At 37.2% G+C, this 546,745-nt stretch overlaps 4 protein-coding genes and 1 non-coding gene across 8 annotated transcripts; 1 reads left to right on the forward strand and 4 right to left on the reverse strand.

The window, feature by feature from the left end:
• Positions 1–81: 81 nt before the first annotated feature.
• Fezf1 (FEZ family zinc finger 1) lies at positions 82–2,407 on the reverse strand. 2 transcript variants are annotated; one of them, XM_042696099.1, is made up of 5 exons: positions 1,979–2,407; positions 1,607–1,828; positions 1,239–1,373; positions 847–979; positions 82–428 (listed from the first exon to the last, which is right to left on the reverse strand). In XM_042696099.1, exons 1-5 carry the CDS (start codon positions 2,405–2,407, stop codon positions 82–84), a joined length of 1,266 nt encoding a protein of 421 aa, XP_042552033.1. The 2 variants fall into 2 exon arrangements, with proteins under 2 accessions (XP_042552033.1, XP_042552032.1); XM_042696098.1 differs by having other exon boundaries at positions 1,607–2,407.
• A 17,117-nt stretch (positions 2,408–19,524) lies between these two features.
• On the reverse strand, positions 19,525–474,246 carry Cadps2 (calcium dependent secretion activator 2). 3 transcript variants are annotated; one of them, XM_042695975.1, is made up of 29 exons: positions 473,731–474,246; positions 353,942–354,055; positions 300,573–300,905; positions 291,851–291,931; positions 285,146–285,382; positions 278,881–279,002; positions 247,758–247,869; positions 227,252–227,391; positions 186,649–186,715; positions 164,912–165,020; positions 164,093–164,293; positions 150,547–150,683; positions 148,026–148,213; positions 134,616–134,717; positions 130,851–130,914; positions 127,789–127,912; positions 125,658–125,678; positions 101,543–101,646; positions 93,314–93,470; positions 79,281–79,422; positions 74,280–74,435; positions 72,482–72,629; positions 71,831–71,845; positions 64,887–64,961; positions 56,325–56,408; positions 56,187–56,219; positions 45,616–45,723; positions 25,742–25,846; positions 19,525–19,790 (listed from the first exon to the last, which is right to left on the reverse strand). In XM_042695975.1, the coding sequence occupies exons 1-29, from the start codon at positions 474,100–474,102 to the stop codon at positions 19,617–19,619; spliced, it is 3,825 nt and encodes a 1,274-aa protein (XP_042551909.1). In that variant the 5' UTR covers positions 474,103–474,246; the 3' UTR covers positions 19,525–19,616. The 3 variants fall into 3 exon arrangements, with proteins under 3 accessions (XP_042551909.1, XP_042551911.1, XP_042551910.1); XM_042695977.1 differs by lacking the exon at positions 473,731–474,246 and adding an exon at positions 457,640–457,658; XM_042695976.1 differs by lacking the exon at positions 125,658–125,678.
• LOC122121899 lies at positions 91,228–91,333 on the forward strand. Its single transcript, XR_006150052.1, has one exon. It is a non-coding gene; the product is annotated as a U6 spliceosomal RNA (small nuclear RNA).
• Rnf133 (ring finger protein 133) lies at positions 321,226–322,356 on the reverse strand. Its single transcript, XM_042695978.1, has one exon. The coding sequence runs from the start codon at positions 322,354–322,356 to the stop codon at positions 321,226–321,228; it is 1,131 nt and encodes a 376-aa protein (XP_042551912.1).
• Positions 325,084–339,562, reverse strand: Rnf148 (ring finger protein 148). Its single transcript, XM_042695892.1, has 2 exons — positions 339,464–339,562; positions 325,084–326,007 (listed from the first exon to the last, which is right to left on the reverse strand). The coding sequence occupies exons 1-2, from the start codon at positions 339,560–339,562 to the stop codon at positions 325,084–325,086; spliced, it is 1,023 nt and encodes a 340-aa protein (XP_042551826.1).
• Positions 474,247–546,745: the final 72,499 nt, after the last annotated feature.

The raw sequence follows: 546,745 nt of genomic DNA on the forward strand, positions 1-546,745 counted from the left end.
AGAGCATCTCTAGTCTGCTGCTGCCTCCGAGATGGAGCCTTCGGCTGGAGTTGTAAGGAACCTTGGCTTGGTTCATGATCACTAGTGGCCCTGGTGGAGCCCGGGTTGCAGGGGCCCGGGAGGAGGCTGCAGGGGCGGCAGAGTTGCAGTCGGAGGCTGTTGGAGTGAGGGCGTGGGGTCGCTGCCTGGCTCCCCTGTGGGTGGACGGGCCAGCCCCAGGCCGCTGTCGTGTAGCTTTCTGACGTGCTTCTTGAGGTCAAAGTTCCTGCAGAAGCCCTTGCCGCAGGTGGGGCAGGTGAAAGGCTTCTTGTCGTTGTGAGTGTGCATGTGGAAAGTGAGGTTGTAAACCTGATGGAAAGCCTTGTTGCAGATATTGCACTTGAACTGCTTCTCCCCGCTGTGCGTCAACTTGTGGTTTTTGTAATTCCCTGAAACAGACAAATGACTGAGATGAAAAGACCTTGAAAAGGAAGGACCCAAAGACACAGAAAGTAGAAGACAAGCCGAAGAATTGCTCTGCTAAGACCAGAGGTGCAGAGCACTAGTTTCCCTACATTTATTTTCAAACATTAACAGTGAGGCCATTCCTCTACATTTTAATGCACCCTAATTAATCCAATTATGCAAAACAGGGGACTGAGATTAGAGAGAAATATCCCTTTGGTATACAAACCAGGCTTTTCTCTAACACTAATCAGACTTGGAGTAGAATGTTAGAATGGCAACCTATGCCCCAGGAAACTAGCTGCACTTCATAAGTAATGTTTTTTAACCTCCTAGAACGGTTAAGAGTAGCTTTCACTAAGATTACCCCGAAAGGAAAGAAGTATCTCCTGACTCCCATACCTTTTTGATGAAATCCTTTACCACAGAATTCACACACAAATGGTTTGTAGCCTGCGTGTATTCGGGTATGCGTGTTTAAAGTGGAACTTCTATTAAATGCTTTGCCACACTGATTGCATTTGTGAGGTTTTTCCTAAAGAGGGAGGAGGGAAGAAGACAAAAATTGAAGTCATTCATTAATATTATGTGGAATTCTCCAAGCAAAACACAGTAATTAATTCTCTAAAACTTTTAAGCAGAACAAAGATACAAAATATACTATTGGCACCTTTCCCATCCAGCTAGCACTTTTGAACAAATCGTTTGCCAAGGAGTAAGAGCTCTATAGACCATTTTTCCCCCTGCAAATAGTTTTGAGGTATGCCAGGAGAAACTTCCACAGATGAACACACCTGCGTGTGAATGATCTTGTGCCTGCACAGGGTGCTGGCTTGCCGAAAACCCTTTCCACACACTTTGCACACGAAGGGTCTGGCTCCTGTGTGCACCGGCATGTGACGGGTTAAGTTATAGTGCGCATTAAAGACCTTAAAAAAATTAAACAGACAAATAACAGGTTAGTCAAAGGAGAAATGGGAAATCAAACCGGGAAGAGAGGGGGTAATTTACAAATGTCTGCAAATAATGACCCCCCCCCCAAAAAAAAACAAGAACAAGAAAGGAAAGAAAGGGAGGGAGAGGGAGAGGGAGGGAGGAAAGGAGGGAGAGAGAGAGAGGAGAGAGAGAGAGAGAGAGAGACTCCCTTCTCCATAGTACTTACTTTTCCACATACTTCGCAAGTAAAAACTTTGGGCTTGGTATTAGGTGATCCTCGGCTAAAATCCGAGGTTTTGAACGCGATTTTTTCCGACAAAAGCTGGGCGCTCTCTTTCATGTACTGCTGGAGCTGAGCCTGGGAGAGGTCTTTGAAAGCTACTCCGGAGGGGTACTTCTCCACCGACGGGACTACCAGTTTATTCCTTTCGGCTAAATACGTTTTTGGCTGTGGGTGTAAAGGGGAACTGAGAAAGTAGGAGGCCACCGGGTGGATGTTCACGCCGGCAGCCGGGTGGCAGGGGGCGTCGCCTCGGTTCAGGTAGCACAGGGCTCCCATGGCGTGGAAAGAAGAGTGGTTGACCACACGCGGCCTTACCAGTTTGTACTGCTGCAGGGGCAGTGCGTCGCGAGCCAGGTCGCCCTTGAGGCTCAGCGCGCAGTTGAGCAAATCGCTGCAGCTGAACGCGGGCGCCGAGGGCGCCGCCGGCGGCGCCGCCGGGGCCTCCAGACTCGCTTTGCGCGGCTCGGAGCCCGTCACCCCGGCCTTGGAGCTGGTGTCGTACGCCACCGGAACGAAAGGAATCATGCAAGGGATCGACGGGTTGAGCTGCAGAGAGTGCTTGGGGTCCCCCTTGGGCACGGTTCCCTGCAGGAAGTGGGGGACCGGCAGGGCCTTGGGTTCGGGGGTGCGCGCCATGATTCGTTCGATGGAGAAAGCCAAGGGTTTGGACGTGCTCATCACGTTGCCCCGGGTTGGAGCAGTCGCTAGCATTTTGGCGGTCGCGTTGTGGCAGCTACTGTCCATGTCTGAGTCGCCAGCGTCCGTCAGCTGGGGCCGGGCTGCGCGCTCGTAGTCTTGTTCCCGGCTCGTCACAGACCTGCGGAGAGGAGGACCGGCACCATCATCACCGCCAGCAGCCTCCTCCTCTTCTTCCCCGACATCACCAGCCGAACCTGCCTGCCCAGCCCAATGGACTCCTGCCAGCCCATCGCAGAGTTCTTGGCGCACCAATGACTCGGGGACAATCACTACTTATTTCTATCAATAGAAAGTGTTGTGTCAATAACGCAGCCAAGATCTCGCCAATCGTTAACTTCCAAGAGGAGAAGGTAAACTAGATAATTGCTCAATTCGCTTCCAACAGTCAACAGGAAAACTTTTTTTTTCTCTCTCTCTCTCCCTCTCTCTCTCCCTTCGCAGTCAGTGACTACTTTTCATTGGTGAGTGAGCTTCCCCCGCCCAGAAGAGGCGGGGGCGCTCTGGACCCGCGCGCGCCGCGCCCTCTCTCGGGCGCAAGCACTGCGCTCCCCTTCAGCCACCCCTCCCCCGCCCCCCGTGCTGCCTCCGTCTTTTTAATTCTCAATCTGCTTAACCAGGCTTGAGAGGCCAAGCAAATCTGAGATCAATTTTCTCGTTTAGCTCTAAGTGACATCATCTAAAAATCATTGTGCAAGGGCTAAATAAGGAAACAAGAGTCTAATGCAGGGGCAAATGCTAGGCTATATTTATCAAACGCCAGACTCCAGAAAGCCACCTCGGCCAGGAAGCCTCTGGCAGCAAAATCCAAGGTTTTCTCGCTGGGCTGGAATCCCGGCCGTGCCACTTCCTCCCGCAGCCCTCTTTCTTCTTCCAGGGCCCAAGGCTGCACGCGCCCAGGCCTCCCCAGTCCCCAGTGGCCTGAACCAAGCCTGAACCATTTGGAAGACTCCAGCAGGTAACTGGCCTTCAGAAATGCCCCCCTGAGAATTACAGGCCTTGGGAGGCTTGTTATGTGTTTGTGGTTTTTGTAAAGGCGATGCCCCTGGCAATAGGCTTGGAGAAAGACTTCTCTCGAACTTGCAAAGTTGAGCGTCACACCACAAGTCACCTAGACTCAGATCGGACCTCGCCCTGACTCACATCCAAACACACGGGAGTGTGCCCTTCCACGAGTTTCCGTTGGGGGCCGAGAAACCACTTCAGCTTCCCCCCCCTCCCTCCCTCCCTCCCTCCCTCCTTTCCTTCCTTCCTTCCTTCCTTCCTTTTTTTTTTTTTTTTAGAATCTGCGCTCAGTTACAGGTCTTAGTACTCTATGTCGAGAGGAAACGAGAAATAAAACTTGTTTCTGGCTGCCAAAGCCTGCACGCCGCCTCCCTAGAAGCAGGGCAGGCGGTTTCTGGGGCGTGCGCCCCGTGCCGCCAGCGCGGCGGACTGCGGGCACGGGAGGTGTACCACCGCGACGCTCCTGTCTCCCAAAGAGCTCGTCCCACCTACGATTCCCCAGTTGGACTCTCTCCGGTTGGTACCAGGAACCAAATTCCTGCGACGGAGCCGAATGGGTGCTGGTAAGGTTCCCGGAAGATGCCCGAACCAGAAGCCGAGACTGCGGGTTCCCGCGGCTCCGGCCAGCTCACGCAGCGAACAGCTGTGCGCAACTGCCTAAGCGCAGCTGGTGACCAGCCTGCCACCGCGTGGAGCTGAGCCCAGAGGGGCTGCAGGTATAGGGTGAAGTCCTGAAAGTACGAGTCCGCGCCCGGAGGTGGAGAGAGCACACTGGACTGCAATCTCCTGGGCGGTACGACTGGGACGCTGGGGTAAGTGTCTTCCCGCACACTCCAAGGTGTCATCTGCCTGGTGAGTTAACCCCCGAGCGTGTGAGCGCGGGGCGATGCCAAGTGTCTAAGCCAAGGGCGATGTGGGAGAGAGCCCTGGAAAGGGTCAACAGTGGGAGGTCGGACGAGGTCTGGGAACTCTGGGATTGCTGAATCGCTGAGCAATTTGACCCAAACATATGAAACTGGACCTCAAACGGAAGATATTGACCTCCAAGAAACACATACTCCCATCCCCAGAACACAGGCCAAAAGACCCAGGCCCTCAACCTCACCTTGTTCGGTGCTAGAGTTAAGCCCAGCCAAGAAGCAAACCAACAAGGGTGAAAAACAATGCACTGCGGATGCCCAGGGGCGCGGCAGGGCCGCCGAGCGGGTGGTGGAGTAACTTGAAAACGTGGGAGGGGTGGGACCCTTTTGAAGTTGGGTGGTGGCTCAGGAACCAGGTGGAGAGAAGCTTTGGCTTGAGACCCACCTGAATAGCTAGGCCTGGGAGAACCTCCTCTCTCGTCTGCCGACGGCTCCCGAAGCGAGAAGAATCACCGGCAGAGAGCACGGAACGTACCGGGGAGTAAAATGGGAAAAGTGCTACACAACCCGGAAAGCGCTTCGGACCCCCCCTTTGGCCCGGGTTCCCTCACACTGGATCCCTTCCCCCCCCCCCCCCCCCCCGCCTTTTACTCTTGGTGTTGGTAAAACCTGACTCCTTTCCCCTGCTCAGACAAAGGGCACAGGAAAGGCTTTGCTGATGGAAGGAGGTGAGATCCCTGTCCCACGACAGATGGTGGTGGTTAAGAATTTAATTGCTGCCTTTGGGGTAGATCGGGTTCCCTTTCCTACCTGAAGCTTCCTACCAGCGAAAAGTGCCCCTCCTGCGCACTTCTTCACACCAGGGCCAGGTTTAAAAGAAAGAAAAAAGAAAAGAAAAAGAAAGAAACAGCAAAGAAACACCCAACAGCATGGCTAAGCAAAGCCTGTAGCGCCCAGCTGACTCGCACCACTTACCGGCCTCCAGAGCGATACCTGCCTTCTTGACTGAATGCCTCCAGTTTGTTTTACATTTGTCGCGTGTCCCTCCCTCTTCTGTTCTCCCCCCTCCCCCTACTCCTCTCCTTAATGGCGAAAGAGCCTTCATTTGACCTCGAGAAAATTTCTCTTTCAATGGACATTAAATTAAAAAAAAGGGAAAGTACTGACGAAGGGGTATACATGTTTTGTAGAGTGAATATTTCAACAGTTTGCATTTCCCGAGTCTTTTCGGGGTTGCCTTTTCTGAGGAAGTGTTTGACGGTGTCATTTAAGTAACACAAATAGAGTTAGATATCCATTTATTTTCCTCTTTTAAGATAGCCCTGAGTTTGCCAGTCCTAAAGATTGGAGGGGCTTTACAAATCCAGGCCTTGATATGCTAGCATTTGCTAATATTTTCCATTTAAAATAGAAGAAAAACGTGTCATCGTTGGGTGAGATCTCAGTGAAGATTGTCTTTAAACTCAAAATGTATATAGGAAGAGTTTCTGAATTCTTGTCAAATCTAGTCACACTTTTTATTTCTAACGATTTGGAAAATGGAAAGGAATCGAGTCAGAGGATATATGGCAAATTTAGAAACTGCTAAATGATTCCATATTTAAAATGTGTAACTTTCTAAAAAGAACCTGAAAGAGCTTTCCTTTCTTAATGACAAAACAGAAACTCTTCTAGATTCTTTGGATTTTCTTCAAGAATCCTATAATCCTTTTCGTTCTTTCTTCCTTTCTTTCTTTCTTTCTTGTCATTGTTTGTAGGTAATAATTAAATATCCTTCTCCCTTTCCAACCATAAAAAGACAGTATTTATTTGCCCTTCCAATCATCTTAAATTGTGGTGGAAGTTGAATTTTAAGTGGTTTGTCCTGCTTGAAATATAAGGTAGATACAGCCTCTTTGATACAAAGAGATCAGGTAACAAACTTGCATTAAGACTTTGCTAAGCTAAAATAAAATAAAATGCAAGTCCCACTCATCCAAAATGATTAAGCTCCTTTTTTCCCCTAGAGAATATAACTTGATTTCAATGCTTTCTAAACCCTGGCCTTGCTATTACTTAAGAATTTACATAATTTCTCCAGGCATTTTTACTTAAGTCCCTGCCAAAGGCAAATGTAGTTTCTGGCCAACTTTACTGTAGTATGAGATAAATAAAAGAACAGAGCCCAAATTTGTAAATAATCTATTATCTACCTGTAATATGTATTTATTAATAAAGTCACAAACACTGTTAAATTAACAAATAGAACTGGAGAACTTGGTAACATCTCCAGTCTTCTTTCAAGTACATTGACTTGTCCCTTACCATACTTTTAGGGTTTTCAGGTCTGACATATAGTTCTGACCTGGTATTTCTCAAGAGCAGTTGACTTTCTGTTTGTTATTATTATTATTACCTTAACTGAGCTGATGGAGGCATTATTTATATTCTGACACACACAGACACTCAGGTACCTTTTCCTGTTTAATAAACTGCACCAAAGCAATATATCTGATTTTTAGAAAAGGAAAACCATTCCTAAATTCCTCGGTAGGCTTTCTCTCCCCCCACCCCCCACCCCAATCTCTGACTCATCTTTTGTTACCTTTGGTGTGTGTTAGGCCCCGGCAAAGTTAAAGGACACAAATAGGAAGAGTTTGCCTGCTTCAAGGAAACTAGATTGTTTTGAGTACTTGGAATAGTTAATTTGCAGTGGAAACTAACTTTCCAGGTTGTTAACAAACACCTAGGCAACGAGTTCACATTTAAGGCTGCTAATGTGGTTTTCCTTAGTTTGATAACAAATAGAGAATCCCAGGTAAAACTTGTAAAGCACCGGATCACCCGATTAGGACCGTGGGAATTCCCTGAGCCCTGCTTTCTTGTTTGTTTGGGTTTTTTTTTGGGGGGGGGGGGGGAGGTGAACAAGAGGAATCTGTTGTTTGCCTCCAGACCTTTGTTGTTACTATTTCTTTTATATTAGGATTTCGTTTAAACCTGGTGGAATTCTTCCTTTTAAAATGGTATTTAAATATTAACTTAGTTGGTGAAAGAAAATGACGAGCTTCAACCTGAGAGTTCGTTAAGGAGCAGGCTGAGTGGGTCCCGGGGATTCTGTCCCTACCTTACACTAACGCTGAGCTTTCTCTCATCAGTTCCCACAGGGCTGGACTAGATGGGGACAGAAGTTTGTTATAAAGAAGGGACGCAATTTTTCCAACCTTTTTCTTGGAGCCGCTTAAAGTCAAGCACCAGAATCCAAGTTTCGCTTGTAATTTGCAAGTTAGGAAGTGAACAAATTCTGAAGCCCCACAAGTGCTAAGTGAGAAGATAACTTGCCTACTCTAAGAGGAAAAATTTTGTTCACTAGCCTAGCCCCTTCCTCTCCACCCCGCCCCAGCAATCCCCAGATAATTGTTTAAGAAGTCACTTTTTGTGGTTAAAATTTAAAAAAAGCATTCAGCACAGAGTGACTCTTTCCTCGATCCTGACCGAGAAGTTTAAAGCAGTTTTGATGTAATTTTCAAACTTCCTTAAATGATTCCAAGAAATCCAAGTCGATCATAGAAATGAAAATAACACAGCGCAAAGGAAGAACATACAGAGATAGAGAAGCAATACAAGTAAATTTTAAAAAAAAATCCCTGAGCCAGAAATCCGTAAAGAGTTATGTATAAATTCAATTACCTCCCGAAATCTTCTGGACAGCCTCTGGGGCCCGGGAGCTCCAGGAGCGGAGCCACAGCCATCGGCCGCCTCCTCCTCCATGTTCGGGTTGCCTTCTCGCACCCTGGCCCGGGCTAACCCGCTGCAGTGGCCCCAGGCCTGGGAGCAGACCCCCCCCCCCCCACTCCACTCTACCCCCGGCCCTCTCCCCACCGCTCCCAGCCTCAGTCCGGATTCGATGATCCCAGCAGAGCCATTGAGTAGAAGACCGAAGTGAAATAGAAATGTTGAAAACTCTCCCCGATCGGACTCTGCACCTCTTGATTTCTCGCTCCGCACGGTCCCAACCCGTGAAAACCACGCTGTCGAGGCTGTGGGAGGCCGCTGCGTGGGACTGCTGGTGGGGATGGAGGCGGTGGCTCTCGGGAGGCTTGGAAGAGGCCCGGGCGAACTCTTGCAGCTCTGTGCGCGCCAGATTGTGCTGGTCGACCTGGGTCTCTCCCAAGTGTACGGCCCCGGAGGTCGGGGCAGCGCGGCCACGCAGCCGAACTTAGCCGAGCCTCCGGGACCAGCACTGCCCCACAGCCCCGGGCCCCCCTCCCGGGGCGTGATCGCGCCCCTCCCTTCCCGCTCCTTCTCCCCGCAGGTCCTGGAGCGGTTCCACCCCCGCCCCCTCTAGGTTTAGAGGTGGAGGAAGCTCCAAAGTTTCGGGAGGGGGGCGCCCGGATGGGGCTTGAGAGAGAGAGAGAGACAGACAGACAGACAGACAGAAGACAGACACACATAGAGACAGAGACACAGACAGCGAGATACACAGAGAAGAGACAGAGAGGAAGGGAGAGAGGGAGCTGGAGGGAGAGAGAGCGCGCGCATTTCGGTTTGAAAATTTGGGGGACAAAACATTCTCCAATGGCTTTGCTTTGACGACTTGGGGACTAGCTGAAGTATCACTGAATCTAGATGTCAGGTGAAGAAAACCAGCCTGGCCATATCTTCCGCGTAAAAACACAGTACAGTGATCGAATGTGCCCACCCTACCCCTTTCCTGTCCCGCACGCTGTCCTCTGTGTTTAGTTCTCATCTCCGCGCCAGGCAAATCGGTTCAAAGTAGCAGGTGAGCCCTGGGTTCTCTTATGGCCCCGGGGAAAGGGTGAGCATTTCCTAACTAGATTCCCCGGTCTCTAGAACTTTCTTTCTACTGTACCCTCAAGGCTTGGCCCTTCTATTTGTCCTTCGGATTTCGGAGTCTGCCTGGGTAATCCCTATTCGGACACCACGGAGCAGCACCCAGCCGCTGGCCAGTTCCCTTTTCTGGGTGAGGGTGGGCGCTGTTTGGGTATCTTCTCCCCTCCTTCCCTCCCTCCCCGCTGACTCCTCTCCCAGATCACGCCTTCTTCTCCCCTGGTGTGCTTCCAGAGTTTAATGCTAATTTACATGCTGATGGGAAAAAAAATCCCAAGAAGAGGCTGAAGACGAACTTAAGGAATTAGATGATTGCTTCCTGCGTGGGAATTAATTTGGAAGTGATGTTGCATTTTCTCCCTTCCACGACTCCTCTTTTATTCCAGTTCGGTGGCTTCTTTGAATTTCAGTAGCACTGGGGCCCGTGCGCTCCACGAGACTCAAAGAGGAAGAGGGTACTGGAGACACCCGGAAGCCTAAAGGCCCTGGTGGACGCGTCCGTGTGTTGACGCAGGAAACGCGGGGAGCAGCATCCCTACGCCCAAGGTCACCTCCAGGGGTTGGTCGAGTGACGTCACGGACGCGGCTGGCCGAGACACCCGAGGCCCAGGCAGCAGCATCTGGCCCCAGAGAGGCTGGCTGGGTCGAGGGTGGGAAGGGAAGTTGTGTCTAGATTTTAAAAAAAAAGCGTAAAGAAACGCACAAGGCTGTGTACATCATTCGGAGATGGAAAGGGTCGCCTCTGTAGCTTGGAAAGGCAGTGGGGAGGGGGAAGTCTTCCCTACCTAACCTTGTGATTCACAGCTTCTCAGAAATTTACATAATACAAGGGCGGAGATGTAAACCTAAAGGACAATAATAATAATTCAACAGCACATATTCCATTTTCGCACCACGAACCTGGATATGTTCCCGGTGTTGGCACATTAGCTGCTTTTTCAGAGTTGTGTGTGTGTGTGTGTGTGTGTGTGTGTATGTGCGCGCGCGCGCGCGCGCGCGGTGTGTTTTAAACTCACGATGGAGAACATTTGAACTTTCACAACGTTGTTGAAAGGAAAGGATCAGTGGAGAAAAGAGGAAAAGAGAAATTGGCTGTAATGGCTCCGATTTAGATTTCTAAGTAATTGCAAAACACTTTTTTTTTTTTTTTAATGAAGAGCATATGCTGTATACCAAACATAGCAAGCACGGGTCCTAATGGGGTCCCCCACTTTTCAAAAGACCTATCCTCCTTTCATTTGTTCGACAACGTTTTGTTTTATACAAAGCTGTTACCCTTTATTATTAATAAGAAATTCCAATTTACTATTTTCCTAGGCAGGTGAGTCCCCAAAGAGTGACTCCAGGACTTCCAGTTGCCCATTCAAATATTCAACTAGATGTACATAATTGTTTCCATGTTTTCTAAACAAGTATTTTTGTTTTTATTTTTCCTCCTTTTGCCTTGACTCAAATAACATCAGTAATTCAAATTCCAGAAGTCTATTCGCAGCATTTTTCTTAAAGAGTCCCTGTGAAACACTGGGCCAGGAGAAAGATGGGAGGGGCAGGGATTGAAGGATTCAAGTACCCTCGATATTTTAGCTAAGAGGGTCCTGCCAGAAGTCCCTTCCTCACAGAAGTCCCTTCTACTCCATCATCTCCTCAAAAACTCAAGAGCTTGGTCTAGGGTATGCAACGGAGGGTTCCCCTCCTTTTCTTTAAATGTGGGGGTCCTGGCCATTGGAAAATGGAAAACAAGAAAGTGCCCCCTCCCCCATTCTGTTTCCTGTATTTTACTGCTATCTTTTCCCTGGGAAGTGCATACACAGAATTGGTCAATCTAACGTACTTGTAACACACAGCTGTTATTTGAAACTAGTTTTCAGAGAGGCTTAACAACTGTGTAGTTGGGGAATGTAAATTGAAGACATTGGCTTTTTTTTTTTTCAACCTACTCAATCTATTCTGCCCCCACCTTACCTCAGTTTCTGCCACTAACAATTAAGCGTGAGATACTTTGTCTTTCTCCTCCTTGTTCCCCACTCCCCCATCCTTTTACTACTGGATTCTCCAATTATGGGTTAAAATCAAGAATGATCTTTCCTTTTTTTTCAAAGAAAGTTCTTCCTAAATACTCATGTCTCTCTGGAGTTTTGGGCACTAGGGAAAAAAAAATCAATTTTCTGACCTTCTAGACCAGGTCAGCCACCATGGGGAAGACCACACAACTAGCTTGTCCATGAATGCGTATTGGTGGTTCTCCCTTTGCTTTCCCTTCATTCTTAGGAGCCTGGAAAAAAGATTTTTTTTAAATAAGAAAACTACATATGAAAGCTATGAATTTGTTTTATAAAGTTAGCTATAAACTTCTCAAAAAATTCAAACAACTGAATTTAAAAACCACCTCCTTAATAAGAGGTCAAATGTATGGAAGTATTAAAAGACATGGAGAAATCACATTTGCTAGATGATTTTAATCCACCACCTGAATAACTTCACTTGTCCTTAGAAGCCTGCAGTGGGGGAGGGGGTGCTCAGGTTCAGTCCTGCATTCTCCAGGCTTCTGTAGATCCAGTGGTTAACCTTCACAAAACCTTCTCAAAAAATTAGCTTGAGTAAAGCAGATTTTGTCTCTTAAGAAGCAGTTGTGAATTTCTAAATTTAGTCAGTTTTATAAAAGAACACATCCTGCAATCACAAAATGAAACAAAAAATCTGCAACTTGAATAGATGACAATAGGTAAGTTTCTTCAATACAGTAACTCTGAACCAGGCTATCTAGATAGGAAGACCTAGCCAAAACAAAACAAAACAACCCCCCCCCCCAAACCTTACCCACCTGCAACTTACTCCCTCACCTGGTAAAGTTCCATTTTTGAGCTCCAGTCCTACTGTGTTCTGACCTTTTACTATGTGACCTTTTTAAACAAAACCTTTTCTACTTCTCTACCAAAGTTTATTCCAAAGACACAATATTGGTTAATGGCAAGACTAGGAAATGCCTTGAAGAATAGACTTTAACATTTAATCAACATTTCTTTCTTTCAATCACACTCAAGGGAGATAGTATGTGTGGGTTAAGAGGAAGGAAGTCGTTCTAAAGGGCAAATCAGAATTAATTTACAGATACAAAGAAAACAACTTGATATTCCACTTTTAATTTTTACACTAGGATATGTTGATGATTATCTGCAAGCAAACATAGGCCTGAAGAGCACCTACTGTATCTGATGGGCTTTTAACTCAGTTGTTCATTTAAACATCAATTTTTCACTTCCCCTTCAAAGTGACCATCACTGATTCTAGAGGCATCAATGTGGAGGGGGACAGGAGCCTAGGGTATTTATTTGTGAATTTTCTTCCCTGTCACTCACAAATAAGCACACAATTACCACAGTCTTATTATTAAATAACCAGAAACAGGGAGATTGAAAACGTGGTAGTATTTAGCCCCTTCATCTCGGGATCAAATGCTCTTGGTTGGCCACTTTAAAGGTAAGGAGCAAGGTGGAGATGCACATTGTTTTAAAGCCTTAGCTCCATTCCCAGCCAAGTACAGGGCACCATACTGTCCTTTCCCACCTGTGTTCACTTTCTGCCTGTTCAAACCCATTTAGTGCAGTGCCCAGCACCACCAGGACTCCTAATTCCTAGGATACTGATGTTTAGGAGATGATCTTGGGAGGCACCCCCTGTACAAGCTGGGTCTCTGTGAGACTGGAGTTTTTCTTACACCTTAGAAGTTCTTACAGCTCAGCAATTACCCCCTTCCCCCCTCTACATTCTGGCCAAATCCTTTTAATGCTTTCCTGTTTGGTTGAGACTATCATGGGGCACACTGAGAGGGTACCTAATGTCTCTTTCTCCTCTCTGGAGTCTCACAGTTGCCTTCCGGTTTGGGGCTGTAGAATGTCATTCTAGGCCCCCTTACACCTTGGGAACTGTTCATGGACATCATCATACTCTTGCCATTCTCTTGAACTTCATGCACTGACCACAGGATCATTTCACCCCCATCCCCAAGTGGGATGCATCCGCCTCCAGCTGCCATCCTTCCCTGCTTCAGCTTCAGAGGCTAAGTCAATGATCTTCCTTTCAGGAGACCCCGAGTCAGCCCACCCATCCCCCTCTCCTCCTTTCCTCCCACCCTGCTTCTAGATAGCCAGGAACTGGACGATTCTACTCAGTTCACAGACCACAGACGCTCCCCAGGAGTGGGGCTGGAGATTCCCGGTGCTTTGAACCAAAGGGACCCGATTCCAACCCCAGAAAGATTGGCTGTGGGACTGGTGGTGCCTGTTGGATGAAGAAGAATTCCGAAGATTTCTTTGGATTCTATTACTAACGCTAAAAAAAGGGGGGGGGGGACTTATTGACCATAACTCATTTCATTTCTTTAATCATTACAGCGATTTTTCATAAGAGACCAAAACCAAGGCCACGGTACTAAAAGACATGGCAGAGGTGTGCCAGTTGTATTCAAGCCCAGATTTCGTTGACTCTATGAACTCTGCCCTGGCCCAAAGTGATGTTAGATGAAGCACCCATTTCTGGGTCATGCTCAGGAATCGTCTTTGATAGTGAGTGCTCACACTCCAGCGTCTACTTCTCCCTGAAAACAATCTCATACTGTGCGTAGAGACAGCGCGTGGCGGACGCTCGCTCCTGACTCCTGGAATCTAGGCTCCGCTCGAGCTTTGCCCACAGGCCAGATGTGATTTCCACTGCTTTAATTACAGCAAGCAGTGTCTTAGTGGAGATCTTTTGAAGGGAACTCGACACCCCATATTAGGACAGTGGGGGTGGCCTAGGGAAAGCCGTCTTCAGAGTTGGGTACGAATTTCGTGGCTACCTCTGTTAACAGACACTCGAGACCAACCCAGGTTTGCTAGATGGGTGGATGCGACCCCATTTGCAGCAAATTTCCAAGGCCAACCAGACGAAGGTATTTCCCAAAGATTCCAGTGAGTAGCACTCCAAGGGAAAAGAAGGTCCCCTGGCCGGCCTCTAAATTCAGCACAAAGCCAGAAGTAGTGGGGCGGGCTCGGCGCTGCAGGTGCGGGCGTGGCGTTGCTGCGGGTACCACCCAGAAGCCAGCCCGGCGGCGGCGCATCCGCTCACCCCCAGCCAAGTACCAACCTCTCCCGATCATCCATCGGTAGCTTCCCTCTAGGGACCCAGAGCAGGAAATTTCCATTCTTTGTTTGGGGAAAATAATGAACGGATGCGACCTAGAGCTTGATCTCATCTTTCGCCTTGGGGTCCTTCTACCCAACTCGGGACAGACAGGGCCCCGAAAGTCAACTGGGCTGCGCTCCTGGCCGCCAGCATCCTGGGAACTTATGGCGAGATTGGTACCCAGCGGGTCCGTTTCTTGCAACCTGATGTCTCAGCGGGGTTTTTTCCTGGAGAATATCTCTTGGGATGCAAACTTCAGTAGCAGAAAGGGTTTCGGGACGCTGAGCAGCTAGGGCTGGGCTGGGTGACCTCTGTCCAACTCAATCACCGCGGTAAGATGCCCGGGCTGAATTCAGTGACCGCCCCGGAGGGCGAAGGTGGGCGGCGCTAGGCCAGGCGGTGACCCTTGGGGGCGGGATGAGAGCTGGAGATGGCCAAGAGCCTCAAGACACTTTGCAGGGGCATTTCTTACAAAAGTAGCAGGAAATCCCTCCCCCTGAGCAAAACACAATGAGTAAAGACTAAAGGGAATTCAAGTGGAAAAACGCATGCCTGCAAGAACAACCCTCTGCGCTCCGTGTGGTGCTTTTTCTTTCTGGTAAAAGGCATTATTACTGTTTTTTTTTTTAAAACAAGTCTTTGGAGAAACTTTCCTTGTAGATTACCTCATATGCCTACTCTGCTTGGACATTAGGTGTTTTCGTTACTATACCATGCATACCAAACTGTCCAAAGAATGCAATGCCTGCCAAAATCATTTAGGAGAGTACAGCTATTTGAATGATTAAAAAAAAATGATTTTGAGCTGGGCGCCTGTTACTCACGCCTGTACTCCTAGCTATTCGCGAGGCTGAGATCTAGAGATCGTGGTTCAAAGCCGGCCTGGGCAGAAAAGGCCGTGAGACTCTTATCTCAATAAACCACCCAGAAAACGGGAAGTGGCGCTGTGGCTCAAGTGGTAGAGCGCTAGCCTTGAGCTGAAGAGCTGAGGGACAGCGCCCAGGCCCAGAGTTCAGGCCCCACGACCTACAAACAAACAAAAAAACAAACCTTGTTGGCCCAGTATGGTGGCCTGCGATTAATCCTAGTTTATCAGGAGGCTGAGATCTGAAGATCAAAGTTCAAAGCCAGCCAAGTGACTACTAAAATGCTAGAAGTGGGGCTGTGGCTCAAGTGGTAGAGAGTTAAACTGATTCAGCACAAAAGCTCAGGGACAGCGCGCCAGGTTTTGAGTTCAAGCCCCAGGATGGGTTATATAGGAATGAATTTTAAAATTCTGCAAAATTTGTGAGGTTTTCACTTAGTTTTTTTCTTGTTTTTAAAGAGTAATGCTATGAAACATTTGTCTTCCTTGAATAGACAGATGCTTGGGAGTTCATCCTAATGGTTCCACACCCAAGTGAACAATTTTTAAGTTACTTCTAACAATTAAACTCCAAGCAGTTGAATTGAGGAGCCCCAAACTCCTTTTATAAAGATATGGAACCAACCCAGATGCCCCTCAGTAGATGAATGGATCAAGAAAATGTGGTATATATATATATATACACAATGGAATTCTATGCCTCCATCAGAAAGAATGGCATTGGCCCATTTGTTAGGAAATGGAAAGTCTTGGAAAAAATTATATTAAGTGAAGTAAGCCAAGCCCAAAGAAACATAGGTCCCATGGTTTCCCTTATTTGCAATATCTAGTATATGTATGAGTCAAGCAGAAAAGGTCAGATAAGGTGATGTTAGGAAAATGAACCCCAAGATATGTATTCAAATGTTTTTTTTTCTTTCATGCATTTGTTTCTAACGCATTTATAAGATTATTTCTTTGTTGCTTTGTATGTCCCTCCTCCACAGTATAACCCCTGCTTTCACTGTATTTGATGTCGGTATAATTTGTGGAGGGGAAGGGGAAAAACAAGTCGTTTAAATAAGAATACAGGTGGACCAGTTGCAACAATGAGAAGTACAAGTTATCATGTCAAAATGAACTTTACAACTTTGGTGGTGGGGGGGAGGGAGGATTGGAGGGGGAGGCTGGGAAGGGATGGGAAGGGGAAACAAAGGAGGAGGCTACAATGCTTAATAAGAAATGTACTCATTATCTTGCCCATGTAATTGTAACTCCTCTGAACAGTATTTTCACAATAAAAAATAAATAAAAATTAAAAAAAAATTTTCTTCACATGCCTTTTCATGAACCAAAGGTTACTACAGGTAGTCATTAAAAGAGTGACTAGCTCCCTGATCTGTCTCCCACTTCTCTTGTCCTTGTTGTGGATGTCTGGGGTGGGAGACAGGGAATAAGGCTCTGAGAAATCTCACGAGTGTAAAAGGAGGGAGCTGAGAACACTAGAATCTGGGCTTCAAGAGGTGGACCAGCTCAGAGAGCCAGTTGTAGGACAAACAGGAAGGACGATGCCAAATATTTTGGTCCTCCTGGCTTCAAATATTTTGTCTGCTTCCCTGGATTTCCTTTATTTCTCAACTGTACTTTTTCTTTGAGAAAATAGTCCTTAAAGAAAAAGAATTTTTGCCAGGCATTGGTAGCCCATGCCTGTAAACCCCAGTTATGCAGGCTGACATCTGAGGATTGTAGTATGAAGCCAGAACCTATAGGAACGCCCATGAGACTCTTATCTCCAATTAACCAGAAAAAAAAGTCAGAAGCAGAACAATGGCTAAAGTGATAGATTTGAGCCCTTTAGCAAAAAGCTAAGGGATAGTGCCCAGATCCTGTGTTCAAGCCTCAGTTCTATCCCACCACAAACAAATAAGAGTTCCACTTGAGTGAATGGTGAGGAATGATCATCAGTTACTGACATTTAGTACAACATGAGTTAGTTATACTGATATAAGTCATGTCATTCAAAGGAAAGGAAAGAGTAGTTCAATGATAGAGTGTATTCTTAGTATGTGTGAAGCTTGGAGTTTAATCTTCCATTAAAAAAAGGAGTGGTTGGCTGGGATGTAGCTCAGTGGCAACGCACTTGCCTAGCAAGTGCAACATTCTGGGTTCGAGTCCCAGTACCAAAAAAGAAGACAACAACAACAACAAAAGGAGTGGGGGTTAGTGGCTCACACCTGTAATCCTAGCTACTCAGGTGGCTGAGAGCTGAGGATCACAGTTTGAAGCTAGCTACTCAGGTGGCTGAGAGCTGAGGATTGCAGTTTGAAGCTAGCTACTCAGGTGGCTGAGAGCTGAGGATCGCAGTTTGAAGCCAGCCTGGGCAGAAAAGTCAAGTCCAAGAGGCTATTATCTCCAATAAACTACTCAGAAAAAGCCAGAAGTGGCTCTGGGGCTCAACTCATAGAGCATTAGTCTTGAGCACAAAGAGGCTGAGGGGCAGTGCCTAGCCTCTGAGTTCAAGTCCTAGGACCAGACTGGCTAAAATTAAAATTAAAAAAAAAATAAGAAAAGGAAAAGTGGGCTGGGAGAGGCAAGCTTGCAGCTGGTGGTATGGTGGAGTTCAGGGTAGCATGAATGGAACCCAAGGGCTTGAAGAAAAGGGTTCTGGGTGTGATGATGGATGACAAAGGGAGGAACGGCCCTAAAAATGCTGTAGAGTTTGTCTCTCCTCCAGGAAATGGAGAAAGCTGCCTTCCTTCTTGTTTATCTTACCTTTCATGAACTAACATTTAGCCCTAGACATTACTTAGAATAATCTTCAATTAAAATGTTGATTTTTTTTCATGGACTTATTTAGGTAATTAAACTGTAGTTTATGAGTCCGTGGAAGAACAAATTTCAAGGTACAAGATGTTTTTCATACATTTAGGAATACTTCTACTATTGTAAATAGATAACTTTCATTTGAAAGTTGTCTCTGAGTAGAGGTAGTATAGTTGATTGTATGTATGCCTGTAGGCCTGGCAGCATAGTAGGTTTGAAGCACCGGATTCATTTGAGTCCAAGTGAGACCCCATGTCAAAAGCAAACAAACAAGAAAACAACATAAAAAAGTACATATAGCTCAAGTATCCTGAAGAAAACCCCCCACAAGAATTACTTATGAATGACTGCATAAATGCAGTAGCACAATGACAGTGTATTTTAGAAAAAAAACATAAGCACTGAGAAGATTACAGAGAATAAAAGTTTACCTTTCAAAATGTTAGCAAGAAAACATTTTGGGGGGCTGGGAAAGTGGCTCAGCGGTAGAGCGCTTGCCTTGCACGCCTGAGGCCCTGGGTTCGATTCCTCAGCACCACATAAGCAGAAAAAGCCGGAAGTGGCGCTGTGGCTCAAGTTGTAGAGCGTTAGCCTTGAGCTGATGAGCTGAGGGACAGCGCCCAGGCCAGAGTTCAGGCCCCACGACCGGACCCCCCCCCAAAAAAAACAAAACATTTTGGGGAGTCACCACGACTAGTGCCATTTTGCTATGTAACATTGCTAACATTATTAAAGCTATCAATACTAGTTCACATTACTAATGTTTAATAATGAATACTATTTGAGTATGGTATTAATACTTCCATTGAAATGGGCATTTTCTGTAGTAATTCTTTTAATGAAGCTGTGAGCCTAGTAGGTAAAAAAATAGTGTTTATAACTTCTACATGTTTAGTTGAAAATAAGAATCATAAAACAAAACAAAAACAAAAGCACAGCCAGTCAGTTGGTATGTTTGAAATTAGGCAAGTATCTTTTACTGCTTTTAATCTGTATAAGTCTAATAATACACACAGAAATTGATATGGCCAAAAGGATTTTTATTGCCTGCAAGCTGTTACACTTTGAAGTAGAATAAGGTATATTGATGGAAGCACACATTGGGATTTCTTACACTTGGAAGATGGTCAGAATAGAACAAGACACAAACAAGTACATTGGATAATCTAGTTAATATTGGGGTTTAGAAGTTCTTTACGACCAGAATTACACCTGCAGTACAATTCAGGGTAATAAAACCCAAGGTTATATTTGTTACACACACCATAACACTGACAAATTAACTACAAAACAGATCTGGGACATACATTATAACAGCAAGGTACACAACATTGTAACAGAGGTACAATCGAGTTGGTGATCAGAAGTATATTGTCTTCTCACAATGTAGTATTGTGGAAAATAAACACAGGGCATGAGTTCGATGTAGCTGAGGGAAAAAAAAAGATCAAATCTGCTAAAAAAAATAAATAAAGACCATAAAGGAAAGTTCATCTTCTAATTATAAACAGCCAAAGTTCATTTTAGGCAAACTACACAAAAAAGGATAATCTTCTTCCAAAAAAAATATTTGGCATTTTTCCTTTTACTATATCTTCAAGTTTACTTCCTAAAGAAATACAAGCATTTTGTTGTTGTTGCTGCTGTTTTGGCTAAGACAGTTAAGTATAATTACAATGACAAGGTACACAAAACGATATATTGAAGGTCCTTCTTCCTTTTCCAGAGCTGTGTGTAATCAGCCTTCTTCTTCTTCATCACTGTCTTTCATAGTAATGCCCTGAAGTCCTCCTCCTTCTGAGACAGAGGCTGTGGCCTCCTCCACTGTTAAACGTCTGTGCAGAGTATCATATGTCTTACTGTTCAGTGTTCCTTCTAGCACACCTTGCAATCGGAAATCTCTGTAGGTTTTCTGGAGAGAGAAGAAAGAATTGCATAGGTAAGTAAGATTACGTGCATGCACACATGTCTGTGTGTCTATATGTACAGGCATACGTATTCATTTGGCTTTTAAAACATTTTTAATTAAAAATGTTACTGTTATTATAAAGGTAATGTACAAAGGGGTTCCAGTTATATGTCAGGTAAAGACTACATTTCTTTTTTGGACAATTTCATCCCTTCCCTCACTCTCTCCCAGTTTTTCCTTCCCATCTTCACACACAAGTTGTATAGTTCATTTTCAACATAGTGTCCAGTGAATACCATTACTGCATTTGTTCCCTCTTTGCCTCTCCATTTCTATGGACCTTTTTCTTTTCTTCTCTTTTCTTCTTAAAGCTGTACTAGGGATTGAACTCAGGGTCTCACGCTTGCTAGGCAAGTGCTCTACCACTTGTGGCATAACTCAGTCCCCACAGCTGGCATTTTGAAAGTCATCTTTGAACATGCACTAATGGATTTAGACTGTGGCTGCTTATGTCAGTCACCCTGCTGGTGTATTTCTGGAGAGAAAATTGAATAAGTGATTTTGGACAGTAGTAGTCAAACTATAATCACCATGAATGCTCAATGTGTTGTTACTATGAATGACAAATTAATTCTCTTCCATAAAACATTACTAATTAAACAGAATTTACTATTGGAATAAACTGTAGCGAAGATAACATTTACCTACATACATTTAAATAAGGTATTTTTAGTTTTTCAATAGAGGAGGCTTTAATACTGAAAAAATATATTTCATTTCATAGAATACATTAGTGTTAAGCAGATGTACCGAACAGTGGACTAATCCTATTACTAGTACAAGAAGCATTTTAAGCACTTTTGAATTATAAAATGTATTTACTTGGGATAAATGCCTCTGAGAAATTTGTTCTTGCCCTTTGAAATTCCCTTCAAATGGAAAGTGTCCAGTTCTGATAATAAGCTCCTATAGATAAGGTAATGAAACACGTATTTTCATTTTTGTAAAACTGTAAACTTATGGTTTGTATATTAGAAATGTTTATGTTGGAAATTTGTATGTTGGAGATACACACACACACACACACACACACACACACACACACACACACACACACACACACACACACACACACACACACACACACATCCATGTAATCCTAACTACCCAAGAGGCTGAGATCTGAGGATTTTGGTTCAAAGCCAGTCTGGGCAGGAAAGTCAGTCAGACACATCATCAATTAATCACAAAAACTGGAAGTAGAGTTGTGGCATAGGAGGTAGAGTGCTATCCTTGAGCACAAAAGCTGAGGTACTGTGCCTACGCCCTGATTTCAAGCCCCAGAACCACATGCACGCATATATACAGAAACAAAACAAAGTAACAGATACCCTAGTGTTGCTTCTTATAGAGATTCTTAAAACTCAATAAAACTTTAGTACATTTCATATGCATGATCTGTTACTGCTTCCTTTATGTTTACTTTTTAAAGCTTCAACTTTCCTATGTTAGATTTAGAATACAAAAGAGTTAGACCCCAATGGACTGCCCAACATATCAGCAATGCCAATATACCATTACTCCTTTTTTTTTGGTCCTGGGGCCTGAACTCTGGGCCTGGGCGCTGTCCCTCAGCTCTTCAGCTCAAGGCTAGAGCTCTACCACTTGAGCCACAGTGCCACTTCTGGCTTTTTCTGCCTATGTGGTGCTGAGGAATCAATCCCAGGGGTTCATGCATGCAAGGTAAGCACTGTACCACTGAGACACCTTCCCAGCCCTATACCATTACTCTTAAGTGGTGTCTGGTAGCTACCGTCTTGTTGTTTGCACTTAACAGATGAAAAAAGGTGAAACAAGAATCTAGTATCATAAGTCTAGGAGATCGAAATCAACAATAAAGGATGCTTGATTTTGTTGCAAAGAGCAGGCAGGTTCAAAACACTTTTACTATAACACTGATGGAACAATCAGGGCATTCAGACATTTGAACTAAAGGTAATTATCATGTGAGTTAGGAAGTACATCTTAATCCCTCCATTTAACATTCCTTGTCTCTACTAACTGCCTTATGGGGAAATTAGAACCATTCCCAGGTAGTGGAAACAGAGACTTTTACAATTACTTTTCTGTCTGTTTTCATCTGACTTATACCTACAACATCACTCCCACTCCCAGAAGGCATAGGAAAATGGCATAAGTAAAAAATGATGTAGTTTTTCATTTGTGTAATAGTGATATAGACAATTCGTATGTGAAAAGTTTAACATTGTCTAAGTAAACTGAATTCTGAGAAATACTTAATAGTATATGAATGAAGTCTCCACAGAAAGTTAGATTTACAAAGTACTTTTTTCTTAACACACTATATCCCTTTTCACTTAAAATTTAAGTTTATTTACAAACGTATGAACCCATTGTCCTCATATTCCCTTTTTTTAAAGCTGAATAAGAACTTTGTGATAAATTCATAGCTTACTTGGATTCATAACTTACTATGCCTAATGGAGCCGTAGTTTGGTCTTACACTAAAATCCATGGTAATTCACATTTGACCCAGGGACATAATCTAAAGGATAAATTGTCTAGAGAATTGGGTATCTAACACACATGGCATTACTATCAAAAGGATGAGTGCTCAAGTCTGTTACTGCATTATAATTAGATTTAGAATACATTAAGCACAGAAAATTGTTCCACAATCATATAAGCGAGTTTTTGGATTCCACCTTTTTTAGTAACTGGATTGACTATCCTTTGACTTAATTATCCACAAGTTTGCTATGACTGATTTGAATCATGTATTTGCAGTCCCAAATGTTTTCTAATTTGCAAGCAACAACTAGTTCAGTGAGGAACAAGGGAAAAATATCCTTGCAATCTCTCTTTCTCTCTAATTCATATAATCTGACAGACACTTGGATATCCTCGGTGGTTGCCACAAGGCTTTGGCTGGCTTTTAAGACAAATGCTGGCTACAGGGTATTGCTCACTTGACTTCTTATAGCAAAAGAAGGAGTTGATTGATGTTAACTCTTTCCAAACATCTTATGATCACTGGGGAGAATAAAAATCTAATAGTCGTTTAGATTATTTGGGGGAATTGTACTTTTCCTCATTTCATAAATTGTTTTCATGTTAAAATTCACACATACACACAAAAACCTTTATAGACTTGAACTTTGTATACAATGCTTACTGGGGCCTTCTTTTAAATATCTTTTTAAGTGAGCAATATGAATGAACAGGTTTGTGTGTGTATGTCTTTGTAGAGTTGACTGTTATGTGGATTTTGATGTTTGCAATGGCCACAGAAGAACATCAATGCTTGTGAATAGTAATAACTAGAACTGAAGTGGATCTAGTAGCTTAGATCCTGGGTTGAATGAAAATCTCTGCTCTAATATGCAGGTAAAGTCCAAGTCATCCACATGGGCTTTCATAATTCTAAACACTTTTGTGTGTGTGTGTGTTGGTCATGGGACCTGAACTCTGGGTCTGGGCGCTGTCCCTTAGCTCTTCAGCTCCAGGCTAGCACTTGAGACATAGCACTACTTCCGGCTTCTTCTGCTTAAGTGGTGCTGAGGAATCAAACCCAGGGCCTCATGCATGCAAGGCAAGCACTCTATCACTGAGCCACCTTCCCAGCCACTTAATAGTGTCTTAATAAATCACTGGGAAATGATCATTGCAAATGAAACCATATAAGTTCTGAAGAATTGATGAAAGTGTGTATGGAATTAACAGATAATGCATGAAATTAATAAATTCTATTTATATTCCAAATACAAAATACAATTAAAATATTAAGTGGCTAATTTTCCTTGAATTTCATTGTCAAAATAATCATTGGAAATCATCAAGTAGAACCCCATGATTTGAGTACATGCATCAGCCCAAGGAAGCACTGACTGAGTTTGGGGACTTTCTTGGGCATAGTAAATAATGGAAAGTCAAATTTAGTTATGAAATTAATTTCTCATTTATATTGAATACTGATATTCATAGTGGATACTAGCTTAAGATAAATGGATTAAATTAGAGTACAATTAAATTATTAATGCAAAATTTAAAAAATTACTTGTTTCCACTAAGACTGGCCAATTTTACTGGCAAATTTACAATTTACTGGAAAATTTTATGCATGTATGTTATTGTATAGTATAGTCAGGTTGTATACTCTGATCATATAGAATTTTGTCAATTAAAGTCAATAAAGGTGAAAATAATTATCCTTGGTGCTTGATCATTAGCTATAAAGACATGTAAATATAAGAAAGGAATAACTGAAGAGATAAATGAGCAAGTTTAAAAATGGGTATCTTAATCTTAAAAGCAAAACAGAGCTTTAAGTCCATTAAGTAATATATAAGTTTTGATATCTAAAGCAAAGTAGATATCACCTTGAAAAGATGGCTGATGGTGAACAGCTAATTTGCAATGTGAATCAGAGTACCAATACATGCATATGGAAGGCAAACACATCATTCTATTTTCCTTTTATGAAAACAATCTTAGGTTGAAAGTTATACAAGCTACATTCACAATTTCTTTATGAAATTTAATAACAGGTCATAAGAAACTGTTCTAGATTAGAAATATTTTGGTTATTGTAGCTAAGTATCAAAATTCTGTGGGTGGCAATAATTTTACCGACATTGATGACTGATAAGGTTACCGTTATTGTGACTTATGCATTTGGTTTTATAAGGCAGAAGATTTGCTAACTTCTGACTTTGCAATAGAACATTCCTATTTGTAGTTTCTTTCTAACTTGTATTAACCTAGGTGTGTAGCACAAAAGAGTTTGTATTTAAATTGGACTGTAGGAACCACAAGAGTGATGAAACTGTTTTAATGAAGATAGAAATATCTTTTAAATTATAATACAGTAGTTCTTTACAAACTTAGTGTGTTTTAGAATCCTCTGGGGGGCTTGTTATTACACATATTTGGGGGAAAGATCTTATTTTCAGTTCCTGATTCCTTAGGTATGGAGTATTACCTAAGAACTTACAGCTTTTTTAATAGTGCTCAAAATACAGAAATGGCACTTTGAGGACCACTGCCTGTAGATGTGTGTGTGTGTGTATATGTGTGTAAACATATATAATACATGAGTATGCTGTGCACATATATGTGTCCATTAATTAACAGCTAACATGGAAGTTAAGGGTTTCTGTTTAAAGGAACAATTGATTTTTAATAGCTTACACTTAGGTATCTCAGCTATAATATAGAATTTCTGTTGATTTTTTTAAAAGAAAAGTTGAACTTGTGGTACACTTTTGCTTCCACTAAAATTTGCACAGTGTGAAAAGTATATTAAGTACAACCTATATATTTTAAAACAACTCACTGAATATTAAATACATATTGTTACTTTTCCTTTTGAAAAACATTAATCAAAATGGCCTATTGAACTTCTGTGACACCTGTGTTAAGTTTTGGAAAGTCTTCAGTACTTAAATTGGTAATCTTTTATGAAGAAGGTACATACTTTCAGAGAAATTTGGGCAGTAACATTGTATTAACTTTTGTATCTTGATATAATAAAGTAGCAGTTCCTCCTTATTCTATTGGCAAAGACATTTCAAAAGCACTTAAAATGATTCATGGCCCTAATAAATATAGGAGTAAATGTATAATGAAAAAGCACTTCATTCTTAAGAAAGTCAATGTCAAATCTTTGTGGATCCACTGCATCCAAGTAACTATGCTAGGGGATCTACTAATGTACATTAGCTTACAATGTGATTATCCATGAACAAATAGAACAAGAAAGATAAAAAAAATCATGTTTATCATCTTAGTAAAGATGGAAACTAATAAGTTATTTTTTTAAGTCCTACCATTTACTCAGTTAGGTTACCATGCTTTATTTCTTATATGACAATATCTCACTATTATTTTTCATAGCCTGGTGGGTGATTTATATCAAAACACATTTTGTTTACCTTCACAATCTTGATGAGCGTCTTCAGCTGGTAAATATGAAGCTGGAGGTCTAGTCTATCAGCCAACCACACGCAAATGACTTTCATGGAATTGCTGTACCATTGCTAGAGAGCAGGATGGGGGCAGAGGGGAAAAGAACAAAAAAAAAAAAGAAAGTAAGTAAGAAAGAAAGAAAACAGCCTCTGTAGTATTCATTTAACAGATTCAGTAATGAGGGGGTAATGAAACACTCTGAAATGACCACAGATCAGCACTTGAAGTCAATAATGCTATAATTTCCTGTTAACAGAATTGTATGTTTTGCTAGAAAATCTGCTAAATTGACCTAGGCTGTTCTTTATAGGAATTAGCATTACAGTTTTTTCAGCTGTAACATATTCATGAGAAACAGTGTTTTTGCACTCTGTAGCCCGGTGGCTTGTTTTGCAATTTATGAGTAACAATAGGCACTAAATACATATTATGGGAATGAATGGATGGCCAAGCAGCAGGGGGAAAAACAGGTAAATTATTTTCAAAGGAACATTTCTTATTATCCCACATGTCAAGTTAAAAAAAAAATCAAAGAGTAGGTGTGTTATGAGCTAAGCCATGTAGTCAATACACAGAAATAACATTTTGCAGAAATGGTAAACAATATTCACAGCTTACTAAGCAGTAATCCTCAATCACACCTTCATCTACTTTCAGTTAAGAATTTGCCAAGACGTTTTAAAACCACCTGAACTGAAGAGTTACTGAGGTCACAGGAAGATACATTAAATCCTTGGTATCTTATGAAGATCACAAAACAGATGTTAGCTTGCCAGATTCTGAAAGAATCCCTTTCACTTTCTAGATGTTTTTGAAGGGTTCAGTTTTTTTTCTGTTCATCACAGCTTTGAAACTCTCCTTTAAGGGAATGCCCTGCCCCTATGTAATTTATATGAGAAAAAGAAAAAAAAAGAGAGAGAGAACTTTTGTTGTTTATTTAAAAATAAAGGCAACTGCGAATTAATGGTGACGTTATAAAGGGTTTGGTGCTTAGGTGACAGAGCTAGGTTTTGGTAATATTGTGAAGATAATGTTGCTCACTCAGATGAGAGAGATTTATTGGCACCCATTCAGCACTTAGGAAATGATGATTTTCTAAAAAAGAAGGGATTTTGTGTCTTGTTTCTATTTACATATGATGATAGATTATATGTGTGCATGCATGTGCCTGGTTTTAGTTATTCAAACACAGAAAAAAATCTGAAATATTTTTCCTCTACATAATAAAATAGTGAAGTTAACTTCTAAGAGAAATTTTAAGTGATGTAAGTTTATAATTCATCTGTAGATAAATTTATTAACATTGTAGTAAAATTTAGCATAATAGATGGTATTTTAGGTAGAAATTTAGCTTCCTATTTCATCATTTACTTCTACTTTCCAGTATACTGAACATATATAATAAATGAGATAAGCACATTACAATAAATAACTTACTAAATAATATCAATAAGCAATTTACGGAATATGTCCTGTATTTAAAGTCTGTTTTGGACTATGATTTAAAAAATATTGTTTAATGCCTAGTTTTGCTTTTCCCTGATGAATACTTTCTATTTTTAAAACAGTTTAAATTATCAAATAATATTTATAAAAAGAAGTACCTACACATCAGAATTCTTAAAAAAATAAACTGCTAGTGAATTCATTACCTCAATCGACATACTGAATCTCAAAATGCTTTATAGACACATAAAATAGTTTCCAACATTAATGCCATATTTACTTTTCAAAATTATTTACGACCTGAGATTGAGTTCTGTTTTTACACAGGTAAACACTCAGGTGGTGGTTGGAAATACTCAATGGGTATTATGAAATAATACTTTCACCTCCATACCACTTTCCAGATGATCTAAAATGTCAAAAATGGATCAGTATTTTAAAAATTGTAGTTCATCTGTATGACACAGTAAATTTTCCTGCTTTGTTGGAGAGAAAATAAATGTTATATAAAGTCTAGCAGAATATAATATTTAATCCATTAGAATCTGTGGTAACTATATTCATAGTAAATTGTATAAATTTGAGAGAAATGAAAATAGCCTCATAAAATTACTCCCTCTTTAGATCTTTATGTTCTCAAAATTATCTTTATATAATTTAAAATTAATTTCACTTCATTTCCCATTATGTATAAGTGGTACTTGTGATTATGTGATAATTGAAAGAACATTTAATGTAACACACAAATTATTAATCTAACTTCTTTCACACATTGCCCAAATTACAAATTTAGAGAAGAGGAATTTGGGAACAAACTAATCTTAACTATAAAAAAGAGAGATGAAGAGAACGATGGTTGAATGAAATGTTCAGGCTACTTTACTATCACCTTACTTTTGAAGACAAGCAAATTATTCGAAACAGAAGGCTCTAAGAAAAATAATTCCATCAGATGACAATGTATAATTTTGTTTCCCAAGCCAAGGCATTCTGAAGAAGAATTGCAGCTAAATTGAGCAAATGATTCGGGTAAAGCTATCGCGTACCTTGGAACTCAGCCTATCTAGTCACTTAGAAGAGGTAAGCAAGGAAACCCAGCAAAGGACATTGCTACTTCTTGTACAGGAGGAAACCACCGACGCTCTTCATTCCTTACACACAAAGACACCAAACAGAAACCTTTATTACCTTCCTATTTCTCTCATGCTAGAATTAATATGTCCTTTAAAGCACTGAAAACAGTAGTTCCGTCTCTTGTTGCATTTTTAGAAGAGTCAAAATTAAGTTATCTTCCTTTCCTGCACCAAACCAAACCAACACTCCCTCCCCCCTCCCCAAATCAATCAGTATCAAACAAACAAAAAATACCGCGAAGTGTTAATGTCCAGTAAAGTCTGAGTGCTAGGAAATACATGCTCATTTTGGAGAAGTTAATTTTATAAAGCAACTTCGTTAACTGTTCACTTTTCCCTTCAGGAGATTACTGGGAAAGGCGCTGGTGCTTGCACTGAAGCCCTGGCGATGTCTTTGCTTTGGTCTACCCTGGAATAAAGCAGTAACTGTATATTTTACAGCTTTTTTGGACATCAATTCATGACAGCAGCCTACCAGTTTAACAAAAAATATGTTTTTTTAAAAAAATATTCTTTTTTGTGGTTCATTCAACTCCTGTAAGGGCATGCATTATTTCATTTTCTTGAGATTTCTCCTTTAAAGCAAAAATAAAAGAGAAGGAAAGGCTAGGGTTGACTCTGTGAGACCCTTGTATTTATTCACACTTATTGTGCATGACTGTAGACTGGTAAATCATATTAGCAGCCCGTCTCTCCATCAAGCTGCTACTTGCTTTCCAGCCCTGGGAAGGTTCAACAAATCAACAGGAGCACGGAAAACAGAACATCAGTCTAATCTAGTGTTTAAGGTGAAGTTTTCAAACCCAATCTAAGAAGATCTTTAGAGCAAGCAACAAGCTGAAGGGCTCAGAAGGTGGTATTGACAATGAAAGAGTGTTGAAATATTGAGAAGCGCAGCCCTTGTGCATTTTTAATAACAAGAGGGTCAACAAGGACACAGCTCCCTCAGTGCCAGGAGTTGCCACTGACTATGGAAATTGCCACACCAGGGCTATAAACGCTTGCAGTTCATCAGCTTTCTTAAACAGTTCATCAGCTTTCTTAAACACCCTGAACCCCCTCAGTGGACCTTTAGTCTTGAATTAACAAACCAAAGCAATGAAAGAGGGTGCAGCCTGAATGGCTGGCATTGATCCCCAACTGTGTCAGCACTGCTACAGGCCCTGAAAAACTCTCTCCATTGTCAATAGAAATTGACAAACCTCCTCTCCTAAATAGTGCAGCTGAGCCGGACGGGATCCACGCAGCTGTAAAGGGCTCTGCTCTTGGGGCCCAGGAGCACTAACAATAGAACAAGCATGAGCTCTTTGTCAGTCCCAGACTCGGCAATTTTCTAACAAGGATTAAAGTTGTTTCTCCGCAGAGCTGCTGAAAAGAGATTTAGCAACATACCGTGCTTTCTTCATGCAAGTTAAAGAGAAGTAGTTAAGGAATTTCATTATTCTAGGGACTTGCAGAGATACAAAACAAATATATTAAATATGCACAACTTCCTCTTTCGGTCCAATTTAGAACATTCTGAAGATGATTCTATTAAATATAACACCTACCGCCTGGGAACAAGCACTTCGCGTTTTATTTTGGAAGTTTTATTATTATTTTTTTTTAAAGTCCAGCTGCTTACCACCTGGAATGAGGTCTCAATACATACTAATGCACAATGCCTTTAGACCCTCCACGATTGATATTCCTAAATCTGAATCACAAGACCCCATAGGGTTTATATATCACGGCTGCTTCAAGCAAATAATTTCAGTCAGAATATGGCTTCTGATGATGATGGCAGGATAAAAATAGCTGCTACCCTAGGCCCAAATCTGTGATATATTTTCTGCTTAAGTGTTTAGGTTTTTTTTTTTATTGATTGTGAAGTGGCAAATTTTCATTCTTCCTCAGCTAGCTTGGTGGCAACAGATAAACAACAGAAAACAAAAGAAAAAGGAAGGAAGGAAGGAAGGAAGAGAAAAGAGAAAGAAGAGCCAACACTTTTCAGTGCACTAAGTTGCAAAATAGCCATGTCCACAGCATGAATGTGTTTCTCTTCCAGTGGAGTTGTTTTATGAGTTGAGTCCCTGTGTTGAAATGGAATGATACTTAAAATACTGCCGCTTAGGAAATATAGAACTTTTGTATCTCAAGTTGAACCAAGTAAAAGAATAAACAATATTTTCTTTTATGTCTTAAAGGCTTTTAATGTGATTGAGAAACATAAATCACCCTTAGGTCATTTAGTAGCTTTTGAGAACAACAAAATTTAGAAACATTATTACCCCATATTTTTACTATATTCTAAGGTCAGCAGACATTACAAAAAATTTTAATTAAAGCATTCCTTTTCCCTACAATATATCAACTTAAAAAAACTTACAGCTTTATTTCACTTCCAGTTTAAACACTCAAATGCAAATTTTACATCAACAGTAACTTTGACACAATAATGTCATCAATTTCCCCCCCCCCCCCCCCCATATTCAAGGCATCCAACTGAAGCATTCGTACTTAGTTTCACAGAACAGACTTCCAACTCAAGCAGTTTTAAAATCATCATGTATGACTTTCTGTTGGCTTGGAATAAGATAAAGGCCTATATTTAAAGAAAACTGAAACCAGACTATTTTAACTAAAAATATAGGAAATGTTCAATCCAACATTTCTGGGTAGGCCCAGAGATAATCATGTGGGAAGTTGGGAGCAGAGATTTGTTCCTGGACATGGCAGCTCAGGGCCTGGTTGCCAACTGCTCAGAGCAGAACATGAATGGAGAACTGGGGAGGGAAAGTCTCAGTAACCACTCTTACATTACTGTTTGCTAGATTGAGCCCTTCTCTTACCTCATCTATACTTTAGTTTTCTCACATGTAATATGAACTACCTTTAACAAATTGAGGTAGGACATATGCCTACCATGTGTGAGGCCTGAGTTCTATCCTCAGCACCACAAATGAAACTAAAATCAAACAAGTAAAACAAAACAAAAATCCCTGTGAGTACAAATGACACAGGAAAGGGTGTGATAAAATTGCCATTATTGTAAAAATGGACCGAAGGGAAAAGCAAATTGTCTTCCTTTTGGTTTTAATATGCTGCTTGAATATATTTTTATGCTATCAGAAAGAGAAACATGCAAGTCTGCATTTCCAGAGCTTTGCATTTTCTGTTATTTTTGTTTTTCATTTGATCTATTTTGGCCTTTCACTGAAGGACAGACATAAAAAAAATGAAACAAGGACATATAATTAGGAATAAAATGTTATGTCTTGGAGAAGTAAATTATTTTTATAACTACTAATTTTTTTATGCTACTGTTATAAGTCAGATTTTGAAGGCATCTGGTATTTTATTTTTCATGAGAAAGTAAGGAGAATCAATTAAAATTTCATTTAACTCATACAAGGACCTTGATGAAGCAGATGTTAGTATTCCCATTTTACATATTTGAAAACTAAGTTTACATAGGTAAGAAATGGAGCTCAGATTATGCAATTTACTTATTCAAGGTTATATAGTGTCAGGGTTAAGATTTTATCTTATATTTGTACACCGGAGTCCATCTTTCTAACTACTTTTATTGCCTTTCCCTGTTGGAAACAATCTGGATTTCTATTCCATCAATAAGATATCTGATTCTTAAGAGTAGTTCAATACTTCTAGCAGAAAACTAAGAAAACAAACCGTACCATTCCTGGTGATACCATTCCAGGTATCATGACACAGGCCTCTTATTTGTTTCAAAGATGATGGTCAAATTTTCTTGCAAGTAAAAGTAATCTACATTTCCAAAAATCAAACTTTCTGCAGATCTAATAATATAATATCTTATGTAAACAAATTCTTTGAAAAACCACACATCATTAGGATAACTAATGAGGTAAGAGTTCCTGATATGTTATGTACCTCTTATATTCTCTTAAGGCTTGTTCATATACCATATATCTGAATGAATTAAAAACACTAGAGATATTTTTTTCACTAAAACAATGCAAAAATAATGTTGAAACAAAGATATTTAGTTTATGAGTAGATGACTTTACATAAGTGGCATTCTTCATTTTTTAAAATTAACAAAATAGAACAATATTTGATTTATACCTTTATTCTTCTATGCTGATAAAAGTCATCTTCAGGATGAGTTTGATTTTTTTAACATTACCAGGAAGTTTTGCCAATAGTGGACATTATGACACATATTAAGAGAATGTAAAAGATGAAAATATAGGAGTATTAGAACATAGTCTATGCCTAATAAATGCTTGTTGAATATTGAACAAACTTTCCTATATTTATAGGGTTCTATACTTTCTCTTTAAAAAGTCTATAAACAGAATAGCCAATGAATCAGATCCTCTTTAGTTATATAACAGAGTAAGTTAATAAAAGGAACATTACCACAAATTGAGGGAGGTGTAAATCGAGCTTGATTCAGTTCAAGAAAGTAATGTTACACTAGCCTATCTTTCTCTGTAGTATCTGAAGGGTATTAACATCAATACTGTTCTATATTATTGATTATCATCAAGTAGACAGGTGCCTCAGTAGATTTATTCTGTAGCTTTTCTCTTGGTGCTAAATTATTAGTGATTAGAAAGTGCAAATTTCAGATAGTGAGTTGTTTCACCTGACCCAACTCAACAGCATGCTTATTAGTTTGGCTAATCTTTTAAGTAAAATAACAAATTAATGGTTTGAAAAAACTTGATGGTCAAGACAATTATAATAGTGTTTATATATACCAGTAAGGGGCACAGACATCATCTAAGAATAATTCATTCCTCTTAATCTACTTAATAACTCAATTTGGGTACTCACTCTATGAAAATTTTGGTCAGTAATGCAACTTGAGTCAAAAACACAAGATGTAGACAAATATATAGCGAATTCTTGGAATTGCTATTGAATGGTACAATTTAATTTTGAGATAAAATACGGGCTCAACAATGAACTGTTAGAAACTCTTTGTACTTCAGTTTTCCTATAGAAAATGGGGAACATTGCAACATTGCTTTTTTTTTGGGTGGGGGAGGGGGGGGAGGGTGGTCATGGGGCTTGAACTCTGGGCCTGGGAGCTGTCACTGAGCTCTTCAGCTCAAGGGGACTGCTCTACCACTTGACTCACAGCACCACTTCTGGTGGTTAATTGGAGATCAGGTCTCACAAACTTTCCTGCCCTGGCTGGCTCTGAACCACAGGGATCCTCAGGTCTCAGCCTCCTGAGTAGCTAGGGTTACAGGCGTGAGCCATGGTGCAACAGTGCATTTTGAAAGTGTCATGGGAACTAAACAGCTACCTTTCTGTTACTGAGCCATGCCACTTCTAGAGAAACCATTTGCAACAATCCAAATCTGCCTCATGGTGGGCTTCTCTGTCCATTTGGCTTTTCTACCTGTTAGATTCTCAGTCTGCACTTTTATTTCCAACTCCACGCCCTTTGCGAGATTCATGTTAACTTTTAAAATTCATGTACCCATTATGTCTGCTATAAAAACTGATACTGATTTTTTTTAACCAGAGAGAATTAGGTACTTCTATTTTCTGCCCTTAATAGTCTATCCAGGTGTCTGAAAATTTTTCCCAATGTGGTAAATGTCTGTCTTAATTGGCATATCCCAGGCATTAGTTGAATCTCATTCGTATTGATATATCTAGACCTGAGGCAACATGTCGGGCACATAGCATGCACTAAGTGTTTGTTGATGGGTTGGATTTTTAAAGGAGATTTGAAATACATAGGCGCAAAAGATATTTTCAATAGGAAAGGGAAAGATTTTTACCAGAGCCCACATTTACTGGCTTGAATCACACATTCATTAAATCACACACACACACACACACACACACACAAATTTAGTAGATGTTAAAGCTGCAGAAATTATCTAAGAGAAATCAATTAGTGTCATTTGAGGCAGTGAGTTAAATAAAGGAGACAGTAAATTAATAAATCTCCATGCAGAGATGAACATCCACATAAGTGCACACTCACACACAAAGATAGGCAAGCATGATAGCTCAGCTGTTTTTTTGCTTGCATCTAGATTAGCCTCCAGAGACTGTCACCTGAACAGCAAGCTCTCCTCACATGCATGCTAAGATGTGCTGATACCCCTTTCCAGAGGTTAGCTCAGGCTGGGAGGTATTTGGAAATAGGGATGGTTGTGCTGCCTAGGTATTTTCATCATGAGTACCAAGTTCTGAGAAACCTCTATACTTGTTGGTTTTGTGAACTTCTGAAAGAAAGGCAAATATATATATATATATTTTTCCATATAAATATGAAGTCAAGAAGGACAGACAGGGGAATGACTGGGTGGGTACTGCATCCTGGAATTTGTTGTCACAAGCACTAGAACTAAGGACAAATTGTGTTGGTACTAACTATTAGACAAATGTCCAATCATCAACTTGAAGCAGAGAAAATTAAGTAGATGAGAGAAAGAAAGGAAGGAAAAAAGGAAAAAAAAGAGAGACAAAGACATACATAGCTAATCAAGTGTATTGAATTTTGGTTTCCTTTAGTATCTCCATTTCAAAAATGGAGATAGCTACAAATATTTATTCAGTGAAACATTTTTATTATCTTTAAGTGGCTATACAGAGAAGCTGCTATTCAATGAAGTAGTTTATGAATACAATGTCTTGATCAATGCCACTCTTTTCAATATTTTCAGCCATCCCTCCCATATCACCCCTTCCCTCCTTTTTCTTAATTTTGTAGGGTATACATTGAATTCTTTTGCTGTTGTTTCTATTTCCTTGAGATACACTGAATTCTTAACTGCACTATCCTCACCCCACCTCCTTCTTCTCTTCATTCATTATGGAAATAACCCATTTTTCAAGATGACCTGTTTGATCATCAGAATTTGCTTATTCTAGTAGAAACTTGGTCCATACTTTTAAAAATGGTATTTGCAGATGCTAGCATGGTGCATTATCTTCAGAAATGTTCAGTGAACACAAGTTGGATGGGGAAAATAAAGGACAATAAGAGAGGGACTGGAACTTCTTATTCTGATTTGAATCTGAATCCAATTTTGTGGGATAAAACAAATGCCTATTCATCCCCATATCCCATACCACACAGAATATTCAGTGCTCATATGTGAAAAATGGAGTGGGGAATGTGCTATGTCTTTGGGGTGGGGGTGGGGGAAGAGGCAAGGCGCATGGGGGGCAATGATGGCAGAGGTGACTAATCCACATTCACTGGACTCATAAATGGTTAGGTCAAATTTGAACCCTTTGTACAATCACTTGAAGATTAAAAGCTAAATCGCAAGGCAACAAACAAACAAATGAACAAAACCCCCATGTCTAACATCTGAATCCCAACTTTCACCACCGTTCCTTACACCTAGAAACCAAGTGGTTAATTCATGCATGTGCCACATCAGCTTATAGACATTCTCTATCAGTAAATGTGTACAGACCAAAGTAATTAACAGGAGAATGACAAAAGAAAGACAAGAAGTAGCTTGAGCTAAATTTCTGGAGATCCATAAAGGAAGGCTATGGGAAAGTTCTGCATTAAGATACAGAAATAGGCATCAGGCTTGAAGAATCCTGTTCAGCTGCATTCAAATACTGCATGCTATCCCTCCCTGACTCTAAACCTCAAGCATGACAGAGAATACTTTGAGAAGTTTCAAAGGACACCACATGGATGATTAAAGGGCTAGGAAAGGGGCCTATGAAGAGAGGCTAAACAAACAGGGATTATTTATCAGGGAGTAGACAAGTATGACAAGTGCTTTAATAACAGTCTTCATATATGGGAAGGATTATTCCCTAGAGGATGCTGTTGTACCTGCTTTTTGTTCTCCAGAAAGACAGGAAAGGAAAGGGGGAAATGGGTTTAAAATACAGCATGAAGAATTTAGGAGAGGCAGGGGTTAGAACTTTCTCTCTCTCTTTTTTTTTTACAAAGCAAAATAGTTCCTTCACATTAACATTGCAAATTTAGATTACATCTCTTCAGAGGCTCAAATCAGGAAGTATAGAGCTCGCTTTATAAATACTTAAAAATCATTCTTTTATATATATTTTTGTCTGGACACTCGATAAACCCATGGAATGATGGTTTTTGTCAGAAAAGCTGCTTCCCTACACACATGTGTTTTTCGGGGCACAGTCAATAGAGACGACCAAGCTTCCACTGCTGTGCCCACCTGTGCATAGTGACAATCCTGCAGAGAGGCTGCAGGGAGGACATGTAAAGAGGAGACTCACAGAGTGGGGAGTATTAACAATCTACCAAAGAAGCTGGCCTTTAAGCCATATTTGCTTATGAAGTTAAGAGTGAAGGAAAAAAGACTTGTAGACATCAGTTCTATGAAAACACTGCACTAATCAACAGAGAGAGAAGTTGATCTCAGGGGAGGTGTGGGCATTTTCATTAGTCAGAAGTGGCCAGTTGAAGTGCAGGCATGCATAGTTCTAGTGGCTCTATATACAAGAGTCAACATTTCCAGACCATCCTAAGGTGAAAGAACCTAGAAGTCAATACTAAATGTCTTTGAAAACACTCAACATGTTGCTAATAATTCATTCAACACTCTCTTATAAAATCAACAAAATGACAATTACGGTTTGGGTGGATGAATGTGAAGGCCATTTCGGCAATTGCTGTTCAGAAAAAACGACTTCTCAAATATGTAAGTTCTGTACCATACACTGCCATTCTTCAAGGAGCTTAGGTGATCAGTAATATTTTTTTTCTCATCAAGCAAAATGTCTCAATCAGTATGTATGTATGTAGGATTTTTTTTTTTTAAATTCTGAGCACAATTAAAGGTGAGTTAAGGCTCTGGTGGAAATCTAAAGAGCATCGGCGAATCTGAGCACTGCTCAGCTTTTGAATTGCTTTTCTACTTCTCGGTTCTTTTAAATGGTTTTCTATGGCAGGAACATTTTTTTCTTAATTAGTCACAGCTAATTAGTGTTCTGGCATAGACAAGTAATCAGAAATGTCAGAGCTGCAAGGCTACATCTCCCTAATCCTTTGATAATAATTTAGCCTCCTGGGAGGGCCCCAAGCTGCGGTAAGTAGTGACTGACAATAAGACAAAATGAGGTGGGCAGCAGACCATTAGGATAGAAAAATAAAAAGCACTACCAAATCCTGCTGAGCACCATCAGGCAACTAACTGCACTGCCAGATGAGGTGCCTGTTTAAGCCTGTGTTGTTAATTAGCTGATTCTACCAGACCTGCCACATATGTCCAGGTGCCTCAAATAAAGATGTGGATTTCTGGGAATGTGCCAAATGACAATTGTGTGCCACGATCACATTTCAAGAATCTAAGTTAAGAAGTCCACATGATTTCTTTTTCCTTGAAGATTCTTTTGAATTATCAAAGAAATAAGATCAACAAGCTACAATACATTCTTCTCGTTGAGTTTTCATTTTAGGCAATTAGGCATGCTTATCTCAAGTTTCTCAGGTTATAATTCACCAACAGCTTAGATTTAAATGAGGGACTTTGGCCTCTCTGAACGATGTCTGGACTTGCCAGAGCTAATTTGGCATCCACTGTACATCAAAAGTAGATCCTTCCTTCTATAAATTCTTACACTTACAAATAACAACTGAACATTGAAATGAGGATTATTAACTCAAATGAACCAGACATCTGTAATTCTGTAAGGTGAGAGTGCTTTTAAAGAGAAACAAACTTTGAGTAGAGGATTAAAAGAAAAAAAATCTAAGATAAGCTTTGCAGAGCATTGACAAAGGCAGCTACAACAATATTGAGCAGATTTTATTAGGAGGAATTTAAGAAGGTCAAACAATGTCAATATCTGGGGTCCAGATACTGTAGACGAAACAAGCAGGAACACAACATTTGGAAAGCAAAGTGTTAAAATCCCTGACAATCAAAGTGAGGTGAGACCTGTGAGATGAATCAGACACTGTTCCTACAATACATGCAACAAACAGATCAGTCTAGCTTAAAACAACAACAAAAACAACTCAGATGCTCGTGACTCAGACCTATAATCCTAGATACTCAAGAGCTTGAGATCTGAGGATTATGGCTTGAAGTTAGCCTGTATGGGAAGGTCTATGAGACTCTTATTTTGAATTAACCACCAAAAAGCCAGAAGTAGAGCTATGTCTCAAGTGGTCAAGTGGTAGAATACTAGCTTTGACCACAGAATGCAGGGACAGTGGCCAGGTGCTGAGTTCAAGCTCCAGAAACAGTACAAATATATATATGTATATATATATATATATATATATGCATATATATATGTATATGAAAAGGCTGACAATGACCAATGCATCTGTATATACGTATTATATATATATATATATGTTTATATCTATATAGATATGGTCATTGTTACCTTTTTCATCTTTCCCCACAACTTTCTCAACTCTCCCCTGCCTCCTCAATTTTCTTGTTCCATTTTAGCATATATAAATTGAATATTATGACTGTATTTGTTCTCCCCTACTCTCTCCATTTGCCTACCCCCTTCCCCTTTACCTCACCCTCCCACACGCCACCACAGATTCCAGCTTCCTGGATTTCATTTTGTTCAACTGTTAGTTGTTCAAAGAAGTTACACCATTGGAATTCTCCCTTGTACATACCGTAGTCGTCCAACTTTTAATCTAGCTTTATTACATAATGAGATATCGCAGCTTACAACATAATACTATTTAGAAAATAATTATTTCAGACAGACTCAAACACATCATTCAACTTACACTATCTATCCCTTTCTGTTGATGAAAATGGAAAATGGGTGTGGCCAAGGAATAGTATTTGATTTTAGTGTTGACAGAAAATTCATCCTTGAATTTAACTGGTCAACAATAAATGTTTTATTTTTGTCTGCTTTTTATATAGAAGCAAAGGAGAAAAGAAAAGACTTTGCGATAGGCACCGATATTCATTTAGATAGTCTATAATAACTGTCTAGTAATTTGAAGGTAAAAGGTTATTAAAGAAAGGAAATTGATCTTGTGTCCCTATCTTGGGGTTCATTTCACTTAGCATCATCTTATATGGTCATATGTACATGGCTTTGATCTTTTCAGTTGGTCCTAGACATAGACTAGTTATTGCAGGTAAGGAAAACCATGGGACCTATATTTCTTTTGGCCTGGCTCACTTCACTTAAGTTTTTCCAAGTCTTTCTATTTCCTAACAAATGGGGTGGTATCATTCTTTGTGATGGAGGCATACAAGAGGTTTTATCTTTATTGCTGTTGTCTTCAATGTACTTATAATGCCCTATGTGATTTTTTTTTGTTTCTTTTGTATGTTCTTCCCCCATGGTACAACCCCTGTTTTCACTGTAGTTGATTCCAGTGCCCTACATCACGTATATACATTTTTCTAATTTGGGAAGGGGAAGTTAAATAACAAAATGCTGAAATAAGGATACAGGTTGACCCATTATAACAATAAGATGTACAAGACACTTTGTTGAAAATGAACTTTACAACTTCTGGGGGGGGGGAGGGAGGAGTTAAGGAGGTAGAGAGGAAAGGGATGGTAGGGGAAAAACAAAGGAGGGGGTAACAATGCTCAATAGGAAATGCACTCATTACCTTACTCATGTAACTGTAATCCCTCTGTACAGTATCTTTACAATAAAATATATATATTAAAACATTGCTAATTTTTATTAATAAGTTTTTATGGTGAAAATACTGTACAGAGGGTTTACAATTACATGGGCAAGATAATGAGCACCTTGTCAAGCATTGTTGCCTCCTTAGTTTCCCCTTCCCATTCCTGCCCTCTCATCTCCCCCCCTCCACCCCCCTTCCCCCACCCCCGGCAAAGTTCATTTTTTGACATTACGTCTTATACATCTCTTGTTGCAATGGGTCCACCTGTATCCCTATTTAAACAATTTGTTTTTTCCCTTCCCCTCCACAAATTATACCAACATCAAATACAGTGACAACAGGGGTTATACTGTGGGGGAGGGACATACAAAGCAACAAAGAAATATCTTATAAATATGTTAGAAACAATAGCAAGAAAGAAAAACCATTTGAGTCCTTATCTTGGGGTTCATTTTGCCTGACATCAACTTATCTGACCTTTTCTGCTTGTCTCAGACATATACTAGTAATTGCAAATAAGGGAAACCATGGGACCTATGTTTCTTTGGGGCTGACTTACTTCACTTAATATAATTTTTTCCAAGTCTTTCCATTTCCTAACAAATGGGGGCAATGTCATTCTTTCTGATGGAGGTATAAATTCCATTGTGTATATATACCACATTTTCTGGAGGGGATGTGGCCAGAAGGGATCCTTACTGCACTGCTGGTGGGAGTGTAAACTTGTTCAACCACTTTGGAAAGTAGTATGTAGGTTCCTCAAAAGACACCACATAGAGCTCCCCTATGACACAGCAATTCCATTTTTGGGCATTTACCCAAATGATCACAAACAAGACCATACTAAAACTACCAGCACAGCTATGTTTATTGCAGCACTATTTACCATAGTTAAGAGAGGAATCAATCCAGATGCCCCTCAGTAGATGAATGGATCAAGAAAATGCGTTATTTTTTTTACATTGAGATATACATAAGAAAAACATAAATTATAGGATTGCAAGAAGGCAAGCTAACCTGTTATTAAAATGGGTTTCAGCCTGTATGCCTTATAAAATATACGATTGTAAGTCCAAAAATCTCACCTAAAGAATATTATTTTACACTGTCAACCTTAAATTCATACGAGCAAAGTTATTACATAAAGTTTTATTGACTAGTTTCTACTTTGTTGGTTTGGAGACAGGGTCTTACTATGTAGTTAGGATAGTCCTGAACTTGAAATCCTCCTCCCTCAGCCTCCAGAGAGCTAGGATTACAGGTGTATGTTGCCATCTGGTTTACTAGCCAAGCTTATCTATATTTTGTTGATTTAAACTGTTTTGGGGAAATAAATTTAGCAGAAAACTGAATCCTTAAATAAGTTAAGATCAGAAATGTTGATGTTTTCAAGGGTGAAAAAAATCCTTGTACCAAAAATTATGGGTACTAATGTGAAAGACTGAAGTTAAAAAAAAATCTGAGCATTTCTTCCTTTTCTCATTTAGGATTCCAGAGACAAACAAGGGCGCTTTGGTGCAAAATTAGTTTTATTTTGAGAATCATATTCACTTAGAATATTTTCATCTTTTTCCCTCTTATCATAGCATGAATAGGCTACTCACCCTATTTGCACAGTTTAGGTCAATTTTGCTCCAAATGTTTAATTTAGAGTTGCTTTATTAGCAAGGCAGAATTCTTTTCATGAAAAGTCCTTACAAATGAATCCTTTATGAAAGACTGTTTGGATGAATATAACTGATTAACTATCATTTAAATAATTACTTTTAATTTTATAAGACATTTTACAATATTTTAAAAAAATCTCATGGAGATGAAACTCCTTGACAATTAAATATTTAATCAGTTTATAACACAAGAGAATGTTTAATCTGCATGATTTACCAATTATATGCTGCACCCTGGTGTGACTTCACCAACAGGAAAGCGAACAGGAGATAGTTTTAAAGGGACTCAAGATGGAAAGTACCCATCTTGAAGCAGGGTGAGTGTGTGTGCGATGTGCCTTAAGAACCCTATTAACTCCACTTTGTAATATGTTTGGGACTTAGGAAAGGGCCACAGAAGTGCTGGTGTGGCTATTTTGATAGATGTTAGTTTTAACTTCTGATAATATTATACCACTTTCCAGTGTAGAGACACAATGTACTCTACGAATGCCTCTTTTCCCACACATAGGACACCTGTGGTTTTGACTCTGAGTCCAGAAACCTGCAAGAGTTGATCAACTGATTTCACCAGGAGAAAAAATATAAGTGATACTCAAAATCGGATAAGAATTAGGAAACTGCTGTCATTAGTTTCAAGTTGTGGACAAACATGCTGAAGATGGTTTTACATATTTGAAACCAATTGTAAAGACCACAGACAATGATGTTGTACATTAGAAAAAGGACATTATGTTAAGGAAGATGGTCTCCCAAATAGAATTCCCTCCCAGTTTGTTTGTTTGTTCTTGGTATGAGAGTTTCAAGTTAGGGCCCTATATTTTCTCAGTTTTCTATGCCCTGCTAGTACTCTATCATTTGAGCCATGTTTTATAGCCCGGCTTTTTGCTAGTTTTCTTGGAAACTGGGAAACTGAGTCTAGTAATGAAAACATTTATTTATTTATTTATTTATTTATTTACTTAGTCGAGGCTGGCCTGGAACCTGGATCCTCTATGTCTCAGATTTCTGAGTGGCTAGGATTACTGTTGTGAGTCATGAACACCTGGCTTTTTTTTTTTTTTCTTTTTTTCCATCACAAATTCTATTTTTTTATATTTCAGGCAAACTTCATTTAGACTTCTCTTACCTACATAGAACATTATTATTAACGGGGTAAATGCATGTATAAAGTTAGCATGTATCTCAATGAGCTCTATAAAGACAGAGGTTACTATTGTCCAACATATCCTGGTGACTTGGAAGAAAAACTTGGCATGACTATAGAGAACTGATTTGAGTTCCAAGCACTATTCTGAAGTTGGATTTCAGATCTGTGATAGTAGATACACAAAATCTCATATGGCATGCAGCTATAATGTTGTGCAGATCCTCGTTTTTCTACTCAGCTTGTGGATTTACTATGGCTTACTATGCAAGACTTAGTTTCATGAAAGGACTTAAGAATTGCTAGCCTGCAAACATTATTCAAACACCCCAATAATTTCTATTATTCTTACAAAAAGAACCATTACTGTAAAGTCTGGAAAGACTTTGAGTCCTCCAGAGCTCTAGACCAGCAATTTCAGTTTATATATAGTAGCTAAATTGAGTCCTAAAGAAATAATAGAACCTTCCAAAGTCATTCAGAAAAGTCATGGCAGAACTGTGGTTTCTCCATTTGCAGTCCACTGATCTTTCCATCATATGATTTTATCATTTCAAATTCTAAGAGTTAAGTTCTCATATTGCAATGACCCTCAGCCCTTTAGTTGTCTAAAACCCACTCCATGTTCATCTACTCTAATAGATATGTACATGCCTGTGTTTTCTTTTACAAACTGAACTTAGGAGGATCCATTTACTTACTTACATAGGAAGTACTCTAATTGGAATATCAAAAGTTTGACATGTTCCCTGAATACAATTGTTCTCTTCTATCTTTTTATCTCTAATAGGCTAAGGTTGCTAACAGTATATTTAAGATCATTATTTTCAACTGTTTCTTGACACCTAACAATATTATTTTAAGCTCCAGCTAAGGGGATTTTCAATAATTATATAATGTCTCTCAGTAATGATCTGTTGCTTAAGATACACATTCTACTTTACCTTTCAACACATACTTGATAACCTCTCATTTACTAACTGTAATTGAGACAAATTCAGTCTTGGCTAATTAGGGGCTCTTGGTCCCCCTTTATACATGTTACACTTGATGACATATCAACAGAATTAGGGACTATTTTTATTTTTAATTAAATGAAAATGTGCAACCTAAAAACATTAGAATGTTTAAGGACATTACAATGGTTTTGCAAATAACAAGTCTAATGTTCTACTGGGGATATGAAAAATGACAAAACCTCCACACCCAAAACAGAGTGGTTGGGAAGCAAACCCACAGCCATATCTGAAGCTTAGGTATCAAAAATAAAGTGTACAGAAGTACAGAACTAGAAGCTAGTGCACATTATTTCAATTTTGGCCTATGTGGGTCCAGTTTAGTTAGGTCAGATTGCTACTGTTGTCCAATAGTCTTCTAAGAAAGTCCAGTGAGTGAAAAGCTATTCGAGTGGGGAATACTTTCAAAGTGAAAAAAAAAATCTCCACATTCTGAACTAACAGCAAAAATGGTTAAGGCGTGTAGTAAGTAAGTCAGGACAAAAATTTAAGTTAAGGGAATATTCTCCCAGCCCCTTAAAAAAATCTATCTAGAGTGGACAATTTCTAGTATGGGTCTACTTCATTTTTAACAAACAATATGTGCTTTGGCTCTCCCAGAACGAAACATAACAGAAGTGACATCCAACCCAACTCTTTCTGTTCAACAGTTTTGAAAATCACCAGCTAAGCAAAAAAGTAAAGGAGAGCTCAGAAATGCAACATATGCTTGGAAATGGAGAGCAAGAGCAAATGGAAGCAGAAGTTGCTAATATGGTTTCAGTATTTTGTAAAAGAGCCAGCTGGATGGATGATAATTTTTCTACCCTGCAGGGCATCAAAGCTTTTAGGAAATCATTCTTTTCACACATATTAACACTTAGCTTATTAAAACAGATGATACTTTTATTGTGAAATGGCCTGGGTAGAGGTTGGAAACTTAAAGTCAGAAAAATAAGATTCATATTGACCGCCCAATCCGACAGCGAATACTGACATGACAGACCGTGGCAAGAGATTATGATGACGTTCTGGGACCTTCTGCAACTGCCACAGCTGAAGTGTCACCAGGAAGCCCGTGAATTGCTGTTATGAAAACATTTGCAGTAACTTGCATAATTAAAATGCAACTGCCAGAAAAGCATTTCTAAAAAATGCAGAGAAGATTACATAAATAAATAAACTTCAAAACAAATACCACATTTCAGGATCGGCATTGTAGTGATTTATAATACAAGGTTACCTTGCAAGTACAATACTGTTTTCTTTGAAACGACTGTTGATAATTACAAATGAATGACAACACTGTTATTTAAATGGACTGCTCTCTTGGTTACCTTTCTAGATGCTCAATAAATACAACTCCATGTCTATTGGTCATGACTAAATGAAGACCTTTGTTCTGAGAAGATGATCATATATTTTCACCATATTATTCGTCTATGAAGTCGAAATAAAAATGTTCAATAACAGTGCTATGTCAGATACTCTGGATTGGAAAGGGCAAGTCTTTGTTTAACATGTTGGCTTACAAAAATCTTTTTATAGGAGGAGCCAGATCCATTGCTCCATGAATTCTCTCTATGGAAGCTGAAAAGGAAATGCTATTGTATACTCCAGGAGACTGCTTGTTACACCTTAGAAGGGTTTTGAGACTAATTATGAGGGTGACAGTTTTCATATAGAAAAGAGATCATCAAATCTTCCACCAGCTGTCAGGGAAATAGAAAAATTATTGACTCTATTATTTGCATAGAAGAAACACGACCTAAAACGAGAAGTGGCTTTGCAAATAGTCCATCAAATACAATTTTCCTCTTTGCTGGGTATATTTTGTGCCAGCACACCTTGCCAAGGAAGCTACTTACATCGAACAGCTTTTCTATGTACATTTCTTCATTGACCTTCTCTCGAAGAATATCCTGGTTCTGCCGAACGAACATGATATAGGTGTCTGCCAGGTCCATTCCTGGTTTCTGATGTGAGGGTAAAGCACAGGGAAGAAAACCTCATCAGATCTCATTTATGAAATTAATGTTTAACACAGTTGGGGAAGTAATTTTGAGATTACCCTACTTAAAAATGCTCATTACCAAATAAACAATGAGTACCTTTAATAAATTCCATAATAAGGTAAGTTTATTATAAAGTAAGTTTACTATTAAACATATGGTATTTTATTTTATTATTGAGCACTTGAGGTCATATTCATTATTATTTCAATGATTACAACTACACAGATGTAAACCTATAGCTACTGTCTTTTTTTCTTTAGTGACTACCTTAGAATTCCAATATGCCAAGCAGTATAAGTGAAATTTTCACAAATTTCTCAATGCAATTATTATTTCCTAATTGCAAGCACATTTTACTTTTTATCACCTTTTACTGCCTTATCAATAATATTAAAATATTAGCTTTTCTTGTATTGTCATTTGACTATCATGGGTGTTTAAGGAATTACAAACTAAATTTCTTATTAAACCTAGTAAAATATGACTAAAGAGATGTTGGGTTTTTGTTGCTTAAAATATTTTTATATTAGGAAGTAAAAACTATTTTTTTTTTTTTTTGTTGGTTGTGGGGCTTGATCTATGGGCCTGGGCGCTGTCGCTTAGCTCTTCAACTTAAGGCTAGCACTCTACCACTTGAGCCACAGCACCACGTCTGGTTTTCGGAGTGGTTTATTGGAGACAAGAGTCTCACGGACTTTCCTGCCTGGGCTAGCTTTGAACCGTGATCCTCAGATCTCAACCTCTTGAGTAGCTAGAATTATAGGCATGAGACATTAGCGCCTAGCTAAAAACTTAAATTTTTGTGAATTGTCCATTGCTTCTATTCATTATTTATCAGTATTATTTTAAGGATTTATCATTTTAGAAAAGCAGACACATAAACAAACTAGTTTCTTATATAAAACTAGAGAGCTGAGTCAATAAACTTTTCAATTTGTAACATTTGGTTCCTTTTGTGTGTGTGTGTGTGTGTGTGTGTGTTTGTCATGGTGCTTGAATTCAGGGCCTGGTACTATCCTTGAACATTTTTGCCCAAGGCTAGTGCTCTTCTGACTTTTTTCTGGTTGATTATAAATAAGACTCTCAAGGAGTTTCTTGTCTGGGCTGGCTTTGAACTATGATTCTCAGATTTCAGCCTCCTGAGAGGTTAGGTTTACATATTGGTGTCTGTGATGTTAGAGGAAAGAGCGTAGTTAACATTCATTCTTCCCATAGACTAATCAGTACTAGAAAGTGACAAATGCCTGAAAGTTAGCTTCATATAGCTAGACCAGTTAATGGAAAAAAATATCATCTGTACTTGGAGTTAACTCACAGTCTGTATTAGTTATTTGGTTAACAGTAAAACTAGTAAGAACAAAACAGTGAAATGGATGGCCAAATAAAGTAGTTAGGCTTATATCCTCTTGTGTTCCTCAGATGCATTTAAAATCTTTAAACTCATTTGCAATAGTAAATACTGCAAGATTATAAGAACCAATACAAACAACTTAAGGTACACCTCTGACTGAGGTAGCATATATATCCTAATAAAATTTTACTTCTCTTGGTCAAACCCATAGTACAGGCATTAAGCTATTTTATTCCATTTATGAAAATTTATTTGAGTTTTTCTTATAGTTATGTCTGTGCAATTTCTGTGCAATAATCATCACTAAAATTTCTTACTACTCATATTTAGCTTAGTATATGCCACATAAATTCAAGAATTTTTACAATATAGTCCTCATATAATGGAGGCAAGTTAAAAATTTGAAATGACTCTGTGTGTTTGTGTGTGTGTGTGTGTGTGTGTGTGTGTGTAAAAGCTAGGCAATATATTCCAAACCTAATGAAGGCTATTGAACAAATTCATTTCTGCATAATTTTCATAATCAATGTTTGAAAGATTAAGTTCTACAAGCTTGGATTTCAATGAATAAAAACAGGTTGTTTGCTTTCTTTGTGAAGAGAGGGTTATAGATCATATTTTTGAATGATGAGGCAGGGTATTTGTACAAAAGTATTATTTATTCTCAACTAACTCATAGGGTAAGTATTTCTCTTGGTGCCTTTCAAATTTTGTCAAAACACTGAAAATGAGAACATTTAAAAAGCTGAAAATGACATGAGGACAATTTTCTGTACTTAGTGACTTAGCTCAGCCTTTGAGTTTGAGTTTCTGTCAGGTGCCTGGAAATTAGAATCCCTGATACACATGATACCAAGGCACCGGGTTCAGGCAGCTAAGCTCGGAACTGAAAAAACAAATGAGAGGCTTGCCTTCCCATCCTGTTTTTTTATTTCTCCCTCTCAAAGCCAAACCTTGTTTAGAAGTCTAATTCAGCCAATCACTTGACCCAACAAAATCTGTGGAAGTTAGGTCCAGGTGAGAGGGAAATAATGACATTATAGATTTGCAAAGATACGAAGGTGATTTATTTTCTATTTCCTTGCTATCTCCAAGATGATGTCATGAAATATTGCCCAGGAAGAGTTTATGCTTCACCATCTAAAATCAACAAACAGTTTGACATTCAAGCCTAAAAGAAAATAAAATGCTCTTCTCAAAAGAGACAGCACTGAAGGCTGTAAGTGTTGACAATTCGACCACTTTCTAAGGAAACAAGACTCAGGTGGAGGATATGAGATAAAGCTCACTTAAAAGTTTTGTTTCAACAATTTATTTCTTTCCTTCTCCTTTTGAAATTGTATTTGTCTTCATTTTAGCAAATTAAGATCTACTGGCTTGGAAAACAAAACTTAGAATTCTTATCATTCCTCATTAGCATTATTTCTTCTTTTATCTTTGTGCTGTTTACCTATTCTTGAAACTGTGACATATGGGAATTTCACACCTAGTGAATATATTTTCATGTAGCTTGTGGCATGAGACTATAATCATTAAAAGAATATACACAAGTAAGAGTAACTGCAACAGCTGGTGACATTTACCAATTAGAGTTATAGTTCTTTAAAACACTTTATCCTTCATTTGGTGTATGAAGGGTAATTATCTCTGATAAATTGCTGGAAAAGATGTAATTTTCCTTTTAAACAGTTTTTACATACAGTACAAATGTGTTTGGATAGAAGACATTATCTCTGGTTCAGTGCTCCTTTGTGTTAAGATGCTTGTTTTCTGGAAGTAGAATTATACACTTGGAAATTCATTGCATCTAATTCTATTATGAAATAGTTTCCATAGGAAATGAAATGTAGTTTTAAAATCCCCAAACTGCAGGGTGCTGCCTGTAACAATAGCTACTCAGGAGGCTGAGATCTAAGGATCATTGTTCAAAGCTAGCCTGGATAGAAAAGTCCTTGAGATTCTTATCTCCACTTAATCAAATGTAGAGCATCAGCCTTGAGAGAAAACTTTAGGGGACAGTCCCCAAGCTCTGAATTCAAGGCCCCACGTGTGCATAAAAGAAGAAAACACTCCCAAACAACAATAAAAATCCAAACTAAGCATACTGCTAATTGTTTTTGTATTTTGTGTATAAATGCATGCCTATGTTGTACCGCAAGATGGAAGATGAATACAAATTTTAGTACAAGTGGATATCCCCCAATTTTATGAAAGGAGAAGACTGTTAAACTTCAACCATGGTTTATGGTGAGTTTTTAAAACAATAACATAGTATCCTAGAGAGCTGAATTTAGAAATTTTTTCTAAATTGATAATTACAGCTTTCTAAAGATTAGGAGGAAATAACAATTGAAAAATCACACAGCAAGCTCTCTTCTATATTAAATACCATTTAGGGAAAGTGATTTCATTTCCATCTTCCTATTTAAATCTCAAGACACTCAGTTCATTACTCACTTATGCCTTTATCTTGCTAGTTAAGGTAGTTCTGGCCACATCAAAAGAGCTCCTATAGTATTCTTAATCTGACTAGACAAGAACAGATTTGGTCTAACAAAGTTATAGTAAAAGGACATGAAGATCTAACAAATCCCTTTGTCAGCAGAAAGAAGTCAGCAACTACGGGAGGAAATGCCTTATTTTAAGGTAAGTGGATCATGGTTGTAACATTAGCTACAAAAGTACTCAAATATATCATTGAGTGAATGAGTTGAAGTAAGGGTGCAAACTCCAGTACATTTTTTTTCATGTGTTAATTACTAGCTAACCTAGCAAGATGAACAGACTGCTTAAAAAAAGAGAGAAAAATTCCTGGTTAATTATACGCTGCGAACGCTCTGACTTCCTGCTGCTAGGTCTAATCCCACAGGTGCAAGCCTTTGCCTTCCCCATTCATGGGCAGGTGGGAGCCACACACTGCAGTCATTTTTCACAGCAACGCAGTAAGATTTGCTTAACCTGCAACTGGAGGTTCACAACATACTACACAAACACTGGCAGGTTACCTGTTTAACGAGGAGACAAATTTTTTAAATCAACAATTCCAGTCGCAAAGATAAACTAGAAGCTACAGTGTCATTGCCTTCATTTAAAAGTGCTCTTCATATAACCTAGAAAAGCTTGCCATAAACAATCCAAAGCAAAATTGTGATGTCCTCATTTATGATGATCTGCATGCTTCACTAATGAAATACCTGCATCTGGTTTTTCATTACCATTTAACAAGATATAAGATGAGTATCTTCTAAGTTTGAAATTGTAGCACAGATGTCTTATAGCTCTTTACATGCAGGACTCTGCAGTCAATTATAACTGATCATCAGGGGATTCAGGTCATAATTTTACAAACACATAATTTATCTCAGGGCTTGTTAAAAATACTATTTTTTCATTGATTAATGCATTCCTCATTACTGTGGTCCTTGTATGTTAGGTTATATATTTTTGCAACTGAGAAAAATGTAAAATTTTCAAAAGTACTTTGAGTAGTTTAAATAAGTTATATATTTAAAAAAAGACTTAAAAAATACATTTTATCTATACCCATGAAGATCATGTATGTGTGTGTGTGGTGTGTATCAACTTTCTACCAAATGGAATTATTATGCTGTAATCATGTGGAATGCCAAAGGAAATATACAGGAGTCAAAGCCTTCAAACTATGTTGATAGCAATGTAAATATCATATAAGCCTGCTAGAACAAGGAATACTTCATTAAAAAATGGGCACAGGAGAAAAAATTTAACAATAAATTTTTACAAGGATATGAAATTCTCAATGAAAATTTTGTATGCTGTTTTTAAACAGTGAAAAAAGAAGTTATCATTTAGAAAAATGCCAAACTATTGTCTTGAGAGGAAAGTGACCACAAGTCACTTTGTTCTCTAAAATTTGGCAGCAATCCAAATGCTGTTGAACTAACATTGGTATGTATTTCTTGAGCCCAATTTGAAGAGTAGAAAAGTTCTGCATTAAAGATGATGGAGCTCACAACCAGGAAATGGATACGTTCAGGAGTGGGGGCAGGGCAAACGGGAAATGAGGAATGAAATGGGGAAGATGGGGGGGGGTGCACTCAAAAATTTATTGCATATATCATTAAATTAAGAAAAGTAAGGGAAGGAGTGGGCTGAAGAGGGTGAAATGTTGAAGGAGGGGACACTGGTTAGGATGCACTGTATTCTTAAACTGCTTTGCAATATGGCACCTCTTTTGTACAACTAAAGATAATTTATATATGATATATATATATACACACAAAAAGGATTAAACAAAGAAAAAGCAAAGGGAGGGAAGGAGTGGGAATGTTGAAAAAGGTGACACTGATCAAGATGTATTTTTTTAATGGCACCTCCTTTGTACAACCACTTAAATATAATAATACTGAGAAAAGATGATGGAGCATACATCCTTTTGAATGGCTTTCAGACTTGGAGCATGTAAAGTGAATGCCTGAAGCATATACATTTCACATAGTCCTGCATGGATGAGAGAGAACATTCCATTACTCCAGAGTTCTTGCTATGGATAAGGTTCTTTTTATCTACGCCATGAGCAGTCTGTAAAGATAGAACCCTCCTGTCAGAGCTTCAAATATATTGAATTATATGCTATAATCATGGCACTCATTTTTTATATTCAAATGCATAAGTCATTTCCTCTAAGGAACAACCTAATTTATATATTCATATGTCCTGAAATAGCCAATAGAAGGATTCATATGTTGAAATATTTTTGTTGTTTCTCTGGGAGAAGTCTTTCCAGAGAAGAAATTATTTTATATGCTAGAAATAATACTGAATTATACCTTAAGATCCTAGGCTGACATATGCAAGGAATGGAGGCTGGTTGCTTCTTTTCTTTTTAGCTGAGATTTCTGCATTTACTCTGTCTCCTCCATTTGAAATTATGAACATGTAGTATCTTTAATTTTTCTATTGCTGTTCTGTACTAAGGATCACTCACATCTCATTTGAAGGGCTAGATGCTGATACAGAATTACACTTGGTAAGAAATGTGTTAATTATGTATAGTATATAGGTTTCAAACTGTTATAGCCCTACGTAGTGATCATAATGGTAAAAAAAAGTATTTAATTGCTCAGTTAACAATATTATCCATTAAGTTTCCCCTCACCTATCTATAGGTGTTTCAATTACAAAAACTTCATAAGGATTTGAAGAAGTAGACTAAAAATGCTCTGAAACTTTCAATTTTTGTTTTTAAGGTTGACATGTATGGGGATTGATTTACTTAGTCCCGTTGAAACTTTCTGCATTTTGGACTAAGCAAGGCCTGAGTGGGTAGAATGCCAATGGTAAGGAGGACATGGACTGACCTTACGTAAAGAGCTAGAAAGAAAAACAAGTGAGCAAAGACAACAGAAGTATAGCACACAGCTCTCCTGCTCACTTAGAGCAGTGAGACGCAGTTTGGTTCTGGTGTGCACGTAGGACTCTCTCCAGGTGAGTTGTGTCCCAGTAGGCAGGAGCTCCATTCCCCAAGTCCTGCCTAGTTCTCATTCTGACGTAAAGCACTGAGTATTCAGGTGACCTTATGTAAGTAACAAACAATGTTGGAAACAAGTAAGCAAAGAAAGATGAGAACAAAAAACACAGTGTCGCTCTTCGACCTTGACAAGCCACCATTGATATATACAAGGTGCTTAGGATTCTAAAACAGAAGGAAACATAATGAAAAGACATCTCATATTTTCACTGTGTGAATAAGGTACCTTGTTTGTCTTAGGAAGCGGTCATGAAACTGGCTGCTGATGGCTCATGCCTGTCATCCTAGCCAGTAAGGAGGTTGAGAAGTGAGGATCACAGTTCAAAGCCAGACTGGGCAGGAAAGTCCCTGAGATTCTTATGTCAAATTAAGCACCAAATAAATAAAATGAAACAAACAAACAAAAAAAACCCCAGCAACAACAAAAAAACCACAAACAAAACAGAAGTGGAACTGTGGTTCAAGCGACAGAGTATTAACCTTGTGCAAAAATGCACAGAAACAGTGGCCAAGCCCTGAGTTCGAACCTCAGGACTGGCCCAAGAAAATTATAGGTGTGGGCCATTCGTGCTTTGCTAGATCGTGCTTTTAAATAAATTTTAAAAAATATGTCTGATGTCTTTGAAAAATGAACATTCCAATACACTATGGCAGGGTCATGACCTGTGCAGTGCCAACAGAACTCTATATAAGGTTGTTGAATCAAATGATCTTAAAGTTGCAGATCATCACCTGATCAGAAAGCTAGCATGGTAGACTTTACCTCAGATCCTGTGTTGAGAAGTCTGAGACATTAGAATTTACTTTGTTCAGGAATACATTAATATTTTTTCTTAAAGGGAGTACCATGAAATGTACTGATTACACAGATAGATAAGACTGTGTTTATGACATGCTATATTTATTTATTTTTATTTTTTGACATGCTATATTTAAATGGATTGAGTTGAATCATTTTCTTTTGCAACTCTTGTACAACCTTAATAGTGCTAGTTATTTCAACTGAGCAAGTTTTCTGGAACATAAATTTCTCCTCCTATTTTTTAAACAACAATAAAGAGTATCACCTAATATCATAGGTAATTTTCCCTCCATAGAATTAATACTTTCTATATTTGTTTTAAAACAATTTCCAACAAGAGGTAGTATTGCAAAAAGTATTGCAAGAAGGTACTGCCCTTTTCTCTACAAGAGTTTTGGGGACATTTTGGGCTCTACTGTCTCTTGGACAGATCTAGATTGATATCAAGAACTCAGATGGTAGATTACCACAGTTAGAAGTCAGAAGAACTGATGCATTTATAGGTGATGAAATTGAGGTCACTATGTGAAATAATACCCAATACCCAAGTCAATTCAATGACACAGGCCACCTGAGGCATGAAATGTCATTCCATCTATCTATCTATCTATCTATCTATCTATCTATCTATCTATCTATCTATCTATCTACATATCTGTGTGTATGTGTGTATGTATGTATGTTGATACATTAAGGCTTGACCTCTTTTGACCTCAGGGTTAGGGTACTCCCCCTTTGCTTTTTCTCTCAAGGCTGACACTTTACCACATGAATCAAATCTTTTTTTTTTTAATTCTTCTATGGAATTTATTTTATTTTATTTTTATTGTGAAAATACCGTAGAGAGGGGTTACAATTACATGGGCAAGATAACAAGTACATTTCTTATCAAGCATTGTTGCCTCCTCCTTTGTTTCTCCTTCCCATCCCTTACTTCTGGCTTTGTGCTGGTTAGTTGGAGGAAAGAATCTCATGAGCATTTCTACCCAAGTTGGCTTAGCACTGGGATCCTCACAACTTAGCTGCCTGAGTAGCAAGGATTAAAAGTGTGAGTTATGGGGCAGGGAAGGTGGCTCAGTGGTAGAGCGCTTGCCTTGCATGCATGAGGCCCTCGGTTTGATTCCCCAGCACCACATAAGCAAAAAGAAAAAACCCGGAAGTGGCGCTGTGGCTCAAGGGGTAGAGCGCTAGCCTTGAGCTGAAGAGCTGAGGGACAGTGCCCAGGCCCAGAGTTCAGGCCCCATGACTGGACCTCCCCCCCCCCCAAAAAAAGTGAGTTATCGGTGCAGGGTTATTTTATTTTATTTTTTATTTTTGAGTGAGAGAGTCTTACTAGGTAGCCCTGGCTGGCTTCAAATTTGTGATGTTCCTCTTACCTGGGCCTTCTAGATAGCCAGAATAAGAGATGTGCACTGAATCACTAGACAAATGCTTGTGTGTGTGTGTGTGTGTGTGTGTGTGTGTGTGTGTGTGTGTGCGTGTGCTCATGCGCGCACATGTGCACAAATTGTGTGACTTGGACTCATACTTGGGCTCTGTCACTGTACCTTAGCTTTTTTGCTCAAAGTTAGTGCTCTACCACTTGACCTACAGCTCCTACCACTTGACCTACAGCTCTACTTCCAGCTCTGTGGTGATTAATTTAAGATAAGAGTCAGATGGACTTCTCTGTTTGGGTTGGTTTTGAACCAGGATCCTCAGATCTCAACTGAGATCCAAGCCTTTCTAGCATTCAACCTGCTAGCATCCACAATGATGTCTACTCATGGGATGTTTCTCCGGTATGAACAGTAATCTGTATTCCATCAAGTCTTAAATTTTAAGTCATTTCCACTGTGTTCTAATTCTTTGAAAATTGGCATATATGCCAAAATATGACTATATAGAACATCATATCTTGATCATAAGCAATGCCAAAATTAACTTGATACAATGATAACCTAAATTGCTATATTAAACTATCAGTTTTATTTCCCACATAAGTGATTGTTCATGAAAGCTAGTTAAGAAGGTTTCATGAATTTTGTAAGTGGCATCTTAATTTTTCAACAGATTTACAGGTTATTTATTTCCCAAAAATTCTGAGAAAAACAAAATATTAAATTAAAATGTGACAACAAAATATTAAATATGTGACAACTGATCTTTAAACTGTTCAATATTTAGAAAACAAATTCTTTCATTTAACTCATTCACCTTTTTTTGGCAAGAAATGAACACTTTATATTAATTAGCATATCTTTGAGTATTAACGAATTTTTAAATGTATAAATCTATGGATCTTATAGTTATTATGATTTGTCTCTTTTATATGATGCGGATCATTTTTTGGTACTTTTTATTGTAAAAATACTGCACAGAGTGGTAACCTTTATTGCTAATTTAACTTGTATAAGAAGCAATTCACATAAAAGCAAGAACAGTAAGTATTTTTTTAGGTATCTTTTGTTCCATCCCAAAGTGCTATGACTTTCCTGTGCAAGTCTGGTCTCATGTTTTCATGAAAATCCAGCCTTGTAAAAACGCTCACAAGTACTACAGACAAAATACACTGTTGTAACGTGCCAAGCCTTGTTATGAGGGCTGGTGCTTGCTTGAGGAAAATACACTATTCCCTAGGGGAATGGCACTGGTATAAAGATTTGAAATAAACCTGTGGTGAGACATAATTAGAGAGAGAGAGAGAGAGAGAGAGAGAGAGAGAGAGAGAGAGAGAGAGAGAGAATTGTGTATTGTTTGAAAAGCAGACAAAAAATACTTACAGGAACATCAACATACTTTGCAGCTGCCTTCACCTTAAATGGAAAAGAGATAATTGTGAGAATTATGTTCTTAACTGCCATGTAAGTGCTAAGATACCAATGAAAAGACCACAGAGAAGAACTCATTACAATACTTACAGTGAATGACAGAATGGACGAGAAGAAAGTGCCTTCATCATACCGTGATAGCTTAGACAACACCCCTTCCAACACTGAAACGAACTGCAATACAGTTTACAGTGAGTGCTTAGCAGGTTTCAGTGAAGAAAATCTAACAGCGGTATGAAAAATAAAAATTCCTGAACCAACTTTTCCCAGGCCACAAAATCCATAAAGAATACACTGACAGATCAGGTCAAGTTAAATCATAATTCTTACTCTTCTCATTCTCAACACAGGCTCCCAGATCCCTTGCCATTGCTGGAAATACATATGTATGTTTATATTTTCACATATATTTCATATATGTATGAAACATACAATGGGATTCTAGTTAATGTACATGTCAGGTAGTTTAAGCCGTTAATGAATAAGTTTAGGTTCATGAGTCTATTTCTTAAAATATTCTTCATCTCCAATACAGATGCTGGTAAACAAAGATGGTCAAATTCTTTTCTATCATGTATAACTTTACCCTCTTCTAACTTTTTCTACATTGACACAGGGGGTTGAATAAAGATGTGATCATGAAAGGGAACTGTAATATCCAAGATCCTTACCCACTAACGAGCATTTATGATGCCGTTTTACTTGAGATATTTAAGGATCATCCCTATTTTAGGAAGCTCACTCAGCAGACTGCGAACTACAGATGTACACAGAAGGAAACAGTTGGAAGTCCACTGGACAGAGAACATACATACTGATTCTGACCTTCATACGTTTCAGTACTCAATTCTTCCATTTGTTAAATGTGTGTGTTGGGGGACAAAAGAAATAGGTGTTGAGTTCAAATTATTCTCAAAAGTATTTTGCATTTCTAAAATGTTGTGTTTCTATAAGATGGAAAAGGTATGTTGTATGGAAGATTTCACTTTATCGGGTGGAAACATATTGACTAACATCTGGTGTGAAGGTCAGTGAATATGAAGAACCTAGGAAGGACCTATTCCCTTCATCTCTCCCCTTCAGATCTAAAATACTATGCACTATTGACAAATTACACACTCCCAAGGGGAAAGTACTGACAAGGTTTTTTAAATATGAAAAGGGAAATTAACGAAGGCTGGTTTTTGTTCACATAGCAGCTTCTTCAACAAAGTGATAATAGTTCCAGAGACACAGCTTATTGGTCTCTAGTGACCACAGAACACGCCAAGAGTGCACAAGAGATCATCTTTTCTCTATGGCGGATCAATTACTGCAAAATAGTTTATGTAAAAGAAACAAAAACTTCCCAGTAGGTTTCTCCATCACATCATTTGTGATATGATGTAAGAACATAGAAACAAACTCAAGCAAACTGCTAACTAAAATTTTATTTTTAAAGAAGGAGAATTTATATCCAGCTATGGGGCTATCCTGAGGGGGATATAAGCAGCAACCCCCCTCCACACACACAAAATTACAAATTGTTCACAACTGAAAGTCAATTTAGTCCTTTCTTCTTGCCCATTAGGATTTCTTACCAAGCACAACTGCCTAACTCAACTTGATGTGGTTTGCAAAGACCCAGAAGACCAATACTCCAGGGCTATATCAGACCAGGGGAAGGGAATTCCAGACTTAATGGCCCTCTGTGGAAAATGCCTCATCTCTTGTAACTCAAATCTTGAGAGCAAGTGTGCGCTAGGTGATCTCATTTGCCATGAGGAGAGCGACAATTGCTATGGTAACCAGACAACCCAAAGCATGGAAGCCTTTTGCAAAGCACTTGGCTCTTGGTACCTTCCACTGGGTCTATGTGTCCATGAATGGGTGAATATTGCTGAGGAAAAGGCAAGGTGAAGCAGGAGCCTTGCATGTATACAAGATAAGGGGAGGTCAAGTTATAGCTCTGTCACTGTGTGACTAGACGATGGCATTTCATTTCATTTCTCTTCTTCATTTTATTCATCAGTGAAATGGGGGAAAGGAAGCCACCATGCTCACATTACAAGGATGGTGTGAGATCTGTTGAGGATATACACATATATATGTATATGTATATATGAAAAGACTGAAAATGGCAAAATATGAAGGAAATATAAAGCATGGTAACTGATATGATTAGTTAAATCTCTATCTATGAGTGGTCTAAAAATTTAAATATGCTCAATGTCAAATAAACTAGGACTGTTAAAAGATTTCAATTCAATGAGTGTAATTCAGTGAAATGTATGGAGGTTAGCTATGGAGGCAGAATGAAGTTAAAGCCATCAGACTACCAATGGAGTCCTGCCTGTTTCAAAGTCATTCGGTGGACAGCAGGGGGAAAAAAACCTTACAACACAGGTGGTATTGCCCCAGTCTACAGAATTGCAATGACAAAGTTTGATGATATATATTGTGTACCTAGCATAGAAGAAGTGTTCAATATATGCCATTTTTATTACTATTATCATCTAGTACCTAAGATAGAAAATGCAGAAATACATGACATTTCAGCTTTTCTTCTCAGGGACATATAAACAACAAGGGGGAGAGACAAACACAAATAGAATTGGCATGCCCCCAAGTAGAGGTGATATGGGCCAATGCCAATTGGTACACAGTACCCTGAAACTGGAAGAGGGAAAGAATAACTTTTGGACTAGAGTCCAAGAGGACACCAGAGTTGGGCTGCATGACAGATGAAAGGGGCAGAAGAAATGGTACTTGGGAAGCCTACTGAGAGATGAATTTATACCACAGGTCTCTCTAATGAGCCATGTGGCATTTTGTCTTCTCTTTAGAGTATGCAGCATCATTGGCTTAGATCCAAGTAAGATGCTACAGGACCTGTTACTGAGGACAAGATAAGGTAGAGGCAAGAGCCCTGTGGAATGCAAGATGCAGTGTGTGTGCTGGTATACTGGAAAAAAAATTATATTAAGTGAGGTAAACCAAACCCAGAGGAACAAAGGTTGCCTGTTTCCCTCCTTGTGGTAGCTAGAACGTGCCTATACTTCTATAAGTAAACACACTGGGTGATATACAAGCAGCTACAAATGAATTCACTGAAGTATAATAGACTCCACGGAGAACTCAAATAGTGTAATTCTGTAGAAAGATAAAGCCAAAGTCCCCCCACCCCCCGAAATAACTACCAGGAAATGGGTACTTGCAAGTGAGGAGGAGGAGGGCAAAGGAAAAGTGGTAGAGGAATGAAAGGGGAAGGAGGGACAATGTAGTCAAGAATTCATTGTATATTTTATGTATGTTTTAAAGATGTGGTTTGCTATAAGCATGGCATGAGCCTCTCCTTGGGTCCTTCCTTATCCCAATGTCCCTCAGGAAGGAATGGTACAAGAGGGATTCTAAGGGATTATAGCAATTGCACCTCAGGGATCAACCAGATGAGCCACACAGTTCCTGCAGGAAGGTTTTCTTTGTAGGATTCTAGTTGAGGCCCAGGAGTTAGAAATGCTACCTTCTATTAACATCAAGATTAATCATGACATTTTTCATTTGGCCTTTAATTGCATGAAGCAGCAAGATTCTAAAGGCATCCAGAGGAATGCTGTTCTATTGCTGCATTTTTAACTGCTACCCATGAACTTTCTATAGCAAGCTCAGGTCTGCGTTTGCCTTCTTCTCCTGAGGGTGTCGGGCTAGAATCAAACACTGTAATATCTTTGTTTCCCTAGTTGTTTTTTTTTTTTTTTTTTACAAAAATTGTGCATGTTATGGGCTAGATTTCTTAAATAGCATTTGACACTTAGAGTCTGTCTGTGTAATTACTGACTTTGTCTCATGATAAAGTTAAAGATGAAAGAAAGCATTCTGAAAGGACTGGTAGAGTGATACATGGGACGTACCATAAGGCATATTAGTTTAAATTGTCTGTTGGTTTTTATGATTTTTATTAAGGACAGATGATAGATATGGAATGTAGAGCTATAAATTCTTTTTTTTTTTCTGGTCATGGGGCCTAAACTCTGGGCTGGGCACTGGCCCTCAGCTCTTCAGCTCAAGGCTAGTGCTCTACCACTGGAGCCATAGCGCCACTTCCAGCTTTTTCTGCTTATGTGGTGTTGAGGAATCGAACCCAGGGCCTCATGCATGCAAGGCAAGCACTCTACCACTGAGCCACCTTCCCAGCCCCCATAGAGCTATAAATTCTAAGGAGTGGATGGGGAAAGAGTCTAGCTACACACTGATGGATACCATCTACAGAATTATCATTTCCTAGTAATCATGATATTCATGAAGTAATTAAAGGATGGTTCCTTTACTTACACTGCAAATCATCAAACTGGCTGCAGAGAAGAAAGCTATTTATACAAAGGCTTACCATCAAATACTGAGTATATTTTTGGGGGTAATTGGTTATGCGACTGGAGATATCTATTAGCAGATGCTCTGTTTTGTTTGTTAAGATCAGAATTATTATCAACATGGGAGCAAAGTATTATGGACTGGGAGAAAACAATATTTTTCCATCTGAACCAGAATGCTAATGATACAATGCAATGGTCTTTCTCTATGTTCTTTTCCCAACTGTGGATTTACTGTTTTGAAGTTTTGTTCTAATTCCTAAGAGGTCTTTCTAGATTGTGAATATCTACAAGAAAGATGGATAGTGTTTGACAACATGCATTTATTCATAACATATTTTGTTCTACAATCTCTAAAGACAATTTCCAAAACATTCCACCTAGCCTCAATGTTAGTGACTTTTCCACACTGTATTTTCTCCATTTTTTCCCTTTTTGCTTTCCCAATGGAGTGAACTATCTTGTTTTCTGTTTCCTCTGGGCTAACGTCATCATACTGTTTGTCATTCCTAGCAAATACTTGGGATTGATCAAGCCCCTCTGAATATATGGGCTTGATTCCAAATAATAAGTAGATTTAATCAAATTAATTTCACCAAGCTGTTAGCAAGGTATTTTCACTAGTCAGGTTAGATTTATTCTCCATCTATCTTATTCTTTTTTAAACATATATATATATATATATTATTGTAAAGATATTGTACAGAGGGGTTACAGTTACATGAGTAAGGTAATGAGTACATTTCCTATCGAACATGGTTACCCTTCCTTTGTTTTTCCCTTCCCTCCCTCCTTCCTTCCCTCCCCTACTCCTCCCCGCCCCCAAGTTGTAAAGTTCATTTTCAACATGTTGTCTTGTACATCTCATTGTTATAATGGGTCAACCTGTATCATTGTTTCAGCATTTTATTCTTAAGAGAAATTTAGGGAAAGTATTCTAAGCTATCAGAAAGAATGTGTGTGTACTTGTGTATATAACTATGTATCTGTATCTATTTACTCATTGGGAAAATGTTTATTTTGCTTTAACTCCCTTTTTACAATAATTGGGGATGTAGGAGTTTGAGCAACACTATGATGACTTTGAATTCATATTCTGAAATGACAGTTACAGGAATGCATTATAAATATTCCAAAATTTTAAATTCTTAGCTGTATTATTTGTCCTCACCAACTCTTACTCTCAACCTTTTAATTTTCTTTGGAATCTTCATCACCATGCACAATACATTCCATTCCCATCAACTGACCCTAACATTGTCCCTACTCCTGTATTTTGCCCATGTTGGTCCCTAGTCACATAGCATATATAGCTGTGTGGAATAAACACCAAAGGACTGCCATATAGGTTGGCCAGTAAAACTCAGATGTAATGAGGAAAGGAGTAAAGGATCAAAGCTACCACTCATGTCTTCTTGAGTTCTAAGTGGTGGTGTGAATACGGGCTAAGGACCTCCAGGGTAAGTCTTGGCTCCATGTTGGTATCTGTTTTGTAACCATGGGTCTCTCTTTTCTCATATGTGAACAAGGAGACTGGATTCTAATGGCCAGGCCTGCTTTCAAATATAAAACCACCCAGATGGATCTGTAGGCCTCTTTCCTTTCATAATTAGAACAGCTTTACTTTGACTGGTACTATATTTGGCTCTTTTGACTATCCTACACTAGGACTACTTTAATTAATTTTAATGTAAGGATAGTAATAAATGTAACATTTCTTCTCCCCTCCCTTGGCAAAACATTGTCACATTTTTTTCCTTTGGCAAAAAATGATCTAAGTCTCTTTCTGGCTGTAAGCACCTATGATGGTTCCCATTCTCCCTTTAAAAAAAAATGTTTTCTACTTCATCTATGAAGATTTCAATCTGATCTCCTGAGAGTAACAGTGACTGATGCAGCATCATGTTCAAGAGCTGAAATCTTGTCATCATTAATTTTTGCAGCCCACATCCCTGCTTCTTCTGAACTCTTGTACTTACATACCTAAATGTCTCCTTTGGCATCCCTTCCCTCTTAAGGTAGCTCAATCTCAATGCATCCAAAAATGGCATCATGGCCTTGTCCAAATCTCTTATGCAACAGGCTTAAGAGTAATTCTTACTAGTGTTTCTTTCCACATTACTTAACTGTGTCTATGTTACCTTTGACTTTCCAGAGTCCACGGAAACAATTTCCTGACACTCTTGCGCCTGTCTGTTTGCTATAAATTTTGAGACAAATCTTCTTATTGCAAACATTACCTTACTCTCTCCTCCTCCAACTCTTCTGTGTCTTCCCATTGCTCTTAGGGTAGACTTTAAGGTCCTTAGCACATCCTACCGCTGAAGCTTTACTTTTAATCAGACCTGGGTGCCTTTAGTGTCTCCTACAGAATTACTATTCTTGAACCTCTTTTTCTTGGTTAACTCTTTTATCCTTTGGAATTCAGCTTAAGCTTTATCTTGAGAAAACTTTTCCTTTCCTCTAACTAAACAAGTCACTTTATCGTAGGTATTTGTGATAACCTGACATGTTTGTCTGCATGTAATTGTATGTTTGTTAGTGAATTTCTCCCAAAGGTCAGGATTCCCCAAGGAAAGGCATCTTGTCTGTTTTGCTCAGTACTTTATGCCTGGCATACAGCTAGTTGCCTCTTGAACCTCTGTGATGTCTATGGCCATGAATTTCAATCCTTTTCTTTATCCTTGCTTTCATGATCAACTCAATCACATAATCTATATTAATAACACAGAATTTTTATGAAAAGGGCGTCATTCCATGTTCCATATTATAAACAGAACAGAGTGAGAAGAGTGGTGGCAGAGAATGTTTCTTCATCATTTTCCAGATACGCTTTTATTTTTTCTTAATGGTGCTCAGTTGGAAAGCAGTCACTATCTGTGACAAAAAGCAGTGTACACAGCACCATGGAGAAAGAGAACAAGATTCCTTCCTTACTCTCCCAGGGAGAGGTATGTGACCACATGGTAAGTGCCACTGGAAGTACTGAGTGAGGAGCAAACCTTGCCCAGCAGGTGAGATGGTTTCAGTAAAACAGAAAAGTCTTCTAGTCAAATTGTAAGAGGAAATGAAGATAGGGTTCTCCAGGCAGGGATAGCATTGTGAAACAGCACGGAGTTCTGGATAACAGAATGTGGGAGGCCCAAAGGCTTCAGATGTCGGTGTGAGAGTTTCAGGAGCATGAGCAATGAGACTGAAGAGATCTTGGAGGTGGTGCTAAAAGCTTTACTTGTGGGTAAGCCACTTACAAACTGTATTCTAGTAAACTTTCATCTCTGATAAGCTAGTATTAGGCATTATTAGGTATGCTGTAGTAAGGGGTCTTAGGACAGGTTAAGTGTAGGAATACTTCAGGCTTCTTCAACTCATTATTGTGAACCTTAAAACCCAGTGTATCTCAAATGCATTAACAACCTCTTATATTGATGGGACTCATAGACAAAGGCACTGCAGGTAAAATTTAGAAAATGATGATACACAATGATCAGGAACGTCTAAAATGTGCATGATGCACTAGTAAGAATTGATAAAATTTATATTTGGAAAGGCACTCTGGCTATCAGGTAAGGAGCTAATGGAGGGATGGAGGGACATGTTGAACATGAATGAGGCAAGATCACAAAAGGAGAAGCGATGAGAATTTACAGAAGGGTGGCAGTGCCAGTGAGAATGGACTGGAATGGGAAAGGTCCATGTAGGAGAGTGATTCATTAGGCCCCAGGATCCTCTTGTATGATAAAGGATCCTAGAATAAGGATATTTAACAGTGGGATGATTATTAATACTAGTGGAGACAGTAAAGAACATGAAACACTTATAGTGGAGGTGGCATTGGTGGAGATGTATAGACAGCTATTGGGAATATGGGTTTACACATAGTGAGAGCATAGGAAAGAAAAAGAATCTCCCTAGGAGAGTAGACAAGCAATGACCACTAGGAAAGAATCAAGCATAAGTAATTCATTGAACCATCATATCTAAAGATGAATAAAGGGGACAAAACACACCCAGAGGTTATTCAAAATAATCAAAGAAAATAATAAATTGACAAGAATTATATATATTAAATAAAGGAGTGGACTGGATAAACGTTTTTATTTCCTTAGGTAAAGAAAACACTTTATGATTCAATAATTCTTGAATATCTACAAGCACAACAATTACTTGTAAGCTGACAAACTGCAGATTTCAATGCCTTACTCTCCAATCGTTCTGAGTCAGAACTTCTGGAACAAGGGAAGTAATATGTAAGTTTAAATAATCATCATGGTAATTTGAATAAGGTGAATAAACAACGTATTACCTTTGAAACTAGCATTGAAATGATTTCTTTAACGGTGTTGTCAATCAAGTCGTCTATTTTCGAATGGTATTGTTGCTAGACATTAAAAGACAAAGATGTATTAGTGGATATCGACACAAATCTTTTGTCATATGTCACAAATGCTCCAAAGCTACTAGTTATGACATATCAGATTTACTTAAAATGATCATTTGGAACATGAAAAGAACAAAACCTTGAAAATGATCCACCCAATCAACATTTCTACATTGTGGGTTGAAAATTTTCCCATGTGCACTGTTGCGTTAAGCAGCTAATGGGGTTATTATTTAGATGAATTGAGTTCTTAGTCTTATTCAGGCAGAGGAATGTGAAGGATACTTTTTGTCTTCTCCTCTGTAATTAAGGTGGCCCTGTATTTTTCTAAAGGGTTGGTTTAGCTGGAGAAGCAAAAAGACCAGAAAAAGATTTAATTAATACAGCATTTCATGTCTGACAACTCTCATTCATAAGTTATTTTAAAATGTGTCTCTAGGAATAAAATTAGCTCCCTATTGTTCTCCCTAAAAGGAACTTTTTCTCAGCGCAGGGAGCAGCAGCTTATACAATTCTGACAATATACCCAAGCAAGAGCAAAATTAAAATTTCATCAACAAAGGTGAATAGATGGTAACAAATTAATAGGCCACAAAAGGTACAATGAAACAGCACTCACGCCCCATAGTTTTCATACTGCTTCTTCATGAGAAAGATGCCTTTAAATAAATACAAAAATGATGTATTTAAAATAAATCTGAAAGACTCCTCTTTTTTTTCTTTCTTTAGAAAATATAAGCGAAAGGACCATTTTTAAACCGGTAGGAGCGTGAGGTTGGGCCTCCATGGCATATGGAATCCTATCCATTTAAACAGTATTTCTTGCTGTAGAAGCATTTATCTGACAGCAGATTGTCCCCAATGGCCACTTCACAGAAAATGTGACTTGTAAAGACTAACCCTGTCCTGATGATTCAAGCCTTCTTAGAACAGCAGACATAATGCACGGAGTAAAAAGTATTCAGGTCAGCATAAACATGGGACCAACTTAACAGCTGCTAGTTGAATGGTTTCCTAAGATGTAAGTTTTTGAAGGCTATTTTTTCTGCCTTCTGAAAACATGTCTCAAAGTTTCCCCACAGAACAAAACATCAACTTAGGCCTGCCTTGGACTGCGGAGAATGATCCCTGCTCCTTCAAGGGCTCTGACAGTTATAAGTGGTCATCATCCACTTGAGTAAATAACAAAGGAAGCAGAATCTTGGGAGCCTTCAGATTATTTTCTTTTTCACTGCATATGTGTAATGACAGAGGGCTAAAATTAACCCCAATATATGACAGTCGAAACTCATAGGCACATATTAGACCCAGTGAAGCTTGTCTGGCTCAATTAAAGCCCCACTGAGTTCCAAAGCTGTGACCCTTAGACGACAAATAGATTCAAAACATAGAGGGTGGGTGGATTCCTATTACACTAGACCTTTTGGAACAGTTAGAAGATAAAGCAAAAACAGAAAAAAAACCAAAACAACAACCCTCCTGCCCCCCCCCCCCCCCCGCCATAAACCTGAGCAAACTGGCTGGTAGTTAAGGTTATAAGGAATCTAAATGATCAATAACCTTGTGAGCCTGGCAGGCAATCACATGAACATGTCTGAAGCCAACTGCACAACTCTAATGACTAGGCTGGTTGTTAGGATGAGGTCCAACTGATACACCTAGAATAAAGGATCCCTAGTGCCTGGCCGAAAGCTATGCAGCTGATTGTGTGGTTGAAGGGCTTATTCAAATGAACTCCACTAAATTCCTTTCAGATCCTCAGGCTCCAAACCTGTGGTCAAGAAGGAAGAAGAAATGCAATATCCTGTCCCTGTTCCACTGTACAGTGGAGGCAGAAATGATACAGGAGCTAAGAGTTCAAGTTCCTATTTCCATCTAACATAAAAGGCCCTCCAAAGTGCAGAGTGGATATTTAAGGTACCTAGATCTGCAAAAAGGTTACTTTGTTTTGAAGATAGATAGGATTTTAGCCTTAATGCTTAGCTCTACTTCTCATCAATTCCAATTTTTTTTTAACTCAAAAGGAATACATTGTCATCAGATAGTTATTTAACTAAAATTAGAACTTGTACATGTTGAACTTTTGGGTTGCAGTGATTCCATGATGCATCACTAAAGAGGTCATTTATACTCATTTTACTGAAAAACTAGATAAACCCAACAGCCACCAGGAGCCAAGAAAATCTGCTACAATATATATCCTTACATAGTTGCTTTCTGTGACTCTTATTCTGGCCAAAAACAGTGGAGAGGAAATAGAACAAGGGAGAGGAGGAAAGAAGAAGGTAAGATTGAGAATGTATTAATAAAGTTAAAAAGGAAGGAAGTATTCATCTTTACCCAAGAGGCAAGCCCAAATAATCGGAGGTTAGTTAGGTTTCAGAGATTCAGTTTTGTAAATTTATCTTATTAGATCTAGGTTTCTATAATATGAAATTCACCTTTGTAAATTTATCTCATAGTATAATAGTAATTGTTAGGAACTTTTAGAATTTGCCCTGGCTGTACTGTTGGTGGAGATGGTCTAGGAGTGTGTCAGAATGTGGCCTGAAAATTCTTATTTCACAGTTATTCTATAAGGGCAATAATTCATATATATATGAGATAAACACAGATAGCCCCAAATAGAGAACAAATAACTAACACCAGAATTTATGTGAAAACATTATATTGCCTAAGTTAAATTGATATTTTGCTTTTTATTCAGATGGCATTATCAATAAAAAAATTAGTCTTTCTCCTAAAAAAATACCTATACTACTACTACTATTACTACTACTACTACTATTACTACTACTACTACTATTATTATTATTTACCAGTTCTGGGGCTTGAACTCAGGGCCTGTGCACTGTCCCTGAGCTTCTTTTGTTCAAAGCTAGCATTCTACCACTTGAGCCACAGTACCACTTCTGGCTTTTTCTGTTTATGTGGTGCTGAGGAATCAAGCTCAGGCTTCTTGCATGCTAGCACTCATGTAGGCAAGCACTCGAAGCCACATTCCCAGCTCTACAAGTCTTATTAGAAGATTTTAAAGTGAATCGCCAGTCCCACATTTCATAGCTTTAGTTGATTCCAGCCTCTTCCTTCTTTCTTTTTTGTTGGTTATGGGGCTTTAACTTAGAGCCTGGGCACTGTCCACGAGCTCTTTTTGCTAAAGGCTAGCATTCTACCACTTTGAGTCATGGAGATAAAAGACCCACAGACTTTTCTGCTACAGCTGACTTTGAAACTCAATCCTCAAATCTCAGCCTTCTGAGTCGCTAGGATTAAAGGTATAAACCACCAGTGCCTGGCACCAACCCCCTTCTTAAACTAATTATGTCCTTATTTACTCTCAAAAGCAAACTGTTTCTGTCCTGATTTTTTCAGCAAATGATTCTGAACTTACATTAAATAACCATTGAGGAGTTCTGACTTTACAGAATCCATGCATATCTAAAACTCTGGCCTCCCTATGGTTAAGTGAATATAATCATTTGCCCTGATTGTTCTTACACAAACAAATAAAAAAAAGGAAGACTGAACAAACGTAAGGGTAGCTTAGACTTCTTTTTTTTTGAGGGGGGGGTCTGGTCATGGGGCCTGAACTCTGGGACTGGGCGCTGTCCCTCAGCTCTTCAGCTCAAGGCTAGCGCTCTACCACTTGAGGCACAGCGCCACTTCTGGCTTTTTTTCTTTTTTCTTATGTGGTGCTGAGGAATTGAACCCAGGGCCTCATGCATGCAAGGCAAGCACTCTACTGAGCCACCTTCCCAGCCCCAGGTTAGACTTCTTTAAAGATGATATGCTTTCCCTTGGGATGCATTTTAAGAGGCTTGGATTGTTAATTTTTGGAATGGAAGCCTTTTACATTAAGAACAAAACCTACAGACATAGGGCCCCTGCTCCCTTGAGTTGCTCCATGAATGAGTTCCATCATCAATTGTCATCCAATGGAACCGTGAGATGAAGTGGCTCTAGGGGAAGTGCGTTCAGCTCCTACAGTCTGCTTTTCTCTAGCAAGGGATAACAAGGATTCTAAACACTGTGGTGGTTTTGTGATCTCAACATCTGTCCCTGAGGAACTGGCCTGAGATTGCTGACTCATTACACACAGCTGTCACATGAACAGATCATTCACTCACTAATCACTCCATTAAACCCTATTCTGGGGCCTTGGAGAGCATATTTGCATCATCATGTGGCATGTAAAAAAACAAATAGTATTTTCAGAGCACTGTAGAGGCTTCTGTGACACTGCAGTTAGACACAGGGAATGGTTTTATTTCAGCAATGACAACATAACTAAATAACTCAGAAAGGTGATTTCCTTATAACTTAGAAATAATTTTTGCTAGGTTTAACTATGTATTATATATTTTACTTGGTTCCAAATTGTCCAGTAATCTAATTAATCAAGAAGTCTGTAGCTTTCTATAAAATGGTGCCTACTTATTCACGGGTACATGTAATATATTTACTAATTTGCAACAATTGCAAAAATTAGCAAATAGGAAAAGCTTGTGAAATTATGTGGTCATATTTACTGGAGAAAAGCAAACTATATGAGATTCATTTTTTTTTGCACTTTTCAAGACTGCTAATGGGTTTTACACCTGCACATTTTGAACTATATGAATTGTGTGAAAGTTGTGGGGAACTAATTGTCTCTGGTGGGAAGGTACAGGTGCAGGTATAATGAACAATAGAACAATAGCAGATTTCTCTTCAGAAGCATTCAACTAGTAATATAAAGAACCATTTGGCCACAGAACACCGTTTGTCATTTGTGTGTGTTGGCCTGTTTCTCTTTCTTTAAGGTATTAGATAGAGTTGTTTCTATTGGGGCTGAATTTTGAAAGCACTGAATTTTGAAATCAGTCTGTCCGTTCACGTAATAAATATTTACTAAGTGCCTGTTAAATGTGTTGGGTTCTGTGTTGTATATTAAAACACGAACAACTGGGACAAGTTTATATTAGTGATGATTCTATAATCTAGATGAGAATAAATGGGCTTATAAAAAGACTTAACATTCTCAGGCAGACACTCAGACTGACATCTGGGTATTGAAAAACAGGAAGAGGTGATTAGGAGCCATTGGTGTGCAAGCCAGCTGCCTACTCATTCAGATAATTAGAGATAATATATCATGTCATAAGTGACCAAAGAATGATAATTACTGAATATTCTACAACACTTACATGTCAGTTACTTATGCATGTATTTGTAAGATTGTGTGCTCTAGTGCTAAAAGACATTTTGTTCAAAGAATGAAATGTGAGTGTATATACATAATTATAAATTATGACCAGATAGTAAATGTCCATATCTGAGCTACATAGGTATAAAATTCACAAAGAGTAGGCCTTCTTTTCTGTTTTGCAGTTAGCTAAATCTTTGTGTTTGAATTTTCAGCTTGGGCATTGTTGCCTACTGCCTTCCAGATGACAGCTATGAGACTTGGAAGACTTATCCTGGTCATAAAGAGGAAAGAGCCTTAAACAACAGCAACCACAATGGCAGAGTGCAATTTAGTCAATCTTGTATGCATAAAGGTTTGGAAACCATGTACCTCAGAGCTATGGTGTGGTACCTCAGGACAACCTTTCCTGGGAAGGGTGAAAGCTTCATGACCCAGGCTGCTTCTTTCCTATCTCTGATGATAACAAGTCCCAGGTTACTGATAAAATGGACCTTGTGTGTGGCTTCCTAATACCAAGTGTTTGGGAGTTATCCTGATATATGTTCTCTGTCATCTAAAGTTCCACACTTAATTCTTCTGGTATCTAAGGAAATATACACTTATGGCTCTCTATGCTTGAAAATGTTAAAGTCTCACTGCTGCTAAGTTATTCAGATTTTCACTTGAAGGATGGTAAATTCACCTGGCTTTAAATTATTTTCTTTTAAAACCTAAGAAGAGGTTATAGATTCTCCTACTTAACAGGGAATTTCTTTCTCTGACATTATTTGGGGTATATTTACATGTATTTTGATTTTTTTGTCGGTCATGGGGCGCTATCCCTGAGCTCTTCAGATCAAGGCCAGTGCTCTACCACTTGAGCCACAGTGCCACTTCCGGCTTTTTTTCTGCTTATGTGGTGCTGAGGAATTAAACCCAGGGCCTCATGCATGCAAGGCAAGCACTCTACCATTGAACCACCTTCCCAGCCCCATACATGTATTTTAATATGTCATTGGGTTGCTGCTTCTTTTGTTTGTTGTTTTTGATCAGTCCTGGGGCTTGAACTTAGGTCCTGCGCACTGTTCCTGAGCTTTTGTGCTCAAGGCTAGCACTCTACCACTTTGAGCCACAGCTCCACTTCTGGTTTTTGGGAGATAAGAGTCTCATAGACTTTTGTGCCTCGGATGGCTTCAAACCATGATCCTCAGAGCTCAGCCTGCTGAGTAGCTAGGATAACAGGTGTGAGCTACCAGGTCCAGCTTGGGTTATTGCTTCTCCAACAAGCTGTTAGTCTTACACAGAAGCCAAACCTCCTGAAAGGGGCTGGGAAGGTGGCTCAGTGGTAGAGTGCTTGCCTTGCATACATAAGGCCCTGGGTTCGATTCCTCAGCACCACATAAGCAAAAAGAAAAAAAGCCGGAAGTGGTGCTGTGGCTCAAGTGGTAGAGCGCTAGCCTTGAGCTGAAGAGCTGAGGGACAGCACCTAGGCCCAGAGTTAAGGCCCACAACGGACCCAAAAAAAAAAAAAAAAAAGATCATTTAAAAAAAAAACCAAAAAAAAACCAAACCTCCTGAAAATGAAATTCTAGTATTTTAACTTGAAAAGATGAAAATTAAAACATAGATTTCTAAAAATAATAATTCGAATGACAATGTACTTCCCCTAAAAGAAAAAAACAATGAAAAAGGAGAGACTTACCCATTGACTACCAAACTGGATCACACCATGGGGGTGAAAATGACAATGGAAGATAACATGAGGAAAGAAGAAAGAAATGATGAAAAAGTAACTACAATGGAGAAAAGACAACAGAATATCAACTTAAACAGATAATCTATGAAAAATAATTTTTACCCAATCACCACACTCAACAAAAACAAATCATGGGTAACAGAAAATGGTAATTTTTGAATTTAAAACCAAACCAAACGCAAGTGTCAGTGACATAAAGGAATGCTACTTGACAAAGGAAAGGCCTCATTTTAAAGTACATTTCTAGTTGATCTTTACAAAGTGGAAACTTTTGCGTAAATAAAGTATTTCATATGCTATTCTTCTGTTGGCTTGGTTTTATGGATGCAAAGTCTGGCTACTCAGAATTTGTGTACACAAAGCAGGTAGCTTTTTAGCTTTCTCATTTGCTTGTACAAAGCAAGGTTTATGTAAATACACAACACCTAAAAGGTATATCTGAAATTCAAAGGCCACTTGTAAAAATTTCAGGCAGCATTCATTAAAAAACAAACAAACAAAAACAACAACAACAAGAACAGCTGTCATGAACCAAATTTCCTCCAAGCCAGGACTCCCTGCATTACATCGGCACAGAAGATGCCCTTCCTTCCTTACCTCCTGCCCTCCATCCAGTGCACAGAGCTTGCTGCTTTGCTTTTTGGCATCCACTAATACATTAAACATGGTACACACAGAAGCAGGAATGCGCAAGTCAGTTGTTTTGTTTGCCTTCTGCAGCTTGAGTTCAAATGCAGTTCTTGTTCTAGTTTTTAAAACATGAATTTAGAGTAAAAAAAAACCTGACATACTTTGCCACTTGTTTTGTAAAAGTGAAATCAACACTACAAGATGATAATTTAAAACATTCAAATAAGGACTAAACAGTGTGACAGAGCCTGGGAGCTAGGGGTGAGCTGGTCTCCTTTTCAGATTCCTTTTCTGAAAGGTCAGAGTGTCATATTTTCTACAAGAGCATTTCAAATGTTCTTTACCAAGTGATACTAGCTTTACACAGTCACTCAAAACAATACCACCACATAAATGAAGCTTTTTGTTACAGCTAATATATCACGTTTAATGAAAAATCATTAACTTTACTTAACTGCTTGAATTAATTTCCAAGTGGAAAAATCGCATACTTCTCTACTTTAAAGCAGAACAAATCCTCTATGTGAGAACTTGCCAAATTGAAAAAATGAACAAGTTTCAAAATCCATAAATATAAGCACATACACTGAGAACATATAATTCGTTTCTCATTTAAGTTATCATGAGAACACTTGGAGTTGCCAGTCATTTTTTGAAAGAAAGTGCCTAACAGGTAATCTGAAATTGGCTTTGCTAAAGAACTTAAAGGCTAAATATTCATAGATCTGAGATAACAGAATTAGTTTGTTTAAACTAAAGAAACTGATCTATAGCCTTGCCTTAGAGGACCATTAAACATTATTCTAAGGACAGGTTTAATTTTGGCTTTTTGTATGTTTCTTTGTTTTATTGAAGAATTCAGAAACAGAGCTGCGTGTTAGAGGCTCACACCTGTAATCCTAGCTATGCTGGAGGCTGAGATCTAAGGATTTAGGTTCAATGCTAACCAGTGTGGTAAAGTCCATGAGAATTTTATCTCCAATTAATTACCAAAAAGCTGGAAGTAGAACTGTGGCTCAAGTGGTAGATGGCTAGTCTTGAGCACAGGGGGAAAAAAAAAAAAAGCTCAGTAACAGTGCTTACTCTCTAGTTTCAAGCCCCAGGACCAACACCAAAAAAAAAAGAATTCAGAAACATTTAGTTACCCTATCCATTGTTTGACTTATTCCAATGTGCTATCCCACTTTCTTTTGAGCAACTATAAACATAGAAAATGGGAAAAAATGATGCTTGATCAATATGATATAAGGTCAATTTGTAAGAACTATTAACAAAAGAAAGCTCAAAGGGAAGATTCCAAACTATCATAACTTGTTTCCTGTTAAGTGCTAAAGAATGCAAATAGACACATGAAATTCATAGTGGTAGATAGAGAGTGCTAGAATATAGTGAGTAATCCCAGAACTGATCAAAACTCTTTAGTTTGCCACATCATTCCACAGCATGCAGACTTGATCAGCAGAACTTTTCCTTATGCCTCAAGAGAAAGCTCCTAGGGAATTTAAAGCACAATATTCCCACAGAAATAATGACTAACAGAGTAGGGGTGCTACTGATTAAGAGAATGGATGGGAAAACTGAATCAAAAAGTATCATCAGATCAATTGAATCCAGAATTTAGGTCAGTGAACCCAAAGCCTATTCCATTTTAGACCAGTAGTACAAATGGAATCCTTTCTTGGGACAATTATGTAGCAGGTACTTGGTGAAATGTGCTATGCTGGTTGCTGGTATCTTAAGCAGTAATTTGAAAATGCATTTCTACCTTTTGACACAGGCTTCTATCATATCACTGGCCATTAGTTTAAGCCTTTGCTCTAAGTGGTGGGCAAATTCTTGTTCGGGCCAATGCAGATCAAAGACAAACATTTGCAGGGCATCCAGTTTCCAAAACAGGTCTTCAGATGTTGTTGAGCCATTGCTAGAACAAAAAGGGAAAACAAAGAATATTATGAACTTAACTACTGTTTAATTCTTTGGACAAACACTTTTTTTTCCCTTTCTGTTTCTATCGCCTTCAGTGAAAAATATCACATTAAATTTGTTAATGATCCAATATTTTCTTTGTTCAGCCTTCTAATTCTTCCTTCCTATTTCTTAAAATGTCAAGGCAAGGAGAACAAAATAGAAACATATACAACAGTAAGCATTCATAAAAGCAATAGGTAACATGGGGAAAGAGTACTTTACTAAGGAAAAGAAATGAGATTTTATATATATAACATTTAACAATGTTTTTTAAATAATCTCAAAAATAAAGACTACCTAAAATTTTACATCAGAAAGTCTCAAAGCTATGCTTTATGCAAGAAAATCAATATGACAGCACTAGTAGCTTTACTTTCCTCTATGCCTGTATGCCTTGACATAACATTGGCCTTTCTCTGCAGGTGTGCAGCATACAGGCCCTCACATTGCTCAATGTGAAGTGACACAAGGATTGGAAATAATAGGCTAAGTGAAGAAGGAAACAGTCATTTGTATTTTGAAATGTATTGTGCCTTTTGTAGCTTATAACTAAAATCTAGATCAGCATAAGATATGTACTGACAGAAACAATATTTAGGGTGCTTTGATGGTGGGGTAAAATCATGTATATCAAGTCTTTATATCTAATTGTGGAGCCATAATGTGGTTGAAGGTAATTTGTAAAAGAATTTGTATAATATTTGGGCAAAGGATAGTGCTATTACTTTTCATTATCCAAGTATATAGGTTAGTAGAATGACAGATATTTAAAAGCAAAATATTCCAACAAAAACATTCTGAGACTCAACATACTAAGAACAAAGCAAAAGCAAAAAGCAAAAAAAAAAAAAAAAAAGGCTGCTGTCTGCACCATTTGTTATCAGCTTTTTAACAATTGCTTCACACATACTAAACTAACATTGATAGTTCCTTTTACAAAGACAATAAAAGAAATTAAACACTCATTTATTATAAGGGTACAGTGGAAAAAAATTTAAAAGTGATATTATTTTCAATAATCACACTGTTTAGCTAAATATATCTTAATTAGTTTTAGAAAAAGCACCCCTTGCTCTGACTAATTAAAAGCTGTGTTTCTGCTCTCCACCTTGACCTCTGTGTCTTGGTTCCGTTACCCATCCAAGTAGCTTTCTCTCTTTCATTCCGTCAGTAACTCCTTGTGATCTCCTGGTCCAGACATGATGTTCTTAGAGTTAAGTTCTTAAGGGACCCATAGAACTTAATTGAGTGTTTCCTCATCTAAATATGCACTAAATAGGCTATTCAATAAAAGTACCCACCAGATACTATTGCAACAAATGTTTGGAAAGAAAAACTACCTTTATTCACCTTCTTTCAATATGTAACAAAAATAAGAGGATAAAATCCAGATAAAAATCCTCCTTGCATATCCATGTGGTTAGATTAGTAAATTAGAAGACACATGTACTAATTTGTTGTAATTGGCAAAGAAGCAAATCTGTTGTGTGTGTGTGTGTGTGTGTGTGTGTGTGTGTGTATGTGTGTGTGTGTGTGTGTGTGTGTGTGTTTTACTTTGGATACATACCAGTTTTTAAATGTATGCCTTCTTTAACAAAAAATGAAAACAACAAACCAACATCAATACAAAGCTCTTAATATTAAAGGCAAAATTCTATCAAAAATTGACTTCTGCAAAATATGTGACAAGTCTTTATAGAGAATATGAGTCTCTATAATTTTTTCTTCTGTTTGAAGCTATGTTAAGAGTAGACAATAAATGCATTTAATTGGGAACGTAATTAAGATAACAAGTGTTTGTTATAATTAATAGATAGATGAAAAATATGTAAGTAGGTTTTCTCTAGAGTTGGTATATGTAACCTGCAATTTATTCAGAAGCCTTTCATTTAAAATTATTTCTAATCAGTGACCTATTCCTAAAGGTATTATTAACAGATTAAATAATTCAAATGTGAATAATTGACCCTGAGATCATTTTCTCAATATGCCAGGAGGAAATTTTCATCATTGACATTAATTTCTAGACTAACAATTTTATATACAGAGAGAAATAAAGAGGTGCTACCTCTTGACTTTATTTAGGAACATATCAACATGAGTACATAAAGAAGATCGTCAGCGTATCTTTGTTATATTAGGGACTGAATTCATAGCCTTGCTCTACCACTGAGCTATAGCCTTGCCTGGTTATATATGTATGTATGTATGTATGTATGTATGTATGTATGTATGTATGTATGTGTGTGTGGGGGGGGGAGTGTGGGTGTGTGTGCGTGCATGCGCGGGTGTGTATCTTAAGCAGAAGTTATACCTTAGTTCTTTTTAGGAGATGAAAATGTGTCTTGTTATTTGATATTTATGATGAAAATGGAATTGTAGCAACAACCTAACTTTGTGAGTGATTTTAGGGCATTATAACAAATAACGTAGCATTGATAAACTTAGAGAGAAAGATAATGTGGCACACTCATGAAAACATTTTTTTATTTTCCTGAAAGCACAGTCACTTTATTTAGAAAGCTCCATTTGTCAGCAGGAATCTTCAGAAAATTAACTTTTAAGGGATAATGCCCACAGTAATTTCACTGGCTAGAATCCAAAGTTGTAAATAGATGAAGAGTAAGTAAGAATTGTAGTATACACAATATAAAGAGGCAACAAAAATGAAAATAGATTTATTATCCTTCCCTTCCTAATTTCTGAGTACACACAGATATTCCTCTACATACTTTAATGGCAAAAAACTTTTGTTTTTGTGTAGTATGAAACAATCCAGATGTAACATAAAATCCTGCTCACTAGATTAAAAGTCCAATGATGTTATTTGACTTGGAGACATATTGCTGAAACAGTCCTACAAATTTCTGTTTGTTTGTTTTGGTTGTTGTCTTCTTACATATATATGTAAGAAGCTAGCCTGAATATAGCTTTGTTTGATTGTTGGCAGGAAAGAAAGGAAGCTTGTTCAGTTTTTCAGCAACCTATTCTCTGGAAGCAGAATAAACTGAAGAGAACGGAGAGATTTGGAAAGGTTGAGCAAAGATGGGTTCAAATTTTTTCTCATTGCTCACTTGCTAATAGATTTTGAACATGTTTTAGTTTTTAACTCCTCTGTGAATGTGGTTTCCCTTAACTATAAAATGTAGGCAATGACACTTACCTTACAGAGGTGTGGTAAGGATTAAGTGAGATAAAGAACTTATCACTGTAACTAGAACATAGCACATTCTCAATAAATGGATAATTTCTCAGTAGGAAAATTTCTAATATTCCTTTCTTTTTTTGTACTGGTACTGGGGCTTCAACTCAGGTTCTTGTGTTCTTGCTGAGCTTTTTTGCTCAAGACCGGCATTCTACCACTTGAGTCACATATCTACTTCTGGCTTTTATTTGGTTAACTGGAGATAATAGTCTTGAAATTGTCTTCCTGGGCTGGCTTCAAACTGTAATCCTCACATTTCAGCCTTGGCTGGGATTATGGGCATGAGCTACTTGTGCCTGGCTTACTCATTCTTTTTAATTGAATTCATGAGATTTTGGGAAAACAAAGTTTTTGTCAGAGTCTGTATATTTGCAGACTATATCTGTTATTCATTTCATTGTTGGAAGGTTCATAGTTTTAATATGGACAACTATAGATGGCTATAACAATAATAATGTATACTACTAATAATAGTAATTTCTATTTATTGGGTGCTTAGAAATTTTTAATAGCAATGATTGAATATCTAGGATGTGCCAAGTACCTTTCTACATTTTTGTTTTAATTTTCACAATAATGTCCTTAAGATGGGTGTCATGAGTTATAGTTGAGAAAAGTGAGGTTGAAAAAAGATTTATGAAGCAGAAGTGAAGATCTAAGTTCAGGCCTGATCATTTACAAAGCTCTTGACTTTTCACAGAAATGACTCTTGCTACTGAATCTACTTTAATCATGCTCACCACTGTATGGTGTTAATACACACAGTTTTTAAGAATATAATGATTATCTTAATATAACAAGGTCTCCCAAGTGATACAAGAAGGAACAAAAGAAGAATTTTCATGGTATTGGGAAATAAAGGACAATCCTTTTCCTGAAAGGTGTTTCATAAATGTTCAGACTGGAATAAAAAAAGACAAAGATTATATTCTTGAAATCCTTCCAATAATGTTTTTGCTAGGAGAAGCTAACACATGTGAGTGATAAGAAAACTAAATCTAAGCATCCATAAGATATACAGTATTTAACCATGGAAAAAAATTCTGGTCATATTACTCAGAGGAGATTCTGTAACCTGGGTCACAAAATGACCCTCAGGTCACAGATTACATATGAATTGCATCAAATCAGTGTCCTCTTTTTTTTCCCTTTTCAATCTGCATCATTTGTCACTGATATGCTAAGCTTAACTTAACAGCTTAAAACATTTAAACAAATAAAAACTAAAAACACAGTACTCCTAAACCAATGATGATAAATGCCATGCAATCTAAACACATCTGCACAGAACACAGCCCAGGCCATGCACTAGCTAACACACCACCAGGAAATAAGTGAGGGATACACACGTGGACTCATATAAAGAAGCCATCCACGAAGGAGTAGAAAAGCTAGGAATCTGTGGAAGATTAAGAGGCAGACTTGGAACTTTTGGAAGAGCTACATTGGGAAGACTGTTGGCGATATTCCTGTAAAGAAACAAACAACGTGGGAAGGGACCACCATAAGCAATAACTACAGATGGCCATGTGTAAAGTCATAAGGTCAGGACTGAGAGACAGATGCTCTATGGATTCTGGGTAAGATACCTACTTGACAGGCTGCCATGTCTCTTGCTCAAAACCTCTGTGAATTGACTGGGCGATGGAGGACTCCATGAGGTCAACGTAGCGGACCACCAAGGGCACAAAGATCTCTTGCAAGTGTTTGTGAAATTTCCCATTACACAAAAGCACTGAAATAACCAAGCAGAAATAGTGTTTATCAGAGAGATAGTATCAACTTTGGGGGAAAATATATGGGTGAGAAACCTTTCCTGAAATAGCCTGATACAAGAGAACAGATACAATAGAGGAGATGATGGATTTTGCTCTCTATTTTGAGTATTGTATAGTGGAAACCAAAAATATAATGAGCCTTCTATATTTGGCTATCAACACAAAAATAGTTGGCATAGTTAATGTTCCTACTAAATAAAGTGTGTTTGTACTTCCTAAGAGGTTTCCTGAATAGGCACATGATAACTTGCTGGAAATTCACTGTAGCTACTGCTTCCCTAGAAGGTCTTTACTCATGTAAATGTAGCAATGAAGTAGAGTTAGAATCCTTATGCTGGGCTATACATCACAGATGGATTAAATTTGTACGCCTGTAGGAATTAAGCTTGATTATTTCTAAGAGGTACACTTGTTAAAGTCGCTCAGATGGTGACTCTGGCCTTGGGAAAATCTATTCTGACTGTACACTTTTAGTCAAACAGGCATGGCCTCAGACCTTTGACATGCTAGACCAGTTCTGTACTACGGAGTCACCCCTTCAAGCACATCTGTTTTTAAAAACAACAACTCATCTGCATTTTTATAGTTTTTCTTTAGTGTTAAATGGATATAGTTTTATGGATGGTATAAGCCCCCACTTACGGAGCTGTCAAAGTCTAGAATTTGTGCTGCTAGAAAAAGACTATGGTCAAGAGAAGTGGATGCTTTCTATGCACAAGATACAATTTCATTAACACATCAGTATGCACCTATATGACATACAGAAAGGAACAACATTATCTGTAGGGATATACTAAGCAATGATAAGAAATATTCAATAAACTACTTTTTGGTGGATAATGCTCAACTTAGTGGTTAAGATTTCTCAAATGAACATTTTCTAAACTCAGTCATGACTGTTTAAAATGATCTTCAAAGTAAAAACTTGCTCATTAAAGAACACTCCATTGTCAGGAAAGATACATTGAGCTTGTGGGACAAATAATCCTTGTGATATAATTTGATACAGGACAGGATAGATTTGGAATGCTTCAATACAGGCCTGTCCACCTGTATGGATAATTATATATGGTCCATGTGATAGAAATATACAAAAAGCCCTTGGCAAAAAATTAAAATCTTTCCTCACCCCTAGAAGCCATGGTACTTTAGTCAAATCTAAATAACAGAAGCTATGCAATGAAGTTTCTGCCATTTAACAAAGTTGTTTGTACGTACAATGAATTTTTATCACCACTTCTGATCTTCATCCCCCTTCAACCCCTTTCCCTTATATTTCTCAATTCTGTGGTATGTACAACGAATCCTTGCCAGTGTTCCCTCCCTTCCCCCTTCATTGGTCTACCCTCTACCCTGGGCCTCACCCTCCTCTCTCCTCTCTTGCAAGAACACATTTCCTACTACTTTTCTTGTTGGGCATTGACTTGGTCTTTTTAAAAGAATTCTATAATTAGCTCTGTTCATAAAGTCTATTACACTTCAGTTAATTCATTTGTAATCCCTTGCTTACCACCTGGTGTTATTACCTGTACATGTTTAGGTACCTTCTATCTACTACAAATGAAGGCAAACATGCAAAGTATGCTTCTCTAGGTCTAGATTACCTTGCTTAAAATAATTTGTGGGTTGGGAGGGTGAGGGTGAGTTAGACTGTTGAGCGAGGTGACAGTGATCAAGATGCACTGTATTGATAAACTTCTTTGGTGAATGGCCCCACTACTGTACAACTACTTAAAGATAATAAAATATTCAAAATTAAGAAGAAGAGAGGGAGACAGGGAAAGAAGAACTGTTAGTTATTATATTGGAGTGGTCAAGATCATTGAATTAAAGATATAGTATGTAAAATGGGAGGTCAATACTAGAAGATAAGATTTAGGGGGTGAAAATGAGAAAGAACGAGGGAGGGGGAGAGAGAGTGTAGATCATGGAATGAATTGAAGGCACACTCTGACCTACCTAATTCTGACCACAGCTGACAATGTCTAGACTTTGGGAACAGATTGAAGACAAAAGAAAAAGTGCTAGGAAACAAATGAAAGGTTCATGACGGCATAAACTAATGAGAAGAAAACTAACATTTCTATTTCTTTTTTTATATAAGACATTTTCTTCCTGAAAATAGAAATTGAAAAAAAATGCTATCGTATGAATAGATAAATAAATGTGTAAATAAGTAACAAAAGAGTTTCCCATGGAAGATTTGCAGGGAAGACTGCCAGGGAGAGTAAGCAGCTAGCATACACTTCTTTATAGAAGAAAAAGCTGGTGTCCTAGAAAGAGGAAGAATACATTAGTTTGGAGGAGGGCAGAGGAAACAATACTTCACAGAACTGTGTAGATTTTAGTATATTGTGAAGAGTGTGGGTTTTACTGGAAGTGATAGATTTTGTCTAGATTTTTGGATCTTGTAGGAGTGTAGGTTTTACTAAATGTGATGAGATTTTTCATTTTTATTGTGACGTAGAGGAATGGCATAGTATGTCATCTATGGCTGTTTTGTGGAAAGTAGAGGTAGTCAACAGCAGAGCAGAGGATGTTAGTTGGCCTACTAGATGCTCTAGGTAATGGGTAACAGTAGCTTTGATTAGAATGGTAGATGTAAAAGATGGGAGAACATCTCTTTGCCATCTCATTCATTTTTATGGATTTTAATAACTACCAACTCCAATAGTGCTGTCTTTTATAAAATATTCAAAGAACTATGCTACAGTTAACTACATTACCTTCTTCCATGCAAAGATATACCTGGAGAAAGTATATGACATTTATCATCATGGTGTCTATATGAAAATGCACTTGATACTTATGTTGAATCTGTCAGAGGCTAGACAACTGTAGAACTATTAAAATAGTATAGAAAATAATTCTAAATTTAGAAGGATATACAACACTAATTTTTCTTTCTGATATGGTTTAGTGTTTTATGTGTGTATGGTGAAAATGTCTTTTCTTGTCTATAGACATGCGAAAATATTTCCTATGAAAGGCTGGACAATAATATTTAATAATAACTATTTTATTTATGAAGCTGTTGACTTAATGATGTATTTCATTAGCATGCTGAAAGTAGCTCTATTACTGGAGATGCAATCGCTGAGCTAGAAAGCAGATCATGTTACTTTGACTAAATGTCAACTAAATATGGATGTTAAACTGTAAATGAGAAATATTCTCCTGAACATATCAAAATTATTGTTACAACCAAATTAAAAAATACTCTGAAGTCGTCTTTATTGGATTGTTAATCTTTCCCCATCTCAGAATTTTTGGAATGCCAAACACTGTGCTTAATTTCATTGCATATTCTCTCATGTAACTATCACAATCAATCTTCATGAAGGAGAAAATATGCTTAAAAATCATGTCAACAAGGAAGGAAGTCACTGAAGAATAAGGAAATTTGCATAAAGTCATTGAGTCACTATGCAGTAGAACCAGCATTTGCTACTAACCTCTATGGGCTACAATGTCATCAGTCCTCCACTTCCGCTATCCTAAACTACTGCCTGTCCCTATGCCCATCCATCCAATCCTCCATATGCCACGCTAGCATCAGTACCTTGCTATCTTTCAAAATATTTACATGGAGTAAAATATTTTAGATTAAAAAGTCTTACAAATGACAAACATATTACCTCGTACCTTCACTATATGGGATGTTCACAGAATTAAAATTCGGAGGAAAAACTAGAATATAAAAAAGGCGAGCTGAACAAAAGTGTTCTATTTAATGAATAGAAAAATGAATTAACATGGTAAAATATTCAATGAGCTGATAATACAATCATTATGGAAAGCTGCAAAGTTTGATGTTACCATACACCAATTCTATACCCCCAAACTTTAATTTATATGATGGATTATTTAAAAACAAAAACATAAAGCACTTTTAGAGTCTCCATCTTGATGGGTACTATAACCAGTTATTCTTTTTACCTATTCTCAGACCCAAACACATTTATGTATCAAATTATTATACCTATAACTGAACACGGTACTTCACTATTTAAAAACTCATTCCATTATACTCTTAGAGATTATGTGCATTGTTAGTGAAGTCATTTTAAAACAAAGATAAGAATAATTATATTTATTATTACTAAAGATTATAATAGTTTAAAGATTAAGTGTCAATTGGTTTAAATGCATTTAACAAAACAGAGTTTTCTTATGTATTTGATAAGCATTGGATTCATTGTTTTACCTTTGTCAGAATATGTGGTGCTGAGGAATCAAACCCAGGGCCTCATGCATGCAAGGCAAGCACTCTATCACTGAGCCACCTTCCAGCCCCTCTTTAGGGCCTTTCTACAATCTTCATCACCACTGCTGCTGTATTCTCAGGTCTTCTTGTCCCAATTCCCCCTCTAACAACCTATCTTGTCAAAATCTCAAACAAAGGGATTGCTGAAATGTAAAACTAATAATGAATGGCATTCCTTAAGATTATAATCTTTTAGTAGATCATGCAAGACAAACTCCAAAAGCTTTAGCATGACAGAAAAACCTTCCAAGATCTTTCTTAAAACGGCCTCTCAGCTAATTTCTGTTCCCTACAACCCTCTTTCTTACAGTATGGTCATAATGATTTTTACGATTCTGTTCAAATCCTCTGTGGGCCCCTTTCCCAGGGACAGGTTTCCCTTGTTTGTACTCTACCTATCCTACCTATCTACTGGGGTCCCTTTTATACAAATTGACTCCATATTGTTGACATCTTTCTCTCTTCCTATGGGGCAGCAGATTCTTGAGGCAGGGGCTGTGTCTGTATTCTCAAAATCACACTAACTTCCTGGCTCACAGCAAGTGTCTGTCTGTTGGGCAAAGGAGTATCTGCATTCAGTAGTAGTATTTCTCTGCCATTACTCAGAAGGTGGCATTCTATGTCAGCTATAGAACCCACAGAAATTTGTATATCCTCTCCTTCCTACGTAAAATGTGATAAACAATAATGTGATAAAATTCTACTATTTATCCATATGTATGATCACATTGCTAAAAATGCTGTTGTATCTGAAGATTGGTTATTTTGTGGCTATTATTTTAGTTGAATGTGAATTTTTCTTTAGTTAATCACATCTCTTTATAATAACTAATTATTTCTCACAGAATCTGGAGGAAATGGAGACTACCTAAATCCTAGCCAAAAATTTACCCTTGTTTCAGGTTAAATTTATTATATCAAATTCACTTTTTAATTTTATCTCATTATTTCACTTTGTTACATTTCATTACTTTATTATTTTATGGTGCTATAGATCAACCCCATATAATCTAGACAACCATGCTAACACTGAGTTATATCTCTAGCACACTAAAAAAATGTTTTAAGAAGCAAACATCAACCCACATTTGAAAATCTTGGGCAATTCAATTTTATTTGGTGACTAAGAGAACTGAAAGAGGAGGGAGACAGAAAAAAAGGAAAGGAGGAAAAGGATGAGAGAAAGATTGGAAGGAATGAAATAGATAAGATGAGAAGAAAGGAAATACACAGGTATCAGGAGAGAAAAGAAAGAAAACCCTGGGTTCCAATGGAGAGGGCTGCAGAAAGTGACACTGCACGGTACTTGTCTATGCAAATGTATGCTTTGTCTTGGTTGCCCATATGCCAGTTGCATCCTCCTCCCATCAGACACTGACAAAAGCTCCTCTTAACACATAGCTGGAGGCATTAGAGGGAATGCTTCCACCTTCCCCATCTGGTTAAGATTTGGGATTGTCACCTGTCTTTTAAATCAAGCCTTTGTGAAGCACCCAGAGCAACAATTCATGAGATGTAAGCTCTGATGTGAACTCATCCAGGAAAGGTTTCTGACACTATTTGCAGTGAAAGTTAAAAAGAATTGCTATGGAATCTCATAAAGCAGCTGCAAGAACCTGCTTCGCTGATCAAAATAACCATCTTTTTCTCTGAAAGATTCCATGTTTCCAAATATGACCTCGGCAGAAAATAGTGAAAACCAATGACATCAAACCTATGGCACAGTTACAAATGACAAAAAGAATGCAAAAGGCTTAAGTAAAAGCTAAACTCAGGACACAGATGGGTCCAATTATTTTGAATATCCCTAATAATTAATAAATTAGTGTTGATTATTTACATACCCCAAAGTGTTACATTTACAAAAGTACTTGTCATAGGATTTTAATAGGAAGATTTCAACAGAGAATTTAAATTAGGATCCAATTAATACCAATTATTGAGATAACAATCAGTGGGTAAAATGAATAAGCAAAAGAATTCATGTGTTATTGTTAGGATAAAAATATGCTGCTGAGTCTTAAAACCACATAATCCAGTTTTATGTTGCTATATCCCCTTTTAATTAGTCAGCTTGAGTAGATTACAAGGAAACATGATTTTTCCCTCCTAAAATTCTAATTAGATATTTTAGAAGGAACTGATTAAATCATGAGCAAAGATAAAAACACCAACTACAACAAAGTTAATAGTCTTTGCTATAAGACAACAGTTACAAATTTTGTCAACTTTAACAAGAAAAAAACAGCAGATTAAGATATAAAACTAATAGCTCATTTTCCATGCTGATCAATGCAAATGATGAAGACATATATATAAAACAAGAAACATGAACTTGGGCTTCAAAAGAGAAGGCTGAAAAGAACTGTAGCCTACAGCAGCACTACATAAAAGGAAAATATAAAAAACCTCCCGAGACTGAGGAAGAGCAACAAGCCAAGAATCTGGCACATTAAGTAGTCACTCAATAAATGTCTGTTGATTGCATAACTATCAATAAAAACCGCCTTCTAGTGGAAATTCTAAGAATGTCTCACAAAGTTTAAGTAGAATGGAAAACACATTTTTTCCTTTTTAGTTAAAAACACGGTAATTTTACATATTTTGGTATTATTTGATTTATACCTTAACTACCATAACAACTTCCTAAAGCTATTTCTAACTTTCTCTTTCCCATGGGGTGCTTGTCAAAAAAATACATAGTTTAACATATACATTTGTATATAGTATGTATCTAGAAAGAGGTGGTAAAGAGAGTGCATAGATAGTTCTTATATTTTGCATGAAAATACAATTACAACAAATTCAAAAACTTCACAGGGCAGTATCCAAAATTGACCTATACATTATTTATACAGTTTATTGCTATATATATATACATACACATATATATTTACAAACCCACCTACATATATATACACATATATGTGTATAAATAATATATACAATCATATGTGTATATAATGTATACATATATTTGTATATCAATTATATATTATTTATATATACATATGCACATTGTGTATGCAATCTGTTGCAATATATGCATATATGCATATGTGATTACACACATATAATTTCCATACCTTCCACTAGATCTGATATTTCTCAAAGGTAGGAATTATTTCTTATTAATTGACATAGGGATTTATAGATTATATGTATTTAGTACCTGCTTCTTGAGGAATTAAGTCAAGTCAATATAAACTTCAACCAATGAAAAATAAACAAGTCTCAGAGTTTACAGATCTCATGCCTTCTTTTTGAGATCACATAATATTGCAGCCAAAGGCAAAAGTCCATAATGTATCCAAAACTCCATCTGTACCAAGCTTCCTGATCTCAGGACTTCGATCCCACAATACCTGCTCTCATTAAGGTCAGTATAGTTGTAAACTGATCTACAATTGTGAAGGCTGGAGCTCTGGATAGCCTGGGTCTTCACAAGTTAGAAATGTCTCTGAAAACGTTTGATGAAAGACACAGGAAATTTACAACAGTTTATTGTCTTTGAACCACTAAACCCAAAGAGAAAACTAAAAGCAGATTTAAATTTTAGCTGTTCTGTAGAATTCAATTGAAGGGGGAAAAAAGAGAGCTATGTCTCTGCTTTTTTTAAATTTCTCCTATTATTTTGATCAATAAAACAAATTCTGATGGACAATTTAAAATTCAATCAGCTCTGAGAATTAGCGTTAAATACATTTTCACATTTTTGTGTTCACAGCATCATTTGTAAAGCACCTGTCTATAAAAGCCATGCCGACACACACTCTTGGTGTAATCTCAAGGCTGCACGCTTTTTGCATTGTTCCTAGTCTGTGTGTATACAGATATATCTATAAGCACCAATTCATGAATTTCAGATCGACAGCTCATTTAAGCACTGGAGGAGAATAACACACAGATGTCAGCCCTGTATATTTCAAAGCTTGCAGATTAACCTAATATACAATATGGTGACCTAACAATTCTTCATTTGAAAGAAATCTGAAAAATAATCTCTGATACAGCCTAAGTGTGAGAATAACCCAGCGGGATTTCCACCTCTTCATTTCTTAATGAGTTTTTTGATAATGAGAGGTGACTTTGCCAGTCACTCTGGGCTCTATTATGGCTAATTTGACTCCACTTCACTCTCCTTGTTAATTATTAACACTAGCCTTTTTATCCTCGTGAGACCACATTCCAATTTTTTTCCTTTATTTCCCCCTCCCAGATTTGTATGAGCCCATCTTTATGAAGGTGAAAGTCTTGGAGAACAGGTTTTCACTTAGTGTGGTGCCCGATCATTTATTATTCGTTTAGGCAAAGGCGGTGATTATAAGCAGCGTGCTCCACGATGGCTTTAATGTGCTAGCAATGTGAAAAGGCTGTTAATTAAAGCAGCAGCATCGTGGGATTTTTCACTGGGGAATTTGTTCCCCATAGAATGGTCATTTGCCACTTGCTAGCATATCCACAGATTAAAAGGTGACTGGCTCCGAGGGCTTGCCTTTCAGGAGCGCTGAAAGAAAACGATTTGTGCCATTTGCAGATGATGGCTTGCGTTTGTCGGAAGCGGTCACTTGCCCTTACCTATTCTCCGTGGGACAATGGTACAACATAGCAAGCCAGGGTAGAATCTATTTGTAGTAGTTTTATAGTCACTTAGTATCGTTTCACTATCATGCTAATTACTTCATTATAAAAACATTTTATTTTCCCCCTCAACTTTAATACATCTCTCTTTCAAAAGTGTTTCCTTAGATACCATTTAATGTGATTGCCCATCTAATTATCTCTCTAGTGGAGGGAGAGGATGGACTGGTAGAGAGGCTGGGTGGAAGGTGAGCAAATGCTGGGTCTTTTTTTAAAAAAAAATTTGGCCAGAAATGGAGGCTGGTTTGTTTTCATCAGCTGTATTGCTGTGGGAGCCAGTGGGCATGAGGGTGGGAGGTTGGGGACAGTCGCTAACAGTGTGGTGCAGCTGGTACTCTTCCCTGGAGGACACCCACATTTCATCTCCAAGGGGTTTTAAAGCCACTTGCCCTAATCAAAGCAAAAGCACACACCTGGGATGTAACATGATTTTCATTCCTTAAAATGGAAACCAATTTTGAGGATTTCAGTCACTAGCTGTTCACTCTCTGGAAGTCTCAAATGTCCCATCACTTATAATAAGATGTATGTATGAAAAACCCATACGTACCTCATTGGTGTACTCTTCAACTCTTCTCTGCCCTCTTACAACTAACTCTAAGCCTTTGCTGTGATTTTTTTTTTAAGTTGAAGGAATCTCTCTATTTTCCTTCAAGAACCTGCTTTGGCCATGCGCTGGTGGCTCACACCTATAATCCTAGCTACTGAGAAGGCTGAGAGCTGAGGATCATGGTTCAAAGCCAGCCCAGGCAGGAAAGTCCATGAGACTCTTATCTCCAATTAACCACCAGAAAACTGGAAGTGGCGGTATGGCTTAAGTGGTAGAGCGCTGGCCTTGAGCTGAAGAGCTGAGGGACAGGGTCCAGGCCCAGAGTTCTACAACGGACAAAAGAAAAACCACAAAAAAAGCCCTCCCAAAAAACCCTGTTTTGTTAACTTTTGTTAATTTCTATAGGATTATAGTGATCAGACCCTGTCCATTTCAGTCCCTTCTTCCCCCTCTCCCTATCCCCATCCCCCCAGCCTCATGGACAAAACCTCTACTGCCTCCTTGCCTTTTAGAAGTAAGCCTTCCCTTGTTAGCTTTCCTCAGTTGGAGGCTTATTTAAAATGTCTTCCACACATCCAGAGATAAACAACCTTTAAATATATCATAGTATGAAGATTTTAATAAGAGTAAATTACTCATGGAAACATCTAAACTAGTAAATTAAAAAGAAAAAAATAAAAAACTCTTCTGCCAGGTATCAGTGGCTCCTGCCTGTAATCCTAGCTACTACTCAGGTGGCTGAGATCTGAGGACTGTGGTTCGAAGCCAGCCCAGGCAGGAAAGTTTGTGAGACTCTTATTTGCAATAAACTACTCAGAAAAAGCAGGAAGTGACACTGTGGCTCAAGTGGTAGATCTCAAAACTTGAGCCAAACAAGCTGATAACAGCACCCATGCTTAACGTTCAGACCCCAGGACTGACAAAAAAAAAACCAGATAACCAAAACCTCCAAATCAGAAAACAAAAAAGCCTTCTTTATAAGTTTTTAGAGCCATAAATAAAGTACAAATTCTAATTAATATCACTATATGTTTGAGGGGTCTTGTTAATTTCAAATTTTAGAAAACTGAACCGGAAATGTGAGAATTATTTCTTGATATTCATGGTGATTAGCAATTTTAGTAATGACTAAAATAATTAGTACGAACTGCTATTTATTCATAAGGAATCACAATAATTTAAAATCTCTAATTAGGGGCTGGGAAGGTGGCTCAGTGGTAGAGTGCTTGCCTTGCATGCCTGAGGCCCTGGCTTCGATTCCCCAGCACCACATAAGCAATAAGAAAAAAGCCGGAAGTGGCGCTATGACTCAAGTGGTAGAGCACTAGCCTTGAGCTGAAGAGCTGAGGGGCAGCGCCCAGGCCCAGAGTTCAGGCCCCATGACCGGACCGCCCCCCTAAAAAATCTCTAATTAGTGGTGTGCTTTCTGTAACACACAAATATACACATAGACACACAGACAGATAGGCAGGCAGACACACACACACACACACACACACACACACACACACACACACACACACACACACACACACTCATGCCCATGTAACAAGTAATTCAACAAATTATCTCCTTTTTCTAGTTACAACTTCCAATCCATTTGTCTGTTTCTAGTACCCATGACTAGTTTAAGTTGTAATTAAGTATGATTTCGATGTTAATACCTGATTGAGTCAATATGGGAAACCCTGTAATACCTTGGCTGTCATGTAAAGATCTCTTGTTAAGGGAGACTAAAAGTATAGACAGTGTTTTGCAAATGATTTTGAGAAAGACAATTTGGGGGCAGCTTACTCTGACATTAAACAATGAAATCTATTAACTCTTCATCTGACCATCTAAAGCATGTAATAAAACAAATATAGTATTAACAATATCCTTCAATGACACTCAATGACAATTAAGGCAGGGTCATTGTGATGGCTAGAAAAAATTATGTTTCACCATCTACTGTGTTTTTACTCAGTGGTCTTAGTATAAGGTGGGAGTTACTGTGCTCTATTTCAATTCCCCAGATCACTCCATACTCCCAGCCCTGAAAGGAAATTATGGCACTGGGGAACTTTTCTATTTATCTCACTACATGAAGGAGCTGTTTTTCTCAGAAATAATTGATGTTTTCTAAAATCTGCTAATCACTGCAAAAATCAAAGACAGGATCTATTTTTATTGTCAAAATTGAGAGTGCTTGCAAGTGGCCAGTAATGCTTCATTCTCATAAGTGCTGTACAATATTGCACAATGTTTTATTACTTAATAGTGGTCAATGTTATATAAATAACCCCAAACAGGAGAAGATAATTAGTGCTCTCCTCAGCAGCACATATATAAAATTGGAACAATACAGAGTAGATTAACATGGTGCCTGAGCAAGAATGCCATGCAAATTTGTGAATTGTTCCAAATAAAAAAAATTCAAATCTCATTAAAAAATTGTAATTTCTAATTTTGATATTCCCTAGTCACTTGTGAGAATTCTTCTTAAAAGCAAATATAAAATGATGTTAATATGCTGGAATTGTAGTAGTGGTCGCCAGGAAAATGTCTAAGACATCTATAGAATGTTTTCTTTTCCTCTATAGAACAAATTCTGACAACGTCTGAGTAAGATAAGTGATTCATTTATGCTTCCTAATTACTTGTTTTTGAGCAAATGAATACCTACTTTTGAATAAATCCCAATGGAAAAAAAAATATGGTTGATTCTTAAGTTTGCATTCAAATTGAGAAAGCAATATTAAAACAAATATCTAACACTATTTCCCCTATTTAGAGACATAATGTCTAATATATGTTTTAAATTTTGGTAGTAGATCTATTGTTACGCATGACTTGAAAGTCAGACTTGCAATTCATTAGCAGAACACCATGGATGTGAGGAGACTGGGAAAGGAAGAGGGTCACTTGAAGTGTGTGAGCTGGCAGGAAGGCGCCAAATTGGATCCCCAAAACTGAGAGAGGCTAATATTCAGAGTAAATGATTCATAAGGGGATAATTAAATGTGAGTAATCACAACTTCTGAGAGGAGGTACTGTGGCTGAATCTGAAGGAGGAATCATTGCTTTGTTCTTTAGCTTTCCAGTGATGAGTGACTTTTGGAAATGGACAAAATAACAGTATCGATTTGGTATGAATTATCATTTTATTTGTCCTTACCACCAATGACTAACCTAAAGCTGAGAGGTGAAATTATTGCCAAAGGTTAAGTGACAGGTGTGAAGGTCTGGCACCAAAGCCCACCCCACATCCTTAGTTGCTACAACATGGTGCCTCTCTTACTAGAACGAAGATTCTTAATCTGCTTGCTATCTAAAGCCTGGCATAACCCTGGAGGCAACAATATCTCATATAAGTTCATATCAAATAAAGTTATCCCCCAATTATACCTGAGACTCACAGGGATGAACCAAGAAAGGTAGGAAACAGTGGATAAGATTGATAAAGCCAATGTGGTAGTTAAGAAAAAAGGAAAGAAAACATGGATTTAGGTTAAAAGCTGGAGAAGGAGATAGTACAAGTAGCACTGATCAAGCAAAACAAACTAGAAACAGAGTTGGGAGAAGGCATTGTTGAACTTACTGTACAATGGGAAAACATTTTTACCAAGAAGAGAATTGGAGCCCATGATCACTGCAAGTACTGCAATACAGAAGGCCAGTCCTGTCTAGACCTCAGTCTAGGAAACTAAAAGAAACATCACAGGCTCATGCCTATAATCTTAGATACTCAAGAGTCTGGGAGCAGAGGATTGTGGTTCAAAACAAGACTAAGCAATACAAATCTTTGAGGCTCTTATCTCTAATCAGCCACTAAGAAAGCCACAAGTGGAGCCATTGCTCAAGGGTAAATATCCACTGACTGCCTGACTCTCTAGTATAACATCTGTAAAACGTATTACTTATATTCTCTTTAATATTTAAATACTGAAAGAGCATGTCATACCTCACAGAAATATTTTCCTATTATGTGAGGAGATAAATCCATGCTCCTACTAACAGTGTGACCACAGATCCTGTTAGGGGGAGCTTAGAATGATTCTTTTATTTTTTTTTGGTAGAATGAAGACAGAGTTCTAAGGTGTCTCTCAGAGATGAGAGCACTCCAAGGACTTTGGAGACTTTTTGACCCAACTTGTAAGTGCAAAGAGAAGGATGTCTATGCCACTAGTCCTCAACAAAGGCTGGAGAGTAGGAAGTAAGGAGGGCCAGAACTAAGTGAAGCACTGTGACACTTGTTTCTTTCAGATCTTGGTATGAAGCTGAACGCACACATACTGTTACCCCTCATCAACTCTTGGGCCAGATGTGGGACTCTTGAAAGTACACATTTACATGTACAACATCCCCACCCATCCCCACCTCCTAGGCCAAAGGAAACATAAGTTCTCACTGTCATTTCTGAGGAAATTATTAAGTAGCTGGAAAAGAGGAAAACTATCCCAGGAGTCTTGTGGTTGAGCCTCCAGCGCGGTATCCATATCTACTGTGAATAAAGCCCAAAACGTCTCTGCATGTTCAGCCAGTAAGTCAGGCCACCAGGCAAATGCCTGTAGAAATATAAAGAAACAAGGTAGAAACACATTACTAGTTGGGGACATACACAAAGACCATGCCACCTGAAAAAGTGACAATATGCCTTTTGTCACAAATAATGATAAGCCACATGTATATTTTTCAATTGGGTGGGAAGTTTTAATAAACATATTTGCATTAGTAACTTTGGCATTGATGGATAAGATATAAAATCTACAATAAACATCTGTTGTTTTAAAGAAAAGAACAACATGGCTAATTCTTAACATTTGGCAAATTTATAATGCAAAACAAAAAGAAAGAAAATTCCATATATTATCATTTAAGCTTAACTATTATAAATATACTGGCATATTTATTTCCAATATTTCTTATTTCTGCAAATAAGAATGTTAGCACAGTTGGCATCATAGTCTAAAATAATCACATTTGATTTTATTTTTAAGGACAGCTTAGTAGACCTCTATATACTCACAAATTGACATGTTAAATTAAAACTTTTTACAACTACATAAAGATAGTAAGAATATTTTATCTAAACATTCCTCTACAAAAATGGCTTTCACCAATTTTTGCAATTCCAATTTGACAGTGTGGTAAAGATCTTTACATAAAATCTTTTAATATAGTGCTTATTTCTTTAGGATAAACTTCTAAGTATTATTGGATAAAAGGTATGCTGGAGCCTCTACACATAAATTGCTCTGCAGAAAAGTAATCTTTGTTCCTTTTCATTTTCTTTTTATGAGTCATTTAAAAACATAAACACTATTTCTCAGCTTAAACTCTCTTTTCAGTTTTCTAATACACCAGAGTAAAATCCAAAACACAAAAACAACATCCAAAAATGAAAAAAAGAGACAAAACCCTGTAAACATTTTACAAAGCCTTGAGTGAAATCTCTGTTCCAGGTCTATAATACACTTAAAGGATTTCCTGGCCTTCTGGTGATAAGTTGGGTCCCCTTGATGCTTTCTATGACATCAATATTCTTTTATTTCTCAGGCAATAGTGTTGCTTATATATAAATATTTTGTTGTCTGCCTTTAGACTGCAACAGTACAAGGACAGTCTAGGTATGTCTAGGTATGTCCTATTTACTACTTTCTACTCGATTAAGCAGTTTATTTGGCCTCTTGGGATACAGAAGCAATCACTTTTTAAAACGCAAGCTGTTTTATGTTATTGTTTATTTGTTTATATTCCTGGTACCCATTCAGGGTGCTGTACTCATTCAGCTTGCTTGCTTATAGCTGGTGTTCTATCACTTGAACCAGGCCTCCAGCAAAGATTTTTGCTTGTTAATTGGAGGCAGAGTCCTATGGGCTTGTCTGACCAGGTTAGCTTTAATCCCAAATCTTCTGGATCTCAGCTTCCTGAGTAGTTCATATTTCAGGTGTAAACCACATGTATCCAGCTCTCATGCTGTTTTGATAGGAAAAAATACTTAGTTTTTTTAGATAGTTCTTGACAATAATGGGGAATTCTCTGTTTTTAGTTTTTACTTAAGTGTCTTTAATACATTTATGGATTATTTTTGGTATGGTGCTGGAGGTTAAAGTCAGGCGTGTTACCACCCTCACACTGTGACCCTTCTACCACGGCTTCTCAAGTATCTAAAGACATATGCCATGACTTTCATCCCTTTAAAAACATTTCAAATATTTTTGGCCTTCCCTATCTTTCCTCCATTTTTTCTATTAAGATTTAGGTAGTGTCATAATATTTTTGCCAAACAGCCATAAAAAACACTTCTGTGACATATTTTCATTATTCTCTCAACTTAAAATTATAAATTAAAATGAATGATAAAACACTACAGCCAGAGAAGTCCATATTTGCATTCAAATTTGGCTTCATTTATTCAACTATACATTGGATTAAAAAGGAGGAGACAAATTACAAAATTTAAGGTGTATTATAAAAGTTTTACACAGAATTTTCTTTAAAACTGTGTAGTAAACACCGGATATATTACAATAATAATATGTTTATAAAGAATGTCATATAGTTAGCTGGGTAGCAGTGGCTCATGTCTGTAATCCTACATAGAAGGCTAAGAGTTAGAGGATCATAGTGTGAGGGAAGCTAGACAGAAAACATTGCTAGACTCACTTTCTAAAATAACTAGCAAAATAAAGAACTATTGAAAGTGTGGTTCACAGAATGTAAGCTGAGTGAGCATGAGACTGGTATTGCCGAGGGGAAGTCGGGGAGGTAGGAAAGAAGGAAAAAAGGAAGGATAAGAGCAAGAAAGAGAAAAAACCAGTCATTGTCACATAACTAATTAGTAAATATTAAATAGATTAGAAGTTGACTTAAGAAAGAAACATACAATATCCATCGTAGATTTAAAAGTCAGCAACATTTTCATATTTGCCTCAATAATGTGATGAAATGAACATAAACACTTTCTGAAAAAGGTATGTTCTATGAAAATAGAACATATTCTTACTTGCCAATATTATTGGTACCTGAATAACTTTTGTTTAAATATGTGTTGTATAATATATGACAATATAACCCTAAAGGGTAGTCTGGTATACATGATTTCATTACATATACCTTGTTTTTGCCTTTTGGAGTAGTTAGGGTGACCAGGAAATGGAGGAATCTGAGATTCCTCACAGAGAAATTCAGAACAATATAGAAACCTTAGTAAAAGCAAATAATAATAGTAATAATAATAATAATACAACAGCAACAACAAAACAACAATAAATCCACAACTAAACCAAAAGCACAGAAAAGAGAGAGATTCACAGTCTCACATTCAGCTCATAGCCAATACAGAAGTTTAAAATTAAGACAATAACAGTAGTATGAGGTCAGGACTGTTTCAGTACAAAAGTTCCTAAAGCTCATTTTAAAGTAGACTTGAAACACAGAGCCAGAATGGGGAATAATAATATAACAGAATAGTCCTATTTTTAAATTTTAGCTTCCTGATTTTACGGTCAGCTAGATACTTTCATTACGTTTGCAGAAGTATTTATTTATGTTTCCAGTTGTACTGGAAGCTAATTTGTGATTCGTGACACCGGAGAAAGCATTAAACACCCACTGTCAAGGCCGGAGTTGCCCTCATTTTGAGAACCCAAGATGGATTCTACTTCCCATCTCGTCCTTTCTCTGGCTTTGTAAGCCTGAGAGAAGTGGTGTCAAGTCCTCCCTAAGCTGCCCCTTCACGAAGTGAGAAGAGGTTAAATAGCAGCAGGGTCTCTGCCAGAGAGAAGAAACCTCTCTGAGATGTATCTCTTGGTAGGACACCAATGAGAAGGTCATGATTATCTGAGTTCACCCTATTTTTGTTCTAAGTCTAAGCCATCAATGAGTGTAAATGAGCTGGAAGATACAGAAGGAAATGACCCATTTTCTTAAGAGGGTAATACAAAACAAGTAAGTCTTACACAATAAAAACAAAGAGGGAGGGGGTAAAAATGTTCAACAAGAAATATATTCATTACCTTACTTATGTAACTATAATCCCTCTGTACATCACCCTTACAATAAAATTAAATGCTTGATAAGAAATGTACTCATTAATGCTCATGTAACTGTAACCCCTCTGTACAGTATTTTCACAATAAAAAAAACTTTCTAAAAAAAGAATAAAGACCTGTCAATCACCAGTACTATATAAATAAATACACATGAAGAAAGCAAATTAAAAATATAGCAAGCTGAGGGTACTTTGACAGACTGGTATGCTTAAGGAATATAGTTGAAAACAGTGGAGATAAGAATGAATCTTAAGGCAAGAAGCAAAGAACTGAGGCTTTGAACCTGCTGCTGCTTAATGTTTTGAGAAGTTAAAGGTCTGTTCCATTTAAGTTTCTAGTTCTGCGAATTGACCATCACCACACTCATCGACCCTTCCCCCCCCCCCCCCCCGCTCCTGTGAAAACCAAATCAATAGGAAAAGTTTTGTACAAATGTAAATGTAGACTGTTATCAGCAATTGCTAAAATGTGTTGAAATTCACACACACATCGTCTAACATGAGTGTATGTGTGTAAAAAAATAACAGCATGACTCTGTCTGTAGATACCAAGTACTACTTTATAAGTTTTGTAAGGCTTATCTTAGATAATCTCTGAAACAAACCTTTCTATTAGGTAGAACACCTAATTTTATTTTTTATGTTAGCAAATATAGAGAAAACAATTGGTCTAGGATCACAGAGTTAATTTGCAAAAGAGCATTTAGTTTGAATCAAAATCAGAGTCTAGAGACCAAACTTTTTACAAGCTTATCCAAATATAAATAATATCTAATTGAGTTAAATGTTAAAATTATTGTAGTATCATCATTAGTAGTAAAGAGTTAAAATATCATTGATAGGTAATTCTCTTATATAACCTGATTTTAAGGAATCTGTATACTTTAGATAAGCATGACACTGGAGAGGAATGAGGACACAAATCAGCAAAAGCAAATGTGAAAAAAAATCAAACCACTGATTTGAAATGTTTGAATCTACTCAGAAGTTAAATTTGATTCAAATAATGATGCATATGGGAATGAGTATGTACATCTAAATATGTGGGTCTCTGTAGAAGTCCTTTCTGTGTCCTGGATCTGTGACTGGAGATACCTGGAACAGAGTCAGCTGAAACTAAGATGAACCACCAGGTGCACTAACCTGAGAGCTGTCTTCACTGCAAACATCAAGTGACTGCCAGGCCCCCTTGCTGTACCAAGTGTTTCTGATGTGGTGGATACATTATCTTTAAAACATGTTAGGGACTTTCGGTCAAGATATTTTTGTGATAATGAGCAGCAAAATTCTGTCAGCAAAAGTCTGTACATTCTCTGATTACTCTAAGAGACCAGGGAGAAATCCCTGCAATGATAGCATGGGTCAAATCTATCAGCAGAATCACGCAGGACCAGGTGACCACTCTAGGTATTTTGGTTCAACAGGAAGATAACATGTGGTTTAGTAGTAAATGCCTGGGTCTGGACTCAAATGTAAGCTTTCATTCAGTCACTAAATAGAAATGCACATTGGACAAGTTGGTCAATCACTGTGGGTGTTTTTTCTTATTAGAAAATTGGTTGGTGTGTGTGTGTGTGTGTGTGTGTGTGTGTGTGTGTGTGTGTGTGTGTGTGTGTGTGTGTGTGTGCGCGTGTGCGCATGCGTACACCCTGAGCGTGTGTTATACTAATAGCTTTCTGTGTTGGAGTTACCTCTTTATTGAAAAATAAAGAGGTAACTCTATTTAACTAATAGTTAATAGTAATTCTACTTAACTCTATAACTGTATTTTTTTGTGGGTTTGAAAATAAATAACATCTATATTCTAATTTTGTTCGAGACATTTAACAAGCCCTGGGGACATGACAGTTTTGTCAAAGTTAGCAGCTTCAGGATGAAAAACTCAGATCACTACCCTAAAATTCTGGTCTGACATGGTCTGGTCACTAAAATGTGAAGGCAGCCTTAGAGGTTTTTCTAGGAAGGAGCTTAAGCTACTTTCAAAGGAGAAAACACAGGAATTTTGAAGAAAAGCCTGAGAGGAGAGGTCGAGAGGCCTTTGGAGAGAAGGCAAGATTGCCTTATAAGCAAGTTACTGTCAAACATCTGAAGGACACAAACCTGCTTAACTGGGAAATTGTTGAAGGACAGAAACAACCTCTTAGCCCTGCAAAGCAAACGGCCACTGTGGAGGAAAGCAGAATGAGGAGAAAAGGAGCTGACACGCCAGCCACTTGAAGTCAGACACATTAACCTCACCCAAGGGAGCTGGGCTAGGCACACTTTCATGGAGGAAAAAAACTCTGGCTTGAACAGCCAGCAAAATAAATCTCAGTGTAGAGTGCTGGCCATCAATGCACTCTGGAAATGACTTTGGAATCAGACCAATTCACTATCAGTGTTGTTCAGGGAAAAAGTTAAACTTAGCTTAAAGAAAATATACAGAAAAGAAAAAGATACAACACACACACACAACCAATCAAAATATTAACATCTCTTCAACTGTTTCACTTAGAGAGTTGGCAGTAATTATTCACAGCCATTTTAATAAGATAAACCAAAGATCGGTCCATCCAAAGAAAAACAGTTTTTAGTTTCAAGAAACCAGGTTGGTTTTAAAATGACTATAATCAAGGATTCCCCCTTGAATCCACATGAAAGAGTTATCTTTTGGTAGAAATTTCTGGAAAGAGTGTACTCACCTCTCTTCCCTGAGACATTCCAAGAATTTGGGAGCATAATGAGACAGAGAAAGGCCACAGTGTTATACAATATTTGAACAAGAATTCATCACCAGAAGTTTTGTTTTTTCAGAATACATTTCATTATTACCTCTTTCAATAAAACCTACTGTATTTTTGTGGGTTCAAAGATAAATAACATCTATATTTTCATTGTGTTTGGTACATTATTGTTTGATATGATCACATGAAGTGTATATTGCATGATGTTTAGTTTTTAATTCCTACAAAATATTTGAAAATTAAAGATGTACCTATTCAGCTGAAATAGATAGTACCATTTGATATCTAGACTTTTCTATTTAGAAAGGTTTAATAGTCTTATGGTAATGTCTTTTAGGAAGGGACAAAGGCCAAAAATGTATTTTTTAAAATCATATAATCATAGGCATTGTAACATAGCAGTGGGTACTAGCCTAGGAAAGATTCTCCTGGGAATTCATTTCAAATTATTGAAGCAGCTGTTTCTTCAGTTTAAAATAAAATATCCATAACAAGTTCACACATGACAGATGTAAGCTAAAAACTGGATTCCACAGTGTGAGCTAAAAGCAGATGCTTTGAATGATCATATTTATAATCAGATACAATAAATCAGTTACCTACAGTACAGTTTCATAAATACCCTTTATGAAGAATTTATGAAAATACAGATCCTATAGTTTCTTGTATTTTTCAGAACTAGGCATCATTAAGTACACATATTTTGTAACTCCATTGGTATCTGTTTCTTTTTAACCCCTTGTCCTTTGCATATGCTTCTTTAAGAATAAATACACTGTTGGGGCACTGAGTTTACCACATTTCCTTACATCCACAACTTTCCACTATCCAACTCAAATTCAAGGAATTTCTAATTTTATTTTATTATTTTTTACAAATAAGCTCATGACTGAGCAGGTTGTTGGTGGCTCACACTTGTAATCTTAGCAACTCAGGAGGCTGAGACCTAAGAATAACAGTGCAAAGACAGTCTGGGTAGACAAACCTGAGAGACCTTTATCTTCAGTTAACCACTGAAGAGCTGGTGTGGCTCAATGGTTAAAGCACCAACATTCAGTGAAAGAGCTAAGCCAGAGTGTGAGGCCTTGAGTTCAAGTTCCAATACTGGCAAAGAAAAAAAAAGCTAATGATTATTTTTTTATTAGAGGGAGAATTTAAGGGGTGTTGGTCTTGAAATAAGCATTTGCCCGGTGAAAAACTGTTCCAGATCGACAGCAAATGTTAGTATGTAATTATAATTTGAAAAATTACCTGAGTATATCCTTTCCTACCACAGAGGGCTCTAAATTTTGAGGCTGTGTGTGTGTGTGTGTGTGTGTGTGTGTGTGTGTGGTGTGTGTATATATGTGTGTGTGTGTGTGTGGTGTGTGTGTGTGTGTGTGTGTAATGTAGGATCAGTAAAATCTTACAGTTTTGTGGTAGTTAGAAGGCAAGTACAGAGTTTTCCGCTCTATAGCCATGAATGCTTTCTTTTTAATTTTATCTTAAAGGTTAACACAAACTTTCCTTTTTCATGTCAATGCATTTCCAGACTAAATATGCTTAGCAAGCAGACTGGCACCCGAAGGTGGGTGTGTTCTAGTCATGACGTTCTGGGACAGTCCTCAGAAGCTCTACTGTGGTCCACAAATCGTGATTATTGTTGGAAATATATATATGAAATTGCATACACATATACAATTGCTTATTCACATTTAGGAGTCACACTTCCAAGAAATGCACACAGGCTTCTCAGCTTTCCACAGGTGAATGGCCAGAAATGTATCAAGACTCTGGGCAGGCAGGCTACTGTTTCAGTGTTGCTCCCATGACAGCAAAGCTTGACAGAGAGCTTTGCACTACAGTTAAAACAAGTCATCACCTCCGCATGATGCTCCTCATTCTGCTGTAAGACTTCTATGCAGAGCTCGGCTAGATGAAGAACCTCTTCCAGCTTCCTGGCAGGAGTCGCCTGGTTCATGGTCTCTGCATAGACAAAGAAAAGAATAATGTCACCTTGAAAACACAAAGCCAAACATCTCCTAAGATGTAACCAGCGTGTTCAAATAGTACGGGAAATCAGGAATGCAAGAAACACAACTGAATACATTTTCTTTTAAAGCCAGTTCACCAGATTGCAGAAAATGCTGCACCCACAAAGCAATTCACAGGGATCTGCAAGTGCTTTGCCATTTAGTACATAAGAACTAACAGGTGCAACCGCACATTAGATGCTCAACTTCTGCAACAAACAAGTTATAATTCTCCTCAAGGTCAGCAACACAAAGAGAGCAGATACCACAGTCTTTCCTTCTCTCTGTATTGTATTGTCAATACAATACCTTTCTCACCAGATGAGTCATTCCTGGCATTAGCAAAATCCAGCCTTTGTTGTTGTTGTTATTTAAATTCCCAGCCTGAATGTCTATAGTTCATGTTGATCTTAAATTCAAGAAGTACAGAGTCACCTAAAACATCTCTGACAGCCTGCAATTAACTGATTCCCTCCTCTGCTTTCCTGCTACCATCACAGCCTACCTTTTAACTATGGGAGCGGGGATTAGGGCAGAAGTATTATATACGTATATATATATATATATACATATATATATGTATATATATATACACACACACACATACACAAATATATGCATATATATACACATATAGTAAAGATACTGGACAGAGGGGTTACAGTTACATGAGTAAGATAATGAGTACATTTCCTATTGAGCATTGTTACTCCCTCTTTTGTTTATTCCCTACCATCCCTTCCCTCCCCATCTCCCCAGCTCCTCTCCCCGCCCCCACCACTGAAGTTGTAAAGTTTTCAATATGGGTCTTGAACATCTCATTGTTACAATGGGTCAACCTGTATCCTTATTTCAGCATTTTGTTATTTCCCCTCCCCTCCCCAAATTAGAAAAATGTATATACAAGATGCAGGGACATTCTTTCAGTTTTGAGCCAAATTGGTGCAAAAAAGAATAGGATGTAATAAGATGAAGAGCAGCTATCCCTAATCCAGTAAAAGTAAAAAAGGATGTAGTTGGTTTCAAAGATTCAACCAGCAGGCAGACATGAAATGTTTTCTGTGAGATGAAAACTGTGTTCACATTTGATATGAAAAACAAGTCTTCCTATAAGCATTCAAGGTGAATCCCTCATCTCTATTTTGTGTTTCTGTATCATAATACCCAACACTGGGTAATTTGTAAAGAAAAGAGGTTTTAGCATGGGAACATCCAAACCTCAGGCAGTCTCCTTCAGTTTAGTTTTAGTATTCATGGGAACACAGTGAAGTAGAAAGGAAAATGGTTAGGTGGAAAAAGGGACCAGATAGGTAGGGTTACCTTGCTTTATGACAAACGCTCTTATGAGTGCTAACTTTAAGAACTAGACGCCATGTCTCCTCATGTGAACTTTCATGGGACACACTCAGCCTAATCTGAACCAAACCATTCACAGTGCTCTCTGTACCCTATTCAATAGGTTGTAAGACACAGACATAAACTGCTCAGACAAAAAGAGCTTTTTTCCCCTCTGTGGGTCTCAGGAGCCAACCCTTAGCTGGCTCTGGCAATGATGGGTGATCACAGCAGGCTTTAAGTATGACAATGCATAGACTGGATGACTACACTGACAGCTAAGGGTGCGTGTTGTTTAGCAGGGCCTTGAAATAACTTAAACTTTAAGAAAATGTTGTGGTAGGTGGTGATTGTGGGTAACAATGACTGGCAAGGTTCTGTGAGTTGGATCTTGCAAAATGCTTTCCAGGAGAATGGTGGATTATGGGAAGATGACTGTGCAATGGAAAAGAAGATGAAGATCAAGAAAGGAACAAAGTCATCCATAAGCTAAAGAAATGCTGAGTTACTGAATTAGAAAAGCAATGCCTTCTAACTTAGAGAATCTTTGCTGCTTACAATGGTTGTATTGTGACATGTGTGTACAGCATGGCTTTCCTATAGGAAGAGAAAGGCAGAAACATATATACAAATACCATTGTAGCCGGGCGCTGGTGGCTCACGCCTGTAATCCTAGCTACTCAGGAGGCTGAGATCTGAGAATCGCGGTTCAAAGCCAGCCCGGGCAGGAGAGACCGTGAGACTCCTATCTCCAATAAACCACCAGGAAACCGGAAGTGGCGCTGTAGCTCAAGTGGTAGAGCGCTCGCCTTGAGCTGAAGAGCTGAGGGACAGCGCCCAGGCCCAGAGTTCAAGCCCCACGACCGACAAAAAAAAACAAAAAAAAACCCCAAATACCATTGTAGACAAGAATCATGCTGGAGGATGTTATGTCTCACAATCACAGCTAAACTATATGTTAGGTAATCATAAGTCCTAAGTCTCATTTCCAGAATCTCAATGAGAGTAAATCAAGGGTTCAAGGTCTTACAGCTGATTGAGATGAAGTAAACAAAATCTTACTTAATGACTTCAGTTCTTAATTTTCCATTCTCTAATTAGGAAACACACACACATACACACACACACACACACAAGTATCCTTAGCTACAAGTACACCAAAGTAGGGGAAATGAAGAAATAATATCATGACTTATTTCTAAGTGTGTGTTAAAAACTAGCTGTTGTATTTGATTTTACCTTCAATAAAAAGTTTTAGAGTACCTTGTTTTCAAGGTGAAGTTTGAAGTCTAAAACATTTTATTATTCCTAGACTAAGTTCAATGAGAGGATTGAAACTTTGTATTTGAACATAATGGCCACTCTTAATACTTTTTAAAATATGGCATTTTTATCAAGCACAATATTATGCTGTTGTTGGCTTTTACCTATTTGACTACAGCAAGAAGTTTAATGCACTCCTTAGAATCCTACTATATAACAAGGTTATCAATAGCTGCATAAAAATAAGATAATGGTGAATGTTTGAGAATTCTTTTTAAGTTTTTTTTACTCTTTTTGAAACATTTCCACAGCATTACAGATGTTCTCTATATTCTTCAAGCTTCACACCAAATTGCTGGTTGTTGTAGTACATTGCCAATAGTGACATTTAAAACAAATATGCCATAAGCATCAAGGTTTCTTGATGAATTTCAAATGCTTTGCTCTTGGCTATGATCCTTTTTCATTCTGGAACACTTTTTCGTTTTCTATGATAAAACTCGTTGGCTCCCTAGAGTAATTCCTTTTCATTACATTTAAGAAGTGTTGCTGATGGGGAAAATGGAGGGAGATGAGAAGTTATAAGACAGACTGACAGTTTTGCCTTGGTAGGTTCTGCTTTTCGTTTGTGGCTCCAAAGAGTAGATGTACTGCCAAGATATTCTCCTTGGCTGCTTGCTTTGCTATCATTTCCTTTCAAGGTCCCTAATGATAGATGATCAGTGATGTTCATGCTGAAGGTCTCAAGAGGTCATGGGAAGAATAGTAAGAGCATTTCCTTTTTAATCATATAGTATACTTTTTGAAATATCTAAAATATACTTGGAACTCAAAAAATTAAGTCCCCCAACAACAAATCCTCAAAGAAACAACTGTCCAATAAATAAGGCTAAAGACTTAAAGAGAAACTTCTCTGAAGAGGAAAGAAGGATGGCCAATAGACACATGAAGAAATGCTCAACCTCCCTAGCCATAAAGAAATGCAAATCAAAACAACATTAAGATACCACCTTACCCCAGTTAGAATGGCTAAAATCAAGAACTCTAATAACAACAGATGCTGGAGGGGATGTGGACAGAAGGGAACCTTATTGCATTGTTGGTGAGAGTGTAAACTTGTTCAACTACTTTGGAAAGTAGTATGGAGGTTACTCAAAAGACTCCACATAGAGCTCCCCTATGACCTAGCAATCCCACTTTTGGGCATTTACCCAAATGTTTACAAACAAGACCACACTAAAGCTACCAGCACAACTATGTTTATTGCAGCATTATTTAACATAGCTAAGATATGGAACCAACCCAGATGCCCCTCAGTAGATGAATGGATCAAAAAATTGTGGTATATACAATGGAATTCTATGCCTCCATCAGAAAGAATGACATTTCCCCATTTGTTAGGAAATGGAAAGGCTTGGAAAAAATTATATTAAGTGAAGTAAGCCAGGCCCAAAGAAACATAGGTCCCATGGTTTTCCTTATTTGCAATATCTAGTATAGGTATGAGTCAAGCGGAAAAAGTCAGATAATGTGAGGTTAGGAAAACGAAACCTCAAATATGTATTTTAATGTTTTTGTTTCTTTCATGCATGTGTTTCTAACGCATTTATAAGATTATTTCTTTGTTGCTTTGTATGTCCCTCCCCCACAGTGTAACCCCCGCTTTCACTATATTTGATGTCAGTATAACATGTGGAGGAGATGGGGACAAACAAGTCGTTTAAGGATTCAGGTGGACCTGTTGCAACAATGAGAAGTACAAAATGTCATGTCAAAACCAGCTTTACAATGTCGGTGGGGGGGTGGGTGGGGGGGTATGATTGGGTGGGAGGGAGGGGGGAGGCTGGGAAGGGAGGTGAAGGGTAAACAAAGGAGGAGGCTGCAATGCTTGGTAAGAAATGTATGCATTATCCTGCCCATGTAATTGTAACCCCTCTGTACAGTATGTTCTCAAATAAAATAAAATTAAATTAAAAAAAAATTGTGGTATATATACACAATGGAATTCTATGCCTCCATCAGAAAGAATGACATTGCCCCATTTGTTAGGAAATGGAAAGGCTTGGAATATATTAAGTGAAGTAAGCCAGGCCCAAAGAAACATAGGTCCCATGGTTTCCCTTATTTGTAATACCTAGTATATGTCTGAGTCAAGCAGAAAAGGTCAGATAGGATGATGTTAGGGAAATGAACCCTAAGATATGTATTCAAATGGTTTTTTTCTTTCAATAGATTGTTTCTATAGCATTTATAAGATAATTTCTTTGTTGCTTTGTATGTCCCTCTCCCACAGTATAACCCCTGCTTTCACTGTATTTGATGTAGGTATAATTTGTGGAGGGGAAGGGGAAAAACAAGTCGTTTAAATAAGGATACAGGTGGACCCATTGCAACAATGAGAAGTACAAGTCGTTATGTTGAAAATGAACTTTACAACTTTGGTGGGGGGAGGCGGGGAGGATTGGGTGGGGGGCCGGGGGAGGATGGGAAGGGATGGGAAGGGGAAACAAAGGAGGAGGCTACAATGCTTGATAAGAAACGTACTGATTATCTTGCCCATCTAATTGTAACCCCTCTGTATAGTATTTTCACAATAAAAAAATTAAAAAATAAAATAAAATATAAAAAAATGCTTTTGATAACTTTTTGTTTCAATGACCCTAATAAGTAAAACTCATGTATTTCAAATAAGCATTATGATTTCATATACATACATAATGACAACTGCAGTCAATTGTGTGTGTGTTTGTGTTGCTGATAAAAGGGTTTGAACTCAGGGCTTCATAGCTGGCAGTCTACCACATGATCCATGCTTGCATCTCTAGCTTTTCACTAGTTAACTGGAGATAAGAGATAAGGGTCTTGATTTGCCAAGATGGCTTCAAACCACTACTCTTAAATATCTCACCATTCTGAACTGCTAGGATTATAGGCATGAGCCATCTGTGACTGAACACAGTCCAATTTTAAGTGTCCTCAACACTTAAAAATGCCTAGATACACACGTACACCCCTCCCCCCCCAAAACCTTATCTTTTAAAAGACTGGTTGTATCTATAGTTTTTTGGTGAAGCAAGGAGCAGTGTTCAAGATGATGTTAAACTGAAGAACTAGGACAACTATTTCATCCCAATATTGTTTTCCCTTCTATTTCTTGCATTTAGGCCATAATGACTTGCTAGACAATAAAAAGTACTCCTTCTATATGCATTTAGATTTCCTGTTTGATTTTTCAGCTCCCTTGATTTTGCGGTCTTGGATTTGATGAAGTATATGGTATGTGCAATATAGTGTCCTAGCAACTGAGGGGGTACAACAATGAACAAGATGGTTTATCTGACTTCAAAGAATTTGTGTGCATCTCTCTCTAACTGGTCAATAAAGTAATATACAGCAACATGGTATCCATGTTGGGTTTATATGATGAAGTTCTATAATAAATTCTGAAAATGGGGCTGGGAAGGTGGCTCAGTGGTAGAGCCACTTGGTCCCTTGCCTTGCATGCATGAGGCCCTGGGTTTGATTCCTCAGAACCACATAAGCAGAAAAAAAAGAGCCAGAAGTGGCGCTGTGGCTCAAGTGGTAGAGCGCTAGCCTTGAGCTGAAGAGCTGAGGGACAGCGCCCAGGCCCAGAGTTGAGGCCCCATGACCGGACCACAAAAAAAAAAAAAAAAAATTCTGAAAAGACTGAATAGAGAGAGGGCTTATATTTAACAATAGGGATCCTAGCTTGCAAAAAAACAAGCTTATAGATCCACAAACAGCAACGATTTAAGTCATTCTTGAATGGCTTATGTAAGTTCCATAGAAAAGGTAGTTTTTATAGATATGTGTTTTGATTTTAGAAAGCTAGTAGCAGCCTAACACCAAATTCTCCACCTTTTCCCTCCTGCAATGCAAAGAAAAACTCACTCGTCTGTTGTCTCATCCTCCCAACAGAAATAAGATGAATGAGATAAAATATCCTGGTATTGAAGAGATAGATTGAGAAATACAGAACAAGTATGGGGGAACTCTTGAGATAACTCAGGAAAATGGGGGGACAGTATGGGGAGGAAAGGAAAAGGAGGCCTATGTAGAGAGCAGAGTTAAAGGTAGGATTACAGTACTATACACACCACCCACCGACCCTCTTATGGGCATATACATAATTTGTTCTGGCCAGAAAGATCAATAAAGACCATGTTAGCAAACTTCTCTACATGAAAAGCCTTCTCTGCCCTTTTATATTCCCTAAACCCCTTTATGCTGCATTTGCTGACTTATGAATTTTTTTCTGGTCCCTTAAGCTATTACAATTTGAATCTTAACTCTTTTTGAAGTTACTTGTTCTGTCTATTTGCATAGACCACACAGATGACTCAGAAAATCTATATTTTTTTAAATTGAAATATTCTGGTAGAAGAAAGACTCTAGGCTCCAGACAAAGCAACCTGTAGAAAGGGACATGGTGCCAGAAGCTGAGGCAGCTGGCTCCAGGGAGTTATAATCCTGGCCAGATTCTCATGGGCCTTCTCAGCCCAAGAGGGAAGAAAGGTGAGAAATCAGATACTTTCTTCCCTATTAAACAAAACAGCCCCTCCCTTGTCCGCCTGCCACTTCTTTGAAATAGTGACTCTGTTACCATGATTCTGGAGGAACTCTCTAGAGGGAACAGTATGTAGGTGCTATGAAGACTGCTTCTAGAGGCTGGGGGAGAGGTGGGTCCTAAAACTCAACCTGAATCTATTTATTACAATACATGGTACTGATAGCTACAGAAAGTCTAAGAGCATCATGGATCTCTTTGCAAGGTCAATGGTTCAATGAAGGCTAATGCTTCTTTCTATAAATACTGATATATGTTGCTTTCCATAGCAACATATTCCTGGTGAAGATCTGCTGTGTTGAACTTTTGCATGCATCACAGCCACCTGGAGGGTTTGCTAAAAGACACATTCCTTGTTTTTAATCTCCAGAGTTTTTCATTCAGTCTTGGTAAGGCAGGAGAATGTGCATTTCTAGTAAGTTGTCAGGTAATATGTTCATGATGCAGGCTGAGAAAACCATAGTGCTTATGAGCAACACAGTTAAAAACAAAGGAGACCCACATAAATATGATTTCCTACTTTACTGCAAATTGAGCTATGTACAGAGCAAGTTACGCTTGATGTTATGCAATTATGTTCTGCATGTTAAATCAAAGATGACTTTCCAGATTCCAGAAAGAGTTCATGTTTTTGTAAGATTATTAGTAGATAGGATGTTGTTCATATTTAAACAATTCTTTGAATGAATGAAAATAATTACTCTAAGGTGGTGGGGTGTCTTTACAACTGTTTAGAAGCCATGAAGATACTAATGCCACACTTGTTTGGAAACAATAGGTTTGTAGCCTTGTACTTCCATGGTTCCCAATGGGACTGACTCATTTAATGACCTTGTCATTTAAAGTTAAGTTTCAGTTAATATCTCCTTGGAATTAGTCATGTTAATGATATAGTGCTTTGGAATAATTGTTCTGTGGTCACAGTCAGATTAAACACTTCACCTGGGTTATTTCACACATCAATAAGTACATGTTTATGTCAATGGCCAATTGCAGAACAAAGAAGAATTAGCCAGTGGCTTTTGGCAGTTGGGCTGTATCTAAATTGAACAATCTCCATAAAACCACACTAAGATGTGACCATGAGTGGGATATAAAATGTCAGAAATACATATGAGGTTGAAGTTAGTGACTCTGGCCGGGCATGGCTATACATACCTGTAACCCTAGCACTCAGGAGGCCAAGGTAGGAAGATCACAAGCTCAAAGCCAGCCTGAGCTACATAGACTAATCCTTTCCAAGAAAAGAAAGAATGAAAGAAAGAAATGTCTCACTGTATGTGAGACTTTCTTTGGGGGAAATTTGATGCTGTTGCTACAAAAACTCTGAAGGTGTAAAGGAGAGAAAAAGCTTCCTATACTGAAAACTTAATCTGCTCTGGATAGCTCTGGATATCACAAGGCTATTGGAGTCTAATGAGAGGACAAATGTAATTTCTCCAGCTAATGACTGATTTATAAACAACTCCTCTTGAGCCCTGTCATTCAGTTACACGTATGTATGTGTTTATATACACATTCAATACCTGAAACTGATAACAGTTCCTCCTGGTTGTTCTGATACATACATACATACATATATGCATCCATGCATATACATTCATACATACACATATACATAAATGTAAGTCCCATTCAGAAACTGAAAATTGCAACATTCATCTCAGTGACTGCCATGCCAATATCCAAGTAAGGTTCATCACATCTTTGACTCAATGCTGATTTCTTTTTGTCTTCTAATTGTATTTACCAAAAACATCCATTCAGTCATGAGGAGAAGGGCCCCAGCATCTCCCCAAACGCACATCTGCATCTTGCTCCTTGTAACTCACTCTTCTGTAATAGAAAAGAACTTCTGCCTGTGAGCAATGGGAATGGAATATAAGCCAGGCAAGGTCGGTGAGGCTGAGGGGGTGAAGATGTGCGGAATAGGAAGGTGAAAATGACTTCAGAGGCTGACCAGCTCAGAAGCCAGTTGGAAGAGACATTTTTTTTTTAAAGAAAGTTTACTGGAGAAATCAACTAGAATGTAAAAGGTATCACTGGAAAAATTCAGCAGCCTTAGTCAAGACGTTACTCAAAGGATTTTTCTTCCTTTGTTTTGGGAGAGGGGTGGCATTCAGGGCCTCACACTTTGTCTGCCACTTGATCCATATTGCCCTTATTTAGCTATGGTCATCTATTTTTGCCTGGGCTTGGACCAATGCCTCCCCAGTACCTGAGATTACAAAGGTGAGCCATTTTACCTGCCCTAGATGAGACACTCTTGATGTCTGAATATGTTCATTTCCTTTGATACATGATCAAGGTTTTCTATGACAGCCAAGTCATGTCTTAACAATAATTATTTGTTGCTAAGATTGTGGAGAAAGTCTAGTAGTTGATATATGTAAAAACAAGGTATAGGGAGTAGGATTGGTTTCAGTGTTGAATATTCCTACAGCTTTAATATCCTGGGTTTATTAACCACTGTGTATGTGTGTGTGTGTCTATGTATACATGTGGATCCTGTGTGCATGCATTGAGGCTTACATATATTTTATACATGTCCTCTTTGAAATAATATATGTATATATATAGGTGACTATGTACATAAAAGGATTGCATATTGCTTTAAAATAACATCCAATTAGGGCTTCTTAGTTTAGCATCTGAGGCTAAATGACTACTTAGATACGATCTACAAATAATGAACCACCCCTAATTTCCAAAACTATGATAATGCTAGAGACTTAGAGCATGTGTAAACTCTGTTGAGGGAGCAGTAGAAACCTGTCACTTTGCATTACTCTGATTTCGTACAATTGGAAGAGACCTCTCAATGTATCTAAACTGCTCAGATTAGCAAGGTGCTGCCGGAGCCACGCTGGTATATGTCACTTGGTTTACCTGATGACACATGTTAGTAAATAAACAAGAGGTCACCAATCTGTTGTTTTCAAGTTCTGCCTCTGGAGAATGACAAATTTTTACAAAATTGCTTCTGAAAGTAAGAAAGCTTGTTATTTCAAGACTGCATTTATCTGTGAAGTGCATTCTAGAGAAGCAAAATTACAAGCAAAACAAAATAAAACAAGCCAACCAACGGTAACAAATCCATGACACACTGTCAAGTGAGCTGAGCGCAATGACATCCTTTTTGAGACCTTTAAGGAAGCAGGTGTTGGACACTTATAATGAGATTTCCATGCATCTTCAGAGGAGGAAGGAAAGGATTGTAGCAAGAGCCTCTTAGAGTCACAGATCACAGCTGAGGGGATAATTCCTGGTAAGGAGTACTGTGAAGGGGATGTTACACAAATGTTTTGTTTTCTCATGGGGCGCTTATACAGAATTTTTACCGAGGACAAGTATTTACCAGAGGGAAGTTTACTGAAGAATATTATTTATTCCAAATCTTGGGAAAACTGTAGTTTCCTGATGTACTAGCTATGAATTTCATGCTTTTTTTTTAAATTGTGAAAATACCATACAGAGGGGTTATAACTACATGGGCAAGATAATGAGTACATTTCTTATCAAGCATTGTTGCCTCCTCCTTTGTTTCCCCTTCCCATCTTCCACCCCACCCCCGCCCCCCCTCGCCCCCTCCCCCAGCCAAAGTTGTAAAGTTCGTTTTCGACATAACGACTTGTACATCTCGTTGTTGCAATGGGTCCACCTGTATCTCTATTTAAACAATTTGTTTTTGCCCTTCCCTCCACAAATTAAACCAACATCAAATACAGTGAAAGCAGGGGTTATACCGTGGGGGAGAGACATACAAAGCAACAAAGAAATCATCTTATAAATATGTTAGAAACAATCGCATGAAAGAAAAAAACATTTGAATACTTATTTTGGGGTTCATTTCACCTAATATCAACTTATCTGACCATTTCTGCTTGTCTCAGACATAAACTAAGTATTGCAAATAAGGGAAACCATGGGACCTATGTTTCTTTGGGCCTGGCTTACTTCACTTAATATAATTTTTTAGCGTTAGATCTTCCTTGCTAAGAAGGTACTCTGCCACTTGAGTCATGCCTTCAGTCCTCAGCCATTTATTTCTATGTAGGAAATGAAGGTACTGAAGTAGAAGATGCAATGTCCAAACAGAAAGTTAAAACAATGTGATTTCAATCCAGATATAAGACAAAACTGAAAAATTAAGAAGTGAGAGGCTAAAAATAAAAGTTGAGGATAACTGAAGGAAAACGCTAAACTTATACACTTAGATTCCATCAGAGTGGAGTCCACATGATTTTTTTTTTTTGGGGTCCGGTCGTGGGGCCTGAACTCTGGGCCTGGGTGCTGTCTCTCAGCTCTTCAGCTCAAGACTAGCGCTCTACCACTTGAGCCACAGCACCACTTCCCGCTTTTTTTCCCTGCTTATGTGGTGCTGAGGAATCAAACCCAGGGCCTCAAGCATGCAAGGCAAGCACTCTACCACTGAGCCAACTTCCCAGCCTGAGTCCACATGATTTTTATCCAGTTTTACCTTTCATCCTCACCTCCCACCTTGTAGTTTTGTTACCACTGGACTCAGTACCACCTTTATTACAGGCAAAACACACCAGACTCTGTGCACAGGGGTCTGACTGAACACTCCCATCCTATGTAATTATGGACATTGCTAATCATTGTGCTATTTATCGTAGTATCTAGAAAGACACGCCTTCACTGCATGTTTCTAGATTGATTTGTTCATTCCTTTCCTTTCTAGTTTTCAAGACAACATGCTGGCATGTCACTTAGGCTGGCCTTGAATCATGATCCTCCTAATTCTGTCTCTCAAGTACTGGGATTGCAAGTATACACCAGCAAGCCCAGCTCCTACATTTAAAATTTTTATTGAGTTCTTTAAAAAGAATCCTAGAATTTTGGTTAAAAATCCAGCAGATTAATTTGGGAGACATTTACATTTGACAGTATTAAGTCATCATCCAAGCTCACTGCCTGTACAATTTGAAGCTATTTTCTATGACCTTTGTGTTCCATTTTTGTCTTCATAGATGTCTGTGAAATTTTGTATGCTTTGGGCAGTTAATTTCTAAATGCCCAACCATGGTGGTAGCTGTGAAAGGATTTATTTTCTACCTAATCAATAGATGGGGAACAACCGTGGTTCTCAGAGGGTGGTTTATGAACCTCTAGGGGTCTCTGAAACCATTCAGGAATCAAAACTACCATCAAAATAATACTAAAGTGTTCTTTTCCTTTTAAACTCTGTTGACATTTACATCAATGTTGGAAAAGCAAGGGTAAGTAAGACTGCTGTTGTCTGGGCATGAATCAAATCTGAGTTGCTAAATAATAACTGTCATTGAATTCTTTAAGACAATGCATTTAAGAAAAAGAAAATGCTAACATTGGAGGAGTACAGTTATTAAATGTATGAAGTCCCTGCCCTTTTAAGAACACATTTTAAAACAATATACGGGACAAAGCTGGAATATTCCACAATATACTTTTGCATGCTAAAGTACAACAATTGCTTCAAAGAAACATATTTGTGTCACTGAATCAAGAGGGGAGCTGATCACTCTCTCGTCTACAGAACAAGTTTGTTGTTGGAAACAATGAAAGACAAAATACAGTTATTTAAACTTGGATTTTTATTTCTTGTGCCAATACTGGGGCTTGAACTCTAGACTTTGCTCTCTTGCTTGTCGTTTTTGCTCAGAGTTGGCACTCTACCACTTGAACATCAGCTACACTTCCAGCTTTAGGTAAATTGGAGATAAAGTCTCAAGGAGTTTCCTGCCTGGGCTAGTTTTAAATCATGATCCTATGATTTCAGCCTCCTTGAATAGCTAGGATTATAGGATATAGCCACCAGAGCATTGTTCAGATTTAGATATTTGGTAGATATTTTCTGACAACTGAATGATATAAACACATTACTTAAAGGAAAACAACAGACAATATAACTGCCAATGACATTATACCTTCCAAGTAAAAGTGGAGAAAACTTGTATCTGTCATAAGTTTGAGAATCTCTCAATAGCGTAAGACATTTTCTGATGAGACAAGGTTGTTTTTCTTTTCTTTTCTTTTCTTTTTTTGCCAGCCTGGGGCTTGAGCTCAAGGCCTGAGCACCATCCCTGAGGATCTTTTTGCTCAAGGCTAGCACTCTACCACTTGAGCCACAGCAACACTTAGGCTTTTTCTGTTTAATGTGGTGGTAAGGAATGGAACCCAGGGTTTAGTGCATGCGAGCCAAGCACTCTACCCCTAAGCCACATTCCCAGCCTGAGACAAGGTTGTTTTTAAAAAGTACTTACCAGGAATGGCAATGTGGCTCAGGGGTAGAGTGCTTGCCTCGCATGCATGAAGCCCTAGGTTTATTCCTCAGTACCACATAAACAGAAAAAACCGGAAGTGGCGTTGTGGCTCATGTAGTAGAGTGTTAGCCTTGAACAAAATGCTCACGGACAGTACTCAGGCCCTGAGCTCAAGCCCCATGACTGGCAAAAATAAAAAATAAAAAAAAAATTAAAAAAAATCTCACTTAAGTCATCTATGCTATCTTAAACACACAATCTTTCCACTGAGATTATACCCTTCCCAGCTAGACGTTTTCCTCCCATATACAACAAATCCATTAGCATTCTCATTGTTGTCTCCAAAATGTCTGAGAGAACAATTTAAGGAAGGAATTATTTATTTCAGTTCTGAGTTTCAAAAATTTCAGTCCAACATGGTGGGAAGGGTATGGTGGTGTAGTTTACCTCAGGGCTGCCAGGAAAGAGTTCGAAACTCACAGTAGCCAAGGGTAAGATAACACAAGGCTGTACCCAAAATGACATATTTCTTTTGGCTAGATCCCATCTCCTGAACTTTGCAGACCCTCCCAAAATAACACCATGGGTTGGGAACCACACATTTAATAAATGAGCCTGTGAGGAAAATTAATATAACACTAATCAAAATAACACATTACAATGGATGGCATGAAGAAGCACTAGGGGAGTTCAACTGTCTTCTATGAACATAGATCATTACAGAGATATTAAAGAGGTAAAATGATGTCATGCAATATGTCACTAAATATTTTTGTTTTATAAAATGTTTTACATATTTTACTCATGCTCACAGCTTTTATATACTGCTAAGTAAATGTTTTATAAATATCTTTTATTCTAACACAGTAAGTTTTGTAGATATAATCCCCATAGAATAAAACCCTTTCAGATCTGCATTATTTTGAGGTTGTGAGTTTTCTGATTGAGAACTACCCACATAGAGAAAGACTATTGATTTTAGCAAGTTAACTTTATAATCCAGTGCTAAATTCTCCTATAAGTTCTAATAAGTTCTATCTGTTGGGTCCTGTTAAATTTTCTAGGAAGATGACATTTCATTTGCAAACATTTTATCTCCTGTCTGTTTTTCAATTCACTTCATATATTCCTAAAGTTTTTCCCAGATTCCCAGTAGTACATGTACTTGTTCCTAATCTTAGGGGGAAAGCCTCTAAACTTTCTCCATTGAATAAAACATTCAGGGCTGGGGATGTGGATCATTCAGGAATCCCTGAATGGAGTTGGAATCCCATCACAGTTTAAAAAAATATTTTATTTTTACTATGTATATGTCTATCACAATTTTAAATGTATATGAGTATTGATCTGTTGCTTTCTTTGCATCTATTGACCTCATGAATTTTCTTTGAATTTGGTTAGTTTTCTTATGTTAAACCACTCATATATCTGGGACAAGATCCCTTGTTAATAGTATGTTATTTTCCAAATGCATCATTGTTTATGCTCTTGTGATATTTAGGAAACATGCAAACTATAATAAAACAGGCCTATGACAATTCTCTTGTTATATTATCTATTTATCAGGCTTGAGGATGAAGATGATATTCATCTTGAATGAAATGAAATAAATGAGCCAGCTTTGACTTCTTTCTCATTTTGTGCAATTATTTTGAATAAAAATTAATGTTTCTTACTTCCCACACACCAACTTAGCTTAAGGATTTAGGGAGAGCTCTTTGATAACTATTTCAGTTTCTTTAAAGCTTACTGACCCATTTGAATTATTTTTCTTGTGCTGATTTTAACGCACATATAATACTTCAGGCACATGTCAATTTCAACTGGACTTTTTTTAATATTTCCTTACAATATCTGTCTGTTATTTTCAATATATCTTGTGTCTCCAGTTACTTTCCTCTAGTATACACATTTATTTTCATCTCTTCTTTTTTATTGGAAATCTTATCTCTTTCTTTCCTACATAAGTTTAGCCTTCTTTGTATACTCTCCTTCTAGAATCTTCCTTATTCCATTGAGATATTGAGCTCAATTTGAATACTTGCCTCATCTATCCCACTAGTAGAGGGAATTTTGTTTAATGTCTTTTAAAAAATTATTCTTCAGTAGTCTGGTTCTTGAGGCATAAGAGCTCAGCATTTGGAGTCATTGAGAATGGGATAACGGGATGGCCCTGGTCATGACCTTTGCTGGAGTCTACACAGCAGAGAGCTTAAACATTGGGATTGACAGCCTCAAGAAATACAGAGTTATATACTGATTATTGCTATTACTGTTAATCAATTAGCACACAACTGCTAAGGACAGAGAATCACCTTTAGTCTACTATATTCACAGCAGCAGTACCTGGACACAGTCTCCTTGGGTTGAACTCCATTTACCTTGGGGATGTGGTGGTAAAGAGGTGATTCCTCAGCCCATTCTTATTTTCATCAACATCTCCCTGCAGCAGAGTTGGCACTCATCTTAATATTGTTTTCTGATATTGGAAATCTGGCCTAGTGCCACCAATTTTACTGGCATTGACTGTCAAAGCCAACGAAGGGATAGGAAAAGACAGAATGTACCAGAATCTCCCCCCCCCACCTTTGTACTAGAGATTGTACATTCTAGGCAGGCATGCTACCATTGAGCACCATCAGGAAAATAATTTTTAAACCTCTCTCCCTCCCATTCTGTCTTCTTCCATCTAGACTAGTCAAATTCATCCACCAGGCAGATTGGCAAGATTAGATAACACCTATTTGTGACATGAGAAATGAAGGCGAAGAAAATAAAGGTGAGAATATATATTCTTTAGAGGGCAGTTGGAAGAAGATGTAGAGTTCAAGATAAGCACAGTTTTAGGGTAATACCATGTTTACAGATGGAAAGGAAAGAGCTAGAAAGAAGATAGAGGTGCAAGCACAGGAGAAAGAAGAGCTTCATAATGGAATGGAATCCATCCAGAAGGAAGTAGGGAGAACGGGGATCAACATTATAGGACAGTGACTTGGTTTTGAAAAGGAAACCTTCTCCTCCTTTGGCCTGGGAAGCTGAAGAAAGGGAAGGTAGCAAAAGAGCTAGAAAACTGAAAACTATCAACGTCTAAGTTGACAGGTGAGACTGTCCTCAAATATCCTAGCATATGTGTCATTTAAATAAATGTCACACCAATTTCTCACTTAGAGAGGGGCCATTGTTTGAGATCAAATTCAATTCAATTCAATTTTTATATTGGGGTTTATCTATAATCAACATGGATTGAGGCTGTCCTTATCTGTCACAACTCATACTGTACAATAAATAAATACAACTGTGTTACAACAAAAGGGCAGGATGGATGACTCATGAGGAAAGATGGTAGAACAAGGAAAAGTATTACTTGCTGAGGTCACAGAACACCTCCACAGAGGCATGACAAATGAGTCAGTGCCGGAGAGATTTGTTCCATTATAAGGGGTAAAATGTCAAAAATAGAGGCAGCATGAAGTGCTTTCAAGGGTTCAAAGTGGAAAACCACACACCATTGCTTTCCCCAAGTTTACTGAAACCAAGCAGAAATGATGTCAAAGAAATGCATATACAGAGATAGTTTTGGAGCAGAGAGGCACAAATTTTTTTTTTTTGGGGTCCAGTCGTGGGGCCTGAACTCTGGGCCTAGACGCTGTCCCTCAGCTCTTCAGCTCAAGGCTAGTGCTCTACCACTTGAGCCATAGCGCCACTTCCAGCTTTTTTCTTTTTGCTTATGTGGTGCTGAGGAATCGAACCCAGGGCCTCATTCATGCAAGGCATGCACTCTACCACTGAGCCACCTTCCCAGCCCGGCACAAAGGTTCTTATGCACCTCCACAGTCTGTCTGAGGGTGACAGTTCCATGATTCTTTCCTCTGATCCCTAAAGCTGTAGGTAATTTAGGGACAAATTATCGTGTTGTTTGGGGGTATAAAAGGATGTTCCTCCTGTCCTCATCTGCCTTCTCAGATGCTTGGCTAGTTATTTGAGTATGCAAGAGCAACTGGGCCACAGCACACAGTTCAGATAGTCCTCTGCACAGAGACACAGAGTTTAAAGGCTCTGTGAAAAATGATGTCTTCATATGCAATTTCTAGTTAATCATGTCTGCAGCCCTAGCTTATTATGCCTCCACAAACAGCTTTTGATATGTAAGACTTTCTGTGGTGAACAGAAAGTACATAGTATGGCATTATTTTTTCAGAAGGTTAAGAGTGGATAAGAGAAAAGCTAAGGTGAAATAAACATAATAAGTAGTCCTCATTCACTCCACATAAAATATGAAAATTAACAAAGAGTATTACTTATATAGTACTAAAATGGAATATAGTCTTGATACTTTCTTGCATGTACATTGAATAGAAAAAGTTAATCATGGGGCCAGGAAGTAGTATTAAAGACGCCTAAACCATCATATTGATAAATACTATTAATAAATAATAGCTCATATTTAGAACTTCAATGATAACCAATTAGATAATGGAGTCAAAGTAATTTATGACATATTCTATCCACCATAGAATATCTACATGATCATAAAGATTAAATCATTGCATTGTGTGATAATGCATAAAATATGGCTTTAAAGGACAAAAAGCTCTCAAAGACTTAATTATATGACTTTCTCAAAAGACAGTAATCCTCCATATTTTAGAGTCAGAAACTACATCTACGGACCTTTCCCCTAACCAGCAGGTAATCTAGCAGCAGGTATTTTATTACTTGTCTAATGTCCCACTGTCTCTGATAAACCATCCAAAAAGCCAGATAGAAATTCTTTAACTTGGGCTGGGAAGGTAGCTCAGTGGTAGAGTGCTTACCTTGCATGCCTGAGGCCCTGAGTTCGACTCCTCAGCACCACATAAGCAAAAAAAAAGAAAAAAGCCAGAAGTGGTGCTGTGGCTCGAGTGGTAGAGCACTAGCCTTGAGCTGAAGAGCTGAGGGACAGCACACAGGCCCAGAGTTCAGGCCCCATGACTGGACCCCCATGCCCCCCCAAAAAAGAAATTCTTTAACTACCTGTTGGTTTCTTTTGGGTGAAAGTTCACTTTCCTTTAATGTACAAATCATTTTCTACAAAGTGTTGCCAAATGCTTAAGGGATGCAGGATTTGGAGCTTATCACTAAATTTATCATGGTAACATCAAGCAATCAAAAATTAACACAAATTTATCAGTGAACACATCAGACTTTGATGAGAGAATACAGTTATACTATCTGAGAAGCAGTACTAAGAAACCAATAACTGCAGAGGAACGCCTTCATCAAGTACACCATCTTGTATACATACTATGCATTCAGACACAGTAGTTCTTAAGCAGGACAGATTCTGTTTATTTATTATTTATCACTATCATTTCACAATGTAGTGCTAAATTAAAATGCCACCCAGATGGTACACACATCCTAATGACGTAAGGACTGTCACAAGTGTAACTTCTCAAAGAAAGTAAGCACTCTGGTCCCCTGGGAAAGCTTCTCTGTCCTGTTCAACTGAGCCTCTGAAAATGAGTGCATTGGGACTTAGTGCTGGGAAACCTGGCAACCAGATGGCTGAGAAAGCTCCTCTCTTCACGAAGACTCTTCTGCCCTATCGCTGCTACCCTTTGTTCATTGTACCCCGCATTTTTAAATTCACAGGGAGCCTCTGTGCCAAGTCTATACAAGTAAGCCCAGGTCAAGGCCAACTCCAAGGAGCTCTTCCTGCTTCTTGATGTGAATCATGTTGACATGTCACTTCTAGGAGTTCCCAGAGAATGTTGTAAGAATGTATTACTGCTATTTTTGACTGTAAGAAGTACTTTGGACTAAATAATGAATTCAGCCAATCATAGTGGCTCACACCTGTCATTCACAAGGTGGAGAAAAAAAGGCCAGTAGTGTGTGTGTGTGTGTGTGTGTGTGTGTGTGTGTGTGTCTGTTGCATATCTGGGTGCCAATGGGTCATGCCTGTAATCCTTGCTACTCAGGAGGCTGAGATCTGAGGATTATGGTTGAAACCAGCCCAGGCAGGAAAGTCAGTGAGACTCTTATCTCCAATTAACTACCAAAACAAAAACAAAAACGTAAATAGAGCCATGGCTCTACTGGTGAGCAAAGAAAATTACAGGACAGTGCCCTGGTCCTAAGTTCAAGCCTTGGCACCAAAACAAAACAAAAAAGAACAAAGACTGAGTAAAGTTTCAGTGTCATTCTGAATTTCAGTGACACTTCTTATTAGTACTAAAAAAAAGCCAATTCAATCAAATAGTATTTTTTGACCCCCAAATTAAAAAAAGAGTTGCTTTCTAGAAATTTTAAGTTCTAAAAATGAGCTATCAGCAAATAGTTACCAAGAAGGAAAGAGGGTATTTAAGAAAGGTCATTTGTTTAACCCATTACTAATGTTTTAAATCCCTTGATTCTGAACATTTGTGATGATGATGAGCATGAAGACTGGAAGATAAGAATGGAAGAGCATGTGGGCGCATGCATGCTGTATTCTAAAACAACTGCAAGAGGATGGATTACTTAGTGCTTAATGTAACTGTATCTGTAATCTCTGACTTCCCTGTCCACAATCAGTGCTTTCGCTTAACGTACATGTAACCATAGCCCGTTTTTTTTCCAATCTAGTTATTTTCTACTGGTTCTATTTTTGCCTATATTTTAACGATCTAGTCTTTGCTTAAAAAGCTGCTTACCAATTTACAGATGTTCTTTCCACTGTAATTGACCCCACGAATATGCCAGAAACTCATTTGTTTGTTTAACATATACATTTACCAGGTACCAAATATGCACTTTTCTCAGCACTGTGGATGTTGCAATTATTAAAATGCCAAATCCCTTTTCCTAGTGGAGCTAGCATTCCAGATGACAACAGGATGAATGTTCATCTGGGTTAAGAGGGAAGCTGCAAATTTTAATCATTTGACCTCTTGATATTATGAGACCTATGGAAACAATGTAATGAGTTCAAGAGCTAATGAAATGAATTCAAAATGAAATGAATTCAAATGAAATGACTTCAAGAGCAAATTTTCAAGAAGGTAAAAGACAGAGGATGGAAGTAGACAGACTTATGTGACTATACACAGGCTATATACCACTTTTTCTCATTTTTTTCCTGAAAAAGGAATAATGGTAATAATAAAAAATAGTACAAGGAAAAGTAAGTTGATTCATAAACTGCTTAGAATGATGCTGGTCATAATATTTATTAAATAACTAATAACATCTTTGAAGCCTATGTACAAATATGAACCCTTGCTTTGGCTGTCATTACAGTCTTTGGAAGTACAGCAACAGGTAGAGTATGTGGAGAACTCTGGGGTCTGAGAGCCACAGTGTGAATCTCAGGTCTGCTGAGTTTTCATGCACAGTCCTGTGTAAGTTTCTAACTTTTTCCCTGAGGTCTTTCTTAGCTACGCCTCTGTAAAACATCTATTTAGTGAGGTTGTTAAAGAATGAATGATATAAGCAGAAAACCTCCTTGGTACACAGGCAGTTCATAGGAGGAAAAAAATCACAACATGTCTTGATTTTGTATTGTATATACATTTATCTGAATTAGGGAAAGGAGGGGGGAACAACAGAATGGTGAGAGAAAGGAAAAGTGGGGAACCAATGCAACAGCGGTACAAGACAATATGTTGGAAATGATCTATACAACTTGCGTGTGGGGGCATTGGACGGGGAGGGAAAGAGGGAGGAAAGTGAGGGAAGGATAACAAGTTTGACAAGAGATGTACTTATGATCTTACTTATGTAACTGTAACCCCTTTGTATTCCATCTTGACAAAAAAATAAATAAAAAAGGTAGGATAACAGCTCAGAAGTCTATCATTTGAAAAAAAAACATCAAACATTTGAGCTCTTAAACATATACTTTATAGTCTTATTTTTACCCATGTTCAAAAGCAGCCCTTAACAAGGATGGTCAGTAGGTAGTCGCGTTGAACAGGTAACCAACTATTGAATGCAACTGGAAGGATGCAATTGCATTTCTGAAAAACTCTGAAATACTTTGGAGCATTCTTCCACTGAGATAAGCATTTCCTTAATCTTCTCTTTTCTCAATACGGATTTAATTAGAGTTGCTACCGTGAGTGGTTGCTATAGATGCTAAGTAGGAGTGTGGGGAAGACTTTTAGCTAGGGAAGCAAAGTAAGTGAGGAGAGCTTTTCTCTTCCTTCCTCTCTTTGGCTGAATGGGGCAATTCTACAGGCTTATGGTTGTACAAGGCTGTACAAGGTTAATGGTTGACCCATGACTATTTCAGAGCAGAAGAGCAGAACTCCAAAGGTAAGGGACCAGGTGAATCTATACTCCCAGGTGGACTTCTTGTTTGTAAACAAGGACAATAACAATATATTTTCACAGCGGCAATATCGTGAGGTATAAAATGCCCCAAACAGATTGTGAGTTTCACATGTAGAAGATTGATGCTATTGTAATGGGATGTCAAAGATGAGAAGGCAGTCTCTTTCTAGTTATTTTTAAAGTGCATTAGCAATCATTGTAAGATTACTTTCTTTCCCTTTTTCATGCTCTGAGTGTTTGGTCCTGATTGTAAATGATACTGCCTGACAAACACAAAAACAACCCAGGCAAATTTGTCTATAATACTGCATGCAAACAGGACTCAAATGAGGAAACTAGGACTAGAAAGGTTCATCACTTGTCTCCTGCTCTGTTGTTTTCAGAAGGAACTAACTAACCTTTGGCCTCCTTCCAAAGTTAGGAGCCCTATCTTTGTCAGAAGACCCAGAGCTGGCTGTAAGTACAGAGCCATTAGGGACCATGACTACAAGGACCTCAAGAGGAGGCAGATCCACCAGAAACAAAAAATAACACAGAGTTAAATTGTAGCTACCACTATGATAACAGATGAGCAATGAAGACCTATAAAATTCCAGAGATCCATCAAAAATTATTTTCTGGCAATTTCCTAAGAAAGTAATTTTATAACCTTTGCTTAGTTGTATCATTAGCAACTTTCAGAGTTATGAACTGCCTACTTTTATTTGATAACAAGTATGCTTTTTTTACTCTCATGTTATTTTACAAGAGTGATAAAGGAATATGGTCTTGTCTTTGTGAGAGCCCTTCACATATTGGCAAGCACTTCCAAACAAGATTAGTGCCCATGCTTAAAACATAATGCATAGCATTAATGTAGCCTCAGGTTTCTTGCTTTTCAATTCACATGAAAATATTGCTGAACTTTCACAGAGATAAATGGCTTGCATTTTCTCTACAGAACATCAGTAATAGTTCTGAAAGAGTCCAAGCATTTTCAGTATCCTAGTGGAAATGATCTAACAGGTATCCTGAAAAGGAAAGGCTTTCTACTACTAGCAAAATAGCGTATAAGCAATAAAAACAAATTCAACACAAACAAAAGGCAATTTAGAGAATGACAGAAGTTGTATGCAAACCATCCATCTCACAAAGGGTTAATAGCTGAACAATATAATGAACTCCTGAAATTCAATGGAAAAACAACTGATGTAAATGTGTAAAAGAACTGAATTAGATATTTCTTAAACAATGGCCAGCAGTTTCCTAGCATATATAAAGAATGCTTGGCATCAATGATCTTCAAGAAAATGCAAATCAAAAGCAAAATGAAGGATTACCTCACACTGGTCAGGATGCATAGTCCTAAAAACAACTCTCTAGAAACATACCAACTGTTCAGCAAAAAGGTGAAGAACAGAGAACCTTTATTACTTTTGGTGGGAATGTAAATTGGAAAAACACTGTGGAAAACAGTACGGGGATTCTTGAAAAAGCCCACCAACAAAAGGATTTGGCAATCTCAATTCTGCCATACAACCGAAGGCAATCAGAATCTCTGAAATATTCATGCTTTTCCACATTCATTGTAGCATTATTTATAATAACAAAGATATAAAAAACAACTCAAATGCCCATGGATGGACGAACAGATAAGGAAACTTGGATATGCAAACAATGGAATATTGTTTTGCCTTAGAAAAAGAAGCAAATTCTGCCACTTGTGACATGAATAAATGCAGAAGACATCACTCTATGCAAAATAAATCAGATACAATAGTACAGATACCTCATGACACCATTTACAAGAACAATCTAATTCTGTCAAACTTCAGATAAGTAGAGTAATTGCTAGGTAAGGAGGAAACAGGCAGATACTAATCATAAACGAAGTCTCAGGAGTCCCATAGATCTCCAGTGTAGCAGTCCATCCACTGTATGCTTAACACTTGCTAGAAAATATCTTACATTGTTTTATTTTCAGCACATAATGATAATAACTATCAGTAGCAATAATAAAGAAAGGAAGTAGGGGAAGCTTTGGAACTGATAGGCTAACTTCATAAATTCTACTGCTGATTTCATGGCTACACATTTATTTCTAAACATATCAAGTTATATACGTTAAATCCATGCAGACTTTTGTATGTCAATTATATCTCAATAAAATGGCTTTTAAAAAGTCACAGCACCACATTGGAAACCATGGTACATGCATGCAGAAATGTTAATTACCTGATTCCTTGTCTGCTGGGCCTAAAACATAAGAAAAGAGAATTTAGGAGAAAAACAATGTCTACCATGCTGTTCATGCACTGAAGATGGCCAGACTGGCAAAGAAAATTAGGTCACCCCTCTACTTCTAATTTAAAATTTGAGTGTGTCATGGTCTAATCCTGAATACAAAATGAAAGCACTTCTAAAATCGAAGAGAAAGGTAATATATGGTGAACATGAATAGAAGTTTTTCCTCAGTTATCTGCTATTATTTGGTAATTTTTGTTGTTGCTGTTGGTCATGGGGACTGAACTCTGGGCCTGGGCGCTGTCCCTGAGCTCTTCAGCTCAAGGCAAGGGCTCTACCACTTGAGCCACAGCACTACTTCGGGCCTTTTCTGCTTATGTGGTGCTGAGGAATCAAACCCAGGTCCTCATTCATGCAAGTCAAGCCCTCGACCACTGAGCCACCTCCCCAGCCCTTATTTTGTAATTGTGAAATGAGATGGCTGGAAACTTCTTCTTGAGTCAATTGCTAGGATCCATTTTTGGGAATACTGGCACAGTAGACTAGAAATCAAAGAGTAGATGGATCCCCTGGCCCCTCTCCTACTATAGACGTTTTCCTAGAGCAGGCTTAGTTTGATATTTCCAAATAAAAGAAATTTCCCTATTTGTTTAAAAATGGACTCCATGTTTTTTATAAAGAGATACACAGGGAAATATACTGCCTACCTTTTAAGTATTCTTGTACATAATAATAAAAAATAGCTAAGTCAGTTAAGAATAAGAGGATTCTTGCTGTGTTTTTGAACAGAGTATATAACATCTGTACAAAAGCATATTAAACTTTTTCCTCTGTAAAAGGCTTTAACATGCCCATCTTTTCCATCTGTGTTCAGAACTGTCAGTACTCCCAAAACATGAAAATAATTTGAATGAGTATTCAAAACTAGAAACCAAAGCGTTTATCTTCTACTTTCCTCAAATGATCTAATGTTCATTGCTTTCACTTTAACACAACGTGATATCATAATTAATGATGTTAAACTGGTAACTAAGGAGGCTTCATGTTGTTATTCTCGTGATATAATATTGGTTGCTATAGTGATGAGATGGCTTTTTTGTTAATCACTCAGGAGGATGGTTATCACATGCTTGTTAGAGTGCTTGACCAGATCTGGAGAGGTAAAAAAAGGGAATGATAACCCAAACAATTATAATCAGGGGTTTTCACTGGGTAATTTTTTTTTTTTTATAAAAAATGAACCTAATATCAACTACTTCATAAATTTATAATTCATTAAACACATTTTGCATTAGTTACTAACAATTTTCTAAAAGACAACTTGATTTTTATTTTCAGATCTAAGCATTTAACTTTAACTGCAAACTTTTTCCTTCCCTCCTTCCCCCCAGTAATGCTGCTTGCATTGTATAAGCCAGTTTTGTGGTAATTTGAGTCAAGAATTTGAAGGCTTTTCTATTAACTTAAAAAAGCAACCCAAAGACTGATACATAAAAGCTGAGTTTGCAGGTTTGCCTTAAATTCCAGTCTACTTATCTCAACACATTTTAAATATCAGTATCCTTAATGAATAAAACGCGAAGAAAGAGAAAAAAGTGCACAGTCCTCTCAAGAGATCTAATCTTTCAAATGCATCAATATACTACAAGCAATTAAAAGCTGCAGGAAGTTCTGTGGGTTTACGTGAGCCCTTTCAATAATCAACAAGTTTCTTCCTTCTCTGAGTGGAAGTACAGAGCAGAAAGTAAAATTACATAATGCTATCCTGATACTGATCAGGAAAGGAACCACAGCCCATAGTTTAAATGTTAGAAATACTTACAGTAATGTCAAAAAATACAACCCATGAAAACACCTTTTGGTTTCTTGAAAACTCAAAATAAGAACAAAGGACAACTTAAGCACGAATCCTGGGTCTTTCATTCAAGCAGAGTCCCAGGAGGCATATTAAAGCAATGAATAGGAAAAAGCTCTTCAGTTCACCAGCTGAGATTTTAATGAGACATTTCCCTTTGCCATGGAACAGGATTGTTCAGGAAAGGAGAGGCCTTCTTATAGAAAATTCAGTTAATAGGCATTGTTGGCGCTCACGGCCACTTCGGCAATTGCTCACTGCACTGACCTTCTATTTTGGCATATTCTGTGAGTCTAGTGTAATTGATCAAGGCAGCTTTCTCGAGACATTTTCTGACCACTTTTTTCACCTCTTCTGCTGGTATGGGAGTGGCAATATCTTTCATTAAAACCTACGGAGAGAGAGGTGAGGGGTGGGGAAACACAGACACACACACAGAAAAGACAGATGTTGCATAAATATTAAAAATAAAAACAAAATCCCCATCAATTGGACTAGACCTGATTATTCCTAAGAATAGGGGAGGGGTCTGCAGTAACTTGGGGAAAAGTAATGAGTTGGTGCTTCACAACTGGGAACCTAATCCTGCAATCTTGGCTCCTCCTGTCTAAGCCTCATTTGTACACATCAAAATCTCTTATAGGCCAGGCTACCATTCAGTGTGACTGTCACTTTTCCTCCAGGGACTCAGGACACCATTAGAGCAGCTGTTTTAGATCTAGCTTACAATTCTTGGGACAAGAAATAAAGTTTATCTTACACATCCTTCATTTAAAAGCCCTAGTTATTTTGAGTAATATATTAGAAACATTTTACATTTTTTTATTAAGAACTGGCATAATTTTTTAGCTCTCTAAAAAATCAAAAGCACTAATCTGTTTAAACTTCAGTGATCACAATTTTCTGAAAAGAGAAGAAGCAAACTTTTTGTTTTAGTAAACTAAATGTCTATAGATTATAAGATGTTAAAATAAATGGTAACTTTCTATAATTTTGAAGAAAATAGCAGAATATTCTTTGTCAGTTTCTTAAAATTTGCTCTTAGAATTTATTTTTCCTTAGCAAATTTTCTTATTGGCAAGGAACAAATAAAATGGTATCTAACAGCTAAAATTTAATATAATGCTTTATAATGATTCCTCAACAATTACCATTCAAACTTTCTTAGTGATAAAACTGCTAACAATACTATTAGCCAAACTATTTTTTTGAATTATTTAATGCCATTTTTCATATATTGTTTACATTCAAAGGGTAAAAATGCATGGGAAAATGTTAATATGAGCAAGACAATGCTTTGTTAAGAACTGTGAGTATTCTACTCCTTTTTTATATTGAAAGAATATGGTATGTTTCAGTCTGGTTTTTTTCTTGAAAAATTCTACAACCTCTAGCTCTTTCAGTCTTCCCAGGATTGGTGACCCTTGATAATCCTAAAAAAATTATTTAGGTAAGATTCATTCTTGAGAACAGCAAAGTTCTATCATTTAAAAATGTTCATCCCCTGGAAATTTCAATTATCTCTTACATTATTCTCATATAAATTTGGTGCTTTAACTGCACCTGAGATGCCCCAATAGTCTAGAAAATTCTTTTGAGCACAGTAAACTATGTACAGGCATTAAACATATACTATTATGTTAAATATGATTTTGACTAAACTTTAACATGAAAATTCCCCTTGTTCCATAAGTTATGAGCTTGGCAATGAGTCTTCCTGTGTGACAAACTTGAAGTAGAAGAAATAGCAACTAGAAGTTAGACTGCATATGTCTACCTCAGAGGGGAAGTCTAAGTTTTAAATTCAGTAATATCTTGTATTATCTCAGAGCCTGGAACCTTAATTTGGAATGAAAAATACTGAATCCTCTTTCCTGACAAAGTGAAAGGGCTGGCACATGCAAAAACGGTCAGCAACCTCTGTCTCCTACTTCTGTGTTCTTCCAAGTATTATAGGTATTAAAAATTCACATACAGATTTCATTGTATTTTTCTAAGTTGTCATTAAGAAACAATTTTTTTAAAAGAAAAAATGGCCTTTAACATCTCTCTCTCAATTCAGAAGGAGATGTGATTAGTGGTTATAACTGGAATACAGGTCACTGTCATCTTGCTACCTGTCACTGCAGGGCACAAGGGCATCTCCACTGTCACTAATTCTTCCCTGCTGGGAGGAGGAGGGAGGCTCTGCCATGGAAACCAGGATTCAGCCGGGCTGCCCTCAGCACCCATGACAGGATGCAATTCTAAAAAGTAATGCAATCTTTATGGGTTTTATTTTGTTCACTATACCTTAAAGAACAAGATGAAATGGAAAAAACTGGGTAACATGTTCCTTTTAATAGAACAAATATTCAAATAAAACAAAGATGGATTTATCTACAGACTGACTGATTTAGATCTATCTATCTGTCTGTCTGTCTGTCCGTCTACATATCTACCTACCTATCTAATCTCCCAATCTGAAAGTAATTGAAATGGAGTTGTACTATCTGCATAACATCTTTCTTTTCTGCTTTTCATAGTGACTCTAGCAAATAGTGTAAACTCAAAAGTTAATATGGCCGAAAAATAGACAAAAATGAGTCAATAAATCAGGACAAGGGTAATAAAGTCATGTGTTATATATGATGTCTGGTAATTCCTTTTAATTCTGATATTGAAAGCAGTAGAAAACACCTCATTTTACTATTAGCATATAACCAGCATATGAATAGATTGCTAGAAGAAAAAGCCACTTCCCTTTCAAATCGCAATGGCCTCAAAAACAGATGTAAACAACTTTCATTTTACAACAATTTGTAGCATGGAATTAAGATCTCATTTGCCATCTATTTCTGTGGGAGAAATGTATATCCTCAATTCATTGTAGAACTTATTTAAAGCAACACATAAATTGGAGTAAGAGATTCTTTTTCTCTTTTGGAGTAAGAAATTCTAAAGTGAACTCTAAACAAAAGAACTATGTTTGTGCATATTAAATCATAAATTTTCAGGCATAAGGATTATGACAGGCAAATAGATACATACCATAAGTAAATAAATAATCACAAATAAAGTTGAGAGGATACTAGAAGAAAACTGTGAAGTCTGAAAAGATGTGATTATTAACTAAAAATAAAAAGACCTTATTTCATGAGAGAAAAAAAAAGATGGAAAAATGGATAGTTCCCCAATGATGCCATAGTATGAGGCCAGGATAGGGAGAAAAAGCCACAAGAGATAGAACGTGAATGTAGTAGCAAGAGAAGACTAGAGGCTGCTTAGTTCCACAAGCAACATACAGAGCAACTGAGAGTGTAAGTATTATTTGTAATGTTCAAACATACCCTTTCAAGCAAGGAAAGTGTAGCTTTTAGAGCACCTTCAGGACGTCCAAAGGGAAAACAGTATCTTTGAAAACAAAAGAAAGAAGAAAAACACCATTTAATATTCAAGAGCTCAACCATTCCACTTACCATATTGGCAGTAGTAGAGAAACATGAACAGAAATTTAAACAACATCAAATCATCCAGGAAAATTTCCTCTGCCAATATTGCCCTAGCCCTTGATTTCAAAGCCTTAAAAGTATAATGGCACTATGAGTTAAAAAAAAAAGTAGTTCTACAGTTTTAATGTTGTTTGTACCAAAAACATAATTGATAAAAAAATTTCACACTCACATGGAAAGGAATGATTAATATGCAATAATTAGTGATTTCTTACTTAAGTTTTAGCATTTCTCTTACACATGTGTGGTTGGAACTGGAAGCATTGGCTATATCCACAACTTCAGAGACCAGCAAAGTTCCAGCTCTGCCTTTGACTGACACTTGCTTAGTTACCATGATGTTGAGATTCTCCTATCTCCCCACATGACACATGGGAATCCTGCGAATTGCTTCCATCAGCAAAGGCATTTATCCCAAGTATTTCTAGGCCCATAGAGTCCCATTACATAGCAAAAAATGCAGGGCACATCACGGGGAATGCTCTGCAATGAGGGTCAGATGGGGTGTAAGTGCATTGCTCTTAAAGATGGCTGCCACAGAGCAGTAACAGGTTTCTGCTCTTGATGAGCGAGTCCTTCTTCAGGTCAGTTTCCACTTAAAGAACACTGAACACCAGAGCCCTTTTATTCTGCTGGAGACCCTCGCTTTGTTGAATCAGATTCAGCCAAACACATCTTCCAGTCCTGCAGCAATCTCCCTATGTCTATAATATGGGCTCCTGGCTGTCCTCAGGCTATATCCCCTGGCTCTACCTCAGACATCTGCAAACTAATGACTGGATAAGAAGTTTACTTATCTTGAAGGCCTTTTCATTTATGCAGGGGCTTAGTGGTCATTTTTCTCAGATATAATAAAGAAATTATTTTTTTCATACAGAAATTTGAACATGTTTCCATGAGAAACACACGTGTTCTAAGTTGTTTGTTTCACAAAACCAATTTTAAAGAAAAGAAAAAAAGATTTTGTTACTTCCTCCTCCCTTCATTTTAAAAGCAAGTATTTGTTGAGTGGTATTGACCTGAGGATTCGGTTTTATCTCCATAAAAACTGCACTAGTCACAGAAAAAGTCACAAATGAAGGCCAAGAATATTTACATACTTCCCCTCGCCGTTTTTCTTCCTTCAGAATAATATACTTGCCATTTTATTTGCTATTAAAAATGTCCCTACTGAATCTGGCCTCTGTAGCCTATTCCCCTCAACCAATTTATTTTAATAGAGTTTTCTCTTTGCTTTCTAGAGCATTAGCAAATTAGCAAAGTAGCTTTAATCATTTTGTATACTATAGGCTTAATCCACTTTTAAATAAATCACAAATTGGGTTCTTGTTGGTCCCTCCCCCTGCTTAATCTTTTCAGTGTATTTGCATAATCCATCCATTGTCTTTTGCATTGTTTATTTCCATGAACCTGTGGGTGACACATTTTCTGAATGGAATGTTACTGATCCCCAGATTACAGGGCTCTGAGGTCCCACTGGGTATGTTCAGAATTAGCATTAGCTGCCCACGATGTGTAAATAATTCAGCACATTTACAGAGGACAAGTAATCCTGAATCAATAAAGTACAGAAAATAACTACACAGAAGCTTAATTAATCTTTACAAAACAAGTTTTCCAAGAAAGAGATCATTTTGTTCTACCTTTCAGGATAAATATTTTGGGTTTGTAACCACTCTGATAGGTCTTTACCCAGCAAAACAAATTGGAAAACATTCAATTAATAAATAAGGTTTAACCACGTTTAATAGTTTAGCTGAAAAAACTGAAGTCAACAACATTCTTACTTTGGTACATTAACTTTCTAGATTATATAAACCTGTTTATATAGTCCTGTTTTATGGTGAAGTATTTCCTTTTCTGTATCTATTTTTAAATACAGCACTTATTTGTTATCAAAATTATATATGCCTAAAGAGGAAACTCTAATATGCTTTTTTTAATGAAAAACTCTAAGTCCTTCATAATGCGTCATCCTAGCCCAAGTAAATTCTACTCTTAAGATAAAACAGTCAAATTCCAGCTGACTCTTTTTACATTTAAATCTCATATTCCTAAATTGCACTCTAATATTTTCATGTCTCCATTTCCCAGTTTTATCCTACTAACTTCCCACTATGAAGAGAAACCCTTAGCATTACTTTTTCTTATTATTTTACTTTTCTTATTATTTTTTGCAGTGCTGGAGAGAGAATAGAAGGCTTCCCACACGGGAGGTAAGCGCTCTACTGGCCCTTAGCATCTTTTTTTAAAGATAGGTTTGTAGGGGTGATATACATTTAAATCATGTATTTTAGTGAAATTCTGATGTATGTTTACCCTTGTGAAGCCATTACGCAGTCTAGTTTCTAACCCCAAAGGATGTCTTCTCATGTAGACATAGGCTTTCATTTTTCCTGGTAAAATTCCTAGCCCCTATTTATCATAGATATCTAACCTTTTAAAATTTTGCTAGACAAAGTTTCCAAAGTGGATGGTATATTACATTCCTATCACAATAAGCCCTTGAACACTACAGTTCTCCACATATATTCCAACGTTTGCTATGCTCAAGTATTTTGCTGCTATTGCTTTGAATTTTTTAGTTATGTCAATAGGTACATGGTGGTACCTACACAGGTTTTGTTGTGTTTTCTTTCTTTTTTATTTTTTTAGACAGGGACTTCTTATGTAATCCAATCTGGCCTTGAGCTTTTGGTCTTGCTGCCTCTCAGCCTCTCAAGTATTTGGATTACAGGTATGTACTACCACACCTGACTCTAATCATAGATTTAAGGCATATTTCTATATTGGGTAATGATATTTCATATATCTTTTTTCATCATATGTCTTTGATGAGGTATCTATTAAAAATTTTAATTGGAGCGATTCATTTTTATATTTAGATTTTAAGAGTTTCATATTTTCTGAATACAATTCTTGTGTGAGATATGTATTGTGTGAGTATTTCTTACTTTGATTTCTTATTCCTTTAATAATGTCACTGGAAAAATCAAAGGATTTTAATTTTAATGAAGTTCAAGTTAATCATTTCCTCAATCATAAAATCATAATTTTTGTATATTATTAGAGTATGTTTGCTTAGCTGAAGGGCACCGAAAATTTCTAGGTCTACTGCTTCTAGGTAGTCTGCTCATAGGTAGCTTATAGTTCTAGCATCATTTGTTGAAAAGAAAAAGTACAATTTGCAAGTTCCCATTGTGTCGTGATTGAAAATCACTAGACTTCATATATGTGTGAGTTTACTTCCAGACTCTCATTTGAGATCCATCTATGAGTTACTATTGCTTTATACATCTTGAAGTCAGCTAACAGCAGTACTTTAATCGTGTCCTTTAGAAACATTATTTTAATTAATTTTCCATTTACCTATACAATTTAGAATCACTTTAATGTCTATAAATTCCTACTTGGATTTTTAGTGCAGCAGCACTGGATCAGTACAGTTTGAGAAGAACCGAAAATAGTACTGAGCAGATGATGTGGGACTACTGATAACTATGGAGCTGTAGCAGGGAGACATCATAATCAATTTACAGGAGAATGGAGGACTGAGCAGGATACGAAAAGACAAATAGTGATAATAAAGAACAAAATATACACCTGAAGTGGCTTATCTGATTTTCTAGAAGGGAGGAAAGTCTCTCTTTTATCTCTTCAAATCTTTCTTTTTCTTCCACAGAAACAGTTCCAATTCCATCAGGCCTGAAAAATAAAATGGGAATCGGCAGCATACATTGATAGAGTCTTTATATTGATAGATTTTACATACACACATTGCCAAATAATCAAAGAACAGCTCTAGTGTTCATATTAATGGTGTTCATGGTAAAAATTTAGTGGAGGTATTTGTAGTCAGCCACCTACTTTATGTTTTGACCTAGAATGAATGGAATAGAATTATTCTCTTTCAGACAACCTTCAAAGTAAGAGATGACAATAAATATTTTCCAGATCCACAGAAAACAATGTCTAGTCCTTGAGAATGGCAGTTAAAGTGTTTTACAGTGGTACCAAACATTTGACCAATTAAATGAATAGTGCCTGAATGGGGATATTATAAAAATACATTGAATGAAAGCTACAACATCTTAACTGCTTGTCTTCCAAATGAAAATTAACCTAACATGATATTAGAAATTTAATTTTCATTGCTGTAAGGAAATGCTGTGTATATTTGTATATTGTGTATATTTAAATATGAGGGCCAATAAAGATTAAAATGAAATTCACACAGAATATAAGGACTAGTGGGGCTGGGAAGGTGGCTCAGTGGTAGAGCGCTTGCCTTGCATGTATGAGGCCCTGGGTTCAATTCCTCAGCACCCCATAAGCAAAAAGAAAAAAAGCCGGAAGTAGCACTGTGGCTCAAGTGGTAGAGCACTAGCCTTGAGCTGAAGAGCTGAGGGACAGTGCCCAGGCCCAGAGTTCAGGCCCCACGACTGGACCCCCCCCCCCCAAAAAAAAAGACTATAAGGTCTAGTTATGATCTCTAAAAAAATTTCTAACTAAATATCCCTCTTGGAGAATATGATTTTTGATTACGATTTTAACAAGTACATATGAAAAGTGGCTCTTTTACTATGATTAGAATAAAAATATAAATATGTCTATTATAATAGCAGGGACTTTGAACATGTTATATATCAATTTAATTATCAATTTTATATATATATTAAATTTAGCAATCATCTACAAATTCGAGCACACAGATTTAGGCTGTCTGCCTTTATTAGCACAAGAAAAAAACACATTCATCTTACATTTATTTAAATACCATTTTATGTACTTCAACAACCAAATAAGTCTTTTGCAGTTGATGACTGACAACAGGTACTTTCACCCTATTGGCTAATTTGTTTAAAGATATACTGCAATTTTCAAAGATGTGTAGTTATCCCAAAGTATTGATTTTACACATAAAATAGAAAGAAAATTTTTAAAAGCAAACAAAAGATGCTTAAGATAACTTTGGGAAAAAGAGTCTTATTTGCTGCTTACTATATTATGTGTGTGTGTGAGAGACAGAAAGAGACAGAGACAGAGAGAAAGAAAAATGTATGTACCTGTGTTCATGCAAATCTGAGACTTATTAACTAGTTAATTAGGACAAAAGCAACTAGTTTTAAAGCTTTACCTAAATCATATTGACATGATGGCCTCTTGCTTTATCTGAGCATCATTTAAATATGAGAATTTAAGCAATAAAGTTCAGCAACTTGCTACTTCAGAAATGTACATGCTGTTAGTATACTTTGAAAACATTTCTTACACTCATAATTCATTTCTTTTCTTTCTTTCATTCTTTTATTTTTCCCAGCTTAAATTTGGGGCCTGGGAGCTGTCCTAGAGCCTCTCTGTGCTCATGGCTAGAGCTCTACCACTTGAGCCACAGCACTAGTTCCACTTTTTGAGTGGTTAACTGGAGGTAAGAGTCTCACGGAGACCTTCCTGCCAGGGCAGGCTTCAAACCATGATCTTCAGATCTCAGCCTACAGAGTAGCTAGGATCACAGGTGTGAGCCATTGACGGCTGGCTCATAATTCATTTCTAAACAAGAAGTACCACTTATTTAATTTCACATTCATATTAACATACCAATCATATTTATCCTATTGGAATGCACTTCACATTTTAACTATGAAAAAAAACTACTGACAAAATATTGGTCTTTTGGATACCTTCAGAAAAGAAGAAAAGGCCAATGTAGATATTATATATAGTAGTAAACTATGACCTAATCTCAATTCTGTTCATTAATTTAGTAATGGGTTTTTTCATATACCATTTCACAATCAGTTTTCATCAAATAAATTTTAACATAATATCTAGACTAACTTATAAATCAGTACTGACAACGATCATAAAATTCATATGAAAACATTAATCTGGATTAATCTGCTCACTTAGGTACTTAGAAACAATGCCTAAATTATATTATTATTATTATTATTTTATAGACAACAATAAAAGCCTATATCCTAAGTACTATAGGTTTCTTTTCTTTGAACATGCCTATGTAACTTTGATTTTAAGAATACAAAGAACAAGAAATGTATCCTATTATTCTGATGACTGAGGTGATGCTTTGGCTTAGCTGTCTGGCCTGTGCCATCTGGTTAGATTTGAGTGATGTTTTCTGTTGATATCATGCTTCACAATGGGAGACTAAGAAACCCTGGTAAATGAAACCTCACTGGTGTATGCTGCCTGCCTCACCAGATGGAACCAAGAGCAGAAAAGGTAAGTCGGGGGTAGGACTTTCGTGCCAAGTTCCACTGAGGTAAGAGCAACAGACATGGGCGGCCTATCAGCTACTGGGTTTAATACTACCCTTGGCACAGTTATGACAGGTTAAAGACAGCATTCAACCATCTACTCTTGCCTTTATTAGCATACTGTTTGTAGCAAACAGGGTTCTGAATGTTAGGTATATAAGGGAGACTTGTAACTTTAATTATTGGGAATGACTGGCAACTTTGCTTCAATCAATTCTAAAAGCACCAAGTTTCTTCTGTGCTAATTCTTGCCAGTAAGGGCAAATACGTCCTGTGTAACTAACATTTTTTTTTTCCTTGTCATAACGAACAAAAAACAGCAATGATCAGTTGCAGAACTCTAAGGATGCACATAGCACAGCGCTACCCGAATAAGAAAGAATGCTCCTAACAGTCTGGTCTCTAGAATCCAAAAGAGGAGGATGTTGAGTATCAGGTTATTTCTCCAAGGTCACACAGCTCAGATGGGAAGTGCTGAAGACTGGACTTGGACTTGAACCTGGATCTTTAACATTCCAAAGTCAGTACCCTTGGTGACCATGTATTAATCTATCTCCCCTATTTTCACAAGAAATAATGAAACTTAGCTGGGCACCAGTGGCTCACTCCTATAATCCTAGGTACTCAGCAGGCTGAGATCTGAGGATCATGGTTGGAAGCCAGCCTGGGTAGGAATGTCTATTAAACTCTTATCTTCAATAAATGACTCAGAAAAAGCTGGAGGTTGTGCTATGTCTCAAATGGTAGAGCACTAGCTTTGGGCACCAAGGGGCCTTCAGAAAGCACTCAGGCCCTGAGTTCAAGCTCCAGAACCATCAAAACCAAACCAAACCAAAACCAGAAAACCCATAGATTAAAAAGTCCTATTAGGAGCCGGGCGCTGGTGGCTCACGCCTGTAATCCTAGCTACTCAGGAGGCTGAGATCTGAGGATCATGGTTCAAAGCCAGCCCAGGCAGGAAAGTCCATGAGACTTGTCTCTCCAATAAACCACTAGAAAACCGCAAGCAGCACTGTGGCTCAAGTAGTAGAGCGCTTACCTTGAGCTGAAGAGCGCAGGGACAGTGCCCAAGCCCAGAGTTCAAGCCCCACAACCGACCAAAACAAAAAGTCCTATTAGGGGTTGGGAAGGTGGCTCAGTGGTAGAATGCTTGCCTCGCATGCATGAGGCTCTGGGTTCAATTCTTCAGTATCACATAAGCAGAAAAAGCGAGAAGTGGCACTGTAGCTCAAGTGGTAGAGTGCTAGCCTTGAGCTGAAGAGCTCAGGGGCAGCACCCAGACCTAGAGTTCAAACCCCATGACTGACCAAAATACAAACAAACAAACAACTCCTACTAAACCACAAAAGCTGTGTCTGAGAAGCAACAATGCTCAAAGGATTGCAAGCATCATTGATTATAGATATTAACTACATTACTTATTTAAAGTGGAAGCTTAAAAGTCAGTAACATTTAAAGCGTGCTTCTCAAAGACTTAGTAATTCAGTTGAAGATGCTCTCTGTAGATTTCCCCATATGTTACAAGATATGCAATTTTAGAAGTCTTGAAAGAAACCTAATATAGTGATTTTCAGAAGACTTAGAGTAGCAAAGACTTTAAAATTATATTTTACATAAACTCAGCTTAAATTAATTTCTATTGGCTCTGTCTTGTTCCAGAACAGATAACAGATACAGAACCCAACCATCTTCCCTCCTACCCCTTCCAGCATGACTCCACAGAACCCAGCCATCCTATCCTGGGTACCACTGCAGCTTTCTCCATCTTCTCTAGGCCTTTCTTTGTCAAGTACTAGGAGCACACTATATAGGACATCTTTAAGCACATGCGTCTGTCTTATTGCAAATCTCCTGGACTCAAGGCCCTGTAACGATGACACAGTATGAAAGCTGAAGACTTTATAATCATCTACCTAGACCTTACGTGGTGATCTCTACTTCCTCCCTGACCATCTGCCCTCACCTATCCCTTCATCCTCTCCAACCTCTTCCCTACTACCCAGAAAGAATGTGCAGCCTCAGGATCCTTCCAAGTGCTGTTTCCTTTACCTGGGAGCATCTTCCCTAAATGTGTACTTGCGTGTGCGTGCGCGCACGCGTGCACACACACACACACACACACACACACACACACACACACACACACACACACACACACCCCACTGATATTGATCAAAAAAAGACTATGTTAAAAAGTGGTTATTTAGATTCTAACACAAACAATTTCTGATTTATGTGTTAACTGGAGTTTAACCCTATGGCTGATAATTAAATATTCAGATAGAACTAATGACTAAGATTTGATATTTTCATTTTATCTTGGGATCTGCAGCTATTAAAGTTACAAGATTTCAAATAAAAGGGAAGTCCTCTATGAAAGAAGTTTAAGAAATGAACACATTATAAAACATGATTAAAAGTAGATATACTTCTTTTAGCTACAGATAAAATCAGAACAGATAGGACAGAGAACTTCCTTCTGGGATTATCTAGTGGCAAATGCAGTATTTCTATGTTTGTTATACTTCAAAGATTTGCTTTCGTTGTTCTATTATTCTAGTACTGGGGCGTGGTTTCCTGGGTGGCCTCTTGTGATTTAGTTTTCCAGAGAGAGTCTCACAGTTTTTTTTTGTACAAGGCCAACCTCAGACTATAATCTGCTTACTTCTGTCTCCTATGTAGCTGGAATTTTAAGAATATACAACCTTAAAGATTATTCAAAATCAGAATTCTTACAATAGAACCCACTTCTTCCAATACCACATAACATAGCCCCATGTATACCAATCAGTCCTGTTTAGTTTTTTTTTTTTTTTTGGTCCGGTCGTGGGCCCTGAACTCTGGGCCTGGGCGCTGTCTCTCAGCTCTTCAGCTCAAGGTTAGCACTCTACTATGAGCCACAGCGCCACTTCCGGCTTTTTTTTTCTTATGTGGTGCTGAGGAATAGAACCCAGGGCCTCGAGCATGCAAGGCAAGTGCTCTACCACTGAGCCACCTTCCCAGCCAGTCCTGTTTAGTTTTAAGAGAAGCCACACACAGAGCTTTTTCTGAGAGGCAGACATTCACAGACATAATTCATGAAGTTACATATATTAATTTAAAAAATCTCTCCTAAAGGATTTGTGCTATTCATCAATATGAAAGATGAAGGTATTTTAAAAAAAAAGCAAATTCCTTACATATAATAGATATCTTGTCTTAGGCACCAAGTTTTTCAGTGAGTACAACATAAACTCTAAACTGACAAAGATGTTTTTAATGCCTATTCAATACTATGATTTAAGAAAGGTCTAAGAGAAAAATGAGATTAAACTGGATCATAGAATGGCATTTGGGCAAAAAAGAACACATTAATGAAGAGTCAACGTTAAATATTCAGATACAAACTTGAGTGGTAGCTTTACTTCCTGTGTTTAAACCATTTGTAGTTCACACATTTTATGATTCCTTTCTACAGAATACCAAAAAATACCTTAGAGGTCATGACACAAATAAAAAACAGTTTTAGTGGTTCTAATACCATTTATTTTGCACACATTTACATAAATATTACTTACTGTTAAACATTTTCCAAAAGAAATAAGGGACCACGATTCTGAGAAATGATTCAAGTATATAAAATAAACTGCCCAATATCTTTTGAATAAAACAAATTACAGGATCCTCTCAAAGTTTCATGTTGTAACTACTGAATATTAACACATCTGAGATGCACACTAATAATGAAATCTATTGAACTATGTTTAACAACATTTCCAAAAATTAGTCATAGGAGAGCCTCACAATTCCTACTTAAAAACCATGACTTGGTCTGGATGAGCATTTGTTATGTTACTTACTGTGACATAACAACAGTATCTTCTATGATGATTTCCCATTCATTTTTAGCTGGACAGCTTCTAGATACTTGAGGGATAAATGAGTCTTAAATCTGTAGGACAGCCTGGGATTGAGTACTCAGGAAGTTTGCGGGTTAAATGAATACACCAGGGGTTATCATTGTAGAGTTTATATTGATTTGATGGATTTCTTTCCAACTCTCCCTTCTTAATTGTTTGCCTTGGAAGTTTGGTAATTTTATGTAAAAGCTGATTTGTAAGCAATGAATGAACAAATGCCAAAGTTCATGGAGCTTTTGAGTTTCTTATAGGCTTCTTTTCACCTGCCTTTTCCTCTGAGGAATGTATGACATCTTAGCTTCCTCTAGAGAGAGTGAGAAGGGAGAGACACCTAAAGGATGGTATTTCTGAATTGCCAATTCTGCCTGCAGCACAGCAGGTAAAAGTCACTTTGCACTTCGTGTATTTCCCACCAATATCCATTTGTGAAGAGAATGGAAAGGAGAGGAAGTCACAGCATGAGAATAAGAAATGACAGAACATGATGAGGGAGAAAACAATAATCCCCCCCTTTTTTTTGTTTTCTAACCTCCAACACCTCCTATTGTTTTAGTCAAAGTGATCTATCAGTTCTGTGGTCATTTATGACATAATCAGTATCCAGTTACTTCCTCTGAAGTTGTAAAGAGGCAGAGTAAGGAATTAATTTTATTAGTATTTGTTCACTGAGGGAGAAGGAAGGTTTTCTATGAATAATATTTGAGAAGATAGAGTTGGAATTCTTTCTCTCCTCTCTCTTCAAGCACGTTTCTCCCTTACCATTCTTTCCTTATTTGGATTTTGTACCACCTTCTAATTTACTTAGAGATTTTTTTTTAAAGTATATGCTTTCGTGGAGAAAGCAAAGTCTGACTCTGAAGATACGAGAATATATGACTTAGTTTTTGTGTTGAAGGCACAGATCTTATGATTTCATTTTATGGCATGCTCAGGATGGAAAGGAGTTTGATAGGTAGCTACTCCTCAGAACAAAGAAGCAAAGTTTCTTAGACTAACTCAATATAAGATACACACAACTTTAGAATAAAAAGAACTCAATAAAAATTACAAGAATACTGGTATAGAGAATTCCTCGATACAAAAACTACTGTTTTATATGTATCTAATATTATATGTGAACTAACGTGTATTATATATAAAGGACTTCACACACAACTAATTTTGAGAGAAGGAATTCAGAAAAATAAAGACAAAAATAAAAGTGTACTTAAATATCCCAACAAGACTTAAATGGTGGGCTGCGAAGGTGGCTCAGTGGTAGAGCACTTGCCTTGCATGCCTGAAGCCCTGGGTTCCACTCCTCAGCACCACATAAGCAAAAAGAAAACAGCCGGAAGTGGCACTGGGGCTCAAGTGGTAAAGCGCTAGCCTTGAGCTGAAGAGCTGAGGGACAGTGCCCAGAGTTCAAGCCCCACGACCGGACCCCCCTCCCCCCAAAAAAAGACTTAAATGGTAATAAAATTCTAGCTAGCTTTCTCTGAATCTATAAATGTATTGAGTAATCTGCTTCAGAATTTGGTTCTTAAAGAACTGTGAACATTTTATTATGTTATTTAAATATTTCAAATGATAGAACGGATAGCATCAGGATCCATGTCATAATTTTTTCACAAATACCACTTCAATATCTAAGCTTATATTTTCTCTATAAATTTTATTCATCATAACATATATTAGGATAAATTCCTGGAAGCATGATGTTAAATTAAATCCACAATATTTTTAAGTATTGACATATAATAGAAACTTGTTTGAGAAAGTGTTTCATTTATACTCTGACTTGTAGTGTGTGAAATTGCTAATTGTGAAATGCCTGTTTTTCATTACTCTTTCTTACTTTCTCTTCTTTCCTTGTTTCCTTTCCCCTTCCACTTCCCTAGTAGTTCCTGGATCGCTTTCATGACAGGTTTTCTATTGGTTTTGTTGCCTACTGGGTTCCACAGATGAGAGAACTCATGTCTTTGTGAGACTGCCTCATTCCACTTAACATGATGGTCTTCCATTCCATCCACATGATTACCATAGCTGCACTAGAATTAGACATACTCAACCAGTAAAGTTTGCGCAAATACTATCAATAACAACAAAACAACAACAACAATAAAACATTATCTCTGAAATCTGAAACATTTCTAGTACCATTTTGAATAAGGAAAACTTAACCTGCACATTGAATTTAAACATCCTCCCTCATTTTTTTCCTCACTCAATTTTTAAGCAATACTTTAGCATGAGCAAAGTATTTAAACAATTTTATTTGATCCATTGCAAACCATAGCATAAAAGGGAGCCCGGGTGTTATTATAGCCAACAGATGGCAGACTGAGGTACACACAAGTGAACAACACCCATTGTTCAAAGTCAAAGCGCTTAGAAGGAGAAGAAGCAGGAAAAGCTCAGTGCGATTTCTGACATCCTAAGTCTACTATATCCTCTACGGTTTCTTGGCTTTTATTCTTATGTTGTTTTAAAAGGCATAACTAATTCACTTCAGTATTGAACTCAAGGTTAAATAGACATATATTCTGGGCAAGTCTGATTAAGGCAAATTTTGGGTTGTTTCTCATTATCTGAAACATATTTAAAAAGAATCTATGATGCAGATTTCAATGGGACTCACTGATACTATACGTCTGCTTTGGGCCCTTAACATTGAAGATGAAAGCAAACAGAATTAAATCTGTCAGATCACCCACAGTATCCTCTTGATAATGACATTTGATCTGGTTATAAATCTGCTTCATCTACAATTTGGATAGTATTTATATTTCATTTTTAAGTATCCATCCAAGACTAGAATAAAGAAGAGTAACAAAAATTTCTGATGATACTCTTTGATGCTATACATACAATTTTATTCAAAAATCAAGCATCACTACCTCTGAAGTTAGAATCAAAAGCTGAGGCATTATTTCTGAAGCTATAGTCAAGAACAATGTTAGCATCTGCAAAACTGGAAGTATCATAATATGATCATCTGATGCCCAGTAGGATATGCCCATACTACGCCCACAGAAGTATAATGTGCTCTCCATAGAACAAAAGCGATTATAATGGGGCATGGTGGCTCACACTTATAATCCAGCTATTGGGGGTAGGAGGGTCACAGCTCAAGGAGAGCACCTGGCAAAGCTAGTAAGATCTTATCTGAGAAACATTTCTTAGAGGGAGGAGTGCAGGGAGTTTTGACAGAGAAGGTGAAACGGGTGGGAATACAGTGTAAATGGATGAAGATGTAACAATGAAATCTCTCCTCTGTATAACTAACAGAAGTCAATAAAATAATAAATAGAAGCAAAAGACTGGCTGACTTGGTACCAACAGAGGAGCACTTACCTAGAATGTACAATGGCATGAGTTCAATTCCCCAGTAATGGCCAAAAACAGAAGGGGATTATTTTGTACTTATTATAAAGATGTTGTACTTTTTTACCTTACATTTAAAAGCCAGCACATCTGAGCTGGCCTTTGTCTAGCATGTACATGTCTAAGATGGTCCTATTGAATGGTAAGAAAATTAATGAATATATTTTATGTCTTACATTGAACCAGGAAATAAAAGCCACTCTGTGTTGCTGCTTAAGTTTTTCTACCCACAGCTTGACTTATAAACCCAAGTCACATAAATACACATATCAACCTAGAACTCTGCCCTGTAAGGTATTGTTCCCAAATCTCTTTTCTCCATCCTGTCAGTCCTTAGTGGCACTCTTGCTGACTGAGTGGCTGTGTGTTATTCATGGGTATGTTGTGGCTATCATCCTATAGGAGTGAATCTGGTTTTGTCCTTGACTCACTTTTTCTTTCTTCCTTTCTCTTTCTCTCTTCCTCAGTCTTGGCACCAGCCAGGCCTTCTGTTTAACTCTATTCTTTTATTTCTGAAACACTCAGCTATTCAGAGAAGATGTATAGATAGCCCACACCTAAGAGTGCTCAATTCTGCGTAATAGGAAAAATTCCACATCCAGACAGTACTGCTGGCCTTCACTTCAGTAGGTAACAAAAGGCAATCCTTCTTCCTTTCAATGCTTGACAGAGGTGGTTCGGGAACGAGCAAAATGACTCTCTGAATGTATGTCTTGACAGATGTGAAAATGATCATAAAAGACCGTGGAACATACTGAAGAGAAGTCAGACTTGACATTGAAGGTATTTTTAACAAAAGTCTGTATCAACATCAGATGCGGCTCTCATAAAGGGAAGGTTGCTAAGACCTGAATAGTCTATTAGCAAAAAAAAATTAACAGTACGATTGCATACACACTGAAGCACATCTACTTAGCACGGGGCAGAGGCGGCCCCACAATCTGTTTTGCACACTTTCCTTCTCCTCACAATTTATACCTTTGTGGGCTATGAGTAAAGAGTAGCATATGACAATAATAACAGTAATCAGTACTGAGACATTCCTTATAATTCCCTACCACTTTCACATTAGTATTTTCTTTTTTTAGGGGGACACTTTAACATTTCAGGAGGGTTAAGTGATTTGTTTAACCTGAGTTAGTTTGCAAATTTCAGAGCTAGGGTTCCAGCGGTCATCTTTCTTTCTTTTTATTCTGTCACCATGGCCTAACATTTCTGAATACTACTGGTCTCATAATGTTCAGCTTTTCTTAGATAATTTCTACCTTAAACAGGTTCAAATTTCCCTAAAACCTGCACATCTCCTTTTAAGTTGCATGTCACCTAATGTTGAGTCAGAGACTAACCCAATGTGCTTATGTTCACTTTAGATTTAATGTGATTCCAGATAAAATAGGCATGAACACATAAACATACTTTAAGTTACAAGTTATTATAAAGAAAACAATAGAATAAAGGCAGAATAAAGGTAACTATAGCAACCTTTGATTCAAAGCAAGCCACCTTTCAGGCACAGGCAACAACAGCTCCTAGGTGTGATGTGTCTCAAGCACACACATTTTGGGAGCACATTACCTGAATTTCTTACTCGGTATTCACAATTTGGTTCTACCTTTCTGTGTCAATAACTAAACTAATCTGATTAGACAATCTTTGGGTTTGTCTGTTTCACTGCAATCTTCCCATCCACTTGCATTTCTGAATCTTGCCTGACATGAATGCTTCTCTTTTGATATCTACTAGTTGGGAGGAATTACAATGGAGCCGTAAGACAAGAGACAGCTTTAGCTGAATGACTTTTGACATTGGCTATCAAAGATTAGCTAACATGACTGGCCCTCATACTTCCATATGCTGAGTACATAGGGTTGTTGGGATAATGGCAACAACAACAAAAGTAAATATAAAGGCCAAACTAGCAACATTTTCTGAATTTCCAAGCAGACTAGGATCTTATGTGGACTGAGAAGTGACAGCAACAGAGATTTCAACAAATTTTACAATTTTTCCCAAATGGGGAAACAAACATTGATTATTTGAGATAAGACAATATTTAAATAAGATTTCTAAGAAAGGATAGGATGCCAGTAGGAAAATGGTGGTACAAGGTGCAGTATCTGTTTGAATAATCAAATTGAAATTATAGATTTTTTTCTTTTAGGGAAAGTCAGGCTGCAGTTATGAGGATGATTGACTGAGTTCTCCTAGGAGAAAATAAACAGTAGGGACATAAATAAACTTGTATAGACAAGAGAGAAAGGAAAGCCAGAATTAGGGTAGGTAAGTAGAAATTTTTTTTTTAAAAAAGAGAGAAATTAAAGGGTACTATGGAGATAGAACATTGACACTGGCTACTAATTGGGAATAGGGAATAAAATAAAAAAAGGTAAGTTGAAAACCAATAGGCCATTAATGGAAGTGACAAACTCATATGAAGCCATCCATTCATTTATCAAATTATTATTAAACACTTACTCAGTGACCATCGTGTTATACTTTTTGCCAGGCAGCATGCTAAGAGCTCCAATAGGAATTGGACCTGATTTACTGAAATGTTATGTTTTCTACATGGAGAGGTGAATGTATCAACAAAATATTCCAGCTGCTGAGTTTTAGCAGAGTGCAGTTTAGGAGAATTGAGTTGAAATTAACTGCATATGGGGAGGCCATGGGTGAATCTGTGAAAGAGTGAAATCTCTGAAACAGGAGGGGAAGGACTTGAAGGAGACGTGTCATAAAATCCATAATTTGTGTGTGTGTGTGTGTGTGTGTGTGTGTGTATGTGTTGGTACTGGGATTTCAACTGTGGCCTTGGAGCTGTCCCTAAACTTTTTCCACTCAAGTCTGGCTCTCTACCACTTGAACCACATCCCCAATTCCAGCTTTTTTCTGGTTAATTGAAGATACTGATTTTCCTGCCTGGGCTGACTTGGAACTGTGATCCTCAGATCTCAGCCTCTATGGAGTAGCTAGATATCCAGGTTTGAGATCCCAGTGCTCAGCTAAATCTCATAATTTATTTTGCTTTATCAGTGAACAATTACTCCACATAGAACAGCAAGGATCATTAAACATGCACAGAGCTATCAACAAATCCCCCTCAGGAACACATATGCATGACAATAGAACCATCAAACACTTAAAACTCTAAAGATCTCCATACCAGCTGTACAGAAGAACTCCTAGACAATTTCTACTCTTATATATATTTTTTTCCTCCTCTATCTCTCAAGTGGCTTTTTTTTTACAGCAAAAAGAAATGTAAAGTGCAGCTCACCTAATTCAATAGCATATTGATGTACATTTTTCTTTCATTTTTTTCCTTATAAGAAGTATTTGCTATTTAAAATCTGTTACTAGGTGATAATACTAAAGCATATTTCTCTCTCTCTCTCTCTCTCTCTCTCTCTCCCTCCCCCCTCCCCCAGTCAACCCTATACCTTTCACTGTGCATTTGCAAGTCAAAATACCTGTTGCCGTGCACATGAGAGGCACAGAATGCAAAGCTGTAATGGAGCAGGGTTGGGTCAATGACAGCACCGTTTTCTGAATGTTCCATCAGCTCAGTAAGGTAGCAGAGATGTCTGTGACAACCTCTCACACCGTAGCGGGCACAATACTCATCTAGGACAAAGACCTGGCCAGGGCTAAACCAACCCTACAAAAGAAAAAAAAATGTTTTCATCAATGAATACTGAGTTTCCTTTCTATAGGCACTAGCAGTCATGATCAGAAACAGCTGAATGAGAGAAATCTTTAGGTACTTATTGGTGATGTGTTTTTTGGACTTTTTCACAAGATTTAATATACTCCATTTTGGAGCTAATTTGGGACACTGGCAACTTAATATTCTCTCTTGATCCTTGGGACAATGAGTCAGGGAACAATGAGTGGGCAACTTGTTCTCCATTGACATTCAAAGCTACTCTAATTTAGACCATGATTTCCATTTGCCAGTCACAAAGAAGGATATTCTACAAACTTCAATCTATTTGTAAATCAACTGTAAAGAGAAGAGCCAAGCAGAGGCTACTTTAGCCATTACCTATTTTCTAGGCAAGCACTCTACCACTAGCCACATTCCTAGCCCCCATTACCTATTTTCTGAAAACATTTCATAAATGGTACTCAACCGACATTTCAGTAATTTTAGCTGTGACTGTACTTAAAACACCATTTCAGATATTCCTCTAATTCTGTGTTTCTATGATGACTATAGCAGAGATAAATATTCTCCAGTAGTAGAAGAGACAGAAAGAAAAGAGAAGGCTTTAAAGAAATGGAGGAACAGGGGGAAAAAAAGACCAGCAGAATCCTTCACTACTGTGGAGATAGTAAAGGCATCCACTTTATGCATGGTAGTTAGTGTGGTTTGTGTATTACAGATAAAAGTAAAGGGATGTTAAGTGAATTGGCTAAGATGACAATGCAAATTAGCTGGTGAACCATGATTTACATGCAGTGTGCAGCTCTGATCGCATTAAGCTCACTCCTAGCTAGGTGGAGTAGAAGTCACCCTTCAGAATCATCATCACTGAAACATGGGGTAATCACTAAGATGGAAACAACTTTTGGTGACGGCATCACTAGCATTAACAAACCACTCTGAGCGGAACCTACATGGCACTTGTCTCTTATTTGGTGTTCTCTTCATGTGTACCTATCCAAGGCAGATTTCATGGGACTCTGTGATCATTTATCTTATTTTCCCTGTAACTTCAAAATTTCAGTTGAATCTGCTTGTTACTTATAGGATACTAATTAATAACTATTTCATAAATAAATTAATGAAAACTTAACGTGATCATATAGTAAATCAATTTCCTCATCTACTCAAGGTATTCCTCATAACTGTCTAACCTCTTACTTTAAAGAGAATATAACACTGCATTTAGTTACTAATGTTCATTGTTTAAGAAACTCAAGTGGCAATATAAAGAGGCCTATTCTGGCTGGGAAAAAATGCACAGAAATGTCCATTCTCAATATTTAACATTTGGAACGGCACCTAGGATTCTTAGACTATAAAGTTTAATCATTACATTCGATGGTGTCAAGCTTTCTTTTAAATAGAAATGGCATTTTTTATTTCCAATTGTGATTACACTTTCAAGATAAGACCAGGTTTCATGTTAGCTACGTAATACCCCTTCATTTGGAGGTGAGATGAAACTTTGAATAAGTACCATGTTGTGCCTTCCACTCTGTATGTGTGTGTGTGTGTGAGAGAGACAGAGACAGAGACAGAGAGAGAGAGAGAGAAGGAGAATTTGGGTGTGTTTCTATCACTTGGGTTGTTCTTTTAAAAATTAAAGGGAAAATTTTGCAAGGTATCCACATCTGGGGAAGAAAATATAAACTTTAAAATGTCTGGGCAGGTAGTAATAAATCCTATAATAGAAGTTTCTTTATTTCTTCCCTCCCCCCCCCCCCCGCCCCAATCTTTTTTTTTTTTTATATTTTATTTTTTTAATTTAATTTTATTTTATTTGAGAACATACTGTACAGAGGGGTTACAATTACATGGGCAGGATAATGCATACATTTCTTACCAAGCATTGCAGCCTCCTCCTTTGTTTACCCTTCACCTCCCTTCCCAGCCTCCTCCCTCCCCCACACCCAATCATACCCCCCCCCCCCACCGACATTGTAAAGCTGGTTTTGACATGACATTTTGTACTTCTCATTGTTGCAACAGGTCCCAATCTTTATTTAAAGCTTTTTGCTATCATGTTATCTTCTTTGAAAAATCAGGTAAAACACAGTTCAGTATCTATTTGAGTCTAATTCCCTTCTCTATTGAGTGGCACAGCAGTGGTCTTCAAGAATATATAATCTCTAAATTAAGAAGCAATCAATTGGAATCCTTTATCACTTGATCTGACTTGTTATTAAATGAGTCAGGAATAAAATATTAGTTTATAATAAGTATTTCTCTGTTTCTTAAGTCTTTTATTCTAATATATAGGTGATTAGAGAGAATTTGCTCACCAAACAAGAGTAGGAATCATTCAGTCTGTGATCCAATGTCTGTCTCTGGAGTATTCTAAAAAGGAAGGCGTGGTCAAGCTTGCAAGGACTAGCAGAAATAAACTCATCCATACCATGTTTCTGAAAACGGTCTGCATCTGTAAATTCAGAAAAAAAAACATTGATAATACATTTTTTTTTTTTTGTTTAATGGTAAATACGGTTTTTGAAGAACATAGAGCACATGCCTTAGGGTAAAAGAACAATATCTGCTATCAAATAAAACATGATACAGAGAATCCAGCAGATTAATATAACTTGCAAATTCTTGAAATCCAAATTAAAGCATCATGTAAATACAATTCACAAATCATTGGGAACAAAGAGATACTATTTTCCTTCAAATTATTTCTAATACCTATCAGAGGGATAATCTTATTCTTCGACTTGAAGCAAAGTCAATCTATTAAAATATATTTACTGAAGGCAAGGACTGGAAAAAAACCTAGGTCTACTGATGAAAAGCAGCAATCATGGCCGGAAGCCTGCTTTCCAAATGGCAAACTGGGGCAGAAATGAACACACAAGCTTCAGCTGGATCACTTCCAGTCTTCCTTTTTTGTATGGAGCTCTTAATGGGACCAACCTTAATGCAGAAATGGCAATGAACTCTCTCAAGCTTCAAGTTTAAGAGACATAAAAAAGGGAGCATCATGTTTGTGCAAATATGCAGACAAAGCAAAACGTCCCAAATGGCACTTCAATCAAAGGTCCACGTTTATTGTTCTTTACAGATTGCATCTTTCAATGCCTATAGACCCTGCGGGTTTATCAAAAGGCAAGCTTTTATGATTGCTTTCATTAATGGTATGTTTTGTCAAAGTCTTCAATGTGATTTACTAAATATATAGAGAAAAAGCCACACACTACCAAAAGGAGTGCTGGGGTGTTACTACATTAGCTCTGCTAAAACAGACTGCATATTGGGCAAGCAATCAGTTATCAGGATAAAAGTGGACTCTTCTCACAATGGCAAAGCTGAAGTGCCATTGTTCCTTAAAACTCATACATAGATGTTTTTCCTGTCATCACAAGAAAAGCAGTTCTAAATGAAAGCTAAGTGTAGCTTCTAAAATCTACGTTGTACAACCCTAAAACTGTAAAGGGAAAGAGACAAAAGTTTATTGATTAAACCCAATTATAGAGTCAGGCTCATAATAAAACTCAATATTGATCTGTGGACATGATGCTAACATAATCAGTCACATTTAGATATTTAGCCCAGATCCTATTGATCCATGTCAAGTTCAACTCTCAGCCATATCCATGGATGGGAGAACTATATAATTCAAGCTGAAGGGTCTTCAGAAACCACATTTTCAAAAAAGATAAGAAACTAATGTATGTTCCACATTGATAATGGTTATCGAAAGGTGAACATGGCAAGGAAGCCATGGATGACAGTTCACTGAAGACATGAGAAATGATACTGTGATCCATGGATAAAGCAGCAGATATTTTCCTTTATATTTAATGATTACTTCCTGAACTATTATATGCATTACAGCGGCTAAATCAGTATTTACTAGACGAATACAAAAATTAGACTGCTTTTTCTAAACCAGGAAACGAGACAATTGAACTCCTCCTTGTATTTTATTTTTCTCCCAGAAAGTATTTTAATATAGTTAAATGTATAAAAATCTGAAAAAAATAATGAGTCAGATAGAATATTAAAATAGGAGAAGTAGATTAACAATTGGAAGATCATTTTATGTTAATGAACTTATCATACAGTTTTCAGTTTTCAAAATCTAAAAATGCTTTTAGTATTACTTTTATGAAACAATCTTAGTTATAGAAAACATCTGCTGAATTTGATTCATTAGTTCCTCCCCAAAAGAAGGTCAGACCAAGCAGTTAAAAATAACACTCTTTAATAGCTTGTCTGTTGAGAACAGAATATAACAAATTTCTGAGGAAAATTTCACAGTTCTTTTACTCTAAAGGTTTACAGGAGCAATTTTTCTTCTAAAAAATTGGCAGTCTTTAAATAAAAAATGAGTTTTTGGAGAAAACGAATCTAAAGTTCACTTCCATAATTAAATTAGTTTTTGGATTAAAAAAAGTCATTTCTTCATGAAATACAACTTGAAACTGTATTATTTACTAACATGACAAATGAACACATGGATGGAAAATTACTTTTAAACAATTAGATTAGTGATAAAAATTGTATTCATTTTAAGTCACAAGTATAAACTCTAGTTTGACATTGAGTGAAATGAAACAGTCTAAAATCTTCACTTATAAAAGAAAATGAAGCCAGGTTTGGGTGGCTCATGCCTGTGATCCAAATTACTTCTCTGAGAATTGTGGTTTAAAGCCAGACTGGAAAGGGAAGTCCTTGAGAATCTTTTTTTTTAATATATATTTTTATTGTAAAGATACTATACAAAGGAGTTACAGTTACATGAGTAAGGTAAGGAATACGCATTTCCTATCGAGCATCATTACCTCCTTCTTTGTTTTTCCCTTACCATCCCTTCCCTCCCCACCTCCCTACCTCCCCAACTCTTCCCACCCCCTTCCCCGAGGTTGTAAAGTTCATTTTCTACATACTGTCTTGTACATCTTATCTCCAATTAACAACCCAGAAGCCAGAAGTGAAGCTGTGGCTCAAGGGGTAGTGTTAGCTTTGAGCAAAAAAGGTAAGGGTCAGGGACATTGAGCATGCCCTTGAATTCAAGACCCCAGTATTGGAGTGAGTGTGCACGTGCGCATACACACACAAACACACACACACAGACACAGACACACACACAGAGAGACAGAGGGAGGGAGAGGGAGAGAGAGAGAGAGAGGAAAGAGAGAGGGAGAGAGAGAGAGAGAGAACCAGCAATCTTTTTAGGGCCATTGTTTTCTGAAATTGAAATGTGTTCTTAGGGATTATTTCACCTTCAAAACCCAGGCTGTAAAGACCTAAATCTCTCTTCTTTCCCTGTCAGACAAGTGCACTCAAAACTTTTGATGAGAAGTATGTACTACTAGAATTTTGGTGTTCATGATTTTATTAAATACAAAAATTAAGAAGGCCATAATTTTGACCTTCTTATGACAGAAATCTTTTCCTTTGTTTTCAGTACAACTTTATTTACAATGAACACTTGCTTTACTTTGTTGCCCTTGTGTTAAACAAAAATAATAGTAAAACATATAAAATATATCAGAAAGTAAAGTGCATTACAATAGCATTAAGACTCGAGGAGAGAAGTTGATGTACAATACTGAGAGTTTCTCTCTTACTTTTATTTTTTTATTTGGTGCTAGGCATAGAACATAGAATTCTGGACTTATACTTGCTAGGTAAGTGCTCTACCACTGAGCTGTATCTCTATTCCTTCTTTCTTGTTTTTAGAGTACACGTTATTTTACATATTTGAGTTTAACAATATGATGTTAGAGAATACACAAATGGTTACTAACGTGAAACATATCAACATATACCTCAATAACAGCTGCTAAAATCTACTTAAGTTATCAAAAGCAGCTAATGTAATGCAACATTTTTTTCCTTTTGCCATAATGCTAAGGCAAGTGCTATCATATGGAGCGCTCCACCTCCAGCCTGGCTATTTCATTAAGTCTAGTTCTGTTCATTTCTCACACTCTACACTTGTTCATTGTATATATCAGTTAAGCAACCTTGTTCACTTTGATCTACATCATTAGATTTCTTCCCCTATACATCTTTAATTTTAAAATTCTCTCATGAATTAAAGTTAAGCAGGAAGTCAATTACCATTATATTTTGTATAGTTTTTTGTTTTCATAAAAGCACATTTTTACATAGTTTTATGTTGCCATAATATATTTATATTTTACTTTATCCTCCAATCCTCAGTACTGAGATTTGAACTCAGGGCCTCAAATTTGCCCGGCTGGCACGCTACTTTTTTTTCTTTTTTTCACCACTTTATATCTTGAGTCATACCTTGGACCCAGATTTTTACTGGTTACTTGAAGGTCACAGTCCCTTGGACTTTTCTGCCCAGGCTAGCTTACCCCAATAATTCTCAGATCCCACTGAGTAACTAGGAGTACAGGCAGGAAAGCCACCAATGCCTGGCTTACATTTTATGCATAGAGACACAGAAGGCCTGGCATTGTGGCTCAAATGGCAGAGCACTTGTCTGAGAAGTATAAGGCCTGTGTTCACCCCCCCCCCCCCCCAGGACTGTGAAAAGAAAACAGACAAAAAAGAGGCATCATCCGAAAAACCTGCTTTCAATCAATTAGCATTACCAAATTTGGTACTTTAAAATAGGTTCTATCAGATTATCTTCAAATAATATTTATTAGAATGCCAAATTTTTAATAGAGAACTATTCATGGTACCATTTAAATGTTCTCTTATAATGGCAAGTTTCAGTTCAGTTTATCTTCTGAGTCAATGTAAGAAAACAATGAAATCAAGCTAAGGAGAAATGAGCTTAAATAATGTGCCACAATACTGTCAAAATTGTGATGATTAACCTATGGACTAACTACAGATGTGGGACATGGTAACTGAGGATGTTGATGGAGTTTCTATGGCAACTGTTGGATATATGCTCGGGCATCTTCAGGTGGTTCTGTTACCAGGTGTGCTAACAGTGGACAGAATAAAGCTTAAATGGAGAAAGATTAGTATTTGCTCAAGATTTAAGAAGTTACAGAGGTTTTATTCAAGTGAAACCTGAACATATAAATTTCTCATTAGAGTAATAGCTGTAGGGAGTCTAGGAGAAAGGATATGGGGTTGAAGGTATCCGTTTAAACTGTTAACATTGATTTGAAACTAGCAAGCCTAGATAGCAATGGTTGCAAGCACTTATCAGCACTCGAATGTCCTCCATCCACTGTGGGGAAGGAGGAAGTTTGGGAGGTACTGACCATAGTCAGCCAGCACTGTGCACTCCAGAGCCCAAATTCTCAAGAAGGCATCGAAAACAGAGTTCAGAATGTGAGATGCTTCCCCTGTTTTCAACCATTTCTAATGTTGCTGCTTTTGTTTGTTGCTGTTTCTGCTCCCTCCACGTGCTCTGATTGTGGACAATCAGACGGGAAAGGACAGAAGGGGGGAGGATTCAATCGCCATTGCTGAGATCACTGAGGGATACAGAAGTGGGACTCAAGCATATTATAAGGACCAAGAAGAAGCTCCTAGCCAGGAGCAGGTCTCCTCTGTAAGATTTTGGGAATAACTAAAGTAGCAAATGAACTGACTGAAATGCAATGCATCCTTCTCTGTCTAGCAGGCTTACCTGCAGGTGCAAATACTACTATTCATTCCTGGTTGTATATTTCTTTACAACAAACTCTTATAGAGCTTAAAAACTTACCAGAATTTAAAAGTTCCCCAAGGGAGGGGGTGCCACTTCTGTTTCTATTATCAGCTATGTGGCATTTAATTAGAAGCGGTTTAGGTTTTAAAATTTTATGTAGATCTAGCCAGGTGCTGGTAGCTCACACCTGTAACCCTAGCTACTCAGGAAGCTGACAGCTGACGATCGCTGCTCAAAGCCAGCTTTGGGAAGAAAGTTGGTGAGACTGCTATCACCAGTTAACCACCAGAAGACCTGAAGTGGCACTGTGGTTCAAAGTCGTTCAAAGTGGTTAAACACTAGCCTTGAGCAAAAGAGCTCAAGGACAGCATCCAAACCTTGAGTTCAAGTTCCCTGACTGACCCTCCCAGTCAATGCATTCTTATTTTTTATGCATGTTTTCTAGTGAAGACCAAATAGTAATGGTTGATATGTCATTTGTTCAAAATTCAGTTATTGAACCAAATCAATTTTTTCTTTTTCTTTTTTTTTAGGGGGGCTAGGTCTGAGGTTTGAATTCAGGGCCCAGTACTGTCCGTGAGCCATTTTTCTCAATATAAGCACTCCACCACTTGAAGCACAGCTCCACTTCCAACTTTTTCTGGTAGTTAATTGGAGATAAATCTCATAGCCTTTCCAGCCCAGGCTGGTTTTGAACTATGATCCTCAGATCTCAGCTTTCTGAGTAGCTAGGATTATAAGTGTGAGCCACTGGTGCCTGGCTTCTTAGTTTTTTTTGTTGCTTTGGTCAAAATGGGGTGACATTGATCAAGATGAATTGTACTCACAAATTGACATGTTGAACTGAAACTCCTTTTTATAGCTACTTAAGGATAACTCAAAAAAAATGATCCTGACATATGGATTTATATATCTGTTTTCTGTAGTTAATAACACAGAAGCAATATTTTCATATATAAAGTGAAATCAATACATAGAGAACTGGAATTGCAACTAAGCAAAAGCAAACCAATATGGATAATTGACAAAAAAAAAAAACTCAATGTAAAGGAAGGCAAATGCTTCCATTATGGAATGTGGAATGTTACATGCTAGATGCATCAGAAAAGTAAATTCATGAAATTAAGTGGAAGTTTATACTCCTATTTAATGATATAAAATATTTAGCCTAAAAATAAAAAAAGATGGAAGCCTTGGTAATTCACTTTAGACATTAATGTATTTTTGAAAATCAGATACTGCATGATCCTGTACCATGTGCATATGCATTGTCTCATGTTCCCAGATCACTAAGAGAAATGAAATATGGAATGTTTTGGGTTTTTTTTTGTTTTTTGTTTTTGTTTTTTTTTTGGGTCTGGTCATGTGGCCTGAACTCTGGGCCTGGGCACTGTCCCTCAGCTCTTCAGCTCAAGGCTAGCGCTCTACCACTTGAGCCACAGTGCCACTTCCAGCTTTTTTCTTTTTTGCTTATGTGGTGCTGAGGAATCGAACCCAGGGCCTCATGCATGCAAGGCAAGCACTCTACCACCTTCCCAGCCTATATGGAATGTTTTGGGACAGAGGGAGCAAACAAAGGTAAGGAAAACATGCATGTCAGTCTGGAGAGGGAGTATACATGTTAGAAATGGGAAAAGTTGTAAGTAGTACATCAGTCAACGCTTCAGCTCATCATACATCCCAAGAAGTTATACACCTACTGAATCATGAAAAGAAAGGAGTAGCATATATTCTGTTAGCATTTATATCTATAAATATGTATTTGTATTTATAGCTTCAAAAAGACAAGGTTTCTTCTCATAAATTCAATTTTATAGATTTATGACTTTTGTTTTGACTATTCTTTAACATTCAATGTGTTTCATTTCAAAACTTGTGTTTTTCACAAAATAACATACTTCAAATAAAACTCAGGAAGTAAAAAGGTAGCAATAAGGCCTTCCAATGAAACTCATCAACCATGAGAATGTAAGATTTGAATCTTCCTATTCTTTTATTTTATAAATAAGCTTGTTAACATAGTAAAAATAATACTATGTGTATAATGAAGCTTTTTCTTCACTTAAAATATACTTACTATTTTTTGGCAAGTTATTAAGTCTTTGTAACCATTTTTTGTACCTGTATAAATGCTTTATGAGAGGTTGTGTCTACTATTCCAGTGTAGAAAATACATATTCAAATTGTATAAATGACAAAGCTGATGTAAATGTTCTGAACTCAACCACAGGGTAGGACACTGACCCTATAATCTAGATCATGAATTAGTCAAGCATAGAATCTAGACAATCATTGTAAAACATTAAAAAAAAAGAATGAAAAGAACAGAAATACTTACCTTTACCAGCTACAGGTCAGCAAAGAAAGGAGAGAGAATATTTAAATAAGTTAGGTATACACACATGCACACATATTATATGAGTAGCTGTTTAAATTTTATATTACTTTCTCAATTTCTACGGATGAGTCCAAAGGTGGATCTGACAGACTATCTGGAAAGGAGAAGAAAGAATGCTAAAGCAGCTGAGCCGGGAAGGAAGGCTCTGAACTAAAGCTAATTAGGGGCAATTCAGTGGCAATTCTCTGATGGAGGTCAGGAATAGCATTCTCCTGATCAGGAAGAAAAAAGTTTCCTTTTCTTTTGGCAGTACTGGGTTTTAAGGCCTTATGCTTGTTCCGCCGTTCTGTAACACTCCTCAGTCCATTTTTCAGATAGATTTTTGTTTTTGTCTGAGGCCAGATTTAGACCATGATCCTGCTACCTGTACCTCCTGCAAAGCTTAGATCAGCTCATGCATATGTGCGAAGTATGAGAGTAGGGAGAAATCAGTGTTCAGGAGTAATGACAATGGTGTCCAAATTTCATACAGCCTGGAATCCGGCTTGTTTCCAGCAGTCACCATATAAAAATCTCATAATTCATAGCTTATTATTTAGAATGTTAAGGTTTGTGGTCCAGAAGTGGAGAATTCTGAGATTGAAGACAGCTTCTTCTACTCAACAAAACTTAGATGCAAAGCACAAAAGGCTAGAGCCATTTATCTGCATGTCTGAGCAAAGCTTCATGATATTTTCATGAAGAAACCCACAATAAGAAATTATACTATGCTTTTTCAGAAACTGTCATCATAAAGAAGATCTTTATAGCAACTAGAAAGAAAAAAAAGAAAACTTGTATAGAGGAACAAATCCAAATGACAACACATCTCATAGGATAAACAAAATACAAGCTAGAAGAAAGGTGAGAAATTATCTTTAATGTACAATAACTATCTTTCAAATGCAGGTAAACAAAGACTTTACACATGTAAAAGAAGTTGAGAGAAATAATTACTGAAAGGACTATAATATATGAAAAGTCACAAGGAATTGTTCACAAAGCAAACTATACAAGAAAGAAATGCAAAGGGCAAAATAGGCAGGACATCTTCAAAAAAGACTCAACTTGGAGGGCTTACACCCCCAATTCTAAGAGTTACAAAGCTTCCATAATTGAGACAATACCAAGATAAACAACTTGATCAAAAGTAAACTCATTGTCAGTTGATTTTGGCGAATGCACAAAGCCAACTAAGTGGGTAATAACCTTTCCAATTCATGAGTATCCATCTGAGACCCAGAAGCAATGATGTACACGTCAACGTGAAGAAAGGTTAACTCCAAATAGGTATACAATGTAAAAGTTAAAACAAATAGTTCCAGAAGACAGTACAGGAGAAAACCTTTGTGATTCTATGTTAGGCAAAGAGTTCTTAATAATAACACCAAAAGTATATCTGCTTAAAGAAAATAGAAGCAAGATGTCCATAATCTTAACATGTAGGAGGATAAGGCAGGAGAATTGTGAGTTTGAGGCCATCATGACTCATAATACATAAACAAAAGCAAATAAGAACAAATAAACAGATGAACCTTGGCAAAATTAAGAATTTCTTCTTTTGAAAGATGATATTAAGAGATATGAAAAGACAAGCACAAATGAACTGAAAATATTTGCCAATTATGTATCTGATAAATATTGAGCCTTTAAGGAACTCTCAAAACTATATTATAATAAGAAAAAAATTGTTACAGGCTAGGCATGGTAGCACACACCTATAATCCCAGGTACTTGGGAAGTGAAGACAGTAAGATTATAGTTTGATACAAGACTGGCAAAAGCATGAGCTATTATTGAAGAAAAAAGAAAGGAAGGAAGGAAGGAAGGAAGGAAGGAAGGAAGGAAGGAAGGAAGGAAGGAAGGAAGGAAGGAAGGAAGGAAGGAAGAGGGAGGAGGGGGAAAGAACAAAAGAACCTAGTTATAAAATAGGCAAAATATTTGAAGAGAGCTAACAAAGCAGATAAATGATAATCAGATAACAAATAAGCACTTGGGGTCGGGGAGGGGGGGAGGATTGGGTGGGATTGTGGGGGGGGGGAGGCTGGGAAGGGATGTGAAGGGTAAACAAAGGAGGAGGCTGCAATGCTTGATAAGAAATGTATGCATTATCCTGCCCATGTAATTGTAACCCCTCTGTATAGTATGTTCACAAAAAAAAAAAAAAATTAAATTAAAAAAAAAAACAAATAAGCACCTAAGATGAGCATATAAGGACACCCTTTTGCAGCTGGCTCATACCTTTAATCCTAGCTACTCAGGAGGCTAAGATCAGAGGATCATGGTTCAAAGCCAGTCTTGGCAGGAAATCCCATGAGACTTACCTCCAATTAACCAATCACAAACAGAAGCTGTGGCTTAACTGCTAGAATGCAAGTCTTGATTTAAAAAAAAGCTTAGGGACAGGGCCTAGGCCCTGAGTTTAACTCCCAGACTGGCAAAAACAAATGAAAACAGCTTTTCTCAGCTAGATGCCAACGGCTCACTCCACTAACCTTAGATAATCACAAAAGTAAGATCTAAGAAAATGAATGCAAAGCCAAGAAGAGCTGATGGATCCTTGAGACTTCTTTCTCCAATTAACCATTGAAAAGCTAGAAGAAGAATGGTATAGCACCAGCCACAAGTGAAAAAGCCAAGTTAGAGCTTGAGGCCCTGAGTTCAAGCTCCACTACTGGAAAAAAGATGAGGAAGAGGAGAATATTTTTCCACATAGGCAGCCATTAGAACGTATAGTAAGATTCAACAGCAGCACCAACCAGAATGAAAAGTTTTGAAATTGGCTTAACCTAGAGGAAAAAACTGCTCTGTGGAGAAGATTGTACAAAAGTTTAGCAGTTCTGAATAAATAGAGTTGGGACAACTATTACCTAGGTAATCTATCACTGGAAGAGTAAATAGGAAAAAAAAGATGTGAATAGCACAGAATATGTAGCAATCAGGAGAATGAGAGAGATGCACACAGTGAAACATGGATGGGAATTTAAAACAGAATCCCCATGAACAAAACTACTTTGCAAGACAAAGAGCTTCACTATAGAATTATAGTTCCTGACCTAAGGAAGAGAGACTGACTTACAGAGACAGAAAAAAAAGTAAAGTTGTAAATATGCAGTTTTGCATAGGAATAAAATCAGAAGAAAGAACAGTATAAATCATCTAGTGGGAGGAAAATGACTTAGAGTAAGAGCTATGACTACTTTTATGCTATGGTAGAGGGTAGAAACTAAAATGAAGATATGGAGAGATAAAAAATTCTGGGTGAGTGTTGATGGAGTCTTGTACCCATGCACTCATGGCCAATGGATACACATCCAACCAACACTTACAGAAGTAGAGAAGCAATGCTTGGGGCTGGGCTGGGTCAGAAAGACCTAGATGAGCCTTCCAGTGTTCCCCTCACTGTGTGGTATTACTTGAGAACATTCAGCATGTTATTCTGCACCCAGGTGCAAAAGTCTGCTAAACATGATGTAAGGGAAGCAGAGGTGTTTCAACTTGAGAGAGAGAACACAGCCTGAACCTTAATACCACACGTTGTGGCTAGTTCAAGGTTATGAGCAATATAAACCATATACTCTAGGCCGGTATGGACAGGTAGCATTTAAGACATAGATGCTACTTTCAATGATTTTATAGGGATTACATTTTATATAATCCTCCCAGATTACCTGTTTACTCAGGGAATAAGGAAAGGAGAGGAGGGAAGGGGAAGTGTCCTATCTTGACTGAATTGATATCTAAGACTGAACTGTATAGAAATTCTTCACTGTTGTTTTGTAGCCTATTTGTAGGACTAGGCAGAAATGAAGAGATACTATCATGAACTTTTGTTTCCCTTTTCAAGATGACAATAGCACTAATTCAAACATAGGAATAATAATTTTTGATACACAATTAAAATTAATATTCATTATTCTTAAGTAATTTTTACAATAGTTTAAAAATGTGCTCCAGGTGAATTAAGGTAGTCTAGGAAAATGGTGTGAAGTTTTGAAGGGAAAATAATGAAAAAGAACTTATATTCACCTTTGTTTATTTGGCCTAAAGAGCCTTTAAGATACTCAGCTATGATACTGAAGGGTGTGTCAATAAAAGAAGAGAGAGTGCTTATGAAAAGTAAAGGAAGAAAGTAATGCATGTCAAGATGTTGCTAACCCAGAGAGGAATCTTGACAATTAAAAGAAAGCATTGAGGCTAAAAATAAAGGCAAATTGATTTATTACAGAGAGAACCAGAGAAGTTTTACAAAGGAGTAGAATAAGATAAGATATTTGGCTTAGTAATTATTAAAGCTACATTTGAAACTGTATTTTCCACTATGACACACTTACAATTAATCAATAAGAAATTAAAATGAACAATAGCAAGAAAGAAAAAGCCACTTGTGTTCCTGTCTTTGGGTTCATTTCACTTAACATCATCTTATCTAGTCATATGTACATAGCTTTTGACCTTTTCTGCTTGTCTCAGACATGTACTAGTTATTTCAAATAAGGGAAAACATAGGACCTATGTTTCTTTGGGCCTGGCTTACTTCACTTAATATATTTTTCTCCAGGTCTGTCCATTTCCTAACAAATGGGGCAATGCCATTCTTTCTAATGGAGGTATAGAATTCCATTGTGTGTGTGTGTGTGTGTGTGTGTGTGTGTGTGTGTGTGTGTGTGTGTGTGTGTGTGTGTGTGTGTGTGTGCGTGTATCACATTTTCTTGATCTATTCATCTGGGTTCATTCCATATCTTAGCTATGATAAATAATGCTGCAATAAACATAATTGTGATGGTACCTTCAGTATGGTCTTGTTTGTGATCATTTGGGTAAATGCTCAAAATTGGGATTGCTGGGGGGGTCATAGTGGAACTCTATGTAAAGTCTTTTGAGGAACCTCCACATTGCATATTTATAATGTACCATGTGATGCTTTGTTTCTTTGTATGTTCCTCCCCTATGGTATAATCCCTGTTTTCACTGTATTTGATGCCGGTGCTCTGCATCTTGTATATATACTTCTCTAGCTTGGGAAGGGAAAGGAAAAACAAATTGCTCAAATAGGGATACTGATTGACCCATTGTAACAATGAAATATACAAGATACTATGTTAAAAAACAAACTTTACAATTTAGGCAGGGGGGCGTGGAGGAGGGGGGAAGAAGAGAATGTAGTTGGGGAGGTGGGAGGGGAGGGAGGGGAGGGAAAAAACAAAGGAGGAGGTAACAATGCTTGATAGGAAATGTACTCATGACCTTGCTCATGTAACATAACCTCTCTGTACAGTATTTTTATAATAAAAAAGTATTATTTTCTAAAAAATTAAAAGAAATAAATTAAAATGAAAACATATAGGTCTTGATTTAGAATAGTACTCAAAAAATGACATTTGGCTTTTGGAAAAAGAATCTTGGCATTCATGATACTCTATCATTCTACAACAGAAAAAAGCTCTATTATCACTGGGTACTGTTAAGAACAAATGTACAAAATGATTTCTTCATCATCTGGTGCGCTGGAATCCTATCAATAAAAGTCTGATTTTGAAATACGAGCCGTTTTTCTACAGGACATGTAAGCTGAAATTTCAGCAAACTGAGTAACACTTGAGAAGTCTTGCATTATTTTCTTATGTCTCTTGAGATTCCCAGGAACATACCAATGCTTGGCACATCAATGATTAGAAACACAGGTGTCCTTTTCTCCAGCTGAATGTAAAAATTAGATAACTGATTCTATGACAATGAATAGGAACTATTTTAGTTAATTAGGAATCAGTGATGTAAACTAGAACACTAAATAAATTTGTCTCAATTTTGTATCTTATTAAGGTTATTAATTGATAATCAAATTATTTTTAGCACAACTTACAAAGCTGAGCATCTGCATGGAGAGTTCCTCCTTTAGGATTTAGCTTCTGGGTTTGGACTGCAGGAACTGGTTTATAAGATTGACCTGTGGCACGATACATGGCTTGAACCCATAATATTCTGTCCTGTTCATCATCAGTGGCAAATACTACAGTATCTCCTTCTTTAACAGCATTGAAAAACATCTGACCTCCTTGAAGACCTGTGGAAAAAGAAAAGTATTAATATGCGCACAATTGTCAAGTTTTAGACTTACTAACTGGCTCATGGATATCAATGGATTTGAAAATAGCTGCTTAGTTAATTTGTTCTTGAGGATCAAACCCACCATCCAAAACTTGAAGGGAAAGAGCAGCACAGATTCCACCATCCATAACTTGAAAGGAAAGCAGAGTACAGATGAAGCTTCTATATCAACTTAGAAACCATCCCTGTTCTCAGGGACACAAAGTCCATGAGACAGTGGTACTCTGTCAGACGAAATAAACACACTTTACAGAAATGATAGCGTATTCTGACATGTCATGTGCTGGCATATTTACCATCTATACATAGAAGTACATTGCTGATGTTCTCATATAATTTTTCCATTTCAGTCACTTTACGTATTTCATTTCTGTACTAAAGTATCAGAGAAGGTAAATCATGACTAAATATAACCTCAAAAGGACATAATTTGAAGGTTCGTGTTCTGCCTAGTCATCTGAGTGAAAAATGCACCTCCACTCATCAAGTAGAGCTTTAAAGTAGAGAAGACATAGGTTTCCTGTAGCCCTTCTGCCTCCATGCCTGCCAGGAAAGTGGCTCTGCTTACACTTACCTGAGTGGGGATCTGTGTAATCCACAGTGTAGCCTTCAAGCTGCATTAATTCTTGCGGTTCAGACTTCTTTTCTCTATAGCTGCACATAGCAAAAGTGTACTGGCTCACCTGGTTGTGGAAAAATGGAAAAAAATTACAGATTTCTCAAATGGATCAAATTTAGCTGTGCCTTTGACAAAAGACTCTTCAGCAACGGTGGCTCATGCCTGCAATACTAGCCAATCAGGAGGCTGAGATCAAGAGGATTGTCAGCCCTGGCATACATGAGACCCTTTCTTATCCAAAAGCTGGACATGGTGGCATTTATCTGTCATCCTAGCTATGTGGGAACTGAGATCAGGAAGTTGACAGGCTCAGGCTAGACAAAGCAAAAAATACTGGTGAGCCTCCATTTCAGAGGAAGAGGCTGGATATGCTAGCATATGCCTGTTATATCCTAGCTATGGTAGGAAACAAAACCAGAAAGATCATGGTCTGGGCATGAGCCTGGGCAGGAAGCAAGACACCATCTCAAAAATAGCCATGTATAAAAGGGTTAGAAGTACGCCCAGTGGTAAGCTCTTGCTTAGCAAACAAGAGGTCCTGAGTTCGAAACTTATTCTGCCCAAAAGAGACTTGGCTTTCCCAAATAAAAAATATGATGCAGAGTTTGCATATGAATGATTCTATTTCCATATTTGTTAAACACATTTCAGAGATCAAAGCACTTTTTATTTTTCACCGTGCAGTTAAGCCTTCCATATGTCTAGCATTTCCCAACTCAATGACTCCCTGATGAAGCTTCTGTGAATATTAATAGAAATGCCATAAAGAACTATTCTGGTGAAAGTCAGTTTGGAACTAGTAGGTTAAAGAAAAATTGGCTCCTATTACTTGAATGTTTCTTAACACCTTTAGGATGATAACACAGATTGTAAATTGAGCACAATAATAGTATTCTCAAACTCACATAATCATGTAACCACAATTAAAGCATGCTTACTACAAGTGTTTTAACTTCCCTTAAAAAGTGGACATGAATAAAAACTGGATGTTGCCCACCTGACTAGAAGAGGGATGGGTGGGGAAAGCTGGAGATGGTAAAGGAAGGGTGGAGAAAGCCAGTGGTAGCCCCGGAAAGGTCTACTCTGCCTCTCAGTTCCTCTACTGTTAACTGGCTTCTTTCCTTGGGCTGACATCTCACTTGGCTACACCCCCAGCTTCCCACAGCTCTGAACTCACCTCTCTGATAGTCTTACTTGGGCTTTAAAATGTATTCGAACTAATACTGTGTCCAGGGAGAGAAAGTACCATCAGTTCAGTGTGAGTCAAAAGTTCACCTAGGCAGCAAAGAATGCTCAAATCCTACGTTAGGCAAACCCTTGGAAGCTCACCCCAAAAAGAAGGAAAAAGGTGCTGTTCCCAGCAGGAGAAAGAGATGTTTGGTGGATTAATAACCATCTAAAAGCAAAATATCTGAAGACACAGATTCTGTAGAAATAGATTAATGTGAATTATTTCACCTTTCCATTTTAAAACATGAAGTAAAATTAAAGAAACAGAAGAATATCTTTCAAGATACAAAGATTAATTCAAGAAGACCCTGAGGGAGGCCATTATGAAAAAAATTAACATGAATTACACTTAATGAACAGAAGCCCTTAAGCACACACATTGAGATTTCCTGGAGAGGAAGAAATATTGCCTCTAGTTAGAACTCTGAAGAAAGTGGATTGATCCAGTAGTAAATGCTGTACTGTTTTGTATGCATTCTTTTAATCTAGAGAAATCTCCTCAAATCACAGGCCAAGGAAACAACTGGACAAATGCTCAAAGATGTATATATAATGAGCTCACTAACATGTTGCATGGAGACATACTTGAGTACTTTGGTTAAAATACATTATGGCATGCAGTACAGTATAATTCAGTATAATACTGAGTCCTTAAAAGAAATAAGATGATATTTTTCCTTAGGTGCAAACATTTCTAAGATAAAGTATAACATACAAAAATCAATGTTAAAGAAAAGTAAATGCTAGGGCTGGGAAGTTGGCTCAGTGGTAGAGTGCTTGCCTTGCATGCATCAGGCAAGGGTTCGATTCTTCAGCACCATATAAGCAGAAAAAGCCAGAAGTGGCACTGTGGCTCAAGTGGTAGGGCACTAGACTTGAGCTGAATAGCTGAGAGACAGCGCTCAGGCCAAGAGTTCAGGCCCCATGACCAACAAAAAAAAAAAAAAAAAGGAAAGGCTTTCATTGGCAAACATTGTACATATTAAGGTATTTGCAATGCTGATTATTAGGTGGTAAGATTATAGGTGATTTACAATTATTTTTCAGTGTTCTTTCCTTTTTTCTAAAACAATAGGAGTGAATTTTGATAAATAAGAATAAAGCTATTAAAATGAAAACATTAAGTTTTATTGGAAAAAGCAACACGGATGCCTCTTAATGCTCATTCCTACTACATTTCTTTTCCTTCTCTTTCCTCATTTTACAGGTGAATGATGAATGCACTTCTCCGTCATGAAAGCATAAGGCTGACAAATGGATGCTACCAGCTCCCATAAGGTTCCAGTTTCCTTCTGTCAAAATACCTGATTGTGGGAGCTAGGACTAAGACTCACTGGCAGGATGCTTGACTAGCATGCACAAGGCCCTGGATTTAGTCCTTCGTTTTACAGGAAAAGAAAGCCTCTTTATACATGTGTCTTTTTTGTTGTTGTTGTGGAGGGGGAGCTAATGGTAGAGGTGCAATGGTACAGGATAAACAACAGTGCACTATTCTAACGAGGAGCTAATTTTCTGGTTTGGGCACAAGACTCAAATGGTAAAGCATTTGCATAGCCAGTATAAGTACCTTAGTTCAATCCCCAGAAAAAGTTCAATAATGTATTATCCTGAATATCTGTGCCCTACAGTTTGATGGAACATGAGAGCTTTTGGTATCACTTATCTTTGCAAAGCCTGGTGCTTTCAATCTTTATGTATTTTTGCCAATTTCAATGTGTGGGCAACAATATCTTACTGTTCTTTAGGTTTATAATTTCTATGGCCAGTGGGGCTGAGAATATTCCCTTATGTTGATTAGTCCTGTGAGCTTTCCTCTTCTTTTTCAGAGAAAGTCTTTATCAGTTTACATTTCACACCCCTGTGCCTGCAATGGGTGAACAAGCCAATTCCTGAGATACCCTCCAGGGATATGTCCTATTGTTTTCGTGAAAAGTATGTGATTTCTTTTTTTTTTTTTTTTTTTTTTTTTTCTTTTTTTTTTTTTTTATTGTAAAGCTACTATACAGAGGGTCACAGTTACATGAGTGAGGTTATGAGTACACTTCCTCTTGAACATTGTTACCCCCTCCATTGTTTTCCCCCTACCATCCCCTCCCTCCCTCCCTTCCCCGAGGTTCTTTTTTTTTTTTTTTTTTTTTTTTTTGATTGTGATTAAATGATTACATAATTTCAAAGTCACAGGTTCATTCTAACTTCCCTGGAGCAAATTGTCTACCACAGTCTGTAATATATAACAGTGTTCACATGTTATATACCATATTTGTGATCAGCAGCATGAGGATATTTAGTAGTGGTTCAACCAGATGAGCGGGAGTTCTTTGTTTCTTAAGTCCTGTTAGTTTTGTCGTATCACTAACCTTTTGGATTTAGCATCCACTTATGAGGGAGACCATGTACCGTTTGTCTCTTCGTTCTTGGCTTACCTCGCTCAACATGATTCCTTCTAGCTCCATCCATTTCCCTGCAAATGCCATTATTTTGTCATTTCTAATGGCTGCATAATATTCCATTGTGTATAGATACCACAATTTTTGGATCCATTCATCTGTGGTGGGGCACCTAGGTTGTTTCCATATCCTAGCTATTGCGAACAGTGCTGCAATAAACATGGAGGTGCACGTGTCCTTGTATATTGGTTCCTGTTGTTCAGGGTAGATGCCTAGAAGTGGTATGACTGGGTCGTAAGGGAGGTCAATCTTTAGCTTTCTAAGGACCCTCCAGACTGCTTTCCAAAGTGGTTGTATAAGTGTACATTCCCACCAGCAGTGTAATAGGGTTCCTCTTTCTCCACATCCCCTCCAGCATTTGTCGTTGGCTAATTTGTGGATGTGGGACATTCTGACTGGGGTAAGGTGGTATCTCAGGGTTGTCTTTATTTGCATTTCCTTCACCACCAAGGATGATGAACATTTCCTCATGTGTTTCTTTGCCATTTTTATTTCTTCATTTGAGAAGTCCCTCTTTAGTTCCCTTGCCCATTTAGTAATTGGTTTGTTAGGTTTGGGAGGGATTAGTTTCTTGAGTTCCCTGTATATACAGGATGTTAACCCCTTGTCTGATATATTGCTGGTAAATATTTTTTCCCAATTAGTTGGTTGTCTTTCTAGCTTAGTTGCGATAGATTTAGCTGTGCAGAAGCTTTTTATTTTAAGGTAGTCCCATTTGTCGAGTCTCTCTCCAACTTGTTGTGACCCTGGGACTCTGTTCAGGAAGTTCCTTCCTGTGCCTATTAGTTCAAGTGTCTCTCCTACTCTGTCCTGCAGTAGTTTCAGAGATTCAGGTTTAATGTTAAGGTCTTTAATCCATTTTGAGTTGATGTTGGTGCATGGTGATAGGCTGGGGTCCACTTTTAGTTTTCTGCATGTGGCTGCCCAGTTTTCCCAGCACCAGCGGTTGAAGAGGCTGTGTTTCTTCCATTGTATGTCTTTGGCTCCTTTGTCGAATATCAGCTGGCTGTAGGCCTGTGGATTTATATCTGGATCTTCTATTCTGTTCCATTGGTCTTCGGGTCTGTTTTTGTGCCAGTACCATGCTGTCTTTGTGATTATAGCTCTGTAGTAGAGTTTGAAGTTCGGCATGGATAGCCCTCCCATATTGTCTTTATCCCCTAGAATTGTTTTGGCTATTCTAGGTCTTTTGTTGTTCCATATAAATTTTTGGACTGTTTTCTGTATTTCAGTGATGTACGTCATTGGGATTTTAATAGGAATTGCATTGAATTTGTATATTAATTTTGGAAGTATCACCATCTTTACTATATTAAGTCGGCCTATCCAGGAGCATGGGAGGTCTTTCCATTTCCTAGTGTCTTCTGCAATTTCTTTCTTTAACTTTTTATAGTTCTCATTAAATAGTTCTTTTACATCTTTGGTTAGGTTAATTCCTAAATATTTTATTTTTTGGGAGGTTATTGTGAATGGGGTTGCTCCCTTTATTTCCCTCTCTTCCTGTGCGTTATCAGTGTATAGGAAGGCAACTGATTTTTGTGGGTTTATTTTGTATCCTGCTATTTTGCCGAAGTGACTTATGATTTCTAAAAGTTTGGGGATGGAGTTTTTGGGATCGTGGAGGTATAGTATCATGTCGTCTGCAAAAAGGGATAGTTTCACTTCTTCTTTCCCTATGCGGATCCCTTTAATGTCTTTTTCTTGCCTTATTGCCCTGGCTAAGGGTTCTAGGACTATGTTGAAGAGGAGTGGAGACAGTGGACATCCTTGCCTTGTTCCTGTTTTTAGGAGGATTGGTTGTAGCTTTTCCCCATTAAGTATAATATTGGCTATTGGTCTGTCATAAATGGCTTTTATTGTTTTTAGAAATGTTCCTTCTATTCCTATTTTCTCCAGAGCTTTTAGCATGAATGAATGTTGAATTTTATCAAAGGCCTTTTCTGCATCTGTGGCGATAATCATGTGATTCTTGACCTTGGCTCTGTTGATATGCTGGATTACATTTATTGACTTACGTATGTTAAACCATCCCTGTGTCTCTGGGATGAAGCCTACCTGATCATAGTGTATTATTTTTTTTATGTGTTTCTGGATTCTGTTAGCTAGAATCTTGTTAAGGATCTTTGCATCTGTGTTCATCAAGGAGATTGGCCTGTAATTCTCCTTTTTGGTTGGGTCTTTGCCTGGTTTGGGGATGAGTGTGATATTGGCTTCGTAGAATGAGTTTGGGATAGCTCCCTCCTTCTCTGTTTCTCTGAAGAGCTTGAGGAGTATGGGTATTAGTTCTTCTTTAAAGGTCTTATAGAATTCTGCTGTGAATCCATCTGGTCCTGGGCTTTTTTTTGTTGGAAGACTTTTGATAGCTTCCTGTATCTCATTATAGGATATTGGCTTATTTAATTGGTTAACTTCTTCTTTGCTCAGTTTGGGTAACTTGTATTTCTCTAAAAATGCATCCATTTCCGCCAGATTTTCTTCCTTTAGAGAGTATAGCTTTTGAAAGTAGTCTGTTAGAATTGTTTGGATATCTTGGGTACGTGTTGTGATGTTTCCCGTGGCATCCCTAATCCTATTAATATGGGTTTCCTCTCTTCTTTTTTTAATTAATCTTGCCAACGGGCCATCAATTTTGTTTATTTTTTCAAAGAACCAGCTTTTTGTTTGGTTTATTTTGGTTATGGTTTTCTGATTTTCTAATTGGTTAATCTCTGCTCTCAATTTGGTTATCTGGCTTCGTCTAGTAGCTTTAGGTCCCATTTTTTCTTGTTTTTCTAGCTGTTTTAGTTGCAACATGAGATTATTTACTTGGTCTGTCTCCATTCTCTTGATGTGGGCACTGAGGGCAATAAATTTGCCCCTCAGGACTGCTTTTGCTGTGTCCCACAAGTTTCTTTGTGAGGTGTTTTCATTTTCATTGAGTTCTAGGAAATGCTTTATTTCTTCTCTGATCTCTTCTGTTACCCAGGCCTTGTTAAGGAGTGTGCTGTTCAATTTCCATGTATTAGAGAAATTTCTGCGGTATGCTTTGTTATTGAGAGCTAGCTTGATTCCACTGTGGTCAGATAGGATACAGGGGATTATGTCGATCCCTTTGTATTTGCTTAAGTTCCTTGAATGAACTATGATATGGTCTATTTTGGAGAAAGTTCCATGAGCTGCTGAGAAGAATGTGTACTGTGTTGTTTTAGGGTGAAATACTCGGTAGATGTCAGTTAATTCCGCTTGAAGTATGGCCTCACTTAATTCGGTAGCTTCTTTGCCAATCCTCTGGTTGGTAGACCTGTCCTTTGGTGAGAGTGGCGTGTTAAAGTCTCCTAGTATTATCGTATTGGGATCTATTTTATTCTGTAAGTTTGAGAGCATTTGTTTAACATATCTGGGTGCACCGATATTTGGGGCATATAAGTTGATGATGGTTATATCCTCCTCTTGGATTGTTCCCTTTATTAATATGTAATGTCCGTCCTTGTCTTTCTGTACTGATTTTAATGAAAAGTTTATTTTGTCAGATATCAGGATAGCTACACCTGCTTTCTTATTGGGGGAATTTGATTGGTAGATCCTTTTCCACCCCTTCACTCTGAGTTTGTTTGTATGTTTGGCTGAGAGGTGGGTCTCCTGAAGGCAACAGATGGATGGGTCTTGTTTTCTGATCCAGTCCTCAGTTCGTTTTCTTTTAATTGGCGAATTCAGCCCATTTATATTAAGAGAAAGTATAGAGAGATGCATTGTTGTCCCTGCCATTCCGTTTTCCTAAGTTTTTCTTCTTTCCTTTCCTCCTGTGCTTGCTCAGTTAGACTTTGAGTAATGCCTGTTTGGGGCAGGTCCCAGTTCCTGGTTGCTTTCTTCAGGTTGTGTCCCCCCTCTTAGAATTCTTTGTAATGCTGGCTTAATGTTTATGTATTCATTTAGTTTTTCTTTGCTATTAAAAGTTTTCAGTTCTCCATCGAATGTGAATGCTAGCTTTGCCGGGTATATCAGTCTGGGTTGGCAGTTATTGGCTCTCAGGGCTCGTATGGTGCTTTCCCAGGCTTTTCTTGCATTCATTGTTTGTGTGGAGAGATCTGCAGTGATTCTAATTTTTTTCCCGTTGTAGTATAGCTCCTTCTTCATTTTTGCTGCATGCAGGATTGTTTCCTTATTATTCAGATCCATCATTGTTACTATTATGTGCCTAGAAGTGTTTCTCCTGGGATCTTGCTTGTTGGGTGTTCGATAAGCTTTTGTGATGTAGTTAAGATGGTCGTTTTTGAGGTGGGGAGAATTTTCATTGACTATCTTGTTAAATAGGTGTTGCATTCCCTTGCTCTGGAATTCCTCACCTTCGTCCACTCCGATTATGCGAAGGTTAAATTTTTTAGCATTATCTGCTTGCTCTTGAATTTCCCTTTGGTTTAATTTGAGTGATTTTTCCATATCTGTCACTTTTTGGTCCAGTTGGTGTATTCTGTCTTCTGTATCTGACACTCTACCTTCCATTTCATTCACTCTGTTGACCGTGGCTTCTATTGTGGTTTGCATGATGGAAATGGATCCCTTTATGGATTCAATGTTGGTTCTCAGAGTACTGATCTCACCTCTCAATGAGGTGATATCAGTATGCATTACCTCTAATTTGGCGTTTATCTCACTTCTTACTGAGGTTTGTGCAGCTTCTATTTTTGCATCCAATTTTTGTTTGATATCCTGTATATCTTTTGATAGTTCATCCTTGTGCTCTTTCAATTTCTGATCCATTTCTCGCTTTATTTCTTGAGTCATTGCCTCCAGCAACCCTTGGATGTAGTTTTTGTCTTCCATTCCTGCTTTGCTCCCACTGGGGCTCTCCCCTGCGTGGCTGCTGGCTTTTGAGGTGAGCTTGCTGTCCTGGGTAGTGGTAAACCTTGTGATTTTTCTCTGTGATTTTCGCATGGGGGTTCAGGAGACTGCTCTTCAATCTTGTTTTGGTGTGTCTGTCTTTGCTTGGTTGCTGATTCTCTATTGGTAGAGAGAGTCTGTGTCTGATCTGGATTCTGTTGGGAGCCTATTTCCAGCTGCTATTCACTTAGGATTCTCAGCTCTCTGCTGTAGCAATTCCCGCCTTTGGAAGGGTTGAGCAGCCTAGACTGCTTGTGTTTGCTCCTGCGGGTGCTCTTGGGAAGATCAGATGCTCTGGATGCACTCTCCCAAATACTGGAGTCTGCTATGGGCTCCTGATGTGTTTTTGTTTGTTTTGGGCTGGTTGTGGGCTTGAACTCTAGGTTTGGGTGCTGTCCCTCAGCTCTTCAGCTCAGGGCTGGCACCCTACCATTTGAGCCACAGCCCCACTTCTGACCCTTTTTGCTTTGTTCAGGCGCCGGTCCCCTGGCCTGGTTCCGGCCCCAGCCTGGAGCGCGCTCGTTAGGCCTGTGCTAATGTGTATACCACCTTGGTTATGCAGCCTGGAGGGCACAGTTCAAATTTCTTCTACTGTTGGTAGTCTTGACCCAGGGGCACTGTTCCTGGCTTGAGCATTTAAGCTCCCTTCCCGGGGCGCTCTTGCTCTGGCCTGGCCAGCAGAGTGTGCTCCACCGGCTGGTGGGGCTCTCGAACAGTTCCCAGTTTTAGTGGGTCCTGTGGTCCGGGTGTTGGGGTAGGGAGTCTAGGTCAGGGTCTGGGGATTCCCTCCAGCTCTGGTCTCCCTTGATGGATCCCTGTCCCCTGATGGGTACTCACCCTGTAGGTCGTCAGTTGTTGTTGCAGTCCGTCAGTTGTTGTTGCAGTCCGAGTTCAGTTGGGGTGGTTGCGGGCTGGGTTGGGCGGCCCCCCGCCGGGTCGTTGCGATCGCGACAGGTCCCTTTGTGGCGCTGCTGGTGCCGGGCGGCTTTGGCGGGATGGAGCCTCTCCGCTCCGGTGGAGAGTGATGGGTGGGGTGGGATCCTCCTGGAGACTCCCGGCTGGTAGGTTTCTCTGTTCCTGGCGATCTGCTGTTCTGCAATCCGGTACCTGGTGATCTGCAAGCAGCCCCCTGTGTCTCTGTGGCTCCGGCAGCCCCTGCCGGGCCGGCTGGCCGGCGGCTTGGCGCACTGCCGCGCGGCCAGTAAAGGTTGGGGGAGGGGTCTTCGCTCTTCTCTGTTCTGAAATTCTTCTTTTCCTCTCTTTCTTTTTTTGTTATTTTCCACCTCTGGTTTTTCTCTGAGTGTTCGTCTTTTTGTTGTTGTCGGTCTCTTGGGGAGATTAAAGGTTGGAACTCGAACTCTCTTTTTGGTTGGAGAGAGCTGTGGCGTTTCCCTACTGCCCCGTCGCCATCTTCGAGTGTATCATTTCTTTTTTTCTTAAATAATTCATAATATGATTATTGTTATTGTAAAGGGATTACAGTTAAAGTCAGGTAATGAGTACATTTGTCTTTGAACAGTGTCACACCTTTCCACACTTTCTTCCTGTTTTTCCTCTTTCTGACCCCACCCACAAATTGTATATCTCATTCTCAACATATTCTAGTGAGTATCACTGTTGCATTTGTTCACCCCTTTCCCACCCTTTCTGTATGTCCTCTCTCTTCCCTCCCAAAGACAGATAAACTAATAGAAAAGACAAGAGGTAAGAAAACAAAGAAAGCAACAAAGAGGTCTCTAGACATTCATACACAGTGAGACCAAAGGATATTCTTAGGAGAGAAACACAAAGGGTCAACAGCTATGATAAATAATATTTATCAAAATGAACTTCCTTCTGTGATTTCCTTTTAATGGCCTAATCCCTTCAGCAGGCCCTCTTGCCTTTATTTATTTATTTTTCTGGACACACTGCCATATTTTCAAGTCTTTCGACTATGCTTTTTTGGCTCACAATTCCCACTATAAGCTTAGTCAAAAGCATCCAGCAAAATGCGTGTCACATTTGACTAATGTGCTGCCTAAATTTCCTTTACCAAATTTATTAGTCCATCACCTTCAAGTTCATTTTACCTCAAGTTTCAGGGCATGGATAAATTCTAGAGAAACTCTTCACTATAATGTAACACGAATAGCACCATTCCTAAATAGAGCCGCTTTTCCTATATGAAACTTCATGAAAACTGTCTTTGTTGACTACGTAACTATCAATATCTTCAATTTCCGAGCTCCCACCAGAATTACCTAATGAACTCTGTGACAAAATACTGGGACTTCTTTGACCTGTATCTTCAAACCTGTATCTTCCAAATTCCTCTCACAGACACTTCGGAAGTCTTTGGGCCCACATGATCAGTTTTAGTTCATGGTGACTAAATATTTAAGCAATATATATACATATGTAGGTGTATATACCACATTTTCTTGATCCATTCATTTACTGAGGAGCATATGGGTTGGATCAGTATTTTAGCTATGGTAAAAAAATAGTTGTGCTGGTAGCTTTAGTGTGGCCTTGTTTGTGGTCATTTGGGTAAATGCCCAGAAGTGAGATTTCTGGGTTTTAGGGGAGTTCTATGTGTAGTCTTTTGAGGAACTTCCATACTGCTTTCCAGAGAGGTTGAACAAGTTTACACTCCTACCAACAATGTAGTAGCATTCCCTTTTGGCCACATCCCCCCAGCATCTGTTGTTATTAGATTTCTTGATTATGGCCATTCTAACTCAGGTTAAGTGGAATCTTGTTGTTTTGATTAGCATTTCTTTTATGGCCAGAAATATTGAACAATTCTTCTTATATCTATTGGCCATTCTTATTTCTTCTTCAGAGAAATCTCTCTTTAAGTATTCAGTCCACTTATTAATGGGTCATATTAAGTGAAGTAAGCCAGACCCAAAGAAACATGTGTCCCATGGTCTTCCTTATTTGTTATAATTAGTATATATCTAGGATAACCTTAGCAGATGAACAGAATAGCTCAACAGCTGTGCACTTATGGACATATAATGATGCTAAGAGAAATGAACTCTAAGACACAAGAGGTTTTTCTTTGTTGTTGTTTTTAATGTACTATGTGATTTCTTTTTCTTTTGTGTTTTTTTTCTCCCTATGGTTTATCTCTTGTCACTGTATTTGATTTGGTACCCTGGGTATTGTATATATGTTTATCTGAACTAGGGAAGGGAAGGGGAACAACAAAATGGTGAGAAAAAGGACAAAGGGGGAACCTATGCAACAGCGATCCAATATGTTGGAAATAATCTCTATTACTTGGGGGTGGGTTTGATTGGGAGGGAGGGAAAAAGGGAGAAAAATGAGGGAAGGGGTAACAAATTAGTCAAGAAATGTAATCACTACCTTATTTATGTAACTGTAACCCCTCTGTACATCACCTTGACAATAAATTTTTTATAAAAAGGATTTAAGGGAGAAAAGATTTACTTTAGGTTAGGGTCTATACGTTTCAGTCTATCATAGTAGGGAGAGCAAGGCAGACTAGAATAGCTAAAATTTTGTGTGGAGGGAAAAAGAGAGCGCACACGCGCATGCACACACACACATACACACACAGGATGAAGAGAAAACGTGTACACTAGCAGACTCGCCTTCTTTCTATTGCATTGAGCTGGTGTTTATGGGATGGTGTTGCTCACATCACCAAGGGCCAGTAGGTCTTCCCTCTTTTTAGTTGATCACCCCTGGAAATGCTCTCACAGACACATTTAGAAGTGTGCTTTGCCTCAGTACTTAAGTATTGAAACGCAATGACAACTAAGATTACTCATCAAAGAACTATTTAGACCTACTCTATTGCCTAGTAATTGGTTCTTTTAAAAGAAATTGATATTGTATATTTGCTTTAAAAGTTCTGGATAAAATTGGGTGTAAGTGGCTCACACCTGTAATACTAGATACTCAGGAGAATGAGGTTCAAAGTCAGCCTGGGCAGAAAATTCCATATGACTCTTGTCCCCAATTATCCGGCAAAAAGCCAGGCTGGAAGCATGGTCCAAGTGATAAGGTGCCAGCCATATACAAAAAAATGCTCAATGAGCGTTCAAGGCAGAATTTAAGTCCCAGAACCAGGAAGAAAGAAGGGGAAGCTCTAGAATAAGACAAGGAAGTCCACATTCACCACTTGTGTCCAGTATAGGTTGGCAAGTCCTAAGAAGACCAACTAGGAAAATAAAGAAATATAAGGCATCTTCCATGAAAGAAATGAAGAAGTTAAATTGTCTGTGCTTACAGATGACATAGTACATATAGAAAACCCTACAGAGCCTATTAGAACACTGGTTAAACCAATAAATCAATCCAGTAAGTTATAGGATACAAAGATAACACAAAATAAGTAAAATTTCTCTCTATACATCAATAATGACTAAACTGCATAAAGTATTTTTTAAAATAGAGTTTACAGTAACAACAGTAAAAATATAAACTACATTGGGATAAAATGTGCGTAATTTATTTTTGCAACAAAACCTACTCAACATTGACAAAAGAGATCAAGGAAATGCAAAGGGGAAGATACCTCTTTTGTTTTAGAAGAATTAGTATTATTAAAATGTGTATATTCTTCAAAGAAATTTTCTATCTTGAATCTGTAGAGATTCCATAAATATGTAAGTATCGTTCTTTATTATAGTGGGAACTATTTTTAAAATCTTGTTTATTTTAACGCCTCAGAATATAAAGTACAGATGGGAGAGTAACAAAACACCACTGACGAGAAACAGAGCTATCACTGATGCTCAACTGTCACCTGACTCCTGAAACAACTAAAAGAAGTGTAATCTGGCCCTTGTAATACATGGGTTCCAGGGGCAACTTTCTATTAATATGATTGTTCTAACTCACTGATTTTCATTGTTTCCTTAAATGACACCATATTTCATTCTTCTTTTGATTCCTCAAGCATCTCCAAGAGAACCTAGTTTCTTTTTCAAGGTCTTGCTAACTTACATTCCCAAGACTGATTCTAAAAATCACTCACAGTGTAAAACTGGGTGAATCTTTTTGTACAATGTTACCTTCTTGTAGCTCCTGTTTGCTAGCTGGTGTCCAGACAGTGCTTGATCTGGGGACATTGTACTCTGTGCAGTCAGTTGACAGTAATAGCTGAAGTATGCTGCTGAAAGATTACGTATAGGAACTAAAGGCTTACCCTGCACCCTGGGCTCCTGTTAGGGGAAATCCTACTGCCTTCACTTGATCACCAACACCACTATGTGCCAGGGAATTACCCAAACAGGTGGCCTGGCCAGCTCTGATCCAGGATTAACTTTCATGCACAGACTTCCTTTTTGTATTACTGAACAAAGCTTATACACATTTCTAGAAAGACATTGAAAAATCTCTGATAGAAAGTGCAACAAAATCATAAATATTGAATATTCTTGACCAGTCTACTCTTAGTAACTCCATGAAGCATAGATTTGCTGAGAACTGGGGACAGCTGAGGACATCATTAAATTCCTTCTCAGCATCACTCCTTCCCACAGGGTACCTTAACTTCCGCTGGTGTGGTCCTACAAGGTACCTGCATCTGGTATAGAAAATCTCCCATTTTGTTCTCAACTGACAACCTGTTCGACACCTGTCCATTTCCACGCATGTAAGTGCTAGCTATGAGATCTTAAGAGACCACAGCTTTCAAATTTGTATGTCATATTCCGACTGCAGGGATCATGTTAACAGCTGGCAGCTTAGCAACTGCCAACATCTAATTTCAGTAAAGATTAAGGCTTTTAAAATCCTTAGCTGGAAATGTTCTTGGCAGAGGCCAAAGGTGCTGTTGGAGGTTTTGTGTTTTTTTTTTTTTATTCAAGATCTTAATTTAATCAACAAAAATGAACATATCTTCAAGACTCTGAAATATCTGAAAGGAATACATATTTATTATTAACTATCTTGATCAAATGGTATAAGAAAGATCCAGCAATCACTGTACAAGTTAAAGAATGGAAAAGTGATGTTTATAAAAATATGCTTCAGGTGATCTGCATATATTCATTACTTAGCAAGTATGTAGCTAGCTCTTAACCTAGGTACCAGGGCATGGTAAACAGACTAGAAGGAGGATAACAACATTATTTTAATGGGGTGGCATACACTCGAGGAAGAATAGGGAGAAACATATAAAGGCATCAATAAAAACATCATCTGAATCGGAATTCTGGATATTTGAAACCAAATATGGCCAGATGCTGATGACTCACACCTGTAATCCCAGCTATTCATGAATCTGAGATCTGAGGACTAAGGTTCAAAGCCAACCAACACATCAAAGTCTTGTAAGACTCTGAACTTATTTCCCTAAGAGGAGGCACAGAAATGGAGGGACAAAAGCTCAACAAATACAGCAATGCTACTCACTGGACACTATGTTGAAAATGAACTATCAACTTGGGGGTGGGAGCAGAGGGAAAAACTGGGAGAGAGCAAGGGAAGGATAGGGGACCATCATCCCAAAGGAAATGTACTCTTTGCCTGAATTTTGTAACTGTAACTCTTCTACTTTCAATAAAAAAATAAAAAAATATTTAATTAAATAAAAAGACTCATTTTGAAAAAACTAGCAAAAAACTACAAGTGTGTGTGTATGGGTGGGGGGTGGCGGCTCCATGAGTAGCTCCATGAGTAAACCAAGTACAAGCACTGCACATAATGTAGATCAGAAGTTTAGAGGTGAATAGATGCTTCTTAGTGATAGGAAGGCTTAGGGCCAGAGTATACAGGGTCTTCTCTAAGTGGTGTCTATTGGCTATTCTAAGGGCAACAGGAAATTGCTGGAAGGATTTTTGTGAAAATTGTTACAATGTGTTGTGCTTTGAATATATTCTGGCTATTGGTGTTAGGAGAGTGTTGGACTAGGTGTGGGGTGTGGAACGCTCGTATGATGCTGCTACTGCAGCGTTCTATGGGAAGACAGCGGTGGCTTCAACCAGCCTGTAATCAGAGAAGAAGAGAAGTAAATATCAATAATGCACTGCTGTGGCTATAAGATCAAAATATTTTCTGATGACATGGAGGTAAGGTAAAATAGAAATCAGAGATGGCACACCTACGTTTTCTTTGAGTATGTTCACATGTAAGTACATTACTGGTTTGTACAGAAGTTTGACAGGGACCCAAATTAAAGGAGAGATGCTAATTTGTTAGAAAATAAATATGTAGTCAGTATTAATTCTATGGCAGGCACATTATTTGTGCTGGGGATTGAATGAAGATGAATGGTATGAGTACATCCATGTACATGATGATATATACACACAGTCTTCAAATAATGTCTTTTAAAGCAATTTTCAAAACACATTAAGCTTACATAAATTTAATTCCAACTTTCTAATATAGGACAATTGGCATAGGCCTCTCTTTCTTATAACTATGAGATATATAAGAACAGTTATCATTTTTTCCAACAAGCATTTTTTTCTTAAAGAGAACACTGGCTATAAACAAGAGAGATTTTTGCATCAGGAACAGTGACTGATCAGTATACAACTGCCCTTACTAAAAATTCAGACCTACTCCTATTCCACATTATTTCCTTTTATAATGTTAGCTTTTGAGATATAAGTAAAGGCTCACTGTAGAGTATTTTTCAGGAGTTTTTTTTATTATCACTAGCAAATCATACAAGTTATGATAGCCATCATTATCATTTATTTTTTTCTGTGAGAAACCCAATTATCTACTGGTTGGCACACACCTGTAATCTCAGCACTAGAGGATGGAAGTTCTGGGGCATCCTGGGATACAAAGAGAGACTGTCTCAAAAAAAGATAAGGAAAGAAAAATAACAAAATCTGCTATTGCAAAGAAAAAGGCTATTCTAAAATTGAATCTAAAATAAAAATTAAATTTTCATATTGTTTTGCTCCAAAAGAAACTCTGTAAGCAAAACAAAAAAAATCAAATTTCTTTTCCACTAGGTAAAAAGAGACTTAATATACAATTATCTGGAAAAAACACATGACCAATGAAAAATTACAGAAGTATGGAATGGTTCCATTAGGAAGGATAGAAGAGTATCTGTGCACACTCATATAATGACACAAATTTTGGTCTTGGCGACTCAGATATTTTTGAGAGTAAAAAGGGAATAAGGCCCAGTACCGGGGTCGGAAGATTGGGGAGAGCCATTTCATTTTCTACTATAAAACTGTATGGCTTGATAATAGACTACACTAATCAAATTAAAACATATAGATACAAAGCCACTGTCATGTGATTTTCTTTTTTTAAGATTTTTATTTTATTTTATTGTAAAGGTGATGTACAGACGGGGGTACAGATATATTTCAACAAATGGTGCTGGCAGAATTGGCTATACACGTATAGAAAAGTTAGATTTGTTATATATCACCCTACACCAGAATCAATTCCAAATGGATCAAAGACTTCAAGGTAAGAGCAGACACCTTGAAAATATTACAGGAAGGGTTAGGGGAAACACTAGGGCTCCTTGGCACAGGTTGAAACTTCCTAAATAAAAATCCAGAATCACAAGAAATCAAAGAAAGGCTAGACAAACAGCTTCTGCGTGGCAAAACTCATAGCTAGCAAGATCAATAGAAAGCCCACAGATTGGGACATCTTCACTAGCCATACAACAGACAAGGGCCTTATATCAAAAATATATTTAGAGCTCCAGGAATTAAACCCCTCAAAAGCAAATCCTCAAAGAAAGAACCACCCCATTAGAGATTTCTTTGGAGAGGAAATAAAAATGGCCGATACCTGAAGAAATGCTCAATATCTCTGGCCATAAGAAAAATGCAAATCATATTATTTTCTTGATGTGACAGAAGTGTGTTTATTTACTTCCTACTATCCTACTGTTCAGAACAAACATCAGCTGATGTCCCAAACTAACCTTGATCCCTATAAACTGACTTCACATTCTGCATGCAGGAAATGGTATAGTGACACAGGAGTCTGCTCTGCCTCAATGGACCTGCACGAGTGCTGGAACTTTCAGAAACCAATAAGGCAGAGGCAGCCATTCCTTTATGTTCAAGGCAAATCCTGAGGGCATCTTGCTAACAGCGCTCATATGTCTGCAGCATGCACAGATCACTCAGTGGCAGTGGCATGGCTGACTGTTTACATCCTGTGCCAACTCAGCTGATATGTAATTAACATTTTGTCTTGAGAGCCTGCTGTTGTTTGTACCAACTTCAAGTCATGATTCTGACACACTGACAACAAGCAGGGAACACTTGATACAGGGCCAAAACAACATACTACTTCAGTTTCTAGGCATGTCATGCAGGAAGTGGCCATCTTGAGCAGAGGGCTCTTCATGCCATCACTCCCTGGCTATTTCTCTAATGTAGCAACATTGCTTTGCATGTTATGATCTGAATGATCCACAGCGATTATTCATCTGTGTGGCTTTCTTCATGGTAGTGTTCACATTAATCAGTCAAGAGGAAATAAGAGCTTTGCGTCTATAGTCAACAGAGCTGGATTGGCTTGACTCTAACCTATGGTAAATGAATCCTAGGAAAATTATATAATTCTTAGTTGTTCAAGGAGGATCACAATAACACTTATGGTTAAACAGTGTTAAATAAGTCCTGCTTTAAAAATGCTTTACATAAATGTGTGCCACAAAGTAATTGCTTAAAAAATACCAGGTTACAGGTAGAAATGATTATGTTACTGTTTAAGTGCTTCAGAATTTTTGCAGTCGTAGTATTTAATTTTCCTCTGAAACTAGGAAAATTGAAAGGGTAGGTTGGGTTGGGGGATGGGTTGGGTTGGAAGAGATAGGGAAAATGAAAGAGGGAGCATTGATCAAGCTGCATTGCACTCATAAGCTGATTTGTTGAATGGGAACTCCTTTGTACAACTGCTTAAGATAATAAAAATATAATAATAAAAAGATTTTTGGCTATATTGCAGAATATATAATACTTGACATATATATATATATATATATATATATATATATATAGTAATTTGAATAGGTGTTAGCAGAATACAGAAGAGATCATTACATTTGGTTAAACCATAAATAAAAATTTAAAGCTACCAAATACTTTTATTATAATGACTAGTTTCATACATCTTTTATACCAATGATACTAAGTCTCAACTACCTAAACTTAATATGAAAAAAATCTGGGTAAGTATAATTTTGTTAAGACTTCCAGTATGCTTTTAAAAAATGACTGTTCTAGTTTGATTTAACCCAAAATTTATGTTCATTAAAAATATGGTCTCTTAGAAAATATTAACTTATTTATTATTATAACTGTAAAGACCCTAAATGAGAATGCAAAACTAATCTTATTAGGAAACGCCACAAGTACCTAACTTGAACAAATGATTTACTTTCTCATATTTTGACTCTAATTCAAATAGACATTTGTGCCTCCAATTCCAATGTTTATATGAGTCTTGGGAAAGTCTTTTCACCTCAGAGGCTCCTCGAGTGTTCACTTCGAACAATGACTTTGCAGCTGGCCAAACTGGACTCTCAGTCAATTTTTATGACTATAAATTCCTGGCTGATGTCTGGGTCTCCAGTTATATCGCTCATATAATCCACACTCACAAGTGGTGATGAGATTCACATTATCACCAGAGCACCATTCTGCCGATGGCAGCAGCAGACACAGCGGGGCATACTGTCCTCCCTAGGAATAATGACTCCTTCACCTTTCAATAATGCAGCCTGCAGGTATGGACCTACAAGCTGTGTGTGGATAGAACAAGAGCTGTCTTTAAAAATACTAATAAAAACTACCCGATTCCTCCCAATAGGTCATTCTCATTGAATCTCCATATATATCCATCTTGATTTTGAAGTAAAAGCATTCAATTTGTCTTTCCATTACAGTTGGAATTGAAAAAGAAGATTCAATTGTGTTTGAAACTTCAACAAGTTGTCAGTGTTGGCATGTATATTTCCAAACCTTTGGGGTTTTGAATATGGGGTTCTCTGTGTGACTAGGAGTCTACATATGCACCTATATTGTGTGTAATACATATTGATATGACTTTAAAGATAATGTTATACATAGAATAAATCCAAATTTGTTATGCTCATGGTGGTATTTTTTCCCCTAAATTTCAATTATGGAGCATATGGGCTTACCACCTACTTTGATTTAAATTGGATTTTCCCTTTTAAAATGTCAAATTCATATTTTAGTTATCTGCAGATTTTCCGGTTTCACAGTTAATCTTCCCTAAAGACAGATCAATTTGTGATCTCAATGTACTCTAATTCCTTCTGTCATTTCTAAACTCTAGTGAGTGATAATCAAAGTATTCCTGTTGGTGCTGTAACTTTTGACTTTTGAGATCATGTGCTTGAAAGGAAGATAAGGAGCAAAGATGACCTTAAATCTTACCTGGTAAAAAGCACAAAATTCCCTATAACCTCTCAATACTGGTCTAAGAAACCTATCTTTCAGTTATCAGATTGTTATCAATACTGAAAACAATCCATATATTAGAATTTTTTCAGCCCACAGATATTTTGCAAGTTTTGCAGACTTAGGCTCTCTATTAAGATATTTAAAACATAGTGATAAATTCAAATGATCTTTTAAACATTTATGGTTACTGGATTAACCTAACACACACACACACACACACACACACACACACACACACACACACACACACACACACACACACACAACCTCCACTACTAAACTCTGTTTACTATGAATTAGCTAAGTCTGCTCCCAAACTAGTTTCACCCAGTAACATTCTCTACTAAATGCATGAAATTAACTAAAAATTAAGATTTTGCTTCTATAAAAAAATCAGTCAAATGGCTCACAAGGATCTGACAAAGACATTATCACTAGCGCAAATTTGTCAAACCAAGAAAGGACTAAAATAAACAAGATAGGAATTAAAATAACCAGAAAAATAACAATTAAATTGCTCTGTAAATGCATTTAAATTCTTGTGTCAAATTCTTGTGGGTATAGGATTTGGAAGGCAGATCACTGAGAACTTTGAACAGGGTAACTTGACTTAAAGCTTAAAACTTTATATCCATAAATGATCTCTCTCTCTCTTTCTGTGCATATACTTTTGATTGTTAGTGAAGAAAAAATAGACTGTCTCTCTGCCATGTTGACAAAATTATTTTTGACTGAAATTTTACACTTTTCATGAAGATGCCATGTTATTATGAGACATCAATAAAGTAATTTTATCCAAGAATTGATGGATGGCTACATCTCTGGAAGATAGCAAATGTTAGCATCCCTTTCCGGACATTTCACCATGTCATTTCTGACCAGCCCAGTTAAGCTTGCTTAATGTGTAGTAGGAATCAATGAGATTCTACAGACTGTGTTGTGTTAAGAATTCCAAGAGTGAGACTCTGTTTCTGTATTTCCACCTTGGCATAGAATGACTAATGCTTAGAGCATTATGTTTCAAACATATATATTTTAACTGAATGAGTATAATTTAGGATCAAAGCTTATGTGCAATTTTAACAAGTTCTCCAAACATATATTCCAATAAGCTTCTCAGGTGCAAAATTCAGTCCCTAACAAATAGCTGTCAAGTTAATTTAAAAACATATTTCTGTGAATAAGTAATATGGCATATCTGTCCAAATGAGGAATTAAATGGATAATATCTAGTTATGGAATATCAGGATGCTGCTGCTGTGTGCATGGAATTGTCTCAGGATCTACAATCCTTTCAGTGGGTCTTCGAGGTCAAAACTATTTTACCACAATATTCAGAAGGTTTTTTGCCTTTTTCACACTTATTCTCTCATGAGTGTTGAGTGGAGCTTTCCAGAGACTACATTTCATCTGATTTTGTAAAAGGGTGAACACAAAAGCCAACAGGAGAAAAAAACAGAGCTACATTCTATTGCACCACACCATGTAGAGAAAGATACAAAAGCCAAAAAACAATAATCGCTTCACTAATTGGTTTCCAGGAGTGAACAGGTATTTCAAATAACATGTTTATTTAGTATGTAAAGTTTAGTTTATTTGAAGTAAAATGTTTTATTTTTAAGATAAAGTATTTGAAATTATGTCATTTCCATTTCAACTATGGGAACTTGATCAATGTAACCCAGACAAATATATATTTGAGAATCATTGTCTTTGAGTGAAGAAAAAGAAGAAACAGGAAGAAAAAGAAGTGACTGACCTGGACAAGAACAAAGTAACGTTTTTTCCATCTTTTCCAAACCTTCTGCCCAAGGGCATAGAGATATCTGGTAAGAAAGACAAGCAAAAATAACACTTTACATAAAATAGATACTTTTGTGGTTCTATAGGGTCACATTTGCCGGGTAAAGAACAAATTGAGTTTATTTGGAACTGAGGTAACCTGCAGGTTCTGTGTGACAAAGTGACTGAGTGTTATTCTAAGTTCTTGAAAACAAATTGGTTTAGGTGGCTTATCCATTTGTCAGTCCTACCACAAATCAAGTGAAGTAGCAGTTAGAAAAGATAATCAAACAACCAGTTGGAATTATATTCGTATCCTCCCCTCTTGAGGAAGATCACAGCGGGCATGATACGGAATGCTTTAGTTCTTAGACGACAGAGCTGAGGAGAGTCTCCTGAGGAAGAGCCAGTCACAGAGTGAATAGCTAGGTGGCCACAAGACATGCCTGCACCAATGCCAGCTCCACTCCTGGCCCTGTCACCTGTCAGCACTGGATTTGCTCATTTCCAAGGGCCCTGCAGAACATCACCTTAGAATCTCTCTGACTTAGGGAAGCCTCTCATGCCATGGCTTTGATTTTTTTTTCTTTTGGGGGTGCTGGGATTTAAACTTAGGGCTGCATGCTTGCTGCACTCTTGCTACCTGAATCACAACCTCAACACTTTTTGCTTTCATTACTTTTCAAATAGTTCTTTTCCCCAGGACCGGCATGAACCACGATTCTTTTTTTTTTTTTTGGGTCCGGTCGTGGGGCCTGAACTCTGGGCCTGGGCGCTGTCCCTCAGCTCTTCAGCTCAAGGCTAGCGCTCTACCACTTGAGCCACAGCGCCACTTCCAGCTTTTTTCTTTTTTCTTATGTGGTGCTGAGGAATTGAACCCAGGGCCTCTGGCATGCAAGGCAAGCGCTCTACCACTGAGCCACCTTCCCAGCCCTGAACCACGATTCTTTTATTTATATTTTCTATACAGTGGGATGAGTGGCACATACTACCATACCCTGTCTTTTTATTAGTTGAGATTGGGTCCTCCTGTCTGAAATTATCTTGCTTAAGCCTCCCAAGTAGCTGGGGTTACAGATGTGAGCCATCATGCCAGCCATGATTCTTAATTCTGTATCAACAAGTATAATTTGAATTGAAGTGACTAATGTGGTCAATCATTTGAGAACACAATGGCTGTGGCTTTTTCTTTCTTTCTTTCTTTTGTCTTTTGTGGAGCTTGAACTCAGGGCCTGGATGCTGTTTCTGAGCTATTTTGCCTAAGGCTAGCGTACTACCCCTTAGAACCACAGCTTTATTTCTGGTTTTTGAGTGGCTACTTAGAGGCAAAATTCTCTCATGGGACTCTCCTGCCTATGCTGGCTTCAAACTGTAATCCTTAGATCTCAGCCTCCTGAGTAGATAGGATTACAGGCATGAGCCACCAGCACCTGACTCAGAATGTCTGTTAATGACTATATACATATACATACATATATATATATGTATATATATATATATAAAATACACTGAATTACCCAGCAAAGTAAAATGAAAAAGTAATCAAGATAAGCTCATTGAGGAAAGAGCTCTTGAAGTTACATCATGAAACCAGATACATATCTTCTTCAAAAGTGAAAATATAGGTCTGATTTTAAAATAAAATATCTTTTCAGCCAGGCTTTAAATACATTTTGGAAAATGGAGAAATTTTTCATTACATAATGTTATGTGAGGGGGAAAAAGAGGTAAAAATTCAATACAACTCCCATACTTAATAATCTGGAATTTATATAAAGGCCATATGGAAAAATATTTCCAAATGTTAGTAACAGTATATTTGAGTAATATAGTTGTGAGAGATTTAAAATTTGCCTTCCATATCCTTTATGATTCATAAATTCAGACCCAGAGAAACAAAAGTTGCGTGTTTTCCCTCACTTGTGGTAGATAGAATGGACCTGTAAATCTCGAAGTTATTACTGTTGGGACGGGCCACGTGCAAGTGGTTACAAATGAGTTCACTGAACACAATCTTTTAGAAAGACTAGGTCAAAGTCCAACAAAATCAACACCAGGAAACAGGTACATCCAAGAGGGGGTGCTGAGACCAAGAGGAGAGGGGTAGACAAATGAAAGGGGGCAGGGAAGAAGAATGCAGTCAAGAATTCATTGTATAGCAACTGTGAATTCCTCTCAGGATGCCTTCACTAACCCTATCTAAAGAGAAAACAAAAGCCCAAGGGCTGAGTTGTGGCTCAGTGGCAGGGCATTTGTCTAGCATGTGTGAAGCTTGTGGAAGCCATGTGACTTGCAGAGATGTCTACTGACTGCTCTCCTTCTCCCTGTTCACTGTTTCTTCTCTAGGTCTTCTTAGAAATCTTTATACACCTTTGCTCTAGCCTTTAATTTCTCATCTGTGCTTCTCATGATAGGTGTCCAGCTGCTCTCTTTCTGTCTTTCCTATATAATTTCCCTCTCCTGAAATGCACACACCACTCAAGCTCCTTTTACAGGGTTAACAGCACTGACCTCAGGAGCTAGCTACTGTGGACATGACACATGCCCTCTATCAAAAGTGCACTAGCAAGATGTGCACCCAATAGCTGCCCAGGAGCCACAAAAGGCATTAGAAATCACCTCTGTCTGTGACCACAGCCTGCTTCTCAGCTCTTTCAAAGGGTCTCCCTTTGCACATTGCCAGGCAGCTGGGTCATATGCAAGTGAAGGTGAAAAGTGATACCCAAAGCAGCAATACCACAGGCAAGTTTGTGTGCATCTTGCTGACAGTATATGAAGAGGACTAGACAGTAGTAACAGCATTCCCTATGATGGCTTAGCAGAGATAGAATGAAAACGTATGGTTTACCTGAAGACAGAAAACAGAGGGGTGAGCATTGCATACATGTTGCTTTCAGAAGTGGGTTGAAATGGTACAAGAATACAATGAACGAGTATTGGCAACTGGAACCAAGGTTAGTCTTTGAATGTTCGGCCTTGAAGCATGTGGGTCTACTACATTTTAAGAAATAATTCAAATACAGAAATTACAATTGGGACAAACATACTTAGAAACCAACTAGTCACAAGAATTTTTTTTTAAAACTGATTCTCCACTTAAGAAAAGAAGTCAGTCAATAAAAGATTACTTATAAAGATACATTATAAAAGCTATGCAAAACAATATAATATTCTGTCCTTGTAGATTTTTCCTATTTGTCAGGTAAAATTCTGATGCAATCATGGACATGAGTGGAAATACATCAGAATAGAGAACCCTGATGAATAAGAATAATATATTAAATTCCATTTCAACAATTTGGCTTTTTTTTTCACCATAACTAAGAGGTTCTATGACTAGGTACCAAGGGTTATTGTCTAGATGCATTTTCACTAGTATGAAAGCAGATTCTTGGAATAAGGGAAGTATTTAAAAATAAAAGATGAAGGGAAAAGGAGTTTAACAAGAGCTGGTGAATGGTTGTACCCCAGCTGACTGGGAGGTACAGGTGAGAGGATGTGGTCCAAGGATGGAGGCTATAAATAAAAAATGCATGACCCTATCTAAGGAGAAACCAAAGCCCAAGGGCTACTGTGTGGGTCAGCATTTGTCTAGCATGAGTGAAGCCCTGGGTTCAAACCCCAGTATTGCCAAAAAATGTTTAACAAAGCTTAAAACAAATATACTTAAACAATTTAAGACTTATGTGAATTGGTCATCATAAAAAGTTATGCTGAGAAATAATTGACATAGAAATATTCTTTTTCCCCCTTTTCAAACAAATTTTATTGTGAAAATACCATAAAGAGGGGTAACAATTACATGGGCAAGGTAATGAGTGCTTTTCTTATCAAGCATTGTTGCCTCCTCCTTTGCATAGAAATATTCTTAATAAAGAACACAATCACATGAACTCTTACTGTACATATGGAAAAATCTAGAAAAATGTTAAAATGTTAAGCCTAAAATGCTAAACCTGTAGTTAATATCTGAATGGTGAGATTAAAGATACATTTCCTATTCTTCTTTATGCCCTTCTATATTGTGCAACTTCTATACTGATGATGATGTCTTTTTGTTTTTTTTTCAGTAAGGTTTTATTGGAATAGTTTAAATAAAACATATCTCACCTGTATTAGGTGTGTAATACGATGGCTTGAAATAGCCATATAACCAATATCATAATCAGTTTATGGAACATTGCTCTCTCTCTACAATTCTCACATGTCTTTTAGGACTAATCTTTTTTTTTCTTTAACTATCCTCAGCTCTGGCAAGCACTAATTTGATGTCTAGCCTCATGATTCTTCACATTCTGCAATATACATAACTAGAATTATTTTGTATGTAGCCTTTTATATATGAATTATTGCCAAAATGGGGAACATCCAGTCCAGGGAAATCACTTGGTACATGACATGACATGCTTCTCATTGTCTACCCCAAACCATCTGCCTGTATTGACAACCTAGCATGGCTTGCTAATGATGGCATAAATATTCAAGTGGCCTAGGTCAGAATAGTGGTTCCGCAGCCCTGTATGCTTGAGATTCCTCCTTGTTGGAGGTCTCTGTCTCATATTCCTTTCTATCGCTAAGCAGTATATCCCATAACTCCACTTTATCTTTTCACCAGATGATGATCATTTGATTTCTTTCTCCATTTTTGTTTGTCAATAAAAAAGCTGCTGCAATCATTTGTATGTGAGTGTTTGTGTGGCACATGTTCTCATTTCTTAGTGCAAGTTAACAGAAGGAGAGTTACTGTATCATATTGAAAATAAAGATCTAAATGGATAAGAATTGACCAAATTATTTTCCAAAGTGGGTCTGGCACTTTCATTACAACTAACAATAAGTGAGAGTCCATCTTGTTCTTATAATTGGGGAAAAAATACAACTATTATATAGTCAGGGGATGTTATCGTTATCCTTTGTAAATATTTCTGGCAAACAATACTTAGAGACCAAAGACAAAATCCTTTGTTTTTAAACACAGGGAAGAATTATAAGGTTTAATGACATTTCCAGTTTTCAAAGCTCATATCAAATTTTAAAATTGAGCATAGACTAAATTCTTTGTAGACAGCTAGTCCTGCAATTTGGATGGGTTTCAGTATAGGGCTGGAGATAGGGGAAATGGAACTCATTTATCTGAACATTTGGTAATCACTAAATAATCCATCTACTAGAAAAATACCTTATATAAATCAAGATACGTTCTTTCCTAACCAATCCATGTCTAACTCTGCTACTGAAACATCTTTCTGTTATTTACTAATTTATTTCTTTTTCTTTTTCTGACTTTTTTTTTCCCCTAGTCGTGGGGCTTTAACTCTGGGCCTGGGCGCTATCCCTGAGCTCTTCAGCTCAAGGCGAGCACTCTACCTCTTGAGTCACAGTGCCACTTCCAGTTTTCTGGTGGTTAACTGGAGATGAGAGTCTCACAGTCTTTCCTGCCCAGGCTGGCTTTGAACCGTGATTCTCAGATCTCAGCCTCCTGAGTAGCTAGGATTACATGTGTGAGCCACCAGGGCCTGGCTATTCTTTATTTCTTAAAATGTTTTTTTTTGTTTTTTTTTTTGGGGTCTGGTCATGGGGCCTGAACTCTGGGCCTGGGCACTGTCCCTCAGCTCTTCAGCTCAAGGCTAGCGCTCTACCACTTGAGCCACAGCACCACTTCCGGCTTTTTTCTTTTTGCTTATGTGGTGCTGAGGAATCGAACCCAGGGCCTCAGGCATGCAAGGCAAGTGTTCTACCACTGAGCCACCTTCCCAGCCCTATTTCTTAAAATGTTTAATGCCAGTGAATAGATTATTTATTTTAAGGTTTTAAAGGCCCCAAAGATTTTATCAAATTTCTAAGAAATATGCAATAGTTGCATGTATTTTGATAGTGTTTTATTAGACACTATTCCTGGTACTTACATAACAAGTACTGACTATTCCTTAATTACTGAGAAATGAGTGACTGTACCCACATCAATACCAATTTTTAAAGAATTTACATTCAATCAGTTGACTTTATATCGTCATTAAACATAATTTGATCTTCCTCCAATGATTCCGCGAAGGCCTTACAGCACCTTGGGGTTAGTATTAAAAGCATCAATTATAAATGCATAATTATGTTAAAAATACATTTGATAGACTAAGTAGATTGTGACAATAGCATTAATTAAACAATCCTTGACTTGTGTTTATTTTGTCATGAATCTGTTTCATAAAAAAATCCCAGTATATTTTTAAGACTAAGTATCATATTTTTGTCATCTTATTAAAATATAAGGATTTAATTCTGTCAAATTATTATGGAAGAATATCATTCAAGAAAAGTGTCATCATGGAGTGACAGATCCTTGACTACTGTACTATATGATCTGCTCGTGGTTCCAATCTATAGCTTTTCCATTCTAGCATGTTTTACAACTTGTTGAGTGATTGTTAAGCTTCCCCTAGATTGAATGATTATCTCAAGGAAGTTTTTTTATGGACATGTTCATCAGACCTGCCAAATGCCTGTCAAGCTGGAGACACACCATTTTTATTTTGAAGGGTAGTTTATGTTATCCATAACATTCATGTTCATCAACCTATAGATTTTGGTTTTACAGAAAACATTTTCAACTCATTTAAAAAATTCTTTCAGTTCAGTCAGAAATAAAAACAAAAGCAATTTTCACAATCATGCTTTATTATTTGGTACTCTATTAGAATATGCCTTAGGGAAAAAAGTTCTATAATAAAATCTACATTAGAGCCAACATTTGTTGTTGTGGTTGTTTACAGTCCTGGGAATTGAACCAGTGCTTGTTGTGCAAACACTACTATTTGAGCCATACCCCTAGCTTCCAAGAATTATTTAAGAAGGAGAAAAAGAGATAGTCTGTTGCACATCTTTTCACAAGCACAACTTCCAGGGTTAATTTACACTAAATATAACACTTTTTACATAGAAACATTTCCAATGCATCACAATACCCATGTAACTAGAATATTTGGAACTCTTTAAAAGTAAGTACTCAGATGCTGTTTAAAAGTGTTTGCTTTCATCTGTACATGCAACTTAAGTGTTAAGAAGTTGCTCCCTTTGAATAAAAAATCACCCACTTAACTTTAAAATCTTCTCTTATTACACAGGATTAGGTAACAAAGAAATTAGCAGCTCAGACATAATGCTTGGATTAACACATAAGGGCGAAGTCTTGGAGCATTTGGTTTCATAATTCAGGAAAAACACAGCAACAATCTAAAAGTATTATTACCTTGGCTAGGTCTATTTCTAATGGAGACATTGTTTCAAAGAAATATATGAATCATGGTTATAAAACAAAGCACAACAACCAACATATTAATCGGTGACTTCCTTTTTGATATTTCGAAATTATCTTATGGTGATATTACATCCTTAAAAAACAGAGACAGGAAATTGAACTGAAGATTTTGATTATACTGTCTAAGTGAAGAGAATGTAAAGGAATTTGGATATCTACCCATTTGATTATTTTATTTTACGAAAATGGCCAATCAAATCAAAAGTGTACCAATGAGGTAAGAATATTTTGTGAGCAATTGTATAACTGTTTCTGTATGACTTCTTATAACGTCTTAAGTATCATCTGCTAACAAGGCAACTAGAAAATACTCAATAGTTAATTCTCAAGGTTTTCATTTGTGGAAAAAACTAGTCTCTGGGAAATCCCTCAGAATAGCCTGTGAGAAAAAAATACAAACTTTTCTTCAGACATACAATATATATTCTGGTACCAATAAAATGGCTTTTGACAACAGATGTACTGAATAAAATGAAGTTTGCTAGAATAAACCTCGAGGAAGATGAAAGGAAAACAAGTACCTGTGAGGCCGCTTTTATTGGACTTTGAAAAAATAATTTATCTCTTTTATTTTTTATCAGAAGTTAACACTTTCATTCTTATAAACAACTTTAAATGCTTAAAGCTGCACAGTACTCTTTTCAAAATGAATTTTAAAAACTAGATTAAAATATAATACATATTCTGTGATTCCTTCCTTTTGAGCCAAACTCTCAGAAATGAGTTTTACTAATACATTATGCACTTTTTATAAATGCAATATATTCTCTGCTGATTTAGATACGCTCATAAAAGTTAATGAAATTTGAAGAACTCATTTTCTGATTAGTTTTAAAATGAGAGATTCAACTCATCTTCCTCCCACAGTATGCGTTAACTCTAATATGGATTATTTTAGGAGTAGTAAGGATCTAGTGTATTGTGAATCTAACTAGTCCAGGATTCAAGCAGGAAATGGTAATGTGAAATAATGAATTCATATAACCAAACACTTTACAAGTGCTTTATAAAAGCTTTTTCTAACTTGGAAATTGTTCAAAGGATACTTCAACATGCAAAAATTCTACAAACGTATTACTAAATATTGTAGTTTTGTTTCAATTAGAGTGGTGGCATACAGTTCTAATAGAAAGGAGAATATGACAATTTATTTGTTCTGAGTCCATGCTGTGCAAGTTCATGGTTTTACTTTATGATGAAAAATCATCACTAATGAATATTTGAAAAACATAATTGTATAGAGAAGATGGGAATTATTCAGTGTTTGGGGGAAAAAAGGACTATTTGGGCAGATCACTTATGATTCTAGCTTTTTATTCAAAGAAATGGAACAATCAATCTACATGTTGAATGATAAAGGCTTTCTTTTACAAGGCTTTATTTTTCAAGGGAAAATACAGAAAGAAAGAAAAAAAATCAATATATAGAGTAGTTTAGTCCTGGAAAGGGCTTTCTTAAAGAGAAACCTCAGTCAAGGTTGAAAGAGCAATTAATGCAGGCTCAAAAAGCTGCTCCATTCTGATAGAGTTCGGTTAACATGTGGCAGAAGTAATCATCCACTTGTGAAAATGATTTTCGGTTCATTCTCAAACACCTTTCAGACACTCATGATCCCATTTAACTGACAACAATACAGGCTATCTGTGGGCACCATTGCATTTGATGTGAAAACCAATAGGGACCAAATGCCCTCAGGCACTTTCAGTCATGCCTACACGTTTGTTTGATGCATAAAAGGAATCTTCCTTTCATGACATTCTTTCTTTTCTTTAACTCCACAAGATTAAGCTCCCTCCCCCCTTTTCTGGTTTTGTTTTCAGCTAAAGATAGAAAAGAAACTGATTCAAGACAACATTATGACCTAGACATCATGAAATCAGAAGTAAAAACTTTCTCACTTGGTCCCTTATACTTGTTTGTGAAAGAGTACTTGGGTTGCAAAGAAAAGATTCTTTCCCAAACAAAATTCCAAGACGGATGGAGTGAACTGAAAAAGAACCCAAAACTCTGGTGGCTCAGCAAAAGGTTAAATTTCTATATTATATACAGAGAGATAGATAATAGAGGCTTAAATGAGCAATTTCATTTATTTTAGATATACCATGTTTTGCAGAATCAGTAATGCAAAAATTGCCACCCTTCTTTTCTTTAAGAAGTTTCACCGTATAGTTAAATGTCAGTTAAATCTCAGCAGTATTCAGCTTCTTCAAGATAGGTGTGACAGATATGTTAAGATTCAGTACCAGTGGCTTACACCTGTAATTCTAGCTAGTCAGGAGGCTGAGATCTGAGGCAAGAAAGTCAAGGACAGTGCCCAAATTCAAGCCCCAAGAATAGGGCGCCCAGGCACATACGTGTGCATACAAACACACACACACACACACACACACACACACACACACACACACACACACACACACACACACACACACAGAGCTTTGTTAAAAATTGCCTTGCTGAGAAACCACTTAGGAAAAGAACAGAAGCTACTTGCTGACCCAGAAAGACGATAAAAGCCCATTCCATTCTGAGACAGGGCATCAAGACTGCTGACTGATCTTTCTTCCTGGGGATATTCTAATAGAAAGACAATGTGCTGTCACCTGAGAACTAAACCAAACTGAGCAATGAGATAAGCAACTTATCTATAAAAAGGACATTTGAATAGTTAAATACAAGTCTAACAATTTAACCAACTCAAACTCTCCAGAGAGAGTATTCATTAAAAAGACAGCATCTATTCAGACATACATGATATCCACTTGTAATCCTAGCATTCAAGGAAGAGGCAGAAGGATCTGTGTTTGTAGGCCAGCTTATGCTACACACCAAAATCACCATACCACAGAAAAATGAAAGATAAAGAAGAAAAACAACAGATAAAAAAAATCCAAACTTAAATGCAAAACAAAACAACATTGAGATACCACCTCAGCCCAGTTAGAATGGCTATAATCAAGAACTCTAATAACAGATGCTGGAGGGGATGTGGACAGAAGGGAACCTTACTGCATTGTTGGTGGGAGTGTAAACTTGTTCAACCACTTTGGAAAGCAGTATGGAGATTCCTCAAAAGACTCCACATAGAGCTCCCCTATGACCCAGCAATCCCACTTTTGGGCATTTACCCAAATGATCACAAACAAGACCATACTAAAGCTACCAGTACAACAATGTTTATTGTAGCATTATTTACCATAACTAGGATATGGAACTAACCCAGATGCCCCTCAGTAGATGAATGGATCAAGAAAATGTACACACACACATACACACTCACACACACACACACACACACACACACACACACACAATGGAATTCTATGCCTCCATCAGAAAGAATGACATTGCTCCATTTGTTAGGAAATGGAAAGACTTGGAAATAATTATATTAGGTGAACTAAGCCAGGCATAAAGAAACATAGGTCCCGTGGTTTCTTTTATTTGCAATAACTAGTATATGTCTGAGACAAGCAGAAAAAGTCAGATAAGATGATGTTAAGTGAAACGAACCCCAAGATAGGAACACAAGTGGTTTTTCTTCCTTGCCACTGTTTCTAACGTATTTATAAGGTACCACATGAATTATTTTTGCTTTTTATGTCCCCTCTCCCCCGCCCCGCCATGGTATAACCCTTGTTTTCACTGTATTTGCTGTTGGTATAATTTGGGGAGCGGAAAGGAAAAAACAAATTGTTTAAATAGGGACACAGGTTGACCCATTGCAACAATGAGATGTACAAGATGCTATGTGGAAAAACCAACTTTACAATTTAGGTGGGGGGAGGGGAGAAGGAAGGAGGGTGGCAGGGGTGGGGGGGGATTGTAGTTGTGGAGGTGGGAGGGAGGTGTGGATGTAGGGGAAAGACAAAGGAGGAGGCAACAATGCTTGATAAGAAATGTGCTCATTACCTTCCTCATGTGATTGTAACCTCTCTGTACAGTATTTTCACAATGAAAAACTTGATTTAAAATAAATAAAATATTAATACTAAAAAGAAAACCCCAACCTTTTCTAATCTTTCTCTATGGCAATTGGTCAATGATGTTGCTTTGGTCAACTGACTGGGCAATGTTGTAACAAAAAAAAAAAAACAAACTTAATACGTATTTTAATGGTTCCCAATCTCTCCAATTCTAGTATTTACAAAACTATATAGATATTTTTTCATTCAGAAAATCTATTTTTAGTTGACAAATCTGTATATATGTATGGCATATTACATGCTTCGAAATAGGCACCGACTGTGGAATGGAACTAATTGAGTGCTATCTTGCCTTAGTATTTTTTACCACAGAATATTCTGCCAAGTTTAGGTGGTCGTAAATTCTTTTCCCTGACAGATGTTTCAATTTTTCCCCCCAAAACTAAAGAAAACGAGTGCTTTCCATGCACAATGTGTCCCAAGGAGAAGGAGGGGGAGCAGCCTTCTCTACCTCAGGGGGCAAATCTGGATAGAACCAGGCCTAGGGTGCTGTCCTCAAGGAGAGGATGGGAGTGTGAAAATCTCAATCTCCCGGGGATATCCAGCTTCATTCTGAAGGGCAGACACTCTGTTCTTGGCCAAAAGGATCCCAGGAACCTGAAAACTGCAAGCCCAGGTATTTCTGTAGATGCTTTTGTCTCTCAGAGCCTGTGAGGGAGGCCTCATAGTCATGAAGCAAAGCGAACTGATCAACTACCGTTGAACATTGTACACAACATAGGAAATTCCCAACCGCCAAACATTAGCCTTCAGTTTCCTTCTCTCTAAATGGTGGTATCTAGTCAACTTTCCTTGGAGTGAGGATTTCAAGCGAAATGTTCACCTGAAGAGCTATCTACACTCTAAAAACAAAATCATTGAGAAGGCAGTTTGAGATTCAGTGCTTTTCACAGTGTGTTTTAGAGAATCTAGATAGGAGGTATTTGGGAGGAACGGGATGTGTCCAGTGAACAACACTGAGTTACACAAAGCTAAATGGGTTCTGTGTGCGAGGAGTTCTAAGAATTGGTTGCAGACATTCGAAATTGAGCACTGAGAAGTAGGAAAGGTAGGGGAGGGGGAGAATGGTCTATGTAGTTATACAGTGACTCCAAAGTACAAAAACTTTATTTTTGTTTTGGTGGAACATCTTGTGGGAGTCCTGATCTCTCATACACAGTTTGAGAAATTAACTTAACTGGATTACTACTAATGAGTCTTTAAGCAAAAAAATTATAGGAGTTTTTAACATTCTTTTTAAATTAACTCATATCTTAGTTTAAAGTAAGCTATTTTTTCCTTTACTTCTGCCAAGCATTTTCTAAGAATTTATGAAGACTTTCTTTTCTTTGAATATTTTTATTATCTTTAAGCAGTTATACAAAGCAACTGCCATTCAACGAAGCAGTTTATGAATATAGTGTTTCTTGATCAATGACACCGTTCAACATTTTCACTCATCCCTTCCACTTGACCCTTCCCTCACTCTCCTCAATTTTAAGTTATATATTGAACTTTTTGCCATTTAACAAAGCAACCATGTTTACTGCAACATGTTATACCATAGTCAAGAGATGGAATCAGCCTAGACGCTCCTCCTTGGGTGAATATTTATATTTTCAAAGAAAATCAAAAGCTTTCCCTAAGACTTGAATCATAAGTTCCCTGAGTTATATTTGATTTCTAAAAGTTCTCTTGTCCTATAACATTGTCCTTAAGTCTGAGTTAACAAAGATGCGTTTGAAGGGTTGTGACATTTAGGAAATTATCTGTGTCCATCTTTCCTATCACATCTTCACAGGACCTATTCGTGAAATTATTTCTTCGAACACCTGACACTAAGTAAGTTTCATTCCAACAGGTTTGTCTTACCTAATGTGTCATATGATCACCAGTTTGATACTCTGTGACGGTTCCTATCTGCCATCAAAGATTGGGGAGCTCTGGTTCAATCCGCCCAGGACTGAACAGGGAATATTCTGACTGTTATTCCAGTTCTGACTTTGTACCTTGGCTTCCATGTGTCACCTCCTTTTTCTGCTCCCTGTGCTGAAGTTATTTTTATTTTTTTTTTTGGGTCCGGTTGTGGGGCCTGAACTCTGGGCCTGGACGCTGTCCCTCAGCTCTTCAGCTCAAGGCTAGCGCTCTACCACTTGAGCCACAGCACCACTTTCGACTTTTTTTTTCTGCTTATGTGATGCTGAGGAATTGAACCCAGGGTCTTAAGCATGCAAGGTGAGCGCTCTACCACTGAGCCACCTTCCCAGCCCTGAAGTTATTTTGATGAGCTGCCCCACAGCCCTCCTGAGGACTCAGCTTTGCTCTTGCTTGTAAAAATGTTTCTCCAACACTCTCTTCTTGCATTCTGGATGTTTCGGCTGGTTGTGGCTATTTCTGCCACACTTTGCATCTACAAACATTGCCTGTAATGAAATCTTTCAGAGTACTTTTCTGAGCTCACTTTCACATCAAGTGTACATATTCGCTTGGTTCCCCTTACTCCTTGAATTGTTTGTATGGCATCTGCTCTACCACAACATCTTATAATCTCACCCATTTTCAACAGTAACTGTAAGTTGATGTGGCTTTGGAGTGTCACATTCCCCATTCCACCCCTAAGTGGGAGTGTCATTTTCATAGTGCTGTCTTTGCTGACATGTCTAATGAGCTCCTAGTACTTTTGCCAGCATTAGAGGACAAGAGGACATTGCTTCCATCGCCTTGTCTGTTTTCAATCCTGTTCAAAAACTCTGATAGGAAAGGATCATGTCAGTGGCTTCTTGTTCCACCCACATTGTCCATTCCCATGCCTTCCTTCTTATGGCAGATATAGATACTTCATAGCAAGTGTTAGTTCAGTCACTAGGAAGAGTTATCATAAAAAATACGGTGAAGAAAATGTTTGGCAAACATGAAGATGACATATTAAAATAAAAGCAAAGTTTTGAAGAGACTTTGGATTTTCCATAAGATTTGTATGTGGGAATTATCTGGAGCAAATATATTCATGTAAGTTTAGCCCCAGAACGTTATTCTAAGACTTAAGACAGAAGATCAAAGCAGAAAGGATGCACGGAGCAGCTGCTGTGACAGCAGGCAGAGTTCAAGGTATCTATGAACCTCCCACCCATGTGCCAAGAAGGGACTCCTAGGGCTTCTGAGCCAGGGCTGAAAATGGCCCCAATCTCACAGCATCACAAGGGCCTTTCTGCAAAAAAAAAAAAACAAACCAAAAAACAAAACCCGGAAGAGGGAATATTCTATGTCTAAACATCTCAACACAGCACTAAATTTCTCACACCCACTAATGTGCTTTTGAAAAGAACTTTGACATAGGCAGACTGTTGGAATCTATTATTGCAAATGCTAAAAAACACAAGGAATCCATCATTTTTTTGCTTGTGTTTGAAATGAATTAACTTTAAGTGAAAGAGCTGACAAATCAAAGGATAAGACACCATCTCTAATCCTAATAAAAATAGTAATTATTAGACCTGATCCCAACACAGACAGTGTTGGACAGGACACATCATCCATGATGGCACCCTACCCATGCACATCATCTATCTATCTATCTATCTATCTATCTATCTATCTATCTATCTATCTATCTATCTATCTATCTATCTATCCAGCTATCTACAGGGAGAGAACAGGTAATCCCTAGTGGCAATTCCTTTGCAAGGCACAATAAATGTAGCAACCAAGTGGGTAAAACAGAAAAAAATACAAGCTGGATGAAGAGAACAGAGGACAAAAGGAACACTGAAGTAATAGATATTCATCCTCATGGGAGCAATCAGAACGCACACATTTTTTCTTCCAAAATAGAGATAAAAATCATCTGGAGAGAAGGCTATGATGGAGAAAGGAAGACAGAGAGCTACTGAGAGAAGAGACAAGACATGAGTGATTCTTTTAGGTCTAGTGTCCTTTGAAACTGCAGAAAAACTTTGTTTTTCACTTAAGAGAAGAACTTTTGGAACAGTAAGGTAAAACTTACATATACTCTTCTCAAACATAAAGGATATCTGTTACCTAAATTAGAACAAAACTAGAACTTTCTATTCAACAGACAAAAGCCAAGTTTCTATATAGAGCCTATGTTTCCAAATCACTGAATTAGGTCCTTGTGACAGTGCTGGCTTGAGCTCAGGGCCTGGATGCTATCTCAGCATTTTCTTTTCCTAGTGCTCTACTTGAGCCACAGATCCACTTCTAGGTTTTTAGTGATTCACTGGAGATAAGAATATCACATATTTTCCTTCTTAAACTAGCTTTGAACCACAATTCTCAGAGATACTGGTACATGGCTATATATTAGGTTCTTTTCTTCTCTTTTTTCCTTTCTAATGCTAGGTCTTCAACTCAGGGCTTGGATACTATTCCTGAGCTTTTGTGTTCAAAGCTAGTTCTCTACCACTTGAGCCACAAGTTCAACTTTTTTGTAGTTAATTGGAGATAAGAATCTCACAGACTTTCCTTCTTTAGATCTCAGCTCTCAGAGTAGCTAAGATTACAGGCATGCATCACTGATGCCCAGCCTTGTTTCAGTTCTTAAGACACTATATTAACCAATCAAAACGAGACCTCTAGAGAAAATTATACCTTTGATGTGCAGTTCCTCTCATATTCATTTGATGATAGGTAAATGAATGGTAAATCCAATAATAATAATAATAATAATAAGGAACCCATCTTGAATAAGGTAAGAAATCACTTGACTATGTTTTTATAATGTTTACGTTTCTCTTTTTAATTGAATCTCGAAAACTTCATTTTTAAAATTTATTTGCGTACAAATCTGTATTGATAGTATTTCTATCTCTACGTACAGAATAAAATGTAAAACAAAATTCAAGTCATTAGAAGAAAAAACCTCTGACACTTATCCAATATATTCAGAATTTCAGGCTCAGATACTTTTTATTCAAACTGACCTTGTAATATCTATGATTATCCATACACTGCTACACATTACAATTTTTCTACACTAATTTGATCTAGACGTATTTGATAAGTCCACAATAAACTACCACTTCACCTTATTCTCACCTTTTCTTTTTACATTTTTAGAAAAGAAAATGTCTTGAAGATTATTTTATTCGACTTTAATAGTACCACTTCTGTTACCAAGTTGTCCAGTCAATAGACAGTATTTTCTATTTTAGGAGAATGCTGGTGCCACCTACTGGTTATATTAGAAATTTTGTGACACAAACCACTGCTTCTAAAGTTGTCCTAAAAATGTACCTTTGGAATAAAATCTGAACCTTAGTGTTCTTTCATTTTAAGGCACGTGGCAGCATAAGAAATGAATGATTAGCTTCCTTTAGAGGAACCCTATCATACATTAGTTCAAATTCTTCCATGTTTTTATCTTAACAGAATCATTTCAGAGAAATACATTTATAGGCTGATCCTGATATAATATGAAAATAATAGTTAGTGGGTGGGAGTAGGGCTCAGTGGTATAGAATATAATCAGTATGTGCACGAGCTTAGATTAAATTCCCAGCAACAAAACAAAAATAACAACAACAAGTGCAGTTGGAAGAAAAAAGTTATGTAAAACACTTACTTGGACGTTGATTAGAAAGTTTCTAATTTTAAAACAAGCACAAACAGAATTCCTGCATCTCTTAGATATAAAGGTACAAATAAAGACTTTAACACACAGATTTGTAGAAGATCAAGAGTATTTTACTGAAAAGAATGAGAGACAATCTGATAGTAAATCTAGATTTTTTTCTTGATAAGTAACAGCAATTAAGCAGAGTGAAAAATATCAGGCCTCAAAAAGACAATGATTCTAATATCTTTTCTCCCTTCATTGTTTGTGGGGTACAACCTAAACAGTCCAAGATATGTTCAGCTTCCATTGAGTATGTATGTTAATTTTCTGTAGGAAAAGAATGTGGGGGTCTTGTCTGAGATCCATGTCAAAATTACATTTCTGAGGAGAGTTGGATCCAGCTGTAGCTACATTTATGTCTGCTTTTTAGTGACAATCAGGGATTAGAGAGGCAACAAAAGTACACGGCAAGTATAATCTCCAACTCATCCATGGTTTCTCCCTTTTTCCCCTTTGTTAGAGAAAACAGGCAAGAAGATAAACTTACTTCAGATACCATCACATCTTCAATTCAGTGCTCTTTTATGATAACTGAGTCAATTAATATTTACATTGTTCACTTTAGGACAGAAGATTAACTCACCCTAACCTCAACATAAAGTTGAATATATTATGTCATGATAAATTAGCATGGAATTTCTTTTAAGGAGGTTTTTGTTTCTCCCCTACCATCCCAAAGTGATGAAGTAGTCTTTAAAAAAGTGTTTTTATTAACTGGGCATTGGTGGTTTACATCTATAATTCAAACTATTAAGCAGATTGGTTCCAATCCAGCCTGGGTGGTAACATCTGTCTTCAGTTAACCACCAAAAACCTAGAAGTAGAGCTGTAGTGTTTGAGTGCTAGCCTTAAGCAACAAAGCTAAGGGACAGTGCTTCAACATCAGCATCAGAAAGAAAAAAAAACTGTCAATTGCCTTGTATATGCTAGGCAGGTGTTCTACCACTTGATCCATGTCCTACTTTAACTTGTGATCCTTCTGACTCTGCCTCCTAACTAGCTAGGATTGCAGACATGCTCCACCAAGGCTGGCTAAATAAATTACTTTTAACAGTCAAATGAAAATAAATTACCCATATAAATTCTGAAACAAAAAGGGATTCTAGTAAAGTTTAAGAAAAATTTCAACAAGGCTAGAAATTTAAAAAATTTTTCCAATAATTATGCTTATAGTTAATCTGTCACTACCATTCAAGTAAATGAATCTACTTGAAAATAAAAACAAATTTTAAAAGGTGAGCAAAATGACAGATTATGTCATATTATACTGTCATGCTATACATTCTGTTTTTGTGTTGTTAGCAACTATTCCCCATGCATTTCACTGTGATTGTTATAAGTAATGTTTCCTTCCTGTAAGTCTTCTCAAATATGTGTTTTAAACATACATACAGTGCTTTATCCTTTTCGTGTTTCAATTACTGCAACAACCTTATAAGATAGGTACAAGATGTTGCTAGACAAATAAATGGACACATTATAAGTAACTTCTGGAACTTTTAATAATATAAAATCTCTGCTAAGTATTGACTTTAGCATCTCAATTAAACATGAATGGACATCTCAGTACTGGGGACATATTAACACTTGTCCTCACGTAAGCCTACACATGGAGAAAACAATTTCCATCTCACAACAGAATCAAGACCATCCTTTGTAGGCCCAGGCAAAGACTTCCCTGTGCTAAATGGACTGATTGGGAATTTTAAAAAAGTGCTTCCATCTACAGAAGGTCATTCTATAGACTGCCTAATACTGAGGTGTTAAGATAAGGAACTTCATTTGCAGAAAGGCTAAGGATAAACGAGTGAAGTGTCCTGAAGTGTCTTCCAAGGCCAGCCAACTTGAGTAAATGTAGTGTTGCATGATAGTGCTCAGACAGAACCCCGAGCGGCAGCAAACTTAATTAGTAGTTTATTATGTTATTTGTGGTCATTTTCCCTATCACAATACAGAGACCACTACCCCTACTTTACCACCTCCCCTCCCCACCTCAAACAGAAGCCAGAGTCCCCTACAGAATAGAAACAAGATAGTGAGGAGTTAAGACACAGCTGAGCTCTGTTAGAGGGCCCATCAGGTCTTGATAGAATTCCTGTGGGTGGCAGAATTCAAGTTCCAGCCCCCCAGAGAGGACTCATGAAAACGTCTCTAAGGTTCTCTTTCCTGATGAAAATCAGATTTTTAGGAGCTTCTTGGCCAACAACAATGACATTCTCTTTTATAGTTTTAATGAACTTTCATGAACAACGAAACAGCTTCAATTTGTAGGAAGCTTTTCTATGAAATAAAGTCTCATTATTATTTCAAACATATTTTACAATAGAATGGCTACCCTAATAATTTTCAACGGTTGGAAATGAACATATTTCACATTTTTTCTCAGTTTAACTGGGTGGTCCTCCACAGTTGGTGACACAATCTTACATAAAGAACACGGGAAAGCACAAGTCACTGGCTAGCTCCCCGAGCTCCTGGTGCATCTGGCCAGAGACTTCATCCCTAACAAATTTTCAGATGATGCTGGTCTAGTGATAACACTTTGGAAATTCCTGTTGTAATCTATACTTAGTAAGACAGGTAAAAACTCAGCTATCTTTGTATTTAGAAAGTTAAAAAAAAAATCCAAGTGTAAGCGGGGTGCCAGTGGCTCATGACTATAATCCTAGCTACTCAGGAGGCTAAGATCTGAAGACTGCTGTTCAAAGCCAGGAAAGTCTCTTGAGACTCTTATCTTCACTAAACTATTCAGAAAAAGCCGGAAGTGGGGCTGTGGCTAAAGTGGTGGTGTACTAGACTTGAGCAAAGAAGCTCCATGACAGCAGCTAGGCCCAGAGTTCAACCCAGGATGGGCCCAAAACCCAAACAAACAAACAAAAATCCCAAGAATATAATTAGTCATATTTCATTGTCGTATGTTTTCTTTTTTTCTTGTTTTCTTCTTAAATTTGATCACAGTGCCCCCAAGTGGAGGGAAGCATTACTAACAAGAAAGAAAAACAATCTGGTGAGATGGGGTCATACAACTTATTTTTGTATGTGTTGAGAATACTCAGCCTACGGCTTTGTCCAGGATCTGTTCAGTACTAATTAAACAAAAATAACCCTCTATCATTATTAAAAAGTTTACCACTCATCCTCAGCATGTAATTTATAAAATGCAAACTCTGGACCAAGAAATTCCTAAATTTCTTTTGATCGTGAATTCTACATTGGGGTTAAAGAACTCTAAATCCTGTTTAGAATATAACAGAAAATAAAAAATAAAACAATAGGATAATATAGAATAAATATAACAGAAAATAAATAGAATACATATAGAACATAAAAACATAAATACCAGGTAAAACAACTGTGTGTCTATATCTTCCTTTCTTCCTCCATCATATAAGTTGTGTTATATTGTATTGTAATAACTCATTTAGGCTTTACTCAGGAAATGATTTAGATGTAAGTAACTGAATATAATATGAGGTTAAACCTGCCAGGCCTAAACAGTCATGTCCCATATATAAGATTCTAGTATTCTAATACTTGTCTGTGTCAGACCCTAGAGGAATTCTTTGGAAGCAAATAAAATTTTCCTTCCAGGCATTATCAATATTGTGCCAATGGATATATAAAAACAACCTTTAATTTAAAACTTTTGAAATGAGGGTCAGAGTTAGCTTGATGTGGGGGTATAGGCTTTAAATCACAGCTCTCAGGAAGCAGAGACAGGAGAATCTTGAGTTTGAGGGCAGTCTGGGCTACATACTGAAAACCTGTCCCACATAACAAAAACAAACAAAAAGCAAAGCAACAATAATAAAAAAAAAAAGGCCTTTTACCGGACTGATTAATACACAGAGCTCGTGTGCTTTCTATAAGCTTTATGTTCAAGGCTATAACTCTACCACTTGAGCCTCAGCTTTCCTTTGCTTTTGGATAGTTCATTTGACAGGAATCTCATGAACTTTCTAGCCTGAGCTGACTTTCAATTGCCATCCTCAGATCTCAGCCTCTTTAGAAGCTAGGATTACAGGCATGAGCCACAGAAACCCAGCTGATTAACTTTTATGTTTAACAATAATTTTCTTATGAGCATAAATCTACTGTTTTCCCATCAACTGGCATTCATACTATGTGTCTTCATTTTTTTCATCAGTCTCAACTTCAGAAAAGATACTTTTATTTTAAATGCATAGTCACTGTCTCCAACTTTTGTAGCCACTCATATCAACCAACTCATTCTGTATAACAGAAGGACAGAACTTCAAAGGGCAATAATATCCATCTTGGTGCCACCACGCTGTGGCAATGGATCATGCTGGCAAGGCCTAATGAGAAGCTTACCAGTCTGTCAGTATTTTTCTTAGCTTGCTTATGTACATGGCTTTCTCATGTGAACCTCCCAGAAAAGTCTCATGTTATTTTATGCCAATTAACAAACTGCTAACATGTCATGCTAATAAAAAAAGCAATTGACCTACGTAGAAGGGCTAATTAAACGAAGTAAGATAATTAAACGATTCTCAATATGTAATCAAAAATTATGGCTGGAAGTGTTTCACAATGTTGTCTTTTTGTTTTCAAGTATCTGCCTATCTGCAAAATTCTAATCAGTGTATCCATATGCATATAAGACAGATCTAGTGCAGATGTTAATTTGTTGCATGATAGAAATCAGGTGTTCAATTACAAATAATGGGGTGTATGAGAGAACATCCAAGATTTCCATTTAGCGGAACACATGCCTCTCAGTCGACAAATGATGGCAAAGCATTCAGACTGGAATTAGCTCCTAACATGCACATCACATTCAACTGCTTTATTATCCTCATTATATAATATTCACATCTCCAGCCCTAGGTGTTACCTAATTTGCCACTGATTTAGGAGTTTGAACATTTGCTGATCTAAATTCTATTTACTGTCCATGAATTCTTTCAAAAGGAAGATTCTGATTTTTTATCGAAATTTAGAGCACTTGAACATGGGGGATTTTGTTTCCTAATCTTTCCATTTAAACAATCAAAAACATTTGCTTTTATAGTAAGGCCAATTTGTTGAACTGGTTACAAGAAAGTATCCTCAGCTTTTAATGTGTCAAACCTAATTCCATGATACCTACAACAGCAGCCAAGGGATATGCAGGCAATGAAACCACATAGGAGCAAGTATATTCATTTGACTAAATGATATGGGGATTTCCTTTCTGATACAACTCACAAAAAGTCACAAGTATAGAAGATGAAGTTCTCCATAGAGATATTCAACCCTCTAAACTGGAGGGTGATACAATTCTGAGACACGTGGCAAATGGTTCTGTCTTAAATCAAGACTCTAATATTTAGAGTTGGCAAATCCATTATTCAATTAAGGGTCATGTATTGAAAACCTGTGTCAGATGACCACGGAAGAGACAGCAGAAAGACATCTGATTAGATGGCAGTAGTGTACATCAATGATATGTACAGCAGTAGAATGTACAGTAGTGTATATCAATGAGAAGGTCATTACTTTAATACCACCACAGAGTGTTTCAAAAGTGGGTAGTATTGTTACTTTCTAATTTCTTCCATTCTCTTAATTCACTGAAATCAATTTAACCACCTACAATTATCTAGTCTCTTCTTCACTAATCCATAAATGCTGTTTGCTAGTAGAGAGGAACTGGTAAAGCATCAAAAAAAATTAAAGGTAATGATGGAGAAGAATAGATTTTTAAAGCAAAAGATGTTTCTGGGACCAATTAAGTCACATATGTGCTCTTTTGGTTTATGTTTCTTTCTTTTTTGTTTGTTTTTAGGTGGTGTCGGGGCTTGAATGCAGGACCTTGCCTTTGACAGACAAGTATAGTTCCACTTGAGTTTTGTCCCAGCCCCACAGATGTGCTTCTGAAAGCAGAGCATTTAAAAATATGTAATTTTAAATTCTCTTTGCAAAACACTGTATTTTTCTTTTGATCATCAGAATGCTAACTATTCTGGCTCCTGTGCATTTTCTGTCTAGTCACTTCACATGTGTGCTTTGCTTACTGAGCCTGGTCACTCCTTGAGTACTGTGAACTCCAGTGTGGCTGAATGTTTGAGAACAAAAGTACTGTTATTGTCAGGCAGTGTTGCTAGGGGCTTAGAGAACAAACTCTACAACTGGACAAATTCCCAAAGATGGTCACTAGCTATATGGCTATATGACTCTGAAAAATGTCCTTAGTATTCTCATTTGCAAACCAGTGTTCTAGTATGCATCAAATAAAGTTGTAGAGTTCAAACAAAAATATAAATTTTAGGTACTTCAAGTGTATTTCAAGGAATTATTGTAATTTATTTTTTGTCATAACATGGTATCAGCTTGATAATGTGATGTAATAAATGAGTACTCTAAGGCTAATTGTCTATCCACTAATGAAGAGAAGATCATTCCTTCCTTCCTTCATTTATTTTTTTCATTTGCAGTTCTGGGGTTTGAACTCAACATTTTACAACTTTAGCCACACCTTTGGCCCCCAAATTTTTATTTTAAAAATGCTGGTTAAATGAGCTTTCTAGTATGCCCAATTTGTTTTCAAGAAAAGACCCAATTGTTCAAATTAACCTGTTGATACCTACCAAACGTTGCTTTAGGTGAACCAAATAGCCCCTACTGCTGATGAAACTGCAAGAATTTCATGGTAAATTATTTTGTTTTAAAGGCTAATGGTAGAGTTTATATTTCTCATGTTCATTGCTTAGATTTCTTCAAAAATATGTCCTTTCAGATTGACTTATTTTAGGTATAACAATCAAATCATGTAATCGGGAAGTTTAAAAGTCCACATTTACAAAAGCTGCTCACGGCAGGACTCAAACTTGGAACTGCAGACCACACCGTGATGGAACCTGCCTGCCATGCTGAGGTCATTATTTATCAGAAGAGGAGATGATGTCACAATTCATCAGAAGAGTAGCTCTCCCTGGATGATAATTAATGCTGAAACAAAACAGTGGGAATGAACGCAAACCCAATGTCCTAGAAATCTGAAAGTAATTTAGAAATTTAACATAGTGTGATAGCAATTAAGAAAAATAACATACTTAGTTTTAAAATATCATGAACTCCATTCTTCCAAGTTCAATAATCCAATAAAAATTTAAATTGTACTAAAGAAACATTTAAACTTTTATGATTGTTAACCTTTCTTAACCATAAATCACTTTAACAGAGTCTGTTGTGGGTACATCCCTGAATTTGGAACTAAATTTATATCTCAGCTCTTACAAACAGTCCAACTAATTACTTTAGAATGACACTTTAATTAGTAATGCGTCTTCTGGCAATTAAGATTCTCTTGCTTCTCTCGACAATTAAAATGGCAAGGCACATTACTTAGGTCCCACAATTCCTCATACCTCTTCCTGACAATTACCAAGAGAAACATTAAAGGCAAGATTATAGCTGCAATCCATTCGACAAATAATCAGCAGCAGAAGAAATACTTCCTACTTGTTGTCTAATAATTTTTCATTTGGAAAAACATTACTTATCAATCATTAATGTAAAGAAGTTCAAATTTTCAAATTATATTACCTGTTACATGCACCCAATTAATTTGTACAAATGCAAGGTGTAGGGATAATTTTAATTTGGAAATAATTTTTAACTCATTTATTCAGAATTTGGAGGCACAAAACAAGAACACATAGAGAGCACTTAATGCCGGCAGAAAATATCAGTGTTGGAAATATAGTCTAAAATTGCTATAAAGTAAATATATTAATGTTATAAAGATACATGCAGAGAAACAGACACATGGAGAGAGCTGCTAATATTGCAGGCAAAGATGCAAGAAAATTATATATATATGTATATACATATATGTGTCTGGACATCTATTTTATATATATATATATATATATATATATATATATGTATATGTATATGTACTATGCCAGTGGCTCATGCCTATAATCCTTGATACTCAGGAGGCTGAGATTTGAGGATCACAGTTTGAAGCCAGGACAGGCAGACAAAGTCCATAAGGTTCTTCTCTCCAATAAGCCAGCTAAAACACCAGATGTGGAACTATGGAAGTTCTGAGATATGAACCCAAGGCCTTGACCTTTTTAGGCTGGTGAGCACTAGCATTTCACAAACAAGGCTTGTGAATCTTTGTCACACATGTCGCTTATTAGCTTAGTTTTAAAAGCTCTGATGAAGGCATATGTTTCTCAAAATGACTATCTACAGTCATTTTTTTTTTTTTTTGCTAGTCCTGGGGTTTGAACTCAGGACCTGAGTGCTATCCCCAAGCTTTTCTTTTTCTCAAGGCTAGTGCTCTCCCACTTGAGCTAAAGTGCCATTTCTGGCTTTTAGGTGATTAATTGGAGAGAAGCATCTCATAGGCTTTTCTGAACAGGCTGGCTTTGAACAATGATCCTCAGATTTCAGCTTCCTGAATAACTAGTATTACAGATGTGAGCCTGGCTTACAGAGGCAATATTTCTGTTTTACTAGATTTTTTCCCTTATATTTTCTCTTTTTTTTATTAGAACATATTAATAGTACAGGGTGTTCACTGTAATATTTCCACATTTGCTTATAATGAATTTTGTTCTTTGTCTGACTAATGTGACAATGGGAATCATATCCAGTTTACTTGGGCAGCATCTCCTGTGGGTATATTAGCAGTTTTAAGGACAAATAAACTAAGTGAAAACTTCTTTTTTTCCTTTGGTGGCAAGGGGGGTCAATTATGAGGCTTGAACTCAGGGGCTGGGCACTGTCCCTGAGCTCTTATGCTCAAGGCTAGTGCTCTGCCACTTAACTCTGAGCCATAGTGCCACTTCTGGTTTTCTGGTGATTAATTGGAGATAAGAGTCTCATGTACTTTCCTGCCTAGGCTAGCTTTGAACCATGACCCTCAGTTCTCAGCCTCCTTACTAGCTAGAATAACAAGTATGAGACCAGTTCCCAGATAATTTCATATTAAAAAATTCTGATTGTGTGTGTGTGTGTGAGTGTGTGTGTGTGTGTGTGTGAATTCTGGGGTTTGAACTGAGGGCCTAGGTGTTGTCCCTGAACTTTTGTGCACAAGACTAGTGTTCTATCACCTGAGCCACAGCTCCACTTCCCAATCTTTAATGGTTAATTGGAGATAAGAGTTTCATGAACTTTTGATGAAATGGGTAAATTATACCTTTTACAGAAAGGCATATTTTACAAGAAAGGTTTTATATATGTACATATATTAATGTATAAATCAATGGGATATATACATAGGTCCAAGAATGATTAATTCTACTCATCTGAGGCATAACAGAAGAAAGGAAAATGTATTTTTTTTTGTGCCAGTCCTAGGGCTTCAATTCAGGGTCTGGGCACTGTCCCTTTGCTTTTTTGCTTAAGACTGGTGCTCTGTTTGAACCACAGCTCTACTTCTGGCTTTCTTGGTTAACTGGATTAAAAATTCTGTGATGTCTCAAATTTCAGTCTCCTAAGTAGCTAGAATTACAGTCATGAGCCCTCAGTGCCCACTTTTGAACAGGTTTTATAACCATCAAGAATACATAGAATCAGTTAGTCTGTGTTGTATAACAAATCAGCCTGAAACTTACTGATTGAAAAAATAATCATTTAGTATTTCTTACAAGCTTGCAGTTAATTGCACAGTTCTACCAATCTAAGCTGGACATGATGGATTTATGGGTCTGTGGTTATCACCAGCTGGTTACCTGACTCTGTTATTTTGTCTGTGTTTGTCTATATGTCTGAGATATTGGCCAGGACAACTGGGCTGATTCAGTTCGGCTTCCCTAGTGTTATAATCCACAGACAATGGCATGGAAATAGAAGTAAAGAGAGGAAGGGAAAATAGACAAGTATGGTGTGTTTCCAAGCATCAGTGAAGACTCTTGGCTAAGTCTCAAGGTAGAGAAGACAGCACAGGTACAAGAGAAGAGGTGTGCATTTAGAGCGTTCACATACTGGACATCTTTCTGTGATTAACCTATCATCTATACAGAGAAAGAACTTTCTTAGTTCATTCATATCCTTCAATAGAACAAGATTAATGTAATAAAAGATGTTAGACAAGAAGGCCCTAATAGCCAGAAAGAAGCTGGGTAAAGCCCACTTTCTTGGGTCTCTGAGTGACCAAAAACCAAGAAGGTGCTTGCTTTGGAGTAAAGCACAGTGGCAAGCGTAGAAAACACTTGCCCACTCCACAATTCCAATTCTTCCTTTTAGCCTGATGGGTGGTCCTGAGACCAAAGGAGGACCAGAGACTTACAGAATTTCATTGTGTAAAATCAAGCCCAGGCGTTCCATTGGATACCAAGGCAGTGAGGATCAAGGACCTTGAAGTTAGTTGAGCTCATGCACAAGGAACAATATATACTACCTTTCTTGGCTAAAGTGATAAAGCATGCAACTTGGTGTCAGATTTTGGCTATATGAAAGAGTGGAAAAAGCATACTGAGTTAGTAAAAGCATTTATAGAATATAGAAACTGATCAATACAGCTGATGCTTAAAGTTTATGTTAGTTACAAAGGGGAGGTATGATAGAGAGGAAGAGACTTTTAAGAACTTGAGTGACAGGTTAAAATATTAGAATCTAATCCCATAAGTGACGAGGACACAAGTATTAGACATTTTGTGTGGGGAAAAGGATAGAGATATAAACCGTAGTCCTCCATTCTTGAATGACTGAAAAATAGCTGAGTACATGAAAATCAGTACAAAATGAGTAAGACTGCCAGTTTTCCAAAGGTGCAAATAGTTGATAATAAAATTTTCGTAACTGAACTTTGGAGTATTTCTAGATCCTTCTAATCTATCAAAAAATAAGTGTTATATGACAAAAGTCATTAAAGGCAATAAAAATACATTTGTTTTTCTAAAAGTAATAAAATTCCTTTTAATATCAGAAGAATAAGATGTACTGTTCCCCTCCCCCAGTTAATAATGTACTGATTAATTAATAATTCAATAGTTGATTAATAATGTCATGTCCTTAAGGATATAAATGATCCCAGGATGAAATATTGGCGTTTTAATAAAGACTCTTTGCTCTTTCCTATGCATATCATAAATACTGACATTAATTAGTGCTACAGCTATGGTGATGTGTCTTGTTATAATCAGAGCAAACGTACCCAACTCACACATATGCAGTTCCCTATCTTCCTTCCTCATTACCATTCATTTATGAGAGTGTTCAGATGTTTCAAGTAGAATCAACATGGAAACTGGCCCATGATGGTACATCCTATTGCCAAGTCCCCATAACCTCTACCTACTTATGACCCTCTAGAGAATAGGTAATATTCCTTATGACATGTACAACAATATGCCATTAGTTACGGAAATAATGCCAGAATTAAAGACACTAATAGACAAGTTGTGGCTACTTCTAAACAGAGATTAATACCTTCTGTAACTTCAGACCTGTCCTGTGGCTTTTCATAAAGGAAAAGGAAATAATGTCATTTTCAGGAAAATGAAAGGAACTAGATAGAGATCATTGTGTTAAGTGAGGTGAGACAAGTTCAGAAGACAAATTTATTACATGGTTTTGCTCATATGCATAGTTTAGATCTAAACAAATTAATAATATGCCATGATTATAAAAAGAAGACTTCTAGCTGGGCATGGTGGCTCATGTCTATAATCCTAGCTACTCAAGAGGCTGAGATCTGAGGTGGGTGGTTTAAAGCCAGCCTAGGCAGAAAGATCCATAAGACTTTTATTTCCAATTAAGTGCCAGAAAACCAGAAGTGGAGCTGTGTCTCAAAGTGGTAGAGTACTAGCTTTGAGCAAAAAGAGTTCAGAGACAGTGACCAGGCCCTGAATTCAAGCCCTATGACAACCAAAAAAGGGGGCAGGGGATTACTTTGGGAAATAGACTGGTGGTTGGGAAGAGAGAGAAAGAATAGAATGATAAGAAAATTATAAATATTATGTTATATACATATTCATATACATATAAGTATATTACAAATATAGTTAAAAGAGGGAAGGGGGATGGGTAGGGGAGGGAGGGGTGAGGCAGTCGAAAGGAGTAACAGTGATCAAGTTATATTGTATTCATCAACTGCTTGATGAATATATGAACATATGTCTATATATACTTTTTGTTGTTGTTGTTGTTGGTCGTGGGGCTTGAACTCTGGGCCTGTGCGCTGTCCCTCAGCTCTTCAGCTCAAGGCGAGCGCTCTACCACTTGAGCTACAGCACCACTTCCGGTTTTCTGGTGATTTATTGGAGATAGGAGTCTCACGGTCTCTGCTGCCCGGGCTGGCTTTGAACCGCGATCCTCAGATCTCAGCCTCTTGAGTAGCTAGGATTACAGGCGTGAGCCACCAGCGCCCGGCTTATACATATATATACAATATATATGTATACAATACATATATGTCTTGTATATATATGTATTATATACATATATAGTATACAAAGTTTTAAAGTAAAAGATGTGATCATATTCTAACTTTAATTATCTGGCCTGAGGAGCATTATAAGATATCCAAATATGATGCCAAAATGTTCTGAATAAAAGTAGTCATTTAGGGCTTGTAAGAGAAAAATAATACATGTCAAGAGGCCCCTCCCCTGGAAAAGAATCTTAATAGGGCATCAATGATAGATAAAGTTTGACTTTAGAGCTAATGGCAAATACTTATTTGCAGTAGAAACCAGTGGTATATAATACATTGAAGCATTTGGTTTAATGGCTTAATAAGCAATATTTTATATTTCTGCTATTGCTACATAAAATGTTATTAAACTATAACAAATAAACATGAAGTTCATAATAATTTAATATGTAGGAAGTTCCATAAATATTAAGGTATAAATGAAAAGAAAACGGCTTTTGACTTTTGTGTGTGGGTGTCCGTCCTGAGACTTGAACTCATGGCCTGGGTACTGTCCCTGAATGTTTTTGCATTCTACCACTTGAGCCATAGCTATACTTCCAGCTTTAAACAAATTAAATTTTATTGCAAAGGTGCTGTACAAAGGGGTTACAGTTAAATATGTAAGATACTGAGTACATTCCTTGTTGAACAGTGTTACCCCCCTCATTCTCTCTTTCTATCCCCCCAGCTCCCTTCCCCCCAAGTTGTAAAGTTCATTTTCAACATAGTGCCTTGAGTATCACTCTTTCATTGGTTCACCCTTTGCCCTCTGTCTCACCATTTTTATTCCCCTTCCCTTCCCCAAATCAGATAAACACACATACAAGACATAGGATACCAAAATCAAAAACAGTGACAACCTAAGAAAAAAACAAAGTGGAAAAAAACAAGAAAAAAAGAAGTAATTTTACTCAGTACATTAAAAAAAACAAAACAAAACCTCTTGTTTCCATATCTTGGAGTTAATTTCAATTAGATCATTTTATATGGTCATATGTACATAGCTATTGAGCTATTCTGATCTTCTACTAGGACTATCCTAGACATATACTAATTATTACAAATGAGGGAAACCATGGAGCTATGTTTCTTTGTCTGGCTTACTTCATTTACTATATTTTCCAAGTATTACCATCTCCTTACAAATGGGGTGATGTCATTCTTTCTGATGGAAGCATAGAATTCCATTGTGTATATATACCACAATTTCTTGATCCATTATCTTTGGGGGGAGGGTGGGCATCTGGGTTGGTTCCATATCTTAGCTATAGCAAATAATGCCGCAATGTACATAGTTGGGATGGTAGCTTTAGACTGGCCTTGTATGTTAAATGCCCAGGAGTGGGATTGCTCACTTCCAGCTTTTCTTTTTTCTTTTTTGGAATGAATTGTAAATAAGACTGTCATGGACTTTCCTGCCAGGGCTGGCTTTGAACTGAAACTCTGTGGTTACAGATGTGAGCCCAATATACTAACTGTTTATAGAGACCACAGACAAACTTCTCTTCTGGAAGCTATATTTGGAAAAAGAATCAGTCATTGCTTAAGATCCTAGTGAACACATGGCAGAAAGTTTTGATAAGGTTTGTAACAGTAGGTTTTCTGTGAAATCAGTATAAACTTATTTGGACAAGCAAATGGGTCTATATGGAGGTGAAAGGCCAATCTCCAAATAGGGTTACTTTTAGATCTGAACATAAAGGACATTCATTCTAAAAGATAGTTTCAAATGAGAAAGCAATTTTCTCTGGCAAAGAACAGAGAATAGACTTCTTGTCCTTTCTGTATGTTCTGGATCCTCAAAGCAAATTTCATCTGGACATAATTAGTTTTTCTTCTTTTGGTTATTAGAGTTTCCTGCAAGTAGTTGAAGCAGTAAATCTCAAATCAGAAGTACAATAATATGTCAGCTATGGTACTTCACTCCTGAAATCCCAGCTCGAAAAGAGGCAGAGATTTGTCAAAATAATCATTTAGCTTATTAATTCCATTTTTTTCTTTCTCTTCATTGAAAAAATTACTCTTGAATTTGGGAAGTAATTTCATTTAATAAAATTGGGTATTGTGTTTCTGAATTTTAAGCTAATACTACTGCTTAGCCACTAGGCTATGCTAAAGTATAGTCTATTTATTCAGGAACACTCCTCTCTTCCAGCTATGTCTGATAGCAGGAAATAAATTCAAAAGACAGATGTGAATCATTTAATCATTCAAAGTCCAACTGTCAGTTCATTTAACACATTATCTTAGAATTAACTTCTAGAATTAGACTATACTCAGAAAGAATAAATTCAGCCAATATTTAACTAAATGCAAGTCTGTGGTAATGCCAAGTTTGGTTTTTCTTGTTTAAAAGGAATGAACATTAGGCTTATTTCATCTTGATTATTATCTATTTTCATTTGCAGATAGCTAATTCTTCTTTTAAACCAAACTGTAGTGTACAGTCATGGGAGTCTCTGATCAGATATCTTTTACCTTCAGCTTCAAAACTAAAAAAGATCATTTTAAATTGCAACTGTTAAAACCAAACACCATTTAATTTATTTAAACTATTTTTACATTAAAATTAAACTCAATTTTGTGCAACCTGCAGTTAGAATCTTTCAAGTGAAAGCAGCTTATTTTCATATTTATAACTTTTTCCTTAAAACTCTAAGGAGCATACCAATATCATTTTATCATCATTATTCATGGGACTATTCATCCTGACTATACATGGTGGGAGATATTAGACATTCAAAAAGGCCTAAGAAATGCAGTGGTGTTCTCTGGAACACATACCAAAATCTATTAAAAATATTTAATTAGAGGCAATTCAGGAGCAATTACATACAAGTGGTAAATACAGTAGAGACTAATGTTAACAGTCCATGTTAGAAATAGTGTTTCCCATAATACTCAAAACCAAAAAGTTTGCATGTGTAATACCCCAGAGGATTAAAAAAAAATCTAATATGAAATAAAAGTGAAACTATGGGCTGGGAAGGCGGATCAGTGGTAGAGTACTTGCCTTGCACCCATGAGGCCCTGGGTTCGATTCCTCAGCACCACATAAATAGAAAAAGCTGGAAGTGTTGCTGTGTCTCAAGTGGTAGAGTGCTAGCCTTGGGCATTAGGGAGAGTGCTCCGGCCCTGAGTTCAAGCCCCAGGACTAGCAAAAAACAAAATGAAACAAAAAATCGGAAACAGTTCGATATATTATTTAAACTACTTAACTGGTAAGTGGACTGCCTGCTTTAAAGAAGAATTAATCTGTCTTTTAAACTTGGCTTGTCTCCTTTTCAATTATTAATTATTTATCTGTTAATTATTCATTACAAGATGAATTATTGACAGAATAGACTCTCCCCAAAGCAACATGCTATGCATCTACCATTCCTGTTCTATTACTGCTTTCTTGTAGGGTAAGAGCACTAGAAAGTAAAGGCTGATTATCTTTCCCAAATGTAATTATGTGCAGGAAAACATGAAGAATCTCAGAAGAAGACAAATATGTTGGGGGTAAAGGCAGGTATTCTGATGTATAGCTATATGTAGTTCACAGTCAAAGCATTTAAATTTTAGCATGCAGTCTCTGAAAAACCTAAACAGATGCTCTGAGGAAGCACTTCTAAACTGTCCTTGCCACCAGCAACAACCACTATGCTGAAAACTTCCAGTTCTCATAAATCATTCATTACTTCTAATTTTTTTTTTTTTGTTGGTCGTGGGGCTTGAACTCTGGGCCTGGGCTCTGTCCCTCAGCTCTTCAGCTCAAGGCTAGCCCTCTACCACTTGAGTCACAGTGCCACTCCCAGTTTTCTGGTGGAGATAAAAGTCTCATGGACTTTCCATCCCGGGCTGGCTTTGAACCATGATCCTCAGCTCTCAGCCTCCTGAGTAGCTAGGATTACACGCGTGAGTCCCCAGTGCCCAGCTTACTTATAATATTAATATCAAAATAGTTCTACCACTATTGAAGAATTATATTCTTAATATATTTTGCCCTATACCACACTAACAAACCAGAACCTCATCACAGATACTTTGTTTCCTAGAATTCTTTCACTTTTCATGCCATCAACTGCAGAGACGATGACACATCTAGAGATGCCTGCTAGGACCTTGTAGGTCAGGAAGTAACAGCTGATGTGGCTAGGATATAAAGCACTCCTGGTTTGAATCCTTTGAGTTCTTGAGCTTTATGGATTCAATTGAGAAACTATAATGTCATCTTTTGTCTCCTTTTACGCAAGGAACAACTACAGAGCCATATTAAAGAAAGAAAAGTGTAAAGGAATGATACACCACCCTATTCCTGTCCCCCAAAAAGGAAAGAAGCTGTAGTAACCCACATGCTTTGGATCATCCTAAAACTGGAATCTTCTATATTAGATCAGGGATTTGTTCCCACAGAAGCCAAAGGCTTCAGAACTTTCCCTGTCCTACTTCATGCTCAGTCTTTGTTCTTGGGACAATCTAAAGAAATATTCACCCCGGTAGTGGCCTTAAACAAATGAAGGACAAACTTCATAAGGGGATTATGATAGGGTCTCATTTCTTACTGTGCCATTCATAAAAGGAAAAAGACTGAATTAAAAATTAATGGAGATATAACTGGAGTTCCTGAAATTAGCTTTTATGTCGGACTTGAAACTACTTGTCTCTACACACTTTAGACAACCAGTGAGCTCTCTAGTTGCAGCGCACTTCATACCAACTACACTGAATTTCCCATCATTACCTTTTGCCCTCCCACGACTTCTGTTTTTGTAAATTCCAGTTCTGGGCTCCTTTCCTGTCCAACTGCTGAATTCAATGCTTTCAGTTCTACCTCAAAAATCAGATATCTTACAAGACTTCAACTGATTAGCCCCAGAGAAAATCAAGCTTTATTCAGATCAGACTTCAGCTCTGTTTCATAGCCTATATATAACACAACCTTAATTAAAGATTTTTTGTATTAATTTACTTTACTGTTATTGTAACAGTTAGATACAGAGGGATTACAACTACTCAAATGAGGTAATGAGTACATTTCCTTTCATACAGCATCTTCTGTTCCATCATTCTCTCCCAGTCCCTCCGTCTTGTCTCTACCCACGAGTTGTATTGTTCACTTTCATTAGTATCAAGTGAGCTCCACTGTTGCATTTTTTACCCTTTTTCCCTTGAGTTCTGAACCCTTCCCCTGCCCTCCTGAAGATAAACACATGAATATACCATACATTAAAAAAAGAAGACAGGGGCTGGAGAGGTGGCTCAGTGATAAAGTGCTTGCCTTGCATGCATGAAGCCCTAGGTTAAATTCCTCAGCACCACATAAGCAGAAAAAGCCAGACGTGGCGTTGTGGCTCAAGTGGTAGAGCTTTGAGCTGAAGAGCTGAGGGACAAAGCCCAGACCCAGAGTTCAGGCCCCGGACCAACCAAAATAACTAACTAACTAAATAAATAAAAAGAAGACAGAATCATCAAAAAATAAAAAATCAACTTATCTGACCCTTTCTGCTTATCTCAGACATATGCTAGTAATTTCAAATAAGGGAAACCATGGGACCTATGTTTCTTTGGGCCTGGCTTACTTCACTTAATATAATTTTTTCCAAGTCTTTCCATTTCCTAACAAATGGGGCAATGTCATTCTTTCTGATGGAGGCATAGAATTCCACTGTGTATATAGTTGATTTTAGGTTAAATGAAACCCAAGATAAGGACTCAAATGGTTTTTCTTTATTGCTATTGTTTCTAACACATTTATAAGATGATTTCTTTGTTGCTTTGTATGCCCCTCCCCCATGGTATAACCCCTGTTTTCACTGTATTTGATGTTGGTATAATTTGGGGAGGGGAAGGGAAAAAACAAATTGTTTAAATAGGAATACAGGTGGACCCATTGGAACAATGAGATGTACAAGATGTTATGTCAAAAAGTGAACTTTACAACTTTAGAGGGGGTGGGGGGGGGGAGATGAGTAGGGATGGTAAGGTGAAACAAAGGAGGAGGCAACAATGCTTGATAATAAATGTACTCATTACCTTGCTCAGATAATTGTAACCCCTCTGTACGGTATTTTCACAATAAAAACTTATTAATAACAAAAAATAAATAAAAAGAGAGAGATCTCATTTCCATATCTTGGAGTCCATATGTACATATATGCATATTACTTTCTATAAATCTGAAGAGGGAGGTAGATTGTGAATTGTTTCTCTCCTAAGAGTATCCTCTTCTGGTCTCACTGTATGTGAGGATCTAGAATCCCATATAATTTGTCATATCCCAGTGTCTTTTATATATCTTTTATTGTAAAGATACTGTATAGAGGGGTTACAGTTATATGAATAAGTGAGTACATTTCCTATTGAGCATGCTACCCCCTCCTTTGTTTTTCCCCTACCATCCCTTCCTTCCCCTTCTCCCCAACTCTTCCCTCCCACCGTCCAAAGTTGTAAAGTTCGTTGTCAATATGGTGTCTTGTACAACTCATTGTTACAATGGGTCAACCTGGATCCTTATTTCAGCATGTTGTTATTTTCCTTTCCCTCCCCAAATTAGAAAAAAATGTATATAAAAGATGCAGGGCACCGGAATCAAATACAATGAAAACAGGGGTTATACCATGATATCCCAGTCTTTTAGATCTAATTTCTCCAGATCAGAGAAAACATGTGCTATTTGTCTCTCTGAGCTTGGATTACCTCAGTTAGCATGATTTGTTCTAGTTCCATCTATTTCCCTGCAAATGACACTTTTAAATAATATTTTATTTTATCATAAAGGTGATATACAGAGGGGTTACAGTTATATGAGTAATGAGTACATTTCTTGTTCAACAGTGTTACCACCTCCATCATTTTCTCCCACTTTCCCTCCTCCCCAGACTCCCCTTTACCCCCAAGTTGTAAAGTTCATTTCCAACAGAGTGTCTTGTATTGCTGTTGCACCCCATTGTCCTTTGTTTCATCATTTTGTAATTCCCCTTCCCTTCCCTAAATCAGATAAACATATGTATATGACATAGGGTACCAAAAAAAACCCAACAACAATGATAACAGAAGAAAAATCAAAATGGAAGAAACAAGAAAATAGAAATAACTTCACATAGTACATTAAAAAAAAAAGAAAAACTCATGTGTCCATATCTTGGAGTTTGTTTCAATTAGCATCATTTATATGGTCATATGTACACAGCTATTGAGCTATGGTGATCCTCTGCTTGGACTATCCTAGATGTATTATTACAAATGAGGGAAACCATGGAGCTTTAGGTCTGGCTTACTTCACATAGTATGATTTTTTCCAAGTCTTTCCATTTCCTTATGAATGGGGTGATGTCATTCTTTCTGATGGAAGCATAGAATCCCATTGTGTATACATACCATAGTTTCTTGATCCATTCCTCTACTGAGGGGCATCTGGGTTGGTTCCATATCTTAGCTATGGTAAATAATACTGTAATGAATGTAGTTGTGCTGGTAGCTTTAGTGTGGCCTTGTTTGTGATCATTTGTGTAAAGGCCCAGGAGTGAGATTGCTGTATCATAAGGGATTAGTCATTTGGGGAACTTCCATACTGATTTCCAGTTGAACCACTTTGCATTCCCACCAACAGTGTAGTAGCATTCCCTTTTGGCCACCAACATCTGTTACGATTAGATTTCTTGATAATGGTCATTCTAACCGGGGTGAGGTGGAATCCAAATATAACTTTGATTTGCATTTCTTTTTAAAAAATTATTTATTTTTGTCAGTCATAGGGCTTGAACTCTGGGCCTGAGTGTTGTCCCTGAACTCTTCAGTTCATAGTGCTACTTCAGGTTTTCTGGTGGAGATGAGTTTCTCAGGCAGGCAGTTGTTTCTTTAAGTCTTTAGCCCACCCCAAGATAGAGACACAAAAGATTTTATCTTTCTTGCTGTTCTTTTTAATGTATTTATAATTTACTATGTGATTTTTGTTTGTTTGTTTATTTGTATCTTCTTTCCCCACAGTATAACCCCTGTATTTGATTCCAGTGTCCTGCATCTTGTATATACAGTTTTCTAATCTGGGGAATGGGAAGGGAAATAACAAAATGCTGAAATAAGGATACAGGATGACCCATTGTAACAACAAGATGTACAAGACACTATGGTGAAAACCAACTTTATAACTTTGCAGGGAGTTGGGGGGGAAGGAGGAGTTGGAGAGGAAAGGGATGGTAAGGGAAAAACAAAGAAGGGGATAACAATGTTTGACAGGAAACAGACTCATTACCTTGCTCATATAATTGTAACCCCTCTGTACAGTATCTTTACAATAAAAACATATATTTTAAAAAAGAAAAAAGTTTCACAGGACTTTCTTGCCCCAGATAGCTTTGAACTGCGATGTTCAGATCTCAGCCTCCTGAGTAGCTAGGATTACAGGCAGAGCCACTAGTGCCAGGCTACGATTTGCATTTCTTTTATGGAAAGAGATGTGTCTATTGGCTATTCTTATTTCATTTCAAGTAAAGTTTCCTTTTAATTCTTTAGCACGTTTATTAATGGGGTGGTCGTTTTTATGGAGGATTTGTTATTGGAAAGTTTCATTTTTTGAGCTTTAGATATATTTTTGATTTGAGACTCTTTTCTGTTATATAGCTAGTAAAGATCTTCTCCCAATCTGTGAGCTTTCTATTTCTTTTTCTAGCTATGCAAATGACATTTTTCACTTGTTCTAATGGCTGTATAAATTTCCATTGTGTAGCGTTAACATAATATTTTTTGGATCCACTCAACTACTGTGAGGCATCTGAACTGTTTACACATCTAGGCTATTGTGAATAGTGGGACAATGACATGGATGTGCAGGTGTCTTTATCATACTTTGGCTCATGATGTTCAGGGTAGAGACCTAGGAGTAGTATGGCTGGGTCATAGAGAATCCATGTTTAGTTTTTCGAGAACCCTCCAGACTGCTATCCAAAGAGTTTGTACTAGTTCACATTCCCACTAGTAGGGAACTAGGGTTCATTTTTCCCCATTTGTTGTTCAGATTCACAATGTTGGCCAGACTAATTGGGGTGATATGGATCTCAGAGTGGTTTTGATTTCCATTTCCTTTATGGCCAACAACAAATAGCCAAAGCAATTCTAGGCAAAAGAAAGTAATGCAGGTGGTATCACAATACTACATAGCTGTAATAACAAAAACAGTGATCAATGGACAGATTAGAAGACCCATTAAAAAAACTACTTACAGTTATCTGATATTTGATAAAGGAGTCAAAGAAATACAGTGGAAAAAATAGGGTCTTCAATAGTTGGTATTGGGAAAACTAGCATCCAAATGCAGAAAACTAAAAGTGGATACCTGTTTGTCACCATGCACTAATATCAATTCAAAGTGGATCAAAGATCTCACCATTGGACCTGAAACTGAAATTATTGCGAGAGAGAGCATGAGAAATATTAGAACTTACAAGTATTGGAAGAAACTTCTTGAAAAGAGTTCCAAGAGATAGAAGAGAGACTTGACAAGTGGGATTACATCAAAATAAAAAGTTTCTGCACAGAGCAAGACATAGTTACTAAACTGGAAAGACAGCCAACAGATTGGGAGATCTTTACCAACAAGACATCAGACAAAGGCTTAATATCTAAAATATACAAGGAGCTCAAGAAGCTAACCCTTCCCAAATCTAATAACTGAATCACTAAATGAGCCAGGAAGCTAAGGAGAGACTTCTCAGAAGAAGTAAGAATGGCAAAGAAGTGTATAATTACAGTAAAGTGTAAACATAGTAGCTCCTATAGCAGGTCTTTGATGATCTCTCTTGCTTGGAACAGGTAGAGTGCCCACTACATGTCTGCTACATCAATTGATGGTGACTACTGCATACGGATGAAAGAACTCTAAACGTTAAATCCTAGTATCTGCCTTTGCATTATGAGCTTGGTCTCAGAACTTAACTTGTAGTAACAGTAAAGATGCCATTATACAGGCTACTCAAATTGTAGTCTCCTCTCTCTCTAAGATGTATCTTTCCCTTTGGTAAGATCTGTCCTGAAACTGCACACACTGCTCTCAAAAATCAAGGAAGGCATAGTATAACGTTACCCCAGCAGCAGAACTGCATCAGGATGCCCCCAATCTCTTTTGTCTTATTCTCTCTTTGCTTCTTTTTCTTTCTTTTCTTCTATTTCTTTTTTTCTTTCTTTCCCTCTCTTCTTCTTTCCCTCCCTCCCTTCCTTCCTTTCTTCCTTTTATTTTCTTTCTCTCTTTCCTGGCCTTGGTGCTATTCTTCAGCTTTTTTGTTCAAAGTAGCACTCTACCACCACTTGAACCACAATTCCATGAGTCTCATGGGCTTTCCTGCTCAGGCTGAATTTGAACTGTAATCCTCAAATCTCAGCCAGCCTCCTGAGTAGCTAGGACTATAGACCTAAGCCACTAGGGCTCCCTTCTTTGTTTTTCTTAATAGCTATCCAACAAATCCCCCCATATCTTCTGAACCAGCTGACCTTTCTGGTAGGAATGAACTTTCCCAGACTGCTAAATGCGATGTAAATTCAGATGAGCTATTTCAACAACTGCTTCTCTCTAGTAAGAAAAATGGTCCCATTGTTTCCTAATAATTATACCTCTAGGGTGGGATTTTTCCAGGCGGAAGACCTGAAGTGTTCATCTGAGAAAGACCTGGATTTCTGGCAACTCATCTTACTTAAGATTTCAGACCATTTTCCTCACTAACTACAGATAAAAAAGAAAAGAAGGTTGGCAGAGATGAAGGTTGTTTTGGACCACGGCAATCCCCAGGGAAGAGGTCCTGAACTTCTGCTTATCTAACAGCCACAGTCTCCTCAAGTATTGATTTGTTTTCACTCACAAGTTGGACAAATACTTGCATTGTCTGTCAGAACTTATCCAATCTGCTGGGTTCTGTGTGAACTTCCCTTTCATAATCCTATGAAAGGCTAAACTATTTCTGGGGACCTGAATGCCAGGCTTGTTTCACCTAAATGTACTTGCATTGTAAACAATATTTCTCAAAAATTATCTACACACATCTTAATCAGTATGGCTGATGTGTGACACCAGCATAATCAATATCAATATCATGTCACGATGCAGACAAGCAGTAGAATTAAGTAAATATTCATGTATTTGGCTACAGAGGAGTCTGTCAACCTAAAAAGATAATGACATTTCATATATCTGTCAGTTTAAAAACATTCCCTGTGAAAGGCTGATATACTGGCTTCCTTTCTAAACTGACCACAGTATACACCACAATAGAGCCCAGTGATTTAAGGGCAAAACATTTTCAAATACAAACTTACCCACTATGTTTCATATGTGGTGGTTTATCCATTCGGACTGCCAGTTTGATTTTTAAGTCATTGTCTTGACTATTTTTGGGCACAATCATTTGGTGTAATTCAGCTGTCTTGGAGCTATTGGAAGTTGGGTTTAGTATTACCTGTAAGGGACAAAAAAGAAACATTTGAGTGTATGATACAGAGTCTGTGAATTACAAAGGGAATTATTCCTGCATGTTTTCCTAGTTGAAAAGAAGATGCCACAGCCCAAATGTGTCTTATAAACCACTGGACTCCCACCCACAATAGCAGATGGATTTTCAATACAGTTTTATTTATTTTTGACAAGTGTGTGCTTTCACATTATCACATAATGAGTTTTCTTCCTGTGTCACTTCATAATAAATTAATAGCACAACAAGCAACAGTTGAATTGACAGTTGAAAAATACTTCATGGGCACCTATAATTTCAAGGCTATGCTAAACTCCTCAGGCTAAAGAAGTCCAGAAAGAAACACTATTTGAAATTACAGATAACATGCTTAAGAAGCAAAACTAATTATCAAAGCTCTACAAATTTCATATTTTAATCTTTTCACTGTAAAACAGTATTAAAAGATATCAACTCAATTACAAATGGAAAAGAACGATTATAGCACATTTCCTGATCTAGATCAATACCCAGTAAAGACTACATTTCTGAGTAATATGTTTTCAGAACTATCAAAATGATATTATAATGACTGAAACAAAGTAATTATTTTTCATAAAACTGCCAACTTGCTAAGTGATCAATTCATAACACTTCATTTTACAAAGCCAACTAAGGAAAGAAAAAGCCTGTTTTTAGATGTTAGGTGCTGCATAGGAAAAGTGAAACAATATATTATCCTTTTCTATTTAGCCTTGACATCTTTTAAACACAGCCCTAGCTAAGCCTTAATGGACATTTTAAAAATGGAAGCACTATAAGCCTAGAAGTCAAAACAAAGACATGGAGAACAGCACTTTATAATTTATGCCATTCTTGTCTTACACCAGCAAGAAAAGTATGTCAATTTGAAGTAAAGATATGAATGAGAGACTTAGAAATGTGCTAAGGTATACCGGAATGTTCTAAAATTGACAAGGCAGCTGAATTTATTATGCCTTTAACCTTCCAAAGATCTTTATTTCCCTATATTCAGAACAACAACAATAATAACAACAACAAAAACCGGGTCCTCTTTCTTTCTAGGAAAAGCAACCTGATTAGAAAATCCCAAACTATTCTGTGTATGAGTGTTAAACGTATCTACCATTTCAAGATTTTCTTCTAGCCTGTTCTAAAACCACAACTTTGATGAGCCCAGCATATCTACACACCCAAGTATAATAAGGGACATGAAAGAAGAGACTCAATGGCATTTACTGTGATTTAAAAATTATAGTCACACTCTAGAAATAAGTCATTTTGACTACTAAACTATCTAGTGGAATATTGCACAGATTCTTTCTTAAATGACACTAAAAACCTCCCACAGTTTTTGGCTTAAATCTTACACAAAAGAATGTTATCATCAACTTATAAGGAGACTCAATCAATCAATTAATATTCAAAGACTAACAGATCTACACATTCTCCACAACTGTACAGCAAGTATAGCAACTTAGAACACCTTTTCCTTCTCTCTACCCATCTTCTTCAAAACTTGGTATTTGAGCAAAAGCCACCTACAGACTACATTCACTTACAAATCTTTCTATGCTTATATAAAATTGGAATGGTTCCAACTCTAAAAGTCTTATACAAGAAGAGCACATTAAAAAATTTTGACAAGGGCTGGGAAGGTGGCTCAGTGGTAGAGCACTTGCCTTGCATGCATGAGGCCCTAGGTTCGATTCCTCAGCACCACATAAGCAGAAAAAAAAAAGCCGGAAGTGGCGCTGTGGCTCAAGCGGTAGAGTGCTAGCCTTGAGCTGAAGAGCTGAGGGACAGCGCCCAGGCCCAGAGTTCAGGCCCCACAACCCGACCCCCCAAATTTTTTTTTGACAATTTCTTTTTTGTAAATTTTATTTTATTGTAAAGATTTTATACAGAGGGGTTACAGTTACATGAGTGAGGTATGAGTACACTTCTTGTCGAGCATTGCTACCCTCTCCTTTGTTTTTCTCCTACTATCCCTTCCCCCTTGTTCTCTAAGTGCTGACCACAGGTTACCCAATGGGGTTGCCTCCAAAGTACAAGCTCATGCTACTACTGAGTGTTATCATTTCTGCCATGTTTCATTTTTCTGATGGGCAATTTGGAATGAAGTCAGTGGAAGGGTTTATTTTTCTGTTCTTTTCCACTACATAAACATCTGAGTACTTCTTATATGGATGCACATCAGAATGAAAGAATATGCATGGCTGAGACTCCCTCATAGCCTTTTATCTTCATAACTTTCTGCTCTGGTATTAGCACTTCTTTCCACTGTCCTTCTATGCTTGAGATACAAAAGCAATTCCTGATTTTGATAGTTTGGAGCTCCATATGGCTTCTCTGTTCTGTCATAAGTATGTCTAGTTGCCTGTGTTAAACTCACTCCATTTTGAAAGACTTTTGTTTTCCTGGACAGACTTGACTTAGAAACATATGTTGAATACAGCCTTAAAAATGGTCTGTAAAATAGTCTTGAGATTCCCAAATTGCACAAGCAGAAAAGGGGAACACATCATTGTGTGTTCTAATCGTGGATGATATTAGACAAGGAAGAATTCTCCACATGAAGAACTTAATCATTTGACTGCATGCTTCCTATGGGATAATGTACAAGAAACACACACATATATATGTATATATAAACATTTTTTCAAACAGGTTATCTGAAATCTTCCCTTTTGATCCAATTCCAGCATAAACTTTCCATTTCCCCATCAGGCCACCCCTTAGCAAGCTATATCTTTATCCTTCCTGCCTTTGCCCTAGAGACTACAGGACAAGGATGTTCTTTTCTGAAAACACAACAGAGGTCTAATCGAGGGACCCTGAACATTTTCAGGGGGGAGATCCTTTCACGATGCCCACATGACAGGATTTCATTGTTGTCACTGGTAAATCACTGTGCATGCTTCCCATTTTCCTGTTTTTCAAATGGGAAAGCTTTCTCTGCTTCAATCGATGTTGCTTTACTGGATTTGTGCGAGGGCTGGATAGAGAGGGGGCCTGCAATAATTCACATGGAGCACAAACTTCAGTTCCTAAGTTATTCAGCTGGGACGAACCACAGCTAAGTGTGATAGAAATGTTGGACTAGATGGAAGGATGAGAGAGGACTTGGGGCTGCTTCCCTCGAGCAGAGATGAAAGTGTTCTATGGAAAGGATGAAGGGCAACAAAACTATGTCACAGCTGAAGGCTGAGCCAGGGCAGGTCAAGTAGTTGTCCATTGGACTCAAGTTTTTACTAGCATAGAGCTGTCGTTAGTAAGTGGCTGATTAGCTGAAGATTGTTTCCTGGCTCCTCCCCACTCTAAGGAGTGACGTGTGAACATTCTGCCAAAGGTATGTGAGATACGGCATGAGTCACTCTGGGGAAAAGTGATTAAGATATTTATCCTTCATCTTTCTTTGCTCCTATGTCAGGCAAAAGCAGAGAAAACAAATGCCACAGGAAGTTAAAGAGACATACAATGGAAGAAAGAAGAACTCTGAGTCTCCACATGGAGGAAGAAGGCCATTCTCCCTTTAGAACACCCATAGTCAACTGCTCTACAGGATATACTGTTTTGAACTACTGAAATGGGGTGACTTCCTTGTTACAGCATTTAGCAGAGTTTCAATTAGAATATTAAGGCACTACCTTGCTCCTTAAGTCTTTCACTAGTAAATAAGGACCTAAAGAACTGTTTTTTTATGATAAGAAGTTCTACTTCTTATCATATTTCACATACAATGAGGTTTTTGCCTGGTGTTGATGATCAGAATAATCGAAATGTTTACTAGGAAAACACTTGCAAAATCCTCCTATAGCCAAGGTTTATGCCTAAACTAAATTGTAGCTCCATACAAAACAGTTCACTTCTTACATTATTTAGAAAACTACTTGGTTCTTTGCTATTTATTCCTCTTAACCTTTATACATTTCTGCTTCTAGCTTATTTTTGTCACCAACACTTTAAATGTCTTGTCAGTTAGTATGACACAAAAATTTTTACAATTCCTTATTTTAAATATAAAGTAAATGCATCTTTTTCATAATAAAATGGCAACATTTCTTGAAATCCTTGCTAAGATGCAGTTAAAAACACAAAATCATTTTTAGACTTTGTTTTAAAGAATACTTAGAAGACAAAATGATATAATTTGTGTGTATATATACACATATATGTGTATATATATATGCACACAAACAAATATATATATACAGATATGTTAAGTGTAGTATGGCGCTCAGAAGGATCTTCCTCTTAATGTACTTCTATAAATTGGCATCTGTAAGCTGCTTTTCTTCTAGTGAGATACCTTGAGTATAGTTGTTTGTATTCCACATCTAAATTTTTTGACCAACAAATTTATAATTGAAAGCTCCCCAACTCTTTTTGAATTAACAACTAAAAATCGAAAGCAAGAAAGTACAATGAGGAGAAAGTTAAAAGCAGAGCATGTAGGTAAACAATTAACTGCTTTTCCCCACAATTTCTTCATAAAGGAGCAACTTTCATTTGGAGATCTAAAGGGATAATATTTACATGGCAGACACAAGAGGTCCTAAAACAGACATAAGGACTGTTGGGAGTAAATACCTTCCAGTGCATCTGATGCTGACATTGCTACTACCCACCACCCCAGATTCACAGGTCCTTCCACAACTTGGTTGTTCTGGTCCAGCTTGGTTGTAACCTGGACTGGTTTCCATGGCTTACCACCAAGAGAACTTCCATCAATATAAACAGTCATTACATCAAAAAATTTGTTTTTGCTATGTAATTTCTCTTCAAGTCCTAAAAGCTAAGGTGACAATTCTCATGACATCAATTTCCGGTCCACAATTGGGATCAGAAGCCAAAGAGGTAAAAGAAAACCAGAAGAGTATGATGTACCCAGGTCCTAAGAGAAGAGTTTCCAGGAATATGAAGTGGACCGCAGGACCAAATGCCGTTCTGGAGTGGACACACTATCAGAATTGAGAGGCTGCTGCTCAGTGGAGGGACATGGCTGCCAGTCCCAGCATGAACAAAGGGAGATGAGGCTGGACACCAATGCTTCAAGGGACAGATTCTTTTTGAGGAGGGAAGAATTGGCTCAAGTGTTAAGTGGGCAAGCTCAGGCAGGTTGAGTGATGCTACTGCAGCCAGAAAATTCTCCATGGGCAAAGGTTGGACAAAGGATGAGGGCAGAGCCAGCTAGGTAAGTGGAAAAGGAAATGGAAAGCCTGCACATATGGATAAGAGCCAAAGGGAAAACTAGAGATAGATTGTAAGTAAATAAGTGAAATTATAAAAGCTTTTGCTATGGATTTTATACACTCATATGTAGGCAATTGATGATTTTAAGCAGGGAATTGACATATTTAAATTTCCATACTTTTTTCTAACTGTATCCACATTAGAGAGGAGTCATGTGATGTTTGGTCAAGTGTCTTCACATCCAAGATGAGATGAGCTGTTCTTAAAAACACATCTTGAAAGCAGAGTGAGAACAGAACAGATGAACAGCGATTATCTGAACTCATATTTAGGTTTTCGTTAAACTTCTTTTTTTTTGGCTTACAATCATGTCCTTGAAGCAGAGTATTTTAAGCTACTGCCTGCGGGGACATCTCAAGAGAACAGTAACATCTCTGGGAGAGCCTGACACCTATCTTGGTGAGAAACCTTGACTCTTGGGTTCAGTGAACACCACCCTAAGTTTTTGTTTCTTTTTTAAGCATGTACTCTTTGCTTCATGTAAATTAACTGTGCACAGAGGTTTTTCTGTGGCATTTCCATATGTGCATACGATGTGTTTTGATCAAATTCACCACCTTTATTACTCTTACACAACTGGCAGACTTTCGCGTGTAACAATTCGTGATTGTTCTGTGAACCTTCTTGAGAAATTAAGAACTTGAGAAAGTGCACGCTGTGAAAGGACTACTAAATTTCCTTCATTTCACCCACATTTTTACTTAGTAGATATTAATAACTAGCACATATTCTCGCTAATCTCCAGTGCCTGGAGTATGTGTAAGAGATGAATTGGGCAATTTTTTTTTTTTCTGAGAGAAATTGACATCATTCCATTGTAACATTTTCCAGTATTTTAATATACTGGAGGTGGCCTGGTCTAAAATTATTTCTCCTTTGATTTAATATCACTGCTTCCTGTCCTACTTAGTTGAAACAAAGAACACCTGCTCACCTTGGCTAACATAATGCTCTTTTGTATACTAAAAGATTAGCATAGAGTCTTCTGTCAACTTCATTGTCTGGTTGCTAAATCTACTTCCTTTTATTTTCCAGGCTGGAAAGGATCCTGGAATTTATAATACTGATTTGATCAAACTCCTAACCCCTTACCAAATGTGTACTTGGCCTAACAGTAAAGTCCATGTCTCCCTTCCTTCTAGTTTTTGCATTAAAAAGGCTGTTTTATTTGTTTGAAAAAAAATGAAACAACAAAAACATATGCTATTAATTGTGTTATTAATTTGTTATTAGAGAAATTAAGATCCTTGTCATTTGCACAGAAGCTTAAGAATCAAGAAAAAACAATAAGGTGTGTAAAAAGATTCCTCTCTCTTTTGACATCTCTAACTTGAATCAAGTAGGATGCGTATTTTGTAGCATGCTGTCTATAGTCAATAGGGTAATTTCTCTAAGACACAGAGGGTGATAAGCCAGAACCTTTAAGCCAATCAAAAAATATTTTATTGAAATTGCTCACTACAATGAAGTTATTAACATATCCATCTCTTCACATAACTAATTTTATTCCTTTAAAATTACCATTTTAATTTAGAAATAATAACTGTATATTTGTGAAGTGCAAAGGAGAATTCTACACAGCCTTCAAAAAAGAGGAAGCTCTGTCAACTGTAACAACATAAATGGAACTAGCGGCATTTTGCTACATGAAATAAGACTAGCCATATGATTTATATATGCACTCTAAAAAGGTTGACCTCAAGGAAATAGTAGAAAAGTGGTTGTCAAAGCCTGGGGAAGAAGAAAGTAGGACTAGGTTACAGAACAGAGATACTGATCAAATATACCAAGTTGGAGTCATACTGTTATAAAAAATTATCTTTAAGCTACTCTCAGCCAGAGTTCATGTCACATCGTCTTGTAGACAACTCACCAAATGCCTTTTATTGGGGTTCTTGGCTGAATGGTTGGAAAGAGAGATGCTAAGAAACACTACACATGAATATCCAAGCCTAAAATGGAAACTTTATTGAAAGTAAGAAGCTTCCCAAATGAAGTACTGCCAAAATTTGATATTAGAAAGTGATACTGGTAAATTTTAGAAGTTTTGTTATTTACTTGACAGTCTCTAAAAGTCAAGGAAACTCTCTCATTCTTGCATTTCTGGAATGTGACATACACAATTCTAGCCTCCTTCAGTGCCTAGTTCCTAATCTCGAGTCTGTGTGCTAGAAGGAATTACACTAGCACATGGAATTAAAAATCGCCATTGGGACATTATCTTGTATTACCCAGTGGGTCCAATGTTCTCAAAAAGTGTCTAAAATATTTTTATGGAAAAAGAAGGTAGAAAAGTTAGTGTAAGCACGATGTGACATTAAAAAATATTGGCTACGCCAACAACAATGACAAAATATTTGGCTACTCATCACTAGCCATAGAAATGAAAGGAGGCCATTAATCAAATACAGGCAGAATCCAGAAGCTAGCGAGGAAGAATAAAATGTTTCTTGTAGGCTATCTAGAAAAGGATACACACCTGTGTAAACCCTGATTTTAACCCATAGAGGTTCATTTTGGAACTCTGACCTTCAAAATTATAAAGTAGTCACGTGTGTTGTTTCATAGTACACAATTTTTTGGTAATTTATTACAATAGCAACAAGAAGCTAATATATAGAGGGAAGAAGCTATGATTTATCTAACAGGAAATTTAATTTTTAAGTGTCTGCTGCTAAGTATGTAATTTAAAGTTGTCCTTTCATTTAAATTTCTAGCATTAGCTTTTCCTACTTTCTTGTGGGTTTATGTGCTTACTTCTGTCACATTCTTAAAGGACTGTGGGAGTAGAATCTTGTGAAAATATATAGCTTTTCTCTCACTTTGGTTTAATAAATTTAAACTTTTGACTTTCTTACAATAAAAATATTTAACAAATAATTAAGAATTCTCTCTTCTATTTCAAAACCTTTTAAAGAGCTCATAAGAATGATCAAATATGCCAGTTGTTCTATTTTTCATGGCTCAACTAAAGATATTGGCCCTTTTACATCACTTTTATTGCTTGAATGTGTTGATTTCATACTTCTCCATGGGTGGAATGATATAGTCTTTCATAAGACTCATTAAGCTAGGAAAGCATCATTATTATTCTTGATGTATTGCCATTGGCCATAAATTATGAATTGTAGTAACCTTTACATTTACTTTCTAATACAGTTTCTATTAGAGGACACTGCATGAGCCACTTCATTATTTTTCTTTGTACTACCCTGGTTATAATAATGCCTGCCATTTAGGGAGACCCTTTTAACTGAGTGTCTCAGAGTGCTTTATGAAATTTAAATTAATTCTCACATCACCCTTAAAAGGGTAGGCATTATCTTGTTATGTAAATAACTTGACACTGAAGTTAAATGAAGTGCTAAGAAAAATTACTTCAAGGTAACAATACACACTTTCAATTTCATCTCCTCCCCAATCTAACACATTATTCTCTTATTTATTATGCCAAAATTACATGAATGAATTTACCTTTGTTCCTCACTTTTCATTCATCAGGTACTCTAAGAATCCTTACAGCCAAGTCAATTTCTGACAACATGAAGCGCTGAAGAGAGAGGAACAAATAATGTCTAACCTTGAATATCTTCAGCTGTATGCTTAAATAGAGGCATATGGCACATACAATTACAGTAAAAGATTTCAGGTTTGACTAGATAATTTACAAACTATAGATAACTATTAGATTTATATTAAAAATCAACCAGCACTTTGAAGAGTGTAGGAGAATTTTTATTCTTCGTTTGAATGTGAAATCTACAGAAACTAAAAATCATTGCTTAAACAATTTGTAACATTGATAATAGTATTGAAAACCTTTCCAAGCATACTCTTATATGTATGCAAATGAGTTAGCAGGCACTTAAACAATGGCGAAGAAAGAAGAATAGCAGGTACAGAATTTGGGTTATACATTTTCTTACCCTCAAAAAAGAAAAAAAATGAATTGAGACAGGTAGATGCTAAGAAAGGAGAATGAAGGGAACAAAGCCCAGGGAGGGCAGGATGAAGTCCCTTAGTTGCTTGTGGGCTCCTGAGTACAATGGAAGAGCCAACACCAGAATCAAAGTCACAAGCAAACAGGTCCCAGAAATTTCAGGCCCTCATGTCCAACAACCAGCTAATGTGAATCAAGTAGCATTGATTTAAGAGCTTTATTATTGACTCCTGTGATTTATGCAATACAAACTAGCAAGGAATGAGTACTTAACTTTCTAAACCACTGCTAAAGCAATTGAGATGGATATTCTTTTTATGCCCGTGGCTTTACTGAGGTATAAAATTTGTATGTTTATATTATACAGTATGACTGATATTCACCCAATAGTTATTGCTCTAAGTACCTGTTGAGAAGATTTAAAATCTGCTGCCTTTGGCAAATTTCAAGAATATAATATATTAGTATTAACGATAATAGCAATGTACAACTGATCTCTAGAAATGACTTATCTTGCCTAATTAAAACTTTGTATCCTTTGACCAGTAACTCCACATTCAATCCAAACCTACGCTCCTGGAAACCACCATTCTATTCTCTATTTCTGTGAAGTTGATATATTCATTTAGGCTTCATAGAATGGACTTAAGGAGACTATGACTTCCTATTACAAATGTGATACAGACAATACAAACTAAAATGTCACTGTTGGACCCAAACTATTTATTATTCTATGACAATCCCAGTTTATTAGTTGATTGGGGGATCTCAGACACTCAACCAAAAGGGATTCATTCAAATTTCTACTACTCTATTGTCTAGGATAAATGAAACTAAGTTAGATGAAATGTGTCAATTTTTTTCCATCCATCCTTCCAACATTAATTATATATGTACTGTGAGTCCAAAACTGCTAGAAAGACAGTGCCGGTTAGGTTGAGAGTATATTATAGGGCATACTGTCACAGGGACGATGATGCACTAGATGCCCTTATGAATGAAGAATTTGTTCTGTCTCCTGCACCATAATTTCTTTATCTTCAATATGAAGAATATATTGGAACAGATGAGCTACAGTATCATTTTGAACTTCAAATTTCACTAATAAACAAAACAGAAAAAGCCCCAGGCAAGAACTGGTTGGTCTTTTTGCTTAATTATAGATAATAGATAATCTCAATATAAATATTAAAAATTAAAATCAACAATGAAATGGATTTTCTTAAAAATCCAGCTGAGCAAACATCTTGAGTTTCACTAGCTTAGGAAGTACATTTTGCAACTAACTCAGGAACATCAATATGTAAATGAGAAATAGCCTCAAGTCACTTACTATCCAACTCTTAGCTGTTTTGCTCTAAAATTACCTATGAAACAAAAGTCACAGTTTGGCTATGTTATTTGTTTTGTGGTTCTAATAGTTGCAAAAGGATTAGCTTTGGTCTAGTGTACATATGTAAGACTTTCCTGCCTCTCCTTCCTGTATCTCCTTTTTTCTTTTCTAAAACAATTAGGATTTTGTTCAAAGCAACAATGAGGTTAAAAAAAAGGTAAAATACCCTTAGATTTTCTTCCATCCAATTGATATAAGAAGACATGAAATAATTAGTAATAAATCTGCTAAAAGATATGTAAGTCTTGTAAACCAGAAACTAAGAAACTGCTATTATTTTAAAATAAGATCTACACAAATGGAGGAAAATCAGAAAGCTTAATTTGTTAGGATGTCTGTTCTTCCTTAATTGATCTATGGATTCAGTGCAATCACAGTGAAAACCTTCCTTCCTCCCTTGTTAAACCTAAATTTGCTCTCCAGTTCTAAAATCCAGAAGGCAAAATGAAGCACCTATGGATAACAAGAGCCTTCAAAAAGAAAGGGAAAAAACTCCAAGTTGGAAGATTTGTGACTACCTGATTTCAACACTATCAAACTAATTTAATCACGGCAGAATGGTACTAGCATCAAGGCAGGAAAACAGATCAATGAGACAGAATAGCCAGTGTAGAAACAGACCCAAAAGACATTTGATTTTTCAACAAAGGTGCTAAGTAAATTCAATTGGAAAATCCTTTTCCACTTACTGTGATAGAACAATAGAACACACAAAATATCAATTTTAATCAATATATAAAAGTTAATTAAAAATGGAACCAAATCTTAAGTGTAAAGATCTAAACCAATAAAACGCTCAGAAGAAAACAAAGCATTCTGAGTTGTACAACGATTTCTTAGACACAACATCAAGATTATGAACCATGAAAGAAAAAGAAATCTTTAAGTTGGACTTCATCACAATTACAGATTTCTGTATTTTAAAACATACTGTTAAGAGAATGAAAAGAAAGTCAAAAGGAGAGGAAAATATTTAGCCCCTATGATCTGATAAAGGAGTTGTAAATTACATATTAAGATCTTTCCAAACTCAAAAGTAAGAAAACAAGATAATCAAAAACTGAGGGGGGATTGTATTTGAACAGATTCTTCAACATAAAAAGGTATATGGCCCCCCAAAAGATGCACCACATTGTTCGTGTAAGTTTCAGGGAGTACAATTTAAAGCCACAACGAACTGCCAAGGTGTTCCTGCTATAGCTTATCTGTGTAACATGTGTCCTACCTCAGATTGAGGGACAAGTCCCTCTTTGATGACACTTAGAAATATCAGCTTTTCTTACCATAGTCACCTACAGGGGACCCCCATGCAAGATACCCCTTTATGGCTTGCTCAGCCATAAATTTCCAGGTAATTTTACAGAGGAGCAAGGAACTGATGTAGGTATACTGTTCTGCAAAGTCAGAATGAGTCATCTCCTGTCATTCCTCAAAGCACGCACTTTTACAAGCCAGATCCAACCACCATTAGAAAAACAAAACAAAACAAATTATTCAGAATTTGCACTAGAGATGGATTTTCTCTAGTCTTTCCCCTGTCTATATCCTGCTTCTTGTCAATAGTGTGGCAACTGACATTTAATTATTATTTTCTTCAATAATTAATTCGTATGTGAGAGGATTTAAGCAGGAAAGAGATCTTTTCTGTGATTTTTCAGTTTCAGAAAAGCTGTAACTCTATAGAACAACAAACATGAAGGTCTCCTGTGTACAGTGAGTTGACTTAGAAATACATGAAATGGAACAGAATTCCCATTCCATTTCATAGCAAATGTTGTAAGTTTGCTAGCTCAAGCAGCAATCACCTAGTGCTATGTTAATAAAATTGGACATTAAATTTTGATTTCAACTGGGAGAACATACTTGTGATTATGAGTTCACTGCCAGCTTTTCTAATGCTGGCAATTCTTTTGAAATACTCAAATACAAATTTTGTTGCAGCTAATACATGACCTAAAGTGATTTTCATCATTTTAGCTATATCCTTATTTGTAAAACACTACTCAATACAATGTTTAATGCTTATTCCTGACCTATTTCTTGATATGTTGAAATTCTACAATGATTAGTAATAAGCTACAATATTAGGGAGATAGTTTAAACTTATTATGGCCCACTTATATATACTAGTTATTTAGCTAAACATGCTATCTTTGACTTGCAAAATTAATGACGTTCCTAACATTAAAATAACCGAGAAACTTATAGAGAGTCATAAAATTCTATGTAGTTCTACATAAATTCAGAAGTCTACAAATAAAAAAAAAAAATGTGTCCTGCCGGGCACTGGTGGCTCATGCGTGAAATCCTAGCTACTCAGGAGGCTGAGATCTGAGGATCGTGATTCAAAGCCAGCCCAGGTAGGAAAGTCCGTAAAACTCTTCTCTCCAATAAACCACCAGAAAAAAAAAAAAAAAAAAAAAAAACGGAAGTGACGCTGTAGCTCAAGTGGTAGAGCACTAGCCTTGAGCTGAAGAGCTGAGAGACAGTGCTCAGGCCCAGAGTTCAAGCCCTAGACTGACAAAAAAAAAAAAAAAAAAAAAAAAGTGTCCTGGAAAAGAAGAAAAATGAGAAAAGTTAGATTGACTGGAGTTCCTAAAACGTGTTTTTCCAGGAAGTCAGATCTTTGGACAAACCACAACAAAATTTGTCTCTTACTAAATTTCAAAAACAAAAGAATGCACATTCTGATTACTTCTCAGAGAGGGCTCCTTTGATGCTCAAGAAAGAAAACTAAAGATAGGACTTGATTTAAAAAAAGATAAACATACAAGCTAAGTTTTACACAGTAAGATGTAACAAACTTCCTGAAAGGTAACAGTTCTCTTTCAAAGGATAATCACTTCAGTGAGGCTAATTAATCTTAATACTTAAAATGTGTAAGAAATGAACTACCACCTGCTGTTTCCGTATAGTATTTACATTTAAGGAAACAAAGTAACTGTCATTCTGACAAATTAGGTATGAGTAGTTCAATGTTAATAAATACTATGTAGTAGAAACAGATTCTTAGGAAAAAGTTGAGTTAATACATAAAGTGAAAATTTTTAATTTCTATAGTATTATTACTTTTAAAATGTGTACCTAAGGAATGAGTAAACTTTAACCTTTTGCTGTAGTCAATATTATTAAACCAAATTGAAATAAAGAGGTATTCTGACTATTGAATTAAAAAGGGAAATAGCTTTTCTGGTTTGTATGCTTCCCCATTTCCACTGAGGTAGAAGAATAGCATCCTCCTGTTTGTAGCATCTTTTTGAGGTGACAACAAAGCTAGGAACAGACAAGAGGTTCCCTCTCCACTGGCTTTCCGATAGGTCTTCAGTGCTGAGCATGGTAGTATACACCTATAATCCCAGCATTCAGGAGACTGAGGCAGAAAGATTGGGAGTTTGAGGCCATCTTTGGTTACATTAAAAGACCTTGTCCCAAATGAGAAAACAAATGTATATATAAAACAATACTTCCAAAGCTAAATACTTTGTTAAACCTCCCTCAAATTTCTTTTGCAAGAATGGTGTTCTTATGCAAGAACACCCTTCAGAAAGTTAAATAGTTGACCACACAATTGTATTTGATCATTCATTCTGAAAGACAAAATGGAAACTAAACTGCCAAGAAAAAGATGGGATTTTAAATGGTATGTGAGGTAAACCTTGTTTTTCGGGACAAAATTATTTGGTGATTTTGCTAGGGCATAATGGTAATTGTGTCCTTGGAAAAAATACCTATTTTCCCTCCAGGTATTCCCTTACACCTGGTGGAAAGTTGGCTATCAATTCAGATGAAAAATCTCCATATGCCACCTTCATGTCCATAAATAGGTACTTGCATCTGCCATCTAGATGCATGTCCAGTACTTGCGGAAGAACATACCCTCTAATCAGTTAGAGCCTCTTTCAGTCTGAAACATTTCAGCTCTCTGTATGCCAGGGTCCATTTGCTTTTGGTTGTACTTCTCCCAGTCCCTACATCTTAGTATCCATGATGGCATTTATACTAGAGGTTTTCAACCGAGTTTGCATTTCAGTATACCCTGCACAGAGCATAAAGTACTCCTTCTTGAACATTCCCTAAAGTAAAGGAAAGTCTGGAACCCTGAAGTTAAGTCAGAAAAATCCTCCAGGGAGTGCTTTTGCTGTCAAAAGAGTATTTTTATAGCCATATTTCCTAAAGTAAAAAGAAATCATGCTAGTAAAACTTGCAAAATATAATGAAGATTAGCATTAAATGAATTACATAATTATCCAAAGATACATTATATAATAATTCATTGACAAGTAGAAATACATTAAGAGCCAGTGGGAGTGTCAATAGGATTCAAATCATTGTATGAAATGATAAAAATAATATAAACTTGGTGTTATGTACAAACTGACTTCAGCTTAAATAATACTTCATTTCTGCTCTAAATTTGGAAACTTTAACTGCTCCACAAGATGATTGGTAAAGCACTTTCCAATGTCCTCAAACTACCAGGTGTGTCCATGTAAGGATTTTGCGGGGAATTGACTTAAGATCCTAAACCAAGTCTAAATGTTCACTCTTTCTGACTGGTCTTAACCATCCTGATTCTTTCCACATCTAAAATGGAACATTATCATCATTCTCAAAGAGGATGACATGGTTTTATACTTGAGGAGCAAGCAAGAACAGCAGCCAATGAACCAATCAATGACAGAGCAGTAGAACTAGAAAAGATAACAGAGAATTTGTATTTCACTATGTTCAATTTAGAGACTAGGGCTCTGAGATCCAGAGATGAATAGCCCAAGATCGTACAGCCACCAAACATGTCAATGGAGTGACCCTCCCTAGTCTATGTAAAACTAATCAAATAAAAACCTTCAGTTAATTGCTAAGGATTATCTTACACATTTTATTCATAAAATCTTTGTGATTAAAGCAAAAACACATTGTTTTCATCATATATATGAGAAAAGCAGTTGTCTTAAATTTGGGTAGTGGAGATGCTTAGAGGTGAATGGATTCAGGAAATCTTATGGAAAAATAGACAGAACATGCACTTAGACTGGCTGTTAGGGTCAGCGAAAAAATGAGAGGGTTGACTGGATTACTGGGTAGGAAAAAAGCCTCCATGGAAGACTTTATAAGAGCATAACTCATAAGTTGTCATTTGGAAATATTTAGTTGGAGACATCTATTAATAAGACCATTGGCAAGATTGAGTATGCAGATTAGAGGCCACAATGTGAAGCTCCAAGAAATGAACAAGACTTTGAAAGTCCCACTGACACAAAAATGATCATTTTGGAACTTACTGAGGTTATTGGTGGTTCTCAAATAGCAATGATTTTGCATATCAGCCCAAGAGACATCTGGCAATGTCCAGGGACATTTTTGATTGTCTAGGTTGGGAGGTAAAGCAGTTTTTAACTAGACAGCCCACCAAAACAAAAGAGTGTCCAGGTATGATACTTCAGGCTCATGTCTGTAATATTAGCTACTCAGGAGGCTATAATATGGAGGATTATGATTCAAAGCCAGCCTAGGCAGAAAAGTCTGAGAAACGATTTCAAAAATAATCAGGACAAAGCTGAGGAAGTGGTGCTGTGCCTCAAAGTGGTAGATCACTAGCCTTGAGCAAAAAGGGCTCAGGGGCAGGGCTTAGGCCCTGAGTTCAAGCCCCATGGTTGACCAAAAAAAAAAAAAAAACTCGGAAAAAACTGACGGAGCCCTAACATGAGGTTCTAAGTTCAAACCCCAGTACAGGAAAAAAATAGGATCTTGCGCAAAATAATACAGATATAAATGCATGTTGATTTGAATGAAGGGAGCAAGGGAGCTACTATTCTTCAATATGCCATTGTATAGAAAATATATCCTCATGTTATCAACTTAAAATTATTTAATGATATTTGGCCAGTTAAGAAATAAATGTTAAAATATCTGAAGAATCACTTCTAAAATCATATTTAAAATGGCTACTATTAAATAAGGAAAAATAGTTGCAGTTAGAAAGTAAGGTAAAGGACAGGAACTAGTGCCTCACATCTATAATCCTTGATACTCAGAAAGCTGAGATCTGAGAATAGTAGTTTGAAGCCGGCCCAGGCAGGAAAGTTTATAAGACTATTTCCAATAAACCAACAAAAAGCTAGAAGTGAAGTTGTGGATCAAATGGTAGATTGCCAGCCCTGAGTGAAAAAGCTAAGGAACACTACCTAGGCTGAGTTCAAGCCCAATTTATACACGCGAGAAAAATAAGATAATTCCTGTTACTATTTTAAATAAACATTTCTAATTCACAAATTCATGAAAAATGTATGTAATCTCTGAAGTTCTTCCACTGATTATGCTACACATATTTATTGAGTGAATTCATGTATGATTATATAAGCACATGCATGAATCAGCAGTGTAGCATATCTATACTAAACACATGCCAAGGGAACAGAAAAGGAAATTGGAAATTTGGATGCATAATCACAATCTCTATGGAAGTGGAAACATTCCAGCAGTATAACAGAGGTAGAGAGCAAGTAACTAAAATGAATAGAAATACTGAGTTTGAAGATTATTTTTTTCCAATACAAAGTGCTTCTTAGGATCCTTCAACATCTGACATTGCGAAAGTTATTGTCCATCACCAGAAAATTACAAGTAAGATTTCTGAGAATTCACTCTCTGGAAAGTAGCTAAGAATATATTCTTCACATCTGGCTAAGACAGAGTCACACTGCAGAAGACAGATTTACAGCCCACTCCTTGGAACAGGACTACTTCATAAATAAGAGAGTCCATGAACTTCCCCTACAGAGTGGTACTGAAATTGCTAATCTAAACATATTATGAATGAAGAAATGAGAGTAAGGGGTAAAAAATGAGTGTTTAAAAATGTGTGAGCAAGACATTCTCATGAAAAACAATGATGATGTGAGAGAAGAGAGAGAGAGACAGAGACAGAGAGAGACAAAGAGAGAGACAGAGAGACAGAGAGACTCTGCAATTAGGATAACCACAATGGGCATAAAAAGTGGACGAGAAAGCCAGGCACTGGTGTAATCCCAGCTACGCAGGAGGCTGAGATATGAGGATTTCAGTTTGAAGTCAGAGTAGGCAGGAAAGTCTGTGAGATTCTTATCCCTAATAAACTATTCAGAAAAAGCCAGAAGTTGCTTTCTCACATGTTAGTCTTGAGCAAAAAGAGGCTCAGGGACAGCTGCCATGTTTTGAGTTCAAGCCTGAGGACTGGCAAAAGAGAGAGAGACAGAGAGAGAGACAGAGAGAGAGACAGAGAGACAGAGAGACAGAGAATTTATGCAAGACTTCAATGCATATTCTAAAAAATTAAGAAAAGTAAGAAAAGGGATAGGATGGGAGGAATGGGTGAGAATATTTAAAGGGGTGACATTGATCAAGATGCCTAGTATTCATAAATTGCTTTGGTAAATGGCAACTCCATTGTACAATTACTTAAAGATAATAGAAAAAGGGTAGTGAAGATCTTCTCCCAACCCATGGGCTTTCTATTGATCTTGCTAGTTAGGTCCTTTGCCATGCAGAACTCTGCAATGTCATGCAATCCTGTTGGTCTAACCTTTCTTTGATTTGTTGTGTTTCTGGGTCTCTATGAAGAAAATTTCAGCCTGTGCCAAGGAGACCTAGGGTTTCTCCTATTCCATCCTGTAATGTTTTCAGAGTGTCTGCTTTGACACCGAGGTCTTTGATACACTTGGAGTTGATTCTGGTGCAGGGTTATATATAAGGATCTAGATTTAGTTTTCTACAAGTGATAAACCAGCTTTGCCAGCACCATTTACTGAAGAGGTTTTTAGATCCCTTATTGAAGATTAGATGGCTATAGGTCTGTAGGTTCATTTCTGGATTTTCAATTCCATTCCATTGGTCCAGAAGTCTGTTCTTGGGCCAGTACCAAGCTGTTTTGAGGGTCTCATATCTAAAATATACCTAGAACTCAAAAAATTAAATCCCCCAACAACAAATCCTCAAAGAAACAACTGCCCAATAAATAAGTGGACTAAAGACTTAAAGAGAAACTTCTCTGAAGAGGAAAGAAGGATGGCCAATAGACACATGAAGAAATGCTCAACATCCCTAGCCATAAAAGAAATGCAAATCAAAACAACATTGAGATACCACCTCACCCCAGTTAGAACAGCAAAAATCAAGAACGCTAATAACAACAGATGCTGGAGGGGATGTGGACAGAAGGGAACCCTACTGCATTGTTGGTGGGAGTGTAAACTTGTTCAACCACTTTGGAAAGTAGTAGGGAGGTTCCTCAAAAGACTCCACATAGAACTCCCCTATGACCCAGCAATCCCACTTTTGGGCATTTACCCAAATGATCACAAACAAGACCATTCTAAAGCTACCAGCACAACTATGTTTATTGCAGCATTCTTTACCATAGCTAAGATATGGAACCAATGCAGATGCCCCTCAGTAGATGAATGGATCAAGAAAATGTGGTATATATACACAATGGACTCCTATGCCTCCATCAGAAAGAATGACATTGCCTCATTTGTTAGGAAAGACTTGGAAAAAATTCTATTAGATGAAGTAAGCCAGGCCCAGAGAAACATAGGTCCCATGGTTTCCCTTATTTGCAATAACTAGTATATGTCTGAGACAAGCAGAAAAGGTCAGATAAGTTGATGTTAGGTGAAATGAACCCCAAGATAAGTATTAAAATGTTTTTCTTTCTTGCGATTGTTTCTAACATATTTATAAGATGATTTCTTTGTTGCTTTGAATGTCCCTCCCCCACAGTATAACCCCTGCTTTCATTGTATTTGACGCTGGTATAATTTGTGCAGGGGAGGGGCAAAAACCAACTGTTTAAATAGGGGTATAGGTGGACCCATTGCAACAATGAGATGTACAAGTCGTTACGCTGAAAAACGAACTTTACAACTTTGGCCGAGTGGGTGTGGGAATGTGGGGGGGGCAGGATGGGCGGGGGGGGGGGGGGGGAAGATGGGAAGTGATGTGAAGGGGAAACAAAGGAGGAGGCAACAATGCTTGATAAGAAATGTACTCATTACCTTGCCCATGTAATTGTAACCCCCCTGTATTTTATTTTCACAATAAAAAAAAATTTTTAAAAAGTTAATAGAAAAAGGAGGACGAGGAAGAGAAGATGAAGAGGAAGAGGAAGACAAATTAGTTATGTAAAGATGATCCTTTTAACCAAGGAGTGGAAAGAGGTTAAATGAGAATAACTTTTCATCAGGAAGGGTAAGTTGATTCATGCCACTCGCATTTAAAAAAAATGTTTTAAAATTATCATTAAGTAGTTGTACGAGAAGTTTCAATTCATGTGTCAATTTATTTATTTATTTTTTTAAATTTTATTTTATTTTATTTGAGAACATACTGTACAGAGGGGTTACAATTACATGGGCAGGATAATGCATACATTTCTTACCAAGCACTGCAGCCTCCTCCTTTGTTTACCCTTCACCTCCCTTCCCAGTCATGTGTCAATTTATGTCCATTCACATTCTTGGTCAGAAAAGCACATGCATGAAATAAATGATGGAATTTTGACTATAAGTTCATGGGTATCCCTAATTGCAAAACCTATCTTAATACTGTCTAATTTGTACACAATTATGCTTAGTAATTTAGAGTCTTGAGTAGATTTATGGGAAATTACAGTGAATTTATATGTAATTTATAAACAGCAAGCTCATCTACTGCTTCCTCATCCACTGTATCTTTGTATCAAATTAGCACTGTGCTACTCTGGAAACAGAGCTGCACACAACTCACCCTGCCCAGCTCTTTATCCTCTAGAGCCAGAACACCGGTGCTTTCTGTGAAGAGCTTCACTTTCACCACAGGCCGAGGATGGGTGGTGGTGAAATCTCCTTGGGTTCCCCATCTGCAAAGAAGTAACAAAGATTTTAACATGCAGCATTAATTCTCCTCAGAATAGATGTGTCAGCATTAATTCTCCCCCAGAATAGATGTGTCTCTACAAAAAGCACATTAAGCAATAGAGAATCTTTGGCGGCTCACTGAGATTCTCATTGTTGCTTTTGTTTCTGACAGATGGCATCAACAAGGATAATAACAATAAGCGATGCTCAAAAAATTGGCAAGTTAGAGTCCAAAATGTGCTGTAAGAACTTAGGTTAAAGTAAAGAATCATGAAAGCAGATAATTATTTTAATAATTAAAACATAAATCCTAGCATCATTTTTAATGATTTTTGGGAAAATCATTACCAAGGGAGTGTTTACATTAAAGGTGCTATTCTTAAACACTGAAGGCTTTATTTTACCTCATTTGGAAAATACTTTACTAAATATCATTACTTTTTAAAAAGAGGGGACAGCTGGGTGTCAGTGGCTCATGCCTGTAATCCTAGCTATTCAGGAGGCTGAGAACTGAAGACCAGGGTTCAAAGCCAGCCCAGGAAGAAAAGTCTGTGAGACTCTTCATTCCAATTAACCACTCAAAAACTAGAAATGGCACTATGGCTCAAAGTGGCAGAGCACTAGCCTTGAGCAAAAGAGCACAGAAACAGAGTCCCTGAGTTTAAGGCCAACGACCACCAACAATAACAAAAAGTGAAGGAAAAAGAAGAGGCAATCCAAAAATTCATATGGAACTATAAAGACCCTGAATAGCAAGAACGATCCTCAACAGAAAGAACAGTGCTGGAGGAATATCAATACCAAATTTCAAACTCTACTACAAAGCCATAGTAATCAAAACAGCTTGGTACTGGCACAAGAACAAACTTCAGGACCAATGGAATAGAATTGAAAACCCAGAAATGAACTACAGACCTATAGCCATCTAATCTTCGATAAGGGAGCTAAAAAAATAGAATGGAAGAAAGACAGCCTCTTCAGTAAATGGTGCTGGCAAAATTGGTTAACTACTTGTAGAAAACTAAAGCTAGATCCTTATATATAACCCTGCACCAGAATCAACTCCAAATGGATCAAAGACCTCGAAGTCAAAGCAGACACTCTGAAAACATTACAGGATGGAATAGGAGAAACCCTAGGTCTCCTTGGCACAGGCTGAAATTTTCTTAATAGAGACCCAGAAACACAACAAATCAAAGAAAGGTTGGACAAACAGGATTGCATGAAATTGCAGAGCTTCTGCATGCCAAAGGACCTAGCTAGCAAGATCAATAGAAAGCCCACGGATTGGGAGAAGATCCTCACTAGCCATACAACAGCCAACAACAAATCTTCAAAGAAACAATTGCCAATAAATAAGTGGGCTAAAGACTTAAAGAGAAACTTCTCTGAAGAGGAAAGAAGGATGGCCAATAGACACATGAAGAAATGCTCAACCTCCATAGCCATAAAAGAAATGCAAATCAAAACAACATTGAGATACAACCTCACCCCAGTTAGAATGGCTATAATCAAGAACTCTAATAATAACAGATTCTGGAGGGGATGTGGATAGAAGGGAACCCTACTGCATTGTTGGTGAGAGTGTAAAATTGTTCAACCACTTTGGAAAGCAGTATAGAGGTTCCTCTAAAGACTCCACATGGAGTTCCCCCATGACCCAGCAATCCCACTTTTGGGCATTTACCCAAATTTTCACAAACAAGATCACACTAAAGCTACCAGCATGACTATGTTTATTGCAGCATTATTTACCATAGCTAAGATCTGGAACCAACCCAGATGCCCCTCAGTAGATGAATGGATCAAGAAAATGTGGTATATATACACAATGGAATTCTATGCCTCCATCAGAAAGAATGACATTGCCCCATTTGTTAGGAAATGGAAAGGCTTGGAAAAAATTACATTAAGTGAAGTAAGCCAGGCCCAAAGAAACATATGTCCCATGGTTTCCCTTATTTGCAATATTTAGTATATATCTGATTTAAGCAGAAAAGGTCAGATAAGTTGATGTTAGGGAAATGAACCCTTAGATATGCATTCAAATGTTTTTTTTTCTTTCATGGGATTGTTTCTAACACATTAATAAGATGATTTCTTTGTTGCTTTGTATGTCCCTCCCCCACAGTATAACCCCTGCTTTCACTGTATTTGATGTCGGTATAATTTGTGGAGGGGAAGGGGAAAAACCAATCGTTTAAATAGGGATACAGGTAGACCCATTGCAACAATGAGATATACAAGTTGTTATGTCGAAAAATGAACTTTACAACTTTGGTGGGGGGAAGAGCATTGGTGGGGGGGCGGGTGGAGGATGGGAAGGGATGGGAAGGGGAAACAAAGGAGGAGGCTACAATGCTTGATAAGAAATGTACTCATTACCTTGCCCATGTAATTGTAACCCCTCTGTACAGTATTTTCACATAAAATAACCCAAAAACCAACAACAAAAAGTGGGGACAATTTTCTCAGATCTATTGCTTTATGTGACTTTTTATAACTCCTGTCAGAAGGAAAAAAAATATAGACCATAAAACTATGAGTGAATGGAAGTTAATTCCTAATACATTCTCTTAGAAACAGACTAAGTCTTTTGACATCTGGGTTTTCAAATTATCAGAACAAAATAACATATTTTCTTGACTTATATTTTAATTTATAGCATCTTGTCTTTTCCACACACCAATTCATTCTAGCTTGTTGACAAACTTAATTGGCACACACTTGGTATTAAAAAAAATCTTACCAATATTTCTTATAACTGAGAGATCACAGCGCAGCATGAAAAAATGCCATTGAGCAAAATATCACATGAGAAGAGTAAAGGTTTAACAAAATAAAGATTCAACCCTATGATCCAGCAATCCCATTCTCAGGCATGTACCCAAACAAACACAAACAAGGCCACACTAAAGCCACCAGTACAACTATGTACACTGTAGCATTATTTACCACAGCTAAGATATGGAACCAATCCAGCTAAATGGATGAAGAAATCTATGGAATTCTATTGAATTCTATGCTTCCATCAGAAAGAATGACACCACTTGCCAAATTCATAAGGAAATGGAAAGACTTAGAAAAAAATCATAGGGCTGGGAAGTTGGCTCAGTGGTAGAAGCGCTTGCCTTGCATGCCTGAGGCCCTGGGTTCGATTCCTCAGCACCACATAAGAAAAAGGAAAAAAGCCGGAAGTGGTGCTGTGGCTCAAGTGGTGGAGCGCTAGCCTTGAGCTGAAGAGCTGAGGGACAGCGTCCAGGCCCAGAGTTCAGGCCCCACGACCGGACCCCCCCCCAAAAAAAAAAATCATATTAAGTGAAGTAAGCCAGGCCCAAAGAAACATAGGCTCCATGGTTCCCCCATTTGTAATAATTAGTGTATGTCTAGGATAGTCCTAGCAGAGGATCACAATAGCTCAATAACTATGTACATATGACCATATAAATTGATGTTAATTGAAATGAACTCTAAAATATGGAAACAAGAGGATTTCTTCATTGCTTTTAATGTACTGTGTAAAGTTACTTTTTTTTCTTTCATTTCCCCCTCCCTTTGGTTTATCCCGTTGCCATTGTTATTGATTTTGGTACTCTGTGTCTTGTATATACATTTATCTGATTTGGGGAAGGGAAAAGGAATAACAAAATGGTTGAGACAAAAGACAATGAGTTAACTGATGCAGCAGTGATACTCACAGGACACTATGTTGGAAATGAACTTTACAACTTGGGAGAGGGTAATACGGGGCGGGGGGGGGGGGAATGGGAGAAATATGGGGCAGAGGGTAACAATATTTGACAAGAAAGGCTCTCATTACCTTACATATGTAACTGTAACCCCTCTGTACATCACTTTTACAATAAAATTAAATTTTAAAAAAGGAAATAAAACAAATAATGAATGCCCATTTTCTTCTGTTTTGTGAAGAAAAATATAGTATTGATTTTTTTTAACAACTTTTACCATTTTACCTTTATTTTATTTTATATACCTTATTCAGGAAGTTTGGGAACTTCATAAAACTAAAGAAAGCAAGTATATTAAAAGGCTAAATAATTGTTATTGTGTCTGTCCTCTATGGCATTTAGAATGTTGTAATACATTCACAGTAAAGCAGAGACCATTTCAATGACTGGCAAAATTAGCATCTCTGTAGTCTATCCTTTTAAAATAAAGTCATATGCCAGAGGGAGTAGAGATTCAATTAGGATGGAATTCTAGAAAGAGGTTAGCAAATATTTTTGTGTGTGTGATTTCACTGAATTAACATGGACTATAAGATAGAGCAGAGCAAAACAGGAATAAAAATGAAAGGAAAGACAGACCCAAAATGGGGCGCGGGGTGGAGGGAGGGATTTGATTTAGTGGGTAGAACTTTAAGCTTTGAAACCAGTCAGGCATCCTGGTTGGCAACTCCCGAAGACAGTTCCATGTCAACTCTTCTTTATTCTTTACTAGGTAGATCTGTCAGGATACCATTGGAGGCATTTTGCTATCATTAAAACCCAAGGTTTCTAATAGCCTGGGTAGATACTTTGTAGACCTCTTCAGAATCTACCGATTTTTAAAACAAAATTCTCTTCATAAATTTCTTTTTGCAAATGAAATAGGTGTTTTTCCCCCTCCTCTAACTGGTAAATCCTTTGAAGACATTACACTGCTTTGTACATTTGCTTGAAATTCCCAGCATACTCTAGTATTCACTAAAGAGTGGCTGACTCTATTAGTTATTACTGAGGACCTTCCTAGTTTCGTCCTTGAACCTAGCTCATGCCATAATCCCTGAAAGGAATATGTGGATCATTCCTTTTTGTTCAATACAATAAGACACACAATATTGAACAGTTAAAACTCTTTCTCCTAAAATTTGTTTGTTTTTACATTTAACCTTTCACAGATGTTTCTTCAAAACCTATTCTACAGTCTACCATGATAACACATCTTGTATGTACTTGTTCAAGTATCTTCTTGTCACTCTCATAAACAAACATGTCATAAAGTCATAAGCAATTTGCTGTGAGGAGTGGCAAACAATTTCTACCTACCACACAGGAAGTAGAGAGAGATAAGTTGATCATAATTCCAGGCCATTTCAGGCAAAAATATTACTGAGATTCTACTTAAAAAAATTAGCTTGGACAGGTGTCAGTGGCTTGTACCTGTAATTCTAGCTTCTTGGGAGGGTGAGATTCAGAGGTTGAGAGTTTGAGTCCGGACTGATACATGAAAGTGCATCTCAACCAATAGCTGGGTGTGGTTTTGTGTGCCTGTCATCTCAGCTACATGGGAGATTGAGATGTAGCGAATTGTGGTTCAGGTCAGTAGGGGCATAAAGAAGAAAAGGTCATGAGACTCCCTTTCAACAGAAAGAAGCTGAGCATGGTGGTACACATCTGACATCTCAGTTTTTATGGGAAGTATATAACAGGTCCAGGAACTAGAACACAAAGCAAGATTCTATCTCAAAATAACCAGCAAAAAAAAAAAAGGCTGAAAGTGTGGCTCAGGGGTAGAATGTCTGTTTAGCAAAGGTGAGGTCCTGAGTTTATATCTCAGTACAGCCAATAAAAGATAATAAAGTAAACTACAGTTACAGGCAATAAAAGAATGAAGTACAGTTTAAAAATAATGAAAAGAGCATCAGTGCTCACATATTTTAGGTTGTAACAGAGAACGTACCAGAGTGTGTTTTGCTTTAGTCACATCTTCCTCCCCTCCTAAACATAATTCTTGGAAGTAGTTAGGATCCTGAATCGCGTATTTTCCTCCTCCTCTCCTCTAACTCTCCCCCTTCTTTCTCCTTGCCCTCCTCCTCATACTCCTTACCCTCCTCCACCTGCATTCATGGCAGTACTAAAGATTGAATTCATGCATTCAAGCTTGCTAAGCAGGCACTGTACCACTTGGGTCATGCCATTTGCTTTTAGTTTGCTTTTGAGACAAAGTCTCAGACTAAGAGTCCATTCTTTTTGTTGTTGTTGTTGGTTGTGGGGCTTGAACTCTGGGCTTGGGCGCTGTCCCTGAGCTCTTCAGCTCAAGGCGAGCACTCTACTGCTTGAGCCACAGCACCACTTTCGGTTTTCTAGTGGTTTATTGGAGATAAGAGTCTCACAGAGTTTCTTGCCCAGGCTGCTTTGAACCGTGATCCTCAGCTCTAAGCCACTGAGTAGCTAGTTTTACAGGCGTGAGCCACCGGCGCTCAGCTTACTTTGTCCATTCTTCAGACCATGATTCTTCTTTCTCTGCCTCTCACACAGCTGGAAATGAAATGCATGGGCTACCACGCCTGGCCTGAATTTCTTCTTAGAGGGAATAATTTAAACATTTTATCTCTAAGTGTAATCACTGAGCTGTTTTTTTTTTTTGAGCTAAGTTTTTTAAGAGATGGCCTTTAACAGGTGAAAAAAACTCACTTCTTTATTACACACATCAGATTTAAAATTGGAATTAAATTAACTGTAATACATTATTATATTATGTACAGATATTACATAATTTATATAGAACAAAATATATTTATATCATATATAGATGTGCACAAATAATTTGTTACATAAATGTATTTCTATAAAATCCATGTTTTATATAAATCTAAATATATGTATATATTGTGCATTATAGATACATTATATGTGTAATGCTTAGAAGAGATGTATACTCACATATAACATGTACATAATGGGTAGAGGAAACACATTGTATGGGTATGGAGGGTATTCATACAATCATGGGCAACACAATTATCTGGCCAACAATGCTGCATATAGAACACTGGTTACATAAAGCTTAGGTAGCCACAGTTTATACTGCCCAGGTTTGTATAAGCATTATAGAACATTGGTTACATAAAGCTTAGGTAGCCACAGTTTATACTGCCCAGGTTTGTATAAGCATACCCTATGACATTCTCACAACAACAAAATTGCCTAATGATGGAGTTCTCAGCATGTAACCCATTGCTCAGTGATACATATACACAATAATCTATTTATCTCTGTGTGTGTGTGTGTGTGTGTTAGTTTAGAATCCTATATAATTACTTTTCAACAATACAGCTTATGTAAAATTTAAGAAATAAAATTCCACTAGGAATAATGGAAAGGGAAAGATGTGTCCTCTCCTTTTTTTACCTTCGGTTGGTTATGGGGATTGAACTCAGGGCCTGGGCCTGTCCCTGAGATCTTTGTTCAAGGCTAGAGATCTACCACTATGAGCTACAGCTCCCCTTCTGGTTTTCTAGTGGATAATTGGAGATAAATCTCAGGGACTTTCCAGTCTGAGATGTCTGTGAAAGGTGATTCTTAGATCTCAGCGACCTGAGTAGCTAGTATTTCAGGCTTCAGCTACCAGTGCTCAGCTAAGAATTATATCTTAAGAGAAGTTAGACAAAGTCCAGAATCAGTACATTTTAGTATAAGACATCATTCATTTGAAAACAAAGGTTACTTAAAACAGTATTAACCTAGACATGGCATGGAAACCAAGATACTGATTATCAAAGCAAGCAGATCAATTAAGGCAGGAATTAGTAGGCAATATGCAGGTAATCTACTTAGAAGTGTTGGGACTTCTATGTAGAAGAATACTAATGGCCAATTTCAGTGAAATGAACAGTTATAAATAATGTGCTTTCAGGCAAGGAGAAACAGAGGCTCAAGGATCCCATCATATCTTAATTGTAACAGGCCGCAGAACTAAGGCTGTATTGAAATTCAACAGAAATATGTGATTTTAAAAGGATGCCTAAATATAAATGTGATGACACTTAATACTCTTTACAAATTTTAAAATTCCAGAATTCAGGCATTAATTGGCACCATTTTGATCATTTAATTTGATAATGAAAAATATGTACAGTTAAAAATACTCGTCCATTTTGGAATGAGTGGATTAAAATACAGAGTATCTTCATCCTCCTTAAAAATAAGCAGAAAAGCAGAAAAAGAAGACTATCTCAGTATTCACTAAGATATCTGCTTATTTTCTACTTAACTGGCATGTTTAAAAACTTCCAGTAATCTTCTATTTTCTATCTTCTAACTATTTTCTCAGCAATAAGATTAATAGAGAATATACCCCAGCTATCCATTTGCTTGACTCAAAAATCCATTGACTTTCTCTACATGTGTAAATATATTATTTATGAGGATTCAGACTTCCAGTGTAAATCTTCAAACGAATGAAGTATCTATAAAATACCTGGACTTCCTGGGTATGAAAACACACAGTAGTTCATATACAACTGAAATAACTGACATTAATTATGTATTTGCTGTTAAATAAAATACACTGGAAAATGATATTAAAAGCCAAAACTCACATTCCTGGTCTTTTTTAATCCAGTGAAGATATTTCTAGGAAATTTTCTTAAACAAAATCTCACAATATTATATAAGAAAAAGAAAAAAATTGAGCCAATGGAACATCTACTATTATAAGAGTCATTATACAAATTATCCATATATATATATATATATATATATATATATATATAGGCTATATCAGGTATGTAAAACCATGCATCATGAATAATTACTAAAAAGTGAAGACAAAAAACTCAATGCGTACCTTTAAATTGACTTAAGAAAGAATCGAGTACCTTTATGTGGCAGACCATAATAATGTCAGCAGCCAAAGATTCTATCCTTTTGGAATTTATATTCTACCATATACATGATGATAAATAATCATATTATTATAGCCTGTTTGGTCAGTTTTCATCACTGCAACAAAATGTCTTAGTGGAATCAACTCAAAGAAGTCAAGATTCACTTTGACTCTTTTACATGATCATGTGGCACTGCTGTCTCTGGGCCATGACGGGACAGAACTTCCTCTCAGGAGGAATGTGGCATAGCAGAACTGCCCTGGGACAAGGTATACCCTCCATGGACATACGTACAGTGATGACCTGCTTCCTCTAAAAAAGGGATTCTCCCCAATCTAGTTTCTACCATGTCTAACAAAGCACTACTTAGTTTGTTTTGTTTTTTACTACCTTCAAGTGCTATCCAATTATGAATTCATTACTAAATTAACTCACTGATTAGGTTAGAGAACTTTTGATCCAATCGCTTCCTCCAATACTTCACCTCTGAATACTTCTTTGGGGCTAATCCTTCAGCCCACAAGTTTGGGGAGATTTAACTAAGTTGTAAGACAATCTAACAAATATCCTTCCCCAACCCTGTTCTTTCTTCTTATCAGCTGCCTCCTTTCATAATCTCTCACTATTTCCCAGTAACTACAGAGCTGGATTTATTTTTTATTTATTTATTTTTTGGGGGTCATTGTGGGGCCTGAACTCTGGGCCTGGGCGCTGTCCCTCAGCTCTTCAGCTCAAGGCTAGCACTCTACCACTCGAGCCACAGCTCCACTTGCGGCTTTTTCTGCTTATGTGGTACAGAGGAATCGAATCCAGGGCCTCCTCATGCATGCAAGGCAAGCACTCTACCACTGAACCACCTTCCCAGCCCCAGAGCTGGATTTATTAACTAGAACTTGATGGGCTCTCAAAATGATGGTTTTAAAATGATGAAAATCACAAACAGTAGATAGCAATGTTTAAACAAAAATCTCAACTCAAATTCCTGTTCTAAAAATATAATAAACACATAATTAGGGAAGATAAATACTTAAAAGTACGTTTAACTCTATTCTCAATCTATGACTAGCACCACAAAATTAAATAGGGTATAAACAACTTCAAATTTATTTTAACCTTTTACTTAACTTTTACTTATGAATTTTAAAATGATTAGGTAGACATTAAAATCACCTTACATTATTTTATATTTTGGGTCCTAAGGAGTCTGCTTCCTGTATATTATGACTATTATTGTTATAGCCAAACTTTCATCTTTTTTCCAATGATTTTCTCTACTACCTTACTACCTCTTTTCCATCTTTTTGATGGGCACCAAGGGCTTATGTCTGTAATCCTAGCTCTACCCAGGAGGTTGAGATCTTAAGATCACAGTTAGAAGTTAGCACAGGCAGGAAAGTCCATCTGTGAGACTCTTAACTCCAAAATTTGAAAAATTCATAAGTAGAGCTGTGGCTCAGGTGGTAGAGCGATAGTAATGCGCAAAAGAAGCTCAGGAGCAGCACCCAGGTCCAGAGTTCCAGCCCCAGGACCATCAAACACACACACACACACACACACACACACACACACACACACACACACACACACATTTTCTTTTCTAACAAATTATCATTAATCTATTTGAAGGATTTAATTTATTATGATAGTCAAATAACTATGACACATATTTCCAATGCATCACTCAGTTTTTTTCACATTTTTTATCCACATCAATTAGGTGTACAAGAGGATTTTACTTTGACATATCCATCTATACATAAAACACACATTGATTAGACTTATTCCCCTCCTTCAAACATGACAAGGAGAGAAAAAAAAGATCAGGGGAAGACACCTCATACTTGAAGGAAGAAAAACACTGGGTTTGGGTCAGGATGGCTAATGATAAATCTCAAAATAAGAGAAAAAAATTATCAGGCATCACCTTCTCTATATAATTGTCTCTCAGTTGTTTCCCTTTCCCTTCACATTTTGCTGCTCTAAAGATTGCTAAATCCTCAAGAATAATAGGATCAAATTGTTGTCTAATGTCTGTTTGTATTTCCTTTATGAAGTATTCATGTCATTAAATCTCCATATCCAAAGTATGGAAATCATATTATATATGTATCAAATATTACATATGTATATATGTATCATTTTCTTCTGGGAAAGCCTAGCAAGCATGTTAGCATAAAGCCAGGTTTCAGAAAAGACAGAAAACATAATCTCTCAAGCATTTTCCTTTCTCTTCTTCAGAGCAAAGTAGTTCAAATACATGAGCTTGAAGTATCTAATTTTAAAGAGAACAATTTGCTACATTGTGCATTATAATTTTGCTTGGTCATGGCAGTATCAAAGTATGAATAACTTTTTATAAGATGAAAACCAAGATTTTTTAAGAGCTTAGGCATAGGAAGACAAATTAAATAACTGATAGACAAGATAAATTAACTTTAAAGCACATGTATGTGATACACATAAATCCCCAGAATGAGGTTTATATAATAAACTGCAATTACTAGAAGTAAGTAGGACTGTATTGCATATGCAGGTAATAATCCATTTATAGAAATTTACAAATACATAATGCTCATACAGTTCCTATATCTTCAACTCAAAAATAATGTAGTTTAAAAGGTTATTTTTATCTAAAATATCTTTATTGACTTTCCCATATTTTTAGAGCTTCATAAGGTATTAGTGACATAAGTGAATATGTTAGATCTATTATAGATGATAAACAACCCATGCACATATTTTAAATGTGTTTACCTGAAATGGTTCATTTTGACACAGTCTGTCACCCTTTAACTAGGAGAAAGTGGAACTTTTGTTTTTTTGCCAGTCCTGGGGCTGGAACTCAGGGTCTGGGCTCTGTCTCTGAGCCTCCCTGTGTTCAAAGTTAGGGATCTACCACTTGAGCCATAAGGGGCACTTCCGCTTTTTCTGTTTATGTTGTACTGAGGTATCAAACCCTGAGTATCATGAATGCTAGGCAAGTACTTTACCACTAAGCCACATTCCCAGCCCTCAGTTGTGAGGCTTGAAATCAGGGTCTGAATGCTGTCCCTGAGCTTTTTTTGCCCAATGTGAACACTCTACTGCTTTGTTTTCTGGTGGTTAACTGGAGATACGATTCTCAGCCTTTTCTGCCCAGACTGGTTTTGAATGTAATTCTCAGATCTCAGCTTCCTGAGTAGTTAGGATTACAAGCATGAGCCACCAGAGCCTGGCAAGAAATGGAAGTTTATTTAGAAAGTTATTTAAAAACAAACGTCTGCAAGTAAGTGATTCAATGAAGATTTTTACTGTTTTTGAGAGCTTACATTTGAGACTTTTGGTGTTTAAAAAACTGGTTTTGATATATCCTCTTTCCCATTCGCCTTTTTGGATTCATTTTTCTTGTTATTATAGTTTCTTCATCCTGCTTCAGGAGAATTATTACAGAGTATTTCACAAGAACTAAATGCTACATGTCTGCTTAAGCAGAAGCCATAATTTCCTCTGTGGGATAAAATTCTTGCAGTGTCTTATTTTTAATATAATTTTATGGCTATGATTAAGGTGTTATATGATGGGGCCATGGTAATCCTTCTGGCAGTTTCCTTTTTTTTTTTTTTTTTGTTGATCATGGAGCTTAAACTCTGGGGCTGGGTGCTGTCCCTGAGCTCTTCAGCTCCAGGCTAGCTCTCTACCACTTGAGCAACAAAGCCACTTCCACTTTTCAGGTGGTTAATTGGAGATAAGAGTTTCACGGACTTTCCTGCTTGAGCTGGCTTTGAGCTGTGATCCTCAGACCTTGGCCTCCTGAGTAGCTAGGATTACAGGTGTGAGCCCCGGGAGCCCAGCTGGCAGTTTCTTTAAATTCACTGAAAAGTTTCTTCCCTGAAACAAATAATGACATACGGAGGCCAAGTTCATTGGCACATGTTATAAAATCAAATGCTATTTAAAGGTTACAAAACAGCTTTACTCCAATTTGCATCTTAATATTTCACAATCATTAAGTTAATCAATCAAATATTATGTATGACTTGCTTGCAAATTTGGCTGAGTCAGAAAATATAAATTTGCATTCTAATTTAGTGGGATAAATTATATTTTCCATGTTTTTTAAAGCTTATGGAAGTTGTGGCAAAGGCAGACTTGGCATCTTTGTTACATGTTGTTGGGAAAATGGAATGATATGGAGGTGAATCATTGTCTAATCTAAGTCCTTTGGCCTACAAAAGATGAAATATAGTGACCTAGTTAGATATCAAACTGTTTTGGAACTAGAATACGTTTCCTTATGTTACAGATATAAGCTTATTCTCACTTGTTGCTTTGTTAGTTCGTATTTACAGAAACAAAAGTTAGAAGTAAGCAATGTGGGTGGAGAACTTGTAAGTGAAAACAAGCATATTTGTGTATTTGGTTAAATTAAATACTACCTTTGCTGCAAAAATATAATATATATATATATCACATGCTACACTTTTAATGTTACAATATTATAATGGATTTAGGAACATCAGAATTCCAGCTTATATTTAATGTGTATTATGAGTATTTTTCCTAAGAATCTCCAAGAGATTTATAGAACAGAATTTAATAATACGTACTTTTTTGCAGCAGAAATGTACTGAATGGATAAGGAGAGATGTCAATGTCATATCATTTGTAATTTGTGAAGGAAAATTTGGGCCACAGAACGTGATTTGTATGATGTTATTTAGTAGACTGTATTTAATTATGTAGTGGATAGGAATCAGGCAGATAGCTAGTGGCTGTTAAATCCATTCAGACTAGTGTTCAGCTTTCTCATGCATGAATAATACTGATTGCCAGTCAGTGCATACCTAGCTTTGTATGCATTCTCATTTTTGTTAATCAGCATTTTTTTCTTTTTGTGGATTGCCCTCACTTATACTTCATTAATAGAAGTAAGTAAGGGCCAAATGATTCATCAAATGGAAATCACTCACACTGGGGACATAATGTTACCTTGTCTTCAGGGAACTCAGAGGTTTTGAGGAGATGACTAGAGAATGATGTATTGCGAAAGAGGATAAACTGAGAGTTCCAAAGACTAAAGATGTACAACAAGGTGTCACAGAAACTAGGGGTGTGGGGCAGGAGCACAAAGAAAGCTTCAAAGGGAAGAACATCCTCCACTAAGCCTTCAAAGAAGCATGAAAAGTATATTGTTAGAGTAGAATGAAGGGAAAGCAGGTCATCCTTGATGGTTCTCCCCAGGGTTGGCACCTATTCCTGATGAGTGGGTTTTTTTTTGTTGTTTTGTTTTGGTTTTGGTTTTTTAAAATATGGATGTGACAGAGAAGGAACTAAATCAGTTTCCACATAGAGGGCAGTACTTTGGATGAAACTATCACCATGAAAATGCAGCAGCACCCTGTTTAGAAACACACAGGGTAAGAATTTAAGCTGGAAAGATGTAAGAGGTGTGGAAGTAAATGAAAATCAGGACAGACAGAGCCTCTCAGGCCTGAAAAAGGGAGGAAAAGGGAAGTCACAAGAAAGTAAATGGCATCATCAGGACTGCATTTTAGAAACAGACTAAACAAGAGGAATAAAACCAGAGAGAATAGAGTATTACAAATAGGTACTCCTGAGTTAATCATTGTAAAGTACAGACAGGGTGCTCAAAATAACAAGGATACAGGGGCATTAGGGCAGCAGAAGTAATAGATTTTAGATATGAGGATCGGAAAGAGGAAGAAACTACAAATTGCCCAAGTTTCTGACTCTAGTGCCAGCATAGGTAGAAATACCAGACAGTAAGCTGGTAAACAGAAAAGGTGTGTATTTAAAGGTTAAAAAATATATTTCTACTTGAACATGCTGAATATAACAGGTGCATAAATATCTGAGGGAGGATAATCAGACATAAGATATCCTGACTAAATGTGACTAAAAAAGCAGATTCTGTTGATTGCAGAATTTTTTAGTCATGCTTTTCTTTCTGGTCCCGAGAGCTATTTCTTTGTATTCTCTGATAGACATAGGTTCTTTGTAAAAATGTCTTTCATGGTGGACTATTGTTCATAACAATAAGAATTAGTTATTAAAGTAACAATAGTTTTTGTAGCCTATCAAATAACATAGAGTGATTCTACTCTGCTGTGCATTCTTGCTCATATGTGCCATATGGATGAATATTCCGAAATAAAATTAATTATCCTTCTTGTAATATCTTAATTTACACAAGTGGTGCTACAAAATGGTGCATTTTTGGGTCAATTTATAAGAACATGATGTTTGACTCTCACATATTTAATTGGCTTTAAGGATTATTATAAAATGGATGGACACCTTTTGTTCAGGTCATCAGAAGCCACATGATGAAGAAAAAAGAAAAAAGAAAAACACATGCCATAGCTCAGCAAAGGAATTAACCTGGTTGTATGCAGAAAGAGCAGCCACATGGAGTCAAAAGCAACAGAGCCAAGCTCAGCTTGGTGTAAGGCAAGCTTTCTCTTTCTAAAGATCCCACCAACTGAGAAAACAGCAAAGGTCACTGACTAGGTTGGAGACCTCTAAAAAACTAAACCATCTGTCAAAAAACGAACTTTACAACATTGGTGGGGGGTTAAGGGGGTCTGCAGCGGAGGGTGGGGGGAGATGGGAAGGGATGGGAAGAGGAAACAAAGGAGGAGGCAACAATGCTGGATAAGAAATGTACTCATTACCTTGCCCATGTAATTGTAAGCCCTCTGTACAGTATTTTCACAATTAAAAAAAAAAACTAAACCATGAAACACTGGATAGATATGCCCAAGAAGATATTAATGATGAAATTTTAATGTAATTGCCAGTCTGTCTGGTTAAAGGGGAAATACTCATCTGTTAATAAGCATCATTCCCCTACAAATTCCACAAACTTGTTCTAGGCTTTCCAAAAGTAGTTATACTTCTATAGTTTTAATGAGTTTTCAGTAGCAGAAACCAGGACCTTTATTCTAACCCTGACTGTAAATTAATCTTCAGGCCTTCATATTAGTTGACTCTGTTCCAATGAAACATTGTGATACCCCATGAGTTTGTTCAAAGTTGAATGCTGGTTCCTATTACCAGAGGTCTCATTTCCTATAGATCCAATAAGCCTCAGTCCAGAAGCTCATTCAGAGGGCTTCACTTAGAATTCAATATTTGCAGAAGGAGCATAAGGTGATTCAAAACAGTATCCAGGTGTAAATCAATGGTTCCAATAATTTTGAGTTCTCAAAAGGAATCTAAAGATACATGGTTAAAGTCTGACATAAACCATTAACCATCCATCTTATTTAACAAAATGCATTTTTTGAGCATATAGCATTTATTTATTTATTTATTTTTTATTGTGAGAATACTGTACAGAGGAGTTACAATTACATGGGCAAGATAACGAGTACATTTCTTACCAAGCATTGTTGCCTCCTTGTTGTTTCCCCTTCCCATCCCTTCACATACTCCTTCCCTCCTCCCACCTGATCCTCCCCCTCCACCCCCCACCAAAGTTGTTAAATTTGTTTTTCGACATAACGACTTGTACATCTCGTTGTTGCAATGGGTCCACCTGTATCCCTATTTAAACAGTTTGTTTTTTTCCCCCATCCCCTCCACAAATTATACCAACATCAAATACAGTGAAAGTATGGGTTGTACTTTGGGGGAGGGACATACAAAGCAACATAGAAATCATCTTATAAATATGATAGAAACAATTGCATGAAAGGAAAAAATACAAAAAAAATTGAATACTTATCTTGGGGTTCATTCCACTAACATCAACTTATTTGACCTTTTCTGCTTGACTCAGACATATACTAGTTATTGCAAATAAAGGAAACCATGGGACCTATGTTTCTTTGGACCTGGCTTACTTCACTTAATAGAATTTTTTCCAAGTCTTTCCAGTCCTAACAAATGGGTCATTCTTTCTGATGGAAGCATAGAATTCCATTGTGTATATATACTACATTTTCTTGATCCATTCATCTACTGAGGGGCATTTGGATTGGTTCCATATCTTAGCTATGGTAAAGAATGCTGCAATAAACATAGTTGTGCTGGTAGATTTAGTGTGGTCTTGTTTGTGATCATTTGGGTAAATGCCCAAAAGTGGGATTGCTGGGTCATAGGGGAGCTCTATGTGGAGTCTTTTGAGGAACCTCCATACTGCTTTCCAAAGTGGTTGAACAAGTTTACACTCCCACCAACAATGCAGTAAGGTTCCCTCTGTCCGTGGATGCATTTTTTTTTTTTTAATGTTGAAGATAATAGGTTAAGTTTTTACATCCTGGAAAGTATGTGCATAGTGAAAAAATATTGTTTTCCTTTCTTTTCCTAGACATCTACCCTATTACAAATTAAAGTGCAGTGGCATTAAAACAAGAAAAATGTAGACTACACCTTTGGCTGAACTACATCAAATTTGTAATTTTTTTCACATGCACATACTACAAGTTTTTGAAGATTCTCGTGAGAATTTGCCAAATTCAGTATGATCCAAGCACTACCATCTGCCAGCAATGCTATATTGTGGCAAAAAGAGGAAAATGAAACATTTGAACACAGTAAGAATTTCACAGACTTGCTCCAGGTAAAATTGTGCTATGTCATATGCCAAAAGATTTCAAATCTTTGCCAAGCAGATCCATCCTGCATTCAATGTACTAAGTAAATCTGAGCAAGGAATGCAAAAGCTTTCCTTGCCTAAGAATTGACTACCTCTCCATTTTTACTTCTTTTGCCACACTTAACATTTCTGGTTTCTTTAGCAGTTGTATGTCAAGGAAATCTTTTCTAAGGAAAAAAATAAATGAAGATAGATCTTCCCAAGTCTTTAAATCATACCATGGCAGTATCTTTACAGCCATGTTTCTAGAGGATCCTGTCTTAACATAGAGGATGAGTAAACACACAAAAGAAAGAAAAGAAGGAATAAAGGAAGGGAAAAGAGAAGGAGGGAGGAAGGCAGGAAGGCAGGAAAGCAGGCAGGCAGGCAGGAAGGCAGGAAGGAAGGAAGGAAGGAAAGAGGGAAGGAAGGAAAAATTCTAGTTTACATAAACTTATTATTTCCTAAAGACAAGTCAATACTTTAGGAAAAAATAGTATTGTTTCATCCAGATAAGAAAGGCTTTCCTTATGGCAATAAAGGCCAAATATAAGACTCCATGCTATTTTTACAAACTCAGACTTTCCTATATCTCAAAGAACCTCTTTTGCAATCATTCTTTCTTATGTCCATTTTCATGTTCCCAGTGGGAATCCCCAGCTATATTTCAATTCCACCACTCCCAGAACAGGTAACAGTTGAGTGCCCTGAACATAATACATAATACGTTAACACGGTGCCACCATGGAAGACATGGCTGCGAGGTTATGGACAGCAACTGCACTGTGCTCTGGTGTACAGAACTTGAGAGCTTTGACAGCTGTGTTGAACCAGAGCAGATATAAATCTTCTGTGACATTCACGGTGGATCAAAACCATACTTCTAGTGAGTATATGACAACCGAAGTGTGATTTCCCTCTGTAACCAACACTTGGGCATTATTCATGTTAAAAACCAGCTTCAATTGATTGCATCCAGCTCTCAAATCTTTAACAAATGCTTACCAAGTAAATATCGTAGGACACTACAAATGCTTGTTAAAAATTTCAGACAAGATACAAAAACACTTTTTCATTTCATTAAATAATTTTGCTTGATGCTGTCAAGACCACCTAATCCTTTATTAAGATAAGGACAGTTCCTAGAAATTCCCCACAACTAAAACTAAATGCTAAGAAGAAAGATATTTTTTTACAGTAGAGAAGCAAATAGATGAGTGGAAAAAAATCATAAACAAGCAAATAAAGCAAAGGCTAAAAGAAAAAAATATATAGCTAAGAGCTAGTAGCTCACACCTATAATCTTAGCTACTCAGGAAGCTGAGATAAGAGGATCATAGTTCCAAGTCAATCCAGGCAAGCAAAGTCTCTGAGACTCTTATCTCCAACTAACCACCAAAATGCCAGAAGTGAACCTGTGGCTCAAATGGCACAGTGCCAACCTTGAGCAAAAAAGTGATTGCACCCACACAAAAAAGCAAATAAGCCAGAAGGATATAGGTGAGCATTCTTACTTGTATTATCTCAATTAATTCATCGAACATTTCTCAAAATAGAAACTACTGTCTCCATTTTACCAACCAGAAAATATAATCAAAGTCTATACCTTTCTTTCCTGTAACAATTCAGCTAGTCTATGCCATTCTAGGAGTTATACTCTGGTATGTTTCTAATTACCTTAAAATCTATGTTATCCTGATAAATCACCATCATAATCATCCAGAAATCAATGTTTCCAAAGCAGGACATTTTGAATTGCTCAACAATTCTATTATAGCATGCTTTTACTTATAGAAAGAAATAGTGTAAACAATAGTTGTCAGAGACTGAGGAATGGGGGAAATGGCAGCATGTTAATCAAGGGTACAAAACTTTCAAGTGGCCTGCCTCCCAATCACAATCATGTGATTTCACTACACAAGGCAGAGGGCCATGCACAGCAATGTAAACTCATGTTGTATACCTGGTGTATATATATATATATGGACAGCTATCTATCTATCTATCTATACCAGCCTTACCAAATAATGTTTTCAAAAATAAAAATTCTATTTCCTTAACTTTTATCTATTTCCATTTTTAAACATAGTTTCTGGTCAGTGTTTAAAATATGAAGTTATTAACCAACTCATATCAAATGCTACTCAGGCTTGCCTCGTTATATTTCTAGGTATATCATCATTTTTCTTCATTTGTTTATTATTGTCAGGATTCTAAAAATTTTTTTTGTGTGCTCTCCCCCTTTCTTTCTCCCCAATGTACTCTTATTTATGTCTACTTGTGTCCCAAGGCACTCTTATTTATGTCTACTTTGCCCCACAGGGATAGCTCTGGTCTGTGTAAAAGATTGCATAAGCAAAAGTAGAGGGGGGCCCAAGCATCTCTCCCAGACTGGACTGCACTTTAGATGTAAGGGTAGCACTGAGAATTAAGGCATTCCTTCTGACTGAATGGGTTGAGCAATCTGTGTGTAAAATGTGACAATAGAAAGTCGTCTGATAGATAAGGTGATGTTAGGGAAATGAACCCTAACATATGTATTCAAATGTTTTTTTTCTTTCATGCGATTGTTTCTAACACATTTATAAGATTACTTCTTTGTTGCTTTGTATGTCTCTCTCCCACAGTATAACCCCTGCTTTCACTGTATTTGATGTCGGTATAATTTGTGGATGGGAAGGGGAAAAACAAATCGTTTAAATAGGGATACAGGTGGACCCATTGCAACAATGAGATGTACAAGTGATTATGTCGAAAACGAACTTTACAACTTTGGTGGGGGGGGAGGGCTGGGGTTAGGTGGGGGGGGTGGGGGGAGGATGGGAAGGGATGGGAAGGGGAAACAAAGGAGGAGGCTGCAATGCTTGATAAGAAATGTACTCATTATCTTGCCCATGTACTTGTAACCCCTCTGTACAGTATTTTCACAATAAAAAAAAGAAAGTCGTCTGACCTTAAGAATAAATTCTTCTTTTTTTTTTTTTTTTTTTTTGAAACAAGACTATCATTTATTTTCAAAAAGTCACATGATGTTAGACATGATATATGCATGAAGTATCACATACTCCATCAACTGGAAGGAAGTTCAAAGAATGAAACTATGTGTTTTGATCATAAACAGAACTAAATTTCTAGTTGGGCAATAAGATAGTATATGTAAAACTATTAAATTTATGGTATTATTAAATAAAAGTGATATTTATACATTGTTCTTTCAAATGACTTTTATTTGCCTACAGGCAACAGTAGTAGTTCCTAAGTTCCTATTACCCTCTCATAATGTTGGTTAAGCCTTGATTCAGATCTAGAAAATAAGCAAGGATTTTTTTTTTGTATTTTTTTTCCCAGATCTGTCTACTAGAAAGGAATTTCAGCGCCTGAAGATAAAATACACACATACACAGTGTGTGTGTGTGTGTGTGTGTGTGTGTGTGTGTGTATTTAGATAGTGACAAATTTTCTTTACTGGCTTCTCAAAATTCTCATGCCCATGGAAGTTTCTATTTTAGTGCCCCCAAAATAAGTGAGTGAAAGATAATTACTGTAAAGAACAAATACCTTGGCAAGCATGAAGAAGAAGCGTACAAGTGAAGACAGCCACAAATACATTTTTAACATCTCTTGTAGGGGCAAACACTGAAACCAAAGCATTCCAATTATTTGACTGTAGGGTAATTAAGAATAAATTCTTCTATGTCTGAAAAATTTTAAACCCTCTTCCTACATTTATTTTATTATTATTATTATTATTATTTTTGTCGGTTGTGGGGCAGAACTCTAGGCCTGGGTGCTGTCCCTGTGCTCTTCAGCTCAAGGCAAGTGCTCTACTGCTTGAGCCACTTCCGGTTTTCTAGTGATTTATTGGAGATAAGAGTGACATGGACTTTCCTGCCCCAGATGGCTTTGAACTGTGATCCTCAGATCTCAGCCTCTGAGTAGCTAGGATTATAGGCATGTGCTACCAGTGCCCAGCTTTTCCTATGTTTATAAGTTGTTTATAATTTTAGCACAAATCTAGTGAAATGTGACATGTTTAATATCTCAAGCACTACAAATGCTGAATTTGACATAAAACTATGATGTCATTCTTAAGTAAATTCAATGGAATCAAATTGTTTTATCTAATTTTATTCAAATATAATATATTTTAATAACTGTTTTATTAATGACTCAAAATTATCTATAAAAACATATGGAAAATATAGTTTTGTATGATCATAAATTAGTATTTAAATTATTAAATTCAGCTTTTATTAGTTACTAATAGTACTGAAGTGATACAAAATACACATCTCTCAAATATTTATATTAATATTTAATATAAAAGTAAATTCATGATCAGATATGTATCTCGATAAAATAGTAGTCTCTCTTTATAAGGGCACATATCAATAGTTGCCTAAATTCTAAACTCAACTCTAGATTGAAAATTTTCAATATAAACTTCAATAAAGGGTTTCATTTCTTTCTTGTTTTTTTCTTCTGTTGTAAATTCTTAAGAAAATAAGCAAATGGAAACATTCTGATAGGCCCATCTATTTGTTTGCATCCCACCTAAATATTCTCAAACCAGAGTGATTCATAAATCAAAAAGCTAACTTTGGTAGGCTAATATGCCTGGCTGGTCTCAAACCGATGATTTTCCTACCTTCACCTCAAGAACAGCTGGATTATAGGCATGTGACAACATGCACAGCCTAATCAGAGCATTTTAGTCCCTGGACATACTATTTAATACTTACAAGCAAGGAGAAATTTGGTATTTATTAAGATGCCCTCAAGGGGATGGAAGGAGAATTCTATAGTTTTAGAGGACTGTACAAAGATAAAAAAATTAAATAACTATGTGTGCACTACCATATTTAATAACTCGCTTAATAATTGGTTATATGTATCTAATGAAGCATTAATCACTTCAATCACTCTAAAAAGTCAACTGGAGGTTATTTACTAGCTGAAAACCCACCGCAGAAATATAAGCAATTATAACGATACACATTTTCCCCAAACTATCTTACATTATCACTAGAGCTTAGGAGTTCTCATTAACTAGCATTTGGAATCTTAATCCATCATATTTTTACTATTTATTCCAATTATGAGGATCCCTGGATGAGCTTTCTTTACTTGTCGGTTCTTAATCAATGTAATTTCTGCATTTGGCCAGTGTTTGTCTCTTCAGCCTTCATTTTGTTCCCCATTACCAATATGAGTCTTGGAGAAATGTTACTTCTAGTGAAGTTAAGAACAAGATACAATCTGTCATGATTTCAAAGATGGAAATAGAGAAGACAGAAAACTTGTAAGCAGTCTGAGCACTGCCTCTCTAGTTTGTTAAAAATAGGCATTTTTGATATGTAAAATATTAACATATTCTAGCTCCAGTGTGCAAAAATAGGCAGCTAATGAATTACAATGCAAAAATAATTCTGACATTAATAAACTAAAATGAAAACAAATACACTTTTAAAAACCTCCTTTTAGATTATTTGCCCCTGTATCTTGTCATTCTGATAAACTTTTCATTTTTGGATGCAATAATCTCTTCAGAGAATAATGACAGACTATTTGACAAATTGTTGTAGTTTCAGATTATTACAATTCTGGTTAAGAATTTAAAGTTTCCAGAAACAGGTACTGAGACTATATTTCCCATCATTTTCATTAAGTAGGAGAATATTCTGTTCCAAATGACCATAAATATACATACATATATATATATATAATGATACATCTCATCAATTTTTCCTATTGCATCTTGCCTTTTTATCTTATTACTCTCAGGGGAGGTAGGGAGCAGAGGAAGACCCATAACCTAATAAAATAGCTCTAGGAGACAAAGAAGACACAGACATGTGACATAAGTGTAGTATTGCTTAGAGATATTTTTTTTTCCAATTGTGAGGCTTGAACTCTGGGCCTGGGGTGCTGTCCCTCAGCTGTTTCAGCTCAAGGCTGGTGTTCTACCATTTGAACCACAGCACCACTTCTGGTTTTCTGAGTAGTTTAATACAGAGAAGAGTCTCACGGATTTTCTTGCCCAGGCTGGCTTTGAACCATGATCCTCAGAGCTCAGCCTCCTTAGGAGCTAGGATTACTGGTGTGAGCCACTGGCACTTGGCTAGAGATTTTTTAAAAAATTATTTTTGTTTTCAAAACTGAGTCTTACTATATAGCCTGGACTTCCTGGAACTCTCTAGGTAATCTAGGCTGGCCTTGAATTCACAATATTCTTACCTCAGCCTCTTGTTGGCTGAGATTTTAGAGATGCACCAACATACATATATGTTTAAAAATGTAACCAATAATTAAATTTTCTAATTAGCATTATTTTTTATGATTAACAGTTCTTTTTTAAAAAATTCTTATGATACTGCATGGTATTATTTTTCACTTTGATGCTAACAGACACTCAACCCAAGGCTTCATGTATTTTAGGCAGTAATTCTACCACCTGGGCCACCCCCTCAGCCTTTTCGGTTCTAATTTTTTTTTGAGATAGGTTTTTCTTTTTGCCTGGGCTGGATCACAATCTCACTTATGCTTCCTGGGATGACAGGTACACAACACCACATCCAACGTTTTCTACTGAGAGAAGTCTTGCAAATTTTTTGCTTGTTCTGGCATGGGTGCAACTAGGAATCATGATTTTCCTAACCTCTACCTCCCAAGGAGCTAGATCACAGGTGTGAGCCACAGATTCCCAGATATGGTGGATATTTAAAACATTTGAAGAGGTCAAATCTAATTCTACATGTTATTCCTATTTGTATTGAACATTCAATACCCTTATCTTTATTTCTCTCAGATCAAGGTCTATCTAGAACTTTCACAGGACATTACCAGCTCCTATGTATATTAGGGACTCGAAGGATTCTTGCCTTGTGCAGGGAATGGGCCCTCAAATCCAGGACACACTGGAGAGTCTGTGAATACTATATGGTCACATGCCACTCCCTCCAGCCTGTCACTCCATTTCCCACTAGGCAGTATCATGAAGAGTCTAGCTAACACTGAAATAAATGAAATGTCTATAAAGAGTAAAATGCTATAAAAAGTTTAGGAATAATACTTCTATACTGTATTCAGAGAGACTAAAGCATTCTTGGCTCACTAACATAATAATACAATAACTCACTGGGGGCTCTTGCCTGTATTCCTAGCTACTCAAGAGACTGAGTTTTGAGGTTCAAGATTTGAAGTAAGCCTGGGTAGGAAAGTCCTTGAAACTCTTATCTCCAGGAAATCACAAGAAAAACCTGGAAGCAGAGCTATGGCACAAGTGGTAGAGCACTAGATTTGAGCCAAAAAGCTCAGGAGCAGCACCCATGTACTGAGTTCAAGAGAAAAAAAAGTTAATTATATAACTGAAAAATATAGTTTATCTATATTCCATTATTTGTTAGCAACAATTAGTCAAAATTCCAGTTGAACTAAAAACTACCAAATGATAAATTGAGTTGTCTATCCACATGGAATTTTATCGAACACGAGGTCTTGTATTCTGAGATTTATACCAATCTTGCATGCTGTTTCTATCTAATAGTTGGCAGGAATTCTGAGCTACCAGAATGAAGTAGGCAATGACAAGAAGCCTTGATTAAGTTTATTGGAAATATGGACTAAATAAGGCACATTAATTAGCATCAGACAGAAGGATGAATTGATCTCCAACAAAGCACAAACTGTTGAAGCAATAAAATTTAGAAAACGTGACAGAGGCATAATTCATGGTGATAATGGTGGAGATGAATCTCTTTCTGTTGTGCCAGATGAGTTAGGGTTGGCAGTGACTGTACCACTGAGAAACTGCAGTCAGTCAGCTTTGAGGAGACGTATATTAAAGGTAATCTGCCCCTGGGAAACAACTCTGAATTCAAAGCTTTTAATTTATTTGAAAAGTTAATTCAGTGTTCAGGGTAACACACAACATCTATTGTAGTCAAAGTTCTTTTTGGAAGGAGTAATCAGAAAGAGCACTGGAGCTTACTGTAATATTTCGTCTCTCAAAGTCACAAATTTTAACGCATTTAAATTGCGCACTTGGATGTCTCCTCTATCAGATTCTCTTTATGAGTCCATTATGAGTGTTCTAGAGTTTTAATAAGCAACATTCTCTTAAAAACTTGTATTTATTCGAAAAAGTTAGTGTTAGGGTACTGCTTCAGACAAGTTAACTCATTTTTGTTCAAGTCATTCATTTATTTTGTTGACTAAATATTTAAATATCAATTAAATACAAGATTTTGTATAAAATACGCAAAGCACATTAAAAGTCAGATATGAAGATTAAATAGCACATGATTCCATTCTTATGAAATACCCTAGAAAAGTTAAATTACTGAGCTAAAAAACTGATGCAGCATTTTCTAGAACTATGAAGGGGCACAGGAACAGACTGCAAATGAGTATAACATACTTTTTCAAAATTATGATGACACTTGCAACAAGTGAAAATTTTACTAATCATTGCTTAACTTATAAAAGATGACTTTTATAATATATACACTGCAACTAAATGAACTGTTTAAAAGACTGTACAGAAAGAAACATGGCACTGAGCCGGGCGCTGGTGGCTCATGTCTGTAATCCTAGCTACCCAGGAGGCTGAGATCTAAGGATCTTGGTTCAAAGCCAGCCCAGGCAGGCAGGACAGTCTATGAGACTCTTATCTCCAATAAACCACCAGAAAACCGGAAGTGGCGCTGTGGCTCAAACATAGAGTGCTCTCCTTGAGCTGAAGAGCGAGGGACAGCGCCCAAGCCCAGAGTTCAAGTCCCACAGCTGACCCCCCCCCCCCCAAAAAAAAAAGAAACATGGCATTGAGACTCCTAGGGGAGTTACACTTCCTCCAAAATCTCATTATGTAGTCATGTGAAGAAACCAATGCCAGAGTGACAGAAAAGTTTCCCTAAACTGAATGGTGTATGTTGGTGTGCATCTAATGCTTCCAGAATGGTGAGAACTCAATTCCCTCAGCCAGTACAGCAGCATGGTGGAAACTGAGGGTTCAATTTCCTGTAGTTAGGAAGACCTGCAACTGACTTTATTTACTATACAAATAATGCATCTGATAGATCAAAGGAATCTGGATGAATACAAATGAAGGCAGACTATATCAATACATGCAGGTGTTGCTACCATGGAACACAGAGGAACTTTATAGCTGTAACTGAATTTATTAAGAAAGAAGAAAGAATGTAATTCAAAAATCAAAGCAAATGTCCCCTGAAGATACTGTAAAATACAAATATATGTACATATACACCAATATATACAGGAAGTAAATAATGTAAGTGAAAATTAATAAGAGAATAGAAAAGCAAATGCAATGAAACCAATATGAAATTCAGTCCAAGTGAATAAATTTAGCGAGGTAAAGAAATTAAAGAGAGAAAATATTAAAACTAGATTTAAGTGAGAAGATATTACTTTCAATTGTATAGAAAGTATTATAAATACTATGAACAATTGTATGATAATAAATGAGAAAAGTCAGGTAAATTGATGTCGGGAAAGACACAAAATTCTGAAATTGACTCAAACATAAAGACAAAGAACAATATGTTAAAAGAGATCAAACAAATGATCTGAGCAGAAAGAGAAACTCAAGTCCAGACAGATTTACTAATGAAGTTCTCCAAAATGTTTAAAGATTAATATCAATTCTTCATACTCTTCCAAAAAAATAGAAAAGATGGAACATGCCCAAGCTCATTTTATAGTAACAATACTATTCTGATATTGAAAATCAGACAGAGGCATCACAATAACACTACAGAACAAAATATCTTGAGAATATAGAAGTAAAATCCTTAACAAAGTTTTAGGAAAAAAAAGTAAGAAATCAAAATAATTAACTAATTATGATGAAGTAAGAATAATGTTCATGGGATAAAATTAGTTAACATGCAAAAATAATATAAAATAGGATCTCATGTTGAAAGAATAAAACCTCCAAACTATATAATCATCCCAGCAGATTCAAGAAAAGTATTTCACAAAAGCCACCATATTTTCATGATTGAAGCACACAAACCTAGAATATAGAAGAATTTCCTCAAACTGATGTAGGCTTTTATGGCAAACAAAAACAACAACAAAACCTTACTGACTAGCATCATACTTCAATTTTTAAAGATGATGTGTTTTTCCCTCATGGGACCAGCAACCAAACAGGACATTTTCTTTTCTTTTTAAACCACTTCTATTTAACATTGCACAAGAGTATAAATAGTCAAGAAAATGAAATTACAATCAGATGTGAAGAAGTAAAACTATATAATCAGATAATATTCTGTTTTATTAGAAAACTCTGAGAAATCCACTAAAATTGTGAAGTAAGAAAGGAACTCAGTGAGGCTGCAGCACATAAGATCAATATACAAAATCAATTGAATTTCTACATATTTCCAGTGAGTAATTCAAAGATGATATTGAGGAACACTTTCATTTTCCATAGCATCAAAGGAATAATACTAGGAATATTTCTAACAACCAAAGTACATAATTCATACTTTTAAAACTATGCAATACTACAGAAAGCACTGAAGATCAAAACATAGGGTTAGATATCATGTTCATGGATTAAAATATTTAAGATTACAGTAGTCATCAAATTAACCTGCAGATTCAGGGTCATGTTCTCAGAATCTCAGCAGGGAAGCTTCACAGAATTTTTGCAGGAATTAATAAACTACTCCTAAAAGTCACATAGAAATGCAGAGTAGTAAAAAAAAAATCAAAAACATCTGGCAAAGAAACAAAATAAAAGGATTTGTAGTGATTTCAACACTTATGATAAAACCCCAGTAATCAATACAGTGTGGTATTAGCATGAGGATATACATATGTCAACAGAATAAAACTGAAAGTCCAGAAATAAATTCATGTATCAATGGTCAATTGATTTCATAAAGAAAGAAAAGAACTATTAGTGGGAAATGAAAATTTTGTTCAATAAATGGTCCTGGGGTAACTGGATATTCAAATGCAACAGGAGAAAGTTAGATCTGAACATAACAGCAAGTACAAAATTCAAAATAAATGGATTAATTGCCTAAATTTAACTGTTAAAATTATTTTTCATGTGAAAACATATGGATAAGTCTCTATGCTATTTATTTGCCTGGTGATTCATAGATATGATATCAAAAGCATAACCACAAAGAAAAATTTAATCGGCCATCATCAAATTTAATTGATTTAAGACATTAAGGAAGCAAAAACTCCAGAGAATAGGAGAAAACATTTGTTATAACATATATATTGAAAAAAAAGTACGTGTATATGTGTATGTGGGTGTGTGCTATGTGAACATGTGTGGTAAATCCATATGTTATTTACAATAGAGTAGATATTTTTCAGTTATGAAAACTGCATCCCAAAACCTGTTTTAAGATGTGAACATTGTAAATGAAAGAAGTCACGCACAAAAATATATACTTTATAATTGTATTTATAAGAAATATCCACAAAAAGAAAAATCAATATAGGCAGAAAGTAAAGTGTTGGTTGCTTAGAACTAAGAGACAAGAGGTAACAGATAAAGAGTATAGAGTTTCTTCTTTGAGATGATAAATATGTTCCAAACTTGATGTTGGTGATGACTGCTCAGTTTGGTGAATACACAAAGACGTTAGCCCCAAATGTTTACCATGTCTAAGCTACGAGATGATTTCAATCAACTGACTTAAAAAATTCTGATTGGGAGACTAATAAGATAGATCAAAAAAGGACAATATCTCTGCCCTATTTTTCAGGTTGGGGGCAGGTGGGGAACACAACAGAAAAGAAACAGATGGTATGTAGGTTTCAGTCCAAAAATTAAAAAGTGATGAACCAAAAAACATCAAATTCCTACCAAATTATCTCAAAGGAAGGTCTATTTTTTAGGGGTAATGTTTAAGTGGAGCTCCTCAATGCCAAGGATTCAGTTACAAAGGAGAAGAAGGAAGAAGACGGCAGGCAAAAAGAAATACAAGTGCCAGGTTCAGATATTTTTGAGTGGCTGTCTGAGGAGCAGGGTAGAGGACAGGTGCAGTGTTCAGAAATAGACAGAGGCAGTGAGGTCCCAGAGGCATTGAAAGATGGCTCAGGACAGACCTGCAGGATTTTGCAAGGGCAGATAAGTAGTTTCGATGTGTTTCTTCACTAATGCTCTGGACATCTCCCTCTTGTTAGACTTAACCTTCTCCATTCTTCTAGACTTCCTGCTCTAAAGAGATATAGGTTTCTTGCTCATTTTTTTAGATCTGGTGCTTAGTCACTTCTACCCAGGTTCTTAACTGGTTTCTGAAATGAACAAACAACGTACTGGTAAGGTAAAATTCTGTCTTAAAATGTTGAGACTTTTTGAACATAGATTGAGTATAAGAGAACAAAAATGTTCTCCAGAAGCAGTACTCAAATGAAGGACAGACAAGGTCCATCAGGCCTCTCAGACCTGACTGGCATTCTTTAAAATTATTATTATTATCTTTAAGTAGTTGCACAAGGGAGTTGTCACTTAACAAAGCTGTTTATGATCATCCCTTCTGACATTCTTGCCCATCCTACCCCTACACAAGCTTTCCTTCACTCTTCTTAATTTTGTAGGATATACAATGGATTCCTGTCTACATTTCCTTTTTATTCTCTTCTTCTCCTCTTTACCGGTCTATCCCTTTCCTCTTAGCCCCACCTTATACCCTTTGCAAGTACCTGCTTCCTGGTGGTTTTTTTGTTGTTGAACTTTGATTTTGGCATTCTAAGAAATGACACTATTTAAGGAACAGTAGCGGAAAAACAAAGGAAGGGGTAACAATGCTTGATAGGAAATGTACTCATTACCTTAGTCATGTAACTGTAACCACTGTGTTTAGCATCTTTACAATAAAAAAATTTTTAAAAATGACACTATTTGAGATCTCCCTTGAATCTACCCCATTTCAGTTATATCTGCATATCCCCAACACATTTCACTTATGAGTTTGTAAATTAAATCTAGCTTCCATATATAAGAGAAAATGATGGATCCTTTTGTCTTCTTAGCCTGACTTACTTAAATTTTTTTCCAAGTCTTATAATTTCTTTACAAATGGCATAATATCATTCTTTCTAATGAATGAGTAAACCCACAGACTTACAACCATTTAATAATTTGATAAGGGAACCCAAAACAAAGTCTGGAAGAAAAACAGCCTCTTCAACAAATGGCGCTGTCAAATCAAGATATCCACATGCAGAAAACTGAAACTACAATTTTAACTATCATCTTGTACAACCTTCAATTCAAAATGGCTTAAAGATCTCATTGGCTTTTCTATCAGACACTAAGATGTTTCCTAAGTTTAAATCCACTAACTAGAACGTCCTCTAAATTCAACTACATGTATTCCCAGAATGTGAACCATTAAACTGACAGAACAAAGAACAGGTATATCATCTCTGATGATTGCATGGTAGCCATTAACCAGTTCTCTAATTCATTCAGTTACTGAATATTGCAAATCAGAGTGCAGATATGTAGTATCTACTTTTACATGATGGCAGCACCATAACATACAAATTATAAGCTCTAGCTATAGTACAAAATATAGTGCAGACTCACACTTTCCTTATAAATGCCTACAGACATTTTGCAGCCTAATGGTTGGCTTCACATCTGCAGGTGGTACTAAACAGGGCTGCTGCCAAGATATAATTAGAATATTATTATCCAGAAAGGTACACAGTAATTCCAACACAGTGGAGACAAAGCCAACAGCAGTTTCAGCCTTCCATACCATACGATTTTAAACATAAACAAAACAACCAAAATATCCTTTGGAACCAACTTACTGTGGCCTTGAGGCTTCAGCCTGGTCTGTCTGCAGCTTCTCTCCTCCTTCCACTTCCATTGTACAGTAAACAATGCGATTAGGAGCCACTGACCTCAAACCTTGAACTTCCATTATGACAATCTGAAGATAAAAGGATTTGTAAATAATATGTCAAGTTACAATGCACAAAAAGAGCAGCATAAAGGAAATTAAGAAAGACTAAACAATACATTCATCTTGGAGCATCACTAGTATTTTCTGCCTTTGTTATCGACCTCTACTTACCCAGTATAGTAAGCAAATCTGGTTACTGAAAAGATAACTCTTGATAGATTTTAAAAAATACCTCTTGATAGTTACTAAAGTTGTAAAGTTAGAGACAGGTCCTACTGAATTAAATAAAATTTAATTTCAGAGATCTTAACAAGCCCATATGAATGAATTAAAGTAGAATCACAGATGAAAATTTGGTACAATCATAAGATAGGATTTATTATTATAGACAGTATTACTGTTATGTCAATTTATTGATACCAACACCTGATACCACATTTTCTATACTTATTTAACGTGATTGCTTGCTATTTATGAAACATTTTTCTTTTTAATCACTGTATATTTTACTATCAAAAAATAATAGCAACTATAATTTATAACTGAAAGGTTTTAATACTAATTTGATAAGGTAAAAATCAGTTACCTACCCATTAAATGCATGTACTAATTCCATTTATGACACTGGAAATACCACTGCTTTATATATTTCTACCTTCTGAGGAAAGGGAATTATGTTTCCAAGTGTGCTTTTTGTGTTTATTTAAAACTCTATCAATAAAAAAGTACTGGAACTTAATATTCTCTAGACTGTAAATATAATATAAATATTATTTTCTCCAGCTTCCTGACCAAAAATTGTATTATTCACATTCTTAAATTCTGAAGATTTACTTTACAAAATGTATTTAAGAACATTTCTAAATATGTAAAGTAATTGCTTTATTAACCTCCTGTTCTATGTGGGCAAATAATATTAACAGTGTTTATGGCACTATCTATATCATTTATTGATCATTTAATATCTTATCAGAGTCATTATAGTCTCCAGAGAATTGTGAAATGAATCTTACCTCTAAAAGTCTCAAACAAACAAAAGATATTAAAAAAAACTAATGATCTTTCAGCTCAGGTACAATGGGAAGGGTTATACTTGTAAATAAAATCATAATATTTATTTTATTTTCATGAACAGATCAAACTCAGAACATGGTATCTTCTCAACCAGAGTCTGTCATTGCCACATTGAAATGTATATTAGCATAAGAACAAGAACAAGGACTTCAATGAAAATAGACTAAGTCAACTACTGGACAATTGATAAGTTACTACCTCCCACAACTGCTCTAATATTCTAGTCATCAATTTTTAATAACTCAATTTTTTTACTAGTAACATTTAAAATAGTACTTACTTTTTATAAAAATTAAAAAATAATTTTAGTTAAAAAATGAATTTTACTTCTAGTAAAACTAACCAGAAACCATGAGAAATAAAAAGATATTTTTCATTCAATATTTCTGTTGGTACAGTAAGTAAAGGCTAAGTACTTACTATAATACTAGTGGCTTTGTCATTCAATGACCTTAACCTCCTGAGTAGGTAAGATTACAGGCATGAACCACCAGGTCCCAGTTCAATGGTAAAATTTTGAAAGGTCACTTAATATGTATAAAACAGCAGAATTATGTACAAAAAGGTAAGACTAGAAATCTAAAGTCTTGGTTCATATTTCAGATTGTTGTTATCACACTGTAATTTCTACTGCAGTATATTTAAAAGTCAGAGTGTAGAAGAGAAGAGAGAAATTGTAGGCTCACTATTACTTCTGTTGACTCTACTACAAGCTCTTGAAATGTGGGCCTACTATAGCATTCAACAAATAGCTTTTGTTCCTAAAAAACTAACTCTCATCTGTGCCAGAAAATTTTATCCTGTAGAATCATCACTTTGAAAGTATATGACTTCTGTAATGAATAAATATAACTATTCAGTTCCACAAATATGCTTTCCAAGAGGAGAAACATATAGCTAGTTCCAGTCATTGGTGATAAAGAAAGCCAAGAATTCCCCAAACCATCAGATAACATAATTTGAAGTTACTGTTTTAAGAAATTACCAGCTAAATTTGATAATGGACCCAGGGAAAAGAATACTGATCAATGCTATACCTTTCTCGTTCTCTCTGTTGCTGAAGCCCTAAGGACAAATTAGAGAAAGTTGTTCTAAAAGCAAAAACAAGGGAGGTCCCCTAGATAACATGCTTTAGAGTAATACAATGACCTGAGAGATATGGGACTCTTCAACTTGTGGGGGAAAATAAAAGGAAGCAGTAGAGTGAAATTGGGGATTATGTATGACCAGATCACAAAGAAGTCAACGAAAAGATTCAGTGTGCAAACAAACTATATTGAAATCAAAGACCCCATACCCATAGCACATCAAGTCATAATTTCAGAAACATCTGTTTTTTTCTACCTTTACTTTATTGTATGTAGTATGTCGTTATATAGCTTAGTGCTCTGTGGGTTAGTTTATGTTTTGCTTTAGTATTCTGTTGAAATGCTTCATGAATGGAGTGACTGAACTATAATCCTATATGTCTAACTGCTGCTTTTGTTGCCATAAAGTCTTAATTCAATGAATATTTACTGAGGCAATTGTGTACTAGGCACTGGTTAGATAGTATCACAATTCAGTCAACAGAAAAGAAAATAATAAGAATGTTCCTTGAAGGTTTGGAGGTGGAGGGAAAATGAAGGCAAGAATTCACTGTGTATATCACAGAATAATTTGTGCAGGGGAAGGGGAAAAACAAGTGGTTTAAATAAGGATACAGGTGGACCCATTGCAACAATGAGTAGTACAAGTTGTCATGTTGAAAACAAACTTTACAACTTTGGATGGGGGGGAGAGGATTGGGTGGGGAGGGGCGGAAGGTTAGGAAGGGATGGGAAGGGGAAACAAAGGAGGAGGCTACAATGCTTGATAAGAAATATACTCATTATCTTGCCCATCTAATTGTAACCCCTCTGTACAGTATTTTCACAATAAAAAATAAAGAAAAATTAAAAAAAAGAAATATTAGGGAAGGGATGAGTCCACAGATAAAGATACATTGTATACATAAACTACTTTGTTAAGTAGCAACAAAATTCAACGCATAATCTAAAATTAAGTAAGGGAAGGGGTGGGTTGGAGGTTGGGGGTGAGAATGTTGAAAGGGGTGACATTGATCAAGATGCACTGTGTTATCAACTGCTTAAAGATAATAAAAATATTCAAAAATGTAACTTTCCTGCAGCTTACATTCTAGTAGAGAAAATCCATGTGAAGATAGAAACAATGTTAACTAAAATATAAAACCCAAGAGCAAAGTTGAACTTGGTACAGGAATAGGTATAACGAGATAAAGAAGGGGAGGATAGACTTTGGGCATAGTTTTTCAAATCTGCAATTTACGTCTTAGACTCAGGATTCAGTACTTATGGACTGGTTCTAAGTCTAAAGAATGAAGTGTGAGCCAGGTGCTGGTGGCTCATGCCTGTAAACTTAGCTACTCAGGAGGCTGAGATCTGAAGATTGTGATTCAAAACCAGCCTGGGCAGGAAGAATCCCTGAGACTCTTATCTCCAATAAATCACCAGAAAATGGGAAGCGGTGCTATGGCTCAAGTGGTAGAGTACTCGACTTAAGCTGAAGAGCTGGGGGACAGCACCCAGGCCCAGAGTTCAAGCCCCATGACTGACCAAAGGAAAAAGAATGCTTGATAAGAAATGTACTCATTTCCTTGCCCATGTAATTGTAACCCCTCTGTCCAGTATTTTCACACTAAAAAAAAAAAAAAAAAAAAAAGACTGAAGTGTGAAAGCTTCCAACTGGATTAACTGCTAGCTTTAAGTTTTCTTAACTGAAATGTGGAGTGTCAGGAATAAGTTTTTTAGAAGGCCTAACTGATGTTACAGGCCCTCGGACTCCTCTAGAAGAGTAGTTTTCTCAGGGCTGCACAAATCCACTCTGGATTGTTATTTCTCTAACATGATTTAATTTTATTGCTGGGCACATAACTCCTCCATAAAATACTGTGAGCACTGGAGAACAGATTTGTATTTTACTATGGTGGCAAAATATCTGCCTTAGACAGAAATAGCCAAAGAGGCTGTCAAAGCAATTTCACAAACACACAAGCTTCTCAGACTACACAACAGTAAATTGTATGTTGTACTCTCTTCCTAACGCTATTATAACTGAACAGCTTGCTTTAGCATATTGGCAATAAAGTACAGAATAACAATTCCCAGTTTCAGTCATCAGTTTAATTTTTTTTTCATTAGAGGGAGCAGAACTTCTAAGATGTTAACTATATATAATTGATGAAAACTTTGAACAATAGCGGACAATGAGAAAATGTTCTGTATTTGTTCTTCAGTTCTGAATGTTTAATTATATAGTTAATGGTAGATTTATATATGATATATATTACTTGTTAGCTTAAGAACATTTGGCATATTGATTTTTTTTTGCAAAATTTAAGTGTTAAACTTGTGAAAAAATGTTATAATGTAATTAAATAAGAGCTTTCATTTGTGCAAAATCCTTTATAAAAAAGCACTGGTATCTCTTATTCAGTCAGCAAAACATTTATTTGAGCAAACAAGTAATCCACATGTGGTCATACATTAAACATCCTTATTTTATGAGGCAGCGAGGATGAGAGGGAAACCCAAAAGCAAAGCCACCTGGCAAAGCCATTAGTTTAACCCAGAGTGAAATCTTGGTTACAAAGAAAGCTACATATTTCTACTCTGACACTAAATTCAATCTATTGACCTAGAAAGAGATCATTAGCTGGAGGCTAAAGGAGTGAGAAGTAGTTGTTTTATACTCAAGCTTAACAGAAGAAAAAGTGGACTTTTCTGCCATCAACTAAGCAACTCTAACATCAGCAAGAAATACAAATCTACCTTGTCTATGCTTTTCTTTTTCAATCAGGAAACGCAGTACCAGGAACAAGCAAAGAAGACATAGCAATATAAAAGAGAAAAAAAACCACTACAAACCTCAATAAAATTTTGAGAGCTAGAATTTAAGCCAGCATTACTCACATTTGCTTATAGAATGGAATTTATTAGGACAAAAGCAGGATTTTGTTTTGTTTTGTTTTGTTTTTGGTCACGGGGCTTGAACTCTGGGCCTGGGCTCTGTTCCTCAGCTCTTCAGCTCAAGACAAACACTCTATCACTTGAGACACAGTGCCACTACTGAGTGGCTTATTGGAGATAAGAGTCTCACAGACTTTTCCTACCCAGGCTGGCTTAGAACCGAGATTCTCAGACCTCAGCCTCCTGAGTAGCTAGGATTACAGGCATGAGCCACTGGCACCCGACTAAAAGCAGGAATTTTTGCCAGCTTAAATGATGACTTGGCACTTCATTATTATAAATATAATATTTTATCTTGTTTTATTTCACATAAGTTCTCTCTCCCAGGTACATATGTGTGTGGTCTATAAACCTATAGACATATTCTTAGGTTGCATACATTTGCATAGATTAGTATGAAGAAAATAATCATGTAAGACATCAACAGATCCTGTACTAACAGTATCTGTGTCATTGGTTGTTTGATATGTGTGTGTGTGTGTGTGTGTGTGTGTATCTATAGGATGAAACTCTAGTGTTTTAGAGAACACAATTTTAAATGGATGACATTTGTTCTTGTTCCTTGTAATATTTGCTGTGTCTGTAATAAATGTGGAAGTCATACAAAAGAATTCTCTCCCTCTCATCCTCTACATTTCTCAGTATGTCCATTGCAACTGGTTCACTTGATTCTATCTTAGAAGGATTATTATTCTTAGATTATATCTTAGAAAGGGGAAGCCAAGAAGGATTCCAAATTAGAGAGAAATCAACAACCATATGTTTGAATCCTACTTTTACGCAGGTGTGTTTGCCTTAGTTTGCTAACGAATTTATACCAGTCTGATTGGCAAAAGATGTGCTTCAAAGTTTTATGATTCAATCCTAAATGTCACAGTTAAGTTTAAGGGACAGATTGCATTCATTTGTATATATAACCTATTTGTCCAAAAAACAGTCACTTAATACCTTCTAAAATTGTCATGTGGCTTTAAACTCTAAGTGTGAGCATGGAGGCCAGTAGAAATTACTGTGCAGCCTCATTTATGCTGCACAGTTATAAAAGAAGTACAAGATAAAACCACTTACCTCCAAGGTGAATGACAGGACCACATCAGACTTTGACAGTTGAATCTCATTCTCGTCCCCTAGGTCCAAAAATGCGGAATTCTGTGAACGTTTTAATTTTTGTAGCTTAAATTCTGGACCACCTTTTGAAACTGGAAGACTTTCTAAGTTGGCCATTAGCAAATTCACTGAAGATCGCAGCTCTTCTATGTACATACTCTCCATTTCTTTTGCTATAAATCTGGGGAATCTTCTTTCCTTAAAAACGAATTTTAAAATTATGTTATTTAAGTCAAATTTCAGCTTCCACTGTCTTGGAGATTATGATTCTCTTCATACAATTTGTCAGCCATGCATTTTAGTTTCTAGATTTTTAAATCTTTAGGCTCTGATAATTTTGATTATTTTAAGGATATCTGTGGTTTTAACTTTATTTTTATAGGATTTATATATGAGAAAAAGAAGCAAAAATAAAACCAGACATGTGAGAAGTTTTAGCATATGAAACGTTTTCTTTGAAATTATTGGAGTAAATAGTCTATAAGAAAATATTCAGGATCTACTGCTTTTCTAGTTAGAAAATATTTTAATAATGTCTTCTTGCACAGATAAGAAATGGGATAGTGTATTTTTATATATATAAGAATTCATATTAAAATGAATTAATTAATAACAAGGACACACTACTAGAATTAATTTCATACCACACCATGGTACCAATTTACTTTTATAAAAATTTAAGTTTAAGCCGGGCGCTGGTGGCTCACACCTGTAATCCTAGCTACTCAGGAGGCTGAGATCTGAGGATCGCAGTTCAAAGCCAGCCCGAGCAGGAAAGATCGTGAGACTCCTATCTCCAATAAACCACCAGAAAACTGGAAGTGGCGCTGTAGCTCAAGTGGTAGAGCGCTCGCCTTGAGCTGAAGAGCTGAGGGACAGCGCCCAGGCCCAGAGTTCAAGCCCCACGACCGACAAAAAAAAAAAAAAAATTAAGTTTAAAGCAAAAGATCAATTTATGATAAGAAAAAATTAAGTTTAAGATGTGAAGGATAAACAAAGGAGGAAGCTGCTTGGAAAGAAATGTACGCATTATCCTGCCCATGTAATTGTAACCCCTCTGTACAGTATGTTCACAAATAAAATAAATTAAAATAAAAAAAAGAAAAAATTAAGTTTAAAAAGTGCTAGACAACGTTAATTTTGAAGATTAGATGTTTGCTGAGGTACAAAAGCATGCATGAACATTGTCTGCAAATGCATTAATCTCTGCAATGCGATTTCTGTGTCTTTTGCTCAATTAAAAAGACATTACCAATACTGATGTGTAGGTAGCATCAAATTGTGCTTGGATGGTAATGATTTATATTTTCCTCCAAGCAGCAAATGACAGCATCATCCCCATTGTGTTCCTAGCTCTTTGTATAATCTCTGCCAATATGACCTGACTGATTTGTTAAAAGCAGTGGTGATGTATATTTATAACATCAGCCTCAGGAAAATCTGTCTACCACAGTACAAAATTTGGTGGAAGAATGGAGACTTAGAGCAGACATTCTTCAAATGATTACCCACTGCTCCAGAATAAAAAAAAAGAAACAAAAGAAAAAAAAAACTGCCTTCACTGCTGCTCCCTTATTATCATTTAAAACCTCACCTAGGAAATCAGCATCTGTAGCACTGTGTTCAGACTGCTCTCAGCACCCTGTACCCGGCCACTGCCTGGCTTGCACCAGTGAAGCCATTGGGCAGGAAGGAGCATCTGGCTCCACTTCACAAGTCAGTCCCAGAGTCTCAGGCCACCTGTTTTCTTTTGCCCTCAATATAGTCTTTGCAAATTCCCTTCAAAATTATTTACATATGATCAATATTCAAGTTACACATTTCATAGATATTGAATAGCTATATAAAAATCATTAATTTTTCCGAGGAATATTCCTAAATATGCTTTTAAAGTATTTATACAGCTGGATGCCACACCTCAAAATACCAAATTTGCATTCCCCCCCAAAAAAACCCATATTAACTACCCAGGTATATGATTCCTTGAGTTCTTTTAGAAGACAAAGTAGGTTTGGAATAGATTTTTAATTATAAAAAAAGTAAAATGTGCCATGAGAAATATCATTGTCTATTTTTGGACTAACTTTATTTATTTATTTTTATTTATTTTTTTTTTTTTTGGGTCCGGTCGTGGGGCCTGAACTCTGGGCCTGGGCGCTGTCCCTCAGCTCTTCAGCTCAAGGCTAGCGCTCTACCACTTGAGCCACAGTGCCACTTTCGGCTTTTTTTCTTTTTGCTTATGTGGTGCTGAGGAATCGAACCCAGGGCTTCATGCATGCAAGGCAAGCGCTCTACCACTGAGCCACCTTCCCAGCCCTGGACTAACTTTAAAAGCTGACCAAAAACCAAACCCTTCCCCACTCTAAAAAGCCCCCCAAAACACAAAACACAAACTAAAACTCAGAATTAAGGCAGAAAGACAAGTGTCAAGGGCTGGTTTCAATGCCATATGGAGCAAAAGCCATTCGACTATGGCCAAACACCTCCTTTTCAAATGTTCCACCAAGTTCAAATGTTCTTTGAACTTGAATTTTTAACTGGTCTGTTCACTAATGCATCGAACAGAACCTTCATTGTGTCTTCATTTTATATTTCTTTGAAGTGCGTAATTTTCCCTATTAAATCTATCTTCATCAAATAAAAGTTAAATACATGCATATTTGAAAGTCAAATGCACCAGTTTCACTTTCAAACTTCCTAGGTGCTATTTCATGAAAAACTAACATTTGTACATGAAAAAATAGCCTATTTATATTTAGCTTTAGTGCAAAACCCTTCATTCAGTATCATCTATCAAAGAGCAATTCTGGCAACATCTCCAAAACAGACTTACCAGTATTTTCAAGCTTTTTGGGAAATTAATTATACTGGAATTTTTATTTTCTCTTGTTTTGAAAAGAAAGTCTCACAAATATTTTAATGATTCTTATTTGAAAACAATAAAATTGATTCTGTACCATATCAGTATTAATTATTCATCTTAAATCTGATATTTTAGGCTAGAACCAGACAAAATCGTTTGACCATGATTGTGCCCATAAACTACTGCTTACATGCTTAATTTAGTCCTCTTCAGAGCACGGTGCACTAGTGGCTCTAACATATGACACACATGAAAACTATAATATGTGCTTCCCATTTGTTAAATTGAATCACTCTTAAAGAGTATTCCTAGTTTTCCTTTAGATGATATATGAGTTTATACTATCTGGAAATATCTCCAAGCTGATTTCTCCTTTGTTTTCAATCCTCACACAGGTTAGCATCCTTATTCCAAAAAGGTGAAAGCTGAAACGCTCCAAAATCCAAAGCCTTCTGAATGCCTGTGGGATGCCCCACTGGAAAATTCTGTGATGATTAACACTGTACAAAATTACCTTCAAGCTACATGAATTTCATGAAACCCGAATGAATTTCATTTTTCACTAGGGTTCCATCCCCAATAACTCTCATTATGCATATGCAAATATTCCAAACTCTGAAAGAACTCTTGTTCAAGCATTGCAGATGAGTTGTACTCAACCTATATTAATTTTCATGTTCTCAACTCAAGATCTGAAAATAAAGTAAATGAATGGGAGTAGAGATGGTCATGATCATAATGAAAACACAAGTGTTTACATGTCTTGTAACAAAATACAGCGGATTCACAGTTATTCTTACCATTATTGATACCTACACTTTGCTTTTCCATTTAAATAGGCTCTTGAATGGGTGGTAATGGGGAGAGTGTCTACAAGATATTCAGGAATCTGCTTAGATCCCCTTGAAACAGATGCCTTGGGGTTTTGTTGTTACTGTTTTCTGTTGTTTTGTTGCCTGCAAGTGAATATTCTGACTGTTAACTCGCAAACAATGCCTCTGGGTTTGTCCCACTGAAGGGGTGATAGTAATAAAGGAATGGGCCAATACTAAGGTTTGAGGCCTAGTTTTGATATGGATTATTTATTGTTAACTATGTTATCTTGGTGAAGTGTCTATTCTTTCCTGTGCTTCAGTCTCCTTCTTGGTAAAACTCATTATTTCATCTACCCTTATTGAGTTAGTAGTATTACTGAATATATAATGTTTGATGTTGGTATAATTTAGGGAGGGGAAGGGAAAAAATAAATTGTTTAAAAAGGAATATACAGGTGGACCCATTGCAACAATGAGATGCACAACATGCTATGCTGAAAAACAAACTTTACAACTTTGGCAGGGGGGTTGGGGGTGGGAAGGAGTGTAGTAGTGGAGATGGGAGGGCAGGGATGGTAGGGAAAAACAAAGGAGGAGGCAACAATGCTTGATAAGAAATGTACTCATTACCTTGCTCATGTAATTGCAACCCCCTCTGTACGGTATTTTCACAATAAAAAAACTTTTTAAAAAAGTATAGGCAAAATTACATATTCTTTAAATAAAAAAGATTGGTAGACTATAAGGAGTGTTATAAAAATGCTTCAATTTCTTGAAGTTAAAGCAGAGAGAAATTAACTCTGTTCTATCCATATTTCAATATGGAAAGGACTTATATTTTTGAGCTCCTTTTCCTTTCTAACCCATGTGCCTCACTTCATTCTTCTGACAGTTCTCTGGTTATCCACAGCTCTGATGAAACCAGTGGGTACCTCATAGGGGAAACCTTGTGTTCATTGATCTTTACATGTGACCCAGGTCAGGGCTTTATAAAACACATTCACCTCTTACAGGTGAACTTGAGAACATACCTGAGCCTAAGTCTTCTTCCTATAACTAACCAGAACATCACTTAAACTGTGTACCACAACATCTGTGTTCAGTCAGGCCCTTGAAGGAACAGGTACCTGAGACAAGATATCAATGCTGATCACAGATCTAAGGGTTTGCTCTGTGCTATTTGGTACATGTTCCCAAATTTGTTCTTACTATCAGGTATTAGAGAAAAGCAAACACCCTTCCTTTCTTCCAAGTTCATTATAGGCTAGTGTTTCACATAAATCATTTTCTTCATTAAAGCTTCCGGTTTCAATAATTCAATGCCTCTTACTCCTCCTCCAACTCACCCCCCCCCCCCGTCTTTTTAGATATCTACCTGCCACAACCACTCTCTGTTTGTGGATATAACCCTATCCTGCTAATTCACAGGATCCTGTATCTTCAGTTGTGAGCAGTCTGCCTCCACATTACCTCTCACAACCTACTGCCACTCCCATTACCCAATTTCTCTTCACCTTTCCTTATTTCTTTTTACCTCCAATTTCTCAATCTTTTCTTCACCTTTAAATTTAGATAAGCAACATTAACAGTCCTATAACCTGTTATATAAGTAAATACTTTCAATCACAAGAATAACAGTTTTTAATATATATTTTTATTATAAAGATACTGTACAGAGGGGTTTCAATTACATGAGTAAGGTAATGAGTACATTTCCTATTGAGCATTGTTACCTCCTCCTTTCTTTTCCCTACCATCCCTTCCCTCCCCATAAGAATAACAATCTAATTGTTAAAGGCAGCAGGTGAGACACATCGTCCCAAATGCCAGTAAGTTAACTGTCTTGGTTTGGAACTCAGTTCCATGAGATGTGTACACATACATATTGGACTGTTAACTACACTTTGAAATGCATGTTTTATGAGTCGAGAAATGGGGATTATCTATCAAATATTCTAAGCTTTTGCTTAGCAGAAAGGAATGAGAGAATCTCCACACAAATGTAAATACAATTCCATTGAAAAAGACTAAAAAATGTATGTCATTGAAGTAATTAATCTATTCATTCACAACAAAAAGTGGTTTGTATAATTAAGGTCTAGACTCTTAAACCCCTTATGTATTAAACAGAAATTGATGACTTTTTCTTGAAATCTATTTTCTTTTTCATTTTTGATACTGTCAAGAAACACAGCGATTACATAAATGGACTAGAATATTACAGAGAAGCACTTTATATATCAGACTGTATCCTAGATACTTCAAATTATATAGTTTGACAAATTTAGTAACTCAATGAAACAGTAGTAGGCACAATTGTTTATTGGGATACTTCATATTATTTCATAAAAAGATCTTTCTCCTTGAGAAAATCTTATATTTTGCTTACTATAACCCAGAATTTCTTGATCTAGCAGTTAGAGAAGATCAGGGATTTTTTTTTATGAAAAATGTATAAAAGCTATCATTTAACTTAAATGTTTTACACTTTAAGGATACATGTCCAAACGGCACAGCATGTTCCACTTAGTTAATATATGGTCAAATATTTGGGATTAAGAAGTGAATGTAAATGTGGGTTATTTATGTTCTGGTAGGTACAGGTGTTTGTATGTGTTTTCTTTCTCTTCTTCGGCTTTATAGGAAAGAAAAATGAGAGGAGGGCAGAAAGGGCAGGAGGTAGAGTAAACAAAATGCAATCATGGAATTCAGTATGTTCTATTTGGAAAATGAATTATGCAACTTGTAGGCAGAGATAGGAGGAGAAAACTAGGGAAAAGAGAAAGAAGGGATGACATTGTCCACATGAGAAATGTATGCATTACTTGAATTGTGAAATGGTAACCCTCCTGGGTAACATCTTAACAATTTTAATAAAATTGTATAAAATACACTAATTTTCCTTTTTAAGTGTATGTACCTTTCAGCTCACAGAAATCTAGCTAAGGGGAAAACGAACTGTCTAATATATCAAGGTGAATCGTTTACCTTTGCCATCTTTTCTGCCAACTGTAGCCGACCATCAAGCTCCCTTCTGATCTGGGCTGCTTGTTCATCTGCATTGTCAAGCTTCAAAAGAAAAGAAATAATATATGTGATTATTTAATATCTATTAGTGATATATAGACTGGAGCAAAAATTAAATAATTCAAAATTTTAATAATCTCCCAACTACTTGTTGAAAATGTAGAAAGCTACTTAATTACATTGTAGTCCAGATACATTACTTTTTCTAAAGAAAAGTTAATAAACCTCTAGGATTCAATCATTGAATTTAACTAAGAAATATAATTCAATAATGCTTTTCTTAATATGTTCATAACTCTTATCCAAGACATCCTTGTTTTCCCAGGATTGCATAAAACCATCATGAAGTTTCCTTAATCTATACTTTTCTTAGTTTCTCTCAGTCTATTTTTCTTTTCAGGGAGGTCAGTCCTTCCACAGAAAATTAATAAGAACTGCACATAAGCTTGAAATTCCCATACAATTTTATAAATTCCTTCCCAGTTGCACCAAAATATTCAGTATCTTAAAAAGTCACAGTTCCTCAAATTTCATCAAAACACTATTTAACACCTTGAAATATTTAATATCTTCACACTAACAGCTCTTAATTTTAAGAATTGTTTGCATTATTTCTGTTTTGCAAGAGTTTTTCTTTAAAAGATGTTTTTCACTATTTTAAAAAATTAATGCCCTAATTCTATTTGTCTGTTAAAAAAAAAAAGTAGGCAAAGTAAAAATTCACTACATAAGGGCATTTTTCTTGTGTAAACAGTCCAAGAAAGTATTAATTTAGAGACTATAGGTATCATAAAAATATAAAATCACACTCCAAAACATACTTATAGTTTAAAGATAAAAAAGAAATCCTTGTAATAAAGGGTACTAATTTCAGTTATTTATACTTATTTTATATCATGCTAAGACAAAGTTGAAGGGGTACATCATTTAACCATTTTTTAAATGTAAGAATCATGGTTTGATACCTTGTGCTTTGTTTTGTGTTTTGAGCATTTATTATGTCTGTTTGAAACACAATTTATTTAATTAAGTCTGTATCATTTACTTTTCATGAACAGTCATTCTATCTCACCCTCCTCTCAATATGCTCCTTCCCTCCTTCCTTCTCCTCTGTTGTATTCAGCTCTGCACTTTCAGTTGATGACACACCTTTTCCTTTCAGTCATCTTATAACGACCTCAAAATAAAACAAAATTGATCTTCACCACCACTTCCTAAAACTGCAATACATGGCTTGTAAAAAACCAAAACAAATAAGCAACCATAAAAAGAAAACCCTTATCTTATCCTAAATGAGACAAACCCATATTCAAAGGTAGGATTAGAATAAGAGTTTTCTTTTTATTGTTTGTTTTGGATTTTCAAAAGCTATCTATTGCAGTTTTAGGAAGTAGCATCGGATACTCCAGTTGAAAGATAAGGTAATTATTAATGATTTGTCATTGGATAGTCTATCTTTGCTGCTAAATAGTTGGTTTACATACTCTACTCAGCTTTGTCCCTCAGTGGTTGAATGGATCGAGAAAATATGGTGTATATATATATATATATATATATATATATATATATATATATATATATATTCTATGCTTCCATAAGAAAGACTGATATTGTCATATTTGTAAGAATACATAAAGATTTGGGAAAAAAGATATTTAGCGAAGTAAGCTAGACCCAAAGAAACATAGGCTGCATGGTTTCCTTCATTTGTGGTAGCTAGGAGAAATGTACTCATTACCTGACTTATGTGACTGTAGCCTCCATTCATCACCTTTACAATAACAATAAAAATACATATATACTTAAAAATAATTTTACCAGCATTTGAATGTTTCTTGGATCCTAACACACCTTCGGCACGGATTCATTTTCCATGAAACAATTCCTCCCAAGGAAAAAATCCCAAACTTATTTCTTCCCCTTTCTTGATCATTGTGAATTAGTAGTTACAACGACAGGGTAACTAATATTGTTTTTACATCTTCATATAACATAAAGATTGCAAGGAAGTGGAGTTGTTTTCACACTATTAGAAGCAGCACAGTTCCTACATAATTTGATGGATGAAAGAATCAAGGTAACATTCTATCTTCTAGATGCAAGTCTTTTAAAGAACTCCCTTATATCTCCCTTTTAAATTATGCATTAAAAAAAATCTGACTTAGAAATCGCAGTTCTGTCATGGACTCTTGTAGAACAGTTCCAAGAGTCTTAAAAATTCATTTCCCCAACCACATTTTCCTTTGAATACTTAAAACCAAGAAAAGATGAATGAGTTAATTAGCTATAAAATTACCCTATGTGAACTGAACTAAACTATATTAAATAATGGATCAAAATGTTCAAAGACAAGAACATAAGAAATTTAACCCTCAAACATAAAACCTTAGGATTTTTATAGCCTAGATATTCTATAGCCACATTCTATAGGTATAGCTGTACATATGTATGGAGATTCATACAGCACATCCTTAAAATTATAGATAAAACCTGACAAACATTTGTAAAAGAAATTTTCTTTGTATTTCATTTGATCATGACACTTTATCATTTGGACAGATGTAACATACCAATATTTATTATTACTACTACAAAGTAGTTGTACAAAGGTTACAATTCTATAAGTCAGGTTTAAGTACATATAAGTCAGGTTATAAGTACCTGCTTCTTGGACATTTTTACCCCTTCCTTGATTTTCCCCTTCTAGAGCATGCCTAATAAGGTTACATAGTTCATTTTTGTATAATGTACATTGAATATGATGATTGTAGTTGCTCACCTTTCTTCCCTCCATTCTGTGTCCCCACCTTAGCTACTTCTCTACAGAAAACATGTTTCCATTTCCTGGTATTAACTGTGTGGGTTCAGAGGAGTTACACCTATGGACTCCTCCCCAAAGTCAGTTTGTGTGTAAATGCATTGAACCCTACATAGGTCACCATACCTAGTTGTATTTTGGAACTAGCTTCTGCATGTGAGAGAAAATATGTACCATTTAACTGCATTTACCTCAATAAATCAGTTGAATCTACATTCATCTTAATAATGAAATAACATTGGGATTGAGCACTTAGCACTCGAGAGGAGGTCTTGCTTTTTCAGACCCTTCCAAGAGCAGATTAGAACACTAACTTCAGCATGACTAACAAGGTCTAAGTTTACCTGGCACTTACTATGGCATGGATCAGGTACTGGTCTAATGTTTTAGAAACACTATCTCAGTTAAGCCTGAGAACAACTCTATGGAATAGGCTGTATTGTCCCATTTTAGTAGTGAAAAATCTAAATTAGAGATTGATTTCAGCCACTGCCTACAGTCAAAGTTGACAAATGGCAGGACCAAGCAAGGTATGGATCCTGCATTTTGGCTTTAGATTTCAATGTAACCACCTCCATTCCTGAACCACTTACCAAACTCATCTCTTGTTTTTCAGTTTTTTACAATATATGAATGTCTGCAATGGGAACCACATTATATAATGCTGCATAATAATGGAACTAAGATTGACTATTTATCTTGTGCTGGAGTTCTTAAAATATAGTAAAGGAGGCCTATAAGGTCTGATAGAAAACAGGAACTGCTTCTTTTTGAGAGAACATGAGTGAATAAATGATTATTAGATCATTCATTTGTAATACAGTGTATTACAAAAAAAATGGAGGTAGTTACCTGAATACTAGTTATTCAAGCTAAGGTCCCAAGATTGTGGTTCAAAGAGAACATGGGGAATAAAATTCCAAGAGACTTTTCCTTCAATGAATCAACAAAATGGCCACCTGGAAGTATGGCTCAAAAGGTAGAATTTCAGGCAAGGCCCTGAGTTCAACTGCCCGTACCTTTCATTGACAAAAAAGAATGAAAGAGAAAAGCAAATAGGGACCTAAATAAATGCCACATCTGCTGGAAACTTAGTCAAGGATTATGAATTTGAACCATGTTGAGCAAAGGGAGCCATTTCTTGGTACACTCTCCCCTTTAAGGCAGAGTGTACCAGGATCAGGGCGGTACCTCATTAATATTAATCTAGCAACAAATATTTACAGAATTAGAAGAAAAAGGCAAGTAATAAGATACTGCCATGCTCCATGTGTAAAGTCAGTGAAGTCTTGGCCTACAGCAATGGCCATGGAAATAAGACAAGAAAAATAAATACATCTCATAGAGAAAGTGGCAATACTAGTTAATTGAGTTAGGAGGGCAACCAAAAGGAGAAGGCTTGTGATTGTGAATCAGAGGCCTGAATATGGCATTTATAGAAGGACATTCAGGGTTTTGTTTTGTTTTTAAGCATATTTGAATCTATTAAACTGGAAGATTTTCATATCCATCAGTTTTCATGTGTCTTAGGTGACAGACAAGTATAAGGACAATGATGCTCAAGGAAGTGTAATTTAAAATGTTATTAATAAAAAATTAAGATGATACTATAATAATTCATATCATTGATATTTTATTAATATTTTATAATGTATTTAATACTGTTTTTTAAACATTGAAGCATTTTTTCAATGGATCTACATCAATATAATAATTCCAATAGCATTTAATTTCTCAAACTAAGGACAGAAGCAAATCTACCTATTTTCTACCTGACTGTTCTTACACTAAGATGATTTATGCACTTTACCTATCTGTGCATGCAGTTTCTGTATCCATATGCATATTGCACCATGGAAAATACATGGGGAAAGATTGTATGTGTACTGCCTGTGGACTCACATTAGTTTTCATACAATTATTTTGGAAACAGTATGTAATAATAGCTACTTAGACAGTATCAACATTATATAAAGTATTGTGTTTTTGACAAAATAGGTCTAAGTTTTATGCAAACACTATTGTCCAGAGGGACTTCAGCACCCATAGATTTTGGTACCAGAAGGGAATTCTAGATGCACTGTTCAAACTATACAATGAGTTAACAAATCTTTTTGACGATGATTCACAGTCTGAAATAGAAGCCTTGTGCATCTAAAGATCTCCATACCAGAAGTTGGAAAATGCTTTTTGCAACCAAGAATAACATAATTTAAAATGTTTAACAATAATGGAGACGTTCCTATCACTGTATTACAAATAACTAGAATCAGCTATGACCATCCATTGCATAAATAAGCTTTTATGGGTCAAAGGTTAGTTGGCTTGGTTCTAATGAACATGATTAGGACAAAGGAAAGCATTTATTTTTTTCTAGTCTAAAACAAAAAAAGGACTGGATATAGCTTAAAATATTAACATTATCAAATTGATTTTGTAAACTATATCCCCCAAACCTTACCTCCTGTCGAAAACACAGGCTTGTCGATTCAGTGACCACTTACTATCTCATGGATGTCTAATTTATTTCAATGTGTACAAAGTAAAATTCTTGACTTCCAGAATTCTATCAGAAAGTGTTGCTACATAGGGGGATGTCCATAGATTAAGAGTCCAAAACTCTGCCAGATTAGAGTGGCTACTGTGTTAAAAGAAGTCAGAGATGTCCCCATCAAACTGTTGTAAATACAAAAGCTCAATCAACAACCACTGAAAATCCCCAAACTCTACAATTCTTAGACTTTCATCTTGTCCCTTTCCAGAAAACAGAAATAATCAAGAACTCTAATTGCAACAGATGCTGAGGGGATGTAGACAGAAGGGAACCCTACTGCATTGTTGGTGGGAGTATAAATTTGTTCAACCACTTTGGAAAGCAGTATAGAGGTTCCTCTAAAGACTCCACATAGAGTTCCCCCATGACCCAGCAATCCCACTTTTGGGCATTTACCCAAATTTTCACAAACAAGATCACACTAAAGCTACCAGCATGACTATGTTTATTGCAGCATTATTTACCATAGCTAAGATATGGAACCAATCCAGATGCCCCTCAGTAGATGAATGGATCAAGAAAATGTGGTATATATACACAATGGAATTCTATGTGTCCATCAGAAAGAATGACATTGCCCCATTTGTTAGGAAATGGAAAGACTTGGAAAAAAATCTAGTAAGTCAGGCCCAAAGAAACATAGGTCCCATGGTTTCCCTTATTTGCAATAACTAGTATATGTCTGAGTCAAGCAGAAATGAACCCCAAGATAAGTATTCAAATATTTTTTTTTCTTTCATGTAACTGTTTCTATCATATTTATAAGATGATTTCTTTGTTGCTTTGTATGTCCCTCCCCCACGGTATAACCCCTGCTTTCACTGTATTTGATGTTGGTATAATTTGTGGAGGGGAAGGGAAAAAATAAATCGTTTAAATAGGGATACAGGTGGGCCCAGTGCAACAATGAGATGTACAAGTTGTTATGTAGAAAAACGAACTTTACAACTTTGATAGGGGGGTTCGGGTGAGGGGGGACAAGGGGATATGGGAAGAAATGGAAAGGGGAAACAAAGTAGGAGGCAACAATGCTTGATAAGAAACGTACTCATTATCTTGCCCATGTAATTGTAACCCCTCTGTATGGTATTTTCATAATAAAAAAAAGGAATTTTACTTAGTATTACTAACCAGATCCCCAAATATATTTAACAAATCAAATCCATCCATTTTACACTATGATACATTTATTTATAAAAGAAGTAAATATGCATATAAATACCATGGCCATTTCAATGACCAACTTTAGACTTTGCAAAAATCAAAATTTACAAAATTTATTTATTCTCAAGATCTTATGTTGCTCTCTAGTTGTATTCTCCAACACAAAAACTCATTTCAGAACACTTACTCTAGCATTGGGAGTCTCATATTACAAATGCATATAAAATATTCCCGTCATATTTCCGTTTCCCTACTTTGAAAGACATTTTGAAAGTTATCAGGTGTAACACCCCATATAACATCTTTTTATTATTGCTGAAAAAGTCAAATCACTTTATGTAAAACCAAATGTATCACCAATTGTGTGCTCTGAGATGGAAAAGGACAAAGTAGTGGGTGGAAGGCAGATTTCTTTTGAAGATTCACATCCCTCTCCTCTATTCTCATTTTATAGACTTGAGAGGAGGTGTATGGAGCTGTTAATAGCGCCTGGCTTCCTGGTGAGAGGAACAAGAAACTGAGCAATTGCCTATTGATAGATTTCATTAAACCCCAGACCCACAGTCCAAAGCAAAATTTCAAATTAATCTCTCAATGTTCTTCTCCAAAGCTAAAACTTCTGGAGAAACAGGATTATAAAAACAACACTATATTTCTGCTCTCCCTTATCACTATACAAACAGTTCTGTGATACTAATTACTGCTACTTGAAGTTTTCAGAGTATGAAAAACTTTGGATAAGGGTCTCAATTACTTTGCTCTCACTTTGGTATAGATCTAGGTGAGTCATTTTACTCAGATAATGGAATGAGATCATAAAACATTGATGAAGTTTGCCTTTGCTAGAAAAAGATCGGGATCTAGATAGCTGTAAAAATTGAGTTACTTAAGCCTCTTAAAAATCTAAACACAGACATAAAGGAGAATTGCAAGAGTTGATAGGGTGCCATATGGTCCATTCTTCAGGTTCCACTTGTTTAGCATAGTATATCTCCAGTCAATTGGACTGCTAGCTATATTACCTCTATGAATGGCCCCCATCCCACACCATCTCCCTTCTGTTTTAATAACACCAAAGTTTCCTCAAAGTTTCCACATGAACATGCTGGTACATCATAGCAAATGAACAATTTCTTTTTTTTTTGTTTTACAGCTAAATTTTATTGAATATTAGCTACAGGGGAAAATTTTTCATCTTATTTCTTCTGAGAAATCATTGGTTCCATTTGGCTATACATGGAATTTTACATTTGGAACTTGAATTTCACTTGTGTAATTCTGTCTTCTACTCTTCTATGACTTATTTTGAAAAGGTAAAGACCATGGTTTACATTTTTACACACTGTAAAGTACTGTTTTATAATTCTATGACACGAAGATGAACAATTTCTTATTCTGGTATATTTCATCATGACACATTCAAAGATTTAAGGGTTTTTAAATTTATGTTCATGCCAGAAACTATAGTTTTTCCTTCTGCATGTATTATAGGAAAGTTAAAATTTTATACTTCCAAAATGAGCAAACAAAATGCAAATAACAAAAAGAACGTATTCTTACACCCAATCATCTGGTCTAAAAACGGAAGTGAAAGAAGCATAAGATTATATTCAGTTTCTCATGGGCAAGACTTGAACAATTTAAGAGAAAATATATTAACTTTCCTGTCTTTATATTACATAGTTTAACAATCGTTCTCAATTCATTTCTATATGGCTTCCTTAAAAAACACTGATATTTCAATTACTGCCATGAGACTCAGAAGACTTAGCAACCTATGTTTATGAAAAATTATTTTGCACTGAGGAGTATCTGCTTATTGTAAATTTCCAGGTTCTTCAGGTAATAGATGATTCTTACTTTAATATTCAGAACATGCCTCAAATATGCCCCAAGTACACACCAACTTCATGTCCCAAAATAGGCCCATGGGAGCAATTATTTAGTGGATACAGATTCTTCTCCTACCAAATACTTCTTTCAAAGCTTCTTTCAAATATCACCATTTGATTTATTAAAATTCAATTTCACTCAGCTTTGCAAGCAAAACAATTATAGGAAGGTAAGCACATCTTCACAGGCCTGTAAACACTTGATGATTATTCTGCGAGTCAGATAGGGAATGGGAAATTTCACAAAGTACTTACCTGACACGCATTGTAAAGAAGCTGATGTTCTAGTTTTTTAATGCCTAGTATCTGCTGGAACATTTCATAGAGTTGTTCCTTGCTCAGAATAAGTTCAGACACGGCGCTCAGGGTCATTCTGTTTGGCTGTTTGCACAAGTCTTCTTCCCCCCGGTAGATGGCATCATATTTGGCTATCCAGGAGCTCAACACTGTCTCTTTGCTCAAGCCATCTATTTCTGGCAAACTTCGCACCCGTTTTTCTATATTTTTCTTAAACACTTCTCTGAAGTCATTAGCAGAACACCCTCCACTTTGAACCATTCTCGCCACTCGGTCGCTCTTCAGAAAAACCTGAAAGAAAGAAAAATAATATCTTTAAATTAGCCATCATCATAGTGGCCAAATGTTTTCAGAAATTCAGCCTGGTGACTGACATCAACTATGCTGCAATGACTCAACATATTTTATGTAGTACAGATAGTCACTCCTTACAAAAAGGAAGCCCCAAATCCTTCTAAAATGGTGAAATATTGACAAGAGGAAATATGAAGTGCTGAGCAGCCTGTAAGATGATTCAAACTGGAACTTCATGTCCCTCATCTGAAGGTCAAGGGCAACTCTGCAATTAGATTCTTTAAGGTATTTTTTTGAATGCACAGGAGTTGTGTTTGTAAAGGATTCCAGAGAACCCCTCATCACTCTGCCAGGTGAAGACATGAAGTCGGCCTTCACCAGACATCCAATCTGCCTCGCCTTTGATGGTGAAATACCTCAGATCCCAATCAGCTGGTTCTCTTCAGATTCCTCCCCCATAAGTCATGCCTTAGTCAGATATTGCATTGTAGGGCATCACCGAACCTTTTCTGTTCACATTGTCACTGTAATATTTACATAAAATAATTGTTGACTTATATCTGTTTTAATCATCAGACAGTAAATTCCATATATCCCAAACTGCTTCATTTACTACATCTGTCACACATAAGTATCTAGGTAGGCAGACATGAAAACATTCTGTGTAAATGAATGAGCAGTTGGTGAGAAACAACTAATCTAATTCCTCTGTCTATGCTATAATTTCAAAGCTGAGTAAGTGAGCAAAGTGTGCCAATTTGCTATTATATTTGTGTAGAGGAAAGGGTGTAAGATATGGATATTGTCTGTACCAGAGAGAGAACAGTATTGTAGAAAAAAAGAACTACAATTACATAATGGGATAACTAGCTTCATGAGAAGGACAAGTTGAGCAACAGCCTGGAGGGACGGTGAGAAAAACCTGCTGAAATAGAAATGAAAGATGAATACAGGGTGTTCTGGCTGATGCCAGAGGCAATGGCGGAGCACTGGAGTGAAGAAGTGAGAAAGTAGCATATTGAAAGAATACTCAAAACTAGAGCAGACTTTAAAACTGAGAAACCCATTTGCATTATATATATATAATTAATGATTCAGCCTATAACACGTTTATACAATAAAAGTCTAGCTATATAGATATAGATCTTGTCTGTATGAATGGGAGATGAAAAATAAAAATCCCACAGGCAAAACAAGCACCATGAACTGATGTCTCAAGGGAAGAGATCTATTGTTGTGATGAAAGTAATTATGGAAACTGGTCCTAGAACTGGCCTCAACCAGTCCACAATAGTTTTTTGATCTGATTTCCAAGATCCTCCATGAAATTCTGCCTGGGAGATCTACAGGGAGCCATGTTTGTTTAGAAGCTGCCATGAGAACGAATTATATCCCCACTCCCAAAAAGTCACCACCAATAGGCAGATATTCTGTCTCCCTAGAACTTTTCAAACAGGAAGAGCTCTCCCTTAACCCACCCAATTGCCCTATGCTTTGTGGATTATTATTCTCTATCATAGACTGAGCCATTTAAGCTGAGGAGATATATGAGTGACACTATATCACAGAGTCTTTAGGAAAACAGAGAATGTATCTTGGCTTTTGGAATCAAATGACAATACTTCTTAACTTATTTTCTTACTCATTACCATGGTTATATCTCTGGTAGTCAGGTTGTCTGTCAATGTCTTGCCGGATGCTAGCCAACACCTCTGTAGTTTTCAGTAAAATTCTCTAATCATAGAACCAATTCAGAGTGGACATGAGGAGCATAACACTAGAAAACTAACCTACTACTCATTATCATATTTTTGACATTTCGGTGGGTTATATCTTTTACATGGTCTTCTCTGAGCACCTCCAACTGTCTGGATCATTTATCGGTTCAGATTATATACCAAACAGAACTTCAATGAATACATTAACAATGTCATGGGGAACTAATAACAAAGATGTAACCAGAACAAGAAATTATATCTGCAGTATAAGTCTACTCAGCTGTCCAAATAAGACTTCAAGTATATTTTTTCACAGAAACACATATTGTCCACACACTGCTGTTGATCTGAAGCAGGCATTGCTTCTTTGATTCAAAAGCATTGTATAATGTGGAGAAAACCATTATTTGCTTGCCAAGTCATTGTGGGTATCTCTGAGATGGTTCTTGGAAATGCTACCACCAAGTATTCAGCCAGAAAGATACTGAGAAAATAGAAGAGCCCCACAAACAAGAGATGCTTTGCTTTTATGCTTCAAAAATAGTCTATACTGTCCCTGGAGAGACAAAGATACAGTCCTTTAAAACTTTTTTAGGTATTTTCAACTCATAAAGCCTTTTAACAATGGTGAGCTTAATTTTACAAGAAATCAAGCAGTTTTGTTTTCCTGTACACAAACACCAGTATTTGTCAGATCTCTTTGTATAGCCAGCCCAGGGATTCCCCTCTGGCACCATATCTTTTCATTCTCTTCATCTACCCATGACTTCCCCAACTAGCCTTTTTAGCCTTCTCCGTCATTATTCCAAGGACATACTTTCTGTTCTAAGGGAAAGACTTGTTTAGGGCTCAACTCTCTCTATGTACCTGTAATCCTAGCTATTCAGGAGGTTGAGATCTGAGGATTGTAGTTCAAAGCTAGCCCAGGGAGGAAAAGTCCATGAGATTCTTATCCCCAATTAACCACCCCAGAACTAGAAGTGAGCTGTGACTCAAATTGGTAGAGTGTTAGCCTTGAGCTAGAGCTCAGTGACAGCATCTAGGGTCTGAGTTCAAGGCCCCTCCCCCCACAAATTATCATGGCCAAAGTATATGATGGATCAATTCGGGAAAGACCTTGGTAAGAAAAATTGTGTATGTTTACTGTTTACTAATAGTGGGACAAATAAACTAACGTGCCTGTGTTTGGAAAGTACAACTGAGAATTTCTGGGGCTGTGATAGCTTATAATAGACTTTTCATTGTAGTTGGGGAGGTCAGGAAGGCTTCCTTGAATAGATAAATAAAAATCTAAACACCAGAAGGAATTATGTTGGAAATGAAGGGAGACTTGGGGAGCACAGTGGAGTGAACACAGCTCGTCTAACTGTCCCTTAACTAAGCTCTTTGAGCTACAGTGAAGGAACTGAAGCCACCAGGCTATGAAGAGCCTAGAGGAAAAAAACGCACTTCCTAAGGTCTGGAAAGGTATATTGTCTTTATCTCAACAGCGCAGAATGCCACTGAAACATTTAAGAGTCACATGTTAAACTTTTTTTTTCAGAATAGCTATAATTTTCCTTAGTAATTTTGTACCTATAAGCCTTGTAACCATAGAAAACATATGCTAACGTCTATCATACAAAGAAAAACAAAAGCATCATGAAGACATATAGCCAGGATCAAATAGCCAAAAGCATAGAGAAATCAAGATTTAAGTCCTATCATTTGCTTCATGCAATCAATTCAGTTAATTGCTTATTAAAATGAGCTGGGGAAGGCAAGGCATGGATGAGTTGGCAGGGATTAGGAGGGAGGATGTATTCTTATCATTCTCCACCTGCTTTGTAAAGCATCCCACGGCTTTGTTATTTCTTCTTTTGGAGCTGTCATGGCTCTTCCTGTACTTCTGAAGATATTACTTGTACCTTCATACTTTTGCACAACATCACTACATCTCTCTTCTGCTTCAACTCTGAACTTCAAGAGTGGTAGACTTTGAAGCCTTTATAGTGTTTGCTATCATTACACACTCACATTTTAATGAAAATGATTAGATCTTTGCAGTCGTAATGGAATTGAGAAAGATACAGAAGCCAAGCCTGGTGTTTGACCAGGGTGGAATGATTTTTTTCCTTGTATTCAAGGATAACAAAACAAAAACAAAAACAAAAAAATCCAAGAAGGTCCAGTTTAACAAAACTGAATTTATTTCATATTCCAAGAGTAGAAATTACAGGCACAAGTCATTTTTTATTATTTAAAGTTATTAATGATATATGGTAGAAGTTTGTTGTAGTAATGAGCTTTCTTGGCCAGGAAAAAAAAGGAAAGAAAAGAAAAAGATTTTGCCATTATGTTTACTGATCTATAAATTCCAAAGATTTGGAAATCACTGACTTAACTGATTTCATTCCTTATCAAATGTGTAGAAATCACTGAAAACTGACAACAAATAATCTTTTCTTAAAAAAATAAATTTAGATAAGAGCTACACTGAAACCTTTATCTGTAACCTAGCAAATAGCTAGTTTCACAAGAACCTTCCATAGAACCAATCTAAATCCCTTGTATGAAATCTAAAGCCCTGATAGCAATTTAAATCCCTAAATTGCTAATCTTGTCTGTCTGATGTAGGGATGGAGTCCTCATCCTAAAGAACAAAAATGTTTTATCTTTTCAAAAGATAGGATTTTCCCATTATGTTATCAATGTTTTCTAGCTGTTCTCAAGCTTTCTGTCTTCTGGTTTTAAATAAAAATCATTTTGTTTTTCCTTATGGTTTAACTCCGCTCACGGATCACTTATACTTCTGTTCCTTTCTCCTCCCCTTATTGTCTAAGAAATAATGTAACAAAAGCTTGGGAGATACTAAAAGTCTTTATCTTTCAAAGTAGGACATACAATAAAAGACTGAAACATTACCGGTTTCTTAACCTCAATGGTAAAGTTAGAGTGGTTTCAATCTTCTCAACATGTGTTTTTAGTATTAGATGGGATGCATGTTTTTCCACATCCTTCCTGCTTTCCTCCCTTCCGTCCATTCTTTCTTCTTCCCCTCCTTCTATTCTTCCCTCCCTCCCTTCTTTTCCTTTTCCTCCTCCCTCTTTTCCTTCCTTCTTTCAAGAGTTCAAATAACAGGGCTTTAACTTGGAGCTTTCCACTTGCTCAGATGGCACTGTACCACACTTCAAGCTTTGCTTTTTGGCTGGTTGTTTTGGAGATGGAGTCTCACAGATACTTCTGCAGGCTCTGAAACTCAGTCTGTTGACATCAGCTTCATGAGCATCTAGAATTGCAGTTGTGAGCAACCAGTGCCTGTCTTCTCTCATAAACTTTAAAATCACTCTAGCTTACTCATAATATCTAATACAATGCAAATGCTATGTAATTAGTTGTTTTACCATATAAGGGAATTCAATTAAGTCTGTACATTTCAATATATAAAAATATTTAAATTTTTTGAATTGACAGTTGTGTGTGTGCGTGCATGCATATCCGCACACATGCACATGTGTGTAGATTGCACTCCAGGCCTCACACAAGCTAGGTTAGCAAGGGCTGTACTTCTTTTTTATTTTATTGTAAAGATGCTATACAGAGGGGTTTCAGTTCCATGAGTAAGGTAATGTGTACATTTCTTGTCGAACACTGTTACCCCCTTCTTTGTATTTCTCCTACTATCCCTCCCCTCCTCCACTTCTCCCTTCCATTCTCCACTGACCCCCTCCTCAAGTGGAAAATTTCATTTCCAACATAGTGTCTTGTGAGTACGCTGTGAGATATGGTTGCTTGAATCCAATGATGCAGAATACAAAAATATGAAAAGTCAACTATGTAGTAAAATGTATAAAAAAAATCTAGTAAAGGATTACAGGAACTTTTGAAGTGATGTGACATTGCCATGGTCTCCAAAACCATGAATTTTGACCAATTTTGACCAATATTCAAACATACAGCAAAAAAGAAAAATGTTTAGTATAAGCACATTTGTACCTATGATCCACATTTTACAATTGCTTAGATTTTTCATTTATATATCCATCTATCTGTCTATTTAATTGTTTACTTATTTCTCTGCTGGTCCTGGTGTTTGAACTCAGGGCCTGGGTTCTATCTCTGTGCTTCTTACACTCAAGGCTAACCTTCTACTACTTGAGTTACATCTTTACTTCAATTCAGTGGAGATGAAGAGTTTCATAGAACTTCCTGTCTGGACTACTTCAAATCATAATCCTCACACTTCAGCCTCCTGATTAGCTAGGATTACAGGCATGAGCCACCTGTGCCTGGCTTCCATTTTATTTTTGTTCTGTATTAAAGAGTAGGTCAAGTATATAATTCTGTATTATACAAAAGTATTTCTCAGTGGGTCTGGAATCAATAAGTAGGAATCCTTTGCTTCAGACTAAATGTCTCAAAAGAAGCTTTTCTTTGCAAAGATGGGCAAAACATAAAACAGAGGTAAGGAGATAAGTTATTTCTAATAACAAATCTTTTCCACACTATATCTAGGAAACCAGAAATAAGTAGCTAGTTTCTCAAATCCAAAGTTTACAAAATATGCATCTTGAGGATGGCAAGTCATTTAATCTTGATAACCCAAGGATCTGCATCTGAGCAATGGAGTTTCAAAGTGAATATGAAAAAAAGAAAATTTCTGGAAATCAATCCTAAAAGCAAACATTCCATTAAGTCAAAGATAAATGGACTCAAAACCTGTTGACTAAATTTCTCTGGCATGCAGTGGCTCTCAATCTATACTCCTTGGATGGATTTCATAGTTTATACCTTGTAGTTATTTATTTTTCCACCAGATGGCAACTATGCATGAAACAATGATGTTATTGTTCTTTTGTTTGTTTTTAATCTCAGAATCTGATTCTCAGGATGGTGAGGGAGTTCAAAGGTATAAATTCAATCATCATCCCAAAGCCTGAATTCCCTCTCACTACTACCAAAAACTGAAATGACATATAATTACCAATCTTCTTTAAGGAAAATTGCTCTCAGAACAACCTCTCTGGCAGAATGAACTTCTGAGATGCTGTTTCTAGGTGCCAATACTTTTTTTTCTAGCTGTCATTTTCTCACCTCCTAGTCACCCTGATAATAACAAAGAAAACCTAAATTTGTCCCAAGGCCATTCTTCATGTATTAGGGCAGCTAACACTGTCCTCTGCCTTCCAGATTCACTATGTCTCAGCTTCTCCTCAGATGACAAGAGCCTCATCCCAAGCTGGCTCTCCCCAGCACATACTCTGCTTCCTCAGTAAATGATTATTCCTTTCTTTGTCAACCCTCATCTCTTTAAATCTGCAACTGTCTTCTATCCTCATTTTTCCACGTTAGTAATCATAATTTTCTAACGATGTATATGTTTTGTATATTCTTCTCAGTAGAAAGTAAATTCCCACGTGGACAAACAATTCTGAATGATTCACCCCTGCATTTGGGGGCCAATCAGAATTTATTGAATGAGTCAATGAGTCTGCTATTCAGGTAGGATCTCACAATCAAAAAGAATAAAGTGCCAGTAATTAATTTAGAGAAGCAATTCCACTATTCATTCAGTAGAAGGCACCAGGTCCCTTTGACTAGCCTACTTAGATGCACAATAGCTTATCTCAAACTTATTTTCAGCCACATTTTTTTGGGGAGTCCGGTCGTGGGGCCTGAACTCTGGGCCTGGGCACTGTCCCTCAGCTCTTCAGTTCGAGACTAGCGCTCTACCACTTGAGCCATAGCGCCACTTCCGGATTTTTTCTTTTGTGCTTATGTGGTGCTGAGGAATCGAACCCAGGGCCTCAGGCATGCAAGGCAAGTGCTCTACCACTGAGCCACCTCCCAGCCCTTCAGCCACATTTTTATAGAATGTAAACTGAGTCTCCCTTAAGCACTGAGATGCTTGTTTGATAAGCCAGCTAAGAAATAACATGTTTTCGGAAGTGGCACTGTAGCTCAAGTGGTAGAGCGCTCGCCTTGAGCTGAAGAGCTGAGGGACAGCACCCAGGCCCAGAGTTCAAGTCCCACGACCGACAAAAAAAAAAAAAAAAGAAAGAACATGTTTTCCTTCTGTTTTGTTTTGTTTTGTTTTTGTCGGTCGTGGGGCTTGAACTCTGGGCCTGGGCGCTGTCTCTGCGCTCTTCAGCTCATGGAGAGTGCTCTACCCCTTGAGCCACAGCACCACTTCCCATGTTTTCCTTCTGAATTTCATCTTTGGCCTTCTGATATGCTGATGTCTGTATTAGTGATTCACTGAAAAATAAAAATCCTCTGCTGTAACAATGTCCTTGAGATAATTTACTAGGATTGGAAGAGGTTTCAGTTCATTGTTACTAGGTTGCACAGGTTTTAGACCTATGGCAGAACAGAACATTGTGGTAGACCAGGGTCCCAATATCCCCTTCAAGGGAATGACCACCTCCCCCATCTTCCCTCCATGAAGTTCACTCCCAAAGGTTCCACCACTTACCAGCAATACACTTGTAATAGTTGCCTAAAAGCTAATTTCCCATGGAAAAGCACTATCTACCTACTTGGAACGACAGATCAACTAGAAGCAGAAGAATGACTTGGCATCCCTGTCTCCATTTAGTGCTCTAAGTCTTTGCTCTAAGCCATCCCCTCTGCAGTCACTTTGCAATCACTTTGCAATGTGGAAAGGATAGGACTGATCAATGTCATCCTATGACAAGGAACCATGACTAACTCCAAGGAACAAAAGAGCATCCTTGGGAAAGACCACTGTGACCTGCAACACTGACTTGTCTGCTCTCCTCAAGACATAAAGTGATAACTTCTCCAGAACCCCTCCAGAAACAGGGACTAAAATATTGATCAAGAAAGTCATGCTTTCACCAGGAATATTCAATGAATACATACACCTTTCTCTCATTGCCCCCAGTCCTTTCTTTAATTTCTTATTGTGAAAATGTCACACAGAGGGGTTACAATTACATGTACAAGGTAATGAGTACATTTCTTACCAAGCATTGTTGCCTCCTCCTTTGTTTCCCTTTCCTATCCCTTCCCATCTCCTCCCTCCCTTCCCCGCTTCCCCCTTCTTCCCACCTGACAAAGTTGTAAAGTTCTATTTTCTACATAATGTCTTGTACATCTCATTGTTGCAATGGGTCCACCTTTATCCCTATTTAAACGGTTTGTTTTTGCCTACACCAACATCAAATACAATGAAAGCAGGGGTTATACCATGGGGGAGGGACATACAAAGCAACAAAGAAATCATCTTATATATGTGTTAGAAACAATTACAAGAAAGAAAAACATTTGAATACTTATCTTGGGGTTCATTTCATCTAATCGACTTATCTGACCTTTAAGTGGGCTTCAGACTTAAAAAGAAACTTCTCTGAAAAGGAAAGAAGGAAGGCCAATAGACACATGAAGAAATGCTCAACCTCTCTAGCCATAAAAGAAATGCAAATCAAGACAACATTGAGATACCACCTCACCCCAGTTAGAATGGCTATAATCAAGAACTCTAACAACAACAGATGCCAGAGGGAATGTGGACAGAAGGGAACCCTACTGCATTGTTGGTAAGAGTGTAAACTTGTTCAACCACTATGGAAAGTAGTATGGAGGTTCCTCAAAAGACTCCACATAGAGCTCCCCTATGACCAGCAATCCCACTTTTGGGCATTTACCCAATGATCACAAACAAGACCATACTAAAGCTACCAGCACGACTGTGTTGATTGCAGCATCATTTACAATAGCTAAGATATGGAACCAACCCAGATGCCCCTCAGTAGATGAATAGATCAAGAAAATGTGGTATACATACACAATGGAATTCTATGCCTCCATTAGAAAGAATGACACTGCCCCATTTGATAGGAAATGGAAAGACTTGGGGGAAAAATATATTAAGTGAAGTAAGTCACGATCAAAGAAACATAGGTCCTATGGTTTCCCTTATTTGCAATAACTAGTATATGTCTGAGACAAGCAGAAAAGGTGAGACAAATCATTGTCCCCAGTTCTTTGTCTGTAAAACCTACAATAAAACCTCATGTTGGTTTCCTGAAGATACGCTGATGTTCTATCTTCCACTGACTCAAACCTAACAAATCCTTTTTCAGCTCTTCCTTGCTCTTTATTTGGAATATATGGGAGAGTAGCCAGAACTGATGTGTTGAATCCTAAAAGTTTGGGGTCTGGGTCTAAAACTCTACTTTCACTATTAGCTTGAGACAAGTTCTTCAGTACTTGAGCCATGGGGAAAATTTAAGATCCAAACCATAACATTATCTTCCCACACATCCAGTGAATATGTGGAATTAAATTATACTCATCAACCCTGGCTAGTTAGAATAGACAATACTATAAATTCAAACAAAAACAAATGTTGGTGGGGATGTGGGGGAAAAGGAACCCTATTGCACTATTAGTGGGAATGTAAACTAGTTGAACTTGGACAACAGCCTGGAAGTTCTTCAATAACCTAAACATAGATCTTCTCTATGACCCAGCCATACCACACTTGGGCATCTACCTAGAACATCACAAGCCTATATACTATAAAGATACTTGGACATCCATATTTATTGCTGTACTATTCACAATAACCACATTATGGAAACAGCCCAGTTGCTCTACAATAAGAGATGAGTGGATCAAAAAATATGGTACCTAAACAAAATGGAATTTTACACAACCATTAGAAAGAATATTATGTCAATTTCAGGAATATGGATGGACCTAGAACAAATCATGTTCAGTGAGGTAAGTCAAGCTCCAAGAGACAAAAGACACACATTTTCTCCCATATGTGAAAGTTAGATCTAAAATACACTGGGATATAATAAATTATACAGGATTCTAGACCCTTACACACAGAGAGACCAAAAGAAGGTATTTTTAGGGGAGAATCGCAATGCATATATGCATCTTTATATTTATATAAATATCTATATGCCCCATATATATATGTGTATATATATATATATATATATATATATATATATATATGAACTCCAAGATAAGTAAACAAGAGGTCTTTTTGTTGTTTTCGCTTTGCTATTTTTTCTGTATGAGTTATTCATGTGTCTATCTTTGGGAGTATGGGGAGGAGAAAGCACAGAGGAAAAGGGTGAAAAAGATCAATGGTGGAGCTTACTAGACACTGATGAAAGTGAACTATACTGTACCAAAGACACTGTACGAAAGAAAATGTGCTCATCACCTGATTGACCTGACGGCAATCCCTTATACTAACAATAAAATAAATAAAAACAAATCATGTGTTGACCAGTTTATATGTGGATTGCTTTGTTTCTGATTTTCTATCATTCTACTTTGGAACTTGTGCATTATCTAAAAGTCTATGTTTTTTTTCACAACTGTCTTTGCAGTTGTGATAGCAATGGCAGATAGAGGAAACAGAAGTGGGAAATATGCATTTATATGCATAAATCAGAGACCAGTAACACACTTGGAATATACCAAAATGTATTTCATGATAATTTACTGTACAAGCAGCAAATATCATTTCAATAGTGCCTTAAGATTCACAGTTATTTTCACTTACATTATTTCTGCTTATAACTGTATGATGCATTCTAGCTAAAAAAAAAAAAGAAGAAAGAAAAAGATGAACTGACTCTCTGATATAAATGAGATTCTTAAACTTGCTCGTGCATCAGACTCAGTGGAAAGACTCCTTGAAACTGATCACAGGGCCCCCAGAGTTTCTGGCTGCATGCTGGTCTACAGTGGGACCTAGCACCCCCAATGATGCTGATGTTGCTGTTCTCAGCACAGCCACTCTGAGAAGTTTTGGTGTAGGGACAGGAAGTAAATGCAGGCGATTTTGATGCAAAAAAAATGCTCTTTTTGAAATGCTTCTTATGTGCCTAAACTTCTAAAATAGACTAATGCTAGTTCATAAGGAAATGACAACAAAAATTATTTTTACTCCTTTCATACTTGGAGAGAAAGTTTACATAAAACTCCTCTGGGAAATAATTACTTTTCACTCCAGTCAGTACTTCCTAAATGGAAGCATCCATTCTAACACGTTGCTTTTCCATGCACTCAATTAAATGCACTCTCCACCCACCTTCACCTTCATAAACTTACATGTGTTTACCTTTCCTAATCATGTGGAGATGTGGCTTTTCCATCGTCTGCACCTGAGAGTTTTGTTCCATGGTACTCAACAGTGGATATCCTAATGCTTCCTCCTTTGTTTACAAAGCTAATACATTGCTCTGTTATATTCTAGCTCTCTCTGCTACCTAGCTCTCTCTCTGTTCTTTTCTAGCTCTCTCTGTTCTCTCTCTGCTCTCTCTCACTGCTCTATTCTTGCTCTCTCTGCTACCTAGCTCTCTCACTGCTTTTTTCTAGCTCTCTCTGCTCTTTTCTAGCTCTTTCCTCTCTTTCCCAGCTCTCTCTCATTCCCAGGCCTTTCCCAGCCACGTGGAGTGCCAATCTTGCCTGGTCCCAGCAGGTCTACTGAATAAACCTACCCCTTACCTGAAAAAAAAAAACAAAGCTAATACATCAAGTTAATTATACTTTAGCCTAGCTGCATGAGCTACAGGACCACAGGTCCTGCATGAGTATAGGTTTTCTATATGTTAGCAATCAAATTTAAGCAAGTTACTCGACTTCTCTGGATCTTGATGTCCTTCAAGAGTGGGGATACCTATCTTCTCACAGAGCTATTATTCTGACTGAGTTTCTACTTGTTAAGTACAGAATTGAATTAAGAGTACCCTGGCATGTTGTAACTAATATTACTACCACGTCCACCATCCCTATCACCTTTCTTACATTTGCCAGGTTGTTACGCTTGAAAGACAAAAACTCATATAGCATTACAAACTGAAATACTAACAAGTATAGATGGCCCCAAACAGCAATATAAAATTTCACATCATAATAAACTCCACCCTAGTATAGAATAACTGGGTGGCAAATCATAATTTGGCACCTACCATGTATCAATTGTTTTGCTAAATATTAATATTTATTTCATTTAATTACTACATGCCTATATTTTCAGCTATTTATTAATCACCTAAAAGTCCTACAATTTTTTTTCAAATTTGGCATTCTAAAAGTATGAATTCGTATACCTTAAACTTATTTTACATGCCATTTTCTATCTTGCCGTATGTATGATAGCATTATAATCTATTGGTGCAAATCAGGGCTCTTCTGGCCCATGTTCTGCCTATTATTTTAAGAAGCTTGAATTCAGCGCCTAGGAGCTGTCCCTGAGCTTCTTTGCTCAAAGCCAGCTCTCCACCACTTTTAGTCACAGCTCCACTTCCCATTTTGGTATAGTTATTTGGAGGTAATAGTTTCATGGATTGTCCTGCCCAGGGTTGGCTTTGAACTGTGATTCTCACCTCAGTCACCTGACTAGCTAAGATTAAAGGGGTGAACTATCAACACCTGGCTTATTCTACCTCTGTATGTCTATGGTATGCTAGAAATAAATGGAAATAAAAGCCAGGAGCATAGAGAAGTTTTGAGATCAATTTTACAGTGGTCATCAAAAAATGAAGTAGAAAGCCAGGCACTGGTGGTTCACACTTGTAATCCTAGCTACTCAGGAGGCTGAGGATTGTGGTTCAAAGCCAGCCCAGGTAGAAAAATCTCCATGAGACTCTTATCTCCATTTAACCATCAAAAATTGGAAGTGGTGCTATGACTCAAAGTGGAGCCGAGGAGCTCAGGGACAGTGCCCAGGCCCTGGTTTAAGCCCCCAAAGCAACCAGCAACAACAACAACAAAAAAGTAGAAAATTCACATCGGCAAATGATCAATGATCAATGAATGATCAATGTATTCTGTTCATCTACAGTATCTTCACATTTTCACCTCCATTGCTTATTCCAACTGTCTCTTGAATTTCATCTAACTTTTCAAGTTCCTTAATCAAAATTGTCTAGGACATGCAAAACTTCTTCAGCAGTATTGTGTACATGGTTCCTTTCATGAGAATGATCTTCTTCCCAGCCCAGTGGTAGCTCCATTTCCAATGTTCTTTATGTGTTCTTTATTTTGCCAACTGAAATCCATCTCTCCAGATTGACAGGACCTTTATCAATTCCTCTCCATGAAATTCAACCCTTTCTTATATTTGATTTCTACAGAAGTAATTTCAGTAAGTGCATCCATACCAAAAAAAAGCAGTGTAAAATCATCAGATATGATTACCATAAAGGCTTTTGATAGAGCCTTTTGCAGTGGTTTTCTCAAACTTTTGTGCCCTGGAATTCCCTGGACAACTCTACGGAGACTAACTCTCCGGTGCAGCCCAGGTATTGAGATTTTAAAACTATTCTTCAGGTGATATTAATGTGTAGCCAAGAAGTACTGCTATCTGGCAAATATGAAAGGAAGCTTTAAAATATTATATAGTATTTTTAAATAGAAAATAAGGTTAAAATCAGATAGTAAGCAGCTAGTACAACTTGAGCAATACATGCTGCAGTGGAACAGAAACAAAGAAATGACAGTAGACATGACTTTAGTGTAGATAAATGATACTAAAGACAAAGCTAGACGGGAAAATTAAATGCTGTTTTATTGAGTAAAGCAGAAACGACTTACATTTGTTTCTATATTGAAACTAGAAAAGAAGGATGGGTAAAAGATGGAGAAAAAAACTGCCTGGAATAAGAGCCAAGAATGAGTCTGAAATATGATGAAGTGATACCAACTAAACCCAGTAGGGAACTCTGACAAAGATACTCTAAGTTGGCAAGTTTCCAGAGCTGATAAAACTGCATGCTTGTGGAATTGAGCATAAAGGTTACAGATTGACCCATTGCAACAATGAGATGTACAAGACACTATGTCGAAAAATGAACTTTACAATTTAGGGGGATAGGTGGACATGTAGTTGAGGAGGGAGGGAGGGAAGGAATGGTAGGGGGAAAACAAAGGAGGAGGCAACAATGCTGGATAAGAAATGTACTCATTACCTTGCTCATGTAACTGTAACCCCTCTGTACAATATTTTCACAATAAAAAACTTATTTAAAAAAAAGGTTACAAGGGTGGAGTATAGTTCAAATTCAAATGGCCCTGTCACCAACAATGATGCTTATGACAGCACCTGAAACTATCAAGAGACATAGCATCATGGAGCTGTGCTGAAGACACCACCACACTGAGGACAGAGGTGCCATCAGCTGGGGTATGCCTGTGACAAACGGGAGGTTTGGGTGCTCAGACTATGGGGAAATAATCCAATTTCTGGAGCTGTTTCCTTTAAAGTTTAAGTATAGCCCCACTCAGCCCATAATACAAAAGCTATCTTTGCTTGTTTGCTTGCTTTGTTTTTTTTTTTGTTTTTAGAATGACAGGTGTAATTTAAGATATTCCTGCAGTGTTAAATGTTATAACCTATAGTCCTAATATTTTATTACTAAGAACTAAAGATTGAAAGAACTGAGGACAAAAAAACAATACAAAGACAAAGAAAGTCATATTACACACACACACACACACACACACACACACACACACACACACACCATCTCTCTCTCTCTTTGTATTTATAAGGTGCTTATGTAAACCATGGAATGGGAGGATACAACTGTCATTAAAGCAATGCCTTCACAGGATCAGCATGTAAAGACTTCCCCTTAGCTTGATATCACCTCAAACTCTGTTCTTCTCCCCTCCTAGTTTTCTGCCATTGTTTCAAAACCCACGATGTATGAAGAAGGAGACACCATTTAAAATATACACTAAGTTTGAATCCCATTTGATGTCAGTTTAACTTGTAGAGGAGATGGGGGAAAACCAGTTGTTTAAGGATACAGGTGGACCTGTTGCAACAATGAGAAGTACAAGTTGTCATGTCCAAAACGAGCTTTACAACGTCGGTGTGGGGGGGGGGGAAGGGGGGGTAAGGGGGGGAAGGAGAAGGATTGGGATTGGGGGGGAGGGGGGAGGCTGGTAAGGGAGGTGAAGGGTAAACAAAGGAGGAGGCTGCAATGCTTGGTAAGAAATGTACGCATTATCCTGCCCATGTAATTGTAACCCCTCTGTACAGTATGTTCACAAATAAAATAAAATTAAATGTAAAAAAAAAAAAAAGAAAAGTCAGATTCCCTGGGTCCATAAATCCTTTGAAAGGCTCATATTCTTTCAAGTACAACATTTCATTACAGTTACGACAATGTTATAGTAAGAGTTCTGTCATTGCACATCTTACCGTAGTACACATGGACAAGAGTAAATGGTTTCATCTATCACATCACCCAATAACAAGTAAAATATGCTGGACTGTGTTTCACTTCAGTGCACACTAAACTTAATATATCCCAGAAATGGTATCAAAAACTAGCTTTTTTTTTTTTTTAAAAGTAAGAAGCATCAAACTTAACCAGGTATTGGGAGCTTATTTTTAAATTCTATCCACTTGGGACACTGAGCAAGGAAGGACTGTAGCTCAAGAGCAGTCCACACTAAAAAGTTATTGAGACTCCTTCCAACCACCAGCTGTTTGCAGTGACACATACTGCTATTTCAAGCTATTTGGGTGGCTGAGGTTGAGAGAACTGTGGTTTTAGGGCAGTCTAAGCAGAAAAGTCCATGAGAGTCCATCTCCATGGAGGGAAGCAACATGTAGTTGTCTGCTTGTGAATCTCAGCAATGACGAGAAGTCTAAAATAGGTAGAAAAACCTGGACAAAACCCTATTTCAAAAATAACCAGCAGAGGAGCTGGGAAGGTGGCTCAATGGCACAGTGCTTGCCTTGCATGCATGAGGCCCTGGGTTCGATTCCTCAGCACCACATAAACAGAAAAAGTCAGAAATGGTACTTGGCTCAAGTGGTAGAGTGCTAGTCTTGAACTGAAGAGCTGAAGGACAACACCCAGGCCCAGAGTTCAGGCCCCACAACCGACAAAAAATAACAGCAAAAAGGGCTGGGAACATGGCTGAAGTGCTAGAGCACCAGTCTAGCAAGCACAAGGCTTTCAATTCAAACCCCAGTAACTGATGGAGTATCAAGTCCCTGCTGGTATGAGGAAAGGGAATCAAACTTATTATCAGACATATAAAAAGAAGAAGTATAAGTGGAAACCTATTTTGATGCTGGTTTTACATACATACACACACAAGCTACATTACAGTGTAATGTCATTATGGCAAAATATATTTGCATAACTAAGTCTAACCCAAACTGACATAACTCACAGATTTGGTTAAAAAAAATCAAGAACAGTAAGTAATAACCTAACATTTGACATGGCAGTGCTATTTCTAGTTCCTGGTTATTAAAGCCAGAGTAAAAGTAGTTTATTGATCTGTTTACAACATTCTAAAGACAAGGCCTAGAACTGCTGTTTTGTGCTGACACGGACAAAACTGCTATGTTTGCAAGTGCACTTGGTTCCTCTGCCTGGTACATTTGAGGCACTCAGAAGTGACAGCTCCCAAATTCACTGACTTGATCCTCCTTCCCACCGTCAGTGCATCTTCCCACCACCCTGGAAAGTACATTCACTGAAGGTTCTCAAGACAAGACAAGCACACTGTGTTAAATAACCACATTCATAAAAGATCTCTTTTGAACAAACAAATACCTGCAAATTTCCTTGCACATGGGGATAAGTTGAGCCTGAACTTGAAATTGATGAACAAATGACAACAGTGATGGACCAAAAAAAAAGGGGGGGTAAGAAAGAAGAAACCAAGAAGGGTGCAGAGGAATGGTAAGAAGATATAACAGAATTCTAATTCTGAAGAACAAATTCCTTAAGTGCTAAGTCTTATCAAGGAATAAGCACCCCCATATGAATTTGCTATGAGCTAACAATGCGAAACTCTTGGTTCAGGGACTGTGAACCCTAGTCTCTTTACTACTTAGACACATTCATTTCTAGATATCAATGCTTTTCTCCTGCAGTGCTGAGGCTCAAACCCAGGGTAATATACGCATTGTAGGCAAGTGCTCTACCATCTAGTTCCATCTCCAGCCCAACACATTCAATTACAGAGCTCTAATAAATCTCTTGACCAGCCAGTAGACACCAGGGGACTGACTCTCTTCAGTGGCAGACACATTCACAGTGGACAGTGCGAGAATGAACCCTAATCCTGCCTGAAAGCTGATTCTCCAAGAGGAGGAGCTTTTATGACCTTCAGTATCTCTCTCTCTTCAGTGTGGCTTTTTGGAATAGGTGTATAGTCCCAGAGTAAACTCCAAACAATACCCCAAACTCTATTCCTGCTAAAGATTCCAGCAGTCCAATGCTGTGTAGTTCTTTCAAAGAAAGAATGGCTCTTATGATCAATACTCATACTTCTTGTGTATAAGAAAGTCTATACACACCAAGCAAGACATTTTCCCATCTGTCATCTGCCCTGGTTTTGCTATTTCCTGATTCTTTGTATAGAGAAGACTGCCCTGTTTCCTTTACATAGATTTCCTGCCATTGTAAACCACTACTAACTGTCCTTCTGCCTATCTCCAAATTCCAATACTACTAGCTCATGAAACTGCTCTTTGCAAAGTCTCCTCTAGGACTTCCCAGCAATTCCAACCCTGGTGTTGGTTTGACAGAGTTCAAAGTTCCTCATAAAGACTCTGCATGGAATCTGCCCAGATGCCCCTTTGTGGACATATGGATCAAGAAACTGTGGTATTTGTGCACAATAAAATTCTATTCATCCATCAGAAACAATCATATTACACTATTCATAAGAAAATGTAAAGACTTTGAAAAATTGTATTAAGCAAAGTAAGTCTGACTCAGAGAAACATAGATTGCTTGGTCTGCCTCATTTGTGGCACCTAGAATGCACCTATAAATCTATAAATAAAGACACTGGATGAGACAGGATAAATTATACAGATCTTTAGGCAGTCACAGTGAGACGGAAGAGGATATTCTTAGGAGAAAAACACATAGCTACAATACCGATGCACATCTGCTCATATAAAATAATATTTATCAAAATGAACTTCCAGAAATGGAAACAAGGAGTTTTTCCTTTGTTGCTGCTTTATTTCCCTTTGGTCTCCCTTGTTTCATTATCTGTCTCTGGAGGGTAACAGGGAGCACAGAAGTGGTGGGAGGTATGGTGAACAAATCCAGCAGCGGTGCTCACTGGACACTAGGTTGAAAATGCACTATACAACTTGTAGGTGGGGACAGGAGGGAAAAATTGGGAGGAGGAGGAGGAAAGGGATGACACTGTTCAAAAAGAAATACCCTCTATCTGATTTATGTAACTGTAACCCCTTTCTACATCACTTTAATAACAATAAAAATGCATGAAAAATAGTATGCATGGCTAAACTGCCATTTAAGTTATGCTAAACTATAATAATTTGAATAATTTGAATGCTGGATTCAAATTCTATTTTAATATTTTGTCACTGTGATTGAGGATAAAAATTTCCATTAATTCATTTCCATTAATTTTCCATTATATTGTAGAATTGGAAGAAACTTGCCTATTTTGTCAGGTTAAAAGAACATCAATGGTGAAAAATATTTTTCCTCATTTATTCTGATATGCATTCATCATTCAAAAACATGAGTGTTGGGCTGGGAATATGGCTTAGTGGTAGAGTGTTTGCCCAGCATGCATGAAGTCCTGGGTTTGATTCCTCAGTACCACATAAACAGAAAAAGCCAGAAGTGGTGCTGTGGCTCAAGTGGTAGAGTACTAGTTTTGAGTAAAAAGAAGCTCAGGGACAGTGCCCTGAGTTCAAGCCCCAGGACTGGCAACAACAAAACAAAACAAAACAAGGCAAGCAAGTAAGCAGACAAACAAAACACCATGAGTGCCAGGTAGACCTTGGGAATACTGTGAAGAAAATTAACATTATCCCAAGATTTCTTAGTTATCATTTCTAAATAGTATTACTTACTTGCAAAATAACTTGGTCTATCTCAAATGTTTTCATTATGGGAAAAAAAGGAATTGGGATGAGGTCAAACTCATGGAAAATAAGCATACCACCACAGATCATTGAATGCATATATTATAATCACATAAGAATTATCACAGGTAATAGTGAGTGCTGAAATGTTTGCTGTTACTTAAGGAGTGCTAGTACTTTGTTTTTACTTTGCTCTCAATAAGGCAGATGAAGAACAAACAAAACCCATTAATTACTTGACTACTACTGAAGAGTAATAAAATTCTGTACGACAGAATTTTCATGCCAAGCAAAAAAAACCTGCAACAAGTGGAAAAAATATACTGAAATAATATAAAAAATACTCTTGTTAGCACATAAAAGGTAATTTATGTTTTTCCATCTTAATTGATGGTTTGTGTATTAGAAGTCATAGGAACTTACACAAACAATTTGCTTACCAAAATGAGGCCCAGTATAAACACAAAAAAATAGAGCAAAAAAGTCTTTCCTTATTTTTAACAGGAAAGGAACACAGAAAGGAACATATGTGCACACAAAAGAATAACACACTTGAATAATAAGTCAAAAACTAAAATATCCCATTAGCCTTTTTTTTCTTTGAAGATTGGTAAAGTAAAAAGTTATCAAAATAGAAAAGGACACACAAAAACACACTTCAACTACTTGTCTGTTTTGGACCTGATTTGACAGACAGGTTTAATCTACTTTCTCCAAGGTCACGATGTCAAGGTGAGGGATGAACGGTTCCCACCACTGTGTCAGGCTGGCTGTCATTATTTGGAGAAGTAGGGTGCTCATCCACTTGGGTCACTTTATCTGACCTTAGGGGAGGAAGTTCGTTATTGGCTTCCTCTTCCCTAGGTGATACTGCTTCCAGCAATTCATTCGCCATTAGAACTTGCAGAGATTCAGCTCCATTTTCAATATCCCCTGGAATCCCCAAAGCTTTAAGAATATCACATTTGCACATGGGGCATGTGCCATGGGCTAGGATCCAAGGGTCAATACAATTCTTGTGGAAGAAATGTTTACAAGTCAGAATTCGAATTGTATCATTAGGCTTATAGGGTTCAAAGCAGACTACACAGTTATCCCCGTTAGGATTTAATTCTTCATCCCCTTCTTTCAACACTCGAAGTTGAAGCTGGCTAAAAGCTCTCTTAAGATTGGTGGTTAATCGTTGCCACCTCCTGTTCTGCATCCTTGCTATCCAAACCCTTCGAACGTGGTAAGAGATGAAATACGTTAAAACAGCAGTCGTGGCAATCATAAAGGAGATAAAATAGTGATTCAACCAGATGATGTGTTTTCTCCCTACCTCCACTGTGACTGTCACACGAACTCCTTCTTGAATTAAATGTAAAATTTCCATGCCTTTTAAGTTACCAATCATAACCACCACAGTGTCTTCAAATGTCTTATGAAACATGGGGAAAATCTGATTGCCAGTTCCCGGAAAGTTATAGATGATCACTCCACTGGCTCCTTTCTCGGTTGCCACCTTAATTTTCTGGGTGAAGGTACAACTTCCCCGTTCAATAAGTGCAAGCCACGTCTCTGCATTCTTTGATCTCCTGAAGCTGGTTCGGGGATTACATGCATTTTGAATTTTTCCCTCAGGTGGCAGTAGAACACCTGTCACTCTCTTCAAAGAGGAGCTTTTCCCAAAGACTCCAGTCTCCCCCAATTCTGACAGTATGCGGTTCCCAACATGAAATGATATGTTCATGTAAGCAGTCCAAATTGCACCTGCTCTACAACAGTTCTGACTGAAAAGCCAAAGAACACTAAATTTCATAAGCCAGATAGTTGCAGTGTCGTTGCTTTCCCAAGTACCAATCTTACGGAGATTCATCTCTCTGCCTAGTGACTTAAGAACCAACCCCCGAAACTGGTGTGGCTTCCACATCTGTTGGCAATCAATTTAGAAGTAGGGGGGGAAGAAAATCTTCTGGGCCAAAACAAGATCCATGGTCTTCCAGCATGCTTTTGTAAGAAATTCTTAAAGATGTCTTGAGTTTCAGATGTTTTATTAGAGAGAAAGGAACAATTTTAGATTGAAAAAAAAAAAATTCCTAACCTCACTACTGTAGCATTAGATTCTACTTACTGTTACATGATGTGATTATGACCTAAAAGACCAACCGACCAATTAGGTCAGGGCTCAGAGCATGCTGTCAGTTAATTGGCTCCAATGTTTCCAGTGGGAGGAGTGGTTTCTGTGTTAGGATGGATTCAAACACTGAGCTACCTGCAACGGCTACAGGTAGCTAATACTAAACCAAAAACTAAACATAAAATTTATTTAACATGCTCTTTGGAAACTTACAATATATAAAACATTACTGTATAATTGTCATTTTTTTCCTTCAGTGAATAAAGTACTTTTGAACTTGGCCCCTCACTCCTGTTCCTCTTTTCCTCTCTATTTCTTCTTCTTTGCTTTCTCCTTCTTTGCTACATCTTTGTTAAGCTTAAAAAAATAAAATAAAAGGTAAATAGTTACAAACTAGCACCATGAACAAATGAGAAAGGTGGAGCTCAGTAACCTAGTTTTACATCACAATGTGTCATTGTTGACTTCTTTATATACCATTGTATTGTAACTGATTTAATTCAAACTTTCTCCTGTTGAGGGGATTTATCTTGTTTGGATTTTTTTAAAGTAGAGTACCCTGCTACATCGACTTCTATCTCACTTTCTTTTACTTACAATGACAGTACACACAGATGGCTGGAATGAAGACAAAAGGCCCAAAGACTAATTACTTAAGAGATGTGAATTTCTCTGAAGACCCCGTCATCGGTTACTAACCATAGTCTGAAGGAAGAGGAGAGAAGATAGATGGAGAAACAAAATAGATCAGTTCTAGCTCAGCAAAATTCCCTTTTTTTAAAATACTGCTATTCATTTTTCTTAAACCCTGTAAGGTCAACAGTTAAAGTAAACCACTGACAGCAGCAATGGGAAAGGTCAGTAACAGACAAATTTAATAGAATTATTAACCAGAAAACCTCTCTTGTGGAAGACTTCTCACATACACTACCAGTTCTGCCTACACTCTCAGGTTATAGGCACACAATGACTTTACAGCTAAAGAATGACATAAAAACATGGGCAGCCATAGCTGCTGTCACATACTTTCTTGTGGATGTATCAAGTGGTTCTCTTTCAGGAACTGAGAAACTAAAGACAAAGCTTTTATCTTGAATACAAATATCTCTGGCTTTAATGTATAGGATGCTAACATTTTAGTTGGGCCACACCAACTAAGCCCATGATTATGATATGTGAATCTGCAGTTGGTAAAAAGGCAGAAAAGAGCAGTGTTCTATGGGCCCAACAAAAAGCAGCATAAAGACAGTATTGCCAGGTGTTGGTGGCTCATGTCTATAATCCTAGTTATTCAGGAAGCTGAGATCTTCATGATTTGAAGCCAGACCTACCAAGAAAGTTTGTGAGACTCATCTTCATGAGCCCCTGTCCTCTCCCTCCCCACAAAAAGAGTGGAAATGGACGTGTAACTCAAGTGTTAGAGTGCCAGTCTTGAGCAACAAGGGACAGTGCCGATAGAAAACGTTGAGCTAACGATGATTGATCTTCTCTAAGGCCATTGCACTGGCTTCATTACCACACAACCTGCCTCCACACCCTAAACATGTACAGTAATCAGTAAAAGTGATTCTACATAGCATCCTCAAAGAGATTTTCATGGAAACACCAAAACACTAGACTTTTGGCCCCTCTGTAATACGGTTTTTTGTTTTGTTTTGTTTTTATTAGAAAGGAGAAAGAGCCAAAATGAAGCAAAAGGTAAGAATATGGGAAGACAGTGGACAACATTTCAGCTTCACTATTATCAAAACCCCAATCAGAGACATTCACTATGGCTGAGAGAAGAAAAAATGACAACCACTAGGGGTGCTTCTAGATAGGCATCTGTTATCATAGCTGATTTATTATGCTAGTATTTAAAGGGATCTGGCAAACAAAGTGAATTTTTACAATATTTTCTTAAATGAATCCTATAAACTTTAAAACTTTTACTTACATAACCAAAAGTATTATCACCTAATTATTTGGAATTCATTACCCACCCAGTTAGTAGCTGTGGAAACCAGATTTCCTGGTTATTAATAAAATTAATTAACTATGGCAAATTAAATGAGGATCTAATGCTATAATTACATTTATTCAACAGACATAAATGATTGGAAACCAAAAATTAAACAAAATACAAAAACAGCATATTTTTAGGAAATTTAGAAACATTTTACTCCCCATTGTGTCAATGTTATAATCCGGGTAATTTGTAGATAAAGATCAGTAATATGTTAGCTTATACTCATGAGCTTATCTGCATTGACAAAAATGTATAACAACTAGACCCAATCCAAAAGACAACAGTTCGAGTGTTGAGCACAACATGGAGTTTTATTTTTAAAACACGAACCTCACCCTCTTTAATATTTGAGTAGAGAAGTTGAAGTGGAAATTTTCTTTAAGTTGCAACAAGAGAATTCATCTGATCGTAAACCTTAGAAAGATCTGGCTATCTCTTCTGCAGAGTCTCCAGTTTCCTTAAGATTTCAGAATGTCACACTTGCACATGGGACATGTCCTATGGGCCAAAAGCCAGGGGTCAATGCATGCCTTATGGAAAAAATGCTTGCAAGTTAAAACACGCACTACATCTTGGGGTTTGTACATGTCAAAACAAACAACACAATTGTCCTCATCTGGATCCAGCTCCTTATCTCCTTCTTTGAGCACTCGAAGTTGAAGCTGACCAATAGCTCTCTTCACATCAGCCTTTATCTGCCTCCGTCTCCTGGTTGAAGTATTGGGAACTCTGGGTCTCCAAGCACAATACAAAAAAAGGTATGCCACCGTGGCTGCCAGGAAGGTAAACAGCGACATGACATAGTGGCTCAACCATGGCATGTGCATTCTTCCCACCTCAATGATGATGGTCACATAGACTCCTTTCTGGATCAAGTGCAAAAGTTCCATGCCTTTGAGGTTTCCTATCATCACTGCAACTATATTTTCTGTTCCCTGGTGAGACATAGGAAATACTTTGTTACCTGTACCTGGGTAATTATAGATGATCACCCCGTTTGCTCCCTTTTCTGCAGCTACATTGATTTTGTGGGTAAATGTACAGCCTCCCCGTTCAATGAGGGCTAGCCACGAGTCTGCTTGTTCAGGCCTGCTGAAATTGGTCAGTGGATTACAAGCATTCTGATTCCATCCTTCCGGAAGTACCACTGCACCAGACACCCTTTCCAGAGGAGAATGATTCCCGAACACTCCGCTCTCTCCTAGTTCCGAAATAATCCGATTTCCCACCTGAAATGTTATATTCAGGTGAGCTGTCCATATTGCTTTTCCTTTAGAGTCAGGAAGGCTAAGTAGTAGAAAGATGCTAAGCCGTAACAGTCGACACAGAGTAGACCTATGAAGTGGAGGAGTATGTCCAAGTGGGTTCATTCCTCCATTTATCTATTAACTATCAAACATGAAAAACAAAACAACAACAGTTGTCAAAGAAAGTAAAGATGTTCTGCTTCAGTAGTTGGCAGTAGATTACTGAAGCACAAAAAGGGAAAAGGTCTTCACAGATCAAAGGTTTGTTGTTCCAGCATTTTTATTCTTGGTAGACTATCTTTCTTACAGTGAAACAAGTTAACAGGAGTTATTAGTAGCATAATGTGATTTCAAGAAAACTATGACTTCCTAATGGGGAAATTGTGACATCAGAGGGAGTTGAGCCAATCCTAGAGTTGATATTAGTGTACTGCATACTGACATCTTATTGGTCAAAAGCTACAAAGCAGTGAAGCTGTATACACACACAGATGTGTATATCTTCAGTATTTATTCAGATTAATGTAGATATCAAAGTGAACAACCTCTTAGGCAAAAATTAAATGAACAAAATTTCATTTTGAAAAATCCTGGAGTTTCTCCTGTAAGTATGAGTTTATTGAAAAAGTATCTTCTGCTATTTGTCTTTGATTGAAAGGTATGCTATTTGTTCTTTCTTTGTAGAAGGCAAGGACAGAAATCATTCATATTAGCCGGGCACTGGTGGCTCATGCCTGTAGTCCTAGCTATTCAGGAGGCTAAGATCTGAGCATCGCAGTTCAAAGCCAGCCCAGGCAGGAAACTCTGGGAGACTCTTATATCTAACTAACTACCAGAAAATCAGAAATGGCACTGTGGCTTAAGTGGTAAAACACTAGCCTTGAGCTGAAGGACAGTGCCCAGGCCCAGAGGTCAAGCCCCACCACCAACAAAAAGAAAAGAAAAATCATTCCTTAATGTACCTAACCAAGCACCAGTTCTCATGTATGGCTCTTTGCCAGTCAATCTGTCATTCTGTGAGGAGTGGAAGAAAATCATTTCTACCCACTTCCAACATTAGATACAATCAGGCCTAAGGAGTCCACATAAGGGAAGCTTAATAAAATCATATATGGCTAGCATGATGCAGGGACACTTTGCAAGGTAAATTCAACTTTATCATTGAAGCAGATGCTAAAAACCATGTGCTCATTAACTACTAATTACGGAGCATGTATTAGAAGAAAAAAAAATATACAATCCTACTCTTGTCAAACTACCACCAAGCTTTTATCACTGCCAAAATATCAACCAAGGATGATACCTCACTGTATAGTTTTCCCTGGCATAGAAATAGAGAAATCAGCTGGGTGTTGGTGGCTCATGCCTGTAATCCTGGCTACTCAGAAGGCTGAAATCTGTGGATCACAGTTTGAAGCCAACCTAGGTAGGAAAGTCCATGAGACTCTTATCTCCAATTAGCTACCCCCAAAGCCAGAAGTGGAGATCTGGCTCAAGTAGTAGCACACTAGCCCTGAGCAGTAGCCAGGATCTGAGTTCAAGCCCCAGGACCAGCAACAACAATAAAAGAAATAGCTCTAGGAAACTGTTAGTCTATGAAATATGATTATTTATTTTATCTATTTTATCAGAACTATTAGGTTTCTAGCCTCAAGCCAGAGTGTGATCATTATGATCGATTTGCTCCTAAATTCAGAGAGAAGTGGGAAAATTTCTCTGCCAAGGGCCATTTCGACATTTATAACATAATTCACAGGCCATATAAAATTGTCAATATAGGCAGATGGCTTTAGGCATTCCCGGAGAAGCCTCTAAGAAACATAGTAAGTCCATCACGTCATCTACCAAACAATTTTGTGGGCCTTATATAGCCCATGGGCCAGACATTCCCTACCCATACTACTAAGGATGTTCAAACACGAAACAAAGAAACTGGCTCTAAAGGATCTGTTTGAGTGATTTCTATGGTCAGACTTTCCATCCATGGACAAATACTTTCCACTGCCTTGTTACAACCCTCATAATCATTCTCACAGTTGAGAATGCTACAATAGCAACTTATCTAAACTTCCAAGCACAATTAAGTTCAACCATAATTACATCCAATGCCTCACCAGACCAAAAAAAAAAAAATGTAATGAGTCACAGCAGTAATTCTGTTTGCTTCACATCTCAGATAGCCACTTCTACTTAAGGACCTATATCCAAGACTCTAGGGGAGGATATAAGTGTTCAACTTGCCTCTTTTTTGACTAGCATCAGGCTTGAAATTGCTGTTCCTTTCAGTCAAATGGCCTAATGTTTTACTTGCTTCTTCTACAACAACCAGCACATATTACCTCACTCAGAATTCATCCCCTCTATAACTCTTAAGCTATCTGCCACTGTATTACACATTGCAAAATGGCACCAATTCTGAACTGATACTCATGATATGGCTTGAAAGGTTTCTCCATTCAGGGATGCGATTTACATATGCCCTGAACTCTGCAGTAACCTGATGATGACAGACTGACTAGTGAGAGTAATGGTATGTTAGTTTCAAGCCTCACCTTCCGGAGGCCTTGAACTCTGCCCTCACTCTCTCCAATCCTTGGTAGTCTGAAATGATCAGGGCAAGCCTAGTAAAAGATGAAAAACTACTTGGAGGAAAACCAGTTTGTAGACAGGTAAATGTGTGAGACCTCCAAATGATCAGAGATGTCCAGATGATCCTCAAGTGATCAGAGACATCTGAGTAGGTCTAGTCAAGTCCTAGAGACTCCTAATAGATCAAAGACTACTGAGAAATAATAGTATGTTGACTCTTGGGAAGGAGGCTCAGTGGTAGAGTACTTGCCTCATATGCATGAGGCCGTGGATTCGATTCCTCAGCACCACATAAGCAGAAAAAAAAAGTCTTTACATTCTGAGTAGTTAACTATATAGCCTAGGAGTTAAGGTAGGTCCCTCTTAGCTCTACACATGTATTAATTTCATCAGTTTCTAATGAAATTAAATATTATTAACGTTAGTTAAAACTTAAGATCTAGTAGTATATCTAGACTATTCTATGTTCCCAGTGAGGGTTCAATTAAATTGATAATGCCGTTATCTTCTATTTTCCCTCCTGCAACATTATTTATGCAATAAACATATCTACTTAGTTTCATCATTACATAAGTAATCATTTTGATAAGTAAAGAATAGTTTAGAGGGCTGGGAAGGTGGCTCAGTGGTAGAGTGCTTGCCTTGCATGCCTGAGGCCCTGGGTTCGATTCCTCAGCACCACATAAGCAAAAAGAAAAAAAGTCAGAAGTGGCACTGTGGCTCAAGTGGTAGAGTGCTAGCCTTGAGCTGAAGAGCTGAGAGACAGCGCCCAAGCCCAGGGTTCAGGCCCAACGACCGGACCCCAAAAAAAAAGAATAGTTTAGAGTGTGAATAATAAGGTCAAACTTCTTCTACAGATTTAATACTCATGAAACTTGATTTTTTTTTATTAGCCATGACTGAATTAAAAGATAAATGAGTACTTGAAATCCTACCAAAACCTTTTGTATCTTAAGGAACAAATCAAAGCTACTCATTGAACTGAAGCCAAGATCTACATAACATTAGACCTTTAATATTAAATTTTAACATTTATTGAAACATTAACATTAAATTGAAACTTTTTTTCTCTTATTCAATCTAACAAGTAAGAGACAGGATAGTAATAAACAGAGTAGAAATTCATTTCAACCTGTAGAGGGGATGGGGAAAAACTTCCATTCTAAATAAACACACAAGACTAAGGACAAAAAATGATGGTACAGTTATCTCTCTTAGGACTTTGGTGAAAAAACATCTTATTTTAACTACTAAAACTGGATTCTTGCCATGTGCCGGTGGCTCTCGCCTGTAATCCTAGCTACTCAGGAGGCTGAGATCTGAGGATCGTGGTTCAAAGCCAGCCCGGGCAGGAAAGTCCGTGAGACTCTTATCTCCACTAAAAACCAGACTCCACTAAAAACCAGGAAAGTTCATGAGACTCTTATCTCCACTAGAAAACCAGAAGTGGTGCTGTGGCTCAAGCGATAGAGTGCTTGTCTTCAGCTGAAGAGCTCCAGGACAACACCCAGGCCCTGAGTTCAAGCCCTACGACCAACAAAAACAAAACAACACCCAAATTAACAAACTCAGAGATGAGAATGGAAACATCACCACGGAAACAACCAAGATTCAGAACATTATAAGGGAATACTTCTCAAAACTTTATGCTAATAAGTTTGAGAACTTGAAAGGAATGGACCTTTTCCTAGCAAATATTGACATGCCAAAACTAAACCAAGATGAGTTAAACCAGCTTAACAGGCCCATATCAAGCATTGAAATAGAAACAGCAATAAGAGACCTCCCAGCTAAGAAAAGTCCAGGACCAGATGGTTTTACAGCGGAATTTTACAAGGCCTTCAAAGCAGAGCTCACACCAATTCTCCTCCAACTCTTCAATGAAATTGAAAGAGAAAGCTCATTACCGAACACATTCTATGAAGCCATCATAACCCTCATCCCAAAACCAGGCAGGGACTCATCAAAGGAAGAGAACTATAGACCCATTTCTTTGATGAACATTGATGCAAAACTTCTCAACAAAATTTTGGCCAACTGACTTCAACAATTCATCCAAAAAATCATACACGACGATCAAACAGGATTCATTTCAGGGATGCAAAGCTGGTTCAATATACGCAAATCAATTAATATTATTCATCACATCAACAGGAGCAAGAATAAGAACCACATGGTTATCTCAATAGACGCAGAAAAAACATTCGACAAGATCCAACACCCCTTTATGATGAAGGTTTTGGAAAAATTAGGAATCCATGGATCATTCCTCAATACGATAAAGGCTGTATATGACAAACCTACAGACAGCATTACACTCAATGGTGAAAAACTAAAGCCATTTCCTCTTAACTCAGGAACAAGACAAGGATGCCCACTCTCTCCACTTCTCTTCAATCTAGTATTAGAATGCCTAGCTACATCAATAAGACAAGATGCAGACATAAAGGGGATCCAAACAGGGAAAGAAGAAATAAAACTCTCCCTCTTTGCAGATGACATGATCTTGTATTTAAAGAATCCCATAGACTCCACTCCCAAATTACTCAAGCTGATTCAAAACTTTGGCAAAGTAGCAGGTTATAAAATTAACCCCCAAAAATCAATGGCTTTTCTGTATGCCAACAATGAGAAAAGTGTGGCTGAAATTAGGAAAGCAACTCCATTTGTAATAGCCCCACAAAAAATAAAATACCTAGGAATTAACCAAAGAAGTGAAGGACCTCTATGACGAAAACTTTAAAATCTTGAAAAAGGAAATCAACACAGAACTTAAAAAATGTCAAAACCTCCCATGCTCCTGGATTGGAAAGATTAACATCGTGAAAATGGCAATACTTCCCAAGGCTATCTACAAATTCAACGCAATACCTATCAAAATTCCACCCTCCTTCTTCAAGGAAATAGAAGAGGCAATCCAAAAATTCATATGGAACAATAAAAGACCCCGAATAGCAAAAACGCTCCTCAACGGAAAGAACACTGCTGGAGGAATATCAATACCAAATTTCAAACTCTACTATAAAGCCATAGGAATCAAAACAGCTTGGTATTGGCATAAGAACAGACCTCAGGACCAATGGAATAGAATTGAAAACCCAGAAATGAACCTACAGACCTATAGCCATCTAATCTTCGATAAGGGAGCTAAAACAATAGAATGGAAGAAAGACAGCCTCTTCAGTAAATGGTGCTGGCAAAATTGGTTAACTACATGTAGAAAACTAAAGCTAGATGCTTATATATCACTCTGCACCAGAATCAACTCCAAATGGATCAAAGACCTTGAAGTCAAAGCAGACACTCTGAAAACATTACAGGATGGAATAGGAGAAACCCTAGGTCTCCTTGGCTCAGGCCGAAATTTTCTGAATAGAGACCCGGAAACACAACAAATCAAAGAAAGTTTGGACAAATGGGATTGCATAAGGTTGCAGAGCTTCTGCAGGGCAAATGACATAGCTAGCAAGATCAATAGAAAGCCCACGGATTGGGAGAAGATCTTTACTAGCCATACAACGGACAAGGGTCTCATATCTAAAATATACTTGGAACTCAAAAAATTAAACCACCGAACAACAAATCCTCAAAGAAACAACTGCCCAATAAATAAGTGGGCAAAAGACTTAAAGAGAAGCTTCTCTGAAGAAGAAAGAAGGATGGCCAATAGACACATGAAGAAATGTTCAACATCCCTAGCCATAAAATAAATGCAAATCAAAACAACATTGAGATATCACCTCACTCCAGTTAGAACAGCAAAAATCAAGAACTCTAACAACAACAGATGCTGGAGGGGATGTGGACAGAAAGGAACCTTACTTCATTGTTGGTGGGAATGTAAACTTGTTCAACCACTTTGGAAAGCAGTATGGAAGTTCTTCAAAAGACTTCACATAGAACTCCCCTATGACCCAGCAATCCCACTTTTGGGCATTTACCCTAATGTTTACAAAAAAGACCACACTAAAGCTACCAGCACAACTATGTTTATTGCAGCATTATTTACTATAGCTAAGATCTGGAACCAACCCAGATGCCCCTCAGTAGATGAATGGATCAAGAAAATGTGGTATATATATATACAATGGAATTCTATGCCTCCATCAGAAAGAATGCCATTTCCCCATTTGTTAGGAAATGGAAAGGCTTGGAAAAAATTATATTAAGTGAAGTAAGCCAGGCCCAAAGAAACATAGGTCCCATGATTTCCCTTATTTGCAATATCTAGTATAGGTATGAGTCAAGCGGAAAAAGTCAGAGAATGTGATGTTAGGAAAACGAACCCTTAATGTTTTTGTTTCTTTCATGCATGTGTTTCTAACGCATTTATAAGATTATTTCTTTGTTGCTTTGTATGTCCCTCCCCCACAGTGTAACCCCCGCTTTCACTATATTTGATGTCAGTATAACATGTGGAGGAGATGGGGACAAACAAGTCATTTAAGGATTCAGGTGGACCTGTTGCAACAATGAGAAGTACAAAATGTCATGTCAAAACCAGCTTTACAATGTCGGTGTGGGGGGGGGGGTATGATTGGGTGGGGGGGGGGGGAGGCTGGGAAGGGAGGTGAAGGGTAAACAAAGGAGGAGGCTGCAATGCTTGGTAAGAAATGTACGCATTATCCTGCTCATGTAATTGTAACCCCTCTGTACAGTATGTTCTCAAATAAAATAAAATAAAATTTAAAAAAACAAAACAAAACAACAACAACAACAACAACAAAAAAGCACAAATTGGATTCTTGTTTGAAAGATTGGAAATATGGTAAAGTATTAAAAATCAGAACAAATACATCCAAGCAGAGTCTTTTGATTTTAATACTGGAACATATTTCATGTTTCTTAAGCTACTCTGCTCCTCTTTATAATAATATGGAAAGGTGAGGACAAAGTAGATATGGTAGCTAGCTGCTTTGCGGACTGCCATTTCTAAGTTGTCCTAAAACCTAAAGTGGATTCAAGATCTTCCTAAGCTACCATCAATCATGACAGATTTGAATAAGCTTTGTCTTCCTTAGATAAGTCCCAGGAGCACAGTGAACTACAGTGAGCTCTTAGCAGTCAGAAACAGCAAAGCAGAGGTGCTTAAGGAGATTTCCCCCATTTAGATCCCTTCCATTTTTCCAATCTGCAGATCAAAAAAACACTTCCTCTCTTTAGGGGATTTATTTCCTCTAGAGAAGCATCAGGGAAGAAAAATGGTGTAGCCTTTTACCATAGCAGAAATGGTGCCCTGAAGCATGAGGCTGGCTAGAATTGTAGAAAATCTAGGTTCTTCTATTTGCTAGCTGTAAGAGGGGAGCCACACTGAGTCTTGATTTTCTCTTGGGCAGAATGAGGAACTCTAGTCAGCTTCTTGGAGCACTGGGGAATGTCAGATGGCTTGTTTCTCCCTCATTTATAAATAAAGCCACTGATCTCACATCAAGAACCCTGCTCATTCGATAGGTCCTTAATTAAATGTGCCTCTACCTCATTTCAATTTCACAAAGTTTCTTTTTGTTATTGCTCACTTGAAAAATATTCTTATGCTTCAGGACCCATCCATCTCAATTGTCCTTACCAAAACAACCACTCACTTCTATGACACATTAAGATGCTTGTATTTCTGTCTGTTCTTTCAGCTGTTCTAGAAAATATTGCATTATTGTCTTATTTTTTAAGCCTGTTTTCTTCTTCCTATCCTTATCTTAGCATGGTAAAACTTGATCAAGGGCCCTGAAAAAAAAGTTTGGCCTTTTAATCACTTCCACATCAAACTACTAAGCTATATCAGCTGCTTTGGAAACGTTTGGTTTTTTCACAACCACCAATTAAAAAAAAATTGACAAGTCTTCCCTCAACTAAGAATCATATTGACAACAGTTGTCCAGGAAAAGGTGTATTTAACATCACAGGATCAGAGCCCAGCTGCCTTATATTTTCTCTCCGAAAGTCAAGAATAAATACCATCCATATCTCTATTTTTGAAATATGTACTTAATATCCAGTAATATATAACCAAAAGTTACAAATTGTTTCAGACTTATAAGCAAGCTGCTTTTACTGAGTTTAAAATCTTTTAATTATATGAATGAATCTAGATTTACTAGTCTCAGAATATAGACATAGGTTTAAAAATCTTTATCTCCATATATGTAAGTATATACATGCATATACATACATTTTTAATATATATTTTTATTGTAAAGATACTGTACCAGAGGGGCTAGAGCTACATGAGCAAGGTAATGAGTCCATTTGCTATCAAGCTTGTATATACATAATTTCTATATACATGTAGTTATAGCCATCTATCAAGGTCAAGATCTTTCTCAAGTCACAAGACAAATGGTCACTATCCACCACGAATTGTATCACATTGATTATATATATACCTCTTGGTACCTCAAAAATACCTTTAACATCATAACAATAGGAATGTCTAAAGCAAGAAATGTCTAATTGTAACAAACTCCATCTCAAGAGAGTGATCTTGAGGTGACTAGATGCAGAAAAACTGTACAGTCCCCTCAAAACTTCCTTGCTTATTAATTCAGTCCCAAATGATATCTCTCTACTATGAACCATTCTAATATGCTTTAAAACTTTGTATTCATATTAGAATATATTATAAATAATATATTATCTCTATATAAATACATGATGAGCAATATATTAAGATCTTATATATGTATAGTATGTACAATATTATATATATTACATATATAGAATATATTAGCTACATAATATATAAGACATAATAATATATACTAGATCTCTCATATGATAGTATTAGGTATTAAATATTATACAGCATAATATCTAAGATATATTTTTTAAAATCAAAATAAGGGTTTGTGCATCTTAAATTAGACTAGTTCAAATAGTGGAGCACTTACATGAACAGCAAGAGCAATGCTGTAAATTTAACCCTCACTACTGACAAAAAGCAAAATAAAAGCAGAAATAAACATTATTTTCCTCATTTTGCTACATCCTTTGCAAATAAATTATTTCCCCGTGATATTTTTCTGCAGGTGCTAAAAACAATGTTTACCTTTCCTCTCTTATGAAAGTTGTATTTATCATTCAAATGGCAGGCTTTTTGAAGGAGTTTGATGGATTTCTCTGTAGTCCTATGGGGCCTAGTACATTGTATAAAATTATTTACTTATTTTATTTGATATAATAAAGGTAATTCCCTGGCAGGATTAAGCACCTGCCATGTCAGGAATTTTCATATCCCTTCCAGGGTACAATCTAAGATCTATCCAATACCTACACTATTGATATTTTTCTCATTCATTCAAGATATTTATTAAGAACCCAATATGTTCACAGTTCTAGGGCTAAGGCTAAGCAATGAGCAAAAAAGAACAGTACCTTGTGTTCATGAATCTTTCATTCTATATTCCAAAGATCCACAGATGAGGTCAAGGTTATATCTTTATTCAAGAGGCTGACATTCTAATGTGATAAATATGATAAATATGTTTTGAAGTGAGTACCAGGAAAACACTTGCTAGGATGGCTTATAAATAACAGAAATTTACTTAACATAGTCCTCCAGTCTGGGAAATCCAACATCAAGGCAGATTTAGTGTTTGTGGAGGGTCTGTGTTATGGCATATAGATAGCTCTTTCTCATTGTGTTTTCAAGAGTTGGGAAAGATGAAGGTGTCTCTGAGGTCTTTTATAAGGGCTCCAATCCTACTCCTTTGGGCTCAGCCCCTTGCCTAATCACCTCCCAAGGTACCATATCCTAATTCTATCACTTGGGAATAGAACAGGATGTCAACTTTTAGAACACAATATCCACAATGATAAAACCAGTCCCTAAACCAGACAGTTTAACACATAGTTTTGACATCTAGGCCCCACTTTTCTAAGTACATACATAGCCAAAGCTCCTAGATTCAGATCTCATATAACTTTCAAGTTTCTAATATTTAAAGAAAAATCTTTGTTTTATACATTTTTAATATTTTCCTTCTGCAGTTTTCTGATGGACAGAGATTAAATTTCAGATTTAATTACTTCTTTTTTTGATAGAATCTGTTTATGCAATTTGGGCTGGCCTTGAACTTACAATCTTCCTTGAGATTACAGGAATATGATGACTTAATTCTTAATCCATCCTGTATGGATTTAATTATACGTTAGTCATGGTCCTGAAAATTTAGAATCCTGTGGGACATTCTAAACAAATCAATGTATTTAAAGTTTGCAGAATGCTGGCTGTCACATCCCCACAATGGCCAGTATTCACCGTAGATACCATTCATTACTACCTGTATATCGTATGTTATTCATTTTATTTTACCAGAAAAGAATAACACCAACAATTCAAAAGGGACAGGCTGAGAAGTTAAAACCAGGAGCTGAAAAAGTAGTTAGGCTCTCTTTCCACCCTGTCTCCTATTTAGTGTTTCAAGATCAGAACGTCCAGAAGGCACTATTTAAATATCTGATCTCTGAAATGGTAAACAATGGGGGACTTTCCATGAATGGGTAGAGAAGGAAAGAATGAAAGTACATATCTGGTAAAAGGAAGTCCTAAATGTTCCCTGTGTTTTGGATTGGCCTCATCCATCTGACCTACCCAAATGTATTAAGGATTTACTAGACTGGTATGACCACAAGTATTTATCAAGCTTGGGAAGTATAAAAGGTACTGATAGACAAGGTCAAGATAAATTTTATTCATAAATTGTTTTGTACAACTACATAAAAATAATGATAGTAATAATAGTAATCACCATCATCATGACAATAAAGAAACCACCATTTTAGCTCCCATATCATGAATGGTAAGCAGGAAATATTTCTCTCTCTCTATTTCTCCCTATTTTACTCTGTTAAATCCTTGATGAAACTTAAAAATATACTAAGAATTCCACCAAGTTTGTAAGAAATCTTCCTAATATAACAATTCTAAGGAAGTATTCATGCTTACATATTGTTACCACTTTTCAACATATAATATTCACTATTGAATATTTGTGATTTTTATCATATCTGAACTTCTCCAGCTAAACAGCTAATATTTGTCCATCTAGGACACAATATTTCATGATTCATGAAGGATGCATGAAAATAATTAGAGCTCTTTTATTATGAAGGTATAAGCCAACTTCAAACAAAGAACCATTTTTAGTCCCTTCACACCTACACTTTTCACAAAAAACAGACAAGTAAAACATAAAAGCAAAGTCTGACTAGCTTTCCTGGCATAATATTCTTCAAGATGCTGAAAAAGAGCCATGTTTCACCAACAAATTGCTACATTATTAATCCATGTGAAACTGCAAGAATATTCAGGTCACCAATGACTCAAAATTGGATATTTAGGAAAAATAGGAGGTTATTATCTTGTGAAAAAACAAAAATATATTATACATTTACAAAACAAAAACTAATTTTAGGCAAGACCTAGAGATGAATTAATTCCACTCTAGTTGGCTTCTACTTAGCCAGGAAGGTTATACTAACATAGAGTATGCAGTGAGGAAAAGTCAAATTTCTGACAGGATATATAATAATAAAGAGAAAAAGTCATCTGGTTAATAGATGTTTCAGTCTTTCCTTCAAAGTACATATTGGACACCTTCAGAATTGTTTCCAAATTTTTAGCTTTTTTTCCTGTGCCTTGGTTTATGTATATTTATGCTTCAAGATCTGGCAAATTTCTTTAATACTTACTTTCAGCAATAAAATCAAAGAAGAAATAGGATCGCAGATAAAAGAATTACAGAAAGAATTCATGGTGAAGTATAGAGACAGAGATTCTTAATGTTTTCTTTATTAGATTTATGTCTCAAAGGAAAGACATGAATATGAAACAAATTACTAAGAAAGAAATAGAGAGCAGACTAGAATAAAATACAGTGCCATCTATTGGAATGTCTATTTATAACACAGTCCTCTTACAGACTGCACCTAGCTAACTGTAGAAGAATAGTTTTCATGTATTGGTCAAACAACTTAAAATGTTAATGGTATCAATAATGATAGCAATACAAGCTTCAATTTAAGTGATTAATGAATATTTGTTGATTATGTCCCACTTATTCAAAATTCATAACAATTAAATGGCATAGAGACTATAATAATCTTATTTGATAAATGAAAAACCAGGAGCAAAACAAGTACTATGTTAGACATCATCAATTTAAATGGATGAATTAGAATTTAACGCCAATATGTAGTTGAATGTATCAGAGCCCAATAGTTTTACTTTTATTGTGTGCAAGTACCAGTCCTGGGGCTTGAACTTGAGACCTAGTCTCTGTCCCTAAGCTTTTTTAGCTCAAGGCTAGCACTCTACCACTTCAGCCACAGCTCCACTTCCAGCTGTTTGGTGTTTATTTGGTCTCACAGACATTTTTGCTTGAGCTGGCTTCAAACCAAAATCCTCAAATCTTAGCCTCCTGTGTAGCTGAGATTACAGGCATGACCCACAGGCACCAAGCTCTACCTTTGTTTTGTGTCACTAGATACAGATGGGTAATTCTGTTACATATTGGACAGGGGCCAGCAACAACAATTTCAATGCTGAATTAATACACACTTAAAAGTATTTAAAACCTTCACCTCATATAGCCAGTATACTGCTGATTTTTCCAACAAGTGTCAGTTGTGATGTCATTAGTACATTTTGTTGTACTGCTCAATTTGTCAATTATTCATACATGTATTTTATTCATACACTTAATTAGAAAGCAACCAAATTACTGGGAATTTGCTTTTAAATATTTCTAAGACACAATTCTTTATAAAGAAAAGTATAAATAATAAAGTACTCATGAATCAAACTCAACTTTAGTGAGTTGTAGACATGTTAGATATTTGCTGGGGAGAAGGGAGATTCTTCTTTAACAAAGCATTACAGAAGGAATGGTCTGGTATGAGAATTACCTCATTTCTCACAGTTCTAGAGAACTGTGAGAAACTAAGGTTTTGGCATGACTGGTTTCACCTTCAGTGTCTGAACTCTATAGAATCTCTTCTCTCTCACTTCTGGCAGCTGCCTGGAGTCACTGGTATCCATTGATATGCTATGCATCAAGACAGTTTCTGCCAGAATCCAAGGAAACCAGGCAATATCAACAGCCATGAAAAACTGGATGAGAACAGGAAAGCCTGCTAAAGCTCCTTGGGGCTGTGAGGACTTTCCTGACACCTTGATTCCAGATTTCCAGAAATACAAAATGTATTTCCCTTATTTTAAGCTACTCCGTTTATGGTAATTTGCTATGGGAACATCACAAAAGTCATACAGCTTACTGATGATTAGGTTTCCTCTTCTTGGAATGGCCATTTGTCTCCTTAATCATTTTGTGTGGGATCATTTCCCTTCCATGGGTAGGAATTCTGCACACATCTTAAGAGTCTACGCCTTTGTTGATTATGAGTACCATAACAGCTTCCTAATCTTTGGCAATCTCTGTCCCTAGTTGGGTTAGTCAAGCTTCACAACCCTGTCTCCTTGGTAAATTTTTCCCTTCCCCAGTCCAGTTGGTGAAGCTGTGATGAAACTACATTTGATTCTTCAATAATCTCAAGAGGATTGCTATGCCTATCAACTTAAAAGCAGTAAACATTGTTCTTCTTATGCTAAAGGTCAGGGGGAAAAAAACCCTGTCATCCAGACAAAGGCCATATTAAAGTCATATGCCCTTGAATAAGGTCTGAAATGTATAATAATTATGCCTTAAAAATAGAACTGGGCTACTGTAGCGGAAAAACTGGGACTACTGTAGGGAGTGATAAAATGTTTGCCTAGCATGTATGCAGCTTTGGATTAGATTCCTAATACTGCATCAGAGAGAGAGAGAGACAGAGACAGAGACAGAGACAGAGACAGAGACAGAGAGACAGGGAGACAGAGAGACAGAGAGAGAGAAGAGAGGGAGAGAAGAGAGGGAGAGAAAGAGTGAGACGAGGAGGCTACAATGCTTGTTAAGAAATGTACTCATTATCTTGCCCATGTAATTGGAACCTCTCTGTACAGTATTTTCACAATAAAAAAAAAAGAGTGAGAGAGGAGGAATAGAGAAATGGGAGAAGGGAAGGAAAGGGAGGGAAAGGATAAAAGGGAAAAAAGGGAGGAAAAGAAGGGAGAAAAGAAGAAGGAAGAATTGGTTTCCTATGAAGAAAGATAGGTTCATCTTCTATAGTCAAAATTTTACTAGCAAAAGAATCAAAATCTCCCACATAATCCACAGGCCAAGACAAAGACTACAACAAAAAAACCCTACAGATTATACATACTTTAGTACAAAGCTCCAAAGTGAAAATTCTCAGGTTCTGCTTTTAGTGTGGCACAACTGAATTTTGAGGTCATCCACCCTGATCCTGGCAGAAACAATAATGGCATGGTTTTGCTCTTTATGATTTTACTACTAAGGGCCATAACTTCAATAGGAAAAACTCTATTTTTTTTTTTTTTTTACTTTGCAGTATACTCATTAAGGCAAGGAATAAAACTTGGTATTTAGAAATTTACCAAAGGTAAATTCAAAATGTTATCACCATAAAAAGTGAAGGATATATAGATTGATTTGATTTACTTATTCCACATTGAATGCATACACTATAAACATCAAATGGCACATCATAAAAATGTCATATTTGACAGCTAAGATGTAAGTTATAAAAAATAATCTGAAGTCATGCAAATATTTACAACCTATCTACGCTGGTTATTTATAAATATTGGCACAGAAGTATTTGTTTTATGCTCCCAGACCTCATTGGGATCTGACATAAAATACATATAGTATGCTACCTTTTAGATATCTGCAACAACTTGGCTTTTAGGGAAGAAATTGTAGACCTGTAATCCTCTCCTTTAAAGTTCTCTTCAAAGCAGGCCAATAACCTTCTGCCTCCATCACTTCCACTTCCACTTCTACCTCTACTCACTCCCAGAAGAAAAAAAAAGCCCTTGTTAAGCTAACAGTGTAGCAGACCAAAGGGCACAGGGCTCCTGGGCTGTTGTAACTGCAGGAGAAGGGAAGGAATATATGCCTGGTATCTCATCCAGCCTTATTAACGAACTAAATCACTAAAGGAACAGGTCAAAGGTGGAGAGGGTCCACAGGCATCTGTTGTTATAATACAGAGGTTGGAAGGTTAGTGGCTATAAGAGAGAGAAGCTGATTTAAATGAGAAAATAGATTCCATAATTAATAACACAGGGTTTAGTCTCAATTTGGAATGTGAACATGTTTTGAATTCTACTAAACACACAATAGCATTTCCAATGTTGACAGTCTGTAACCTTTATGCATTCTATCTGATTTGTACCTTCCTCCACAAAATTTCCACTTCAAAGGAATTTATAAAGAATGAAATGGCAAAACAGACTCCTTTTGTAATATGATTAGGACTTTTTAAATGTCTATTTGTGCATTCATATTTGGAATTCAGCATATGCTTGATCCAACCACTTATCAACATATCTGACAATATCTATCTCCTGCTTTTTATCATCTTGAATTATTTTCTCAAGTAGCCTTCTCAGAACCCAATTAAAAAGTTATCTCTTCTTATCAGTTTGGTATTTAGAAATTTACCAAAGGTAAATTCAAAATGTTATCACCATAAAAAGTGAAGGATATATAGATTGATTTGATTTACTTATTCCACATTGAATGCATACACTATAAACATCAAATGGCACATCATAAAAATGTCATATTTGTCTTCTTATTGTCTTCTTATCTTATCTCTTCTTATCCAGTAAGAAAAGATGACAGATAGTTAGTAGCAATACTTGAGTAGTCTGATAACTTCAAAATGTGCAAATTGAGGGTACAAATGCATAAACAAACTATAAATAATTTTCATGTTTTAAAAATATTTTTGAGTATAAAGAGACATTCATGGATAAGATTATTTTTAAAAATTTTACAAACATTATAAGACACATTGGCACTAGAAAAACGACATTAGCAAAATGTCAGGACCTTTTACTCTAAAGGAAAATTGAAAATAAATCACATATATAACAAGTCTTATATTGTTCTACCTGGAAGTTATCTTAGAACTTAGAAAGTATCAATTAATTTTCATAAGCAAAGTAGATAGCAAAGATGTAATTTCCTGATTAAGGAGACCAGACAATATCCTAATGTAGGAAATATACCCACACAACATTTACCAATCAGAATCTTTTCACCTTTCCAAAGTTTACATTGGAGAAGGCATAATTATTGCCCTCACGTAGAAAAATTATTAGGCAGCAATAACGATATACTATTTAGTTATGATAAACACAAGATTCTATCTCCAAAACATATATTTAGTTTACTAAAGCAGAAACTCTGTAGAAGTAGTTTTACTGTCACTACACAATTCAACTAGTACATCTTACCTATTTAAAAACTTTCTTGTCATCATTCTCCATTGTACTCCTACATATATGAAAGTTTTTGACATGGGGAAATGATCATGAATGTACCTGTTTCCCATCCTTCTACCTGCTTTTCTTCTGCCTTCCCACTTCCTTTCATCAGACTGATAAGAGAGGCAAAGTTCTCCAGTTATAGAAAGGTAGAAAAACCTCCAAAACAGAAGACATAATAATGAAAAGCCACATATGGAATGTTCAGTTAATCACCTGTACTTTTCCCTACTGCTAAACACCCAAATGTGTATAGGGAAATTAAGTGAAATTGGGCATAAAAGTTAAGAATGGAATGAAACATGGCTGTGATAAGGCCTTTGCAATCTAAGCATTACCACACAAGATTTAAAGACAAAACATTACAGAACAGAGAAAGTGAAGTCCTGACCATAGAGAACAGCTGCCTCTACACGGACATCTGGACCTGACCTCTGACCATCAGCTGGTCTGTGACCAAAGTGAATAGAAATCATTGAAGCAACCTGTTTTTCCAGGCAAAGAGAATGTGTTAAAAATCAGTAAACTCTATTCTGATCTCCCCTCTGGCTGCTATGTCGGATTGTGCGATTGTCGGAAGGTGGTAGACTTCTAAGAGGTCTAGAGGGAAAACATTAGGTCAAATGGACAGTTACCCTCACAAAAGATTAAGATCATTCTTTGGAAGCCCCGAGTTAGTTCTCAAGAGAGTCTTGTTCTAAGAAAAGCAAGGGTGGCCCTTGCCTTGCTCTGATTTACTGTTCTCTTATGCCGTCTCTCCAACCATGACACCATCCACCAAAGGAGCCCCACTAAAGTCAATACAGGCACCATTCCCTTGAACACCTAGAACTGTGAGCAAAATAAATATTTTTCTCTTCACAAATTATCTAGTCTCGGTTATTTCAACAGGCGAATGCTTTTATAGATCCTGCCACATGCATGGTAATAATGTGTTGCCAATTAACATTCCCATAATAAAAAATTCAATGACTACTACCTCATGCCCTTGTATATGTATACAACTTTGAAGCACTACTAAAGGAAAAAGCCGAAGTATAAATCCCTTCACACTACTGTAGATAGACTTGGCTTTCTTTGAATATTTACTAAGAGGCAAGGGGAAAACAGGAGTTTCAGATATAGGAAAAGGCACTTACAATCATCAGTCAGTGCAGAGGGTCCTGGGCATGACAAGGAAAAGCTAGGGGAGGAGGAAAAAGGAGGGAAGAGAGGGGGCAGAAAAGAAAGGGGCCAGTTGGCTTGGTGCAGGGGCTCTGCATGAAGAAAGCAAGCTGGAAGGCCCCATACAGCCCTTCCTCTACACTACAAGCTTGCTCAAATCATCCACTTCCTCCATCTATCCTTCTGTTAACATAAGTAGGGGGCCAAGTTCACACCAGGGCTACCACCTGTGAGTGCAGCAGAGCATGCAATGAAGCCAATTTAAAGAACAGAAGCATACTGGGCATGGGGGAAGGGTTCTCTCTCTCTCTCTCTCTCTCTCTCTCTCTCTCTCTCTCTCTCTCTCTCTCTCTCTCTCTCTCTCTCTTCCGTCTCTCCTTCATATACATTTATAAACATTAAGTGTATTTAATTTCCCTGGTAAGGTCCTTCACCTCTATCTGTAATAATCCGTGGTTTAACACCTTCTGTCCAAGCTACACCATCAGATACACACACAATTGTATAAGTTTGGCTAGGATGGAAAATCAATTCCTCCTTATACCACAGAGATTTTAGAACAGAAAACTTACTACTCCACTAAAATCTCAGCAGTCTATATAAAGGTTTAAATGTACATTAAAGTGCCTTAAAAAGTCACAAAAGTAGAACATTATCACATTACCTCATCAAAATCCTACACAGATTAAAGGCCACTGAGAAAAGAAAAATTACTCCTCTGAAAGTATTTGTTAAAATTAAAAATTATAAAGCCTCAGATAAGCCATCTTGTAGAGGTAAAAGAAATTTGCTCAAAGAGGGAGAATTTTCCAGGCACCAGTGACTCAGACTTTTAATCCTAGCTATTCAGGAGGCTGAGATCTGAGGATGGAGAGTCAAATGTTAGCGTAGGCAGGAAAGTCCATGAGACTCTGCAATTAACCAGGAAAAAAAAAACAAAAAAACCGAAACTAGAAGTGGGGCTGTGGCTCAAGTGGCAAAGTGATAGCCTTGAGCAAGAAAGTTCAGGGACAACACCTAGGCTCTGATTTCAAGCCCCATGATGGGCACAAAAGAGAAAAAAATAATTTGTGCAACAGAAAACTATAATTATTAAAACAATGCCTCCTAAAATTAAGATTTAATTAAGTATGTTGTAAGTGATTTCTAATTTTGGAGCAATAGACTATTCCAATTCATCACTGACTAAGTTGACTGAGTAGAAATAAAAGTTACAACTATCATAACAAAAGTATCAAACGAACATATGAGTAAACTCTTTTAAGGACAGTAATGGTATATGATGGTTAAACCACAATGTTTTTAAATAAAACTACTAGTTATAATTTCTAAGTGTGAATTGAGAGGAGAAATCAAATATTTGGGGACAAAATTAAGAACACAAGAAATAACAGTACTGCTACTATAAATATACATTCTTAAATATACCTTTATATTAAAATTTTTGGATAGGGGAAAATCTAAAGATGTGTTCATTGATGTATACACATGGAGAGTTTCATAATCTTATAAATCTTTAAAAACACTGTACCTCAAAGCCAGGCCTGGTGCCACAAGTTCATAATCCTAGTCACTCAGGAATCTGAAATCTGAGAACTGCAGTTCAAAACCAGCCCACATAGGAAAGTCTCTAAGACTCTTATCTAAATTAGCCACTAAAATGCCAGACGTAGAGCTGTGGCTCAAGTGCCAGAGTACCAGTCTTGAGTAAAAAATCAGAGACAGTGCCCAAACCCTGAATTGAAGCCAGTGGTCTGGCACAAAACAAAACAAAACAAAAACAATGTATCTCCTAAGAAGATCATGAGGGTGAATCAGCTAGACATTGACTGAGGTTTATTGCCTAGATTTTTTATGAGTCCTGTCACACATCAACCACCCAGAAGACTTATCAATTGAAATTCATTATTGCTATTTTAAACACAATTAAATTTATTGACATGAAGCTGACTTTCTGATACATTAAAAAGTGGAAAATATTATCACTTTTATATGATTCAACTAACAAGTATCCTGAAACATAGTATATGTCAGTATGCTACCATGCTTAATCCTACTCATCACAGTGTCATGAGAATTTAAAACAGAGTCATTCTATAAGGCCTTTCACTTTCAAGTATGTAGTATCTAATCTCTCAACACAGAAAATAAAAATGGCATTCAGTCACTGCTGCATTCTAATCTGATGAAGAAAGAACAATTTTAATGACTCATGTCTATATATCTGTGTGTCCCAGCAGGCTGTAACCTTGCCTTATTCATCTTTCCATGATATGAGATAATACATGACTAGCACTCAAATAAATGCTTGCTTAATTAGATAAAGTGTTTATCACAAATTAAGAATCTACACTTAGTGTCTACTATGTGTGCACTACTGGGTAAACCATAATTATATAAAAATTTCAGGCATTTAAATAGTTTGAGCTTAAAAAAAATAGCTATCTTTATTTAAGACACTAAATCTTAACTTACCACCTCATCATTCTACATATATTGCTCATTACAAACCTGGATTCCTATGGAAAAGAATGCTAGTCCAGGTTACTTTGGGACTTCAACAACATAAATGAGTATGTTACAGGAACTGGAAAGGGGCAATATCATTAATATGATTTACACTGTACCAGATTAAAACAAGCCTTTTGATAATTGTTCTGATGATAATGACTATAAAAGAAATTAAGAGCTGTGTGCTGGTGCCTCATACTTGTAGTCCTAGCTACTCAGGAGGCTGAGATCTGAGGGTCATGGTTCAAAGCTAGTCAGGACAGGAAAGCCCATGAGACTCTTCTCTCCAATTAATCACCAAAAAGCCAGAAAAGTAGAGGTATGGCTCAATTGGCAGAATGCAAGCCTTGAGCAAAAAAGTTCAGTCAACCTCCATGCCCTGAGTTCAAGTCCTACTATTAGCAGCAACAAAAAAGTAATTAAATTTTATAGACTATGCCAATAATGTACTAAGAGATCAATGAACACCTTGACTTATAATCTTGAATATTGTACTTTTTGTTTTCCAAGAACTTGTTTTCTCCAATTTTGTGATTAAAGAAAAGTATTCAAAATACTGAGATTAGACCCAGTACCTATTATGTAAAAGTACAAGTGATTTCTCTAATGATTTCACTCCGAAATCAAAGCAACAACAAAAAGATTTGCAATGAGAAGCCTAAGGATAAAACAGATGATCTAGTAAATGTAATAGCTGATAACCAAAGAAAATGCTTAACTGGCTCAAGATGACAGCTGAGCAAGCACAAAACTTTTTAACACTTTTGGAACCACAGAATCAAGGAGAAGGGACTTGTAGAAATTGAACAACTAGCACAATTTTTAAGTCTAAATTAGGGTGAACATTCTGATTCAAAACACTATACACTTAAGTTTGTTAAGGAAATAACCAACAAAATTAAGATGTTCAAAGATATGTTACTTAACCTTGAACTGACAAGAGAGTTAAAGTAAAATAAAGGAATCTAAACAACTTTTCCAGGAAAGATGTTTAAAGTTAAAGAACATTTCCTTGATTAATGTAAAAATGATCTTCTTAGGCAAAATCTGTTACCCAAATATACTTTCTCATCAGATATCTGCAGCAGAGACACGGCTAGTGTTCATTAGGGCTCTTGGTGTTATTTCTATCATTATGGAACTAGACACATGGATTAAGCCTATAGTACTAATTAGGAGGTAGAGATCAGGGGATTGGGATTCAAAGCCAGGCCAGGTATGTGAGACTCCATCTTGATCAATGGCTGAGTGGGCTGGCACTTGCCTGTCATCCAACCTACATGGGGAAGTACCAATAGGAGAATTGCCATCAAGGTTGGCCTGTACATAAAGGCACACCAATTAAAAAGATAGCTAAATGTAAAAATTTCTGGCAAAATGTCTCAAGTGTTATTGTTCTGGCCTTACAAGAGCAAGGCCCTAGGTTCAAACCTTAGTACCAACCCCTCAAAATAATAGAAGGTTTATCTCTTTGTTGATGCTCCTTTAGTGAAGGAACCATGAGTTTCTGGGTCCCTAATGGTTACAGACACCATGTCCAGGATTATCAGAATACAATGGTGATATAAATTGCGGTGCCAGGCCGAAAAAGCCTAACAAAATGAGCACCTCAAAATTGTGAACAATGCGTGTGAACAAAATTCTCCCGTGAGCACAACAGCAGATTTTCAGAGGCAGGTGAGTCTACAGATCACACTGACAAGGCAGCATAAAACCTGATGCCCTAAAGAGAAACAGGAATCTCAAACATGAAGCCATTTTCCAGGATCTTATGTAATACTTAATTTCAAATGCCTCCTTGAGAATATAAGAAACACAATGTGAACTCAAATAGCTAATAGCTAGTATCCAAGATAATAAATGAGGTGTGATATGAAGAGCTTGGTGCAAATTTAAAACCTCATTTCTCATTACTGGTTACTGGATTTCATCTGTGAATGTTTTGACCTTTTTTTTTTTTAATCTCTTCCTGCCATAGGCTGCCAATCTTGGTTTACTTAGAGATGATCCATTCATGACAAAAAAGAAAGAAAAGAAAAGAAATCAGGCCTTTTCCAAAGGATTATTTCAAAGTCTAGAAAGAGACTGTAAGAGGTCAAACATCCTCTGGAACATGAGAAGTAAATTGTAATCCAATGTGAAATGATATGAAAATTTCATAAAATCATTTCAATATTGATTGCCCCTGTTTCCCTTCTCTCTCTAACTTACATATCTACTACTAAGTAGTACGCTGTATAGATCAAGTCTAAAATAGTAAGGTGATTATATAGATAAAGCAAGAAATGGCTTATAAAACTCTATTTTCACAAGCCAACTGCATTTGATTTTTAAATAAATACTGAGTTAAGTATAAGGTCAGGGAACGAGAGAAAAATCATAAAAGGAGATGATACAAACCAACTGCTGTTAGGGGGAGAACTGGAACTCTTCCCAATTTTCATGAACAGAAGTTGATTATTTTTGTACGTTTTTTATTGTAAAAATGATGTACAGAGGGGTTACAGTTACATGAGCAAGGTTATGAGTACATTTCCCATTGAGCGTTGTTACCCCCTCCTTTGTTTTCCCCCTACCATCCCTTCCCTCCCACATCCACAACTACCCCTCAGCCCCCCCCCCACCGTTGTAAAGTTCATTTTTAACATAGTGTTTTGTACATCTCATTGTTACAATGGATCAATCTGCATCCGTATTTAAGCATTTTGTTTTTTCCCTTCCCCTCCCTGAATTAGAGAAATGTATATATAAGATGCAAGGCACCAACATCAAATATAGTGAAAATAGGGGTTATATTGTGGGGGAGAAACATACAAAGCAAGGGAAAAAATCAAATGATACATTATAAATATGTTAGAAACAATAGCAAGAAAGAAAAAAAGATATTGTCCCTATCTTGGGGTTCATTTCGCTTAACATCATCTTATATGGTCATATGTACTTAGCGTTTGGCCTTTTCTGCTTGTCTTAGACAGGTACTAGTTATTGCAAATAAGGGAAATCATGGGACCTATGTTTCTTTGGGTCTGGCTTACTTCACTTAATACAATTTTTTCCAAGTCTTTCCATTTCCTCACAAATGGGGCAATGTCATTCTTTCTGATGGAGGCATAGAATTCCACTGTGTGAGTTTATATATATATATATTATATATATATATATATTATATATATATATTATATATATATATCACACACACATCCTATTTTCTTGATCCATTCATCTACTGAGGGGCATCTGGGTTGATTCCATATCTAAGCTATGGTAAATAATGCTGCAATAAATATAGTTGTGCTGGTAGCTTTAGTGTGGTCTTGTTTGTGGTCATTTGGGTAAAGGCCCAAAAGTGGAATTGCTGGGTCATAGGGGAGCTCTATGTGGAGTCTTTTAAGGAACCTCCATACTGCTTTCCAAAGTGGTTGAACAAGTTTACACTCCTACCAACAATGCAGTAAGGTTCCCTTCTGTCTACATCCCCTCCAGCATCTGTTGTTATTAGAGTTCTTGATTATAGCCATTCTAACTGGGGTGAGGTGGTATCTCAATGTTTTTTGATTTGCATTTCTTTGCTCCAGAGGTTGAACATTTCTTCATGTATCTATTGACCATTCTTATTTCCTCTTCAGAGAAGTTTCTCTTTAAGTCTTTATTTATCAGGCAGTTTTTCTTTGAGGATTTGTTGTTGGGGGATTAAATTTTTTGAGTTCCAAGTACATTTTAGATAAGAGACCCTTGTTAAAAAAAATTGTTTCACTAGTATGTAGATTAACAAGTTAGTCAGCAATGAAGCCAGAAATTCTCAAATTTATGCACTTGGCCACAAGAGCCCAATGCTAGGAACACATTAGGAGAGCCTCAGTCTGAGTTGCACAGGTCATACAGAGAGAGAGGCCTATCCATGGGCTTTCTATTAATCTTGCTAACTATGCGCTTTGCCATGCAGAAGCTCTGCAAATTCATGCAATCCCATTTGTCCAACCTTTCTTTGATTTGTTGTGTTTCTGAGTCTCTATTAAGAAAATTTCGGCCTGTGCCAAGGAGACCCAGAGTTTCTCCTATTCCTTCCTGTAATGTTTTCATGGTGTCTGCTTTGACTCTAAGGTCTTTGATCCACTTGGAACTGCTTCTGGTGCAGGGTAATATATAAGGATTTAGCTTTAGTTTTCTACAGGTGATTAACCAATCATTTACTGAAGAGGCTACCTTTCTTCCATTCTTAAGCTCCCTTGTCAAAGATTAGGTGGCTATGAATCTGTGTGTTCATTTCTGGGTCTTTAATTCTATTCTATTAGTCCTCAGGCTTCCTCTTGTGCCAGTTTTTCTTACTGTAGCTTTGTAAGAGTTTGGTAAGTCAGACCCAAAGAAATATACAGTCCATGGTTTCCCTCATTTGTAATTATTAATGTCTAGAATAAAATTATCCATTATTACAATGAGGTGTACAAGACACTACGTTGAAAATGAACTTTATAATTTAGGCGGGGGGTGGTGGGGTGGGAGGGGGGTGAGTGTAGTTGTGGAGGTGGGAGGGAAGGGATGATAGGGGAAAAACAAAGGAAGAAGCATTGATAGGAAATGTACTCATTACCTTGCTCATGTAACTGTAACCCCTCTGTACAGTATTTTTACAATAAAAAACTTAAAAAAAAAAGAAGAGGATCACAATAGCTCAATAGCTATGTACATATGACTATAGAAGATGATGCTAAGTGAAATGAACTCCAAGGTATGGAAACAGAGGTTTATCTTTGTTGTTGTTTTTAATGTAGTATATAAAGTTATTCTTTTTTTAATTGTTTTTTCTCCTGTGGTTTATCCACTGTTGTCAGTGTATTTGATTTTGGTTCCCTGTTTATTGTATATATGTTTATCGGAATTAGGGAAGGGAAGGGAAGGGGAACAACAGAATGATGAGGCAAGGGAGGAAGGGCAAGCCAATGCAACAGTGATACTCACAGGGCACCTAGTTGGAAATATACTTTACAACTTGGGGGACCTGGAAAGGAGGGAAAGTGGGGAAAATGAGGGAGGGGTAGCAATGTGTGACAAGAAATGTACTCACTTCCTTATGTATGTAACTGTAACCCCTCTGAACATTACCTTGACAATAAAATTAAATTAAAAATAATAAAAATAAAAGTATTACAGAATAGGAATGTTCATTTTAAAGTATATTATTGAAATCTACATACAAATTTACATTAAATATTCAACAATCTAGTGGTATGCAATCTTTGAGATGTGCTTTAAATTTGCATGTGCTTAGATCATTTGCATCAGGTTCTATTTAATGTGAAAAGCTGAAATGTATTTTTCTTTCTTTCTCTCTCTTTTTTTCTCCCTTTGGTGCCGGTTGTGGGGCTTGAACATCAGGGCCTCAGTGATGTCCCCAAATTTCTTTTGCTGAAGGCTAATATTCTGACACCTTAGCCACAGTTCCACTTGTATGTTCTGACTTTTTGTTTTGTAGTTCATTGGAGATAAGAGTCTCATGGACTTTCTTGCCTGGGATGGCTTCAATCTGCAATCCTCAGATCTCAGCCCCCTGAGAAGCTAGGATTACAGTAATGAGCTACTAGCACCTGGACTTTTGTTTTATAAAATGAATAGTTACACAAATGAATTTCACTGCTGCATTTCTTTGGACTTGAATATGGACTTTTAGCTTTTGCTTTATCACATGATGAAATTATATATCTTCCATTTCTTTTTTTTTAAGATTCACAGCCAGATTTTACCATGGAAGAATGAGGTGTTCAATCTTGCAAGAGAAGATGTAAGACCGTATGGTAGGATAGTTACACAGCATATCTACTATAGCCACTGAATTTCTTCATACTTAGCAAGCTGTGCTTCTGTACATTTTTAAGGTTTATTCTACTTTTAATATATTTTTATTATCTTTAAGTAGTTGTACATAGGATTTGTCACTCAACAAAGGCAATTTATGAGCATAAGGCATCTTAAACAATGCCACCCCTTTTAACATTCTCATCTAACCCTTCCTTCCCACCCCTTCCCTCACTTATAAAATATACATTGACTCTGGACTGAATTCTCTTCCTCACTTCTCTTCATTCATCTGAGTCAATAGGCCAAGGAAGGGTAAAGTACACTTTCCTGAAGATGTATTAGGGAACTTCTGATGTATATATATGCCATCCCCAAATTACAAACCTCATCCAGTAGATACTTTGTTTCTTACATGAAAATATTCCTGCCACAGGAAAGTTTGTACCACAGTTTCTCCAATTTCCCAATTTCTACTCATCTACTGTGTGACTGCATGCTATACTTCTTCAGCGGAAAGGTTGAAAGGACATGCACAATGGAAAGAACCATTTCCCAACGGCTCTGAAATGCTTAGGAAGTAAAAGGGAGCTCATCTAACTTAACAACTATTGGCAACTCACTGAAGTAGTTAATGACTATGTGTGAAAAGTGGTGCACATAGGAAATCCACGGAGAATTCCTTGTGAGTCACAAGGTAAACCAAAAGGAACAGTAAAACAGCAAGACAGTACTGTGCTATCATTCCTTCCAGAAGAAAAGAAAAATCAATTTACCCTGTTGGAATTAGTTATTGGCCTTTAATTAGTCTAAGCTTAAGCAATAAAACAGCATAAGATAGCCATTTACGATTTGAAATCCTGATTAGAAAGGATAACTTAGATGTGTGGTCCTGAAGATAGATATATTCAGCTGTATCAATCACTGCCAGAAAATTTTTCTAAATAGTTTACTTTCCCAAAGACGTGAATAATTTCCCATTCTGTTTATCTCTCAAAGCCAGGCTATGGAATTAAAAGAGCTTTTAAATTGAGAAATAAAACCAACAATGCTTTAAGAAGGTGGCAAATGCACAAACCTTCTAATATACCAGAGAGTTTCTTTTTGTTACTTTTTAAAAATATTTTTAAGTAGTTGTATAAAGGAGTTCAATTGAACACATCTGTTTACAAGTACTATGCATCTTGACAATGTCTCACCTCCAATCAATGTCCCAAATCTCTTCCAAACCCACCCTTCCCTTCAAGTTATCTAGTCACATTTTCACATATGTACATTGAATAGTATGACTATATTTGCCACCTTTTCTCTCTCCATTTGTCTGCCTCCCCTCATCTTCATCTCACCCTTTCCCAGCAACACATGCACCAAGTTCCTGGTACTCATTTTGTTAAACTATGAATTTGTTGTTCAAGGTAGTGACACTATTGCAATCCTCCACTGCTCATACCATACTTTAGTTGCTATGTTTATGTATGTATGTATATAACTCTATGTATTTTCATATATACATATATATGTGTGTGTGATTTAGATCTGACCAGAAGTTTCTTAAAATGGGAAAGTCATCAAACAATCTTTCAAAAAGCACCACAATGCTCTAATGTTCCTTAAGCTCACCTCATAGTAACTCCGAACAGCATTGCAAAATGCTTCATCAGCTATGATTTGGGTTTCCCCACTGAGGAAGGCCTGGAACCGTTCTTTCAGTAACTGCAATTGTTGTTTGTTAAGCTGTAATGAAAAAAGAAAAAATAATTTGATAACTGAATCAATACATATTGTAAGATCATTATTAAAAGTTACATTTGCTGTATATGTATTAGATTTGTATCCATAGTTGGCTGTACGACCAGGAAAAGTGAAAACTAAAATAGTCTACTGCTTACACTTATGGTTCAATATTTATAATTTTATTAGCACAAATTAATTGTACAATGAGATTTCACTGTGATATTTACAATTTTCATACAATATTCTTGAAACAAATTCACCCATGTACTGTTTCTTCCTTTTCATTTTTTTTAAAAAAAAAATCCAAGATGGGAACTCAACTTGGTACCTGATACTTTCACTCATTGGCTAGTGCTCTACCAATTAAGCCATGCCTCCAACCCCACGTGATTCTTTCTTAACTACCCTTTCACTTACCTCCTCTTTTTAAGCATTTCTTTTCATCCATTAACATAATATGGTTTTGTAATATTCACTCACTTTACCCTCTCCTTTCCACCTCCTTCCACTTACTGATTATTGCATTCCACATAAAGCCATATCATTTTTTTACACTGAGAAATTGCATATAAAGAAAAACATGAAATATTTGTATTTCTGAGTTTGGTAATCTCTTTTAATGTAACAATTTCCAGTTCCATTCATTTTCCTATAGTGATAAAATTCCATTCTTCATTATACTGAATAATGATATCCCATTATACGTAGACAGTACATTTGATTAATCCAGTCCTCAGGTGCTGATCACGTAAGCTGGTTTCATATCTCAGCTACTGTAAATAGTGTTGCTATTAGCAGGGGTATGTAGGTATCTCCCTTCTAGGCTGATTTACATTTCTTCAGATATATACTTAGGATCTTTTGGTAATTCAGTAGAATTACTGAATTAGTTTCATGAGGAAACACCAAACTGACTTCTATCGTTGCTAGCCTATTTACTTTCCCACCAACAATGTAAAAGGGATTCTTTCCCCCACATTCACACCAGTCTTTGTTGTTGTTTTCCTAATTTCAGAAATTCTGACTAAATTAAGAATATCAGTTCTGTTTGTATTTGCATTTTCTTTATGGCTAAGAATGTTGGAATTTTTATCTATGCATTTATTAGCCATTTGTGCTTTTATAAAGGGCTATCTGGTCAATTCATTTTCCCACTTATTACTTGGATACTTTGTTCTTTTGCTCTTCAACTTTTGACTTAAAAAAAGTATTCTCAATAGTAATCCTTTGATAAATAGTGTGTAAAGATTTTACCCCATTCTGTGCACTGTCTCTTGTTTCTGAAGACTGGTTCCCTAGATGTGCTAAAGCTTGTGAAAATTACTGTATTACTGAAATCAGTCTATAGATTCAGTATAATCCCCAAGAAAATCCCATGTCATTTTTCACTGAAATGAAAAAAAAATCAAACTAAAGATTTATTTGAAAGCATAAAGAGAGCCTGACTAGCCAAAGCAATCCTGGGGCTGGGGTTGGGGAGGAAGACCAATGCTAGAAGATACCATAATACCCAAAGCCAAGTTATACTATAAGCCATAGTAACAAAAACAGCATGGTACTGGCACAAAAATAGGCAGGCAGACCATATGGCTTGGGCCATATGGGAAGGAAAAACATATTGGAGAAAAGATAGCCTCTTTGATAAATGCTGTTGGAAAAACTGGATATCCTCATGGAGAAGATTGAAACTGGAGCCTTGTCTCTCACCTTGTATAAAAAATAAGCTTAAAAAAGATTTAAAAATATAACTTAAAAGTAAGACCTGAGACTTTGAAAGCATTATGGGAAAACATGGTGATATATGCATAGACTATTATTTTTAAACAGGATTCTTATTGTTCCAAATAGAAGAGCAAAAATTGACAAATGGGATGGTATCAAATTCAGAAGTCATGACTTGACTTTGAAACCTTTTGAAATTACTTCCTCACGTATTCCAACATCTTGATACAGGGGTTGGAGTCCAAATTTCTACTCAAGGCACACTTTCATCATTAGCATATCAACCTCTTTCAGAGAAAGAGAAGGGCCAAAATTTGACCAGAAATATAACTAATGTACAAAACTGTCAACTGCCCTGATTTAAATAAAAAGCAGAGAAAGGAAGAACTCTCCTAATGACTGGACAGGTTGGAACAAAAGGGAGAATGACAGAAGGAATGCCATTTTAAGATGCATCATGCTCATAACTGTTGAATTTAAACCCCTCTGTAAAACCAAAGGTAATTTTTAAAAAATTAAAAAAGACTGGCTAGGCAACACTTCAGTCACCAGATAATAAAACTACAATGATGTAAAGGACAGAAAGGACCTTGCAAAAGAAGCTTCTGGAAAGATTAACTGTTGAGTGAATAATCCAAAGTTTGGATTCCATGAACAATCATACATCAGTGCCTGGGCTGAGACACATGGAGCAATATAATGAGCCAAAGCCCAAGAGACTATAGAGAGGTAACAAGGGAGAAGTGAGTGTCTCACTAAGCAGCAGATTAATAACCAAACTTCCTCACCTTGCGTCCAGCTACCATGATTACTACAGAGGATTGGTTAAATGTGTCCTCAATCAGCCATAATCAAAATCACCTACTTAAATGTATAAGACTCAATCCAAACTGAAAGCAAAATCTTCTTACTAAAAACCTATCAAGAATTTCAAAACAGCAGGGACACTACATTAAATCCATGGTGGAGTTGTTTGGTACATGTGTACCGCTCATGCCCATAATGCTCTCTATCACTGGGGACACACACTTCACTAGGGCATTAAGCCATACAGAAGCTTTGTGATGATGCTTAACCAGAGCAAGAACAACATCATTTTGGAAATAATCATGAAAATGACATGGAACAATGCTTCCTTCTCATCTTCCTTCTTGTTCTGCAATCTACAGAGAGATATAATGCATATGGAAAAATGATAAGGATGGAATGATTAGAGGATTAGATAAACTAAACAAAACAAGTATTATTTAGCTTCAAAATCAAAAAGGTTTATGTAAAATCAGTTCAAATCTAGTTTTTTAAAAAAGGTTGATGGAAATGACTTTCACATATTAGAGATAACCATTTTTATCCAGGAGTCCAGCAAAAATAATTTATAAAGAAACTTATTGGTGGTAACAGACTGAAAAAGAAGTAGACTATTGTACCCAGGTGGTTAAGGAAAAAAAAAACTGTACAACAAATGCACACACACACACATTCACACACACACACACACACTCACACACACACAAAAACACACACAAATACAAACCTTCTTACTCTGAAAAATGAAGAAGAGCATTCTATTTCTTTTCTAAGGTCACTTCCTTCATTTTAGGAAAACCAAACTGAAATACAGCAACACCACCATTATATTGCAATAGCAATTTCTATAATATGAAGAAAATGAAAGCAGGGACCTTTTGTCAGTGTGTGCTAGCAAGACAGGTCAAGTTAAACTTTAGCTCCCTAGGTGAAGTTCACACCAGGGATCAGATGGAACTGGGTCAGTAATTGCTAGGAGAGAGGCAGCTGAAGGCATGGCAGGCCCGAAATCCTAGGAATCGCTAGGGAAGGATTCACTTTGTAAACCAAGTGTCCCCAGGAAATAATGGGAAAGAAGATGAATATAAGACTGACAGGAACTGGAGGGGACTTTAATGATCATTATTCCAAATCCCTCATTGAATAAATAAAAGATATATTGCTCAGAACCATGCATTTTTTCATTCAGTATTCTTCTTTCAAGTGCATTTTATTTAAAACTTCCTAAAAAATACTATCTTTGCAATTCCTAGCTCATCAGTACTTAAGTGGTTGTAGCAAACTAGATGTGAGTAAATCATTTTCTTGGAAGCTCCAACCAAATCTCTCACAAGTTCACAAGACATTCCAGAGACACCTATTTATCAAATTTCAACTTTTATAAATGAATAATTCTATAGATACATTTTTTTAAAAAGTGTCAAATATTACAGTCATCTACAGAGAGTCAACAAATTGCTACTTCATTAGTACAGAGAAAAGATTTGTAGTTTTTACATTAGTAAAGTAGAGAGAGAAAAAAAGAAATTAAAACTAAAACCGAATCAGGAGTAGTTGTGAGAAATCAGTTTCTTAAAACTTGTTTCCCATTCTCAAAGCAAACTATTACATTATCAACAGATAAACCAAGAAAGTGGATCAAAAAAATTGATCCTGAGATGATCAGAAATGTATAGAAAAACAATACAGCCTCGCAAAATAGTAGTAATTGATGGTCTCTTCAAGAAATAATAGTATAAATGGACAGATCTCAGGAAATATCAAATTGCACCATAATTATTCTGTATTAAATATATTAAAATTTTCAATATATAAAGTGGAAGCATAAAGGTACCAGAAATAATAGAGGAATTTCTTTAAACATCAGTATGAAAAAGACTTCTAAATATGACTAAAAAACCTACAAGTCCAGTAAAAGAAAGCAGTAGACTGGTTTTTCTTATAAACACAGATATAAAAGCCATCAAGAAGGGCTGGGAAGGTGGCTCAGTAGTAGAGTGCTTGCCTTGCATGCATGAGGCCCTGTGTTCGATTCCTCAGCACCACATTGGCAAAAAAAAAAAAAGCCGGAAGTGGAGCTGTGGTTCAAGTGATAGAGCACTAGCCTTGAGCTGAAGAGCTGAGGGATAGAACTCAGGCCCAGAGTTCAGGCCCCACGACCGACCAAAAAAAAAAAGCCATCAAGAAAAATAATAAAACTGCATCTTACAATATATAAAATGAATATACACCACAACCACGCAGGATTTGTCCTGGATAGACAAGGCTGGTTCAACTAAAAAATGAATTGTTATAATCTATCACATCAACAAACTAAGATAAGAAAAATCATGACTATATCTTAACATTACAAACATGAAGATATTCAGGAAACTTAGATGGAGAGAGTCAGATGGAGAGAGTCAGCAAAGGGTCATGTTATTTACAGCATCTTAACCATGGCATTGTCAAAAAAAATCTATTTTAAGGCAAGCTCTCAGAGTCCACCTGAGCCTAGCAAACATAAGTATACACACATCACTTACTATAAACATAAAATACAATAATACTTAATAAAGCCTATTTTAACCTCACAGTTATAAAAAGTTAAAATCCATTTCCTAGATCTTCAGAATACTATTGAACTATTTGTACATAGGAATTCAGGTATCAGAACACAAGGATTGGTTTATTCAGGAGTCTTCTCATTTCCTGAGTAAATTTTCTGTTGCTTTCAATATGTTAGGGGTACACTTAGATTACCAATAAAATATGCATGGTATATAAAGCTAAGTCCTTTAGCAGTTGAGCCCTTTGAAAGCTGAAAGATTAAGAAAATGAAATCCAATAGTGAGGTCCCTCTTAAATGCACCAGTACAATTCTCATTCTCCTCAGACAGTGTGGGAGGACCACTTCCCACATTGTAAGCACTCCCTGTCTATTAATTGAACCTCAAAACCAATTAACTCTTCTTGGCAGTCACATCAACTGACTCATCTCATGCTTATAATCAACAAAAACTTCTAAAACATTCTGAAGTGTTCTTTATTAAGCCATGTTTCATCTTGCTAACTTCATTTGGCCCACTGTTCCAGTTGATTCTTTTAATATTCGGATTCCTTTACCCATGTCTACATTGTTTTGTCAATTTGATTTATCTACTAATGCAATAAAGTGCTGTCCCTATGGACAAGTCATAAATCCAAGCCATCATAAAAAATATTTACCAGCCCAGGTTTAAGAGCTCTATTTGGTACAATGTGCACTCCTTCTACCAGAAAGAAGAAATCAATTGATATTTTTAGGGAAGTTATTTTTAAAATTATTATTTAACCTGCTTCAATTTTCCCCATATTTTATCTTCAAACTACTCTATGTACCAATGATAAACTATTTTTCAAATATAAATAAAAAATTGACCAGCAAAATTTATCTAATGAAGTTTGTGTGTGTGTGAGAGAGAGAGACAGAGACAAAGACAGAGTTCTAAGCCATGAACTCAGGATCTGGATGCTTCCTTGAGTATATTTCTCTTTTGTTGTTTTTGCTTTTTGGGATTTTTCTTTTCTTTTTTTTTCTTCTTTTTTTTGGCTAAAAGCTAATGCTCTAGCCACAGCTCCACTTCTGGTTTTGTTTTTTTTTTTTTTTGTTGTTGTTGTTTTTTGCTGTTTAACTGGAGATAAGAGTTTCACAGGCTTTCCTATCTGGGCTAAATGAACAGAGCTCAGCTTCCTGAGTTGTCTCTAATAAAAACTTTAAAAGAACATATATACGAGGACAAACTAGAAGATACATATTTTGCAAATAGGTTACTATATCCAAGAATCTAGACTTAAAAATACTTCAAATATAATAATACGCCAAATTTTTTTTTAAATTTTATTTTATTTTATTTGAGAACATACTGTACAGAGGGGTTACAATTACATGGGCAGGATAATGCATACATTTCTTACCAAGCATTGCAGCCTCCTCCTTTGTTTACCCTTCACCTCCCTTCCCAGCCTCCCCCCTCCCTCCCACCCAATCATACCCCCCCACCCGCCCCCCTCCACCGACATTGTAAACTGGTTTTGACATGACATTTTGTACTTCTCATTGTTGCAACAGGTCCACCTGAATCCTTAAACGACTTGTTTGTCCCCATCTCCTCCACATGTTATACTGACATCAAATATAGTGAAAGCGAGGGTTACACTGTGGGGGAGGGACATACAAAGCAACAAAGAAATAATCTTATAAATGCGTTAGAAACACATGCATGAAAGAAACAAAAACATTAAAATACATATTTGAGGTTTCGTTTTCCTAACATCACATTATCTGACTTTTTCCGCTTGACTCATACCTATACTAGATATTGCAAATAAGGGAAACCATGGGACCTATGTTTCTTTGGGCCTGGCTTACTTCACTTAATATAACTTTTTCCAAGCCTTTCCATTTCCTAACAAATGGGGAAATGTCATTCTTTCTGATGGAGGCATAGAATTCCATTGTGTATATATACCACATCTTCTTGGTCCATTCATCTACTGAGGGGCATCTGGGTTGGTTCCATGTCTTAGCTATGGTAAATAATGCTGCAATAAACATAGTTGTGCTGGTAGCTTTAGTGTGGCCTTGTTTGTGATCATTTGGGTAAATGCCCAAAAGTGGGATTGCTGGGTCATTGGGGAGCTCTATGTGGAGTCTTTTGAGGAACCTCCATACTGCTTTCCAAAGTGGTTGAACAAGTTTACATTCCCACCAACAATGAAGTAAGGTTCCTTTCTGTCCACATCCCCTCCAGCATCTGTTGTTGTTAGAGTTCTTGATTTTTGCTGTTCTAACTGGAGTGAGGTGATATCTCAATGTTGTTTTGATTTGCATTTCTTTTATGGCTAGGGATGTTGAACATTTCTTCATGTGTCTATTGGCCATCCTTCTTTCTTCTTCAGAGAAGCTTCTCTTTAAGTCTTTCGCCCACTTACTTATTGGGCAGTTGTTTCTTTGAGGATTTGTTGTTGGGTGGTTTAATTTTTTGAGTTCCAAGTATATTTTAGATATGAGACCCTTGTCTGTTGTATGGCTAGTAAAGATCTTCTCCCAATCCGTGGGCTTTCTATTGATCTTGCTAGCTATGTCATTTGCCCTGCAGAAGCTCTGCAACCTTATGCAATCCCATTTGTCCAGGCTTTCTTTGATTTGTTGTGTTTCCGGGTCTCTATTCAGAAAATTTCGGCCTGAGCCAAGGAGACCCAGGGTTTCTCCTATTCCATCCTGTAATGTTTTCAGAGTGTCTGCTTTGAGTTCAAGGTCTTTGATCCATTTGGAGTTGATTCTGGTGCAGGGTGATATATAAGGATCTAGCTTTAGTTTTCTACATGTAGTTAACCAGTTTTGCCAGCACCATTTACTGAAGAGGCTGTCTGTCTTCCATTCTATTGTTTTAGCTCCCTTATCGAAGATTAGATGGCTATAGGTCTGTAGGTTCATTTCTGGGTTTTCAATTCTATTCCATTGGTCCTGAGGTCTGTTCTTATGCCAATACCAAGCTGTTTTGATTACTATGGCTTTATAGTAGAGTTTGAAATTTGGTATTGATATTCCTCCAGCAGTGTTCTTTCCGTTGAGGAGCGTTTTTGCTATTCGGGGTTTTTATTGTTCCATATGAATTTTTGGATTGCCTCTTCTATTTCCTTGAAGAATGAGGGTGGAATTTTGATAGGTATTGCGTTCAATTTGTAGACAGCCTTGGGAAGTATTGCCATTTTCACGATGTTAATCTTTCCAATCCAGGAGCATGGGAGGTTTTGCCATTTTTTAAGTTCTGTGTTGATTTCCTTTTTCAAGATTTTAAAGTTTTCATCATAGAGGTCCTTCACTTCTTTAGTTAATTCTGAGGTATTTTATTTTTTGTGGGGCTATTAGAAATGGAGTTGCTTTCCTAATTTCAGCCACACTTTTCTCATTGTTGGCATACAGAAAAGCCATTGATTTTTGGGGGTTAATTTTATAACCTGCTACTTTGCCAAAGTTTTGAATCAGCTTGAGTAATTTGGGAGTGGAGTCTATGGGATTCTTTAAATACAAGATCATGTCATCTGCAAAGAGGGAGAGTTTTATTTCTTCTTTCCCTATTTGGATCCCCTTTATGTCTGCATCTTGTCTTATTGCTGTAGCTAGGCATTCTAATACTGGATTGAAGAGGAGTGGAGAGAGTGGGCATCCTTGTCTTGTTCCTGAGTTAAGAGGAAATGGCTTTAGTTTTTCACCATTGAGTATAATGCTGGCTGTAGGTTTGTCATATACAGACTTTATTGTATTGAGGAATGTTCCATGGATTCCTAATTTTTCCAAAACCTTCATCATAAAGGGGTGTTGGATCTTGTCGAATGCTTTTTCTGCGTCTATTGAGATAACCATGTGGTTCTTATTCTTGCTCCTGTTGATGTGATAATATTAATTGATTTGCATATATTGAACCAGCTTTGCATCCCTGAAATGAATCCTGTTTGATCGTGGTGTATGATTTTTTGGATGAATTGTTGAAGTCGGTTGGCCAAAATTTTGTTGAGAAGTTTTGCATCAATGTTCATCAAAGAAATGGGTCTATAGTTCTCTTTCTTTGATGAGTCCCTGCCTGGTTTTGGGATGAGGGTTATGATGGCTTCATAGAATGTGTTCGGTAGTGAGCTTTCTCTTTCAATTTCATTGAAGAGTTGGAGGAGTATTGGTGTGAGCTCTGCTTTGAAGGCCTTATAAAATTCCGCTGTGAAACCATCTGGTCCTGGACTTTTCTTAGCTGGGAGGTCTCTTATTGCTGTTTCTATTTCAATGCTTGATATGGGCCTGTTAAGATAGTTTGCCTCATCTTGGTTTAGTTTTGGCATGTCAATATTTGCTAGGAAGAGGTCCATTTCTGTCAAGTTCTCGAACTTATTAGCATAAAGTTTTGAGAAGTATTCCCTTATAATGTTCTGAATCTTGGTTGTTTCCGTGGTGATGTTTCCATTCTCATCTCTGAGTTTATTAATTTGGGTGTGTTCTCTTCTTTTTCTGATAAGATTTGCTAAGGGTCTGTCAATTTTGTTAAGTTTTTCGAAGAACCAACTCTTTGTTTTGTTGATTCTTTCTATAGTTTTTTTGGATTCCAATTCTTTTAATTCTGATTTAATTTTGATTATTTCTTTCCGTCTACTGGATTGGGGTTTATGTTGCTGCTCTTTTTCAAGGAGGTTTAGATGTGTCATTAAATTGTTAGTTTCAGATCTCTCCAATTTGTTGACGTAGGAACTCAGAGCTATAAACTTGCCTCTGAGTACTGCCTTTGCTGTGTCCCAGAGGAGCTGGTATTTTGTGTGTTCATTTTTGTTGAATAGCATGAACATTTGAATTTCCTTTCTAATCTCTTCCATGACCCACTCATGATTCAGCAGTGTGTTGTTCAGCCTCCATGTGATACCGGACTTTCTTTGGTGGCTTTTGGTGTTGAGTTCTAACTTTATTCCCTTGTGGTCAGACAGAATGCAAGGTATAACTTCAATGTTTCTGAATTTAGACAAGTTTGCTTTGTGGCCTAAAATGTGGTCTATTTTAGAAAACGTTCCATGTGCTGCTGAGAAAAACGTGTATTCTGATGCTGCTAGGTGAAATGTTCGGTAGGTGTCTGTTAAGTCTAGTTGATCTATGCAGCTGTTTAGATCTGCGGTTTCTCTGTTGAGTTTTTGCCGAGTTGATCTATCTAGTGGGGAGAGTGGTGTGTTAAAATCCCCAACAATTAATGTCTTTAGATCTATATGGGATTTGAGGGAAAGTAGTGTTTCTTTGATAAATTTGGGTGCTCCATTGTTTGGCGAATAGATATTTAGAATTGTAATATCCTCCTGAAGGAGAGATCCTTTAATTAGTATGTAGCGACCTTCTTTATCTCTTCTCATGAATTTTAATTTGAAGTCTATTTTATCTGATATTAGGATTGCAACTCCCGCCTGTTTATGGGGGCCGTTTGCTTGGTAGATTTTGTTCCAGCCTTTAACATTGAAAATGTGTTTGTTTTTACGGGCAAGATGTGACTCCTGCAGGCAGCAGATAGAAGGGTCTTGTTTTTTAATCCAACTAGACAGTCTATGTCGCTTAATTGGAGAGTTCAGTCCGTTAACATTAAGAGATAGGACTGAGAGGTATTTGGGAGTTCCTGCCATGTTATCTACCTTCTTGGGGGCTGCGAAAACTGGGTTCTTCCTATGGTTCTTGGATTCTCGGTTTGGGTGCAGTTTCTTGGCCTTTATTGCGGTCTTGTTGGTTTTCTTTTTTTTTTTTTTTTTTTTAAATTTTATTTTATTTTATTTGAGAACATACTGTACAGAGGGGTTACAATTACATGGGCAGGATAATGCATACATTTCTTACCAAGCATTGCAGCCTCCTCCTTTGTTTACCCTTCACCTCCCTTCCCAGCCTCCCCCCTCCCTCCCACCCATTCATACCCCCCCCCCCCCCACCGACATTGTAAAGCTGGTTTTGACATGACATTTTGTACTTTTCATTGTTGCAACAGGTCCACCTGAATCCTTAAATGACTTGTTTGTCCAAATCTCCTCCACATGTTATACTGACATCAAATATAGTGAAAGAGGGGGTTACACTGTGGGGGAGGGACATACAAAGCAACAAAGAAATAATCTTATAAATGCGTTAGAAACACATGCATGAAAGAAACAAAAACATTAAAATACGTATTTGAGGTTTCGTTTTCCTAACATCACATTCTCTGACTTTTTCCGCTTGACTCATACCTATACTAGATATTGCAAATAAGGGAAACCATGGGACCTATGTTTCTTTGGGCCTGGCTTACTTCACTTAATATAATTTTTTCCAAGCCTTTCCATTTCCTAACAAATGGGGAAATGTCATTCTTTCTGATGGAGGCATAGAATTCCATTGTGTATATATACCACATCTTCTTGATCCATTCATCTACTGAGGGGCATCTGGGTTGGTTCCATATCTTAGCTATGGTAAATAATGCTGCAATAAACATAGTTGTGCTGGTAGCTTTAGTGTGGCCTTGTTTGTGATCATTTGGGTAAATGCCCAAAAGTGGGATTGCTGGGTCATTGGGGAGCTCTATGTGGAGTCTTTTGAGGAACCTCCATACTGCTTTCCAAAGTGGTTGAACAAGTTTACATTCCCACCAACAATGAAGTAAGGTTCCTTTCTGTCCACATCCCCTCCAGCATCTGTTGTTGTTAGAGTTCTTGATTTTTGCTGTTCTAACTGGAGTGAGGTGATATCTCAATGTTGTTTTGATTTGCATTTCTTTTATGGCTAGGGATGTTGAACATTTCTTCATGTGTCTATTGGCCATCCTTCTTTCTTCTTCAGAGAAGCTTCTCTTTAAGTCTTTCGCCCACTTACTTATTGGGCAGTTGTTTCTTTGAGGATTTGTTGTTGGGTGGTTTAATTTTTTGAGTTCCAAGTATATTTTAGATATGAGACCCTTGTCCGTTGTATGGCTAGTAAAGATCTTCTCCCAGTCCGTGGGCTTTCTATTGATCTTGCTAGCTATGTCATTTGCCCTGCAGAAGCTCTGCAACCTTATACAATCCCATTTGTCCAGCCTTTCTTTGATTTGTTGTGTTTCCGGGTCTCTATTCAGAAAATTTCGGCCGGAGCCAAGGAGACCCAGGGTTTCTCCTATTCCATCCTGTAATGTTTTCAGAGTGTCTGCTTTGAGTTCAAGGTCTTTGATCCATTTGGAGTTGATTCTGGTGCAGGGTGATATATAAGGATCTAGCTTTAGTTTTCTACATGTAGTTAACCAGTTTTGCCAGCACCATTTACTGAAGAGGCTGTCTGTCTTCCATTCTATTGTTTTAGCTCCCTTATCGAAGATTAGATGGCTATAGGTCTGTAGGTTCATTTCTGGGTTTTCAATTCTATTCCATTGGTCCTGAGGTCTGTTCTTATGCCAATACCAAGCTGTTTTGATTACTATGGCTTTATAGTAGAGTTTGAAATTTGGTATTGATATTCCTCCAGCAGTGTTCTTTCCATTGAGGAGCGTTTTTGCTATTCGGGGTCTTTTATTGTTCCATATGAATTTTTGGATTGCCTCTTCTATTTCCTTGAAGAATGAGGGTGGAATTTTGATAGGTATTGCGTTGAATTTGTAGATAGCCTTGGGAAGTATTGCCATTTTCACGATGTTAATCTTTCCAATCCAGGAGCATGGGAGGTTTTGCCATTTTTTAAGTTCTGTGTTGATTTCCTTTTTCAAGATTTTAAAGTTTTCATCATAGAGGTCCTTCACTTCCTTAGTTAAGTTAATTCCTAGGTATTTTATTTTTTGTGGGGCTATTACAAATGGAGTTGCTTTCCTAATTTCAGCCACACTTTTCTCATTGTTGGCATACAGAAAAGCCATTGATTTTTGGGGGTTAATTTTATAACCTGCTACTTTGCCAAAGTTTTGAATCAGCTTGAGTAATTTGGGAATGGAGTCTATGGGATTCTTTAAATACAAGATCATGTCATCTGCAAAGAGGGAGAGTTTTATTTCTTCTTTCCCAATTTGGATCCCCTTTATGTCTGCATCTTGTCTTATTGCTGTAGCTAGGCATTCTAATACTAGATTGAAGAGAAGTGGAGAGAGTGGGCATCCTTGTCTTGTTCCTGAGTTAAGAGGAAATGGCTTTAGTTTTTCACCATTGAGTATAATGCTGGCTGTAGGTTTGTCATATACAGCCTTTATTGTATTGAGGAATGTTCCATGGATTCCTAATTTTTCCAAAACCTTCATCATAAAGGGGTGTTGGATCTTGTCGAATGCTTTTTCTGCGTCTATTGAGATAACCATGTGGTTCTTATTCTTGCTCCTGTTGATGTGATGAATAATATTAATTGATTTGCGTATATTGAACCAGCTTTGCATCCCTGAAATGAATCCTGTTTGATCGTGGTGTATGATTTTTTGGATGAATTGTTGAAGTCGGTTGGCCAAAATTTTGTTGAGAAGTTTTGCATCAATGTTCATCAAAGAAATGGGTCTATAGTTTTCTTTCTTTGATGAGTCCCTGCCTGGTTTTGGGATGAGGGTTATGATGGCTTCATAGAATGTGTTCGGTAGTGAGCTTTCTCTTTCAATTTCATTGAAGAGTTGGAGGAGAATTGGTGTGAGCTCTGCTTTGAAGGCCTTGTAAAATTCCGCTGTAAAACCATCTGGTCCTGGACTTTTCTTAGCTGGGAGGTCTCTTATTGCTGTTTCTATTTCAGTGCTTGATATGGGCCTGTTAAGATAGTTTACCTCATCTTGGTTTAGTTTTGGCATGTCAATATTTGCTAGGAAGAGGTCCATTTCTGTCAAGTTCTCAAACTTATTAGCATAAAGTTTTGAGAAGTATTCCCTTATAATGTTCTGAATCTTGCTTGTTTCCGTGGTGATGTTTCCATTCTCATCTCTGAGTTTATTAATTTGGGTGTGTTCTCTTCTTTTTCTGATAAGATTTGCTAAGGGTCTGTCAATTTTGTTAAGTTTTTCGAAGAACCAACTCTTTGTTTTGTTGATTCTTTCTATAGTTTTTTTGGATTCTAATTCATTTAATTCTGATTTAATTTTGATTATTTCTTTCCGTCTACTGGATTGGGGTTTATCTTGCTGCTCTTTTTCAAGGAGGTTTAGATGTGTCATTAAATTGTTGGTTTCAGATCTCTCCAATTTGTTGATGTAGGAGCTCAGAGCTATAAACTTGCCTCTGAGTACTGCCTTTGCTGTGTCCCAGAGGAGCTGGTATTTTGTGTGTTCATTTTTGTTGAATAGCATGAACATTTGAATTTCTTTTCTAATCTCTTCCATGACCCACTCATGATTCAGCAGTGTGTTGTTCAGCCTCCATGTGATACCGGACTTTCTTTGGTGGCTTTTGGTGTTGAGTTCTAATTTTATTCCCTTGTGGTCAGAGAGAATGCAAGGTATAACTTCAATGTTTCTGAATTTAGACAAGTTTGCTTTGTGGCCTAAAATGTGGTCTATTTTAGAAAACGTTCCATGTGCTGCTGAGAAAAACGTGTATTCTGATGCTGCTGGGTGAAATGTTCGGTAAATGTCTGTTAAGTCTAGTTGATCTATGCAGCTGTTTAGATCTGCGGTTTCTCTGTTGAGTTTTTGCCGAGTTGATCTATCTAGTGGGGAGAGTGGTGTGTTAAAATCCCCAACAATTAATGTCTTTGGATCTATATGGGATTTGAGGGAAAGTAGTGTTTCTTTGATAAATTTGGGTGCTCCATTGTTTGGCGAATAGATATTTAGAATTGTAATATCCTCCTGAAGGAGAGATCCTTTAATTAGTATGTAGCGACCTTCTTTATCTCTTTTCACGAATTTTAATTTGAAGTCTATTTTATCTGATATTAGGATTGCAACTCCCGCCTGTTTATGCGGTCCGTTTGCTTGGTAGATTTTGTTCCAGCCTTTAACATTGAAAATGTGTTTGTTTTTACGGGCAAGATGTGACTCCTGCAGGCAGCAGATAGAAGGGTCTTGTTTTTTAATCCAACTAGACAGTCTATGTCGCTTAATTGGAGAGTTCAGTCCGTTAACATTAAGAGATAGGACTGAGAGGTATTTGGGAGTTCCTGCCATGTTATCTACCTTCTTGGGGGCTGCGAAAACTGGGTTCTTCCTATGGTTCTTGGATTCTCAGTTTGGGTGCAGTTTCTTGGCCTTTATTGCGGTCTTGTTGGTTTTCTATGTGTAGGACATCTTTAAGAATCTTTTGTAGGGCTGGTTTGGTGGAGATGTATTGTTTCAATTTTTCTTTGCTATGGAAGGTTTTTATTTGGCCTTCAGTTATGAAGGAGAGTTTAGCTGGGTACAGTATTCTTGGTTGATAGTTGTTTGTTTTTAGGGCATGGCATACATCATTCCAGGCTCTTCTTGCTTTGATTGTCTCTGCTGAGAAATCTGAGGTGATTCTAATTGGTTTCCCTTTATAAGTGATTACCCTTTTCTCTCTGACAGCTTTAAGGATCTTTTCCTTGTTCTGAGTTGATCCTGTGTGGATTATAATGTGACGGTGGGATGTCCTATTCTGGTCTGGTCTATTTGGGGTTCTAAAGGCTTCTTGTATCTGGACAGGCCTATCTTTTTGCATGTTTGGGAAGTTCTCTGCTAGGATCCTGTTAAACAGATTTCCTAGACCATTAACTTCTGTTTCTAGGTGCTCCTCTACACCCATTATCCTTAGATTAGGCCTTCTGATGGTGTCTTCCAGGTGTTGGATAGATCTATCATACTTCTTGGACTTGTCTTGGATGGTTGTATGTTCTTTCTCTATAATATCTAGGCTGTCTTCAATCCCTGAGATTCAATCTTCTGCATGGTCTAACCTGCTGTCAAGACTCTCTACTTTGTTTTTTATCTCTTTTCCTTCTAGTTGGTCAGCTTTGATGGCTTCAAGTTCTTTGTTGAAGCTCTGTTTTAGGTCTTGTATGAATTTCTTTACTTCCTTAATTTGGTGTTCAGTGTTTGTCCTCAAATCACTTAGTTGATTGGTTATGGTTTCTTTGGGCTCCCATTCCTTCTGTTGGGTTCCATTCAGCATTCCCTTTGTGGTCTCCCTGACTTCCTTCAGCTCTTTGTTAATGGATTCCATGAATGCCTTTAGTGATTTTTGTGTGTTCTCTACCTGGTCTCTCAATTCCTGTATTACTCTTTGATTAGCTTCCTCCCGTTCGTGGGATTCCTGCAGATCTCTTTGAGTGTTCTCAGCCTGCTCACGCCATTCCTCTCTTTCTCTTTGAGTATTCTCAAGTTGTTCACGCAAATCCTGTATCAGTTTTTGAGTAGCTTCCTCACGCTTATGATATTCCTGTATAAACTTCTGGGATGCCTCCTCTCTCTCCCTATCACGCTCATACAGAGTCCTTTGTACGTTGTCAAACTTTTCATTTATCATGTTTGCCAGCAGTGTTTGTAGAGCTGTTTGGGAACTCTCCTCTGGATTATTCATTATCTGTTCTAACTCCTGATTATCAGGATTGGGAATTGAGATACCCGAATTTGCCATTTTTCTTGTGTTTTTCCGGCTTACTCTGCCCATTTGAGATGAAGATAGCACCAGTTTTGTGCTAGAACACTATCTTAAGGCAACCATCAACCAAAGTTTGCATTTGTACAGTCAATAGTCTACAGATACAATCTAGTTCAACAGATACATCTATTCGACATCAAACACCTTTATGTTAAAGGACTTCGAACCGCAGAGAAGAATTTGGAAAACCAGAAATTATTAGGGTTAGGGAGAGATGTGGGTAAAAAATAGGAATAGATTGGTGTGGGGAGGCACAGGGAGCGTTAACTATGTCCTAATCACAATGCAGGAAATAGGTTGGGTAGGATGTAAGTAGAGAGAGAGAGAAAAAGAAGAAAGGGAAAGGGGAATGAAAAGAGACCAGAAAATAAAATAGAAACGTAAAAATTAATGTTATTTTAGAGATTAAAAGACCATCTATTTATAGAGGAATATGAATATGTTGAGAGAAAGGGAGGGACATAGAGGAGATGAGAAAAACTTTAAAAAAATGCTTAAAATATTATATAGGTATAAAGATGTAGTACTGCTATTAATGAATTTAAGTCTCAGAGGTTTTGAATTGAGTAATAAGTTTGTGGATTAAGTGTGTACACAATGGGGGATAGGGTCTACTGGTTAACTACGGGTTTATCTGAGGATGTGCAGGACAAGAGTTAAGTCACATAAAGATGAACAAAGAGGAAAAGATGGAAAGGATAGGAAAGTGAGAAGAAAAGATCAGAAGTTCAGTAGAGCTAGAAAAAAAAACAAAAAGATAATTAAGAATGAAAGAAAAAGAGAAAGAAGACAAGAAAAGAAAAGAAAACACACATTCACGTATTCCTAAAATAAAAATTATAAGAGGAGAAAAAAAAAAAAGTTAATGGAAAACAATTATTTTTTCAGAAGAGGCAAAAATTAAAGATTAATAAAAGTTTTAGAAAAGCAAAAAAAAATTTTATATATATATAAGGTAACAAAAAAATGAAAAAAAAAACAAAACAAGAAAAAGAAAAAAAAGAAAAGAAGAAGAAGAAAAAAAAAGTTCTTTGATTTTTTTTTTTTTTTTTTTTTTTTTGGGAGGGGTGGGAAGAGTCCTGTATCTCCCTTTTGTCTGTAATCAGAGTCTGGTTGGAGTCTCTGGTCAGCTTGAGGTCCTGTGGCTTGATTGGTTTCTTAAGTCAGTTTATTGGAACAGGCAGAAAAATGCTCTGCTTTACCCAAGATTTTGAGATCCCCCTCCCAGGTTAGTTTACTGGGAGGGTGATCTGCTTTGAGAATCACAAAAGAGGGTGATGCAGTGATGAGGCTAGGTTCTGGGTAGAGTTGAGGCCTTTCAACAAACAGTAGCTTTTCCCTAGGGCTATTTTGTGAAAAAAAAACTCACAGCACCCAGCCTGGAGCCATTCTCAGGGTTTGTGTTTTTCAATTGATTGTGGTGGCTGCTAGAGGGAGGGGCAGCCTCTGGCTCTGGTTACCCGGTGAGGAGAGCCACTCCAATGGCTGGCGCCTGAGCTGGGTGACTTTTCCCTGGATGGAACTGAGTCTGTGAGGTCACTTCGCCGTTAAGTTCTTGTGACCTGCTAAATGACTAGTTTTATTCCAAGGCCTGAGCTGGAGCTATCCGCTCCTCCGAGCTTTGTTGGTATCCAAGATGGAGATCACCGGTGCTGGGTGGGGGGAGGGGTGGCCTTCCCTCCTCTGCTCCCTGGGAAGGAGTGAGGAAGTCGGGCTTCTACTCACGCCGAGTCTTGGATCCTGGGTCGTCTCTGGTCTGCAAAGTGCAGGATGAAGTTGTCCGCTCCTTGTCGGTTCTTGCTGGTGTTGAGTAGAATCCGCTCGTCTGCTGCGTCTGGCTCCTTCGTCCTGGACTGTGTCTCAGGTATGGCCCCCGCGGCGGCGCCGCGACCCTGCCGCCACAGCAGCAGCTGCTGGCAGGCGCTCAGATGTGTCTGCTTGCCTTCCCCTCTCTTGACTAACGCTCTGTCCTGTGATGGCACACTTGGTGTGATTCTCTGGCTTGGGACTGTTCACTGGAACTCTGAAACTGTTTTCTATGCAAGAGCTTGTTCAGATTCCAGCTTCTCCTCCGCCATCTTCCTCACATTAATACGCCAAATTTTACAGATACAGTCCTGCTGTGGTATCCACGATGGCTGCAAACAAGATTCCACCGTAGATATTTCATATTTCTTGGATATTTTTTTCTTTCACATTCAAAATTAGAATCTAGCCTTTTCATTCTTAAATCATGGATCCACAAAAGACATATGCCAGGGTTTTTACTACATGGGAGACTGGCAAATATGCTACAAAGGAAGCCAGCAACCACTGCTGTGTGAAGCCAGCCCTGACTTGTCACCTCATGAGGCTTTGCACTCACAGTAGTGACTGTGAGACATCATGGTGAGCAAAGATGATCACCAATTCCACAACAAAGCAGCAGGTGAGTAGGGGACACCATAGCTTCAAGACTGGAAGCTGGGTGTTCATTTTTCTTCTAAACCTCAAAAGTAGAAAGGCCACAACTTTTCTAGGAGGTAAAAATGCCTTATTCTGGATACATACGTTTGTAAACTGGCACAAATGCACAACTTTAAGCCCTGCTAACAGGTTAAAAGTTATCACCAGAGAAAAGCTAAAGGACATGTGCTTAAAACATTTCTTGCATTCTCAAAACAAACTTTTATTGCTCTTCTTATCAATACTCTGTCCAAAAATATATGCATCAAACTACTGGAGAATATTAGCCACACTTTCCACATGCCTGAAACAACTGTATAAAAAAACAGAACCTCCCCCCCATAAATCCCATGTGTCTGAAAAAGGTGTATGAGAAAGTACTAGGATCTTCAACCACCCCTCTTGCATGAGAAACCCTGTGAGAGGCATACATATTACTGGTGTCATGTTTAAGTAACTATTCTAGTCCCCTTCCAAAAACCATAGTCACAAATTGAGCATTTAGGATTTCACATTTTCATACTGAGGATGCTCAACCTATAAAGTCTATGCAAACACCCCAAAATCCAATAAAGAGTCTGAGATTTGAAATATCTCTGACCTCATGACTATTGATCATATCCCAGTCAAGAAAAGGGATATGCAAGCTGTATTTGTTTGGGACAGTAACGATATGCCCATCTAAGACTGCAAATACCACATGCATCTGACCATACAATCAAGTGGCTCATTAAGGGTAATGAGAGCTAAGCAAAGGAATGAGTGATTTTCAGGAAACCAGACTTGCTAAAGCACTCGTTTTGACTTTTGCTCTTTCTTCTTTTCCTGCTGATTGGTATCTGCTGTGACAACTGAAACAGCTGTCCTCACCCATGAAGATGGTGAGACACGAGCTCAAGACCACATACTATGAAGCAGAAGTGAAACTCAGACCGCCAATGACCACCTTTCTTCCTATAGGAAAGAAGTTAGCTCCACAGTCCACACCACTTCTATAGAGCTTTATTGGTAATATGGAGTAAAGTGTAACATGTTACTAAATCCTTACCAATAAATAGCCCAAGAAGCCAAGTGCTGATGGCTCATGCCTAGCTACTCAGGAGGCTGAGATCTGAGGCCAGCCTGGGTAGGGAAGAGCTGTAGCTCAAGTGGTAAAGCTCTAGCTTTGGATGCCAAAGCTCTAGCCTAGGACAGGCACTACACACACACACACACACACACACACACACACACACACACACAGCCTAAGAAAGTACCCAACCAGAGGGAAAATCACACACACACACACACACACACACACACACACACACACACACACACACCACACACAGAGCCTAAGAAAGTACCCAACCAGAGGAAAAATGCCAGCATAGTACCTCCTCATAAAGATGATGTTAATAGATTCTAAACACAATAGTCTTTCCACATGATCTGTCACATGAAACACTCCCTAATGAATGAACAGGCCACTGTGGGCAGTGAATAGCTGAATCTAAGTGTCTGATCTAGACTAAAAGTAACTTTATTTAGGCAGATTGAAACCCGCTATCCTACAATATTGAGAAGATTGAAAAACCCTAACTGTGGCTGGAATCTGTGATCTAGCTATATTTAGGAAAAGGCGAGCCTGTGTGTATATGTGTATACTACACACACATACACATACACATATATACATGCATACATACATATATATACACATATATGCATATATACATACATACCTACATACATACACACACAGCCTGGATACATACATATATATAAAATCTATAAAGGAAGGGAAATTCTAGAGCTAAATCCTCCAGGGATGTGAGGGTTAAAGAATGTTAACCTAGAGTTTTCCACTGTCAGAGTAGATATTTTTATACACCCACCTTCCCACAAATGATATGGCCTAGAAAGATCAGAATGAGACACTGATTCATAAAACCAGTGGGATAAGGGACCCTAATCTAAGTCTCCGAAATCCAAGTCCATGGTTCTTACTATATTGCACTGTATTCCTCCAATTTCACTGATAGTTCTCATTTGATTCTATGTTTTCATTCAGCTGCATCTTTAAAAAGAAAATCAAGTTAAGCACCGAGGAGTTATTCAACAGGGCTCTCTTGTGTCCCTAAACAGGATAGTAAAGAGATAAGAGAGAAAACTGACAAGACTTGCTGGTCATTATCTTCCAAACATTTGTTGTAGGATTCTCTTGTTCATTGAGAGCATCCATTTTCCTCATCACTCTGAGAATAAAAAGGATCACGAAAAGAGCCTTTATTTGACCCACCAAGAATATGAAGCTCATCAAGAGCAAATGCAAACTAATTACCATCAGTAGCCACTTGAGCAATCTCTGCTGTAATTAGCAGTTCAAAGATAACAGAGGAAAGGAAGAGAAATTTCTTTAGACATTCTGAGTTCTGTCTACAATGAGATCACATCCACTTCTCAGTCAGCCACTGCTTAAAAGTCTGACAAAGGCCGAGAGGCAATACAAACAAGCCTACTTGGGTATTTTCCATGAAAAATGCAGAAAATGGAAAGAACACACTTGGTTGTGCTACTTTACCGTCCTGAAAAGTAGAACGCTTCTATTAGGAACCATCAGGCAAACTTACTAGCCAATGCTTTCCTAAATATAGAATAAATTGCATCCAGATAGATACATGATAATTACACTTTTAAAAAATTATTGATGTACAGAGGGGTTATAGTTATATAAGTCAGGTAGTAAGTACATTTCTTTTTGAACAGTGTTACTCCCTCCCTCATTTCCCCCTTAGTTTTTTCCCTCCTTACACCCCTCCAAGTTGTATAGTTAATTTCCAACATAGTGACTAGTGAGTATCACTGTTGAATTAGTCCACCCTTTGTCCCATCATATCACTACTCTTTTAAAGCAATATCATTCTTCTTTGACCAACTTTAATATAGATGTATAACAAGTAGGAGTAGTAGCTTATCAACTATTTACTAGCTAATAAACACTGTTTTAACCTCTTTGCATGGATAGCTTTCCTACCAGTGCCCCTCTGTGAGGGAAAGAGAGCCCTTTTTTTTAAAATGAGAAGCTAAAGCCCAGAGAAGTTAATAAAGTGCTCTAGCTTACAAAATTTAGGAGCTGAGCCAGTAATACCTGGTATGATTTTTATCAACTTGCTACCCTTAGCTTTTCTTTGGAACAGTTCAAGTCATGTTTTCCACATATGGATGAGACCATCAGAACCCAGCAAAGCCAATTTATGACTATTTGAGATAAAGACCTGAGTAAATTTTCGCCTTTGCCTTCAAAACACCTCTCATTATGCTAGTCCATGCCACTATACCTTTGCACACGCTCATTACTCTGCCTGGAATTTCATTTCACACTTTAGATCCAAACTCTGATTAAACATCTAACAAATTTCCTTTGTGCCACTTTCATGATTCATAATCATATCCACCATTTGCATCTGTGGCTTTTTACGACTAGCGTAGAGATTCCTTAAACATAGAAGCAGTCATGTCTATATTCCCACGCTAAGTAGTATTTCTTATTGGAAATTTCTCTAAAGTAGAGAAAAATCAGCTCTTCACTATTACTTTCCTGGGCAGTATTTTGTCATAATGACTGAGCAAAGACTCTAGCAGTACGTAAATGAGTAGGGTGGAGGGAGTAGACAGTTGGCAAAAATTCCAACATAGCTTGTATGTTGTCCAAATACTACATTCAGCCAGACTCAGTGGGGTCTAAAGAAGCAAAGGATTTCTTTGTTGAGCTGCAGCGTGAGTAACTCTGTTTTGCAGATGATGTTGTTCTCAGAAAGGAAGAACTTTGTGCCTCAGTACCATCTGGTATTTCATGGCAAGCTTCCCTACGCTGAAGCCATATTTGCAAGAAACAGAGATTTTATGTTCATTATTAGATGGAAAGATTGAGCAACAGACAACTGAATGCCTATCTAGAAGCTTAACCATGATGAACAACTCCTTGCCACAAAAGTCATTGCCAGGTAATAAGTGGTTTGATAAAACAGTACACAACTAGACTTTCCTCAGAAATCTTTCTCTTTTTTCTTTCTCCTTTCCTTCATTCTTTTTACTTCCTTTTTTCTTCCTTCCTTCTCTCCTCCCTTCCTTTGTTCCATCCTTTCTTCTCTTTTCTCTGACTTTGTCTTTGACTGTCTCCATCCGTCCTTCTTTCCTTCCTTCTTATGGTTGGGGGATAATTTTAAGGTAGGTAAAGAAATGCATCAACAATTACAAACAATTTAGCACCAAAAACTGTTTTTATACAGTAAGAAATTATGTGAGGTAGATATCAAAACTTCAGCAAATTTTATATAACCCAGACTTCTATGTGAGTCAACCAATCTCACCAATCGTTAGTCACATAGCCCAACTGCCCATCAAAATGTCTGTTATTGTTTGCTAATGAAATCTGTTGGTTATGGTATTTAGGGCCCCCTTACTTGTAAAATAAGATCCTAAAACCCTATCTGTCCTTAACCTTAGTTCATAGGATGACAACCTGTTCCTCTGACAATGGAGCATACGAAGCAATAATCCTCTCCATTGTTTGGGAACTAAACAGAACAGATGAAAAGGAAGGGAGGAGAAAAGAAAAGGGAGAAGGTAGCCAGATGGTCTGGACAGGAAGGACACTCAGAATGGGGGGACAGTGAGAGGGTGTGACATGATGCTGATGATGGAACTTCCATTCTCTGAAGATAAAGTGACCAAGAGATGGTTTGGTGCACGTTTTATTCTAAAATCACTCAGGGTACAGTTATGTTAAAGTTACCTTCTCCAGGAAAAAGGTACATTTCATGACTTACACATGCGTATTGATATATTTGAGCATTCTCAACTTGCTCACTGTTTAAGCCTAATGACTCCCACACACTATGCCACCCAGGGTTTTTTAAACAAGGACAAACAGGACACCTTATAGCTATAACTGCCTCTACTTTTATTTTAAATGATGATTTTTTTCCAGTTTTGTATTTATTCAAGTTACAAATAATTACAGCAAACACTTACTGGAATCTTAGCGTACACTGATAGGGATGAGTGAGACCCAAAAGAAACACACCTAACATTCAGTAACAGTTCAATAATGTTTTCAGAAATATACATCCTCACTTTCTAACACATTGTAAACTAAACTGTGATACTTTAAAAAGAGTGTTCAAATGCAGTTATGACTGAAGAAAGCAGATTTTTCTCTTCCTACAGTCTTGATTTGTAAGAGTACACTTTAGCCAAGAGCCTTGGCTGCCAGCAATTAGATGACAAATTTCAAGCCAGCTCCATTGTATATACATAAACACAAAAATGCTTGCCTGGCCCTCATGGGGAGAGGATCTGGTTCCCCCAGATCCCACTGGAGGGGCTGCATGCTCCCCAAACAGTGTGCGCAGGCCACCAAAAAGACATTTAAAAGAACTCTTTTAAAGCAACCATTCAAAAATGTAAAGCAATTGGATATTTGAACATTATCTAAATATCTTCCTTCACAAATATTAATTTGGCAGTTATTTCAACAAAAGAGAGTAAAACATAGAGACTACTCCCATCTAGTATTCATTAAAAGTGTCCATGATATCTTATACTACACCGTTTCTCTCCAGCCTCCAGGTACATCCATCAGTCAGTAGGATTTGTTTACTCATAATTTATTAATAAAAAGTCTAGCCAGATGCCTATGGCTTACACCTATAGTTCTAAATACTCAGGAAGCTGAGATCTGAAGATCCAGATTTGAAATCAGCCCAGCCACGACACTTTCTGAGACTCATATTTCCAGTTAACCATCAAATAGCTGGCAGTGGAAATGTGGCTCAAGTGATAAGAGTGCTAGCCTCAAGCAAAATACATACATACATGCGTACATATATATACATACGTATATACATAAAATCTCAGGGACAATGCCCAGGTCCTGAGTGCAAGCCCCAGTACCAACACAGATATTAACTAAATTAATAAAATTCTTTTTTGCATATTAAACTTTAAAAGCTATGAAAATTAAGTCTTCAAAAAATTTTATGAGTAGCTAGGATTATAGCTGAGATCTGAGGATCACAGATTAAAGCCAGCCAGAGCAGGAAAGTCCATAAGACACTTATCTCCAATAAACCACCAGAAAACCAGAAGTGGCACCTTGGCTCAAATGGTAGAGCAATCACCTAGAGATGAAGAGCTGAGGGACAGTGCCCACACCCAGAGTTCAAGCTCCATGATCTACTAAATAAATAAATAAATAAAAGCTTATGAACTATATTTGCATAGCATGAAATCACTAGTTATGCCAAAGTATCATGAAAATTACAAATCATTTATGTTGCCAGATACACATCTATCAAAATTTTGTTGTATTTGGGACCAATGAAATGGGATATTACAAAGGTCCTGGTTGTCAAAATTTTTAATAAAGTAAAACTGTCCGATGACAGAGACTAGTATTTCAAAACATAAACTTTCCAGTACATATTACTGAATCACTAAGTGTTAAAGAATACTATTCTATGTTAAATTAAAATTAAAATCCCTGGAAACATCAATAAGAATTAAATTTTTAAAAAGCCAGACGCATGTGGGGGCTCATATCTATAATGCCACCTACTCTGAAGGCTGAGCACAGTGGTTCAAGGCCAATCTAGGCTAAAGTTAGTGAGAGCCTCATTTCTACTAATAAGCATTGGAATTCAGTAGAATAGATATGTCAGCCCAGTTATGCAGGAACCCTAAGTAGGAGGAGGACCATGCTCTAGGCTAGCTGTGACAAAAAGCAAGACTCCCATTTCAAAATTAGCTAGAGAAGCCAGGTGTTAGTAGCTCATGTCTGTACGACAATGCCAGGTACTTAGGAGGCTGGAATCTGAGGATGTCGGTTTAAAGGTAGGGAGGCCAGAAAAGTTGATGATAGTCTCCTCTCCAATTATCCACAAAAGGCCAGAAGTGGAGCTGTGGCTCCACTAAAGCTCAGGGACAGCATTCAGGTTCTGAGTTCAAGCCCCAGGACTAGAATGAAAAAAAAAAAGGAAAACAAAAAGCAAAACCCAAAAAATAGTGAGAAAAAATGTGCTGAAGACCTGGTAGAGTTCCTACCTAGTCAGTGTAAGGCCTTGAGTTCAAATCTCAGTCCTACTTAAAAACATGAAGAACAGTATTTATTGTTACTAGTGAGTATTTATGCTCTATCCTGATAAGAATAGAAATGGCTTTGGTGGTCAAGAACTTATGCTAAAAACACTGCAATTCAAGTAACACATAGTTTTGTTCCAAACAAGTCTTCCTATATAGAAGTTTGCCTGGATTCCACATTAGATTATGTCAAACTAATGAATATTATGAAATCTCAGCTGCTACTGCCCCATCTGTTTCCAGCTTTTATATAAAGAAATTAGATGAAAGCATCGCTTCTTATTGTTTTTGACCCCAGCATACTGATGATACAGACGAGAGCTCAAGTTTAATCTAGTTTATCCCCTAAAAGGTGATATGTTTTAGTATATTGCAAACACCTTATTTTCACCTATCAGATTCATTTTCTTGAATCTAAAGTTATTGGCTTTAAAGGATGATGAACTTAAATGACATACAGCTCCAGAATGAAAAACTGAACAGTACACAAACTGAATGAATATGTAGTAACATGTACAGATGAGGTTGAGAGTCAAAATAAAGATTCCTCATGGACAAAGAGAGGTTAAAGCAAGTCATACCCTGCTTAGTTGTCATTTGTATCCTAAGAGGATAGAAAAATAGCAAGTTTGTTCAGTAAGTCATTGTTTTCATATGAGAACACTCAGTTTAATTTAAAAGTATTTATATTACCGAATAAAATATACATACTCTATTCATTAGAAAACAATAAAGTTTTTAGATTTAAAGTACTAAGGAGAGACTGATCAGGTTACATCATAAGCATATGGTCTTATCAAAATAAAAGTTCCTTGTACAACTAGTTGGTGCTAATTTTTTAAAAGTGGAGTGGGGGGAGGATAGGAAGTTGGATTTAAAAAGAAAAATAAAATGGAAGTAGCAGGCTGTGGTGGTATAGTTCAGTAGTGAGGAAGTAGAGGCCAGAGGATTGTGAGTTAAAGCTTAACCTGGGCTACATAGAGAGATCCTGGCTTCATAAAAACCCAAAGAAACACACAGAAGATATATCCCATGGAAGAAATGGTTCTACCTTTGATCTATAATTAGATTCCCAAATACTTCAGTGTTGTACCTTGCCATAATCAGTACTATAAAGAAAATGGCATGAATTCTTTCCTCAAACTCTGTACTAATCCCAGTACCCTCAATTGTATGCTTCAAGACACAATGTAGAGCCTGAAAAACTTCCCTAAATATTTCTCATGTTGAGGAAGCACAATACTTCTTGGGTACCCCTTAGTAGGTATCCAGTGGGTGAACTCTGTCCAGAGTCAAAAGGCAAGATTCTGATGCCCTGCTGATCAGCCGCTATCTACCTAAGTTTTTTTTAAGTGTCCTGTATGGAAATAACTTGAGCACCCACCTGTGACAATAAAGAGATGGTAAAGTCCCTTGTTGGGACTCACAGGGCCTAATCCAGGACTCCAGATCCTGGCCTACCATTGTGTAGTAATTTTTATTATAATTTGAGGTGACTATGATAATCATGAAAAACTGGCTGAAACTTGAAAAATTATTAGATAGCTCTCTTGTTTGTTCATTCAATCACTAGCTGAAATCTGCTAAGTAACTGACTAGCAACTATTGTACAGTTGTAGATTACGAGAAAAAAGAGACTATCATTTTATTAATTGAAAGGGAAAATGTATTACCCTCTGCATACTGACTGTGCATTATTTTACTTCAGGGTAAAAAGAAGGTTCTGAAAGGTCTATTTAAGGAAACCTAGGCAGTATGGATGTCTTCCTATAGATACTAACATAGATCAGAGAGAATAAACTACAATTAACAGGGGCATAAGGCTACCATATAAACATTGCTATACCTTCCAAAATAATTCTGTCTCCTACCTACAGTGCTAATATTAACAAAATGACCTTCAAAATCTAATATTTTTCTAGAAAAACATCAAACCCATTACTAGAAACAAATAGAACCAAGAAAAGCTGAACTTCCCTTTTATTCTGTTAATAACTTCCTTGTAATTTTTAGATACTATTTTGAAATAAAATTTTGGTTATTCATATACAAGTATGACCAGCCCTCCACATAAAATTGTAAGTGACTTTGGTTGAAAATTACCAAGCCTTATTAATTTTCATAGTGCCTGCAGGTTCTCAAATAAATGAGTGGAATAAAGAAAGGATCAGGCTGAAAATAAAGTGAACTTTTGAGAGGTCGAAGTAAAGGTTAACAAACCCAATGACATCTTTCATTTAGGACTCTATCAACAGTGTTAGGTATTGTGATGACTACAAAGGTAAAAAAATGTGATATCATGTCTTACTTTCTAAATCTCTTTCACTTAGTGTAAATCATCATGACTGTATAAAATAAGAATATCTTTAGATGTGTTCCAAATTCTGAAATTAAAAGCATGATTTAGGTAGAATTTAGATATAATCCATATAAACTTTCTCATATATGCCTCTTAAAAAATCAACTGCTGCCGGGCACTGGTGGCTCACGCCTGTAATCCTAGCTACTCAGGAGGCTGAGATCTGAGGATCGCGGTTCAAAGCCAGCCCGGGCAGGAGAGACCGTGAGACTCCTATCTCCAACAAACCACCAGAAAACCGGAAGTGGCGCTGTAGCTCAAGTGGTAGAGCGCTCGCCTTGAGCTGAAGAGCTGAGGAACAGCGCCCAGGCCCAGAGTTCAAGCCCCACGACCGACAAAAAAAAACAAAAAAAAAACAAAAAAAAATCAACTGCTGGCCAGGTAGCAGTAGCTCATCCCTGTAACCCTTGCTATTTAAGACGGTAAGACCTACAGGATCACATTTTGAAGCCAGTCTACACAGAAAAGTCTAAGAGCCTTTGTCTTCACAAAAAAAAAAAGCAAAAAGATGGGTTGGAAGTGTGGCTCAAGTGGCAGAGGGCCAGTAATGAGAAAGCAAACAAGCCAAAGGCCCAGGGTTCAACAATAATAAAATGAATAAGTTAGATCCCTGAGAGCACCCACAATGTTACTGTGCTTCCTCCTTTCTGCTTGTCTGTCTGCTTGCCTGCTTGCTTACTTACTCAATAAAGCTCTGCCAAGTTTTCTTACCATTATGACTTGTCCAGAAGTTCTTATTCTGCAATCGAAGTCAAGGACTCTAAGTGAAGAGCCCCTACTTTTACAGGGAAAACTCCACAGATTCTTATCTGTATCTAGTGACAAATTCAGTAATAGACTACACAACAAAAATAATAAAATTAATAAGTAAATAAAAACTGAAGACACTTTGGAAATAGGCACATCATAGTAAATCACCCCTATTGCTCTTAAAAATAGCTAAGGAATCAGACACATAAGAGACTCAGGGCAAAAGCTTCCTAATCCTTAAGGAAGAATCTATTTGCATATGTTTACTGACCTTTTTCCCTAAGTAGTTTTTAAGAGCTGATGTCAAACTAATGGTTTTTAAAACAAGAAATAACCAAGTTCACTGCAGGATGTTTTCTTCCGGGAAGAAAGCCTTTGGGATCAAAGAAACAAGGCAATAGCTGCAGTCACCAATGTTTCTTGAATTTATCTTTATTAACACAGATTGGAGAGAGGGGCAGCCATAAGCAAATAAATTAGTAATAGCACTAAGGTCAGGACATTTTAGAAGTGCATTTTATTTTTTTTACAACACACTGTTTTTTGCTGAATACAAATTGCAAAGTATCTTAAAATATTTCCCCCCCAAGGGAAAGTAATGAGCCAAAGAATCTTTAGGTAGATTAAAAGCAAGAAGCCACATTTCTATAATGTGGCATGAGATATAAACTTTGGTTAAATTTTCTTCTAAACTAAGAATCACACTCGATTGTCTTAGAAGCCACTAAAAACATAGAGCTTGTCTTGTTTCTGTTCCTGACATGATTTAGGCATCTTCCTGAAAACCACAATCCAGTGATATGATGAAATCATTATGGTCCTAAACTCTCATTTGTGGGAAAATAAACTTTCACAGGAAAGGAGGTATCAGTGGCAAATTTAGGAATGCAGATACAGACAAAGGGCAGATTAAAATATACAGGTTAGAGAAGACATCGAAAGATTACTTTAACAGAGTTAATGTTTTGTTTCTAATTTTTGGGAAGTACAAATAAAAGATTAGTTGCTTTGTATGTCCCTCCCCCATAGTACAACCTCTGTTTTCACTGTATTTGATGTCCGTATAATTTGTGGAGGGGGAGGGAAGAAACAAATTGTTTAAATAGGGATACAGGTGGACCCACTGCAACAATGAGATGTACAAGACATTATGTAGAAAAACGAACTTTACAACTTTAGCAGGTGGGGAGAAGGGGGGAGCTGGAAAGGGGGAGATGGGAAGGGATAGGAAAGGGAAACAAAGGAGGAGGCAACAATGCTTGATAAGAAATGTACTCATTACCTTGCCCATGTAATTGTAACTCCTCTGTATGGTATTTTCACAAAAAAAAAAAAAAAAAGATTAGGGGAAACCATGGGACCTATGTTTCTTTGGGCCTGGCTTACTTCACTTAATATGTTTTTTTTTTTTTCCAGGTCTTTCCATTACCTAATAAATGGGGCGGTGTCATTCTTTCTGATGAAGGCACATTTTCTTGATCCAGTCATCTACTGAGGGGCATCTAAGTTGGTTCCATAACTTAGCTATGGTAAATAATGTTGCAATAAACAGAGTTGAGCTAGTAGCTTTAGTATGGTCTTGTTTGTATTGTTTGGGTAAATGCCTAAGAGTGGGATTGCTGGGTCATAAGGGAGCTCTATGTGGAGTCTTTTGAGGAACTTCCATACTGCTTTCCAAAGTGGTTGAACAAGTTTACACTCCCACCAACAATGCAGTAGGGTTCCCTTCTGGCCACATCCCCTCCAGCATCTGTTGTTATTAGAGTTCTTGATTATACCCATTCTAACTGGGATGAGGTGGAATCTCAGTGTTTTGATTTACATTTCTTTTATGATAGAAGATGAGCATTTCTTCAGGTGTCTATTGGTTTCCCTTATCTGCAATAATTAGTATATGTCTAGGACAAGCAGAAGAGGTCAAAAGCTATGTACATATGACCATATAACCTGATGCTAGCAAAATGAACCCCAAGATAGGGACACAAGAGATTTTATCTTTCTTGTTGTTCTTTTTAACGTACTTATAATGTACTACGTGAATTTTTTTTTTTTTGTTTCTTTGTATGTTCTTCCCCCATGGCACAACCCCTGTTGTCACTGTATTTGATTCTGGTGCTAGGCACTTTGTATATACATTTTTCTAATTTGGGGGAAGGGGTGTTGAGGAAAGGGATGGTAGGAGAAAAACAAAGGAGGGGTTAACAATGCTGGATAGGAAATGGACTCTACCTTGCTCATGTAACTGTAACCCCTCTGTACAGTATCTTTACAATAAAAATATATACATTTTTTAAATAAAAAAATAAAATATCCATCTCATTTTCAAAATAAAAAAAAGATTTATCAGTTTGGCACATTTTATTTCAAAACTTCTGAAAAATATGTAGAGCAGCTTAATATCATTAGGCTACATGGACCACACTGATTCATAAAGAACTTCTGTGCTTGTACTGAGTAGCATAGAGAAAGGAAGCTGTGGGAATACAGAAGTCTTTCCTGCTCAGACGTCCCACTGTCACCACATCTGAAGAAAATCAGTTATCACCATAATTTAATTTTAATATTACATTACCTAATTCAACTCAAACTATACGGCAAAGGTTTAACGCTTGCTAGAAAGAGAATTAAGATCTAAGTAAGATTCCTTTAAGGGAGCATACAAAACAGAAGCCAGCCATAAATCATGTGAAGACTTTAAGTCAGTCATAACTTTGTATCTATGTGGGTATATATATGGCTACAGAAATGAAAAGATGTACATTTATCTTCATATAAATATATGAATGTAGGTATAATAAACAATTTAATATATATACAATTAATATATCATATAAATTGAAAAATGCTGTTAAGGGCCAGGCAGGGTGACACATGGCTCATAATCCCAGCTATGCAGGAAGCAGAGGCAGGAGGGTCACTGCTCAGAGCAGCCTAGGGAAAACACAAGACAGTATCTGAAAAATAAAGTAAAACCAGAAGGACTGGAGTATGCCTCAAGTAATAATGCACTTGACAAGCAAAGCAGGAGGCCTCAAGTTCAATTATCTGCACAGACAAAAAAAAGAAGAGAAAGAAAATGGATAAATAAATATTATTGTATAATTAGCCAAGCAAACAAGTAAATTTTTGCCAATTTTAGAGAAAAAAAAGAAAATGAAATCATATTGTGCAACAAAGCTCAGTTGTAAACATTTACAGCGAGTGAATAAACCAAGAAATACTGTTGAAAAATATTTATTATGTATCCTTATAACTTCTTCCCAACACTATACCACTAGGTACCTGCTCCTAACTGTGTTGAGAAAAGATGGTAGATTTCTTTGCCAGATTAAGAAAGTCTCACACATGAGAATCCCAGGAATAAATCAAAGTGGGATGTTACGCAGAAAGTTTTGTGAAGTGAATCTTTACATAATTAATAAGCATCAAGATCTTTCCTCCTCACTTGTAAAACACTGCCAATCCTTCATACATTACTGAGGAATCAGAGCATGCCAAACTTCAAAAATAATAATAAGCCAAGTGTCAGTGGCTCCCATCCATAATCTTTGCTACCTACTAGGTATGTAAGTATGTATCTTAGCCACCTACTCAGGAGGCTAAGACTTGATGATCACCATTCCAAGACACTCAGGGCAGGAAAGTCCATGAGATTCTTATCTCCAATTAACCATCAAAAATCAGGAAGCCGAGCTGTGGTTCAAATGGTAGAGCACTAGCCTTGACCTCAAAAACTCAAAGACAGTTTCCAGGTCCTGAGTTCAAGCCCCAACACTGGCACGCACACACACACACACACACACACACACACACACACATTATGTACCAAAGAATAAAACTAAATGTCTGAAAGACCTCTACAATAAAAACTATTAACAATTTAAAAGAAAAAATGGGAGAAGATACCTATCATGTTCAAATATTATTGTGCAAATGGCTATAACTCCAAAACCAATCTACAGATTTAATGCAATTTCCATAAGAATTCCAATTTCATTCTTGACAGAAATAGAAAACTAAAACTAAAACTCATGGGGAAAAACAAAAGACTTAAGATAGTTAAAGATCCTGAGCAAAATCAGCAATTATAAGGCATCACAATATTGGACTTCAAATTATACTACAGAGCCATAAGAACAAAAATAGCATGGAACTGATGGAAAAGAAGATAAATAGACCAATAGAATAAAATAGAAGACCCAACTAGAGCCACTGATTTTTGATAAAGGCAACAGAAATGCACATTGGAGGAAAAACAGTCTCTTCAACCACTAGCACTGGGAAAACTAGTTATCTACATGTGGAAGATTTAAACCAGATCTCTGCTTCTCACCTTGTTTCAAAGTTAATTTAAAATGGATTGAATCCTAATGTAAGACCTGAAACTTGGAAACTACTAAGAAACCAGAAAGGAAAGAGAAAGATAAGAGTTTAAGAAAGATTCATAAGCTAAACGTGATGAATATGAACCCAAGTGGAAAAAAGAATTGACAAATTAAGAGTTCCTGTAAAAAAAAAAAATGAAACAATTATTAGAATCAAGGGACCACCTTGAAGTTCTCCTTGGTAGAAAAATCTTTGCAAGTTGTTCATCAAACAAATAATATCCAGAATACATAAAGAGGTCTAACAATTAAACACCAAGGAATAAACAACCCAATTAATAAATGGACAAAAGAATTGAACAGACAGTTCTCAAAGGAAGTACAGATGGCCAAAAAATACAAAAAGACATGCTCAATATCCTTAGCCACAAATGAAAATCAAATCAAAATAACACTGAATTTTCACTTCACCCCAGTCAGAATGGATATTATCAAGAAAATAAACGATACTGGTAAGTACATAGAAAAAGAACCTATATATGCTGTTAGTAGAAATATAAATTAGTGCAGCCACTAAGGAAATCAGTATGAAAATTCCTCAAAAACTAAAATATAATTACCATGAAATTCTACTATACCACAACTACGCATATATTCTAAAGAATGTAAGTCAACATACAATAGAAATGCCTGCACATCTATGCTAATTACAACACTATTCATAATTCCAAAACTACAGAATCAGCATACTTGTTCATCCAATGATGAATGGAGCAATATTTATTCATAGAGCTAAAATTATGTCCTTTGCATGAGAATTATTGGAACTAGAGATCATCGTGTTTAGTGAAGTAGTCCAGACTGAGAAAGACAAGTATTATGTTTTCTTTTATATGTGGACTCGGGACAAAGAAAAAAGAAAGAAATATACAAGTATAAAATAGGTTCTACTGAAGAATGGGACCAAGTGTGGGGAGGGTAAAAGTGGCTAAATATGACTGAAGTATGTTATACACTTCTATGAAAACAAAATAATAAAATCCTTAAAAATCATCTTTAAAAAAGAGTATGATGATAGAAAAGAGTAACAGAAAGGTGGAATTTCATCCTAGCAGATTAGATGCATGGAAATATCACAATGAAACCTCTTTCTACAATCAATATATACTAATAAAAAGTGCATGGATATTTATTTAACTTTGCCAAGAAACTTTAAGATCTCTTCAGCCTGGCAAATAATTTTAAGTCTTGATATGCTTTCCACTTGTTCTTCTAGACAAATCTCTTTGGAGGTCCCTCTGCCTAATAAGCCTGTCCTGCCCACCCATTGCATCATAGCTGCTTCCGTCCAGATTCTTCTACCATGCCGCTCAGATACCATCTTCTCCAAGATGCCTTCTCTGTTCCTTAAGAATAAAGGTCTTCCTATGTGTTCTATATCACTGTTTTCTCATCTCAGAGAAGAAGACACACTGAAATCTCCTGTCTTACTAATTTCTCTTCAATTTGAGAATCTTGATTAGAGTGACTGTATCCTATTTATAACTGTATCCTTGGCAACCAGCAAAATAAAGAATAATCATTGGCATGTATAAATGTTTCACTAATAAATGAATTTGTTCATTAATACAAATAATACTTATATTTATTTTCCCTAGGTAATGAGATACAACCATAAAAAGAACAAATAGTTTGCCTTTGGAGAGCTTATATACTAGATGGTAAGACAGGAAGAGACAGACAAATCAATTTATAACACAGCACAGACATTCTGAGTATTGCAAAGCAACATAAATCAGGGTAAACATACAGTGAAAGAGAGAACCCAAGGCTTTTTTAGACAAGATGACAAAGAGGGAAGAATTCTGTAAGCACATAAGACTCAAGACATGACTGAGAAAATATGGCATGCAAACAATACTGGTGGAAAGAACAGTCCAGATGGAAAAGAATGGATTCGATGCATTCAAGGCAGGTGTGCCATTAATTGGTTAAGAAATTTCTACCGAGTCATTTCACCTCTGAAAAGCTTAATTTTTCCCATCTGCAAAGTTTATTACAATAAACCAAAACTTGTGGTCTACGAGTTTCACTCTGACTTTGTTGCTTCCATGATTCCTACCAGTCCATTTGGTGTCATCACATGGCTTACCAGGTATGCAGGTGGCTAATCTGAATAGATGGATGATAACACTTGTCCTCTGCATGTTCTGGCTTGGAATAGAGTTCAAGTCCTCCAAACTATGTCCTTTCCAATCTGGCTTTAGAAGACTTCTAGTTTTGTATTTAACTTCATCCCAAAGTTAAAGCTTAAATTACAGCTTCAGCAAGTAGAACTTCATTGTCTCTGACTCCAAGATTTTAAGTTCAAATCTGAAAGTACTATGTAGTTCTGACTGAGTTCTGGTCTTCTCTTTGGTCAGTGCTCGTACTCTTTTGCTCCTGAGGCAAAGCCCCAATTAAAGCCTTGCCTATGTTCCTGCACATGTAGCATGGTTTCCTTCCTACCAGCTTCCTGCCTGCCTCAAGTAATACCTAACAATACAGCAAGAGTACTTGATCCCTGTGCAGATGAATAACTGGCCATTGGGCATGGTGGAAATATTAGGAACTCATCAATCACAGCCAGTGTCCACAGCTGAAGGACCATGGAAACAACTTTTCTGTACTTTATAGCCATTTCACTAACTATATTGCAATGCCTCCTTTAAGCCATTTAGAAGATCTCCTTAACTAAACTGTGGCCAATTAGCAATATAATATGTACATGAAAAAACTGAACTGAGTAATATTAAAGCACATAGTAGTTGAAGTAATAGATATTAACCCTTGAGAATTTTGTATATTCACAGCAGGCTGAAATGTAAATTAATCATCAAAATAAACCTGTATAAAATTTTTTATTATTTATATTTTGTTTCTGTTGTCAGTCTTGGGTCTTGAACTCAGGGCCTTGGCACTGTCCAGAGCTTTTTTGCTCAGAGTTATATTATTTACATTTTATAGTTGAGGACACATACTCCAAGTAGGTGACATTCACACAGTCACCCAGAACTTTCATTTCTTCTGCTTTGTTCTTCTGTCTCTTGGGGAATACAGACCACATAGCAAGTTTTTAATTGTTTGCACCATGGTAACCATTAGCCACCTGTAAATTCAGAAATATTTTAAACATCTCTAATCATTTTGCCAATACACCAAACAAAACCAATATTACTGTTATCCAGCCATGGGACCACGGTGTAAGGAGAGATGAGTCAACTGTTCTCTCCTCTCTTTTCCAATATATGGACTGGTTCAGCTCAAAAGGACACATTATTTCACATGAAGACAATACTGAAAAGCCATCTTGCTAACACCTAAGAGAAAGTGTTAATAAGGGTGTATGGCAGTTCAAAAGACAATAAATCTCATGAGAAATAGGGCTACTTCAGAGCTTTTAATAAAACTGTGGAACACAGAACTGTGGGAGAATGTGTGTCAAGTATGATAGTGTATCCTAGTTGTTAGAGCATGGAGTGACACAACAACTTAGGCTCTGTTGGCAGAACTGATGTTAATCCCAGCCCTACCGTTGCTAGTTACCAGGAAATGCTTCCTCTTTACTAAAACTCCACTGCTTAGTTATAAAGTGGGGATTACAACACTATCAATCCCATAGAATCTACACAAGAATAACTAATACATATAAAGAACAAAAGACAAACATGTAAGGTCTTCTCCGGGGAAGGTAAGGCTAAGTCTCTGCCCAGTGCCTGTGTCACCTAGGTAACTGGAACACTTGGAGGTGGTCACCTCCCCCTCCTCCAAAGTCACATCCTGGGCCGCCCACAGTCAGGCCTCCCATCCAACCAGGGGAGGGTCCCAGGCCCTGAGGTCCCACCTGCATCTGATGTGGCCACACCTTCCCTCACCTGGCCTTCCTTCTGCCACGCCTCTTCCCAACTTAAACCTCAGCCTCTCTCCTTCGGTGTGTGGTCTCCACCATGCAAAGCAGGGGCAGGCAGTTGGGAATAAATAATAAACTTCTTGTCCTGCTTGAATACCATGTTCTGTTCTCTTTATCGGCTACCTAATTAAACCTATTTAATTTACCTAACAAAACCTAACAAATATCTGGAGATTATTTAATTTAAAAAATATTATTCCAGAAATAATCTCAGAAAAGATTCAGGTAGAAGGTATTGTACAAAGCAGGTTTCAGTGCAATCAAATGCAGTTTGCTTTGAAACATACAGTTTTAGAAACTGTACTTGAGTACTTTAATATATATTTAATGCCATTTCAACTGTTTCCACTAGAGAGTAAAGAGGTCTTCATATATAGCATATCCTAGACTTTAGACAGTAAACTGAGAAGCATTTTTCTTATCAGATCCTCACAATTCTATGAATTCAATGTTATTGTCTTCATTTGATTAGTAAGAAAGAGTGAGCTCAGAAGGAGACTGCTCATGCACGTACATGACAGAGCTGGGATTCAAAATCCAGATGTGTTTGATTCTGAAGTCTATGCTTTGAAACACTCCGTTATACTAACCCCATATTTCCTTAGAGACCATGGCTATGCCAACCACAGGGCTTTACAGGAAAGTTAAGCTTCCCAGTTGGAGAGGGATTACTGTATGATTCTTTCTCAAAGGCAAAGTCAATAGTTGAAAACAGCATTGGAAAGCATGTAGTTAGACCAACAAAAGCTTTAATTCTGCACAGCTGGCACATGTACTGTGCCTTTCTGTTATTCCCCTTGACCTACCACTGGATGGTATGTAAATAATTTTAGGAACTCAAAATCAATCATTTATTGATTTTCCAACTAATCTTACTTCAAGTACTTTTGGTAAAAATGTGATAGTGGAAGCTACCCCTGATTTGAAAAGCTCCCAGATTGCCAGTCTGTCCAATAGGTTAGAATTATAAAGACTGAAGAAAATAGTCCATCAAAGTACTCAGACAATCTAACATTCAGTTCCCATAATTCTGAATCCCTACTGGCCAGTTCTACCCCTCTCCTTGCGGTATTTCATGGGGGAAACTAGAAGCTTACTTTTATTTTTGCTTAAAATTATAGAAAAGAAATCTATAAGGACAAGGTGGCAGAAATAGTAAGATGAACTTTTGATTTTATAGAGAGCTTGTATAGTACTCTGTAGCCAGGTGTCAATCACAAATTAACAAAGGGAAATGTGGTCATTAAAGTCAAGTATCTTCTAGTAAAATCAGGTTCAAAGCAGACACCTTGTGTCTATAATCCCTGCCTTGGCTCAGCACCTACACTCAGTAGTCACAGAAATCCAGTTGACACTGGAATGTGCTGGTAATCCAGGGCTTCAACCTTAATGTCCTACTTACTGTTGTAAATAGTCATAACAGCATGGCAGGGTAATAAACATTATTCATCTCAGAAATGTGCACCAAAGTCCTATATACTAAACTAGGATTACCCTGTTAGGACACTGGAAAAAGTGTTGTTGTTTTTTTTAAGTAGCACTAGTTTGTTCCAAACTGATTCATGATATTTTTAAAGCCAAATATAGGTGGTGAAGAGATGACTGCTCATTCTTCAGATTAAGTAAAAGAGAAACTCAAAAGCTAATGCAGAAATGCCACATCTTTTCATTGGTCATTCAGCGACAATCTTTATAACTAGCAAATAACTACAAATTGCCCCATGTGTGTATGAAATAATATTTTAATTTTGCAGATAAAAAATAGAATGCAATATAATTTTAAAATTTCTTCCCATAAAAGGCAACTTGGTTAGACTGGATGGGTAAGGAGGGGGGAGGAGAGAGTAAAGTGCGGTGATGATGATCAAGAAGCATTGTCTACATCAATGGAGTTTTAAAAATGAACTGCCTTTGTACACCTACTTGTCAATAAAAACATTAAAAAAATAAATTTCTTCTTATATGGGAGGAAAATCCTATCATGGATCATTACACAATAAGAGTTCCTCTGAAGGCTTAGACTGATATGCAAATATTGTCCCTTTCATATCTTGAGTTTTGTACTGAAAAGCCTCATGTGTATAAAGTCACAGATCCCATGTGCATAAAGTCACAATAAGCACAGACAATAGAACATGTAGCATGTAGCATGAAGGTAGCATGTGTCACTAAGTGCTAAGTGCCACTTTCAAAAGAAGTCACAGTTGCCAAAGGTCGGTTATTTCTAGATGGCAACAAGGCTGCCACTCAAACTGCAATGTCAAATTCTATTGTAAAAGTTTATAAATACATAAGGTACTGATATTGAAAAACTCACTCAAGAAGGCCACATTCCACGTTAGCCAGCTACCAAATATGCTTCTCACAGGGAACTCTACAAAGATAACTGTTATCTGCAGTGTACATGGGCCCTGACCCTCTCTCTCAAACCCAATATTCAGTACAATAATGTCCTTTTGTTTCATTTAATGTCCATCTAACAGGGGATAAAATAAAGAGATGAGAAACACTCTTCGACTCAGTACAACGTATAGTTTGTGCACAGCCAATGCAGGGATCATTTATCTGTTTAACTCTAAAAGGCATGGTGAGTTTCTGCACAGCACTGCTGAGCATGTTTATTGCCATGGCTAGAGGCCCCACTGGGAAACCCTGGACATTATCTGTAGGATTCCAGGAATCCTATAGAATTCCCAGAAGTTGCAGCATGGATTGCCATTTGGTACCAGAAGAACAGTGAGCAAAAATGGGGAGATGGGTAAGAGAAGAACTTTATTGAATTTAGCTATAGAAATGGTTTGGAGCTGATGCACTGGACATCAGACAGAGTCATAGACAACGTAGGGCAATGAGGGGATGATCTCAGGAGAATGATACAGGACTTAGCAGAAAGCCTGGGAAAGTCCTCAGCACTCCCTAAGCCACTCAGAGACTTCAAGATAAACTGACTGACTGGTAATTGTGACACTAAGGACAAGGCAACTTGTCTCTTGTTACACATCAGAATTGAGGGTGTTTTTGAAAATACTCAGGCTGATATCCAAACTTAGAAACTGATTTAATAGGTCTGCAAGAGGACCTCAATATGCTGGATTTTTCAAAGCTTCTGAGGGGATCCTAACTTGCTATGGGAGTTGAGAGTTGCAAGCCCAGGGTAAGTAAAGATTAGAGAAATACTGATTAAAGTGCTTCATCAAGTGGGTGCTGAAGGTCATGAAAGGCTTTACAATGCAGTTGTAAAGAATTAGATTTATATTTTAGAAAAAAAAAACCACTCTGATAGCAATTAGGAAGAAAAAGGAAGACATTGCTCTTCTCTGCATCCATCCAAGCCCTGGGAACTATGGGATTTTATTAATTAGAAAGGGCAGTGAACAGGATGAATAAGGAACACAACTTGTGCTCCCAAGATACTTCTCCCTGAGAAAGAAGAGTAATATAACAGTAAAGCATTGTCTATTAAGTAGAATATCTACACAGAAGAGTACAATGGGAGTTGAGAAGAAAGGCATCTAAGATAATTATAACAGCTGAGTTGCAGCAGTTACAAGATGAAGTATTTTAATGCTGGAACAAGGGCAGGTGTGGAGACCTGAGGCAGTAAAGCCAGAAATGACTCCGCAGTGGGACATCTCGGATTAACTTTAAAACATTAAACTGATATGATCAGATTGAGGAAATAAGGGGAGAAATCATCCTGACAGAAAAGGAAGGATGGACTCTTCCAGGTGGGGACATCTCGTAGGAAGTCATTACAATAAACTGGGTAAACCACAGTGAGGAAGGAGGATGGAGAAAGGTATTATGAGCATTTGGCATAGAAGGTTACAATTAAAAGTGGCAGGGTGAAATCACCAATATAAGAAAAGATGAAGCAGCAAACTATGAGTATGCAAGTTAGGGAAAATTCCAGGAGAGTGTCATGAGGCTAAATATATGAGAGGAAAAAAATAGTAAATCAACTTTAATGCTTCATTAAAATTACTTTCCTTCAAGGCTAGTTTGTATTTCTCCAAGGATGGTTTGCAATACAAATTTGATTAGGATCACACTTCAATAGGCCAAATTTTTAAAAAGCATAAAGTGATTTTAATGTGGTCAAATTCAATATCCATTCTAGATTTTTTAAATGAAATAAATAAGTCTTGGAAAAAACATTATAAGACAATTCCCCAAACAAAAACAACCATGGGTAAAAAATTAATGAGAGTCTTATTAAGTCTAAACAAAGTAGAAATAGTTATTTTGTACATATTATTTTCTAACTAGAAAACCAGAATTAACAGAGTATCACTGATTTATTAATATTTATTCATTATTACTGATTAATTAAATATAAATATTAATTAATATTACTGATAAACACAGTGGCTTGGGAAATACAACGAACAATTTGCTCTGTGCCCACAATGCCAAAATAAAAATTATTTTCCTATATAGTGAAATTGTTAAATGTAATAGAAAAATCTATTGTCAAAAGCTATCATTATTTTATCTTACAAAGATTCTGTAGAAAGAAAAAAAATATTTACCTACAAGAAACTAGATGACAGTTCTTCCTAAATGGATTATGCATATTGGTTGGAAATCTAGTGCCTACAATAAATTTTTTTTTACATCTGAACAAGGCACATAAAACTTATGAAACTGTAAGAAATAAAGTAAAAAATTGAGGGTCTTGACAGAGAAAGAGTTTCCAGGCAAAGAAAAAGACGATCAGATATTTTAAATACACAAAACTTCTGCAGATCAAAATAGATGGCAATGAAAATAAACAAACAAACACACTAGAAGGAAACAGCACCATATGGAGTGAGGATAAATCAGTATTTTATTAGAATTAGATTTCATAAAGCAAAACACAGAAGTTAGGTACAATTCATAGAGAGAGAGAATCAGGCATGGTGAATAATGCTTACCTAGAATCTCAGATACTTGGGAAGTGGAGATAGGAGAAACATGATTTCTGACCAACCCAGGCAAAAAGTTAGTGAGACCCTATTTCCGAGAATAAGGCAGGCATGCAAGCATACAAGGGAATCACAGTCCAAGGCTAGCTCGTAGCAAAAATGGAAGATATTATCTGAAAAATAAACAAAAGCAAACTCTCTCTCTGTCTCTCTGTCTCTGTCTGTCTCCCTCCCTCTCCCTCTCTCCCTCTCTCCCTCCCTCCCTCTTTCTCTCTCTCTCTCTTTCTCTCTCTCACACACACACACACACACTCACACACACACACACACACACACAGAGGCTGGTGCTGGGGCTTGAAATCAGGGTCCAGGGTCTGGAAACTGTCCCTGCCTATTTTGCTCAACACTAGAGTGTTACCAGTTGAGTTATAGCTCCACTTCCAGTTTTTTGGTAGTTACTTGTATGTAAGAGGTTCATGAGCGTTTCTGCCAAAGCTAGCTTCAAACTGTGATCCTCAGATCTCAGCCTCCTGAATAGTTGGAATTACAGGCATTGAGCCACCAGTGCCTGGCTTAGAAAGATTATTTTTATCACTTAAAAGAAACAAGGACTTTAAATTTTTCCTACCAATACTGGAAGGAATGTGTGGTATGAATATCTTCATATATTGTGAACATGGAAATAGGAGGGGCATATCCTATATGCTAGCTGGCCTGTTACCTAAACATTACTTCACTATTTAAGCATATAATTGCTTCCCTATAATGAATGAATCGTAATAAAAGATTCAAAATATGCTCATTTACTATGCTCATTTACTTAATGCTATTAATTACAGAACTAAATTGCTGATAACAAAAATGAAGGTGTTACACCACACCCAGGCTAATAGGAAGAACACACTCTTAAGTTTAAACCTGAGTATGCAAAACAACAATGAACAGCATCCAGACCAGTAATGTGGAAATACTTCCTGAAAGAGCGCAGATATTATATGCTTACACACATCCTGTAATTTTGTGTAGCAGGCAATGATTAGTTTTGAGGGCATTGCTTTAATTTCAAACAGGGATTGGCATACAAGGTACTTTCACTTACTTTCTATTTGCAATAAACTATTTTTCTACAACTGTGCTTCACATTCTCATTCCACGTTCCTCTTAAAGCTTTTCCTAAGTCACCTTTCACATTTTAAAGGCAGGAAGACTGCTAGATCTTGCTATAGCTTTGCTCTCTTGTATTTGACATTCACATTTTCCTTTACCCTGTTTGTTTTGATGTTATCCAGATTATAAATTTATCTTTGAGCCTTCTTCTACCTTGTGCAAACTTTGTATAGTATAGGCCAAAGTTTTTACTAATAGGCTGTAAAAAATGAGGAATAGGCAGAAAAATCGATGTCACTCACAGATACTAAATTAAGTTCTACTAAGCACTTTTGGTTTAAAAAAGTAAAACAAAGAAAACGTGACTTCTATTTCCTTTTCAATTTCAAACACTATTAGTCTCCAAAAGTAGGTCTACATTATTGAAAATTGATTTTGAAATTCTGAAAAAAATTAAGCTGCTTAAATCTATTCCATTCTTTGCCACAAAAACAAAAAATTATAGATATAGATATTCAAAACATACCAAGTGACAAAAGAAAATCATTGCAAGCCACTTTATTTTTCTTAAGGCATAGAGTTGGTTTTCCTTTCTAAAAATAGAATGCTGTTAATATAGCTTATCTTTAGTAGTAAGTACCTGAACCATTCCAAGAAAAAAGTTAGTTTTAGCTCTGAATTCTTTGTTTTGAGATCATTTTAATAAATGAATAAAGTTATAATTTTTCACTACTTCATTTACTTTTCAGAACACTTTTTCTAGAGTATTTGATAATTTCTTCAAATCAATCCTACAACCCAACTAATATTTGATATCCCTGTTTGATTCCAAATTTATTTTTAAAGATGTTTAGTTTCTGTTAGGTATCATTATTATTCCTAATTGAACTTTTTCTGGTGCTTTTGAGGGTGAGGGGGCTTGAACTCAGGGCCTGGACACTATCCTTGAGCTGTTTTGTTCAAGGCTAGTGCTCTACCATTTGAGCCACAGCTTCACTTTTGCTTTTCTTGGTAGTTAACTGGAGATCAGAGTCTCATGGACTTTCTGCCCAGGCTGGCTTTGAAGCTTAATCTTCAGATCTGATAGCTAAGATTACTGGCATAAATCATCAACACCCAGCTTCAATTACAATTTTAAAGAATACAAAATAATACAGAGTATGCTGACATGCACTTGTAATCTCAGCATTGAGAAGTTGAGAAAGGAGTCTGAGGTCACCCTGGCTAATACAGCAAAACCTTGAATGAATGAATGAATGAATGAATGAATGAATGAATGATCCTACTTCTAGAAGTTTTATATATTAAGTTGCTATGTTCTTTTACATTATAAAAATTTTGTCAATTATATTATTTTGAGTATGCTGTAACTTTTATCCAAAAGTGACATTATGGTTCTTTTTTTCTTTCCTTTTTAATTTTTTATTTCTTTTTGTCTCTGTTTTATATTTCTTTACTCTTTGTCTTGTTTTATATTTCTGTACACTTTGTCTTTTATATATTTTATCTGATTTGAGAAGGAAAATGGGAAGCATAGAAACAGTGGGACAAAGGGTGAACCATTCAACAGTGATACTCACTAGGCACTATGTTGGAAATGAACTTTACAACTTGGGGGGGGAGGGGAGACAGTAGGGGAACAACTGGGAGAGAATGAGGGAGGGGGTGATGGTGTTCAAAAGGAAATATACTCATTGCTTGACTTATGTAACTGTAACCCCTCTTGTATATCACCTTTACAGTGAAATTTAAAAAATAAAAAAATATTTAGCAAATGTTACAACAAAATGGCTGTGAAGAATCTGAGATCTAACTGTTCATCAGATTAACCTACGATGGCTTATTAGACAAAGGCTCAAGACTGGGGAGTTCTGGGTCCAAGAATAAGGATGCTGTTATTCACAATATGAAGGCTTCTTTCGATTCCCACTCACCTGCCTCCTCTTTCCCAGGAGTGATTTGAGGTTATCCAGGAAGGTATTACACACAGTACATTTCTGTCCCTGCAAGGCAGACCTCAGAGTTCAGGATATGCCAAGTTTTTGTTTGGTTTTGTTTTTAAGCTACTACCAAATCACCTCAAACTTGGTTCTAGAAAGAGATAATAAAACTGGTTGCCTTGGTTAAGAAGCAAAGCTACTCTGTGTCTCAGAAATAGGCACTGTTTTTTGTTGCTGTAGAGTGTTTCTCTTTTAGTAATGGCGACCTTTTGTTTAGCAACTTCAACCTCTATTTTCTTGTCACCATCCAGAAGTAATATTAGATATGATCTAAATACGACCACATGAATAAAATATGACTGTAGGCATGGTTTAAACTCTTCTCTGCCAAATTCCTGAACTTCACTGGAATTAGGCTTCCATCCGGCAATCTCATTTTATCTAATCTTTGGCAGTAGAGCTTTTGAATTTTGAAAAGTCCTTTCCTAATAATTGTACCATGCTGCACAAGTTTTCCACGAACAGCATTTAAATTTAATCAGAAATATTACTCATTTCAGTGTTTATTCTTCCTTCCACTCCATTTCGTTCTTGGGTCTATAATTATATGCTTTTTTCATTTGCTATAATATTTTTCTAAATTAAAATGTTGATTCTAGTGAAGCTGGAGGAGTACATATTTTCTGGGACTTCAATCATCAACATGAGATTTCTCCCATTCGGTTCCTAGTATCTAACACGGAACTTCAGGGTCTCACTCTTTGAGCCTTTGTTCCCACACACCAGTTTCCTGAAGCACAGCTCTGCTTCAGGCTGGTAACCAGACTGGGCCACGGAGGCATTGCCCTCATTCTGACTCAGGCACAGGAAACAAAAGCTACCAGGGCATGCTCTTTTCATGCTGGGAGAGCTAGCAGATCTCTGGAGACCTTGTCCAACTCTACAGCACTTTTCAAACCTCTGCCACATCATACATCTGAATACAGCACTCGCTAAGCAAGTCGAAAGGCCAAGCTTAAGCCAGACCATAGGAAAGTCTACTTAGGCAAGAAGAAAAGGTAGATAGAAAGCAGCCTTTCTTTGTTGTTATTACTTTAAATGCATCATTTTTATGGTTTTATTTAATCAGTTTTGGTTTGTTCTCTGAACTATTTCCTTCCTCATTATCCGACTTTTTCTCATCTAGAGTTAGGAAGAGAGTCCATCCCATCCCCCCTACCCCCTGGCAAGTCCCTGCTATAAAGAAGATACAATCTACTCCACATTTTCAGGAGAGATGTCGACTTCTTGTCTATCTATTTTACAGTGTCTTCTCTTATACCTTTTTAGTTTTGGGGCCCAACTTCTAGGTGGTTTTTTTTTTTAAATAGTTTTGTCTTAACCCATTTGCACTTTATTTTGTTCCACCATGTAAGAAAATTCACAAATATCTCCTTCAACTATGTCAACAACATTCTTAAAAAGTCTATCATTTTCAAACTAGGCATGGTGGCTAACATCTGTAATCTCAGTGAATGTGGAAAATGTCAGTCTGGAAGAACATCAGTTAGAGGCCAACCTTGACAAAAACTGTGAGAGCCTATCACACCAAATAAGTTGAGCCTTGTGGTTGACATCTGTAATCACAGCTACACAGGAACATAGATAGGAGGAACTGGTCAATAGTGGACAAAATGCAAGACCTTATATGAAAAATAACTAAAGCAAAAAGAGCTGGTAGAATTTAACTGGTACAGTGTTTGTCTACTAAACACAGGACCTTGAGTTCAAACACTATATTACTGTCAAAAAAAAGTCTATGATTTTCTTAATCAGTTGTCAACTTTTCTCTATACAAGAAAAGAAAATGCCTCTTCTGTATAAAAGCATATATTTAGACTTTTCCATTTTGTTTCACTCTTCTACTTAACTCTTCCTTTGTTTGTTTCAGATAGGATCTCAATATGAAAACTTCCTGACTCAGCCTCCTGAGGCCTGGGTTTGGATGTGTACACAACTACCATGCCTAGCTTTTAACTTTTATTTGTGGTAGTACCAAGGTTTGAACTCACAGTCACACTCTTGCTTGCTCGACTGGTACTCTACCACTTGGGCTAGGCCTTTAGCCTAGGGTTTGACCGATCACTTTGGAGATGGAGTTTATCAAACTTTTCTGACTGGACTGGCTTCAAATGCAATCCTCTAGATCTCAGACTCCTGAGTAGTCAGAATTTCAGGCATGAATTATTGGTGCCTGGAAGATATGATTAATGTTGCATTAGGTATAATTAATTCATAGTATTTTGTCTTGAAAATATTCTGATTTGAGTAGGCAATTTCTCATCCTTAATAAATATTCCATTCTGAAGAATTTATTTTTCCATAAAGGCATCACAATTATTTCATCCGTTGTGAAAAACAACCACGTTAAAATCTGAAATGAAAGACTTCAAAGCTGTAAGTTTATTTTAAGTGATTTGATATTTACATGCTACTGAATTTTCATCTAGGGACAAGAAATGTCAGGCTAGTCACCCAGAGTTGGTTGTATGTCAGGAAAAATTTAGTTTTCTTTATGAAAGTCTAATGCTTATTTTATTGAATTTATCACTAAGAATCTTACTGATAAAGTAAACCTTGTATCACTAAATTATTTTCATTTTTTTCTTTGTAGATGGTTAACATCCAATTAATGTCCAAACAAAAGCTATTTTGTGTATCTACTTTCTATCTAGCAACCATATGAAATTTGTGTAATTCTACGTTTTACAAAACTAGAATTCTTTGTGTTTTCTAGGAACAGAAATGGTAACTGTTAGTAAAAGAATAACCTCCTGCAGGGCCTTTCTTGTGTAAACTATTTTATTTGTAAAATATTCAAAGAAATATTAAATAAGAGTACATTTGGGCTAGGTGCTGGTGGTTCATACCTGTAATCCTAGCTACCCAGGAGGCTGAGATCTCAGGATGGCAGTTCAAAGCCATCCCGGGCAGGAAAGTCTATGAGACTCTTATCACCAATAAAAATCACCAGAAAACCAGAAGTGGTGCTGTGGCTCATGTGGTAGAGCACTAGCATTGAGCTGAAGAGCTGAGGGTCAGTGCCCAGACCCAGAGTTCAAGCCCTATGATGCAGCGCAAAAAGGAGGTACACTTTGAAGCCTTGGTTGGTTGTTACTGAAACAAGACTTGTACCAAATACTCTAAATACCAAAGGTCAGATTGGTAGACTTCAAGTGTCCTGTCATATTAGTTACTTGGTTTGGGTTGAAAAATGACTGAAGTTGTAGCATAGCAATTGATTCAAAAATGTATTTGCTCATCTCATCCAAAGATATTATTGCAATGTGTGCATAGATTTTCTATTTTAATTATATTAATATTTTTTAATTTTAGCTGATATGCTGTATGGTATATCCATATCTTATCTCATCTTCAAATTAAACGAAGTTGAATTTGATTTTTACTCAATGTCCTTTTTATCTCATTTCCTTCTAATCTTCGTGTACTGACTTGTATATTTTGCATTTCATTGTGTATTTAATATATTTCCATACTTCAAACATTTTTAAATTTTGTCTTTTTTTACTCTATTTTTTGTTAGCATAAATTAACTGTACAAAGAGGTTTCATTCAAGCACACTAACAACAAAGCAATAAAGAACACATAATTAGGATTGTTTTTCTAACAGCCTGATGTCTGGCTTTTAATTTTTTAAGTCAGTGTGTTCCTATTTAAAATAATGACTAATGTGGTTGATTTTATTCCTTCAGTTTTTGTGTTTGTATCATTCTTATCCTTTTCCTTTTTTATCCCAGTTCCAGGTTTGAACTCACTACCTCAGGGTAACTTAGCTTTCTTGCTCAGCTCACCCTTCACCATTCAAACTATGCCTCTAGCCTTGTTTTACATTGGTTATTTTTGAAGACATAATCTCAGGACTTGCCTGCCTCCCTCCCCACCCACCTCCCCACTGGCTTTGAACTTCTATCCTCTAGTTCTAGGTTCCTGAGTGGCTAGGATTACATACAGGAGCCACTGAAACATGGCCTTTTTCCTTATTTTTGAGAGGCTGATCACATTTTTTCTCATTAACTTGGAAATTCTACTTTAGTGCTCTCTTCTGCTAGTAGTCACCACTTTTTCCTGTGCTCATGATATGACCATTCCTTGAAAGTAGACTTCAATTTCCATGAAAACAATCCTCTGTATGCCCCTTAATTCCTCGATGTAGCTGAGTGTTTTATGCTTTATTTCTACATTCATCCTCCTCCCTAAAATCTTTCTAGAATCCTTTTTCTCTACTCACCCCCCAAGCTTCTAGCTTAAATGGCATAGTTTAATTTTAGATTTTTTTTTCTGGTTAACTTTAACATGCTCTTATTTTATATTTTAATCAAAAATGCTTAGAAAGCAATCCCTATCCATTTCAGTTTAATTTCTAAATATCTACACACCCATATGTTAAGATTTAGTGTGTTTCCTCTTCATTTCTTTCCATCTGAAATGTCTATTCCAGTCCACTTACAGTTTTGCATGTATCCCTAGAAGGGATAGATGACACTCTGAGTTCAAACACCTTTTTACCTAGGTGGATAAGTGACCTACATTGGAAGCTGGATTTTCAGATTGTGTTTCCCATCTCTCTGCACTGTCTCCTTGCTCTGTATATGAGAAAATCAAAGCCAGGCTAGTTCCCACATCTCATCATCTTGTTAAAGTAACTTGGTATTCATCAATGTTATTGCAGAACATGAACTGTATAAGAATTTTTGTCTAGACTTGGTCTTTTCTCACTGAGTGATCTTAGAACTTGTTAAGTACCTCCAGTTTGCAGGCCCAGACCTTTCTGTAACTCAGGTCAGGAATACTATGTTATATAATTATCATCTTTTTACTTATTTGCCTTAACTCCATTGCCTTCATTTCAGATCCTAAAAGGTAGTCTACAAAGTTCCATATTCCCCTCAGGACTTTGGGCTTTTAATCATTACTTCATATTTTTGCTCTGTCATTTTATTGTCTTGCATTTGGTGTTCAAGCAATAGTAAACTGGTCAGCAGAAACTAGCTCTCTTCCCTTCTACTCATGAACTGCATTATGTAATTAGAAATTATGTCTGAAACTTTATGCAGACTACAATTGAATCTCCTCCAGGTCATATTTTTTTCTCAAATATTTCCTCCCACATTGCTCCTTTCATATTTATTCTTACTGTCCAGTTTTCCTTTCTTGGCCTTCCAGCTAGGTTGTCAGGTTAGCTTAACTCTGATGTTGGTTCTCAATTCTGGCCACATATTATATATTTCAATGGGGAGTTGATCTGTAATTTGTTTCATTGTACTATTTATTCATTCATTTATTTATTGTCAGTCATGGAGCTTTAACTCAAGGCCTGGGTGCTGTCCCTAAGCTTTTTCGTTCAAGACTAACACTCTACCACTTTAAGCTACAGTCACTTCCAGTTTTGGTGGTTAATTGGAGATAAGAGTCTCATGGACTTCCCTGCCTAGGCTAGCTTCAAACCTCAGCTCTCAGCCTCCTGAGTACTAGAATTACAGGTGTGAGCTACTGGTACCCAGCTTATTTTACTTTTAAAATAAATTATAACATCCAGAACTAGTGTGCGGAGAAGACGCCAGGTCAACACACCAGGTCCCCAGGTAAATGTGGAGCTTGTGAATGCTGGCACTAAAGTATCTGAATATCACTCCGGTACCCACACAACGAGGGAGGCTGTCACTGTGATTCCTGTTAAATGACCTAGGTTTCTTTTTTCCAATAAGGGTTTGTTGGAAGAGAATGATGCTTCATCTCAAGATCTGGGTAACAATTTGTCAATGAAATGCATATCTTACCTACTAATACAAGAATTCAACTGACAGTATATTTCCAAGAAGTGAGATTAAGAAGTCAAGACATCAGATAATGGATCAGATAATGCCTGAAGTAAAGTCAAAATGATTTAAAGATATCAAAAAAGATAGAATATTTATACAACAAAGTTGTCCAGTTGGAGGAGGAAGGTAAGGAATGATGATCATCTCATTCTAATCATTCTTTGTTAACCTTAGAAGAATTGGCTTGTAAGACTTTATCAAGAATGTTTTTACAGATGCCTGTGTGGTACTCACTAGTAAGATAAATACATGGCACAAATTGCGCTGTATAATATTGCCTTTCAATTTTAAGCTACAAATGTTTTTTACTCATATTGGGAATTAAATGTTTAAGACATGAGTGTAAGAACTACTTCTGAGCTCTCCCCATTACACCAAACTGAGTAAACACAATAAAACACCCCAAGATCCTTGTTGTGTTCTTCTGTCAGAGGTGCTTTTAAAATGTGTGCTGTCCCCTACTTGTTCAAGGAAAACTGGACTAAAAAAGCATGTCCTGGAAAACACAAATATGAACTGAGCCTTTTTATGACCCCATCCTACCAGCTGGGAGCATTCTCTCTACTGGAAACCAAGGTCCATTTTAACAAGGCCTTTGTATTTCTCACACCTACATCCTTAGTGCTACAAAATGCCAGGCATATCACTCATCTTGCTAAATACTTACAAAATGAATCCTCAAGAGTATTTAGGACTCTTTGGAGACCACAAGAGCCTTTTGCCTTGATATTCTCTGGAGAAGCCAGCCCAGAGGGAATACAAACTTTAAACATCACAAACAGCTGATGGCCTACCAGCTGAGTGATTTGAGACTGGATATATTTGAGACTTGTGTCTCATGAGAGTTTGACAAGGTGCCTTGCTTCCTCACAAGAAATAAAAAGGAAACTGACTCACTTATAAACTCCATTGGACAGTAGGTGTTATGAATTATCTCAAGGTCATGCAGGAAGAGCCACAAAAACCACTGGCCCACTAACTAGCTAACTGTTAACCATTACAGAAGTTTTTATATGAAGGTCTGTTTTTGTGTGTACCTGTATATTTACAGCTTGACTCTCATCTGTGAATCCAAACATGTTCCAGTGAAAGATTCCAGTCCCAGAAAACTGCAGAGCCCTCAAGTTTCTGAAAGAAGTTAGGAATGGGCAGCCACTCATCCTCTTGCACCCCAGCATAGATTCTTTGCCTTAGCTCTCTGTGCTTCTATATCCACCTTCCCAAAAGACAACGGGCGCCTCAAGAACCTCATTCACACTTGACAAATCTAACTATGTAGCACATGGTACATGCGAGGCTCTCAAACTGGTTCTGGGAGCACAGACAAAAGAGTGCATTCAAATCTAACCAATGACTCCATTCTGAGGTATCTGATATTTGCAGATTGAACAGCCTTCATAATATTGCTAGTGGTTCGCAAATATCCACCTCTCCTAGGGAACCAAACACAGCAGTTCTCAAATATTTCATTCTTCAGCCTCAGTAGACATTACCTATGCCCCGGCAACCAGAAGCAAGGAAGCAAGGAAGGAAGCAAGCAAGCAAGCAAGGAGGGAGGGAGGGAAGGAGGGAGGGAGGGAGAGAGGGAGAGAGGGAGGGAAGGAAGGAAGGAAGGAAGGAAGGAAGGAAGGAAGGAAGGAAGGAAGGAAGGAAGGAAGGAAGGAAGGAAGGAAGGAAGGAAGGAAGGCAGGCAGGCAGGGAGGAAGGCAGGCAAGACATTCACACTGTCTAAAACTAATGAGAAGGAAGCAAGTCCTCAACACGTAGGACTCAAAGACTGGATGTCATAAACAACATCCTGAGAGACTGAGAACAGGCTACAGGAGACTGAGAAAAAGTAAAAATTAGCCCATACAAAGACAATAAAATACTGCCTGGCCACTCATCTAGCTGCAGTTACAGACGAGACAGATCCAGCTTCCAAGTTAATAGGAAACAACGCATTTCTCAAGGACATTTTGCTACTGTAAAGTACCACAGTAATCCCATGTTTGGACATCTACTGTTCTCTTACTCACTGAGCAACTCTGTGCTCTCAAATCAGAAGATCATCAGAAACTTTGCCATTTGAAATTACAGTGGTCAGAATAAAGCATTCTACTGCTACCCGAAGGATCTTAAGTCACTCTGACACAGAGAAGTAGCCTTCACTTACAGCTGAGGTGTGGAGCTTCATTAAAAAGGGCTCTTGGATATGACATGGCACATTATTCTGAACTTTGTAGTTTCCAAGGAAACAGGACCCTGGGCCACTCTGTAGTGTTGGGCATCCATTTCTATACAATCCTGCTTTGCTTTGAACCTATCAGCACGTTGCTTCATTTGAATTTCACCTAAATGTTACCCTTCTAAAATGAATCCTATATTAGTAATCCTCTTTTCCTTTGTTTGGTGAGAAGTCCCATAAGAGTTTCCTGAAGTGTGTGGTAGTAAGTCAGAAAACTGTCTCTTTTAGATGCTGATGGTCTTAAACTGATAGAGCCATGGCAAAAGTCTGAAGTCTTTTGAGAACCTCCTTTCCATGCATACAGCAGATTCAAGCAATGCCTTATGCAAGAAGGCAAAGATCACAGGAAGTCACTTTGTCCTTTGTGCTCATTTTTAAAGGGCTTAAGTAACTTCTCCTCAGAGAGTCACTAGCACTGAAGAGAAATCCACCACAGCAATTATATCTTTTCTTTTCCAGCTCTTCAATGTTTAGAAACACCTTGGGTGTGTTGCATGCTGACTACAAAGGAGGACTAGCAGAACTTGCCTATTTGTATCCAACCCTTGGTTCCAGGTGCTCAGTAATATGTTTCCAGCATTGGAATGAAACCATGGTCATGACTCTTGTCACTTTGCTGGGCTGCCCTGACCCATGGGAGGTCAGAGGGTAAAGGGAAAACCAGGAGAGAGGTGGGTTGCGATTATTATGAAACAGTCATTCAGACTAAAATGATCAAGGATGCCTAACAGGTCAGCCTAGAATACTGTGTTTCAGGGAGAAGGCTTTTGTAACCTCTTCTTTATCAGTCAAAAAGGAATATGGTTGTACCAATTCATCTCCCAAAGTCCAGGTATTTCAAACAAGGGTTTTACACTCTAATTGGTACATTCTTCTAAAGGCCCAGTAGTTAGTAGTGAGAATTCCAGTTTAATTGCCTCTGCCACTGTACCTTGCTTTGAGCACTCAAAAGGTCTTGCCTAAGAACACCAGCTAAGTACTGTACAAAGTTCAGCCATTTACTTACACATTGCATTACAACCTATGTCAAGAAATATTTTATCTCCAAACCTGGAGGACAGCAATACAAATCTGTCCTTACCCATAAGAAACTCAACAAAATAATCACAATAACATACCTGGTGAGATGAACTAAAAGCTAAATATGGCTGCATTCAAACATGTCATTGTAACTGTACAATGGGAAACTATACCCTAGGCCAATATTTTCAAAGATTATTTGTAGATAAGGTATAGAGAAGCTGAATAGAAAACATTGTTAATTTGACTACAAAAATCTTCAATACTTGTTTATGGAAAGCAAAATATCAAACACTAACTAGAAATAAAATAGAATGTGTGGAGAGGTTATCTGCAATGTAGAACAATCAAAAGCTAGATACCTATGCAGCATCAAGAGCATAAACAACCACAAATGTTGGCAAGAAAGAGAGAAAGGAACTCTAATACATTGTTGGTGGGATTATAAACTAGTACAACCATTCTGGAAATCGTACGATGGTTCCCAAAGAAACAAAATGAGAACCACTATATGATCTAGCAATACATTTGGGCACTGACATGAAGAAATGTTAAGTGAGGGGCTGGGAATGTGGCTTAGTGGTAGAGTGCTGGTCAAGCATGCATGAAGCCTTGAGTTCAATTCCTCAGTATCTCATAAACAGAAAAGGCTGAAAGTGGCGCTGTGGCTCAAGTGGTATAGCACTAACCCAAGCAAAAAAATGCTCAAAGACAGAGCCCAGGCCCTGAGTTCAAACCCCAGGCAAAAAAAAAAATGTACATACATATACATACACACATATATGGAAGAAGTCTAATTAAATTATGGCATATGCATTTGTGTGTACATGTAAACATATATAGTTATTTATGTGTACTTTTTTACACATGTATTTATATTTTAGGTCTAATAGGTACATATGATGATATTTTCATTAAGTGAAGTGGTATTTTCACTTAATAAGATGGTTTCAAGATCCATCCATTTCCCTCCAAGTGACAGTGTCATTCTTTTTATGAATAAAGAATGTTCCACTGTGTACCACATTTTCCTGACCTACCCCCGAGTAGTAGGGAACCTGGTCTGTTTCTAGAGCTTGGCTATCGTGAATAGTGCGACAGAGAACTTGGGTGTGCAGATTCCTCTATTACATACACATGCAATAAGACCTATCCATGAGACACTTTATCAAGTAGAGCTGAGTAGAAGCACATATCTTTGCTCCTGTCTCTAGCAGGCCTGATGTTTTAAAATGCTTTATGTTTTCTGTATTAATTGAAACATGAGAAACACAACCTGGTTTGCATGTTAAGTTTTCAGTTTGGGAACTAAAATGGTGTTTTGTTCCAATAGAAGGAACTTACACTAGTAATACGTCATAGTCTAAAATATTCATTCTGAATTAGAGGGCTAAGTATTTGAGTTTACCATGCCAAAAGATAAAATTAAAAAGTGCTTTATTTCTATTATGAGTTATTTGCATCTAATCATTTGCAAAATCACTGTGCGTTTTAAAAAATGTGCAGTGTATATTAATATCTATCTGATTCTTATGGGAACTAAAGTAAATGACTCATTCAGTTTGAAAACAGACCAATCCGTATGTATAGCTTGGGCTTTCTTTTGCTGAATACTCGAAAGAAAGAATCCTCAAAACAAAAAACACCGTCAGTATCTGCCTAACAAACCATAACCTCATACTAAGCACCTCTGGTAAAAAAGAGGAGAGCCCCATTACTCTGGTAGCACACTATTAGAGAAAAATAAACAAAAAAACTCCCACCATTTTAAATTACCTACTATGGTCTGAAAGTTAGTGTTCCCTCAAAATTCATTTACTGAAATCCTAATGCCCAGGGAAATGATATTTGGATACAAAGCCTTTCGAAGATAAGGCTGTCCTCATAAATGAGATTTATGCTCCTTTAAAAAGCACTAATTTAAAGATGCTGAATGACCTAAGACACAGACTCTCTTGGGAGTTTCCTGGATTCACAGGAGATACTTACATTAACTGTTTAGAAAACTGTTACCAAGTCCCTTTACTGAGAAATTTGATGATGCAGGTACACCATATAATGAGGTGGCCTCCAGTGCAGCCAGCTTTGTCTCTATGGCTAGGAGGACAAGAAATCTTCGGTAGCCTTGTGTTGAGAGAGAGTGTCAATGTGAAAATACTGTCACATCAGAGTATAAATAAGTCAGAAGTTGGTCTATAAACAAAATCTTTTTTATTATTATCTGTCAGTGGTTGTACAAGAGTTGCCATTTATTGAAGCAGGTGAAGTTTATAACCTTTCTACTTTTCAATAATGCTACCACCACCACCTTTAAATACTAGCTCTGAGCTAATGCCAATTTACTTGAAAATACAGTCTAAAATTTTGGTAACAAAATAACAAAACAAGAAATAGCAGAACATAACCAACATTTTAACAGGTAGGCTTATTCCATTAACTATAACTATCGAGAAAAAGTATGAAATGTAAAATCAAGCTAAACCATTTAAGTAAAATCAAGTGAAGACTATAATCCATGTGTCAAAAACAGAACAGATTAAAATGTTAACACTGTCACTCAAATTAGTCAATACATACTTAACAAATAGAGTTTAAAATACTCACTAGTTGACTGTCTCTTACAGGTAATTAGTCCAATGCCTTACACTAATACTTCTTTCAATTGCTACATTTACAAGTGTAAGAAAAGTCACTGAATATCAAATCAGGGGATGTGAATTTGCATCCAGATTCTGCTTGCAAACAAGCTACACATAAAGGATGGCTCTCTCCCTTCGATGTACATCCCCTTCCACTCAATCTTCCTGGGAGATAAACACTGTTATGTCAAATATAGTGCTCCATCAACAGCGGTTACATAAGGCTATTTCATTATCCACGCTTGGAATATATTAAACTTTCAATATAACATAGATAAACAGATCCAGAGTCACTATACTACTTACTTTATTCTTGCTACATATATATATTGATTCACAATATCAATATACTTAGGAATAAATATTTTTATAAATGTACAGTCATGGTGGGAAAAATTGAACATATCACTCCCAATATTCAAAACAAAAAGAAACAACTGGAGAACTTGTCAAAGTTAACGGAGAGAATTTTTACCTGAAAATGATAACATGCTTTAAAGAACACATATAAACTTTATATTTAGGGCTGGAAAGGTAGCTCAGTGGTAGAGTTCTTGCCTTGCATGCATGAGGCTCTGGGTTCAATTCCTCAGCACCACATGAACAGAAAAAGCCACAAATGGCGCTGTGGCACAAGTAATAGAGTGCTAGCCTTGAGCTGAAGAGCTCAGGGACAACACCCAGGCCAAGAGTTCAGGGCCCATGACTGACAAATAAATAAATAAATAAACTTTATATTTTTAAAAAAACTAATGAAATGCTAGAACAGATATATAAAATCTTTAAATTTATGTGAATCACCTCACCAGGGAGTCCTGTATAAATGTAGACTCTGTTACACTAAACAGAACATGGTGCTTAGGAGACTATATTTCTAGTAAGTTCCCACATGATGACAACTGCCTATCTTGGGACCACATTAGAACAACAGTGTTCTAGACTATGAAGAACACAGCATTCTAAGAAGCTTTCCTCATATGTCCTACATAGTAGAACAGAAGGAAAAAAATAAGTGAACTTCCTATTTTGGTAATCTGGGATAAGTAGAAAATTTAAATGGCAACATATAGACTTGAAGATGGTTAATAATAAGAAAAATGAGAATTATAAGCCATCGAGCCAGGCTGCAGGCTTCCGAGATGGCAGAAGAGATTAGCTATGAAAGCTGATTAGACCTGAAAGGGTGAGAAGAAGAACACAGATACACATATATGTCCATTTATGTGGGTCTATCCCATAAAGCACCTCAAACTAGAAATCCATCTTATCTGTTATTCAGAAGGCCTCGTGTTCTTTCCTCAATACCATATAATAGACAGTATTTTCTTAAGATTAAGAACAATTCAAGACGTCCCATTTTTTTCTCTCTCAAAGTATAGGAATAAAATTTCCCTAAAAATTTGCCTTGGAGTTCTCAGAGAAACAGTTAGAAAGAAAATATCCACTTATTATGGACTATCATTTTAGGGTCTCTGAAAATGTTCTATTGCCACTATGTGATACAGAGCACGCCATTCTCTATGCTGTTTTCTGACACAATCTTGCAAGAAAGCTTGACACAAACCATAAATCACAGGAATCTTTCATCACCAGATGGTGAATTTCTGGCTTGGCACGCTGGGGTCATTGGTTTTTCAAGAATCAACCCTACTCTATCCATCTTTAAAAGATTTAATGATTTAATTATGCACTAAGCAGGAGACTACTCAAACATAGTTATCAGAACATGGTTTCAAAAACCAAAATCATGTCATTCCTCTCTTCTTCCCTTCCTCTCTCTCATTTCCCTCATAAATAGATATAGCTATAGGTATATATGTGTACATGTGTATACATACATATGCACATATGTATAAATACACATATATGCATGTATAAGTTTTAATATACATATATATAACTCAAATTACTGTAGCTCTGGAAAGCTACTTATAAAACGACAATTCCTGAACTAAGAGTGTCTACTTTTGTCCTCCCCGCTCCTGGCTCTTTTTCAATGATTCGTACGTAGAAAGAACTACTACATAGCTGACACTGAGGTTTTGCTTAAGGCCACATTTTGATCAACTCGTTGTGGTCCCTCATGTCCAGCTATTGCACTACCCTTGCCCTTTGCTCCCAAGCAAAGGATGGGCCAGGAGATCAACCTTAATTTGCGGGGGGGAAATCTGGAGGTTAAACTTTAATGTTGACTTCCACAGATCTCTTTCTCCACCTCAGTGTCAAGGGTTGGGCAGAATAAGTATTTCTTCACAAGGACAAACTGTTCATTTGATTTTAAATTTTCTTCCCAATAAGGTAAAGCAAGGCAGATCTATAAACCAAACATTAATATATTCAGAGGATAGCTACATTATGATTATCTTTGTTTTCAGGAACATATTCTTAATATGATGAAACATGCTCTCTTACAAGCCAATCTGTGTCATAGGACTGCTTCTGGAGCAAAACCTGCTAACCCCATTGATTGAGATTTTTGGATATTCCTGCTGGGACAGAATCCGGACATGATAAGACTTACATTGGCAGGAGCTAAGTTACTTGCAAAATTATTAACTAAGGTTACAAAATAGGTGAGCAGAGTCAACTGTTGACTCTAGGTAAGTGTTTTCTTATTTCTGCGAGTGAGGAAGATCAGTGCTTTCTGTCTGAGTGAGTAAATCAGTTTTCTGACGATATCAGCTCTATGCTGAAATACCTAAAAACAGAACTGGTAATAAAACATACTTTGACATATATCATTTTTCCCCTACCACTGCACCACAAAATGAATAGGAAGCATGCCTAACAAATTGTCCTGATTGAGAAGTACAGGACAGAACCTAGGATTTATTGCCCAATTAATTCCCTCTCTGGTAACTTACTAGCAAGGATTTATAAATTTACAACACAGGATTTATGGATTTACAACACAAATGCCACTTTAACAATGACTTAAATATCTTAAGGTGTCTAGATAAACGACCTATTTATCAAGTCTTGTCTACTGTTAGCATCAGTGCTAATGGTTTCTCATGCAGTTTACTGTGAATACAGTCTGGAAAATATTCATGCTCAAATTGTTGTTTAGCTTCTGTCTCTTGTTTGGACCTTTTCCAATATACTCTCCTATATTCTACATTCATGGTTTTATATCTTTAGAACTGTCAGTTATGAATCTGACATAGTAAAATATGTTACAGCATGAAAGCTGTAACTACTATGAGTTACTCTTAACCACTATGAACATTTCGCTGATAGGAGAAAAAAAATCTATAGAGACACCATAAGCTTTTCTTTGAAGCATATGAATCATTGAATTCTTTAATCTAAATTAAAGTTTTAATGGTAAATGCAAACAAAGTTCAAATAGCTCTCAAGAGAGGCATCGTATCTGTCTTACATTTTTGATAACCATAACATTTGCTACAATAATGTTCTCTCTCAATTACAAGAAAAGATTGGATTAATTTTTGGAAAGTAGTATTTTTGGACCCCAGTGTTGGTTCAGTAATGTTCATTATCACTACACTGGTATTTCCATGTTTTTCAGTAGAAAAAGGAAAGATATTGAAAATATAGGCTTCTTTAATTATATCAGCAGAATACACTGATATATAACCTATATACATATATAAATGAACATACACACTTATTTATGTGCATTTAGGTGTATGTATACATTTACATGTGTGTTTTATATTCATATAAAACATACACACATGCTTATGCACAAGTTTACATCAAGCATCAAGTTCTACATTCTACTTAGTTTCTTGGCTCTGAGATCTTTTCTACATCTTACAGAAGAGGAACCTAGTTAAAGTTTAGTCGAGCTTTTGCCCAAGAACTTTTTTTCCATGGAACTATAGAAATGACACAAAATGTGGTACTGCTATAACTTTGCTTCAAGAAATAATTCAGGAAGAAACAAAATTATTTCTTCCTTTGGGCCTCAGAAGTCTTTGTGCTCCCTACTAAGAATGTCTCTCCTGTTGATGCACAGGGTCTACTCAGAAAACCCATTTGGATTTAGGGCATACAGGATTTGTCCTGATTTCGGACCAGCAGAGCGGGATTCTATGCTGCAAGTCCTCTGCATTATTTCTGGATGTCCCACAGCATTATTTGACATTTCTCTGAGAAACATTTGATAAACTGTTAAGCTGATGAAACTGGAAGAACACAGTGACCAGGAAGTCCCAAAGTTTAATATAAAAAGATTGACGCCCTAAGTAGCTAGTATTAAAGGCATGAGCCATCAGTGCCTGGCTTTAATTATTCTCTAATTTGATGATCCACACATCTTTAACATAGAGATTGAACTGTTTAAAAGAAAACATGATAAAGAAAAACAAGCCCTGGGCACTGGTGGTTCACACCTGTAATCCTAGGTATTTATGAGGCTGAGATCTGAGGACTGTGGTTGGAAGCCAGACCAGGCAGGAAAGGTCACAAGACTCTTATCTCCAATTAACTACCTAAAAACCTGAAGTGGAACTGTGGCTCAAAGTGGTAGAGCACTAGCCTTGAGCAAAACAGCTTAGGAACAGCACCCAGGTCCTGAGTTCAAGTACCATGACTAACCAAAAAAAAAAAAAAAAAAGAAAGAAACAAAGAAAAATACACAGATACGTTTCTAATGGTTTCTAAAATCATGTTTTCTTTTTTTAATGGTTTTATTGTAAAGATATACTGTACAGAGAGGTTACAGTTACTAAAAACATACTTTCTATCAATTTTAAAGGGAAAGCTGTTTTGTCTGGACAACAGAGGGAACTGCCATGGAGTTTTCCAGCATCACAGTTACTGAATCATATCAACATGCATCTTTGATACACTGGCCAGGTGAAAGTAGTGTTTATACACAGATCATTGTTTCCAAGGACATTTTCTTATATCACACTGTGCTAAGCAGGACTACTGATCAGGCAGATAATTTGCTAAAGTGAAGAGGATCTATCTTTCATTTAATTATTTACTCAATAGCTTCAATTAAGTACTGTTGATGGTTTTTCCTCCTAATTTTGAAATTCTAGTATTCTCAGCTTAAATTTATTCCTCCTTTCCTGCTCCCTATGTTGCTGCTGCTCTATTTGTTGTTGTTGTTATTGTTATTGTTGTTGTTAAAAGTACTGGGGTTTAAATTCAGAGCTTCATACTTGCTAGACAATCACTAGTACTTGAGCTATATGCCTGCTGGTCCTGGGGCTTGAACTCTGGGACTAGGCATTGTCCCTGAGCTTTTGTGCTCAAGGCTAGTCTCTATCACTTGAGGTACACCTCCACTTCTAGCTTTTTATGATTAATTGGAGATAAGAGTATCTTGGATTTTCCTGTACAGACTGGCTTCAAACCATGATCCTCAGAACTCAGCCTCCTGAGTAGCTAGAATTGCAGGCATGAGCCACCAGTGCCTGCCCATAGTCCATTTTTTATTTAGTTTTCTTTCAGATGGGGTCTTAATTTGCTTGGGACCTGCCTCTGACTCTGGTTCTCCAATTTAAAGCTTCTCACATAGCTGAAATTAGAGGCTATATTCTGTGTGTTGATGGTTCCTTGGATCCCACAAAGCCACAAAGTTAGGATTCATATTCATCTATTATTATATCTGATATGGAACAGTAAGAAAATCTATAGTAACTAGATTTTTAGTTACATGCCTGTAGCTCATACCATAATCTAACCTACTTAGGAGACTGAGATTGGGTGAATGGTAATTCCAGATCATCCCAGGCCAAAAAACATCCATGAGATACTATCTCAATGAAAACAATTGGGTGTGGTGGTATGTACCTGACATCCCAACAGGAAGTTGGAAAATAGAGGCTTTCCCAGGAAACAAGACCCTACTTCAAAAATAACCAGTGCAAAAAAGGGCTGGTGGCCTGGCCCTGCAATAGTGATTGTCTAGCCAAGTATATAAGTCCTCGGTTCAAACACCAGTAACATCAATTTCTTTTTAAATGACCTGGTCCCTACAACTTAACATTCTCTCTCAACTTAATCAAATTCCAGAGCCATATAATTATGAAAAAATTAAAATTCAACACTATTATCTTAGGGAAAAATACAAGCTAATTATGTCATTATTAGTCCCAACCCTTTTTTGACTGTCCCTCTAAGATACAAGCCAATACCTACATTTATGCAATCTTCTCTTCCCGTTCCCAATGAGAAACATTCTTAGAAGCAAAATCACGAAAAGGAACAAATACTTTAATTTTCTATACAACTTCAATTTCTAGGTTTAATTATATGAACAACCTACAGTAATTATATTGCTCAGTGGTGCTAATTTGTAATAATTACATTTAAGTCTCTGATGTTTTTGTGAAATCAGATAACTGATCACTTCCAACTGTTCATTGCCATACAGTGTCAAAAACCATTCATAACCACTGTCACCTGTAAATTACTTTATTTATGCTGAGCGTCTCCAGTATAGAAATGTTCTTAAATGTTGAACTTTATCATCAAATTGGATTTAAGTAAATACTTAGAAATATGTGAGGCCTGCAAAGAAGTGTTCAGACTCTCTTGTTACAGATTTTAAAGTGTGTAATTCTGAAGAATAACTTCAATGCCCTAATTGCTTTTTACAGCATTGTTAAGAAGTAATATTTTTAGCATAGCATGAAAAAGACAGTAGATTCTAGAAATCTAAATGAATAGATGGGTGCTTCTTTAAAACTATGTATACTAACCTGACTTTATTTTGTCAGTCATGGGGCTTGAACGCTGGGGCCTGGGCGCTGTCCCAGAGCTCCTTTGTTCAAGGCGAGTGCTCTATGACTTGAGCCACAGCACCACTTCTGGTTTTCTGGTGGTTAACTGGAGATAGTCTCATGGAATATACTGCCCAGGCTGGCTTTGAACCATGATCCTTGATCCTCAAATCTCAGCCTCCTGAGTAGCTAGGATTACAGGCATGAGCCACTGGTGCCGGGCCTAATGACATTTTTTTTAAAGATTCTTTCCTTTATGTTAATGCTAAGATGAATACATTCCATAAAAATGGAACGGTGTAAGTATATATTTCAAGGTTAATACTCTCCAAGCTGGCATTTATTTATTTACTTTTTGTTTTTAATGTTACTTCACCAATATGTAAAAGCTGATCATATTAGACTTTTGATATGATAGCATGAACTAAGGCTGAGGAAAATTTAATTTTACCCAGATCACACAGCTTTTAGAGAGCTTTGAAAAATAAGAAGGACCTCTCCTGAGCTTTAAACAATTTTTGGTGAGTCTCACTGTACTACTTTCTGACACATACTTAACATGATTATATGATAGTTCTATTTGTAGGTTCTTGAGGCACCTCCATATTTAGTTTCATCCCTGCTGTACTAACTTGCATTCCCACCAACAATGTACAAGGTTTTCTCTCCTTTGACATCCTGCCAGCATCTGCTGTTGTTTTCTTGATGGTGCCCATTGTAACTGCGTGAAATGAAATCTGCATGTGCTTTTCTTTATGCATAAGCGTGCTGGCAATTTTTTTATGTGTTTATTGGTCATTTTTAATTCTTCTAAGAACTGTCTGTTCAATTTGTTTGCTCATTTATTAGTTGCATTATTTATTCTCTTGCCTAATTTTTGCCATCCAAACAAACACAAATTAAAGAACACAACAGATCAAAGTGTGTGGACAAAAAAAATAAGAAAGAAAGTCATTAAATGACATCAAGAATATTACAATAGTAACAGCATGCTTTGCAAAATCTTAAGAGAAATAAATCAACAAGGAGACTTATACCAAGTGGAATATTTATACAAATGACATTTTGACATCTTCCCTCAAGCTAGTGAAACCAAAAACAAATGTAGATTTTTGAAACCTGAAATGAATTTCTGGAAGAAGCATCTTGTCCACACCACTAACAAGTAACAGTATTATGAAAATAACAATTATAGATAACCCATAACAATGTTGGTGAAAATCAGCAACCTGGTGTGTGTGTGTGTGTGTGTGTGTGTGTGTGTGTGTCTGTCTGTCTGTCTGTCTGTCTGTCTGTCTGTTCTGCAAGCAAATAGTATCTTCATGTATTTAAATGGTTAAATTGGCTGACAGAACAAAATAGAAGCTTTCAGTCACAAAGTTTTTATCAGGACGCAGCTGTACTCATTCATTCATTGGTGTAACTTCAACACTCCCATGACACAACTGAGCTACTGAAAGTGAAACTCGTGTTTTACCAGAAGGTTGAGCTGTTGAAATTAATGCTGCTGCCTTATACAGAAAATGTTTACTGACCACAGTCAGTCCAATTAACTCCATTATGCTTTCATGATAGGCTTTTGAAAATGTCATTACTTATTATTAGCTTTATTATAAAAGCTATTACTATGAAAAAATAAAAATAAAACTATAGAGCCAACCATGAATGCACTGTCAAGTTATTTCATTTAACTTGTATCTCCTTCAGTCATTTTTGATAAGGTACATTTCCTAAAGCAAGCTTTGTGTACTTATACTTAGGGCAGTTGCTAAGAGTGCACGAAATGTAGGAATGTGGGAACTGAAGTCTAAAAAAGCATAAAATAAAGAGAAAAAGTACTAAGTTGTACAGGCAAAAGCCAAGAAAGAGTTAAGAGGGAAGCAGACAAAAAGAAGAAAAACCTGTTCTGCATGGACTTAGCCACAGAGCTACCACAAAGCAGCTGAATGTGTTATCTTGAAGAAAATTAAATCACCATTCTACCTGTAAATTATTGTTCTCTAGTCAACATTGTTAATGGAGTCAATCTGTGGAACTCATCTACTTGAGATACTCTCCTAAACGAACAAGAATGTGAACTAATTTGCTCTGGCAAGAAATGTGCTCAAAGTCCCAAATAATGCTCAAAAGATGTTTAAATGATTAAGCTCTTACCTCACATTTGGAAACATTATCATCAACTAATTCCACAAAGCCCTAATCCAGAAAATTTCCATCTAAAATTCACAAAATATCAAAACATAAACCTTCATTTGGAAATTAACAAAAATAAATTCTAGGGGCTGGGAGGTTGGCTTAGTGGTAGTGCACTTACCTTGTGTGCATGAGGCCCTGGGTTCGATTCCTCAGCACCACATAAGCAGAAAAAGCCAGAAGTGGCAGTGTGATTCAAGTGGTAGGAAGCTACCCTTGAGCTGAAGAGCTGAAGGACAGCACCGAGGCCCACAGTTCAGGCTCCATGACCAACAAAAATAATTAATTAATTAATTCTAAAAGATTTGATCTCACTCACTAGAAGGGCTGAAGAAAGGAGAAACATGAAGAAACACAGCAGAAAGCGACTAGAAGGTAAAGACAACCAAGGCTAATTGTAAAACAATTCAAAAAACAAGCTGGGCACTCGAGACTCCCGACTGTAATCCCAGATACTCAGGGGGTTGAGATCTGAAGATCATGGTTCAAAGTTAGTTTGGGCAAAAAAGTCCCTGAGACTCTTATCACCAATTAGCCACCACAAAGCAGCAAGTAAAGGTATTGCTCAAATGGCAGAGCACCAATCTTGAGTAAAAATCTAAGGGACAGATTCCAGGTCTTTAGTTCAAGCTTCAATATTGGCAGAAAGGAAAAAAAAAATCACAGTACATTCCAGAAAGTCATTAGGCTTGACAAAGCTAATATAGAATAAATTCATATGACTTTCCACATGATTATAAAAGTGCATTATTACCATTAAATTATCAATACCTGACAGAAAGCAGCCCCTATTAAAACTTTTTTCCTAAAAAAATTACCACCTGAGTTAGCACAGAAAAAAAGATTCAACCTTTTCTCAAAGGGTTATTTAAATTGTAAATAAATTATTTTATATCAAGGAAAATCATCCTGAAGACTATTTCTTAGTAATTTCTCAGTTGTCTAATGTCATTCTATTTGGCAGGTTAAAAGACTTCCTCGTATCTCAGTTTCACTCTCTGCAAATTGGGTATGTCAGAACTTATCTCTAAAATATGAGATATCAAGTGAAATGATGTATACATAATTTAATATAACTTTTGTTGTATTAAACCCTTGTTTCCCTCTGTATCACTTGTACCCTAGTCAGATTTTATGTTAAAAGTACTATCAAGCACTTCTCAATTTTAAATGTGCATACAAATCTCCTGGAGATAAATAAATTTTACTTCCATGAGCTTGAGCTATAATAAGTCTTAGTTTCTAAGATGGTCAGCTGAAGCTGATTTTGCCTGTCTGTAGACTTTGAGAAGTAGAACTCTAAGTCTGGACAGAGATTGGATGCAACTAGACAGAATATTTTGGTTGCAAAGAATAGAAATGCTGAGAGATCACTTAGAACATTTAAGAAAATATATGACCTGTGGCAGACATAGCACTGAAGCCAAGTCTCTGAAAGTCTCGCCCTGCTTTGTGATTCCCTTGTCTTCTATTCAGGTTCCTCAACATCTACTCCAACAGATAACAGACTGGACATTGGTATGGGAAATTCATGTTTTTAAAAAGCTCTCTAGGGTTCTATACCTAATACGATATAAATGGTAGGGAATAGTTGTTATAATGCATGACTTAGGAATAGTGACAAAAATTTTGTGCACATGCTTTTCTTATGTTTGAATCCATTACTGGATCCATGATTTCATATTTTTATGTTTAGAATTTATTCTGAATTTGTAATTTATTCTGGTTTATTATGTGAGAAACAAATCCAATTTTATCTTTGTCCATATGGCTATCTGGTAGTCTGAATGCTATTCATTTAAAAAGCCCACAATCTTCCTGATTTGAGATGTTATTTTTTTTACATACTAAATTTTTGGAAAGCAAAACAAGAACTAAACCAACACAGACATACTCCAGCAGCAAAAAGTGAAAATAATCCAGATGTCCTTCCATGTTTGATTTTGAAAGTTCAAGGTAGAAAAATTAAAAGGGAAGAAAAAATGTATAGTATTTGGGTGAGGGGGGAAAGTTGACTGTTCCTAATATTAAATCTTATAACCTCTCTACAGTCTAAAATTGAGACAAAATCACAAGCATGTCTAGTATTGATTTAGAAATGCCACACCTACTATTAATGTTTTCTAATAAATATAGTAAGGAAAAGCAAAAAAGAAAACACCAAAAATTCCTATCAGTAGTCTTTCCCAAAATATAATGCAAAAAATCATAAAATAACCAAACCAAGAACATGTAGCAATAATTGTAAAAGCAAAAAAAACCTTAAGATTCATCCATTCAGGACATGCATGCAAGAACAAAGATCTCTACAATGTATTTACAGAGGCAGCTCAAAAAAAGCCACTAAAAGGATATTTAATTATGTCCATTTATAGTGAGTTAGCAAAAAAATAAGTAGCCAAAAAACAAGCACAATGAATATTATTCAATTTCAAGTTTTCAAATTTAATAACTGTAAAAAATTTACAGCTGGACATTTGGATACTTTCAATTTTCCACCTAACAAGTTATTCAGAAAACAAACAAAAATATTGAATGGAAAACAACTTGCATACTGTAAAAGTAAAAGGTTAAAGGCAGACCCATGTTCAACAGCTGCCATTCTTCTAGCTTTAAAATAACACTGTTCTGTTGAATTTAAAAAGAAAAATCAATAGAAATGACAAAATGACATAATCATGAAATTAAAAAGAAGGTACTTTTAAAATATCCCCATTAAAAGGCAGTAACCAGGACTTTACTGCAAGAACATATAATAGAAACAAACAGAAGAAACAGTGGATTGAATTGGAAATAGATGAAAAGTACACTATAAGGACTTTTTAAATGGCGAAGGTAAAGGTTGAAAGTCCTACCAATAATACTATGCAAATAGAGACACATACAAGATGTTCAGAGAAATAATACTATGTAAAACTCAATGACCTGCACAAAGCCAGCATCCTGCTTTTCTTTCTGCCCCTTGGGTATGATCAATCAGGGCTATTATGACTCAGCTCCAAGGGAGGCAAGTTCAATACTATGCTATTAAGTAAGGTTTCAGACACTGAATACTATATTGCACTGTACCTCAAGCATCATAATGAGTTTTCCCTATTGGTATTATCATTTGAGCCTCCCCTCCCCCCTTTAATAAAGTGAAAATGTAACACTAAGTCATTCTTCCAATTCCATTTATTTAAATCAGAACTCACAATCATATGTTTATTCAAGCAAAAGACACATAAATAAAACTGTTTTAAAGTAAAAAGATTTATAATTTACCAAAATGACAAAGTATTGCACCAATTCCTCTTAGGGTATGTGTGTTTATTGAGGTGGGGGGAGGGAGGGTTGTTTTACATTAAGTCCTTAGAATTGCTAACATTTCAATCAAAAGAACCCCAGTTCTCACTTTCCATCCCAGCAGAGGCCAAAGTCTGAGCTTGTGAGATAACTCACTTCTCTTACACTAAGGCAATTTGTAGAAGAATACAGCTTCCTTTTATTTTGAGTAAAAAGTACTGGATGAAGATCTTGGTAAGATGGGAGCATGTGGAAGTAAAACACAACATTGTTTTAAACGTAAAAATAAGGTAGGGACATTTCTAATAACTTGTTTAATAGGTATGTTCTAAGCATTGTTAAGACATGAACATGAGAAAATCAGTTGTCCTTCATGGGCTTCTAGACTCTAAGGTAGAGAATGAAAAACAACCCATTTCCTATAAACATATCAGTACATTTATTTTCTCCAAGGTCCCTTGATGGGCAATGTCACAGTTTTTAAAGATAAGAATCCTCAATAAAATACAGGTAGTCAAATATTAAAAGGGTCTAAAAAAATCACATATTTGCATACATACTGGTATCATACAATATATGACATGGAAGCCAGACTACAGGAAGAAAAGAAGTCAGCCTAGCATGACCTACGTGAGGAAGAGCATTTCTGCCAGAGGGAATAGCCTAAGCACTGAGAAGAGCATACTGTCATTTTAGCACCTGTAATTCCAGCTACACAGAGATCAAGAAAAATCAAGCCTTCAGAATGGCCAGCCATGGCAAAATGTTCGTGAGAGTCAACAGAAAAATCCGGGCAGGAAAAGTGTGTCATTCTAGCTATAGTGGGAAGGATAAAGAAAACTACAGTCCACACTGGGCCAAAAAAAAAAAAAAAAGAACTGACCTCAAAAACAATCAGAGCAGAACAGGCAGGAAATGTAGGTCAAGTAGTAGAGCACCTGTCTATGCCAGCCTGAAGTCTTAAGTTCAAACCCCAATACTTCCAGAACAAGAAGAAAAGGAGGTAGAAGATCATCATCGTCATCAACAACAACAACAACAACAACATCATCTTGATTCCAGGTGAAAACGTGCACAGAGGTTGAGGTTAGTGATGATTAGAAAGAACAAGATGGTGATAGGTAAGACAGGAATTTGGAGGTGTGTCAGGGAAGATGATGGAGTTCACTGCAAATGATTCAGTAACTTGTCTGCTCAGTGCATAGAAAGCTACCTGAGAGTTTGACGACTTAAATTCCTTAGAAGAATATATAATGTTTGAAGATGTTCTTAGTGTACAACCATGTTGATGAACTCACAATGACGGTGTTAGATTTTTCTTTCTTTTTTCATAAAATATATTTTTTATTTTAAGTAGTTATACAATGGAGTTGTCCTTCAACAGAGCAGTTTATGTATACAGTGCCTCTTGACCAATGTCACCCATTTTAACAATCTCATCCAGCCTTCTCACCTACTCTTTCCTTGCTTTTCTCAATTTTATTTATTGTTTGCTATGTATCAAGGCAACTTGTGTAAACAATACATCCTGATCTGTGTCATCCTTTTACCATCTTCATCCTCCCTTCCACCCACCCCTTCCCTTATTTTTCTCAGTTCTGTGACATATACAATGCATTCTTGCTTGCATTTTACTCCTTTCCCATTTATTCATCTACCCCTCTCCTCTTACCACCCCATTTGCAAGTACCTATTTCCTATTTTATTGTGCTTTACTGGACTTAGTCTTTCTAAAGAATTACACTATCTGCACTGTCCACAGAGTCTATTATACTCCAGTTAATTAATTCATATAACCACTTGGGTACTATCCAGTATGTTTACTTATAGATTTAGAGGCACATTATACTCCCACAAAGATGGAGAAAAATGCAGCCTGTGCTTCTTTGGGTCTGGCTTACTTCACTTAATATAATTGTTTCCAAGTCTTTCCATGTTTTACAAATGGTACAATGCCATTATCGCTGATGGATGAATAGAACTCCACTGCATATACAGATCACATTTTCTTGATCCATTTGTCCACTGAGGGGCATCTTGCAAACTTAACTAAGAAAAAAAGAAAAACCACCCAGATAAATAAAATTAGAGATGAAGAAGGAAACATCACCCAGCCTTAAGCAAAATTCAGAATATCATAAGCTTCTATGGCAACAAATATGAGAATGTGGCAGAAATGGAATTGTCCCTAGACAAACTAAATATACCCAAATGGATCCTGAAAGACCCATCATAATTATGTAATGAGATTGAATTGGCAATAAAATACCTCTCTTTCAGAGCTAAAAAAAAAAAATAGAATGGAAGAAAGACAGCCTCTTCAATAAATCGTGCTGGCAAAATTGGTTTATCACCTGTGGAAAACTAAAGCTAGATCCTTATCTATTATCCTGTACCAGAATTAACTCCAAATGGATCAAAGACCTCAGAGTCAAAGCAGGCACTCTGAAAACATTACAGGAAGGAATGGGAGAAACCCTAGGTCTCCTTGGCACAGGCCGAAATTTTCTTAATAGAGACCCAGAAACACAACAAATCAAAGAAAGTTTGGACAAATGGGATTACATGAAGCTGCAGAGCTTCTGCATGGCAAAGGACATAGCAAGACCAATAGAAAGCTGTCAGATTGGGGAGAAGATCTTCACTAGCCATACAATGGATAAGGGTCTCACATCTAAAATATATTTGGAATTCAAAATTTTAAATCCTCCAACAACAAATCCTCAAAGAAACAACTGCCCGATAAATATGTAGGCTTAAGACTTAAAGAGAAACTTCTCTGAAGAGGAAATAAGAATAGCCAATAGACACATGAAAAAAATGCTCAATCTCTCTAGCCATAAAAAAAAATGCAAATCAAAACAACATTGAAATTCCACCTCACCCCAGTTAGAATGGCTAAAATCAAGAACTCTAGTAACAACGGATGCTGGAGGGGATGTAGACAGAAGGGAACCTTACTGCGTTGTTGGGAGTGTATACTTGTTCAACCACTTTGGAAAGCAGTATGGAGGTTCCTCAAAAGACTTCACATAGAGCTCCCCTATGACCCAGCAATCCCACTTTTGGGCCTTTACCAAAACGATCACAAACAAGGCCACACTAAGGCTCTCGACACAACTATAGTTATTGCAGCATTATTTACCATAGCTAAGATATGGAACCAACCCAGACACCCCTCAGTAGATAGATGGATCAAGAAAATGTGGTAGGTAGGTAGGTACATAGATAGATAGATAGATACATACATACATACATACAGAGATACATAGATACATAGATAGATATAATGGAATTCTACGCCTCCATCAGAAAGAATGGCATTGCCCCATTTGTTAGGAAATGGAAAGACTTGGAAAAAATTACATTAAGTGAAGTAAGCCAGGCCCAAAGAAACATAAGTCCCATGGTTTCCCTTATTTTCAATAACTAATATATGTCTGGAACAAGCAGAAGAGGTCAAAGCTATGCACATATGACCAGATAAGATGAAGTTAAGCGAAATGAACCCCAAGATAGGGACACAAGTGGTTTCTTCTTTCTTTGTATTGTTTCTAACGTATTTATAATGTACCATGTGATTTTTTTTGTTGCTTAGCATGTTCCTCCCCCATGGTATAACCCCTGTTTTCACTGTATTTGATATTGGTGCCCTGCATCTTGTATATACATTTCTCTAATTTGGGGAGGGGAAGGGTAAAAACAAAATGCTTAAATAAGAATACAGGTGACCCATTATAACAGCGATGTACAAGACACTATGCTGAAAAAACGAAATTTAAATTTAGGCGTGAGGGGGGCATATAATTGTGGAGGTGGGAGGGAAGGGATGGTAAGGGAAAAACAAAGGAGGAGAAAACAATGCTTGATAGGAAATGTACTCATTACCTTGCTCATGTAACTGTAACCCCTCTATACAGTATTTTTACAATAAAAAATGTATTTTTTTTAAAAAGACCTCCCTTTCAGGATCTGAAGGCTTCAGAGCCAAATTCTGTAAGACTTTAAATGTCTTATAGGAGAATGATCACTAATACTCACAAACTCTTCAATGACTTAGTGAAATGTTCATAAGCACTCCAGTAGAAACACAGGCAGCCATATGAAGGAATCAATGGACACAGTAAACTCCAAATGAGAGTAAGCTTTCATGCTTAGATAAATGTGCTTACAATATCATTTATCTAAGTCTACTGGAGAAAGGCTAAGAAGTGTATACAGGTAGGAGGCCATAATTATCTCTGTAAGCCTTTTTGGTTGTGCTTTGATAGAAGCACTAAAATTATCCATAATAGAACATCATTTTCATAAAACTTAGATCATTACAGAAAAACAAATCCCTTCAGCTTTGGAGTGAAAATTCCCTTTAGTTTTATATTTTGATGAACTTTTTTGTCAGTCCTAGGCTCAAACTCAGAGACTGGGTGCTGTCTCTGAGCTCTTTTCCCTCAGGACTAGCATTGTATCACTTTAAGCCACAGCTCCACTTTTAGTTTCCTGGTGGTTAAGAGTCTAGTGGCATTTTCCAACCCAGGCTTGCTTCTAAACAGGATCCTCAGATCTCAGCCTCCTGAGTGTCTAGGTTTACAGGTATAAGCCACCAGTACCCAGCCTGAAATTACTTTTTTAAAACATTTCTAGGAATTGAACTCAGGGTCTTATGCATAAGAGGCAAGGACTCTACCATTTAAACCCTCCCCTTAGTCCTGCTTTATATTTTGGCAAATAAAATTAACTGTAATTGCAACACTGGGGAAACTTAGGCAGGAGGATGGAAAGTCTTAGGCCAGCCTGGGCTACAGGGTTAGTCTTTATCTCCTCAAAAACCTAACCAAATACAGCATATTAAATAAAGACAAAAACATCGCTGATCAAGAAAAACTAGAGAACTTTTCTTCAATACTTCTGCTCCCAAAAGATGTCTAACCATCCTAATAATATTCCAAGGGAAATTCTTAGTGTTTCTTTTCAAAACAGACATCAGGTAGTAAGTGTTTTACATTTATGTCCTAAATGTCAAATGGTGTTATAAATGTCATAACTTGTTTTCAGACAGGATACTGAAACCTACCATTATTAGCAATGGTAGGCAAAGTGTCATGAATATAATAAAAATGGCATTCTATTATATTGATAACTAGGTGGAAGTTACCGCAAAAAAGCCTGCAAAAGCAGCAAAATTTATAAAAGGCTCAATGAACATTTATGTAACTAATCCAAAGAGAATTATGAAATAGTACTGTAATAACTCAATGTGAAGCAAATTCTCTTTTTAGGGACTGAAGACTCCTTTATTATAAGAAAGATAAATATTGCAAAAATTATTCTTTTTCAGCTAATTCTTGTTTTCCAGAAATACTCTAAATAAACAAATAAGAACTTAATCTGAAAACAACTGCTGTCAGATAATGCATGGAGAAGAGAGGGTATTTTAGCTTTCCTTAATATACATATTACAAAATAACCATCATTAAAACCCTACTGTACTACCATAAAATTGGAAAAATACACTGATATTAAAAAATTACAAGTCCCAGAAAAAATGTAATTATATGACATTTAATAAATTATAAAGTAAATATCTAAGTCAAAGGATTGGGAGGAATTACTTGGTAAGTAACCAAATACTGCACCACCACAGAAAATGTTCAAGTTCAATCTATACCTTATAGCACAAAATATCACACTGCCAATTTATCAAGGTGGTAGCAGAAATGAAAATTGAGTATTTATTGGAATTCGGGGTGGATATTAATTTCCCTCCAACTCTGCATCAGGGGTAAGAGAAACAGAAAGCTGAAAAAATACTCAAAAGTCTGATAATGAGGGAGAAAAAGTAAAATCTCTCTAGACACCAATCAATAATCAAAGAAAAAGAGAAGCTGATTGCAATTCTCAACTGTTCCTTCCAAAAATACTCTAAATAGGAACTGTTGAAGGACTTACTTCAGCCTGAGTCCAAACAATTCAAAGTTAATCGTCCATTTAAGAACTTTATTTCTGATGGAAGTAGTTTCTTCAATATCAACTCTACTGCCCAAAAAAGAAAATAGAAAAAACTGCATGACCAATCAAGGGCCCAATAGAAAAAAGCTGGGACAGGTTCCATGCAATGGTTTATCCCTGTTACCTCAGCTACTTGGAAGGCTGAGATCAGGAAAATCATAGCTTAAGACCAGCCCAAGCAAAAAGTTAGCAGGATCGCAATAAATAAGCCAGTCAGGGAGATCACTCTTGTGATCCTATCTATGCTCCAAGTCTAGATTCTTCACTGGATTTTAGAACAAGGCCAAAACTAGCAAGAAGAAAGCCACAAACAAAACCCAGTGCTGGTGGCTCTTGTCTATAATTCTAGCTTGAGATCTGAGATTGTAGTTTAAAGCCAACTGGGCAGTGGCATCCACATGAGATTCTTGAGCCCAAGTGCTAGCCTGGAGCAAAGGAAGCTCAGGGACAGCACTCAGGCACTGAGTTCAAGACCCACAACTGACAAAAAAAATACTTGGAGCAGAAGAGAAGTTATGACTTTATCATAAACCACCATTATAACTTCATCATAAACCACCTTCATCCAGGAAGAATGACTGTAAAAACATGACATGCTTGGGCGTGGAGGCAGGGAGGAGGGAGAGGTAAATGCAAGTTGTTTTTGGGTTTTGTGTTCTTAAGAGAGACTGAGGGCATGGCTCAGGTGGTAGAGCTCAAATTCTAGTACTGCCCATTAATAAAGGAAAGGAAAAAGAAGTGACAGGTCATTTCACATGGGAGACTGTGGAAAGTTTATTTATAAGAGGATGATTACAGGATGTGCATGGCCTGGGCTGGCTGTCGCTGAGCTGTTCTACTCTAGGCTGGAAAGGAATAGATGAGGAGCAGTTATTGAAACCTTGAAGTACAGTCGCCAAGTCCGTTGTCTCCTAAGAAGTACAGTTTTGGCTCAGGTGCACGGTTCACCCCACTTGTCCTTTGAAGAAAGGGTAGAACCATAGGCAATGATGATTTAATTTCTCTTTGCTTGCATGCTTTCTCTTTCTCTAAATTCTTCCAGGTACCTGATGGGCTAAAACCAACCAAAATAAAGAGAGGATGAATCCACAAAGGTTGGCCTCTGGATCCAGAGGGCAGATTGGAGGAGGATAGAGGTAGGTGTGGAGAAGGAAATATCATAATCTGTGTGTCTATCCTCATAACCACTCTTTTTCAACTAGTGTTCACAGGATTGTTCTTGAGAGATTTGGTGTCTTGCTATAAAATCCAAAGAAAGAGCCTTGATAATTTAAAGCCTTTCTCTATTTTTTTTCTTTAGGCATCATAAAGAGATTTATGTATAAGAGCAAAAAAGCAAAACTTTCAGCGGGGCATTTGGGGCTCTTACCAGTAACATTAGCTATTCAGGAGACTAAAATCTGGAAGATTGTGGTTCAAAGGCAAGCCACGAAAAACAAAAACAACAGGAGACTCCATCACCAAAAATAAACAGCAAAAACTGGGCTGGAGCATGGTTCCAGGGGCACAGCACTAGCCATGCATGAAAGCCCAGTAAGTAAGCCCTGAATTCAAAACTGCTGCAAAAACAGAAAACAAAAATGTTCAGAGCCAAATGACCAACATATGACAAGAAAAAAAATGATCATTAATATCACTGTTGTGAAGTTTAATGTAGAATTATCTGGAGTACTATATATGACAATGAATATATTCTTTAATATCTCAAAGTTATAACTATGTGAACAATGTACGAATTAAAATAGACAATATCTTAAAATGGTGTGCTTTAATTCTACAACTTTAAGAGTGTCTGAAGCACAAAATGTGGCCAGAATGTGTAAGTGGGGAGAAAAAAAATGAGAAAGGAAATCGAACAGTCATTCACATTATCCAATAAGGATAATCATAATTTTGCTCTAAAGACAATTAAAGAAAATAAGCCAGAGAGCCCGTTAAGCCTTTAACCACCATTCTAGGGATGTGTTTTTAAATGGAACTATAATCAGGGGCAGAAATCAAACCACAAGTACCATATTTGAATGGGAAGAAGGCCCAAGGGGAAAATGTACTTTAATCTCATATGATTTAAGTACTTAAGGAATTGTGTTTGTTTTCAGAATTAGCTAAGGATATCTAAGTTGGAAAACAAAAGGCTCCATTAAAGGAGCAATGCTTTCTGGGAATTCTAGATAACTCATTTATCAATGAATGTTGGACATTCACTTATTACATGGGATCTTTTGCTTTTCAATCACATTCATAAAGAAGTGTCCCATCAACCATTTATAGAATGAATTTTTTTAAATCTACAGGACTTAATTTCACATATATCTGCCATGGTGAGGAGTGGAGGAAGCTTTCAAAATGTTAACTTTAGAATTTTGAAAGGATTATATGCTAACAAACAAACTTTAAGAATGAGGAACCCCTGACACAGCCTCTCAGGTCATAACCCAAGATGCAATAATACAGTAGCCCCAAGTGAAGCCTGCTAAGGACAGCTGGCTGCCTGCCAAGTTGCTTCAAATCTAGCAAATTGTCTCCTCCAATGAGCTGGATAAGATCCATATTCAAAAGAAATAAAGATTCAAAAAATGAGTTCAAATTCCTAATCAAAATCTCTGCCTGTGACACTATCAAACCTCTGGCACTTTCTGGAGACTCAGTGGATTCCTCATGTGGATTCCCAGCCCTTTCTCAAGGCTGGAAAGGTGACTCAGTGGTAGAGTGCTTGCCTCACATGCATGAGGCCCTGGGGTCGATTCCTAAGCACCACATGAACAGAAAAAGCCACAAGTGGCTCTGTGGCTCAAGTGGTAGAGTGCTAGCCTTGAGCTGAAGAGCTGAGGAGCAGTGCTCAGGCTTAGAATTCAGGCCCCACGACTGAAAAAAAAATACAACCTTTTTTTTTTTTTTGGTCTTAATTTATGAACCCAAAGGTAGAGGAATCTGTGGCATTTATGAGTGAGGAGAGATTGCTTTCTCAGGATCATCCCTCAGCCTGTGTTGCTATCTGGCTGTAACCAATGGAACTTTTGGCTGGACACCTACACTGCTTTGAACCATCTTATGAATCCTGTGTTCAGAGAAGCTCAGGATAGCACAGAGATGAATCTGATGGTAGCTGCAACGGGAATAATGGTGAAGTGATTCTAGCAAAAAGGAATGTGAAAGGGGCTTCTGTTTTTTGCAGCTTGTAACTCTTCAAGTTAGCAGTTGTGGTTCAAGAGCAGTCAAGATACAGTCAAGGTGGGAAGTGGGTGTTGGCTTTTCTATATCCCACAAAGGGCAGGAATGGATTTCTGGACCGTGGTTGCATATTAGAATCATTTAGTTAACCAAGAAAAGCTCCATTGCTAACCAAGGGTATATATCTTGGCGTGTGGGCTCAGCATGTTAGTTGTGGTTTCATTTCAAGGCCATTCAGAAGATTCTAATTTGTAATCATGGTTTGGGATCAAGTCCTCTAATCCTTCTTGTTTTAATGACTATTTTAGCCCATTGTCCAATATAGGGATTACATGCTCAGATACATTTTTAGCTAATCAATCTAAAAATGTGCTGGCTTTGTGAGTAAGATTTTTTTTATTTGAGAAAAGTTCTTCCCATGTAGCTCAGGCTTGTTTAAACATTCTGTTTCTCAGGCTGGCCTCTACCTTTCAGTCCTCCAGCCTCTGCCTGCTCCTGAATGCTCTGATTACAGGCATGGGCCAACATACCCAACAGAGAAGATCCGATCATTTGTTAAGTAGACACTGTGTATCTAGGACTTAATTCAAATTCTTTACAAGAAAAACTGACAGTAAAGGAGTTAAGTGCTAAGGAAGGCATATAAACAAAGGTATAAAGAAAACACAGATGTGGGTATTTTAGTATATAGCAGTACAAAGCAACACAAAGAAAGGAGCTGCTGGTTTTTCATGGGATACATGCAATCACAGTAGGCTCTTGAAGGAAATAAAACTGAAGCAAAAGCCTGAAAATAAAATCTATGATAATACTCCAGTGAAGGGGAATAATCAGTAGGGCAGATCCAAAGCAGAATGGCCATGTGAAATTGTCAGATTGGGAACTAGCAGATTTGGCTTTGGGGGTGTTGCGTGTAACAAGAAAATGAATCCTAGCACCCAAGTGGAGCCTGCATGTGTAGAATGTTTTGCAGTTTGCCAAGTAGATAAGCCTTATTCCTCAAGGATCTAGAGGAGGTCATAAAGAAGGGAAAAAGAAAACAAGGCCAGATGAATGTTTTTGGAAGGCTACTCTGAGCAGCTACAAGCAGGATGAATTTGAAGAAGTTTTAAGGGGAGAATAACAGGAAGTAAAATAGGACAGTCAAAAGTAGGGTGTCTGCTGAGTAAGAGAGAAAGCATGCTGTGTTGGCTGATCAGTGAATTGATTTTAAATTGGATGTACCTGAGAGAAAGGTAGGGATTAACGATGGCTGCCAACTCTTGGTCCTGGATGACCACATAAACGATGGTAGGTTCCCCAGATTGGGAATGCATCACAATTAGCATCACAACAGCCCCATCTAAGGACTTCATTTCCTTGTTTCACCCAGAGGCAATCGGATTTTGTACAGGACCCTACTCCAATCTCTTAGCATAATTGATCCAAGCTAGATCAAGCTATTTCCTTTACTTACTGGCCATAACATTCTAGGTAATATACCGGTAGTTAAAGTGATACCATACTAAGTCCAAGGCTATCAAATAATTTGAAGAAACAGTACACCTGACTTCAGACCAAGAATGAGATAACCAGAGAGAGGGGAGAGGCTGTACAGCCCACAGAGGAATTATAAATCGATCTGCCTTTGCTCCTATGTTTCCAGTTCTGGAGGCAGTTCCTGCCCTTGAGCACTATGAGACAAATTCCCTTATAATAAATTCCTATTTGTTCTCTGGCTTCCTCAAAGTAGGTTTTATTACTCAGAGCTCAAAGAATCATGACTAGTGTAGGCTAAGTCCAGCTTTACCTGCTGGATGCAGTACTGGACAGAATGAGGGAGAGATTGCCAATGGTCACAGGTCAGGATAGATCAGAAAGGATCCTAATCTAAAATACGATCAATCCCACATTGGAAGTTAAAGGGAGGTAGAAGCAGATAGGGCCTTGGTCTTTTTGTTTTGTTTTTTTAAGTGCTGTGTCAAAGATGGAAAACAGCAAATGAGTTCAAATGTGAGAGATAAGGAGGCTTGAAGACACTGATCTTGAAAGGATTAAGGACATTTCCCTAAGGCTTTACTGCTGATGACTGTCACGAACAGATCTTATACTCCAGTATTCTCACTTCATATTTACTACTCATCCCACGTACTTGGTCTACATCACATCAAACTCCACTCTGAGTTACATGCGTGGTTAGAGTTCACAAGTCAGCTGTAACAGGGAGTCACTGCAGGGAAGATGTCATTCTTTTCTCTTTAGGCCTAGAAATAGACATTCTCAATGCAAAAAAAAAAAAAAATAACAATAACCTGGCTTAAGTTTAGCTCAAATTTTAAAGATGAAAGATCAGTTTCAAGTTTCTGTAACAGAACTCTATATTTGAGGGCAAAAGATGCATCATTTCAGACACACTGCTTATGTCAGTAGGTGAGCTTAAGTATCATCGAATTTCACAGAGGCTCTCATGGTGGAGATCACAAGAACTGGATCAGCACCAAATAACCAAAACCTACCCCTCATGGTGAGGAAGGCACAGCTCCTCTCCCTTTTGCCCAGCTCATCCACAGGGGAGTACCACCAGCCAAATGTCTTAAAGGTCATACTCTACCTCTCTGAGAGGCTTGCTAAAAACCTGTGAAGTTACCCATAGTCAGGGTACCAAGTTCAGCTTTATCACCACCACTGCCATAAATGAGTTTGCATTTATTAATGTATTTGGGACAATTCACCAAGTTGTTTCCACAAAAGTTTATTTTTTATTTTATTATTATTTTGTTGGTTGTGGGGCTTAAACTCTAAGCCTGGATACAGTCCTTCAGCATTTCAGCTCAAGACTAGCACTCTACCCCTTGAGCCACAGCACCATTTCCAGTTTTCTGATGGTTTACTGGAGATAAGGTTTCAAGAACTTTCCTGCCCAAACTGGCTTTGAGCCACAATCCTCAGATCTCAGCCTCCTGAGTAGGTAGGATTACAGGCATGAGCCACCAGTGCCTGGCTAGTTTATTTATTTTCTTAAACATTCTTTCCAGAATCAGAGTAGCTCCATGCATCAAAGATCAGACGGAGAGAAGACTTGCAGTCTTAGTTTTGTCCTGGGATTCCAATGTGTCTTTGAATAAACAATCAAAACATTATTTAGTTGTCATATTGTAGATGTACCTTGACCTGAAATCTTGGTATGAGTTACATCGGGATAATAAAAAGTGATACCCCATGGAGAGTGAAATGAATAGAAACAGAAAACTGGTACTTTAATACATAGGATGATGTTTTATATACACAGCAAGCAATGCATGAAGGATGTTTCTGACCATCACTCCATGATGATGCTATCATGACAGATTAACACAAGAAAAACAGTTTCATAATAAAATTGAGCAATCTGCCATGACAGACCAGAGAAGGCTTGACTCAAAATTCCACACTGATCAGAATACAAAAGCAAGACAAAGAGAGCATGAGCTAATGAAGAGGTGGTACAGAAGGCCACGCATCCAAAGGCAGATCTGAAATGATGGGTGCGTCAGCAGGATAAAAAGATAGGTGAGGGAGATCAACAGGAGGTAAAAATTCAAAGTGAAAACAAGATCCAGATGAGGGCCAGCAAACTTGTAAAGCATTATGAGCAGAGAGATCTGACAAAAAGGCACGCAAAGAATTCAAGATTTAAGTGCACTGAATCTGAAAGGAAATGGAATACCCAGTAGAGAAGTGTTCATAGGCAAGGAAGTCGGGAATCTAGTTTCCAGGCAACTAGGTGAATGCAGTATTGAACCTAAGCCCAATCCAAAGCTGCCAACTACTTGTACAGCAACCTCATAAGAAACAAGCCTAGCCCTGCCTTGAGTGTGGGTTATATGTACAGGTTGTGGTTAAGTGTCACAAAAGCAAGGGGAAGTGAACCAGAACAAGAAAACAATCCAGATGTAACTAGGTTGGAATTCACATTTCCTTGAAAATTCATTTCACAGAATTAATGGCAACTATTTCCTTTCATAGTTTTAAAGATATAATAAAAATATCACACATTTGACTCCAAAAAGGATCCTCAACAATGCACTAAAAATTAGAATTCTTTTTCATTAACTCCTTATTTACAATATACAAATCAAATAAAGGGCACTGAATGTCTAAGCATGGGTGGCTCCTGTCTATAAATCTTGCTACTCTGGAAGCTGAGATCTGAGGAGGAATGCCCACGAGACTCTTATTTCCAAGGAAACAACCAAAAGCCAGAAGTGGAGACATTACTCAAGTTACAAAGTACTAGTCTGGAGCAAAAAAGTTCAGAAACAGTGCCCAAGCCTGACTTCAAGCTCCAGGACAGGTGCATGTGTATGCATGTACCCATATGTGCATGCATGTGCATGCACACACACACATACACACAAGATATACATTCAATCACTTTATTTCTAAGTTTCCTTCTCCAATGACACATACAATAATGCACCTAGTCAAAGCAATGCTCAATATGGTAGAATTGATGTAAAATATCATTGTTGATCCTGTGCTATCATATTAATAGAAAGGAAATATTTCAGAAGACCAAAATATTTTCAGATCTATAGCAATATATCCTAAGTTGCATAATTTTAGGCCAAAAATTCAGGTATGATATATAAATAAAAAAATTATCCAAAATTACAGTAGATAAAGGATTAGAATTCCAGAAAGTCTGATGTGATTAAGAAGCTCAGGCAGATATAAGGTTAAGGGACAAAGTAAAAAGAGGGAAGTTACCTAAGGCTTAAGAGACTAAGAGCAAAGCTCACAAGATAGACATCACACATACAAAGCAACTTCGAATTATTTTCTTCTAAGACTACTTTGTTGGATGTTTTTCTAGTTGTTGTTTTTTTTTAAGATTTTTTTTTGGGGGGTCCGATCATGGGGCCTGAACTCTGGGCCTGGGCGCTGTCCCTCAGCTCTTCAGCTCAAGGCTAGCGCTCTACCACTTGAGCCACAGTGCCACTTCTGGCTTTTTTCTTTTTGTTTATGTGGTGCTGAGGAATCGAACCCAGGGCCTCATGCATGCAAGGCAAGCGCTCTACCACTGAGCCACCTTCCCAGCCCCTGTTTTTCTAGTTTTTTAACCCACAGTAGGAACAAGACCAAGGAGCTTTTGAACAATTTAAATTTTCAATTTAGGCTTCTCATACTATCTCCAATGGACAAAACTAATCCAAATAAAGACCTTAATATTCTCTGTCACAAAATTCATGAATGAGGAGGAAGAGGGCTTATCATCATTGGTTAGAAACAGGACAATGAATGCAAGAGAGAAGAGACAACAAATACCTGTCTCAGCCTTTGAACTGGTAACTTTGAAACACCACCATGGATTCCATCTTCAAAGACCAACATGCTCTACCCCAGATCTCTGATGAAGTTAGATATGTGCTGTATCAATTACTGCCTACATCAAATCTCAACTTCTTCACTACAGCTCTCAGGGATGTCCACAAATGGACCTTTCCAAACTTATGCCCCACAACAATGCACTCTGTACTCACATCTTATTAACCTACCTAGTACTTTCCATACCTGTACCTTGGCTCCATTATTTCTTTCACCCCCATTAAACCCATCTCTCTCCCTGTTGGTTTTTTTTCTTTCTTTTTTGGGGGGGGAGGTGGGTTGGTTGTGGGGCTTGAACTCTGGGCTTGGGTGCTGTCCCTACACTCTTCAGCTCAAGGTAAGTGCTCTACCCCTTGAGCCACAGTGGCACTTCCAGCTTTCTAGTGGTTTATTGGAGATAAGAGTCTCAGCAACTTTCTTCCCTGGGCTGGCTTTGAACTATGGATCCTCAGATCTCAGCCTCCTGAGTAGCTAGGATTAGTCATGAGCCACCCATACCCTGCTCTCTCCCTCTTTTTTTTTATTAAGTTTTTTATTGTGAAAATACTATAGAGAGAGGTTACAGTTACATGAGTAATTCTATGCTTCCATCAGAAAGAATGACATTTTCCCCATTTGTTAGGAAATGGAAAGACTTGGAAAAAAAATATATTAAGTGAAATAATACAGGCCCAAAGAAACATAGGTACCATGGTTTCCCTTGTTTGCAATAACTAGTACATGTCTAGGACAAGTAGAAAAGGTCAAGCTATTTACATATGACCAGATAAGATGAAGTTAAGTGAAAATGAACCCCAAGATAGAGACACAAGTGGTTTTTTCTTTCTTGCTATTGTTTCTAACGTATTTATAAGGTACCATGTGATTTTTTTGTTGCTCTGTATGTCCCTCCCACATGGTATAACCCCTGCTTTCACTGTATTTGATGTTGGTATAATTTGGGGAGGGGAAGGGAAAAAATAAAATGCTTAAATAGGGATACACATGGACCCATTGCAACAATGAGATGTACAAGACACTATGTTGAAAAACTAACTTTACAATTTAGGTGGGGATGGGGGTGGTGGGGAGAGAGTGTAGTTGTGGAGGTGGGAGGGTAGGGGACAAAAACAAAGGAGGAGGCAACAATACTTGATAAGAAATGTACTCTCCCTCTTTTTTAAGGAACATTTTTTATTATTATCTTTAAATAGTTGTACAAAAAAGTTGCCATTTAACAAAGTAGTTCATGAATATAATATAGCTTTATCCATGTCATCCCTTTCTTTTTTTTAATTTTACCTCATTGTAAGGATGCTGACATATATTTTTACTCAAGATCTAGTTCAAATGCCGACACCTTCTTGGTCGTTTTAAATCACCCTAATAAAAACTAACCATTTTGTACATATAACACGTGATTTCCTAGGTTTTATTTTTTACATAATATATATGGACCTTTATTTATAAAGTGCATTTAAATAAACATACACTATCTCCACCATGGCAAGCCAAGTCCAACAGAAAGTTAGCATGGTGCCTGTTATAGCATCAGAACACAGGAAATGTCAACCAAAGTTGTGTTTTGCCAACAGCTGTTGTGCAACAGACACTCAGTTACTGCCGATTGCTTTTAATTTTTGCAGTTCTGGCCCAATGGAACACAACAGGATATGGAAACAGCGCTCCTATAATATTAACTTTAGTCAAGGCATCAGAAGACCAAAAGCAAAACAAGATAAATCACCCAATAGTGTTGTAGAGGTTGTAGTTTGCATAAAGATTTTCAATGGAAATAGCAGGCACTGCTGAAATCCATCATAGATTTCATTTCCCAAGAGCGTTGTTTGGGGTGGGGCTCTGTCCCACCCATACTACCTTATGTAGTAGCTATTGAACTAGTGGGATACAATAAGGAGAGTAAAAACTATAGATAACAAGGATGTAAAGGAGGTAACTACAGATGAGAACAAGAGAGAGAGAGAATTAGTCAAATATCCAACTTGTGTGTAGAAAATGAAAATGAGTCAAGCTAAAGAGGCTATGATAGTTTCATTAGAGAAAGTTCTTGAGATATTTTTCCCCTTCTACTGCAACTTTCCTCCTCCAGTTGAGTAAAAGAAACTTCAAGAAGATGATTAGACTATCCTGACATGAATTCCTTGGACTCTGGTGCCATCACAAGGGACTGCAGCTAGAGCTAAATCTGAAAGTCTTTAAGGTGAAGAACAGAGACAGAAGCTGCCTGTCTGGTGGAAAAGTACAGAGAGGGGCCACCCTCTCCACAGATTCTCCCCATCCACCATGCTGGACCAAAATGCTGTGTGATTAAAAACACTGAGGCCCTGAAGAAGGAAAGTGTCCTGGTATTCAGTGTGTCTTGGGAGACCTTATACACATACAGCAGCCTCCTACCTGGCATGGCAGATGATGTCAAAAGAGAAGTTGGTAAAGATATGACATCATACCATCTAGCAGAGAGGCACTACCAGCAACACAGAGCTGACTTCGATTCCCCCAGGAGAGAAGATTAAAAAAAAACTAATTCTGCTGAAAATCAGACTCTAGCCACAAAAGAATTAACTTCAAATTTTTTTCCAAGCCTAGAAGTTGCCAAGGTCACACAGTAGTAGCACAGGCTTTCTTGACTGCCACTGCCCTTTCTCCATCCTCCACAACCATCCCACTGGGAGTCAGACCTGGGACAGGAACTTGGGACTAAGAGCCTTAGACCGAAAGCAGGTTCATTTGCAGAGGGGAGTATCTTCAAGTATAAATGAAGTTTGAAACTTTGACTATGACGTAGGACTGAACAGTAATTGTCAAAATAAGACTTTACAGAATTGTTAATAGTAAGAAAACTTGATATATTGTCCATATTGTTTTCCATGTAAAGTTAAGGCATCTACCTGAGATTCCATTCAAAGAGAAATCTGGGGGAAAATATCATCACCAAGCATTTGAAGGGATAGATAAGAAAAGTTAAAGCTGTTTTATGGTTGTGCATCAACATTCCTCCCTTCAATGCAATGGTTAAAATAACATCAAAGAATAAAACTAGAGCCATTCTAAAAATTCAGGAGTAAGGAAATATGAAGGGTTCTGGCTGTTTATCTCTAGGGATTCACAGTTAAGTTTTTGGAACATTTATTGTAATGTAAGGTATTAAATGGAAAGCATTGCATCTTACATATTCCATTTAGCCACTTTAAAATTAAAGTGCTGAGGATGTTCAAATATTAAGTGATAAAGGTACTAACAAATCTAGTAAGCAAAGTCTATTCCTCTCTACTCTAAGGAATAAAAAGACATAAAACTGATTTAACAACTCAGCGCAAGGAAAAAAATGCTTCATATGCAGGAAAGAGTATATGTTAAATTGAAGCCTAAAGCAAAAGGTATAAATCTCTGGAAAACTGAGAAAATCATTGTAAATAGTTTATAAATGTGGAGAATCTTGACGGATGTGCTTTTCAAATCTCAAAAGTAAATTTTAGGTTGGGTTTAATTAAATGCAAGAGAACCCAAGCACGAAATCTAAAAATCGAGAATAAGGCATTTGAAACACCACCTCAGAATATATAAAGAGCCTGTACAAATTCAGAATGAGAACATGCAAATAAAGGAATACTGATATAAACTAAGAAACTAAAGACTCTGTAGGTACTTCTGCAAATACAGGAGTAGATGATTTTAAGAAAGAGGCAGACGAGAGTTTTTGCATCTGCAAAACAAGAACAAGCCAGAGAGAACAGGTTTTTGGATAGCCAAAAATGAGGTTCCAAGAGACAAAACGCTAAAGCTGACTAAGGGGTGATGACACAAAATCTGTCTTTGCTTCCTGAGATGGTAGTCGTACTGGCATCCACTCCTTATAAAAAAAAGTATGTCATGCTAGACACACGACCTTGCAGTAAGCCTCTACCAAAACTAGTGAGGCCAATAGTCAAAACTACAGTGCTAATTAAAATGTAGATTCTTGTGCCCCATATCACACCTGCTAACCCAGTAGCCAGGCAACAGGCCCAAAAACACACACCGTTAAGGGATTCTTCTAGTGATTTTAATGTCCACTCATGATCAAGACCAATGTTATAATGACACGAATTCTCTTCTCCATTATTCTTTTTAGGCAGTACTTCTAATCTACTTCAAAATTCACCTTCAATCAGAAGCCTTCTGTGAAAAACTCCTTCCAACTCTGATGGGTCTTCTATTTTCTTAAATAGTTATCTGCCCAGCTCTGTGCCTTTTTTTCTACTTTATTCTAATTACTGACTTTCTATTGTTGAATAAACATGTCTAAAGCACATCCAGAATATACTGAGTTGAGCCAGGTACCAGTGGCTCATGCCTATGAGCCTAGCTGCTCAGGAGGCTACTTTTTACCTCTGAATATTTCTTTTTCTATTCAACTATTAACAACAGCCCAATAGAAAAGGTAAGTTTCTTCTTCCATTTAACACCTGGGAACACAGAGATTTCAAAAGTTTACTTTGCTCACACTGCTAGGAAACAATAAAGTTACAAGAAAAACCCAGATAGCCTTGTCAGGTATTGCTCTGCATTGTTACTTAAGGTTTAGCCTTTTTGAAGAACTTTTTTCTCAGTACAGACAGAAAGAAAGTAGAAAAACAAGAATGGGTAGACTGATGTGGTGGTAGATGGTAAAGGTTTTCAAGGTACACACTAATACATGTGATTCACAGCAATCCTGCAAAGCTAATTACAGAAATCACCATGCCTAGGTAAAAAGCTGCTGTATTAGGAAAGAAGAAAAACATTGCTTTCACATACACAACAACTACTTGTTTTGCCAAGACTGCACCTTCTATGCTGATCATTAGAGTATTCAACACTTTGCTTATAGCCAAAGTCTTATAGTTTCATAAATGTTCCTAGAAGCAGTGCCCTCCTTCAAGCAATATATGTGTGTGTGTGTGTGTGTGTGTGTGTGTGTGTGTGTGTGTGTGTGTATGTGTATATATATATATATGTGTGTATGTGTGTGTGTATGTGTGTGTATATATATATATATATATATATATATATATATATATATATATATATCAACATGACTGAAAGAGCAGTACCTACTAAGGCAGTGTTCTGCAAAGAAAAGGATTTCTTTTGAGGTCATTTCCTGACCAAACAATCTCAAATGTCTACGTTGTTTTCCTCAATATACTTTGCTTCTTTCTTTCACTGACAGGTCACTGCTGGCTAAATAAACAGTTCCAAGTTAGCAGACTATATTAATATTTTGCATTTGTGTACAAAATGCAATACTCTATCTGAGTTTTCAGACACTAAAGAAACTTGGCACCTTTAAGAAACTCCCAGGAGATAAGGATGATGGAAAATGGAAACCTGAAAAATGCCACACAAAAGTTATCTTTCTGAATATTTCACAAAGGAAAATAATGCTTCTGAAATACCTTGCAAGAACTTTTCATGTTCTCCTGAGTTTTGATGCATGACCACGGGAACCGGCTTTCCAAAGCAGGTTGACGAATTGTCGCTAAACCTTTCAACTTTCTGTACCTACAGTTTTTATCTGAAACCTCAGTGAGAGATTCAGGCTAAACTCAAGTCGTTCCTAAGCTACCGAGTAACAACCCAGACATTTGCACATCCAGTGATTAATAAACATGCTGCCACCTACTATTGTGTCATAGTCGCAAATCTGATTGTTTACTACATTTATTAAATTTTGCCAAGCCTTTTAAAATATATTCAAAGCACAGATGACTTCTGAATGTTTGATTGTTTCTACTTGAGCCATCACAATTGCCATTGCTACAGCGTTCCAAAGATGTTCCTCTAGTAGAGTCACAAAGTTCCTTAAAGAATGAGATTGGAATATTGATAGCTATCACACTGAATTTGTAGACAGCCTTGGGAAGTATTGCCATTTTCACAATGTTGATCCTTCCAATCCAGGAGCATGGGAGGTTTTGCCAATTTCTAAGTTCTGTTTTGATTTCCTTTTTCAGGTTTTTAAAGTTTTCATCATAGAGGTCCTTCACTTCTTTGGTTAAGTTCATTCCTAGATATTTTATTTTTTGTGGGGCTATTATGAATGGAGTTGCTTTCCTGATTTCAGCCGCGCTCTTCTCATTGTTGGCATACAAAAAAGCCATTGATTTTTGAGGGTTAATTTTATACCCTGCTACTTTGCCAAAGTTTCGAATCAGCTCCAGTAGTTTGGGAGTGGAGTGGAGGGAGGGGAGGGTAGCTAAGGAGGCATGAGGGAAGGGATGGCAGGGGAAATGAAAGGAGGAGGCAACAATGTGGGACAAGAAATGTACTCATTACCTTGCTCATGTAACTGTAACTCCTCTGTACAGTATTTTCACACACACACAAAAAACTTAATTTAAAAAAATTCCTGAAATCCCTCAATCACTGACAGTTCCCAGTGCTCACCTACCCCTGTTTCCCAAGCAAAGTGAAAAATCAATTCCAGCACTTAAGGAACGTTAATTTAACACATTTTTATTAAGGGCTTGTGTGTAGACGAAAACAGCCACTGTGTCTCTAAGAAGAATTAAAAAGCAGCCACATTTTGCCTTCAGCAAACTTTCAATTCCAAAAGCTACTAACTCTCAGTAGAAATCAGGCCAATGGTGGCTGATGAGACACTCATAGGCTTAACGATGTTCTCCCTTCTCATTGGCAATAATCTTACCTTTCCCAGCACAAGACAGCTAATGAGCTCTTTCTTGGCCAGACACTTAGGCCCTCGCTTGGACCAGAGAAGTCACGTGCCTACAATGACATGACTGTCTTCTCAACTCATTCATGTCAGTGTTGCCTTCTCTAATTTCAATATCATGTCACCAGGATGCGGACAGCAAGAGAAGACTAGACAAGCCACAGACACTGTGCAGTAGGAAACAGGAGAGGCAAAGAGCATCCACAGATGCAGGCTCAGGTCTGATGCTATGGAAGGCAAAAATAGAAAGAAGGACTGAAGGTCAGCACTGTCTCCAAAGGGACAGGGATTCCACAATCAAAAGTCACCCAGAAAAGAATTCAAGAATTTACAGGGGGGTTGGGAAGGTGGCTCAGTGGTAGAGCATTTGCCTTGCATGCTTAAGGCCCTGGGTTCGATTCCTCAGCACCACATAAGCAAAAAGAAAAAAAACCCAGAAGTGGCGCAGTGGCTCAAGTGGTAGAGCGCTAGCCTTGAGCTCAAGAGCTGAGGGACAGCGCCCAGGCCCAGAGTTCAGGCCCTATGACCAGACCCAAAAAAAAAAAAAATTTACAGGAATGGGTCTGCTTTCTTGTCTCTTCTGTACCCAATCACCAGTAGGCTACCACAGAAAACACCTCCGAAAGAATGTGAACACAACTGGATCAAAGTTACTTTATCTGTCGATGCTTCTGATGCCAGAAGACCAGAGGGCACCAACACTACCAAAAGTAGCTAGGGCACAGTGAGTACTTTCTGTACAGATGACTTAAAGAGTTTTCACACATGAATTTAATATAATACCTTTGAGGTAAGTAAAGCTATTATTTCTTTATGACAGGCTGGGAGACTGAGGTGTCAGTCTGATCAAATCGCTAGCAAGCAGCAGGTCTGAATTTAGAATCTAGACAACTTTACTACCTCACAAATTGGAATGATAACGCAGTTACATGAGTGTTTTTTTTTTCCTGCAAAAAAATTAAACACTTTGGAAGGACTCATTAAAAGCAAGTTGACAAATTATTGCTGTCACATTAAATATAATTAAGGCAAGAGAACAGCATTAGGGAAAAGAAATACTAAATATCTGAGAAGAGTCATTCAGTATCTCTTGAATTCAGGCACTCTGTGATGATGTGCCAGGTGTTCCTCTAAGAACACTCATTCACCGCCTCAGCAGCAAATCCCAGCCTTCCTGCAGTTCCTATCACTGTGTGTGTGTGTGCATGTGCGTGTACATACTCAATGTATGTGTATGTGGGGTAGATAATAAGTGTTACATAGCATATTAGGAGGTGATCACAAAACAAAAAAATCAAACAGAAAAGTAACAACTTTGTGGTTGGATAGAGGTGGGAAGTGAGGAGAGCACTGATGGCTGAGCAAAGGTGAAGGAGGGCAGAAAGGGGTACTTGGGGGGAACAAAGAACAGTAATCACAAAGTGAATGTTTCATGAACTGCCAGGGAGATAACTCTAACAGAAGTGCAGAGGGTAAATGAGAAATAGCAGGAGATGAGGCTGGAGAGGTAAGTGGGCAGATTCTGTAAGGTGAGCCACTGTAAACTTTTTCTTTCACTGGAGTGCAGTAGAATTCACCAGCAGTGCTAACCAGAGAAGCAATCAAACTTGTGTGTTTAAAGATCACTGTCACACATAATCCTGTCTCTAAATAGAGAGGAGACAGGGTTGGGCATGGTAAAACTAGAAAAAAAAAAGCAAGATGAAAATTTTACTGCATATTCCTGCATGTGGACAGATTTGCAATATCACTATGAAGAATCTAAAAATGGAAATGACAGAAAGTTCTGTTGGGATGTGGCTTCTGCTACCTTAATGCCAGGCCTCCTACCTGAGCATTTTCTTCTGTTCTTGGGCTTCCCTTGCAAAATCCTCGACTTTGCAAATGACAGGTCTCAGGCTTCCCTGATGGCGTCCTTCTGATTTGAATGGGATGACTACCAGGAGATGGGACAGGTGAAGAGATGAAAGGTCAAGGCATTTCCACCCTCTCCCTTGTGTGTGGCATCACCAGATCAGCCACATCTCAATTGTTCTACTTCCCTATGTGCTTTCCACTCCATGGTTCCTGTTACCATTAAATGGCCCTGAATCCTGGTTTCTGCTCATCTCTTAGACATACTCCCTCCTTGACTCCCTCCTCTCTGTTTCTTAATCCCATTAGTTAGAAAACTCTTACTGTAGTTGGTAGCCTCTGTACTACACAGCAGAACTTTATTGGCTCTTTAGTTTTATTACAGTATCTTTAGTTAATTCCCCATCTTAAATCCTCTTTATACCCCTTACATCAAAAGAATAAACATAGCGGGGCGCCAGTGGCTCACGCCTGTAATCCTAGCTACTCAGGAGGCTGAGATCTGAGGATAGCGGTTCAAAGCCAGCCTGGGAAGGAAACTCTATGAGACTCTTATCTCCAATAAACCACTAGAAAACTGGAAGTGGTGCTGAGGCTCAAGCGGAAGAGCACTCGCCTTGAGCTGAAGAGCACAGGGACAGTGCCCAAGTCCAGAGTTCAAGCCCCATGACCCACCAAAAAAAAAGAATAAACATATATCTCTATAATTCTGTTCAGTTAAAAGTGTTGCATATGTGTACTTATCATTCTATATGATCTGCACTATTCACAGCAAATCATTCTCAGGGGACCTGGGCTGGGACAGAGAGGATGGGAAAGGAAGAAAAGAGGATGTGGAAAACGGGGGGTGGGGGAGGGCAGAGTGAGAGATATAGGACCATGTGTTGTGTGCCATGGTTTCAGAGCTCTGCAGTCACTTGTCTGGAGCCCATGGAAAAGTTCCAACACTCCTTAAGACATCTGGATTGCTGGTAAAAACTCTAGTCCTCCCTTCAAAGAGCCTACTGGCAATTATTCACCACCAAGAGTCTTCGGGCCATAGTAACTCCTGGGACAATGTCCTAGAGAGTTCAGAAGGGCTGGTCTGAACTCTCACCAGTCTTCAACTCACAGCCTATCCTAATGGAAAAAAAGATCATAGCAGAGAAGATACACGAACATGTAATAAAGACAAACTTGAACCTGAGATACCAGGATGAAAATACCATCCACGCTTGCTAGAGAACATTTATACAAAGGACAGACATTGTGCTGTGTATCTGTGCCAGAACAAAGTGTGTCATGCACATGCAAGGACAAGAGAGACTTGGTGAGCATTCTCGAAGCTATGCTTCTCAATCACTGCAGATAATATGCAATTTTGCAATATGCAAAAGCAACACTAGACAGCTGAGCGTCAAGTAGGTGCAGAGGTTCTACAGAAAAACACTTAAGGTTATATTGTGTTGCATAAGCATTTATTATAAAAGGAATGTTGAAGTGACCCCAGGAACAGGTATTCTCACTGACATGAGAACATTGCTTTAGCACGGCAGCTGTTAGACACCACTTAGCTTAATTCAAAAAGGAATTGCGTCCTTGAAACTCAGGAGTATAAAAGGACATCATTACATTGGTGTAAGATCCCAAAAGATAAGATCATGTTTACTGACGCGTTATATATGAAAATATAATCCCTACAAATATAACCTATAAAAGATTTCAAATTATTTAAAAGCCTTTGTGCCTGGGGAGGAAGTAGTTTATGGTGGAGCCAAAAAGCTTTCTTTCTGTGTGACTTTGATGCCCATTTCTAAGTAAGACTGGAGAGAAACACTGGTTGGGAGAGGGGAAAACTTAGAGAAAGGTTGCTAATTTCAGGGAGAGATCATCACAGTATTAGTAGTAGAGTCACCTATCAGAATTCAGCCTGGAAACCAGTTCTTCCTGTATTAGTATTATGGAGAGGAAAAAGGGAAAGGAGCAGCCACTGACAGTGAGAAGCATGGAGCCCAATTTCGTTTCTCATTTCTACAATCACAGCATAAGCAATACAAGTCTGGAGAGATATGAACTAGACACACAAAAGGCAGTAAAATGTGAAAAAGCAGAGGAGACATTCAGATTGCGTTACTTGTCCAATGATGGTAACCTCTCTAAGTGGATTGGGTTACTTTGGGGAAGAGAGTGGGTGCCAAGGAGGAGACACTGCAGTAAGTGTTTGGTGAGATCAATAAGCCCCTTGGCACTTAGGCAGACTATTACAGCTTAGAAGAACTCACAATTCTAATTATGAGAAACTGACATTTTAAGATTTCCTACTCAAACAGTGCACCAAGTAATCCCAATAACTCCCTTCACAAAATCACTGTTGAAGACAATAAAATAATACTCTCTATTTTGTATCAGTCGTGTGTGTGTGTGTGTGTGTGTGCATGAATGTGTGTGTGTGTGTGTGTGTGTGTGTGCGCGTGAGTGTGTGTGTGTGTGTTCAAGTAGGGCTTGAAGTCAGAGCCTATGCACAGTCCCCTATCTTTTTCACCCAACGGTAGCACTCTACCATTTGAGCTAGAGCTCTACTTTCATCTTTTTGGTGGCCAACTAGAGATAAAGAGTCTCACAGACTTTACTATTTGGCATGGCTTTGAACCACAATCCTCAGATATCAGCCTCCTGACTAGTTAAGATTACAGACCTGAGCTACCAGGACTTGGCATATAACACTCTTGAACTGTACAATATGCTTCGGGGTACATGATTTGTCTTTAATATGCTCTCAAATTCAACATGATAAAATAAATCAGTGTGAATCAGTGTTTTAGTATGAAGAACAATGCAATCTTAATTTCCAAGGGAAAAAAACTTAGGAAATTCCTCAGGTAAAGATCCAATGATTTGTAGACCCAGAAACTAAGTTCAAACTGTAACATTATCACCATCAAACTGCATGATCTTGGCCAGACTGTTCATACTGTCTAAGCAAATGTAAAAACAGAAACAAGATGAGCTCAAACTTCTAAGCCTTGAAAGTGTCAATCCTACTCATTTTTAGAAGCCATATGTGCTTTATCACTTACATTTTAACCTTTATTCTCTAAAGAACTTTGGAGAAACTGATAAGCATTAATATTTCAGGCACATTATGTATAACTGACATTTTAAACGATATCTTTTCCTGACAAGATAGAGACTATGACGTTTCGAGCTCTGGGGACAACAATATTGCAATTCTGAAATGAATGACAATATTGAGGGCAGTTCAAGGCCCCGATGAGGAAAAAGAATAAGTAAAAAAAGAAGTGTTTTATGTAAGCAAATATGCAAAAGCAAGTTCCCTTTGGGAAGACTAAAAGAAGCTGCTTCATAAAAAGTTAAAATGTTCTCATTGTCACACATTCAGCTCTTGGGGGAGAACACAGATGCTGGTACCTACTGGAGACATTGCACACTAATAGTTCGGGAAGGGCTCTAGAGATAGTCACATAAAAGGAACTGAGCAATGTTAACCTCAATGTTGCCCACTGGATTTATATCTCTGTTTGACCTTAATATATATCTCACACTTTTTTTTGTTGTTTTATTTTTTCAGAATATACTCCTGATTGCTCATAATACAGTTTAACTCCTAAAATTACTTAATATTTGACAAGGTCTGAGCAAGGCAAAAGTCTGTAATACTTTACATGAAGGAAAACTTCCCCAAACCTTTAAAATGAGTGATTAAACATGGTTTTCATATATTAAAAGAACTGGATAATTAGCATGAATGAGAACCTTTTGATTTTTACTCCAATCATAATGTGTGCAATGCCTGGTTTATGCCTCTGAGCAAAAAAATATTCTGCTAAGCGAGCAACAAATTTCTTTTGAAATTCCTTTTATCAGGCAGACTTTCTATTTCATGCTATCAAGGATGTTTTGAATTTATGGGCCTTATTCCTGTTAATAGCTCCATTATTAACAACAATCAAAGATAAAATGAAATCACAGAGAAAATTAGAACATGAGGTAAACAGGAAATGTTTCAGTTACATAAAGTAAATGTACTGTCATGATACTCTGATTCTCCAAATCAAACTGTATCACTCTGTACACTAAAACTAAAGCAAGAGGTGGGCAGAAACACTTGCTTGTTAATAACAATTGTGAGAGAATGACTAGAGGGCTGCAAAGCAGATAGCGAGTAGAAAGCCCTGAGTTCAAATCCCAGTACAAAAAAATCAAGAGCATGAGTAGAAAATTCATCCAAGTGAAACATCTGGAGATTATTGAGTGCACCAACAACGACAGTGGGATGACTTCAAAAACCTGTCGCATCTCGACCAATGGAACAGAATAGAAGATCCAGAAATAAATCCACAGGCCTACAGCCAGCTGATATTCGACAAAGGAGCCAAAGACATACAATGGAAGAAACACAGCCTCTTCAACCGCTGGTGCTGGGAAAACTGGGCAGCCACATGCAGAAAACTAAAAGTGGACCCCAGCCTATCACCATGCACCAACATCAACTCAAAATGGATTAAAGACCTTAACATTAAACCTGAATCTCTGAAACTACTGCAGGACAGAGTAGGAGAGACACTTGAACTAATAGGCACAGGAAGGAACTTCCTGAACAGAGTCCCAGGGTCACAACAAGTTGGAGAGAGACTCGACAAATGGGACTACCTTAAAATAAAAAGCTTCTGCACAGCTAAATCTATCGCAACTAAGCTAGAAAGACAACCAACTAATTGGGAAAAAATATTTACCAGCAATATATCAGACAAGGGGTTAACATCCTGTATATACAGGGAACTCAAGAAACTAATCCCTCCCAAACCTAACAAACCAATTACTAAATGGGCAAGGGAATTAAAGAGGGACTTCTCAAATGAAGAAATAAAAATGGCAAAGAAACACATGAGGAAATGTTCATCATCCCTGGTGGTGAAGGAAATGCAAATAAAGACAACCCTGAGATACCACCTTACCCCAGTCAGAGTGTCCCACATCCACAAATCAGCCAACGACAAATGCTGGAGGGGATGTGGAGAAAGAGGAACCCTATTACACTGCTGGTGGGAATGTACACTTATACAACCACTTTGGAAAGCAGTCTTAGAAAGCTAAAGATTGACCTCCCTTACGACCCAGTCATACCACTTCTAGGCATCTACCCTGAACAACAGGAACCAATACACAAGGACACGTGTACCTCCATGTTTATTGCAGCACTGTTCACAATAGCTAGGATATGGAAACAACCTAGATGCCCCACCACAGATGAATGGATCCAAAAATTGTGGTATCTATACACAATGGAATATTATGCAGCCATTAGAAATGACAAAATAATGGCATTTGCAGGGAAATGGATGGAGCTAGAAGGAATCATGTTGAGCGAGGTTAGCCAAGAACGAAGAGACAAACGGTACATGGTCTCCCTGATAAGTGGATGCTAAATCCAAAATGTTAGGTGATATGACAAAACTAACAGGACTTAAGAAACAAAGAAATCCCACTCATCTGGTTGAACCACTACTAAATATCCCCATGCTGCTGATCACATATATGGTATATAACATGTGAACACCGTTATATGTTACAGACTGTGATAGACAATTTGCTCCAGGAAAGTCAGAATGAACTTGTGACTTTAAATGAGCATCATTATTCCACAATACTGTGAATTTCCAGAAATTATGTAATCACTTAATCACAATCAAAAAAAAAAAAGAACCTCGGGGAAGGGAGGGAGGGAGGGGATGGTAGGGGGAAAACAATGGAGGGGGTAACAATGTTCAAGAGGAAGTGTACTCATTACCTCACTCATGTAACTGTAACCCTCTGCATAGTATCTTTACAATAAAAAAAAAAAAAACCTGTCACATCTCACCCTTACAATAACAAACTTTTTCTTCTGGACTCCCTGACTCCTAATTTCCTTAAAAGTCAGAGAATGTGTCTTGCACAATTAAAAAAAAAAAGTAAAAGGGCAAGGCACCACCAGTTTCATGCTTATAATCCCAGCTACTCAGAAAACTCAGTCTGGTTTAAAGCCAGACTGCACAGAAAAATCTGCACCAGGACTCAATCTCCAAAATTACCAGCACAAAGCTGGGCTGAAGGCACGGCTCAAGCGATAGACAGCAAGCAAGCTGAGTAAGCATGGGGTCCTGAGCTTAAGCTCTATTATAGGCTAAACGCTAAAAGGGAATGACTTAAACATTTTAGAATATACAAAGGCCAAGACAAAACAGTGAAAGTTTGTTTGTAAGGGGGGGAGGGATGGGAGGGTCATTTAAAAATAGATGAAACCATACTTCAAACTTTTTTGGGGGGGTCTGGTCGTGGGGCCTGAACTCTGGGCCTGGGCGCTGTCCCTCAGCTCTTCAGCTCAAGGCTAGCACTCTACCACTTGAGCCACAGCGCCACTTCCGGCTTTTTTTTTCTGCTTATGTGGTGCTGAGGAATCGAACCCAGGGCCTCATGCATGCAAGGCAAGCACTCTACCACTGAGCCACCTTCCCAGCCCCATACTTCAAACTTTTTATCAGCAACAGTAGATAGTGGAAGATGGTGCTCCAAGGTCTGAGGCAGAATAAGTCCAACTTTGAATTCTATTCCCACTTAAAATCCTCCACCAACCTGCATAAAATCAGAACGTTTATTACATTCTCCTTTTCACAAACGTACATGTGAAAAGAGTCTAATAGAATGGCAGTATTAGAAAACTGACTCCAATGCATAAAAATTATGGACTGAGAGTGACAACTCTCAACATCTGTTCAAACACAGGTTCAGATTAGAGCTAGGCAGAAGGCAGCTACAGGAAGGATTGCAGGGGGAGGGAGACGGGTGAAAAAACAGATTACTGATACTTTTTAAAACAGTATTTCTCCATCCCAATCATACACAGTGTCTCCTATCTTAAATACCTGTGTTCGTCAGCTTCCTGAGTTGTCTTTTAGTAAGGTACCGGCATGGAATCAGAAAGAGACAAGGTATTTAAACCTTTAGCACTGTCATGTAGGGTCTGAGAATGTGGCTTCTTCCACTAGAGCCCCAACTTTATCACGAAACATCTCTTCCATGGAGGCAGTTTCCACCCTTTCTAGCCACAACTCCCCCCTTATACCCAGGTAGCCCTAAGGGTAGAAATGTGCTCGGTCCGAGGTAATTGGTGATTGCTTCACTTTCCATGGTTTCTTACAATCGTGTCCAACTCTGTAATTCCTAAGCTGTCAGTCAGAGTGTAACAGCCATCTCCTATTGAGACCTAATTGACAAATAAATAATAACCTTTTATTCTACCCAGAAATGAAACTGATACATACATGATATCATATTATCCTCATAGAAATGTTTAAAATATAAATACATAATACAGAAATATAAATCAACTATAGAATAGCATGCATTGCAGTATAGAAATGTTTACATGCAACTGGTCGAGAAGACAAAATAAACTAGATGTGGACACCTACTTATATAATTGGGTTCTGGGAAGTTAGGCGATATTTTACTGAATGTTGTCAACACCATTCTTTATTTCTGACATTTTGAAATAAGGGCTAAATAGTTTTTGTATATATCCATAGACTCAAGAAGAATGTGACAACTGAAAATGAAGGCTGACACATGCATCCTGAATTGGGAAAACAAGTATCATAAAGCATCATTGCTGTTGGTGACATTATTTTCCAAAATGGCAAGCAATTCTCTAGACAGCCCCCAACAAAATAAGGTTCATTTTTCTCTGTTTATTTGGGAATTCTTTGCATATCTAAACAAAATACTCTATATTAAGTCATACAAAATGCATCCTAAATTTTATAGAGTTATAGTCTTGGCCCAAATAATTACCTTTTTCCTTTGATATAAAGGATAGTAAGATATCATAAAAGGCGAAGTAAAAATCTTCACGATTGCTTTGCAAAATTTCTAGAATTGTTGATCCTACCCACTAAATACCAGTAGCAACTCTTGACCATTGAGAAAATCAAAACCACTGCTTTTGATCCTGAAATATCAGCAAAGCAGAATTATCACCTTTCGTGAGAACCACAAACTCATACTTCAAAGAACTTATAGAGACAATGAAGGGAGAGGATATGGGCTAGAAAGTAAAAATAAATGAAAAGAAATGTAACCAAAGCATACTATGTGATGAGGTGGCAGAGTAGGAAATCTTGATAGTGTAAAATCATCCTCAATTCATAGAATCAAAAGTTTAACATATAAATATTACATTTTGGCAGTTATGGGGCTTGAACTCAGGACCTGGGCACTGTCCCTGAGTTCTTTCCCTCAAGGCTAGTGCTCCACCACTTTGCTCTACAGTGCTACTTCTGGTACTTGATTGGTTAACTAGAGATAAGAGTCTCACAGGAACTTTTCTGCCCAGAGTGACTTTGAACCTTGATCCTAATATCTTAGCCTCCTGAGTAGCTAGGATTATAGGCACAAGCCACTGTCACCTGGCTACATGTAGATAACTTAATGATAGTTACAAACCTGAGAGTAAATAATCAGGATGTATTCTTCTTATAGGAAAAGGTCTCCATGCATCTAGTATTGGCTGGTTCCAGACTTATGTGTCTCATCTTCAAAATTATTCTTTGTATTTTCCTCAAGTCACAAATGGTTGCTATGGCTCCAGACACATCTGCTCTAGACGTGGTGTTGAGAGAAGGCACAATACTAATAATGTCTGTCTCCTGCTTCAGGCATCAAAACTGAAGTCAGGTACCCCACCTCCCCCCCGGCCTGTAGCTGCAAGAGAAGCTAGAACAGAGAATGTTTTACCCAGAGCTGAAACACTGCAGCAAGAAAGGAGAAAAACTGATTCTCAAGTAGGGAATTATCACTCTCAGCAGTAAAAGTAGGGACAGTAGAAAAAGTCTATGGGCAAAAGAACAAGAAAATAAAAGAACATGTATACTATTACATGACAAGGTCAATTGTAGTTAGAACATAGATATAACCAAGATCAACTGTAACAAACACCTAAAATTAAGTCAGTGCACTTAAACTCACGCATTTAAGCTTATCTTTCACACAGAAGAGATCTACGGTATGACTCCTTTGCAGAGTTGTCAGGGTCCCAGACTCCTAACTTACTGCTCTGCTATCCTTTACTAGTAGAAGAAGCCATGAACTCATCTAAATGGCTGTTCTAACTCCTGTTACACTGAGACTGATATTCTTGCCAGTGAGGAAAAAAAAAAGGAGATCAGGAATGTATTCCCTTTCTGGGAATGGCCCATACCATGTAGGTATCACTTCCTTTCAGACACCACTAGCCAGTGCTTAGTATCTTGGCTCTCTGTACCTGCAAAAAGAGCTCGGACAAGTGTGCGGTCCCAACTGATCTCAAATCACTTACTGATGCATCTGCAGGACAATTATTGAAGCCACGCACTTGTTTCTGATCTGGCAAGTCAAGACTCACTTTCCACTCTTCCCAGAGAAATCTCAGCAGTGTCTGGCCTATCTCCCAAGTTCTGTAAGAACAAAATCACAGCACCCCTGAAATCTGCATGAAGACTGATGATCTCACGGGGTTCTTGCCCTGTTCTCATGTGGGAGAAGTAACACAGCTGTGTTGTGTTTCCCAGGGCTGTGTTTGTGAGTCACGTTTTCTAGTGACAAACATGCTTAGTTAAATTTCTAATGAAAGGGGCAGAAATGAGTAATGCCTTCAGTCAGACAGCCATTGGCACAACTAAAAATTACTGCCTACAAGGAGACAGCATACTGTAAGTCCACTGTAAATTCTGTAAGCAGTAATCAGTAACCACACTGCAATAGAAAGGGGGTGGGAAGCTGCTGTGTCCATGGATTCTCCCATCTGGTACCTTCTACCGGAAATAACGGCTAAAGTATTAAAAGAAAGTAAGAAAAATGGCACAGACCTCTTTCTTTCATTTATAAAATATTTTCTAGAAGGATTAAAAACATTAATAGTTAATAATGGAAATGAGAAGTATAATAGGGCACAACTGCTTTCTGTTGTAAATTTTGCAAGACTGTGACATTTAGCCACACCAGTATATTTGTTATTTTAATAAAGTAGCTTAAATATTGTAGCCATGTTAGAATATCAAAACAGCACAGCTTTGCCCTATTGATCCTTATACATTTGGTAATTAAGTTAAATCATGTTGAGTAAACATTTCCTAAAGTCTCTATCACCTCCTAGGCTACTACCCTATTCAAAGCTGAACTATTCCCAAGGCCTAACTATTCTTCCTGCTTCCACTTCTGCCCACTAGATGGTGTGGCTTTAATTCCATCCCTCTCATTCATTCCCCTCCAGCACCCATCCAGCCATGGAGTGTCAATTCTTAGATCATTTTACAATCTTAATCAGATCATTCCTATGATCTGTTTGAAATCTTCCAGTGACTCGCCATCACATTTAGATTCTGAACATTTCACCACCCTGAAGAATTTACATAAGCTAGCCATAGAAATTCCAGTACAGCCATCATAGATCTCTTTGCTATTCGTTATAAGGAAAACATACTTCTTCTACCTTGGGACATCTAGGCTCATCTCCAAGTGGCTTAATCTTTCACTTGCTTCAAGTCTTGCTCAACAGCCACTTGCTCCTCTGTGATACGTCTTCTGACAATCCTATCTGAAGTGGCTGTGATGCCAGTGCCCCACCACCCCACTATTCCTTAACAGAAACGTAGATTCTTGCTACATATTTGTCAATCAATCATCTCACCCTATCAGCTTCAAAAGTGTTATCTATTCTCCAGTGCCCAAGACAATGCTTAGCGTGCAACAACTATGCAAATATTGTCTCAAGATTTGTTGACTAAATTCAAATGCTTTAAAGAGGGAACTGTTTTCCCTGGATGGAAATTATTAGCAAAATTTTAAAGAAAGGAAATTCTTTGAAATCTACCCCAAGCAAGCACTATCTACATGAGGTACTTTATAGAAATTATCTCACATCACCTTTAATGCAGCTTGCTGAGCAACTTAGTTTCATTCCATTTTTAGGGTATATACTTCAGGATTTGCAGAAGTTCTTTAAGGTTGCTTCTTAACTTTACAACTGAAAGCAACGGAATTTAATACGTACCTAATAAATGTCAAAGACTACCATTGGCAGCATACGTGATGATCTTTCTCTCAATTATATCACGCTTGAAACCTGTGTGTGATTAAATTTTAATTCATTCTATAAAACCAAAGTTCAACAGCTATGCATGCAGGTTCATATATTTAATTTATATAGTTTCCATCCCACCCACCCCCCAACCTGCAAAAAAAAAAAAAAACTATACAAAGAGCAACACTGCCGAAGCCTGATCGTTGGAAGGCAAAGCCACCAAGTGAAAACTCAAGCTGTTCACCAGCTAAAGTAAGAAAGGCTGAATTCTGCATATAAAATCCGAAGCTTAAGAATGTCAATATGTAAAAAAAAAAAAAAAAAAGTAGATTGTGTGAATCTGAACTTAAAATGGGTTGCTATTTTCACCAATGTTATGGGTCATCTCCTTATCACTAACTCCAACTAACATTTCAACTCCTGTCTTTCCTGACCTGGCAGTAGCACTGCATACTGCTTTCCCCTCCCTTTGTTAAACAGCCCTTCCTTTAATTTCTGTGACATAGACCATCCTACTTTTCTTCTTGTGTATCACTGCTCCTTTTCTACTGCCTCTGACATTGTAGTCTTTTCTCCTGTCTTAAATCTTGAAGGTTCTTTAAGGCTACTCATTAAAATCTTCTTGCTGTGGTCTCTTTGCTTAAGCTATGTCATCTAAGGTCAGGGTTAATTATCACCCATATGAAAACTCTCAAGGTTTACTCTTGTGTCCAAATCTTTCCTCTTGAGAACCAGGCAACCTACTTATTTGAAGGACCATGAACTCCAGGACTCAGTATCAGAATTCAGAAACTTAGAATAAAAATCTTTTTCAATCAAATTGTGTAACCTCATATCACCTATCTCTTAAATAGTTGAAAGGAGATTAAAAAGTAGGGGAAAAAATCAAGGTCAAAATTATGTTACGTGAGGTCAGACGAGCTCAATGAGGTGAACAGTGCGTGTTTTCCCGTATATGTGGAAGACAGAGATAAAATACAAGTGGACATGATAAATTATGCAGGGATCTATGCATTTATTCACAAACAAACAGACTAAAGGGAAATATACTTAGGGGAGGTATCTAAAGGTGTAACACCTCTGAACATCTAAAATACTGTTCATCAAAACAAATTCCAGGAAATAAAACATGTTATATGGGGAAAGCAAAGAAGGGGTGACATTGTTCATGAAGCAATGTACTCATTACCTAATTTATGGGATTATAACCCCTTTACTGAACTCCTTCATAGCAATAATTCAATTTCTTAAAAAAAAAAAAAAGAAGAAGAAGAAGCAGCTAGATGCCAATGGCTCATACCTGTAATCCTAGCTACTTCAGGAGGCTGAGATCTATCTGAAGATTGTGGTTTGAAACAAACCCAGGAAAGTCCATGAGATACTGATCTCCAAGTAAACAACAAAAAGAAGCCAGAGGTGGAGCTGTGGCTCAAGTGGTAGGATGCTATCCTTGAGCAAAAAATGCTCAGGGACAGCACCTTGGCCTGAGTTCAAGCCCAGGACACACACACACACACACACACACACACACACACACACACACACACACAGGACACACACACACACACACACACACACACACACACTCCTTCAAAATCAAAGATTTTAGCTGGGCACCAACTACTCAAGTGGCTAAGGTGAACAAATTTAGAAAGGACGGACATATCCAAGAGATTCTTATCTCAATTAAACGGAAGAAAAAAAGGAAGCAGAGGTGTGGCTCAAGTGCAGAGGGCCAGCCTTGAGTTCAAAAGCCAAGCAAGAGTACCAGGCCCTGAATTCAAGCCTTGGTACTGAAACATACACACATACACACACACACACACAAAGTAAATCCTACATATTCTAAGCCTCGATGAACAAGTTTATGGCATTATGATGATCAGTTATTATGGAATTATATACTTGAATCATCTACCTTATTTTTCACCATCATTTGGACATTACAAACGTCCTATCATTTTATAGCATACTATTCCAAAATGATGACTTTCATCACAAATGAATAGAAGTTTTATGTCTTCAGAGGCATCTATAAATAAAAACTCCTTATGTGAAATGTGCAAAAGTAATATGACCTAGTTGAAGAAGGGATAGGAGAATAAAAATGGGTTTTCTCACGATCCCCCTACTTACTACTGAGCAGTCCTTGAGATTAAGGAAACAAGATTTGCACATGTAGGCTACAGTTGTCTTGGTACATTTCAGATATTTTTTTCAGGATATTCAGCATTTTTAAGCCTTTCTATCTAAAGCAGTATGCATTTTAGTTTTTTAGAACCAAATTAAGACATCTCTTTAAATAAAATTTGGAACACATTTCCCTAAATTTGAAGTAGGAAGAATGAATGTTTGGGGATAGAATTTCTTTCTTCCCCATCTTCCACGTGAAAAAAATTCCATGTACATCCTGAAAATGTATAAACTTTATTTTTTAAAGAACAAAGATAAAACTGTAGCCCAATTTCCAAAGGAAATGTCCACTTCCTTTGTTCTTGTTTGTTTTTTTGTCAGTTCAGGGGCTTGAAGTCTGGGCCCGGGCACTGTCCCTCAGCTCTTCAGCTCAAGGATAGCACTCTACCACCTGAGCCACTAGCACTGTTTCCAGTTTTCTAGTGGTTTGTTGTAGATAAGAGCCTCCTGGATTTTCCTGCCCAGCATGGCTTTGAACCACGATCCTCAGATCGCAGCCTCCTAAGTAGCTAGGACTACAGGCATGAGCTGCCAGCACCCAGCTCACTTCCTTTATAAGACATGAACAAAACTGGAGATCAAGCCTCTTAAAATACAAGTGATTTGCCCCTGGAATCAAAAGAGTGAGTACAACCATGGTCAAGAAGACAGAGGTTGGTACTGTATGACTCTATCTATCCCCAGCTCCAGGATAAGAGATCTAAAATGCCCTAAAATACAGGTAGCTAAATATCCCCCTGAAAATGTCATCAAAGAAAGCACTTTCTTCAAAATGTACTTGGTACTTCCATTATACTCGTAAGTAATTAGCATTCTTAGAGCAAAAAAACATAAAGCAAAATCCAAGCGAAACCAGCCAGGCAAAGAAGGAGATACTATCAAAAACAAATAAATAAATAAAGCAAAATGGGTTGAGGGGCTGGCTCTAAGTTCAGACTTCATTATGATGAATAATAGGTAAATAAAACTTTTGCTCAATATACAATAATCAACAAATGTGTCTCTACACACACGTACATATTTATAGATGGATGTGCTTATTACATGTTCATATGGTGTATGGGTGGCTATGAGAGATATATTCTTCAAAAAAATAGCTTTTTAATGTTAAATCCAAACAAAGTAAATCTTTCAACTAAGGCACTCATTAAATGGATGAAAAGGAGACACTTTTCACTATTTACAAATATATTTATAAATCTATCCATGATTGAGTCTACCATCAAACATTATGAATTAAATATAGCTAGAAATGCAGAATAATTCCATATGTAAGATAACTTAGTTAATAACAGATGAAGAATAACTAGAACAATAATGCCATTTATAGGATATTTAACAAATTTTTAATCCTAAAGTCAAATATACATTAATTTATGATGGGCAATTCAAAGTTAATTATACAGTAAAATACTAAAAATACTTCAGTAAACTTTCAAAAATATAAGACCAGAAACCTAAGGAGAAAATATTCCTTCAGCCACTGAAAATTTTAAACCACTCTTGTGATTTACCATCTGGTCAAGGAGGGAAAAAAAGAATAAATAGCTGAAATAACATAAAAGGCTTAAATAAATAATGTTTCATGAGCCAGGTACCAGTGGCTCACTCTTGTAATCCTAGCTACTCCAGAAGCTGAGATCAGAGGATTGCAGTTGAAACCCAGCCCAGGCAGTAAAGCGCATGAGACTCTTATCTACAATTAATCACCAGAAAACTAGAAGTTGTGCTGTGGCTCAATGTGGTAGAACTCAAGGATACTGCCCAGGCCCTGAGTTCAAGCCCATGGAGACCACCACAACCACCACCACCACCACCACCAACAACAACAAAAACAAACAAACAAATAAATAAATAAATGTCACAATGAAGCACACAGACAAATGTTAAACTAAACTGAAAGTGAGAGGTAAGTTCATAGATTTATATTTTTTCATTATCTCATCACATAGCACAAAATAAAGTAAGCATCTAAACCAAAGAATCAGGGGAATAAATTACTCTCTTAATCCCCACTGACCTTAGCCCCCTTAAAAAGAAAAAGAAAAAAGAAAGAAACAAAGACATACACTACTACTGGTTGTTGATTTACGAAACTGAATTTATAAAGTTAACTGATAAGTTTGTGAAAACAAGAGATCTGAACATTTTAATCAATAGTTCTTTTCTCTGTATATTTTTTATTGTAAAAAATGGGTTACAGTTACATGGGTGGTTAATGAGTACACTTCCTATTGAGCATTGTTACCCTCTCCTTTGTTTTTCCCCATTGTACAAAATCTAAGATAGGTTTTAATGTATGAAATTTGATGGGAAAAATCATTCAAAAATCCAGGTAACAACTCAGAATGTGGCTTAAAATTTGTAATTCTGGCTACTTGGGAGGCAGAGAATGGGAGGATCTCACTTCAAGGCCAGTCTAGGCAAAAAAGCATGGAAGATTGGATCTCAACTTATAAAAAGCTAGGCACCATAGTATTGTCATCTTAGCTATCTAGAAAGTATAAATAAGAATTTAAGAACCAGGTTAGCCCAGATACAAACGTGAGACTGCATATGAAAAATAACTAAGGCACAAAAAGGCTAGAGGTATGGCTCAAGTGGTAGAGCATTTCCATGACAAGTATAAAGTCTTGAACTGAAATCCCAGTAGAACAAACCTCCACAAAAAAAATCAAGAATTCTATGAGATCTCATACTTTAATAAAAGAAACTTCAATAAATCTGACACATTAGTAAATTAATCATCTCTACTCATCAGAAAAAGAAACAAATTTTGTTAGCATTCATCAATAATCCCTGGTTTCATAAAAATAAGATGACAACTGTTTAAACAAGAAAGAATATTTATCTTACAATCCTTTCCAGTAACCACTGTTTAGTATCCAAAGTAATCTCAAGTAAAGGTAAAACCAAGAGACAAGCATGTTGGTAACTAGTACCAGTGTTGTACCATGTAACACAGAAAAGGGATGGCTACTGGATAGGAACAGAACCCATCCATAAGGGACACAATTCAACCATCTATGTAGAAAACCTAAAAGGATCAATACTATGCAAACAGATTATGTACCACCAGTATAATCAATATGACCTGTTATAAAATAATTAAAGCTTGCTAATAAATCCATAGTTGGATAGATTATAGATAAAGACTGGATGTGAAGAGAATAATAAAATAAAAATGTCTCAAAAATAAGATGAAAACTGTAAAAAATTAATTTCAAAACATAAGCATCTAAACTCAGTGAAGAGATATACTGTGCTTCTAAAGGACTCAATATAGTAATAATATCTGTTTTCCAAACAGGCTTAATTAAATTGAAAATTAAAATTAAATGCCACGATTTAAAGTGGAGTATGCGTGTGTATTAAGTACTGCGCTGTGAGGGTCACATCATATGATTTAATGTAATCACAAAAACAATTTTTATTAGATCATTCTCCCACTTAACACATGAAGCAGCAAGGGCTCAGCAAGGATCTTTAAGATGAGAAAGGAAAAGGAAGAATGATAACAGCAAGGAATGTTTGAAAAAGAAGAGGTAACTAAGTCCATGAGAAATTATTATTATAAATTATTAACATATAATAAAATATGTATTATCATCACTCAAAATTATACAGTATTGTCAACATGGGAAAAAACTAGATTAATGTATTAAAATATATAACCCAGAAATGGATGTAAAAAGAAAGATACATACACACAAATTACATATAAATTATTCTAACGTTCCTTAAGGGGACTGCAAGGAATGACTGTGTTTTCCTCAAACTGAATTGTTTATTCGTTTATAGTCATAGGTTGCAACTGGGAGCGTCCTTTTAAAAAAAACGTACCGAGACTCTACTTTGTGCCTAGGAACATTTTCACATAACTTTGTAAATTTGATGGTTTGAATATTTTTTTATAACCCTCAGGTTGGCAATGAATTTTTACAGTGAAATGTTACTGGGGCAAAGGGCCTAAATGATTTAAAGGCTATCTTTACCAATCCAATAGCTGAAATGACATGTCCAAAGAACACTGGGAAGTAGAAACTCACATTTCAGGGGCTCAGAAAATAGTTGAATTAACAGAAGACACAATAATGTGACTAAAGCTTAATGAAAGTAAGACATAACAAAAAGGATAGGCTACATCAATTCCTTAGCTATTTGTACGGAAAAGAAATTCAACTCCTCACCTCAAGATTTCATTCCAGATGGGTACTTGTTTGAGATCATAAGTGAGGGACAAGTTATGAAAATTTAAGTTATAGCATATCTAGAAACAAAATGAAAGACAAAAGAATTAAAAACTTCCTCCACAAAGAAACACTACCCTTAACATATTATCAATAGTCTTTGCAGATGACTTGATCTTGTATTTAAAGAATCCCATAGACTCCACTCCCAAATTACTCAAGCTGATTCAAAACTTTGGCAAAGTAGCAGGGTATAAAATTAACCCCCCAAAATCAATGGCTTTTCTGTATGCCAAAAATGAGAGAAGAGTGGCTGAAATTAGGAAAGCAACTCCATTCATAATAGCCCCACAAAAAATAACATACCCAGGAACTAACTTAACCAAAGAAGTGAAGGACCTCTATGATGAAAACTTGAAAAACTTGAAAAAGGAAATCAATACAGACCTTAGAAAGTGGCAAAAACTCCCATGCTCTTGGATTGGAAAGATCAACATCGTAAAAATGGCAATACTTTCCAAGGCTATCTACAAATTCAATGCAATACCTATCAAAGTTCCAACCTCATTCTTCAAGGAAATAGAAGAGGAAATCCAAAAATTCATACGGAACAATAAAAGACCTGAATAGCAAAAACGATCCTCAACAGAAAGAACAGTGCTAGAGGAATATCAATACCAAATTTCAAACTCTACTATAAAGCCATAGTAACCAAAACAGCTTGGTATTGGCATAAGAACAGACCTCAGGACCAATGGAATTGAATTGAAAACCCAGAAATGAACCTACAGACCTATAGCCATCTAATCTTTGATAAGGGAGCTAAAAAAATAGAATGGAAGAAAGACAGCCTCTTCAGTAAAAAGTGTTGGCAAAACTGGTTAACTACTTGTAGAAAACTAAAGCTAGATCCTTATATATCACCCTGCACCAGAATCAACTTCAAATGGATCGAAGACCTCAGAGTCAAAGCAGACACTCTGAAAACATTACAGGATGGAATAGGAGAAACCCTAGGTCTTGTTGGCACAGGCTGAAATTTTCTTAATAGAGACCCAGAAACACAACAAATCAAAGAAAGGTTGGAAAAATGGGATTGCATGAAATTGCAGAACTTCTGTGTGGCAAAGGACATAGCTAGCAAGATCAATAGAAAGCCCAAGGATTGGGAGAAGATCTTCATTAGCCATACAATGGACAAGGGTCTCATATCTAAAATATACCTGGAACTCAAAAAATTAAATCCTCCAACAACAAATCTTCCAAGAAACAACTGCCCAATAAATAAGTGGGCTAAAGACTTAAAGAGAAACTTCTCTGAAGAGGAAAGAAGGATGGCCAATAGACACATGAAGAAATGCTCAACCTCCCTAGCCATAAAAGAAATGCAAATCAAAACAACATTGAGATACCACCTCACTCCAGTTAGAATGGCTAAAATCAAGAACTCTAATAACAACAGATGCTGGAGGGGATGTAGACAGAAGGGAACCTTACTGCATTGTTGGTGGGAGTGTAAACTTGTTCAACCACTTTGGAAAGCAGTATGGAGGTTCCTCAAAAGACTCCACATAGAGCTCCCCTATGACCCAGCAATCCCACTTTTGGACATTTACCCAAATGTTCACAAACAAGACCACACTAAAGCTACCAGCACGACTACGTTTATTGCAGCATTATTTACTATAGCAAAGATATGGAACCAACCCAGATGCCCCTCAGTAGATGAATGGCTCAAGAAAATGTGGTATATATACACAATGGAATTCTATGCCTCCATCAGAAAGAATGACATTGCCCCATTTGTTAGGAAATGGAAAGGCTTGGAAAAAATTATATTAAGTGAAGTAAGCCAGGCCTAAAGAAATATAGGTCCCATGGTTTCCCTTATTTGCAATAACTAGTATATGTCTGAGTCAAACAGAAAAGGTCAGGTAAGTTGATGTTAGGGAAATGAACCCTAAGATATGTATTCAAATGTTTTTTTTCTTTCATGAGATTGTTTCTAACACATTTAGAAGATTATTTCTTTGTTGCTTTGTATGTCCCTCCCCCACAGTAAAACCCCTGCTTTCACTGTATTTGATGTCGGTATAGTTTGTGGAGGGGAAGGATTGGGTGGGGGGCGGGGGAAGAATGGGAAAGAATGGGAAGGGGAAACAAAGGAGGAGGTGACAATGCTTGATAAGAAATGTACTCATTATCTTGCCCATGTAATTGTAACCCCTCTGTACAGTATTTTCACAATAAAAAAAAACATTATCAATAGTAAGCATAGAAAAATCTCAGAAGGAGAAAAATGTCGTTTTCACACATAACACACACACACACACACACACACACACACACAGACATCTGATCCCCTAATCAGTTAAAAGAGAAGTAAATTAAGATCATTTCAGCTATTAGAAAATAAAAACATCCTCCACTAAGTAACACTAACTTCAAGATGGAGATTATCATTAGGCAGTAGAAGCAAAATCTCAGAAGAAAAACTAGAAAAGGGTATTAGGACACGGAAGGACACACAAACACACATGCACACACAAAACTCATCTTCACAATCACCTAGAAAATAACATATTAACTATCATTTCCACTATTAGACTGACAATGATAGCCTTTTAGTCATTCACACCCTATACCCAGTAATATCTCCATTGTGAAAATTCATTATCAACTTGAATGTTATAAAATGCCTAAATTCAAATTACCAAGTTTACAGTGTTTTGTTAGAATGTTCCTACAGCAGAAAATCAGTGATGCTTTCCATAGCAGTAAGCTTAAAATGCAATTAACTTTTTAATTCAATTTGTTAATTCAACTTTAGGAAAACAGGCTATTCCTTGCTACCTCCATAAGAAGTTACATTAGTGCTGGTGAGGAAATGTCAAAATGCTCTGGTCTTTCTTAAGACAATTATTTGAGAATGCCTTAGAAAATTTTCCTTTTGAAGGTGGTAGTGGGTTTGAACTAAGACCTCAGAGTTGCTAGGTTAATGCTTTACCACTTAAGCCACACTTCCAGCCTGGCTTTATTTTCTGGATAGACTCTCTCAACTATTCTGATGGAGCTGGCCTTGAATCAGGATCCTTTTGCTTTTAGCCTTTGAAGTTGCTAGGAATATAGGCATGAGCTACCAGTGTCCCATTTAAAGTTTATTTTTTGACAAATGTACATACATTACAACTTCATACAGGGTGGCAACATTCTGCCCACAAAACACGCATAAGACTTGTTAAAGTGATTCTACAGGTAGGCATTACTTAGTGTTAGATCCCAACTTGGAGATTTCACAATATTTTCCTTTCTACAGCTGACTTTTGAACAGAGAACAACATTCATACTTATACTCAGTGTCCAGTATTTATCTTCTGTTGTAGCTAACAAAATGATCTACCTGTGCTTTTATAATGAACGGATTACAACTGCAATTAATTTACAGTTAATTAATTAACTAATTAATTAATTAACTTACAGTTAATTGCCTCCAAGATATCACATAATTAAGAACCTTTTAAAAGTCTAAATACATATGCACCAGCATCACCACGGTACTGCCTCAAGCAATTCTATTATTTTATTTAGATCTCCTATTCTTCATTGCTTAGAATATCATTTCCTTTCCTTACCATAGAATGGCCCTTTAATTATCTAATACCTCACTTATACCTTCCAAATACTTTTCACCTTGGCTAGGTGAAAATCAGCCATTTTTCTTTCCTGTAGCATCTCTTTAGAACAGTAGATCTCAACCTTGGTTGTACAAGGAAATCACTTGGGGAGCTTTAAGACTACACCCCAAGAGACAGATTTAATTAGTCTAGAATACAACCTGGATAATGGGATTTTTTAAAGCTCTCCAGGTGATTGTAATGTGCAGCCAAAGCTAAGGATCATAGATTGTCCTTAAGAAAGGAAATCATATAAAACTCTATAGGTAACCTAAATTCAGTCAACATCACATAAAATGTTAAAAGATGTGGGAATGACAATTTCACAGTTTGATACTTGGATATTCTTCAAATTCTAGGGATCATCATTTATTCAATTGACATGTCTACGATTTATAATCATAAGGTTTTCAATTACCTTTAAACGGAAATAGTATGTAACCTACATCTTACTTGCTAATCAAAAACAAGTGTCAATTAATGTGAAATGCATATAAAGCAATACAATCTCCCCAAAATGGCCTATCTCACAGCAAATGACACCTAATAAGATGGTTTGGTTTTGCTTTTTCCATTCCAAATTCCTGTACTTTAGAACCTGGCAGCTAGCTTCCTCACTTTGGCTTTTAAACTTTTTTATGTTATTTTTTTTGTCAGTCATGGGGCTTGAACTCAGAGCCTGGACACCTGTTTTTGAGCTCTTTTGCTCAAGGCTAGTCCTCTACCACTTTGAGCCACAATGCCACTTTCCCTAAACATCTTTAATGGCCTTACAATCTAAGTTACTGATTTTGTAGGAGTACAAATAAATGAAGATCTTTCCATGAAAAGCAAAACAAAGACACAAAAGAGAGACAAGGACATATTTTATTTCACATTTCTAAGCAGTCATCACATATCAAAATAACACACTTCACTTTTGAAAGGAAGAAGCCAAGAACTCACTCTGTTTGTGTTTTCATTAGCACAACTCATTCCATCAAATTAAGTGCTGTGGTCTCAGGACGCCCTTAGCGGGTTAGATGAAGCAGCTGAAGCAACATGCATTTTTCTAGGTACCATTTTAAGTCCAGACTAAGGTTTTCCTTTAACGTGTGGTTTCTCACTCACAGAGGACAAGGTATTTCCTATCATTAAAAGTAACGAACAATGTAACTTATCCTGTATTTGCACCAAACGGTACCAAACCCCAAAGAGTACATCACCGAATCTCTTGGCAAGATACACCATAGAGCTTTCACACTGTTTACCCGTCTCTGGGATTTAGTGATGACAATGGGAAGTTTCTTTGAAGTCACATACCAGCAGGTATTTCTACTTTTATGATTTGCTCCACAAGGCTAGGATAAGCTGTGGAGGTCTCACATATGTCTAGGAACACGTTTCCACAGAAGACTGGATGGAAGGCCTTCTAACTTGACCTTTATCTTTCTTTCACCCTGTATCTAATAATTTGAGGTATGAGCTAAACCTCAGACTTCCCTGTATCCAACATATGTGTACTAAGTTCTTATATACCATGCACGATGTTAAGAATATACAGTCCTGTGCCACAGCTCTATCGCTAGTCTCTAAATGTAGGGCAACATAGCACTTAGGGACAGTGTAGCCCTTATCATAAGAAAAGTGATTTGCAATCTTTGCAAATCTGTAGCTCATTCTAATAAAAATGGTTCTTTGCCTGAACTTGGGGATCATGGAAGTAGCAAGAAGATTAAAAAGTATATAATTAAAAAACAGAAAGTACTGTCTTTCCAAAGGAAGATACAAGTGTCCACTTTAATATACAGCTTGAATTTCCATCATTTTGAAATTCTTGGGACCAAAAGTTCTAGATTTAAGTTTTGTTTAATTTTGGAGTATTTTCATATATAGGCAAGAGACCTTGGAATAGGATCCAAGTCTAAACATAAAACATTCATATATATATATATATATTTGTATATATATACATATATATTATACATACAGCCTGAAGGTAATTTTACACAGTATTTTTACTGTTACTATGGTTTGACTGTCCCAGCTCAGGTGAAGTCAATTGTAGAATTTTCCATTTACCAACATTAAAAGCTTTTGAGCCTTTGAAGCCCTTAGGGTTTGGAATTTTCAGATTAAAAGATGCTCTATCTCTAAACAAACATTCAAATGAGACAATGAAAGGCAAAAACCCCTCTTCCCATGATCTCACTTGATAGTATTTCCTTACATGCATTCCTGCATGTCAGACTTATCTAAGAATTATATGCAGTATCACGGAATTATTTGTGTGTATATCTTTCTCAAACTTAGAATAATCAAGGAAATTATAAAAGGCTGAAGGATTACAAAAAATGTTTATTTAGTAAATATAACAATGACAATACACATAGAAATACAAAGAACGCGTGCATGTATGAATCATAATTTGAGTTATCGGGTACAATTTTAATCACTGCAATTCCCTCTTCATTACTTCTTATTAAAAATGAATAACAGTTGGCTTCTTTTCAGCATCTGAATTTTACCAATAAGAAAGGCAAAAAATGACAGAGAAATTACTACCAACCTACCGATCAGCACTTTAAGTTATATGTACCATAAATATAACTAGGTACTTAGACCCACAGTCTGTAAACACACTCTGGGAATGAACATACTTTTAACACTTTAACATTTTCTACATTCACTGTTACACTTGCCATAGTATCCATCCATACCTTCCAATTGCCCAGAGTCTTAATTACATCTGGGTTCTCAAGGACTTCCAAAATTTGACAATTACCTTTGTTAACTACTCTTGATTTACTTGCTATGTTAGTTTTCAACACTGGTCCCACCCTTTACTGATTTATTCTCATCCAATAATATCACTGTTATTAATGCTAGGATGGTATAAAGGCACTCTAAATATATTGGCATGAGAAGCTATGGTGGGGGCAAAGTACAATTTACTCCTGAAATCATTCTATGATGGCTACCCATTAGTTTACATACCTGTCATATGTGTAACTGAAGGAATGTTCACTTAGGTGATATGATTGCCTGGTACAGTGTTCTGTCAGTGTGTCTAGCCTGTATGCACCTGCAGGATTTGTTGTATATCATTAATAGTTAATCAGAGGTGCTGTCTAGCATACGACTACTGTTACTACTGTGAGTTGAAATACTCCTACTCCAAAACAAAGAAATGCCTATGCTATTAAGCATTCTCAGACAGTTCATGGACACACTCTTTTACTAGCTTTCACTTATTTTAGCCAAGTGAAAAAAAATTAAAAATAAGCAGTACTGTGTCTCTGCTGTGATTCATAAAAAGCCCTGACAGTGAAAAGGTTTTGATGAGAAACCTGAGTTCCAGCCTCAAGGGTACAAGCTCTTTATCTCAGTGATTAATTTTCTTCATTTACAAAATAAGAACTCTTTCAGATCTCTGAGTCTCTAATTTCTCCAAGTTGAGAGGAGAGAGTAAGCAGCATTTCAATGACAAACAATTTAAGCTATTAAATCTTTCTACTGGGTGTCTGACTACTTGAAGATAACGAATAAAAATATACAATGGATTAGTGATTTTGCAATTATCCTGTTACTTCTTTTATATAACCCACTGTATAATCAAGACTTAAAGTAAGTTTTTGGCATTAATTATTGGCTTGTGCATCAAATTCACATGAACATAGTTAAATTCCCATTTCATTTTGTCCTAGGAGGAAATCTGACTGCCAAGAATTTCTGCAGTTCCCTTTAGCAAGCAGCATGTTCTTAAAGAATTAAAAAATGTAGAGGAGCCTTTTTGAACAAATACTTAAGTTGTTATACTATCTCTCCTTTAATAAGAACCAAAAACTATTTCCAAAGTTCATCTGATTATGCTTGGTGCTCTCAACGATGAAAGTGTCTAAGCATTCCAAATAATTTTGCATAGAATACATAATGTTTTCCATTATTCTTTAAGTTTGGAATCGTTCTGGAAAGGCCTGGGTGAGGTTGTATCAGCCGTATTGTGAACACACCTGTTTGCCAATTCAAATAACTTCTGGTGAAACAAACATTCTGTTTAAACAAGAGGAGTCAGGGAGAGCTGCACTACTGAACAACCAGAGAGTCCTTACTAACACATTACAGGAACCGTTTACTCTACAACTAAATGACTTGTTGCAACAGTATCTCCAAGGATAATATTCCATATAGAAATAGCTTCCTGAGCTCACCAAAATTATTTCTACACTTAGCACACTAAAATTGAAGCTTAAATGGAATATGAAAGGTAAAACTGGGCACTGGATGCTATGTATACGGTTTTATGGGCTCTTACTACAGTACAAAGGAGTTAAGAATGACTACTGGAGTTGAGAGTTGCTTGTGTTGGAGGCCAGAAGATGTAATGGGTGACTGCCTGGGAACAGACGCAACACAAACAGAGGAGGACTGAGGACATTTGGTTTTATACAAACACCTCAAGACATTCAACCCTGACCTGAGGAATGGTGGCTTCAATCATGCCAAACAGTATGGAACTGGGAAATGCAATTCTGACCTATTTCTGTCCTCCAACAAGCTAGAGCTGGTTGGTTCTCTTCTTGTTCTAACATTCTGCTGTGAGATCCACTCAGAGAGCTGATTTACCTACCAGATCTGTGATTAGCCTTCAGCTACAGAGGAATACTGCCTCTCCTGCCGCCCCCCCAACACACATACCTTCCTTGAGAGAATGAACGATTCCAAAATAGCTGCTCAGTTTGGTACTTGTTTTTTAAAAGTTGGGGAGAAGCCTTAAAATACGATCTACCTTCTTGAAAGTATATAATATAGTACTATAGGTAGTTTTAGAGGTGTATATTTATTCCCAAATCCAATAAGCTGTATGCATTAAATATGCACAGTATTTACACGCCAAGCTTCTAAGTGGGATCAGGGGTGTTATAGGGGGGTTGCACTGTATTGGCATTTTTCACCTCACAAACTGATTGCTATTTCAGAAAATGAGTAAAACTGGGCATGTAACTGTGTACTGCCTTGAGCAAACTACAACCTCTGTGGCTCTCACTCACCACACTCTAAGAAATGTCTTCAGAACCTTCCAGGTTCAGAGTTCTATTAAGAAGGCTTTCCAGACAGTTTCCATTGTAAACATTTATTCAGTTAGGGCAATTTAAGGCAGTACCTTTCTCTGCTTCAGAACATCAGACCCCAGGGTCTTATTTTAAAGGCTGACAAAAACTCCTTACCTCTTGGTGGAAAGAAAAAAAAAAAAGCCGAATGGAAACCTTTGCACAAACGCATTGTTTTACAAAAATCAGTAATGGGCCTGCTCAGGCCAGGAATCATTCACTCATCTCCCCCCACTCAAACCTTCTTCAGTGTTTGGATTCTATGTGCTAGCTGTGTGGCAATTCTGGAAACCTCATGTTTTAACTTTTTTATTTTCTTAAGCCACCCAGAGTAATTTCAAGCCCTGTGAGCCTAGTGAAGATTTCTCCCTAAGTGGCAGAAGGAAAGTGCCCAGCCACCACCTGTTTCGCCGAGCTACGAGCGAGCTCCTTTTGACCTATGGCAAAGCCCCAGTTCTAGCACTGATTATCACCAGGCCGGGGGGGGGGGGGGGGGACAGAAATGTACCCCTGGCCCGTTAGATATTAAAGTTGATGGGAGTTAGTTGCATTGGAATCCGGCAACAGCCCAGCTTTGCCCTGATGCAACTACTGCAGGGCCGCCGGCCGGCGCTGTCTGTCGGTCTGTCTGTCTGCCAGTCGGTCTGTCTGTCTGTCTGTCTGTCGGTGGGGCTTCGGGCTTGGGTGAAGGTGAAGGTGACAACTCCTGGCCAGAGGAGGGAATAAAGACATTTCCCGGGCGGCCTCCCTCCGGAGCAGGCTAAAAGCACTAACAAGGGGAGTTTTTGCAAACAGGACGCTGGGACAGGTACAGCCCCCACCCCCACCCCCCGCCCTCCGCCCCGGCCCCGAGAGAGCTGCGGTAGGAGAGAAACCCCGGGGAGGACGGGAGGCGGCCGGAGCCCGCCACTCACCTTCTGCTGCCTCCGGGCCATGTCGGTGGGCTGCTTGGCGTTGAAGGGGTACGCGATGCACCTCACCACGAACACGTACAGCTGCAGGCGGATCCTCCGCTCCTGCTCCTCGTGCAGCTGCCGCTCGGACTCGTCCCTGCCCTCGCTGAGCACCGAGGGGCTGGGGCTCACGGGTCTGGCCGCGGCGCCGCCGCCGCCGCCACCGCCGCCGCCGCCACCGCCGCCGCCCGAGCGCCCCGGCGCGTCCCGCCGCCCTTCCCGAGCCGGGGCCGGCTGCGCTCGCTGGGCACCGCCGGGCGCCACCAGCACATCGCGGCTCTCCTCTTCCAAGCCCTCGTCCGACTCCTCTTCGCTGGAAGAAGGGTCCAGCATGGTGCTCGGGGCTGGGGGGCCCCGCCGATCGGCCCGCGGGCCCCTGGCGGCTCACCCACCCCCCCTCTTCTCCCGGCAGCCGCACCCCGCGGGTCGGAGGGCGCCGCGGGAACGAAAGGGAAAGTGGCCCGGGCGGTGCGGACACGTCGAGTTGAGACGCTCGAGTGTTTTTCCTCCCTCCGGAGCGGAGGGGGCGGGCGGGAGCCGGGAGGAGGGCGCGGAGCGGGAAGACGGGGCGCCGCCGGGATTGAATAGGCGGAGTTAGCGTGGGGGGGGGGGGGGGGATGAGCCCGAGCGGCTCCGGGGTAGCGGCTGGGGAAGCGGGGGGAGCGGAATGGCCCGGTCAGTCCCCCCCAGCCCCCTCCGCCCCGAGCTCCCTCGATGCCCACGGGCGGGCCAGCCGAGCGCCCCGAGCGCCCCGGCGCAGGTGGGGAACCTGTGGCTCCTACAACAAGCAACACGTGGAATGGAATGTTGAGGAGCGGGCGCGGGGCCGTCCCGGGCGCATGCGCGCGCGCCGCCGCCGCGGCCACCGCCGCCACGACCGCCGCGGGCCGCAGGGTGCCTGAACCCCCGGGGGTGAAGGGTGAGGGGTGAGGGTGGCCGGCGGCACGCCGTTCGCAAACGCAGATCGCTGCTGCCGAGCGAGGCCCCGCCACCCAGACCCAGGAAGCGCCCGCACCACCCATCATCCCTCTCCACCCCCCCCCCCCCCCGCCCAGCTCCCTAAGTTAGAGGTGATGGTTGGCCCGAGGGCGGGGGGCACAAGTTCAAGGGTCCCGGAACCTAATTTAAAGCTCTTGGGGGAGGGGGGTGAGCGTCTCCACTTCCAGGGTCGTTTAGCGGAGACTTCGGAAAGCCCCTCGCTTTTGTGGATGCTCCGAGTCCAAACGATCAGCGTTCTGGCGAGTGCATTAAAAGGGTGGGATGGGGGGGGGGCAACTTTTATGTGTAACTTTTTCTTTCCCCTGCGGCTGTGGGAGGCAGCTGCCTGCTAAAGGATGCTCGACTCGGCCCGGGACACGCCCGATGGCTTTTTCTTCTGGATTGGGAGATGAGGTTAACCCCCAGCCGTGTGGACTGGCTCCAACACGCCTGGGCGCCCGCCCCGGGCGCAGCCCCGGCCGCCTCGGGCGCAGCCCCGGCCGCCCCGGGCGGAGCTGGCGCTGCACCCGCGCGGGCATCGCGGCCGCTCCTGTTTCTGGCCTCCAGTGGGCGTCTCGCAGCTCCGCTCTCTAGGGGCGCGGATTTCTCAGAACTGCCAGAACGACCCAGCAGTCCTCAGCGCCCCTCTTCTCCTCCGACGGCAGGAGGGTGCGCTCCGCACAGGGGAGACCGTGCGGCCATCCGGCTGGCTGGATGGCGAGGGCTCTGTGGAACTGAATTAGCACCCGCTCACTAACCACCAGCTCTGAGCCAAATAGCAGTTTTTTACGTTAGGAGTCAGATACACAAGAGACAGGCTTTCCTTCTGCATTCCATGACTTTCTCCCCAGAAGGGGAGAGGTAAGTATCTCCTTCTGGGGAGTCTCTCTGGTCTTACACTAATAAGAGGTCCTCACCAAGAGCTAGCTGCAATGTGATGGATGGGCAACCGCAAAGAACTGGAAATCTTTGAAAGCTCAAGACTGTTTTATTTGGGGTCTAGTACTAATGCATAGCTTCACTGTAGGCTGTAGCTTATGTAGCCATGCTCAAAGCTTCCTGAAAACACACATCTAATATAGTGGCATCTAAGTAACCTTCCAAGGCAGCTGGTGCTAATACTGTGGTTGCCACTGCACCAGGTATTTCACTGAGCTCAAGGAACAGATCAGGAGCCTGAGGTTACAGAACTAGCACGGTACATGCTACAGAATAGCATAATGGAATGACTCAACACAGGTCTTTAGTTGCGAATACTGGATATCCTCTACTGTAATTTGGCTTGATACTGTCAGCATATTAAATTATGAGATGTTTATTAAACTACTGTAATAGCTAAAATGTGAATCTAATTCCTAGGAACATACTTTGTATGTAGCCAAAGGTATGTTTGTTTCCTTTATTAGTTACCACTACATAAAAGCAATAGCTTCATGTTTTTGTCCTACTAAAAAAGATAGCAAATCGGATGTGGTGCTGTGGCTCAAGTGGTAGAGTGCTAGCCCTGAGCTGAAGAGCTGAGAAGCAGCACCCTGGCCCAGAGTTCAAGCCCCATGACCGGCAAAATATAAAATAAAATAGCAAATCAAGAATATTCCAGCTTTTGGGGAACCCAGGAAAACATCTGATATGTTTTTAAGTAACATATAAAGTGAAAATGAAAATAGTTTAGGAGGCTCAACTTATATATCTAAAAGAGAACACATGTTCAGAAACTTAAACCATATCCTTCTGAAAAGGGAGCACGCAGAAGTTTTAAGTAAAACACACTATGACCTGTAACTGTTAACAAGTCCATTCCATGCACAGCAATTTAAGGACAGTGGAATCAGCCAGAGGCGTGACAAGAGGATAAAATAAGAAAAAATGATATATGTTTATGTATGTATAGACACACACACGGGGGGAGGGGGGAGGAAGGAGGGAGAATGAGACCAATCTTGAAATTAAGACAGGACAGGAGAAGGGAAGCTTAAGAAATTATAGTCTGAGCTGAGGAAGAGGGTCAAGAATAGACTTACGTTTTCCAGCTTATGTTTTCCAGCCTGATTTACCATAAATGAAATATCAACTGCTATATCAACTGCTAGAAGACAACTAAAATTAGAGAAGCTTCACATCCTTGAGGAGTTTATGCCATATAACACAGAGAAATCTTAGAGTTCGAAATGCAAACCTGATACTCAACTCTAAATAAGAAAATCATCGGTAGACCCGGTGGGGTGGGGGGTATGATGATATAAGGGCTGGCATTGATTATGATATATTGTACTCATAAAGTGGCACATTGAATTGAAAAAAATCATTGACATGTTGGTGCTAGTTGAAGTTACAGATAGGACTGATAAAAGTCTGAAATAATGTGTTAAGATGCTAGCCATAGAGGGGTCTTCTTAAACTCTTTCTACCTTTCCTCTAATTATAGGATGGTTTAAAGAAAACTTTTGTTTAATGAAACAAAAACCTACCTATTAGCAATTAAATGTATGCCAACAATTTGAATTAAACTTGTCTTGCTCGAGGCTGGCACTCTGCTCCTCTACTTGAGCCATGCCTCCAGCCTGAACATTCAAACTTCCAATTTTGTCTGTACATTAATATTCTTACCAAATGTCAACCTTACATATTAGCTTTCCAGGCTATTATAACTTTGGTTGATGTTCGGGAACATTATTAAAAGCTTTTATTAGTTTGTGTCATTTCATAAATATATGTAATATGCTTGAACTTATTCAATGATTCATCTTTGCTTTTGTAAAGATGGATATAAAAAAATTGAAGGTATACTGTTTTTTAATGAAACACTTCTAATGTTGAGGAAAGATGGATAAATGGTAATAAAGTATAAAATGTGCTTTCACCATGATATGTAAGCAAACATGTAGATGACTTGAATACTTATAACTGGGCTATTTTATGCCTGAGAATTGATTTGTGCATCAAAGTATTAACTCTTTGAAGTCACAGGTGAAGAAGTCATTCTTTTATTACATAAGCATCCTTTGCTATCGATGAACTATCTTGAAAATAAGAATGGCAAAGCCACTGAGAAAATAGATATGAAGCACACATGACAATAAAATAAATAATGATAGTAATATATGTTATGATGTTAGAGAAAAATGGAAATATTTCTTAAGATATTTAGGAGTGAATAATTTACTACCTTTTGTAATATAGTTATAATAACGTTACTTTACTACAGCAAGAAGAATCTTTATCATGTTGAAGAGAATGAACTGTTTTGCAATATTCATGAGAGAACCATCAACTATATATGCAGAAGAAAAATACACTTTTTGAAACTGTAAGTTGAATATTTGAATCCTTAGAAACAACCAAAGTCCATTTGAGTCTCTTTTTTCTTTTATTCATTTCTTTCTTCTTAGTTAGAATCTGAATCCTAGCAGAAACAACATGTTATAGCTAATGGGTGAAAATATATGCAGGTAATAAGCACAAGTTGACTGGTAAATTAAAAGTGCCCCAACACACATTCAAAAGGCTATTGTGAAGATTAAGGTAATAAAATTAACTAACCAACCAGGAGGTGCAGAGTGGAAAATTACAGTTCAAAGTCAGCCCAAGCATAAATGTTTACAAGCATCTACCTCTACTAATGACTGGATATACTAGCACATGCCCATCATCTAAGTGATGAGGGAAAGCACAAACAGAAGGATGGCAGTGCAGGCCAGCCCAAGCATACAGCAAGATGCTAACTAAAAAATAAACAGTGTTAAACTAAGCACCTACAATCCCAGATACTCAGGAGGCTGAAATCTAAGGAGTACAGTTCCAAGTTAGCCTGGGAAGTCCTTGAGAATTTTATTCCCAATTAACCAGCAAAAAGCTGGAAAGTGGAACTGTGGATCAATTGATAGAGCACTAGCCTGAGTGAAAAAGCTAAGGTATGGTGCACAGGCCTTTAGTTCAAGCCTCAGTATCATATAAGCACTAAGAACTTCGAAATTTCATAATTATTTTAAGTAAGTTTGGCTTCAAATAAGCTACCAACCTCCTGCTCCTAGTAAACTTGTGAGTATTCACTAGTAATTGATATTTTTGGTATTTACTTTTCCATGATATGAGAAATTTGAAAGAGTAAACAAATGAGTTGGATTATGAAATTCAGGGAGGGGGAAAATAGAAGAAACACACTGTGATCAATTGTATCCAGCTGTTATGAAGGAAGTCTTGCCTTCATTCAACAAATGTGTGTGTGTATAATTATTTTCCCAAGAGGCATATATTTAGTTTGTATGAGTTCTAAAGGTTTACAGAGCCGTAAACTGTAAGACATTTTGTGGCACAGGGTAAAATTAAGGTATTTTTAAAATTATAAATAGATAAAGCAATAGCTATTTTTCCGTACAGTTTTCATATACTTCCTTTGGTGTGGTCAAACACATTTTCTGCCAGTTAGTAAAATGCTATCAAGTGCCTATTTTATACCAAGCACTCTACTAAGATGCTGTACAAAGAGAATTGCGTGAATTGCATTGGTTGGCTAGGAACTCAACCAATGTGTCTATGGAACAGATGAGAACTCTGCTGTAAAAAAAAAAAGGCAATATTTCAACAAAAAAGCTCAAAAGAGAAACCTAGAGAATATATTGGAGAAAACGCTACTAAAAATTATATCAAGTGGGAAAAAATAAAGATGTATCTTTATTAACTATAGACTCTAACTCTGTTCTATAATAGTTACTATCAAACTTTTTTCAAAGGATCTGCTTTCGTACTTGAAAGATATTAGAGATCATGAAAACTTTTGCTTGTATATATTGTATCTATCATTATTTTTCATGTTGGAGGTTTGAGAACAGACTGGGAAGGAAGTTCATGAGACACTATCTGTAAAAAGAAAAGTTTAAAAAAAAAATCAAAAAAACAGATATGGAGACAAGGCTCAAGTGGTGTTAGCGCTAACACAAACACCCATCTACCCCCCCCCCCATACACACACAGAATCCATTATTGTATTTTGAACTTTGAAGCGGTCTTTTATCTATTCATGATATAACACCATTTATTGGTCATTTGGGAAACACTGGTTCATCGAATTATAGCTTTTCCAAATGTCATTGCTATACTGTATTAAAAAATCACACTTGTCAATAACCATCAACCTCAACCTCAAGAGAAAAGTATTTAATACTGATAACAATCAAACCCACAGTGGGGAATGCAAATTTTACAAAACTATAATTTTCCCTTAAAAACTTGAATTTTACTGCTGACAACAGTACTGTCAATTGTTGTCATTAAGATGACAGGCTTGCTTTGTTCACTTTCAAGAAAATGTCTCCTAAATATTTCCAGGCCTGGATAATTATAATTTTTCTGTCAGTTCTTCTCCCAAGTAAAAATGGGGTCCCATGAAGCTATACCCAGTTCAGCTTGCACCTCAAACTGTTGCTTCTTACTGAGATAACTACCATGCTTCATTATGCAGAAGTGCTTTATATAATACTTTGAATTTTGCTCACAAGGCATTCAAAAAAGTACACCCAATGGATGAGATTTAACCAAAGTAATAACCCCTACTGCTTAACCAAGATCATTCCTAATAGACTAGCTGTTTATACTTCCCTATGGTTGTGAAGGGCGGAGGATCGTAGGATTGCTTGTATATCCTGGTCGACTACCTTGACTCAAGTGGAGGCCCCTCACAGCTTTACCATTGTTCTCCAGCATCAATGCAACATCAACACTGTGAAAAGTAAAAGAAAACATTTTAGCATTCTCATGAAAATAGTCTAATAGTAAACATTAACAGTGTAATATATGCATTCATATTGCATATACAGTATTATATATATAGTAAATACTAATAGTACAGTATTATAAACTACCATAAAAAAAATCTGTGACCACCAGGGATGGGAGGTCTAGCAGTCTACAAGGTTGTGTCTTGAACTGGTTCATTGAAAATAAATCCATAATTATACTATTGAACAACAAATGCATTATATATTATTAAGCAAATACTTACCTTAAGTGTTAACTCTGCCCAATTTAATGACAAAGTAAGGTATTACATTACAGTCAATTCTGTTATACTAAAAGATGCTGAAAGATCAGGTATCTGACTTTTTGTGAATTCTTATACAATCTGCTCTTCAAAATAAAAGCATATACTAACACAATTGTTCTATAATATTAATAAATGCAAAATTCTTTTGACTCAGCATTTTGCTGTGTAGCTCAAATTGACTTCTAATTCATCTCCTCCTACCTTAGCCTCCTGAGTCTTGAGATTTCACATGTGTACTACCATGCCCAGCACAAAGTTAATTTTATAGAAAGACAACTTTACATGTAATGATGATCTGTAAGCTTCTGTTTAACATCTAATGGTTAATGAGTTGGACCTTAATTCAAACACCATGCTATTGTTATAAATCTAAAATTTTCCTATTAAGCTAAAAACTGCCTATCCATTTCTGAGATGTGAATATAAAAATATGTATATGGTATGATTATAATTTTCAAGTTAATATTATTTTTCTGTTAATAGGAACACTAATAGAAATAACTTAGTTTTACTAAGTCAGTGACAAGTTTATATTTGAAAAAATCTAAATTTTGAATTGAGCCTGCATTATATGATTCCTAATAAAAATATTACTAAACTTCCACTATAAGGTAGAAGTCTGAGGAAGAAGCCCAAATTATACATGTGTATATGTGTGCGTGTGTGTGTGTGTGTGTAGCTTCTGAGAATGTATATTTATGTATCTATGTATGAAAGTGAGAGCCTGTGCATGTAAAAATTTGTCTTTCTACCACAATATGATTGTCCATCTATTTGTAATTAGTTCCCTCTTCACTCATCAAAAACATAAGCAGAAAAAAATAAATATTATAATAAAGAGAATACTAATTAAAACAGGAACTCCAGAGAGTATGTGCCAAGTGAATGACACTAATATTTTATTTTATTTTTCTAAATAGAAGATTCAAAATTTTTGCTATGAACAGCAAGATGCTAAAATGCTAAAAGCCACTGTGTGTCTGTGTTTTGATTAAAGTTTATCATCCTGCAATGCCTTCATTCCACATATGGCAACAAAGGGAAAGGAATTACACTTTAATGCCATTGAGAAGTTATGTTCACCAATTTTCTAGTTACCTCCTGGCTATGTGCTCTATATTAAAATAATAATAATTATTTGGAAGTATTTGTTTTGAAATATCTGTCAATATAAATGTATAATAAAAAGTATAATTGATAGTGGGGAACATAAATCACTTATGGAAATAATTAAATGCTAGATATGCATAGAAGACTTCAATACTATTACAGTTTCAGAAGAAAGTTCGCTGGCTTATAAGTATAGGCCAGTTTCTCAACACTTGGGAGTATGACTCAGAACAAGTAAAAATACTTCTACTTTTTTGTAGTTCTCTAGTTTTATACATCTTTATGTGATGATATTCAATGCTACCTTAGTGTCCTATAATCTTCTAGAATTGATAGTATTCTAGGACAAGCATTTGACAATTAAAAAAATTTATATGAGCCTGGTGTCGGCTGTTCACATCTGTAATCCTAGCTACTCACGAAGCTGAGATCTGAGGATTGCAGTTCAAAGCCAGCCCAAGCAGGAAAAACCATGAAACTCTTATCTCCAATAAACCACCAGAAAGCCAGAAGTGGTTCAGTAGCTCAAGTGGAAGAGTGCTAGCCTTGGGCTGAAGAGCTGAGGAACGGTGCCCAGGCCCAGAGTTCAAGCCCTGAGACTAACAAAAATTTTTTTTAAAAAATTTATATGTTATACCAGCTTCTTATTTACCTTCTGAGTAGAATTCTTTTTAAAAATTTTTTTGTGAAGAAACTGTACAGAAAAGACTGGCAAACTCTATGCCTTTGCTTATCACAGCACAACAATCATAAGCATCTTGATACGTAGTCACTCAACACTGAATTTCCTCCCCTAGTAACTTTTCATTTAATTGCTAAAGTGTTGCCATTCCCAAACTCAAAAGCATTTCTTTAACATCAAATTTTACAAATATAGAAATATCCATGAGATGGTGCTGTATCTTTAATTTAATTTGGTCGATTCTTTAATGCTAAAATACATCTACTACACTTGTGATTAAAAGACTGAGCTGGAGTTTGATCTTTAATAAATTTTATGCTGTACAGATGATAATGAATGTATAATAAAAATTTAAAGTAATTTACTTTTCATGTATCATGCAATTGTTAAGGTATCTTTGCTCCAGATCTAGTAGCCAACTATAGATTATTTTGAAAATAATTGAAATTCTCCTTCCAACCAATATTTCTGAAAAATAGCCACACTGCACATACAAATGACTGCATCATTTGTCTAATTTAGTATTAATTTCTACCAATATCTCTAGAAGTCTTTAAAGTACTTTGAAATATCATATTTGATTGGGAATTAGAAATGACCTCAAATGCAAACATTTGCTCTCAAATGTAAAAAATTGTGAAGGAAAGAATTCAATAATTTTCTACATCTAGTGAGATTATTTACTCAGTGAGAGAAAGATAATTTAAGTATACTAAATGTAGCACTATTACTGATATAGGGGGATTCTATATGGAGAAGTAACATTTCATTTCTAATTGTTAAAAATAAACTGATTTGGTAAGCAGAATGTTTCAAATGAGTTATGTGGCTCTTTATTTTATCATAAATAATTTTATGGCAAAGGAACAGAAAGGTTTGGGGTTTTTTTTGTTTTTCTTTTTTGTGCATTGTTGTTGTTGTTTGTAATGGCGATAACAAGGTGGCTGAGAAAGCATGTTCCCATTTCATTGGAAAGCTGGGGGAAAAATACGCGGACTCATGAAGGGAAAAGAAGCTGGCAGAACCAAATTCTCACCATGGAAATACACAGAACTTTCAAGTGAGAAATTTACTGCAAGGATTGGAAAAACATTTAATCTCCTCGATTTGCTTTGCTTTCAGTTCAGAATTTTCTCTGCCTTCAAACCGTGTGGCTTTGAATGCCACCATCAATACATCTCCCAATTCAAAATGTTATAAAAATTTTGAAGATATCTTTAAATGACAGTAAGTTCACAAATAGTTATTATTAAAAGGCTAAATACTTCAGCTAGCTTTTTTTTCTGCCAGCAAGATATTCTAGTCTAAAAAAAAAAAAAACACTGATGAAATCCTTCTTAAGAAACACTGGATTCCAGATTTGTGAGGGAATTTTTACTTTCTCAGAAATTCATACAGAATGAAACATTCTTATTTCTTTCTTTCTTATCATACATTTTATCTTATATAATCTGCAACTGAAATTTGTATAACATTGGGGCTAACATAAATAAACCAACAGAAAAAGTTAGAGGCGTTTGATTGAGAATAAAAAAATAAAAAGCCCTAAATTCAAGGAGCTGGATATATAGTTCATAATCAGAAAACTTCCCTAGCATATGTGAGGCCCTGGGTTCCATCCTCAGCAAGCACTAAACAAAATAAGGCAAAACTAGAAAAGCGAAATAATTTCTATAACAATACTGTGCTTTTATTCAATAGGGAGAAATAGTTTTACAATGTATAAAAGATATCAGCATTGAGGCGACTAAGACTTACCAGCTGTGTTTGTACTTGCATTTTAAAAAGTGGACCAACAGGATCTGTTGAAATAAATAATACCTAGTCCGGTGCTTCAGAGGAGATCAAAAAGAAGATAAATGTCTCTATTTAGAAAGACACTTACAAGGCAGGCACTATCTATAGGAAATCTGCTATCAGTCAAGAGACCATGAAGAATGTGAAAAACATCTACAGATGGGGGGCGGGAGGGGGGTTATTACAGTTTAATCGAACCAATGGATATCTATTTAAATCTTTACTTTGAGCCAGGCACTATGGTAAGTGAACAAAATGGAATATATAATGGGTAAAATAGAATTTTCCCTTCATGAAACATCTAATTTGGGAGCAAAACTAGATATTAATACAATGCATAATATAATAAAGATGTTCTGAAATGTTAAAAATTAAGCTTTCTGGGTGTAGTGATGTTGCATAATATGATCTAGTCTAGCAGCAAGATGAAGGAAGTAAAAGTACCATCTTAAAACATCTCAAAGAGTAAGTTTCACAGTGTATCTTGGATTTGCTATAACATATATCTATATATCTATATATTATGGAGGGTACAAAGCGTAATGATTTGCTTAAAATAAGATGATTCCATTTTCTTCTTGAAAAAGGATATGGCTCATAATTTCAGTGATAAAAGCATAAGTTTTGTATATAATGTATAGATACGTGTGCACGTATGTTCATACACTCACAAAACACACACACACATACACACACACACACACACACACACAGCTTTATAGGCAGAGATAGGACGCTTGAAGGCCAGGAGACAAATAGAAGCTGATTAGTTCTCAGTTTCTGAAAGAGATTCAGAGTGGTTGGAGTACCAGCAACTAAAGACTGACATTGCAGGATTGGGACCAGACAGAAGGTTTTGTTCTTTATCCTAGAGAAAATAGTTGATGCTAGGCATCAGAGTTATTTTCATATTTTTGGTAATAAAATCACTAAGGGTGTAATGTGGAGACTAGAAGGCAAGGATAGATTAAGGGAAAGGGAAATATGAAGAACAGAATTACTTGAAAAAAGTATATAAAAATGAAATACCATGATAAAATTCATATTAGACAAAACATGAGAGGATAATGTTAAGATTGTCTTTTAAGTTTGTGCAATTTTGAGCTTAACAAGTGCTTTACATTAAAAAACTGTTTACCAAAATAACAATTTAGTCGTGATGTCTTCTTCCTAACATGCACATTTCTTCTTTATTTTCTTTTAAAATATTTAAGTGCTTATCAGGCTGCTAAACTCTTCCTATTAAATTTTGGCTTCCTTTTGACTCTGAAGGCAAGATTTTGTGAGTAGTGCAAAACTAATTTTAATACACTGGATTCTGATAAGACATTGAGGGTATTAATTATGTTTATATGCTGGCTGTTCAATCTGTGATTACATAGATTTTCCAAGTCAAGAATTACAAGCAAATGGTCTATATGATCTATGGATAATTAGAAAAGGTATTTAGGAAGTAAAAGATATTTAGGAAGTAAAATATAGATGTCATTACAACAAAAATCTACAGCAATACTAATTAGAAAATGATCTTTTCCTTCCTTTCATTCAATACTATGGGTAATGTATAATTTTAATTATATGTCTAATGGAATCAATAGATTAAATTACATTACTAGCTCATATTAACTGGAGGGTAAGAAATGGCTCAGGATTAGAAACAGCTAATAGTAAGAGGTGTTAGCTGAAACAAAAGGAAGTTCCCTCAAAATCCTCAGGAAAATGTATATTACAATATAAGACTAGATTGAACTACAATGAAAGATAGTTAAGGAAAATTGATCACTTCCAGTGGGTTTTATATTAGCAACACCATACAATTCACATGTTCCAAGTTTAGAGTTGACCTAACCCTTTAGCTATTATATGAAAACCTTCCTCTGGAAATCATTAGAGAACTTTCAAGACAAACAACAACAACAACAAACAAGTCGAGTGATGTCGCTTCCTGAATTTTTCTGTGATTTGAAGAACAAGCTGTCAACCCAGTCTGTTACCATAACCCTAGCATGAACCCTAAAGGAGTTCAATGTAAACATCTTAAAACAACAACAAAAATAAGACATTGTTAGACCATATCTTGTCTTATGGACAAGGCAAAACAACAAATGGACAGTTTCTTCCTTACATAGCAAACTAATTTTCCAATCCTCAAGTTCATTTTACAGTTTTCTGAACTACCTGTATTATATTATTTTTAACTCTGCTGTTTTAACTGCAGAACAAATATTAAATTCAAACAGCTCCCCACATATAAAACACTCTGAGACCATAATGTATTCTTAGACTGAAGCAACACTCATTTAATCCTAAAATTTACAGCATATAGGTTTCGGTATCTTTAGTGTGGAGTAGGAACTGAGTGAACATCAAATGAGAGTGTACTGCTGTAAGAGAAAATGATTTCCTTGATTTTACCCCATTATTGTCAAGAATAGAAATGATTGTTTCCCTAATTATAAGCATAATTTGTGCTTCAGCAATTAAGGAGCTTAGCAAACTTTCAAGAAATATCACCATTTTAGTGTAAGTATTTGCTACACATTAGGCACTGTTCTGGGCACTAAAGATATCAGGGAGAAAAATTTTTTCAACCTTGCAGTAAGCTTGGCACTAGTGACTTACATCTATAATCCTAGCTACTCAGGAGTGAGCCATCTGGAGTGTTCACAGTTCAAAGCCATCCTGGACAGAATAGATAACAAGGCTCCATCTTGAGTTAATTAGCAAAAGGCCAGATAAGAGGCATAGCTTAAGTGACAGAATGCCTGTCAAGCAAATAAGAATGTGTATAATGTCCTGAATTCAAACCTCAGGATCAACCAACAACAAAACAAGAAAAATTCTTGCATTTTCCTAGTGGCGTGAACATTTTCCAGGAACTTTGATGGTTTTTACTTACTTATAGTCATTTTTTAAGGAAGTAGTAGAATTTAAAATGATGACTTGTCAAGTCTTAAGTCTCTTTCAGACAAACTTTTTTCAGGCTTATAGGTCTTTACTTGGTCTGCCAACTGGTTAGCTTTCTCTGCATGTCGAAAATAGCTCAGTATTTCTTCTAAGTGTAGTTGTGTGGTACAGAGCCTATACCCGTATTTTCATGGTTTAAATATTTTTTTTTGCCAGTTACATGAAGTGATGACACCACCCTCCAGCTCAAACTGAGTGAAATAAGTACTGATTATTAATTATTCCCTATTGTTTGTGGGTTACCTGAGCCAGACCAAGCTGTGCTTTTACGTTACAGGATGGTTATATACCTACTGTACCTATGTGCCATCTTTCATGTAGCTATCCAGGACACTTACTTCACAGAGTGATGGCAGAGTATAAGAAGAGAACCCATTCCTGCACACATATTTTAAGACTTTGTCTTTGTTGGCTAACATCCCATGGGGATTTGCTTCAAAATCAATAGCAGTCTTCAAAAGTCCTTTGAAATATCCAATTTGATGAAAATTAGAAATGACCTTGTATGCAAACACTTCCTTTCAAATGTGAAAGTTTATCAGAAGCAAAGAAGTAATGAACTACTAGAGGCTATAAAGAATAACCTACGGGTTTTGACACACTGTTTTCTAGCATCAGTGTCACACATGCGTACATTTGCTAAAACTCAACAAAGTGCATACTTTAAATGGATGAAGCAGACCATTTGTAGGTTGTAACTTAAAGCAACTCACAAGGTCAAGTCCAAAGTCATTATTTAAGAAAAGATATAGGACAAGGACACAGGTTGACCCATTGTAACAATGAGACCTACAAGACACTATGTTGAAAATGAAATTTACAACTTCAGGGTGGGCTGGAGGTAGAATCTGGAGAGGTGAGGAGGGAAGGGATAGTAGAGGAAAAACAAAGGAGGGGCTAACAGTGCTCTATAGAAAATGTACTCATTTCCTTACGCATGTAACTGTAACCCCTCTACAGTATCTTCGCAACAAAAAAAGAAAAATTAAAGAAAAAATATAAGGACCAACACTTTGTCTACCACAAACCTGAAGCCATCCCCCAAAAAGCAAGAGGCTAGAGAATGAAGAAGAATAAGGCACCACAGTGTCCTTCATATTCCTTCCCTCACATTTGCTCTGTGTATTACCCACTCAAGATAGCTTTCAGAATTTAACAAAGCATTGAGTGTTGGTATATGGTGCACTAAGTAAATAGTAGGCATTGCTATTTTTGCATGACTCTGTTCATTGAAGGGATCCCATTTTCAAGGCTCAAACACCCATCCTGTTTCCTGTCATATCCCAGGAAGGATTTTTATTTCCTAGGAAGCATGATTTTTGGCCCAGGACAAATGTTTATGTTTAGATGAGGCCACTTCATGTGACCATGGTAATAAAAAGATTCATCAACTGGAAGGTCTATCCGGCAAATGATGCGAGTTGCCCATTTTTTTTTAAAAGCATACCTTTATTTCCACCTTCTGAAGGAGATGAATTTCCAAGCACTCAAAAATCCAGCTTCATAACCTGTATGTCTTTATATTTTCTAGGTTCTTCGTAGTGTCTGTTTCTTTTCTAAGGAAGTAGATAAGAATTACACAATAACCTAATTGTAGTGGGCACCATCTCTGTGAGGTTGTCTACACCTTCTCTATGAAATTAACATCTTTCTTTTGCAATTGTCATTGGCTTGTCTAAACAAATATTATAGCCATGACTGTATTACAAGTGATGTTTTTATGCCTGTATTCCAAAACTAGAATGTCTAAGAAATATTTTCTTATTTTTGTAATTTTCTCAGTGCAGTACATGATCACTGGGTATGATTAATAGTATTCATTGAATAGAATTGGGAATAGTTTAGAAATAAATTAGTAAAAAATCACTTTAAAAAGTGATACATACCATTAAATTCTGCCTGTGAATTATACCTCTATAAAATTGACTTTTAAGAAGAAGTTTCTGAATCTTTTCTCCAACTTCCACTCCATGTGGGTCAGAAAATAAAATTCCTTCTAGTTAATCATGGTATACAAAAATATATTCCTGATAAAGGAACTCAACAGATACTTCTCAGATAAAGAAGTACATATGGCCAATAAATACATGAAGAAATACTAAGCATCACTGACCATGAAGGAAATACAAATAAAAACAACACTAGAGTGAGATCATCTCACTCTAGCCAGAATGGTCACCATCAGGAAGACAAAAAATGCTTGTAAGAATACAGGGAAGGAGGGACCTTAGTGCATTTTCAGTAGGATAATAAACTATGGAAATCAGCGCTATTATATGGTACAGTGACACTACCTCTGGTCATTCAGCTGAAGGTTGCATGACAGGATACAATAAAAGCACCTGCATACACATTTTCATTGCAGCACAGTTCATGGTAGCCAACTTATGCAAACAATACAGATGCCTACAATGGACAAATGTACAACAAATGGAATGAAAAAAATAGGATTTTATGCAACCATATGGAAGAATGAACTTATGTCATTTACATGAATAGAACTGGAAAATGACATACTGAGTGAAGTAAGTGAGAACACAAAGGCACATGTTATCTCTTCTATTTTTTTCTTAGGCCTCAAATAGAACCTCCCATGAAACATACATGGACCTATGCGTGACTAAGTTCAAAAGAGTACAATAGCAGAATAAAACCCTGTGGAGTAAACTTTTTGAACAATTAACAGTTTAACAAAATGAATATCAGAAAGCAGAGACAAGTTTGAAATGGGAGCATACTGAGAGAGGGGTGAATGAGTGAAAAGGAGAAAGGAGGACAAATACAAACAGAATATTCAATGAGAAGATTCGATAAAGGAATTGGGAAATGTGAAATGAATCTGAAGGGAAAGGGAAGGAGAGATGGGGAGAGTAATAAATGGGGTGACTGATCAAGAAGTAATGGACACATAAATATGTGTGATATATTGAGACACCCTTGTACAACAATTCATGTTCAGAAAATAAATTAATTAACTTGTTAAATCTTTAAAAATATTTCCTAAAGGCAAGAATAGAACCCATCAAGCATTCACTTTTTATCTTGAAGATAGGAATGTTTATTGAAAAAATGGATAAGAAAGCAATACTGCCAAGCATCTAAAAGATAAATTTTGGCTATTACTACAAAATTATCATTGAACAGATACCATACAACAAAATACCATATCATTGAACAGGATACCATAAAGAATGATCTTTTAAACAAATGGTACTGTAACAACTGGACACCTATAAAAATGAACAGCCATGATCTTGTGTCACAGTTAAAACAAACTAAAATAGATGACAGAATTAAGGCACAAGTTAAATCTGTGAAATTTCCAGAAAAATAGGAGAGAATGTCTTTTTGATTTTAGATTATGTTAAGATTTCTTAGAAAAGTTGTTAAAAGGATGAAACATGAAAGATGAACACATTGGGCATTATCAAACTTGAACTATTTTTGTCTTTAAAAGGTTCTTTATGTCTTATATATAATATTATCCCATAAGTGGAAGGGAAAGGGAATCACAAAAACAGCAGGATATGAGCCAAAGCAACATGGATACTCACTTGACACTATTTTGGATATGAGCATTACAGCTTGCCGGGAAGAGGCATAGGGAGGGGTGAGTGGGAGACCATGAGGGATAGGGTAACAATGATTAAAAACAAATATACTCATTACCTTACTTATGTAACTGTAACCCCCTGGCTCAACACCTTTTCAATTAAAAAAAGTCTTGGCTATGGTCATGGTTCTGTAAGTGTGAGGCCCTGAGTTCTAATCTAAATAAAAGAAATCAATAGTCTTCCATCCCCAATAGTATTTTAAAAATTATTCTTTTGTCATTGTTGTTTATATAAAGAGGTCGTTTATTCTTTATTTTTAATTTGGGAAAGAATTTTAGGGTATGAAATTTAAAAACTAGCGTAGCATATATAATTCCATTAAAGCAATTGGAAGTACTCACAGAAAAAGAATTAAACATTTTCAGAATTTAGAAAAAGTACTCCCAAGGTCATGGTAATGTATTAGTGCCCACAAAAGCTCTTGAAATTCTGACTTAATTTCGTGTATCCCTAAGGAAAACCTTGCTAGTTTCTACTTGTTTTCCCTCACAACTGGCCAGTTTGAATCTGCACATTGATTGCACGTTTGTTTTTCTCTCTTTTCTACTTAAGATGTTTACACAGAGCAGAACAGGGATTAAGGGTCCATTTACAAAATAAACTCATTTTTTTCATATAGTTCAGTTAGAAGCACGCTTTAAGAAGAACAGTCTATTAGTTTTAGTTAATTTACCTTTTCAACCTTAATATTTCTAAGGATGAATATTAAAGAAATACCATAAATAACGTCAACGCGAGAGTCTTTGGCATTGTAATAGGATCTGCATATTTAGAGTTTAGAAACATTCCCATATACATATACATATATACGGGAAATTTATATATATATATATTTGGGAATGTTTCTAAACATTCTAATGTTTCTAATATATATGTGTATATACATGTATATGTGTATATATGTATATAAGTATATGTGTGTATATTCTAATATATGTGTATATATGTTTATATATAATATACATATATACATATACATATATATAGTAAGGTAACTTATCAGAGAAGCCACATTTTGAAAGATGGAATCTTGGAGTCTTTATTACATAATTAGCAGTCTGCAGGTAGCCAGTTGTTACAAAGGCCCCCAGCCCCCAAATACACGTAGCATGGTTAGGAAACTGGCCAGAGAGGAAAGAAAGAAAAAAAACAATACCAACAAAGCAATTCGGCTCTGATGAAGAACTGAATTGGGACACCATGATGACTGGAGATGAGACAGGAGACAGAACGCAGTACAGTATCACAGTGACATGTGGAATGCTGGTAATGGTGCCTGTGGTGGTCCTGGCCTAAATAGGATCAGCGCAGGGAGCTGATCCACAGGAAATTCCCAGTCTCAGGCACTAGACTGACAGGTTCAGTAACCTGCCCTGCCACCAGGGATCCAGACATGCCCATCACCTGGGAAGCAGGGGCATTTCCTTCCCCCAGCATGAAGACAAGATGCCAGGCCCTACCATCTGCCATGTGGCCAATATGGCACCGGCCACACCTGACCTCCCTATCTCATAGGCAGTATTTTTGTGATTTGATTTTATAATATAGTATTTTCATGGATGGCACAGCTTTTCCTGAGGAAATGCTACAGCTGAATTGTCTGGTGTAGGTGAAGCTGTAATAGAGATTCCATTTTTTTTTTATATTTCCACCCTTCTATGTGCATGTATAATCAAGGTCCAGCCTTGTTAAGTACCTTAGATGGAGGTGGTTTTGTTTACATTAGAGGAGAACCCCCTTTCCCTCCACACCCATAGAGTTACCTGACAATGATAGTAGCACATACTTACATAAACCTGGGGCAATTGTGAACACTACTGACAATCATTAGGGCTGAGGATAAGCATGTATACAACCTGGCTTTGTGAAGATCATACATACTGCAATGTATCAGTGAACTTTTTCTGACTTCACTCAAACTGGAGAAAGCAGACATGAACATTTGACTATTTTTGTAACTGAGCCTCAGATATACTGAGATAAAACATTAATCTTGCAGGTTTTGTAGCACCTCAGTTATTACTGAATGCCATTATCTTAGTATTTATCAGACTTTAAATTAGTCCTATTTTTTCCTCTCATCTTCATGATTGAATGCATTGTAAATACATTCTCTAGAAGAATATGAGCTGAAATAACATGTTAACTGCTAAATATAATTTAATCATTCAAATCACAAAAATTTGTATATTCTTTTTGATGAAATTACATTTTCTGATGTAATTTTCTGATCACATTATCACAGCAACGTTCTCCATGTATAATTTGCTTGATTGTCACTGACAAGGGTAAGACAAACTAGATGATTAAACCAAGTATTGGAAGTTATTGCAATTAAATGGTAACAAAATTAACTGTGTTTGTTTGGAAGCAGAGATGGGCAGATACATTTCTTTTTTGATCTTAAATTAAATCTTTAACACAAAAAAGAAATTATTGTGTGTACGTGTATATATATGACACATGGTTGGAGAGATGATAAACAGATGATAGATAGATAGATAGATAGACTGTGAAGTTCAGAAATAATGTTTAAAAATACAGGTTGATATTCTGACATTCCTAATTCTCCTTTCACATTTTCTTTTATTAGCTTTAACATTTGATTTGATCAAATATCTAACAGATATAACTGAAGAGAGGAAAGATTTATTGGTACATGGCTTTCGAAGGTCCAGTCCATGCTTGCTTGGACTTGTACACTTGGGCAGCACATACAGAAGCAGCAATGTGTGCTCCTTGTTTTTCTCCTGGAAGCAAACTAGGAAGCAAAGGAAGACAAAAGGTACCAAGGTCAAGATACCCTGAAGGACTCATCCTCAGTGACTTCCTCCAGAGACGCTTGAATCACCTTAAGGTTCTAAAACCTTCTAAAATAGTGGTACTGCTTGAGAACCAACCCTCAACACTGTCATCTTTTTTTTTTTTCCCCCTGGATGTGGGGCTTGAACTCTGGGCCTGGACGCTGTCCCTCAGCTCTTCAGCTCAAGGCAAGTGCTCTACCACTTGAGCTATAGCTCCACTTCTGGTTTTCTAGTGGTTTATTGGAGATAGGAGTCTCATGGTCTTCCCTGCCTGGGCTGGCTTTGAACCGAGATCCTCAGATCTCAGCCTCCTGAGTAGCTAGGATTGCAGGCGTGAGCCACAGGCACCCAGCAACACTGTCATCTTTTTAGGGGCCTAATCTCAAGAGTTTGTAATCCATTTAAAACCACATAGAAGCTTTTGACAAGACTGTAGACTACTGTTTTTTCTGTTGCCAAATGCTCATTTTTTTCTCCATTTACCATTATTGAGTATAATGGGCAATGACTATATATCTTGCACATTTAGAGGATGAAGTTCAGTTAAGCTTTTAAGACTATTAGCTTATTCATCTATTATCCTTTTTCTTTTCTACAAGAAATAGAAACCAGGAGTGAAACTAGCAATATATTCATAAATGTTTTCTATTTCTAACCTATGTTGAAATCAGCAGTAATTCTGAAAAATAACATTTAGTTTAGGATGCATCAGCAAAATGTTTCATAATCAGAATTTAACTTAATCTCAATGTCAAGAATCCACAAGCAGAAAGATTTCTTAGTAAACAAACAATAGTTGAAAAGCAGGAAAGAAAGTTTCCCCTGCATTCTAAAAAAAAAAAGATACTTGAAACTTACAGCTACATAGAACTTGCTTTTGCTAAAAATGCTTATTGCTCACCTGGACCACAGGCAGGACACAAATGAGGCAGCTCTGTGTTCACTTTGTATATATCTTTTAGTTTGGGCAAGATTCTCATTTAACTCTACAGTAGAAATGGAAATTATTCAAGGAATGTCTGTAAAAGCCAGTGACACCAAACCTACCTCTATCCTTTCAAGACTAAAAGCACAAAAGAGTAACAAGTCATTTTACTGTCAATACAGTAAAGGCCAAACACAATATCCAGACATTTATCAGCTCCTGATAGGGATACATTTATTTTTCCAATCTAATTTCTTCTTGTTTGTGAAGAAAACTTTGCCTATTTATAACAATTCACTTACAAAGGATTGTTACCTGTTTATGAAGACCAGGAAGCTGGGTATGGTGGTAAGCATGAGTAATCACAGCTACTTTAGGGGCAAAGGCAGGAAGCAAAGGCAGGAAGATCAAGCTTTGAAGCAGACAAGACAAATTGAGAGACTCTAACAATTCTAAACCAAAATAAAAACCAAAGGGTATGGATGTGGTTCAAGTACAAGGGCAAGTGCTTGAGGCCCCCGGTTGAATCCCCACCACCAGGGCTTTTCCTAGAGAAAAAAACAAAAACAAAAGCAAAAACTAATCATGACAATTCACCAGAAGTTGTACATTAGTTCTCAGAGTAGAAATTTAGAACAGTAGGAATTAGCTCTTTGGAAATGTCTGAAGAACAATCAACCTTATAGAGACTGAAATATGTAAACCAACATTTAATATTTTACTATGAGAGTAATCATGCAAAATGAAACTGTTTGCACTTACACAATGCATTGGACACATTTTGGAAAAAGAATTTGTGGATAATCAAGAATTTGCAATCAGCAGGGAGCCAGAATAAAGGGAATAGTGTATAATAAATATTAAAAACAGAATCTTCTCCCCACCCCAAATTATTCAATGTGAAGACACAAGAGAAAGAAAACAATTACGGGAAAAAATATGAAATAGTGAAATACACATGAAATATTAACTCGCTAAAATGACTGCAAAGACAATCAGATCTGACCTTTTTATGTAGCCACATAGATAAAATACATTTGATCTCTGAATAATACTAGATTTAAGTAAGAAAACTTAACACCATTTATTACACGTTGGTCATTCTTATCTCTCTTGCTAATTGGGGTGGCTGTCTGTATTAGCTAATTAGCCTCATCCAAAAGAAAAAATAAACTCTCGCAGTTCTGTAACAGGAGGTAACTTGGAATGAAACTCAAAAATTGGAAGATAAGAACTCTTACATTCCTTAATGATTGTATTTCAAAGAGATAGTGCCCAGAGTGTGAGAAAGTCATTTCTGCGCCATCAAATTGACAAGAGGATTATTTAACTCTTAAACGAATTTACCTACATTTCAAAAAGATTGAGAATCAACAAGCTTTCTAAATGGAGTGTATTAAGAAAAAGGAGAATGTGGAGGCTTCTTCTATTTTCAATCAGGAGAATAAATACCTCTTATTTGTAAAAAAAAAAAAATCATTTATTGCAATGAAATGTATGATTAACCAAATATTTTTCTAGGTTTTTAGTTATTGTTATTGTTGATAGTGGGTCTTGAACTCTCGGCCTGGGCACTGTCCCTGACCTCTTTAGCTCAAGGTGAGCACTCTATCGCTTGAGCCACAGCGCCACTTCCAGTTTTCTGGAGGTATATTGGAGAGTCTCACAAATGTTCCTGCCTGCCTGGCTTTAAACCGTGAAACTTACATCTCAGCTTCCTGAGTCGCTAGGATTACAGGTGTGAGCCACCGGTACCCCACTTTTCTAGTTTTTTATATGTAGAAAGTTTTATTTTTTATTTTTTTATTTTTTTCTTGAATTTTCACTTTTTTGTGAACTTCAAAAGTTTTTACCGGGGTTACAATTTAAAGTGTCCAGTACAATTTAAAGAGTATCCAGTACTCCTTGATCAGAGTCATCCCTTCCATTAGTCTCCTGCATCAGTCTGATATTTTTAATTTGTAATTTCCCTTACAATTGAAGTATTGCCATGCTTAATTTGCATCAGACTTGCCTTGGCTGAATTCCCCTCTTGAAGCTTACATTCCCACTTCCTGTTTTGGTTCCAGCTGCTCCAGGAAACAAACTCACTTCTCCATTCATTAACAGTCTTTTCTTTAAATACATTGTTATTTCATTCAATCAGGTTACAATTAGTCAGGGGACCTATTCAATCTCATTAAGACAAATTTGTTAATTGCTTCTTTGGGCATTGATTTCCAAGTTATTTTCTTAAGGCAAGCAACTGAATTTCCCCCATTTTTAAAGCTTCTAGAATGGGATAGGAGGAAGGTGGAAAGGAAGGAGAGAGGAGGAAAGGAAAGGGGGAGAGAGTGAGAGGACAGAGGGAGGGAGAGAAGGAAGGATAGCAGAAAGAAAGGAAGGAGGAAGGAAGGAGAAAAGGAAGGAAGAAAGAAAGGAACGAGAAAAAGAAAGGAAGGGAGGAAGGAAGGGAAGAAGAAAGAAAGAAGGAAAGAAAGAAAGAGAGAGAGAGGAGGGAGGGAGAGAGGGAGGGAGGGAGGGAAGGAAGGAAGGAAGGAAGGAAAGAAGGAAGGAAGGAAGGAATCTAACAATAGAGTTTACCAGAAGTAATGTAACCCTAGAGCAGCCATTTCTCAACTACTGCCAATTGATTGAGAAACTTCATTAACTGAGAGCCAGGCACAGTAGCTTTCATTCCTCAACTCATTTCTGTGTAAAGTTGCATATTGGCAATTACAGAAACGGCTTCCATTTCCAATTGTTTTAAAAGAAAGTAGCAAAATTAAGCAATCAATGACATTACCAAGACCATGAGTACATCTAAAATGGGAACTTACCAAATGGGTAGGTGAATCTTTATTTAACCTCTTGAGAATTACCAGAGCCTATGTAATCACTTTGCTGTGAGAATTTAAAAGAGAAAGAATCTGTGGCTGAACTGGGGATAGAGACCTATTCTGCTTCACTTTCCCCAAACATCTAAGCACTTCATTAACATGCTCATAGCTGTGAGTTCTGTAACTGCCTCTGGCACCAAGAGACAAGCTCAAATTAACATGCACTTAGGAAGCCTTTGCCTCCATTCCTGAAGGGCTTGTTTTGTCCAAAATTACCTTTGGAGGCAGCTCTGCTAATCTATGTCCACTGCTTTAAATTAGAAAAGATCAGCAAGCAATCTTCATTCCTCAGAGTACAACACACACACACACACACACACACACACACACACACACACACACACACCTCAAAAACAACTTGCTCAGCTGTTGTTTGTACATCAACTCCAAATAAAATCTTTGCTGTGTATAATAAAAACAAAGACAAATTTATTAAATCACCCTATATTAGTAAGCAGCTATAATGTTTCTGTAAGACATGTTAGTAGCATCATTTCTGCAAGACCTCTAGCAACTGTGTTTATGGAAATAAGACCCAAGTCATTCCCTTCTCTGTCAAGATTTTGTACCCAATACTGGACAATAAATAACAATTTATTTTGTAAAAAACAAAACCACCCACAACTCCTCAGTATTACTTTTGCATTACTATTGGATTTCCCTCATTGGGCATACTTTTCCCTGAGATTCAGATATGGCAAAGATGTTTCACAGGCAGCCATTTTCTAGACACAAGGCATAGAGGCAAGGTGGGAATCATCCTTCTTCAGTGATTATCGTAAGACAGGAAATGGGAAAACAGTAAGCTCATAAGTATAAAAGATTTGAAAACAAATCTGTCAGTAATCAATTCTGTGAACTTGTTTGAATTATTAATCTACTTGGGCCCTAACCTTCATATCACTCTCCTATACAGGTATCTTACTATGTAGTCCGCATAATACTGTGATATGAATTATAATAGAGTGTATAGCAAACACAAGAAGCGGCCAACACATAGCAGATGTTCAATAAAGGGAAGCTATTATTATTTTCTTATCAAAGATTCTACAGCATCCTATTTTAGTGAACACTGAAAAATGGCAATTATAATATGCTTGGCACTATTTTCCTGGACTCTGATGGTATAATTTTTGTACCTGATATTAGCACAACATGTTTTCATAATGAGCTCTAATTTGTTCCTAACACCTTATCCTTCCCTGCAAAAGCATCCAAATGATGTGTTAGACCTCAAAAATCATCCCACCAAAATATGTCTCTATAATTCTATTGTAAAAATTTCTTACATATTTGCCTTCAGTAGCATGGCTTTCTTTTTACTCAAAACCTAATACCAGACAACAAGATTTTGTCCATGTCATATATTTGGACAACAACCATTAAATTATGATACATTAAAATAGTTTCTTAAAGGGTAAAAGCAAAAGGAAGTTATGTCTAATCAAGAATCTTAGAAAGAAAGCCTGTGCCAGAGACTCATGCCTAGAATCCTGACTACTCAGTAATCTAAGACTTCTGGATGACCTTAGTTCAAAGCCAGCCCAGGCAAAAAGTTCTTAGAGTCTCTATATCCAATTAACCAGAAAAATGATGGACAGAAGGCATGGCTCAAATCATCTATGAGCAAGCAAGAGCAAGAGGTGTTGAGTTCAAACCCTGGTACCAGCACATGCACATATGTGCACACATGCGCTCTCTCTCTCTCTCTCATTCTCTCAGCACGCACGTGCACACGCGCACACACACGCACACACACAGACAGATTAGAAAAAGCACAATTTTTTTTTCTGTATTTATATATATATATATATATATATATATATATTTTACAGTGAAAGCAGGGGTTATACTGTGGGGGAGGGACATACAAAGCAACAAAGAAATAATCTTATAATTGCGTTAGAAACAAATGCATGAAAGAAAAAAACATTTAAAATACATATCTTAGGGTTCATTTTCCTGACATCACCTTATCTGACCTTTTCTGGAAAAGCACAAATTTTAAACCTGTTAGTATTCATCTTTAGTGCTCATCTTCCCCAATCTCTTATTCCCTTTTTCCCTCCCACATTCTTTTTTTTTTGTCCATCCTGGAGCTTGAATTCTGGGCTTAGGTGCTATCCCTGTGCTCTTCAGCTCAAGTTGAGCACTCTACTGCTTGAGCCACAGCACTACTTCTGGTTTTCTAGTCGTTTATTGGAGATAAGAGTCTCATGGACTTTACTGCCTGAGCTGGCAGTGATCCTCAGATCTCAGCCTCCTGAGTAGCTAGGATTACAGGCATGAGCGATCGGTGCCTGGCTTCCTTCCCATTCTTAAGACAATGAAATTAATGGTCAGAAATAATAGATTCCCAATATTCCACTGTATCATGTCAGTCATATTTTCATTATCTGGTTGTACATAAAGCTTCAAAGAGAAAAGACAAAAACTGACAAATGCTCAAAACTTTGATCTTATTCTCATGACCATTTTCTAGTTTTTCCTGCTTGTAATGAAACTTCCTTTTTCTACTAGCACAATGGTCATTTTTTGTGACAATGTTCTTCTTCCACACAGTGTAATGAACTGACTCCCCTTCTGGCCCATGGATGGGTGTCTTTGGCCTGGTCAATCAGAATAACTTGATCTACTGTAATTGGTTCACAGGTGGTAATGTAACCATTGTCCAAGATATCTACCATTTCAAGATTCAGAGTTGTTGGAAACAAAAGTACCTTCATCTGTCTTTCTTTATCAGAACTGATTTAGATTTGGAGTTTCTTGGGGGCATGACCAATGAAGCCTTTACAGAGAGAAAAGCAGAGAGAAAAGAGCTAATTAAAGGAGACCTAGTCCTGAACACATTATTGAATGAAGTTACCTCTGTGCTTGGAAGTTTCCATTACTGAAATCTCCAATACTCTGTCCTCTTTTTATTTGTGTATTTATTTTTGGAGAATTTGAGGTGGATTTATAAAAAGGGAAAAGACATGAAGACACAAAAAAGTGAAGTCATCAATAAAAGACAAAAACAAAACAAAACACAAATTCAGAACTGAAACCCTAAGAAGTTCAAGAGAAGAAATGGGTATAAAATATTTTGCTATAAGTTTAGGCAGTAAAAGCTTGTATCCTAAATTTAACAAAATCAGAAACCAAATTATTGTTCACATTTTCCCACATGATTTGGATAATATTTGCCATTGTGGTCATTATTAATAAAGCATAATACATGACCATGTTTGAGAAAATTATTTGGGGTCCTGTAGTCTGTGCTAGCAAATGAATACCATTTATGAGTAACATAAAATAAGTAATATAACATTGTCACCCCTACAAAGAGACATTAAGGGCATGATTGCAGAAACACAAAGATTTGTAATGTTTCAATACAATAAACTTTAAAGAGCTATTGCCTTGTGAATAGTAAAGCATTTCTTTCACCTTAAAATAGGAGAGAGAGCATTAGACTGACATATTTAACAATGAACATATTTAACTTGTTCAGAAAGGCTGGCACAGAAAAGGATATCGTCTGGAAATTACTGACTGAATAACTAGGTAAGTACCTCTTCTTTGCTATTTCACTGTAACTCACATAGACCTCTGAATTTAGTAATGTACGTTAAATCAAATTGTTCATGTACAAGGGTCTTGATAAAGAAAAAAATGTATTTTGCTCCCAGGACTCCAGATAGTCTAGCGGTCAGAATATTACTTGTTCCCCTAGTCAGTCATCAACATATCCAGACATATGATTAGCCCCAAGCAGGTCACGAAGGCTCCAGGAAAACTCTCAAAGGCAGATTAATACCCAGTGTGTCCACTCTTGAATGCTTCTTCTTTCATTTTACCTGTAAAATGTTTTACACATGCAAGGCAAAGCCAAGCTCAAGATCAGCAGATTTGGCTGAAATGATAACAACTGCTTACATAGAAAGAACACAGAAGTTCAGCCAAGGGTGCCAGCCACGATACTAAAACAAAGAGGGGTAAGATGGCTAAAATGTGAGGTGTGGGACACCATATTCCTGAAGAGCCCATTCTATAATGTAACTAAGAAGTTTTATGACCATCAGTTAAATGCAGAAAGAGCAAACAGAGCAAAATTCCTTATTGGAATACAGAAGTGATGAGAAACTAATGGCCATATCCATGGAAGATAGAAAAATAAGTGAGAAGATGATCAGTTAACCACACTGCTCACAAACTTCTAAACTCTCCTACTGTGGGAGGATTGGATCATAAGGCATCTGGCCAAAGCTGGGATCCTCTGCCTTTCCTGCCTTGATCACTTAACCCAGGTGAAGGAGCACCAGGTTGTTTGTTCTTGCCACAGATTGCTGTTCTCCAGTTGATCTTCCCAAGTGGGAGCCATTTTGTCTCAAGTTTACTACCTTAATTCTTGTCCATTGTTTTAGAGGAGATCATCTGTCATCAAAGGAATAGATGTGCAATGTGGAGTTAGATTCCCCTAGCTCCAGTCGGCAACATTATACACAGGTTTCACAATGTTACTGTGAGTGTATACTTCCTGTAGTATCTACGATGGTGTAATATAATGTGGGAAATAGCAACTCTTATTCTTTAAGTTGTCTAGGGTTACTTTCATTTCTTCACTAAACACCTGCAACATTTCACTACTGATGCTTTTCTTTTTAAGGGAAATTGGCTCAATTTCCTCTTTAGATTACAGCAACTCATATCTTTGTCAATTGTTTCTTTCTATTCCACCAATTGATATTCTTCCTAATGCTCTTGTATATTTTAAAGCTTGATCAAATCTTTTTATTTATTTCTGATGCTGAGATTTTTTGTAATGATATTTAAGTTTTGAAATATTAATGAATAAAATATGAAATATTCATTTGGTTGTGTCTAGTTTACTATTAAATATACCCAGGGAATTCTATAGCTTGTTTTTGTTTGTCTATCTTGAATTTGGTTACTAGATATTCACACATCTCTTCTGTCCCTTTTTTCCACATCCCCATCATACTTGTAGTTTGATTACACACATCAGATTTTCAACTGTTTCTCTGTTTTGTCTTTTCTATTATGTTATTCTTCTATGCTTTAGGCGTCTTTAATTTGTCTCATTTCAAGTTTTCAGTAGAAACTTCTATTGTGTTCGATTTGCGTTAAACTTACAAAAATAAATGTCTAATTTTGAATGCTTCATTTTTTCAGTTTTACAATTCTCCCTGGATCATATTTTACATTTATTTTTAATCTTCCAGCAGTTTAAAGATGACATGTGTTTTAGCCTCTAGGCTGCTGAGAAGTCAGGCATCATTTTTGATTTTTCAGAGAGAAATATATTTTTCTATACCCACTTTTACATTAGCCATTATAATTTATTCTTAGCAACTCAATTATCATATGCCCATGCATGAGGGGATTTATGTAATATTCTACATGGGTTTTGCAAAGTGTTTTAAATCTGTAGGCTCATATTCTTAAGATTTGTAAAATTCTGTGTTCAGTCTATTGTTACAGATATCCAGTGATTTCCTAATCACTGATTAATTAGATTTCATTGCCCTAAAATTATCTTTTAATTCTTCTTATAGGTATTAATTCTCCTTTGAAAAGTTTCTCAAGTTTTACCCATGTTAATGAATATTTTCTTTAGAATTTAAGCATTATTTACTAACTTCAATATCTTCAATATCTGTATTATCTGTTCATCAACCTCTATTGTTTGATGGATCCTCTCTATTATTGTCTTGGTGCTCTGAAATCTTCAACTTTCATTCTTCCTTTTGTTGCTCATTATCTGTAAGACAATTATTAGGGCTGCATTTGATACAGTTGGTATTATTTTTCCCCAGGAAACAATAACTCTTTCCTCCTCTTCCTTTCTTCTTTTGGTAGTGCTGGTACTGGGATTTGAACTCAAGGCCTCTCACTTGCTTGAGTAGGTATGTACTCAACTATCTGAGCCACACCACAGCCCTTTTTTGCCTTAAGGATATATTTCTGATAAAGTCACACTTTTTACTCTGGCTGCCCTGGGATAGCAATTGTCCTATCTATACCTCCCTTGTGATGAGGATAACAGATGCGTGCTACCATGCTTCATTATTTGCTGACTCACTAACATTTCCCCCAGGCGGCTGCAAACTCTGATTCTTTTGATTTTCACCTTCCTTTTATTTGGGTTTAGGGGCATGAGCATTACGAAGGCTTCCCATTCCCTCTTTGGCTAAGTATAAACAGTGAATGGCTCACCTTAATCTAATCAAAGATTAATTTGAGTCACTGTTTGTTCCCAGTGGACTTCTCATGTTTCTTTTTTTTTCTTGAGCATGAGTTTTATTTGAGAGTTTGGCAGTTTTCTGTGACTTCAGTCTTAACAAAACATGGAAAACATAGTTTTGCTCTTCAGAAATGTAGACTTAAGTTTGGAACCTTCCATTTTTTTTTACAGTTGCAAAATTGCACATTTTCTTGAGTATGAGACTGGATTTGTGGTTCATAAATCTCTCTCCCATTGGTATGCCTGTTTCCTAAGTATTACAAGATGGCAAGAATTTCCTTTTTGCTTCTTAGCAATTTCTGATTTCCCTACCTCACCCCCTTGTTTCACCCTACGTGCTCAGAAAATTCTTATAAGGAATTTGGAAATATATTCAGAAATCTTCAAGATTTGAATCCATTATGACAGCCCACCTAGATATCAAAAGCTATGGCTTACTCTATCTTCAGTTGTCTTCTTAGCATGTAACAGCCAACAAATGTTGGCCAGGATGTGGGGGAAAAGGAACCCTATTGCACTGTTGGTGGGAATGTAAAATGGGACAACCACTCTGGACATCAGTCTGAAGGTTCCTCAAAAAACTAAATATACATCTTCCCTACGACCTACCTATACCACTCCTGGGCATCTACCCTTCACATCATGAGCCAGTATATGATAAAGACATCTGCACATCCATGTTCATTGCTGTACTATTCACAATACTCAACATATACAAAAAGCCCAGATGCCCCACAATAGATGAGTGGATCCAAAAAAGTGTGGTACCTGTATACAATGAAATTGTACACAACCATTAAAAAGAATAAAATAATGCCATTTGCAAGGAAATAGATGGAACTGAAGCAATTACGTTAAGTGAGTTAAGCCAAGCTTAGAGAGACAAAGGGAGCATGTTCTCTCTGATATGTTGAAATTAGATCTAAAAGACACTGAGGTACAATAAATTATACAGATTGTAGATACACACAGTGAAATCAAAGGAGGATACTCTCAGGAGAGAAACAAAGAGGCACAATGTCTATGTGTCTCTTCACATTTATATAAAATTATCTATCTATCTATCTATCTAAAATTATCTATCTATCTATTTATCTATCTATAGTGAATGAACTCCAAGATATAGAAACGAGATCTCTCTCTTTGAAATTTTTAATTTTTGATGATTCTATCTTCTTTTCTTTATATAAGATGTATTCAAGTGTGTATCTTCAGTAGGGTGGAGGTACAGAACTGGAGATAAAAAAAAAAGGTGAAAAGGTGCAGCAGTGGAGCTCACTGGAGACTGATAGAAGTACAACTCGTGGGTGGAGACAGGACGGAGGGACAGGGAGACAGTGAGGGAAAAGAAGACACAGTATGAAAGAAAATTCATTTTGTTGTAATCCCTCTGTAAATCACCTTTATAATAACAATGAAGTATAAAAAGGGCAAATAAGCACCATTTATTTGCAACTCTAAGGAATAACAATTAATTCAGGAATGAGCTCAGCGGTTTGTTGGCTGACCTTACCTGTGCAGCAGCAGTCATTTCTCAGCTCAGCTGAGTCTGGATGTGGCATGGTAGCCTCAAGTGCATTGCCATCTAGAGAGGTAAGCATCGCCATTGTCCTCTCCTGGGCTAATTGTCATTGAGTAATGTAGATAAGACATCTTTACGTGCAAGTCTCTTTTTCAAACAAGAAAACAACAACAACAAAAAATAAAACAGACTCCCCCATTCATAATTTTCTTTGGTCATAACTTTTTTAGTAAAACAAGTCACAGAGCAAGGGATGCTGCACAGATTTTTATCTCTCAATAGGAGTGTCAATATCACATTTCCAAGATCATGAATGCATGAATGCTATGAGCAATCACAGCCATCATTGCAGACAAAGACTTAAAGAGAAACTTCTCTGAAGAGGAAAGAAGGATGGCCAATAGACACATGAAGAAATGCTCAACCTCCCTAGCCATAAAAGAAATGCAAATCAAAACAACATTGAGATACCACCTCACTCCAGTTAGAATGGCTAAAATCAAGAACTCTAATAACAACAGATGCTGGAGGGGATGTAGACAGAAGGGAACCCTACTGCATTGTTGGTGGGAGTGTAAACTTGTTCAACCACTTTGGAAAGCAGTATGGAGGTTCCTCAAAAGACTCCACATAGAGCTCCCCTATGACCCAGCAATCCCACTTTTGGGCATTTACCCAAATGTTTACAAACAAGACCACACTAAAGCTACCAGCACGACTATGTTTATTGCAGCATTATTTACTATAGCTAAGATATGGAACCAACCCAGATGCCCCTCAGTAGATGAATGGATCAAGAAAATGTGGTATATATACACAATGGAATTCTGTGCCTCCATCAGAAAGAATGGCATTGCCCCATTTGTTAGGAAATGGAAAGGCTTGGAAAAAATTATATTAAGTGAAGTAAGCCAAGCCCAAAGAAACATAGGTCCCATGGTTTCTCTTATTTGCAATATCTAGTATATGTCTGAATCAAGCAGAAAAGGTCAGATAAGGTGATGTTAGGGAAATGAACCCTAAGATATGTATTCAAATGTTTTTTTTCTTTCATGCGATTGTTTCTAACACATTTATAAGATTATTTCTTTGTTGCTTTGTATGTCCCTCCCCCACAGTATAACCCCTGCTTTCACTATATTTGATGTGGGTATAATTTGTGGAGGGGAAGGGGAAAAACAAGTCGTTTAAATAGGGATACAGGTGGACCCATTGCAACAATGAGATGTTCAAGTTGTTATGTCGAAAAATGAACTTTACAACTTTGGTGGTGGGGGGGTGGGGGGTGGGGGTGGGCTAGTGGGGAGGATTGGGTGGGGGGCAGGGGGAGGATGGGAAGGGATGGGAAGGGGAAACAAAGGAGGAGTCTACAATGTTTGATAAAAATGTACTCATTATCTTGCCCATGTAATTGTAACCCCTCTGTACAGTATTTTCATAATAAAAAAATAAAAAAAATAAAAATTTAAAAAAGGAGGTTTTAAAAAATATACTTTTTTGGTAAATCATTTGCATTTTCTTTTAGCAGCTTTAGTGGCTTTTTGGCCTACTACTCTATCATACATAGCAAGAATTGCTTGCAGAACTGCAAATCTGCAGAACTATTTAAATGTTTTTGTACATTTAGTTTTTCAAATTTAATCAAAGAAATAAACCACTTTAATTGATATAAATCCCAGTGAGCAGAAGATGCCTGCATGCAAACACTGTCAACATTCAGTGTGCTAGAATAAAGAATACACTAACAATTTTTTCCTTGTTGTTCAACTAAGGCGCAACATTGTTTCTAAATTCGCAAGCTTAATTATATTTAGGACTGTAACAAAACTAATGAAGAGACTTTTTTAACACAGCACAAGCAGACAAACTAGCAAATCTCCACTGAGTTTGTTAAACAGTCTATTGAGTGGTTCCCTATGGTTTTTCTGAAGTGCTATTCATTCCTTTACTCTGTTCGCCATAAATCATGGAATTGTGGCATAAAAGAGAACTTACTTTAATCATATTTGATGATTATTAAGTCATTTCCTTGTGGTTTCCCCAAAATACTATTTTGTTTTCCATTCTGCTTGTGTTTCTGCAGACCAAATTTCTCTTTTTACCAGGGGTTTCTCTGTTAAGCGTCCACAACAGAGCATTCTACTTGTACCTCGTTTAAAAAAAAATATTGTCAAGGTGATGTCAAGAGGGGTTACTGTTACATACAAGAGATAGTATATTTCTTGTCTAACTGGTTACCTTCCTCATTTTTCTTCCACGTTCTCTCCCCCTACTCCCACTAGTTGTACAGTTCATTTCCATTTCTTGTGAATATCACTGTTGCATTGGTTTCCCCCTTGTTCTTTGTCTCATCAGTTTGCTGTTCCCCTTCCCTTCCCTAATTCAGATAAACATATATACAGTATCAAGGTACCAAAATCAAATGCAGTGACAAAAGGGGATAAACCATAGCGTGGAAAGACACAAAAGAAAAAAGAAATCACATCGTACATTAAAAACAACAATAAAAAGAAAAACCTCTTGTGTCCATGTCTTGGAGTTCATTTCACTTAGCATCATCTTATATGTTCATAGGAACATAGGTATTGGGCTATTCTGCTCATCTGCTAGGACTATTCTAGACATATACTAATTATTACAAATGAGGGAAACCATGAGATCAGTTTCTTTGGGTCTGGCTTACCTCATTTAATATGATTTTTCCAAGTCCTTCCATTTCCTTACAAATGGAGTGACACCATTCTTTCTGACAGAAACATAGAATTCCACTAGATAGATAGATAGATAGATAGATAGATAGATAGATAGATAGATAGATAGATAGATAGATAGATAGATACACATTTTCTTCATCCATTTATCTACTGATAGGCGTCTGGGTTGGTTCCATAACTTAGTTATGGTAAATAATGCTGCAATAAACAGTTGTGCTGGTAGCTTTAGTATGGCTTTATGTATGGTCATTGGGTAAATGCCCAGAGTGGGATTGCTGGGTCATAGGGGAGCAACAGAGCATTCTAAAATAAACCTAGAAGTCAGGAAGGAGTTAAAGGATACACTCTTCGTGTTTTCCTTCCTGTGGCTCTCAATATCATTTGAGGGATGGATTTTATCCTGGAGGTGGCAGTGAGTGAACAACAGCAATTGGTTCTAGCTTCCAGTTATTTTCCCCAAACTGCTACAACCAGCCTCCTTTTGACTTCCCGGGGAGACCTGTACAGTTTGCTGAGAACCTGTCTTCAGACAGGTCCTAAACTAAGTCCAGTTTGCTGAGACAGTGAATTACAAGTGCCAGCCAGGCAGTACTTCCTCCAAGTACCATCTTCTGGCTTTCACATACCCTCCCCATTGTTGCCCCAGTCCTAGTTGAAGCCTTTATAAACTTCAGGGTTCTCTTTGTGTCTTTCTGATCCTCCTGTTCCTAAGAAATAGATTTTTTTCTTCCAATTCTCTTGTTTGAATGGCTGGTGTGATGTGTGCTGTACTAAATACAGTATTTCTTAATGTGTGTGTGTGTGTGTGTGTGTGTGTTTGCTTTACAAATATATAACAAAAACAGTCTAGGTTAGTAAAAACAAATAGACTTTATCTTAAGGATATTGAGTCCTAGCCTATATTGTGCTGCTTAACAGAATAGTTAAGACAAGGTAATTTATAATGAACAGAAAAATTGTTTTACTCCTGGTTCTGGAGGATGGAAAGTCCAAGATGGAAGCATGGTGCGGAGTGAGGGCCTTAATGCAGCATCACAATTCAGCATGGTGCGGAGTGAGGGCCTTAATGCAGCATCACAATTCAGCATGGTGCGGAGTGAGGGCCTTAATGCAGCATCACAATTCAGCATGGTGCGGAGTGAGGGCCTTAATGCAGCATCACAATTCAGCATGGTGCGGAGTGAGGGCCTTAATGCAGCATCACAATTCAGCATGGTGCGGAGTGAGGGCCTTAATGCAGCATCACAATTCAGCATGGTGCGGAGTGAGGGCCTTAATGCAGCATCACAATTCAGCATGGTGCGGAGTGAGGGCCTTAATGCAGCATCACAATTCAGCATGGTGCGGAGTGAGGGCCTTAATGCAGCATCACAATTCAGCATGGTGCGGAGTGAGGGCCTTAATGTAGCATCACAATTCAGCAGAGGCAGCATGTAGGGGAGTAGGAAAGAGAGGGAGTGTAACTTCCTTTGGTAGCAAGCACACTCCTGTGATAATTAAATTGACTCATGTATTTATGTGTTCAGAATACGCCTAACTCCATCGTCTCTTTAAAGTTCCCATGTCTTGACACAATTGCATTGGGGCTTAAGTACTCAATACATGAACTTTGGACACATTCAGGCCATAGCGTGTGAGTTTCTCCCAATCATGAGAAAAGAAATACACACTGGCTTTATTCACTTTGAAAAACAGCTTGCAAGTAAGTTACTCTTTTTTATCTCTCTGGGACTACAAGGATTCTTATATTTCCTAGCCTTTCTCCACCTTGCATCTATTTCTCTCTCAGTAGAGCAGTTTTCTCTGACTTTCAGTCATAACATCCGGTAACTCTGAGTTTGGTTTTAGTTCAAATAATGTCTACTCCGCCCACTAGAATTCTAGTTCCAGATAGGAGGGAAGAGACTCTGAGTGGTCTCCTTTATACAAATACCTGAACTTGGCCCTATTTGTTTTTCCTATTATAAACACATCCGTGGGTCTTGGCTGCCAGGCTGAACACAGATGGGGGTCAGAGGAATTTGCACTCAGTGTATGGGCTCAGAGTAACTTCTAGATTGCCTAGTTGTCTCTGAATGAGAACAAAGCTTAAGGAGATTCATCTAGAGGCTTTACTTGAGACATACTCCATTGGTGTATAAAAATTATTAGATTACTCTAAAATTTTTTGCTAAGTACATATTTCCTGAGGAACACTAAATACAGATGAGCCAAATTAAAAAAAAAATAAGATAGCAGCATATATCCTCAGATTGCAGCAATTTATAGTTGGATTCCTAATAAAACTGGATTTTTTCCTTAGTAATAATGTTAAATTAAACTAACGTGCCAAAACTTTGTTTTAAGAACCTCACTTTAGCCATTCATGGTGGCACACACATGAAATCTCAGCAGTTAGGAAGGAGGAGTATCGTGAGTGTGGGTCAGCTTAAGTTACATAAAAAGTTTCAGGCTAAGCTAAGCAACATTACAAGTTACTATGTCAAAAGAAAAACAACAAAAATGTATGTAAAGGATACTAATTTAACCAATTCTGAATTATTAGCCAATTATTAACCAATTTTAGCTAATTCTTTGTGCATATGGCTATTTCTTTAGAGAAAATTTTAGAAGAATTTTAAAATGTATATTTCATGCTATTTGATATATTTATATATGTATAGAATATTTGTACGCCTATTTCAGTTTCCAGAGTTTATCAATTAATATTTTACCCATTAATGTAAAGGATTACTGAGTTTTGCTTTTTAAAAAAAATTGACACAGTAGATGTTAGCAAATTTTGACATAAAACAATTTGAGAAGAACCCTGGCATCGTATATGCGTTTCTTATATGCTTTGCTTTTAAATATTTAGTCAAGTAGTTAGAAAGCTGGTTGGCCAGTGGTTTTTTTTTTTTCTTTTCTGATTTGCTCTTTTTCTCTAGAACTGTTCTTATCCAAAGATTAATTTGTAATAGTAGGAGAGAAGATAATCAACTTCCATTTTTCAGTTGTACTCTTTGATCCGTGAAACAAATCAACTTGAAAATTAATAGTATCCTTACGTTGCAAGTACCACCAGAGTTTAAGCTAATTGCCATCTCAATTCAGTCTCCAATTTTATTAAAAAAATATTTTATCACTGACATTAAGTGTTAATGAGCTCTGGTCAAAAGGTAAAATACCATTTACTTACTAAATAGCACTCCAAAATAATAGATCCATAAACAGTGAAAGTTAATTAGTTATAAAGCTTATCTACTTAAAGATCAATGAAGTGTTCATATTAACTCATTTGGTTACAAATGTGTTAGTGAGTGATAATTTCTTAAAATACTTATTCCAACTATCACGTATAAATTCCAGCAGCAAACTTCTATAGACTAATTTTGTTGTCTTTTTGTGCTGGTGTGAGGACTTGAACTCAGAGGCTAATTCTCTCTGAAAGTTCATAGCTGGTGCTCTACCACGTGACTAACTCCACTGTCTTTTTGCTGGCTAATTATAGGTAAGAGTCTCTTTACCCCTGAGTAACTAGAATTACAAGTGTGAGTCACTGGCACCCAGAGAGACTAAATATTTAGATTAGAAGTTTATGAACATAAGAAACACTTTCAGCACTTTGATTTTCTGCATGGCTCAATGCCCTCAGAAGTCTCACCTGGAGGTAAGAATTCAGAAGAGAATGTCTGGATGGTGACAGCAAACCTGAGTAAATTCCTAGAGAATACAAACTATAACAATAATCTTTTTTCTTTCTTTTTTTATTGTGAAAATACCATAGAGAGGAATTACAATTTCATGGCAAGGTATGAGTGCATTTCTTATCAAGCATTGTTACCTCCTCCTCTGTTTTTCCTTCCCATCCCTTCCCGTCCCTACCCCTCCACCCACCCCCCCCCCCCCGCAAAAGTAGTAAAGTTCATTTTCGACATAACAACTTATACATCTCATTGTTGCACTAATCTTTAAGTAATAATCTTTAAAAGAACCTAAAATCTAAGACAAAGATCCCAAACCCATGCAATTGCTGGAAAATTATTGAAAATATTTAATTCCAATATTTTAGTTATTGGATAATAATTTTTAGCTTCACTTTGCAGGATGTCGAGTAAGTTAAATCTGCCTGGGGATATTCAGTTGTTGGGGATAAAAAGAAATAATAAAATGAAAAATAGAATATTTTGGGGAAAGTATTCTAAAACATTGTGCTTCTCTTTTGTTCAGTATCACTAATTCCATCTTGTGGGAAACAACAAAGCAAACCTATATATTAGTATTCAGATGTAAAACATATTCTGCTACTACTTGAAAGAAAGAATTCTGGGTTTGTGTTTTCAAAGATTCAAGTTTATTTCGTACAAGGACTGGAATAGTGTAATGAAGCTACTGCAGAGTTTAATGCAGTTGAGGAGAAGTCTGGGAAGTCCTGAGGACTGCATCGGTTCAATGGAGACAGGTGGCCATAGAACATAGGGAAGAAAGCACTTTTTTTCTGTTATTGTGACCAAAACTTAATGAAGAACAAGTTATGGTTCTGAGGGCTTGGTCCATGGTTGACTAAATCCCTTGCCTGGAGCTTGAGATGAGGCAGAATATTGCTTACCGCAGGGCAGCCAGGATGAAGAGAGAAATAGGGAGACACTTGGGACCAGACATAACCTTCAAGCGTATGCCTCCATGGCCTGCTTCCTCCAACCTGGTCCTACTTCCTATCATCTTCCAATAATGAATCCTGCCAAATTATGAATCTACCAATAGACTAATTTGTTGATGAGATGGGAGCCCACGTGATTCAATCAACTTTCAGTAACTGGATCCACCAGTTGGAGACCAAACCTTGAATGCAAGACCCTTTTGGGAGATATTTCATGTACAAACTTAGGTAATTACTTAGCATGTCATCAAGAACCAAGCCACTTCCTGCCTTCATTTGGTGTTTCTTTTCTTCCATATGCTTCTTTCTTTGCATCACAAATCACCACTGCAGCTGAACATAATGCTCAGAAAAGGACCAGATTTGGTTCTTTACTAGCATGGAAACAAATGGAGGTTTTCTGCTGGGAACACTTGAAAACTGTTTAGCCTATCATGTCTGTAATGGTTACTTCAAGATTTCCTATTAACTGCTTTACCAAAAATCCTGCCATAAAGATCACCCACATCTGATAGCTCTCTATATCTTTATATTTTATATCTTTTCCTGTTTCAAAAAATGTTCATGCCAGAGGCCAGTGGCTCAGACCCCTAATCCAACCACTCAATATGGAGATCAGATTGCAGTTTCAAGCCAGTTAGAGAAGACAAGTCCTTGAGAATGTTATCTCCAATCAACCAGCAGAAAGTTGGAACTGCCAGTGTGATTCAAGTGGTAGAGTGCCAGCCATAAGAGAAAAAGCCATGTGAGATCACAAAGTCCTTATTTATTATGTATTTTTAAAAAACTATCATCTTTTTGACTACTTCCTATCTTCTAGGCTTCTTGATAATGACCATAAATATCTTGCTTCTTTTAATATTTTTAAAACCTCCTAAGTATTATCCTCATTCATAGATGATGAAACTAAAAAGCAGAGAAATTAAGTGAATTCCTGTATTAGTGTGAGTCCCCAGAGAGTGAATAATGCACACAAAATATTTATCTGTGGAGATGCTTATAAGAACAAAGAGGAAAGGGAGAAGTCCACGGCAGGGAGAATCTCGAGCACTTGTGATTGAAGAGTGGTGTCAGTCGACATTGTGCCCATGAAACGTATTCAGTATTATGTTAACTTCTAAATTTCTAACTTAACCATTTTCCTGTAAGAGATAAAATATTTGTTATGTTTTATGAGAATCCACATACTTCAGGGTTGTGCCCTTCCCTTCAAGTTGTTATTAAAAATTAAGCCAGGTTTAAGATAAACTAAATGTAGGATTAAAAACTGTGATTCAGAATAAATGCTCTGATATCCTGATGTAGACATGGGTACTGAATTATTCAGACTAAATGGATTAGACCTTTCCCTAGCCTTTCAATTTAGCCTCAAACGATAGTAAGAAGTGTGGAGATAAAACCTTCAGTGATTCTCTCTCCCTGGTCACCTAAGGATGGATTGAAAGACTTTCTCTGAAGTGCTTTGATTTGGAGTCAACTTTGGAGTAACATAGATTGTTTCCTTCCTGACATTGCTTTGTGAAATTAGGTTGGGACACACTCTTCCCTCAAGAGCCTTACTCCCACAAATGTTTCCGATTACATGAAACCATTCAGAGTATGAAGGGTCATCACATAGAGAGGAGTATCTGACTATTCCCTGCAGCCACGAATAACAACCTGTGAAGAAGGTTGTATTGTTTAAACCCATCTGTCACTAAATAGCATGGCCTGTAATTACTAGAAGTTATTGTCAGGACATACAAAGCAACAAAAAAATCATCTTATAAATATGTTAGAAACAATCACAAGAAAGAAAAAAAAACATTTGAGTCCTTATCTTGGAGTTCTTTTTGCCTAACATCAACTTATCTGACTGTTTCTGCTTGACTCAGACATATACTAGTAATTGCAAATAAGGGAAACTATGGGACCTATGTTTCTTTGGGCCTGGCTTACTTCACTTAATATAATTTTTTCCAAGTCTTTCCATTTTCTAACAAATGTGGCAATGTCATTCTTTCTGATGGAGGCATAGAATTCCATTGTGTCTATATACCACATTTTCTTGATCCATTCATCTCCTGAGGGGCATTTTGTTGCTTTGTATGTCCCTCCCCAACAGTATAACCCCTGTTTTCACTGTATTTGATGTTGGTATAATTTGTGGAGGGGAAGGGAAAAAACAAATTGTTTAAATAGGGATACAGGTGGACCCATTGCAACAACGAGATGTACATTAGGTCAAAAAATGAACTTTACAACTTTGGCTGGGTGGGGAGGTGAGGGGGGGCGGGGAGGGTGAGATGGGAAGGTGAAACAAAGGAAGAGGCAACAATGCTTGATAAGAAATGTACTCATTACCTTGCCCATGTAATTGTAACCCCTCTGTATGGCATTTTCACAATTTTTTTAAAAAAGAAGTTATTGTCAGGCACTGTCTTAAACATTATTACCTATCTTAACCCAGTATTTACAGTAGATCTGTAACGCTGAGATTATTACCATTATTTTCAGATAAGGAGGCTGATGCAGTGAGGATTTTTCTAAAATATCATACTTCATGATAAGTAAGAGTTAGATAAAGTTAGTTAACTGAACTTAATTTCTCACTGGCTGGAGATTATGTTGTACTCTCTCCCAGTCAGCAGCCTCGTTTCCTGTCATTCAGTAGCATTTTCCTTTATTTTCCGGTTTCCATCTGCTGCTGGGCTGTGATCTCGTCCAGTCTCCAAGCCCAGCTGGGTAGAGTCTTTTAATGGCTTCTATCCTAATCACCTCTCACAGTGCAGAGGTGATGGTAGTAGTGAATGACAGCTGCTTTGTGCGGTGTCATCTCTCATAGCAGTTTTTCTTACTTCGATGTGAACTATCACATTTGAAACTGTTTTTCCTGTCTTTTAGTCCTCTTCTTATTCTTTGACTGTCATAGTCCTATAGACTTTGAGGGACTTTAATGTGGGACTATATGGCCAAAGTGACTAGACAAGAAAGAGTACAATAATAGAAAATCATCAACACTTTAATTTTCTTAAAGGATGATCTCCATGAAAATAGAAGATTTTTAAAGATGAAATTACTAGTTTCTTTTGATTTTATTAAATAAAAGTATTGAGGCACTGTGGGTTGAAAGTTGCATTTTCCAATGAGCATTACAGGCTAATCTAATCTTACATACTCATGCTTGAGAACTGATGTTTTGGTACTTAAGACAGTTCCTACTGCCAGAAGCAGTAATAACCAGAGAGGGATTGAAGATGAGGACGTCCATCTCTCAAGGCCTCTCTAAGGCAATGAGCCTATGTTTTAAATGATGATAGTGTATTCCAGGTGCAGGTAATTAAACTAATATGGCTACCTATGGATCTAGCCACAGACAGGTGCCCTGTATAAAGTACACTTTGCAAAATTTAGCCCAACTGGAGAAGATTTTATGATGATCTCACCAGTGTGAGACTACCCCAGCAAGAGGTGCACTCCTGCACCTTCATTTAAAATATCCTGGCTGTAAATAAACTGTTGTTTTGATTCTTCATGGAGCTTAGTGTCTTCTCAGCACTGGAGGTGAGGGGCTTCTCTTTCATTTCTACTCCCCTGGGCATTATTAAAATAATCCAATGTCATCCTATTTGGTTTGTATCTTCCTAGCAGTCTCTGAGAGTTTAGCAAAGCATTAGTATAAAAACTGTTAAAAGATGCTATCCAGTACCAGCAACCAACAAGAAATAAAACAATTTTCATTGCATACAAAGAAATCCAAGTTTCTAGTGACTAGTTGTATTGATATCTGTTCTCTTGTAATAAAGAAAGGAAAACTGAAAATAAACAAAAAACTTAACTTTATAATAGCCTTGAAAACGCATTGGGATGCTTTGTATGGAACAAATCTATGAAACATTCCTTTTAAAGTTTCATAGCTTTACTTCTGGAGGTAGACAGAGGTATGGGGCAGCTGAGTAACTGACTGCAGATCAATGAATTTAGCATTAGTATGGAAGTTTGAAGGGAATGCCTCTCTTCCTACAGTCTCCTACAAGTCTTAAACTAGGTAAGTAGATAAACTCAACATTATGTTAAGGTTAAGGTTATATTGAGTATTTAGAACTGCAAAAATGACTGACAAGTAAAAAGAAAATGTTCAAGAAACATCTGTTTCACTTCACTTGGAAGTGTCTAAAATTGTATTCAATCTCATCATCCTCAACAGGAAAGAGAAAATAGCACTTCTTAAATCTTTCTATATTTTCCAAGCATCAGATTGATTTTCCTATTTAAAGTTGACATTCATATGTATAGGCCTCTTAATGTGCATGTACCTTGCTAGTGAAACAACCTGGAAAATTATGTTTCATAATTGGGGTTGCCGAGTGTATAGAATAGTTTAGCACCAAAGTCATGATGAAATTTATGGTTAGATCTTCACAAATTCAAAATGCATGGCTATAATCAAGTACAATACTACATACTTGGAATACAATTAAAATGAAAGCCTTAAAATGCATAAAGCAAATCAAGGTGAAACATTCCATACTTCCCCATGATATTTAGCTTTAACACTGTGAACACACAGTTTAAAATCTATGATCCCTATCAATCATTTCCTACTAGGCCCTCTTTGTTAGCCTCATGTGAAAATATTCATGATTGATTATGACATCAAATCTTTTTTTTCATTGTCCCTATTTCCCATTGTCTAATAAACCATCTTCTTCACCCATGCATCTGCTCTTGGTCTTATTCCTCTTCCTGTATTTCTTGCTTTCTCTGTCACTGATCTTTCTTTTCCTTATTACCTCCAACTTTACTGTATTCATCACAAAAAAGGTATAATTCCCTGGGCTAGTGAACACATACTGTTATGTCTTCATTTACTTGGTGTCATCTCTACAAAACATCTGCTGTCTCTCTACTTTCTTCATATGTTGTGATTCCCTACTGTGGTTTCCATTTTACTGAAGTCACTGACGTTAAAAGATGAGCTGAGTTCTAGGCGTGGTGGTACACAGCTCTAATCCCAGATACTGGGGCAAAGAAGGAAGGTCAATGTCTGATAGCAGCCTGGAAAAAAGTGCAAGCAAACCAATAGCAAACAAAATATAAAAGGGCCAGGAGTGTAGCTCAAGATGTAGAGTCATTGTTCTACAAACAGAGGCCCTAAATTCAATCCTCAGTACTGCCAAAAAGAAAGAGAAGAGGCATTTGAAGAATCTAAATAAAGGTGATTTTTCTTTATAGCTCATTTTTCTTTGATAGAGCAGTAGATCTACCCACTTTGACACACATGACTCTTGGTTCCATGTATCACTTTTGGCTCTTAAAATTTCTTCTTTGTCTTCTTTGATATCCCTTTTCCAATGGAACGCTTTTTTTATTTTATTTTTTTGTGTGAACACACTGTACAGAGGGGTTACAATTACATGGGCAGGATAATGCGTACATTTCTTATCAAGCATTGCAGCCTCCTCCTTTGTTTACCCTTCACATCCCTTCCCAGCCTCCGCCCCCATCCTCCCGCCACCGCCCCCTCCCCCCCATCAACGTTGTAAAGTTCGTTTTCGACATGACAACTTATACTTCTCATTGTTGCAACAGGTCCACCTCTATCCTTAAACGACTTGTTTTTCCCCATCTCCTCTACAAGTTATACTGACATCAAATATAGTGAAAGCAGGGGTTACACTGTGGGGGAGGGACATACAAAGCAACAAAGAAATCATCTTACAAATGCGTTAGAAACAAATGCATGAAAGAAAAAAACATTAAAATACATATCTAATACATATCATTTTCCTAACATCACATTATCTGACCTTTTCCGCTTGACTCATACATATACTAGATATTGCAAATAAGGGAAACCATGGGACCTATGTTTCTTTGGGCCTGGCTTACTTCACTTAATAGAATTTTTTCCAAGTTTTTCCATTTCCTAACAAATGAGGCAATGTCATTCTTTCTGATGGAGGCATAGAATTCCATTGTGTATATATACCACATTTTCTTGATCCTCCAATGGAACCCTTTTTAAAGTGACTGGGATTATTTCTGCTTTCAGAACTACTATCATTTTTGTAAACTATACCAGTTGCTTATCAGTGTTACTCATATTTTATGTTCATGAATCTTTCAATTCACTATATTACTCTGACCTCTCCGTTTCTTAAATTCTAATTTATATCCTGCAATAAAAATAGTTTTTTTCTAGCTGGGCACCAGTGGCTCATGCCTGTAATCCTAGCTGCTCAGGAGGCTGAGACATGAGGATCATTGTTTGAAGCCAGACCGGGCAGAAAGGTCTGTGACACTCATCTTCAATTAAACACCAACAACAAACAAACAAACAGCCAGAACTGGAGCTGTGGCTTATAGTAGAGTATTAGCCTTGAACAAAAAGTTTGAGAACAGTGCCTAACCTAGAGTTCAATCCCTGGACCCACACAAAAAATTCTTTTTTCTACCCTAACTACAGTTGAAAAGTAGAACTATCATTCAGATTGTTCCTTCTTCCATGTTACCTACTTTTGCTTCGAGCCTGTAACCTCTCCATGGACCATCTACAGCTCTTTATTTATTTCCCTCCACAACTCTTTTCTAGTGAATTAATTTAATCTATCAATTCCTTTGGGCCTAATTTCCATATTCCTTCTGGAGATCTTAATTTTATCCTAGCTTATTAATCCAATAAAAATTTGTTGATATTTGTTCAGAATTATTCTGAACATGGTAGATACAAACATGAAAATTATATAGTTTGTGCTATTAAGGAATTAGCCAAATTGTAGTCAAATTGTAGGAGGTCTGTAGAACTTTAGGCACATTGTTTTTTGAGTGTGAGAAAGTAATGATTCAGTGTTTAAGGAGACATATTCTTCCCATAATTGCATATACTATAAAATGTCTGTGTGTATGTTGAAGCAATACATGATATTTCATAAATATTTACAAGCTGGTGTCCCTTCTTTATTTTTATTATCTTTTGTTATACAAAATAGTTGCCATTCGGCAAAGCAGTTTATGAATATGGTACATCTTGATCAATGTCACCTCTTCCATCAATTCTCCCCATTTCTCCCAAACCCGGCCCTTTTCTTCAATCTTCTTTATTTGTAGGATATGCACCAAATGTTATGACTGCATTCTCCCCTGGTTGTGTCCTTTAAAGTCAGTGACCTAAACAAGGAAATGTAGGAAAAAAGATAATGCTAGTGATTTCTCTGTATTGTGGTGATAGTAAGTCTAAATGGAAGAGCTTTTGCTTGCCCTGGAATGAATAATTTCAGGAATATTTTTGGTGTATTTAGTAGTTACCCTTTCCTAGCATTTCTGTATCAGAAAACAGGCCATTTGAGAAGCAGTGGGAAGGTATGAGTGGGAGCCAGGTGTCACTCGGGGGAGGGAGGAGGGGGCAAAAGACAATCAACTACATTTTATGTATGCAAAGTCACTAGAACGTCTCTAATAGAAATGACTTGAATTCAGCTTTTCTGGCAGAAAAGGACTGAAAAAATAGCCATCTAGGTTTGCCTAGGAACAAGGAGGCTCAGTTATGAAACTGAGAAAGTCTTAGATAATATGGAATGAACTGGCCACACTGTACTTTAAAGCTCATTAGAGGGAAGGGAAAGTCTATCCTGGGGGTTCCTGTTCATTACTACTGCATGTAAATGAAGTCATCTGTGGTGCTCCAGACAAGTCACACAGATGTTCAGCTCCTGCTGATGGGAAGCCAGAAATGAAACTATGGAAAGTAAGAATGTACTGTTTTAGTTTGAGAGGACTTCCCCAACAAAGTATCAGAAACTATGTCACACATACTTACTGTGTCACAGTTCTGAATGCTACCTTTCAAAATGAAGGTGTCAGCAATGTTGGAGTGTTCTAAAGGCTCTGAGGAAAGTATTCAGGCTTTTTCTTCTTGTCTTGGAGTTGACTCTCTTTCCTTTGTGATTCTTCATCTATTCTTTGGTCTATGTTTGTCTCTGCATGTATGAGAACACTAGTCATATTGCCTTAGAGCCCAGCCTAGTAACTCCAGTTTAAAGTGATTATGCTTAAAATACATTATTTTCAAATAAGGTTACATTCTAAGGTCCTGGGGCTAAAAACTTCCACAAATGAATTTGGAAGGGCATAATTTAATACCTGTTATTTATATGAAATACTATGTAAAGAAAAAATTCTATGGTGGCAAAGAAAAAAAATTCTATTCTTTGTATGTCCAATGGTTTCTTATCACTGGCTAGACTGTTTTTGAGAATGACTTGATTCCAGCACAGTAGTGTCTGAATGAGATATGTTCACGGACCACAGCTACACGAGTGAAGTGGTATTCCTTTAAAACAATGACTGATCCATTGAGTAAGTGTAATCTTTAGTTTTGCCCTTTACTTGTAAGCTTTTGGCTTCCTTTAAGAATAATAATACTTCCAGGCTATGGTGTCTCACTCCTGTAATCTTAGCTACTCAAGAAACTGAGATCTGAAAATTATGTTTTGATGCCAGCCCAAGCAGGAAAGTCCATGAGACTCTTATCTCTAGTTAATCACCAGAAAATGGGAAGTGGAGTTATGGATCAAGACGGTAGAACACTAGCTTTGAGTAGTAAAGCTTAGGGACAGCTTTCAGGCCCCGAGTTCAAGCCCCATAACCATTACTACCACCACCACGACCAACAAATTGGACCATAACAGTATTCTGGGAGCTCAACACACAAATGTTTCAGTACAGTGGTGGGCACAGATGTTTACCAGGCAAATGGATTATTTTCCTCAGTTATAGTGAAGAAAATATAGCAGAGACAATGACAAGAAATGAAAAAAAGAAGGCATTATGTATAGAGTAAATAAGGAACAAATTCTAGTACTTTCTCAGTCTGGTATTAGATGTGCAGATGGATACTTGTTTAGCAAGTCAATATACAGCTATATGCTTAAGATAATACCCTGCTTTGTTTTGTTTTAGTTCTTTATTTCTATAGGCCAGAAATCTGGGCACAATATAATTAGATTCTCTGTGCAGGGTCTTACAAGGCTAAAAACAAGGTGTTGGCCAGGGAGGAGAATTATTTTTTTTTCCATGCTAGAGATGGAACTCAGATCCTCACACATGCTAGGCATGCAATTTATAACTGAGAAACATGTACAGTCCCAGAGTGAGATTTTATGTGAAAACTTTGAGGGGAAATGTCCTTTCAACCTCAATAATATTGTTGGTAAGTTTCAGTGTTGCAGCTATTAGGATCAGGGTCCTGCTTTGTTGCTGGGTATTGGACAGGAGACCTCTTTTGATTCCTTAATCGATTGCATTTCAATATAAGCCTCTTCAGACTTCAAAGCAGGAACCCCACATTGTCTTTCTCATGCTTTGCATCTCTTTGCCTTCCTTTTCTGCTTTCCTTATTGACTTTTAAAAGGACGGTGGAGCATATCTCTCCTCAAGGAAATCCAGATATTCTTGCATGCTGTGACTTTGAGATTTTCCAAGTGGCTCAAATCTGGGAATTTGAGGAACTGGAACTTTCTGCTAAGATGATATAACTTAGATTTCTGTTTACCATACAGAGAGATATTCAACTAAAATATAGCCCTTAACTGGGCACAGGTGACTCACACCTGCAATCCTAGCTACTCAGGAGGCTGAGATCTGAGGACTGCAGATTGAAGCCAGCCCAGGCAAGAAAATGTGGGAGACTCATTATTGTCAATAAACTATCAAAAAGCTAGAAGTAGAGCTGTGACTCAAGTGGTAGAGTGCAAGCCTTGAGCAAAAGAAGCTCAGGGACAGTGCCCAGGCCCTTAAGTACAGCACTTTGTGGTTTCCTATACCTTTGGGTATAGATTCACTATACTCAATAAGCCAATGATCATTATTATTCAAATCTGCTTCCAAGTATGATAATCTATATATACATTTACTCTGGAAACGAATACTTGAAAGCTGGCACTCAGCACACTGAGTTGCATCGTTCTGCATTGAATTCAAATAACATCATAACACCATCATTTCCTACTGCGACTCCTGTCCTCTAGAGTATGACTATCACAAAGGCCTTCAAAGATGGTGTGTTCCTCCAGTGTACTTCTCAAAGCCTTCATAAAGGAAAGGTCTGTCAACTTTCCATGGGGACATAATTAGATGATAGATGAAGAAGTCAGGCTGCAGTATTCCAATTACCCTAAATATTTGACAGCTTTCTATTTGGAATTTCAAAAATCATTCTGATATCTCAATTTCAGTTGACTTTTCTTTGGTTCCAAATTTCAGTCCAGTGATCAAACTCATAAAACCACTTCAAACGACTTTCGTTAACATGTTAAAAGAATTTCAATGAACCAATAATTTAATCTTTGTATTGTATTTCTTTTAGCTGACCTAAGGCTCTTAGAATTTATTGTAATGAATATTCCTAAGTTTTAGCCAATGTATATTGGCCATATTGTACAATTAGTATGCATGCTACTTATTCTCAGATCATATTTTGTGCCCTAGATCTTATTAGAGTAATAGGTCAGGCAAAATGAGAAGAGGAAGATTAAAGAAGAAATTAAGAATTTCCTTCAAGGCAACTCCTTTTGAAAGGACATTGCAGCTCCTCTAGGCTTGAGGAGTCTGATCTCCTTAGTGAGAATGAATGACCTTTACAGAAGAGAAGGCATATGGAATTTTGAGGATTTAGGTCTCTAATTTCTCTTGACCATACTTAGATATTCTGGATAACTATGGCCTACTTTTTTTCAATAGTGTCATTTAACATGAGAGTTGGTGAATATGGATTCTATATATATTCTATGTTAGAGACCTGCAAAATTTGGACATTTTGTTGTTATTGTTGGTGTTTTGTTGGTTAAATCTCAGTGCGTTAACTGCAGGGCACACGGATTTTATCAGGAGACACACAGAAGTCTTTTGATTCATTTTTTAGACTCTGTGTGTGTGTGTGTGTGTGTGTGTGTATGCATACATGCTGGTTTGAGGTTTTGAACACAGGGCCAGGATGCTGTCCCTGAGCTTCTTTTGCTCAAAGCTAGCACTCTACCACTTGAGTCATAGCTCCACTGCTAGCTTTTTGGTAGTTTATTGACAGCCAGCCTGGGCTGGCTTCAAACTACAATCCTCAGATCTCAGCCTTCTGAGTAGCTAGGAATGTATGTGTGAGCGACTAGCACCCAGCATTGAGTTGGAATTTTAAAGTTCTAAGCTCATATATTTATTTCTTAGTTTTTTATTTTTTCAGTGTGTAAATGATTCCCCATTCAAGATAATTTATGACCTTTCAACTTCATGACATGAAAGCATACCAATATAAGTATTCTATTTTCATTTTCAGTAAAGTAACAAATACACACCTGAAATATTCAACATGCCATCATAAAATAGATTTTGTGTTAGATGATTTTAGTTTCCTGTGGGCTAATATAAATTTTCTGAGGAGTTTAAATATGACTAGGATAAAAACACCTGCTTCTCAGGGTGTAACCCATTGTAAGTCTACATGCAGCTGTACTTGAAACAAGAAACCAACTTACTATGTTTTTGCTTTGGCTTTCTGTTAGAAACCTTGCCATTGTAGAAGGCTTAAGAGCACTTGACTCCAGATGGTCAAAGTACTCTACTTCTCATTCTAATCAAAATTATGAAACCAAGAATGAATGAGAGGAAAGTTGTGTCATAGAAAACCAGAGCTGCTGTTGATAGAAGAGAATGGGAATGAAAGCACAAAAATTCATGCACCCCATCCACAAGCCAGTTTGGCCATTCAAAAGGTGAATATCAAATAAGTGATTGCCATTATTCATAAAAAAAATATCTCCTTGAGAATTAAGAAAAGAATGGAATTGGTTACAGCCTGAGACAAAGAGAGAGTTGGAAGGTTAGAGAGTTAGAGTAGAAGAGAATATAAAGAGACAAGGGACTGGAATGATTGGGAAACAAGATTGATCAGAAAACAAACTTGCCCATTCATCATCATTGCATGTGGTATACATACACAATGGAATTCTATGCCTCCATCAGAAAGAATGACATTGCCCCATTTGTTAGGAAATGTAAACACTTGGAAAAAATTATGTTAAGTGAAGTAAGCCAGGCCCAAAGAAACATATGGTTTCCCTTATTAACAATAACTAGTATATGTCTGGGACAGACAGAAAAGGTCAGATAAGATGATGTTAAATGAAATGAACCCCAAGATAGGGATACAAGTGGTTTTTTCTTTCTTGCTATTGTTTCTAACATATGTATAAGATGAATTCTTTGCTGCTTTGTATGTCCCACCCCCACGGTATAACCCCTGTTTTCACTGTATTTGATGTTGGTATAATTTGGGGAGGGGAAGGGAAAAAACCAAAATGTTTTAATAGGGATACAGGCTGACTCATTACAACAACGAGATGAACAAGACACTATGTTGAAAAATGAACTTTACAATTTAGGTGGAGGGAGGAGGGAGTGTAGTTGAGGAGGTGGAAGGGAAGGGATGGTAGGGAAAAAACAAAGGAGGAGGCAAAAATGCTTGTTAAGAAATGTACTCATTACCTTGCTCATGTAACTGTAACCCCTCTGTACAGTATTTTCACACACAAAAAACATTTAAACAAAAAGAAACTTGTCACACAATTAGGCCACAAATGAAGATAGGCTTTGCCAATGTCACTTGTGTTTGAAGCTATACCTAACAACAATTAAGCTCATTTTCTCATGTCCAGCATCAATTATTTAAGGATAGAGGCAAGCAATTCTTCACATTTAAGAAATATTCTAGGATTTGAAACTGAAATAGTATTAGATCTTATATGTGTAATAACAACCCATGTCCTGAAGTTAAAGTTTTATTCTTACATTCAGATATCATTTGAGTAATAAGTAATCAAAATGAGTAATTAGTAATCATAATAAGTAATCATATTAAAATTATTATTTAAAAATAATTATTCTTATTCTAGCTCCCTTTTATAATGAATATGATCTATGTTCATTTAGAGGAAAGTTTAGGACTAAATCTTCTACTACTTATCACATCTTGCAATCATTTCTAGGACATTGAAATTCATGAAGTTATTTTCCAGCTGACAGTATCCAGATGGATATCTAGACTTATATCTAAGAAAGATTTCAAGGACTTCTTATAACTCAAGAACTCAAGTTATATGACTTTGAGGGGCTACCACACAATATCCTGGCATTGGCAAGAGTTAATCAAGCTCTTGCCACTCCTAAACCTGAAGCAATTACAATGAAATCTCTGAACAGAGCCTGCTCTATGATTTGGTACACTTAGATTGGATGAACAGGTTATGGCTTTAACTTCTGCTTTTCTAAAGTTTTTACCAAAGGGATTTTTATAATGACTCTGTTTAACCCCATTTTCATTTAGCAGTGTCCGCCTCTTCTGTGGGAGTCTCAAGTTTACCTTCCATGACCTGATGCTTGTTAAGCAGAGCTAAAAATATATGGAATACCTTTCCAGGTTTTAGTGTCAGTTAAGATTATCAAGAAATAAACCCTAAGCACATGCTCTTAATTACTCAAATTCCCATCTGCTTAACTATCAGGTTAATCCCAAACAGTTAAGTACCATTGCACATTTTTAAAAAGAAAGTATTCCTGAGTTAAGAGGAAATGGCTTTCATTTTTCACCATTAAGCATAATGCTGGCTGTAGGTTTTTCATATACAGCCCTTATTGTATTGAGGAATGTTCCCTGGATTTCTAATTTTTCCAGAACCTTCATCATTAAGGGGTGTTGGATCTCGTCAACTGCTTTTTAACCTTGTGGTTCTTATCCTTGCTCTTGTTGATGTGATGAATTATATTAATTGATTTGTGTATATTGAACCAGCTTTGCATCCCTGAAATTAATCCTGTTTGATTGTGGTGTATGATTTTTTGGATGAATTGTTGAAGTTGATTGGCCAGAATTTTGTTGAGAAGTTTTGCATCAATGTTCATCAAAGAAATGGGTCTATAGTTGTCTTTCTTTGATGAGTCCCTGCCTAGTTTTAGGATGAGGGTTATGATGGCTTCCTAAAATAAGTTCGGCAGTGAACTTTCTCTTTCAATTTCATTGACGAGTTGGAGGAGTATTGGTGTGAGCTCTGCTTTGAAGGACTTGTAGAATTCCGCTGTAAATCCATCTGGTCCTGGGCTTTTCTTAGAAGAGGCAATCCAAAAATTCATATGGAACAATAAAAGACCCCAAATAGCAAAAATGATCCTTAACAGAAGGAACAGTGCTGGAGGAATATCAATACCAAATTTCAAACTCTACTACAAAGCTATAGTAATCAAAACAGCTTGGTACTGACACAAAAACAGACCTCAGGACCAATGGAATTAAAAAACCCAGAAATGAACCCACACACCTACAGCCATCTAATCTTCGATAAGGGAGCTAAAAAAATAGAATGGAAGAAAGACAGCCTCTTCAGTAAATGGTGCTGGCAAAATTGGTTAATCACTTGTAGAAAACTAAAGCTAGATCCTTATATATCACCCTGCACCAGAATCAACTCCAAATGGATTAAAGACCTCGGTCAAAGTAGACACCCTGAAAATATTACAGGATGGAATAGGAGAAACCCTAGGTCTCCTTGGCAGAGGCTGAAATTTTCTTAAAAGAGACTCAGAAACACAACAAATCAAAGAAAGGTTGGACAAATGGGATTGCATTAAACTGCAGAGCTTCTGCATGGCAAAGGAATAGCTAGAAAGATCAATAGAAAGCCCATGGATTGAGAGAAGATCTTCACTAGTCATACAACAGACAAGGGTCTCATATCTAAACTATTCCTGGAACTCAAAAAATTAAATCCCCCAACAACAAATCTTCAAAGAAACAACTGCCCAATAAATAAGTGGGCTAAAGACTTACAGAGAAACTTCTCTGAAGAGGAAAGAAGGATGGCCAATAGACACATGCAGAAATGCTCAACCTCCCTAGCCATAAAAGAAATGCAAATCAAAACAACATTGAGATACCACCTCACTCCAGTTAGAATGGCTATAATCAAGAACTCTACTAACAACAGATGCTGGAGGGGATGTGGATAGAAGGGAACCCTACTGCATTGTTGGTGGGAGTGTAAACTTGTTCAACCACTTTGGAAAGCAGTATGGAGGTTCCTCAAAAGACTCCACATAGAGCTCCCCTATGACCCAGCAATCCCACTTTTGGGCATTTACCCAAATGTTCACAAACAAGACCACACTAAAGCTACCAGCACAACTATGTTTATTGCAGCATTATTTACCATAGCTAAGATATGGAACCAACCCAGATGCCCCTCAGTAGATGAATGGCTCAAGAAAATGTGGTATATGTACACAATGGAATTCTATACCTCCATCAGAAAGAATGACATTGCCTCATTTGTTAGGAAATGGAAAGGCTTGGAAAAAATTATGTTAAGTGAAGTAAGCCAGGCCCAAAGAAACATAGGTCCCATGGTTTTCCTTATTTGCAATAACTAGTATATGTCTGAGACAAGCAGAAATGTTCAGGTAAGTTGATGTTAAGCAAAATGGACCCCAAGTTATGGACTCAAATATTTTTTCTTTCTTGCTATTGTTTCTAACACATTTATAAGATTATTTCTTTGTTGCTTTGTATGTCTCTCCCCCATGGTATAATCCCTGCTTTCACTGTATTTGATGTTGGTATAATTTGTGGAGGGGAAGGAAAAAAACAAATTGTTTAAATAGGGATACAGGTGGACCCATTGCACCAATGAGATGTACAAGATGTTATGTTGAAAATGAACTTTACAACTTTGGCATGGGGGGGTAGAGGAGAGATGGGAAGGAATGGTAAGGGGAAACTAAGGAGGAGGCAACAATGCTGATAAGAAATGTACTCATTACCTTGCCCATGTAATTGTAACACCTCTGTATGGTATTTTCACAATAAAAAAAATAAAAATAAAGTATCTCTAAAGTATTGTCATTTCAAACTCTGTTTGCAGTACAATGCCATATTTTAGTTTCTGTGAAGGGACTTGAACATTACAAACTTTGTAAATTTATATTTAATTTGGTATGTGATGGAATAGTAAGGGATATAATGTACGGCAATTTATACTAAATGTATACATAGTATACACATATATAGTGTACATTTAGTATACTTTGTATACTAAATGTATTACTCTGTATACCAAATGTATTTTATGGTAGATTTGTGGCCTAATGAGTTCCTTGAAGCTTTAAAGAGATGGTTTTCATGGGACTGGTGGCTCATATCTCTTATCCTAGCAACTTAAAAGGCTGAGATATGATCATTGAAGTTCAAAGCCAGCCTGATCAGAAAATCTTTAAGACTCTTATCTCCAATGAACAAGCAAAAAGCAGAAAGTCAAGATCAGGCTCAAGTGGAAGAGTGCTACCTTTGAGCAAGAAAGCTAAGGGACAGCATCCTAATCCTGAGTTCAAGACAGTAGTGGCATACACACACACAGACAGACACAGACACACAGATACAGACACAGACACAGACATAGACACAGACACACACATAGACACACAGACACAGACACAGACACAGACACACACACACACACACACACACACACACACACACACACACACACACACACAGTCTTGAGTGTCATTTTGGGCTGGCTTTATAGCACCATCCTAAACTCTCATCTTCCTGAGTAGTTAGAATTGTAGTTGTGAGCCATTCGTGACTGGCTTAAAAAAAAAAAAAAAACAACTTTTTCTTGAACCACTTGCTAAGGTAACTATTACAGGAGAAAGAAACACGTGTCTCTCATTCTTCTACACTTTGGATCAGATGCTTGCTTATATATTCACGGCTTAATCACCAGCTTGGTGCTTTTGCGAGGTGGGAAGAAACAGATATATTAGGAGGTGGGATCCCGTGGCCATCTTCTAGTCACTAGGGACATTTCTTTGATGGAACAGTGGTACCACAGCTCCTTCTCTGTGTCTTTTTTCTTTATTGCTTCTTGGCTCTGCGTTGACTGTTTTGTTTCACTACACACTCCCCAAGATGATATGCTGCATCACCACAGACCCAACAGCAATGGGACCATGGATTCAGACGAGGATTAGAACCTCTAAAACTGTGAGTTACAGTTCTCCTGCTAAATTGATTTATCTAATTATTTCTTCATTATTATCATTATTAATTATTATTTATTTGCTAGTATTCCTTATTTCATGTTTTTGTTACAATAACTGAAAGATAACTCACATAGCTGGACCAGTTTTTAATTTGTTCACAAGTAATGCAAGTAATATTTGTTCACAAGTATGAGATCATCTCTAACTAAATCTAGCTTTACATATATAAGTAACTTTTCTTTAATCCTTAGTAAAGGACAATATAAAATATAAATACAGTGATTGTAGTGCAAATAAAATTAAATTTGATAGCGCTGCTTCTTATCTGTGTTATGGCAAGAACAAAATGATGAGACTCTGTAGTATATAATTTCCTCATATACTACCTCCAATGTCTTTTAGTCTTGTTCTACTTACATGACACTTGTGATCTAAATGTTTATTTTAACACTATTTATTCAATATATTCTTAAAATTGACTTTATATAACTCGTTTACATAGGATTGAACTAGTTATAGTGATTCATGCCTAAAATCCTTGTACCAGGGAGGCTATGGTACAAAGATCATGAGTTTGGTGACAGCCTGGGTCTTATAGTGAGACCCTTAAAAAACAAACAAGCTAAATAACAAATAGAATTTGGAGTAGATATGACTACTTGAAATGATATGGAGTAGACAGCCATTTAGAAAATATGTAAGCCAAGTACCAGTAGCTCATATGTGTAATCTCAGCTTCTCAGAAGGCAGAGATTTGAAGCTAGCCTGTGCAAGAAATCCATGAGACTCTATCTTCAAATAAACAGCAATACTAGCCTGGCTAAGAACATGGCTTAAGTGGTAGAGCACTAGTATAATTGAAAAACTGGAAGAGAGTGCTAACCTCTGAAACTGGCACCCCCTCCCTGCAAAAAGAAAAGCATTGGAAACATACAACATACTAGCAAGAACTCGAGATTGTTTAATATATATATAATCAACTGAAAGATTATAATTATTATGTAATTATAATAATTTTAATTTTAATAACATATGTGATTAAATTATATGTAATGCTACATAAAACCTAAAATTATTCAGGAATCCCATCTTGTACTTTATAAAATATTGCTCTTTGGTGCTTTACCCCCTATACATAATAAATACTAATGACAAAGTACTAGGGGTGGGGTAGATGCCAGCAGTATTCCAGCCCTAAGTAAGGAGTAGTTTCTCTTTGTTTCTATGTAATCCATCACTTAGAAAGTAGATAGGAAGATGGTTGACTCCTTCAATGTGAGCATTCATTGCTATCTGTGATATTTTCTCAAGATTTTGCTTTTGAACTAGACATTCAATTATTTTTAAAAAGTAACTTCAGCTAACTAGTTTGTGATCCTGGGTAAAATTACATTATTATAGTGTAAAACTTAAAATGAATATCAGGGGCAAACAGGGTAAGCTTGAATAGACATTTAGCCTTGGACCTTAAAATAATAAGCATCATTAAAGAACTAGATGAAAGAGAGTAGGTCATTTTACAAACAAACGCCATTTCACTTTATTTGAATGGTCTCTGATTACAGAGCACTTCCAAACCTCTGCGTAATTCCTGTTTGGAAACTGGAAGAACACAGTGACGTGTTTGGCAGAAATGGTGTGTGAATGTGCTGCCCACAAAAGTGGAGGCAGGAAAATGGCCTGTATAAAAAGAACACGTGGGTAGATGTGATAGCAGTTTCCCCATAGAGCTTCTCTTACACACTGGGTCATCAAGCAGAGATTCGGAATTCTGTTGGAGCCTAGTTATCATTAGCAGGAATTTCAGTATGTTCTGAATGCCTTAACATCTACAGTATAGCTTATAAACGTTTCTACTTTGAATGGAAAGTTCTGTATTCACACACAAAAAGGTCTTTTTTTATTCCCCCAATAAATGGGCATTTCATTTGTTCAGGTTCCCCATTTTGTGAAACTTCAAAAGTCTCTTCTATTTTCATTCTAAAATTTATTTGGTGGGGAAGAGTGATAGAAAGATGCATTGTACTTATAAATTGATATGTTGAACTAAAACCTTCTATACAACCACTTAATGATAAAAAAATTTTATAGAAACTTAAAGAAACATATTTGCATATTCAGAATACCATGATGATTCTCCACTTTATAAAGACAGATTAGGCTTTGTGATAGTTTGACTATTTACCATCATGTATTTCCTTTTGCTGCTGGCTCACAAGTAGTTCTCAATCCATCCACCTTGGAGAGTTGTTTATGCAACTGAACTGTTACCAGTGAGATGGTGAAGAGAGTTATGTCTCTCATTCTAGCTCTGCTTTCTCTTTTCACCATTGGTCACATGAATTTGAGAAGTCAACTGAAAACATGAGTTCCTAGGAAATAGTGAGACTACAAAATGTAACCTCTCCTTCAATGACTTTCTTTTCACAATGAAATTTTGTTAGGATGTGAATAATATTGGCAATTGATATTGTTAGGAAATAATATTCTGTCAATTCATTGATGCTTCTAGTTGTTCCTAAATCAATGCAGATTGATAACAATGAAAAGTTTCAAATGACAGTTTGCCACCTGTCACATTAGAAGGTGAAATAGAACAGAGGATGATAGAAATCAGGCATCTGTTTAAGAGTTCTTCAAGTAGCCCGCTAAATACATAATCACCTTCTTGCTACATCCACAGCAAACAGGGAGCAGAGTAGGACCCCTTTCATGGTCTGCTCCAGGGTTATAGAATCAACATCTTCACTCCAGTCTGACATCCAAGACCATTCCACCAGCTCACTCGGTCACTTTCCTGTGGAGCAACCAAAAAACTATCTTGGAAGTAACATTTAATACAGAAAGATGATTCTACATTTGTTTTTCTAAGTTTATAATTTGCCAATTTTGGTATATATTATATATGTTTTATATATATGTACATATATATAAACCATATATATAAACATATATATAAACATATATATGTATATATATAAACATATATATAAAACATATATAATATATACCATATAACAAACATATATGTTTTATATATAAAACATATATAATATATTATATATACCAAAATTTGGACCTTCAGTTTAAAGAAAGTATTATTCAGTTCTCTAATTATACTAAAGTTATGTTTACCATTGCTTGCTGTATAATTGTATTTTAGCTAACTCCTACTAATTTTCTACTTTTTTTGGGGGGGGGGCATTAGCCCAGGTTTGTCCTCTATGCATTAATAGGTTTCAGTTACTTCTGTTCCTTACTGATTCTGAGATTTTGATTAATTCTAAAATTAATGTATGTTGTTTCTCAATTTGTTTCTTTACCCATTTATCTAGTTGCTTTGTCATCTACTCATTAGGCTCATGTTTCACTGATACTGATATTGATTATTCATTGGGCTCATGAATATTTATTGATATTCATATTCTGTTCTTCAATGTCTCAATGTGCTTCCAGGGACTTTATTTTACATATTTCTTCCATGGTGTATTCCTCATGCCTTCTCATGTTTTATTTTTACCCTTCTACCTTCTGTTTCTAAAATATTTACATGTTTTGTCTTTGTTTTTTTTTTTTTTTGCCCCATCCATATAGCAGCTTGCTTCCATTTAGTGTGAACAGTTTTATCAGAGAATCTCAAATGTGTACTTAATTAACTTTTGAGGAAGTTCTGACTATGTAGCCCAGACTGGCTTCAAACGTGCATCATCATGACCAGCTCAAAGTCTTTGTGTAAGAGGTTGAGTCCTTTTGTGCAGCTTTAGCTTTTTACCTAAGAGGGGTTTAGCTTTGAAGATGGGAGACCATATGTGTCCTCCTTTGTTTGGTTTAAGCATGTTTGGGAACTGGGTCTTAGTAGTCCTAGTGGCAGGATTAAATGTCAAGTTCTTGTTAATATTTTGGTCATGCTCCACTCTATTCTGCATTGGGTCTATATCATCTTGTGCAAGATATGTCCCACATTTAAGCGAGAATGATTTCAGGCTTTAGGTTGTTTTCTTTATTTGTAAAGCTCTAGACAATGATTATTTGTTTTTGATACAGAGGCTTAAATTCAGGGCGGCCTAGTCACTGTTCCTTAGCTTTTTTTATGCTGTACTACTTGAGCTACAGTTCCATTTCTGTCTTTTTGGTAGTTAATTGGAGATAAGAGTCTCAAAAACTTTCCCATTTAGTCTGGCTTGGAATCTTGATCCTCAGATATCATCCTCCTGAGTAGATATGATTAAAGGCATGAGTCACAATTTTGTCTTTATTCTACGGAATCCAAGAAACTTAGAAAAATTCAATTGGCTTCTACACTGAAGATATTCCCCATTTCCCCCACTGCCTACTTAACTTATAATAAATACATTTCTCTGTAAATTGACAGGGCTTTTACACTGATTTTAGGCAACCCATCTCTTCCTTCATCAACACATCTTGGGAGTCCGAAGTCATACATAAAAGCCCCAGAATCTTCTAGTTCCTTTTAAACTGCAATAGATGTACCACTTTTAAACATTGATTTACTTGAATTTGGAAACATGGAAACTTACAGTTTAATTTCTTTCTTTAGAAAGGCTTTTACCCCTCGTCCCTTCCCTCAAATAATACAATCAATCTGGAACTGATTTAGAAGAAAACAATTGAGATAATAAAATGATTGAATTTTTGACAGTTCACAAACACTTCAAATTGTAATGAAGAAGGAGTAGAGGGTGTGTACTTAAAGACGCCTCTAGATGCAATCAGCAGTTACAAAAGGCTTCCTTTGTAAAGCAGCGAAGAGTTCTGTGTCAGCGGATCCAGGAGAGGGGAGAAATAGCAGTGGTTTGAAATCACAGGGGAAGAAACTTCCTATTGGTATAGTCCAAAAACTCGGGTGTCAGGAGAGGGTTACTTGCACATTGGTGGCTCTGTTTCTCCATCCTGAGCCCTTCCCTGTAGTATCTGTGGAAGCCACTCACTCCATCCTCCTTGTTTTGCCAATGATATTTCCCTATTATTTTCATCTCTCCCACACCCATTCTCCTATTTCTCACTATTGAACCGTTAAAGCAAACACAAAAGCAGGTGTGGTTTTACAATTATTTGTATTTTTTGTTTCTCACAGGGTATGACAATCACAGTCTATGGGGTATAGCCACTGGGCTATTAAATAATTAAATTTATATTAAGTACTAATATTAATTAAATAATAATATTGATTGAATCATTTAAGAAAAGGCCTAGTAGTTTTGAGCTGAAATAAATGTTCGGTGGTATTACAGCCCTTTGCTTTAGTGTTCCTAAGATTGGATATCTCATCATTGTCTAAACTTAGAGGATTTTGAGTTCTACTACAAGACTAGGTAAAAAGAAACCAAATTGAATACCTCACTAGCCCACTTACAGCCTTTATAATTAATGAAGTATTTCATTATTTAAATAACTATGCTGAATTAGCAGCTACATATAAAATGAATTATTAAAATTATTGAGTTGGAAGTATTTAAGAATTTATATGTGCTGTATACCTTTAAATGTTATGAACATATTTCTAAAATAATGCATGTAAATGGGATTTTGCTTTTTAATTAGGGTATCATTTCACAGTGTAAAAAAATAATCCACCTTTATAAGAGATTCTCATACTTTGGCCATTAAAAATCATTGAATACATATTTTAACAATCCAATTAATACATTGTCCTTTTGGCTTATACTCACTGTTCCCTGTTGATTTGCACCCTTTGTACCCTGTACATTTATTACTACCTTAAAGTCAAGTTCAATTGCCCACAAATATTACTGGAATTGTCTGTAGTAATCCCCTCCCGCTGTCTTTTTTTGTTGTTGGTCTTGGAGTTTGAACTCAGGGCTTGGTCACTGTCCCTGAGAGGATGTGTTCTTAAAGAAGCCTCTAGATGCAATCAGCAATTACAAAAGCTCAAAGCTAGTACTCTACCACTTTGAACCAGAGCTCCACTTCTGGTTTTCTGGTGGTTAATTGGAAATAAGAGTTTCACAGACTTTCTGCCTGGGTTGGCTTTGAACTGCGATTTTCAGATCTCAAACTTCTGAATAGCTAGGATTACAAATGTCAGCCACTTACACCTGGCTGTGATTCTCTTTTTCCTGTCACCTTTGCTTCTTTCTTTCCTCCTTTTTATTTCCTTCTCTAGGTACTCTCCTTTCTTCCTTCTCTTATTGGATTTTAATTTCATAGAGGAAAGGAAGACCAGAATTGAGGAGATGCAACCAACATTCTGATCTATTTCTGTAAAAATTTCCATCTTATTTAAGAATAATTCTGCCATTTTGTTCTCTATAACTCTTGCTGTGGGGATATACTGATAGGAACTAGAGAAGGAAGGAAAAGGGGAAAAGGAAATTAAGCGAATTAAGAAGAATAGGAAGATAAATATGGGAAGTTGGGAGAAAGGAAAAGATAAAAAGAAGTGAGCCAACAAGAAAAAGACAATAACGGTGGGTTAAGTGAGATGAAAGAGCTCTTCTAAAATATAGGTAGAAGAATCTAAATGGATGCTAATTGTTAACTTCCCCATTTTACTTCTGGTCTTGGCAGATTTTCTTTTAGTGTTTTCATTCTTGCCTCATTAGTTTTTTAAAAAATTTTCTTCCTTCCTTCCTTCCTTCCTCCCTCCCTCCCTCCCTCCCTTCCTTCCTTCCCCTTTCTTTTTCTCCCTCCCTTCATCTCTCCCTCCCTTTCTCTGTTTCTCTATCCTCTTCTTTCTCCCTCCTCTCCTTCCTTCCTCTCCTTCCTTCCTCCTTCCCTCCCTCCCTCCCTCCCTCCCTTCTTTCTTTCTTTCTTTCTTTCTTTCTTTCTTTCTTTCTTTCTTTCTTTCTTTCTTTCTTTCTTTCTTTCTTTCTTTCTTTCTTTCTTTCTCTCTCTCTCTCTCTCTCTCTCTTTCTTCTTTCTCTCTCTCTCTTTCTTTCTTTTTGCAATGCTAGGGGTAAAATCTAGGGTGTCACCAATGTTAGGCAAGCTGTATACTACTGAACTATCTATCATCCTATTTATTTTCTTCTCTTTTAAAATAAATGGAAAATAAAAGTAATACATTCTGACAAAGCAAGTTACTGAAGATGAAAAGAACTCATAAAGAAAAAGCCAATCTAGACCTTCCCTCTGCATAAGCTCTCTAAATCCAAAAATACTGTTACCAATTTTCCTGTGCCTGCTTGTCTCTACTAACCCCTTCCTCATCATGCAAAGTGGGCTGTGTCTGCAAACCACAGTAATATCATGGAGGCTCCATTTTCTTTTAGTTGATTTCTCTTTTGCAACCTCATAAAAGCTCACAACTACAGGTTTTATTGCTCATTGCATTGTTAGCTAGAATTTATTTATTTTTGGTGTAACTAGATGTTCACTGTTTGAATTTCCCTTTGCTGAATAGGAAGCCAAAAAATACTTATCAAAATTTAACTCCACATTAAAATTTCCTTGTGGTTGAGGATTGGTTAATCCAGTTTAAATTAGTACTTGTCTTCCTAACCCCTTCCCCCCTACTTCCTATTTCTCTTCTCTTCCGCTCCTTTCCTGTCTTTGGGGTGACTTTTTCTTGACATAATAGAGATCTTCCAAATTGCTCAGCACAAAGGAACTAGAAGTTATTTCCTGAGGGAGAGACTGTATTACGTGTAGTGTTTTACATCAAGACCTTATATTGTATATAGATAAGATCTATCCTCCCTGTTAATACAAGGAATTCCTCATGCTCTTAGAATTGTTTAACAACATAATCGATTAAACTATATTTTTCAGGCAGGAAGGAATAGTTTATTCATGTACCTGAGCTTAGTATATAATCATTTTCTCCTACCTACTCCTGCTTTTTCCTCATGGAGATGCAGGTGGAGTAGGGAGAATACTACAAAGAGTGCAAGTATAGAAAGTAATTTGTAAAGCCCATGTCTTAAATAATAGTAGTGACATCTGTATGTAATGGAAGCAATATTTAAAGAGGCAAACTATAACAATTGTGTGAGACATGGTAGCAAGATTCAATGCAAAAGAGTAAAATTTTAGCTAGAAAATAAGATCCGAGTATTAGAACAGAAGTGGATCTCAGCTTTCACATTTAATAAAAAACTTATGTTTTAGTGAAAGGCAAATCTTTCTCTGCCATTTCCTCCTTGCCTTCCTGTTCCTGTGAGATTTTATTCTCAACACTAGCCTTTCTTCTATGAATGAAAGAACTGACACTTTACAAAAGTCTTTCGTTTTTGAAATGGTTTGACTCCTTACATGATTGGTTGTGCAGAACCTTTGGATCCTGGAGATTATATGTTACATGCAGATCAACTTGTAACCTGGGCAACAAGGTGGAGGGCCTGGGCTGTACAGTCACAAAATGCCATTCAGTGTCACACTTCCCTTCCTTTTCTCTCTCCTCTGGTCCATCCATATTAGTGGAGACAGTAAAACTGCATTGGGAAAGGTTGGGGAAGTGGATTTTTAAAAATACATCTTTTTAATACAGGGATGAGTCGTTATGTGCTTTTCAAATCATGAATATTGAGAATCTGGAGTTTATATCTCTTCGTTGAGGAGGAAGAGCCAGGTAGCCTTAGAAATTAGGACAATGAAGGGACAAAAATTTATGGGAAACCACAAGACATATACAGGTCGGTTTGGTTTTCAAGAGAAGCTTTGTGTTTAGGAAGGAGCAAGACCCTAGAATGAGTTGAACCTCTTGTAGAGATTGTGCTTTCTCATTTATACATCCCAGTGATAGAGAGAGAAAAATATTCAGAGAACTGAAGATAAATGGGAAGGATGGGAAGGATAGCAGCCTGGGAATTAAACCTGGCTGGGAGAAATATCTTTCTTTTATTTTCTTCTCTGGCTCTCCAAATTCTCTTTCTTCCACTTCTGATTATAAAAACAATACCTATTCACTGTTGAATATTTGGAAAACACTGAAATGTGTAACACAAGAAATAAATATACTTATAACCTGTCATTCAGACAATAACATTATGGACATTTTGGTTTATTTTGTTTTTAATCTTCTTTCCTTTGGCATTTTTATCTTGAAATATAGTTTTAGTTTTTATCCCAGTTGTATAAGCATAAAACTTTAATGAAAGAGTTCTGTAAAGTTTATCAGGAAAAATGATAGTTAACAGTTTTCACAGTCTTTTAATTTGTACTCCCATTACAATATAAGAGGCTTATTTTAGAAGAAGAATTTATAGAATAATTGCCCTTTGACCCTGAAGTTTTAATTTCTATGAATTTATCATCACAATCAATAAAAATGCACACAAAGATTTATGCAAAAAGTCATTGATTTTAACATTAATAATAAAAGAAGATAAAGAAATTAAAAGTAGCCAGATAGACTCAAGCTGAGTACATGGCAGTTATATGTGATCAATAATTAGGCATTGTAAATAATAAGCAAGATCTATGAAAATAATACTGAAAAGTAACTCTGGGTTGCTTAGCTAACTAACTTGCTGGTGTCTGGCATTCCCATTTTCCAGAGGGTGGGCCCAGCAAACCTCATATCCCCTGGGCCTACATGGTAGCTGCTATCATAGGAACCAGACCTATAATGTAATGTTCCATGATCTTCAGGTCATAAGGTACCTGGCCACTATGATTCTTATACAAAGCCTGGCTGGCAGGCAAGCAACATCTTCTAGTTCATACAAGCAAAGCCTGTTCTCTGGTTCCTGTTTATAAAAGAACTTCAGGAAGAGGCACACTCCACAGGAATTACCCTAGATACTGGCCTCAGTGAGAGGCTCTGAGGCCCCACAGAAGGTTAGGTACTCTGTTTCTTTCCTCTATTTACTGACCTATGTAAGCTTCCACTTTCTCAAATAAAACCTGCTTCTAACCCACGCTTTTTGATTTCTGGAAATTGTCCTGAAAACCTGGCTCAGAATAAGAGAAGGAGGACCCAGTTCTTACAATAGTTGTCATCAGTTTCATCTCTTAATTATTTTAGTGGCATCAGAAACTGTGTACCATATTATGAAAAATGGAAGAGAAATACAATGGCAGGTGCTAGTATCTCATGCCTGTAATTTTAGCTACTCAGAAGGCTGAGACCTAGAAGACGGAAATGTGAAGGCAGTCTGGCCAGAAAAGGTTCAACAAAATGCCAGGGGAGGGCTGGCTCATATGGTAGATTACCAGCTGAGCAAAGTGCAAGGCCTTGAATTTAAGCCCCAGTATTGGTAAAATAACTAGCTGAATTAATTAAAAAAGTGAAAACCTATAGAACTCTAAAATTTTATGTGTGCTGTGAAATAAAAACCTTTACACACAAAATACATTAATACATTAATCATATTCCCCTTAATAATTTTAAGGGTATAAGGTGAAACATTAGGACAAAAGGGTAGTGCTGGAGTTGTAATGGGAATATTTTAATTTGTCAGCAGAGCACCAAAAGTCATAGACATTTTCAAAATAAACTAAAAAGAAAATAAACACTTAATTATAACTAGTGTTTCTAAGTGAGTTTTCTTATTAAAATATAATTAGAGCAATTAAAGTTGTTTTTAAAACTATGAAACAGAAAAAATTATTCTGGACCAAAGTATAATTTTGTTTATTGCTCCAGCTAAAAGCATTATGAAAGTACCTCTCTCTCTCTCTCTCTCCCTCTCTCTCTCCTCCCTTTCTGTCTCTGTTTGTAAAAAACAACAGAAAAGAAAATGTGCTTGATTATTAATTGTCTCTAATACTCTCAGAGTGTCCAGAGATAACAAGAGCCAGTACAGGATCTGGCATCTAGCATGGAAGAATCAGAGAGTAATTGAACGGTGAGTTGAGACTGGGGGAGCAGAAGGCCTGCTTCTATGATGAGGCAATGGGGAAGGCAAAGGAGAAGCAAAGGAAGAGAGGAACCCTTCACATACCTGATCCACATTTGTGCCATCACCCCTCTTTCCATCCTCAAGAACACCATCAGTTGTGATAGGTAAAGGTAGCTTACATGGTCCAGTAAGTGGACTGTGCTTTGCTGGTAGGAGAGGAGAAGATATATATATATACATATATATATATATGTATGTATGTATATATACATGTGTATACATATATATATATACATGCATGTACACATACATGTCCAGTAAGTGGACTGTGCTTTGCTGGTGGGAGAGGGGAAGTTATATATATGTATATATACATATGCATATGTGTATATACATGTATGTATATACATATATATGTGTATATACATACTATACACTAAATACATTCATGCACACACACACACACACATATATATATATATATATATATATATATATATATATATATATATATAGTGGTGTGTGTTTGTGTGTGTGTGTTTGAACTTAAGACTTGAGCACTGTCCCTGAGCATCTTTCGCTCAAGGCTAGTGATCAATCACTGGAGCTACCACTCTCCTTCCAGCACTTTTAGTATTGTTTTGGAGATTTGGCACAGGGAGGGGTGAGCAGGGGGAGATAGAAAGGGATGGGAAGGGGAAACAAAGGAGGAGGCAACAATGCTTGATAAGAAATACACTCATTACCTTGCCATGTAATTGTAACCCCTCTGTACAGTATTTTTACAATAAGAAACATATTAAAAAAAAAAAAGAGTCTCATAGACTTTCCTGCTTGTGCTGGCTTTAAATAGCTATCATCAGGTCTCAGCCTCCTGAGTAACAAGCAGTAACAAGTATTACAGGCATGAGCCACGGTGCCTGGGAAGTGAAGAATATTTTGTATGGCACCTTTATTAGCACTTTATGAATAATGATCTAAGGGCTAGTTCAGGCTTTTCAGAAAGGATATGGTGGTCAACAATGTTGTATTTCCTATCGTCTTTTTTTTTTAGCACATTTAAAAATTTTTAAGTTTTTTAGTACATTAAAATTTTTTTTAAATATTTTTATTGTGAAAATACTGTACAGAGGGGTTACAATTACATGGGCAAGATAATGAGTACATTTCTTATCAAGCATTGTAGCCTCCTCCTTTGTTTCCCCTTCCCATCCCTTCCCAGCCTCCACCCGCCCTCCCCCCAATCTTCCCCCCCTTCACCAAAGTTGTAAAGTTCGTTTTTGACATGACAACTTGTACTTCTCATTGTTGCAATGGGTCCAACTGTATCCTTATTTAAACGACTTGTTTTTCCCCTTTCCCTCCACAAATTATACCGACATCAAATACAGTGAAAGCAGGAGTTATACCATGGGGGAGGGACATACAAAGCAAAAAGAAATAATCTTATAAATGCATTAAAAACAAATGCATGAAAGAAAAAAAACATTTAAATACATATCTTAGGGTTCATTTTCCTAACATCACCTTATCTGACCTTTTCTGCTTGACTCAGACATATAATAGATATTGCAAATAAGGGAAACCATAGGACCTATGTTTCTTTGGGCTTGGCTTACTTCACTTAATATAATTTTTTCCAAGTCTTTCCATTTCCTGACAAATGGGGCAATGCCATTCTTTCTGATGGAGGCATAGAATTCCATTGTGTATATATACCACATTTTCTTGAGCCATTCATCTACTGAGGGGCATCTGGGTTGGTTCCATATCTTAGCTATGGTAAATAATGCTGCAATAAACATAGTTGTGCTGGTAGCTTTAGTGTGGTCTTGTTTGTAAACATTTGGGTAAATGCCCAAAAGTGGGATTGCTGGGTCATAGGAGAGCTCTATGTGGAGTCTTTTGAGGAACCTCCATACTACTTTTCAAAGTGGTTGAACAAGTTTACACTCCCACCAACAATATAGTAAGGTTCCCTTCTATCCACATCCCCTCCAGCATCTGTTGTTATTAGAGTTCTTGATTATAGCCATTCTAACTGTGCTGAGGTGGTATCTCAATGTTGTTTTGGTTTACATTTCTTTTATGGCTAGGGAGGTTGAGCATTTCTTCATGTGTCTATTGACCATCCTTCTTTCTTCAGAGAAGTCTCTCTTTAAGTCTTTAGCCCACTTGTTTACTGGGCAGTTGTTTCTTTGAGGATTTGTTGTTGGAAGATTTAATTTTTTGAGTTCCAAGTATATTTTAGATATGAGACCCTTGTCCATTATATGGCTAGTGAAGATCTTCTCCCACTCCTTGGGCTTTCTATTGATCTTGCTAGCTATGTCCTTTGCCATGCAGAAGCTCTGCAACTTCATGCAATCCCATTTGTCCAACCTTTCCTTGATTTGTTGTGTTTCTGGGTCTCTATTAAGAAAATTTCGGCCTGTGCCAAGGAGACCTAGGATTTCTCCTATTTCATCCTGTAATGTTTTCAGAGTGTCTGCTTTGACTTCGAGGTCTTTGATCCATTGGAGTTGATTCTGGTGCAAGGTGATATATAAGGATCTAGCTTTAGTTTTCTACAAGTAGTTAACCAATTTTGCCAGCATTATTTACTGAAGAGGCTGTCTTTCTTCCATTCTATTTTTTTAGCTCCCTTATCGAAGATTAGATGGCTATAGGTCTCTAGGTTCATTTCTGGGTCTTCAGTTCTATTCCATTGGTCCTGAGGTCTGTTCTTGTGCCAGTACCAAGCTGTTTTGATTACTATGGCTTTATAGTAGAGTTTAAAATTTAGTATTGATATTCCTCCAGCAGTGTTCTTTCTGTTGAGGAGTGTTTTTGCTATTTGGGGTCTTTTATTGTTCCATATGAAGTTTTGGATTGCCTCTTCTATTTCCTTGAAGAATGAGCTTGGAATTTTGATAGGTATCACATTGAATTTGTAGATAGCCTTGGGAAGTATTGTCATTTTCACGATGTTAATCTTTTCACGATGTTAATCTTTCCAATCCAGGAGCATGGGAGTTTTTGCCACTTTCTAAGTTCTGTTTTGATTTCCTTTTTCAAGTTTTTAAAGTCTTCATCATAGAGGTCCTTCACTTCTTTGGTTAATTCCTAGGTATTTTATTTTTTGTGGGGCTATTATGAATGGAGTTGCTTTCCTAATTTCAGCCACATTTTTCTCATTTTTGGCATACAGAAAAGCCATTGATTTTTGGGGGTTAATTTTATACCCTGCTACTTTGCCAAAGTTTTGAATCAGAGTGAGTAATTTGGGAGTGGAGTCTATGGAATTCTTTAAATACAAGATCATGTCATCTGTAAAGAGGGAGAGTTTTATTTCTTCTTTTCTTATTTTGATCCCCTTTATGTTTGCATCTTGTCTTCTTGCTGTATTTAGGCATTCTGATACTAGATTGAAGAGAAGTGGAGAGAGTGGACATCCTTGTTTTATTCCTGAGTTAAGAGAAAATGGCTTTTCGAATCTGCATAATATTTTTAATTTTTACCTTTCTATTTTTTCTGGTCTCTTTTTTCCCCTTTCTCTTTCTTCTTCTTTTTTTCTCTCTCTACTTTCATTCTATCCAACCTATTTCCTGCTTTGAGATTAGGACTTAGTTAACTCTCCCTGTGCCTTCCCACATCACTCTATTCCTAATTTTTACCCACATCTCTTCCTAAACCTAATTATTTCTGGTTTACCAAATTCTTCTTTGCGGTTCGTAGCCCATTAATGTATAGTTGTTTGATGTTGAATAGATGTATCTGTTGAACTAGATTGTATCTGCAGACTATTGACTGTGCAAATACAGACTTTGGTTGATGCTTGCCTTAAGATAGTGTTCTAGCACAAAACTGGTGTTATTTTCATCCCAAATGGGCAGAGTAAGCCGGAAAAACACAAGAAAAATGGCAAGTCCAGGTATCTCAACTCCCACTCATGATAATCAGGGGGCAGAACAGATAATGAATAATCCAGAGGAGAGTTCCCAAATAGCTCTACAAACACTGCTGGCAAACATGATAAATGAAAAGATTGAAAACATACAAAGGACTCTGTATGAGTGTGATAGGGAGAGAGAGGAAGCAATCCAAATGTTTATACAGGAATATCATGAGTGTGAGGAAGCTACTCAAAAACTGATACAGGATTTGCGTGAGCAGCTTGAGAATACTCAAAGAGAAAGCAGGAATGGCATGAGTAGGCTGAGAACATTCAAAGAGAACTACAAGAATGGCATGAACGTGAGGAAGCTAAGCAAAGAGTCATACAGGAATTGAGAGATCAGGATGAGAATACACAAAAATCACTAAAGGCATTCATGGAATCCATTAACAAAGAGATGAAGGAAGTCAGGGAGACCACAAAGGGAATGCTGAATGGAACCCAACAGAAGGAATGGGAGTCCAAGGAAACCATAACCAATCAACTAAGTGATTTGAGAATAAACACTGAACACCAAATTAAGGAAGTAAAGAAGTTCATACAAGATCTAAAACAAAGCTTCAACAAAGAATTTGAAGCCATCAAAGCTGACCAACTAGAAGGAAAAAAAAATAAAAAACAAAGTAGAGAGTCTTGACAGCAGGTTAGACCATGCAGAAGATCGAATCTCAGGGATTGAAGACAGCCTAGATATTATAGAGAAAGAACATACAACCATCCAAGACAAGTCCAAGAAATATGATCGATCTATCCAACACCTGGAAGACACCATCAGAAGGCCTAATCTAAGGATAATGGGTGTAGAGGAGCACCTAGAAACAGAAGTTAATGGTCTAGGAAATTTGTTTAACAGGATCCTAGCAGAGAACTTTCTAAACATGCAAAAAGATAGGCCTATTCAAATACAAGAAGCTTTTAGAACTCTAAATAGACCAGACCAGAATAGGACATCCCACGGTCACATTATAATCCACACAGGATCAATTCAGACCAAGGAAAAGATCCTTAAAGCTGTGAAGGAGAAAAGATTAATCACCTATAAAGGGAAACCAATTAGAATCACCTCAGATTTCTCAGCAGAGACAATCAAAGCAAGAAGAGCCTGGAATGATGTATGCCATGCCCTAAAAACAAACAACTATCAACCAAGAATACTGTACCCAGCTAAACTCTCCTTCATAACTGAAGGCCAAATAAAAACCTTCCATAGCAAAGAAAAATTGAAACAATACATCTCCACCAAACCAGCCCTACAAAAGATTCTTAAAGATGTCCTACACATAGAAAACCAACAAGACCACAATAAAGGCCAAGAAACTGCACCCAAACTGAGAATCCAAGAACCATAGGAAGAACCCAGTTTTCGCAGCCTCCAAGAAGGTGGATAACATGGCAGGAACTCCCAAATACCTCTCAATCCTATCTCTTAACATTAAAGGAATTAACTCTCCAATTAAGAGACATAGACTGTCTAGTTGGATTAAAAAACAAGATCCTCTATCTGCTGCCTTCAGGAGTCACATCTTGCCCGTAAAAAAAAACACATTTTCAATGTTAAAGACTGGAACAAAATCTACCAAGCAAACGGCCCCCATAAACAGGCGAGAGTTGCAATCCTAATATCAGATAAAATAGACTTCAAATTAAAATTCGTGAGAAGAGGTAAAGAAGGTCGCTACATACTAATTAAGGGATCTCTCCTTCAGGAGGATATTACAATTCTAAATATCTATTTGCCAAATAACGGAGCACCCAAATTTATCAAAGAAACACTACTTTCCCTCAAATCCCACATAGATCCAAAGACATTAATTGTTGGGGATTTTAACACACCACTCTCCCCACTGGATAGATCAACTCGACAAAAACTCAACAGAGAAACCGCTGATCTAAACAGCTGCATAGATCAACTAGACTTAACAGACATCTACCGAATATTTCACCCAGCAGCATCAGAATACACGTTTTTCTCAGCAGCACATGGAAAATTTTTGAAAAAAAATTTTTTTTTAAATTTTATTTATTTTTGTCAAGGTGATATACAAAGCGGTTACAGTTATAGAAGTAAGGTAGTGGGTACATTTTTTGTTTACTTGTTACCTCCTCTCTCATTTTTTCCCTCTTTCCGTCCCCCCCAGCCCCCCCCCCAAGTTGTACAGATCATTTCAAACATATTGTCTTGTGAGTTTCGCTGTTGCCTTGGTTCCCCCTTTCCCTTTGTCTCACCATTTTGTTGTTCCCTTTCCCTTCCCTAATTCAGATAAACGTATATACAATTCCCAGTCTATCAAAAT

This window comes from Dipodomys spectabilis, unplaced genomic scaffold, assembly GCF_019054845.1.
Source record: "Dipodomys spectabilis isolate Male_0828 unplaced genomic scaffold, ASM1905484v1 ptg000197l, whole genome shotgun sequence".
Lineage (NCBI taxonomy): Eukaryota > Metazoa > Chordata > Mammalia > Rodentia > Heteromyidae > Dipodomys > Dipodomys spectabilis.

What these genes read in the sequence shown, in the direction of transcription:
- Fezf1 (XM_042696098.1), bottom strand. Translation starts at nt 2,407, where the DNA reads ATGGACAGTAGCTGCCACAACGCGACCGCCAAAATGCTAGCGACTGCT. An exon ending in CTTGCGAAGTATGTGGAAAA is followed by an intron (nt 1,374 to 1,606) that starts GTAAGTACTATG and finishes AATTTTTTTAAG; the next exon opens with GTCTTTAATGCGCACTATAA. An exon ending in TAAAGGATTTCATCAAAAAG is followed by an intron (nt 429 to 846) that starts GTATGGGAGTCA and finishes TGTCTGTTTCAG; the next exon opens with GGAATTACAAAAACCACAAG.
- Rnf133 (XM_042695978.1), bottom strand. Translation starts at nt 322,356, where the DNA reads ATGAATCTCCGTAAGATTGGTACTTGGGAAAGCAACGACACTGCAACT.
- Rnf148 (XM_042695892.1), bottom strand. Translation starts at nt 339,562, where the DNA reads ATGGCTGTTGATATTGCCTGGTTTCCTTGGATTCTGGCAGAAACTGTC. An exon ending in ACTCCAGGCAGCTGCCAGAA is followed by an intron (nt 326,008 to 339,463) that starts GTGAGAGAGAAG and finishes GATAGTTAATAG; the next exon opens with ATAAATGGAGGAATGAACCC.
- Cadps2 (XM_042695975.1), bottom strand. Translation starts at nt 474,102, where the DNA reads ATGCTGGACCCTTCTTCCAGCGAAGAGGAGTCGGACGAGGGCTTGGAA. An exon ending in CCACATATGAAACATAGTGG is followed by an intron (nt 186,716 to 227,251) that starts GTAAGTTTGTAT and finishes CTTTCTTACCAG; the next exon opens with ATATCTCTATGCCCTTGGGC. An exon ending in CCATGCAGATGCTCAGCTTT is followed by an intron (nt 150,684 to 164,092) that starts GTAAGTTGTGCT and finishes CTGAATTTACAG; the next exon opens with ATGCAGACCGTTTTCAGAAA.